General features: G+C 44.3%; 1 non-coding gene and 1 pseudogene across 1 annotated transcript; one reads left to right on the top strand and one right to left on the bottom strand.

Moving 5' to 3' along the window:
* Positions 1-147,269: 147,269 nt before the first annotated feature.
* trnan-auu (transfer RNA asparagine (anticodon AUU)) lies at positions 147,270-147,343 on the bottom strand. The gene has a single exon. It is a non-coding gene; the product is annotated as a tRNA-Asn (tRNA).
* Positions 147,344-536,191: 388,848 nt separating this feature from the next.
* Positions 536,192-536,974, top strand: LOC140486837 (cyclic AMP-responsive element-binding protein 1 pseudogene; annotated as a pseudogene).
* The last annotated feature ends 39,742 nt before the right edge of the window (positions 536,975-576,716 follow it).

Raw genomic sequence — 576,716 nt, 5'->3', positions numbered from 1 at the left:
TCAATTCCTCAGATAGTGCTCCATCAATGCCTCTGAAAGTGCTACCTCAATACCTCAGAAATTGCTCCCTCAATAGCTCAAATATTTTTCCCAAAGTACCTCAGATAAACTCCCCTCAGTTCCTCAGATAGTGCACCCTCAATACCTCAGAAAGTGCTCCATCAGAAACTCAGAAAGTGCTCCCTCAGTACCTCAGATCGTTCTCCCTCAGTACCTCAGAAAGTGCAAACTCAATGTCTCAGAAAGTGCTCCCTCAGTACCTCAGATAGCGCTCCCTCAATATTTCAGAAAGTACTCCCTCAGTACCTCTGAAAGTGCTACCGCAATACCTCAGAAACCTCTCTCTCAGTACCTCAGAAGGTGCTCCCTCAGCTCCCACTATAGCATAGAATTTGCCCCCAGTACCTCAGGTAGTGCTCCCTAAATACCTCTGAAAGTGCTCCTCACGACCTCAGGAAGTGGACGCTTAATACCTCAGATAGTTCTCCCTCAGTACCTTAGAAATTGCTCACTCAGTACCTCAGAACATGCACACTCAATACTTCAGAAAGTGCACCCTCAATACCTCAAATAGTTATCCCTCAGTACCTCAGAAAGTGCTCTCTCAGTACCTCAGAAAGTGCTTCCTCAGTACCTCAGACAGTCCTTCCTCAGTACCTCAGATACTGCTCCCTCAATAAATCAGAAAGAGCTCCCTCAGTACCTCAGAATGTGCTCCCTCATTACCTCAGACAGAGCTCCCTCAATACCTCTGAATGTGCTCCCTCAATATCTCAGAAATTGCTCCCTCAATACCTCAGATAGTTTTCCCTCAGTACCTCAGAAACTGCTCCATCTATAACTCAAGAAGTGCTCCCTCAGTACCTCAGACAGTGCTCCCCAATTCCTCTGAAAGTGCTCCCTCAATACTTCAGAATTTGCTCCCTCAATAATTGCACCCGAAATAGCTCAGATCGTGCTCCCTCAGTCCCTCAGAAAGCACGACCTCAGTACCTCAGACAGTGCTCCCTCTATATTTCAGAAAGTGCTCTCTCAGTACCTCAGAAGGTGCTCCCTCAATAACTCAGTAAGTGCTCTCTCAGGACCTCAGATAGTGCTCCTTCAATACATCAGAAAGTGCTCCCTCAGTACCTCAGAAAGTGCTCCCTGAATACCTTAGACAGTGCTCCTGAATACCTCAGAAAGTGCTCCCTCAATACCTATGAAAGTGCTCCTTCAATATCTCAGAATGTGCTCCCTCAAGAAGTGCACCCAAAATAGCTCAGATAGTGCTCCCGCAGTACCTCAGAAATTGCGCGCACAGTACCTCAGAAAGTGCTCCCTCAGTAACTCAGACAGTGCTCCCTCAATATTTCAGAATGTGCTCCCTCAGCAGCTCAGAAAGTGCTCCCTCAATACCAAAGACATTGCTCCCCCAGTACTTCAGAAAGTGCTCCCTCAGTGCCTCAGATACTTCTCCCTCAAAACCTCAAATAGTCCTCCCTCAGTACCTCAGAAAGTTCTTCCTCAGTCACTCAGACAGTGCTTCCTCAAAGCCACAGAAAGTGCTCCCTCAGTACTTCAGACAGTGTTCCGTAAATGCCTCAGAAAGTGCTCCCGCAATACCTCAGAAAGTGCTCCCTCAATACCTCAGAAAGTGCTCCCCAGTACCTCAGAAAGTGCTCCCTCAGTACGTCAGAAAACGCTCCCTCAATACCTCAGATAGATCTCCCTCAGTACCACAGAAAATGCTCCCTCAGAAACACAGACGTGCTCCCCAATACCTCAGAAAGTGCTCCCAGAGTACCGCAGAAAGTGCTCCCTCAGTACCTCAGAAAGTGCTCCCTCAATATCTCAGAATGTGCTCACTCAGTACCTCAGAATGTGCCCGCTCATTGCCTATGAAAATGCACCCACAATACCTCAGGGAGTGAATCCCTCAATAGCTCAGATAGTTCTCTCTCAGTTCTTCAGATAATGCTCCATTAATTTCTCAGAAATTTGCTCCCTCTGTACCTCAGAATGTGCTCCCTAAATATCTCTGAAAAAGCTCCCTCAATACCTCAGATAGTGCACCCTCAATACCTCAGAAAGTGCTCCATCAGAACCTCAGAAAGTGCTCCCTCAGTACCTCAGATAGTTCTCCCTCGGTACCTCAGAAAGTGCTCCCTCAATCTCTCAGAAAGTGCTCCCTCAATATCTCAGAAAGTGCTCGCTCAATATCTCAGAAAGTGCTCCCTCAGTACCTCAGACAGTGCTCCCTCAATATTTCAGAAAGTGCTCCCTCAGTATCTCAGAAACTTCTCTCTCAGTATCTCAGAAGGTGCTCCCTCACTACCTCAGAAAGTGCTCCCACAATATCATAGAAAGTGCCCCCAGTACCTCAGGTAGTGCTCCCTAAATACCTCTGAAAGTGCTCCCTCACAACCTAAGAAAGTGGACGCTCAATTCCTCAGATAGTTCTACCTCAGTACCTCAGAAATTGCTCACTCAGTACCTCGGAACAAGCACCCCAATACTTCAGAACGTGCACCCTCAATAACTCAAATAGTTATCCCTCAGTACCTCTGAAAGTGCTCCCTCAATACCTCAGATAGTTCTCTCTCAGTATCTCAGAAGGTGCTCCCTCAGTACCTCAGAAAGTGCTCCCACAATATCATAGAAAGTGCCCCCAGTACCTCAGGTAGTGCTCCCTAAATACCTCTGAAAGTGCTCCCTCACGACCTCAGAAAGTGGACGCTCAATACCTCAGATAGTTCTCCCTCAGTACCTCAGAAAGTGCTCACTCAGTACCTCAGAACAAGCACACTCAATACTTCAGAAAGTGCACCCTCAATAACTCAAATAGTTATCCCTCAGTACCTCAGAAAGTACTCCTTCAGTACCTCTGAAAGTGCTCCCTCAATACCTCAGAAACTTCTCTCTCAGTACAACAGAAGGTGCTCCCTCAATATCTCAGAAGGTGCTCCCACAATATCATAGAAAGTGCCCCCAGTACCTCAGGTAGTGCTCCCTAAATACCTCTGAAAGTGCTCCCTCACGACCTCAGAAATTGGACTCTCAATACCTCAGATAGTTCTCCCTCAGTACCTCAGAAATTGCTCACTCAGTACCTCAGAACATGCACCCTCAATACTTCAGAAAGTGCACCCTCAATGCCTCAAATAATTATCACTCAGTACCTCAGAAAGTGCTCTCTCAGTAACTCAGAAAGTGCTCCCTCAGTACCTCAGACAGTGCTCCCTCAGTACCTCAGATACTGCTCCCTCATTAAATCAGAAAGAGCTCCCTCAGTACCTCAGAAAGTGCTCCCTCAATACCTCAGAGAGTGCTCACTCAATACCTCAGAAAGTGCTGCCTCAATACCACTTAATGTGCTCCCTCAATATCTCAGAAAGTGCTCCCTGAATTCCTCAGATAGTTTTCCCTCAGTACCTCAGAAACTGCTCCCTCTTTACCTCAGCACGGCAGAAAGTGACCCGTCAGTACCTCACAAAGTGCTCCCTCAGTACCTCAGAAAGTTTTACCTCAATGCGTCTGAAAGTGCTCCATCAATACCGACGAAATTGCTCCCCCTGTACCTCTGACAGTGCTCCCTCAATATTTCAGATAGTTCTCCCTCAGTACATCAGATAATGCTCCCTCAATTCCTCAGATAGTGCTCCCTCAATATCTGAGATAGTTCTCCCTCAATACCTCAGATAGTGCTCCCTCAATGCCTCTGAAAGTGCTACCTCAATACATCAGAAAGTGCTCCCTCAATAGCTCAAATATTTTTCTCTCAGTACCTCAGATAATATTCCCTCATTTCCTCAGATGGTGCACCCTCAATACCTCAGAAAGTGCTCCCTCAGTACATCAGACAGTGCTCCCCCAATATTTCAGAAAGTACTCCCTTAGTACCTCTGAAAGTGCTCCCTCAATACCTCAGAAACTTCTCTCTCAGTATCTCAGAAGGTGCTCCCTCAGTACCTCAGAAAGTGCTCCCACAATATCATAGAAAGTGCCCCCAGTACCTCAGGTAGTGCTCCCTAAATACCTCTGAAAGTGCTCCCTCACGACCTCAGAAATTGGACTCTCAATACCTCAGATAGTTCTCCCTCAGTACCTCAGAAAGTGCTCACTCAGTACCTCAGAACAAGCACACTCAATACTTCAGAAAGTGCACCCTCAATAACTCAAATAGTTATCCCTCTGTACCGCAGAAAGTACTCCTTCAGTACCTCTGAAAGTGCTCCCTCAATACCTCAGAAACTTCTCTCTCAGTACAACAGAAGGTGCTCCCTCAGTACCTCAGAAAGTGCTCCCACAATATCATAGAAAGTGCCCCCAGTACCTCAGGTAGTGCTCCCTAAATACCTCTGAAAGTGCTCCCTCACGACCTCAGAAAGTGGACTCTCAATACCTCAAAAAATTCTCCCTCAGTACCTCAGAAATTGCTCACTAAGTACCTCAGAACATGCACCCTCAACACTTCAGAAAGTGCACACTCAATACCTCAAATAGTTATCCCTCAGTACCTCAGAAATTACTCACTCCGTACCTCAGACAGTGCTCCCCTAGTACCTCAGATACTGCTCCCCCAATACATCAGAAAGACCTCCCTTAGTACCTCAGAAAGTGCTCCCTCAGTACCTCTGAATGTGCTCCCTCAATATCTCAGATAGTTTTCCCTCAGTACCTCAGAAACTGCTCCCTCTATACCTCAGGATGTGCTCGCTCAGTACCTCAGAAAGTGCCCCCAATGCCTCTGAAAGTGCTCCCTCAATACCTCAGAAAGTGCTCCCTCAGAACCTCACATAGTGCTCCCACAGTACCGCAGAAATTGCTCCCTCAATATCTCAGATCGTGCTCCCACAATACTGCAGACAGTGCTCCCTCAGAGCCACAGATAGTTCTCCATCAGGACCCCTGCATGTGCTCCCTCAATACCTCCTTAAGTGCTCTCTCAATGTTCAGATAGTTCTCCCTCAATACCTCAGATATTGCTCCCATAATACCTCTGAAAGTGCTCCCATAATACCTCAGAATTTGCTCCCTCAATAAGTGCACCCGCAACAGCTCTGGTAGTGCTCCCTTCAGCACCACAGAAAGTGCGCCCTCAGTACCTCAGAAAGTGCTCCCTCAGTAGCTCAGAAAGTGCTCCCTCAATATTTCAGAAAGTGCTCACTCAGTACCGCAGAAAGGGCTCCCTCAATAACTCAGAAAGTGCTCTCTCAGCACCTCAGATAGTGCTCCCTCAATACATCAGAAAGTGCTCCCTCAGTACCTCAGAAAGTGCTCCCTTGGTACCTCAGACAGTGCTCCCTCAATATTTAAGAAAGCGCTCCCTCAGTACCTCAGAATGTGCTCCCCAATAACTCAGAAAGTGCTCTCTCAGTACCTCAAAAAGTGCTCCCTCAATACATCAGCAAGTGCTCCCTCTGTACCTCAGAAAGTGCTCTCTCAATATCTCAGAAAGCGCTCCCTCAGCACCTCAGAAAGTGCTCCCTCAACAACCCAGAAAGTGCTCTCTCAGCACCTCAGATAGTGCTCCCTCAATACATCAGAAAGTGCTCCCTCAGTACCTCAGAAAGTGCTCCCTTGGTACCTCAGACAGTGCTCCCTCAATATTTAAGGAAGCGCTCCCTCAGTACCTCAGAATGTGCTCCCCAATAACTCAGAAAGTGCTCTCTCAGTACCTCAGATAGTGTCCCTCAATACATCAGAAAGTGCTCCCTCAATACCTTGCTCCCCCAGTACTTCAGGAAGTGCTCCCTCAGTGCCTCAGATACTTCTCCCTCAAAACCTCAAATAGTCCTCCCTCAGTACCTCAGAAGTTCTTCCTCAGTCACTCAGACAGTGCTTCCTCAAAGCCACAGAAAGTGCTCCCTCAGTACCTCAGACAGTGTTCCGTAAATGCCTCAGAAAGTGCTCCCGCAATACCTCAGAAAGTGCTCCCTCAATACCTCAGAAAGTGCTCCCCAGTACCTCAGAAAGTGCTCCCTCAGTACGTCAGAAAACGCTCCCTCAATACCTCAGATAGATCTCCCTCAGTACCACAGAAAATGCTCCCTCAGAAACACAGACGTGCTCCCCAATACCTCAGAAAGTGCTCCCAGAGTACCGCAGAAAGTGCTCCCTCAGTACCTCAGAAAGTGCTCCCTCAATATCTCAGAATGTGCTCACTCAGTACCTCAGAATGTGCCCGCTCATTGCCTATGAAAATGCACCCACAATACCTCAGGGAGTGAATCCCTCAATAGCTCAGATAGTTCTCTCTCAGTTCTTCAGATAATGCTCCATTAATTTCTCAGAAATTTGCTCCCTCTGTACCTCAGAATGTGCTCCCTAAATATCTCTGAAAAAGCTCCCTCAATACCTCAGATAGTGCACCCTCAATACCTCAGAAAGTGCTCCATCAGAACCTCAGAAAGTGCTCCCTCAGTACCTCAGATAGTTCTCCCTCGGTACCTCAGAAAGTGCTCCCTCAATATCTCAGAAAGTGCTCCCTCAATATCTCAGAAAGTGCTCGCTCAATATCTCAGAAAGTGCTCCCTCAGTACCTCAGACAGTGCTCCCTCAATATTTCAGAAAGTGCTCCCTCAGTATCTCAGAAACTTCTCTCTCAGTATCTCAGAAGGTGCTCCCTCACTACCTCAGAAAGTGCTCCCACAATATCATAGAAAGTGCCCCCAGTACCTCAGGTAGTGCTCCCTAAATACCTCTGAAAGTGCTCCCTCACAACCTAAGAAAGTGGACGCTCAATTCCTCAGATAGTTCTACCTCAGTACCTCAGAAATTGCTCACTCAGTACCTCGGAACAAGCACCCCAATACTTCAGAACGTGCACCCTCAATAACTCAAATAGTTATCCCTCAGTACCTCTGAAAGTGCTCCCTCAATACCTCAGATAGTTCTCTCTCAGTATCTCAGAAGGTGCTCCCTCAGTACCTCAGAAAGTGCTCCCACAATATCATAGAAAGTGCCCCCAGTACCTCAGGTAGTGCTCCCTAAATACCTCTGAAAGTGCTCCCTCACGACCTCAGAAAGTGGACGCTCAATACCTCAGATAGTTCTCCCTCAGTACCTCAGAAAGTGCTCACTCAGTACCTCAGAACAAGCACACTCAATACTTCAGAAAGTGCACCCTCAATAACTCAAATAGTTATCCCTCAGTACCTCAGAAATTACTCCTTCAGTACCTCTGAAAGTGCTCCCTCAATACCTCAGAAACTTCTCTCTCAGTACAACAGAAGGTGCTCCCTCAATATCTCAGAAGGTGCTCCCACAATATCATAGAAAGTGCCCCCAGTACCTCAGGTAGTGCTCCCTAAATACCTCTGAAAGTGCTCCCTCACGACCTCAGAAATTGGACTCTCAATACCTCAGATAGTTCTCCCTCAGTACCTCAGAAATTGCTCACTCAGTACCTCAGAACATGCACCCTCAATACTTCAGAAAGTGCACCCTCAATGCCTCAAATAATTATCACTCAGTACCTCAGAAAGTGCTCTCTCAGTAACTCAGAAAGTGCTCCCTCAATACCTCAGAGAGTGCTCACTCAATACCTCAGAAAGTGCTGCCTCAATACCACTTAATGTGCTCCCTCAATATCTCAGAAAGTGCTCCCTGAATTCCTCAGATAGTTTTCCCTCAGTACCTCAGAAACTGCTCCCTCTTTACCTCAGCACGGCAGAAAGTGACCCGTCAGTACCTCACAAAGTGCACCCTCAGTATCTCAGAACGTGCTCACTCAATATCTCACAAAGTGCTCCCTCAGTACCTCAGAAAGTTTTACCTCAATGCGTCTGAAAGTGCTCCATCAATACCGACGAAATTGCTCCCCCTGTACCTCTGACAGTGCTCCCTCAATATTTCAGATAGTTCTCCCTCAGTACATCAGATAATGCTCCCTCAATTCCTCAGATAGTGCTCCCTCAATATCTGAGATAGTTCTCCCTCAATACCTCAGATAGTGCTCCCTCAATGCCTCTGAAAGTGCTACCTCAATACATCAGAAAGTGCTCCCTCAATAGCTCAAATATTTTTCTCTCAGTACCTCAGATAATATTCCCTCATTTCCTCAGATGGTGCACCCTCAATACCTCAGAAAGTGCTCCCTCAGTACATCAGACAGTGCTCCCCCAATATTTCAGAAAGTACTCCCTTAGTACCTCTGAAAGTGCTCCCTCAATACCTCAGAAACTTCTCTCTCAGTATCTCAGAAGGTGCTCCCTCAGTACCTCAGAAAGTGCTCCCACAATATCATAGAAAGTGCCCCCAGTACCTCAGGTAGTGCTCCCTAAATACCTCTGAAAGTGCTCCCTCACGACCTCAGAAATTGGACTCTCAATACCTCAGATAGTTCTCCCTCAGTACCTCAGAAAGTGCTCACTCAGTACCTCAGAACAAGCACACTCAATACTTCAGAAAGTGCACCCTCAATAACTCAAATAGTTATCCCTCTGTACCGCAGAAAGTACTCCTTCAGTACCTCTGAAAGTGCTCCCTCAAAACCTCAGAAACTTCTCTCTCAGTACAACAGACGGTTCTCCCTCAGTACCTCAGAAAGTGCTCCCACAATATCATAGAAAGTGCCCCCAGTACCTCAGGTAGTGCTCCCTAAATACCTCTGAAAGTGCTCCCTCACGACCTCAGAAAGTGGACTCTCAATACCTCAGATAGTTCTCACTCAGTACCTCAGAAATTGCTCACTAAGTACCTCAGAACATGCACCCTCAACACTTCAGAAAGTGCACACTCAATACCTCAAATAGTTATCCCTCAGTACCTCAGAAATTACTCACTCCGTACCTCAGACAGTGCTCCCCTAGTACCTCAGATACTGCTCCCCCAATACATCAGAAAGACCTCCCTTAGTACCTCAGAAAGTGCTCCCTCAGTACCTCTGAATGTGCTCCCTCAATATCTCAGATAGTTTTCCCTCAGTACCTCAGAAACTGCTCCCTCTATACCTCAGGATGTGCTCGCTCAGTACCTCAGAAAGTGCCCCCAATGCCTCTGAAAGTGCTCCCTCAATACCTCAGAAAGTGCTCCCTCAGAACCTCACATAGTGCTCCCACAGTACCGCAGAAATTGCTCCCTCAATATCTCAGATCGTGCTCCCACAATACTGCAGACAGTGCTCCCTCAGAGCCACAGATAGTTCTCCATCAGGACCCCTGCATGTGCTCCCTCAATACCTCCTTAAGTGCTCTCTCAATGTTCAGATAGTTCTCCCTCAATACCTCAGATATTGCTCCCATAATACCTCTGAAAGTGCTCCCATAATACCTCAGAATTTGCTCCCTCAATAAGTGCACCCGCAACAGCTCTGGTAGTGCTCCCTTCAGCACCACAGAAAGTGCGCCCTCAGTACCTCAGAAAGTGCTCCCTCAGTAGCTCAGAAAGTGCTCCCTCAATATTTCAGAAAGTGCTCACTCAGTACCGCAGAAAGGGCTCCCTCAATAACTCAGAAAGTGCTCTCTCAGCACCTCAGATAGTGCTCCCTCAATACATCAGAAAGTGCTCCCTCAGTACCTCAGAAAGTGCTCCCTTGGTACCTCAGACAGTGCTCCCTCAATATTTAAGAAAGCGCTCCCTCAGTACCTCAGAATGTGCTCCCCAATAACTCAGAAAGTGCTCTCTCAGTACCTCAAAAAGTGCTCCCTCAATACATCAGCAAGTGCTCCCTCTGTACCTCAGAAAGTGCTCCCTCAATATTTCAGAAAGCGCTCCCTCAGCACCTCAGAAAGTGCTCCCTCAATAACCCGGAAAGTGCTCTCTCAGCACCTCAGATAGTGCTCCCTCAATACATCAGAAAGTGCTCCCTCAGTACCTCAGAAAGTGCTCCCTTGGTACCTCAGACAGTGCTCCCTCAATATTTAAGGAAGCGCTCCCTCAGTACCTCAGAATGTGCTCCCCAATAACTCAGAAAGTGCTCTCTCAGTACCTCAGATAGTGTCCCTCAATACATCAGAAAGTGCTCCCTCTGTACCTCAGAAAGTGCCCCCTCAATGTTTCGGAAAGCGCTCCCTCCGCACCTCAGAAAGTGCTCCCTCAATAACTCAGAAACTGCTCCCTCAGTACCTCAGAAATTGCTTTCTCAATACCTCAGACAGTGCTCCCTCAATAGCTCAGATAATTCTCTCTCAGTTCTTCGGATAATGTTCCATTAATTTCTCAGAAATGTGTTCCCTCAGTACCTCAGAAAGTGCTCCCGAAATACATCTGGAAACGCTCCCTCAATACCTCAGAAAGTGCTCCCTCAATACCTCAGATACTTCTCCCTCAGTACCTCAGAACGTGCCCCGTCAGTACCTCACAAAGTGCTCCCTCAGTACCTCAGAACGTGCTCACTCAATACCTCAGAACTTACTCCTTCAGTATCTCAGAAAGTGTTCCCTCAATGCCTCTGAAAGGGCTCCCTCAATACCGAAGACAGTGCTCCCCCTGTACCTCTGACAGTGCTCCCTCAATATTTCACATAGTTCTCCCTCAGTACATCAGATAATACTCCCTCAATTCCGCAGATAGTGCTCCCTCAATATCTCAGATATTTCTCTCTCAAACCTCAGAAAATACTTCCTCAGTACCTCAGATAGTTCTCCCTCAGGACCTCAGGTAGTTCTCCCTAAATACCTTAGAAAGTGCTCCCTCAATATTTCAGATAGTTCTCCCTCAATTCCTCAGATAGTGCTCCATCAATGCCTTTGAAAGTGCTACCTCAATACCTCAGAAATTGCTCCCTCAATAGCTCAAATAATTTTCCCAAAGTACCTCAGGTAAACTCCCCTCAGTTCCTCAGATAGTGCACCCTCAATACCTCAGAAAGTGCTCCATCAGAAACTCAGAAAGTGCTCCCTCAGTACCTCAGATCGTTCTCCCTCAGTACCTCAGAAAGTGCAAACTCAATGTCTCAGAAAGTGCTCCCTCAGTACCTCAGATAGCGCTCCCTCAATATTTCAGAAAGTACTCCCTCAGTACCTCTGAAAGTGCTACCGCAATACCTCAGAAACCTCTCTCTCAGTACCTCAGAAGGTGCTACCTCAGCTCACACTATAGCATAGAATTTGCCCCCAGTACCTCAGGTAGTGCTCCCTAAATACCTCTGAAAGTGCTGCTCACGACCTCAGGAAGTGGACGCTTAATACCTCAGATAGTTCTCCCTCAGTACCTTAGAAATTGCTCACTCAGTACCTCAGAACATGCACACTCAATACTTCAGAAAGTGCACCCTCAATACCTCAAATAGTTATCCCTCAGTACCTCAGAAAGTGCTCTCTCTGTACCTCAAAAAGTGCTCCCTCAGTAACTCAGACAGTCCTTCCTCAGTACCTCAGATACTGCTCCCTCAATATATCAGAAAGAGCTCCCTCAGTACCTCAGAATGTGCTCCCTCTTTACCTCAGACAGTGCTCACTCAATACCTCAGAAAGTGCTCCCTCAATACCTCTGAATATGCTCCCTCAATATCTCAGAATGTGCTCCCTCAATACCTCTGAATGTGCTCCCTCAATATCTCAGAAATTGCTCCCTCAATACCTCAGATAGTTTTCCCTCAGTACCTCAGAAACTGCTCCCTCTATAACTCAAGAAGTGCTCCCTCAGTACCTCAGACAGTGCTCCCCAATGCCTCTGAAAGTGCTCCCTCAATACCTCAGAATTTGCTCCCTCAATAATTGCACCCGAAATAGCTCAGATCGTGCTCCCTCAATACCTCAGAAAGCGCGCCCTCAGTACCTCAGACAGTGCTCCCTCTATATTTCAGAAAGTGCTCTCTCAGTACCTCAGAAGGTGCTCCCTCAATAACTCAGTAAGTGCTCTCTCAGGACCACAGATAGTGCTCCTTCAATACATCAGAAAGTGCTCCCTCAGTACCTCAGAAAGTGCTCCCTCAATACCTTAGACAGTGCTCCTGAATACCTCAGAAAGTGCTCCCTCAATACCTATGAAAGTGCTCCCTCAATATCTCAGAAAGTGCTCCCTCAATACCTCTAATAGTTCTCCCTCATTACCTCAGAAAGTGCTCCGTCAGTAACTCAGAAATTGCTCCCTCAGTACCTCAGAATTTGCTCCCTCAATGCCTCTGAAAGTGCTCCCTCAATACCTAAGAAACCGCTGCCTCAGCACCTCCGAGAGTACTCCCGCAATACTTCAGAAAGTGCTCCTCAAGATCTCTGATTGTCTTCCGCAATATCTCAGAGGGTGCTCCCTCAATACGGCAGATAGTGCTCCCTCAGTGTCTCAGATAGTTCTCCTTCAGTACCTCTGAATGTGCTACCTCAATACCTCAGAAAGTGCTCCCTCAATATTTCACATAGTTCTCCATCAATACCTCAGATATTGCTCCCTCAATACCTCTGAAAGTGCTCCCTCAATACGTCAGAATTTGCTCCCTCAATTCTTCAGAATGTGCACCCGCAATAGCTGACAGTGCTCCCTCGGTACATCAGAAAGTGCTCACTCAATATCTCAGAAGGTGCTCCCTCTGTAACACAGACAGTGCTACCTCAATATTTCAGAAAGTGTTCCCTCAGTACCTCAGATAGTTCTCCCTCAGTACCTCAGAAGGTGCTCCTTCAATTTCTCAGAAAGTGCTCCGTCAGTACCTCAGATAGTGCTCCCTAAATACCTCTGAAAGTGCTGGCTCAACACATCAGAAATTGCACCCTCAATACTGCAGATACTTCTCCCTCAGTACATGATATGATATGAAAGTGCCCACTCAATAGCTCACATAATTCTTCCTTAGTACCTCAGATAATACTCCATCAGTATCTCAGATAATGCTCCCTTGATACCTAAGAAAGGGCTCCCTCAATATCTCAGACAGTGCTCCCTCAATATCTCAGAACGTGCTCCCTCGGTACCTCAGATAGTGCTCCCTAAATACCTCAGATAGTGCTCCCTCAATACCTCAGAAAGTGCTCCCTCAATACATCAGATCGTTCTCCCTCAGTACCTCAGAAACTGCTCCCTTAATACCTCAGAAATTGCTCCCTCAGTACCTCAGATAGTGCTCCTGCAATACCTCAGAATGTTCTCCCTCAATATCTCAGGTAGTTCTTCCTCAATATCTCAGATAATGCTCATTCAATACCTCAGAAAGTTCTCTTTCAGTACCTCAGATAGTGCTCCCTCAATACATCAGAAAGTGCTCCCTCAGCACCTCAGAAAGTGCTCCCTCAATATTTCAGAAAGCGCTCCCGCAGTACCTCAGAAAGTGCTCCCTCAATAACTCAGAAACTGCTCTCTCAGTACCTCAGATAGTGCTCCCTCAATACATCAGAAAGTGATCCCTCAGTACCTAAGAATGTGATCCCTCAATACCTCAGACAGTGCACTCAGAACTATCAATAGCTCAGATAGTTCTCTCTCAGTTCTTCGGATAATGCTCCATTTATTTCTCAGAAATATGGTCCCTCAGTACCTCAGAAATTGATCCCGAAATACCTTTGAAAACACTCCCTCAATACCTCAGAAAGTGCTCCCTCAGTATCTCAGATAGTGCTCCCTCAATACATCAGAAAGTTCTCCCTCAGTACCTCAGAAAGTGCCCCGTCAGTACCTCACAAAGTGCTCCCTCAGTACCTCCGAACGTGCTCACTCAATACCTCAGAAGGTGCTCCCTCAGTACCTCAGAAAGTGTTCCCTCAATGCCTCTGAGAGTGCTCCCTCAATACCTCAGAAAGTGCTCCTTTGGTACCACAGACAGCGCTCCCTCGATCTTTCAGAAAGTACTCCCTTTGTACCTCTAAAAGTGCTCCCGCAATACCTCAGAAACTTCTCCCTCTGTACCTCAGACCGTTCTCCCTCAATATTTCAGAAAGTGCTCCCTCAGTACCTCAGATAGTTCTCCCTCAGTACCTCAGAAAGTGCTCCCTCAATTTCTCAGAAAGTGCTCCCTCAGTACCTCAGATAGTGCTCCCTAAATACCTCAGAAAGTGCACCCTCAATACTGCATAGTTCTCCCTCAGTACATCAGAAAGTGCTCTTTCAGTACCTCAGAAATTGATCCTCAGTACCTCAGAAAGTGGTCCCTCAGTACCCCAGATAGTTCTCCCTCAGTACCTCAGAAAGTGCTCCTCAATACCTCAGAAAGTGCTCCTTCAAGAGCTCACATAGTTCTGCCTCAGTACCTCAGATAATAGTCTCTCAGAACCTCAGATACTGTTTCGTCGGTACCTCAGATAGTTCTCCCTCAGTACCTCAGATAGTGCTCCCTGAATACATCAGAAAGTGAGCCCTCAGTAGCTCAGAAAGTGCCCACTCAATAGCTCACATATTTCTTCCTTAGTACCTCAGATAATACTCCATCAGTATCTCAGAAAATGCTCCCTTGTTACCTAAGAAAGGGCTCCCTCAATACCTCACACAGTGCTCCCTCAATACCTCAGAAAGTGCTCCCACAATATCTCAGTAAGTGCTTCCTCAGTACGTGAGACAGTGCTCCCTCAATATTTCAGAAAGTGCTCCCTCAGTACTTCAGAAAGTGCTCCCTCAATACCTCAGAAAGTGCTCCCTCACTACCTCGGTACCTCAGAAAGTGATCCCTCAATATCTCAGAAAGTGCTCCCTCAGTACCTCAGACAGTGCTCCCTCAATACCTCAGAAAGTGCTCACTCAGTACCTCAGAACGTGCTCCCTCAGTACCTCAGAAAGTGCTCCCTCAATATCTCAGAATGTGCTCCCTCTGTACCTCAGATAGTGCTCCCTAAATACCACTGAAGTTGCTCGCTCAATACTTCAGAACGTGCACCCTCAATACCGCAGTTAGTTCTCCCTCAGTACCTCAGAAAGTGTTCTTTCAGTACCTCAGAAACTGCTCCCTCAGTACCTCAGAAAGTGGTCCCTCAGTACCTCAGATAGTTCTCCCTCAGTACCTCAGAAAGTGCCCCCTCAAGGGCTCACATAGTTCTCCCTCAGTACCTCAGATAATACTCTCTCAGAACCTCAGTAGTATTCGTCAGTACCTCAGATATTTCTCCCTCAGTACCTCAGAAACTGCTCCCTTAATACGTCAGAAATTGCTCCCTCAGTACCTCAGATAGTGCTCCTGCAATACCTCAGAATGTTCTCCCTCAATATCTCAGGTAGTTCTTCCTCAATATCTCAGATAATGCTCATTCAATACCTCAGAAAGTTCTCTTTCAGTACCTCAGATAGTGCTCCCTCAATACATCAGAAAGTGCTCCCTCAGCACCTCAGAAAGTGCTCCCTCAATATTTCAGAAAGCGCTCCCGCAGTACCTCAGAAAGTGCTCCCTCAATAACTGAGAAACTGCTCTCTCAGTACCTCAGATAGTGCTCCCTCAATACATCAGAAAGTGCTCCCTCAGTATCTCAGAAAGTGCCCCGTCAGTACCTCACAAAGTGCTCCCTCAGTACCTCCGAACGTGCTCACTCAATACCTCAGAAGGTGCTCCCTCAGTACCTCAGAAAGTGTTCCCTCAATGCCTCTGAGAGTGCTCCCTCAATACCTCAGAAAGTGCTCCTTTGGTACCACAGACAGCGCTCCCTCGATCTTTCAGAAAGTACTCCCTTTGTACCTCTAAAAGTGCTCCCGCAATACCTCAGAAACTTCTCTCTCAGTACCTCAGAAGGTGCTCCCTCTGTACCTCAGACCGTTCTCCCTCAATATTTCAGAAAGTGCTCCCTCAGTACCTCAGATAGTTCTCCCTCAGTACCTCAGAAAGTGCTCCCTCAATTTCTCAGAAAGTGCTCCCTCAGTACCTCAGATAGTGCTCCCTAAATACCTCAGAAAGTGCACCCTCAATACTGCAGATTGTTCTCCCTCAGTACATCAGAAAATGCTCTTTCATTACCTCAGAAATTGCTCCTCAGTACCTCAGAAAGTGGTCCCTCAGTACCCCAGATAGTTCTCCCTCAGTACCTCAGATAGTGCTCCCTCAATACATCAGAAAGTGCTCCCTCAATACCTCAGACAGAGCCCCCTCAAGAGCTCACATAGTTCTCCCTCAGTACCTCAGATAATAGTCTCTCAGAACCTCAGATACTGTTTCGTCAGTACCTCAGATAGTTCTCCCTCAGTACCTCAGATAGTGCTCCCTGAATACATCAGAACGTGAGCCCTCATTAGCTCAGAAAGTGCCCCGTCAATAGCTCACATATTCCTTCCTTAGTACCTCAGATATTACTCCATCAGTATCTCAGAAAATGCTCCCTCAATACCTAAGAAAGTGCTCCCTCAGTACCTCACACAGTGCTCCCTCAATACCTCAGAAAGTGCTCCCCCAGTACCTCAGGAAGTGCTCCCTCAATACCTCAGAAAGTGCTCCCTCAATATCACAGAAAGTGCTCCCACAATACCTCAGATACTTCTGCTTCAGTACCTCACAATGGGCTCCCACAGTACCTCAGAAAGTGCTCCCTTAATACATCTGAATGTGCTCCCACAATACCTCAGAAAGTGCTCGCTCAATATTTGAGATAGTTCTTCCTTAATACCTCCGATGTGGCTCCCTCAATACCTCTGAAAGTGCTCCTTCAATACCTCAGAAATTGTTCCCTCATTACCTCAGAAAGTGTTCCCTCAGGACCTCAAAAATGCTCTCTCAGTACCTCAGATAGTTCTCCCTCGTTACCTCAGAAAGTGCTCCCACAATATCTCAGTAAGTGCTTCCTCAGTACGTGAGACCGTGCTCCCACAATATTTCAGAAAGTGCTTCCTCAGTAATTCAGAAAGTGCTCCCTCAATACCTCAGAAAGTACACCCGCAATAGCACAGATAGTGCTCCCTCAGTACCTCAGAAAGTGCTCCCTCACTACCTCAAAAGTGGTCTCTCAGTACCTGAGATAGTTCTCCCTCGGTACCTCAGAAAGTGATCCCTCAATACCTCAGAAAGTGCTCTCTCAGTACCTCAGAAAGTGCTCCCTCAGTACCTCAGAAAGTGCTCCCTCAATATCTCAGAAAGTGCTCCCTCAGTACCTCAGACAGTGCTCCCTCAATACCTCAGAAAGTGCTCTCTCAGTACCTCAGAAAGTGCTCCCTCAGTACCTCAGAAAGTGCTCCCTCAATATCTCAGAAAGTGCTCCCTCTGTACCTCAGATAGTGCTCCCTAAATACCACTGAAGTTGCTCGCTCAATAGTTCAGAACGTGCACCCTCAATACCGCAGTTAGTTTTCCCTCTGTACCCCAGAAAGTGTTCTTTCAGTACCTCAGAAAATGCTCCCTCAGTACCTCAGATAGTTCTCCCTCAGTACCTCAGAAAGTGCCCCCTCAAGGGCTCACATAGTTCTCCCTCAGTACCTCAGATAATACTCTCTCAGAACCTAAGATCGTATTCGTCAGTACCTCGGATAGTTCTCCCTCAGTACCTCAGATAGTGTTCCCATAATACATCAGAAAGTGCGCGCCCAGTAGCTCAGAAAGTGCTCCCTCAATAGCTCATCGTTCTTCGTTAGTACATCAGATAATACTCTCTCAGTACCTCTGAAAGTGCTCCCGCAATACCTCAGAGAGTGCTCCCACAATCCCTCAGATACTTCTCCCTCAGAACCTCAGAAAGTGCTCCCTCAATATCTCAGAAAGTGCTCCCTCGGTACCTCAGATAGTGCTCCCTAAATACCTCTGAATGTGCTCCCTCAATACCTCAGAAAGTGCTCTATCAATATATCAGATATTTCTCCCTCTGTACCTCGGAAATTGCTGCCTTAATATCTCAAAACGTGCTCCCTCAGTAAATCAGATAGTGCTCCCGCAATACCTCAGAATGTTCTCCCTCAATATCTCGGATAGTGCTCCCTCAATACCTCAGAAAGTGCTCTCTCAATATCTCGGATAGTTCTCCCTCAATACCTCAGAAAGTTGCCCCTCAGTACCTCAGATCGTGCTCCCTCAATACTTCAGATAGTGCTCCCTCAGGACCTCAGATAGTTCTCCCTCAGTATCTCAGAAAGTGCTCCGTCAATATTTCAGATAGCTATCCCTCAATACCTCAGATCGTGCTGCCTTAATACCTCTGAAATTGCTCCCTCAATACCTCAGAAAGTGCTCTCTAAATAGCTCAAATATTTTTCCCTCACTACCTCAGATAATGCTCCCTCAATTCCTCAAATAAATACCTCAGAAAGTGCTCCATCTGTACCTCAGAAAGTGCTCCATCAGTACCTCAGAATGTGCTCCCTCAATATCTCAGAAAATGCTCCCTTAAAACCTCAGAATGTGCTCAATCAATCGCTCAAATATTTTTCCCTCAGTACTTCAGATAATGCTTCCTCAATTCCTCAGAGAGTGCTCCCTCAATACCTCAGAAAGGGCTCACTCAGCACCTCAGATCGTTCACACTCGGTACCTCAGATAGTGCTCCATCAATATCTCAGAAAGAGCATTCTCAGTTCCTCAGACAGCGCTTTCTCAATATTTCAGAAAGTGCTCCCTCAGTATCTCAGAATGTGCTCACATCAATACCTCAGAAGGTGCTCTCTCTGTACCTCAAAAGGTGCTCCCTCAGTATCTCAGACAGTGCTGCCTCAATATCTCAGAATGTGCACCCTCAGCACCTCATATATTGCTCCCTAAATACCTCTGAAAGTGCTCCCTCAATACCTCAGAAAGTGCTCCGTCAATACCTCTGAAAGTGCACCCGCAATAGCTCAGATAGTACTCAATCAGTACCTCAGAAAGTGGTCCCTCAGTAACTCAGATAGTTCTCCCTCGGTACCTCAGAAAATGGTCCCTCAATATCTCAGAAAGTGCTCCCTCAGTACCTCAGACAGTGCTCCCTCAATATTTCAGAAAGTGCTCCTTCAGTACCTCAGAAAGTGCTCCCTTAATACCTCAGAAAGTACACCCGCAACAGCTCAGACAGTGCTCCCTCAGTACCTCAGAAAGTGCTCCCTCAATATCTCAGAACGTGCTCCCTCAGTACCTCAGACAGTGCTCCCTTAATATTTCAGAAAGTGCTCCCTCAATACCTCAGAAAGTTCTCTCTCAGTAACTCAGAAAATGCTCCCTCAGTCCCTCAGAAAGTGCTCCCTCAATATCTCAGAACGTTCCCCCTCAGTACATCAGACAGTGCTCCCTCAATATTTCAGAAAGTGCTTCCTCAATACCTCAGAAAGTTCTCTCTCAGTAACTCAGAAAGTGCTCCCTCAGTCCCTCAGAAAGTGCTTCTTCAATATCTCATAAAGTGCTCCCTCTACACCTCAGATAGTTCTACCACAGTTCCTCAGAAAGTGCTCCCTCAATTTCTCAGAAAGTGCTCCCAGAGTACCTCAGATAGTGCTCCCTAAATTCCTCTGAAAGTGCTGGCTCAATACATTAGAAAGTACACCCTCATTACCGCAGATTGTTCTCCCTCAGTAACTCAGAAAGTGCTCTTTCATTACCTCAGAAACTGCTCCCTCAGTACCTCAGAAAGTGGTCCCTCAGTACCTCAGATAGTTCTCCCTCAGTACCTCAGAAAGTTCCCACTCAATAGCTCACATAGTTCTCCCTCAGTACCTTAGATAATACTCTCTCAGAACCTCAGATAGTATTTCGTCAGTACCTCAAATACTTCTCCCTCAGTACCTCAGATAGTGGACGCTCAATACATCAGAAAGTGCTCCCAGAGTACCTCAGATAGTGCTCCCTAAATTCCTCTGAAAGTGCTGGCTCAATACATCAGAAAGTGCACGCTCATTACCGCAGATAGTTTTCCCTCAGTAACTCAGAATGTGCTCTTTCGTTACCTCAGAAACTGCTCCCTCAGTACCTCAGAAAGTGGTCCCTCAGTACGTCAGATAGTTCTCCCTCAGTAGCTCAGAAAGTGCTCCCTCAATAGCTCACATAGTTGTTCCTTAGGACATTAGATAATACTCTCTCAGTACCTCTGAGAGTGCTCCCTCAATACCTCAGACAGTGCTCCCTCAATACCTCAGAAAGTACTCCCTCAGTACCTCAGAAAGTGCTCCATCAGTACCTCAGATACTGCTCCCTCAATACATCAGAAAGTTCTCCCTCAGTACCTCAGAAAGTGCTCCCACAATATTTCAGATAGTTGTCCCTCAATATCTCAGAGAGTGCTACCTCAATACCTCTGAAGGTGCTCCCTCAATATCTCAGAAAGTACTCTCTAAATCGCTGAAATATGTTTCCCTCACTACCTCAGGTAATGCTCCCTCAATTCCTCAGATAGTGCTCGTTCAATACCTCAGAAAGTGCTCCATCAGTACCTCAGAAAGTGCTCCCTCAGTACCTCAGATAGTTCTCCCTTGGTACTTCAGAAAGTGCTCCCCCAATATCTCAGAAAGTGCTCCCTGAGCAACTCAGACAGGGCTCCCTCAAAATTTCAGAAAGTGCTACCTCAGGACCTCTGAAAGTGCTCTCACAATACCTCATAAAGTGCTCTCTCAGTACCTCAGAAGGTGGCCCCTCAGTACCTCAAAAGGTGCTCCCTCAATATCATAGAACCTGCCCCCAGTACCTCAGATAGTGCTCCCTAAATACCTCTGAAAGTGCTCCCTCAATAACTCAGAAAGTGCTCCCTCAACACCTCAAATAGTTCTCCCTCAGTACCTCAGAATGTGCTCGCTCAATACCTCAGAAAGTGCTCCCTCAGTACCTCAGACAGAGCTCCCTCAATATTTCAGAAAGTGCTCCCTCAGGACCTCTGAAAGTGCTCCCTCCATACCTCCGAAAATGCTCCCTCAATATCATAGAAAATGCCCCCAGTACCTCAGATAGTGCAACCTAAACACCTCTGAAAGTGCTCCCTCAATACCTCAGATAGTTCTCCCTCAGTACCTCGGAAAGTGCTCCATCAATATCATAGAATGTGCCCCCAGTACCTCAGATAGTGCTCCCAAAATACCTCTGAAAGTGCTCCCTCAATACCTCAGAAAGTGATCCCTCAACAGCTCAAATATTTTTCCCTCAATACCTCAGATAATGGTCGCTCAATTTCTCAGAGAGTGCTCCTCAATACCTCAGAAAGTACTCCATCAGTACCTCAGAAAGTGCTCCGTCAGTACCTCAGAAAGTGCTCCCTCAGTACCTCAGATAGTTCATACTTGGGACCTCAGAATGTGCTCCATCAATATCTCAGAAAGTGCTTCCTCAGTACCTCAGACAGCGATCCCTGAATATTTCAGAGAGTGCTCCCTCAATATCTCAAAATGTGCTCTCTCAATGCCTCAGATTTTGCTCCCTCAATACCTCAGAAAGTGCTCTCACAGTACCTCAGAAAGTGCATCCTCAGTACCTCAGATAGTACTCCCTCAGTAACTCAGATACAGTTTCCTTAGTACCTCAGAAACGGCTCCCACAATGCCTCAGAAAGTGCCCCCTCAGTACCTCAGAAAGTGCTCCGTCAATACCTCAGAAAGTGTTTCCTCGATACCTCTGAAATTCCTCCCTCAGTACCTCAGAAAATGCTTCCTCAATACCTCAGAATGTGCTCTCCAAATAGCTCAAATCTTTTTCCCTCACTACCTCAGACAATGCTCCCCCAATTCCTCAGATAGTGCTCCCACAATACCTCAGAAAGTGCTCCCTCAGTACCTCAGATAGTTCTCCCTTGGTACCTCAGAAGTGCTCCCTCAATATCTCAGAAAGTGCTCCTTCTCTACCTCAGACAGAGCTCCCTCAATATTTCAGAATTGCTACCTCAGTACATCAGAAAATGCTCCATCAATAACTCAGAAAGTGCTCTCTCAGTTCGTCAGAAGCTGCTCCCTCAGTACCTCAGAAAGTGCTCCCTCAATATCAAAGAAAGTGCCCCCAGTACCTGAGATAGTGTTCCCAAAATACCTCTGAAAGTGCTCCCTCATTTCCTCAGAAAGTGCTCCCTCAGTACCTCAGATAGTTCTCCCTCAGTACCTCAGAAAGCGCTCCCTCAAAACCTCAGAAATTGCTCCCTCAATATCATAGAAAGTGCCCCCAGTACCTTAGATAGTGCTCCCAAAATACCTCTGAAAGTGCGACCGCAATACCTCAGAAATTTCTCCCTCAATATCTCAGATAGTTCTAGCTCAATATCTCAGATAGTGCTCCGTGAATACTTCATATAGTGCTCCCTCAGTACCTCAGATACTTCTCCCTCAGTACATCAGATAGTGCTCCCTCACTACCTCTGAAAGTGCTCCTCAATACCTCAGAAAGTGCACCCTCAATACCTCACATATTTTTCCCTCAGTACCTCAGATAATGCTCCCTCAATTCCTCAGAGAGTGCTCCCTCAATACCTCAGAAAGTACTCCATCAGTACATCAGACAGTGCTCCATCAGTACCTCAGAATGTGCTCCCTCAGTACCTCAGATAGATTGCACTCGGTACATCTGAAAGCGCTCCATCAATATCTCAGAAAGTGTATCTTCAGTACCTCAGACAGCGCTCCCGCAATATTTCAGAAAATGCTCCCTCAGTACCGCAGAATGTGCTCACATCAATACCTCAGAAGGTGTTCTCTCTGTACTGTAGGGGGTAGTGTAATTTTTAAACGGTTAGCTGCCTTTTAGTCTTTTCTACCTCATAGTAAACACAAGCAGACACTCGAAACTGTTGCCAGACCTCCCCCACGTTTATATGAATGAAACAGTTGTAACAGCTTTCCTCGATAGTTGAGAGGCCGCCCTTAACCACAGTTGTACAACATCATCCATATAAGGGAAGAACGGGAAGCTCAAACACTGATTGGCCAAGTGAATGATAAAAGAATCCCAGGCACCAGAACCCAAATAAGGAAAACAGTGGGGAATCCGAGCACTCGTTGGTCAAGACAGCAGTAGTAAACCCAGCCCACATATACATGTATATAATGTGTGGAGATTACTATGCTTGTGTGTGTGTACCTTTGGGAACAGCACCCGACTTTGCAAAGTTGAATGAAAAGTTTTGGACTGACTCCTCCGTGTCTTTGTTCCTGGGAAGGGAAATAAAAAGTGCCGTAGATGGGGCTGGATAGCCACTTATCTCGCACAATTGGGGGCTCGTCCGGGATGAAATAATTATTGCCGGGGGGGGCAGTCTCTTCGGCTCACGGATCAAGCCTGATTACAACAAAGACGCGTCTAGTATATATTTATACTTCTCACTGATCGGTTTGGTCCGTTGGCCGTCAGCCAAGGGACGATGTGACCCGGCTCATTTAAAAATAATTTTGAATCCTGGAAAAGGAACACACGGACGAGTGCTGGGACGACCGGTTAGTGACTATACACGGGGGTACACACATTTAAAAAGGCCAGACAACTCCGTGCACGGATCAAGGTAAGAGATTCTTTTGTTCTTCCTTGTTGGCCGCGTGGTTTTGACGGTCATCTGTGAAAACGCTTTGGGCGTTTAAGACCAGGACTGAAGATAAACCACGGGAAATTGTGGTTTTGACGGTCATCTGTGAAAACGCTTTGGGCGTTTAAGACCAGGACTGAAGATAAACCACGGGAAATTGTGGTTTTGACGGTCATCTGTGAAAACGCTTTGGGCGTTTAAGACCAGGACCGAAGATAAACCACGGGAAATTGTGGTTTTGACGGTCATCTGTGAAAACGCTTTGGGCGTTTAAGACCAGGACCGAAGATAAACCATGGGAAATCAGACTTCCAGATTTACTAAGGAAAAGTCAGGGAAGACTGCAAATGGGAAAGAAATACCCCCCGATAGTCCATTAGGTCGGAAGTTAAGTCTATGGACGGACAGTAGTAGAACGAAGGACTTAAAGAAAGAGACCATGATAAAATATTGTTGTTTTATATGGACCAAAGCACCTATCCGCGCCCCCTCGGTAGTTTGGTCCGAGTATGGGTCTGATGAAGACTGGGTGTGTCAAATCCTAAATGTATATGTTAACAGAAAACAACCGTTTGACCCAGAGGAGAGCAAATATGCCGCCGCCTGGTTGGCGGGAGACGGCGAGAGTCCCACGCGTCTCTATCCTCTGACTCCCCAAACAGACCCGAGGAAGCCCCAGAAGTCTTGGGACATCCTCACCGACGGTTTGCCACCGTCTTCCCCGCCCCCGTATATACCACCCGCGCACGACCAGGTGTCCAGCGCGGACCTCCCTCCTGCGATGGATAATTCCGAGTCCCAGCAGGCTACGACCAGTGAGGAAGGGACTGCTGGGGGGGGGTACAGGAGGGGGCACAGAACTCACCCCAGGCACTAGGAAATCAGTCCGACTCGAGATGCGGAGAGGTCGAGAAGAGGGATTGAGAGCTGGGAGGAGTGATAATATTGAACAGCTGAACCCCTTACGAGAGGTGCCGTTTGGGAACGAACGGACCGGGTTTGTAGTACAACCTTTAAATTCTGGGGATATCCGGCATCTCCGTAATGAACTACCCCGTCTACTGGACGACCCCGTCAGTGTGGGAATACAACTGGACCAATTTCTGGGGCCCAGTATATATACATGGGCTGAACTGCAGGCCATGATGAGAATACTATTTAATTACGATGAAATTGTTATGATCCGGAATAGTGCAATGGCCATTTGGGATAGGGAGCATCAGGACGGCCCTCAGCGTGGAGAGCAGAAGTACCCCTTAGAGGACCCCCGGTGGGATCATAACGACGCGGGGGGACGGGCCAATATGACAGACCTCAGAAGCCTTATAATCAGGGGAATCCAAACCTGCGTGCCCAAACAGCGGAATTTAGCAAAAGCATTTGAAGTTGGACAGAAAAAGGATGAATCCCCGAGTGAGTTTTTAGACCGTTTGCGGGAGTCCATGCAAAAGTATTCAGGTTTAGACCCCGATGGGGAAATAGGCAAGAGCATGCTTAAGGTACACTTTGTGACTAAGTCATGGCCTGACATTCAGAAGAAATTACAGAAAGTGGAGGATTGGGCTGAAAAGGATGTTGCAGAATTATTACGGGAAGCACAGAAGGTGTACGTTCAGAGGGATGTAATAAGGGAGAAACATAAGACAAAAATGATGGTGGCAGCCGTACGGGAAGCTTGTAAGTCCACCGGAATGGGGGAGGGAGATTCTGGGGTGGAAAGAGGAACGTCGAAGAAAAGTTGGAGAGGGAGAGAAGCGAGACGGGGCAGAAGTGAGAGAGGAAGAATTAGCCGTTACCATGTCATACCTTAGTGAGTCCCGATTGACAGAGATAGACCCTAGGGTTTGGGTCGCCAAAGGGAACTGGGGGGGACTCGCAATTCGACCTGTGGAGGTAAAATTAAAGCCCCAGAGCCCTGACGTCAGAGTGCGCCAATACCCCCATCTCTTGGGAAGGGAGGCAGGGCCTGAAGACAGTTTTGGAAGACCTAATAAAAGATGGATTGGTAGAGCCCTGTATGTCACGATACAATTCTCCCATCCTGCCGGTCCGGAAGTCGGATGGGAGCTACCGAATGGTCCAAGACCTAAGGGAGGTAAATAAAATTGTCCAAGTACGGCACCCTGTGGTACCGAACCCATACACTATTCTGGGGCGAATCCCCCCGGACCACGGCTGGTTTAGTGTTATAGACTTAAAGGATGCCTTCTGGGCGTGTCCCCTGGACAAGGACAGTAGGGATCTTTTTGCTTTTGAATGGGAGGATCCTGATACTGGCAGAAAACAACAGTACAGGTGGACCGTACTCCCCCAAGGATTCACTGAGTCCCCGACTCTGTTTGGGCAGATTCTGGAACAATTATTGGAGGGACTAACCTTGTCCCCGGCCCTTAAGCTTATACAATACGTGGACGATCTCCTTTTATCCGGACCGGCGGAGGAGGACGTCCTACTTGGGACTAATGCCCTGTTAAATTACCTAGCTGAGAAGGGGTTAAGAGTGAGTCAGAAGAAGCTCCAATATGTCGAGAAAGAGGTTAAGTACCTGGGACACTTGATAAGCCAGGGACAGAAACGAATAAGTCCGGAAAGAGTGCGGGCAATAATCGAACGAGGCCTCCCAACGACCAAGAGGGAGTTGCGGAAGTTCTTGGGACTCTTAGGTTATTGTCGGTTATGGATAGACGACTATGCCCCCCTTACTAAAGACTTGTACCTAAAACTCATTGAGGAGGCACCCAACAGAATTAAATGGGAGGAGGAGGAGAAAAAGTTAATTGAAATCCTAAAAGGAAAATTGATGGCCGCACCTGTTTTAAGCTTGCCGGATTTTAGTAAGACATTTCGCCTCTTTGTGAACTCCAGAAAGGGAACCGCTCTTGGAGTATTGACCCAGGACTGGGGGGGTAAAAGGAAGCCCGTGGCTTTCCTGTCAAAAATTCTGGATCCAGTCTCCCGAGGGTGGCTGGAGTGTGTCCAAGCGGTGGCAGCCACGGCAAAGCTGGTAGAGGAAAGCAGGAAGTTGACTTTCGGGGCCCCCTTGACAGTCACTACTCCCCACCAGGTTCGAACTATCCTGAATCAGAAGGCCGGGAGGTGGCTGACTGACTCGAGAATTCTGAAATATGAAGCCATATTGTTAGACCGAGAAGACCTCCGAATAGAAGTCGGGGGCTGCCAGAACCCGGCGGACGTTCTTTGGAAAGGGGAGGGCGAGGAGGAACTGGAACACTGCTGTTCAGACATAATAGAGTACCAGAGTAAAGTGAGGGAAGATCTGAGGGATACCCCCTTACATGCAGGAAGGCGGTGGTACATTGATAGGTCCTCTCGAGTGATAGATGGGAAGAGACACAACGGTTATGCAGTCATTAGTGAGACTGGTTGGGAATTAGTGGAAAGTGGACGGCTACCGAATGCCTGGTCCGCACAAACGTGCGAATTGTACGCCTTGCACCGAGCTCTGAGGAATTTAAAGGGAATAGCCGGGACAATCTACACTGACTCTAAGTATGCCTTTGGGGTAGTACACACCTTTGGGAAGATCTGGAAAGAAAGGGGAATGATAAATAGTAGAGGAAAGGAGTTGGTCCACGAGGAACTAGTAGCCATGATCTTGGAGGATTTGTTGCTGCCACAAGAGATTGCAGTAGTACATGTGAAAGGACACCAGAAAGACGATAAAATAGAGACCCTGGGGAATCAATTGGCAGATGAACAGGCAAAATTGGCTGGGATGGGGAAGGAAGTAATAAACTGCCTGGTAAGGATTCCACAGATATCCGAAATTACCGAAGTGCCCACGTTTACTGACAAAGAAGAAACTCTTCTCGCGTCTCTGGGGGGTACAAAGGATAGGGAAGGCAAGTGGACCTTACCCGATGGCTGCCAGCTACTAAATCGACCGTTGACGCGGGACATTATTGCCCGTTTACACCAAGGGGGTCACTGGGGCGCCCAGGCACTGTGTGATGCCTTCCTGCGCTGATATGCTCACCCTGGTCTGTACACGGTAGCCAAGCAGGTCACAGGAGATTGTATAACATGTCGAAAGATTAACAAAAGGGGGCTGCGGCAGCATGCAAGACAAGGGGGTAGGAGTCCGGCCTATAGGCCGTTTGAGTATGTTCAGGTAGATTACACGGAGCTCCCCCCCATAGGTCACCTGAAGTATCTATTAGTAGTGGTAGATCACCTGACAGGATGGGTGGAAGCTTTCCACACTACCACGGCAACGGCAACTCAGGTTAGCAAGATTCTACTCGAGCAAATCATCCCACGATTTGGGCTACCCCGCGCTATTGACTCTGACCAGGGGAGCCACTTCACCTCGACCATCCTCCAGAATGTAGTGCAAGCAATGGGGATTGACTGGGATTTGCACACCCCCGGGCATCCCTCCTCCTCGGGCAAGGTCGAAAGAATGAACCAGACCATCAAAAAGCAGCTAACCAAGCTCACTAGTGAAATCGGCCTGCCTTGGACCAAATGCCTACCCCTTGCCCTGTTGCAAATTCGCACCCAGCCAAGGCGGGATTTGGGCGTCTCCCCTTTCGAAATGTTATTTGGCCTCCCGTTCCATGGGCCGAAGGGGGAACCTCCTGTATTTGAGTCTCGGGATATGTTTGTGCAAAAATATGTGGTGGCTCTGGGGTCTGCTCTATCTCGTTTACGCCAACAGGGACTTTTGGCACAGACGCCGCCCCTCGAGTTTGCGGTGCACACCGTCAAGCCGGGTCAGTGGGTCCTGATTAAAAGCTGGAAGCAACGTACCCTCGAACCAACTTGGGACGGTCCCTTCCTGGTACTTTTGACGACCGAAACGGCTGTCCGTACGGCCGAAAAGGGCTGGACACATTACACTCGAGTCAAGGGACCAGTGCCACAACCGACGGAGGACGAACGAACCTCTCTGACCAAGGCATCTAAGGAACAGAGACTCTGAGAACGAACTAATCGGACTTTGGCGAGTCTAAAGGAACTGTGCCCTCGGGCTACGGGTGTCGCGACAAAATGCGGTCAATCGTATTGTTAACTTGCTATGCCATTGTCCTTGGGCTGGGTCATAGTGTGCGTGTTACCCAATTTGGTCTCCGGATGAAACAAATAGAGGACCGTCAGTGGTTCACCATCTCCGTGCTTGCCAACCAATCAACACAGACACTTAGCTTAGACCTATGTGAGTTGGTGCCCTGTAGGACTAAAAGTCAACTGAATCAAACTAAGCAGAATCTAGAGAGAGAAAGGGGATTCCAGGGTCAGACGTTAGTATTACAATTGTATGGTAGGGAAGGCCTAAGTAGGCTTCCAGCCCCCGGGGTCCAGGCTATGGTGTCAGTTGTCCGTGATCCCATCACCCCTGGACGGGATTGTGGGCAGAATCAGTGCAATCCGCTCTATCTGACCATAAAGAACTTGGAAAAGAACGAGGCGAGACTTAATAGAACAATATTTTAGGATAGAAGTTCGGCACAACATCGTGGGCCGAAGGGCCTGTTCTGTGCTGTATTGTTCTATGTTCTAACAATACTGGGTATTAGAGTTGGGGGCCAGGCAGGATGGGGGGGAAAGCAGCTGTGCTGCACATATATCACGGTCATTGAAGCTGAGTCTGGGGGCTCATCCACCACTGATAAGCAGGAAAAGGTTAGAATAATTGAGACAACGGATTTGGAAAAGACCTTTGAAATAGAAACGGGATACGGGGAGGCGAATGCCTGGATGGAATGGGTCAAATATACTGTGAGGAGCATAAAAAAGAGTGATTGCTACGCATGCACGAGTGCCCGCCCTAACCCTCAGGTGGTCCCATTCCCGCTGGGATGGGAGAAACACCCACGAGCCATGGACTGCATGATAAGGCTGTACCAGGACCGAGAGGCCTGGAACGACCCCACTTGTCGACCCTTGAGTTTGAAGTTTCCCCCTGTCAGGTCTGAGGGGGCGCCCCGCCCGCCATCATTCTCAGGGGTAACGGGTACGCACCAGGCCTGCGTCTCTCGGACGGGACTACAGTGGGACGACGATGTGGGGACATTTGACAAGTGCAGCGGATCAATCCGGCTGGTCAATGAAACTACCGGGGGCGGGAATTACTCCCACATTCATGTACCCAGGGCAGACCTCTGGTGGTACTGTGGTGGGAGGGTTCTGCGACCGACCCTGCCCCAAAAATGGACGGGCACTTGTGCGATCGTTCAATTGGCCATCCCATTCACCCTGGTATTCGAAAAACAAGAGCAACCCCGTTCTAGTGGAAGAACTGAGAGAGCTTTGGAGACCTCTTTCGATGATAACATATATTTAGATGCCATAGGGGTCCCCAGGGGTGTTCCTGACGAATACAAGGCGAGGAACCAGATAGCGGCGGGTTTTGAGTCGTCACTGTTCTGGTGGGTGACCATCAATAAGAATGTGGATTGGATTAATTATATTTACTACAATCAGCAGAGGTTCATTAATTATACCCGGGATGCAGTGAAAGGAATAGCAGAACAACTGGACGCCACTAGTAGGATGGCGTGGGAAAATAGGTTGGCCTTAGACATGATGTTGGCAGAGAAGGGGGGTGTTTGTGTCATGATAGGCACTCAGTGCTGCACTTTCATCCCCAACAACACAGCCCCTGATGGGTCCATCACCCGCGCCCTGGATGGACTCACCACATTGGCGGACGAACTGGCCGAAAACTCGGGCATCGACTCTGGCCTCACGGACTGGTTGGAAGCTTGGTTCGGTAAATGGACGGGGGTGGTCGTTCCCTTTCTTGTCTCATGTATAGTGGTGGCAGGGGTACTCACTGCCCTTGGGTGTTGCGTTATTCCCTGTGTCCGGGGATTAACTCAACGACTGATCGAAACCGCCCTTACTAAGAAAGATGTTCCCTATGGGCAGGTTGAACGAATAAACCTCGAGATGGAACAACGTGAATCACTCTTGGGCGGGGGTAGTATTAGAGAAGGGCAGTTTGATGAACAAGCTCGGGAGTTATTAAATGCCCTGGAGAAGAAACTTACGGTTGAAAAATTACAGGCCGTAAGAAAAGACACGGGGGATTTGTAGGGGGTAGTGTAATTTTTAAACGGTTAGCTGCCTTTTAGTCTTTTCTACCTCATAGTAAACACAAGCAGACACTCGAAACTGTTGCCAGACCTCCCCCACGTTTATATGAATGAAACAGTTGTAACAGCTTTCCTCGATAGTTGAGAGGCCGCCCTTAACCACAGTTGTACAACATCATCCATATAAGGGAAGAACGGGAAGCTCAAACACTGATTGGCCAAGTGAATGATAAAAGAATCCCAGGCACCAGAACCCAAATAAGGAAAACAGTGGGGAATCCGAGCACTCGTTGGTCAAGACAGCAGTAGTAAACCCAGCCCACATATACATGTATATAATGTGTGGAGATTACTATGCTTGTGTGTGTGTACCTTTGGGAACAGCACCCGACTTTGCAAAGTTGAATGAAAAGTTTTGGACTGACTCCTCCGTGTCTTTGTTCCTGGGAAGGGAAATAAAAAGTGCCGTAGATGGGGCTGGATAGCCACTTATCTCGCACAGTACCTCAAAAGATGCTCCCTCAGTACATCAGAAAGTGCTCCATCAATATCTCAGTATGTGCTCCCTTAGTACCTCAGATAGTGCTCCCTCAGTACCTCAGATTGTTTTCCCTCAGTACCACAGATAGTGCTCCCTCCATACCTCAGAAAGTGCTTCCTTAATACCTCAGAAAGTGCTCTCCCAATAGCTCAGATAGTTCTCCCTCAGTACCTCAGAAAGTGCTCCCTCAGTACCTCAGAATGTGCTCCCTTAATACCTCGGATTCTGATCCCTCAGGACCTCAGATAATTCTCCCTCAGTACATCATTTAGTACTCCCTTAATACCTCAGAATGTGCTCACTCAATAGCTTAGATAGTTCTCCCTCAGTACCACAGATAATATTCCCTCAATTCCTCAGATAATGCTCCCTCAATACTCCAGAAAGTGCTCCCTTAGTCCAGAAGAAAGCATCACTTTATTGTGTTTATCCCCCAAAGTCCCTTAGACAGTAGCTCCACAAAACATTCACATGCTCAACACTTCAGGGCTCAGCCCAGCCCCCCCTCAGATTGCGTTCAAACCCCTTCAGACTGTAAGGACACACATCCACCCGTGACCAAGTTTGGAGCCCAGGTCCCCAGAACATTACTTGTCTCTCTGGATTAATCTTAGAAATCCTACAGTGTAGAAGCAAGCCATTCCGTACATTGGATCCACACTGACTGTCTGAACAGTATCACACCCAGACTCACATCCTCTACTCTATCCCTGAAATGCTGCATTTCCCATGGCATCTTTGGGCAGTGGGAGGAAACTTGATCACCTGGAGTGAACCCACACAGACACAGAGGGAATGTGTAAACTCCACACAGACAGTCACCGGGAGTTAGAATCAAACCACTGAGGCACCGTGCTGTCCTCTCTCCGTGGATGCCATGTCATCTAACCTTTTACTCAGCAGTCTCCCATGTGAAACCTTTTCATCTGTTTCCTTGGTCATTCCTTCAAAAGCTCTATCAAGTTGGACGCATCATTTCCACAAACAAAGCCAAGCTGACTATCCCTAATTAATTCTTCCATTTCCAAATGCATGTAAATTGTCTCTCAGAATGCACTCCAACAGCTTACCCACCACTGCCATCAGGCTCACAGCTCCATAGTTCAATGGCTGTTCCTTGCAGCGTTACTTCAATAATGACACATCATTAATCACCCTCCAGTGTTCAGGCACCTCACCCGTTGCCACTGATCGGTCCATTTGACAAGGCCATCTACATCCTTCTATAACCTAAGGCTATCATCCTCAGTATTTATCACCCAACCAATCTTCATATCATTCATGAACCCAATGATTAACCCTCCACCATTCAAATCTAAATCTTTTCTAACAACCACACCAGCAAGACCCCAACAGAGAGACATGAACAGACAAAGATTTCTAATTGGGCCATCACTGTCTGCTTCCTGCCACTCAGCATTCAGCGCCATATTCCTTGGATCTTAAGTTTTTATGTTCACTATCAGTTTCCAATAAGGATCCTGATAAAAGCCTTACTGACCCCCAAGCAGACGACAGGAAAGCATTGCCCTTATTTACACACCTGGTCACCTCCTTAAAAAGTGCAATCCCATTGGTCAGACCTGACCTGCCTTTAACCGAACCATTCTGACTGTTCTTCATGAATTCCAGTCTCTTTAAATGCTAATTAATTCTATCTCCCAAAATTGCTTCCAACAGACATCCCCCCCATGATATTAGCCTGAATGGCCGATAGCTGCCTGATATATCTCATGCTCCTATCCGGTCAGTCCGACGACACCTCTCCTGTGCCCAGAGGGGATTTGAAAATGTTTGGAAGTGTACCTGCTACTTCCTCCACAAACTCATTCGGTAAACTGAGATACATTTCCACCGTCTTTGGAGTTTTATTGGGTTGTAAGAAGGCCAGACAACTCAGAACCATCTTTCTCTCTTTATATGCTCATTCATTTAATTGTACCACAGAGCATCTTCACGATTTCATATCAAACCTGTCACAATGAGCATTGACAAAAGTAATCCATTCACTGTCGCCTCTGGGTCCATGCACAAATTCTCACTGTGTTCCACAACCTACTCTTTCTCTCATTATCAATTCACCCTTAATGCTACTGTGAAGTCCTTTCAGATTTTTATTTCCTCTCTTAGCACTCCTCGCTCCCAGGCAAATAGCCTGCGATACGATTTGGAGGAATGTGGGATGTCATACTGGATGTGGATTAGCATTAGGAAGCTCAGAAATAAGGAACACACGACTGTGCTGAGTGTGGGGCAGTGGGATTCATTTCGGATGGGCACATGGAAGCTGAGGAATAAACCTCAGCCCTGCAGCATGAAAATATCCCTTTGAGCTGGCAGGTCAGTCACATGAAACGAAAACTTGATCCCTGGGAAAAGAGGGTGGTAACCAAATGAAGACGGTCTGTTTGAACACAGTCTCTTGAATCTGGACGTGGGAATCATTGCTGAGCAGGGTATGAAGGACGCAGAGGCAGCAATGTACGGAATAGTTTCAGATATTCCTCTTAGGCCACAAGACATTGGAGCAGAAATAAGGCCATTCAGCCCATCTGATAGTGTGTCACTTACTCAGGACTGACTCTCTTGCAATGCAGATATCCCCCCAGACCGATGCGCTGACAGTGCAGCACTCCCTCCGTCATGATCCTCTGACATGTGGCACTCCCCCAGTACTGACCCACTGACAATGCAGCACTCCCTCAGTCCTGATCCACTGACAGTGCAGCACTCCCTCAGTACTGCACGTCCGACAGTGCAGCAATCCCTCAGTAATGTCCCTCTGAGAGTGCAGCACTCCCTCAGCACTGACCCTCTTTTTTTCTGTTTCATAAAGTCTTGTGGAAATTTGGAGACATAGGGTTTGCAGATTCTGAGGAAGCATGAGAGAGACACACAAACCAAACCCTGTCTGAAACTCTCTGCAATAGACTATTCAGAGGCACACAGTCACAGAGATGCACAGCTTGGAAATGGACCCTCCTGTCCAACTCGTCCATACCAACCAGATATTCTCATCTCATTTCATTCCATTTGCTAGCACTTGTCTGATGTCCCTCTAAACCCTTCCTATTCACATTCTCATTCTGATGCCTTTTAAATATCACAATTTTACCAGCCCCCATCACTTCCTCTGGCAGCTACCTGTATGCCCTTGAATAAGTGCTCAAACATTCACACTGTCGATACAAACTCTAATAAACACCAACCTACGAAAGGCTATCATTGTCATTTTCAACAGATGCTTAGCTTCTACATTACGCTGATTTCAACACAGGTAAAGAAACAGAGTTAATCACCATCCACCGTGACCCTGTTATAAAACATATTTTCAAATGTGGCTTGCATGTGATTACCACACCCTCTAATAGTTGCCTGGAAGGTGGGGGTGGGGTGAATACTCCTGCTGCAGTCCTTGGGTGTCCCACAGTGATGATAGGAAGGGAGCTCCATGATTTTGACCTGGAGTCCCCTTTTAAAGTTGGGACGTTATTATAGACCAGGAGGACCCGAGAGCTGCTGTCTTGTCAGAGAGAGAAGACTGGTGTGTCACACACCTCAGGTGAGGGGCGCAGTTGAGAAACTGGGGCCTTCATGGTAATTTCAGACACGATAGAGATTGAACCAACAATGTTGTCATCACGAACCTGTTTGCTGTTGTAACTGTCCCTCCTTTGTAGCAGAGGGATTCAATCCCTTGAACAGAGCAAGCTTGAGAATTCAACACTAAAATCAATCTGTACGGACGTTCTGGAGACCTGAAACATCAATACAGAGATTGCTGCATAAACTAAGCATGTCCTGCAGCATCTCTGAAGGGAGAGGGAGAAAGAGATAGACAGAGTTAACCTTTCAATCCAGTGATTTCTGCGGGAAAGTTCCTTCAGAACAGACCGTTTTGAAGAATGGTCACTTGAAATGCAATTGTTCCTCTCTCTCTTCACCATTGCTACTGAGTTTCCCCAGCCATCTGTTTGCTTGTGAATTTGATCTGACCTGATCCAAGCGTCACTGAGTAATTCAGTCTGTGTTCAATGCACTGAGGCTGCTTCTGTTGAAAGTTAACAAACAGGTTTAAGGCTGTGTCAGGTATTGTATTCGGAAAGCGAGATACATGGAAGAACAGACTCAGAACACAGGCACTTCACAAAGTTCCTTCTCAATTTAACTTTGTGATGTTAATTCAGAAGGAACAGCTCAGACCTTACATTTCAGTTAATCAGCCAAGGGGAGTATATATGTCATAGCAAAGACTTGTTGTAAAGACTGTACAGAACCGAACTTTAGTGACTATGTTTGTACGTAAAGTTATTTTTGTGAATAAAGTCTCTTTTTGTAATTGGTATAAATATTCTTTCGAGGGGGATCAAGCATCTTGAACTTGTGGAGGCATTGCCCTTTTCCCTAATCTTTCTTAAATAAATGCTAGACAAGTTAGATACTCCCCGGGTATAAACATCAAACGGTCATCAACGGGGAGTAGATGGTGGGATTGTCACGGGAGCTCAGTGTTGCCTCACCCCACCCGGGTTCGATTCCAGCCTCGGGCGACTGTCTCTGTGGAGTTGGCACATTCTCCCCGTGTCAGCCTCCGGGTGCTCCAGTTCCCTCCTACTGTCCAAAGATTTGCAGGCTCGATGGATTAGCCAGAGGAAATGAAGGGATCCGGAGATAGAGGGGGTAGGGTGAGATGCTCTGCTGAGGGTCAGTGTGAACCTGATATGCTTTCACATCTTAGGGAATCTATGATCAATCCAGAGACTCAAATAATGTTCTGGGCCCTGGGCTCCAATCTTGGGTGTGGCAGTAGGTCATCACAGTGAGAAAAGGTTTGGGGATGAACACGGTCCAAGGGGGCAACAGGTTTATTTTCTGAGGTATTGAGGACATGAATGTTCTGTCGAGGTGTTTTTGAGATAAACATACTGAGTGGATGATTTCTAAGGTATTGAGGGAACTCTATCTTACAGTGCAGGGTGCAGATGGTCGAAAGGTCCAGATACACTTCATAGAACATAGAACATAGGACATAGAAAAGTCCAGCACAGAACAGGCCCTTCAGGCCACGATGTTGTACCGACCATTGATCCTCATGTAAGGTAAACCTAATGTACGAATCCTCAAATGTTTGTACCCATACGCATGTCCAGCAGTCTCTTAAATATCCCCAATGACCTCGCTTCCAGAACTGCTGCTGGACATGCATTCCATGCTCTCACAACTCTCTGTGTAAAGAACCCGCTTCTGACAACCCCTCCATACTTTCTGCCAACCAGCTTAAAACTATGACCCTTCGTGTTAACAATTTCTGCCCTGGAAGATAGTCTCTGGCTATCGACTCTATCTATGCCTCTCATTATCTTGTATACTTCAATTAGGTCCCCTCTTCTCCTCCTTTTCTCCAATGAAAAAAGTCCGAGCTCAGTCAACCTCTCTTCATAAGATAAGCCCTCCAGTCCAGGCAGCATCCTGGTAAACCTCCTCTGAACCCTCTCCAAAGCATCCACATCTTTCCTATAATAGGGCGACCAGAACTGGACACAATATTCCAAGTGCGATCTAACCAAAGTTTTATAGAGCTGCAACAAGATCTCACGGCTCTTAAACTCAATCCCCCTGTTAATGAAAGCCAAAAAAACCATGTACTTTCTTAACAACCCTGTCCACTTGGATGGGAATTTTAAGGGATCTATATACCTGCACACCAAGGTCCCTCTCCTCCTCCACACTGCCAAGAATCCTATCCTTAATCCTGCACTCAGATTTTAAGTACGACCTTCTAAAATGCATCACCTCGCATTTATCCAGGTTGACCTCCATCTGCTACCTCTCAGCTCATCTCTGCATCCTGCCAATGTCCCGCTGCAGCATACAATAGCCCTCTAAACTGTCAACGACACCTCCAACCTTTGTGTCATCTGCAAATTTGCTCACCAATCCTTCAATCTCCTTATCCAAGTCATTAATAAAAATTACAAAGAGTAGAGGCCCAAGAACAGAGTCCTGTGGAACACGACTCACTTCTGACTTCCAGGCAGAATGCTTTCCTTCCAATAACACTCGCTGTCCTCTGTTGGCCAGCCAATTCTGTATCCAGAAAGCTAAATTTCACTTTATCCAATTCCTTCTGATTTTTCTGAACGAGCCTACCATGGGGAACCTTGTCAAATGCCTTACTGAAGTCAAGATACACAACATCCACCGCTCGACCCTCATCAACCTGCCTAGTAACATCCTCAAAAAACTCAATAAGTTTTGTGAGGCATGACCTGCTCCACACAAAGCCGCGCTGACTGCCTTTAATCAAGCCATGCTCTTCCAGATGGTCATAAATCCTTACCCTCAGAATCCTTTCTAACTCCTTGCAGTCGACAGAGGTGAGACTGACTGGTATGTAATTGCCAGGAATTTCCCTAATTCCTTTCTTGAAGAGAGGAATTACATTTGCCTCTCTCCAGTTCTCTGGTGAGTGTCAGGCTGGGGGCGGTGTGTAGACGGCGGTGAAGTTTAGGTTTGGGCGGTGTGTGGACGACGGTGAGGGACATGCTTGGGGTGGTTTTAGATGGAGGTGAGGGTCAGGCTGGGGGCCGTGTTTGGGTGGCGGTGAGTATCAGGCTGGTGATGGGGTGTGGGCAGCGGTGAGGGTCAGGCTCGGTGGCGGGAGTGGAGAGGGTCATGCTGGGGCGGTGCGTGGATGGTGGTGGTGGTCAGGCGGGGGGTCGTGTGTGGACAGTGGTGAGGGTCAGGCTGGGGGCGGGAGTGGGCGGTGGAGAGGGTCATGCTGGGGGCGGTGTGTTGATGGTCGTGGTGGTCAGGCTGGGGGCGGGAGTGGGCGACGAAGAGGGTCATGCTGGGGGTGAAGCGTGGACAGCAGTGGGGTAAGGCTGGGGGTGGTGTGTGGACGTCGGTGTGCGTCAGGCTGGGGAAGGTGTGTGGATGGAGGTGAGGTTCAGGCTGGGGATGGTGTGTGAATGGTGATGAGGGTCAGGCTGGGGGCAGTGAGTGTCAGTCTCGGGCAGTGTTGGAAGGTGGTGGATGTCAGTGTGGGGGCGGTGTGTGGACGGCAGTGAGTGTAGGGCTGGGTGTCGTGTTGAATGGCGGTATGAGTCAGGCTAGGGGCGTTGTGTGGACAGCAGTGGGGGTCAGGCTGGGAGCTGTGTGTGGACAGCAATGAGGGTCAGGCTTGGGGCGGTGTGTGGACAGTGCTGAGGGACAGACTGGGGGCGGTGTGTGGATGTTGGTGAGGGTCAGATGTAGAGACGGTGTATAAAAGGCAATGAGTGTCAGGCTTGGCGCGGTGTTGGACAGTGGTGAGGGTCAGGCTGGGTGCGGTGAGTCGATGCTGGTGAGGGACTGGTTTGGGGTGGTGTGTGGACGGCAGCAAGCGTCATACTGGGGGCATTGTGTGGACTGAGATGAGAGTCAGGTTGGGGGTGGTGTATAGACGGCGGTGAGGGTCAGGCTGTAGGCGGTGTGCGGGTTGCAATGTGGCTCAAGCTGGGTACGGTGTTGGTCGGAGGTGAGGGTCAGGCTTGGGGCCATGTATGGACAGCAGTGAGGGTCAGGCTGGGGGAGGTGATGGATGGAGGTGAGGGTCAGTCTGGGGAGTTGGACCGTGGTGAGGGTCAGGCTGAGGGTGGTGTGTGGATGGCGGTGAGGGTCAGGCTGAGGGCCATGTGTGGGCAGTGGTGAGGGTTAGGCTGGGGTGGGGTTGGACAGAGGTGACTGTCAGGCAGTGGGCAGTGCGTATATGGCAAAGAGGGTCAGGCTTGGGTTCAAAACTATTACCTGCGATCATCTGCCAACTGGTCAAGACGCTTGCATTGAAATAAAAGCACTGTGACTGTTCAGTCTCACCTCATTCTGTGGCTTGCTCTTGCTTGTATGACCTCTGAACAGTACCAGCCTCACATGTAAGTCTTTTCTCTCTGTCTCTTTGGGTTTAATGCCTCATAAGCAGCATTAGCAAATCTCCCTGCCTGCATTTTAGTCCCCTTCCAATGCAGGTGCAATCTGTCCTTGCTATGTAGATCATATATACCCCAGAAGAAATTCCCATGATCCAAATCTGTCATTCCTTCTCCCCTGCAACAGCTCCTTCGCCACACATTCATCTCCTCCATCCTGCTATTCCTACTCTCACTAGCATGTTGCACCGGGAGTAATCTATATATTACTATCCTTGAGAACCCGTTTTTTAAACTCCTACATAACTTCTTGTATTCTCTCATCAGGACCCCCTTCATCTGTCATTGGAACCATTGTGCAATGACCTCCCACTAATGATTCTCCGCTTTGAATATATTTTGCTCCCAAACTGAGGCATCCTTGATCTTGGCATGAGGGAGGCACTTTCTGATGTCTCACTACCAGCTTCAGAAACGGCAGTCTGTGCCCCTTATTAGAGAGTCCCCAATCACAATTGATTATCTGGAACATGATATATGTCACATTAGAGTAGAGCCAGTCTCAGCACTAGTAACTTGGCTGCTCGTGCTACGTTTCCCTGAACGTCTATTAACCACAACATTTTCCAAACCAGAATACTTTTTTGAGGTGGGGACAAGACTCCTGCATTACCTGCCTAGCCCTTGTACCTTTCGTGGAGGTAACCGATCTAACTGACTGCATCTATAGTATCCTACCATCCTGAGACTGCCACCTATGACACCCCCTGGCTCTTGTCAATTCCTAACTGCTTGCAATCACTCCACAATCATCTGATGAAGGAACAGCGCAACGAAAGCTAGTTCTTCCAAATAAATTTGTTGAACTATATCCTAGTGCTGTCTGATTTTTAACTCTATCTACCGCAGTCTAACATCAGCGTCTCCAAATCATTTAATCCCTCCCCAACCAATCCATGAAATCCGATAGGTCTTGCAATCACACCTCCTTCAAATATAATCATCAGGATCATTGAAACTTTCCTTAATCTCACACATCCGACAGGAGCAGCACGTCACTCGAAACAGGCCATCTCTCCGTGTTAACAATCTACAAATCCAGAAAAAGACACAGTCTTACGGATCTACAAAATACTGCCCCCGACTAACTTAATGCCTATGTTTTAAATTTTAAAAATGTAATCTAGAAACCATATTAATAAGAAGCCATCACTTTACGCACTAATGTGGACGGATCAAACTAAAACAGAATAAGATTGATGTTTTAAGAGATTGATACCCACTGAGATGATCCCCGGCTGGAAGTAGTTCTGAGATTGAGGTCTTTCTGAGAGCAGTTGTTAAACGTCACTTTGTGTCTCTTTTCTCCCAGCTCCATTTCCAGAGAGGTTTCTAACTTCATAGCCAGTCAGCTGAGAGAGTTCACTGCTGTCGTGTTATTCGCTGAGTTTTGCCTCTGCTGTACAGACCAGTATTTATTGGCCATTTTTATTTGACTTGGAGAAAGTTGGCGGAAACTGCCTTTCTGAAATGTGGCAGTCCATGTACACTGGCGATGTTTGGGCAATGATCCCCCTCTAGCCTCACAGCCCTCTCCACTATATGTAATGCCCCTCCAGTCTCACATCCCTCCCTATCTCTGTAATCCCCCTCCAATTTCAGGGATTATGTCTGTGATATAAGATTTTTATTTCGATTCATTTTTTGTTTCTTTTATCTCAAAAATATAAAATAAAAATCCAAAAAAGTAAAATGTTTTCTCCCCCCATACAGACTTCTGGATGATCTTTTGGAGAGGCCAATACTTGGACGTTTCAGTGCGTAATCTCAAATTGTACACGTAGAATGACTGACCTTTCTGTTTTGAACCTTCGTAAAAAGGGAGGCAATGGCCGAATGGTATTCTTGTCAGACGAGTAGTATGTGTAATGTTCCGAGGATTAGCGTTAGAATCCCAACATGGCTGATGGTGTCATCTGAATTCAATAAAATCGAGAATGAAAAGTCTAATGATGACCATGAAACGATTGTCGATTGTTAGAAGAAAAAAGAAATAGTTCACTAATGTCCTTTAGGTAAGGAAACTATCAACCTCACCTGGTCTAGCCAACATATGACTCCCGACCCAGAGCAATGTGACTAACTCTCAAATGCCTTCTGGGAAAATACCAACATTTTCGGCGAGAATAAACAAAAAAGATCTATTTTTAAATTGTGGATGAGAGCTTTTTTCAAACGAAATTGTGTTTTCAAGGTAATAAAAAAACACCTCAGTTGAATAGCACTATAGACGCTGCAATATTTAGAGAGAACTCAAGGAACAAATACACACAGCGATCTCTGATATAAAGTCAGAAAAATGTTGTAATAGTGGGTGATTCATTTTTTCAAACATTGATTAAGAATACCATAGTGTGAAAGGTTTGATTGGTTCAGAGTTTGTGAAATGAGTTCAAGACAATATTCTTTATCAATATGCAATATTTCTGTCAGAAATCGAGCAACACCTGAAATTTTCTTGGCACATAAGATAGGGAAAGGAACTAAAGTGATAGTACGGTAACAGTTTGGGTGGGATGACATTGGGAGCACCCTAGAGAAATACCTGTACATCTGACAACAACGGGTGAGCTGCCTGATGACTGGAGAGTAGCTAATGTTGCACTTTTGTTAAAGAAGGGATATCAGGAGAAACCTGGGAACTGTAGACCTCTGAGCCTGACTTCAGAGGTGTGGAAGCTGTTGGAGGTGATTCTGAATATTAGGATTTGCATATATTTGGAGAGCTAAGGAATGCTTAGGGATATAGTGTATGGTTATGTAAGAGGGTGTCTCACAAACTTGATTGAGTTTTTTAAGTTCGTTACCAAGAAATCAATGACGGCAGGGCATTAGACATTGTTTATTTTTTTTTAGAAAAGCCTTTGAAAAGGTTCTGCATGGGAAACGAATTTGTAAAGTTCGATCACATGGGATTCAGGGACAGCTTACCAACTGGATAAGAAATTTGCTGAAAAGCAGGAGACAGAGCAATCGTGGAGGGTTGCTTTTCAGACGGCACGTCTGTGACCAGCAGTGCTCCACTGCAATCGGTGCTGTGTCCATTTTTATTTGCCATGTATATAGATGATTTGGGGATAAGAATACACACAGTATGGTTCATTTGCGTGACATAAAAAATGTTAAAGTGGATCCTAACAAAGATTACCTGTGATTGGAAAGGGATCCTGATCAATTAGGAGAATGGGCTGAAGACAAGCAAATGGAGTTTAATTTGATTTACCGCGACGGTTCAAGGAATCACGTTTTTTGGTCCATGATTTTTTTTTTCTACATTAGCCATTCCTGTGACCGAGGTGTAGCTAATACACATCAAGCATATAATAATATCAAATGGATAAATGGTGCAAAGGTTTTAGGCCCTGCAAATATTCAATATGTAGTGTGCAATGGCAGTCTATGTGATATCAATACCTGGTGTATTAGGTCAGGGGCGAGGAGAAAGGTCTAATCTTATTCAACATGATATTGAGTCTGTAAGGCTGCACAGTCCCCAAGCAGAATATTAGGTTCTGCGTTTCCAGCTTGTGCTTAGCTTCACTGGAATGCTGAAGCAAGCCAGAAACAGAGATGTTTGCCAGGGAACAGAGTGGTGTGCTAAAAAGACAGACAACTCGATGGTGTGTTGTGGCTCTTGGATACTGAGGAAGAAGAAAGTCAATAGGCTCGTGCTATACCTTGGGCGGTTATAGGGGAATGTGCTGGATTGACGGTGGGTCCTGTTTGGAGTGAATGAGGAGTGGATCAGGGTGTCTGAGAGGGAACTGTCCCTGCAAAAGGTGGACAAGGGATGGGAGGGAATGTTTGATGGCGGCATCTTGGAGTTGACAGAAATGACGTCAGATGATCTGTACTCTGCCTGCAAGTAAACCCGAGCTTCTCGTTACTGCCACTTTAACACCCGACCCTGTTCTCTCGCTAACATCTGACTCAGGCGTACTGCAGTCTTCCACTGGAGATCAGCATAAGCTGGAAGAATACTTCATTTTGCGCTTGGGAACGCTGCAGCACTCCGGACATAACACGGAATTCACTAGTTATCTGGCCTGAACTCCCTCATGTCATATGCCCCTAACTCAGACACCAGGTCATGTCATTACATAATTCGCCATTACACAATACCTATGGTTAGCCACTAACATTCTCCATTAAGAGCTATTCATCCTCCCAGCCAGATCTTTATCTACTCCTTGATCCAAATGTTCTTCTCCCTGTGTATAATATACCTCCTGCATAGAAAACGACATTTTCATACCATCAGTTCTGAGGAAGTTTCACTGGATCCGAAACCTTAACACTGATTTCTTTTCACAGATGCTGCCAGACCTGCTGACCTTTTCTGGTATCTTCTGATTGTTGTTTCTGATTTACAGCATCCACAGTTCATTTGGTTCTAATTTACCTGGAGTTTCTAATTCAGGTCCAGTGACCTGCACCATGTGTTTATAAACCCTCCCAGTTAACACTAACGCCATTTCTACACAGTGTCAGCTGTCTCTCCCACTCCCTTCACATTCACTGAGCTACCCCTCACAGTGACATTGTGCCTGCACAGCCCTTGGTCACGTGTTATCCACACCAACTCACCTTCTATTGGTCTGGCACTGCCGTCAATCAGCCGGGCGCCATTGTGAGGTGAGTGGTGGGATCCTTTCTCTCTCTGTCCTGGGATGAGCTTCATCATTCTCAATGAATGGGGCAGTATCACAGATGACAGGACTAGCAGCTATTCAGCCCATTGGGGCTGTACTCTCTCCCTCTGGAGATGCTTCAAATCTGTCCCAACTGCCCTTCCCTTTGTTCATAGCTGTCCAAATCTGTCCTTCAAAAATTACATTCCAAATCTGTTTGAGAATGACTGCTGAATCTGTGGATGAACTGTGGATGCTGTAAATCAGACACAACAATCAGAAGATGCAGAACCGTTCCCGATGCTCAGACTTTACTAAGTAAAATAATCTTCACCTTTCAACCTTGCATGATTTGCCAAGTTTAATAGTTCCTAAAAATTGTGACAACGTTATGATTTCTCTCTCTGACTTTGTAAAATAAATAGCCTGGAAACAAATCTGCTCCTGGTTGAAATCACTGATTAAACGTTTCAGCTCCAAGGAAATTATCTCCACTTCTGCTACCTCTCAATAAAAGAGATGCATATTTTAATTTATTAGTATAATAGAGATGTACAGCACAGAAACAGACCCTTTTGTCCAAAACGCCCCTGCCAACTGGGGATATTAAATCAATGGAGCCCCATTTGCCATCTGTTCGCCCATAACCCTCTAAACCTTTCCTTTGCGTATCCCCAATCATAGTGAATGGGGCATCATCACAGAACACAGGGGCTGGGGGCTATTGAACCAATTGCAGCTGTCCCTCTGGAGATGTTGCCATTCTATCCCAACCCCTCTCCTATTTGTCCATAGCTCTCTACATGTTTCCTTCAAAAGTAAAATTCTAAATCTGTTTGAGAATAACTGCTGAATCTGTGTCCAGCTGCCATTCAGACAGTTCCAGATGCTCAGAACTTACTGAGTCAAATAATATTCACATTTGCAACCTGCATTATTTGCCAATTAACTGTTAGTAGTTACTGAAAATTATGACAACGTTAATAATTTGTCTCTGCCTCTCTGTCAATTAAATCTCTCTGAAAAAAAAACTGTTCCTTGTGAAAATCATTGCTTAATCTTCTCATCACCAAGGAGAATTATCTAAAGTTGTACTACTTGTCCAAAAAAGAGAAACCTATCATAATTATAATTTATTAATGTCATAGAGATGTACAAAACTGAAACAGACCCTACAGTTCAACTCGTGCATGCCAACCAGAAATCCTAAACTAATGGACCCCCATTTACCAGGTGGCTGGCTCATGTCCCTCTAAATGTTCCTCTTCATGTACACAATCAGATGCTTTTAAATGTTACAACTGTACTAGCCTCCACCCTTTCCTCAAGCAGTTCATTCCAAGCACGCACCACACTCGACGTGAAAATGTTACCCCCTTAGATCCCTTTTTATCTTTTCCCTCTCCATTAAGCATGTGGCCTCTAGTTTGGAACACCTAACATGGGAAAAAGACACAGACTGTTCAGCTGACCCATGCCACTCATGATTATAACCCTTAATAAGGTCACCTCTCAGGCTCTAAATCTACAGCGAAAATAAAGCAAGACTATTCAGGCTTTCCCAATAGTTCAAACCGTCCAACTCTATCAAAGTCCTTGAAAATACCTTCTGACCCTTTTCAAGTTTCATAGCATCATTGCTCTAACAGGGAGATGAAACTGAAAACAGAATTCCAGATGAGCTTTTATCAATGCCCTATAGAGCCATAATTTGATGTCGCAACCTCTGAATTCAATGCATTGACCAATAACAGAAAGTGTACCAAACGCTGCCTTCACTATCCTGCCTACCTGCGACTTTTCGCATTCCACTATACCTCCAATTTCGGTGTATTTTGTAAACCTACTGACCATACCTCACATATTCACATCAAAACCCATCTGTCATCAGATGATTATCCTATCTCGACCCCTCTGCTTTCATTCTGCTCTGTAATTTTATTTCATTTATTTTATTTGCCTTTGAAAAATGTTTTTCACTGTTCTGTACCTCTTATTTCTTGATTGTCTCTCTTTCCCTCGCTCCCCACTCTCTCTTCACCTTTTGTCCTCTCCTCTTCCTCCTTTGCTACCCTTCTCCCCTGTTTTCCATTTTGCGTCTGCTTCACCCATCCCCCCATCAACCACATATTTTGTCACATAACACTGGCTTCAGCCTTGGTCATTCTCAGCTCCTAATCTCCGTATAATCTCTCTCTGCACACTCATTATCACCTCTTTATAGCTACCTTTACTTCTAGAGCCAAGACTCCCCTTCTCATAGCCAATTCACATTCAAGTCATTTATTTAAAAAGACTGTCCCTGCAGCACACTCCTGCTCACAGGCCCCCAGTCCATAAAGCAACCCTCCATCACAAGTCTCAGTCTCCTACATTCAAGCCAATCTTCTTTCCGAATGGCTAGTTCTCAATGCATTACATGTTATCTAACCTTGCTAACCAGTCGACTTTGTGGAACCTCGTTGAATATCTTTCCTAAGTACATATTGACAACGTCCACAGTCTGCCTTCAATCTTCTTGGTAATTTCTTCAAAAGACACAACCAAGTTAGTGAGACAATCTACCATGCACAAAGCCATGTTGACTATCCATAATCATTTCGTGACTTTGCAATCACATGTTAATCCTATTCCTCAGGGTCCCTTCCAACAACTTGCCTGCGCTGGCATCAAGCTCACAGTTCCATTGTTCCGCGGCCTTTACTAACAACCTTTCTTAAAATCATTGCACCTCCCGTCTTCCAGAATATCACCTGTGACTATCTTTGATATAAATATCTCTTTGATGGGCCCAACAATCACCTCACCGGCTTTCCACACAATTCTGAGATATACCTGATTAGGCCCCATTGATTTATCCACTTTGATGCGATTTAAGACAACTGGTACAACCTCTGCAATATGAACATTTATCAAGTTATCACTATTTAGTTCTCCAAACTCTTTAGCTTCATGTCACTCTCAAGTAATAAAAATGATATGTGAAATACTCGCATAATATCTGTACCACCTTCTGTGGTTCCATAGATGGCCTTGTTAATCTTTAAGGGGTCCAATTCTCTAACTGGTTATTCTTTTATCTGCGATGGATTTGCATCAGCTCTATGGATTCTGTTTCAACCATTTCCTTGAGGTATTTCATGTCCCATTATTTGCTCTTTTGATTCACACTCGAGTATACTCCCGTAAGAACGTGACCCTGTGCACATAACCCCTCCGATTCTGCCATATTTTCACCCAGGAGAAGCAATTCCCCTTTAAAACATCTCAGAAAGTTTTCCGAATTCAGGAATCGCAATTTTTTTCTAACGTGATCAACAATGTCCTCCAACGCATATCGCCCAATTCCCACACGGCCACCTTGACCCCACCACTTCAACCACAATAGGAATTTTAACACAGGCCTGACCTATCACCTCAGTAATCGCCAGATACAGCGCATTAACGTCTGCCAATTCTACTAACTGCTGTCAGACCACACCACCAGCGACATCTTTCCTTTCCCACCGGTATCTGCATTCTAAAGAGACCATTCCCACTGCAACTCCCTTGTAGTTACGCTGGTGGGTTCCGTTTGGAGGTGGCGGAAATGTTGTCATATGATGTGATTTATGCGATGTTGGGAGGGTGGAAGGTGAGCACCGGGGGGTTCTGTCCTTGTTACGGTTGGAGAGGTGGGACTTGAGGTGGAGAGGCGGAATATGCACGAGATGTGTCGGAGGGCAACATTAACTAAGTGAGAAGGGAAAATGCGGTCTCTAAGAAATGAGGCCATGATGTGTTATGTGATGGAACTGGTCTTCCTGGGAGCAGATACAGCAAAGGTGGAGGAATTGAGAATATGCGATGGGATTTTTGCAGGCGGTATGGTGGGCAGAGTTGAAATCCAGGTAGCTGTGGGAGTCGGTGGGTTTGTAAAAAATGTCAGTGTCAAGTCGATCGTTCTTTAATGAAGATGGACAGGTCCAGGAAGTGGAGGGAGAGAGGGGTGTCATCGATGGTCTAGGTGAACCAGGAAGGGGAGAGAGTTGTCAGAGATGGTCCAAACGGACCCCACCACCAATGTCTGTCCTCTCAACTTAAAAATGTAGCCCCTAGTCTTGAAACTGCCATGTTCACAGGAAAGGATAACGAATATTATCTCTATCGATACCTTCAGTATTTTATTCACTTCTATCAGATCGCCTCTCAGCATTCAGCTTTCAATGAAAATTTACAACAAATCCCACATTTCCTCATAACTGAGACATTCCGTACCTAACAACATCCTGGTAAATCTCATCTGAAAGCTATCCAGCTTAATAATATTATTCATGTAACTGGGCGACCAGAACTGGATGCTGTATTGCAAAAGAACGTTCACCAATGGCCTGTATTATCTCAGCGTGACTTCCAACTCGTATATCCAAAGTACTGAGTAATGAAAGCAAGTGTGACACGCACATTTCAAACCATTCTGTATATCCACGTTTGAAACTTCAAAGATTAATGTAACTGAACCCCGAGGTCTCCCTGTTCGACAGCACTGAAAAAGGTCCTACCATTTATTGTATAAGCCCTACCTTCTTTGTTGACCCAAATTTATTCAGATTGAATTCCATCTCCGGCTTTTCAGCCATTCAGCCATATCATCGAGATTCCTTTGTAATCTTAGAAAACCTCCTTCACTGCCCACGATGCCATCCTTCAGTCTTCCATCCCATCACACATGGCTCTCTGTGGTACAAATATCTCTGATAGGGGCCCCAAAGTTTCTTCCCTAGCTTCTCGCTATCCCCTGAAATACATTTGATTTGGTACTGGGGATTTATCTAACTCTGTGGTTTCAGACCTCCACCACCTCCTCTTCTATAGCGGGGTCCTTTTAAGACAGAATAATAGATATGCACAGCATGGAAATAGATCCTTCGGTTCAACTCTTGCATGATGTTTCTGGTCTCATTTGCTGGAACGTTGTCAATATTCTTCTCAACCCTTCCTATTTATATACGCATTCAGATGTCTGTTAAATGAATTTCTATAAGCCTCTGCTCAAATCCCTTCGGTACACCCAATGTTGGAAGGCTTCCAATCACAAAAACAACCCTTCAACAATTGTAGATCCAAATTGATAACTTGGCATGAATCCCATTGGTTCTTCCCTTTTGGAACAGCCTTCCATGTGGGATCTTATCAAAGTCGTTAATATACTCCATGTAAACCACGTCATCTGCACTGACCTCATCAGTACTTTCAGACACCATTTCAAAACTCTCATTTGGATTAATCAGACAGGATCTTCCTGTACCAAATCTGTGCTGACTATACTTAATCGATTTCTGCCTTTCCAAAATGTTGATTCATCCTTTTTATCAGAATTAATTCAAACAATTTCCCTCCCGCTAATGTCAAACTATCTGCTCTGTAATTACTTGGCCTATCCCTGCTGCCATTTTTGAACGAATGAACCACATTTGCAACCTCCAGTAATGTGGCACTTCACCTGTGTACAGAAAAGCATGAAGTATATTTCCAGCAATCTCCTGCATCACCTCTCATAGCAGCCTGGGATGCATTTCATTGGGCGGTAGGGTGTTCTCCACCTTTATGCCTGTGAAAGCATTTAATACCTCCTCCTTATTGATCTTAACAAGTTCTCGAACCTCACCATCACAACTGAACTCCCCGGCTACAATGTCTTTCTCGTGTGTGAATAGAGATGGGAAGTCTTCATTCAAGACCTCAGCTATTTCTTCTGGTTCCATGCACAGATTGTCCCTTTGGTTTCTAACAAGCCCCACTGTTTTGCTGGGATTCCTCTTACTCTAACTGTACTGATAAAATACCTCATGGCTTTTCTTGAATATTATTTTCCAAATATATTTCCTGACCATTGTTTTCCCCTCATGTTTTCAAAATCCCATTGTCCTCTCTGTGTTTCACCAGTTTTATTGCACTGCATTTGTTTTGTCAAACTCATGATATTGCTTGCTCAATATTCGCTGGAAGTGTTGCATTTGCCTTTCACTCCTATGGGAACACGCTGGCCCTGAATTCATACTGCATCACTTCAAAATACTCCTACTTTCTGAATATAGACTTAGGTGCAAGCAGTGTCTCCTAGTTTGTGCTAGTCAGTTCCTGTTTATTGATAGTGATAATATCCATTGATAATGATAATCTAATGGTAAGTGTACTTCCTCAAATTTAGACACTTCAGTTTTGCACTATCCTTATCTCTTGGAGGTGGCACGGTGGTTCAGTGGTAGCACTGCTGCTTCACAGCACCAGGGAGCCGTTTCGATTCCAGTCTCAGGCAGCTGTCAGTGTGGAGTTTGCACATTCTCCCCGAATCTGCGTGTGTTTCCTTTGTGTGCTACGGATTTCACCCACAATCCGAAGATGTGCTCATTAGGTAGTGTTCTGAAGCTGCTTGAACCCTGCCTATGTCTGTAACCTGGCCTCCTTAATATCTCCGTGACTTCCTCCCGTCCTAAATCATCTTAACTCCCCTATCTTCCATTACACTCTTCATAACAATATCTGTATCAGTGTAACCTTAGCCAGGAAATACAACTTTCCCGATCTCATTAAACCCTACTGCAATCCTTTTCCCTGAAGTTCAATTTATCAATACCGCCCTCTATGTCTGCCTTTTCATTCTCAATGCCCACGTTCCTCACAATGTGTGTTATCCTTTCCATGAAAAAATGCTTCATGTCTTCAATTTGCCATATCAACGTAATCTCCTCCACACGCGAAAACTCTCAATTACCTTTAATTTTCTCAAGCCAAACCATCATCACTATCTGTAACCTACTCCTGTCAAGAAACCTTCCGCTGTCAGTAAAATACTGCATCCCCTCAACACTCTATTAGCTTCGGCAGCACCTACAACCCTCCCTTTCGACATAACCTCTTCCAGTCTCTAAATCACTATCAGTCTGTGAAGACCCTACAATTGCCCCTATCTGTGTGATCCTCTAAGGTCCCTGCAGCACTGTCGATCTGACGAACCCAATCAAATGTTTGTAACTCTCTTGATCCAGTTCTTACAAGACTCACGATCGAAGTAACATCCTCCTGTTGCTATCACTAACATAGTAAATGTAATATCCTCCAGTCTCTCCATCCATCTCCCTCATCTCCATCATCTTCTCCAGCTCTTATACCCCTATCTGTGTAATCATCACCTCTTCTCCCAAAACCCTCTCTTCTGCAGGAACCTCCTCCAGTTTGTACAATGTTTCCTTACCTGTAAAACAGTCTCAACCAAAGCTGCTGTTCCTATCTCTGCTAAAATGTTCCATTCCACACCCTCCATATTTAAATATCCTGCAGAACCTAAATAAATTGGAAGAACCGTAAAAAAAAACACTACATTTGACAAACATCAATTAACCACAGAAATGCATGACCCAATCTCATGAGTTTCCTCACTACGGATGAAGAAGTATAACTGGACGAACACATCCATGCAAGGACAAGGCAAATAGAGATACGCACGATAATTCCGAGAAGCATGGTATTCCAACCAAAACTCTATCAACACACACATTGACTTGAATCCCAAGTACCACCCTCAGAGAAAACAATTAAAGAAAACGACTCTCCATGGGGAATAACGTCTTCAACCCAAGGAAACCTAAACACAGAAAATGAAAGCAGATCAATAAAACCAGTGCTTCACTGGAGTCTCATTGATGTTACCTCGTATGACGACGAAACGTCTGGAATAGAACCTTCCAGCCCATCGAGTTAACCTACATCTTTTGAGTATAAGAGATGGGCGGTCATGTTGCAGCTGTACAGGACACTGGCTAGGCCACTTTGGAATATGAAAATCTGATCTCCTTCCTTTCGGAAGGATGTTGTGAAACTTGACAAGGTTCAGAAAAGATGAATAAAGATGTTGCCTGGGTTGGAGGATTTGAGATTTAGGGAGAGGTTGAATAGGCTGGAGGTGTGCCCTCTGGAGCGTCGGAGGCTGACGGTGACCTTATAGAGGTTTATAATTTCACCACAGGCATGGATAGGACGAACAGACAACGTCGTTCCCTTGGGTTTGGGTGAGTCCAGAACGAGAGGGCATAGGCTCAGGGTGAGAGGACAAAGATATTAAATGGACCTGAGGCACAATCCTTTCACACAGAGGATGGTGAGAACAAAGAACAAAGAATATTCCAGCACAGGAACAGGCCCTTTATTCCTCCAAGCCTGGGCCAATCAAGATCCTCTGTCTAAACCTGACGCCTATTTTCTAAGTATCTGTATCCCTCTGCTCCCTGTCCATTCACGTATCTGTCTGCATATATCTTAAACAACGCTATCGTTCCCATTCCACCCCCCTCCTCCGCTGGCAATGCGGGACAGGCACGCACCACCCTCTGTGTGATGAACTTCCCAAGTATAACTCCACGAAACATTTCTTCTCTCACTTTGAAATCATGACCACGAGTAATTGAGTCTTCCACCCTGTCTCCGGCTTTCGTGATTTTCTTGGTCTCAATCAAATTCCCCTCAATTGCCTTCTTTCCAATGAAAATAATCCAAATTTACCGAACTTTGCACCCCATCCATACCAGACAATATCCTAGTGAATCTTTTGTGCACCCTCTCCAAAACATCCATATTGTCACAAAGATCGTCCTTTTTAACGAAAAGCTGTTCCTTTTCTCAAGGATACCGTGTCTTTGTTTTCTATTCCAGAGGGGTCATGAACAGGCCGGGCTCCAAGACGGCTGAGTATGGGAATGAGATGAAAGGCCTTTTTGTTTGTACATGAACCGATGAGACTGTAGGCCAAAGGATTTATGTTTTTCGAAGTTACCTGTATAAGTCAAGGTGGTGTGGCCAGCTCTCTAGCGGAACAGAGCAAACAGAATAGAGCGCATTTTAAGGGCTTGAAATATCGGCCCACAAGACATGACACAGAAATAGTGCTGAAGGGGAAACATAGAGCATGACGTTCACGGGCTCAATTCCCACCCTCTTGTGGGAGGATTATTTTCAACTCTGCTGTACTGAGCCAGCATGAAACATCAAGGGGAGTGTTACAGTGATCAGTTCAGGCCTGTGCTCATCTGCGCCAGTGCCTTCAATTTTTCTAACTCTGAGAACAGTTCCTCTCTCTGTAAACTCCTCCAATGCCTACAATCCCCTATATATTTGAAACCTAGTCCAATTCTGACGACAATCCCAACCTCTGTATATTGCTCCAATGTGGATGACATGGCCAATCTTAGCCATCTCTACCTTCAGTCAATGTCGTGATGCTCATTTCTGCCATCTTTCACAGTACTGAGAGTCCACCTTGTTTCTGTTACATCTTCCAGCCCTTACCAAACTCCCTATCTGCGTATCTTCTTCCACCCCCATCTCACTGTAACCTTCTCCTGACCCAAAACACTCCTGCCTTACGTCCAATAGCGCCAGATCACCTTTGTAACCATCTATTATCCCTATAGATGTCCCTATCTGGATGAACTACTGCAGTCATTGTAGCCATTACGGCCTTTGTAATCTGCTCCAATCCTTACAGGCCTTCCTGTGTAGAGCCGTCAGAAGCCACTTTAACCCTCCCCATGCCTTCAACCGCTTCCAGTGTCTGCAATCTCGTCTATCGCTGTGACCTTCTCCAATCACCACGATGATCCTTAACTCTACCTACTCACATCACTACTAGCATTATTATGTTTGTTACCACCTGAAGCCACTAAAACCATCCAAGTATCTAAAACGTCCTCTTTATTGCTGTATCCAACCCAATCTGTGACTTTCTGAAATATCCTTCAGTCTGAAGAACCATCCAGAGTCTACATCCCTCTGTATTACAATCTTCATCTAATCACGACAATCATCACCACAAACCTCACTATCGCAGTAACCTCTTCCACCTCCTTCCTATCCCTGTATACCATTCTGTCCCTACTGCACTCGCATTGCATCATTTTCTCTCGACAACCCTCACGATTACAATGAGCATTTTTTCTATCTCTACAACCCAGACCACCCCTCGGTAAACTCTTCTTCTTTCTACTCCCCTCCCTGTGCAAGCAAACCTAAAGAGTCATTAGAAACGTTTGTGTATTACCTCCTCCAGAAACAAAGACGATTTCATTTCGACAACCAACAGCACCTCCTATAATTTTCCCTGTCACAGTAACCTTCTCCAACCCATGTATATCTGTACCACCCTTTTAAGTCATTTATTTCAACGTCCATATCCCGGCCTATTTACATCATCTTCTCCAGACTGAATGACCTTCCCCAGGTCATTAATCTCGATCAGAATCCACGGGCCTCCTCCAATCAATACCACCCTCCCTAACAATGTAATCACCTCCACTAAATCCAACCCTCCCTAACTAGATTATCTGCCGCAGTTCTGACAGTCTTTGTATGGGGGTGAAAACAGGAACAGGGCACCGAGTTAGATGGTCAACCATGATCATATTGAATCGTGGGCAAGATGTTAGGGCTGAATGGCTTACACCTGCCCTTGTTTCTATGTTACAATCCCTGTCTCAGTACCTTGTTCACTCACTACAACTCTCAATATCTATGTCACACTCCCTGTCTCTCTACCTCCTTCAGGCCCTACTAGCCTGCCTATCTGTGGAGGACTCCCTATCTCCGTATTTCCTCCATTCTCTACTCCCCTCACTACCTGTGTAACACTCCATGTCTCTCTACCTCCTTCAGGCCGCACAACCTCCTTATCTGTGCAACACTCCCTGTCTCTGTATCTCCTTCAGTCCCTAATAACCTCCCAATCTGTGTAAAAACCCCTCTCTCCGTATGTCCTTCAGTCCCGACTTTCCCAATCTTGTTACCCTGCCTGTCTCCGTATCTCCTTCAGTCCCTGCTACCCTCCCTATCTGTGTAACACTCCCTGTCTCCGTATCTCCTTCGGTCCTGACCTTCCCTATCTGTGTAACACTCGCTGTGTCTGTATCTCCTTCAGTCTCTTCCCGCTTCCCTAACTGTGTAACACTCCCTGTCTCTGTATCTCCTTCAGTACCACTGCCCTCACTATCTGTGTAACACTCCCTGGTCTCTGTATCTCCTTCAATGCTACTCTCACTGTCTTTGTAACACTCAATGTCCCCGTATCGCCTTCAATCCCGACCTTCCCTATTTGCGTAACACTCCCTGTCTCCATATCTCCTTCAGTCCCGGCGACCCTACTTACATGCTCCAGCAACAACAATGCTCACCTTTTGTCAGGCCTACTCTGTTATTGCTTCAGCATCTTCATCACTCCCCATCTCTCAGGCCTACTCTTTAACTGCTCCAGCTTCTGTTTTACTCCCCATCTGTAAGCCCGAATCCGTAACTGTTCCGGCAGCTATATCACTCCCCTTCTAGCAGGCCTACTCTGTAATTGATGCAATAGCTATTCACGCCCCATCAATCTGGCCTTTTTTCTAACTTTTCCAGTAGCTACATCACTCTCCATCTGCCAGGCCTAATCGTAACTGCTCCAGCATGCGTAACACTCCCCTACTATCAGGCAGAATCAGTAACTATCCAGCCACTATATCACTTCCAATCCAGCAGACCGACTCTGCAACTGTTCCATCAACGATGTCATTCCCTGTCTGTCAGGCCTCCTCTGAAACTGTTCCAGCAGCTTTATCAGTTCCCATCTGCCATGCCACCTCTGTAACTGTTCGAGCAGCTACATCACTCCCCATCTGTCAGGCCGACTCTGTATCTGCTCCAGCAGCAATATCACTCACCATTGTCAATCCAACTCTATAACTGCACCATCAGTTGTATAACTTCCCATCTGTCAGGCTTACTACGTAACTAATCCAGCAGCAATGCAACTCTCTATCTGCCAGGACTACTTGCAACTGCTCCAGTACCAATATCACAGCACATCTGTCAGGCTGACTCTGTAACTGCCTCCAGCAGATACATCACTCCCCATCTGTCTGGTCTACTCTGTAATTGCTCCAGCAGCTATGTCACTCGTCATCTGTCAGACCTATTCTTTAAATTCCCCAGCTTCATATCACTCCTCGTCTGTCAGGCCGACTCTGTAAGTGTTCCAGCATCGACTTTTCTCCCCATGCTCCGACCGACTTTGTAATTGCTCCAGCAGCTATATTCCTCCAAAACTGTCAGGCCTACTCTGTAATTACTCTAGCATCTCTATCACTCTCCATCTGTCAGGCCTACTCTGTAACTGTTCCAGGAGCTACATCACTCCCCTTCTGTCAGGCCTACTCTGTAACTGTTCCAGGAGCTACATCACTCCCCTTCTGTTAGGCCTATTCTGAAACTGCTCCAGCATGTGTAACACTCTCCATCTGTCAGGCCGAATCAGTAACTGGTCCAACCACTATATCACTCCCAACTGAAAAATGTGTTGCTGGAAAAGAATAGCAGGTGTGGCAGCATCCAAGGAGCAGGATAATCGACGTTTCGGGCATACACCCTTCTTCAGGAATGAGGAAGGTGTGCCAAACAGGCTACGATAAAAGGTCGGGAAAAGGGACTTGGGGGAGGGGAAAGCGATAGGTGGAAGGAGGTGAAGGTGAGGATGATAGGCCAGAGACCAGGTGAGATGGAGAGGTCGGGAAGAAGATTGCAGGTCAAGAGTTCAAGGGTAGGGACTGAGATAAGGTGGGGGTAGGTAAAATGTGGAAGCTAGAGAAATCTGATTCATCCCTTGTGGTTGGAGGGTTCCTAGGCGGAAGATGAGGCGCTCATCCTCCAGGCGTCGTGTTGCCATGGTCTGGCGATGGAGGAGGTCAAGGACCTGCATGTGCTTGTCGGAGTGGGAGGGGGAATTATCGTGTTCAGCCACGGTGCGGTTGGGTTGGTTGGTTGGTGCGACTTTCTTAGAGGTGTTCTCTGAAACGTTCCACAAGTAGGTGGCCTGTACTCCCAATGTAGAGGAGGCCACATCGTGTGCAGCGGATGCAGTAAATGCTGCGTGAGGAGGTTCAGGTGAATTTGAGATGGATATGGTTGGATCTCTTGCGGGCTTGGAGGGAAGTGAGGAGGAGGTGTGGGCGCAAGTTTTGCATTTCTTGCGGTTGCAGGGGAAGGCGCCGGGAGTGGAGGTTGGGTTGGTAGGGATGTGGACCTGACGAGGGATCGCGGAGGGAGTGTTCTTTCCGGAAATCTGATAGGAGTGGGGAGGAAAATATATCCTTGGTGGTGTCTGTTTGGAGGTGGCGGAAATGACGAAGGATGATACGATGTATCTAGAGGTTGCTGGTGTAGTAGGTGAGGACCAGTGGTGTCTGTCTTGGTGGCGAATGGAGGGGCGGGACTCAAGGGTGGAGGAGCGGGAAGTGGAGGAGATGCGGTGGAGAGCATCGTCAACCACTTCTGAGGGGATATTGCGGTCTTTGAAGAAGGAGGCCATCTGAGTTGTTCGGTATTGGAATTGGTCCACCTGGGAGCAGATTCGGCGGAAGCGAATAAATCGGGAATATGGGATGGCGTTTTTGCAGGGGCAGGGTGGGAGGAGGTGTAATCTCGGTAGCTGTGGGAGTCGGTCGGTTTATAGTAAATGTCCTTGTTGAGTCGGTGGCCTTCCAACCACAAGGGATGAATGCAGCTCACTCATCCTCCCACCCCCCACCTTATCTCAGTCGCAAGCCTTGGACGCAGCGCTGCCTTCTTGACCTGAAATCTTCTTCTCGACCTCTCCGCCCCACCCACTGTCCGGTCTATCACCCTCATCTTAATCTCCTTCCATCTATCGTATTCCCAACGCCCCTCTCCCAAGTCTCTCCGCCCTACCTTTTATCTTAGCCTGCTTGGCACACCTTACTCAGTCCTGAAGAAGGGCTTATGCCCGAAATGTCGATTCTCCTGCTGCTTGGATGCTGCCTGACCTGCTACGCTTTTCCAGCAGCACATTTTTCAGCTCTGATCTCCAACATCTGCGGTCCTCACTTTCTCCTAGTTGACTAGATCACACCCAGTCTAGCAGACCGACTCTGGAACTGTTCCATCACCTATATCATTCCCTGTCTGTCAGGACTACTCCGTAACTGCTCCAGTAGCTATATCACTCCCCATTTGTCAGGCCTACTCTGTATCTGCTCCAACAGCACTGTTACTCCCCAGCTGTCAGGCCTTCCCCGTAACTGTTCTCGAAGTTCCATCACTCCCCATCCAACAGGCCAACTCTGCGACTGCTCCAGCAGCTGTATTTCTGTCCATCTCTCAGGCCTACTATATAACTGCTCCACCAGCGATCTCACTCAACATCGGTCACGCCTACTCTGTAACTGCTCTGGCAGCTGTATCACTCCTGATGTCTGTGGCCTACTTTGTAACTGCTCCAGTAGCTGTATACTCCCCGGTGGATCGGCATACTGTGCAACTGCTCCTGCAGCCATATCACTCCCCATCAGTCAGGTCGACTATCTAACTGTTCCTGCATGAGTATCACTCCCCATCTATCAGGCCTAATCTGTAACTGCTTCAGCATATATCCCTCTCCCCATCTCGCAGGCCTGCTCACTAACTGTTCCAACATGCCTATTCCCCCCCATCTATCAGGCCTACTCTGCAACTGCTTCAGCAGATAATCACTCCCCATCTCTGAATCCTACACTGAAACTGCTCCTGCTTCTATATCACACCCCATCTGTCAGGCCGAAACAGTAACTGGTAGAGCAGCTTTATTTCTCCGCATCCAGCAGGCCTGCTCTGTAACTGTTCCAGAAGCTATATCACTCCCTGTGTGTCCGGCGTCCTCTGTAACTGTACCAGCAGCAAGACCACGCCACATCTGTCAGGACTGTTATGTAATTTTTATAGCAGATATATTACCCCCATTTGTCATGTCTACTCTCTAATTTCTCAAGCAGCTATGTCACTCCACATTCGTCAGGCCAACTCTGTAATTGTTACAGCAGCTATAACACTCCACGTCTGTCCGAACTCTTGTGTAACTGTTCCAGCAGCGATACTCAGCCCATCTGTATGGTCTACGCTGTAATTGCTCCAGCAGTGACAACACTCCGTAACTGCTTCAGCAGCTGTATCACTCCCCATCTGTCAGGCTTACTCAGTAACTGCTCCAGCAGCAAATACACTCCCCATCTGTTTGACCTTCTTTGTAACTGCTCCAGCAGTTACATCACTCCCCATCTGTCGGGCCAACTCTGTAATTGCGACATTCCCCATTTCTCAATCCCAGCTATATTCCCCATTTCTCAATCCTGCATAGAACATAGAACATAGAAATGTATCTCACAGAACAGGCCCTTAGGCCCACGATGTTGTGCCGAGACTTAATCCTAATGCAAAATAGAGTAACTTAACCTACGCACCCCTCAACTACACTGTAACTGCTCCAGCAGCTACATCTCAGCCCATCTGTCAGGCCGAATCAGCAACTGGTCCAGCAGCTTTATTTGTCCTCATCCAGCAGGCCTACTCTGTAACTCTTCCAGCATCTATATCACTTCCATCTGTCAGGCCTATGCTGTAATTGCTCAAGTAGTGATATCACTCAACATCTGTCAGGCCGACTCTGTAACTGCTCCAGCAGCTCTACAACTCCCCATTTGTCATGCCTACTCACTAACTGCTCCAGTAGCTAGATCACTCCCCATCTGTCAGGCCGACTATGTAATTGCTCCAGCAGCTATATATCTCCCCATCTGTCAGATCTTTTGTGCAACTGCTCTCGCACTTTTCTCACTGCCCATCTATCAGGCGTACTCTGTAATTGCTCCAGCAGTGATATCGCTCCCTATCTTGCAGGCCTACTCCGTAAATGCACCAGCAAATATATCACTCCACAAATGTCAGGCCTACTCTGTAACTGCTCCAGCAGCGGTATCACTTCTCATCCGTTAGGCCTACTCTCTAACTGCTCCAGCAGCGATATCTCTCTCAATCTATCAGGCCTACTCTACAACTGTTCAAGCAGCTACGTCACACCCCATATGTGACGCCTACTCTACAACTGTTCAAGCAGCTACGTCACACCCCACATGTGACATCACACCCAATCTGTCAGACCGACCCTGTACCTGCTCCAGCAGCTAGATCACTCTACATCAGTCAGGCCGACACTGTAACTGCTCCAGCACATGCATCACTCCTCATCTGTCAGGCCTCCTCTGTAACTGCTCCTGTAGCTTCAATACTCCCCATCTTTCAGGCCGTTTCTGTGACTGCTCCAGCAGCAATATCACTCTCCGTCAATCAGGGGAATTGTGTTCCTCCTCCAGTAGCGATATCACTCTCCATATGTCCGGCCTTTTCTGTAACTGATCCTTCAGGTATATGACTCCCCATCTCTCATGCCTACTCTATTGACAGTCCACTGTCTGCATCACTCCCCATCTGTCAGACCTACTGCGTAAGTGCTCCAGCAGCTATATCGCTCCCCTTCTGTATTACCTACCCTATAACTGCTCCTGCAGCGACATCACTTCTATCAGTGTAGCCTGTTCTGTAACTGGTTCACCAGCTATATCATTCCCCATCTGTCAGGCCTACTTTTTATCTGCTTCAGCAGCGATATCACTCACCATCTGTGTGTCCTACCGTGTAACCGGTCCAGCAGGTGTCTGATTTCCCATTTGTTAGGCCTACTCTGTAACTCCTCCCACAGCAAAAGCTCTGCCCATCTGTCTTTCCTTTTCTGTATTTGCTCCAGCAGCCATATCACTCTGATTCTGTCACGCCTACTCTGTAATTGCTCCAGCAGCTGTATTACTCTCCATTTGTTTCTCCGACTCTGTAACTGCTATCGCAGCTGGATCACTGCCAATCAGTCCGGCCTATTCTGTAACAGCTTTAGCAAATATATCACGCCACATCTGTCGCGCCTATTCTGTAACAGCTCAGCGGCTAGATCACTCCCCATCTGTCAGGCCTACACTGTAACTGCTCCAGCAACTGTTTCAGTACACATCTGTCAGGCCTACTCTCTAACTGCTCCAGCGGCGACATCACTCCCAATCTGTCAGGCTTACTCTGGAAATGTTCCAGCAGCTATATCACTTCCCATTTGTCAGGCCTATTAACCTGCTCCAGCAGCTATGTCAAACCCCATACCTGACGTCTTCTCGATAACTGCTCCCACAGCTATATCACTCCCCATCTGTCAGGCCTACTGTTGAACTGCTCCAGCAGCGACCTCACTCCACATCTGTCAGGACTCCTCTGCACCTGCTCCAGCATCAACATCGCTCCTCATCTGTCATGCCGTACTTGCTCCACCAGCTCGATCATTACGCATCAGTCCGGCCTACACTGTAACTGCTCCGGCACATACATCACTCCATATTTGTCTGGCCGACTCTGTAACTGATCCAGTAGCTACATCAATCCCCATCTGTTAGGCCTACTCTGGAATTGCTCCAGCATGTGTATGACTCCCCATCAGTGAGGTCTACACTGTAACTGCTCCACCAGATATGCTACTCTCCCTTTATCTATCCTACACTGTAACCACTCCATCAGCTATATAACTCCCATTCTCTCAGGCCTCCTCTGTAACTGCTCCAGCAGCAATATCACTCCCCTACTCTTTGGCACAGTGTATAAATGCAAGTGCAGCGATCTCACTCCCTATCTGTCACTCCTACTATGTAACTTCTCCAGCAGCTATGCCACTTCGCATCTGTCAGACTTTCTATGTAACTGCTCCTGCACCTATCTCACTCCCAATCTGCAAGTCCTAATATTTAACTGCTCCAGCAGCGACATCACTCCCCATCTATCAGGCCTGCTCAGTTACTCTTCCTGCAGCGATATCGCTCCGTATTTGGCAGGCCTACTCTGTAACTGCTCCAGACACTAGAACACTCCTCATCACTCATGCCTACTCTCTAAGTAACTGCTTCAACAGCTGTATCACTCCCTATCTGTCTGGCCTACTCTGTAACTGCTCCAGCAGCTAAATCGCTCCCCATCTGTCAGGCCTACTCTTCAACTGCTCCAGCAAAGACACCACTCTCAATCGGTCTAACTTACTTTGCAACTGCTCCAGAAACTATTACTTTTCACATCTGTCAGGCCTACTGTGTAACTGCTCTAGCAGCAATATCATTCCCCTACTCACTGACTCCAGCAGCTATTACACTCCACATCTGTCGGGCCTACTGTGTAACCGCTCCAGCGTCGACCTCACTCCCAATCTATCAGATCGACTCTGTAACTGTTCCAGCAGCAATATCACTCTCCATCTGTCCGACATAATATGGGAATGCCCCTGCAGCGATACCACTCCTCATCAGTCAGGCCGACTCGTTAACTCCTCCAGCAGCTATATCAATCCCCGTCTGTAAAGCCTACTCTGCAACAGATCCAGCAACGATATCACTCCCAATCTGTCAGGCCGACTCAGTAACTGCTCCAGGAGCGATATCACTCTCCATATTAGATGCTTACTCTGTAACTGTTCTAGCAGCTGTATCAATCCTCGTCTGTCACGCCTAAGCTGTATCTGCTCCAGGAAATACATCATTCCCCATTTGTCATCCTGATTCTATAACTACTCCAGCAGGTGTATTACTCCCCATCTTTCACGGCTACACTGTAACAGCTCAACAGGTTTATCACAGCCCTTCTGGCAGGCCGACTGTGTAACTGCTCCAGCATCGACATCACTCCCAGTCTGTTAGACCGACTCTGTAATTGTTCCAGTAGCAATATCACTCCCCATCTGTCCAGCATATTTTGTGAATACCACTGCAGCGATATCACTCCTCATCCGTCAGGCCTACTCGGTTACTCCTCTAGCAGCTGGATCAGTTCCCATCTGCCAGGCCGATTCTGTAACTGCTCCAGGAGCTGTATCACTCCCCATCTGTCACGCCTACTCTGTAACCGCTCCAGCAAATACATAATTTCCCATTTGTCATGCAGACTCTGTAGCTACTACAGCACGTGAATCACTCTCCATCTCTCACGTTGACTCTGTAACAGCTCCAGCAGCGATATCACTCCCAATTTGTCCGGCCTAATATGCAATTGCTCCAGCAGTGATATCACTCCCCATCTGTCAGGCCTACTCCTTAACTGTTCCAGTAGAGATATCATTCACCATCTGTCAGGTCATCCCTGTCACACCTACAGCAGCGATATCACTCCCCATCCTTCACAGTGACTCTGTAACAGCTCCAGCAGTGGTATCAAACCCCATTTGTCAGGCCTACTCTGCAATTGTTCCAGCGCAGCTATCTCATTCCCCACCTGTCGGGCCTAGTATGTAACTGATCCAGCAACGATATCACTCACTATCTGCAAGTTGTACTCTGGAACTGCCCCTGCACCTATATCAATACCCATCATTAAGGCCTACTCTTTAACTTCTCAGCAGCGACATCACTCTGCATATGGAAGGCGCATTCTTTAACTGGTCCTCCAGCGATATCATTCCCCTTCTGTCTGGCATACTCATGTAAATGGCCCTGCAGTGATATCACTCCCCATCAGTCAGGCCTACTGTGTAAGTTCCCCTGCAGTTATATCACTCCCCATCTGTCAGTCCTACTGTGTAACTGCCCCTGCATCTATATCCCACCCCATCTGTCCGGCCCACCCGGTAACGGCTCCAGCAGCAATATTATACCCCCTCTGTAAGGCCTACTCTTCAATTGCTTCAGCAATAATATCACTCCCAATCTGCCAAGCCGACTCGGTAACTGCTGCAGCAGCTACATCACTACCCATTTGTCGATCCTGCTCTGTAACTGCTCTGGGAGATATATCATTTCTCATCTGTCATTCCTGCACTCAGTGTTAGAGCAGCGATATCACTCTCCATCAGTCAGGCCTACTATGTAACTGCTCCAGCAGCTATGTCATTCCCCATCTGTCAGACCTTCTGTGTAACTGCTCCTGCACCTGTATTACTTCTTATCTGTCAGTCCTCCTCTAACTGCACCAGCAGTGATATCGCTCTCCATTTGTCAGGTTACTTTGTAGGGTGCGGTATAACTCCCCATCTATCAGGCCTACTCTGCAACTTTTCCAGCAGCCACATCACTCCCCTCTGCCAGGCCCACTCTGTTACAGCTCCAGCAGAGATATCACTCCCCGTCTATCAGGCCTACTGTCTACCTGGTCCGGCAGCTCTATCACTCTCCATCTGTCCGACCTGCTCTGTCACTGCTCCATCAGCTATATCACTCCTCCTTTATCTTGCCAACTCTCTGACTGCTCCAGCAACTATATCACTCACCATCAGTCAGGCTCCCTCTCTAAGTGCTCCAGCAGCAATATCAATCTCCACCTCTCCGACATAGTATATAAATGCCCCTGCAGTGACATCACTCTCCATCAGAGAGGCCTACTCTGTGACTGCTCCAGCAATGATATCACTCCCCATCTGTCAGGCCTACAATGAAACTACTTCCGATCTATGCAGCTCACCATCTCTCAGCACATATATGTATCTGCTCATGCAGAGCACTCCTCATCTGTCAGGCCTACTCCTTAACTGCTCCAGCAGCGATATCACTCCCCATCTGTCAGTCCGCCTCTGTAACTGCTCCAACAGCTATATCTCTCCCCATCTGCCAGGCCAACTCAGTAACGGCTCCAGCAACTATATCACTCCTCATTTGTCATTCTTACTTTGTAAATGCGCCAGCAGCTATATCACTCTCAATTGGTCACGCCGAATGTGTACCTGCTCCAGCAGCTATATCACTCCCGCTCTGAAAGGCCAACTCTTTACCTGCTCCAGCAGCTATATCACTCTCCATCAGTCAGTCTTGCTCTGTAAGTGCTGCAGCAGTTATACCACTCCCCATCTGTCGGGCCTACTCTGTAATGTTCCAGCAGCCACATCTCTCCACATCTATAACTTCTCCCGCAGCGATATCTACCACTGTCAGGCCTAGTCTATACCTGATCCGGTAGCTACATCACTCCCCATCTGTCACGCCTACTTTGTAACTGCTCCAGCAGTGATATCACTCGCCATCTGTCAGGCCTACTCCGTTACTGTTCTAGCAGCGATATGAATCCCCATCTGTCAGGCCTAATCTGTAGCTGCTCCGGCAGCAATATCACTCTCCAACTGTCAGGTCTACTCTTTAACTGCTCCAGCAGCGATATCACTCGCCATCGGTCGGGCTTACTCCAGTCCTGACAGACTCTGCTGGCTATTGTCACTGTCACCACATTCAGGCCCTCAAAGTCCCCATATATTCAGAGTACTTTTCTAGGCACAACAACACTCCTCAACTCTGTTTGTTCCTCCACTCCCTACAATACTCCCCGCATCTCAAACGCTCAACCTTTGTGTAACTCGTTATGAAATACATAAATGAATTCTACCGAGGTGTACTTTGCCTCATTAACATGTTTGAAGTTGACACTAAGATTGGAGGATTAGCAGATTGTGAAGAGGACTGTCCGAGAATACAACCGAATAAAGATAAATTGGTGATTTGGGCAGAGAAGTTGCAGATGGAGTTCAATCCGGACACATGCAAGTTGCTGCATCCTGGAAGATGCAATCGGAAAATGAATTATACAGTAAATGGAAAAGTCCTGGGAAAAATTATGTGCAAAGAGATCTGGGTGTTCGGATCCATTGTTCTCTGAATGTGTCAATGCAGGTCGATAGAATGGTCAAGAAGTTATATTGCATGCTTTCCTTAATTGGACAGGGTAATTTGTACAAAACTTGTCAGGTCATGTTACAGTTGTGTATGACTTCGGTTCGGCCACATTTGGAATACTGCATACAGTTCTGGTGGCCACGTTACTAATATTATGTGGACGCTTTGGTGAGGTTGCAGAGGACGTTCACAACGACGTTGCCAGGAATGGCGGGTGCGAGCTATGAGCTGAGATTGAGTTGATTAGGATTATATTCATTTGAAAGAAAGAGGTTGGCGGGGATCTGACTGATGCTGACAAAATCATGAATGGTGTAGACAGGGTGAATAACAAGATTTTTTTTCCCAGAGTGGGGGACACAATTACTAGGTGTCACGAGTTCAAAGTGAGAGGGGAAACGTTTACAGCAGATATACGTGGCAAGTTCTTTATGCAGAAGGTGGTGATTGCCGAGAAGACTTTACCACCGGAGGTGGTAGTGGCGGGAACAGTAGCATCATTAAGGACGTCTTAATGACGTCTAGACAGATACATGAATGGGCAGAAAGCAAAGGGATCTCCATTCTTAGAAAATAGGCGCTCAGTTTAGATACAGAATCTCGATCAGCACAGACTTGGAGGACTGAAGGGCATGTTCCTGCGTGGTAATGTTCTTTGTTCTGCAACTGTTCACCTGTGTTCCATATTATTTTCTCTAAAAATATCCCGCTGTGCATAAAAAACCTCCAAACATCCCCATCTCTGTACGCTCCTACAGATTCAACATGTCTCTTTATCTGTGCAACTAACTCCAGTCATTAAACTCTCTCAAAATGTGGAGTCCCTATATTCCTCCCTAAGTGTGTTATCCTATGATGTCTCTACAACAGCCCAATCTGTAGAATCCAGTCCAATTCCTTTTTAATCTCCTGATCTAGTTCCTATATAACTCACTATCTAAGCTCTTCCAGTATCTTCATTCAGCTCCTCATCTCTATATTCTCCTCCTGCTGTTACACTCCTATCTGTGTAAACGTCACCCTGGCCTACAACTCTCCATATCGCAAGAATCTCCTCCAGTTTATGCAATGCTCCTTATCTATTTGTCTCCACGCCTTATTGCTGTTCGTGTGTCTGTAAGCTCAGCCAGACTCTCCAGGTTCCCCATCGATATAACCTCCAGACCTCCTCATCCGATATCAGTAAATGTCTTCATTCACTGTGGCCTTCGGTATGTCTTATTTCCTCAATTCTATTCAATTCTCCCAGTTTCTGTAAAATATTCCATAAAATACTCCTCATCTGTGTAAATTAACCCCATTCTACACTGAGAAGCCTCACTGTACTTTTTTTAATCACCTGCAGTCCTTTCAGATGTCTTTCCTAAAGCCATTTCTCTCGCCAACATTGTCGACTACTTGTAACTATTAGTATCTTTATAACTTCATCGATCCGCTGAATGCCTCCCTAACTCTGTGACCTCTTTCCATCCAGAGAAACATCCACAATCTCTGAAATACCCTTGGGATTGTGTCCAGGCAAATGGAATGACAGCATTAACTGAAGTGAATAGATATGTTCGAAATGTCATTATGGAGATGTGGCTACAGAATTGCGTGGCTATGAAGTGAATATTGAAGGATTGTCCGGATTTCAGCAGGATGGGCAAAACGACAAGTAAGGTTCATTAACGTTGTAAATAAAGGATGTGGTGAGTGCATTGGTAAGGCAGCCATATGGATCTGAAAATCAAGATTTACATTCTATTTGGGTGGAACTGAGAAACAGCAAGGGGCAGCAACCGTAAGCAGGAATTAATTTATATGCAGCGAACAGTGATGGTAATGTAAATATGGTTACAATCAGGACACTGAATGTACTTGTAGCAAGGGCAGGACAGGAAATGCGTGTGACAGTAGTCTCCATCCCGGCTGAATAACTAATGAGTATCAGAGCCGTAATGAATAGAATCCTGGGTTGTCTACAAATAGTTTTCTGTAATACAATGTCAGGAGCCATCAAGAAAATTCCCTACTCTAGATCAAATGTCAGGTAATGAGAAATGTCAAATAATCTCATTGTCAAGAAGATTTGTGAGCAGAGAAACATAATACTACATAATCTTTTATTGATCTTCAGTCTGATAAAGTTAAGACCATGAGAATTAGAGGTGCAATTAGGTCATTTGACCCATTGAGAGTTTCTGGCATTCAGTGAGATCATGGCTGATCCGATGATCCCCTAATTCTGCTTCACTGTCTTTCCCACGACACACTTGTTTCCCTGAATAATTAAAACCTGACCATCTCTGCTCTAAATATTCTTAATAATCCAGCCCAGACAGCCCTCTGTAGTCAGGAACCTCACAGAGTCACTCCCCTCGAAGTGAACATGTTCCGTCCCATTTACATCTTGAATGAGTGAGCCCTTCCTGGGGTTTGATGCCCCCAAGTTAATGATTCTCACACAAGGGAAACCAAAGGAAATTGCAAAGGTAATTATGGCGGACAACAAGAAAATTAGTGGAGTTGTGGACAATGTGGAAGGAAAATAAAGTTTGCAGCAGGATATAGTTCAGCTGGAAAGATGGGTGGAGAAATGACAGAAGGAGTTTAACTTGACCAGAGTGAGATGAAACATTTGTGTGGTCAACTGCAAGAAAGTCAGGATCCTGAGGGATATGGATTTACAGTGGGAGCTTGGTGCATGTTCAATGCTCCATGTAAGTGGCAATGCAAGTGGTTGAGATGGAAAAGAAAGTACACAGTATGCTTGCCTCCATCACTCACCGTTTTGAGTATGGCCGTTTGCATGTCATGTTCTAACTATGTGTAACTTTGGTTTGGCCACATTGGAATACTGTGTGCAGCTCTCATCGCCACTCGCTAGCAAGAATCGGGAGTATTGTGAAGGGTATAAAAGCAGGTTGCAAACATTCTGCCTGTGTTATATCTTTTAAGAGTCTGTTAACTATAAGGTGAGAAAACTTGGATCGTTTTGCGAGTATCATAGGCTGAGGCGTGAAATGGTACAGAAATATAAAATTAGGAAGGCAAGGATAATGTGGATGTCAGAATATATTTTCCAGTGTAGGCGAATCAAATTCAAATATGCATAGGATTAAGCGGAGTTGGGGAAAGTTTAAAAGAACTGTTCGAAGCAGGTGTTGTTTTACACAGAGAGTGAAAGATATGAAGGGAGTTAGTCGAAGCAGAAAATGTGAGCAAAGTTTTATCGTGGCATTTAGACAGAGATGTGAACATTGAAGGATAGAGGCATATGGACCGTGTGTAGGCCAAAGGGATTATTTTAGAAGAGCATCATGGACAGCAAAGCCATGGTTGGCCGAAGGGCCTGTTGCTATGCTGTACCGTTTTATTTTCTAATTTCCCAGTAACCACCCTGGCAAAGCCGCTCAGAATGTTGGATGTTTCATTCAATTTCTTCCTCGTTCTTCGAAATTCCAATGAAGTCAAGCTCAATCAATCCATCTCTTCTCTTTTTAAAATCCGCCCGTTCTAACATCAGCCGAATCAAAGTTTTCTGGCCTCCCGTCCAATGCAGTAATATCTTTCCTTATGGCACTCATGCTGTTCATAATATTCTACGTCTGACTTGTACCTTGTATAGTTTTAGCAAGACCTCCCTATTTCTAGACTCCATTCCCTTTGTAATAAATGTTGGCATTTGATTTGCATTCTTTCTTGCCTGCTGACCCTATAAGCTATCTTTGTCAGGTTGATCCACAAGGATTTCCATTACTCTTTGTGCAGTCAGTCAGAAACCAAACGGTTTAGCCTGTTTAATGTAGGGATGAGCAATGAAATGCTGTTAGGTGGCTACAACTGTTCTGCTGCTTGTGTCCTTGGCAAGTAGTATGCAGACGTTACATTCAGGCTGACTCTATTTCATGATGTGAGGTCAAAGGCTTTCTTGTTAATGTCTTTGTTACCCATTACTGTCAGCGTTACCCAACCCTGTTTTCCTATTCTGCCTTAGATGCTACAGGATTGTGTCCAGTTGCATATTAATGTCCCACCTCTTTTTCACCCTGTAACCATTTCTCTCTGGTGTCTAAACTCCATTTATGTCTGTATCACAAATCCAGTTACCTTCCTGAGATACTTTGTCCATTCCAAAAAAAATATATTATTTAACTCTTCCCACAATTTCCTGTCATAACCGATTCCCTGATGTCCAGTTTTAGTTAAACTCTGTCCATTCCTGTTTCTTTCTGATTGTCTTCAGTCCCATCCCTGTGCTGTTCCAATGCTTCACCTTTTCTGTTTGGATTTGGAAAGCACCTTTCACCTGAACCCTGTCCGTACATCCTCCATGTCAGCTTTAAACCCTGTCCTAAAACCTACTGACACGATTGGCCAAGGTACCGAACCAAATACTGTTCCATTAGTCCTAGTCCAACGGTATTATTATTATTTACTCATGGGTTGTGTGTGTCTCTGGCTGACCTGATTTCTTGCCCAGTTCTAGCTGCGCTTGAATGAGTGCCTTGCTTGGCCATCTCAGAGGGCAATTAAAAGGCAAACACTTTGCTGTTGACATGTCATGCAGACCACATGAGAATGGCAGATGTCTTTCTCTGAAGGACAAGTGTTTTATTAATGTACAAAGGACTTTTTTGTCCATCTGCAATGGTTTCGTACGTACTTATGGATTGTTGATTGCATTTTTATTGATTATTGATTTCAAATTCCACCATTTCAAACCTGTCTCCCCTGAACATGAGCTGAGGTTTTGGATATATGGTCTCGCAGTGATACCATGAGGCCATCACCTCGCATGCTCACAGGTTGCTCATTCCTGACCAGTTATACCAATGTAGCATGAAGCAAATATCTGTCTCTCTCTCTCGCTGAAGCACAGAAACGGTTCCTTCAATCCAACTAGGCCATGCTGACCAGAGTCCCTGAACAACTCGCATTCACCTGAATTTGATCCCATATTTCTTCAAACCTTCTACTCTCCATGTACCTGCACAAATGTCTTTTACATGTTGTTATTGTGCTTTTCTCTACCACTTCCCCTAGATGTTCATTCCATACATGCACTACACACTATTTGAAAAATGTTCTCCTACAATCCCTTTTAAATCGTTCCTCTCCCACCTCATATTCATGCCGTCTAGAACATAGAATGTGACAGCGCAGTTCAGGCCCTTCTGCCATCAATGTTGCGCCAACCTATGGAAACAACCTGAAGCCCATCTTATCAACACTATTCTTTTCTCGTCCATATGCTTATCCAATGACCACTTAAATGCCCATAAATTTGGCGAGACGACTACTGTTGCAGGCAATTGATTCTACGCCCCTACAACCATGAGTAACGAAACTACCTCTGCCATCTGTTCTATATCTATTACACCTCCGGCACGGCATCGCTATCCGAGGGAAAAAGGTCTCACTGTAGAAATGATCTAACCCTTTGAACATCTTATTTGTCTCCATTAATTAACCTGTTAACTTCCTGAACTATGGTGATATCACTCAATATCTCTCCATGAGGTATCCATCATTCTGTGAGTCTATTTGTTGCCTCTGTCTGCGCCTCTCGCTCTTGTAGCTACTCCATATCCTGAGCCAACAGAAATCTCTACTCCAGAGAGACGAGGCAGTACACGCCAGGGATGGAGACTGGGATTTTCCAGGTTTCTGTTGGACTCAGTGCAACTATACATAAGTCATCCTCACTGCGACAGTCCATTTTCCGATTCTGACTATTTCTCCGTCTCCTGCAGATAATCAGGATGTTCCTGACTCAGCTGAATTCCTAACTCCTGTATTGTCCATAACCACATCAGAGACAGTTGGTCACCCAGAGAGTGATGGAGATGGAAATCTGGAACCTTCAGTAAATCCTGCAACCCACGAAAGAAACATCACAGTAAACAGCATAGGGAGGATTTAGTTGACTTCAGTATTCGTATCAGGGAGATAAGATGTTGACACACTGCTGGGCAAGGAACAGCTACATTCTAGGCTTCATCCCCACTATCTTGTCAGGTTCCTGCGCTCACCACTACTGTACGTTCCATCCCGACATACCTCAGTCTCTTTGAAAAGCCCTTCTTATTCTTAAAACTCTCCCCACGTATGTTACCTGGTCCATACTCCAGAACTCTCCCTATCTGTGTAGGAACTAGACAGTCAAAGTGGCTCCAATAACTTCAAATCTTCCTGATCATTCTAACTCCCTTCCGTTGTGAAACTGTCCCCATCTCTGTAAAGTAATATCCTACAGGGTCGAAAGCCTACCTATCTTGTATGCTCATCCAATCCCTACAACTGTCCTTATTTTTGCAACATTGTCCTGAGTCTTGAAACCTGTTTGTTAACCCTCTTCAGGCACTGCACTTTCTATGTTTCTGTTACTTTCCCCTGCTCTTAAATCTCCATATCCCTGTGATCCCCTGCAGTGTCTGCAGCCCTCCCTATCTCGTACTACCAACTGTCTCACAACCGTCCCTACATTATTCACCTCTTCCAGTCCCTTCAGCACATTCTATATCTGCAAACTTCGCATGTTCCAAGCAACTCCAGCTCCCACAATGTTGGTCAGAATCTGAAGCTCATACTCTGTCTAATCTGCAGTTCTCTCTATAATCCGTGAACATCTGCAGCCACCACGACTGTCGCTGCCTTCTTTCGGTCATCCAGTCCCATTAAGCTTCTATGGATCCCCTTTAATCTTCCTTTGTTGGGTAATCCCTTGAAATACCTACCAATTTCCCGATCTTAGCAGCAACCCCAATCTTTGTGATTCTACAGTTCCTATAAGACTCACATTCAATGCTAGCTCATGTAGTCTCTAAATCCACCTGTAATCGCCTTATTCTTCTCTAATTCTTAGAAACTAACCTATTTCAAATGCACCTCCCGAACTTCCTCACAAGAGGAAGCTCTCTCAATTTGTCCAACGCTCCCATTTTTCGAAATTTCTCCAAACCAGCAACATGGCATCCTCCATTGCCTTTCTATCCAAACAGACTCCACAACCGAGAAGCCTTCTTATATCAGTGAACATCTTCAGTCACTACAATTTTCCATATCTCAATAGTATGTACAATACTCTTCGCCCTGAAGCACCCCTGTATGTGCCACTCAGTTTGCCTGCCTCTCTATATATCCATCCCTATCCCTATGTTTAGAATTTAATCCAGCTCCCTCTACTTCTGTGAATTCCTCTAGTCCCCAAACTCCTTTGTCCACTGACATTCTTGACTAGATGTACCTCTCCTAAATGATAGCATCTTCGAGCCCCTGTAAGCCTCCCTATCCCTGTAACCTTTACCCACCGTTCATTTCCACTCCCCGAACTAAGGAATGACTGCTGACATTTGCCAAAAGGCAGATTCTTGTATAGGCACCAGACAGTGAATGTAATCTAAATATGGTTACAGTCAGGACACTGAATGTACTTGCAGCAAGGGCAGTACTGTAACGATGCATGACAGTGGTCTCCATTACGACTGGATAACTATTGAGTGTGACTGCTGTAATGGATAGAATCCTGGATTGTATACGAGATGGTTTTCTCATTCATATCAAGAAGCCACGAGAGTTCAGGTCATGAGACGTAGGAGTAGAATTACGCCATTTGTGTATGCTCTGCCTTTCAATGGGATCCTGGCTGATCTGATGATCCTCAACCCTACATTCTTGCCTTTTCCACAAAACTATTGTTCCGCTGATTTATTAAAATCTGACCATCTCTGCTGTAAATATTTTCAATGACCCTGCCTTGACAGCCGTCTGTCATAAGGAATTCCTACATGGTAATTACCCTCTGAGTGAAGACGATCCTCCTATTCTCCATCTTAAATGGGTGAGCACTGGGATTTCATGTCCTCTTGTTACAGATTCTCTCAAACGTGAAATAAAAAGCAGTGACAAAGATAATTATTGCAGATGACATGAAACTTGGTGGAATTTGGGTGAATGTGCAAGGATATCAAGGTTGCAGGAGGTTACAGATTAGTTGGAAAGATGTGCAGAGAAATGAAGAATTGAGTTTAATCTGGACATGTGTCAGATGCTGGAGTTTAGGATGACAAATTCAAGAAAAAATAGGATACTGAGAGACATTGATGTACAGAATTATCTTGGTGCAAGTCAGTAATTCCTTGAAAATGGCAACAGAAGTTTTCCCTATGGGAAAGAAAGCAAATTGAACACTTCCCTTCGCCAGTCACAACTATGGGTATAGTGGTTTGCACTTTATGTTATAATTGTATAAAATGTTTGTTTGGGCACATTTGGGGTTCTGTGTGCAGTTCTCATCTCCACACAACAGGAAGGATGTGGAGTGTTGGAGAAGATGAAAAAAGGGGTTGATCAGCATTGTACGTATGTTCGGTTTTATTAAGTGTATGTTAGGTGTAAGAGGAAATTCAACAACGTTGGATTGCTTTGCGAGAGAATCAGAGGTTTAGAGGCAACCAGGTACAGGGATACAATATTAGGACATGGACAGTTATCGTGGATAGTCAGGATCTGTTTTCCAACGTGTATGCTTCAAATACTAGAGCGTGTCGTTTTAAGGTGAGAAAGAGAAATTTTAAACGAGATATGTGAGGCAAGTTTTTTTTAACAGAGACAGTGAAATTTACTGAGAGAGGTCAGAGAAGCAGAAATGTCAGTAACGTTTTGAAGTGACATTTAGACAGAAACATGAGCAGGCAGAGAATAGAGGGATATAGATCATGTACAGGCAGATGGTATCAGTTGGTTCATGGTCATGGTCGGTACAGTCATAGTGAGCCAAAGGGCCGATTGCTGTAGTGTTCGGTTTTCTAACTTCCCAGCATTTACCCTGAATCGTGGATGCTTTATTCAATTTCTCTCTCATTTTATCTAAAATTCAATGTGTTCAACCTCAATCTACGCCACCTCTTCTCATTTAAAGAATCCCTCCATTCCCAGGATCAGCCGAATGAACCTTCTCTGGCCTATTTGCAATGCGACAATATCTTTCCTTATGGTACTCATAGAGTTTATAACATTCTGGGTGTGGTCGGACTCGTACCTTGTATAGTTGTGGCAAGACCTCCTTCTGCTTGAACTCCATTCCCTTTGTAATTAACTGCTGACTCTGAAAGCTACCTTTTTCAGATGGATAAACAAGAACTCCCACAAGCCTTTCTTATGCAAGTCTGAAATCAAATAGTGTTAGCCTGACAGTAAGTCGTGAGCTGAAATGTGTTAGAAAGGATATGTCAATAAACAATTATTAGAAACTTAGGAAGACTTTTTTTTATAAACGAGAATTTGTAATTGAGCCTGTTGGATTTTGTTTGTTTGTGTGAATATAAATGGCAGAGTAGATAAGGCTGAAGAGGGGTGTGGTAGTATGGGGCATATGTTTTACTTTGATTTTCAGAAGCCTTTATTCATGTTTCAATAATGCCTAAAGAATAAATTCGTCGAGAATAGGACTCCTTCATTATCAGTAATTTCCTCTATGCGTGGAAGCAGAGGAGGTGGGTGCGATATTAAACAAGAACAGTTATCGTCAGAATTTACTGTGGAGAAAGACATGGAAGCTCGGGAACTTGGGGAAATAAATCGTGATGTCTTGGAAAAAAGTCTCCACAGAAAAGAGAAATCGCTGGAAACTTAAAACAAATAAAGGCAGATCAATCCTCCGTCGCTCGTTAGGTCGATCCTACACTATTGTGGGAAGCTAGGGAAGAGATTGCAGTGTCCCTAACAGAAATATTTATGCTATCACCAGACACAGTGTGGTGCCGGAGGACTGGAGGGCGGCTAATGCCATTCCATCACTTAAGGGCTGCAGGGAAAAGCCAGGAAATTACAGACCAGTGAGACTGGTTCCAGGACCTCTACTCTTTGCGATTTTTAGAAATGACTTGGATATAGGTGTGGAAGATTGGGTTAGTAAGTTTGCAAATGAAACGAAGTTTGGTGGAGTGGTGGCCAGTGCGGAGATCCATTGCAGGTTGCAACGGGATATTGACAGAATGCGGAACTGGGCTGAGAAGTGGCAGATGGAGTTCAAATTGGAAAAGTGTGAAACGATTCATTTTGGAATGTTGAACTTGAATTCAGAGTCCAGTGTAGTGTAGCTTAACAGAGGAACCTTGGGGTCCATATCCATAGATACGTCAAAGTTGCCACGCGAGCTGACATGGTTGTTGAGAAAGACTATGTTGTTCTGGCTTTTATTAGCTGGGAAATTGAGTTTTAAAGCCGTGAGGTCATGCTGCAACTCTATCGAGTTCTGGTTATACCACACTTAGATACTGTGTTCATTTCTGGTCCTCTCATTACAGGACAGATGTGGAATCTTTAGAGGGGGTACAGAGGAGATTTAGAGAGCTGCTGCCTGTACTAGAGAGCGTGACTTATGAAGAAATTTTGAGGAGACTCGGCTTTTCTGACTGGAGAGAAGCAGGGTGAGGGGCGACTTGGTTGAGGTGAACAAGAAGATGTGATGATTCGGAGATGATGTGAGGGATAGATAGAGTGAATAGTGAGAGACTTTTTTTCCCATGGCAGAAATGGCTATTATGAGGGGGCACAATGTTAAGGTGATTGGACGATGGTTAAGGGGAGATTTCAGTGGTAGGATCTTTACGCAGAGCGTGCCAGGTGCGTGCAATGCACTGTCAGTGGTGGGAGGAGATTCAAATACATGTGGGATATTTAATGCACGCTTGGATAGGCACATAGATGATAGTAAAATGAAGGAAATATCGATTAGTTTGATCGTACAGTCGGATAAAAGGTTTGCATGATTTGAGGGGCGGAAGGGTCTTGTGCTGTACTGTTCTGTGTTCTACGTTCCGAATGGTAAACTGGATAATGAGTTCTGGTCAACATAAAAGGATATGGCATTCAGGTGGAGCTAGTGAACTGGATTCAAAATGCAACATTATCTGTGGTTTTGGAAACATGCTCTGGCGATCAGACCACGAGATCATCACTTCGCCAGCACACTGTTTGCTCATCCCCAAGCGCTAATGCCAGTGTACCAAAAAGCAAAACCCGTACTTCAATACCCAATTGCTTGATTGTGAAATCATGCTGAACTCTCGTATTATAACTCAGTATCTCTCCATGTGGTATCCCTCACTGTGAGGGTCTCATTGCCGCCTCTGTCAGCGCCTCTCGCTCTTGCAGCTAATCCAGATCCTGAGCCAACAGGATTCTCCACTCCAGAGAGACGAGGCAACACAGGATAGGGATGGGGACTGGGATTTTCCAGAACTCTGTCGGACACAGTACCATTATTCATGTGCAACTCTCACTACATCAGTCTAATTTGGCATTCTGTCTATTTCTCTGTCTCCTATAGGAACTCAGGAAGTGCGTGACTGAATAAACTTCCAAACTGCTGGGTGTCTTGTCCATCGCCACACTGAAGATGTTTGGTCAGCCAGGGAGACAAAGGGCAGGGAGATCTGGAGCCTTTAATAAATCCTGGAGCGAATTAAGATCGCTCACGTTGAACAGAGCAGAGAGCAATGAAAGGGTTCGAAACATCAGCTAACAAGGTATGACTTACATACAGTGCTGGAGGGGAAGCACAGTACAAACCCACTCGAGGCTAAATCACCACCACTACTGTAAGTTGTTGTGGCACTGGGACACCATAGGGAGTGCCACACTTATCAATCCAAGCCTATTCTGTCTTCGTGGACAGAGGGGAAAGCAGGCATCCCACGAGAGGGATGGAATGCTGCCTGGGATCTTTCTGTTCCGTGTTCCCCCTTGAACACTGTGTCTATGGCATGTCTTGCAGACCAGTGTCTTCATTTTCTTTTAATTTCCTCTAACAGTTCCTGTCCCTGTAATCTCCTTTATTCCCGTCGGGCCTCCACATCTTTTTAAACAAAATCTTTACAGTGTGAAAACCGGCCCTTCAACCCAACTATTCCACATGACACTCGGAAGACTAACCCACCAAGACACATTCCGCCGAACTTATATTTACCCCTGACTAATGCACCTCACTTACATATCTTGGGCAACCTACAAATTCACAGCCAATTCATCGAACCTGCACATCTTCGGGCTGTGGGAGGAAACCGGAGCAATGCCACACAGACCCAGGGAGAAAGTGCAAACTTTACAGAGGCAATCACCCGAGGCTGGTATCAAACCCGAGTCCCTAGCATTGTTAGGTCACCGTGCCGCCCCCACGAAACGTACCGAAAACCAGATTACCATCTCTATTGCTGTAACTTGCTTCGCTGTCTACACTCCTCCAATGACTAACGACAGAGTCATAGAGCACAGAAACAACGCATCCAACTTCTCTGTGCCAACTACTGTTCCTCAACTGAACAAGTCGCATTTGCTGCATCTGGCCCATATCCCTTAAACCTTCTCCTTTCCATGTGTCTGCCCTAATGTCTTTTACTGTTGGCACAGTAGTTTTCTCTACCAATTCCCCTGGCAGCTCATTCAGTACGTCCACCATTCTCTGTGTGGAAAATGTTCTCCTCCAATCCCTATTACCAATCTCCTCGCTCACCTCATATTCATACCCACCAGCTATGGTCTCCCCAAACTGGGGTAAAGTCTTTGGTTGTTCACCTTACGCATTCCCCTCATGGTATTATCAATCTTTATAAGGACAACCCTCGGCTATCGATGCCCAATGCAAATAGGAAGGACAACCATATCAATATCTCTGCTCGAGTCCCCGCCACGACTTTGCCACAATGTTCTTTGATACACTTGTACAATACCTTGGGCTTTCTCTACCTTTGTGTTGTAAAACCTGCAACACCACCGCTTCCGTAATGCGGATCCTTTTTAAAGACATTGCTTTCCCTTTGTTTCCAAGTCTTGGTCCACAGGACGTTCTGACATAAAATATTCATTGAGGCTTTCGCCCATCTCCTGTCGTTGCACACATGGATGGCGTCATTGATCATCGAGGGGTCTGTTGTCTCTCTAGCTACTTGTTTGTACATACAGTCTGTAGAATCTCTTTGGATTTTCCTTAACCTTATCTGCCAAAGCTGTCTCATCCCCCCGTTTTGCTTTCCAGTTTTTCCAGCCGCTCCTTGTTAGTCAAACCCTCCTGTATCAGTAACATCTTTGTCAATATTTGCTTCAGTTACAGTTTCAGAAAAAAAGCTTCCTAAAGCAGGATGATCAGAAGTCGACACAGTACTCCGAATTGAGACCCAGAAATGTCTTGTACAGCCGTAGCATGATTTACCAACTCATGTACTCAAATGTCTGACCCGTGAGGGCAGGTGTACCAAATGCTTCTTTCACCATCCTGTCCGCTTCTGATGCCACTTCAAAGGAACAATATAACTGCACCCCTTGGTCTCTCTCTGTTCAACAACACTGCCCAGGGCCCAACCATTAACTGTGTTAGTCCTCCCTGGTTTGTCTTAACAAAATCCAACAACTGAATTCAACTCCTTTATTCATTGTTTATCCCACTGGTCCCTCTCGATAACTGCATTCACTGCTCACTATAACACTAATTCTGTTATCCACAATATGATTAACAATGAATCGTTTATTTAAATGATACACAACAGTGGACATAGCACTGCTCCTTATGGCAGACCGCTGGACACAGGCCTCCACAACCTGCTCTCTCCAACCTCTGTCTCCTGTTCTCAAGCCAATTTTGTACCCACGACTAACCGTTCTACCCAACAACACCCTGTCAAAGGGCTTGCTGTAAACAGAATAGGCAACGTTTACTGCTCTGTCTTCATCAATCTTTTTGGTCATCACCTCAACAAAATCAGTCAAGTCAGAGAGACACTATTTTTACGCACAAAGTTGTGCTGACTCTCCCTGATCAATCGTTGCCTTTCCAAATGCATGCAAGTTCTGTACCTCGGAATCGCTTCCAACAACATTCACACCACTGACATCAAGCTAATTGGTGTTTCTGTACATCGCTTTCCCTCACAGCTTTTATGTAATACTGGCAGCTTAGTCACCCTCCAGGCTTCCAGGTCACCACCCGTGGCGGTAAGTGATTCCCTGGATTCACACAATGTCCTTGAACACACTTGATAAGTTCCCAGGTATTCGTCTATTTTGAATGCGTTTTAAAACATCCAGTACCTCCTGTCCTCCAATGTAAACTGCTTTCAATACATCACTGTTTATATCCACATTCACCAGTCTTTCGCCACAGTAAGTTCTGACGTGAAATTTTCTTTTAGGATCTTACCCATTAATAGTCGTTCCCATTGACCTTTCAGGGGTAACATTCGGTCCCAAGTTCATCTTCTGTTGTTCATATTCATGCAGAATCCCTTTGGAATTTGCTTAGGCTTATCTGCCAAAGCTCTCTCTCACGTCGCCTTTGGGCCCTCCTGATTTCCGTGTATTACTTCACCAGTAAAGTTCTTCAAGGGATTCACTTAACCCAGCTGGCAATATATGACATTTGCCCCTTTTTTTCTTGACCGGAGCCTCGATATCACTATTCATTCAGTGTTTCCTACTTGTGTCAGCATTGTCCTTCTCATTGTCCTTCTCAACCCATCCAAGCTCTGAACACGCTGGCAGTGCCAGTGGAGGTTTGCAAAGTTACAATTCCCGAAAATTACAACCATATCATACTTACACATACCTGAGATCTCAAGATATATTTGCTGCTCAATTTCCCGCTGACTGTTGAGGGCCTGTAATACAGTCATATCAAAGTGATGACTCATGCTTATTTCGCCATTTCATTAATACAGCTTCACTGGATGGTCCACAGGAATATCCCCTCGAAGTGCTGCAGTGATGTTTTCACTGATCAAAAACTCCACTCCACCACGTCTCTTATCTTCTCTTCTTTTCCTTCAGATTTATTCCGGAACATTGAGCTGCTTGGCTGTCCCTACCTCAGCTGTAGTTCTGTAATTCCTTTGATATTCCAGTCCCGTGTTCCCATCCATGTGGTGACTTCATCTGCCTGAATTGCAGGCATTTTACATCTAAGTAATTGCAGTTTAATTGATGAGTTTTCTTCGTTTTCTGCTGTGTTCGTGCCTGCCTTGTCTATTTAAATTATTCTCTTGATGTTCTGTCCCAGCTTCAACAATCAGGCTGTATCCTGACACCATCCGCTTCACTGTGAACAGCACCTCACTTTTCATGTCATCTGCAAACTTGCTAACGATACCTTGTGGTTAGCATCCAATTTATTAATGCATATAATAAACAGCAATGGTTCCTGAATAAATGCCAGATGAACAGCAATTGGTGAAAGAATTTCAACACATAAACATCCCTCCACCAATTTTGGATCCAATTTACCAACTTGACTTGTATCCCATCGGCTCTTCCCTTTTGGAGAAGCCTTCCAAGTGGGACATTGTCAAAGGCCGTACTGGAGTCGCTGTCCTCGTCAATATTTTCAATTGTAATTTCAAAGATGTCTCAGCTGAATTTATCAGACAGGACCTTCCTCTGTCAAATTCATGCTGACTATCTCGAACCGACCCCTACCTTTCCAAATGTTGATTCATCCTGCACTGCAGAATTGTTTATACTAATTTTCCTCCGACTGCTGTCAGACTATTGGCTGTGTAATTATCTGGCCTATCCCTGCTGCCTTTCTTGAACAAAACAACCACATTAGCTGTCATCCAGTAATTTGGCACTTCACCTGTGGCCAGCAAATATTAAATATACCCACCTTTGCCCCAGAAAATTCCTCCCTTTCGTCCCATAGCATTCTGGATACATTTCATTGGGCACTGGGGATATTTCCAACTTTATGCCTGTGAAAACATTTAATACCACCTCCTTATTGATATTAATTTGTTCTAGAACCTTACCATCCCGACTGAAATCCCGACTACAATGTCTTTCGCCTGAATGAATACAGATAGGACGTATTCATTGACGATCTCATCTTCTTCCCCTGGCTCCATGCAGATTGTCCCTTTTGTTTCTAACAGGCCCCACTCTTCATCGAGGCATCCTCCGCCTTTAATTATACTGATAAAATACCTTGTGGCATTTCTGAAATCGTGTCTGCAAAATGTATTTCATGGCCATTGTTTGCCCCGCATTTTCCACAGTCCCCTTGCACTCTCTATACTTGTGAAGGGCTTCACCAGATTTTTACTGCACTCTAATGTATTCATCAAACTCACGATATCAATTGATAAGTATTGACTGGACATGTTGCCTTTACGGTTCCCTTGTGCACCACAACCACCTGATGAAGATGCGCTCCCCAAAAGCTCGTGCCTCCAAATAAATCTGTTGGACTGTAACCTGGTGTACATTAATTTTTAACTTTGCCTACTCCAGTCGAATACCAGCAACTCCGCATTATAAATTGTCATCGGTTGGCTGAATCATTTTGATAGAAATGGAACTACTGGCAAATAGAAGACTTGTAAAGGTGTAATATGACGAATCAAGGGCCAATACGTCCCTGTTAGCGTGAAGGGAAAAGCTGGCAAGTTGAGGAGTTCCTGGCTGATGGAGGACGTTGAGGCCCTGTTCAGGAAAAACGAAAGCTTTAAGCTATCCATATCTATGTAACCTCTTCCACTCATAGACACGATCAATACGTGGAGTCCCTACAATCCACTCAGGTCTCTGTAACACTCGTGATCTGTCGACCTCACTCAAATGCCTGTGACTCTCTTGATCCAATTCCGAAAAGACTTATTATCTGTGTAACATCCTCCCGTCACTAGCACCCCGCCGTCAACGTAAGATCCTCCAGTCTCTCCATCTATCTACTCATCTCCATAACCTTTTCCAGCTCTTCCACTCTTATCTGTGTAAACGTCACCCTCCCCTGCAAACCTACCCATTTTGACTAAACTGGAGGAGGTTACTAATCTCCCTTAGCTGTGAAACTGTGTCCAACCAAAATTGCTGTACTTATCTCCTGGGAAAAAAAAAACTGTTCGAGGCCACACCCTCTACATCTAAATAACTGGCAGAACATAAGCTTTCCTATGTCAATAAACATGTTCAGTCCAAACTACCCCCCACATGTTTGTTTGTTCTTCTAGTCTATACAAATCACACTATCTCTCTAATCTACTTCATTCCCTAAACAGTCCCTGCCTGTGTAAACCAGCCATGTCCTACCAAAACCCTTATCCCTGAAAAATGATCCATCCCTCCCAATCTCCCCATTTCCATGAACCTGTGCGTCCTACAGCTCGCCACATTTCTGTAACCTCATGTGGCTGTGTGGTCCTCCATTCCTGTGAAACCACCTCCAGTCTCCACAACTCTCCCAGTCTGGGTCGTCTGCTCCAGATCAGCCCATTGCTGTCTCTGTTACCTGCCACAATCCGAGCAAGTCTTCCTAGTCGTGCGTCTTCATTCAGACCCAATTGTCTCCAGCTTTCCGAAACCTCTTCCTGTCATCGTGATTCTCCCTATTTCAAACATAGAACAATACAGCGCGCAACCGACCCTCCAGCCCTCGATATTGTGCTGACCTTTCATCCTACTGTAAGATTAAACTAACCTACAGACCATTAATTTCATTGTCATGCGTGTGCCGATCGAAGAGTTGATTAAATGCCCCCAATGTATTTGAATCTACTACCGCTGTCAGTGCATTCCACACACCCACCACTCTCTGTGTAATGCAGCTACGTCTATCATCTAAGCTAAACTTTCAATTACCTTAAACTTATGTCCCCTTGCGACAGCCATTTCTGCTATGGGAAGAGGTCTCTGGCTATGTACTCTCTCTATGCCTCTCATTACCCCTATCATATTACTACTCTTCCTTCTTTGCTCCAATGAGAAAAGGCCTGGCATCATCAACAGTTCCTTCATATGACATGCCCTCCAGTCCAGGCAGCATCTTGGCAAAAGTCATCTGCACCCTCTCGAAAGTGTTCATATTTTCCACACAATGTGGCAACCAGAACTGAACACAATATTCCAAACGTGGTCTAACCAGTGCTCTATAGAGCTGTAGCATAACCTCGCAGCTCGTAAACACAATCCTCTTGTTAAGGAAAGTCAACCCTATAAGCTTGAGTGATCGATGGATGTGGACCCCGAGATCTGCTTGTTCCTCCACACTGCCAGGAATCCTGACTTAAACACCGTTAAGGTTTCTTGCAGAATCCTTCAATCTTAAACCCTCCCTATTTGGTAAATTCCTCTAGTCCCAAAACATGAACTGTGTAACCTCCTCAGGTCCCTCCCTTCCTCCTTCCTCCATTATTCGCAGCAACCCTCACAATCATTGAAGTCTCTTTTGCCACTTCAATATTCCTAATACCTGCAAAATCCTTCCATTCTGATATCTCTCCCTATCTCTGTAGCCCCCAACACTCCCCAGTCCCCTTCTAGAGAATATTGCAAGGGAAGGAAGAGTTGCAGAATGCGGACCATGTTATGGAGGTAAGAAGGGAGAATGATACAAATGCTGGAAAGGACGTGGATTCTCAGAAGGTTAAAGGTAATCGAATTCTTAGAACATGCAAGGTGAGACAGGGCATAGGTTGTGGAACGTGAAGGATGTCACAATTTGAACAGAGATCTTTTTGGATCGGATCGTTCAGCCGATCTTGTTGTCCCAATTCTGGAGATCTTTACTGGAATGGGTGAGCACAGCTACAGATTCCAGGCTGGGATATGTGAGTTCAGATGTGAATCTATTTGACCATTCTATCTGTGTACCTGATACTAACCTGGTACTTCTATATGACTTCCAGATCTGCATGACTTACCAGAGCTCACCTCAAAAACCTTCAGTCGGAATGCTCTTTATTTTTCATTATTTTTTAATTGACAGTTTTGTGAGATGCAGGAATGGGGAGTTTCCGTTTTTGAGAGAATGAAACTTTTATCATTGACTCTGACACATGCAGAGAAATTTCGTGGATTCTGCTGTTCGAGGAAGACTGTCACTCAGAGGGATATCCACGGAGTGCCGATGGTCTTTGGTTGGTAGAGTGTGAATTTACCAGTTTATGTCGGCTAGGGCGCAGTGTTTCTGGAGAATGTATAGGTGTGTAACTACCTACCGTGTGGTTAAGGGGTGAGTGCACGGGGCCATGAGCACCAGGAGCTGGGCAATCCCATGCTGTTTGCACGTGGGTCTTGGGCACTAGACTGGGTGAGAGAAGCTCACTGAGTAAATGACAGTTCAGAGCTTAGAATCATTCTGTTATATTTGACCTTATGCCATATGGTTACCTCCCTCTCATGACTGAGCGTGTCATGTTCTCCACTCCTGACAGTGTCCACTTCCTGTAAACCCTTCCGGCTGTTGAACATCTCCCTTTCCTCTCAATCCCCCTTGGCATTCCAAACTGGCCTTCGCCTCATATCTCCTACAGTCCCAAACGACCTTGCTCTTTGCTATCTCATTGTATTCCTTTGAACTGTGTGTGAATAAACATGAAGTCGGTTTGAGCCACTGAAAACAAGATGACTTTTCCCCTCTCTATCTCTGTCAAATTGAGTCTTCTTGTTTGTCTCTCTCCCATAAGAGGAAGGAAACATCCCTTCAGCATCCACCCGGCCCATCCCCCTGAGGATCTGTACAGTTTAATGGGGACAAATATCATCCTGATGACCCTTATTGGCACAGCATCGGAGTGACATGTTTGTGTTCCTCTATTTTCTGCAACCTTTTTCTGTTCTCAGTGCCTCTCCCATTCTGAAACATCCCCCAGTCTGGACAGTACTCCGAACCACTAATTACTGAGAATGCTCCAATTTCCCTACCTCTGTAAACTCCTCACGTTCTTGCAATCCACCTTGGTTGTGTACACTTCCAGCATCTACAGTCCTTCCAATTTCTAGTATCTCCTACAGGCCCCACCGTCTCTGTATCGTCCAATTGCTATATTTCTCACTGCCTCTGTAAACGGCTCCAACCCCTTCAAACCTCCCTATCTCTGGCATGGTTTGCATTTCCAATAAAAATCCCTCTAATAGGAACTTCCAACCACCACCCTCCATGTCTCCGTAACCCCCCACAGTTCTCTCTATTTCTGTTCCCATCTTTAGTCCCAACAAGCGTACTTGCATGTACAACCTCATCAAGTCCCTATATCTCTCCCAGTTGTGCAGTCTCCACCAGACCATACAACTCTCTCGCTCTCCCTGATGATTGCAGTGATTTCAAACCTCCCCAATTCTATAACATCGCGTGTCTCTGTGTCCCTCCCTTTCATGGTGAGCTGCTCCAATTGCCACGACATTCCTGCCTGTGTACACCATCAAGGTGATACAACAGTTCTCATGTCTGTAGCGTCTTGCAGCCCCTACAATCCTTTACATGTTTGTTAATTCTGCCTACCGCTAGTACTTTCTTTATTCGAGTAAATTCCTCCAGTCATTACAATCTCCTCTAGATTCTACAGCTATTGCTATCTATGTAACCTCATTCGGGCCCACATCATCCTTTGTGCTGAATCCTGCATTGCCATTGCAGATCCCTTATTGCTTAACATTGTTCAGCCTCTAAAACAATCCCTATGAGTGTAATCTCCTCCAGTCCCTACATCACTCCCGATCTGTGTAACCTCTTCAAATCCCAACAATCCTCCCTATCTGTTTATAAGTTCCTATATGCCTTACTATTGGTTGAACTGTTTTGTGTCCATTATATACTGACTAAATAAATGATGAGTATCAATGCTGTAATGGAATCTTGGACTGGATACGAGGTAGCTTAAGTAATACCATGTCAATGAGCCATTAAGAGAATGGACCATGCTATATCAAATTTTGTGTATTGAGAAATGCCTAATAATCTACTTGAAAAGGAGCTTTGTTTAAAGAGAAGCAGAATATTGTGCATTTTTTTTTCGAGGTGAAGCATGATTTCGATCACTCAGCTGTGGGAGTGGAATTTGACGTTTTGGCCCAACAGTTATATTTCACTATTCAACGAGATCATTGCTGATCAGGTAATACCCAACTCTACTTTGCTGAATTTTCCAGGTAGCCCTTGTTTCCCTGATGAATTAAACTCTGACCATCGTTATTCTAAATATACTTAATGACCCAGCCTCACCAGCCTTCTGCAGTAAGAAATTCCCACAGATTCACTATTCTTTGAGGGAAGAAATTCCTCCTCACCTCTATCTTGAATAAGTGTACCCTTGCTGGGATTTCTGATTGGAATTTATATCTGTGACTAAGATGAATTTCTCAGCAGTCAGATGAGCACTTTTGCAGAAGACATTTGAATAGGCATGTACTAATTACGGATAGTTGTTGAAATTGTGGGAAGTGAGGAAGTTTTTAAAGGATGCAGCAATGTGTAGATCAAATGGAACGTTGGATGTAGAAACAGAAAATTGAATTTCATCGTGACAATTGTGAGGTGATGTATTTTTAAAGTCAAATGCAAGAGAAAATTACACTGTAAATGACCAGACCCTTGGGAACATTGATATGCAGAGGGATCTTGAAAGGATATCCATAGCTCCCTAAACATAACACAACACGATGTACTGATTAAGAAGGAGTGTGGCAGCATCGAGTAGACACATTGGCATTTCATGTTGTAATTGATAAAAAATCAGATTGGCCACGTTTGGAATGTTGCGTATAGTTCTCATCGCCACACAATAGGAAGCATATGGAGCTTTAGAAGGGGTGCAGTAATGGTTTACCAGAATGTTGCCTTGATGAGAATGTGTTTAATATAAGGATGTTGGACACAAGTCGATTGTTTTGCGAGAATGTTGGAGGCTGTGGGGCAAACTGGTGCAGGTATATAGCATTAGGTTTGGCGTGGATAGTGTGGATAGTCGTAACCTTTTTTCCAATGTGGCAATGTCAAATACTAGGCCGCCTTGGTTTAAGTTTGCGAGTGAAAAAATATTTAATGAGATGGATGAGGAAAGTTTTTTTTTCCATAGAGGGTGGAAGCTGCTCAGGACGTTGTAGAAGCTGAAATGTTTTCAAAGTTTTGAAGTGGCATTCAGACAGACACATGAACAGGAAGAGGGTAAAGGGATACGGACCATGTGCAGAAGATGAGATTAGTTTAGAATCGCATCAGAGTCAGCACAGCCGTGTTGGGCTGAGGGCCTATTGCTGGACTGTACTGTTGCATTTTCACACTTCCCAGCATCTACCCTGGCAAAACCCTTCGAATCTTGCATGCTGCATAAAATTTTTCGCCCATTCTTCGAAATACTAATGGATTCAAACTCAACTTACTCCGTCTCTTTTCATTAGAAAATCGCTCCATCTCCAAGATCAAGTGAGTGACCCTTCTCTGGGCTCCATCCAACACGAGAATATCTTTCTTTAGGACACTCACACTCTTCAGAATATTGTCGGTGCGCTCTGAATCGTATTCTGCACCGTTTTAGCAAGACCTTCCTACTTTTAGACACCATTCCCTTTGTACTGAATTTCAGCATTTGGTTTATCTTCTCTATTACCTACTGAACCTGTAAGCTACCTTTTTCGCGTGGATACACAAGGACTCCCAAAACCCTTTGTGCAGTTAGTCTGAAAGCAAACAGTGTTAGCCTGACAGTAAGTTGGGAACGTGCAGAGTATATTATAAAGCATATGACAATGAACAATAACTGGTCCCTTAGAAACTATGAGAGATTCATGGTTTTATAACAGGGGAATATTTGTAAATCTGTTGGATTTTATATTTTAATGTGACCTCCAATGTTAGAATAGATAAGGGTGGAGAAGAGAATGACGGAATGGGGATATTTGGAGATTCAGAAGCATGTTGGCAAGTTTCAACAAGAGCTAAAGGTTAGCTAGGGAGAGGATAGGGCCGCTGAAAGGTCAATGAGGCTGTCTATGTGGAATCACTGTTTCATGGGCGAGATCCGAAACAAATGTTTTGCATTAGGTTTTACTGTGGAGAAAGACATGGGAACTCGGGAATTTGGGAAAATAAATAGTGATGTCTGAAACACAATTCACTTTGGAGAACTGGAGGCGTTGAATATCTTTAAATGCAAAAAGGTAGCTAAAACATCGGTCCCTGGTCAGATGTATCGCAGCACCTTGTGAGAAGCTAGGGAGGAAATTATAGGCCTGATCATAAAGAAATTTGGATCATTGCTGGCGACTACAGACCAGTAGGATGGGTAAGTTGTTGAAGGAGATCCTGAAATTGGATCTTCATACATTTGGAGTGGCAAGGACAGAGTTGCGATAGTCAGCATGGCTTTGTGGGAAAAATGACTCTCAAACCTGATTGAGTTTTTGAGTTCGTAGCCAAAAAATAGGTCAAGGCAGAACAGTAGTCGTTATGTACATTGACTTGAGCAAGACCTTTGACAAGGATCTGCATTGCAGACAGATTAACAAGTCTAGATCACACATAACCAGGAGGCTCTCACCACCTGGGTACAAAATTGGATTGACGGTAGGAGACAGGGCATGTTCATAGAGGGTTGATGCCCAAACTGCAGGCCTGTGATAAACAGAGTGCCATGGGGTTCAGTGCTGGGTCCACTGTTGTGCATCATTCATATAAACGATTTGGATAAGAATACAGGTGTCGTGCTGATCACATTTGTGAATGAAACTAAAACTGGTTGTAATGTGGGCAGTGAAGATGATTATCGAAGAGTACGTGATCAACAGTGCTCCTGGACCAGTGAGTTTTGGAATAGCAGGTGGAGAAATGTATGTTTTGCATTCTGGTAAAACAACCGGGGGTGGGAGGGGGAGCTTGTCCAGTTAATGTTAGGTCCCTGGGTAGTTTTGTCAAACAGAAAGACGGAGGGATGCAGGTACACAGTCCTTTGAAAGTTGTGTCACATGTGGGCAGTCTGGTGAAACAGGTGTTTGGATGCTTACCTTCATTGTTATGAGCATTGAGAATAAGACTTGGAACGTCATGTTGTGGCTGCACAGGGCATTGGTGAAGCCACCATAACAGCATTGTTCATTATCTGAAAAAAAAATCTAAGGTGGTTCACGTACGTCCCTTTGGAAGGGCATCTGACATTCTTACCTGGTCTGGCTCACATGTCACTCCAGACCCACAGAAATATGGCTGACTCTGAGCCACATCTGGGCTATTTTCTGTGGACAAAGAATCCTGGTCCAGCCAGTAGACTCTTCAATCCATTAATGAATAAGTATAAATACGTATTTTCATTGCTGCCTCATCAAATACTTGCAGCTGCAGCAATTCAGACTGGCTTTGTGACACTGTTTTGGTCATTACCACGCTCGCCACCTTCAGCATCTTTAACTCTCCTTGCTCCTTTCATTTCATTAAACCCCGAGAAAGTTTCTTCTTTATACCACACTCCTCCTGAGTGGACACCCCTTGAAATCCGTTTAAGAAATATTTCCATGGTTCCTTCAGAATTGTTAGGTTATTTGTCTTCTAAACATTTCAGAAGCAATGGTGGAATGTCCGGCTGTGATTTTGTCGTTATGTTTAATATTTAAATATTTAACTGTTAATATTTAACAGTTCCTTCAATTCTTTTCCACCTTTCATTTACAGCCAGTTATATTCATCTGTTTCCCCTGTTTAGCTTGGTCAGTTCTTCTCTCAAACTTCAGGGGATTGGCATTGTTTCTGATCGTAGGGTGCGCTCAGCGGTCACTTAAAAATTCATAATCCCTTTGAATTCCACCGTATTGCTATTTCCCATCGGTTCGCTCAGTGTGACATCACTCCTTCACTCAAATACATCACCCAATGGTCGATCTGACATAGTTATGCTCTTAGCTAGTTGCAGAAACCCTGATAAAAATATTCTTTGAACTCCTCCTCAAGGATCGCTCTTGCCAGTGTGATTGTCCTAGATTATACAAAGTTTGATGTCTCCTTTATTTAAAATTCCAACCGATTCCAGTTTGATCCAGTGATGACAAACTAAATCCTGCACGGCACCATTAAAAACAAACTGTTCTCCTGCTTATGTTTTTGACACGTAGTAGCCAGAATTTACACTGATTCTATTGCAAAATCTGAGGCCAAATATTATCTCTGTCATGCCGTTGTTACCCACTACTATCAGGTTACCCTTCCTGCTTTCCCATTTTGCCTGAGTTCCCGCTAAGTTGTGCACCATTGAATTGAAATGCTCAATTTTTTCTTCACCCTATAACCGTATGTCTCTGGTGTCTAAATCTCTTTCATATTTGTACCACAAGTCCATCTACCTTATTGAAGAGAATTTTTCCATTCCAAAAAGCATTCTAGTTTACATTTTCCAAATCTTTCCTGTCACAAACCTATTCGCTGATGTACAGTGAGAAGTAAACTCTGTTCCTTCCTATTAATTTCTGCTTGTCTTCATTCACATCCTCATGCTTTTCCGATGCTTTACATGTTGTGTTTGAATTTGGAAAGCTCATTTTACCGGAACACTGTCTCAGAATCCTCTCTGTCAGTTTAAAGCCCTGTCTATAAACCTACCGATATGATTGGCCAGGACACTGCTCCCAGCGGATTTATGTTTTAATTCACACGTGGAATGTGGGCATTTCTGGCTGGCCAGAATTTCATGCCAACCCATAGCTGTCCTTGAGCTGAGCAGCTTGCTCGATTAATTGAGAGTGCAGTTGAGATTCAACCCCTTGATCAGGACCTGGAGTCAAATGTAGGTCAGACTAACTGACTATAACAGATTTCCATCTTTAAAGGATAATTAGCTTTCGGATGAGTATCACTGACATTGGCATTAAATTCTGGATGAACAGTCTAATGAGAGTAAGACGAGGCCATCGCCTATCCCACTGATAGCTGCCTCATTCCTGAGTACTGATCCCAGTGCAACATGAATCAAACCCCTCCTTCCTGACTGTGGTTTGATCCTGTTACCTTCCTGCAAATGGATATATCAATCAATATCTCCCCATGCAGGGTCCTTCATTGTGAGGGTCTAATTGTTATCTCTAACTGCAGCTTTTTAAAGCTACTCCAGATCCTGAGCCAACAGAATTCTTCACCTTGAAGAGACGAGGCATCACAGGCCAGGGATGGAGACTGTGGTTTTCCAGATCTCAGTGGGACTCAGTGCTGTTCTCAATGTGTAAGCTTTACTGCCTCAGTCTAATTTCCCATTCTCTCTATATCTCTGTCTACTGTCGTTACTCAGGATGTTCCTGACACTCAGTTTCTAATTCCTGTATTGTCCATCACCTCATCAAACGCAATTTGTCAGCTAGAAGGCAATGAGATATGGAGACTGCAATAAATCCTGCAGCGAGGTAAGATCACTCACATTCAACAGAGCAGAGCGCATGTAAAGCGCTGGAAACATCTAACGACAATACATGACGTAGACACAGTGCTGAAGGATGAGAACAGAGTAGTAAGAACCCAGGCTCAATCTCTTCCCACTTGTGAGAGGACGACGATCAGCTCTCCTGTACTGAGCCTTCCTGAGACAGCATAGCGAGTTCCCACTTATCAATCTAGGCCTGTGCTGTCTTAATGAGGATCAATGCAACAGAGCTGAAGGCAGTACTCTCATGAGAGACTGGTAATGCTGCCTGGGATTTTCCTGTTCTGTATTCTCTCTCCAACACTCTATCAATTTCATGTCATAGAGTCATACAGCAAGGAAACAGACGAACACATCGGTTCCAGTGCCTTAAATCCTTCTAACTCCTACAACTGTTCCTATCTCGTTAACCTCTTCTCCTTTCCAACTCTTCAATGCATCGTCTCCCTGTAATCTCTTCAAATACTACCACGCCCTGTCTTTGTAGTATCTTCAAGTATCTGCAGCCCTGTTGATTTCTCTATCCTCCTCCAGAACAGCACTCTACATCTCTGTGTAACTGATGGGAATGCTGCAAACCTGCCTTCACAGCCCTCACTAACTGTCTGAAATCCTGCTGCCCTACTATCCTCAGCATGTCTGGTAATCGAATTCCTCCAATTTTCCTTCCTGGCTCTGTGAACTGATCAAGCCCCTTCAAACCTCCCTACCTCAGTCAACTCTTGTCCCTACAACTAACATGACAACTGTGTCATTACCAGCTACTACACCCTCCCTATCTCTGTAAACTCGTACAGCTCCAAATACCAACCCTATCAGTGTAATCCCCGTTCTCTATAATACTCCCGATCTCTGTAACTTCTTCAGGACTGATAAGCCTGTAACTCTCCCGAAAACCTATCTGACCTCTAAACAACATCAGTGATCTCACAACATCTGAACTCTGAAGCATCCTCCAGTCTGTACAGTCCTGCTTTTCAGTGTTAGCTTCTCTTGAATTCCCCTTTATCTCTGGTTATAGACCTTTGCTCAGGAGAACAACATCACATTGTCCACCCTGTGAGAACACAAGAATCTTTGGTGTATCAATACATTTGCTTTCTTTTCTCAATAAATTCTACCAGTTCAAAGTTCAAATTTCTCCACCTCTTCTCATCAATATCCCTCCTTTTTGAGGATCAGTCTGGTGAATCTTGTCTGAAATGCCTCTAGAGCAAGAACATTTTTCCTGTAGATAGGGGACCAAGTGTTGTCTGGTGTGAGCTGGTTCCTGCCTTCTGTCATTGTTCCATGCCTTCGCTATTATTATTTTCCATTCCTTTTGGAATCAATGCCAGCATTACATTTGCCTTCTCTATGATCTGCTGATCCTGCATGCCACGTTTCTGAGATTTATACACAATGATTCCCAAGTTTGTTTCTGTTGTGGAGCTTTCTCCAATCGATCTGAAACCAAGAGATGACAGTAATAAGAAGGAACGTGTCGGAATTCATGATGAACATTATGCCCGAAATGATAACTGCGCACTTCAAACCCAATGGAATAAGGACAGTCCAGAAGACCATAAGTTATAGGAGTAGAATGAGACCATTCGGATCATTGAGTCTGCTCCACCATTCGATTATAGCTGAATTGTTTCCCAACCTCGTTCTCTCTTCTCCTCCCTGAAAGCCTTGATCCCCTAAGTCATCACGAAGTAATCGATCTCTGAGTTAAAGACACAGAATTACTTGACTCCACAGCCCCGTGAGGCAGTGAGTTCCACAGATTGATCGTCCTCTCGCTGAATAAATTCCTCCATATCTGCATTCTAAAGGATCATTCGTTCGCTCTGAAACTGTGTCCCTAGTCTCTCGTACTCGTGGAAACATCCCCCCCACGTTCACTCCATTCAGGCCCCTCACATACATACGGATGTAAGAACCTAAGAACGGAGAAGTAGGAGTAGGCTATCTGGCCCTTAGAGTCTGCTCTGCCATTCAATCAGATCATGGCTAATGTTTTCATGGACTCAGCTCGACTTGCCCACTCTCTCACAGTGTCCCTTAATTCTTTTCTTGTTAAAAATGTAATCGATCATCACTTCATACTTCTACCCAACTTTGAAACGCGTTCAACATTCAACCTACCCATGTCTGTCACCTTCTCTGGTCGCCTTTAACCTCCCCAGTTCTATCACCTTATCCAGCCGATTCAACGCTCTACATCTCTGTCACCTTCTCCAGTCTGTACAATCCTCCGTATCTGTGTAACCTACTCCACCCCCTTAAACCATTCCTATCTCTGTAACCATCTCAAGATTCTTCAACCGTCCACATCTCCGTAATCTTCTCCAACCGCTTCAACTCTCCGTATCTCTGTAACCTTCAAATGCCTCTTCAACACTCCATATCTCTGTAAGCTTCCCCAACCCCTTCAAGCTTCCATAACTCTGTGTAATTCTTAAGACGCTTCAACTTTTCATATCTCTGTAACACTCTCCAGCCCCTACAACGCTCCCTATGCCTGTAATCCTCTCCAGCCCTTTCGACCATCCATATGTCTGTCACCCTCTCCAGCCTCTTCGGCCCTCCCCATCTAGCTAACCTTCGCAAGCTTCTTCAACCTGACATCCCTCCTTATCACTGTAACATTCTCCAGCACCTACACCCTCCATATCTCTGTAACATTCTCCAGAACCTGCAAGCCCTCCCTATCTGTGTACCATTCTGCAGCGCCAACACTCTTCCCTATCCCTGTGACCTAATCCAGTACCTATACACCTCCCATTTCCTGTAACATTCTCCAGCACCTACACATTCTCCCTATGCCTGTAACACTCTTCAGGACCTACGCCTTCCCTATCCCTGTAACATTGTCCAGCACCTACACCTCTCCCATTCCCTGTAACCTGATCCAGCACCTGCAACGATGCACTAACCCTGTAACGTTCACCAGAACGTGCCCCCTTCTTAGCTCTGTTACCTTATCCAGCACATCCCTCCCTTTCTCTGTATGCTTCTTCAGCACCTATACCTCTTCCGATGTCTGATACCTACCACAGCATGTAAATGTCTCTTTAGTCTCTGCAACCTCCTCCAAATACTAATACCTTCTGATCTATGTTGCATCCTCCACAGTTCACTCTGATCTCTCTTTGTGGTTTCGTCAAGCCCGTATACTCCAAGTGGGTATTCAGAGGAATGGAGCAATGCGACAGTCATTGATCATTTGACGTTTTGTCTGTGTGTATCCAAGAAATACACGGATAGTTTCCCACATTGTCAGGTAGATGCCAGTGCTGTAGCCCAGCAGGAACAGCTTGAATGGAATGCAATCAGGGCACACACACTTCGCATTATCCAAAACCACCGGCCATTTGTTGATACTACAAAAAATGAACTGAATTATCTGAAGACTGACATCTAGAGGAAACTAAAGTAGATCATGCCATCGACCCTTCTTTCTGTACATGGTTGGGAATGGTTCAACCTTATCTTCTCTTGTTGTGCTAGGCTCTTCCATTATTTAGAAGGCGACATTTATGGATCCTACACCAGTAGGTTGTTTGATTGTCCACCAACATTCACCCAGACTGCATTCGACAGGATTGCAGAGATTAGGTGTGATTTGTTGGTTCAATCTGTCTATCACTTGCAGTTTTACTCTTTGTTGTGTAAGTGATCCTGTTTGTTAATGTTACTTCATTTTCATGTATACCTTGGCAGGCCGTCCTATGTTCCTCACTGCACAAGGGTTCATCCCCTGGCCTGATGGTCAATGTAACGTGTAGGATCCGCCAGGCAGTGTCAGTGAAATTTGTGCTGGAGTACAATTCTGCTGCTGTTGGTAATGACCTGAATCACCTCCCCCAACCCAGTGCTTAGTTACTAGATCGATTCAAAATCTCTTCCGTTTAGCAGGGTGACAGTGTGACACACACAGAGTGAAATCGCAACGTAAAAGTGAGCCTTTGTCACCAGAAATACTGTAGGCAGTATTCACTGTTATTAAAATAATCATCAATCAATGTGTCTGCAGCCTGTCGATTGGTGAGGTTGAGGTCAAGCATGTTTCCCCTCTCAGTCGTTCCCTCTCCACCCACCACAAACCCAGTCCAGCAGCCATGTCCTTTTGGAACCAACCGTTTCGTTCGGCAATCCTGCTGCTGAGCCCCTCTCGTTGTTGGTTTTGAAATGACCCACCCATTATATATTCTCCAGCTTTGTCACTGTCTCACTGCTTCCTCCAAGTGTTGTTCAATGTGGAGGGCCACTGATACATCAACTGAGGGAGGGGATTCAGGAAATTTCTGTGCCAGTGTTTGATCTGACCCAGGGAGGCTGACAAAGTGGGGTCAGCAGGAGGTTTCCGTGTCAGTGTTTGAACTGACACCGTGATGTTGATGGAGGGGAGTCAGCAGGAAGTTTCCGTGTCAGTGCTTTAACTAATACTGTGAGCTTCTAGTCAAGACGGGAGTGATGCTGGAAAAGAATGGAGAAGCAGGATTCCAAATGAAGGGCTTTTTCCCGAAACCTCAATTTTCCTGCTCCTCTCATGCTGCCTGACTAGCTGTGCTATTGGAGCACCACTCTAATCTATAACATTTAAAGCCTCCCTTTCCCCTTATGTTACATCTCCAGTCTTGCTTTCCTTTCTCAGTAACATCTCCAGCCTTGCTTTCCTGTCTCTGAAAAATTTCCAGCCTTGCTTGCTTATCCATGAAAAATTTCCAGTCTTACTTTCCTTTCTCTGTAACAAATCCAGCCGTGCTTTCCTATCTCTGTAACATCTCCTGTTTTGCTTTCCTATCTCTGTAACATCCCCAGCCTTGAATTCCTATCTCAGTATCTCTCCAGCCTTGCTTTCATATCTCTGTAACATCTCCAGCCTTGCATTCCACTCTTTGTAACCACTCCAGCCTTCCTTCCCTATCTCTGTAGCATCTCAAGTCTTTCGTCCCTATCTCTGTAACCTCTCCAGCATTGCATTCCTATCACTATTAAACTTCTAGCCTTGGTTTCCTCTTTCTGTAAAATTGCCAGCCTTTCGTTCTTATCACTGTAACATCTCTAGCCTTGCTTTCCCATCCCTGTAAAATCTCCAGCCTTGCTTTCCTATCTCTGCAATATCTGCTGCCTTGCCTTTCTATCTCTTGTAACGTCTCCAGCTTTGCTTTCCTGTTTCTGTAACATGTACAGCCTCGCTTCCCTGTCTCTGTAAAGTTTAGAGCCTTGTTCTCTAATACCTGTAACGCCTCTAGCCTTGTATTCCTACCTCTGTAATACCTCCAGCCTTGCTTTCCGAACTCTGTAGCATCCACAGACTTGCCTTCGTATCTCTGGATCATCTCAGTTTTGTTTTCTTATTTCTCAAAACTAAGAGGTACAGTTAATAAGTTTGCAGATGACACTAAAATTTGAGTTACAATGGACAGCGAAGAGGGTTACCTCAGATTACAACAGGATCTGGACCAGATAGGCCAATGGGTTGAGAAGTGACAGATGTAGTTTAATTCAGATAAATGCGTGGTGCTGTATTTTGGTCAAGCAAATCTTAGCAGGACTAATACACTTAATGGTAAGGTCCTAGGGAGTGCTGCTGGACAAAGAGACCTTGGATTTCAGGTTCATAGATCCTTGAAAGTGGTGACGCAGCTGTATGTGATAGTGAGAAGACGTTTGTTATGCTTTCTCTTGTTCGTCAGAGTATTCAGTACAGGAGTTGGGAGCTGGAAATGTGTTGCTGGAAAAGTGCAGCAGGTCAGGCAGCATCCAAGGAGCTGGAGAATCGACGTTTCGGACATGAGCCCTTTTTCATGAATGAGCCCTTCTTCGTGCTCATGCCCGAAACGTCGATTCTCCTGCTCCTTGGATGCTGCCTGATCTGCTGCGCTTTTCCAGCAACATATTTTCAACTCTGATCTCCAGCATCTGCAGTCCTCAATTTCTCCTACAGGAGTTGGGAGGACATGTTGTGGCCATGACATTGGTTAGGCCACTGTTGGAATATTGCATGCAATTCTGGTCTTCTTCCTATCGGAACGATGTTGTGAAACTTGAAAGTGTTCAGAAAGGTTTAACAAATATGTTGCCAGAGTTTGAGGATCTGAGCTACAGGGAGAGGCTGAACAGGCTGGGGCTGTTATTCTCGGAGCGTCGGAGACTGAGTGGTGACCTTATCGAGTTTTTAAAACATTATGCGGTGCATGGATAGGATAAATAAACAAAGTATTTTCCCTGGGATTGGGGAGTCCAGAACTAGAGGCATAGGTTTAGGGTGAGAGGGAAAAGATATAAAAGAGACCTTAGGGGCAACGTTTTCACGCGGAGGGTGGTAGGTGCATGGAATGAGCTGCCAGATGATGTGGTGAAGGCTGCAAGAAGTATTGCAACATTTAAGAGGCATTTGGATGCGTATATGAGCAGGAAGGTTTTGGAGGAATATTGGCCGGGTGCTGGCAAGTGGGACTAGATTGGGTTGGGATATCTGGTCGGCATGGACAGGTTGGACTGAAGGGTCTGTTTCTATGCTCTACATCTCTTTGACTTTATGACTCGATCTCCAGCCTTGCTTTCCTATCTCTGTAACATCTCTAGCCTTGCGTTCCTACCACAGAAATATCTGAAGCCTTGCTTTTGTCTCCCTTTTAACATTTCCAGCCTTGCTTTCCTGTTTCTGTAAAATCTCCAGACTTGCTTTCCTCTCTCTGTAACCACTCCAGCCTTGCTTCCAATCTCTTTAAGATCTGCGGGCTTGCTTCCCTATCTCTGTAACATCTCTAGCATTGCATTCCTATCACTATAACATCTGCAGCCTTGTTTTCCTATCTCTGTAAAATTTTAAGCCTTGATTTCTCATCTCTGAAACATCGCAAGACTTGCTTGTCTATCTCTGTAACAATTCCGACCTTGCTTCCCTTTCTCCGGAGCATATGGACAAAGAACTGATTTAGCGACAGGAGACCGAGAGTGGTAGCTGAACGGAGTTTCTCGAAACGGGGAAAGGTGACCCGTGGTGTTCCACAAGGATCAGTATTGGGGCCACTGTTGTTTGTAATATACATAAATGATCTACAAAGGGAGCTGTTGGTGTGATCACCAAGATTGCAAATATCACAAAGTTTCGTGGAGTGGCAGAAAGCATAAGGGACTGTCAGAGAATACAGGACGATATACATAGACAGGAGATTTGGTCGGAAAAGTGGCAGATAGCTTTCAATCTAGGCAAATGTGAGGTGATTCATTTAGGCAAGTCTAATTCTAAAGAGAATTATAGAATGATTGGAAGAGCGTTGGGAAAGGTTGATGGGCAGATAAATCTGGGAGTTCAGGTACATTGTACCCTGAAGGTTGCTGCACAAGTGGATAGTGTGGTCAAGAAGTTATCTCTTCTGCGTGCCTTCATCGGAATGGATATGAGTATACGAGATGATAAGTCATGTTAAAATTGTTCAAGACATTGGTTCGGTCGCATTTAGAATATTGTGAACAGTTCTGGGCGCCACATTACGAAAAGGATGCAAACGCTTTGGAGAGAGTGCAGACAAGGTTTACGAGGATGTTGCCTGGTTTGGAAGGTGCGAGCTATGAAGAGAGATTGAGTTGGTTCGGTTTATTTTCATTAGAAAAAAGTCGATTGAGGTGGAACTTATTGAGGTTTGCAAACTCATGCAGGGTATATACAAGGTGGATAGAGATAAGCTTTCTTCCCAGCTTGAAGGATTCAGTAGCTAGAGGTCATGCTTTCAAAGTGAGAGGTGGAAAGTTTAAGGGGGATACAGGCGGCAAGTAATTCACACAGCGGATGGTGGGCTTTTGGAACGCGTTGCTAGCAGAAGTGGTAGAGGCAGGCACGGTAGATTCATTTATGATGCGTCCGGACAGATCACTGAGTAGGTGGGGAGCAGAGAGACACAGATGCTTAGGAATTGACCAACAGGTTTAGTCAGTACATTTGGATCGGCTCAGGGGATCGAAGGGCCTGTTCCGGGGCTGTAAATTATCTTTGTTCTTTGTCCTTATATCCTGCATTATTCCTATCACTACAGCATTTCCTTCCTTCCTTTCCTGTCTCTGTAACATCTCCAGCCTTGCTTTCCTTTCTCTGTAACATCTCCAGACTTGTTTTCTTATTTCTCTAACATCTCCAGCCTTGCTTTACGATCTCTGTAACATCAGCAGCTTTGTTTTCCTATGTCTGCAACATCTCCAGCCTTGCTATCCATTCTCTGTACCCACTCCAGCCTTGCTTTCGTTTCCCTGCGTCATCTCTAGCTTTGCTTTCCTCTCGCTGTAACAACGCCAGCCTTGCATTCCTGTCTCTGTAACATCTCCAGCCTTGCTTCCCCTTCCTGTTACGTCTCCAGCCGTGCTTTCCTATCTCAAGTTCCTGTCCAGCCTTGCTTTCCTTCCTCTGCAACATGTCCAGACTTGCTTTCCTCTTTCTGTGCCACCTCCAGCCTTGTCTTTCTGTCTCTACCGCCTGTCCAGCCTTATTTTCCTATCTCTGTAACATGCCCAGCAACATTCTTCGCTAGCTCTGTGACATCCCCAGCCTTTCTTTCCTGTGTCTGTTACATCTACAGCCTTGCTTTCCATTCTCTGTGTCCACTTCTGCTTTGCTATCATCTCCCTAAAACATCTCCAGCTTTGCTTTCCTCTCGCTGTCAGATCTCCAGCCTTGCATTCCTGTCTTTGTAACATCTCCAGCCTTGTTTTCCCCTCTCAGTTACATCTCCATCCGTGCTTTCCTATCTCAAGAGCCTGTCCAGCCTTGCTTTCCTTTCTCTGTAGCATGTTCAGCATGGCTTTCCCGTCGCTGCAACATCTCCAGCCTTGCATTCCACTCTCTGTAACATCTCCAGCCGTGCATCCCTATCTCTGTCAGATCTATAGGTTTGCATTCCTATCACTATAACATGTCCAGCCTTGCTTTTCTATCTCTGTAAGATTGCAAGCCTTGCTTTCCTATCTCTGTAACATCTCTACCCTTGATTTCCTGACTCTGAAATATCTCCAGCCTTGCTTTCATGTCTCTGTATCATCCACAGCCTTGCCTACGTATCTCTGCAACATCTTCGGCTTTGATTTCCAGTCTCTGTAACATCTCCAGCCCTGCGTTCCTCTCCTTGAAAAATTTCAAGCCTTTCCTTCCTATCTCTGTAACATCTCCAGCCTTGTGTTCTTATTTCTGTAACATCTCTTGAAGTGCATTCCTGTCTCTGTGATATCCCGAGTCGTGCTTTCCTCTCTCTGTAACATCTCCAGCCATTTGTTTATTTCTTTAACATTTCCATCCTCCTTTCAATCTCTGTAACATCTCCAGCCTTGCTTTCCGATCTCTGTAACATCTCCAACATTGCTTTCCTATCTCTGTGACATCTCCAGCCGTGTTTTCGTTTCCCTCGAGCCGGCCCAGCATTGATCTCCTGTCTCTGCAACATTTCCAGCCTTGCATTCCACTCTTCGTAACCACTCCAGCCTTGCTTTCCGATCTCTGTAACATCTACAGTCTTGCTTTTATGTCTCTGTAACATCTCCAGCTGTGCATCCCTATCTCCTTAACATCTCCAGCATTGAATTTCTATCAGTATAACATTTCCAGCGTTGCTTTCCTATCTCTGTGAAATTGCCAACCTTGCTTTCTTATCTCTGTAGTATCTCTAGCCTTGCTTTTCTATCCCTGTAACATATCCAGCGTTGCTTTCCTGTGTCTGTAAAATTTACAGACTTGCTTTCCACTATTTCTAACACCTCCAGCCTTGTATTCCTATTTCTAGACGATCTCCAGCCTTGCTTTCCTTACTCTGTAACATCTCCAGCCTTGTTTTCTTTTTTCTGCAACATCTGTTGAATTGCTTTCCTGTCTCTGTAACATTCCCAGTCGTGCCTTCCTCACTCTATAAAATCTCCAGCCTTGTTTTCTTATTTCTATAACATTGCCAGTCTTCCTTTCCGGTCTCTGTGACATCTCCAGCCGTGTTTTCCTAGCTCCAGAGCCTGCCCAGCCTTGCTTTCCTTGTCTGTAACATGTCCAGCATTGCTTTCCTGTCTCTGCAACATCTCCAGCCTTGCATTCCAGTCTCTGTAACCACTCCAGCCTTGCTTTCCTGTCTATATAACATCTGCAGCCTTCCTTTCATTTCTATGTAACATCTCCAGTCTTGTATTCCTATCTCTGTAATGTCTCCAGCCTTGCAAACCTATCTGTGTAAGATCTCCAGCCCTGCTTTTCTATCTCTATAAGATCTCCAGCCTTGCTTTCCTATCACTGTAATATCGGCATCCGTGCTTTTATGTCTCTTTTAACAGTTCCAGCCTTGTTTTCCTGTTTCTGTAACATCTCCAGTCTTACTTTCCCCTATCTTTGGACACTCCAGCCTTGCTTTCCTATCTCTTCAACATTTCCAGCCTTGCTTTCCTACCTCTGTGATATCTTCAGCCTTGCATTACCATCTCTAGTGCCTGTTAAGCCTTGCTTTCCTTACTCTGTAACATAGCCAGCGTTGCTTTACTATCTCTGTGACATCTCTGGCTTTGCGTTCCTCTCACTACAAGTTTCCAGCCTTTATATCTTATTTCTGTAAATTTTCCAGCCTTGCTTTCTTATCTTTGCAACATCTCCAATTTTGCTTTCCTTTCTCAGTAACATCTCCAGCCTTGCTTTATTTTCTCCGTGTGAGATATAGGAAAAGTAGTGTTACTTCTGAAAGCATAATTACTTATGCAAGGTAAATGAACTCACACCAGTGTATAATTGTTTCAATCATGAGCTGAGTCAACAAGAATGAAACCTATATGAAGGAAATATATAATTGTTTTTGCATTAGTTAAAATGTGCATACAAGAATGAAACGTGCCTGCAGACAATGGTAGATGTTTCAGAGAAATAGATGAGGTGCTGTGAGGATGTAGATTAAGCCAGATATATTTGTACAAGCAGTAGTTATAAGCATCTGTTTCTCACATTTGCAAAAACAAAAAAAAACAATTAAAAGGCCATAAGAATCAAATGGTTGGGGAAAGGGAGGAAATGTCACAAGTGATGGAAATAGATAGTAGAGAATGAGGATATACCTCACAATGGACCATAGAAGGATGTGATGAAATGGCGATGTAAAACTTGTAATTTCTTATGCACAAGGCCGGATAAGGCAAGAGATAAACAAGAGCAATGGGCACCTGGTTTGGAGTAGTGAATCCTATATAACAAGGATATATCCTATATATCCTATAAACAAGGCTGGAGTAGTCAATCCTACTTGCTAAACTCTAGGTGTCTATTTCAGGAACCACGCTTGCAAGCGGATAATAAACACACTGATTACTTGAGATCTTGTCACGGACTGAAATTAATGAAGTGAGTTGGCTTCATTTCTCACAACTGTCGGCTGTCCGGGATATTCTTCCATCGCCGGTGGGAGTGGCTAGCCCTGGACACTGGGAGGACGTGTCCCATTCCCAGTTGAGCAGTCTCGTGTCCCGGTTTGGTCCGCTGCCTTAGGAGAATGGTACGAATCCCACAAGAGAGATATCTGAATCAGACAGTGAAAGAAGGTCGATAGAAAATACAGCAAAAAGGGGTCAGGCAACTCTGTGCACAGATCAAGGTAGAAAAATTAACTTCAAGTATTGCCTTGGTGGCTGGGAAAAGGGGTATTTAATCGCTGTGGGACTGGCGAGAGCCCCGAGAAACGGGGGGTAGGCAGAGAAAGTCGAACTGTCACGCAGTAAAGGAGGGAAAAGTCGCTGGTAATATTCCTCCTGAAAGTCCGTTGGGTTGGATGTTGCGGGAATGGACAAGTTACACTAGTACAAGGGAAAAATATAAAAAGAAAATGATTAAATATTGTTGTTTCGTATGGACCAAAGAGCCAATCCACCGTCCGGCTGTCTTCTGGTGAAAGTATGGTTCGGACGAGGATGGGTATGTCAGTACTTAGATTTGTATATGAATGAGAAATAACCTTTTAGTCAAGAAGAGGCAGACTATTGGAAGGGCAGTTTGGGAATGTTGGTAGTAAAGACATACGATTCCCCCTCTGCCCCACCCTGTCCCTGGGATCTTCTTGGCTGCTTTACTCCACCCCCAACCCCCGCCGTACCATAAAATCAGATTAGGGGACAAAGAGATTGGGTTTGAAAGTGCCCCCCTCACCAGTGGGGAGGTCAGAACATTTAAGAAGGAGATCAAGATCCTGTTTGAGAATCCGGTAGGGTTGTCTGCACAAATCGATCATTCTTGGGGCCCAGTCTGTATACGTTGACTGAGTTAAAGTCTATTTTGAATATACTATTTACTTTGGAAGAAAGTGGACTTATACGAGGAGCAGCCATTGAAATAAGGACCAGGAAACATCCCATTGCGGATGGGGATTCTGGACAGAGAGAGAAGAAGTTTCTCCTCAGAGAGCCCAGTGGGAAAATCAAAACCCGGAGCATAAAGAACAAATGAGGGAATTGAAAGTCTTGTTTCAAAAAGGAATAAGAGAAGCAGTTCCAAGTCGCAGAATTTGACTAAAGCCTTTGAAGTTAGACAGGAGAATGATGAGACTCCCGCAGCTTTCTTGCAAGGCGAAAGAGACTCAATGCGGAAATACTCTGGAATGAACCCTGAGGACCCATTGGCACAGGGTCTTTTGAAAGTACATTTTGTGTCAAAGACATGGCCCGACATAAAGAGAAAGATACAGAAGATAGAAGGGAGGAGCGAAAAACCATTGATGAATTGTTAAGAGAGGCACAGAAAGTATTTGTAAAGAGAGAGGATGAGAAACAAAAACAGAAAGCAAAAATGATGGTAGCTACGGTTGTTGAGGTAGTTAACAAAAGAATGGAACCAACAGTGAACAACCGGAGCGGCGAGTGGCAGCATGTAGGACAGAGAGGAAGAGGAAACGGACAACGGGGGGCGTTTGATAGCGGGTTCGGGCGACAAGGGCAGAGACAGAAGTCTCCACATTCAGGATGCTATTATTGCGGAATGATAGGATATTTTTAGAGGGGGTTTTCTTCCCTACACAGGGAAGAAAGGGCAATTCCGCTAATGAATTTTGATAAAGAAGAGGGGTGTCAGGGGTTCCTGCCCCCGGGACCCACCGGAAACCCTTGATAAATTTGACGTTGGGACCCTGTAGGGAAGAGGTAGTCTTCCTAGTAGATACGGGGGCAGCACGGTCATCGCTGAATTTTAAACCAAAGAAAGTAGGAATGTCGACACGTTCAATTACTGTTTCCGGGGTAAAAGGGGAAGGATTTACTGTTCCAGTATTTGAACCTATAATGATAGAAGGTCCTATGTATTTGAGTCACAGAGGAACTGTTGTATATCCCTGATATAGGAAGTAACTTACTCGGGAGAGATTTAATTACCCTTTTAGGACTGGAGACTTGAGTTCAGGAAAAAGAATAAGTTGTACAAATGGCAATGTTGTATGGGCTAGAGAAGGGAATCGTGGAAAAATACATATCCCTCCCCTAGAAATAAGTTTGAAAAGGAAAGGGAACGTTGTCTATATGCTACAGTATCCCATTTCCATAGAAGTTAAACGAGGAGTGCAGCCAGGCACTGCGGGACTAGAGATGGACTGTTGAGCCATGTATGTCTCCTTATAATATCCGAATTCTACCAGTGCGAAAATCCGATGGAACTTATCGTTTGGTGGAGGATTTGAGAATATTGAATCAAATAGAACAGGTCAGGCAACCAGTGGTGCCTAATCCCTGTTATGTTATTAAGTAAGATCCCTCATGACCACAAATGGTTTAGTGTGATAGGTTTAAAGGAAGCCTTTTGGGCTTGTACCTTGGTGGAGGAAAATAGGAATTTGTTTGTATTTGAATGGGAAGAACCCAAGATAGGACGGAAACAGCAATACCGGTGGATCGTGCTCCCCCAGGGGTGTACGGAATCCCGGAATTTATTTGGACATTTGTTAGAACAAATATTGGAGAAATTTAGCAGCTTCAAGGGAACTACCCTGTTGCAGTATTTACACGACCTCTTAGTAACAGGAAAAAGAACAAAAAGAGTAGTTGAAGCCACGAACAAATTATTGTGTTTCCTGGGTCAGCAGGGACTGCGAGTATCTAAAAACAAACTACAATATGTGGAGCGAGAAGTGAAATACTTGGGACATTTAGTTAGTGAGGGAAAGCGAAAGATAAGCCCAGAACGGATAGAGGGAATAGTGGGGATGCTGCTGCCCAGAACTAAACGGGAATTTAGTATTATTTTGGATTTAACGGGATATTGCAGATTGTGGATTGATTCTTATGCTCAAAAGACGAATAAATTATATCTCAAACTATTGGAGGAGGAACCAAAGTGTCTGATATGGAAAGATGAAGAAAAAGAACTATTGAGGAATGCATAAGAGATCTGATCCATGCTCCCGTGTTAGCCTTACCTTCTCTAGATAAACCTTTACACCTCTTTGCTACCGTAGATAAGGGAGCGTATCTGGGAGTATTAATCCAGAGGTGGGGAGGAATGAAACAGCCAGTAGCATATCTTTCGAAGCTATTGGATCCAGTATCCCGGGGGTGGCCTGAGTGTGTGCAGGCCGTGGCTGCCACCGCACTGTTGATGGAGGAAAGCAGGAAGCTTACATTTAGGGGAGCCCTAATAGTAAACACCGCACACCAAGTGAGAACAATCCTCAACCAAAAAGCTGGGCGATTGTTGACAGACTCGCGGGTTTTGAAATATCAGGCAATATTAACAGAAAAGGATCATCTAGTGTTGGTCACGGACAATTGTTTAAATCCAGCTGCCTTTCTTTGGAAAGGGGAAGGAGACTCTCCTCAGAATCCAGAGCACAACTGCCTTGACATTATAGAATACCAAACTAAGGTCCGCATGGACCTGAGAGATGTTCCACTTTATGCAGGAGCCTGTCTTTTTATAGACGGATCTTCCCATGTGACTGAAGGGAAAAGACATCATGGGTATGCAGTTGTAGATGGGACGAAATGTCGTGTGGTAGAGGCAGGAAGGTTGCCGAAGGAGTGGTCAGCTCAGACCTGCGAACTTTATGCATTGGGAAGAGCACTGAGGGCGTTAGAAAATAAAGAGGGAGCGGTATACATTAACTGTAAATATTCATTTGGTGTTGTGCACACTTTTGGAAAGATATGGCAGGACAGACGATTGTTCAATTGCCGGGGGAAGGAATTAGCACATGAGGAGTTGATTAAACGGGTCTTGAGGTCTCTATTACTCCGCTGAGAAATAGTGGTAGTGCATGTAAATGGTCATCAGAAAGGAAATGAACTGGAAGTTAGGGGTAATATTTTAGCCGATGAAGTGGCTAAGGAAACAGGCCTGGACCCAAAAGGAGTGGTGATTCATTGTCTAATACCTACTTTCCCGATCCTCCGGAAGCTTCTATATTTACTGAAATAGAGGAAAAACAATTTCGGGACTGCAAAGTCAGCAGACGGTCATTGGATGTAACCTGATAGAAGGGAAAAGCTAAACAAAATGATGATGGGAGAAATTATGGCTGTCCTACATCAAGGCAGCCTTTGGGGAGTACAAGCAATGTGTGACTTAGTTCTGAGGGAAGATGGATGTAAAGGTATTTATACAGTTGCTAAACAAATATGTGAGGGATGTTTAATATGCACAAAGGTAATTAAGAATTTTCTTGTGAAAACAGACCCCGGGAGGAAGAGACCCGGGATTGAGACAGTTCCAGAGTATACAAGTAGATTATACTGAACTACCCAGAGTAGGAAGAATAAAATATATGCTGGTCATAGTAGATCATCTCTCTTGTTGGTTGAGGCATATCCCCTAGCTACCGCTGCTGCGGGTGGGGTGTCTACAACAATATTAGTGCACATAATTTCCCGATATGGGCTAGTGAACCGTATAGATTCCGACCAAGGAACTCACTTTACCTCTGAAGTGTTACGGGGATAATGAAAGTGTTGGGAATTTCCTGGGCGTTCCATCCTCCATGGCACCCACCATCATCAGGAAGGGTTTTGAGACTGAACCAAACAGTCAAACGCCAGTTCCCTAAATTGATAATAGAAACCAGACTCCCTTGGACCAAATGTTTAGCTATAGCTCTCTTGCGAGTACGAACAGCCCCAAGGAAAGATTTGGGACTATCCCCATATGAAATCTTATTTGGATTACCTTATCTGGGAATGAATTGATAATTGCAAATTCACGAAACTAAAGACTTGGTCTTAAAGAAGTATATACTGGGCTTGTCCTCCTCTTTGTCTTTCCTCAGGAAACACGGTTTCTTGGCACAGACTCCGCCCCTTGAATTTGCCATTCATCCCATTGAGATTGGGTCTTAGTAAAATCATGGACAGAGACTAAATTGCAGCCGGACTGGGAACGGCCATATCAGGCTCTTTTGATGACCGAAACGGCAATAAGGACGGCGGAGAAAGGCTGGGATCAAAGGGCCAGTGGAATCTTCAGTCGAGGAAGAAGTCTGGACAGCCAAATCAATGCAATAACCGCTGACACTCAGGCTAAATAGAGTTTGAGTAACTGATTATACGTTTGCGACGCGGGCGCGAGATGGTTTCTGTAGGATTGTGGATTAAGTCTTTTCGTACTTCCGCACTATTTTTACAATACTGGGAATGCTTCGAGGTATGATGCAAGCCCTGTTAGTTTTGGAATGTTGTCAAATATCATTTTCGTTATAAACAGTTCCTGAGGCTGATAATTCACAAGCAATAGAGGCTGATGCATGCAGCTTAGTAAATTGTGGGGATGTAGATAATCAGAGACAGTACTGCAGCTCAGAGATACATCTTAATTGCTATGGGGAGAGCTTTGGGGATGTTACTTGGTATAATGGTCTCGTCACAGTATTCGAGGACCCCTTCAGACTAGCTCTCGATTGTCCCGATAACAAGTGTAGCCCAATATACCTAACGATGAAGAAAACCACATGGCATGGAGAAATTCTGCAGGGGAAGTGTGGTTGGAGGGCGCGCAGGGGGTGGGTGCGGCACCTATCAGGTACAATTAAATGTAACATTTGGGATAGAAATGAAAACAAACGGGAATGATTTCTCGGGCTGTTGTTTTCGAATTAGCGTAGGAAAGGGAAAACAAGCAGAACTACTGGATAATAAGGTACAACCTTTCACCTCTCCCGATGACCTTAAAGTAGTAAGAATTGTACAGGTAAAGGACTTAAAACAGACCATTGAAATAGAAACTGGGTACGGGGATGCAAATGCCTGGTTTGAATGGGTAAAGTATACTGCATAAAGTCTGAAGAAGAGCAATTGCTATGCATGTGCCTCCGGTCGGCCAGTGACCCAGGTGGTTCCATTTCCGCTCGGGTGGAAGGGAGACAGGAAGGGCATAAAATGTATGATACCCCTGTAGCAGGATAAGACTGCATGGAATGATATGAATTGTACCTCCCTATTTCTGACGTTCCATTCCTTGGTGAAGAAAGATTCAAAAGCCCTCCCTAAGATTTCAGCCGCAGTCGGAAATCACACGTTGTGTGTGCATGGACGAGGTACAAATCGGTCGAGAGATTTGTGGGAGCTGAAAGTATGTACAGAGGTTAAGAATGTCACCAAAATGAACAAGGTAGGGAACTACTCAGCACTAAATATTCCCCGAGCGGATCTATGGTGGTACTGTGGAGGCAAAATATTGAGACCCACCCGATCTCTGGATTGGAGAGGGATATTTGCAATTGTACAATTGGCAATTCCATTTACCCTGGCAGATGCCAAGGAAAAGATAGTAGGGAAAAAGGGAAGGAGTAAGAGATCACTCTTCGACACTTCTTTCGATGGCAGGATTTATATCGATTCTGTAGGAGTCTGTAGGGAGGTACTTGACGAGTTCAAGGCTCGTAACCAGATTGCAGCAGGCTTTGAGTCAGCTCTCTTCTGGTGGGTAACAATTAATAAAAATGTAGATTTGATAAATTACATTTTCTATCCTCAACAGCCATTTATAAATAATACAAAATATGTAGTTAAAGGAATATCCGAACAGCTTGATGCGACAAGTAGGATGGTATTGGAAAACAGAATGTCCCTTGAAATGATTTTAGCGGGGAAAGGGTATGTGTGTGTATGCAATGTAAGGAGGAAGCTGTTGGACCTTTATTGCTAATACCACTGCGCCTGATGGTTCAATTACTCAGGCCTTAAGTGGATTAACTATGTTATCAGAGGAAGGAGCTGAGAATTCGGGAGAAGACACATCTCTCACGGGATGGCTTGAATCATGCTTTGGAAAATGGAAGGGGGTGGTGGTTTCCATCCTTACTTCCCTGATAGGAGTAGTCGGGATATTGGTAGCCAATGGCTATTGTATCATACCCTGTATACGAAGATTCACCAAAAGACTGATTGAGACATCCTAAATGAAACAGATGCCCCTAAAAGAGAATCAGGCAGAGGAACTTTATCGATTAAAAATGAGGGGATGAGTGAGACCAAGATGGATGAAATCTCCAGAATGATGCTTGCGAATTTTGGGGACGATGCTTAAAAGAAAAATGCGGAAGGTAATAAATGGTAATTAAAGGAAAAGGGGGAAATTGTGAGATATAAGCAAAGTAGTGTTGCTTCTGCAATTATAATTACTTATGCAAGGTAAATGAACTCTCACCAGTGTGTAATTGTTTTAACCAAGAGCTGAGTCAACAAGAATGAAAACTATGTGAAGGATATATATAACTGTTTTTGTATTAGCTAAAATGTGCATACCAGAATGAAACGTACCTGCAAACAATGGCAGATGTTACAGACAACGAGCTAAGGTGCTGTGAGGAAATAAGTTCAAGCCAGATTTGCTTGTACACACAGTAGTTATAAGCATCTGTTTCCCACTTCTGCAAAAAACAAAACAACAAACCCCAATTAAAAGGTCATAAGGATGAATATGTTTGGGGAAAGGGAGAAAATGTCACACGTGGGGGAATTAGATAGTTGTGAAGGAGGATATTCCTTTCAATGGACCACAGTATGATGCGGTCAAACAGCCAAATAAAACGTGTACTTTGTTGTGCACAAGGCCGAATAAGGCAAGGGATAAACAATAGTAATAGGCTAAAAGGTAAAAACAATAAGTGCAGATGCTGAAAACCAAATATTGGATTAGTGGTGCTGGAAGAGCACAACAGTTCAGGCAGCATCCAAAGAGCAGCGAAATCGACATTACGGGCAAAAGCCCTTCATCAGGAATAAAGGGCTTTTGCCCGAAACGTCGATTTCGCTGCTCCTTGGATGCTGCCTGAACTGCTGTGCTCTTCCAGCACCACTAATCCAATAGTAATGGGCACCGAGTTTAGAGTAGTGAATCCTATATAAGATACGTACTTGCTTAACTCTGGGTGTCTATTTCAGGCACCGCGCTTGCAAGCGGATAATAAACATACTGATTGCTTCAGATCTTGTCTCGGACTGACATTATTGAAGTGGGTGAGCTTCGTTTCTCATATCTCTGACATCTCCAGCTTTGCTTAGCTCTCTCTGAAATATCTCCAATTTTGCTTTCTTATCTCTGAAACATCAACAGCCTTCCTGTCCTCTCTCTGGAACATCTCAAGCCTTGCTTTCCAATCTATGTATCATATCGAACCATGCTTTACACTCTCAGTGACATCTGTAGATCTTCTTTCCTATCCCAAGAGCCTGTCCAGCGTTGCTTTCCTATCTCTGTTACATCTCCAGCTTTGCGTTCTGATCACGATAGCATTTCCAGCCTTTCTTTCTTATTTCTTTAAACTTTCCATCCTTGCTTTCTTATCTTTGCAACATCAGCAGTCTTCGTTTGTCTGTAACATCTTCAGCCACGCTTACCTCTCTCTGTATCATCTCCAGGCTTGCATTCCTATCTCTGTAACATCTCCAGCCTTGCTTTCCTATCTCTGTGTTATCTTCAGACTTGTATTCCAATCTGAGAGGCTGCCCAGACTTGCTTTCCTATCTCTGTAACATGGCCAGCTTTGCTTTCCTATCTCTGTAGCATCTCCAGCATTGCGTTCCGATCACTATAACGTTTCCAGCCTTTCTATCTTATTTCTGGAGAATTTCCAGCCTTGCTTTCTTATCTTTGCAACATTACCAACCTTCCTTTCGTATCAATGTTGCATCGTCAGCATTGCATTACTATCCCGATAACATTTTCAGCCTGCTTTCCTATCTCTGTAACATCTCCAGCCTTGCATTCTTATCTTTGCAACGTCTCCAATATTGCTTTCGTTTCTCTGTAACATTTGCAGCCATGACTACCTCTCTCTGTAACATCTCTAACCTTGTCTTCCGATATTTCTATCATCTCCATCATTGTTTTCTAATCTCTGTGACATCTCTAGACGTGCTTTCCTATGCCTAGAGACTGGTCAGCCGTGCTTTCCCATCATGTAGCATGTCCAGCTTTGTTTCTCTATCTCTAACATCTCCAGCAGTGCGTTCCTATCACTATAACATTTCCAGGCATTGCTTTCCTATCCCTGTAAAATTTACAGTCTTGCTTTCTAATCTCAAAAATATCTCCAGCCTTGCTTTCCTATCTCTGTAACATCTCCAGTCTTGCATTCCTATCTCTGTGTTATCTTCAGCCTTGTATTCCTATCTCTACAGCCTGTCCAGCCTTGCCTTCTTATGTCTGTAACGTGGGCAGCCTTCCATTCCTATCTCTGCAACATCTCCAGCCTTGCAACCCTTTCTATGTCACATCTCGAGCATTGCTTTCCTATCACTATAACATTTCCAGCCTTGATTCCCCATCTCTGTAGAATTTCCAGCCTTGCTTTCTTATCTCTATAGCATCTCCAGCCTTGCTTTCCTGTCACTGAAAAAATAAACAGATTGCTGACTAATCTCTGTAACATCTCCAGCTTCACTTTCCTCTCCCTGTAACATCTCCAGCCTTGCATTCCTATCTCTTTATCATCATCCGCCTTGCATACCTATCTTTGTAACATCTCCAGCATTGCATTGCTATCACTATAACATTTTCAGCCTTGCTTTCCTGTTTCTGTAAAATTTTCAGCCTTGCTTCCTTGTCTCTGTAACATCTCTAGCCTTGCTATCCTATCACCGCAACAACTCCAGACTTCCTTTGCTGTCCCTGTCATATCTGGAGCCCTGCTTTTCTGTTTCTGAGACATCTCCAGCCTCGCCTTCCACTCTCTGGAACATCTCCAGCATTGTTTACTTATTTTTCAAACATTGACATTTCAGTCTTGCTTTCCTCTCTCTCTGTCACATCTCCAGCCTTGCTTGCCCATTCCTGCAACATCTCTAGCCTTGCTTTCCTGTCTCTGTGATATCTCCAGCCTTGTATTCCTATCTCTACAGCCTGTCCAGCATTGCTTTCTTATCTCTGTAAAATGACCACGCTTGCTTCCCTATCTCAGCAACATCTCCAGCAGAGCGTTCCCATCACTATAACATTTCTATCCTTTCATTCCTAATGCTGTAAAGTTTCTAACCTTGCATTCTTAACTTTGCAACATTTCCACTTTTGCTTTCCTTTATCTGTATCATCTCCAGCCTTGCCTTCCTCTCTCTGTAACACCTCCAGCCTTGCTTACCTCCCTCTGTAACATCTCCAAACTTGCTTTCTTGTCTCTGCAACATCACCTACGTACCAGTCCTCTCTCTTTAACATCTCCAGTCTTGCTTTCTTATATCTGCAAGGGGTACAGCCTTGCTTTCCTCTCTTTGTAACATCTCCAGCCTTGCTTTCTTATCTCTGCAACATATCCAGCCTTCCTTTCTTCCGTCTGAATCATCACCAGCACTGCGTTCCTATCACTGGAGATGCCTTGCTTTCCTGTCTCTGTAACATCTCCAGCCTTGCTTTCCATTTTCTGTAGGCGCTGCAGCCTTGCTTTCCTATCAGTGTAACAAATCCAGCGACGCTTTCCACTCCCTGTTGCATCTCCGGCCTTGATTTCCTATCTCTGTAATATTTCTAGCCTTATATCCTTATCTGTCTAACATCTCCAGCATTGCATTTATATCACTTTAACATTTCCAGCCTTGCTTTCCTCTCTCTGTAAGATTTCAAGTCTTTATTTCTTAGATCTGCAACATCTCCGGCCTTGCTTTCCTATCACTTTAACAACGCCAGACTTGTTTTCCTATCCCTGTAATGTCTGAACCCTTGTTATTCTGTCTCTTATAACATCTCCAACCTGGGTTTCCTGTTTCTGTATCGTCTCCAAGCTTGATTTCCATTTTCTCTACCCGCTGCAGTCTTGTTTTCCTCTCAGTGAAAAAAATCCAGCCTCGTTTTCCACTCCCTGTAGCATCTCCAGCCTTACATTCCTATCTCTGTAACATTTCTAGACTTACATCCCGATCTATCTAACATCTCCAGCATTGTATTCATATCACTAAAACATTTCCAGCCTTGCTTTCCTCTCTCTGTAAGATTTCAAGCCTTTGTTTCTTATATCTGTAACATCTTCGGCCTTGCTTTCCTATCTCTTTAACAATGCCAAACTTGCTTTCCTATCTCTGTAATGTTTGCAGCCTTGCTATTCTGTCTCTTTTTAACGTCTCCAGCCTAGCTTTCCTCTCTCAGGAAAATCTCCAGCCTTGTTTTCTTCTTTCTCTAACATCTCAGACTTGCATTCCTCTCTCTGTAACGTCTATCTGCTTTCCTATTTCTGCAACATCTCCAGCCTTGCTTTCCTATCTCTGAAACATCGTCAGCCTTGCTTTCCTCTCTCTGAGATATCTCCAGCCTTGTATTCCAATCTCTAGAACCTGTCCAGTATTGCTTTCCTATCACTGAAACATGACCAGCCTTGTTTACCTATCTCAGCAACAACTCCAGCATTGCGTTCCTCACTGAAAAATTTACAGTCTTGCTTTCTTATCTCTGTAACATCTCCAGCATCGCTTTCCTTTCTCTGCAACACCTCCAGCCTTGCATTTCTAACTGTGTGACATCTCCAGCCTTGTTTTCGCCTCTCTGTTTCATCTCCACCCTTGCTTTTCTATCCCTGCAGCATCCCCCGTCGTGCTTTTCTCTCTCTATAATATCTCCAGCCGAGTTTACGAACTCTATAACATCTCCAAACTTGCTTTCCTATCTCTGTGAAATCTCCAGCCTTGCTTTCATATCTCTATATCATTTCCAGTTTGCTTTCCTATCTCTGTAACATCTCCAGCATTGCGTTCAGATCACTACAACATTTCCAGCCTTTCTTTCTTATTTCTGTAAAATTTCCAGCCTTGCTTCCTTATCTTTGCAACATCACCAGCCTTCCTTTCGCATCTCGGTTACATCACCAGCATTGCATTCGTATCCCGATAACATTTTCAGCCTTGCGTTCCTATCTCTGTAACATCTCCAGCCTTGCTTTCTTATCTTTGCAACGTCTCCAATTTTGCTTTCCTTTCTCTGCAACATCTCCAGACTTGCTTTCCTTTCTCTGTATCATCCCCAGCCATGCTTACCTCACTCCGTAACATCTCTAACCTTGTTTTCCGATATCTGCATCATCTCCAACATTGATTTCCAAACTCTGTGAAATCTCCAGACGTGCTTTCCTATCCCTAGACCCAATCAAACCGTGCCTGCCTATCTCTGTAACATGTCCAGCCTTGTTTCTCTATCTCTAACATCTCCAGCAGTGCGTTCCGATCACTAAAACATTTCCAGCATTGCTTTCGTATCCCTGTAAAATTTACCGCCTTGCTTTCTAATCTCTGTATTATCTCCAGCCTTGCTTTCCTATCGCTGTAACATCTCAAGCCTTGCTTTCCTATCTCTGTAACATCTACAGTCTTGCATTCCTATCTCTGTGTTATCTTCAGCCTTGTATTCCTATCTCTACAGCCTGTCCAGCCTTGCTTTCTTATCTCTGTAACGTGGCCAGCCTTTCTTTCCTATCTCTGTAACATCTCCAGCATTGCATTGCTATCACAATAACATTTTCAGCCCTGCTTTCCTGTCTCTGTAAAATCTCCAGCCTTGCTTCCTTGTTTTTGTAACATCTCCAGCCTTGCTTTACTACCACCGCAACAACCTCAGACTTCCTTTGCTATCCCTGTCATATCTGCAGCCCTGTTTTTCTGTTTCTGTAACATCTTCAGCCTTGCCTTCCTCTCTGTCTCGTCTCCAGCCTTGCTTTCCCATCCCTGCAACATCTCTAAACATGCTTTCCTGTCTCTGTGATATCTCCAGCGTTGTATTCCAATCTCTCGAGCCTGTCCAGCATTGCTTTCCTATCTCTGTAACATGGCCAGGCTTGCTTCCCTATCTCAGCAACATCTCCAGCATTGCGTTCCTATCACTATAATATTTCCATCCTTTCATTCCAAATTCTTAAAAATTTCTAATCTTGCTTTCTTAACTTTGCAACATCTCCAATTTTGCTTTCCTTTCGCTGTAACGTCTCCAGCCTCGCCTTCCTCTCTCTGCAATATCACCAGCCTTCCAGTCCTCTCTCTGGAACATCTCCAGTCTTGATTTCTTATACCTGCAAGAGGTCCAGCCTAGCTTTCCTCTGTAACATCACCAGCCTTGCACCCCTATCTCTGTAACATGTCTTGATTTGCATTACTCTCTCTATAACATCTCCAGCCTTGCATCCTACCTCTGTAAGATTTACAGCCATGGTCTCTTATCTTTGTAACATCTCAACCTTGCTTTCCTCTCTCTGTAACCTCTCCAGCCTTGCTTTCTTCTCTCTGTAACCTATCCAGCCTTGCTTTCCTATCTCTGTGCCATCTACAGCATTGCGTTCTGATCACGATAACATTTCCAGCCTTTCTTTCTTATTTCTGTACAATTTCCAGCCTTGCTTTCTTATCTTTGCAACATCAGCAGCCTTTTTTTCTCTGTAACATCTCCAGCCATGCATTCCTATCACTTTAAAATCTCTAGCCTTGCTTTCCTATCTCTGTAACATTTCCAAACTTGTTTTCCAGTCGCTGTAAACTCTCCAGCCTTGCTTTCCTATCTCTGTAACATCTCCAGCCTTGCTTTCCTATCTCGGTGTCATCTTCAGCCTTGTACTCCTTTCTCTACAACCTGTCCAGTATAGCTTTCCTATTTCTGTAACATGGCCAGGTTTGCTTTCCTATCTCTGTAACATCTCCAGCATTGGGTTTCGATCACTATAATATTTCCAGCCTTTCTTTCTTATTTCTGTAGAAATTCCGTCCTTACTTTTTTGTCTTTGCAACATCACCAGCCTTCCTTTACTATCTCTGTTAGATCGCCAGTATTGCATTAATATGCCGATAACATTTTCAGCCTTGCATTACTTTCTCTGTAACATCTCCAGCCTTGTTTTCTTATCTTTGCTACGTCTCCAATATTGCTTTCCTTTCTCTGTTACATCTGCAGTCATGCTTATCTCTCTCTCTGTATCATCTCTAACCGTGTTTTCCGATATCTCTATCATCGCCATCATTGATTTGCAGTCTCTTTGACTTCTCTAGATGTGCTTTCCTATATCTAGATCCTGTTCAGCCGTGCTTTCCCATCTCTGTAACATGTCCAGCTTTGTTTCTCTATCACTAACATCTCCAGCAGTGCGTTCCTATCACTAGAACATTTCCAGGCATTGCTTTCCTATCCCTGTAAAATTTACAGCCTTGCTTCCTAATCTGTATAATATCTCCAGCCTAGCTTTCCTATCTCTGGAACTCTCAAGCCTTGCTTTCCTATCTCTGTAACATCTCCAGTCTTGCATTCGTATCTCTGGGTTATCTTCAGCCTTGTATTCCTATCTCTACAGCCTGTCCAGCCTTGCTTTCTTATCTCTGTAACGTGGCCAGCCTTGCTTTCCTTTCCCTGTAACATATCCAGCCTTCCATTCCTATCTTTTACAACATCTCCAGCCTTGCATCCCTTTCTCTGTCACATCTCAAGCATTGCATTCCTATCACTATAACATTTCCAACATTGATTCCCCATCTCTGTCGAATTTCCTTGCTTTCCTTGCCTTGCCTTCTTATCTCTGTAGCATCTCCAGCCTTGCTTTCCTACCTCTGAGAAAATTAACAGATTGCTGTCGATTCTCTGCAATATCTCCAGCTTCACTTTCCTCTCCCTGCAACATCTCCAGCCTTGCATTCCTATCGCTGTACCATCTTCTGCTTTCCATCCCTATCTTTGTAACATCTACAGACTTGCATTCCTATCTCTGTTCCATCTTCAGCCTTGCATCTCTATCTTTCAAAATCTCCAGCATTGCATCGCTATCACTTTTGCAGCCTTGCTTTCCTATCTATGTAACATTACCAGCCGTGTTTACTTAATCTCTCACATCGCCAGCCTTGCTTTCTTATATCTGCAACATCTCCAGGCTTACTTTCCATTCTGGAAAGCAAGTCTGGTGATGTTTCACAGAGAGGACTGGAAAGCTGGAGATGTTGCAGAGATGAGAAAGTAAGGCTCGCGATGTTACAGAGAGAGGAAATCAAGGCTGGAGTGGTGACAGAGAGAGGAAGGCAAGGCTTCAGATGTTGCAGAGACTGCAAAGCAAAGCTGGAGATTTTCCGGTGGTAGGAAAGCTTGGCTGGAGATGTTACAAGGACAGGAATGCAAGACTGGAGATGTTACAGACAAAAATGCAGACTGGAAGTTTTACAGAGTAAGGAAAACCATGCTGGAGATGTTACACAGAAAGGAAAGCAAGACGGGCGATGTTACAGAGATACAAAACCAAGGCTGGAGAGATTAGTGAAATAAGAAAACAAGGCTGCAGATGTTACAGAGAGAGGAAAGCACGTCTGGGGATGTTGCAGAGAGTGGAAAGCAAGACTGGAGATGTTACTGAGAGAGGAAAGCAAGGCTGAAGGTCTTCATGATATAAGAAAACAAGGCTCTGGATGATGCAGAGACAGGAAAGCAAAGCTGGGGATGTTATAGAGAAGGGAAAGCAATGTTGGAAATTTTACACAGAATAGAATGTAAGGCTGGTGATGATATAGAGATAGGAAAGCAAGGCTGGAGTGTCTTCAGAGAGTGGAATGCCAGGCTGGAAATGTTGCAGAGACTGGAAAGCAAGGCGGGATGTGTTACAGAGAGAGGAAAGCAAGGCTGGAGATGCTACAGAGATAAGAAAGCAAGGCTGGAAATGTTACCTAGACAGGAAAGGGAGGCTGGAAATATGACAGAAACAGCAAAGCAAGGCTGGAGATGTTAAAAGAGACAGAAATGCAGGGTTGCTGTTATTACCAGGATAGTAAAGCAAGGCTGGAGTTGTTACAGAGATTGGAAAGCAAGGCTGGAAATGCTACAGAAAAAGGAAAGCAAGGCTGGAAATGTTATCGTGATAGGAATGCAATGCTGGAGATGTAACAGAGATAGGAATGCATTTCTGGAGATGATACAGAGATGTGAAAGCAAGGCTGGAGATATTACAGAGATAGGAATCCAAGGCTGGAGATGTTACAGAGATAGGAATCTAACGCTGGAGATGTTACTGAGATAGGAAAGCAAGGCTGGAGTGGCTACAGAGAGTGGAATGCAAGGCTCGAGATGTTGCAGAGATTGGAAAGCAAGGCTGGACGTGTTACAGAAAAAGGAAGGCAAAGCTGGAGATGCTACAGAGATGAGAAAGCAAGGCTGGATATGTTACAGAGAAAGGAAAGCAAGGGTGGAAATGTTACAAGGCTGCTGATAGTACTAGGATAATAAAGCAAGGCTGGAGTTGTTTCAGACATAGGAAAGCAAGGCTGGAGATGTTAGAGCGATAAGAAAGCAAGGCTGGAAATTTTACAGAAAAAGGAAAGCAAGGCTGGAAATGTGATCGTGATAGGAATGCAATGCTGGAGATGTAACAGAAATAGGAATGCACGGCTGGAGATGAGATATAGAGATATGAAAGCAAAGCTGAAGATGTCACAGAGTTAGGAAAGCATGTTTGGTGATGTTATAGAGTTTGGAAAGCAGGGCTGGAGATGTTACAGAGATAGCAATGCAAGGCTGGAGATGTTACAGAGATAGGGAAACAAGGCCGGCCATGTTATAGAGAAAAGAAAGCAATGCTGCATAGGTTCCAGACATAGGAATACAAGGCTGGGGATATCACAGAAATAGGAAATCAAGGCTGAAAATGTTACAGAGAGAGGAAACGAAGGCTGAGATGTTCCAAAAATAAGAGAACAATGTTGGAAATTTTACAGAGGTAAGAAAGCAAGACTGTAAATGTTATATTGATAGGAATGCATTTCTAGAGATGTTACAGAGATAGGGATGCAATGCTAGCGATGTTACAGACGGAGGAAAGGAAGGCTGGATATTGTTACACAGATAAGAAAGCAAGGCTGGAGATAGCAATGCAAGGCTGGAGATGTTACAGATCAAGGAAAGCGAGGCTGGAGATGTTATAGAAATAAGAAAGCAAGTCTGTAAAATTTTCAATTTGGAACGCAATGCTGGAGATTTTGCTGAGATAGGTAAGCAGGGCTGGTCATGTTGCAGAGATAGGAAAGCAATTCTGAAGATATTACAGGGATAGAAAAGCAGGTCTGACGTTGTTATAGATATAGGAAAGGAAGACTGGAGAAGTTACAGATATAAGAAATCAAGACTTGAAATCGTACAGAGAGAGGAAAGCAAGGCTGGAAATGTTATAGTGATAGGAATGCAATGCTGGAGATGTTACAGAGATAGGGATGTAAGGCTGGAAATGTTACAGAGATAGGAATGCAAGGCTGGAGATGTTGCAGCGAGTGGAAAACGAGGTTGGATGTGCTACACCGAGAGGAAAGCAAGGCTGTAGCGGGAACAGAAATTGGAAAGCAAGGCTGGAGATGTTACAGAGACAGGAAAGCAAGGCACCTCCAGTGATAGGAACGCAGTGCTGGTGATGTGATAGACAGAGGAAAGGATGGCTGGATATATTGCAGAGATAAGAAAGCAAGACTGGAGATGGTACAGAGAGAGTAAAGCATGGCTAGACCCCTTGCAGATAATCGAAAGCAAGAGTGGAGATGTTACAGAGTGAGAATTGGACGGCTGGAGTTGTTGTAGAGACAAGAAAGCAAGTTTGGAGATGTTACAGAGAGAGGGAAGCAAGGCTAGAGGCATTACAGAGAGAGGAAGACGAGGCTGGAGATGTTACAGAAAAAGGAACGCTAAATTGGAGATGTTGCAAAGTTAAGAAAACATGTTTAGAAATTTTACAGAATTAGGAATGAAAGGATGGAAATGTATTAGTGATAGGAACGCAATGCTGGAGATGTTGCTGAGATAGGAAAGCAAGCCTGGCCATGTTACAGAGATAGGAAAGCAATGCTGGACAGGCTGTAGAGATAGGAATACAAGGCTGGAGATATCACAGAGACAGGAAAGCAAGGGTAGAGATGCTGCAGGGATAGACAGGAAAGCAAGGCTGGACATGTGTCAGCGAGAGGACGGCAAGGCTGAAATGTCAGAAAAGTAAGAAAACAAGGCTGGAGATGTTCCAGAGAGTGGAAGGATAAGCTGGAGATGATACAGAAACAGAAAAGCAGGACTGCAAATATGACAGGGATAGGAAAGGAAGTCTGGAGTTGTTGCAATGATAGACCAGCAAGGCTGGAAAGGTTACAGAGACAAGGAACAAGGCTGGACATTTTACAGAGACGGGAAAGCAAGGCTCCACATGTTATAGTGATAGCAATGCATTGCTGGAGATGTTACAAAGATAGGGATGCAAGTCTGAAGATGGCACAGAGAAGGGATGCAAGGCTGGAGATGTTACAGGGAGAGGAAAGCGAGGCTGGAAATGCTACTGAGATTAGACAGCAAACTGTTTATTATTGCAGAGAGTGGAAAGCAAGGCTGGAGATGTTACAGAGACAAGAAAGCAAGGCTGGAAATTCGACAGAGATGGAGAGTCAAGGCTGGAAACGTTATAGTAACAGGAATGCAATGCTGGCGAAATTACTGAGAAAGGAAAGCAAGGCTGTCCACGTTAAAGAGATAGGAAGGCAAGGCAGGAGATATTACACAGATTCGAAAGAAATGCTGCATATTTTACAGGGATAGGAAAGCAATGCTGGAAATGTTATTGTGAGAGGAATGCAATTCTGGCCATGTTACAGATATACGAAAGCAAGGCTTGAGTGGTTACAGAGAGATTCTGGATTAGTGGTGCTGGAAGAGCACAACAGTTCAGGCAGCATCCAAGTAGCTTCGAAATCGACGTTTCAGGCAAAAACACTTCATCAGGAATAAAGGCAGTGAGCCTGAAGCGTGGGGAGATAAGCTAGAGGAGGGTGGGGGTGGGGAGAAAGTAGCATAGAGTACAATGGGTGAGTGGGGGAGGGGAGGAAGGAGATAGGTCAGGGAGGAGAGGGTGAAGTGGATAGGTGGGAAAGGAGATAGGCCGGTAGGGCAAGTCTGGACAAGTCATGGGGACAGTGCTGAGCTGGAAGTTTGTAACGAGGGTGAGGTGGGGGAAGGGGAAATGAGAAAACTGTTGAAGTCCACATTGATGCCCTGGGGTTGAAGTGTTCCGAGGCGGAAGATGAGGCGTTCTTTCTCCAGGCGTCAGGTGGTGAGGGAGCGGTGGTGAAGGAGGCACAGGACCTCCATGTCCTCAGCAGAGTGGGAGGGGGAGTTGAAATGTTGGGCCACGAGGCGGTGTGGTTGATTGGTGCGGGTGTCGCGGAGATTGTCCCTAAAGCGCTCTGCTAGGAGGCGCCCAGTCTCCACAATGTAGAGGAGACCGCATCGGGAAAAACGGATACAATAAATGATATCGGTGCATGTGCAAGTAAAACTTTGACTGATGTGGAAGGCTGCTTTAGGGCCTTGGATAGAGGTGAGGGAGGAGGTGTGGGCGCAGGTTTTTCAGTTCCTGCGGTGGCAGGGGAAAGTGCCAGGATTAGAGGGTTGGTTGGAGGGGGGCGTGGACCTGACCAGGTAGTCATGGAGGGATCTGTCTTTGCGGAAGGCGGAAAGGATTGGGGAGGGAAATATATCCCTGGTGGTGGGGTCTGTTTGGAGGTGGCGGAAAGGTCGACGGATGCTTTGGTTTATGCGAAGGTTGGTAGGGTGGAAGGTGAGCACCAGAGGGATTCAGTCCTTGTTACGGTTGGAGGGGTGGTGTTTGAGGGCAGAGGTGTGGGATGTGGACAAGATGCGTAGGAGGGCATCTTTACCATGTGGGAAGGGAAATTGCAGTCTTTAAAGAAGGAGGCCATCTGGTGTGTTCTGTGGTGGAACTGGTCCTCCTGGGAGCAGATCCGGCGGAAGAATTGGGAATACAGGATGGCATTTTTGCAAGAGGTAGGATGAGAAGAGGTGTAATCCAGGTAGCTGTGGGAGTCGGTGGGTTTGTAAAAAATGTCAGTGTCAAGTCGGTCATCATTAATGGAGATGGAGAGGTCCAGGAAGGGGAGGGGAGTGTCAGAAATGTTCCAGCTCAATTTAAGCTCAGGGTGGAACATGGTGAAGTTGATGAATTGCTCAACCTCCTCGCGGGAGCACGATGTGGCGCCAATGCAGTCATCAATTTAGCGGTGGAAGAGATGGGGAGTGATGCCGGTGTAATTACGGAAGATCAACTCCTCTACGTAGCCAACAAAGAGACAGGCATATCTGGGGTCCATACGTGTGCCCATGGCTACCACTTTAGTCTGGAGGAAGTGGGAGGATTCAAAGGCGAAGTTATTAAGGGTGAGGTCCAGTTCGGCCAAACGAATGAGAGTGTTGGTGGAAGGGTACTGTTGGGGAAGTCTGGACAGGAAACAACGGAGGGCTTGGAGGCCCTGGTCATGGCGGACGGAGGTGTAGAGGGATTGGATATCCATGGTGAAGACGAGGTGTTGGGGGCCAGGGAAACGGAAGTCTTGGAGGAGGTGGAGGGCGTGGGTGGTGTCTCGAACATTTGTGGTGAGTTCCTGGACTAGGGGGGATGGGACAGTGTCGAGGTAGGTAGAGCTGAGTTCAGTGGGGCAGGAGCATGCTGAGACAATGGGTCAGCGAGGGTGGTCAGGCTTGTGGATCTTGGGAAGGAGGTAGAACCGGGCATTGTGGGGTTCCCGGACTATGAGGTTGGAAGCTGTGGGTGGGAGATCTCCTGAGGTGATGAGGTTCTGTATGGTCTGCGAGATGATGGTTTGGTGATGGGGGGTGGGGTCATGGTCGAGGGGGCAGTAGGAAGAGGTGTCCTCGAGTTGACGTTTGGCTTCAGCGGTGTAGAGGTCAGTGCGCCAGACTACCACTGCACCGCTTTATCCGCTGGCTTGATGGTAAGGTTGGGATTGGAGCAGAGGGATTGGAGGGCTAGGCGTTGTGAGGGTGAGAGGTTGGAGTGGGGGAGGGGGTTAGACAGGTTGAGGCAGTTAATGTCCCGGTGGCAGTTGGAAATAAAAAGGTCGAGGGCAGGTAATAGGCCAGCACGGGGTGTCCAGGTGGATGCAGTGTGTTGGAGCTGGGCGAAGGGGTCCTCAGAAGGTGGTCGGAATTCCTGATTGTAAAAGTAAGCTCAGAGGCGGAGGCGACGGCAGAATTGTTCGACGTCAAAGCATGTATTAAATTCATTGATGCGTGGGCGGAGGGGGATGAAGGTGAGTCCTTTGCTGAGTACTGATCGTTCGTCCTCAGTGAGGGAGAAGTCTGGGGGGATGGTGAAAACTCGGCAGGGTAGGAGCTGGGATCTAGTGTGGGTGTCAAGCTGGGAGTGGGAGCGGAACCTCTAACTGGAGTAGGTGTGATGGTGGGGAAATGGGGGTGGAGTCATGAGCAGGGGTAATGTTCCCCTCAGGGTTCTGGGGGTGGGGATATTGACAGTGGGGTCTGTGGGGGGGCATGTCAGCAGAATGCAGGTGAGTGGCGCTGGTTGGGGCGGAATTGGTGGTGACCACGGCAGTAGGGGTGGCTCAAGTCACTGAGCATGGCATCAGCGATGATGTGAAGGGCAGAAGTGATGTCAGGTGTGATGCATGAGTAATTGTGAGGGGTGGAGGTGGTTGTGGGAGTTGCTATGATGGGGGCGGGAGTGACATCACCAATCAGCGTGGTGGTGGTAGCTACATCAGCCGCATGGCTAATGGTGGAATAGGTCCCGAGGCCAGGGGAATATTCTGGAATGTTTGAGGAGCTCTGGTTATGGAGGTGGGTGGATAAAGGATTTTTTATTCTTACAGTTTTCGATGCGTGAGATGGAATTGAAATACTGTTTGTTGAGAGTATGAATTCTCCTGTCTGGAATGTTTGAGGAGCGCGGGTTATGGAGGTGGGAGGATACCTCTTGCAAAAATGCCATCCCGTATTCCCAATTCCTCCGCATCCGCCGGATCTGCTCGCAGGAGGATCGGTTCCACCACAGAACACACCAGATGGCCTCCTTCTTTAAAGACCGCAATTTCCCTTCACACGTGGTTAAAGATGCCCTCCAACGCATCTCGTCAACATCCCGCACCTCCGCCCTCAGACCCCACCCCTCCAACGGTAACAAGGACAGAATCCCTCTGGTGCTCACCTTCCACCCTACCAACCTTCGCATAAACCAAATCATCCGCCGACCATTCCGCCACATCCAAACAGACCCCACCACCAGTGATATATTTCCCTCCCCACCCCTTTCCGCCTTCAGCAAAGACTGTTCCCTCCGTGACTACCTGGTCAGGTCCCCGCCCCCCTACAACCAACCCTCCAATCCTGGCACTTTCCCCTGCCACCGCAGGAACTGTAAAACCTGCGCCCACACCTCTTCCCTCACCTCTATCCAAGGCCCTAAAGGAGCATTCCACGTCATTCAAAGTTTTACTTGCACATAAACTAATATCATTTATTGTATCCGTTGCTCCCGATGCGATCTCCTCTACAGTGGGGAGACTGGGCGCCTCCTAGCAGAGCGCTTTAGGGAGCATCTCCGCGATACCCGCACCAATCAACCACACCGCCTCGTGGCCCAATATTTCAACTCCCCCTCCCACTCTGCCGAGGGCATGGAGGTCCTGGGCCTCCTTCACTGCCGCTCCCTCACCACCAGACGCCTGGAGGAAGAACGCCTCATCTTCCGCCTCGGAACACATCAACCCCAGGGCATCAATGTGCTTTTCAACAGTTTTCTCATTTCCCCTTTCCCTACATCACCCGAGTTCCAAACCTCCAGCTCAGCACTGTCCCCATGACTTGTCCGGACTTGTCTTACCTGCATATCTCCTTTTCCACCTATCCACTCCACCTTCTCCTCCCTGACCTATCACCTTCCTCCCCTCCCCCACTCACCCATTGTACTCTATGCTACTTTCTCCCCACCCCCACCCTCCTCTAGCTTATCTCTCCACGCTTCAGGCTCACTGCCTTTATTCCTGATGAAGGTCTTTTGCCCAAAACGTCGATTTCGAAGCTACTTGGATGCTGCCTGAATTTTTGTGCTCTTCCAGCACCACTAATCCAGAATCTGCTTCCAGCATCTGCAGTCATTGTTTTTACCTGGTTACAGTGAGAGGAAAGCAAGGCTGGGATATTACAATGTTAAGAGAGCAAGGCTGGAAGTTTTACAGAGGTAGGAAAGCAAGGCTAGAAACGTTATAGTAAGAGTAATGCAATTCTGGACATGTTACAGAGATTGGGATGAAAGGCTGGTGATGTTACAGAGATAGGAAAGCAAGGCTGGAGATATTACAGATATAGAAAAGCAATTCTGGAAAAAATTACAGAGATAGGAAAGCAAAGTTGGAAAAGTTATTGTGTTCCGAATGCAATGCTAGAGACGTTACAGACACAGGAAAGCAAGGCATCACCAATGATAGGAACGCAGTGCTGGCAATACTGCAGAATGTGGAATGGAAGGCTGGATATGTTGCAGAGAAAAGAAAACAAGGGTGGAGATCAAAAAGAGAGAGGAAATTAATGCTTGACATTCTCTAGGGATAGGAAAGCATATCTACAGATGTCACCGAGATAGGAAAGCATGGTTCAATATTATACATAGATTGGAAAGCAAGGCTGGAGATGTTACACAGATCGGACAGGCAGGCTGGTGATGTTTCAGATAAGGAAGCAAAATTGGAGACGTTACAGAGAGACCTAAGCAAGGCTGGAGATGTCATAGAGGAAATAAAGCAAGGCTGGAGATATTACAGAGAAAGGGAAGCAAAATTGGAGTTGCAAGGATACGAATGCAATGCTGGAAATTTGATCGGAATCGGAAAGAAAGGCTGGACATGTTGTAGTGAGAGGAACGCAATACCACAGATGATACAGAGAGAGTGAAGCTAGGCTGGAAATTTGATCGGGAAAGGAAAGGAAGGCTGGACATGTTCTAGAGAAAGGAATGCAAGGCTAAAGATATCACAGACGTAGGGAAGCAAGGCTGAAGATGGTGCAGAGATAGTAAAGCAAATTTGGAGATGTTACAGAAAGCGGAATGCAAGGCTGGAGATGTTACAGAAACAGGAAAGCAAGGCTGGAGATGTTAAAATAAAGATAAAAGGAAGGCTGCAGACATTATAGTGATAGGAAAGCAAGGCTGGAGCTGTTACAGAGATAAGAAAGCTGGGGTGCCAATTTTACAGTGATAGGAAAGCAAGGCGGGAAAGGTAATAATGATAGGATTGCAATGCTGGAGATGCTAATGAGGTTGGGATACAGGGCTGGAGATGTTACAGACATGGGAAGGCAAGGCTGGCTATGTTGCAGCGATAGGAAAGCAAGGCTGGAGTAGGTACAGAGACTGAAATCAAGGATGGAGACGTTACAGAGATACGCAAGCAAGGTTGCAAATTTTACAGAGATTGGAAAGCAAGGCTGGAAATATAGTGATAGGAACGCACTGCAGGAGATATTAGAGACAGAAATACTTGCCTCGAGATGTTACAGAGATAGGAAAGCAAGGCTGGACAGGCTCTAGGGATAGGAAAACACATCTACAGATGTCACTGAGAGAGGAAAGCATGGTTCGATATGATACATAGATCGGAAAGCAAGGCTGGAGATGTTCCAGAGAGAGGACAGGAAGGCTAGTGATGTTTCAGAGATACGAAAGCAACATTGGAGATGTTAGAGAGAGTGCTAAGCAAGGCTGGAGATGTCACAGAGGAAATAAAGCATGGCTGGAGATGTTGCAGAGAAAGGAAAGCAAAATTGGAGATGCAGCAAGGATAAAAAAGCAAGGCTGGAAATTAGGCGAGAATAGGAAAGGAAGGCTGGAAATATTATAGTGAGAGGAACTAAATGCCGGAGATGTTACAGAGAGAGTGAAGCGAGGCTGGCCATGTTACATAGACAGGAAAGCAAGGCTGGACAGGCTCCAGAGATAGGAATGGAAGGCTGAAGATATCACAGAGGTAGGTAAGCAACGCTGGAGATATTGCAGAGATAGGAATGCAAGGTTGGAGAGGTAACAGAGAGAGGAAAGCAAGATTGCAGATTCTACAGAAATAGGAAAGCAAGGATGGAGATGTTAATAGAGAGATTAAAGCAAGGCTGCAGATGTTACAGTGATAGGAAATCAAGGCTGGACATGTTACAGATATAAGAAAGCAAGGCTGGCAATTTTGCAGAGATAGAAAAACAAGGCTGGAAATGTAATAATGATAGAAACACAATGCTGGAGATGTTTCAGAGATTGGGATGCACGGCTGGAGATGATACAGAGATAGAAATGCAAGGCTGGAGATGTTGAATAGGTATGAAAACAAGGCTGCAGATGTTACAGAGAGAGGAAACATGGCTGGAGATGTTGCAGAGATAACATCGCAAAACTGGAAATTTACAGAGATAGGAAAGCAAAGCTCGAAATGTTACAGTGTTAGGAACGCAATGCTGGTGATGTTTCAGAGACAGGAAAGCAAGGTATCAGTTTTGACAGGAACGCAATGCTGACGATGTTGCAGACTGAGGAAAGGAAGGCTGAATATGTTACAGAGTAAAGAAAGCAAATCTGGAGGTGTTAAAAAGAGAGGGAAACAATGCTGGCGATGTTACAGGGAAAGGAGACCAAGGCTGGAGATGTTACAGAGATCGGACAACATGGTTGGAGATGTTACAGAGAAAAGTGAGCTCGACTGGAGATGTTGCAGATATAAGAAAGCAAGTCAGTACATATTGCAGAGAAAGGAAAGCAAAGCTGGCGCCGTTACAGAGATACGAAAGCAAGGCTGTAAATTTTACAGAGATTGTAAAACAAGGCTGGAAATGTTATAGTGGTAGGAATGCACTGCTGGAGATGTTAGAGACAGAAATACTGGGCTGTATATGTTACATAGATAGGAAAGCAAGGCTGGACAGGCTCTTGGGATAGGAAAGCACATCCAGAGATGTCACCAAGAGTGTAAAGCATGGTTCGATATGATACATAGATCGGAAAGCAAGGCTGGAGATGTTCCAGAGAGAGGACAGGAAGGCTGGTGATGTTTCAGAGATAAGGAAGCAAGGTTGGAGGTGCCACAGATATGAGAAACGAAGCTCACCCACTTCAAAAATGTCAGTCCGAGACAAGATCTGAAGCAATCAGAATGTTTATTATCCGCTTGCAAGCGCTTTGCATGAAATAGACACCCAGAGTTGAGCAAGTACGTATCTTATATCGGATTCACTACTCTAAACCCGGTGCCCATTACTATTGTTTATCCCTTGCCTTATTCGTCCTTGTGCACAACAAAGTACACGTTTTACTTGGCCATTTGACCTCATCATACTGTTGTCCATTGTGGGGAATATCCTCCTTTACTACTATCTATTTCCCCCACGTGTGACATTTCCACCCTTTCCCCAACCATATTGATCATTATGACCTTTTAATTGTGGTTTGTTTTTTTGTTTTTGCAGAATTGGGAAACAGATGCTTATAACTACTGCTTGTACAAGCAAATCTGGCTTAACCTACATCGTCACAGCACCTTATCTCGTTGTCTGTAACATCTACCATTGATTGCAGGCACATTTCATTTTTGTATACACATTTTAACTAATGCAAAAACAATTATATATTTCCTTCACATTAGTTTTCATTCTTGTTGCCTCAGGTCTTGGTTGAAACAATTACACACTGGTGTGAATGCATTTACCTTGCGTAAGTAATTATGATTGCAGAAGTAACACTACTTTACCTATATCCCACAATTTCACCCTTTTTCTTTAATTACCATTAATTTTCTTCTGCATTTTTCTTTTAATCATCGCTCCCAAAATTCGCAAGCATCATTCCGGAGATTTTATCCATCTTGGTCTCACTCATCCCCTCATCTTTTAATCGATAAAGTTCCTCTGCCTGATTCCGTTTTAGGGGCATCTGTTTCATTAAGTCTGTCTCAATCAGTCTTTGGGTGAACCCTTGTATACAGTGTATCATACAGCAGCCAATGTCTAACAATACCCCGGCGACTACTATCAGGGAAGTAAGGATGGAAACCACCACCCCCTTCTATTTTCCAAACCATGATTCAAGCCATCCCGTGAGAGATGTGTCTACTACTGAATTCTCAGCCCCTTCCTCTGATAACTTAGTCAATTCCCTAGAAGCCTGAGTAATTGATCCGTCAGGCGCAGTGTTATCAGGAATAAAGGTACAATAGGTTCCTCATAAAATTACACACACACACACACACACACACCCTTTTCCCGCTAAAATCAGGTCAAGGGCCATTCTGTTTTCCCAAACCATTCTATTTGTCGCATCAAGCTGTTCTGATATTCCTTTAACTACATATTTTGTATTATTTATAAATCGCTGTTGATATAGAAAACGTAATTTATCCAACCTACATTTTTATTAATTGTTACCCACCAAAAGAGAGCTCACTCAAAGCTTCTGCAATCTGGTTACGAGCCTTGGTCTCATCAGGTCCCTCCCTACAGACTCCTACAGAATCGATATAAATCCTGCCATCAAAAGGAGTGTCCAACAGTGATCTCTTACTCCTTCCCTTTTCCCTACTATCTTTTCCTTCGCAACTGCCAGGGTAAATGGATTTGCCAATTGTACAATTGCAAATATCTCTCTCCAATCCAGAGATCGGGTGGGTCTCAATATTTTGCCTCCACAGTACCACCATAGATCCGCTCGGGGAATATTTAGTGCTGAGTAGTTCCCCCCCTTGTCTGTTTTGGTAACATACTTAATCTCTGTACATAATTACAGCTCCCCCAAATCTCTAGACCGATTTGTATCTCGTCTATGCACACACAACGTGTGATTTCCAACTCCGGCTGAAAACGTAGGAGGGCTTTTGAATCTTTCTTCTCCAAGGGAGCGAACATCAGAGATAGGGAGGTACAGTTCCTATCATTCCACGCAGTCTCATCCTCGTACAGGGCTATCATACGTTTCATGCCCTTCCTGTCTCCCTTCCACACTAGTGGAAAGTGAACCCCCTGGGCCACTGGCCTACTGGAGGCACATGCATAGCAATTGCTCTTGTTCAGACTTTTCACAGTATACTTTGCCCATTCAACCCAGGCATGTGCATCCCCATACCCAGATTCTATTTCGATGGTTTGTTTTAAGTCCTTTATCTCTATAATTTTTACTACTTTAAGATCATCCGGAGGGGTGAAAGGTTTAACCTTATTATCCAGTAGTTCTGCTCGTTTTCCCTTTCCTACACTAATTCGAAAACAACAGCCCGAGAAATCATTCCCGTTTGTTTTCATTCCTATCCCAAATGTTTTATTTATTTGTACCTAATAGGTGCCGCACCTACCTCTCGCGCCCCGCCCCCTCCACCCCCAGGATTGATTCATGCCATGTTGTTTTCTTTATCGTTAGATATAATGGGTTACACTTTTTATCGGGGCAATCACGAGCTGGTCGGAAGGCGTCGGAAGGCCGGTGTACTGTGACGAGACCATTATACCAAGTACCTTCCCCAAGGCCATCCCCATAGGACTTAAGATGTATCTCTGAGCTGCAGTACTGTCTCTGATTATCTACATCCCCACAATTTACGAAGCTGCATGCATCAGCTTCTAACACTTGTGGATTATCCGACTCAGGAACCGTTAATAACAAGTATGAAAATGATATTTGACAACACTCCAAAACTAAGAGGGTGAGCATCATACCGCTAAGCATGCCCAGTATTCTAAATCTCGTGGTGAAGCACGAAAAGACTTAATATACAATCCTACGGAAATCATCCCTCGCTCGCTTCGCCATTGTATAATCAGTCACTCAAAGTCTCTTTAGCCTGAGTTTCAGTGGGTCTTGCGTTGATTCGGCTGTCCAGACTTCTTCCTCGACTCGAGATTCCACTGGCCCTTTGATCCGAATGAAGTGAGTTCAGCCTTTCTCCGCCGTCCTTATTGCCGTTTCGGTCATATGGTCCTCCCCAGTCCGGCTGCAATTTAGTCTCTGTCCATGATTTTACTAAGACCCAATCTCACGGACGGATATGATGAATGGTGAATTCAAGGGGCGGAGTCTGTGCGAATAAACCCTGTTTCCTGAGGAAAGAAATAGTAGGATAAGCCCAGTATGTACTTCTTTAAGAAAAAGCCTTTAATTTCGGGAATTGGCAATTCTCCGTTCGTACCCAGATAAGGTAATCCAAATAGGGGGATAGTCCCAAATCTTTCCTTGGGGCTGTTCGTACTCGCAGGAGAGCTATAGGTAAACATTTGGTCAAAGAGAGTCTGGTTTCTATTATCAATTTAAAGAGCTGTCGTTTGAGTGTTTGGTTCATTCTCAAAACCCTTCCTGATAATGGCAGATGCCATGGAGTATGGAACTCCCAGGAAATTCCCAACCCTTTCATTATCCCCTGTAATACATTAGAGGTAAAATGAGTTCCTTGGTTGGAACCTATACGTTTCACTTGCCCATATCGTGGAATTATGCGCTCTAATATTATTTTAGACACCCCACTCACAGTGGCGGTAGCTGGGAGGTATGCCTCAACCGAACTAGATAGATGATCTACTATGACCAGCATATATTTTAGTCTTTGTACTCTGCGTAGTTCAGTAAAATCTTCTTGCATACTCTTGAAACGTCTCAATCCCGTGTCTTTTCCTCTCGGGCTCTGTTTTCTCTAAACTTTCTTATTTACCTTTATGCATATTATTCATCCCTCACATATATGTTCAGCAATTGTATAAAGACCTTTCCATCCATATTCCCTCAGAACTAAAAGACACATTGTTTGTACTCCCCAATGGCTGCCATAATTCTTGCATCATCATTTTGTTCAGCATTTCCCTTCCATCAGGAACATTGAATGCCCGTCTGCTGTCTATGCAGCCCCTAACTCGTTCAAATATCTTTCCTCTCTTTCAGTAAATTTAGGAGCTTCCCGAGGATCGGGACAGTAGGTATTAGGGAATGAATCACCACTCCTTGTGGATCCAGGTCTGCTTCCTTAGCCACTTCATCGGCTAATCTATTCCCCCTAACTTCTGGTTCATTTCCTTTCTGATGACCATTTACATGCACTACCACTATTTCTCAGGGGAGTAATAGGGACTCAAAGACCCGTTTAATCAACTCCTCGTGTGCTAATTCCTTCCCCCGGCTATTGAACAATCGTCTGTCCTGCCATATCTTTCCGAAAGTGTGCACAACACCAAATGCATATTTACAGTTAATGTATACCATTCCCTCTTTATTTTCTAACGCCCTCAGTGCTCTTCCCAATGCATAAAGTCGCAGGTCCGAGCTGAACACTCATTCGGCAACGTTCCTGCCTCTACCACACTACATTTCGTCCCGTCTACAACTGCATACCCATTATGTCTTTTCCCTTCAGTCACATGGGAAGATCCGTCTATAAAAAGTCAGGCTCCTGCATGAAGTGGAACATCTCTCAGGTCCATGCGGACCTTAGTTTGGTATTCTATAATGTCAAGGCAATTGGATTCTGAGGAGAGTCTCCTTCCCCTTTCCAAAGAAAGGCAGCTGGATTTAAACAATTGTCCGTGACCAACACTAGATCATCCTTTTCTGTTAATATCGCCTCATATTTCAAAACCCGCGAGTCTGTCAACTATCGCCCAGCTTTTTGGTTTAGGATCGTTCTCACTTGGTGTGGGGTGCTTCCTGCTTTCCTCCACCAACAGTGCAGTGGCAGCCAAAGCCTGCACACACTCAAGCTACTGGGATACTGGATCCAATAGCTTCGAAAGATACGCTACTGGCTATTTCATTCCTCCCCACCTCTGAGTTAATACTCCCAAAGCCGCTCCCTTATCTATGGTAGCAAAGAGCTGGAAAGGTTCATCAAGAGAAGGTAAGGCTACCATGGGGGCATGGATCAAATATCTTTCGAATACTTAAATAGTTATTTTTACTCTTCTTCCCAACTCAGACACTTTGGTTCCTCCTCTAATAGTTTGAGATATAATTTATTTGTCTTTTGAGCATATGAATCAATCCACAATCTGCAATATCCCATTAAACCCCCAAAAGTACCTAATTCCCGTTTATTCCTGGGCAGCGGAATTCCCACTATTGCCTCTATCCGTTCCGGATGGTCTTCCGCTTTTCCTCACTAACTAAATGTCCCAAGCATTTCAATTCTCGCTCCACATATTGTATTTTGCTTTTAGATACTCGCAGTCCCTGCTGTCCCAGGAAATTCAATACTTTCTTAGTGGCTTCTACTACTCTTTCACTTCGCTTTCCTGTTACGAAGAGGTCGTCTACATATTGCAGCAGTTCCCTTGGGGTTACTAAATTTCTCCATATTTGTTCTAACATCTGTCCAAATAAATTCGGGGATTCCATAAACCCCTGGGGGAGCACGGTCCACCGGTATTGCTGTCTCCATCCTGTCTTGGGATCTTCCTATTCAAAGGCAAAAAATTTCCAACTTTCCTCCACTAAGGGACAATCCCAAGAGACATCATTTAATTCTGTCACATTAAACCATTTGTGGTCATGAGGGATCTAACTTAATAACGGATAGGGATTTGGCACCATTGGGTGCCTGACCTGTTCTATTCGATTCAATATTCTCAAATCCTGCGCCAATCGATAGGTTCCATCGGATTTACGCACTGGTAGAATTAGGATATTATAAGGAGACATACATGTCTCCAACAGTCCATCTCTAGCACCTTAATTACTGGCTGCAGTCCTCGTTTACCTTCTATGGAAATGGTGAGATTGTCGCTAATAAACAAGGTGCCCTTTCCTTTTTAAACTTATTTCTAGGGGACGGATTTGTAGTTTTCCACGATTCCCTTCTCTAGCCCATTCAATAGGGTCTATCTATCTCTCCACATCCTCAGTCAACATGGTCAATCTTACAACTAATTCTTTTTCCTGAATGCCAATCTCCAATCCAAAGAGTATAATTAAATCTCTCCCTAATAAGTTACTTCCTATATCAGGGATATACAACAGTTCCCCTGTGACTCTATCCTTCGGACGTTCTATCATCATAGGTTCAAATACTGGAACAGTAAATCCTTCCCCTTTTACCCCCGAAGCAGTAATTGACTGTGTCAACATTCCTACTTTCTTTGGTTTGAAATTCAGCGATGACCGTGCTGCCCCCGGATCTACGAGGAAGATTACCTCTTCCCTACAGGGTCCCACCTTCAGGTTTATCAAGGGTTCCTGGTGGGCCCCCGAGGGCAGGAACCCCTGACACCTCTATTCTTCGGCAAAATGCATAAGAGGAATTGCCCTTTCTTCCCTGTTTCGATCAGGACTTTCCCGCTTAAAACACCTGAGTTTCTGCAATAACAGCATCCTGCCTGTGGAGACTTCCATCTCTGCCCCTGTCGTCCAAACCCTCTATCAAATGCTCCCCATTGTCCTCTCCCTCTCCCTCTCTGTCCTACATGCTGCTACCTACCGCTCCAGTTTCTCACTATTGGTTCTATTCTTTTCTTAACTACCTCATCAACTGTAGCTACCATCATTTTGGCCTTCTGTTTTTGTCTTTCATCCTCTCTCTTTGCAAACACTTTCTGTGCCTCTCTTAACAATTCATCTAATTGTGTTTCATTCCTCCCTTCTATCTTCAGTATCTTTCTCTGTGTCTGGCCATGCTTTTGTCACAAAATGTAATTTCAAAAGACCTTGTGCCACTGGGTCCTCAGGATTCATTCCTGAGTATTTCCGCATTGAATCTCTTCATCTTTGCAAGAAAGCTGAGGGTGTCTTATCTTTCTCCTGTCTAACTTCAAAGGCTTTATTAAAATTTTGCGACTTCGGAACTGCCTCTCTTATTCCTTTTAGAATCAGGTCTTTCAATTCCATTATTTCTTCTCTATGCTCCGGGTTTTGATTTTCCCACTGGGTGTCACTGAGGGGAAACTCCGTCTCTCCCTGTCCAGTATCCTCATCCCCAATGGGAAGGTCCCTATCCCATATTTTAATGGCTGCTCCTGGTATAAATCCCCTTTCTTCCCCAGTAAATAGTACATTCAAAATAGACATTAACTCAGTCCACATATACAGACTGGGCCCCAAGAATTGATCAATTTGTTCAGATAGCCCGACCGGATCCTCAACCAGGACCTTCATCTCCTTTTTAAATGTTCTGACCTCCCCACTGGTGAAGGGCCACTTACAAACCCAATCTCTTTGTCCCGTATTGGTACCTCCCGAAGGGGATAACTCTTTCTGTTCTTCCCCTTTTTTTGTTTTTGTTTTTCCCCCTTAGGCTTTTGTTTAGATACTCCAGAGGCGTCCTCTACGTCTACTTTATCTTCCCTTCCTTTTGTTGCGCATTGATGGTCGGGAATAACAACATCCCCGTCCACCGCCTCTTCGTTCTCCTCTTGTGGGTCATACGTTCCCTGTCCCTATCTGTCTGTCTGTCTCTCCTCCTCCCCCTTTTTCACCCAATATGATTTTATGGTACGGAGGGTGGGAGTGCCATCAGGCAAAACGATCCCAGGGACTAGGTGGGGCAGAGGGGGAATCCTTTGTATTTACTACCATCATTCCCAAACTACCCTTCCAACAGGACACATAGTCCACCTCTTCTTGACTAAAAGGTTGTTTTTCATTGACATACATACCTAAATACTGACATGCCCAATCCCCATCCGAATCATACTTTGGCCGGAAGACAGCTGGATGAATGATTGGTTCTTTGGTCCATACTAAACAACAGTATTTAATCATTATCTTTTTATCTTTTTCCCTTTCACAAGTGTTACTTGTCCATTCCCTCAACATCCTCCCCAACGGACTTTCAGGAGGAATGTTACCAGGGACTTTTTCTTCCTTTACTCTGTGACAGTTCGACTTATTCTGCCTACCCCCTATTTCTCGGGGCCCTCACCAGTCCCTCAGCGATTAAATACCCCTTTTCCCAGTCACCAAGTTAATACTTAAAAGTCAGTTTTCTGACGTTGGTCTGTGCAAAGAGTTGCCTGGCCCCTTTTTTCCATATTTTTTATCGAACTTCTTTCACTGTCTGATTCAGATGTCTCTGTTGTGGGATTCATACCAGTCGCCCAAGGGAGAGGACAAAACTGGGACAAGAAACCACTTCTCAATTGTGAATGGGAGGCATCTTCCCAGTGTCCAGGGCCAGCCACTCCCCCCGGCGATGGAAGAATAACCTGGACGATCAAAATTTCAGTGCGAGTAAAGATCTGAAGCAATCAGTATGTTTATTATAGGATTGCAAGCTTGGTGCCTGAAATAGACTCGCAGAGTTTAGCAAGTACATAGGATTCATTACTCCAAACCCGGTGCCCATTACTATTGTTTGTCTCTTGCCGTATCCGGCCTTGTGCACAACAAAGTGCAGGTATTACTTGGCCTTTTCACGACATCCTGGCTGTGGTCAACTGTTAGGTATATCCTCCTTCACTGCGATCTATTTCCCACACTTGTGGCATTTCCTCCCTTTCCCCAAACATAATGAACCTTACGACCTTTTAATTGGGGTTGGGTTTTTGTTTTTGCAGAAATGGGAAACAAATGCTTATAACTACTGCTTGTACAGGCATATCTGGCTTAACCTACATCCTCACAGCACGTTATTTATTTGTCTGTACCATCTACCATTGTTTGCAGACACCTTTCATTCTTGTATGCACATTTTAGCTAATATGAAAATAATTATATATTTTTTTCATATAGGTTTCATTCTTGTTGACCCAGCTCTTGGTTGAAACAATTACACACTGGTGTGTGTTCATTTACCTTGCATAAGTAATTATGATTGCAGAAGTAACACTACTTAACCTGTAACCCACAGTTGGTAGTGTAGTGAACAAGGAAGAACAACGAATATAGAGAATGTGCAGCACAGGAACAGGCCCTTTGGACGGCCAAGCCTGAGCCGGTCCAAAACAACCATCTAAACATGTCGCCCAATTTCTAAGCATCCGTATCCCTCTGCTTCTCACTTACTCACGCATCTGTCCAGGCGCATCTTTAAATAATCTACCATGCCTGCCTCTACTACCTCTGCTGGCAACACATTCCAGCACCTACCACCCTCTGTGTAAAATACTTTCCATGTCTATCTCCGTTAAAAGTTTCACCTCTCTCATTGAACGCCTGACCTCTCATTATTGAATCCCTCATCTTGGGAAAAAGCTCATCTCTATCCACTCTCTCTGTACCCTTCATGATATTGTAGACCTCAATCAGGTCTCCTGAATCTCGTCTTTTCTAATGAAAGCAGAAGTAACCCACTCAACCTCTCTTCAGAGCTTGCATCTTCCATACCAGGCAACATCTGCGTAAACCTTCTCCGCATTTTCTCCTAAACGTCCACATAAGTTTGGTAATTTGGCGACCAGAACTGTATAGAGTATTCTAAACGCGGCCGAAACAAACTCTTGTACAATTTTAGCAGGACTTGCCTGCTCTTATACTCAAGGTCCTAATCGGTGAAGGCAAGCATGCCATATGCCTGCTGGACCACTCTATCCACCTGTGCAGTCACCTTCAGTGTACAAAGGACCTTAACTCCCAGATCTCTCTTCTCATCAAACTTACCCAATGCTCTTCATTTACTGTATACTTGGCTCTGAAATTAAACTTCCCCAAATCATCACCTCACATTTGCTTGGACGGAACTCCATTTGCCACTTCTCCACTTAACTCTTCTGTCTATCTATATTCTCCTTCGTTATTTGACAGTCCCCTATGTTTTCTGGCTACTCCACCAATCTTTGTGTCTTCTGCAAATGTCGTGGCGAGGTACTGGGCTAGCAACCCTTGGAGATTGGAACATGGCAGTTCTTCATGCCATGCAACAAGTCGCCATGTTTGGATGCTTGTTCCCAGTGAAGTACCACTGTTTCCTGATGTAGATCAATAATTCAAACTTTTTTATTAGGAGTGATGATTGAGAAGTTTAATAACGTTACATAGTCGTGTAGTTGACTATGATGAATAATGTCAGGGACCGCAGGGATGTATCCATCAGGTGGAAAAGAAAAATGGCGAATGGAATTGAATCCAGACCAATGAGTGTCGTGAATTTGGGGTGTTGTAACAATAACAGTGAGGATTCTGAGTGGTGTACAGGAACAAAGAGATCTTGGAGTGGACATTCACAGATCCCTGAAGAATGTTGGACAGGGAGATTAATTGTTCGAGAGGTTGTTGGATATTTTCTATTGTTGACGACAGACTGAGAATGATATTCGATCTTTAGCAACCGCCAGTTTAGGAAACAACTAAAGGAATGAGCACAATCTGGTCCATGCAATAATCTACATTTTTAAACATTGAAAGATGAAAGATAGAGGGCTGCAGTATAAATCTTTGCCCATCAAACTACTTTACCACTCAATGAATTTACCACTAATTCCTCTCCAAGTCATGCTGGTATGTACTTTAGAGGGTAATTTGCAAATGGTGAAGGTTCAGTACATCTTCAACCTTGTCCTTATAGTCAGTACAATTTTCGAGCTTTGAAGGTTCTTTTAACAATGCCTGGATGACTTCATCAGTGAATCTTCTATGTGGTGCACTCTGCTGAAATTGTGCCTTAGCAGTTAAGGGAATAAATATTCAGGTGTTCAACAATATACATTTAAGTGACTGTATTGTCGTGGAGGGTGCCCAGTTCCTTCAGTGTAATTGAAGCTGCACGCACCTAGGCAAATGGAAAGAATTCTGTTAAGCATCTAATTTGTGCGTTGCGGACGATGTAGGCTTCACGGAGACAAGAGTTGAGTTAATATTCAAACAAAGTCGACCCACGGACAAGTTTTTGTCGTCAACTTCTTTATATGGGCGGTCATGTTCCATTTTTCCTAAATACTAGCTCTCAGGACGATTACACGGAGGAATTCAGTTACATTGAAGCCATTGAATGTCAATCGAATATGATTAGATTCTCATTTGTCAGAGTTATCATCGCTGTATTTGGTCCTGTGGGTCAATCCAATTCAAATCGCTTTCTGATTTCAAGTTTCAATTCACGTCAGCGCCTGAAATATCAACCTGTTTCCTCGCCGAAATTTCTCCACCTGTCGTAATAATATGTAAGGACGCTGTAAGGGACAGCGCAGACTTACTGACTTGTTGCTGCAGTATACAGTAGAACTTCGTGAAATGATTGTTTCGGCTGGGTATATTCTCCTTGAAACAAAGGAGGAGGGGGGGAACTTTATAATCACATAACAATTATAAACGTTCAATATTCGTGGGACCTTGACAGGTTATATACGGGCAGGTGGCTTGCCCTATGCTCTGAGGAGAGCACCAGAGGACATAATCTCAGAATTAGATATTGCCCATTAAATTCAGAAATGAGGAGAAATTTCTTTGCTCAGGGGTCAAAGAATCTGTGACATTTTCCAGTAACCGCTGTTGAGACTGTGTGGGTGGGTATTTTCAAAATGTGCCAGATAGTTAATCAGAAAGATGATGAAACTTTGTCGAGCGAAGTGAGCAGAAAGGAATTCAAGATTATCAGATCAACTATGGTAAAAAACCACAACACCAGGTTATAGTCCAACATGTTGAATTGGAAGCACACTAGCTTTCGGAGTGACTATCACTTGATGAAGGAGCATCACTCTGAAAGCTAGTGCGCTTTAAATTAAACCTGTTGGACTATAACCTGGTGTTGTGTGATTTGGAACATTGTACACCCCAGTCTAACACCAGCATCTCCAAATCAGATCATCCATGAGTTCATTGAATGGTTGAGAAGACTCCTTGGGCTGAATAGCATACTTCCACTTGATTTAACATTTCGTCTAACGCCTCATTTTATTCATAAGTTCAGAATTGAGAGGGGATGGGATGAAGTGACAGAAAAGGTTCATTAAACAGATCAGACAGATCAGGAACAAGCCTCATAAACTCAGGAAGAAGAAACGTGCTGTGACCTGAGGGCAACAAATGACACTGGGCCCCAGCACAGGTGGCTGTGTACAGAAGCTGTGATTGCTGAAGGAAGTTGCTAGATCTTATACAGTTGGCAAGTCAGTGATCACTCTGGATAATGGATCCTTGTATGATTCACACACAGCAGAAATTTGTGAAAGAATGAAATGTTTGTTTCATTGGAGAAGTTTTCTGCGGTTCCAATTCCGAGTGACTGTTTGAAATACTGATCAGATCTTTGTGTGAAGTGTTAGGTTGAAATACTCATGAACAACCACACTGGATAAACTTGTGCTCCCTATCTCTTGTTAATTTTTTCTCTTTCTTTCGATGTAAATTCATAGAAAGACAAGATGGAATGTAGGGTGGAAAGAAAAATGTGTTCCTTCTCATTACACCAATTTCATCTACAATTGAATAGAATGACTGCTCTCACTCTTCTTTTCGACTTTAATGTGGTGTCGATTATTTGTGAATCTTCCGTGCAGTGAAGGGCAAGATTCTCGATCCAGTGTATACCAGAGTGTGAGGTGCAAAGGAAAACTACTTGAGCGGTGTGTAAAGTTAGCAACCATAGTGTGACTCGAACCCGTGAATGTGGAGCACAGCGGTATAATAACCCAGCAACGTAATCTCACAATCTCCTCTGCACATTTTGTTGTGGGGTGACATGTGACCTCATCAGGTTACATGTAGTGAAAGTAATGGATGAGAAAGTTCCAGAGCGGAATCGAATCCACACAATTGTGTTTCTGCTTTCAGTAGAATTATGATTACACCAAATTCCAATAAATAGCCATGCTGGTCAGAATGAATAGCTGTCGGTAATATATTCTGAGTCAGAACTGAATCAGAATGAAACAGGACAAGAATTTTCCATCATATTTACACCTACACTTGACTCATAATTTCTTCAGTCACTCTTTCACTCACGTGAAGAAACAGCCATGGAGAGGGCAATAAAGGCGATGTTGTTGCTCAATGGCCTTCCTCATAAGGCTGAACCTGAATTGGATTAAATCGCAAGAAATGCTGATTTGTTCCTTTCATTTTAACTTTGCTGAAATCTCACAATGTTCATTGTAAGAATCAGAAGTGTATTAGATATATCTCACTGGAACGATTAATGTTGTATTCAAATTTGCTCTGACTTAATTTCAGCTTAAGAAAAATACTCCTTAGAAAAACAGAGAGTTAAAGTGGAAAAGAAAACCCACCAGTTTTGTTGCTCGTTGCTTTGGCAGATTTCACTGAGTATTAAATGGACCAAACATCATGGTGTTTGTTCTCACATCCTTACCGCATGTGATGAAAGCAGGAAGTCGATCTCCAAGCAACTGGTCGCTTCCTATTCGGTATGTAATATCTTCCCTTCATAATAAATAAAAATCCACTCAGTTCCATTTACAATGCTTTAGGTGGAATATTATGCCAAGTTTTTCAAAATGCAGAGTTTTGGAAGCGAATCTTATTCAGTTGCACACATTAAAGAAATTTCTTTGCATTGAAAGTCAACCGACTTAGACATTGTTTCCCGCAACTTCCGACCGACTACACCCCACCTCTGCACCTTTACCTAGCCACACGCTGTCTCTCTCCTTGTAAAATTTATTTCTTTTATGTCACCAAATTTGCCTTTCCAAATATTTTGAAAAACAGATTATTGGAGTGACAGCGATTCTGTTCTCATCATTTCTTTGCCCTTCCAAGGTTTTATCAAAGCTATTGAATGCCTGACATCTAGATGTTTACTTACTTGAAAGAGGGAATTTTCCACCTATGTAGTCTGTTCAAACATTTCATAACCTGAAAAAAACCCATTAAGTTTTCCTTGGTTCAGGGATAACTGTTCTCAATTTTCCCAGAAGACAATTGAATAAAATCTCATCCTCAGTTCAACCCCATCAGCATCTTCTCTAAAGGCTTTACACCCCAGTAAATACCATCATTATCAATTCATAGAATCACGGAATCCTGCAGTGTAGAAATAGCATTTCAGTCAATCGAGCCGGTGTCGACTCTCTGAAGAGCATCTCACCCAGACCTTGCTCCACTCCCTATTTCCTTATATTTCACCTGAAGAAGGGGAATCCCTCCCCCATATGATTTCAACTAAACCTGTTTGAGTATAACCTGACGCCCTGTGACTTCTGACCTTATCCCCACGTTACCCATGGCTAATTCACCTAATTTACTTATTTCATTCCCTGGACACGAGAGGGCAATTTAACTTTGCCAATCAACCTAACCCACCCTCTGAACAGCAATGCGAATTACTGAGACAATGTTCCATCATACTGAGCAAATGCTGTATCATTTTTAATGGTTTTATATCCTGGTAACAACCTCATCAAAGCAAATGAACCCAAATTCAATGTATCGAAACACTACTCTGTCCTTTACAATTTCATTCGTGCTGCGGGAAATGTTTCTGCACTCATATTTGAATGCGGTTATGTTGTTTCTTCCTCAGATTCCTGCTTCTAGTAAACACTTCAATCTGGAACAAGTCTGTCAAATGCTTTTCATTCCAACACATTCACAAGGTGAAGTTTGCAGAAGTCACGTGTTTGGCCGTTCAATGACACTCTGCCTCCCTTAGAGTTGCAGTCCTTCCCCACCTTTAAGGAGAAAGTGAGGACTGCAGATGCTGGAGATCAGAGCTGAAAATGTGTTGCTGGAAAAGCGCAGCAGGTCAGGCAGCATCGGAAGGAACAGGAGAATCGATGTTTCGGACATAAGCCCGTCTTCAGGAATCAGGATTCCTGAAGAAGGGCTTATACCTGAAACGGCGATTCTCCTGTTCCTTGGATGCTGCCTGACCTGCTGCGCTTTTCCAGCAACACTTTTTCAGCTTCTCCACCTTGATTCAGGCAGCACTGTCCTTCCTGTGACATGCCCCATCGAGAATTTATGGACAGGTATCAATACCCACACTTGGGAATGGAGCGACAGTTTTAAAATATTTACACTGTCCCCAGCGGAAAATTGATCCCTGTGCCAGGCGGGGACACTAACCATTCTACGACCGAGGACAAGAGTATCAAAGGAGGTCCTTCAACCAATTGTGGCCACATTTGTCAAAAACAACTGCCTAATGAACTGAATCCCATTTCACAATGCTAACCCCACAGCCTTATATGTCTTGGGATCAAAAGTTCGCATCTGAATATTTATTCATGTTATAAAGGTTTCTGCCGCTCTGAAAAATGCAGACAGTGTATTCCAAATTCCAACCAACCACTGGCTGATAAAGCTTTTTCGCACATCTTCTCAAACCTTTCTGTCTTTCTCCTTATGTCTCTGGCCCCCGCTGATCGATCCCTCCATCAATGGGAAACTCGTTCAGTCAACCCTATCTATACCCTAACTCAATCATGTCTTGTCGACATCTCCTTTTCACTGCGACAAACACTCCACTCTGTCCTGTCTTTCTTCACAACTGAAACTCTTCAGCTCAAACAGTATCCCGGGAAATATCTCCTGCAATTTTCTCACAGTGATCACATCTCTGCGAAAATGTGACTTGCAAAACTGCACACAACGCTGTTGCTTGATCCTAATGAGCACTTGTTTTTAAATTTCTGGATTAGTATGAGGGCGATTCTGGCTAGGCAGAATTTATTACCCATTTCGAATTGCCCAGAGGGCAGTTGAGACTCAACCATATTGCTATGAGTCTGAAGTCACATGAAGCCCAGACCAAGTAAGGAGAGCAAATTCCATCCCGAAATAACATCAATGAAACAGATTTTTTTTCAACAATTGTCAATGGATCTATCCTAGTCATTAGATTCTTCCTTGCAGATATTTTTTGGATCCAAATTTGACAATCATGGCATGGTGGGATTCAAGACCAAGTACCCAGACTATTACCTCGGTCTCTGGACTATCAGTCCTGTGAGATTATCACAAGACCAACACAGAAAGCCATAAAAGCTGATCTTTTCCAATAAAATGTCTTTTCACCCAAACTGCCCTGAGTCTTTTCCATGAGCCTGACGCTCCAATTGTCCTAAGTCAGTAAAAGCTGCTACATGGGGATTGATTTCACAACCGTGGTATCTAAATGGATCGACTTGTTTGAAGGTCCCGATGGTGGAGTTGGGGCACGTTCACCCAACAGCCACCGCAGTAGCAGCACAGACAGAACAGTATAAATGTGAAAGAGAGTGATAGGTTGTGCATTGCCTCAGAGAAATGGGGGGAGGGATGGAAAGGAAGTTTAATGATCGTGGGAAGGAGAGAAAACTCCGACAACGGGTGTGTTTGAATCCTGATCTATGAAACGCAGAGATGTGAGGGAGCGGAATTTGAAGGTAAAACAGTTGATTTCTGAGCATGTGTCACAAAAAGGACAACGGAGAGAACACTTCGTGCCGTGATTTGGTTTCAAATCGAGGTTGCTGTGGTCACAATGCAAAACACGATCACAGTAACCACAGAACAGGATGCTTGCAAGCAGCAATAAGTATACTAGCAGAGGAAATGTTCGGAAGAACAGCAAATGTACAATATCAGTACTCAAAGAACAGTGACAGACATGTGGGAACTGAGAATGAGCTGAATCTTTCAATTGGATGTCTTCAGAGGCTGTGGAAATCCCTTGAATGAGAATGTTGAAAAATGAGATTGATCGATTTCGACAAAACATCAAAGACTCTGGGACAGTACAGGATATTGTTGAAATGTATGCTTCAACAGCATTTTAGCTTAACATTGGAAAAGCCACTCATATCCAACCGGAAATGGGGATGGGAAAGAGTGCGCAGAGTTACTCTCTGGCTCCAGTGATGCGATCGGTGAGCGTGCTGTCCTTCTATGATGGTATAGAGGCGCAAGAAATTACGAGGTTGAGTGTGCTCCTGCTCAAGGGAATGGTTGTCCCCGTTTATACTGTCATAGCGATTTACACTGCATCTTTCAGAGTCAGCTGAGTGGCACAAGTGGAGCGTGTTGAGCCCTTAACTTGCTGACACCAAAGCAACTGCGTCGTTCGGGAGCAGAAAGAACCCCCCTGATAGATTACAATTCAAATGCATTTGGCAAAAAGGTTCGTAGCAGTTTATTAGCAGCACATAACCCTGACTCCAAAGGTCTGGTGGATGTTGTCTACAGCAAAACAACCAGTCTCAATTGTTATCACCAACAAATGCAAAACATGAAATATATGCAGTATTAGGCAGACCTGGCACAGTCTCGGAGGAGAATCAGAGTTTAGGCCTCAATTCAAATGAAAGATTCGTTCATGTTATTTTCTGGGATCTCTGTTAATACTTGTCACACGACTTCCAGAGGGAATTCGTTCGCTTGCTCACCTCTCATGCATCGACACTGGAGTTATCATATCGCCAGCAATATCATAGAGCCATTAGTAAAAGCAAATTACTGCGGATGCTGGAATCTGAAACCAAAAGAGAAAATGCTTGAAAATCTCAGAAGGTCTGGCACCATCTGCAAGGAGAGAAAAGATCTGACGTTTCCAGTCTAACTGATTAAAGATAAAGATAAAAACAAAGGGGGAGTATTATGGAGCTATTTATACCACGCTGAGAGAAGGTGAGTCAAGGCTCCAGATGCAAAGGTGATAATGACAATGCATGGAGAGATTAAAGGGAGATTAAGAGACGTGAATGACCCAGGCTGAAGCCAGCGCTATGTGACAAAATATGTGAGGGATGGGTGAAGCAGAGACAAAATGGAAAACAGGGGAGAAGGGTAGCAAAGCGGGAAGAGGAGAGGGAAAAGGTATTGAGAGAGTGGGGAGCGAGAGAAAGAGAGACAATCAAGAAATAAGAGGTACAGAACAGTGAAAAAAAACACAAATAAAAAAGATAAATAAAATAATTGAAATAAAATTACCTGAAGTTGTTTGAATTCAACAACTTCAGACAATTTTACTTCATCTTTTTTTACTTATTTTTTTATCAATTCACCTGCACTATCATAGAGCCATTAGATGTGGACAGCACTGAAAACACAGTCTTAGGTCGAACTCGTCCATTCCGAACAGATATCCTCAACTGATCCAGCCGCGATTGCATGCACTTGACCCATTTCTCTCTAAACCCTTCCTATTCAAGTACACGTCCAGATTCCTTAAAAGTATTGTATTATACCATCCATCACCAGCTCGTCTGGCAACTCATTCCAGAAACGCACCACCCTCTGCGTGCAGCCGTTGCCCCTCGCTGCCTTTCGAATTCTCACCCTCCCACACCAGATTTATACCCTCTAGTTCTGAACTGGCCCACCTGAGCGAAAGAAACTTGTCTATTTACCCTATTCATTCCCCTCATGATTGAAAAACCTCCATAAGATCAGCTCCCAGCCTCTGACGCGCCAGGCGAAATAGTGAGTGAGTGTTCAGCCTGTAAACGTTTCCACCTTTTCCATTTTCAAATGTAGGATGTAGCATGCTGTCTGAAGCAATCATTTTAGCAGCTGACCTGTCGCTGACAAACGCTGCAGGAAGGCCTGATAACTTGCTCAATATGCTGTCAAACGAAGATTGCAAAAGTAACATGAGTCATTGAGCAAAACGTGCAATTGACTTCTGAGCTGTTGCTGGCACCAAAGCAACTGCGTCGTTCGGGAGCGGAAAGAACCCCACTAATAGATTACAATTCAAATGCATTTGGCATTAGGTTCGGAGCAGTTTATCAGCAGCACATAACCCTGACTCCAAAGGTCTGTGAGTATCCAGAAGAACAGTGAGCGATCGTTGAAGGTACGTTTCTCCAGACGACATTTGTCAACGTGACAAGCTGCAGCTGAGCTGCTGGCGTTGCGATTGAAATTGCATGGGTCCGGACATTGTGCTGAATTATAGATATCTGACCAAATGGTTAACTCGAGTATGCGTGTTTGTAAAAGTAAATGCTTTTTTGGTTGAAAACCTTTGCAACGAAAGGAAATCCTTCAGACTATCGTGCGATCGATAATAAGCAGAAAATGCACCGCCGCCGTGGTTGTGAGCACCAGCAATATCGGCCTTTGCTTTTGCTGCGCCCATTGGTGAGCTCTACTCTCACCAGCGCTGCACATGGTCAGTGTGGGGATTGAACCCACGATCTTGGCGCTAATAGCACCATGCTCTAACCAGCTGAACTAACCGACCAACACATGTCCTCTGACGAGAGCAAATGCCTATATAGCCGCTGCTCACTATCACGGCATCAGGGTTTCCTGCCCGGGGAGCCACCAGGAACTCTTGATAAACTTGAAGGTGGGACCTTGTAGGGAAGAGGTAGTCTTCCGAGTAGATACGGGGGCAGCACGATCATCGCTGAATTTTAAACCAAAGAAAGTAGGAATGTCAACACAGTCAATTACTGTTTCCGGGGTTAAAGGGGAGGATTTACTGTTCCAGTATTTGAACTTATGATGATAGAAGGTCCAAAGGCTACAGTTTCAGGGGAACTGTTTTATACCCCTGATATAGGAAGTCACTTACTAGGGAGACATTTAATTATCCTCTTAGGACTGGAGATTTGAATGCAGGAAAAAAGAATTAGTTGTACAAATGGCAATGTTGACAGAAGATTTGGAGAGAGGGGTAGACCCTATTATATGGGCGAGAGAAGGGAATCGTGGAAAAATACAGATCCGTCCCCTAGAAATAAGTTTAAAAAGGAAAGGGGATGTTGTTTATGAGTGACAATATCCCATTTCCATAGAAGGTAAACGAGGACTGCAGCCAGTAATTGAGGGGCTGTTGGAGCCATGTATGTCTCCTTATAATATCCTAATTCTACCAGTGCGTAAATCCGATCGAACTTATCGATTGGTGCAGGATTTGAGAATATTGAGTTGTATGTTATTAAGTACGATCCCTCATGACCACAAATGATTTAGTGTGATAGATTTAAAGGATGCCTTTTGGGAGGAAGGTAGGAGTTTTTTGCCTTTGAATTGGAAGATCCCAGAAAAGGACAGAAACAGCAATATCGGAGTACCCTGCTTCCCCAGGGGTTTATGCAATCCCCAAATTTATCTGGAAAGATGTTAGAATAATATTGGAGACATTTAGCAGCCCCAAGGGAACTAACCTCTTGCAGTATGTAGACGACCTCTTAGTAACAGGAAAGAGAAGAGAAAGAGTAGTAGAAGCCACGAAAAAAAATTGAATTTCCTGGGTCAGCAAGGACTGTGAGTATCTAAAAACAAACCACAATATATGGAGTGAGAAGTGAAATACTTGGGACATTTAGTTCGTGAGGGAAGCGAAATGGAAGCATGGAAATGGTTAAAGGGAATAGTGGGTATTCTGCGGCCCAGGAATAAACGGGAATATCATAATTTTGGGGATTTAACGGGATATTGCAGATTGTGGATTGATTCTTATGCTCAAAAGACGAATAAATTATATCTCAAACTATTAGAAGAGGAACCAAAATGTCTGAGTTGGGAAGAAGAGGATAAAGAACCATTTAAGAATTCAAAAGAGATCTGATCCATGCCCCCATGTTAGCCTTACCTTCTCTAGATAAATCTTACAAGCTCTTTGCTACCGTAGATAAGAGAGCGGCTTTGGGAGTATTAACCCAGAAGTGGGGAGGAATGAAACAGCCAGTAACATATCATTCAAAGCTATTGGATCCAGTATCGCAGGGGAGGCCTGAGTGTGTGCAGGCCGTGGCTGCGACTGCACTGTTGGTGGAGGAAAGCAGAAAGCTTACATTTGTGGGAGCCCTAATAGTAAGCACTCTACACCAAGTGAGAACGATCCTGAAGCAAAAAGCTGGGCGATGGTTGACAGACTCGCGGGTTTTGAAATATGAGGCAATATTAGTGGAAAAGGATGATCTAGTGGAGGTCACGGACAATTGTTTAAATCCAGCTGCCTTTCTTTGGAAAGGGGAAGGAGAATCTCCTTAGAATCCAGAGCACAACTGCCTTGACATTATAGAATACCAAACTAAGGTCTGCATGGACCTGAGAGATGTTCCACTTCATGCAGGACCTTGACTCTTTATAGACAGATCATCCCAGGTGACTGAAGGGAAAAGACATAATGGGTATGCAGTTGTCGATGTTATGAAAGGTAGTGTGGTAGAGGTAGGAAGGTTGCCAAATGGGTGGTCAGCTCAGACGTGCGAACTTTATGCATTGGAAAGTGTCTATAGGGCGTTAGAAAATAAAGAGGGCGCAGCATACCGTTACTCTAAATATGCATTTAGTGTTGTGCACACCTTTGGAAAGATATGGCAGGAAAGATATCCAGGAAGAACAACCATCACCTGTTCAAACTCCCTATAGCTCAACCCTGGCAACATCCTTGTAAGTCTTTTCTGAACCCTTTCAAGTTTCACAACATCCTTCCGATATGAAGTAGAATAGAGTTGCATGCAATATTCCAAAAGTGGCCTCACCACTGTCCTGTACAGCCGCAACATGACCTCCCAACTCTTGTACTCAATACTCTGACCAATAAAGGAATGCATACCAAGCGCCTTCTTCGCTATCCTAACTACCTGTGACTCGACTGTCAAGGAACTCTGTATTTCATTTGAAAGATTGCATAGACAGGTAGAGTGGCCCGAGGTCATCTGGGTAATGCTAGTTCAGTCTTATCTAGTAGGCAGAGCCAGTGACGTATTTGCAGCGCTATCTGATGAGTGGTCGAGAGATAATGCATATGTCAAACAAGCCTATTTTAAGTGCTTATGGATTGCTTATGAAACGGAAGCCACTACAATTCCCTTTACTGTACCATCGCTATCTGTCAAAGCTCTTTCAGGTCTATATCCTCCTAATTCTTGAAACCTGCTCTCACCATTGCAACTCCCATTATTTCCTAACATTGCTGAGTCTCTAAAAGCTTCCCTATCAGTTTAATCTCCTCCACTGCATACAACACTCCTATCTTGTGTAATCTCTTCACATCCTTCAGTTCCTATATACCTATGTATTGGAGTGACTGCTTTGTGGCCATTGAATCCTCGTTTATATCTGCAAAAGGCACTGCTCAATGTAGCACATCCCATGCTCACATGTGAATCTGGTCTCTCACAAGCCTCTCTACGACTGTCTCCTCCAGTCTCTACAAGCTTCCCTATCCCTGTCGTATCTTGCAGCATGCACACCACTCACTCTCTCTGACATACCTTCCAGTGCATAAATTCATCTCTTCTTCGAACTGTATCCAGTCTACAACTTCATCCCTGTCCGTGCAACATCCTCCAGTCCATATACTCCTCTCTATTGCTGCAGCATTCTCCAGCTTATATCATCTTCCATGTGCTTGCAATATTCTCCAGTCCATATCACCCTCCCTTTCCCTATAATATTCTCCTGTCCATACCATCTTCCCTATCGCTGTGATATTCTCCAGATCCCACAACTGTTGTTAAATGTACGACATCCTGGAATCCTGTGAATGTTTCTACGCCCTGATCAACATAGTCCATATAACGATCCACAACCCGACACACATCCCTATCTCTGGAATCTAATCAAAGACGCTTTATCTCTCTAACTTCCTCCAAACAATAAAATGTTTTCTCCTGCGGGCATTCTGTAGCAACTGTAACTATGTTTATCCCTGCAACATTGTAGCGCCCCCAAACATCTCTCCCAATCTGTGACCTCTAACCATCCCTCAAAGGCCGTCTCGGTGACATGCGCCATGCATTTGCAACAAGGCAGATGGAATGACAGCATTGACTGAAGGGAACAGATATGATCGAACTGTTATTGTGGAGGTGTGGCTGCAGAATGATCATGACAGCAATGTGATTATTGAGGGATTGTAGGTATTTAGGCAGGATCAGCAAAAAAAACAAACAAGGTCCTGTTTTGTTGTGAAGAAAGGATGCAATCAGTGCATTAGTGAGACAGACAATTTAATCTGGGAATCAAAATATAGAGTCATTTTGAATGGACAGCTTCCAAATAGCAAGGGGGATCTGGAAGATCAAATCACAATCCATGCTCGTTGTTAAATTGGATACAATAATTTCTTGGTGATAGTAGACAGAGACATGTGGAATGGTGAATTTCTGATTGGACGTCTGTGGCCAATGCTGTTTCACAAGGATCAGTGCTGCGATGTCTGTGTGTAATTTATGTCTGTGATTCAGATGAAAAGGTCAGCAGTTTGAGTGGTAATTTTGCAGACGACATTTGGAAAGGCATGTAATGATTAGGGATAGTTAGGGGAATTGTGGATATTGAGGAAGAGTGTTAAATGTTGCAGCAGTATGTACATCAGCTGGAACGTTGGGCAGAGATGTGGCAAATCGAATTTCATCGGGGCAGGTGTGAGGTGATGCATTTATGAAGTCAAATGGAAGAGAGAAGTACACTAATTGACTTTTTGGAAACATTGATAAACAGATGACCTTGGATGCAAATCCGTAGCTCCCTGAAAATAACAACACAGTAGGATGTGGTGGTAAAGGGGGAGTATGGTATGCTGACCTTTATTGGGCACAGTATTGAGTACAGACGTTTGCATGTCAATTTTGTGACTGAATGAAACTTCATTCGACCATGTTTGGAAGGTTGTGTGTCATTCTCATGGACACACCACAGGAAGGATGTGGAGGTTTTGGGGAGGGTGGAACAGAGGGTTGGCAGAATGTTGCCTGGATGAGAATGTGTTTACTGTAAGGAGGTTGGACGCAGTTGGATTGTTTTGCGTGAGTATCGGAGACTGCGGGGTGACCTAGTACAGGTATACAGCATTAGGAGAGGCATGGATAGTGTGGATCGTTGAAATCCTTCTTCCACTGTAGAAATATCAAACACTAGGGCGCCTCAGTTTAAGTAGAGCGTGAGAAGTTTTAAGTGAGATGAATGAGGCCAGTTGTCTTTACCGAGAGGGTAGAAGCTGCTCAGGAGGTGGGAGAGGTGGCAACGAGAGCAAAGGTTTGAAGTGGCATTTTGACAGAAACATGAACAGGCAGAGAATAGAGGGATATCACCCATGTGCAGGCAGATGGGATTAGTTTAGAATAGCATCATGGTCAGCACAGCCATGGTGGGCAAAAGGGCCTATTACTCTGCTGAACTGTTCTAGTTTCTAACTTCATGGCATGTACCCTGTCAAAGCCCCTCAGAATCCTGGATGTTTCATTCAATTTCTCTCCCATTCTTCAAAGCCCCATTAGGTTCAAGGTCAATCTACTCCACCTCTTCTCATTGGAAAATCCCCCATCTCCAGGATCAGCCGAGTGAACCTTCCCTGGCCTGCCTCCAACACAAGAATGTCTTTCTTTCGGGCACGCGTACTGTTCATTATAATCTAGGTGTGGTCTGACTTGTACCTTGCATCGTTTTACCAAGATCTCCCTATTTTTAGACTCCATTCCCTTTGTAATAAATAGCAACATTTGATTTGCCTCCTCAATGACCTGCTGATCCTGTAAACTACCTGTTTCAGATTGATTCACAAGGATTCCCAAAACCCTTTGAGCAGTCAGTCAGAAACCAAACGGGGTTAGCCTGACAGTAAGTCGGGAGCGTGTTGGAATGTGCTATAAAGAATATGACAATAAATGATAACTGGATGCTTAGAAACAATGGGAGATGTATGATTTTATAAAAGGGATTCTATATTTTGGTGTGACCTTAAATGGTAGAATAGATAAGGGTGGGGGAGGCTAGTTGCGGTAGAGCGATATTTGGAATTTCAGAAGCATTTTGACAAGTTTCAACCAGGGCTAAAAATTAGCTCGAGAGAGAATAGGGCCGCTGAAAGGTCAATGAGGCTGTCTGTGTGGAATCACTGCTGATGCGTGAGATACTGAACAAATATGTTGTGTTAGGATTTACTGTGGAGAAAGACATGGAAGCTTGGGAACTTGGGAAAATACATAGTGATGTCTTGAAAAGAATTCACCTTGGAGAACAGGAGGTGCTGGATGTCTTAAAATGCAAGAAGTTAGATAACACCTTGGGACATGATCAGATGTATCTCAGCGCCTTGTGAGAAGCGAGGGAGGAAATTGCAGGGCCCCTCCCAGAGATATTACGCTGAAAGACTGCAGCGACTGGGCTTGTATACCCTTGAGTTGAGAAGACTGAGAGGGGATCTGATTGAGACATATAAGATTATTAAAGGATTGGACACTCTGGAGGCAGGAAATATGTTTCCGCTGATGGGTGAGTGCTGAACCAGATGACACAGCTTAAAAATACGGGGTAGACAATTTACGACAGAGATGAGGAGAAACGTCTTCACCCAGACAGTGATGGGTGTGTGGAATGCTCTGCCCCAGAGGGCAGTGGAGGCCCAGTCTCTGAATTCATTTAAGAAAGAGTTGGATAGAGCTCTCAAGGATAGTGGAATCAAGGGTTATGGAGATAAGGCAGGAACAGGATACTGATTAAGGATGATCAGCCATGATCATATTGAATGGTGGTGCAGACTCGAAGGGCAGAATGGCCTACTCGTGCACCTGTTGTCTATTGTCTATTTGTATCATCAACAGCCACTTAAGACCAATGTGACTGATGCAGGGTGGTAAGTTGTTGGCGGAGATTGTGAGAAACGATCACCATGCTTTTGGAAAGGTAAGGACAGGTTAACAATCATCAGCATGGCTTTGTGCATGGGAAATCATGCCTCAGAACTGAATGTGGAGGTAGACAAGTGACAGATCAAAGCAGAGCAGTAGACGATGTCCACGTGAACTTTATCAAGGCCTTTGACAAGTTTCTGCATGGCAGACTGGTTAGTAAGTTTAGATCACACACAACCAAGGAGCGCTCACTAACAAGATACAAACCAGGATTGACGGTACGAGACAGAGCATGTTCATAGAGGGTTTCTGCTCAAACTGCAGGCCTGTGACGAACGGTGTGCCATGGGGTTCGGTGCTGGGTCTCTGTTGTGCATCATTTATATAAACAGTTTGGTAGCTAATACAGTAGTCATGTTGAGCAAGTTTGTGAGTGAGACTGAAATTGGTGATAATGTGGACAGTGAAGAGGGTTATCGAAGAGTACAATGGGATCAACAGTACTGCTCGACCAGTGAGGTTAGGAATAACAGGTCGAGAAATGCAAGATGTTGTATTGTGGTAAAGCAGACCAGGCTGGACTTGTACAGTTAATGTTCGGGTCCTTGGTCGTGTTGTCAATCAGTGACCCAGGGACGCAGGTACACAGTTTTTTGAAAGTAGCATCACGGGTAGGCAGTCTGGTGAAGCAGGCGTTTGGGATGGTTACCCTTCTTTGGGCAGAGCATTGAGAGAAGGAGTTGGGATGTCATGGTGTATTAGTGAGGTCAATGTATAACCATGGTTGATTATCTGGTAAAAATCAACTTGTTCACGTATGTCCTTTAGAGAGGGACATCTAGCATTCTTGCCTGGTCTGGCTCACATGTGACTCCAGTCCCACAGCAATATGGCTGACTCTGAGCTGCCTCTGGGCAATTAGCAGTGGGGTAATGTATGCTGGTCCATCCGGTGACATCCTCAGGCCATGAATGAATCAATGAAAATACAGATGTCCATCCTTACCTCTGCAAACAGATCTAGCTGCAGCACTTCGTACTGGCTTTGTAACATTGTTCAGGCCTTTGCCCCTCTCTGTAGCACCCTCACCACCTCCAGCACCTTCGATTCACCCTGTTCTGATCATCTGAGTAAACGCTGATGTTTCCTCTTCCTACTGCACTCCTCCTGCTAGGAGACTCCCTAGCGATCTCTTTAACAAATGTGTCCACATTTCTAAACGTTGGCTTCTTCAGAATTGATAGGTTTTTTTCATTTCTTAATCCAATCCGTTACGTTCTGGGCCAAGACCGTCTGAAGTGGGGGAGGAGCATTGGGAAGGTGTCTAGCACCTCGAGGCTTGCTGTGGGGAAAAATAGGAATCCAGGAGAAAACAGCACAAGGAGCGCGTGACCACACCAACGCCCCACCCACCCCCTTCCCATGGCCACCTTCTGCCCCAAGTGTAACAGAGTCTGTGGAAGGCAACATCGGTCTGTACAGCCAACTCAGGACCCGCACCGCCCCAGCGTGGGAGAGAGTCAGCTTCGTCTGTGACCCACCGCCAAAGAGACGATGAGATAGGAAGGTTGCATCCCCTCACAATTATCCCAGTGCTTTTGTTACAAATTCAAACAATTCCCTGTTAATGCGGTGTCTAACACTGTGATATCACTCAGTATCTCTCCATGTGGTATCCCTCGCTGTGTCGGTCTATTTGCTGCCTCTGTCAGCATTTCTCCCTCTTCCAGATCGTCTGAGATCCTGAGTCAACAGAATTGTCCACTCCAGAGAGATGCAGCAGCAAGGGCAAGGGATGGACACAGTGATTTTCGAGATCTCTGCTAGACTCTCTGCCACTCTGCATGACTTATCCTCATTGCATCAGTCTAATTTCCCATTCTGTCTATTTCCGTCTCATACAGGTAATCAGGATTTCTCTAACTCCTGTCTCATCCATCACCTCATTGAAACTGGTTGGTCAGCCAGAGAGAGATGGAGAGGGAGATCTGGAGCCTTCAGTAAATCATACAGCCGGTAAGATCACTCACAGTAAACAGCACAGGGTGGAGGGAGTAGATTTCTATATTCAGACCTGGAAGACAGGACATAGATTCAGAGCTGGGCAAGGAACAGCAACATTCTAGGTTTCATTTCCACCATCTTGTGAGGGTCCTGCTACCACCTCTTCTGTACTGGTCCTCAATGCGACAGCACAGGGGATCGCAGGCATCAATCCTGGCCCAGGCTGTGTTCGTGATCTCTGTAATATTCTCCGGTCCCGATAATCCTTCCTCTGTCTGGAATCTCCTCTAGTCCACACCATTCTCTCTGTCTCTCTCAGGTTCTCCAATGCCTAACACCCTAACTCCTAACCTTCTGCAGTAGATACTAAATACCTTCATCCTGGTAAACACTGACAGTCCTGTCTATCCCTGTAAGATCTTCCCACCAATACCACCCTCCATGTCAATGTATTTGTCTTTAACCTCTCCATCGGTCCCTACCTATGTAATCTTCTCCAGCTCCTAGAACCATTCCTTAGCTGTGAAAAATTTGTAATCTCCTTATCCTTCTCCAATTCTTTGATCTTTATCTTGTTAAATTTCACTCTCATTCCCGACACCATACCCCTCGCGACCACAGGAACCTCTTTCAGTTTGTGCAACCCTCCCCATCTGTGTAACTGTCTTCATCCCAGCAACCTGGCATTCTCCATTGCCTTCCGATCTCTGTAAACATCTGAACCGAGAAGCCTTCTTATAACTGTAAATGTCTTCAGTAACTACAACCTTCCATATGTCTGTTAGTATTCACAATACACTTCTCCCGGACACACTCCCCGTCTGTGCCTCTCAGACTGCCTGCCTCTCCCTACATCCATCCCTATCCTTATCTGCAGAATCTAATCCAGCTATCTTGTGTCTGTATTTCCTCCAATCCCCAAACCCCTTTGTCCCTCTGAATTTCTTGACCAGATGTAACTCTGTTTAACTCTAACATCCTCGAGTCCTGTAAGCCTCCCTATCTCTGTAACCTCTACCAATCTGTTCAACCCCCCACTACTGAGGAATGACTCCCTGTATTCGCCATAAGGAAGATGGAATGACAGTGAAAAGATATGATGGAACCGCCATTCCGGAGATTTAGCTTCAGAATCACCATCACTGGGAGGTGAATACTGAAGGGTTGTTGGGATAGAGTCAGAGAGATGTACAGCATGGAAACCGACCCTTTGGTCCAACCCATTCATGCTGAGCAGATATCCCAACCCAATCTAGTCCCAAGAGGCAGACTAGGCAAAAAGCCAACAACTTGTGAAGGAAGAATATTGTTAATGTATTAATGAGAGAGTCATATGGATCTGAATATCAAAAGTAGAGCTGAGAATAAGCAAACAGCAGCAAGCGTTATCAGGAATTCTTTTGTAGGCACCAGACAGTGATGGGAATGTCAATATGGTTACAGTCAGGACACTGAATGTACTTATGGCAAGGGCAGTACAGTAGCTGTGTGTGACAGTGGTCTCCATGCTGACTGATACAGCACTGACTATCAGTGCTGTGATGGATAGAATCCTGTATTGTGTGTGAGATGGTTTTCTATAACATCATATCATATTTGTAGATCAAATGCTGTGTACTATTAAAGATCTAATAATCCCATTTTAAAGGAGTTTTGTGAGCAGAGACCCATAATATTATGCAGGATATATTGAGTTTGTGCTCAGACCATGTTATGTAGGAGGGGAATGAGGCCATTTGGCCCATTGAGTATGCTCTGTCCTTCAATCAGATCATGGCTGATCTGATACTGTTCAACTCTACTTTCTTGCCTTTTCCACAAAACCCTTGTTTCGCTGATTCATTAAAATCCGCAGGAGGTTACAGAACAGTTGGAGAGATAGACAGAAATGGCAAATTGAGTTTAATCTGGACAAGTGTGAGATGATGTCAAATTCAATAAGAACATTAGCATACTGAGGGATATTGATATACAGAAGGATCTTGGTGCAAGTCAGTAACTCCCAGAAAATGGCAACATAAAGGTTTCAGATTGGATAGAAAGCAAATGGAGTACTAGCCTTCATCAGTCACAATGTTGGGTATAGTGGTTTGCATCTGATGCTGTGATTCGATAAAACATTTGTTTGGCCACATTTGGAGTACTGTGTGCAGGTCTCATCTCCACACAATAGGGAGGATGGGGAGGCTTTGGAAAGGGTGCAAAAGGGGTTTATCAGCACGTTGCCTGTATTAGGTTTTTTTAAGGGCGTGTGAGGTGTTAGAGGAAATTAAACAAAGTTGGATTGTTCTTGTGGGAGTATCAGAGGCTGACAGGTGACCATGTACAGGAATATAACATTTGGAACAGGGATAAATAATGTAGATAGTCAGAATCTCTTTTCCAATGTGTATGTTTCAAATCTGGAGTGCATAGGTTTAAGGTGAGAAATAGGAAGTTTAAACGAGATGTGTGAAGCAAGTTTTTTTTTAACGTCGAGTGGATGTTACTGACTGAGGTTGTAGAAGCAGAAATATGTGTAAAGTTTTGAAGTGGGATTTAGACAGAAACATGAACAGGCAGAGAACAGAGGGATATGGACCATGTGCAGTCAGATGGTATGAGTTAGAATAGTATCTTGGACAGCATAGACGTGGTGGGCCGAAGGGCCTGTTGCTGTGCTCTACTGTTCTATTTTCTAACTTCCCAGCATCTGCCCAATCAGAGCCCCGCAGACTCTTGAATGTTTCATTTCATTTCTTTCTCAGTATCGAAATTTCAATGGATTCAACCTCCATGTCCTCCACCTCTTCTCATTAGAAAATCCCTGCATTCCCAGGATCAGCCGAGTGAACCTTCTCTGGACTGCCTGCAATGCGACAATATCTTTCCTGCGGGCACTCACGCTGCTCATAATATTCGAGGTGTGGTCTGAGTTGTATCTTGCATAGTTTTAGCCAGACCTGCCTATTTTTAAACTCCATTCCCTCTGTAATAAATGCCAGTATTTGATTTGCCTTCTCTATTACCTGCTGACCCTGTGAGCTATCTTTTTCAGATTGATAAACAAGAACTCCCACAACCCTTTCTGCTGTCAGTCTGAAACCAAATAGTGTTAGCCTGACAGTACGTTGGGAACAGACTGAAATTGTTAGAAAGGGTATGTCAATATACAATAACTGACCACTTAGAAAGCCAGTTGATTAAAAGAGAATTTGTTTTTGAGCCTGTTGTATTTAATTTGTTGGTGTGAATATAAGTGACAGAATTTTAAGGGCGTAGGAGGGTGTGGTGGTACGGGGGATATGGTGTATTTCAATTATCAGAAGCCTTTACGCAGGTTTCAATAAGGGCTAAAGAGTAACTTGGGAGAGAATAGGGCCCCTAAAAGATCAATACGGTCACCCATGTGTGGCACCAGAGGAGATGGGTGAAATTGTGGACAAAATAATCTTGAATTTACTGTGGCTAAAGACATGGAAGCTCGGGAACTTGGGGAAATAAATAGTGATGTCTCGGAAAGAATCCTCACCAGAGAAGAGAAAGTGCTGAAATCTTAAAACAAATAAAGGTAGATCAATCCTCAGTAGTTCATTGGGTCGATCCTAGAATATTAATAGAACCTAAGGAAGAGATTTCAGTGTCTCTAACAGAGATATTTATATTATCAACAGACACAGTGAGGTGTTGGAAGACTGGAGGGCGGCTAATCCTGTTCCATCACTTAAGGGCTGCAGGGAAAAGCCAGGAAAGTACAGCCCAGTGAGTCCAGTGACGGGGAAGTTGTTGGAGGAGATTCTGAGAGAAAGGAGCTCCTTACATTAACAAAGACAAGTGCTGATTCGAGGTGGTCAGCATGGCTTTGTGAGTGGGAAACCACGTTGCACAAACCGGATTGACTGTTCGAGGAGGTGGCCAAAGATAGATGAAGGCGGAGCAGTCAAGGTTGTCCACGTGGACTTTAGCATCGAGTCAAGAGGAAGGAGGAAGCTTTCTTTAGGTCGAGGAAGCAAGGACCAGACAGGGCTCCAGAGAGTTGCATTGGGTGGCACGATGTCTCTGTGGTTAGCACTGCGACCTCATAGCACCACGGACTCCATTTCGAATCCAGCCTCAGGCGACTGTCTGTGGGGTGTTTGCACATTCATCCCGTGTCTGCGTGGTTTTCCTCCAGGTGCTCTGGTTTCCCCACCACAGCCCAAAGATGTGCAGATTAAGTGACTTAGCCATGCTAAATTAACCATAGTGTTCACGGATATGTAGGTGTGGCGCATTAGTCAGGGCAAATGGAGAGTAGTAGGGTGGGGAATGGGGCTGGGTTGGATACTGTTTGGAGGGTTGGTATGGAGGTGTTGGGCCAAATGGCCCATTTCAAAACAGTAGGGATTCTCTGAAGGTACCACGACGGAACCGTGGAATGGACTTAGGGCAACTAGAAGGGGATGTGAAAAAGCATTGTTGGGAAGGATTAAGGAAAACCGTAAGGTATTTTCCACTTATGGGAGGAATACGATCATGGCCAGAGTGAGGATAGGACCGGTCAGGGATAGTGGAAGGAACTTGTACCTGGAGTCACAGGAGGTAGACGAGGTCCTTAATGAATACTGTGTCTCAGTAATCACTGCTGAGCGGGACCTTGTCATTTGTTAGGACAGCGTGAAACAGGCTGATGTACAAAAACAAGTGCGTGTTAAGAAGGAGGATGTGCTGAGAATTTTTCAAAGATAAGGATAGATAAGTCACTGAACCAGACTGGATGCGTCCAAAGTTACTATACGAAGCGAGGGAGAGGATTGCTGCGCACCTGGGTGATGACCTTTGCACTCTCACTGTCCACTGGAGTCGGACCAGATGTTTGGAGGCAGGAAAATATTATTCCCTTGTTCAGGAAAGGGAATAGGGATAATCCTGGGAATTGCACATCTGTCAGTTTTATGTCTGTGGTATGCAGATTATTGGAGGGGACTCTGAGAGACAGGATTTATTATTCATTGGAAAACCATAGTTTGATTAGAGATAGTCAGCATGGTTTTGTCAGGGGCAGGTCACAACTTACAAGTCTTATGGAATCTTTTGAGAATGTGACGAATCACCTTTATGGCTCATTCAGAAAGTATGGAGGCATGGGATACAGGGAAACCTGTCTGTCTGGATACGGGATTACTGGCCCACAGAAGACAGAGGGTGAGGATAGATAGAAATCATTTATCCTGGAGCTCAGTGACCGGTGGTTTTCTGCAGGGAGTGGTTACAGGACCTCTGCTCTTTGTGATTTTATGAATAAGTTGGATGTGTGAGTGGAAGAGTTGGTCAGTAAATTTCCCAATGACACAAAGGTTGGTGGAGTGGTTGATAGTGTGGGGGGCTGTTGTAGGTTGCAACGGGACATTGACAAGACGCTGAGAAGTAGCAGATGGAGTTCCATCTGGAAAAGTGTGAGGTCATTCATTTTAGAAGATTGAATTTGAATGCAGAATTCCTGGTTAATGGTAGGATCCTTGGCAGTGTGGAGGAACAGATCCACAGATCGCTCAAAGTTGTCACCCAAGCTGATCGGCTTGTTCAGAAGGAATATATTGTGTGGGATTTCATTAGTTTGGGGATTGAGTTTTAAAGCCGTGAGGTTATGTTGCAGCTCTATAGAGCCCTGGTTAGACCGCAGTTGGAATATTGTGTTCAGTTCTGGTCCCTTCATTACAGGAAGGATGTGGAAGCTTTAGAGAGGGTAAAGAGGAGATTTACCAGGATGCTACCTGGACTGGAGAACATGTCTTATGAAGAAAGGTTGAGGGAGCTAAGGCTTTTCTCATTGGAGTGAAGAAGGGTGAGGGGTGACATGGCAGAGGTGAACAAGATGATGAAAGTCAGAGATAGAATGAATAGAGACAGTTTTTTTTTACCCTGACATAAATAGCTATTACAAGGGGTTATAATTTTCTGGTGATCAGCAGATGGTTCAGGGTAGATTTCAGAGGTAGGTTCGTTACATATAGAGTGGTGTATGTGGAATGCACTGCCAGCGGTGGCAGTAAAATTAGATGCATTAGGGACATTTAATATACTTCTGGATAGGCACATGGATGATAATAAAATGAAGGGTATGGAAGTTAGAGTCGTAGAGATGTACAGCATAGAAACAGACACTTCAGTCCAACCCATCCATGCCGACCAGATATCCCAACCCAATCTAGTCCCACCTGCCAGCACCTGGTCCATATCCCTCCAAACCCTTCATATTCATATACCCATCCAAATACCTCTTAAATGTTACAATTGTACCAGCCTCCACCACTTCTTCTGGCAGCTCATTCCATACATGTACCACCCTTTTTGTGAAAAAACTGCCCCTTAGGTCTCTTTTATATCTTTCCCCTCTTATCGTAAACCTATGGACTTCCCAATCCCAGGGAAAATACTTTGTCTATTTACCCTATCCATTACCTTCATAATTTTGTGAACCTCTATAAGGTCACCCCTCAGCCTCCGACACTCTAATGAAAAAAGCCCCAGCCAGTTCAGCCTCTCCCTTTAGCTCAAAGCCTCCAATCCTGGCAACATACTTGTAAATCTTTTCTGAACGCTTTCAAGTTTCCCAACATCTTTCCAATAGTAAGGAGACCAGATTTGCACGCAATATTACAACAGTGGCCTAACCAATGTGCTGTACAGTTGCAACATGACCTCCCAACTCCTGTACTCAATACTCTGACCAATAAAGGAAAGCATACCAACGCCTTCTTCACTATCCTGGATTCACTTTCAAGGAGCTACGAACCTGATCCTCAAGGTCTCTTGGTTCAGCAACACTCCCTAGGACCTTACCATTAAGTGTGTAAGTCCTGTTAAGGTTTGCTTTCCCAAAATGCAGCACCTCGCATTTATCTGAATTAAACTTTATCTGCCACTTTTTTTTAATCTTACGGTCGGATAAAAGATTGGCATATCATCATGGCCGAAGGGTCTTGTTCTGTACTGTTCTGTGTTCTACGTGTCGTATGGTAAACTGGGTAATAAGCTCAGATCTGTGTAACAGGTTATGACATTCAGGAGGATCTAGTCAACTGTACAGAAAATTGCGCTTGATGGTAGGAGACAGAGGGTGATGGGAGACATGTTGTTTTTCTGACTAGAGGCATGTGACCAGCGGTGGAGTGTGTCCCCTGTTGTTTGTCATTTGGAAAAATGGTTTGGATGGGAATATTGTTAAGTAAGTTTTTTGGGTGACACCGAAATTGGTGGTAAACTGGACAGTGATGAAGGGTATCTGTGATACAACAGGATGGATAGTACTGCTGGGATAGTGGGCTGAAGTATAGCAGATGGAGTTTAATTAGATAAATGTGAATTGTGTTATTTTAGTGAAACAAACCAGGGTGGGACTTGTCCAGTTAATGTTAGAGCCCTGGGTCGTGTTGTCAATCAGTGACACAGGTACACAGTTCTTTAAAAGTGGTGCCACAGATAGACAGGCTGGTGAAGAAGGCATTTGGGATGGTTTCCTTCACCGGGCAGAGCATTAACAGTAGGAGTTGGGATGCCATGTTGTATCTGTACAAGACATTGGTCAGGTCACCATAAATGCATTGTTGATCAGTGGGAAGAACTCATCTGGTTCACTGACCTCCTTTTGTGTAGAACATCTGACATTCTAACTTGGCCTGGACAACATGTGACTGCAGACCCACGACAACATGGCTGACTCTGAGCTGTCCTCTGTGTATTTAGCAGTGACACCCACATCCCGTGAATGAATAAATAAAAATACATAGGTCCCTCCCTACCTCTGCAAACCCCTCCAGCTGCAGCAATTCAGATTTGCTTTGTAACACCGTTCAGGTCCTGACCCCTCTCTGTAAGACTCTCACCACCTCCAGCACCTTCACCCCTCCATGTTCCTTTTGTGACATTAAACCCTTACACTGATTCCCTTTCCCATTGCCCAACTCCTGCGAGCAGACCCTTTGCAATCCCTTTAACACTTACTCCTAGAACATTCTCTCACTTCAGGATTTTAAGTACTTTTTGGTGATCTTCTCAGCCTCATAATGTAATATGATCCATTTTGTCCTGAATGAAGGGCCGGTGGGAATTTCTTGCTGAGATTTTGTCTGTTTCAGTGGAATGTTCTTTTCTTGAGTGATTTACACTTCCTTCAAACTGTTCATTTACAGGCACATATTTCAGTCTGTTTCGCCTCTTTACCTTGGTCAGTTCTCATCTCAAACCCATGTAATTGGCTGTTTTTGTTTCCAGTTATAGCTTATCCTTTCTGTGGTTCACTTTAAAACTTTATATTTCTTTAAACTGCACTTTATCACAATTTCCCTGAGGATCTCTCCAGGTGACATTACTCATTCACTAAGTTTGATCACACAATGGTCGCTCTGAGATAGTTATGTCCCTAGCCAGTTGCACAATTTGTTATTAAAAATAAAACACCGAAAAGGTTTTTTTCTGAACTCCTCTTCCAATATCACTGTTGTCAGTGTGGCTGTCCCAGATGATGTGAATATTGAAGTTACCCAAAATTATCACAATGTGTTTGCTAAAAAATTCCAATGAGTTCCTGTTTAATGCAGTGATGAGCAATGGAATGTAGTTTGATGGCCTAAAACTGTTCTGCTGCTTGTGTCCTTGGCAAGTAGTCACCAGAATTTACATTCAGACTGACTCTACTTCATGATCTGATGCCAAATGCTTTCACTGTAATGCCTTTGTTATCAATTATTTTTAGCGTTACCCATTTTGCCTGAGTTTGCACAAGGTGGTGAAACATTGAATATTTATGTCCACCTTTTGTTCGCCCTGTAACCACGTCTCTCTGGTATCTAAATCTCTTATCTCTGTGTCAAAAATCCATCTACCTTGTTGAAGAGACATTATCCCATTCCAAAAAAAAACATAATTTACTCTTTCCTACATTTTCCTGTCACAAACCTATTCCCTGATGTAGTTAAACTCTGTCCCATCCTATTCCTTTCTGCTTGCCTTCAGTCACATTCCCAACTGCTCCCATACTTCACATTTTCTCTTTGCATTTGGAAAGCTAGTTTCACCTGAAGCCTGTCCTAGCATCCTCTGTGTCAGTTTAAAACCCTGTCCCATAAACCTACCGACATGATTGGCCAGGACACTGGTTCTGGTACAGTTCCAGTGGGACCATCCTAATGGATTATTTATTAAATCGGGTATGGGATGTGGGTGTCTCTGGCTGACCAGACTTTCTTGCCCAGCCCTAGCTGCCTTCGCGCTAAGTAACTTGCTCGGCCATTTCAGAGGGTAATTGAGAGGCAAACACTTTGCTGTGGGTATGTCGTGTAGACCACGTGATGATGAGCAGATGTCCTTCACGAAAGGAGAAGTATTTAGTATTTTTGTACATCAGCAATGGTTTCATATTTATTTATGGATTGTTAATTACTATTTTAAAAATTATTAATTTCAAACTCCACCATTTCTGATGGTGGGATTCAAACTCTCTTCCACTGAACATTAGCTGAGGTTTTGGATACATACTCTAGCAATAGTACCACTCGGCCATCACTTCGCCTGCTCACTGGTTGTTCATCCCTGAGCACTGATACATGAAGCTAAACCCATTCTTCCAACATGACTGTGTGATCCTGAAGGCTTGCAGCACTCTGGTGATATCACTCAGTCTCTCTCCATGTGGTATCCCTCACTGTGTGGGTCGAATTGCTGCCTCTATCAGCGCCTCCCACACTTCCAGTTATTCCAGATCCTGAGCCAACAGAATTCTGCACTCCAGAGAAATGCAACAGCACAACCCAGGGGTGGAGTAGAAGTTTCCAGATATCTTTGGGGCTCATTTCCATTCTCCATGTGTAACCCTCACTGCATCAGTCTAAGTTTCTATTCTGTCTATTTCTCCGTCTCCTGTAGGTATTTAGCAACTTCCTTACTCAATCGACCTCCCAATTGCTGGAGGTCTCGTCCAACACCTCATTGAAGATGATTGGTCAGCCAGAGAGACAAAGGGCAGGGAGATGTGGAGTCTTCAATAAATCCTGCAGTGAAGTAAGAGCAGGGAGCAATGAGAGGGCTCCATATATCGGCTAACAGGACATGACATAGATACAGTGCTGGAGGGGGAGCACAGTACAGTACAGACATACCCCAGAATCAATCACCACCTCTACTTTAATTTACGGTGCACTGAGACAGCATGGTGAGTTCATAGCTATTAATCCAGGCCTGCGCTGTCTTAGTGAGCATCAGGACAACAGAGGGGAGAGAAGGCCTCCGACGAGAGGTTGGGAATGCTGCCTGGGATCTTTTTGTTCTGTGTTCTCCCTCCATCACTTTACTAAGACTCACTACTCTGCAACTCTGTGCCTAAGGCATGGCTTGTGCACCAGTGTCTTCAGTCATTTTTAACTCCTATTATAGTTCCTCTCCCTGTAACTACCTCCTTTTCCGATAGTCCTCCACATATTTGAAATGTACTGCATTCCAGACTACCATCCTTATCGCTATAAATTGCCTCAGTGTCTACAACATGCTGTATTTCGGTACTGTAATCTTCTTTAACTGGATACAGAGTGATACAGCACGGAAACAGAACCTGTCGTACAACTCATCAATGCTCTCCATGTTTCATATACTGAATGAGTCTCATTTGCCTGCGTTTGGCCCTTAGCTCTTCAAACCTTCTCCTCTCCATGTACCTGTCCAAATGTGTTTTCCATGTTGGCATTGTTCTTGTTTCTCCCATGTTCCCCTGGCAGTCTGTTCTGTCTGTGCACCATCCTCTGTGGATAATGTTGCCCCACAGCTCCCTCTTTAAATGTTTGCTCTCTCACGTCCCGTTTGTACTCTCGAGTTTTGGACTCCCTTACCCTTGGCTATTCACCATTCTTACGCCCAATCCTTGTGGCACTCCACTGGTCACAGACCTCCAGTCTGATAAGCAAACCTCCACCACCACCCTCTTCCTTCTATCTTTGAGCCAGTTCTGTATCCAAATACCAATCCTCCCTGTATATCGTGAGATTGAATCTTGCTAATCAGTCTCCCATGGGGAACCTTGTCGAATGCCTTACTGAAGTCCATATAGATCACATCTACCGCTCAGCCCTCTTCAATCCTCTTTGATACTTCTTCAAAAAACTCAATCGAGTTTGTGAGACATGATCGCCCACGCACAAATCTCTATCTCTACTCAGTCCTTCCTTTTCCAAATACATGTAAATCCTGTCCCTCAGAATTCCCTCCAACAACTTGCCCACAACCGACGTCAGGCTCACTGCTCTATGATTCTCTGGCTTGACCTTACCACTCTTCTTAAACAGTGACACCATGTTAGCCGACTTCCAGTCTTCCAGCATCTCACCTGTGACTATCAAGGATACAAATATCGGAACAAAAGGCCCAGTTTTCACTTCTCTAGCTTCCCACAGAGATCGAGGGTACACCTGATCAGATCCTGGGAATCTATCCATCTTTATGCATTTCAAGACATCCAGCACTTGCTCCTTTGTAATATGGACATTTTGCAAGGTGTCACCATCTATTTCCCTACATTCTATATCTTCCATATCCTTTTTCACAGTAAAAGCTGATGCAAAATATTCGTTTAGTATCTCTGTGTTTTAAACGTTGTAATTGTAACCACGTCCACCCTTCCTCAGGAGGTTCATTCCACAATCGAAACACCCTCTGTGGAACAATTTGCCCCATGTCTTTTTTTTGAACATCTCTCCTCTCGAACCTTAAAAATGTGGTCCCTCCTCTTGAGACTCCCCCATCCTACGGAAAAGGCAACTACCATTAAATCGGTCTAAATCTCAATTTTTAAAATAAACTTTTATAACATCACATCTAAAACTCCAGGCTGCATTGAAAAAAGACTCAGCTTATCCAGCCATTTTTCAGAACTCAAGCCTTCCATATCCAACAATGTTCTGGTTAATCTCTGCTGAACACCATGCAGCTTAATAATATCCTCCCTATAACTGGGTGACGAGAACTCGACAGAGTAATGCAGAAGAGGCCTCATAAATGTCTGCACAATCTCAACATGACATCCCAAATCCTCCACTCAATAGACTGAGCAATAGTCAGGCATGCCATATCCTGAGGTTCCACACACCAATGGTCTCATTGATTTTTAAGGGACACTATTTTGTCTCGAGTTACTCTTTTACTCTTAATCTATTTATACAATCACTTTTGGATTCTCCTTATCATTCTCTGCTGAGGCTATTTCATGTACCCTTTCTGCATTCCTGATTTCTACCCAAAGTGTATTCCTAAAGTCCCTGTGATCCTCAGGGATTCCCTTGATCCAGCTGGCTATACCTGACATCTGCCCCCTTTTCCTTGACCAGACCCTCAATAGACAGCCAATGTTTCCTAATGCTGTCAGCATTGGTCTGCACACAAACAGAAACACGCTGGTGGTGATCACTCAAAATATCTCAGTTTTAAAATATTCTCACTTGCCAGACTTCCCTTTCCCTGCAAATAGACTAGCCAATCACCTTTTGCGAGTTCCTGGCTAATATTATCAAGATTAGTCTGGCCCCATTTTATAACTTGAACCTGTGGACCAGCCCTGTCCTTTTCCATCGCTATTTTCAAAGTAAAAGACTTGAGTCACATTGGCAAAATGCTTTCCCACTCGCACCTCAGTCCCTTTCCCGACCTTGTTTCCCAAGGGGAGGTTAGGTTTTGCCCCTTTCTCTTTTCAGGCCATTTACATATTGATTGGGAGTTTCTGGAACACAATTACCAAGTTCCTCCCTTGCAAACACTGATTTTTGGCTGTCCCAGTCTAGGTTTGGAAAGTTTAAAACCCCAACCATAAACAGCCCTATTATTATGATTGATATCTGAGATCTCCTGTTATGTTTGTTGTTCTCAATCTGCCACTGATTATTTGGGGTCAGTAGGACAATTGTGTCAGAGTGATAACACATTCTTATTTCTCAGTTCCACTAACATAGTGTCACTGAGTGATCCCACAGGAATATCCTCTCTAGGTACTGATGTAATGATTCATGCAATGAAAACCCACAACCACGCGTAAACTCTCTTGCCTCCCCTTCGATGCGTCCTGTAGCATCTCCACCTTGAAACAATGAACTGCCAGTCCTGTCCCTCCCTCAGCTTTGTTTCTGTAATAACTATAATCTCCCAGTCCCATGTTCCAATCCATGCCCTGAGTTCATCTTCCTTAGCTGTCAGGCCCCTTGCATTGAAATAAATGCAGTTTAATCATCAGTTCCCCCTCCCCCATTTCCTGCTATGTTCTTGCCTCCCTTTTCTGCGGAAATTGCTGTCTTTAACTTGTGCACCATCCTCAATCTTCTTTCTGGCCTTATGAATGTTTAAGGTGCAACACCCTGCCAGATTAGATTATAGCGTCTCAAGCCGCTCTAACAATTCGCCCCATCAGGATGTGGGTCCCCCTCCTGCTCCAAGTTCAGGTGCCTTCCCCACCCTGACAACCTGTGCTGACACCTTCAGACATCCAGGGACTTGCCCACCAAGGTCCCGTTTTTACTCAGTTCTCCAGGAGGACCTACCCTTCATGATGTATATCCTTCGCTTATGAGACTTCCCACAGTGCATTACCTCACAGTGATCAGAAGTAAACTCCATCTGCCATTACTCAGAGTGTGTACAACTCTGAGCATGACTAACTTCATCCAGTCTCCCCAACTGTCCCTACCTCTAATTGTCCAAAGAATGCACAACCTCCTATTGCGTTAACCTCCTCCAGTCCCTCTCATGGACACCATCTACGTAAGCTTCTCCTGTTCCTGACTATATTTTCCTCCTGTTCCAATAAACCCTTGTGAACTTTGTGACCTTTTGCAATCTCTGCAGTGGTCTGTATTATCAGCCTCACTGTGCCTGGAACCTGGCTTCAATTCCAGCCTTGGCCCACTGTCTGTGTGGACTTTGCATGTTCTCCCCCTGACTGTGTGGGTTTCTTCCGGGTGCTCTGGTTTCCTGCCATAGTCCAACATTTGCACGATACGTGATTGGCCATCATAAATTGACTGTAATATTCAGGCAAGTGTGGTTTAGGTGAGTTCACCATGAGGAATGCAGGGTCTATTGGACAGGGAGAGGGATGGGTCTGGTTAGGATGCTCTTCAGAGGGGTTGGTGTGGAATATTGGGCCGAATGGCCTTTTTCCACACTGTGGAGATTCTATTCACGTTACTGCCCAGTCCTGTCAACCATCCCTGTCTCTTGAACCTTGCCTCATCCCCAATACTCTCCTTGTATTTGTAATCTCCAACAGACTCTAAAACACTCCTTGGCAATGTAAGCTTCTCCAGTCCTTACCACGATCGATATGACTGTCACCTCTTCCTGCTTTTAGAACCCTTCCTGTAACTGTTGACATTCGTTGCATCACTCCCAATCACTGTTCCATCCTGAAACCCCCAAAAACATTTATAGCTCTGTAAACTCATCTGGACTGTCTATGCTTCCTTTTGACAATCCCGTTCTGAGACTTTCTATACATCAAAAAAGTCCTGAAGTATAGGTAATCCTTATTATTGTAACCTCCCTTCAGCCTTACAGCACTGAGGATCTGTAGAAGATCTGTTCAAACCGACAGCCATCTCTGTGTCTGTAATCTGCTCCACTCACCAGAATTCATTCTCTCTGAGCTCTTCTGTAGCCCATTAAACACTCCCTAACACTGTCTGTGTCAGTGTAACCTTCTCCAAAAACACAGCCTTCCCTATCTGTGTAAATCCCTACACCAGGCCCTATCCCTCTAAGCTCCGTCTAACAATACAACCCTCCATGTTTGTGTATTCACCTTCAGTCCCTACTCACCTCCCTATCTGTGTAACCTTTTCCATGCATTTTTGCTTCAGTCTCTTCAACTGTTCCTGTCAGTGTAATATCTTCTGGACCTGAAAACTCTCCCTCTCTTTAACATTCTCAGGCCACACAACCTTCACTATCCGTGACCTACTCCTGTTGGAGAACCCTCCCTCTGTGAACTGCTCCAAATCTTCAACTCTCCATAAGCTCCTGTAGTCTTACAGCCCTCCCTGTCTACATAACCTCTTCCAGTCCCTAAAACGCCATCAGTCTGTGGAGACCCTACCACCATCCCTATCTGTGTTATCCTCTCAGGTCCCTGCAACACTCCTGATCTGTCGATCCCACTCCAATGCCTGTGCCTCACTCAGTCCTGTTCCGACAAGACTCATTCACTATGTAACATCCTCCCCTCACTATCACCCACACTGTCAATTTAAGCTCCTCCTGTATCTTCATCCACCTACCCATCTGTATAACCTTCTCCAGCTCTTCCCCTCCATCTGTGTAGACATCACTCTCTACTCCAACCCTCCCTAACGCAGGAACTTCCTTCTGTTTGTGCTATGCTCCCTTATCTGTGAAACTGTCTCCAACCAAACTTGCTTCCTCAATGTCTCAAAAAAGAAATCCAGATTCCACAGCCTCCATGTCTAAATAACCCCCAGAACCTAAGCTTTCCTATCTATAAACATCTTCAGTCACACTCCTAATGTCCTCGTGTCCTGATATACCTCCCTACCTCTGTAACCCCCACCACCCTCCAGTGCCCTTCTGGGGAACACGGCAGAGGAAAAAAGATTTGTAGAGTCTGGACCATATTACAGAGGCAGAATCCTGGGAATTACAGATTTGTTCTAATGTCTGTGGTGTGCAGATTATTGATGAGGACTCGAAAGACAGGAGTTATGACGACGTGGAAAACCGCAGTTGAATTAGAGATTGTCAGCATGGGTTTTTAAGGGGTGGGTCATGCCTCACAAACCTTATTGAATTATTTGAGGATATGACAGAATACTTAATGGCTCATTCAGAAAAGAAGGATGATTGGGATACTGGGACATCTGTCTGTCTGGATACAGGATTGGATGGCCTAGAGAAGTCAGAGGATGGCAGCAGATGGACAGTATTGAGCCTGGAGCTCAGTGACCAGTGGGGTTCTGTAACAATCGGCTCTGGGACTCTGCTCTTTGTGATTTTTTTAAATGACTTGGATGTGGACGTTGGAGAGTGGGTTACTAAGTTTGCCAATAACATGAAGGTTGGTGGAGTCGTGGGTAATGTGGAGGGCTGTTGTCGGTTGCAATTCACAGGATGCAGAGCTGGGTTTGAAGTGGCAGATGGAGTCAAATCTGGAAAAGTGTGAAGTGATTCATTCTGGAAGGTCGAACTTGAATACAGAAAACAGGGTGAAAGGCAAAATACTTGGCTGTGTGGAGGAACAGAGAAATCATGGGGTCCATGCCCATAGATCCCTCAAAGTTGCCACGCACGTTGGTAGGGTTGTTAAAAAAGGCATATGTTGTGTTGGCTTTCCTTAGCAAGGGGATTGATTTTAAGAGCCGTGAGGTTTTATTTTAATTCTGGTCCCATTTTTACAGGAAGGATGTGCAAGTTTTAGAGAGCTTACACAGGAGATTTATTGATTAGATTACTTACAGGGTGGAAACAGGCCCTTCGGCCCAACAAGCCCACACCGCCCCGCCGAAGCGCAACCCACCCATACCCCTACATGTACCCCTTACCTAACACTACGGGCAATTTAGCATGGCCAATTCACCTGACCTGCACATCTTTGGAGTGTGGGAGGAAACCGGAGCACCCGGAGGAAACCCACGCAGACACGGGGAGAATGTGCAAACTCCACACAGAGAGTCGCCTGAGGCGGGAATTGAACCCGGGTCTCTGGCGCTGTGAGGCAGCAGTGCTAACCACTGTGCCACCGTGCCGCCCAGAATGGTATGCTGCCTGGAATGGAGGGCAATTCTTATGAAGAAAGTTTGAGGGAGCTATTTTTTTCTGATTGGAGTGAAGAAAGGGGTGGGGTGACTTCGTAGAGGTGAACAAGGTGATGAGAGGCACAGAGAGAGTGAATAGTCTGAGACTTTTTCTCCTATGGCAGAAATGGCTATGATACAGCTGCATAATTTTAAGGTGATTGGAGGATGGATAAAAGGATAGAGAATGGTAGGTAGTTGGATGGACTGCCAATGGTGGTAGTAACATTAGATACATTCGGGACATATAATAGACTCTTGGATAGTCACATGGATAATAGTAAAATGAAGGGTATGTAGGTTAGTTTGATCTTACAGTCGGATAAAAAGTTGGCATAGCATCATGGCCGAAAGGCCTTGGGCTGAACTGTTCTGTGTACTATGTTCTGTGTGGTAAACTGGGTAATAAGCTCAGATCAGTGTGAAAAGGATATGGCATTCTAGAGGAGCTCGGGAACTGGATACAAAATTGGTCTGATGGTAGGAGACAGAGGGTGATGGGAGACATGTTTTTCTGACTGGAGGCATGTGACCAGCGATGTAGTGGGACTCCTGTTGTTTGTCGTTTGGATGGGAATATTGGTTTCCTGGTAAGTAACCGTCTTGGGTGACACTGACATTGGTAGTAAATTGGTTAGTGGAGAAGATTATATGATACAACAAGATTAACAGTACTGTTGGGATAGTGAGCTGAAGAATAGCAGATGGAGTTTAATTAGATAAGTATGAAGTGTTCCATTTTGGTGAAACAAACCAGGGTGGGACTTGTACAGTTAATGTTCAGGCCCTGGGAAGTGTTGTCAGTCAGTGACCCAGGGACGCTGGTACACTTTATTTGAGTGTGGTGTAACAGATAGACAGGCTGGTGAAGCAGGCGTTTGGGATGGTTACCTTCATTGGGGAGAGCATTAAGAGTAAGAGTTAGGATGTCATGTTGTATCTGTAAAAGGCATTGATTAGGCCACCATAAAGACATTGTTGATCAGTGGGAAGAACTCATCTAGTTCACTAACCTTCTTTAGGGAAGGATATTAAATATTCTAACCTGGTCTGGCCAACATCGGACTCCAGACCCACAGCAATATGATTGACTCTGAGCTACCCTCTGGGTAATTAGCAGTGGGGTCAAAGAATGTTTGTCCAGGCAGTGCCACCCACATCCCATGAATGAATAAATAAAAATGCATATGTCCCTCCCTATTTCTGCAAACCCCTCCAGTTGCAATGATACGTACTGGCTTTGTTACACCGTTTAGACCCTGACCACTCCCTGTAACACTCTCACCACCTCCAGCACCTTCACCTCTCCCTGTTCCTATCGTGTTACTAAACCCTGACCGGGCTCCCCTTCCCACAGCCCTCCTCCTGCTAGCAGACCCTTTGCAAACCATTTAACATTTACTCCTAAAACACGCTCTCACTTCAGGATTTTAAGTACTTTGTGGTGATCTTCTCAGCCTCCAAATCTAGTATGATCCCTTATGTCCTGAGTGCGGGACGAGTGGGGATTTCTTGCTGAGGTTTTTACTGTTGAAGTGGAATGTCCTTCTGTTGAGTATTTTACAATGTTCCTTCAAATATATTCTGCTGTCCAATTACAGACACAGGTTTCAGTCTGTTTAGCCCGTCTACCTTGGTCAGTTTTCCTCTCACAAACATGTAATTGGCTATTTTTGTTTCTAGTTGTAGCTTGTCCTTTCTGTGATTCACTTTAAAACTTTATATTTCTTTAAACTGCCCTTTATCACAATTTCCCAGAGGATCTCCCCAGGTGACATTACTCATTCACTAAGTTCATTACACGGTCGCTCTGCGATAGTTATGTCCCTAGCCAGTTGCACAATGTGTTTTTCAAAGAAACACTGAAAAAAAATTAACCGAACTCCTCTTCCAATATCAATGTTGACTGTGTAATTGTCCCAGATTATATACAAATATTGAAGTTTTCCGAAATTAGCACAATGCCTTTGTTAAAAAATTCCAATGAGTTCCTGTGTAATGCAGTGATGAGCAATGAAATGCTGTTCGGAGGCTAAAACTATTCTGCTGCTTGTGTCCTTGGCAAGTAGTAGCCAGAATTCACATTCAGACAGACTCTACTTCATGATCTGCGGCCAAATGCTTCCTCTGTAATGCCTTTGGTATCCAATTTGTTAGCGTTACCCATTTTGCCCGAGTTTCTGCAAGTTTGTGAGCTATTGAATATTCCTGTTCACCCTTTGTTCGTCCTGTTACCACGTATCTTGGAGTTTAAATCTCTTTCACCTCTGTGTCACAAATCCATCCACCTTATTGAAGAGACTTTGTCCATTCCAAAAAATGCGTAATTTATTCTTTCCCACAATTTCCTGTCACAAATCGATCCGCTGATGTATAGTTTTAGTTAAACTCTGTCCCATCCTGTTCCTTTCTGCTTGTCTGCAGCCACATCCCCATGCTGTTCCTATGCTTCACCTTTTCTCTTTGGATTTGGAATGCTCCTTTCACCTGTCCCTGCATCCTCTCTGTCAGTTTAAAGTCCTGTCCATAAACCTACTGACATGACTGGCCAGGACACTAGCCGCAGCACAGTTTCAGTGGGTCCATCGGAACGGATTTTTTTAAAAGTCAAGTATGGGATATGGATGTATCTGGATAACCAGCCTTTCTTGCCCAGCCCTAGCTGCCGTTCAGCTGAGTAACTTGCTCGGCCATTTCAGAGGGTAACGTTTGCTGTGGGGATGTCATGCAGACCACGTGAGGGTGTGCAGATGTCCTTCTTGAAAGGCGAAGTATTTGGATCTATTGTACATCAGTTATGGTATTCATAGATTATCAATTACTATTTTTAAAATAATTTATTTAAGATCCCACCATTTTAGATGGTGGGGTTCAAACCTTCCTCCCCTGAACATTAGCTGAGATTTTGGATACATGCTCTAGCAATAACACCACTAGGCCTTCACCTCGCCTGCTCACAGGCTATTCATCCCTGAACACTGATACCAGTGCATCATGGAGCTAAACCTGCTTTTCCTTCATGATTGCTTGATCCTGATACCTTCCTGCACTCTGGTGATAATACTCAGTTTCTCTCCATGTAGTATTCCTCATTGTGGGTGTCCAATTTCTGCCTCTGTCAGTGTCTCTCACTCTTACAGATCTACTCCAGATCCTGAACCAACAGAATTCTCCACTCCAGGGAGACCCAACAGCACAGGCTAGGAATGGAGACTGGGATTTTCCAGATCTCTGTGGGACTCACTGCCATTCTCTATGTGTAATCCTCACTGCATCAGTCTAATTTTCCATCCTGTCTATTTCTCTATCTCCTGCAGGTATTCAGGAAAAAGAGACTTCCCAACTACTGGGTATTTCATCCATCACCACATTGAAGATGGTTGGTCAGCCAGAGAGACAAAGGGCAGGGAGATCTAGAACCTTCAAGAAATCCTGCAGTGAGGTAACATCACTCACAGTGAACAGAGCAGAGAGCAGTGAGAGGGCTCCAACCATTGGCTAACAAGACATGACTTAGATACAGTGCTGGAGGGGGAGCACAGTACAGACATACCCCAGGTCAATCACCACCCCCTGCTGTAAGTTTTGTTGCATTGAGACAGCATCGGGAGTGTCACAGATATCTATCCAGGCTTGTGATGTCTTAGTGAACATCAGTATTACAGAGGGTAAAGCAGGCTTCACATGAGTGTGTGGGAATGCCGTCTGGGATCTTTCTGTTCTATGTTCTTTCTCCAACACTGTACATTTACCATGTCTCGTGGACCAGTGTCTTCAATAATTTTTAACTCCTATAACAGTTCCTGTTCCTGTGACCTCTTCCCTTCCTGATAGTCCCTCCACAGATTTGAAATATACTGCATTCCAGACTACCATATCCATGGCTGTAACTTGCTTCAGTGCCTACAACATGCCTTATCTCAGTAGTCTCCTCCTCCAATAACTGGAGAAAGAGCCATGCAGATCAGAAACGGTTCCTTCGATCCAACTAGTCCATGGTGACCACGGTTCCTGAGCGAGTCGCATTTGCCTGCGTTTGGTCCCTATCCCGTCAAACCTTCTCCTCTCCATTTACCTGCCCAAATGTCTTTTCCATGATGGAATTGTACTTTTCTCTACCACTTCAGCGCAGCTCATTCAATATGTGCACCATTCTCTGTGTGGAAATGTTCTCCTCTGGTCGTTTTTAAGTATTTCCTCTCCCATCTCATATTTCTGCCCTCTATTTATGGATTCGCCTACACTGGGGTAGAGACCTTCACTATTCACCCTACGTATACCCCTCATGTTTTAATAAACCTTTATAAGGCCAGCCCTCATGCACCTACACCTAATGGAAATACGAAGGATAATGATACAAATATCTCTGCCACGGTCCCCACTGCGACTTTGCCGAAATGTTCTGGGATACACTTGTTCAGGACCTACCTTTCCTACCTTTCTCTACCTTTGTGTTCTAAGACCTCCATCACTACCTCTTCTGTAATGGGGATGCTTTACAAGACATCTATGTTTCTTTCTTTTGTTTCCTAATCTTTGTCCACAGTACTTTCTGACATGAAATATTCATTTCAGGTCGCGACCATCTCCTGTGGTTCCAGGCATGGATTGCCTCATTGATCTTTGAGGGGCCTTATTGTCTCTCTAGTAGCTTTTTTGTACTTGTATGCTGTAGAATGTTTTTGGATTATCCTTAACCTTATCTGCCAAATCTATCTAATTTCACCCATGTTGCTTTCCAGCTTATCCAGCCTCTCTGTTTCTGTCAAACCCTGCAGTATCAGGAACATCTTCGTCAATCTTCGCTCCATTTCCAGTTTCAGAATATGCTTCCTAAAGCAAGTGGATCAGAATGCTATACAGTACTCCAACTGGAGAACCAGCAATGTCTGATACAGCCGGATCATGATGGACCAACTCATGTACTCAATGCTCTGACCCATGAGGGCTAGTGTGCCTAATCTGCTTTCCCCTTCCTGTCCACCTGTGATGCCACTTCCAAGGAACAATGTTAATGCAGCCCTTGGTCTCTCTCCATTCGACAACACTGTCCAGAGCTCTGCTATTAATTGTATTAGTCGTCCCTGGTTTGTCTTAACAAAATCAAATACCTAAATTCATCTCTATCTTTTATTTCTTAACCCACTGGCTCAATTGGTTAAGATCACCTTTGATAATTGTATTCACTGCCCAGTATAACTCTTATTTTACTATCCACAAACTTAGGAACAATAATTTATATATTCTTGTTTATGTCAATAATACACATGCCTGACCCCAGCACCAATGCTTATGGCACACTGCTGGTCAGAGCCCCTCAGTCTGCACAACAACCCTTGCCCACCATCCTCTGTCTCCTACTGTCAAGCCCATTTTGTGTTTGTCTTGCTCTCCCTGATCCCATGTGATCCAACCTTACTAACCAGTGCACCACGCTAAACCCTGTCTAAGGCCTTGCTGAAGTCAGGATAGACCACGTCTTCTGCTCTGCCTTCATCCATCTCCTTGGTCACCTCTTCAACAAACTCTATCAAGTTTGAGAGACACCCCTTTGTCTACACAAAGCTATGCTGACTATCCCTAATCAAGCGTTGCCTTTCCAGATGCATGTAAGTCCTGTCCCGTGGAATTGCTTCCATCTACATTGGCACCACTGACATCAGGCGAATTGGTGTTTATGTCCCCAGCTTTCCGTCGCAGCCTTTCCTAAATACTGGCCCAACATTAGGCAACCTCCAGGCTCCGGGCTCACCACCCGTGGCTGTCAGTGATAGAACAATCGTTGTAAGTTTCTTCCCTAACTTACCCCCAATGACCTGGGATATACTTGATTAGTTCCCAGGGAGTTGTCTAATTTTAATGTGTTTGTAAACCTTCAGCACCTCCTGTTCTCCAATGTGGACTCTTTTGAAAACATCACTGTTTATTTCCCTGCTTTCCAGTGTGTTTTCCACAGTAAGTTCTGTCGTGAAGTGTTTGTTTCGGATCGCACTCTTTTCCTGTGGGTTCACACACTGATGGCTTCATTAAAATTTAAGGGGTCACATTCTGTCCCGAGTTATTCTTCTGTTGTTAATATACTAGTAGAATATCTCTGGATTTTCCTGAACCTTCTCTGCCAAAGTTTTGTCAGTTCCCCTTTAGGCCCTCATGGTTTCCATCTTTCGAGTAATACTACACCCACTATGTTCTTCAAGGGATTGACTCAATCCAGCTGGATATATATGACATGTGTCCCCTTTTTGTCTTGACCAGCACCTCAATATCCCCAGTCATCCAATTTTTCCCACTTGTGTCAGCATTGTCCTTCACACTAACAGGCATATGCTGGCCCTGAAATCTTAATTTATCACTCTTTTGAGAGAAACCCACTTGCCTGACGTTCCTTTACTTGCAAACAGCTTCCACGAATGAACTTTTGGACAGTCTTGCCTAATACCTTCTGGACTGGCGCAAGGCCAGTTTTGATCTTTAACTTTTGGACCAGGCCTGTCCTTTGCCATCGCTATTTTCAAACTAATAGAATTGTGGTGACTTGGCAAAAGTGCTCCCCCACAAACACTTCAGTCCCTTTCTCTACCTTGTTTACCGAAGGGAGGTCAGGTTTTATCCCTTTCTCCAGTCGGGCCAGTTACATACTGATTGAGAGAGTTTTCTTGAACACACTGAACAAATTCCTCCCATCAAAGCTGTGAACACTCTGGCAGTCCAAGTCTAGGTTTAGAAAGTTAAAATCCCCGACCATTATATCCCTATCCTTCTTACAGATATCTGAGATCTCCGACATACTTGCTGCTCAATTTCCCGCTGACTACTGCGGGCCTGTAGTACAGTCATATCAAACTGATTATTCATTCTTATTTCTCAGTTCCACTAATTTAGCTTCACTTGGCTATCCTCAGGAATATCCTCTCTCAGTGCTGCAGTGATGTTTTCACTGATCCACTCCCCCTACTCTCTTGTCTCCCCTTCTATCCTTCCTGTTGAATCTGTCATCTGGAACAATGATCTGTGAGTCCTGTCCGTCCCTCAGCTGTGTTTCTGTAATTCCTGTGATTTCTTAGTCCCATGTTCCCATCTATGCCGTGCGTTCATCTGCCTTACCTGTCAGGCATTGTACATCAAAATAAAGCTTATTTCATCAGTTTTCCCTCATTGCCTGCCGTGCTCTTACCTGGTTATCAATTGAAATTACTCTGCTGAAAATTTTGTCCCAGCCTCAACCTTCAGACTGAGCCTGAGACCACTGTGGACAACGGCCTCACCTTTCACATCTTTTACAAACCTCCTAATGAAAACTTCTACTTTCACATCTGAGTGATTAATGCCCCTCATATGTTCCTCCCCATCTCTGTGATATTCTTCAGTTACTGCATTTCTCATTCTTTACCTACAGAGCTTTCATTCCCCCTGATCGATATTGATCCCTTGCAGCATGTTTAACACCAGTAGCAGCCTCCAACTCCTCAATGCATCCTGTCCCTATAACCTCCTCAAATACTACAGCTCACTGTCTTTGTAATATCTTCCATAATCTGCAATCTTGTTGATTTCTGTAACCTCCTCCAGAACAGCACTCCACGTCTCTGTGTATCTGATGGGAGTGCTGCAAACCTGCCTTCACAGTCCTCAGTAGCTCTCTGAGCTCCTACAGACCTACAACCCTCAGTATCTCTGGCTCCTCCAATCCCTACATTTCTCCCTGGATCCAGACCCTTCAACCTTCCTTTCTCCCTCTCTCCTGCAGCTCCAACTGTTGTCTATGTCAATGTAACTCCCAGCACCAACGATCCTCCCGGGCTCTATAAACTCCTCCAGCTCCAATTATCACACCCACTGTCTACAAGCAGTGCCTACAATCCTCCCTTTCTCCTAAAACTTCTGGAGCTCCAACTACCACCAATATCTGTGCAATCTCCAGTCCCGACAACCCTCCCAGTCTCTGTATCTCCTGAAGCACCAATGGCCACACCTATCTGAGTAATCTCTCGTCCCTATATTCCTCACTATCGCTGTAATCCTTCAGGACTGATAACCCTGTAAATCTCCTTGACATCATTCAGCCCGACAACCTATCTGATTTCTAACCACCAACAGTGATCTCAAACCACCCGAACTCTGTAACATCCTCCAGTCTCTACAACCCAGCTTTTCTCTGTTAGCTTCTCTGGTGTCTGTATTCCCCTTTATCTCCAGTTACAGATCCTTGCTCAGTGAAACAATGTCTCAGTACCGAATCTGTAAGAACACCAGAATCTTCAGTGTATCAATAAATTTGCCTCATTTTCTAAATTTTAACGACTGCAAGTTCAACCTTCTCCACCGCTTCTCATCAATATCCCTCCACTTTGAAGACCAGCCTGGTGAACCTTCTCTGGGCTGCCTTCAATGCAAGGACATTTTCCCTCCAGATAGGGGACCAAACCTGTTCACAGTATTCTCATTGTGGGCAGACTGAAGTCCTCTATAGTTGTTACAATCCTTCCCTATTTTTATTCTCCATTCCCTTTGAAATCAATGACAGCATTCCATTTGCCTTCTCTATGTCCTGCTGTCCCTGTATGCCATCTTTCTCAGATTTATACACGATGATTCTCAAGTTACTCTGTGATGTAGCTTTCTGCAGTTGATCTGAAACCAAGTGGTGACAGCAATAATCAGAAACAGGAAAGTGCTGGAATGTATGGTAAACAATATGCCAGAAATGATAACTGCACACTTGGAAACCTACAGAAAAAGGGCAGTCCATCAGACCATCATGTATAGGAGCAGAATTAAGCCATTCGGTCCATCGGGTCTATTCCGCTGTTTGCTTATGACTGAATTGTTTTTCAACCCCAATCTCTCACTTACTCCGGGTAACACTTGATCTTCTCACTCATCAAGAACCGAGCTATCTCTGAGTTAGATACACTGAATCACTTAGCATCCACAGCCGCATAATGCAGTGAGTTCCACAGATCCATCACCCTCTTGCTGAATTAATTCCTCCACATCTCTATTCAGAAGGGCCGTCCCATCACTCTGAAGCTGTGCCCTTGTCCCCTAGTCTCTCTTGCTCGTGGAAACATCTTGCCCCCGTCCACTCCATCCAGGCCCCTCCGTATTTTGTATGTTTGAACAAGGTTCTACGCCGCCGCCGCCTAAACTTCATCAAGTGCAGACCCAGAGACTTCACCTGCTCCTCAGATGACACAAAATTCATCGCTGGGATCTTTCTTGGAAACCCATTTCTCATACCCCTTCACATTCGTTGTCCAGACTCTTAATGTATAATGTGTCGAGTGTCATCCCAAAACTGACCCCTGCGCAGCTCCCTTATCACCAGTTCCCATCGTGAAAAAGACCCCTTTCTTCACACTCTCTGCCTTGTGCCAATCAGACAAATCCTCTTTCCATGCTCAGCATGTTGTTCTGAAACGGAAATTTCATTTCACACCCACTACTGGATTTACTTTTCTGTCTGGCTGTAAACACCTGAGTTTCACCATTACCTTCCCACCTGTAATTCCCTGTAGAAGGTGGTGGGGAGCTGCCTGCCTGACCCATTGCAGTCCTTTGGGTGTAGGGACAGACACAGTGTTGGGAGGATGGAGAGTGGAAATGTTGGTGTTCCCATGCACCTGGAGCTCCTGTCCTTCCAGGGAATAGTGGTTCTGGGTTTGTGAAGTGCTGTTGAAAGGGCCTTCCTGAATGATCACAAGGCTACTTGTAGATCTTTTATTCCTTCATTCATTCATGAACATGTGCTTTGTTGGCTGAGCCAGCATTTATTGGTGATTTGGGGTTGTCCCTGAGAAAGTGGTAGTGACCTGCCTTCCTGAGCCACTGTACCAGCCGTTGGAACTGTTGTTATCTGGGTCCCATCCAGCAGGCGCTACTCCTCATGTCTGCAACTGCATACAGACAATGCCACTCTCCCTTTCATATCCTACATACTCCCCGCCATATAAATCTGACAGTTCCTCATAATATCTCACCTACTCCATTCGCATCTGTGCTAGAGATCATTGAAACTTATTAATTCTTGTTTAAACTTCTGATCACATGAAATCTCTCCCTTTTAAAATGTGTAACCCCTTCAGCTTCTGGAACACTCCATATAACTGTAATCAATGATAGCACAGGTTCCCATCCTAAATCTCTGTAATTACGACGGTTGCGTGTGCCAAAATGGCACTTTTCATCCTCCTTATCCATCTCAGGACTTCCAGCCCCTATAATCCCAATATTTCGAACGCTCCCATTCTCTGCACCACCTCATGTCCTGAGGGTCCTTGAACACCACCAGTGCTCCAAAAGTTTATATTCCCCCAAGTTACTGCAAATCTTCTAACTCTGTAACATCCAACAGTCTCGACTACCATACAACACTTGCTGGCTCTCAATTTGTATTTGTTGAAGTCTCCACATCTCTATAAACAGCACAGAAAAAGCTCTTTTGACTCTACATAGCTCCGTCATGAACAAGCCACTATCTCTGTATTTCCTTCACCTTCTTCAGTGTCTACAACTCTTACTGTATCTTCCAATAACCTGCTTTCGAAACTGCAGGTCTGCCTAGCTCCCCAGATAACCTGTTCCATCCCATACAGCTCGCTCAGTCACTGTAACACCCTCTGCTCTGTCTAATCCTCCTTTTCCCCACTGTTGTCCAGGCACAACAGCGATTCTGTATGGCAGCAGTGTGGAATGGGATGTTATAAATCTTAGCTGAGGCTTGAGGCCTACCATTACCTGGGAGTCACAAAGGGAGGGAACCTGAGAGAGAGCAGCACAGATGGAGAGAATATTAATCAGTAGCAAAGATCCAGGCCGACGAGGACTTGGAGTTGGAGAAGCAGCAGAGCAGGAGGCTCGAAATCAGCACCGAGTCACAGAGGGAGTGACCATGTGACGGAGCAACTTGGAACAGGAGCATGAGGCTAACATAACTGGGAGTTGCAGAGGCAGCAAAGTGGGAGGATATAAATCAGCACTGAGGATCGAGGCCTAATCATCCCTGGGAGTCACAGAGATGGTGACCCTGTGAGGAAGCAGAGTGGAGTGGAGTGGGAGCTGGAGGATTACACGTACCTAGGAGTCACAGAGATAACTTTCTGCTACTGGGACCTGCCTGCACTGAGTTTTGAAGAAGTACAAGAGCCTTCACAGAAAAGGCTGTAAATTCATTGGCAGATAATACGCCGTTATTAGCGACTGTCAGTAAATTGATAGAAGTTAGCAAATTTATTTTATCAGCTTCTGAAATAAGGGTTGAACTGCGAAATAAAAGGGAGACGTGAAATTCTCAGCCAATATATACATTACCCTCAGTAAGCCACAGTTGAATAAGGGAGTTAAACATATTGTTTTTTTGTCGCTGATGTTAACTTAATTCTAAGTAATTAATTAAGTTGCATTTTAAGACATGACAAGACATGTTTGTCAGATGGAAAATATGTTCTGTTACGTTGGGAAATAATAGCCCCTGCTTGTGTCCTAGATGAACACTGGATCTTGGAGCTCAGATCGTGACTAGAGACACTGTGGGACATCTGTGATGCTGAGATTTAGGTGGATAGCACACACGCAGAGTAGATCACCCTGCAGACATGACAGCCAAGAAGAAGAAAAGGAATAGGGGACGAGACAATCGAAGAGAAACATTCAGGGAATGGAAGAATATCCTGATATCTCCCTCCAAATTCAGTTTCCTGGTTTGGAAGTTAATGAAGGTGCGGGCTGTTCAGGGGAGGGCAGTCGGAGCCATGTCTGCGGCACCACAAGCAGCCTGACTGTACAGGAGGGGAGGGAAAAGGAAGGAGGATCAATAGGCACAGGGAAGTCAGGAAATTGAAGAAGGTGTCAGTGTTTCTGTAATTCCAGGATAGTGGGGTTAAGAATATTGCAGGACATCCGTCTGGGGACAATGAGCAGTGAAAAGTCATGTCCATGTTGGTAGGAATGACCTGCGTAGGAAGGGTGAAATGGTCTGGGAATCAGAATTTAGGGAGCTAGGTGCATGGATAGCTCAAATGTAGCTATCCGTTGGTAACTGCCACTGCCGTGTCCAAGTGAGAACAGAACTCGGGGTTTTAGGTAGATGAGAGTGTGACTGGAACGATGGTGCAGCAGGAAGGGCTTCACATTCCTGGGTCACTGGGATTGGTTCTGGGGAAGGCAGCAACTGTACAAACTGGATGGGCTAACGTGACAGAGCTGGGACTGAATTTCTTACGGGGTGTTTGGAAGGGATTGAAAATAACTTGGTGTGTGCTTAGGATACAAAAAGGAATATTCGAGGAGACTACCAAGATTGTCAAAATAATTGGAGATACAGTTGGCACTAATTTACAACAACAAGTTTAACAGTGGAATTTGGAGTAAGAAAGAAAGCTTTAATCTGAGGTAGTCTGCACGGACATGAATTATCAGAGTTTGGGGAGTTACAAATGCAGGTTGGTGTGTGGAAATCTGATGGACTAATCACTGAGAGCAGGCTCAAGAATGGCAGGAATGGGTGTTAATATGGCTGGGATTAAAGGATTCCAAAATAATGGAAGGGAAGGGAAAGGATGAAGGGTTGAAGTATTGGTTTAGATTAGCGTTAGTGAAGGATTCCAAGAGAAAGAGGATCCGTCATGGGACATAATGAATTTGGCTGGAGCTACAGAACAAAGAGTGTACAATTAAACTATGAGGTACCAGCAACCATTGGAAAGGTTGGAAAGAATAAATATGTAGGGTCATTTGAGAGCGATGACAATACTAATGATTAGTTACACTGGGAAACTGAATTTCTCCAGATATTGACTCAGTTACTGTTGGTGCAGATTCATGAGGGGCCAACGCCCCTGGATTACATGAAGGAGAGCTCACTTCAGCAGTATGTGCCCAGCCCAAGAGAACATGTACAGTTGGACCTGGTCCTTGGGAAAGAGGTGGGGCAAGTGGATTCAGTGTCAGTAGGGGAACATTTTGGAGCGCAGCGATCATTTTATTGTAAAGTTCAGGATGATGGTACATAAATGAGGAAAACCCTTGATTATCCAGTTCTCAGTTGTGATCACACTGCAACCCCATCTCATAATCCCATGTCGATCTCACTTGGTTCACTCTATTTAAAGCTACAATTTCACTGGCCTTATGGAAAAGTTCCCAACATCATTCTTGCTCCATTGAAGGTTGCTCTCAGTCAACTAATGTATTTCATTCTCAATTATTGCATATAACTATTCTCAATTATATGCAATAATTGAGAATGAGAAACATTAGTTGACTGAGAGCAACCTTCAATGGAGCAAGAATGATATTGGGAACTTTTCAATAAGGCCAGTGAAATTGTAGCTTTAAATAGAGTGAACCAGGTGAGATCGACATGGGATTATGAGATGGGGTTGCAGTGTGATCACAACTGAGAATTGGATAATCAAGGGTTTTCCTCATTTATGCAGGAAGGACAAAAAGGCCAACACAGTGAAGTAGCATTGTGTATAAAGGATGGGATCAGTATTATCGTGATGCTAATTAATTTAGACATTGCTCCTCCCTGCCCTCACCCCTCATCCCGACGTAATGATCCTAACAGATATTGGTAACTTTTGAAAACTTCAGAAAATAGCACAGTCTAGAGGAGATCACACTGTCCACTGTCTGCATTGGTCAAGATGTGACACTGTTTTTTAAATCCCTAGTTCTCTCTCCCCGGATAGTTGAGGACATCAAGTACAGATCCAGGCACATTATGAAAATGGTTTGAGAGTTTCTGCCTCTACTTTGCTTCTATGTGTGACACCCAGAACCCGACCATACTCTGGGTGAAATAACAACTTTCCTCACCACTTCGCAAATATTTCAACAAATTACATTAAATATTCACCGCTCATAACTGAGCTCTTCAACAGGAACAAGGTGTTCTCTCCCTTTCTACCCAGGCTCCTGACAATATGTGCACCCCAGTCAAATCTACTGTCAGCATCCGCCGTTCCAAGTTTTCCTGATAACTGCACTTCCACTGTCACAGGGTGGACAATCTCCTCTGTACTCTCTCCAGTCAAATTCCATCCTTCCATGTGATGGGGTGACCAGAACTGTACACTGTCCCCAAGCTGTGACTGAGCTTATTATTTATACAGTTCCTGCATAAGCTTCCTGCTCTGAAGTTCCGTATTTTGTCTGATAGAGGAAATAATGCCATTTGCTATATTAATAAGATTATTAATGTTTCCAGCTTCCTTCTGCCCAGACTGACTATATTCTCATTTATTGTGCATTCTTCTCTATTTTTGATTCTCCCAAATGCTTTGCCTTGCACTTCTCTGGGTCGTTTGCTCCATTCACCTGTATCCGATAGTTGCTGTTTTTAAGCAACCTGCTATGGGATCTCTCGTCAAATCCAAGTAAGTCACATGCAGTTACAGGTTAGTGCCTCAAACCGACACAGTCAGATTAATTACACACGATCTTCCTTGCACAAATCCAGAACGATTGTCCTGGAGTCCCCTGGACTTCCTCAGTGACCGTTTATCCACTGTCTCAGAATTCCAGCCATGACCTATTCAGTCAGTCCCTTGCTCCACATTAAACAAAGCTGCAGTGTTAGCCATTTTCCTATCCTCCGGCATCATCCCTGCATCCAGTGAGGATTGGATAACGTGGGTAACTATAAGGCTGGGTATTTTCCCCAGCTCCTTTTAACAATCTGGAACATTGTATTATCCTTTTTTTTAAGGATTTGTATCTCCTGTAAAATTCTCCGCTCCAACTTTGTTGCTCCCAATATTTCACACTGCATCCCTATTTTAGTTCAGACAGACAGAGGCCTAAGCCATCTAATGATTTGGTCAAGTCTCATTTTAATCGAGTTTCATGGAGGGTTTCTCTCCACAAGGTGAAGTGCATTTTCTCATGATACCATCTCCAATCTGCCTCATTAACTACCTTCCCTGCCCACGTGGTCTTCCTCTCATCTGACACTAAGTGGATTTTTTTCCCTTCATCATAACAACTGCCCACTGCCTGGATATCCCAGAATGCACCGGCCTCCCTGTTACAGGGGCCATCTTTAAAACGTAAATTGTACTCTTGGATTGTTAATCCGAAACTGGCCTGGACATGGCAGAGGGGGTAAAACTGGGGCTTCACTTTGAGACCAAGCCGCTGAGATTCTGATGGATGGCATGGTGCACGAAAGGGACATTATCTTCCTCCAGGACTGGCAGGGGAGGCCATGACACTACATCCTGCCAGCTTGGTTGGAGGTTGATCCCTGTGTCAGTGAGATGCCAGCCTTCTTGGTGAATGCTAAGCAGTGTCGGAAGGAGGTCAGTGAACTTCTCCACGACACCATAGTATGTCCCACCATCTGCATTTTATGACCGCGCCCTCACTGTCTCTCTGTTACTACATCAACCCCTCACAAAGGCTCATGTTCTTCCACTGTCACTGAATGCAGCACCTTCTCTCGATCTGTACCAGCTGTTACAAACAAATCCACCTCCCTTAATACTGCTTGGTAATTGTCACATTTTGGAAGGAACCACCCCGCACGAGAGCAGAAAGAGCCAAGAGGGATAGGGGTCTCCCAACATTCAGCTCCTCACCCTATCACAGGGGAAGGATCCTGACCCTAACAACCATGAGAGGCTGACTGACCATGTCCAAGCTGTCAGACTGGGATCTGAGACTCACTGTGCTGGGCACTTTGACTGACTGTGGATAATGATATTAAGCTTCCTGGTTTGTGTCTGTGCTAAACACCAAGCCAATACAGCAGGCGGATGAGTCTCGTAGCTCTGGCTGAGGGGAAACACTGCTGAGTGCAGGGTAAGGCAAGGCAATAATTCTGTAAGTATTGAAGTCAGTTCAAAGTGAGTGTGTACAAACACCGAATGAGCAGCTCAGAGGGACAGTCCATGAGCTGGATGTGTGCCCCTGAGCGCAGTGTCCTTGCAGCAGCATTGCAATGAGAGTTGTCAGTGCAAACCTGAGCTGCAGCATTGAAATACAGAAGCGTACTGTCATGTGTCGGATATGTGCTGGGATGGCATGGTGAGGCTAGCATGTGTCAGATGACAGCATTGGTGGGTGTGGAGTACATGCAGCTTCTGTCTATGCAGTGTCCCCCGAGATGTTGGTGTCCAAGGTAGAAGGCCGTCGGAGCGAGGGGCGAGATGAAGTCACCAGGTTACCAGCATGGACTTTCACATCCAATTCTCCATGTTGAGATTCCCTGCTGTGGGTGGGAGGATAAGTTGTTGAGAGATCCACTGTATGTGGCTGTTAATCATCAGTCATCAGTCAGTCAACATCTTGCCACTCCTGCGCTCAAATCTTGTTTTAAAGAACAATCCAGTACAGGAACAGGCCCTTCATCCCAGCAAGCCCGCACTGACACATGATGCCAGTCTAAAGTTCAAGTACAAGTTTTTTTTTCTGCGATACCTTCTATGTCATTCTATTCCCTACTTACTAATACTTGTGCCAAGATGCCTCTTAAACCTTGCTATATTGGCTTTTTCCCCTCTATCAGTGCATTCCAGGCACTTTCACGTTCTGTCTGGAACAGCAAAAAAACCTTCCCTATCACATGTCCTGAACTTTCTCCCTTTTACCTAAAACCTAACTGTCCTTCTATCTATGCCTCTGATAATTGTGTAAATATCTATCACGTAGCCCCATAGCCAATGATGCCTACGTGCAAACAAACCACGTTTGTTCAATATCTCCTTCTGGCTAATACCCTCCAAACCAGACAACATGCTGGTAAAACGTTTCCATACCCTCTCCAACACTTCCACATTGTTCTGATGGTGTGGCAACCAGTACTGTACACAACATTCGAAATGTGCCTGAACTAAGTTTCCCTACAGCTGCAATGTGACCTGCTAATTTTCATACTGCGTGCTCCGATGCATGGCTGCAAGTTTGCCATCAGTCTTCTTGATCACCCTATCCATGCGTGTTGTCACTTTCAGAGAACTGAAGAGCTGTACACCTAGATCCCTTCGGATGTTGATGAGGCCAGTAATTTTTCCATCAACTTTATACTTCTCTGCTGCAATAGACCTTCTAAAACACATCACGTCGCAACTGCCCAGATAGTTATATCTGTGTTTTCTCTGTCCAAGTCTGCAACTGATCTAAATCCTGCTGTATTCTCTGGCAATCATCCTCATAATTTGCAACTCCACCAATATATTTACAGATCTCCAGTTACAAAAGCACTGTTCCACCACGAGTCTGTCTTCTATGATCAGGCAGTTCTCGATCCATCTTACTAACTGACCGCTGATCCCTTCTTCACCTTCACCTTCTGTATGAGCCTACCATAAGGAACCATATCAAAGGCTTTGCTAAGGTCCAAACGGCCAGCATCGAGCCCCATGTCCTCATCAATCAATTTTGTCACTTGCTCAAAATAATCAAGTTTGTGAGACAGGATTTTCCCCACACAACGGTGTTGCCCGTTGCTAGAAAGTCTGTACTAGAGTACTGTTGGAGTTGCAGTCATTCACACAAGTGATTATTCCATCATATTCCTGACTTGAACCTTGGAGGTTACATTAGATTCCCTACAGTGTGGAAACATGCCCTTCAGTCCAACCAATCCACACCAATCCTCAGAAGGTCAACCCAACCAGATCCATTCGCCTGCCCTACATTTAACCTTGAATAATGCACCTAACATTGTGGGCAATTTAGCATGGCCAATTCACCTGACCTGCGCATCTTTGGACTGTGGGAGAAAACCGGAGCACCCGGAGGAAATGCAAGCAGACACGGGGGGGAATGTGCAATCTCCAAACAGACACCCAAGGCCAGAATTGAACCTAGGGCCGTATGCTGTGAGGCAGCAATGCGAAGCACTGAGCTCTTGATGGTTACTGAACAGTGGGAGGTATGTCGTACCATGATGGTTACTATGCAGTGGAAGGTATGTTGGGCCGTGATGGTTACTGTACAGTGGGACCTACGTCGGGTCATGATGGTAACTATACAGTGGAAGGTATGTCGGGCCATGATGGTTACTGTACAGTGGGAGGTATGTCGCGGTGTGATGGATACTGTACAGTGGGAGGTATGTCGGGCCGTGATGGTTACTGTACAGTGAGAGGTATGTCGGGCTGTGATGGATACTGTACAGTGGGAGGTATGTCGGGCCGTGATGGTTACTCTACAGTGGAAGGTATGTCGGAGTGTGATGGTTACTGTACAGTGAGAGGTATGTCGGGCTGTGATGGTTACTGTACAGTGGGAGGTATGTCAGGCTGTGATGGTTACTGTACAGTGGGAGGTATGTCGGGCCGTGATGGTTACTGTACAGTGGGAGGTATGTCGGGCCGTGATGGTTTCTGTTCAGAGGGACGTAAGTCGGGCTGTGATGGTTACTGTACAATGGGAGGTATGTCCTGCCGTGATGGTTACTTTACAGTGGGAGGTATGTCGGGCCGTGATGGTTTCTGTACAGTGGGAGGTATGTCGGGCCGTGATGGTTTCTGTTCAGAGGGACGTATGTCGGGCTGTGGTGCTTACTGTACAGTGGGAGGTATGTCGGGCCGTGATGGTTTCTGCACAGAGGGACGTATGTCGCGCTGTGGTGCTGACTGTACAGTGGGACGGGGGGAGTTTTAGACTCTATGAGCTGTACAGAATATGATTGTTCTGCTGCCGATGAGCCATTGTACCTCATGGATGCATCGTCATTGTTTGCTTAATCTGTTTAAAGTCTGTACCATTCAGTACATGTCATGGTGTGAAGGGTCTGAAAAATATGAAGTTAGCCCTTGTTCCCCATAAGGACTGTGCAGTGAACATTTTTACCGATATATGAAATGGAGGGATGTATCTGCAGCAGGCAGATCGGTGATGATGTGGTCAATTATAGTTTTCCCTTTTATTGATTCGCCATAACCTGCCTCAGAGCAGTCTCACCGCCACAGGATCCAATATCAATGCTGAGCACTATGATTATATGAGATTTCCTACAGTGTGGAAACAGACCCTACGGCACAACCAATCCACGCCAACCCCTCCAAAAAGCAACCCACTACCATGGCCAATTCACCTGACCTGCATTTCTTTGGACTGTGGGAAGAAACCCTTGGAGACACGGGGCGAATGTACAAACTCCACATAGGCAGTGGCCCAAGTCTGGAATCAAACCTGGGTTCCTGGTGCTATGAGGCAGCAGTGCTAACCATTGAGCCAACATGCTGCCCTATATTGACTATATGTCAAGGAGCTGTCCCCCTCTGTCTGGCTGTGTCCTGTCAGTGGGACAGAACACACCACAGAGGATGGTGATGTTGCCTGGGACATAGTCCTGTTCACATAATCTTGCTTTCCAGACAATATCTGATTGTTGCTTGATTAGTCTGTGGGAAATATGCAACAGGTCACTATTACATTTTGTACAGTGAAGTGTTAATATCACTTTATTTCTTACATATTTTAAAATAAACAAAACATCATTGTTTTTCAGGTGAAAGCAATTGAAGTGAACAATAATTGAAATACCAGAGCGCACATCTAACTATTACACAATTCAGTGACTGTAGTAAACAGCCAATTCATGTTCAGTTCAGTGAACACACCATCTTGCAGGCAGCCAAGCTGTTGGAAATGACATTGAGTAAAAACCTACACACATACACAGTTTTACTGGCCCTCACCACGACCTCCAAAACACTGGCCATCTCCAAACTCTGTTCAGAGAGCTTCCTAACTTGAGCTGGATAGTTACTCACACAATCTCTCACAATAGACTGGTTAGAGACATACCTGAACAACAGGGAGATGTGTGTGGGGCAGACTGGTCAATGGACTAGCCAATGGCGCTCGTCCAGATGCAGTTCAACATTTGAAACAATGACCTGTAGACAACCATGTCTTGCAAGTATACCCCTTCTGGTGTGCCACCCAAACTCTGTAATTCTGTACGTTGGACCCAATCCTGAATGAAGGTGAGATAAAGGTGATGGACTCCTGCAGCACATGGCATCTTACATTGAATCCCTCATAAACCATATCCAGTGTATGTTATTTCCACAATGTCAGTATCCAAACATAATTGTGCAGCTCCATTAATGGCTGGCATCATCCCAGCCCAACATCCTTGTGTGTGACTTAGGCTGTAAATCTCTGTGTAAATGTTTGCAGATTGTTCTAACCATTAACAGCAAAGTCTTTTTACTGAAGGTCTGACATCCTTTTGTAATACGAACTTTTAGATTGTCCAATAAGCACAAAATCCCCCCTTTATTCAGTTCATTTTTATAACAATATGATGAAAACAGTGCACAACTCACAGTATGGAACATTAAAATGATGGGTCACAGTTCCACACCCAAGACTCAAGTTATTATTACGTGCAAGGACTTTGAAAAAAAGAACACAGAACAGTACAGCACAGAACAGGCCCTTCAGCCCACGATGTTGTGCAGACCAATGATCCTATTGTATGCATCCTCAAATTTCTGAGACCATATCCATGTCCCCGATGACCTTGCTTCCACAACTACTGCTGGCAACGCATTCCATGCTCTCACAACTCTCTGTGTAAATTACCCACCTCTAACATCCCCTCTATACTTTCCTCCAACCAGTTTAAAACTATAACACCTCGCGTTAGTCATTTCTGCCCTGGGAAATAGTCTCTGGTTTTCAACTCTTTCTATCCCTATCATTATCTTGTATACCTCAATTAGCTCCCCTTTTCTCCTCCTTTCCTCCAATGAAAGAAGTCCGAGCTCAATCAACCTCTCCTCATAAGATAAGCCCTCCAGTCCAGGCAGCATCCTAGTAAACCTCCTCTGAAACCTCTCCAAAGCATCCACATCTTTCCTATAATAGAGCGACCAGAACTGGATGCAGTATTCTAAGTGCGGTCCAACCAAAGTTTTATAGAGCTGCAATAAGATCTCACAACTCTTAAACTCAATCTCCCTGTTAATGAAAACCAAAACACCATATGCTTTCTTAACAACCCTGTCTACTTGGGTGGCCATTTTAAGGGATCCCTCTACCTGCCTACCTAGATCTCTCTGTTGCTCCAGTCTGCCAAGAATCCTATCCTTAGTCCTGTGCCCAGCTTTCAAATTCGAACTTCCAAAATGAATCACCTCGCATTTATCCAGGCTGAACTCCATCTTCCACCTCTCAGCCCATTCCTGCATCCTGTCCATGTCCCGCTGCAGCCTACAACAGCCCTCTATACTGTCAATGACACCTCCGACCTTTGTGTCGTCTGCAAACTTGCTAAACCATCCTTCAATCCCTCATCCAAGATATTCATAAAAATTACAAACAGTGGAGGCCCAAGGACAGAGCGCTGTGAAACACCACTCACCACTGACTTCCAGGCAGAATATTTTCCTTCTACTACCTCTCGCTGTCTTCTGTAGGCCAGCCAATTCTGTATTCAGACAGCTATGTTCCCCTGAATCCCATTCTTCCTGACCTTCTGAATGAGCCTACCATGGGGAAACTTATCAAATTACTTGCTGAAGTCCATATACACCACATCCACAACTCGACCCTCATCATGACCTGCCCCTCACAAAGCCATGTTGACAGCATTTAATCAAGCCATACATTTCCAGATGGTCATAAATCCTATCCCTCGGAATCCTTTCTAACACCTTGCAGACGGTAGACGTGAGACTTACTGGACTGTAATTGCATGGGAATTCCCTATTTTCTTTCTTGAAGAGAGGAATTACATTTGCCTCTCTCCCGTCCTCAGGAACGACTCCAGTGGAGACTGAGGATGCAAAGATCTTCGCAAGTGACGAAGCTATCACATTTCTCATTTTCCAAAGCAGCTGAGGACAAATCTGATCCGGGCCCGGCGACTTGTCAATCTTAATGTTGCTCTTCAGAAGGTCTGTATTGACTTGTTGGTCCGAAGGGCCTGTTTCCTCACTGTAAGCTAAAATGTGCTTTAAAAAGCAGTGTGCGTGTGTCATCATTTTGGTTCAAACCTCGACCCTCAAAGCCTCATTTGAAGACCCTTCCAAGATATTGTCCATCCTTTCAGCAATAACTGGCTTGTTAATTAATAAAGCAACACCACATCCTCTTTAACACCCTGCCCTTTGCTGCCTATAGTTCCAGTGCAACAGAGTATTGATTTGTTATCCCTGACCTCCCTCAAATGCGCCTCTGTGACGGTAAAAATGTCACACCTCCACATGTCAACTCATTTCCTTATCGCATCTTTCAGCCTGTCTGAAAATACTCCCAGTTGTTCCCAGAGGATAGTGGGTGAACATTTTGGTGATGGTGACCACAATTCTGTGACTTTCACCTTGGTTATGGAGAGAGATAGGTGCGCACAACAAGGTAGATTTTACAATTGGGGGAAGGGAAATTACGATGCTGTAAGACAGGATTTGAGGAGCATACATTGGGAGCATAGGCTGTCAGGGAAGGATGTGGTGGAAATGTGGAACTTTTTCAAGGAGCAGATACGACGTGCCCTTGATATGTATGTACCGATCAGGCAGGAAAGAAATGGTCGTGTGAGGGAGCCTTGGTTGACGAGGGAGGTTGAATGTCTAGTAAAGAGGAAGAAGGAGGCTTACATAAGGTTGAGGAAACAGGGTTCAGACAGAACAGTGGAGGGATACAGGATAGCCAGAAGGGACCTGAAGAAAGGGATTAGGAGAGCTAAGAGAGGGCATGAAAAATCCTTGGCGGATAGGATCAAGGATAACCCCAAGGCATTTTATGCGTATGTGAGAAACCTGAGAATGACGAGAAAGAGGGTAGGTCCGATCAAGTACAGTAGTGGGAGACTGTGTATTGAGTCGGAAGAGATAGGAGAGGTCTTGAACAAGTACTTCTCTTCAATATTTACGAACGAGAGGGGCCGTATTGTTGAAGAGGAGAGTGTGAAACGGACTGTTAAGCTAGAAGAGATACCTGTTAGGAAGGAAGATGTGTTGGACATTTTGAACAACTTGAGGATAGACAAGTCCCCCGGGCCTGACGGGATATATCCTAGGATTATGTGGGAAGCAAGAGAGGAAATTGCAGTACCGTTGTCAATCATCTTCTCGTCTTCACTGGCAACGGGGGTGGTACCAGGGGACTGGAGAGTAGCGAATGTTGTGCCCCTGTTCAAAAAAGGGAATAGGGATAACCCCGGGAATTACAGGCCAGTTAGTCTTACTTCTGTGGTAGGCAAAGTAATGGAAAGGGTACTGAGGGATAGGATTTACGAGTATCTGGAAAGACACTGCTTGATTAGGGACAGTCAGCACGGATTTGTGAAGGGTAGGTCTTGCCTTATAAGTCTTATTGAATTCTTCGAGGAGGTGACCAAGCATGTGGATGAGGGTAGAGCAGTGGATGTAGTGTACATGGATTTTAGTAAGGCATTTGATAAGCTTCCCCATGGTAGGTTTATGCGGAAAGTCAGGAGGCATGGGATAGAGGGAAATTTGGCCAATTGAATAGAAAACTGGCTAACCGGTCGAAGGCAGAGAGTGGTGGTAGATGGTAAATATTCAGCCTGGAGCCCAGTTACAAGTGGAGTTCCGCAGGGTTCATTTCTGGGTCCTCTGCTGTTTGTAATTTTTATTAATGACTTAGATGAGGGAGTCGAAGGGTGGGTCAGTAAATTTGCAGATGATACGAAGATAGGTGGAGTTGTGGACAGTGAGGAGGGCTGTTGTCGGCTGCAGAGGGACTTAGATATGATGCAGAGCTGGGCTGAGGAGTGGCAGATGGAGTTCAACCCTGCCAAGTGTGAGGTTGTCCATTTTGGAAGAACAAATAAGAATGCGGAATACAGGGTTAATGGTAGGGTTCTTAGTCAGGTGGAGGAACAGAGGGATCTTGGGGTCTATGTACATAGATCTTTGAAGGTTGCCACTCAGGTGGATAGAGTGTGTAAGAAGGCCTATGGAGTATTATCGTTCATTAGCAGAGGGATTGAATTCAAGAGTCGTGAGGTGATGTTGCAGCTGTACAGGACTTTGGTTAGGCCACAGTTGGAGTACTGTGTGCAGTTCTGGTCGCCTCACTTTAGGAAAGATGTGGAAGCTTTGGAGAGGGTGCAGAGAAGATTTACCAGGATGTTGCCTGGAATGGAGAGTAGGTCGTATGAGGATAGGTTGAGAGTTCTCGGCCTTTTCTCGTTGGAACGGCGAAGAATGAGGGGTGACTTGATAGAGGTTTATAAGATGATCAGAGGAACAGATAGAGTAGACAGTCAGAAACTTTTTCCCCGGGTACAACAGAGTGTTACAAGGGGACATAAATTTAAGGTGAAGGGTGGAAGGTATAGGGGAGATGTCAGGGGTGGGTTCTTTACCCAGAGAGTGGTGGGGGCATGGAATGCGCTGCCCGTGGGAGTGGTAGAGTCAGAATCATTGGCGACCTTTAAGCGGCATTTGGATAGGTACATGGATGGGTGCTTAATCTAGGTTAGAAGTTCGGCACAACATCGTGGGCCGAAGGGCCTGTTCTGTGCTGTATTGTTCTATGTTCTATTAACGTAAACTCGAATATAATTCCTGGAATACCTTGTATCTCGGAGTTCTTCAGTCATTTCCTGTTTGTTATCAAGCTGCTGAAACCATGAACCACAACTCTAACTCTGGCACTGAATGAATATCTGTGGAATTGTAATTTCTTTTTAAAAACATGTATTCATCAAGTGCAACTTTCCTGAACTGAGCAGTCAGCTCCACATACAATGAGTTTCTGATGGTTAATTGCCCACTCAGTGTGCAGAGGGGACAGCCCTCACTCATGGAGAAACTGAGGACTGCAGTTGATGGAGATCAGAATCAAAAAGCGTGGTGCTCGAAAAGTACAGCAGGTCAGGCAGCATCCAAGGTATAGGAGAGTTGATATTTCGGCCATAAACTCTTCATCAGTAAGGCATTGGAACATACCTTTTTTTTTCATTCCATTATTCACAGAATGTTGTGAACTGTACTTACTCAGGGAGGCAGCACTGTATACTGCACTGAAACAGAAAGCAGTCAATAAGTGGGTTGGACAGGGTGTACAAAAGTTGAAGGGATGTATGCACTGATTGAATGAATTACAAACATAAGGATAGGTAAATCCACTGGGACGGATGGGGTTACCCGAGGTTACTCCAGGAAGTAATGGCGTGCCTTTGGCGATGATCTTTGTGTTCGCACTGTCCACTGGAGCGGTGCCAGCCAGATATTTGGAGGGTGACAAATGTTATTCCCTTGTTTGGGAAAGGCAATAGGGATAACTCTGGGAATGACCGAACACTCAGACTTACATCAGTGGTGGGCAAAGCATTGCAGACGTTTCTGAGAGACAGTATTTGCAATAACTTAGAAAACGATAGTTTGATTACAGATAGTCAGCATGCCTTTGTGAGGAGCAGGTCATCCGTCAGAAATCTTATTGAATTCTTTGAAGATGTAAAAAACACATGGGTGAAGGTAGACCAGTAGATGTGGTGAACAAGAAGTTTAGCAAGGCGTTCCCCATTGTAGGCTCATTCAGAAGGTACGGAAGCATGGGGCGCAGAAAAAAATTGGCTATCTGGATACGGGTGTGGCTGGCCGATAATGATAGAGGGTGGTAGCAGATGGAAAGTATACAGCATGGAGTTCAGTGACCAGTGGTGCTCCACAGGGATCGGCTCTGGGACCTGTGCTCTTTGTGATTTTTATAAATGACTTTGGTGAGGAAGTGGACAAGTAGATTCGTAACATTGCTGGTGACGCGGAGATTGGTGGGATTGTGGATAGTGTGGAGGGCTATTGTAGGTTGCAACAGGATTTTGACAGGACGCAGAGCTGGGCTGATAAGTGGCAGATAGAGTTCAACCTTTAAAAGTGTGAAGCAATTTATTTTGGAATGTTGCATTTGTATAAATAATACAGAGTTAAAAGCAGTATTCTTGTCAGTGTGGAGTGACAGAGGGTTCTTGGGGTCATTGTCCATAGATCTCTCAAAGTTGCCTCCCAAGTTGATAGGGTTGTTCAGAAGGAATACGGTGTGTTGCCTTTCTTTATTAGGGGGATTGAGTTTAAGAGCAGCGACATTATTTCTTCGCTCTATAAAGCTGTGGTTCAACGACACTTGGAATATTGTGTTCAGTTCTGGTTGCCTCATTATAGGAAACACGTGGAAGCCTCAGAGAGTGTGCAGAGGAGACTTACCAGGGTGCTGCCTGGACTGGAGGGCATGCCTTACAAAGAAAGGTTGAGCGGCTAGGGCTTTCCTCCAGCGGTGGTAGTAGAGTCAGATACATTAGGAATATTTAAGAAGACTCTTGGGTAGGCACACGAAAGTTAGTGCATTGAAGGTTACGTAGGTTAGTCTGATCTTAGAGTAAGATTAAAGGCTGGCAAAACATTGAGGGCTGAAGTACCTGCACTGTGCTGTACCGTTCAATGTTCCAAGTTTCATCAGATTGTGGATTCTCATCAGTTGGTGAAAATGTGAGGGAGTGGGGTGTGTGAGGTCAGGAAGGTGGGGCAGGGCGTTAGACCAGTTTTGATGCAATTGTTACATTTACCTGGGTGTCAGCACAGTATGTGTGGTTCTCTAGAGCAGACAAAATCCACCAAGTTCAGCTATTAAAACGATTTTTGGCTTGCCATTTGCTCCTGGTTTCTTCAGATACATTCTGTTGGATGACCTATGAATTAATATCTGACCATCCACAGACATGTATAATTTTATTTTGATACTGTTGAAAGTAATGGTACACTTATTGGATATAGTTTCAGAGGGTTTACTCTGAGACACAAAATGCTGCAATCGACTGTCAATTGTGAACGTTTTCACCCAGTGTCTGGTCCCGGGTGAAGATGTATGCAGTATGGGGGACATTCCAGATGTCATCACCATAAGTAACTTGCGCAATGTGATTCTGATACTCCATGTCCATACATCTGCTCCCTGGGCCAAGCTCTGACTGAGGGTGAATTTGTAAGGCATGGTTCCTGGTCAGTCGCTGGGATCTAATTTAGACAGCATTTGTACCTACACTGAGAGCAGTGATAGTCTGTTGGCTAGTTTCCTCTTGCTCAAGGTGACGATGAGTCTCTGTGGAGGGAATGTTTGAATGACTGCCCTGACCCAGGTTGGGAACTCTCTTCACAGATTCAGGACCAGGCCAGTGTCTCTCTGAGAGCTACATGCAGCTGTGAGGTCCAGTTGCACTGTGCCCGAATTCGCCCTTTTGGAATCCACTTTTAATTTCGTTCATGATGCAAAATAATGGGTTTACGGCCCTGCACAATAATCAGGAGTTTTCCATGTTTGTGAATCGTGCAATAATAAGGTATGAGCTACAATTATTCAACTGAACAATAACTGCATCATCTGTGAAGACAATAAAATTGATTCTATGTTGATGGAATTAAAATATAAACACCGAATGACCTTTTATGATACAAATGTAAAGATTGCACATTTTCTTTTGTATCAAAAAAGAACATGTTGTCTGTCTGTGCTGGTGATCACAATTACACATTGAAACTCAGTGTTCAAATGCATACATTGTTGCTCTATCATTTGCAAAATAATTGACATCTGACAAATTGAATATTCAGAGTAAGCATTTGATTGAAAAATAAAATAGAATTATAACATTTAAATATAATCAATCGATTTAATTTCTCACCTGAAATGTGTGAGGTTCAGTTATTTGCCAACAATTCTATTAGTTTTAAAATTATGATGGAAAATGATAGACTAGATCTAAAAGTTGAAGTTCTAAATTGGCGAAAGGCCAATTTTGACGGTATTAGGCAAGATCTTTCAAAAGCTGGTGGCGGCAAATTATGGGAAGATAAGCAAACGGCTAGAAAATGGGAAACCTTCAGAAATTAGATAGCTGGCATCCAGAGACAGTATATGCTTGTGAGAGTAAAAGGAAAGGCTGGTAGGTATAGAGAGTGCTGAATGAAGAAAGACATTGAGGGGCTGGTTAAGATTGAGAAGGAAGGATATGACAGGTACAGACAGGATAGATCGAGTGAATCCTTAGAAAAGTATAAAGGCAGGAGGAGATTCTAAAGAGGGAAATCAGATAGGCAAAAAGGAGACATGAGATAGCTTTGGCAAATAGAGTTAAGGAGAATCCAAAAGGATTTTACAAATACATTGAGAACAAAAGGGTAAACAGGGAGAGAAAAGAGCCCTCAAAGATCAGCAAGGCGGCCTTTGTGTGGAGCCGCAGGAGAGGGAGAAATAATATATGAGTATTTTGTATCAGTGTTTACTCAGGAGAAGGACATGGGCGATGTAGATATACGGATAAATAGATGGTGATATCATGAAAAATGTCCATATTACAGAGGAAGAAGTGCTGGATGTCTGGAAACGTATGAAGATGCAAAAATCCCCAGGACCTGATCGATCAGGTGAAACTTGAAAGGGTTCAGAAAAGATTTACGTGCATGTTTCCAAGGTTGAAGGGTTTGAGCTATAGTTGGAGGTTGAACAAGCTGGGGCTGTTTTCCCTGGAATGCTGAAGGTTGAGGTGTGACCTTATAGAGGTTTAAAGAATCATTAGGGGCATGGATAAGGTAAATAGACAAGGTCTTTTCCCTGGGATGGGGGAGTCCAGAACTAGAGGGCATAGGTTTCGGTTAGAAAGGGAAAAATGTAAAAGAGATATAAGGCGAATTTCTTTCACTCAGAGGGTTATACGTACGTGGAATGAACTGCCAGAGGAAATGGTGGAAGTTAGTACAATTGCAACATTTAGCTGGCGTCTGGATAGGTATATGAATATAAAGTGTTTAGAGGGATATGGGCTGAGTGCTGGCAGGTGGGAAGAGATTGGGTTGGGATATTTGGGATATGGGCTGAGTGCTGGCAGGTGGGACGAGTTTGGGTTGGGATATTTGGTCGGCATGGGTAAGTTGGACAGAAGGGTCTGTTTCCATGCTGTACATCTCTTTGATCCTGTGACTGTAATTTAGAAATGACAATAATTTGACATGCACTATCAAATAAATAAATTGTTTATATTATTAAATTATTATTAAAGTGTAGCATACAATAAGTTGAAAACTTGCTATTTTTAGAATGAATTATAAAGAATTCAGAACATTCCAACACAGGAACAGACCCTTCTGCCCTCCTAGCCTGTGCTGATCCAGATCCTCCTCTTTTCTAATCCTGCCAACTATTTTCCGAGGGTCTGCATCCCTCTGCTCCCTGCCCATTCATGTTTCTGTCTAAATATATCTTAGATAATGCTATCGTTCCTGTCCCTATCACCTCCGCTCGCCACACATTCCAGGCTGACACTGCCCTATGTTAAAAGGGCTTCACACATAAATTTGCCCTAAACCTTTCCCCTCTTACTTTGAATTCATGACCCCGAGTAATTGAGTTCCACAATCTGGGGGGAAAGCTTCTTGCTATCCACCCTGTGTATATCTGTCTTGATTTTGTCGACCTCAAACTTCGACTTTGTAAGGAAAATAGTCCTAATCTACTCAATATTTCTTCATAACCAGCACCGTCCAACCCAGGCAGCATCCTGGTGAACCTACTCTGTACCCTATTCAAAGTATCCACATCCTTTTGTTAATGTGGTGACCAGACCTATACGCAGTATTCCAAATGCGGCCAAACCAAAGTCCTATGCAACTGTAACATGACCTGCCAGCGCTTGTACTCAACACCTTTTCCAATGAAGGAAAGCATGCCATATTCCACCTTGACCACTTTACTGACCTGTCTTGGTGTCTTCAGGAAACAATGGACCCGAACACCCAGATCTCACTGTAAGTCAATTTTCCCCAGGCCTTTTCCGTTTACTGTATTGTTCACTCTTGAACTGGATCTTTCAAAATGCATCACCTTGCATTTGCACAGATTGAACTCCATCTGCCATTTCTGTGCCCATCTCTCCAATCTATCTATATTCTGCTGTATTCTCTGACAGTCCCCTTCATTATCTGCTACTCCAACAATCTTAGTTTAATCTGCAAACTTGCTAATCAGGCAAACGATACCTTCTTCCAAATCATTGATATGTATCAGAAACAATAGTGGTCCAAGCACGGATCGCTGTTGCACACCACTGGTCATAGGTCTCCATGTTGAGAAATCCCCTTCCACTATTACTGTGTGTCTCCTGTTGCCCAGCCAGTTCTCTATCCATCTGCATAAAACACCCTGAAACCCATGCAACATCACCTTCTCCATCAGCCGACCATGGGGAACCTAATAAAACACCTTACCCAAGTCCCTCAATATCTTCTCCAGCAGCTTCCCTACCAATGATATCAGGCCTGCCGGTCGACAATTACCTGGATTATCCCTGCTATCCTTGTTAAACAAGGGGACAATATTAGAAATTCGCCAGTCCTCCGGGACCTCACTCATGTTCAATCATCCTGCAAAAATATATGTTAAAGCCCCAGTTATTTCTACACTCACACCCTTCAGTAACCTGTGGTTGATCCCATCCGGACTTGGGGGCTTGTCTACCTTAATACTTTTTTAGAGTATCCAAAACTTCCCCCCTCTTTATGTCGATTTGACCCAGAGTACTCAGAGATCTATCCCTAACCCCAGCATCCGTCATGTCCCTCTCCTTGGTGAATACAGATGCAAAGTACTCACTAAGAATCTCACCCATTTTCTCTGACTCCATGCAGAACTTTCTTTCTTTGTCCTTGTGTGGGCCAAACATTTCTTTAGTTACCTTCTTGCTTCTTATATATGAAAAGAACTCTTTTGGGATTTTCCTCAACCCTGCTTGCTAACGATATCTCATGATCACTTTTAACCCTCTTAAGTCCACGATTGTGAAAAGAAAATAAACATTTGTTCGTGCGAGTGGGTATTCAGATCTTTTCAAAGTGTTTTGTGCCAAAAAATATTTGAAGTCCGTCTCAGTACAAATGAAAAGCAAGAGAAGAAACCTCTTGGGAAGAGGAATTTTCAGCCACTATTCCCCCCAAAGTACTTCTGAGGTAATAAAGATATCCTTGAATAAAGATTCATAGAGTGTATGAGAGATTATTTCTGAGTGCAGGACGTCATGGAACCAACCAGAGAATGGGACGGCATGGTGGCTCAGTTGTTAACACAGCACCAGGGTCCAGGTTGGATTCCAGACTCGGGGGACTGTCTGCGTGTAGCTTGCACATGCTCCCCACTGTCTGTGTGGATTTCCTCTCACAGTCCAAAGATGTGCAAGTCATGTGAATTGGCCATGCTAAGTTGCCCATAGTGTTAAGTACATTACTCAGAGGGAAATGGGAATGGGCGCGTTACTGTTCAGAGGGTCAGTGTGGACATGTTGGGACGAAGGGCCTGTTTCCATACTGTAGGGATATAATCTAATTTAGATGTGATATTATGTAACAAGAAAGGATTGGTTGACTCTCAGGCTATGTCCTTGAATCATTTCTCTCCTAACAGTGTAGTATATTCCCAACATCTACTCTGATCAGGCAACCAGTGTTCTGTATGCTTCTATTAGAGCCCACTTAATCCTTATAAACTCCAGCGAGTATAGACCCAGACACCTCATATGTTGAGCTTTTCATTCCTAGGACCATTCTTATGAAGTTCCTCTGAACACGCTCAGCGGTGGTACATCCTTCCTGAGTTATGGGGCCCCAAACGGGACACAATACTCCAACGTGGTCTGACCAGAGCCTTTCAGAGAAGTGGAAATCCATCCATTCAAGTCATCGCAAAAGAAATATCATCACTGTATTTGCCTTTCTGACCAGACGAGCCACCTGAAATAGTAATCTTACAATGGACAATAGTAAATTGTTACAAAAATGAACAATGATTGAATCATGCTGGGAAGTAGAACTCAGCCTTGACCAAACTCTCTATGCTCATCCACATGCTGCGGAATGCAGACAGGCTGCAGCTACCCAGAGATAGTTTGCAAACAAGCCTGACAGCTACAGACCCTGTAATACACACCTGAAGTTGGACCTGAATGGGACAATGGAATGTCACCCTTGGGCCATCAATGTGACAACCCCAGGTGAAATACATTGATGGGTTGAAAGTCAGTTCAGGCCCTCGGCCTGCACTCTATCATTTTAAAGGAGGTAACGTTAGAGGTACTGGATGCGTTAGTTACGATTTTCAAAACATCCCTGGATTCTAGAACAGTGCCGAAGTATTGGAAAATTAATAATGTGGCACTCGCATTCAAAACAGGAGATAGGCAAACAAATCACAAACTATAGACAAATCAGTTTAACTTCTGTCGTGGGGAAGTTTCTTCAACAACCATAAAGTAGGAAATAGCTGAGCACTTGGAAAAACAAAAATCAACTTACCAGTGTCAGCAAAGTTGTGCTTCACAAATCTGTTAGTGTTCTTTAAGAATGTAAGCAACAATGTGGAAAATTGGGATGCAGTAACTGTTGTACATCTAAACTTCAGACAGCATTTGACAAGATGGTGCATAAAGGACAGATCTAGAAGGTTAGATTCCAGGGCTGAAGTGTAGAGTATTGAATTGGATAGATATTTGGCTGACTAATAGAAAGCAAAGCATTAGGGTAAATCGTCTTTTCTGGCGAAGTGAAACTACTGAGGTGCTGCAGCGTTCAGTTTTCCTGACTTCAATTGTTTGCAATCTGCCCAAATGACCTGGAAGGAGAGACGGAGTTCAGTAACTAAATTCACAGATGGTATAAAACTATGTGGTAAACCAGGCTGTAATGAGGACCTAAAGAGTTTAAAGATGAATATTGATAGGCTTGGAAAATGGGGCAGATAGCTATATCTGGCCGATTGTGTTTAGTGTGGATAAGTGCATACTTGAATTTCCTACCACCAGTCTTAACGTCTATGTTCTTGTGTTGCTCCATCTACAGTTCTTTGGATTTTATTCATCTTTGGTGGCTGAGGTAACAGGAATAGTGGGATTTTGTTTGAGAGGGAGATGCAGGTTGCTCTGTGTTTTGGGAACATGACATTAATGTGGAGAAAATATCGCAGGCAGGCCTTGTTGATTACCACAGCAGGCCTGCCAACCAGATGACCTATCCTAGTTCTTAATAAACCAAATCACACTGTTTCAGGCAGAAAGACAACTCCATAATTAATATGCCAATTTCAGAATAAAGGGACAAATGGCCATTTAGATCGGAAGTAAAGATTTTGCAAGTCCTGTTAGATTTAATGGCTATTTGAAACTGCAGTCTGAGAAGTGGGTGACGGTACAACAAAACACTTTAGCGTTGTTGCAACTTTATAGTTCAGATATTGAGTAAAAATATTACATTATCAACATTGTTGGAAAGTGTCCATTATCTACATCTTATGAACAATATTTTGAATGTTTCATGGGAGAATACAAGCATTGAAATAGTTAGAAAAGGGAAATGTGAAGAGGATGTAAGTAATTTAAAGAGGTCTGGGCAGGTGAAGGAAACGGGTTAATATTGGACTTTGGATCATAGTTGGGAATGCGTGCCTGTGTTTGTGAACGTTGGCGAGTTGAATGGAAAAACAGTGTATTTTTCGGGAGGCAATATAAATCTTGAAATATTTTAAAACCAAACACGTTTAGAAATAGGAACGTTTTTCTACAGTTTACACATTAATGATGAGACAAGTTTCACTTTATAGTTACAGTGTGTCTCCTTATTATTCAGTCTTGGAGTAAGGGGTAAAGCTGTTCTCTCTTCACCCTGTCCATACAACCCCTCCCCCCCCCCCACCCATGCTATTAAATACCTCCATCAGGAGCACACGTGATCCTTCTTTGGTTAAAAGTAAAATCAAATAAATCGAGCCTCCCTTCAGTTTGAGTACTCTCTTGTCTTGTTACTTCTGAAATGTATCACATTTATCAGGTATATCATAAGTCACCTTGAGCTGGAAAAAAATTATTAAAACATACGCCCACTTTTCTTCATATTGTAAAAACTGGTCCAAAAAGTGTTCTTAGAGCAGCATGGATCTTACATCTGCTCTTGGGATTGCAGCCAGTCAAATATTTCATGTAGTCTTTTTTTGCAAATGATGTAGTTATCATAGTGCAATAATTTAACATTATTTTTTTCTATTATGTTTGATTAACATTCAAATGCAAACAAAAATAGCAAAACAACTCACGACTTTCTTTCAAACGAATATTTTTTTAAAATATCTTTTTAAAGTGGTTGACGAAAAAAGAAATGTCTATTTACCTTTTAAAATGTTTCTTTTATAACACAGCAATAGATGTTTTAATTTTGAAAAGTTAATCAATTTTTTTTAAAGCAAAGGAGTTATCCCTTCATTCCGGAGAGTTCTACACATGCTCAGGTCCGGAGAAGACATTTCTTCTCAGAATTTGTTGAAGGGGAATACTTTTATTGATTTAATTAGCTGAATGGTTGATTTTATTTATTTTTGTATGTTTCAAACGTATAAGTATATATTTTTCCATTTTCTGTAGCTAATGAAAGGTAACATAATGTGTAGTAAAATGAAATCCTGCTTTTAAGGTCACATTTAAGAGACAGAGAGGATGGCTGGTAGATTTAGAAAATAAATCCAGCAAATCAGTCAGGTAGATGGATGGCAGTCAGCAAAGATAAGAATATAGTTCAAAATTCTCTTGTGGCTATACCTCTATCAAAATGATTTTCAGTTTTTAGAACTGCTGAAGGGAATTGTGTCTCTGAGGAAAATGGAAGAGTCATCAGTTATTGGACACTTGGAATGATTCTTATGTTCAGAAGCGTTTGACAAGATTTAGTAGAAATATTGCTACAGTGAGCTCTTCTGTCAGGGGCATCAACAGGAGATTCTATGGCAGTGACCATACATTTAGGATGGTTTGTTGCTTTCCCTGTGCTAGGATTAAGAACGTCTCTAAACTTTTCAAGCACATTGTTAAAGGTGAAATTGAGTAGCCAGAAATTATTGTACATAGTGGTAGGATTGATATTTGAGGGAAAGGTTAAAGCAGTCCAGAATGAATTTAAGAGGGGAGGTCGAAGATTAAAAATAAAGTGATAAACATAGTTATTTCTGATTTACTCCCAATGCCAACCTCAACCGGCAAGGAACACAAGGTTAAAGGAGAGAAAACAATTGCTGAAGAAGTATTATGTAGTTGAGGGATTTCGATTTTTGGGAAGTAGGAATCTATTTTAGAATATGAAAGACCTGTTCAGAAAGGAATGGTATAATCTAAACTGGAAAGCAACCAATATCTTCGCAGAGAGATTTGTTCATTCTGTGTAGGGATACTTTATATGGATAGAGACAGCAAGGGGATATTCCACGTAGCATAACAAATTGTAGGATGGATGGAGAAGCTGATGAATGTAAGGGAAACATGTCAATTAGAAAAAAAAAGACGAAAGAGTCAAGAGTATACAGTAATTCTGAAGTGCTCAGTTGCATTTATTAAAATGTAAGGGGTCTTACAGGGAAGGCTTATGAACTCAGAGCATGTTTAAGAACATGGGACTGGGAAATCATATTTATTACAGAAAGTTGTTTGAGAGATGTTCAATTCGAGAGTGTAGTGCTGGGAAAGCATAGCAGGACAGGCAACATGTGAGAAGCAGGAAAATCAACGTTTTGGCAAAAGCCCCTAATCAGGAATGAGCTGATGAAGGTCTTTTGCCTGAAACGGCGATTTTTCTGCTCCTCAGATGCTGCCTGACCTGCTTAATTTTCCAGCCCCACATTCTCGACTCCAATCTTCAGCATTTGCAGTCCTCACTTTCACCTGAGAGATGTTCAAGACTGACAATTCAACGTTCTGGGTGTTAAGTGCCACAGAAAGGATAGAAATATCATGCATTTGGCTTTGAGTGGAGGTTTACCCGTTTTGATTAAGGAATCAATTAATGCTGCAACTGAGAAAGATATTTGTGAGAAATCATCCAGTTAAAATGTACGGGTAGCATTAAAAATAAGAAAGCAGAGATCGGTTTGAAGAGATTCCACTAAGTGCTCATTTATGACAAATCGTCCAGTGAAAATATATTGGCAGAACTTAAAAATAAGAAAGGAAAGAGTACGTCAATGGTTTTGCACCGAATACTCTCCAACAGTAAGAAAGAAATTGAAAAACAAGCATGTAGTCAGATCTCGGATATATGTATGCTTAATAAAGTTGTAATACAGGGGGATTTTAATTTTCTAAAAATTGATTGGGACTACCACAGTATTATAGGGTTAGATGGTGAAAACTTTGTCAAACGTGTTCACGAAAATTTTCTTCATCAATATGTAAATGATCCCCAGGAGATGGGGAATAAAATTCCATTCCTGGTTCACTAGACAGCAACAAACAAACAAAATTGAGTGCACCTCATATTCATCCAGCTTGAACTCTATTTGTCCACTGTGCCACCAGTTTTGGTGTCATCTGCAAACGTAGTAACCTTGCCTTCGATATTCTCTCGCAAATTATGTACATAAGTGACAAACAATGAACACCCAGAACCTACCTCTGTGGAACACTGCTGGGCACAAGCGTTCAGTCCGAAAGGTAACCGCCCACCATTACTCTCTGTCTCCTGCCATTGCAAAAATTGAAATTGCTGAAGAGAAACCCGACAGTTCTGGCAGTATCAGGGCAGAGAAAAACGGAATTAACTTTTTTTGAGTCCAATATGACTTGTTCAGAACATGTTCATATAAGACTCGATATGTTAACACTGTATCTCTGCCCAGATCCTGCGTCATCTGTTGCATTTCCCCATCATTTTTCATTTGTAGTTTAGATTTCCACTATCTCTAAAATTTTTCTTCTTTTTATTGGTCTAGATGCTGAACCAGGTTATATTTGGACAATATGCTCCATTCCTGTTCCCATTACTTGTGCCAGTGACGCATGTATTACACGAGTTTCTGTGTCTTCTTTAAGTTCCGCAAATAAATGCGTGGATCTCATGAAAGTGATTTTGATTTAAAAGGCCTTTTAGAGACAGCTACACTAGAAGAAAAAATAGGTATAGTTCATTAATTATGACATTGTGCTTTTTATGACTCACATTGTCTCCTCAGTCGCTGAATATTTTCAATATATTTCTCTGAATAATTGGACATTGGTGAGGGCACTGTTGGAGTATTGCGTGCAATTCCGGGTTCCTTCCTATCATAAAGATGTTGTGAAACTTGAAAAGGTTCAGAAAAGATTTCCAAGGATGTTGCCAGGGTTGGAGGATCTGAGCTACGGGGAGAGGCTGAACAGGTTGGGGCTGTTTTCCCTGGAGCGTCATAGGCTGAGGGGTGGCCTTATAGAGGTTTACAAAATTATGAGGGGCATAGATAGGATATATAGTCAAAGTGTTTTCCCTGGGGTCGGGGAGTCCAGAACTAAAGGGCATAGGCTTAGGATGAGAGGGGAAAGATATAAAAGAGACCTTCGGGGCAACGTTTTCGTGCAAAGGGTGGTACATGTATGGAATGAGCTGCCAGAGGATGTACTGGAGGCTGGTACAATTGCAAATTTAAGAGGCATTTGGATGTGTATATGAATAGGAAGGGTATGGAGAGATATGGGCCGGGTGTTGGCAGGTGGGTCTAGATTGGGTTGGGATATCTGGACGGCATGGACGGGTTTCCGTGCTGTACATCTCTATGACTCTATGGTTGTCATGCAGCCCATCATCTCTGTACGAGCTCGGTATGAGCTGTATCCTCACTCTAACTCTGCTGCAACTCACTGTAACTCAATACATTTTGCTATCTGTGTCTGTTTTTTTCTTCTGAATATCCCGTCCAGATATAAACAATCTTAACAACCTGTATAACCTGTGATTAAACAGTATCTATATAAAATATAATTCTGTACATCACATTTAAAGATGACCTGTTCTGTTCACATTATCGTTCAGCATTCCATGTACCAAAGGTCATCTGTTATCTTGTTCTGCATTTCATTTAATCCCATTTGTCAGAAATATTGATGGTTGAACTCGTGACTGGGAGTTACTGTACTCCCTTCAGGGCTCTTCATCCCCTGGCCCCAGTCCTTTCTGTCTCATAGCCAACATAATATTCATTCCTTCCCATACACATTAATTCATGGCATTTAATAAACAAGGTTTTGGTACCTTGTTATGGGGCAGGCCCGACGCCTCAAAACATTTTTAAGCAAATATCCCAGACCACAATATTGTTATTTGTTGAAGGTATGTGAATGGTGGATATTCCCAGACTGAATTAGCTGGTCCGACTGCCGACGTTTAAACAAACAGAATTTAATTACAAAAGTAAGGAATGGAACACAACGAACTGAAAATCCAGGACCTGAATAATTCATCCTATCCGACCTTGACAGGCTGACACAACTTGATGATGTTGTTCCAGATTACTTGCAATAATCACAGTTCACAAACCCCTGAGCACAAAAAGTAAAAATTAAACAGAAAAAGCTTACAAAGGTTACAAAGTCAGGGGGCAGAAGGAGGACGAAATCGTCTAGATTCAACCATGATCCTGACTCAACTAACCCTCGAACTGTACTGACCTGTGCAGCTGGAGAGCTGGCCACATCCCCTTGATTACACCAGTTTTTTGTTGGAGACTTGAAAGCCTTCTTCCCGAGACATTATTTGTTAGGTAAAAACCAAAGCACCCTCATGAAACATTCAAAATTGAGACACATTGGAACCTTGGGATGGTTAGAAAATCTCTGAAAACAGTTCAAGAACAACATAACTTTGTAAAGTGACTACCTTTGTGACAACTCCCCTGATATATAACTGAACCATCAATATCCAAAGATGTCTTCAGGTTTCAACCGCCGCCCCCCAAAAAGAAAATGTGGTTAAAATACGGATGTAGGTACATTTACTATAAACATGCAAAAATGCACAACTACATCCGGATTCAGTGTGTGGTATTCCCATCACTGAGTGCCTCAATCTGTCATTCAAGTATTGACAATGCATCAACAATCATGTTTCCAAGACCTGCCACATGCACAATTTTCTTATTGAATGGTTGCACCAACAGGCTCCAGCAAAACAGTCTCGCATTTGTGTACTTAAATTTCTCCAAAAACGTCAATGGTTTATGATCAACGTAAATGGTTGACTCAGATGTGTTGCTGCTAATATAAATATTGAAATGGTGTCGTGCTAACACAAAGCTCACAGTCATTTCACAACTGTTGAATGTTTTTACCATTGAGTATTCAACTTCTCGGGGAAATACTTAATCGGTCTTTCTGTCTTCTTGTCGTTTTCCTGCAGGAGCCCAGCACCGACACCCACATCACTCACATTTAATGCCACCTTGAATGGTTGTGCATAATAAGGTGTGGCTGATAGTGGGGCAGTGGTTAAAACATATTTCATGCCGTCAAATGCCTTTTTACAGTCCTCTGTCCACTGGAACCTCTCGTCTTTTTTCAACAATTCAATGAGTGAAGCAGTCACATTGCGAAAATGAGGCACAATTCTTCGATAAAATCTACACAATTCCAGGAACCATAGTACTGCTCCTTTTGTCAACGGTATGGGAAATTCCCTAATTGCCTTCACTTTTACATCCCATGACACCATTTATCTATGACCAATAGCATGGCCCAGGAAGGTGATTTGTGCTTTGGCAAATTCAATTTTTGCCAGGTTTGCTACCAAGCCTGCATTCCGAAGCCAAATAATCAAATCCAATAAATGCTGTAAATGTTCCTTCCATGACTGATTAAAATTCACCAGGTCATCAATGCACATCACACATTGGATAATCTGGTAATTTATTGGTTATCCCCTGAAATGTGGCAGGCACGTTTTTCATACCAAATATAAGTTGCTGTCCCACATTTTCAACACAGTCTTCCAATTGCGGAACTGGGCATAGATCAATCCTTTAACTGCATTGACTTAACAATAGTCCACACATAACCGTTGGGTACCTTTTGGCTTTGGCACCATGACAATGGGTGAGTTCCAGTCACTGTAACACACGTTGATTATGTCATCTTAGAGCATGCATTCAATCTCCTTCTGAACCTGTGCCAACTTTAGAGGATTATGCCCGTAAGGATGTTGCTTACTCATAATAGCATCGCCTATAGTTACATTATGCACAATTGGATTTGTACTTCCAAGTTAATTTCTGCTTATCTTCCCATGTAATAGTAATAACTCTTTCTAGTCATTACAATTTTTCTCAGAAACGTAACTCAATAACTTATCCAAATTTTAGACAACTACCTCGTTGTCCACTTTATTTAAGGAACGCCATAATCATTAACACCTTCTCCCCTTGCTTTCCTTGCTGCCCTGTCAAAACAACTTTTCAGCATATTCACATGACATACGCTGCTTATTGTCTGGAGTCCTTATCACGTAATTACCCCCACTCAATATCCTTTTTATTTTACAAGGTCCACTAAAACTTGTTTTTCAAGGTTCACCTATCACTGTAAGCAACAGTAATAACTTAGCCCCGATAGCAAAATTGCAAATTTTAAATTTCCTGTCCGGTTCCTGTTTTAATGCATGCTGCAATACTTTTAAATCCTGTCCAGCCAATTCCCCAGCGCTATTAATCGTTCCCAAAAAATAGAGACATAGTCCAAAAGTGTGACCTTTCAATACTGATTGACCACTTTCTCCTTAATCAATTTTAATGGCTCAAACACTAATTTAAATGGATTGAATTTGCTCTATTAATTTGTTGCATCCCTGATCAGAAAAAGCGCAAATGGAACTTCCTTAACCGAATCATCTGGATAATCCTGATCATAAGCCCTCAACATGATCTATAATGTCTAATGTCACCTTTATCGTGCTCCCTGTAATTTTGGGTGGTACGCCGTAGATTTGTATTACTTTATCCCTAAGACATGATCATGAATAATTTATATATGTTATTTGAACCCTAAATCTTACTGCAGCTCTATTGGTGGTCCTTATCTATTTTAAAAAGGAGTAATTCCTTTAGCTGTGATATTACATCTTGGGTTTGCCTCTGGAAATCGTGTCAATGCATCCAGTATTGTTTCAAAATACTAGTGCCCACTTTTTTTGTGTGTTGGGGGCCCAACCCAACAATTAAGACTCTTCTAAAAGGTGCCTCAAATGCCAGAATAGTTAAGAAAGGTGCAGGTTTTATTATCGCCTGTGTTTTTCCAATTACCTGACTTGTATGACACGTCTGGTAAAATTCAACTACATCCTGTTACAGTCCAGGCCAGTAAAATGTCTCTGTATTTCACCCTGTGTTTTTGTAACTCCTAAATGTCTTCTAGTTGGTAGCTCATGCACTTTTCGCATCACCTCCTTTCTATACACCATTGGCAAAATGATTTGATGAATCTCTTCCCATTTCTCATCTCTTTGACTATGTGATTGTCTCCATTTCCTGATCTTGACATCATTTTAGGTAATGACACTCAGGGATACATTCAAAATTCCCAACGTTTATATTTTTGATGCAACTGGTTTAATCTTTTATCTTTCTGCTGTGACTCAATTAGTTTAGCTGAACTCAAAATTCATGCATGATACCCTACTTGCTCCTGTTTTGTATCCACTATCTGATGGAACAAATTCTCCATTAATGCCACTTAAGCTTCTTTATGTTTACATTTTTGATGTTTCCTGTTTCAAGTGGTGACACTGGGAACTTGTTACCCCACAATCTGGAATGCTTCCAGGATAAGACTCCTGCAATACTTCAGTTGCCTGCGTCTCCACTGGCTCTTCAACCAGAGGAGGCAGGACTCCAACTGGTGAATCAGCTGTATTTTATGCAAGGATAAATACATTCCTGGCGCTGAGAGTTTGTCCAATACCCCTCCCACAATTGCTCCACATTTTTCTGAATATGTTATCCTCGCTTGACAAAATGTTGCACTTTTTGTCTCAAGATGAATTCCCTTTAGCAGTACATTTTCTGGAAATATTTCTTCAGCAGTACATATCTCCTCATCTTTCAGAAGCATAGACTGAGAGGATGCAGTGTCCCTTAATATTGCATCCTCTTTACCTGCCCTATGTGAATAGACTTTCACTTTGCAGGTATATTTTTCTGAGCAGATCTGTCACTTCCTCCTTAACAAACCTCTGATCAGTTTGTACACTCTGATGCAGGTTTCGATCTTCGACTGTGTTTTCTGTTACTACTCCTACAAAACTCACAGGCTTATCCCGTTTTCCTGCGTCTGTTTTTTTTTCTCCCCCTGAACCCACCAACGCAGTGATTTCATGTGTCCTAATTTGGTGCAATGAAAACACCATAGCTCGTTAACTTCTTTTTGTCTCCTTCAAGTATTTCCTTTTTACCCTGTGGAAAGTTATCATTTCGATCTTCACCGAGATCTACGTTTCCCTTTCTACGTGAGGATTTCTCTTTGCCCCAGTTTCTATCCATCATGGACTGAAATTGATTCTGGAAGCCAAAACAAGTTTTATAATCATTAATCACTATTCATAACCATTAGGCACTTCAGCAGCCAGTCTTCCAAATGAATTTGCACTATGTCACATAGTGAATTTTTGAACTCCTCCAATTTAATTGTTTCTCGAAGACCATCGTGGGTTTGCTCTCTTTTTAAAGCTCTTATCCATCTATCAAAATTACATTGTTTGATCCTTTCAAACTCAATATGAATTTGACATGTATGCCTCCTTAGATTCCTGAAACATTGTCTGAAGGCTTCTGGCACAAGCTCATATGCACATGTTCCCTCCTCATTCACCCCAGACCCCTCCTCTGATAGTGTTGTGAATACCTCACTCGCTCTACCTACAAGTTTTGTTTGGGTCAACAAAGCCCACATGGTCACTGGCCACTGAAAATGATTAGCCACTTTCTCTAAGTGTCCAACTCTGAAGCTCAAATGCTCTCCCTTTTCCTTTCGCTCCAGCGAAAGCGATTTGTTATTTTTTTCTCTTTCCTCCGCTAAACATATTCGTTCTCTTTCTTCTTCTAATGTTAGTCGTAGCTCAAACTGATTCATTTCTACTTCTAACTCAAGCTGCTTCAATTGCAATTGAAGTTTAGTTATCTCTACAGATACTGATGGAGTTTCCAGCAAATTGGAATGCTGAGCTACTGCTGCAATTATCTCATCTTTACTCACATTAGGAGGTAGCTTCAATTCCCTTCGTCTACTAATTCTCGCTGCTTGGAATAATGTGCATTTTGTAAAACTCCCAAGCTTACTTTTGCCATCTCCAAACCAAGCTTGGTTCCTGCAAGAACCAATGCCATCTGAAGCTCTGTTTACTCGTTCATCAACACACGAAATAAGAGACACTAACACCTGCCACTCGCTATCTAAATACTGCAAAGGGCCCCCAGTCTGTTATGGGCCAGACCCAACCCCTCAAAACACTTTTGGCAGGTAGCCCAGACCATAACTTTGCTGCTTGTTGAAGGTTAGTGTGTAGTTGATATTCCCAGAGTGAATTAGCTGGTGAGACCACCGAGTTTTAAACACATAACATTTATTTACCAATTTACAAAATGAAACATAAGGAACCGAAAATAGAATTCCTGAATAACGTATCGTATCTGAAACCAGCAGGCTATTCTGACTTAATGATGCTTTTCCAGAATACTTGCAACAATCCCAATAAACAAATCCCTTAGCACCAAGTGTAAAACTGACACAGGTTACAAGGTCAGAAGCGCAGAAGGAGGCAGAGAGCGTCTAGTGACCCTGACTCAACTAACCCCAGAACTGATTCAACCTGTCCAGCTAGGGAACTGGCCACGTCCTCTTGGTTATTTGGGTGGCACGGTGACACAGTTGTTAGCACTGCTGTCTCACAGCGCCAGAGACCTGGGTTCAATTCCCGAATCAGGCGACTGACTGTGTGGAATTTGCACATTCTTCCCGTGTCTGTGTGGGTTTCCTCCGGGTCCTCCGGTTTCCTCCCATAGTCCAAAAAGTGCAGGTTAGCTGAATTGGACATGCTAAATTGCCCGTAGTGTTAGGTAAAGGGGTAAATGTAGGGGAATGGGTCTGGGTGGGTGCGCTTCGGCGGGTTGGTGCGGACTTGTTGGGCCGAAGGGCCTATTTCCACACTGTAAGTAATCTAATTACACAGGTCTCTTTATAAAGACATGAAAGCCTTCTGGATGAGTCATTATCTGTTTGGTATAAACAAAAGGGCACAAACGAACCTTTCAAAATTCTGACATATTAGAATCTTGGGTCGTTTAGAGCCTATTTAAAGAAATCAAGAACAATCAAGGACTGATTTTGGGACAAACATTCCACATTTTGCTTTGGACTGAATTCCAAAAATGTAAATCTTACTGCTTTGAAGTCAATAAAGTGTATTAAGATTTTCGTGAGTTTACAGAAAACAGTGCTTAATCGTATTGTGTGTTGAAGATTCAACATTGTCTTATTAGAGCAATGAGAGGAATGTCCAGGCAGATCCGCACTTCCTGTGCATGTTCAGGGCAAATATGCCCACTGAAAATCTGTTGCTAGGCACCCTTTCTGGTCGAGACGAAATCAGCATGTTAACAATATCTAGATTGTGTTTATTTTGGGTTGTCATTGTGACGCGTTCAGGCAGTTACAGTATTGCAAATGGACAACACAGCAGAAGCATCGAGTCTGCAACAATAAAGCATCCATCATTTTCCCTCAAAAATAATTTCACGACAGTAATCGCTGATGGGATTATCCACCATTATCCAGCAATGTCAACGTTCAATTTAATCCAATTGCTATTGTGAAGTGAAGGTAGCAAACTGAAAGGAGTTAACTGGATCTGTTTGTTCTGTGACTGTGATTGATGTCAGTCTCCATGGATCCTAATTATGTCACTGGATGGCTTTCCTCTTCTATATGTAAAGGGCTTCTTGCAATGCTTTATCCCATTATAGCTGCGGATGCATCATCTCCAACACTAACAGGGATCAGCTGTAGCAGAGACAGGAAGAGGAGAGATCAGAATCTGAGGACCATAGACTGGAATGTTCCAACAATGGATCATCATCTGAGAACAAAAGACTGGAATGTTCCAACAATGGATCAGAATCTGAGAACAGTAGACTGGAATGTCGCAGCCGCGGTTCAGAATCTAAGAAAAATAGAATGGAATGCTGGAAAAATGGACAGGAGTTTATTATGGGGTCTTTCCATTGTTTCCACATCTTGGCCCAAATTACCATATCGGATATTTGGTGTGCTGCTGATTATTCAGGCTGGTTACTATCCCATGCTCGCTATTGTTGGCGTTCCTGGTAAGTCTCCCCATCTCTATCAATTTATTAATCCCACGAGCCATGGCGAACTTCAGTGATATTTCGGTTATCAATATTTAGTAAAGATGGAACCTTTTGTCTTCAGTTTCAAATGCAAATCCATTCATTCTCCACAAATTTCAGAACCGCCCACACCCCTGCCCTCACAAACATCTGAGAACAAGATTGTTCACAATCCCGAAGTACCTATTTACCATGAATTGATTTATGTCTTGGTATTCTCTCCATTACCAAAGCTACCCTCGACCAGCTCCATGATATCGCCAGACCCATCTTGAGGTCAGTGCGGGTGCTAAATAAACAATTATCTATACCTTGGTAAAATTCACACTTTTTGGTTCCAGTTCTCTTCTAATCACTCTTTCCATTACAAAATGTTTCCATCATAATCATGTTCTGGTCTGTAAAGAAAATTCATGACAGGGACACTGTATCAGAGTAGTAATGTCGCTGTTCACGTAATTCAGTGGCCCAGGGTACTGCACTCAAGAAACTTTTAGAACGATATGGGCCAAATGCAGGGAATGGAGTTAGCATGGATGAACATTTTAGTCGGAATGGGCCAGTTTGAGCTAAAGGACCTGTTGAACTCTATTACTCTATGATAGTTTACATATCTGTGTGGAGCCCCCATGTTGGTTGAGTGAGAGCTCCATGCTCTGAACAAACTCTCACCGTCTGAATGTACAGTTGGAGTGAGACCCTGCACTGAGCATCATGTCAGCAGCCACACACTGATAGGGTTGGCCATTCTCAAAAACTTGTGGCATCCGTGCAGAAGATTATTCTGTCTTCTCAGAGATGGAAGATGCCTCCTTGAGAAATCGCACAAACCATCCGGTGTGTCTCCTTACCATCAGGAAACCACGTCAATGTAACGCATGTGAACCATTATCAAGGGAGCTCGGAGGAACAAAATGGAGCAGTCTGTCTTTGCAGTCTCTACTTCGTTGCTTTGTCGTTTTGTAGCATCAATGACATCCTCCTATTTCACACTCCATCCACCTGGACACCACGTGCTGGTTATTACCGGCCCTCGATCTCTTCATGTCCAACTGCCACCAAGACATTAACCATCTCAATCTGTCTACCCCTTCCCCCACTCCAACCTCTCACAATCACAACACACAGCCCCCAACTCCCCCTGCTACAATCCAAAACTCACTATCAAGCCAGCAGGTAAAGGGGGTGCAGTGGTAGGTTGTCACACTGATCTTTTCACTGCTGAAGCCAGACGCTAACTTGAAGACACCTCCTCCTACATCCCCCTCGACCATGCCCGCACCCCCCAAAAACAAACCATCATCTCCCAGACCATACAGAACCTCATCACCACAGGAGGAGATGTATCACCCACAGCTTCCATACTCATAGTCCGGGGACCCCGGACCACCCGATTCTACCTCCTTCCCAAGATCCACAAGCCTGATCACCCTGGCCGACCCATTGTCTCAGCATGCTCCTGCCCCACTGAACTCATCTCTACCTACTTCGACACTGTCCTATCCACCCTAGTCCAGAAACTCCCCACATACGTTCGAGACACCACCCACGCCCTCCACCTCCTCCCAGACTTCCATTTCCCCGGCCCCCAACGCCTCATCTTCACCATGGATATCCAATCACTGCACACGTCATTCCGCCATGACCAAGGCCTCCAAGCCCTCCGTTCTTTCCTCTGCCGACGTCCCCAACAGTACCTTTCCACCGACACTTTCATTCGTTTGTCTGAACTGGTCCTCACCCTTAACAATTTCTCCTTCGAAGCCTCCCACATCCTCCAGACCAAAGGTGTAACCATGGGCACCCGTATGGGCCCCGGCTATGTCAGTCTCTTTGTTGGCTACGTAGTACAGTCCATCTTCCGTAATTACACCGGCACCACTCCCCACCTCTTCCTCCACTACATTGATGACTGCATTGGTGCCACCTCGTGCTCTCACGAGAAGGTTGAGCAATTCATCAACTTAACCAACACATTCCACACCGACCTTTAATTTACCGGGACCATCTCTGACACCTCTCTCCCCTTCCTGGACATGTCCATCTCCATTAATGATGACTGACTTGACAATGACATTTTTAAAGAATCTCAAAGCTACCTGAACATTTCCACAGGACTACATTTCCCAAACCAACCGAGTCCCATAGCCCCACTTGCTTCAACAATTCCATCCCGCAATTCCTAATTCCTCTGGCTCCGCCGTATCTGTTCCCAGGAGGACCAGTTCCACCACAGAACACACCAGATGGCCTCCTTCATTAGACACCGCAATTTTCCTTCCCACGTTGTTAAAGATGCCCTCACTATCTCACCAACATCCCGCACCGCCACCCTCAAACTCCATCCCTCTAACCAAGGACAGAACCCCCCTGGTGCTCACCTTCCACCCTACCAACCTTCACATACATCAAATCATCCGATGACATTTCCGTCACCTCCAAACGGACCCAACCACTGGGGATATATTTGCCTCCTCAGCCATTTCCACTTTCCGCAAAGACCGTTCCCTCCGTGACTACCTGGTCAGGTCTACATCCCCCAACAATGCACTGTACCTTCCTGGCACCCTCCCCAGCCAGCTGCGCCCACACTTCCTCTCTCATCTCCATCCAAGGCCAGAAAGTAATCTTGCATATCCATCAAAGTTTTATCTGCACATCCACATATATCATTTATTGCATCTGTTGCTCCCGAAGCGGTCCCCTCTATATTAGGGAGACCGGACGCCTCCTCGCAGAGCGCTTTAGAGAACATCTCCGGGACATCCGCACCAATCAACCACACCGCCCTTTGGCCTAACATTTCAACTCCCCCTCCTACTTTTCCGAGGACATGCAGGTCCTGGGCGTCCTCCACCACCGGTCCCTCACCACCAGATGCCTGGAGGAAGAATGCCTCATCTTCTGCCTCAGAACACTTCAACCCCAGGGCTTCAATTTGGACTTCACTAGTTTCCTCATTTTCCCTTTCACCTACTTCACACCAGTGTCAACCTTCCAGCTCAGTACCGTCCCCATGACCTGTCCTACCTGCCTATCCTCCTTTCCACCTAATCACTCCAGCCTCTCCTCTGACCTAGCACCTTCATCCTCACCCCCATCCACCCATTGGACACTTTGCTACCTCCTCCCACTCTCCTCCCTGACCTATCACTTCCATCCCCACCCCCATTTACCTATTGTACTGTATGCTACTTTCTCCCCACCTCCACCCCCTTCTCATTTATGTCTGCACTCTGTAGGGAACCTGCCTCTGTTCCTGATGAAGGGCTCTTGCCCGAAATGTCGATTTTCCTGTTCCGCGGATGCTGCCTGACCTTCCGTGCTTTTCCAGCACCACTCTAATCTAGACTCTGGTTTCCAGCATCTGCAGTCTTTGTTTTTACCCCACGACTGAACAAGGTGTCAAGGAGACTGAATAAAATTGAACCTTTTGGGAATCAGTTGTAAACTCCCACTGGTTGGGCCATTCAGAACACAATGTGGCTGATGGAGATCTTTCCTCTCAGTCCCAGGATATCTCTTTGGGTGATCTTCCAGGTAGCTTCCTTGGCACAAACACCTTCAGCTGCTTCAGTAACGTCTGACGCTCCATAGTTCGATCAGAAGTGAGGATGCTCAGAAAAGATCGCATAAAACATCAAAACCTAGACAACATTCAATCTCGTGCTGTCAACATTTAACAGCACTACTGGAATCTGAACATTTCCACAGGACTAAAAACGAGGAGCTCATTCGGCATATAAAGCTGGTTTCACGGAAACATGAGAACGCCATTCAGCCCATCTCAGCTATTGGATAAGAAGAGGCACAGCTCGTTCACTCTCCCTGACCTATTACACAAGAAGATATTTTGGTTTAAAATGCAGATGTTGGAATGCAGGAGGCTAAAAGAACACAACAAACTAGGCAGCATCAGGAGAAGAAGTACACACCTTTCTTCTTCTTCTTCTATAACCTTTCTTAATAACTAGGGGTGCTTATACAGATAAAGAACCGAGGTGAGGGAGTAGGAGGAGGCGGCATGGTGAGGTGGAGAACACAGGTAAAGGATAACACCGAGTTGCTCAATGGTAGGAATGAATCCAGTTGACAGCTGGACGCTATGTCCATAACTTTTGCTCATGTCAATAGGCCAAGGTCTATCTGTGGGGACTCTTTCCTTCGCTCAGAGGGTAGCAACTGTTTGGGCTTCTCTATCCCAGACAGCTACACCTCTGAAATGATTTGGGGCACAGGGAGATGTTCACGGATTTTGACCCATCATGGAGTTTAGGTCTACAAAGAATGGACCTGAATGAGAAATTGCGGTCGAGAGAGATCAGCCCTGACCTTACTGGGGGAAAGGGCAGGCTTGAGGGGCTATATAGTCTGGTATTATTCCAGTATACCCCATAGTCCAGTCACTTTGTTGCCTCTTCCATTTCCTGTGTTACTGACTTCAAGGAGCTGAATAGTCAGATACTGTTGCAGCATGATCTAAACTGGGTCCAGTTCTATCGACTCAAGGGGCTGATTGGTCTCCTCCTGTAACTGTATAACATGCTTCAGGGGCTGAAAAGCTTCATCCTGTTCTGGTATAACTGGAATACATTTCCTCCACCGACCGCAGATGCTGGAGATCAGAGTCGAAAAGTGTGGCACTGGATAAGCCCAGCAGGTCAGGCAGGAATATCGATGTTTTGTACATTCCTTATGCTGGAATTATGCCGGAAATGTCGATTCTCCTGCCCGTTGAATGTTGTCTTACCTGCTGTGCTTTTCCAGCACCACACGTTTGGACGTCTACTGGCCTGCCCTACTCGACCTTCCTGGTCACGTCAGCAAAGAACTTTAAGAAATTCATCAGGCATGAACTTCCAGTCAAAACGCGTTGCCTACTATTCCTAATCAAACCCTGTTTTCCGAATGCATGCACCTCTTCTCCCTCAGAATCTTCTCAAGTTATTTACCTACCACAGATGTTAAGCTTACTGGTGCGTATTTCCGAGGCTTTATTTTTCAGTCCTTCTTGAATAAGGACACAACATTTGCTATCCTTCAGTCTTCTGCGATCTCACCTGTGGTAACTGATGATCAAAATTATCAGCCAAGGCCCCCGCAAATTCTTCTCTAGCCCATTGCAGTGTTCTTGGATATATCTGATAAGGCCCATGAGATTTCTCTAACTTCAAACATTCTAGTACATCCAGCACCTCCTCTACTGTGATATGGACTGTCCCCAAGACATCACCACTAATTTCACCAAATTCCCAAGTATTCCCACTGTAAATATAGAGGAGAAATATTTGGTAAGGACATTGCCTATCTCTTATGGTACTACACATACATGTCCACTTTGGTCTTTGAGGGGTCCTATTCTCTCTCCAGTTAATGTTTTTTTTCCTTTATTTTACTTAAAGAGCCTCTTTGGATTCACCCTGATCTTCTCAGGCAAGGTTACCTCATACCCCCTATTTGCCATCCTGATTTCCTTCTTCAGTAAACTCCTGTATACCCTGCACACCTCCAGGGAGTTTCGTGATTCTAGCTGCCTCTACCTGACCCACGCCTCCACATTTTGATTTGTCAAAAGCTACACATCTCTTGTAATTCAGGGTTCCTCATTCCTGTCAACTTTCCTTTCACCCCCACAGGAACATATAGATCTTAAACTCCACTTGCTGGAGCTCCCTTTGCTTGCAAACAGGCTACTCCATTAAACCCCTGCAAACTCCTGTCTAAGTCCATCAAAATTAACCTTGTCTCAATTTAGAACTTGAATCTGTGGACCAATTATTTTCCCCTCTCCATAACTGTTTTAAAATTAATAGAACTATGGTCACTGGTCCCAAAGTGCACACCTACTGTCACCTCACTCACCTGTCCGGACCTATTTTTTAGGTCATATTTTGCCCCTTCCCGATTAGGACCCTCTATATACTGCTTGAGGAAAGATTCCTGACGCACTTACTTGATTCCATCCCATCGAATGGCTTAATGCTGTGGCAGTTCTAGTCTGTGTTATAAAAAATAAAACCCCTATTATGACAACCCGAATGTTTCTGCACGTCTTCCCAATGTCTGTGTATGTTTTTGTTCCTGTAATTCCTGTTGACTATTTGGGGGCCTATAGTACAACCCCATTAATGTCACCATGCCTTTCCTTTCTCTTAGTTCCACCCACAAAGCCTCACTGGATAATTCACCAGTTATTTTATCTCTGATCACTGTTGTGGTACTCCTCTAAGTCAGAAATGCAAGCCCCTCCCCTCCTTCCACCATCTCTGTCCCTCCTAATGCACTTTACCCTGATACATTAAGCTGTCAGTCTTATCCATCCCTCAGCCACGTTTCTGTAATAGCTACTCAATCCAGCGCCGATTACCCGTCCACACCCTAAATTCATCGGCCTTAACTTTTCGTCGTTTTGTATTGAAATAAGTGCAATTTAATCCATAGGCATTCCTTGCTCCCTATGGTATTCCTGCCTGATATATCTCTTCAACGTACTATTCTGAATACAGTATCACCTTCTAACCTCACATTTGCTGCCCAGGTCTTGAGAATACCACCTGCTGCCAATCTCGTTTAAACACTCCCTTGTAGCACGAGCAAAACTGGCTGCGAAGATATTGGTTCCCCCCGCCCCCTCCAGTGCATGTGCCACCAGTCCCCCTTGAACAGATCAAAACTTTCACAGAAAGGCTCCCAATGATCTAAAAATATGAATCCTTCCCCCTGCACCAATTCTTTAGTCACATATTTTTCTGCCATATCCTCCTATTCTTATTTCACTAACTCATGACACTGGAAGTAATCAGGAGATTATCACTGTCAAGGCTCTGTTTTTTAACTTTTCTCCTAGCTCTCAGTAATCACTCTGTAGGACCACATTCCTATGTCTACCTGTGTCATTTGTATCAACGTGCATAATTACTTCAAGCAGCTCAAACACCCCCGCTCCCCGAGAATGCTCAGCAGCCCCTCAGAGACATGCTTGACCCTGACACCTGAGAGGCCACACGCCATCCTGGGTTCCCGTTTGTGTCTCATGAACAATCGAATCTCCTATCTCTAAGACGCTGTTTATCTTTATCCTATCCTGCTGCTCCCAAGAGCCAGTCGCAGTGCAACCAATCTGGCTACTGCTGCTTTCCCATGAACGGTCATTGCCTGACACCCATCCCCCATCTCCCAACACACACAATCAGTAACCAAAATGGTACACTTGTTTTCGAGAGGAACGGCCACAGGGGATTCCTGCACTCTCTTCCTATTCTCTTCGCCATTACTGGTGGTCGCTCAGCTACTCTCTGCCTGGAACATGGCTGTAAGCAAGGAACGCCTGTTGGATTAAATTCCGTTTATTTAAATGCAACAGGGCTGACAGGATATGCATATGAATTCAGGGCGTGGATCTTTACATGGGACTGGGATATTATAGTCTTTACAGAAACATGGCTAAGGAGGGACATGGGCGTTACCACCTCACTAAAGCTCTTATCTGTGAAGTTCTCAGTATCTTGGATGATCCGGAGACCAGCCATGTGCAGCTCCCTACCACGGTCTCCCAGGAGCGTCAGCTGGTTGCACTGCCCACATGTGTAGTCATCAGGGACGGTGGAAATCTCCCTGAGTACCCACATCCCGCAGGAGGAACATGCAACTGCCCTAACTGCCATCTCAACTGCTGGCAGACTAGCATTAAAAATACTTGACTTGAACTTACCTGCAACTTTTGCTGAGCTGCTTCTCACTGAAGCCTCTGGAACCAAAGTAGCAACTAACAGCACGTCAATACACCACTCCACATTTAGTTTTAGAGGGAGACAATACAAACAGGATGACAGCTAACGATCCGCATCCATGAACGCCAACTAGCCACAAAATGACACGACCAGCTATCCTTAGTAGCCACACACGCAGATAACAAGCAACATGAGTTCGACTGGGACAACACTACTATTATATAACAAGCCAAACAGAGAACAGCCAGGGATTTCCTGGAGGCATGGCACTCATCCACAGATTCAATCAATAAGCACATCGACCTGGACCCAATACACCGATCATTGCAATGGACAGCTGGAACTGACAACGGGAAGCGGCAAAGACAAACCACTATAAATGCCGGAGCAAACATCACAGAAGCGCTTCACAGGAGGCTCCCAAGCACTGAGGATGTCACCTAGACAGGGGACGAAACGTTTGCAAGACAAATTCCCAGCTCGGCAAACAGAACCACAACAACGAGCAGTCGAGCTGCAAATTGTCTCACAAACTTTGAACATTTAAAATATTCATGTTCTGACCAATAATTAGTCTATATAATGATGCTGGCCTTGCAATACTTGTATTTTAAATGCTTATGCTGCACTAAATAATCAGATATTCGCGAGCATTTACAATGGGAAATAATCGGATACTGACTTTTATTCACATCAGACACATGATAGACTGCAAAACCTTTAAGTGCAAGAGGAGGCCATTGGCCACTATGTGTGCATCAGCTCCAGGAGTGTCTCCCAAGCCCCTCTCATTTGCCAGCCCTATGTCTGCAGCCTGTTAAATTCACATTTCCAAATACATACCCAGTTAGAGTCATAGAGATGTACAGCATGGAAACAGACCCTTTGGTCCCACATCTCCAAACCGACACGTTATCCCAACCCAATCCAGTCCCACCTCCAGCAACCGGTCCATATCCATCCAAGCCCGTTCAATTCATATACCCATCCAAATGCCTCTTAAATATTGCAATTGTACCAGCCTCCACCACATCTTCTGACAGCTGATTCCATTCACGTACCACCATTTGTGTGAAAAAGTTGTCCCTTAGTTCTGTTTTATATCTTTCCCCACTCACCCTAAACCTTTGTCCCCGAGTTCTGGGCTGCCTGACCCCAGAGAAAAGAATTTGTCTATTTATCCTATCCATGCCCCGCATAATTTTGTAAATCTCTATAAGGTTACCCCTCAGTCTCCGACGGTCCAGAGAAAACAGCCCCAGCCTCTTCAGACTCTCCCTGTAGCTCAGTTGCTCCAACCCTGGCAATATCCTTGGAAATCTTTTCTGAACCCTTTCAAGTTTCACAACATCTTTCTGATCGGAAGGAGACCAGAATTGCACACAATATTTCAACAGTGACCTCACCAATATTCTGTACAGCTGCAACATGACCTCCCAACTCCTGTACTCTATACTCTGACCAATAAAGGAAAGCATACCAAATGCCTTCTTCACTATCCTATTTACCTGTGACTCCACTTTCAAGGAGCTATGAACCTCCACTCCAAGGTCTGTTTATTCAGCAACACTCCCTAGGACCTTACCATTTAGTGCATAATTCCTGCTAAGATTTGCTTTCCCAAAATGCATCACCTCGCATTAATCTGAATTAAACTCCATCTGCCACCTCACACCCCATTGGCCCATCTGGCCGAGATCCTGTTGTAATCTGAGGTAACCCTCTTCGCTGTCCACTCCACCTCCAATTTTGGAGTCATCTGCAAACTATCTGTACCATGTATGCTCGCATCCAAATCACTTATGTAAATGTCAAAAAGTAGATTGCCCAGCATCGATCCTTGTGGCTCTCCACTGGTCAGAGTTCTCCATTCTGAAAAGCAACCCTCCACCACCACCTACTGTCTTCTACCTTTGAGCCAGTTCTGTATTCAAATGGCTACGTCTCCCTGTATTCCATGAAATACAACCTTGCTAATCAGTCTACCACGGGGATCCTTGTCGAACGTCTTACTGAAGTCGATATAGATCTCATCTACTGTTCTGTCCTCATCAGTCTTCTTTGTTACTTCTGCAAAAAACTCAATCAAGTCCGTGAGACATGATTTCCCACGCACAAAGCCAAGTTGACTATCCCGCATCAGTCCTTGTCTTTCCAAATACGTGTACATCCTGTCCCTCAGGATTCCCTCCAACAACTTCCCCACCACAGAGGTCTGACTCATCGACAACTCTCCCAGGCAGTCCATTCCAAATCCTAAAAACTCTCTCAATAAAGAAGATTTTCCTTATCTCACTCCTGGCTCTTTTGCTGAAATTCTTGAAAATAGAACTCCTTGATGCTGTAATGTCAACTTACGGAAACTGAGTACTCCTGTTTTTACATCTTTTTATACTTTTGAGCACCGCAATAAGTTCACATATTTGTCTGTTTTTTTAGATTAGATTAGATTACTTACAGTGTGGAAACAGGCCCTTCGGCCCGACAAGTCCACACCGCCCCGCCGAAGCGTAACCCACCCATACCCCGACATCTACATTTACCCCTTACCTAACACTATGGGCAATTTAGCATGGCCAATTCACCTGACCTGCACATCTTTGGACTGTGGGAGGAAACCGGAACACCCGGAGGAAACCCACGCAGACACGGGGAGGACGTGCAAACTCCACACAGTCAGTCGCCTGAGGCTGTTCTGCTCCAGGAAGAATAAGCCTTGCAAGAACTGTAACAAACACTACATCAAACAGGCAGAAAACTAGCCACGTGGATACATGAACAACAACGAGCCAGAAAAAAAAGACATAACCCACTTTCACTAGTATCTTTACATACAGATAAGAAAGTATACCATTTCGACTGCGTCTGCACATCCATCTAGGGCAAGCCAAACAGAGACACGCACGATAATTCCTAGAAGCATAGCATTCCATCAACTCGATCAACAAACACATCGATGTTGATTTAATCTAACACTCTCTGAGAAAAAGAATGGGAAATAAAATCACCAATACTGGAAATTACATCACTGACTCAAGGAAACCTAAACACATAAATAGCAAGTGGGACGTAACACCAGCACTCCACCAGAGGCTCACTGATAATATTCCCGAGTATGGTGATGAACCATCTGAAAATGAACTCTCCAGCTCAGCGAGCAAACTGACATCCAGAAGAAGCGCAATTTCTCTCATCCTCCCTTTAACTAAATCCTTCATTCCAGTCATCATTTCCATTATTTTAAGGTTATTTGTATTCTTCTGCAAAGTAATTTGGTGTCTGTCTGTCTGTCTTTCTTCTGAATGTGTGTGTGTGGGGGGAGGGGGGGGTGGTGCGAGAGAGAGAGAGAGAGAGACCAATCCTCTGTAATCTATGGATTACTCCCCGTGCCATGTGGAAAAGAGGGAAGCATGAGGAAGACAGTATAGCTTAACATGTTGTTAACATGCTCCTTCAATGGTGAGGGTTTCAGATTGTTGGATCATTGGGATCTCATCCAAAACATTTGGGACCTATACCAAAATGGCAGGTTGCATCTTAAGTGGACGAGAAACAATATCCTTGTGGGGAGGTTTGCTAGTGGGAGTCATATAGATTTGAATAAACCAGGAGAGTGAGAACCAAAGCAGCAGATCAGTAACTGAGTAGAAGGTCGAGGTGAATAGGACATCAGGCACGGCCAGTTTAATGACCATGTCGAGAGAAGGAATCAAATCAGTCCAAAATGTGAGTTGGGAGTTGGAATAAATTATCGAGAGGAGGCGCAGGTTTTTCAGAGATTCATCAATCAGGATGGAGAGTGTGGGGGATGTGAGGGAGTGAGGTGTGTGAGATCAGGGAGTCAGTGAACAAGAAAATGTTAAAGTGGGAAAAGTTTGGGGTGGTGAATTCTGAGACAAACAATTGGCAAAAAAATACAGGAAAACTTGCTCTTTGTCAAAGTGAATACCTGGGAATTAATTTATTATGCTTCAGAGAAATAACATCCTTATTTCTAAAGAGCTGTATTATAATGGAGGAAAAGCTGTGTTCAACTTATGGCTGTGATTATAATCATGGTGGAAAACAGCCAGAACAATATCAGTGCTGTTGTTGGACAATGCTTGCACAGAGCATGTGAATTACCCTGGATGTTCCCAGAGATGGCTGGGCTGACTTTGGTTGAGTAAGTGCTGAAGCTTCATGAGATGATGCTGATTTGTAATATAGCCACTTATTGAGTACAGTCAAAGGAACAAAGCAGCAACTGCCATTGCTTATTTTTTCAGAATATATCAGAGTGTTCTTGGCTGCCACTGCAAAGAATCGTGCAATGAAAAACAGGCTCATCACGCCTGTGCCAGCAAGTGCACATCCAAAGGCTTTTTAAACGTTTTTGTGGTTACCTGCCCCAACCACCCCACTAGGCAACGCATTCCAGATTCATACCACCCTCTCAGTTCATATTCCATATTCAATTCAATAAATCCTCTCTCAATCTCCTGCCTTTCATTTTAAAAGTGTGTCCCTTTGTTTTTGCTCCTTTGACTAAGGAAAACAGTTGCTGTCTGTTTATCCTCTCCATACCCCTTATGCTCTTGTACACCTGTACCAGGTTCCATCCTCAACCTTCCCTGCTGCAAAGAAAAAACGAGCAAATGTAGCCGTCCTCTTTCATACTCACTTTTGAGTATTCATTGTCTTGTTACTTCTGACTTGAATCTTCCCAATTTATCGGTGTTAAATTTAATCAGGCCATTGATCTACCTATCTGAATAATCTGCTTCTATTCTCCTGTAGCATAACACTTTCCTCCTGACTGTGATCCACCCAGCTCATCTTTGTGTCATCCATAACATTGGTCATCATTCCACTGCTCCCCACCTTCCACATTCTCACAATCGTCATTTCTGACTATCGCAAACAACCCGTGATTTCCTTCCTGTTCTCCAGATGTTATTCAGAGGGTCATTTGACAATTCCAGTCACTTGCTTTTCCTAATTTGGTAATTTATAAGTGATGTAGTTAACACATTTTACGAGGGAGCCACAAATAGCATATTCGACACAGAGTTGAATTCACCTTTTACGCTTTGCCCCTCTGCATGTTTTATTTATAAACCTTGTAAATAATGTAGGATAAACTAGGGTTTGGCACCTTGCAAGTGGAACATTAGCACTTTGCGTGGCACTGTTCTTTATAACATTCCCTGCAAATGGTAGAGCTGAAGAAATTTTTCATGTGCAGGGTGGACTCATTCATTGTTTGTTTAAATCAGCGAGTGTGATGAGGTTAAATATTCAATTAGATTCTATGTTATGGGCAAACTACAGAAGATCAAATCATATTCTCATATCCACCTTGAATTGCAAGCAAATATATACTGCAAATAAAATCAAAAATATTGAAACACCACAGCAGGGGAGAAAGAAACATGGCGCCTGCACTTGATGGAGATATAGAAATATATAATAAATGTCCAACCTGAACAAGAATCAAGTGATAGAAGAGAAAATACAAGGAATCCTTTCTACATTTTGAATGGAATCCAGATCCCGATTTTCTTGTACGGTGATGTTTTCTCATCCAATCTCACTACAACAAAAGCAAGCTTTTCCCTGTCACTAAAACTTCATCTGCCTTTTTTCCTCCTCCATCCTACTCTTTTCTTAGACTCCTACTTCCCTTGCGCTACCCCTTCTGCTGCTACATACTCTTCCACTGATGATCTCCCTTCACACTCTTCTTCTGCCACTCCCACTGTAAGATCCACCAATTCCCCAGTTACTCCCATTTTCTCTGGCCACCCCTTCCCCTTTTTTGCTTTCCAACTGGCATGATGGGAGCCGCTGACTTCTGTGCTGCTATTTGTCATCAGTAAATGATGAAATTGCGATGATGAATGTCCAATAGGAACAGACAATAGTGAATTTCTGTCATTGTCGGATGCACCGTGAACAGGCTGGTTTGGTTCCTCATGGTACAGAGTGGAGTATCTTTCTGTCTCTCTGTCACAGCGTTTAACCAAACAGCCTCATCACAAATAAGTCAAGCCTCTCCTCAGATTCAGAAATCCATGCATCAGTTTTCCCTTAAACATTGTGAGCAGGCCATATACTATCCTTTTGTTCTCTATTCGTTTAACTGATTTTCCAATGTCAATTGAGGTGAGGTCAGAGTAACTTGCACTGCATCAAAGTAGTATTTGACTCATGTGACATCAGAGATCCTGAGTAAACGGTGGTCAAGCTGAATCGCAGGAAATTCTGCACTGGTAATTTCGTGACTGATCAGTGACACTTTCGCCAGAGCTATTGGGAATGACAAATAAACTCTGCCCTTGCTAGTGCATTCATAAACCATGGATCAATTTGTCCTGTTAATAACATCAAGATATATAATGTTTTCAGATTGGTCTGAAGTCTACAAAAAGTAAGTTCTTGCTGCTTGAGTGTCATCCAGTGAAATCAGGACGTTACAATAAGATTACCTTCCCAATTATTTTCAATCAGTTACTTTCTGAGGACTGATCGTGCGATATCAGTACCACTGAGATCAACATTCTCTCTGTGCAGCAGCACCGTATCATGTTGTCTCAAGGCTTTACCAATCCACAATTCTAATTTATTCACCGGCTTATTCATTGTGCTAACCAAATGTACTGGACACACAATTTGTAACAACATGGAGATGGCCTTGACCCACTGGAAACTTCTTCCCCTTCCATATCATGCCCGCTGACTCCATGCCATCCCCCAATTCCACCTCCTGTCGTTTATTCACCATCCCTCTTGAACTGCCACTCTCTGATGCTGAATGTTCTGTACTTAGAAAATGTCTGAACTTTACCTCTCTGTGCCCTCACTTTCAAGAATTTTAGGCATGACATTAAGTTGAGCTCTTCCGCTGTCTTCACCTCAGTGCCCATTTCTTTCGGTAAGATTCCTCTCCCTGTCCCATATACACTGTTACCCAGCAGCAACACTCTCCCTCCACCTGGATCCATCGCTCTGGCCTTTACCTGAGAAATCTCCACATGACTTGGTTGTCTTAATTACTCTGCACTCCCCTCACCAAATCCAACCTGTCACTGTCTGAACAGCCTACACTCCATGTGCTTATATCCAACTCTGACTGTGTTATTCAGCCTGTCCCAATAATTCTGGTGAACTGATTTCGAAATTGCAGATGTTGTACGCCCACTCTCAGATACCTCCTCTAATCTCCCCCTGCACTATGACCTTACCTTGGCACATCATGCCATTGTATCAACTATGATATCTGATCATATTTCATCGAGAGATCCCTGCACCACTCACCTCTCCCCCCTAACTGCCCCCAATTTGATGGTCCTCTGCTATCAGTGCTCGCTTCTATCTCCCCCCAAAAATTCACAAACAGAACTGCCTGGGCTGACCCATTGTTTCAGCTTGCTCCTGCCACACAGAGGAAGTGCATGGACACACACGTCTCCCTGTTTCTTCTTGGGGTATGTCGACCATTCCCTGTTCCAGTTCTATTTCAGCACCCATCCACAACTCTTTGTCCGATATACAGATGATGTCATCGCGGCTGCATCTCTCTCGTCCGGAATTGGAAAAGTTCAGTGATGTCGTTTGGAATTTGAACTTCTCCATCACTTTCATCTGGTCTATCTCTGACTCCTTCCTTTCATTCCTCAACATCTCTGCTTCAATTTCCGGGGATAGACAAGCCACTGCTATCCAGTATTATCCCACCGACTGCCACAGCTTCCTGGAGTATACGTCCTCACACCAGGTTTTCTACATAGACTACATGCCATTCCCACAGTTCCTCTATCTCCACCACGTTGCTTCTGATGATACTAAATTCAACAAGGAAGACTTTGAAATATCCACCTTGTTCCTCAATGAAGGGATTCCCCATCATTGTTGTCAACACGGTCCTCAAACGAGTCTGACCCATCTCCTGCACTTCAAGCCTACCCCTCACCTTCCCTCTAGCAACGGAGTTTCCCTTGTCCTTACCTACTATCACAGCAGCATTCACATGTAGAGGATCATCAGCCCGATGTTCCCCACCTCCTGCGAGATGCCCCCACCTGCACATATTCACCTCTCGCCCCTTATCTACCTTCTAGAGGGATCATTCCCTCCAGGGGACACACTGGTCTACTCTTTATTAATTCCCAACACAGGTCCACTTCACTTCCCCTACCGAAGATGTAACACTTTCCCATTTACCTTCCTCTTCATCACTATCCAAGGGCCCAACTATGCCCTCCAGGTGAAGCAGCACCTTACCAACATTTCTCAGAATCTGGTCTACTACATGTGCTTCTGGTAATGTGATCTCCTCTACATCGAGGAAATGAAGAGTGGACTGGGTGACCGTTGCAAATGACTCTGAGCTTTCAGTTGCCTGCCAGTTTAACAGCCCATTCTGTTCCCTGACCAATATCTCTGTGTCAGGCTTGCTGCAATTTTCCAGGCAAGTTCAGAGCAAGCTGGAAGAACATCTCATTTTCCATGTGCGGACACTGCAGCCCTTTAGACTCATCATCCAGTTCAATAATTCTCGGGCCTGAACTCCCCAATGTCCTAGCCCCCTACCCATACTCCAGGCCAAGTTGTCACATAGCCTTCTATTACTCACCCCCTATTGTTAGCTACTAACAGTCTCCATTAAGAGCTATCCAGTGTCTTCTGCGTATAAACCAATATTTTCCCTGTTACCATCAGTTCTGCGGAAGGGGAACTGGACCTGATACGTTACCTCTGATTTCTTTGCACAGATGATGCCAGACCTGCTGAGCATTTACAGCAACTTCCGTTTTGTTTCAACATTTTCATCGCAAGTTCTTGCAATATAATACGTCATCGATATTTAGAACCCTGTAATAAATACGAACTTTGTAATTTCTCATTTAATGTCCATAACAAATTACTCGAGTTTCAACTAAGATAACAGCTTTGCTGCTATCATTGAGATCAGACACTTTGTCACAGTTCAGAAAGAAGAAAACAATCAAAAGAGCTGGCACGAAACTCAGTAGATCTGACAACATCTGAGCAGAGATGCAAAAAATTAACCTTTGATTCTAATATGACTTTTCAGAACAGTGTCACGTCATTTTACATATGTTAATTCTGTTGCTCTCTGCAGATACTTCCTCATCTTTTTCATTTCTCCAGCATTTTCAGTTTGTATTTCATGTTTCCATTATCTCTATATTTCATGTTTCTTGACAGGTCTACATGTTGACCTTAGTAATATTTGGACAATATGTTACTTTCTTGTTTCTATTACAGTTGGTGTGTCTGTCACACCCGAATTACAGACGAAACCTGTTTCTTCTTTAAGATAGAAAGTACAAACACATTCTGAACATCTTGTAAATCTCTGGAAATCTATTTTGTTTGAAAACACATTGTAGATGCAGCTGAACTTCATGAAATAATAGGGATAGATTATTGATGATGGAACACTCTGTGTCCTTCATTGAACTAGCTTGTCTCCCCAATCTCAAAAAGCTTTCAATTCCTGTTAATAACATCAAGATATCGAATTAATAAAGCAAAGGTGGCGAACACTAAGCCCATTGACTCTTCCAGTTTGGATTGAGCGAATATTTCTACTATTATTCTCCTGTATTGTCCCCATACCCCTGTACATTTTGTTATTAGCATCTGCTTTTAATTGTAAAAGCTTCAGATGCGGTGACCCTACTCAATCTGTATTCCCAATGATTAAATGGTGTGTATATAAAATATAGTTCACTTTATCACATTTACTATTATACTGTTCAGCTCACATTGTCATTCAGCATTGCATCTCACAAACGTTGGCTCGTTCCTTGTTGTGAACTATATTTAATTCTATCTGACGTTAAGAGTGATGATGACTGGGGAATATCATTGTTCTCCCCATGCGGTCTCCTCAGCTACTGCTCCCATTCCGCCCTACATCCTAGCTAAACCTGACTCACTAATTCTTTCGTCTTAATGAATACTTCCACTTTTTTTGGGCTGAGTGGAAAAATTACTGTTTTACAGCAAATAAAGCTGCATTAAGATGCTTGTCAATTTGGATAAATTAATTACTGAAGCATATTATGAATGGAAGGTCCAACGTTTCTGTATTAGAGCAGGGAGAGGAACATTCAGAGAAGTGCACACTTCCTGTCTGTGTGCAGAGCAACTGTGCCCAGTGACAGTGTGTTGGCTGGTTTGTTCCCGTGAGGGAGAGGTCAGCACAGTAACAACATCTTGACTGTGTTTCTTTTTTTAGTGGAGGGGCGGAAATTCGGGGTAAGATAGTTACAGCATTGCAAACGTATAACAGAGCAGAGCCATGTAGCCTGTGATAAGAAAACATCCATCATTCTCCCTCACAACTGACTTTATTAAAGGAATTGTTGATGGGAGATGCGACCAATAACCAGCGATTTCAGCATCCAGTCCAGTCCAGTTATATTGTGAACTGAATGTGCTGTATTGAAAGCTAGAACTGTTTGCTCAGTGACTGTGATTGATGTCAGTCTCCATGCATTGTAATTGTGTCGCTGGGGGGTTTCCCTCTCCTATTGGTGAGGGGCTTCACTCAGTGCGCTCTCCCAATGTTTGAGCCGATGCACCAGCTCCAACAATAACAAAGATCAGCAGCTGCAACAACATGGATAGGACAGATCTGACTCTGAGAATAATGGACTGGATAATTACACCAATGGAGAGGAGCCTTTCCTTGGGTATTTTCAACATTTCCCTCTGTTTGGAATTTCTACTATATCGGATATTAGTGGTACTGATTATTATTTTGGGCGGGGTGAAAAGTATGTTACTAACTTATTCTCGCCATTGTTGGTATTCTCGACCTCTGTCCATTCATTAATCCCATAAACAATTTTGAACTTCATTGCAATTTCTGTTATCTATATTTGTCAAAGAAACAAACTATTATCTTCAATTCAACTTGCTGTCTCCATTCATCTGAATTGCAGACCACTCTCTTACAAACATCTCAGAACAAAACTACGGACAACCTAGAGATCCCTTTTTGCCCTGACTGATTTATGTCTCGTGATCTCTCTGTCACGAACCCTGTCCACTACCAGCCCATAATATCCCCAATCTCCATCTCTGCGTGAGTGGCTGAACAAACCATTGCCTGCACGTTGCTAAAATTCAGACTATATGTTTCAAGCTCTCTTCTGGTCATTTTTCCAGTTACAAGTATTTCAATCTCAAAATTGTTCTTGTCTCGGACGGTACTTCATGATTAGGACAATGTATCAGAGTAAGAATGTTGCTGGATGTAATTCAGGAGAAAAGCTTATTAAACGAAAGACATTGTTTCAAGCGATTTGTTTAAAGTCTTACCACAGCTGATGGCAGAACTTCAATAAAAATGATAAGAATTGGAATAAAAGTGAATTTCACGAAAAAGAAACATAAGCCCATGTTTTGTCTGAAAATCTTGCTGTTTCACTGATGACCTTCGGTAAAGAAATCAAATGTTACTACCCGGTCTGGGTTAAGTGCGACTTCAGACCCATATTAATGTGCTTGATTTTATATTGGCTTGTGGAATGGCCTCACAATCAGGACAATTAGTGATGATTAACAAATGCTAGCCTGGCAGAGATGCTGACTTCCCATGGAATAACAAATTTGAAGCTTAAACCAAATAAAAGAAGATCCTGGAGATCTCATATTGCATGAGAAATGCAAAGAACAGAACAGAAATTGCTGGGGAGCTTTTATGAACTGAAAACAGTTGGAAAATAGTGTGAATAATGTTGGTTGCAGGAATGTCTGCTTTGAAGGGGAGGAGGAGTGAGTTAAATCTATAGAGAAAGAAAGAGATAGAAGAAAAAGAACAAACAAATCGAATGATAATCATCTGGGATGGAAATAAAATGTGAGATTCACCTCATTTATTTTTAACTGTTCCCATCTTCCTGAATATCATGCCCATGCCGGTACATGGATAACCCGCTTTTCAAAAATTCGCTTTTTGCCACTTCAGTTTCCAAAAAACCTCCATTACGTCCTGTTTTCGCTAACCAAAAGAAATCCGAAGAGGATTTTCACTTTTACCAAGAAAGATGATTTTTTTCCCACATAAATTAATGCTACTTTGCTTTACGCCATATCAGCTTATGAAAGGTTTTGTAGGAACACTCTACCTTCAGATACTGAGGGATACCTGTGTATATCGAAGATCACATTTAAAGCGTTTTGATCCCACTTGTCTGTCTTCACTGAGTGTCGTCATCTTCTTAAATTTATTAATGTGAAATAGGTATCGATGGCTGGGCCAGCATTGGTTCACTCATTTGATTGCCCTTGAGAAGACCTTGAGCCTCAATGGCACTTACGCAGAGTCAGGCACACAAGGTGACAGCTGCACAGGAGGTGTGCAAAGCAAGAGCGACTTTCGCAAGATTTGAAAAGTGAGAGATTTCAATTCGTCAGTGTAATTAAGGTAAGGAAGAAGGTGTTCCTGACCATGCTGTTCCATGTTTTCAAGCCTCTGTATCTTCTCCCTTTTGGAAGAGGTTATAGGAAATCATTACCGGTTTTGGAGAGATATTTTATGTTGCCCGCCTTTCGCTCACAATGAGAAGTATAAATGGATGGAATGTTGACTTCCATGATAGTCTGGGCTGTGCACACAACCGTCTGTAGTTTCGTCTGGTCCTGGGAAGAGCTGTTACCGTCACACTATTATGCACATGAATAGAATGCAACGAGGGAGAAATAGACAGACACGTATAAGGAGAGAGAGAACACAGCGAGGGAAACAGAATGACAGTCAGTAAAACAGAGAAAGGAAACAAAACAAAAAACAAACAGTCACATGGACAGGGAGAAGGGGAGATAGTAAGATCAGGGAAAGAAACAGAAGACAGAGAAAAGGAAAATACAAGGGAACAGACAGTGTGAGAGAAATAGTGAGACACAAAGCACACAGTGAGCTGGGGATGGGGTCACAGTGAGCTGGGGATGGGGTCACAGTGAGCTGGGGATGGGGTCACAGTGAGCTGGGGATGGGGTCACAGTGAGCTGGGGATGGGGTCACAGTGAGCTGGGGATAGGGTCACAGTGAGCTGGGGATGGGGTCACAGTGAGCTGGGGATGGGGTCACAGTGAGCTGGGGTGGGGAATGGGAGGTGCTGGGGGTGAGGACCAGAGAGAGCACGGAGTGAGCTGGGGGGAGGAAGATGAGGATTTACTTTGACCTGTACCAAGGTGTACAGGCTGATCATAGTAAGCAAGGATGTGCAGAACGATGGCTGTAAAACATGTCTGAGAGGCATGTAGGTTACGCTGCACACGGCGTGCGCGAGGCGAGATCAACATGAACAAGATCAGTATTATCTGAGATTAGAGAGTACATTCATCAGTCTAATAACAGTCAGAAAGAAACTTATAATGAACCAGTTGCTCAGTGTTTTCAAGCTTCCATATCTTTTAGCCTGATGGGAGAGGTAGTGGGGGAACATTACTGGGGTGTGATGGGTCTTTGATAAAGTTAGAACAAAATATTCCAGCACAGAAACAGGCCATTCGGTGGTCTGAGCCTGCGCCGATCCAAATCCTCTATCTAAACCTGTCGCCTATTTACGAAGGAACTGTATCCCTTTGTTCACTGCCCATTCATGTATCTTTCCAGAAACATCTTAAATGGAACCACTGGTCACAGTTCTCCATTTTGAGAAACTCCCTCCCCCTAGTATTCTCTGCCTCCTGTTGCCCAGCCAGTTCTTTCTCCACGTAGCTAGCGCACCATGTGACTTTCACTTTCTCCATAACCCGACCGAGGGGAAACATGCCAAACGCCTTCCTGAAGTCCATGTACATGACATCTACAGTATCTCCCTCATCAATCAACTTTGTCACTTGTCCATCACTGACAAGACTATTTTCATCCAAATGAGAGTAGATCCTATCCCTCAGTATCTTCTCTGGCAGATTCCCTACCCCTGACATCAGTCTCACCGGTCTGTAATTGACTGGATTATCCCTACTACCTTTTTAAACAAGGGATATTACAATTCTCCAGTCTTCCACGACCTCAGCCGTGTTCAAGGATGCTACAAAGATATCTGTTAATGCCCCAGATATTTCCTGTCTCCCTTCCCTCAGTAATCTGGGGTAGATGTTGGCAGCCTTTCTGCGGCAACGAACCATGTAAATGGAATCAATGGTTGGGATGTTAGAGTCCGTGTTGGTCAGAGCTCTGCACCCAACCTTCTGTAGTTTCTAACAATCCTGAGTAGAGCAGTTGCGTACCAGGCTGTTATCCACCGGGACAATACACTCTCAATGGTGCATCTGTAGAAGTAGTGCATGCTGAATTTCCTGTATCACCTCAGGAAGGAGAGGCATTGTTGAACCTTCCCGACCGTCGGACCTATGTGAGAACATCAGGACAGGTTGTGAGTTATCATCACTCCGAGGGACTTGATGCTCTGCACTCCCTCTAACGGTTGATGTAGATGGGGTGTGTTCCCCTCCTTTCTTCATAAAGTCAGCTCTCTATCTCCTTTCTAGATTCTGACACGTTGTTGTTTAATATCCGTACTGCGATAGTTATGTCATCAGCGAACTTGTAGCTGGCGTTGTTTGGAATTTGGAAACTCAGCCGTGGCTGTACAGGGAGTACGTAGAGGGCTGAGGACACAGCCGTGGGTGTACAGGGAGGATATTAGGGGTCTGAGGACACAGCCGTGGTTGTACAAAGAGGACATTAGGGGGCCGCAGAAACAACCGTGGCTTTACAAAGAATACAATAGTTGGTTTAGGGCACAGCCGTGAGTGTACAGGGAACACACTAAGGGGCTGAGGTCACATCCGTGGGTGTACAGGGTGGATAGTGGAGGGCTGAGGACATAGCCATGGGTGGACAGGGATTACAGTAGGGGGTTGAGGGCACATCCGTGGGTGTACAGGGCATAAAGTAAGGTGCTGAGAGCACAGCAATGGGTGTATAGGGAGGACAGTAGTGGGCTGAGGGTACAGCCGTGGGGGTACAGGGAGTATTGTCGGGTTTTGAGAACACATCCTTCAGCAGCCTTCGTGTTCATTGTTATTGTGGAGGAGGTGATTTTAACCTATCTTCACGATTGTGGGTCAGAAATCCGAGGAGCCAGTTGCAGAGGATGAAACCGAGACCAAGGTCGTGGAGTTTTTGATTAATCTGTAAGGGATAATGATTTTAAATGTGGAGCTTTAGTCAATGAGCAGGAGTCTGGTGTAATTGTCCTTGTTGTCCAGGTCTTCGAGTGATGCATGCAGGCTCGGATGTGGCATCTGTTGTGGACCCGTTACATTAGTCAGCAAATTATAGTGCAGCAAGTCAGGCTGGGAGACTGGAGTTGGTGTAGGCCATAAACAGCCTCTCAAAGCACTTCATGATTATTGAGGTCTGAGTCAGTGGATGGTCGTCTATAAGGGCATGTTCCATGTGCTTTCTCACGAGGACGATGATAGCCTTCTTGAATCAGATTGGGACTTCGGCTTCTGGAGGGAGAGGCTGAAGTTGTATGTGAATACCTCTGCTAGTTGGTACAAGCAGGATCTGAATGCTTAGCCAGGAACACTGTCCAGGCCCATCACTTTCTTTGATTTGACTCACTGAAAAGCTGACCATGCTTGAAGCGGTGACAGCAGTCACAGGTACATCTGGGGCTTTCGCGGCCTGTGTCAGCCCTCAGTGACAGTCACACAGTCATTTGTGATCGAAATCCCCTCCCGCCACCTCCCTCTGTCGTCTTCAACACAAAATGACATTCGTTGGTGTGAGAACCACACAGTCAGCATTGAGACAGATTGCCATTAATAGACTGGGATCGTGCGCCATCAAGTTCTGTTTCACCAGAATGGAGTAAATTCATAATAAAATGGTGAGCAGGCTTTCAGTGCCAGTGGTGCAAGGAGTGAAGGCATTTCAGGTGTAATTCTAGTCATGCTGCTTTAACCATCTTGAGCGTTGTGCCTTTTAAATGGTGAATAGTCCTTAGGTAGTCAAGAAATACCATTTACGTGAACCATCTGACCTGACGGCAGTTTTATTAGGTTTGCAGATGATACAATGATGATTGGATGGGCAGGTGATATTGAGGAAGTGGGAGGCTGCAGAAAGACCTGGACACTTTAGGATTCTGGGAAAACACATGGCTGATGGAACACAATATGGGAACATGTGAGATTATGCACTTCAGTAGGCGGAATACAGGCAGACACTATGTTCTAAAAGGCTTCATGAAATCTGAAGCACAAAAGGAGTTTGGAGTCATCGTCCTCTCTTACGGTTAATGTGCAGGTGCAGTTGGCTGTGAGGAAAGCAAATGCAATGTTAACATTCATTTCAAGAGAGTGAGAATACAAGAGCGGAGATATACTCCTGAGAATGTAATGGGCTATGGGGATAGACGGGATTTGGAGTATCGTGAGCTGTTCTGGGGAAGGATCTACTGGTGTTGGACATGATCTATCCTGGGAATGATGGCTTGTCATATGAGCGGCAGTTGAGGGCTCTATGTCTGTACTCAATGGAATTTAGAAGAAGGGGGGGTCGCAATTAATTGATACTAAGCGATTACTGCAAAGATTGATACAGTTAGAGTATAGAAGATATAGAGACTATGACAAAAATGAAACAGTTTCAGAGTGAAGAGATAGGCTGAATGGCCTAAATCTATTGCTATATAGCATACCTGTATTGTCATACAGTCTATTATTCAGTGCAGAATTGTAAATCTCAGACCTGGTCTTGTAACCGTTGTATCTGTATTTTGATTTGAATTCACCTTCTGGTTAATGGTAACCCCTGTAATATGGACGGTGGGAGGATTGAGTGTTAAGCAGTAGCGCAATAAGATGTTGAATGTAAGCTGCTATCTGTGAGTCTCATCTGGCGGGAGTACATTGTCTCGACGATGATTGTCATTTTCAATCTGGTATTTTTGATGGATCGATTCTGTTACACTAATATTGCATTTAATAAAACAGGTGCAATTTATCACAGCACTCAGCAACAATATGCCATGGCACACTGAACACCTTTCTAATAACAGAAAGGTCGAAAACGTTCAGTATCAGAAACACTGCTTTCCTGTTCATGTTCACATCAGAAAACCTGTTACATCGAGGTGTTCAACTTGGAACTTTTTAATCTTATTTTTTGGTTATGGGAATCGCTGGATGGTCCCACCATTTCTTTTCCGTCCCTAGTTACCCTCTTGAGAAGGTGGTGCGGAGTTGCCTTCTTATACCGCTGCAGTCCACCTGCTGTGAGTTAATCCACAATGCTATGAGGGTGGGAATTCCAGGGATTTGACCCAGCAACAGTGAAAGAATAGTGATATATTTCCAACTCAGGATGTTGACTGGTTTGGAAGGGAGTTTGAAGGTGGTGATGTTCGCCAAAGCCTGCTGCCGTTGTCATTCAAGATGGAAGTGATTGTAGGATTGAAAGGTGCTGTCTTGTCGACAGTACATACTGCTGCTACTGGGCATAGGTGGTGAATGGAGTGAATGCTTGTGGATGTTGTGCCAATCAATTGGGCTGTTTTGTCCTGGATGGTGTCAAGCTTCTTCAGTGTCGTTGTGGCTGCACTCATTCAGGCAATTGGGGAGTATTCCATCTCACACCTGACTTGTGTCTTGTAGATGGTGAGCATGCTTTGGGAAGACAAGAGGTGAGTTAACGCACAATATTCCTCGCCTTTGATCTGCTCTTATATTTATGTGGCAAGTCTAGTTGAGTTTCTGGTCATTGGTAACCCGAAATGTATTGATAGTGTGGTGGGGAGGGGAATTTAGTGACAAATATGCTGCTGAATACCAAGTGGTTATATTGTTTCTTATTGGTGATATTCATTGTCTGGCATTTATGTGGTGCCAGTGTTACTTGTCACTTATTAGCCCAAGCCTGGATATTGTCCAGATCCTGTCGCCTTTTGGTATGGACTGCTTCCATAACTGAGCATTTGCAAATGGTGCTGAACATTGTGCAGTCATCGTCGAATATCCCCACTACTGACCTTATGATGGAGAGAAGGCCATTGATGAAGCAACAGAAGGTGTTTAGACCTAGGTTTCATCCGGAGGGCAACTGAAGATATTGCCTAGTATGGTGACGAAACATCTGAAAATGACCATTCCAGCTCATGGAGCAAACCTACGTCCACATTATCCTGAGGGACTGCTGCAGAGATATACTGGAAGTGTGATGACTGACCTCCACCAACAATAACCGTTTTCCTATGTGTCAGGTATAACTCCAATAATGAAATACTTGCTCGAAATATCCTTTTTGCTTGGGTTCCTTGATGCCACATTTGAAAGAATGCAGCCTTGATTTTCAAGTGTTGGAATTCAGTTCCTTTTTCTATGTTTGAACAAAGACTGTGGTGAGGACAGGAGCTGAGTGTCCCCGGTGGAACCCAAACTGGGCGTCACTGAGCAGGTTAGTGCTGAGCAGGAGCTGCTTGATCGCACTGTTGATGAGCGCTTCCACCACTTTATTGATAATGAGGCGGTATTTGGCTGGTTTGAATTTGTCCTGAGTTATATGTACAGAACATACTTGAGCAGTTTTTTTTCTCATTGTTCCACTCTCTATTGCACTAGGGTTAATCTTCTGATTTGATGGTAATGATTGAGTGGCTTATATGCTGCGCCATGAGATTACAGATTGTGCTGGTTTGTTGTTCTTCTGCTATTGTTGGACCACAGCGTCTTATGGATACTCAGTGTTGAGTTGTTAGATCTGTTTGAAGTCTGCGCCATTTCGCATGGTGATAGTGCCACGCAACACTATACTGTTTATTCTCAACATGACCGTGAGACTTTGTCTCCTCAACGACAGTGTGGTGGTCAGTTTTACTGATGCTGTCATGGACAGATGCATCTGCAGTTGGTAGATTGGTAAGGATTAGGTCAGGTATGTTTTTTTCCCCTCTCGTTCATTCCCTCACTACCTTCTGCAGACCCAATCAAGTAGATATGTCCTTTAGGATCCGACCAGCGTGATCAGTAGTGCTGCTGCCAAACCACTCTTGGTGGTTGACTTTGAAATTCCTCAGCGAGAATAAACTTTGTGCCCTTTTCACAGTCAGTGCTTTCTCCAAGCGTTGTTCAACATGGAGGAGTACTGATCCAGCTGAGGAATGACGTTACATGTTAATCAGTAAGGCCGTTTTGCCCACGTTTAATCAAAAGCCATGGGACCTCATTGGGTTTGGTGTTACTTTTGGGGACTCGCAGAGCAACTACCTCCAGAATGTATCGCACTGAGCTGCCCCCTCTGCTGGATTGATCCTGACCTTGGGCCAGGACATATCCAGTTATGGTGATGGTGGTTTCTGGGGTATTTCTGTCAGTTATAATTTCATGAGCATGACTATGTCAGGCTGTTGCTTGACTAGTCTGTAAGGCAGTTGTTCCAATAAAGGCACTAGCCCTCAGGTGTTAGTAAGGAGGACTTTGCAGGTCCGACAGTGATGTTCACAACTGACGTTTTCGGTGGTCAGATCGATAACTGTTGGTCCACCTGGTTTCATTTCTTTGAGATTTTGTAGCGATTGGGAGAACTGAATGACACGCTAGTCGATTTCAGAGCGCGACTGAGAGTCATCACATTGCTTTGGGTCTGGAGTGAGGATGCAAGTTTACTTCATTGGAGGATATTAGTAAGCCAAATGGTTTTTCTTTTCTGACAATCGGCAAAGCTTTCATTCTCATCGGTAGATTCTTAATTCCAGCTTTAAAAAAAATATTGAATTGAATTTCCACCTTCTGCAGTGCCGGGTTTACTAACCTGCGTCCACAGAACAAGAGCTGATTTTCGGGATTGATAATCTAGGAATAATACCATGAGGCCTACTTGGTGCCACATGTTGTATTCATGTGCTATTTGTTGTGTTGCCCTGTTTTTCTTTCATTGCTTAGGTTTTTCTAGAATCTCATCCTTCATTAATTCCTAAATGAAATACACCGTCATAAACGTCTTCTGTATTGCTCGAATTTCATTCAGTCTATTTTGTTTGCACAGACATTTCAAGGCAGATGTACATCAGAGAAGAACAGGAAGAGATAATGGGTGATTGTGAACTGTACCTGTCACCGCACCAGCTTATCTGACCAGGCACCTAAAGTATTTATTGTGGATGAGAGAACTGCCGAATTATTATAACACCGATGGAGGTCAGTCAACTCATTATGGGGTCACAAGCTCTTCAACTGCACAACTGGAGATAGAGAGTGCGTGTGGAGACAGATGGCGTGAGAGAGAAATAAACCGGGGAACAGAAAGTGAATGGAGATAAACTGAGAGACGATAAAAAGGGGACCGATTGACCGAGTGGGAGAGGAAGAGGTGTTAGATGAGAGTGAAGTCAGATAGATCAGAAGGCAGCATGAGGGTAGATAAATACGGAGAGACAGAAGTTGGAAGTTTTATTTAGAAGTTCCTCTGATCTGCAATCCATTTGTCTGGGTGCCATACCCTGTGACCACTCTGCCTATACTGGCTGTCGTCCCAGATCATTGTTTTCCAATAATATCACAGAGCTATGTTACTGACAGATAAACAGAACCCAAAAGACCGTAGATTAGTTATATGGTGAAGGTGGATTTTTAAAAAATAAACTGTGCCATGAGCAGCAGGAAATGAGAACCCCACCCAACACTCCCACCCAACCTCCAGATACTGTGTGAGAAACTGGGCCAGAGAATCTCAGTGAGGGGGATCACTGACAGAAAGGAAATCAGCATTTCCGCTGTGGATCAAATAATGATTGATACAGTTTGCACATCACTTTTCCAGTTTTCACATCCACGTTTCAATTTATATAACTCAATAACAGGAGTGCATTTTAACAAACTTATGTCTTTATACTTTGCATAATTTGGTCTGTATAGAAAATCATTTTGTCCCTGTATTTTCCATTGCATAAATACATTTCATTAATATTGTCTCTGCTAATTTCTCATTATAGATTTATCCTTGAATCTGTTCTTCATATGAGTTACAAAGAGTACCGTTCCAATACTGATAACTAGGGAACAGCAATGCTCCTCTTCCCAGTTTGAACAGCCATGTCCCCCAGTCCTCTCCATCTTCTGTCTTTTCCCCAATGTCACAATCACAATGTAATTTAAGTCAGTAAATGACACTTCATCACAGTTCCTTAACATGGATGGCATCAACACTCACGCTTGCCCTCTCTGATTCTGTAATAACAATCTGAATTGTACTTGTCACATACAATTCTCTGTTAACATATGCATGCCGTTTGATTGTTATAAACCCACATTGTCTTCGGCACATGTTGCCATCAGATCACGGACGGAAGATGTTCTCTCAATGTTTTACTGATTTTGCAATGACTGATCAGTAATTATCGGATTTATTTCTCCATTTATGAGCAGAGAAGCATGTTTATATTCAGTTAAACCTCTGGCATTACCTCTATATCCAGGGAAGTCTGAATGATTACACGTAAATAATATGTCATCTCCAACATTCCTTCCTTTTGTCACACTCACATCTCACATCCAGAATGCATGTGTTCAAAGTTATTTTGAATTTTAGTAAAACAGTATCGCATTGACAGCGGTTAGCTGGAGCTGTTTGTTCAGCGATTGTGATTATACGACTCTCCATGGATCCTATGAGTCCCCAGGGAGTTTCAGTCTTCTATCAATAATGGAATGTGATAAATGTGTAATCCCAAAGTATGAGCGGGAGCATAATCAACACCAGTAACAGGGATCAGCAGCTTCAAGGAGAGATGGAGGAGAGATCAGAATCTGGAAAGAGTACACTGGAGTGTTCCAACAATGGATCAAGATCTGAGAACATTCAAATGGAAATTTCCAACAATGGACAGGAGTTTATCCTCGGGTCTTTTCTGGCTTTCCCAGCCTTTGAAATCATTAACATCGCGGATTGAAGATGTACTGATGGTTATTCAAGCTGGTTACTATCCTATCCTTGCTATTGTTGGTGTTCCTGGTAAGTCACTCTATCTGTCTAGTGAAACGGTCTGAACTGAATTGATGGTCATGATATGTAAATTTTGGAAAGGTGCAAGTCAATGTTTTCAGTTCCAATCAAAGATTCCATTCCTTACATATTATAACTAGCAAATCATTATTTAAAAAGTACGCATCAATATCTGAAGATGAAACAAACTGTTCTCCTTGATTCGTTTTCTCCTGCACAAATTTATATTTTCATATCCTCCCCACTCACCATTTCTGCCCAGTACGACCAACATGTCATCCCAGTCTCCTCCTCAGCCTCAGTACAATTCCTGAATAAGTGCAGGCAAAAGTGCAGAATGGCCTACTCCTGCACATATTGTCTATTGTCTATTGCCTATTGTCTATTTCCACCAGCTTCTGACCTTCATGAAGAAAAGGAATCCATATTCTCAGAGATGTAAAAAGAATCTTTAAAGTTTAAACCATAATACTATAAGTCGTAGGGGCCGGAACTAAGCCAGTTAGCCCACCGAGTCTGCTCCGCCCTTTGGTCATCGCTGATAAGTTTCTCAAACCCATTCTCCGACCTTCTCCCCGTAACCCTTGATCCCCTGGATAATCTGAAAAGCTATCCCCGTCTCACATATACTCAATAACCTGGCCCCACAGCCTTCTCTGCAAATAAATTACAAAGATTCACCATTCCCTGGTTAAAGAAGTTTCTCCTTCGCAACATTCTAAAAGATGTTCCCTTTCAGCTTAGGCTGTGTACTTGGGTCCTCGTCTCTCCTGCCAATGGAAACATCTTATGCACATCCACTCTGTTCAGGTCATTCAGTATTCTGTATGTTTCAATTATATTTCGTCTATTCCTTCTAAACTTTATCAAGTATAGACCCAAAGACTCAAACATTCGCCATACAACAAACTTTTCTCTCCTATGACTATTCCCGTGAAAATCTTCTGAACACACTCCAGGGGCAGTATAACTTTCCTGAGATATGGGGCACAACAGTGCGCTCAACACTCCAAATGTAGTCTGACCAAAACTGTATACAGCCTGTTCTTATATTCAATTTCTCCCATAATAAATGCCATCAATAATAAGTGCATTTGCCCTCTTAACTACTGACTCAACATACAAGCTTACCTTAAGAGAACCCTGCACTAGAACTCTAAAGTCCCTTTGCACTTCAGAGTTCTGAATTTTCTCCCCATTTCGAAAATAGACCATGCCTCGAATCTTCGTGACAAAGTGCATGACCGTACACTTTGTGACGTTGGAATCCATCTGCCAACACTTTTACCTGGTTAATTCCTTCTTCAGCCTCTCTATGCGACCAGTTCATCTGCCTGTCTTTGTATCATCTGCAATCTTAGCCAGAGTGCCCTCAGTTCGATCATCTATATTGTTAACGTAACAAGTAAAAAGTTACGATTCCAACACTGAGCGTTGTAGATCACCTCTTGCCACAGGCTGCAATTCTGAGAAGGACCATTTTATCCCCATTCTCTGCTTTATGTCAGACAGGCAAGTTCATATTCATGCCTCTACCTTGCTTCTAACACCACGGACCCCTATCATACTCAATCATCTCCTGTGTGACACCTTGTCAAAGGCCTTCTTGGCGTCCAGGTGGATAACATCCATTGGCTGTACTTGATCCAGCCTATTCATTTCTTCTTCAAAGATTTCCAACAAATTGTCAGGCATGACCTTCCCTTGATGGAACAATGATGACTTTGCCCTATTTTACCAAACACTTCCAAGTATTCAGAAATCTCATCCTTCACAATAGATTCCAGGATCTTACCCACGACAGAGGTTAAGCTCTTCATTGCGGTTTTAAAAGTAATTTTTCCTTACTCCCTGCTATAGCTGACTTCCCTCATCAGTCATGGTTACCTCATTGTCTATGTACTCGGCCTCATTTGTCTCGGGGTAAATCTCTGCTGCATCCCGAATTACTCAAAAAGACTCCTGCCATTGCTGCTCCACTGTCTCTCCTGCTGGGCCCTTCTACCAGTCAATTCTCCTCTCTTATGTCTGTGTAGTTGCATTTATTCAGCTTTAATACCGTTACTTCCGAATATAACTTCTCCATCTGAAATTGCAGAGTAAATTCAATCATATTGCTTAACTGCCTCCTCTGATTTTCTTCACCTTAAGCTCCCTCATCTAATCTGCCTGCACAAGCTGTTCCTCAAAGCCACCTCATAGACATTCCACAAATTCCTTTTCTTGCAAACCACCATCAATCTGAATTCACAGCCTACCTCCGTAATGAAATCCCACATGATCACTGTAACTTTATATTTCCTACACATCTTTCTAGCTCCTGGTGTATCTTGCACCCCAGCTCCTGAGTACTGTTTGAAGGCCTGAACAGAACTCCAACTACTTGTTTTTAACCTTTTTGATTCCTCAATTCTACCGACACAGATTCTACACCATTTTACCTTACAACATTTCTTATTATTGATTTAATTGAATTTCATACTAATAAGACAGCCCCATCCACTCTGCCCAACTGCCTATCTTTTTGATAGGATGCATATCCTTGAATATTCAGCTCCCAATCCTGATCCTCTTGCAGCAACGTCTCCGTGATGACGATCTGCGAATTTGTGTATGAGCCACAAGCTTATTTACCTTATTCCTTATACTGCATGTATTCCGATACAACAGTTCAGCCCTGTAGTAACCATCCCTCTTCTCATCGTCATTTGTTTGTCCTGAGTGTTTGAAGTTTGATTGCTAACACTTTCCATACTCTGCGTCTGTGCTGAAGATTTGAATAACTTAAAGCTTTATAGTCATCGAAATGTACAGAATGGAAACAGACCATTCGGTCCAATATGTCCATGCCGATCAGATATCGCTAATCCAGTCCCATCTGCAAGTAACCAGTCCATATACCTCCAAACCCTTTCTCTTCATATACCCATCTAAATGCCTCTTAAAGGTTGCAATTGTACTAGCCTCCACCACATCCTCTGACAGCTTATGCCATACACGTACCACCCTCTCCCTGAAAACGTTGACCCTTAGGTCTCTTTTATATCTTTCCCCTCTCACCCTAAACCTCTGCCCTCTACGTCTGGACTCCCTGACCCCAGGGAAAAGACTTTGTCTGTTTATCATATCCATGCCCCTCGTAATTTTGTAAATCTCTAAAAGGTCACTTCTCAGCCTCCGATGCTCCAGGGAAAGCAGCCTCAGCCTGCTCAGCCTCTCCCTATAGCTCAAAGCCTCCAAATATGGCAACACCCTTGTAACTTTTTTCTGAACCCTTTCACGTTTCACAACATCTTTCTGTTACGTAGGAGATCAGAATTGCATGCAATATTCCAACAGTGGCCGAACCAATGTCCGACACAGCCGCAACATGACCTCTTAACTCCTGTACTCAATACTGTGACCAACAAAGGAATGCATACCAAACGCCTGCTTCTTGAGATCTGCAGTCTTACCCGCTCCTTTAATTCGGGTTTTATAATTTTCCCTATAACTGACACCACCACACCCCCATTCAGCTTAAAGTCCAGTCTACAGCCCTAGTTATGCGATTTGCTTGAACTCTGGTCCCAACACGGTTCAGATGAAGACCGTCTGATCGGAATAGTGCGCTCCTTCCCCAGTGTTGGTGTCAATGTCCCATGATACAAACCCATTTCTCCCACACCAAACTTTGAACCACGCATTTTCCTGCTGTCCCTGTGCTAATTAGCTCATGGCTCAGGCCGTAATCCAGAGATTATTTCCTTTTTGATCGTGTTTTCTAATTTAGCTCCGAGCTCTTCGTATGCCTTAGCAGATCCTCTGTCCTAGTGTTATCTCTGTCGTTGGTATCGACACAGACCATGACCAATGGATCTTTACCCACACACTCGAAGTTCCCCTGCAGCCCAGATGAGATATCCCTTACCCAAACAACAGTCGGTAACGCCGCATTCAGGACTCTCAATCCGGGTCACAGAGAACAGTGTCTATACCGCTAACCATACTATCCCAATTACATGAACATTTCTCTTCTCAGGCCCCACTTGAAAGCTTTCCTCAACTCGGTGCTGTGGCCAATCAGCTCATCCTCCCTGCAGTCCCCAACCCATCCACACAGGGAACAAAACTCTTGAACTCCAGCAATTCTACCTCCTGGATCCCTTTATCTGCCTCACTCATAGCTAATCTCTCTGCTTTCTAACCACTGGCTGAATTTGAGTCAGTTGATCTAAGGAGTGTAACTGTCTCTTGAATCACAGCATCCAGGGAACTCTCCTCCTCCCTGGTGCCTCGCAATGTTTGAAGCTCAAACTCCAGCTCACCGACTCAGAACCAGAGTTTTTCTTGCATGCGACATTTACTCCAGACATGGTCACTGGGAACCACAGTGGGGTCCATCACTCCCACATCATAGAGAAACAACACATCACCCGATCCTCCATCCTTATTTTATTTATCTACTATTGAATTGATCCTCTGCAATGTTATTTGTTTATGTACATCTGTTTATCCAAGTTGCATGCAATAAATTAACATGATATTTTTTAACACAGTTTCAAAGTTAACACACTGCCTATTAACAAATGAGATCACATCGTCCCTTTGTCAAACCTTCTCATTATCTTCTGATAGAATTCTGACAGACTTGTCAGCGGGACCACTCCTTGATGAAGCCATGCTGACTCAGCCCTATTTCACCATGCACCTCCAAGTACTTTGCAATGTCATTGCTAGCAATGCACTCTAAATCCTTAATAATGGCCGATGCCAGGCTATACTGCCCTATGATTTCCTGTATTTTGCCTTTCTTCCTTCTTACACAGAGATTTCACATTATCCATTTTCGAGTTCTCTGGGACTCTGTCTGATGATAGTTATTCCTGAACAGTCGCGACCAATGTTTTCACAATCTCCTCCACTAATTCCTTTATAACATTGGTTGTTATCCTTCCAGTCTGTGTGATTTATCCATTTTCAAACATTGCAGCTTCCCCAGTACCTTCTCCTCAGCGCTGATCACTACATCCATTCATCACCCTTGACTCGCTTTAAGTTCTGGAATGTTCATAGGATCTACCATTATGAGGATTGACAGAAAGTACGTATTCAGGTCATTCTCCAATTCTTTGTTTTCAATTTCTCTGCAGCCAGCCTCAATTTCTGGTTGTCGAATGTTCACTCTCCCCTTTTATATATCTGAACAAAACTCCTGCAATCTCCTTTTCTAAAGCAAGCAAGCTTACATCTTTCGTTTTCATCACTTTATTACTTCTTGAATCGTCCTCTGCTGCTGTATAAAGGCTTTCCAATCTTAGATAGCCTGCGTGAGAGCATTCCTGTTAACTAACTGTCGAAAATATACTAATGTAACTGTCCTAATCCTATTATCCATCATTGGATAGCGTGGTGACACAACACTGCTGCCTCACAGTGCCAGATACTCGGTTTCAATTCCAATCTCTGGACCCTGTCTTTTTGGAGATTTTGCAATCTCTGCATTGGGAGAATTGCTTCTTTTCTCTCTCCACAGTATGTTTCTGTGTTTGTTTCAGGTATCTGTCATCTGCAGTATATTTGCTTGTGTCTGATGGAGAATGGCTGCAAATATGACGGGTTTATTGTAAAAGTGGTTCTGGTCCTCAGGCTTCCCGACTGCTGGGAATCTTGCCCATCTACTTATGTGAGTGCACGTCCCTGATTACCTACTCTGTCTCTCTCAATCCCTGAGTCCACCCATCACTGCATGCAGCCTTTCATTGAGCCATCCCCGGATTCCCACACCCGATCGCCTGGCACTGGATGCTTCCTATGCAGTGAGCGCACAAACACACTTGGCACTTTCTGACGCGCTAGGGATCCGGGGTAAAGACCCAGCCATTAAAAGGAACAGAATAGCTAAAATCCAATTGAATAGCAAAGCAGAGTAAACTGGCTGACTGTCACCCATCTGTTATGACATTTTCAGGTCTTTTCGACTAATTTCTGTTTATCCTCTTCCATGTACAAATAGATGCTCCATAAGTATATATTGTCACACAGGTTTGGTGGAGGTGACAGATATCACATCCTATGTTCATTACGACTGATTCGTTGGGCTCCACGTTCCTGGTTAATGAGATCACCCTTAAGTTTTTATTGTCAAGTCTATCCATTTTAAAGTAAAGGTCTTGCTGGAATTGTGCTGAAAGCATATTTGAATGTTGGGAAGACTAGATTATGCCACGTGCCAGTGAGGTTAGGAATAGGAAGGTAGTAAAGTTAAAAACATGGCCAAAGAGCTGGTAGGGTTGGCAGCACTTCCAATATGTGGATCATTGGGATTCCCAGGTCGATAGGATAGACACAAGAAGGACGGGATGCAGCTGAACTGGCAGCAATCTCAGATATGTGGGTCATTGGGAATCCTGGGTCAGTATGAAATACACAAGAAAGATGAGATGGATGTGAACTATCAGCAATCTCCTGGCAGGCAGGTTTGCTATTGTCACTCAGGAGGGTTTAAACTAGTGTGGTGGTGGTGGAGGGAGAATGGAGCCAGAGCAGGACGTCCACAAGCACAGTGACTGAAGAGCAGTTGGAGACTAATCCCAGTACAACTAAGACCAAAAACAAACTGGCAGAGGGGAGTCAACACAATGGGGCTGGCAGTCTGAAGTTTGCTGATTTTAATGTAAGCAGTGCGACAGGCAAGACAGATGAGTATATACAACTATGAAACAAATATTACAGAGATTTGGTAGACAGAGGGATCAGAAAACTATCAATCCAATTGGTCCAGGGCTAGTTGAAGAGTGTGCCGTGAGAGGCTGGAGACGGTTGTTTGAAGCAATATAATTACCCAGCAGTTTATTGGAATTAGACAGTGTGGGATGCAATGTACAGATTGAAGAGACAAGGGAGGAAACTGAAATTGTCTGTTTACAATATTTTCCGCTTTATTGACAGTCCTTTGTAATCTCTTGTTACCAGAGAATAGACGAGGAGAATTTACATCAGGGAAACTCAAACCAAATATCAGGTCAGGATCTGATGGAGTTTGGCTGATGTGTATTTATTTCAATGCCAGAATTGTTATGGGTAAGGACGATGAACTGGGAGCCTGAATCCATACATGGGACTATGATGTTGCGGCTTTACAGAGACTTGGTTGAGAGGAAAGGACTGGCTGTTCAAAGTATCCAGGGTTTCATTGGTTTAGGCGAGATAGAGAAGAAGTTAAAAGAGGTGGACGAGTTATTTTACTGATCAGGGAGAATGCTACATCTGCACGTGAACAGGACATACAGGAGGGACCATCCACTGCAGCAATATGGGTCAAACTCAAAAATAAGATGGATGCAAGCACTGCATTACTATAATCCCTCCAACAGCCACGGAGGGATTGAGGAACAGATATGTATGTCGATTAAGGAAAGGTGTATTAAAAAAAGATTGGTCATAGTGAGTGACTTTAATATCCCCAATAATGACTGGAAGTCCATTAGAGCAAGGAGCTTAGACGGGGCAGAATTTGTTAACTGCAGCAGTATGTGGATAGTCCAACGAAAGGAAGAACCATACTGGACCTCGTATTGGCTAATGAGCCTGGCCAGGTGACGGACCTTTCAGTGGGACATAATTTTAGAAACAGTGGTAACAGTTCCTTCAGATTTATAAGATAGCCATTAACACGGATATGTCAGGACCTTGTGGGAGTCTACTGAATTGGCGGAAGGCAAATTACATCAGCATCGGACAGAGCTAGGACGTGTCAATTGGGAGGAGCTGCTATCAGGCAAATCCAATTTTGTACGTGGGAACTGCTTGTTAAATCCTGACAGCAAAATCATCTCGTGAACGTTCTCCCAACTGCTCGAATTTCTATCTTTTTTTTGAACTGATATTTCAAGGCCGCTGCGTATCAGACAACAGGAAGAGATAAAGGATGATTCTGCACTGTGTCCTTCTAAGGATAAGCTTGTCTCTCCAGGCACCTGAAGTCTTTATTTTGGGTCAAAGAACTTCAGAATTGATTGAGCACTGAAGGAGACCATTTAGCCCATTGTATACCAACGAGCTCTCCAACAGCACAATTTGTCAAGAGAGAGAACACAATGTGCGTGTCTGTGCGTGTGTGCGTGTGAGAGAGAAAAATTAACAGAGAAAAAGGAAGTGAAGAGAGATAAAAGGAATGGAGAGAAAATGGAGCGACAGAGTGAGTGAGAGCAAGAGATGTCAGACGAGTCTGAAGTTATATCAGAAGACAGCACGAGGAGAAATACACAGAAATTTCATTTAGAAACTCCCACAGACTGCAAGCCCTTTGTCTGGTGCCGTACTCTGTGAGCACTATGCTGTCATCCCAGATCATTTATCGCCAATAATATCACAGAACCGGGTTGCTGACGCTGAACAGGATCCAAAAGAACAATAGATTAGTTCCAGGGAGAAGGTGAATTAATTTAAATATTCTGGGCCAACAGGAACTTGTAGCCCCTCTAGACCCTGTGTGAGAGACAGGGCGAGACATTCTCAATGAGGGGGATCACTGACGGGGGGTGGTGGGGGGGAGATCAGCATCTCAGCTGTGAGTCAAATAATGACTGATAAAGGTTGAAAACCTCGTCCGTGGTTTTAATATTCTCATTTCAATTCATATGACTCCACATCGTAAGTGTATTTTAAGAATCTTGCATCTTTGTAGTTTTCCTGTTTTGGTATGGACAGAAAAGCTTGTTTTTTGTCCCTTTCTTTTGTGTTGGGACCAGAGTCCGATTGAATCCTAAGGCTGGAGACAGTGGTCTAAACTGATTCGGAGTGAGTTTGTGTGTTGGCAGGGTGGAGGGTCCGTTACAGGGTTTAATTAGAAAAGAGGAGGTATATGTACAGAGCTCAGGAGAGGTTATTAAAATCTCCAGCACAGATGCAAATAAGTCAGAGTGTATGGAAAGTGTAAGTAATCAGACTTCAACCACACCGGACAAACAAATAACAATGAGAAGAAGAACCGTTCATACAAGATTGAAGGGGTTATATCTGAATGTACGCAGTACAAGGAATAGAGTAAATGAACTTGTGGCACAGATTGAAATTGGTAGGTATGACGTGATGGGAATAACAGAGAAGTGGTTGCAAGAGGATCAGGATATTCAAGGACATATATCCTATCGAAAAGATAGGTAGCAGAGGGAGTGGGTTTACATTATTAATAAGAAATGAAATTAAATCAATAGTAAGAAAGGAAGTAATGTCAGATGATGTAGAATGTGCGTGGGTAGAATTGAGGAACCACAAAGGGAAGACAAACACAGTTGTAGACTTGCACAGGCCTCCAAAGAGTAGTCAGGAGCTGGGGTACAAGATAAACCAGGAGATAGAAAAGATCTGTAGGAAAGACAAAGTTACAGTGATCATGGGGGGATTTCAATATGCAAGTGGAATAGGAAACCAAGTTGGGAGTGGATCGCAAGAAAAGGAATTTGAGGAATGTCTATGGGATGGCTTTTTGGAGCATCATGTAGTGCAGCCCACTCGGGAACAGGTGACACTGGATTTAATGACGCAGGCTAGATAAGGGAGCTTAAGGTGAAAGAAAACTTCAGAAGCGGTGATTAGAACATGGTTGAATTTATTCGGCAATCTGAGAGAGAGAAAGTAGAATCACAGTTAACAGTATTTCAGCTGAATAAAGGCAACATTGGAGGCACAAGGGAGTAACTGGGTATAATTGACCGGGACAGGGGTCTAGCAGGAAAGACAGCGGAACAGTAATGGCAGAAAATTCCAAGATTAATTCAGGAGACACTGCAGAGATACATGCTGAGCAATAAAGGCATGGTACAGGGAGGATGGGGCAACCAGGGCTGACGGGAGAAGTCATGGATTTCGTATAAGTTAAAGCGCAAGCAATGTGAAGGGCAAAGTGAAACTGGAGAATGGGGCCAACAGAAGGCAAGGAAAAATAAATAAGGAGGGAGAAGATTAAATGTGGGGGTAAGCTAACCATTAATATAAAGGAAACCTTAAGAGATTCTTTAAATATATAAAGTGCAAAAGAGAGGTAAAAGTGAACATGGGCCACTGGAACATGATGCTGGAGAGACGGTAGTGGGAAACAAAGAAATGGCTGAGGAACTTTGCATCAGTCTTCAAGGTGGAAGACACGAGTAATTTCTCAAGAGTTGACGAGAGAGAGAGGGCAGTCCTGAATATGGTGGTCATCACTAAGAAGAGCATGTTAGAAAATGGAATGACCTGAATGTGGATAACTCACCTGGACCAGATGGATTACACCCCAGCCTTGGAAGGGAGATATCTCAAGAGTTAGTGCAAGCGTAAGTGGTAATCTTTCAGGAATGACTAAAATCAGGAAACGGCAAAGTGGCTGCATAATTGCTAAAATGACACCCCGTTTAATAAGGGAGTTAGGTAGAAGATGGAAAACTGCAGACTGATTTGTCTAACCTTGGTTGTGGGTAACATCCTGGAATCCATCGTGAAGGATGAGATTTCTGATACTTGGAGGTGTTTGGTAAAATAGGACAGAGTCAGCATGGTTTCATCAAGGGGAGATCAGTCCTGCCAAACCGGCTAGAAAATAGTGAGTGAGTAATGAGCAGATTAGATCAAGGAGAACCAATAGATGTTATCCATGTGCACTCAAGAATACTTTGACAAAGTGCCATGCATGAGGCTATTGAGAAAGGTATGGGCCTATGGTATTAGAGGCAAGGTGCTAGCATGGGTAGAAGTTTGGTTGCCTGAGAGAAAGCATAGAGTGGGGATAAAAGTATCTTCTCAGGATGGCAACCAGTGACAAGTGGTGTTCCACAAAACCGAGTGTTGGGACCACAACTTTTCACTTTGTGCATTCATTATCTATATGAAGGAACTGAGGGCATTCTGGCTAAGCTGTCAAACAGTGCAAAGATAGACAGAGGGACAGGTAGCATCGAAGAGTTGGTTCGGCTGCAGGAGGGTGCTCTCGTGCATCTTCTCAACTTCCCACACCTCCGCCCTTGCACTCCACCCTTCCAACGGCAACAAGTTAGAACCTCTATGGTGCTCGCCTACCATCCCACCAACCTCAGGATACAACGCATCATCCTCCGCCATTTCTGCCACCAACAGTCAGACCCCAATACCAGAGATATACTTTTCTCCCCACCGCTATCATCATATTGCTGAGACCATTCCCTCACAACTCCCTCGTTAGGTCCACACGCCCCCACCAAGCCACCTTCCACTCCCAACACCATCCCTTGACACTGCAAGAGATATGAAACAAGAGATGTGCCAACACATCCCTCCTCACCTCCACCCAAGGCCCCAAAGGATCCTACCACATCAGGCAGAGAACATCTTGTGCATCCAAACACCTCTTCGAGTCAGTCCATTGCTCCTGTCTCCTATACATTGGCGAGACAGGATGTCAACTTACAGAACGGTTCAGAGAACACTCTTGGACACAGAAACCCAACAACCCACTTCCCTGTGGCCGAATATTTCAACTCCCCCTCCCACTCCGCCAAAGCCCTGCAAGCTTTTGGCCTCCTCCACTGCCAAATTCTAGCCACCTGGCTTCTGGAGGAAGAACGCATCATCTTCTGCCTTGGGACCAACCAAACACACGGTATTAAGGACAATTTCACCAGTTTCCTTATTTCCCCTCCCTCCACCTTATCCCAGATCTAACCCTCCAACTCAGCGCCACCCTCTTGAACTGTCCTATCTGTCCATCTCCCTTCCCAAGTATCAAATCCACCTTCCACTCTGACCTATCACTATCATCACCCACCTTCATCTAGCTGTCGCCTTCCAAGTTACCTTCCTCCCAGCGCCATCTTCCCCCCCATTTAACTCTCTGCCCCCTTCCACCCACCCCACATTCCTGATGAAGGCTTTATGTCTGAAACTTTAAATCTCCTGCTCCTCGGATGCTGCCTGACAGGCTGTGCTTTTCTATGACCACACTTTTTGCCTCTGATCTCCAGCATCTGCGGTCCTCACTTTCACCTGCTGAAGGACTTTCACAGGTTTAGAGAGTGAGCAAAGAAGTGGTAGATGGAGTACAATGTGGGAAAGTGTGGGAAAGCATTTTGCCAGGATGAATAAAGGCATGGACTATTTTCGAAATAGCGAGCAAATTCAGAAGTCTGAAGGACAAAAAGGCTAGGGAGCTTAGTCCAGGAGTCTTGAAAGGTAAACTTGCAGTTAGTCAGTAGTTACGCAGGCAAATACAATGATGGTATGTCTTTCAAGAAGGCTTAAATATAAAAGCAGGCATGTACTTCTAAGGTTCTACAAGGCTTTGGTCATGCCACATTTGGATTATTGTGCGCAGTTTTGCATGCCATATCTCAGAAAGGATGCACTGGTCCTCGAGCGTTTTCCAAAGAGATTCACGAGAATGGTGCCAGGAAATAAAAGCTTAACATATAAAAAATATTTGAGGGCTCTTGGTCTGTATTTGGTAGAATTCAGAAGGATGTTAGGAGTCTAATTGAAACTTACAGAGTACTAAATGACCTTAGAGACAGGGGATTTTGGGAAGATGTATCCAATGTAGGAGAGACTAGTACCCGAGAGGACAGTGGAAAGAGAAGATCTTTTCGAAGAAAGATAGGTCGAAACCTCTTCAGCCACACAGCGGTGAATCTATGGAATTCACTGCTACAGAGGGCTGTCGAGACCAGGTCAGTGAGTATATTTAGGATTGAGACAGATAGGTTCTTGACTGTAAAGGGGATCAAGGGTTACAGGTAGAAAGTGTAAGAATGGGGTTGAGAAGCTTAACAGCCATCATGGAATGGCGGAGCAGGCTCAATGGGCCTAATGGCCAAATCTCTGTTCCAATGTTTTCTGGTTGTTTGTTTAATTTGGCTCTCCTCATTCCTCATTGGAGATGTACCCTTGAATTTGATCTTCATATGATTTATGATGAATAAAATTCCAGTACTGATGGCTGGGAGATATCATTCCCTCCCTCCACTCTGAGCAGCCATGCCCCGATATCATAATCACACTGCAATTGAAATCCAGTAAAATTTACTTCAATGCATTTGATTGACATCGATAACATTAACAGCAGGACCCTTACCTTCCCTCACTGATCCTTGAATAACCATCTGAATTGTGTGTCACATCATATTCTCTGTTAACATATCCATGCCATTTGTCTGTTATCACTCATTTTGTCATAAGCAACTTTCTGTCAGATTATGGTCTAGAAAAGTTCTCTACATATTTTACTGACATTAAATCACTGATCAGTAATTACAGACTGTATATTTCGATTTATAAGTCTAGAAACTTGTTTAAGTTCTGACAATCCTTTGACATTACTGTCATATCTAAAGCAGATGGTAGATCTACCATCTCAAATATTTCTTCCTGTTCACCCCCCACACATATCCAATGCCAAATGTGTAAACTTTAAAAGTCCTTTTGAATTTTAATAAAATCATTATTGAATTCAAAGGGGTTAACTAGAGCTATTTGTTCAGTGACTGTGATTAATATCAATCTCAGTGGATCCTAATTATGGCAGTGGACAGTTTCCATGGTTGAAATATAAATGGGCTCGGTTCAATGTGCTATCACATAGTATGAGCAGGAGCATCACTGACAACACTAACAGGGATCAGCAGCTTGAGAGAGAGAGCGGGAGGAGAGATCAAAATCTGAGAACATTAGACAGGAACGTTACAATAATGATTCATAATCTGAGGACCATGGATTGGAATGTTCCAATAATGGATCAGAATCTGATAACATTAGACTATAAATGGTACAACGATGTATCAGAATCTGAGAACATTAGACTGGAATATTCCAACAATGGATCAGAATCTGAGAACATTACACTGGAATGTTCCAACAATGGACAGAAGTTTATCCTCGCGTCTTTGCTGGTTTTCTCGGCCTTGGATATCATTAGCATCACGGATCCAGGTTATCCTTTGGATTATTCTAGGTGGTTACTATCCCATCCTTGCGATAGTTGGTATTCCTGGTAAGTCATTATATTTGTCTACTAAACTGGGTTGAACTCAATTTCTGCTTATGATATACAAATTTTGGAAATTGCAAGTCAATGTCTTCAGTTCCAAACAAACAAATCCTTTCCTTATAAATTATAACTATCAAACAACTATTTATAAATTACTCACTGATATGCGAGAAGGACACAGAATGTTCTCAAACTCCATAATCCATTTTGTCCTTCACGGATTTACATCTCCATGTCCTCCGCACTCACCAATCCTGTCCAAAACCACCATCATATCTCAGTCTCGTCTGCAGGTTCTGTGCAACTTTTGAATGAACCATGATTTTTGCCTTTGTTCAATCTGGATGCAACAGTTTCAAGTGCCTTCTAATCACATGTCCATCACTAAATAATTGCTCTTGAGGATGTTTGACGTGTTCCCTGCATGTACAGGAAGACAGTTTATGGTAGTCAAGTCATTTACTCACAATCTGGAGCCACAGAATAATAGTCTGTTGATATCTCATGAAGGAAAGTAGTGGAATTTAAAAGCAGCCATTATCATTTGTTTCAAAGCCCATCTGCTTGCCTGAAGTCATTTAGGTAAGTCAATGTATCAACCTTCCCTAATCAGGTTTCCGTGTGAATTCAGTGATGAACATGTGGGTGTACTGCATCTTTAAACTACCTGACAGCACCAAGTCTTCTGAAAAATAGATTTAATTTAACATTTGGTCGAACAAATCGATTAGCTCATTGTCTTGAGACAAAAACAAATTCAGCCAAACAGTTTAAATTATACCCCAAATGATCCACTTCCAATCAAGTTTGAATGTAATAGATTGATAATCTAAAAAACCAATGACACAATCCAATAGTTTGGAGATACAAAACCATGGAAAATTGAACAGTTGAGAGCAGAGCTACCAAGCTACCAGCATGCAAATACTGCCTGAAAAATAGCTCCCTTAAAAGTATATTCATTGATTAGTAACTCGTGAAGCAGAATCCCCCAGAAGAAAAGAAGACAGGACTATGGAGAAGAAGCGAAAGCTTCCTGGTTTAGAGATAAGAAGTTTTATTTTGTAAAACTTAATTTGGAGTCTTATCTGACTCGAATTGTGGAGGGGTAAGGTCAAAGATCGGTTCGAGGAAGATGTTGTAACTATTCGTTCGATTATTATTCTCTGTAAAACTTTAAGAAATAAAGTTGTTAATTTTTACTTTAAATAGTTCTTAGACTCTAGAATTATCGCACATTACTGCATTGGATAAATATTTTCTGTGTTGCTGGTTTTAATTAAGCAGGAGAATTTATCCTGAATTGTAACACTACAAACCCCCAGCAATGTGTTTTACTCTTTACTGTCCTGTTGAACACTAAGTTTAAGACTGGTGTAACATGCTGCCCTGACCAGAGCTGCACACATCCTTTGAGAGAAGAACAAAAGTAAAGATAGCTCCCTTCCACTCCCTGTTTCCCGCATTTGAACACCTCATTTCTATTCAGGTAGGTGATCATTACATCTTTTAGGTGTATTCGATCTCATTGAAATGCTCTCCGAGTGTGATGCACATCTCCATAGGCAACTCTGGTGCTAGCTTTACTGATGCTGACGTACAGATATAAGGAACTTATAAATTCCATGTCAGTCGTAGTGCATAGAGAAATAATGGCGTTTCATAACACAGGAAGGAAACGGAGATGTCTAAGTGCGAGAAAAGGATTATTGTGATCATCCCTGAGTGTGTTGAGGCAGTATGTGGGGTACTGTCGATAGACTTTCTCTCAAGTCTCACTAGACTAATCCCTGGGATGATGGCAACATGAACAGTGAGTGAAGCTCAGTGAGAGAATAAGGTGATTGCATTGAACATTAAGGGGATGCACAATCACTTCTGATGTTCTCAACAGACACTGTTACGGTGATAAAATCCATGGCTTTTTTTTCACTCGGGTTACATGATTCTCGATAGTTTAAGACCCTCTGAGAACGTTCCACCCAACCACCCCCACTCCCTTTTTCGAATCAGAAACAGAGAGAGAGTGGTTCAGGCTTTTGAAAAAAAAAACTCTCCCAACGTTAATACAGTTCAATTGTTGCGTGATCCTGCAATGAACGTAATGCCATCCATAATCCTGCCAGCAGCAACAGTACCTTCATTATAAAAGAGTTAACTCTTCCCAGCAGCTTCTGACCTACATAGAGCACATGGGAGTGTTTTCTCGGAGATAGAAGATGACTCCTTGAGACTTTACACAAAATATTTGGTTTCCCTTATCACTGCCAGCAAACCATGTTAACGTAGCACACGTTCTACAAACAATGGAATAATGATTAATACCATGGAGTCCCCTGTCAATGCAGTCTCGGTTTCATTGGTTTGTCATGTTAGAGTATCAATGACGCCCTCCTGTTTCTGTATAACTATCTCGTGGGGCTGAATAGCCTCCTCCTGGTCTCATGGAACAGGTTTACGGGTCTGATTGGGCTCTGGCTGTTCCTGTTTAACAATGCGATGTACTGACCAGACCCATTCACTTCATGCGGAATAGGCAGGTGGATTGAATGGGCTGTCCCACATCTTGTTCAGTAGTTTCCACGGGCTCAATAGCTTCCACATATCAGTGTGCAACCAGCCTGGGATGCTGATTGAGCTCCTCTATTAACTGTGGAAATGTGCAGTGTCTGGCAGCGCTGTTACATGAATGTTACTGACACTTTAACAACACAAACGGCATGCTGTCCAGCTCTTGCTGCACATGGACACAGAATGGTTCAGGAGCTGAGGGGGCACAAAATATCTGAATATTGTGTGATCTTCAGTCATCATCCTTACTTCAGATCTTATGATGGGGAAAGACATTGATATAGCAGTTGAAGATGTTTGTGATGAGGAGGCTAACCTGTGGATCTCCTGCAGAGATATCCCGGAACTGTTAGGACTGTTGGCCACCGACCACAAGCATCTTTCTTTGTGCTCTGTAAGACCCAGACAAGTGGGAGGTTACACCTGATTTCCATTCAGCTCAAATAAGTGGGTGGTCCTGAGGCCATCCTCAGTCAAATACTCACTTGATATCAAAGCCATTCACTGTTTGCTGATCCCCTGTGTTCACCTCTCGTTCATATCAATTAGGTGACGATGTATGTGTAGGGAATGTTTCCTCTAACAGCGGGTAATTAATGTCAGGAATTATCTGGGCTAGCGAGTTCTGGGATCTGCATCACTGAAAGTATTTAAGGAGGAGGTAGATGGATTTTTGACCTGTCCGAAAGCTAAGGGATGTGAAGAATTGGGCATTTAAAAGGAGTTAATGCCAACAGTAGATCAGCCATGATGGTAAACAATGGCTTGATCGTCCGAATTAGCTGATCCGGTTCTTTATGCCCTCATATTCTGTAATTACAAAGTTAATGGTTGTAATTTTTCTAAACGTTCTGTTATTGAACGTTGCAATCAGACAGAGCAAAGTATTTTGTGAGTCACCTCTGTGTGAGATATGAGGATTGTATTCACAGTGAATCTGGGCCTGTATTATGACCAACAAATAAAGCACAAATTGCAGTGAGAAGACACTCTGCAAAGAGACCAGAGGCGTCTTTCGAACCCAGCCTGGATTTCCAAATAGCATTTTCGAACCCACACTAAACCGTGCGTGTGTGACAGTCTTGAGGGACTGAATGAGATGCTGTGTTACTGTGGATCAGGTATTTGGAGCAAGTGGCCTCCAACTGCTCCTTGCAGGAGCTGGGAGTGGTTGGCTGGAACATAGAAACATCGGACTGGGCAGCAGGAGTGTGCCATTAGACACTTTGTCACCGCTCCACCATGCACAAAGATTATGGGTCATGTGATTGTGATCTCCCCAGCACTTTTCTGTCTGTATACCATTTTCTACATTCACTTTTCGGTCAAATGTCAACAAATACAACTTTGAATAAATGTAACATCCAGGCACCACAAACTTCTGGGGAGGGAATTTCAACTTGGACAGCCCTTTGAAAATTTCTCATTTGTGCTCCAGCCAATGTTGGACGGTCACTGTTTCCTTTTCCGTCTCACTCCTCCACTGGTTGCACCAATCTTAGGTGCAAACACAGAACGTTGAACTCATATCAAATAATAAAATGACAGAGTGCTCCAAATGTTATTCTGCCTTTGAAGTTATTCTGTTCAAATGAGCTACTGGTTGTGGGATTTCTTTCTGGAACAGTTGGATTTGGCTGAATTCCCTTTGTTTCGGGCATATGAGAGTTTCCAATGAATCCTCACCAGGAATCCATCACAAGTGGCAAGGGTAACTCAGGGTTTTTATAGACTGGCACTTTGCTATCTGGTGGAACAAAGTAAGAGAAAGGGATCAATCGGCTGTTCCCTCTCTGTGTTGAAACATACAATGATGTCAACTGAACACCAAACTGGACCATGTGTGCTCTCCTGGAACATTCTCTGGAAAACCTGATTATGGATTATATGCAGGGGCATCATTGCTCTTGTTGTACACAATTCCATTCAATCTCAAAAAATGTCCCCATTTTATAATTTGATGACATGCTTCCACGTGTCTGTGTAATTTGTAAATATTGGTAGGTGTCTTCATAGTATGTGTGTTAATATCAATGCATCTTTTTCTTCAAATATATTCTCTAGCTTTAGTCTCCCTGACAAGAGATAATATGCATCCAGCTGATGCACTTTTCTGAAAGTCATCGTGGTTCAATACTATTTCTAGGCTATGATCGGAACTGATTATCCCCCATAACCAAAGGCTGGCGTCCCAGGAATGAGAAAATGGAAACCGCTTTGAAAATTTCAAAAAAATGATTATGTCCTTTTATTTTAGTGTTAGGGGATCAAAACTGTTCACAGTGCATCAGATGTGGTCTCAGCAATGCCCTGTACAGATACAGTAAAACATTAATGCACTTAAGCCTTAACCTTTTGTCAAAAACAGCATCATTCCACTTACCTTCCAAATCACTTGCGGCATCTGCAGACTGACTTCACATGATTCATGTCCCAGGAACATGGAAACCTCCTGTATCACACAGTTCTGCAATCTCTCTCCATTTAAATTGATTACCATTATTTTATCCTTCATGCCAAAATAGACAATTTACCTTATGATATTTCTACTGAAGGTTTGTACACTAACGTTCCCTGTCTATAATCATATTGCAGACTCAGTATCTCAATTTGACGACACAATGAATGACCATCTTGGTGTACAAGCTAATTGAGCTCTAAGCCATTCCCTCCCCTTCCGCCAGATCATTCATACAGATTATTGGTGATTGATGACCCCACAGTGATCTCGGTGGCACTCCATCAGTTAGAGCTTTGCAGCCTGAAAGTAAACATTTCTCTCTGCTCTCTATTTCCTGCTAGCGACATATTCCCTGTTACTGTGTAGCCGCTCAGGCGGGTTGAATGGCCTCGTCCTGGTCTGTGTAATGTACTCAACGATCTGAATTACTTAATTCTATATTCCTGCGTAATTTCTTAGAGGGGCAGAATGGTCTCCACCTGTCTCATTGTAACGATCCTGTCTGACGGATTGGCGTGGTCCCCTACCCTGTAAGAGCATCGATGGGTGGATTGAAGGAACAACACATGGGTTCGGGGCAGCAGTACATCTCTCTAACAGCCTCGACGGTGGATTGAGGGAACAACACATAGGGTAGGGACAGCAGTATATCTCTGTAACAGCTTCGAGTGGTGGACTGAGGGAACAACACATGGAGTAGGGGCAGCAGTATATCTCTATAACAGCATCGAGGGTGGATTGAGATAACAACACATTCAGAATGCTCATGGCTGGTCAAATTGTCTCTGATCATCCCTCTCCTGTCTGTTCCCGATAAACATTGACTCTCCTGTCCAGCAAAGATCAGTCGAGCTCAGCCTAGAATATCCTCAATAACAGAGTCTTCCCTATTCCCTGAGGATGAGGATACCACAGACCGCACGGCACTAAATGGAAAGGGTCATCTTTATTTCATTGTCGGACCCATTACATTAAAACTGTGCTAACCTCACATCAAATCACCACCTCTTTTCATACTTAAGGATATAATAATTATGAATAACCATAAACCATTCTGCCCTCCAAACATGTCCCACATTCCCACTGACTCATTCCAGTCAAAAATGTATCAAGTACAGCCTCTGCGGCAATCTCAGAAAGTGAATACTTGACAGCATAACACCACATGAGCATGAAAAAAAGGAGCAGAATGAGGCCATTCGGCACACCAAGTCTGATATGCCATTCAATAATTTCTTTTATGTATCCCAAACTCAATCTCCTGCCTTTTCCCTAGAATCCTTGATCCCTTTATAAACCAAAAACGTGTCGATTTGTGTCTTAATGACATTAGTGCTTGCGTCTCTGTGTGTATGTGTGTGTGTGTCCATGTGATTGTTTTCTGTGTATTTGTGTGTCTACATCTGTGTACCTATGTATCAGCCTCTGTGTTTCTCTCTGTGTTTGTGTCTATTTGTGTGCAATTGTATATGTCTCTGTGTGTTGCAGTCTGTGTGTATGCCCATCTCCTTATATTTGTGGTACATGTTAGTATGTTGGGGTGTTTACCAATACGTCTGTGCATTTCAGTGTCTGCATCTCTGCGCAGTGAGGTATCTGTTTTTGTTTGGGAGTGAATGGACTGACGTTGGAACTGACAGTGGGTTTAAAGTGAGAACTGAATGTTGCTCTTTACTCAGTTGATGGGAAGTGGTTTTTTTCAGAAGCTCCACATGAGCCATCTTGTTTCTGTCTGGCTCATGCCAGGTTCCTCCCCACATGGAGGGAGAAGGGGGTGTGAGGAAACAGATATCAGGCACAGCACCACCCAGCTTGGCCCTTTCTGTGCAATTCCAGACAGTTTCTCCCGGAACAGGAGAAAGGGAGAGAGAGAAGGAGAGTGGAAATGGGTAACCCTGCTGTTAGTTCTGGTGGATGTGGGGCTGGGGGGAATGGTGAGGTGTCCGGAATGAGTCAGTCGACAGTTGTAAATCAATTTAGTATTATTAGTGTGGGGGGTATTGTGTAGGTGACAGAGAAAGTGAGGAAGAAAGTTGCTGAATTCAATAGTGAATTTCGAAATGCCTGAGCCTTATTTGGAAATAGAGTGTGAGCCTTGTTCGGGCGTCAGTGCTATAACAGGTATACAGGGAGTGTGAAGGAGCAGATAGAATATGGCGATCCTTATCCTGACAGAGCAGAGAAGGTTATTGACGCTTGTCCTGTATCACAGCGTCAAGGTGACCCTTCCGGAATGTCTTCTCCAAGTCTATCACCGATAACGCCACAGACCATGTCCCTCAGATTCAGTTTAAGGGGAGCTTACAAATAACAAGGAGAAGCAAACATTGGTGTATTATATAGCGAAACTAAAACTGCTGCAGAAATTCTGAGCGTCATATGCTCTGAAAATTAGACATGCAAATATCATGGATACTTCAGTCTTATTGGATGTTCTCAAGTTGCATCTCAACAGCGTTAACTATGTGACTGCTCATGCTGTGAAAAATTCCCTAAATGTATATCAGGTGGGTTGAAGAGTATGTATTGAACCAAACTAGAGATCAAGTTTTTTTTCGGAGTTGGTGTTGTGTGGTCAGGACGACTAATCAATGTCCTTGCTCTGAAGCAGCTTTGGAGGAGTAGTGACTAATGTTGTGAATAATATGTTGTATTTTACACAGCGTCTGCATACAATATAGAATGTTTGTGCATTTTGGTCAATGATGGAAGCATGGAGCCGAGAGGGTCAAGTTTGTTCCAGTGAATTGGGAAAATACAAAATAACATTCAGTGGGAGTTAAGCAATGGTTGTTAGAGTCATAGAGTCCTATAGCACGGAGACAGGCCTTTCTGCCCAAACTGATCCATTCCGACCAAAATGTCAATTCACACTAACCCCATTTCCCAGCCATTGCCCCGTATGCTTCTAATCCTTTCCTATCCTGTATTTATCCAAATGCATTTTAAATGTTGTGAATATACCCACCTTCACGACTTTTGCTGGCAGCTCATTCCATATGCATAACACCCTGTGTGTAAAAAAGTTGCTCCTCAGGTCCCCTTTTTTTCTTACCCCTCTGACCTTAAACTAATGCCCTCTAGTCCGTGATTGTCCAATCCAGGGAAGTAAAGGCTGACTGCATTCACTCTATCCATGCCTGTTATGATCTTATACCCTTCAATAAGATCCTCTCCCCAGTCTCATACACTCAAAAGTAAAAAAAGTCCTAGCTTTTCCAACCTCTCCCTATAACTCAGAGCCTTGAGTCCTTGGCAACATCCTTGTAGATTTCTTCTGCACTCATTCCAGTTTAATAACATCATTCCTATACCAAAGTTAACAAAACTGAACATAACGGTATAAGCATGGCCTCATCAGTGCCCCGTATCCTGAATCATAGCTCCCCAAATTCGCTACTTAGTGCACTGACTGATGAATGCCAGTGTGCTAAAAGTCTCCTTCAGTGCCCTGTCTACCTCTGAATCAATTTTCAGAGAACCATGTACCTGAATTCCAAGGTCCCTCTTTTCAATTACATTCCTTAAGACCCAACTATTCACCATAAAACTCCGATATTGATTTGAGTTTCTAAAGTGCAAGAACTTGCACTGATCTGAATTAAAATCAATTTACCATTTCTCGGCCCACTTCCCCAGCTGATCAAGGTACTGCTGTCAGTTCTGAAATTTCTGATAACCTTTGTCATTCTCCATGTAACCGCCTATTTTATTGTCACCTTCAAACTTACAAATCATGCACGTACATTCTCATCTAAATTATAGATATATGTAATATATAGTGGTGCCAGCATCGCCCCGATGCATCCATTAGTCCTAGGCCTCCAGTCTGACAAGCATCCTTCCACTATTACTCGTTGCTTCCTACCATCAAGCCAATTTTATATCCAATTTGGCAGGTCCTCCTCAATTTCATGCGATCTAACCTTCCAGAGCAGCACACCATGTGGAAGCTTATTGAAGGCCTTACTTGAATCCATATAGACTACACATACCACCCTGACCTCCTCAACGTTGCTGATCACTTCGTCAAAGAATTCGAACAAATTTGTGAGCTATGGTGTCCGATGCACAAAGTTGTGCTGATTTTGATGATAGACTTTTGCCCGAAATGTTGATTTTCCTGTTCCTCGGATGCTGCTTGCTCTGCTGTGCTTTTCTAGCAACAGTCTAACCTTGCTCCGAATCACACTCTGTCTTTCCTAATGCATGCATATCTTATCTCTCAGAACCTTTTCAAGTAAGTTACCTGCTACAGATTTTAGGTTTAGTGGTCCATAGTTCCCAAGTTTTACTTTTTAAGCCCTTCTTGAGTAAGGGCACAACATTCGCTACTCCCCCCCCCCCAACACCAGTCCTCCGGGACCTCACCTGTTGGCCAGCGATGATGCAACAATATCAGCCAGGGCTCCCGCAATTCCTTCTCTGTCCTCCTGCAGTGTTCCTGAACATATCTGGTCAGGACCAGGAGATTTATAGAAATAATGCAAAGTCTGAATAATACGTCTATTTATTTAGGTATAAACACCAACGAAAGGGAAAGTGACACAATGATATTTAACATAACAAATTAGAAAACGAATTAATCATAGGAAGTGGCTTCGGAAGAATTTCAGTCATTGTGGAAACCTGAGAATTTGGAGAAGTTCACGATCTAGAAACAAGGGCCATGAAATTGATAAGGAAATCAAAAACAGAACATGAATGCTAAAAAAAACAAGAATAAAATCACTGCATAAATCTACAATCTGTATTTCAAAGGAAACAAAGCAAAAGCAAGATCAAATATGTATTTGGGTAATCGCGAGAGGAGAGTTTATTGTGAAAAACAGGGAAATGACCAAGAAAATAACCAGTTACTTTGCATCTGTCTTCACGGAGGAAGATCCACAAAATCACTCAGAAATACCAATTGATCATGTAGGGCTTGTGCAACTGAAGACATAAAGTCAGCTTATATCAGTAACAAGGAGGTATTTTGAGAATGTAACTGGATTGAGCATTGCTAAGTCTGACAAACCTAATGTACTTCATATTAAAATGTCAGACATAAATCGGCAATAGAAATATTAATTGCACTGTCGATGACTGAGTTTCATTTTCCTGTGCATTCTGCAGAGGCTGGAAGCCATTCTGGATAAATGGAAGTTAGCAAACGTGGTCCAAGCACTATAGCTTAATGGAAGGAATCCAAGCATCTAGAAAGGGAAGAAGACATAGTTTGGAGAACTGCCGAACAATTAACTTGACATCTGCAAGTTGGAAACTGTTGGAATCTATTACACAGCATGTGCTATTGATTATTTAGAAATTAACAGCAATAATGGAGAAAATCCATGTGTATTCCTGATAGATGTCTAACTCGATGTGCTGTTAGTTTTTAGACCCCATCAACCACCCTCTGAGAAAAGGAACAGGAAGTGACTTCGCCACAGGAAATAGCATCACCAACACAAACAAATCCAAACATATAAATGGAAAGCAACAATTTTAAGCATTGTTTCGCATGAGGTCCACTGAAGATGTTACCTAGTAAGTTAACGAAACGTCTGGAAATGTAGCGAGCAAACCTACATCCATTGTGTAAAGTGTTGGTGACCCAATCTGAGAAAGAATATACTGACCACAAAAAGTGCAATGGACATTGTCCAGATTAATCCCTCAGATGGCGAGATTGCCTGATGAGGAAACTCGGCCTGTGTTCTTTAGAGTTTGAAAGAATGAGAGGAGGGTCACGATGAAACTTGGAAACTTCACAAAACATATGCCAAGTTGGAAATAAACAGAACGTTTCCCTGGCTGTCAGTTCCATATTCAAGGGAAATAATTGCAGTTTAAGGGACAGATCATTTAAGACCACAATAATGAAGAAGTTCTTCACTTGGTGAGAACTGCCTAAAACAGGGGCATAGAAACCTGCTGGTAGGGCAAGATTAGGGAGAATTCCCAAATATTCTGCAAGTGTGTCACGCAGAAAAGAATAACAAAGGGACAGATAGGAGTCATTCGTGACTAGCCAAGTTGCATCGAAATCACCTTTCTGTTAGGAGACAGAGGGTAGTGGTTGAAGGCTGTTAGTGTGACTAAGACCGGTGTCCAATGGTGTATCACAGGGATCAGTACTGTGTCCCTTATTATTTGTGATACGGAGGTGTTGGTGTTGGACTGGGGTGGACAAACTTAAAAATCTCATACCACCAGGTGATAGTCCAGCAGGTTTATTCAGACGCACGAGATTTCAAAGCGCACAACCACCTGATGAAGAAGCAGCTCTTCGAAGCTAGTGCCTCCGAATAAATCTGTTGGACTATAACCTGGTGTTGTGTCATCTTTAACCTGATTATTTGTGGTATTCATAAATGATGCAGCTGTGAATATAGACAGAGGTGGTGGGAGTGTGACACCTAAGTTTGTGTTTAATACAAAGATTGGCCGGGTGGTTGGCAGTGAGGAGGAAGGTCTTTTGTTACAGGAAGTTCCAGGTGGAATGGTCAGATGGGTGGATCAATGGCAGATGGAATGTAATCCTGATGAATATGAAATAATGCACTTTTTAAGAAGGAACTGACAGGGGAGAACTCAATGAATAGCAGCAGACTAGGGACCCCAGAGAGTGCTTCAGCACAATTACCAGAATGTGACTAGACTGGTTAATGCAAAATTTGAGAAAGCTTAGGGGACCGTAGACATAACCTTTATTCGTCAAGGCATAGGTTATAAGAGCTATGCGGAAGTTTGCTTTTGCCAAGATGGAATACTGATTGTAGTTCTGGGAGCCACGTTACAGGAAGAATGTGATTGTAGTGGAGAGGGCTCAGAGGAGATTCACCAGGATGTTCGCTAGGATGGAGCATAGTAGCTATGGAGAGAGGCTGGATAAGCTCGGGTTGTTTAGTTTGGAGGAGAGAAGGCTGAGTGGGCCGAGATTCAGAAAGATAGGATTACAAGGGACATGGATAGTGTGGATAGGTAGCAGATGTTCCTTTTAGTCAAAGGGCCAAGAACAATAGAGCACATTTAAAAGTGAAGGGTTTGAGATTTGGAGAGGAATTGAGGATTGTTTTTCACTCAGAGGGTGCTGGGGTCAGAAATGCACTTCCTGAGAGAAGAATTGTCATGGTAACTTCACAACCATTAGAAAATACACGGTTATGAACTTGAAGTGCCATAAGATTCACAGCTACGGTTTTGTGTCGGAAAGTGGGGCTAATGGAGACCGCGCTGTATTGTTGATGGGACAACGTCTGTGTTTCTGTGTTTGTATGGCTGTGGAAGATCAATGATTGAGTAGCTTAAGGTAGGAATTGATGGGTTTCTGAAGAGTATATTAACAAGGGTTTTAAGATTGAACTTATAATATCTTCTGAAATTATGTCAATGGCAATATTACGGGAAAAAAAGGTGCAGCTTTCTTACAGTCTGACACCAGAGATTTGAGGACAGAGAAAAGGCAGAACTGTGGACCAAATACTTCAGTTATGTCTTCACATAAGAAAACGAAACAAAAAAGAAAACTTCCCAACAAAACAAGTGAATATTAGTCTGTTTAGAAAAAGGGAATAGAATAAAATTAGCAACTGAACAGTTTTAGAGAAAGTATTGGAACTGAAAGTAATGAGCACAGACAAAGTCAACAGAGATTGATCAAATGGGAATCATATTTGAGAAAGTGCCTTTAGCATAATTATGGAGAAGCAATCAATGAAATATCTGCATTTTCAGAAAGATTTTTGATAAAGCCTATTATGCAAATTCAAATCCTATGGGTCTGGCACTCATATGGCTTTAGAATGGGAGAGCTGTCAGGAAGCAGTGAGTAGAAATAAAACAATACATTTTTTGAATGGAAGGCTTGGAGGATATAGCAAGGGTTCTGGTTTGGTCCCCAGCTATTCCTAATACACATAATATATATGATTGAGTGGATCAAATACAATATTTTCAAGTGTTCAGATGGCACTAAACAATATCAGATTGTGAGTGGGTGAGCAGGATGTCAAAATGCTCCAAGGTGATTGAGACAAGTGGAGTGTCTGGGCAAATACGTGGCACATATGAGGAGCAATGGGGAGGGGAGGCGTGGGATATGTGATATTGTGAACTTTGATGGGAAAAACAGAACTGGAGCCTATCATTTGAAAAGGGATTGGTTGAACAATGTTGATCTATAAAGGAATTTAAGCTGCATTTTTGTTTCTTCTGTGCAGCCCTCCGAGGTCAGTGTAGGGCAATGAGATCTGAATCGAGAAGTCAACACTGGTAATGGCATTGGCACGCTGACAAGTGTACACAGACCCAACAAGTGGGGAGCTGTAACACTGAAAAAGGATCTGGATCTCCCTGTACACCAGTCACTGAAAGCAATATTGCAGGAGCAGAAAGCAGATAGGCAGATACATCGTGTATTCACCTTCATTTCAGGGGGATTTGAATACAGGAGTAAGGGTGTTTTACTGCAGCTGTACAGGGCGTTGGTGAGACCTCATCTCGAATACTGTGCAGTATTATGTACAGTTTTGGTCTCCTTCCTAATAAAGGACAAACCTGACATTGAGGGAGAGCAGTGAAGATGACCAGACTAATCGCTTTTGTGGGAGCAGAATCTGGGGCGGCTGGGCCTGAATTCCATGGGCTTTAGGAAAATGAGTGGAGATATCAGTGAAATATATAAAACTCTGTCAGGACAAGACAGATTGGAAGCTGGGGTGACAATTTCCTTGGCTGGGACATCAAAACAATGGGCCACAGCATTAGGTACAGACAGACCACTCTGCATTGAGATGAGAATAAATGTCTGCACTCAGAGACTGGTGAACCTGGGGAATTATCTCCCAGATCAGACTGTGGAAACCAAGGCACTGAATATAAAAATGGATTTCTGGAAACTGAAGGGATAGGGAGAGAGCAGTGTATGGAAAGAAGATAGAGGATGAGATATCATTACAGGTTGCTCTCCAATAACGTGGTAGCTGTGTTCCTGTGCATCACCGTGTTGCAGAAAATCATGTAATGTTAATAATGGGGTCTATGGGGAAAAGGGAATAATGGGCGAACTGCAACATATTAAAACAATATTAAAGTTCATCTAACACACACACTAGCACAGTCTAATTAAATCTTTAAATCATATATTGTAATGAAGTAGTGCTAATAATGACAATGCAGTCACTGGCTACATCCCTGTACCTTTCACCAAGCTCTTCACCAGAAAGCGCGAAGAGCTGACTGACCACGTGATGCCAACATGGAATTCCATTTCTCCTCAAGATTCTCCCCCGGTTTGAAATAAAGTTCCTTCTAATTGGAGAGAACACTTCCCCGTTTCAGGCTCAGGTTCAAGGCTTGCAGATCGGATTGCATTCCTGTTTTAGCTGAAAAATCAGAGGGTGCATTTTGAAGACAGAGGATCCTGAAGCTGGGTTTAGTTGTTCGGCTGGTGCCTGGCAAGGAATCGTGTCACAGTGAGCTGGAGCTCACTTTATAGCAAAAAGGTGCACAATTCACGAATCGCACTGCAGTAAAATCAGTTCAATAAATGCGCGTTATCAGAGAACTGCCTGTATATTGAATCGAGGAGCAAGATTGATGGACTGAAGGGACTACAACAGTTCTTATTTTATATTTCACAATGTTTAAACATATTAATGGATATGAACACTGTGTCGGGAAAACTGCATTGAGGAGATTTTCTCAATGAACTCGAATGGGGAAGGCTCAATGTGTTGAATGGCCTACTCCTTTCCCGATGTTTCCGTGCAGCCTGTGGGAAAGCTCTGTAAATGTTGTCACAAGCTCTCAGATATTAGGAAGGAGGACTCTGCAGGTTCAACAGGACTATGATTCCCGTTCCCTTTTCTGTTATGGAGGCTGGTGCCAGGTATTCTGTCTGGTTGTATCCTTTAAGACCTTGGAACAGTATGATACAATTGAGTGTCTCGCTTGGCCGTTTCAGGGACCATTCGAGACTTTATCACATGGCTCTGCGTCTGGAGTCACTTTTAGACCAGACCAGGAAAGCACGGGAGACTCATTTCCTGAAAGTACATTGGGGAAGGAGATCGATATTTACAATCAATATTGGATGCAAGGTCACTGTTACCATCACCAGATTCTAGATCGTGATATTTTATTATTTTTTTAACTTCCACCATCTGCCAGAGGATTATCCTGTCTTGGATTAGTAATCCAGTGACATTTCCACAACAGCACCATGTCCATATAGAAACTATGGGAAACCACACTGAGCGGGTTATTTCTGTCCTGCTTGACAGCTCTGTCAAAATGAACTCCCACCAATGTGATTATCGTGAAAGCACTGAGGGAGTGTTAAATGGTCATAATGTAATTATTATTTTATTAGGGGACGGGACATAGTTTGAGTAATTTTCCACATTGCCAGGGAGTTGTCAGAGATGGAGCTGGAATGGAAAAGCTTCCCCAGGGACACGGCTTGTTGTGCAGCACAAGTCTTCAGTATCATTGCGGGAATGGTGTCAGGGCCCATTGCCTTTGTCATATCTATGTGTCCAACTGTTTCTTCATGTCAAGTGCAGCGAATCGAATTCGTTGAAGACTGGCATCTGTGATTCTGTGACATCATGACGAGGGTGACATGGATCATCGATTCAACGCCTCTGGCTGAAGATGGTGCAGATATGCTATCCTTGTCTTTTTCATTAATGTGCAGGGCTGTTCCATTACTTAAATTGGGGATATTTCTGGAGTCCTTTCCTCCAGTACGTTGCTTAATAGTACACCGACATTTATGTCTGGATGTGGTAGGACTGCAGAGCTTAGATCGAATCTGTTGGTCTTGGGATCATTTCATCCTCTCTATCAGATGTTCGTTCTGCTGTTGGGAATGAAACCATTCAAGTGCGGTAGCTTTAATGGCTTGTCATCAGCTTTAGGTACACATGGTCCTGACCTTGGCATGTTCACCCACACACATCACTGAACCATCACTCGGCTTGGTGGTAATGATAGACTGATGGAATATCCTGGGGAAAATAATACAGATTATGTTTGCATACAATCCTGCTTCTATTGCTGCTGTTGTCAACAGCATCACGTGATAGCCCAGTTTGAGCTACAATATCTGCAATTCAATTCTACTGACTGTCCCCCAGTTCACATCGAGACCCATTCACCCATCAGTCGTGAACTCAGTGACATCACCTGGTTTCTGATGCGGTAATAGTTCCATTTTCCTACTCTCATTCTGCTCAGGGTCTCCCATGGTGTCATGCTTCCAATTTGTTACATTACTCAAACCCTTTAACATATTCATCTGAATCTTCTCCTTTATCTTAATGTCATCTTCTGCGGTTGAATTGAATGTGTTTCTCTTTGGTCTTCTCCCTGACCATGATGAAGAGCTCTGCGGTGTCAGTGATGCCAGCCATATGCAGTTTCAGATCCAATGAATGTTTGCACTTTGCATTATCGTTCAGTCCCCAGGGTACGACGCTTCGTGTTGGACAGGGCGTTTGAGAAGCTTTAACAAATTGGAACTTGCTCAAAAATTGCTTAAGAAACAAAGCACGTCTGCGGGCGTCTTTTGTACTGAATGTAGGGTCCACTGACCCTTTCACGAAGCTCTCAGTTTCTGCAGCAATTTTTGTGTTTTTAGTTCCAGTATCCTTCGCTATTTCTTTAAGTGAAAATTTGTGCTGTGCCTATTCGTTTCTGGAGAAACCCTGCAGGTCTGGCAGCATCTGCAGAGACAGAGAAACAGAGTTAGCCTTACAAGTCCGTGTGACTTGTACAGAACTGAAAAAGGTTGGAGACTGGGCTTTTTAATCCCTTGCCGGAGTTGGGGGATTCATGACTTGGAAAAGATGGCATGGCATAAAATAAACGGGATATTCGCAGTTGTGAACGAGAAGATGATGCAAAATGGGTTTAAATTAAGATGTGAATGGGGGAAAGGGGTTCTCTGTAACTGAGTATAAGATAAAGAAAACACAATCACACAAGGTCATAGAGAGAACAGGAGAGAGAATGTTGACCATGTGGTATTATATAGATCTAGCAAGCGATAGATTTTCACTCTATAGATCATCACCTCCTTCACACTAAGGAATTCAGGTGCTTGACCTCTTCTTGGCACTAGTAAGAGTTTCATGCTGCCTTAGTTTTGTAACATAGAGCAAAACTGTCAACATGAAGTTTGGGCTGTTTTCTTTACCTGTCATCTTTATAATTCTTTCAAATTTGAAGTGCTTATTGTTAAATATTTTATCTCGAAGTTAGTATCAGATGGAGTGTAGGAGGTTGAGGGGTGCCGTTCTCGAGGTTTATAATGTCATGGGAGGCATGGATAGGGTGAATAGCTAAGGTCCTTTCTGCACGATCGGGGTGTTCAAACATAGATGCATAGCTTTAAAGTAAAAAAGGGAAAACTTGAACGGGACAAAGGAGCAACTTTACTTACACAGTGGGTGATGTAAGTATGGAATGAGTTGCCATAGGAACAGTCGTAGATGCAAGTACAGCTACAATGTTTCAAAGACATTTGGACAAACATATGAATGGGAAACGTTTAGAGGAATATGGGCCAAGTGCAAGCAAATGAGATTAGTTTAGTTTATAAAATCTGGCCAGCATGGACAAATTGGACCAAATGGTCTGTTTGTGCACAATATGACTGCATGAATCGAGAAAGCGAGGGAGATGTATGAAAAGATATGATGTAATAAATTTGCAAGAAACATAAAAATAAGCATCACGAGCTTTTCCGTCTGTATAAAAAAAAGCTTAAAAATGTGTTTGTGAGCTGAGGCTGGAGTACAGTCAGGAAAGTACATTGAGGCCATATGGAGGGTGTAACTAGGGAACTGGCCACAGTGAACAGGCAAATAACTTACACCAGTATTTTAAATCGTTCCTCATGGGGAAAGTACTGTAAGCATTTAAATGGTATAAACAAAATGGTAATAGGAGGGAATTTCTTGAATTGTCTGCAACAAAAGTAACAAGGTTTTAAACTAACAGGTGAGAATAAGGGTAGGCAGGTCAGCAATAATTCACAATTAATTTTAAAAGAAGTGCTTACAGAGTGACGAGCGGCACTATGGATGACAGGAGTGTTCCAGCGAAACTGGAGACCCTCCAATGTGGCGCCGTCTTCAAGAAACGAATGAGACAGAAAACAGGAAACATTTTGCCTAACCATTATTGCTGGGAATCTTCTAGAGCCTGTTGATAAGGAAGGAATTTCAGGGCAGTTAGAAAAGCTAAACCCAGAGTGGCATGGTTTTGTGAAAGGGAAACCACTTTTGTTCTGTAAAATCATACATTTTTTCTGGCGATCCTGAGAATGTCAAGATTAGAGTCATGCTGGAAAAGCACAACAGGTCAGGCAGCATCCAAGGAGCAGGAAAGTCAATGTTTCGGACAAGAGGCCTTCATCAAGAACTCCTGAGAATGTGACAAACAGCCTTGATAAAGAGACCTGGTCAACATGAGGCTTTCCAGAGATTTTCCACAAGATATCACAAAATAAACGTTCTGACACAAGACAGAGGCTTTTAGTTTGATGGATAATATATTAGCATGGAATGACGGTGGATTAACACATAGAAATCGGAGAGTCAGGATTACTGGATCTTCATGATAAAGGTGTATCGACTGGATTACCACAAATATCAAGCCGATGGCATCAGTTATTTACAATCTACACTGATAACCTGACGGCGGGAGCTGAGTGCAATACACATCCGTGTTTGTAGATGACACTGAGAACCAAAATTCTGGCTGTTATTTAATGGAGAGGACTCCTAAAAAAGGAGCAATACAAAGGGATTGGAGTGTTCCTGTGCATGAAACGTAGCGTCAGCATGCAGATGTTGCAAGTAACTAGGTTGGTTCATGAGGCGGGTTCCTGGCATGAAAAGGTTGTTTTATTGAGTGCATCAAAAATGGTGAGGCGATTATTCTTTGCAGTTGAAATGCATAAAGGTGATATTACTGAAATGTACAAGATGAAGAGGGGGCTTGACAAGGTAAATGCTGAGGAGGTGTTTCCCCTGAGCCTCGAACTCAAGGAGAGAGATACCGAATAAGGAACACCAATTTCAATCTTCTCTCCGAAGGTAGTGAATGTCTGATATTCCCTATTCGAAAACAGTTGTGGAGGGATACAACGAATTGCGTGGGAAAGTGGAGTTCAGACATGTTCTTATTAAATGAGCGTTCAGGCTTGAGGGGCCGAATGGCCGACTCCTGTTCCTTTTTCTTGCATTCTTATGTTATGCTTTTGGAAAGTAACGGGTTATTTTCCTGGAAATCGTATTGTACAATGTCGCATTCAGGGAGACCAGAAGGTTTGTTTGAATTAACACTTGGGGGGGGGGGGGCGGTATGGTGGCTGTATTCACTGTGAATCTGTGTCTGGAACATGACTCACATATGGAGCAGAAGTTACAGAGAGGGGAAGCCTGGAAAGAATGATTGAGGTTGGTGTCCACTTTCTGACCCAGCCTGGATTTTCTAAGTACATTTCTGAAACTGCACCGAACCATTGGAGTGGTCTCGATCTGCCCCTGTGTAGCAGTTCCCAAGGGCTGAATGGAACATCAGAACACAGGGCTGAGGGACACAAGTGGGCCATCCGGCCCTTTGACACTACTCCACACGTAAATAAGGTCGTGGCTCATCTCACTGTGGTTCCAGCTGCACTTTTCTCTCCATGCACCATTATCCCTGATTCACCTGTCAATAAACAATCAGACGAGGCCAGCCTTGCTTTAATATAAAGATTCAACCATGCCAAACTTCTGAGAAAGAGAACTCCCACTTTAATGAAATCCAACTTTGAGAATTTCTCCTCAATCCGGTTCTGACTGAAGTTGGAGGGTGTCAACAGTTTCCTTTTCCAGTCCCACTCCTCCACTGCTCATAGCACATTTTAAATGAAACCAGGTTGGTGATATGACCGATTATAAAGGTTTCAGTCTGGGCCAGATTCAGTGATAGGGACAAGTCAGGCTGATTTCTTTCATCAGCCGCAGGTAACTAATAGGGCTAATGGAGAAGTATAATGAATTTGTGGTTAGCACTGCGACCTCATATCAGCAATGAGCTGAGGTCAATTCCAACCTCGTCCAACCCTCGATGTGGAGTTTGAACATTCTTCCCGTGTCTGTGTGAGTTTCTTCCCCGTTCTTCAGTTTACTCTCCTATTCCAAAGCTTAGAGTGATTAACCATGCTAAATTACTCAGAGTGACCAGGAATGTGTAGATTAAGTGGGTTAGATATGGGAAATGCAAGGTTACATGGATAGGGTAGGGGGACATGTCTGGGTAGGATACTGTTCGGTGGATTTGTGTGGACTCGATGGGCAGAATACCCTGCTTCCACACTGTAGGGGTTCTATGACAATGACTTCAAGTTTGGACTATGCAAACACCCAGTGGGTATCTAGTTAATCCATTCACCTCAAGGCATTGTATATTTAAATAAGATCAGCTCTCATTCCAAGGGTAACCTGTTAAAGTCTCCATCTTGTCAGCCCTTCATCCATGGAATAAGTGAAGGAAAGCACCTCTGAACTGCTTACAATATTACTATATCCTTTCTCAGATAAGGATAAAAAAAAACTAATCTCACACATCGATGAGTCGGTTTATGTTTATTTTCTCAGGGTGTAGTGAGTCTTTGAAACACTCTTTCCTGCAGACTATTCGAGGCAGAGATATTGATTTTTTTTTGAGGCAGGTTCACGAATCACAAAGGAGTCAAGGATTATCGAGGAGTGGGCAGCAATTTGCCTTGTGGGGAATATGTAGTCAGTGGTATTGAATGGCACGGCTCCAGAATATCCAGGAATTAAACGAAATTATAACATCGATAAAGTTTTAACGGGGAAACAAGACAGCAGCGATCTGAAAAGTCTGCTTTGCTGGGCTCTGAAACACAGTGGTATTCTAACCTACCCTACCACAGTCATTTACTCAAAATTGAACACTAAATGAGCTATAAAATCCATACTAATTCCGTTTTGTCAAGTGGAAGTGACAAAACACGGGAAAGGATCGAGTAAGTCCCAACACGCAGGGCAACGTCAGAAGCTGTCAGCATGCCTGAGGCTGTAACTGCAACCCCCTCTGCTCGTTCGATGGACCCAGTTACTCACCAGGCCTTGGTCATCGAGTTAATCAAGTTACGTGAAATGATTGAAACCATGATTGAAGAAAACTTCAGTAGGAAACTCGAACCACTCTCAGCCGTGCTCCAAAAACATGACGAGCAACTTGAAAGCCTTGCAAACAGAACGGATGAGTCTGTGATCGATTCCTCTAAGGATCGGATCCTCGCCCTTGGAAAACATATCCGTACCTTAACTGAACAAGTTGACGACCTCGCGAACAGGGCAGAATGAAAAATGTTCATATCATCGGTCGGCTGGAGACATAAGGTGTTCAGCCAGTGATTTTTTTTTCGAGAACTGGCTGCCGTGATTCCTTCACTTCGAAGCTGAAGAGGAACGGGTGAAGAGTGAGACAGTTCATTGGGTTACGACGCGTAGCTCAGACTCAGACGAACGCCCTCACCCATTCTTGTGCGAGTATGTAGTTGCAGGGGCATTCAAAGATTTATGGAAACTTCCAGAACACAGGGAAAAGATCCGACAAGGGCTGCAGGATTATGTCCTTCCAGGTCTTTTCAGCGGCAGAGATTCAAAAAAGAAAATCTTTTGATGATATCAAAAGAGTACTAAGGGAACTTGAGATTCAGTATTCCTTAATGAACCCAGCGGTGCTCCGTATGCTTTCAACACATCCACGCGCTGGTGAATCTTTCAGTCGATCCATTGATTCTCCAGAGGACGCGAAAACTTTGTGGACACTATAAAGCAGGCTGGATGCTTTCATGGATATCGATAATCATGCTTCTCTCGTTTTAAAGGAAGTTTGTTGAATCTTTCTGCTATTAAATTATAGTCGGGGATGGGTAGAGTATACACTTTTAACTTCATTAATATTACTACTCGTTTTTCTCTTGCTTAGTTTGTGTGTCGGTATCGGCTCAAGCTGGATGGAGTTATGAAGGTGATCGTGATGACTGAATACCTACCTAAGGGCAGTTCAATCCCGAAGTTTGTGAATAATTGCCCTGGATGCAGTATTACTAATGGGGTAGAAGATAAAGATTTGTGACGTGCAAATGCCCCCAGTGGGCGGGGGGGTAAATGCCCCTCCTGAGAGCCATTGACACTTTGTATCCTGTTTTTTGTTGTCTTTGTATGTATTTAGTTATGGAACGTTTTGAGAGCTTGTTAGTTGTAGTAGCTTTAGTTAGTCTTTTTTTTAGGCTCTATGAGATCTTTTTCATTGATGCCAGGCGATTTGTAAATCGAGTTCTTCCTCTCTGGTGTTCAAATGTTCCAGTGTGTTATGGCCAATGTCATGCTTAAATGGTGTATCTGGAGCATTAAGGGGAGCCAGTTAATCGGAAAAGGGTACGTTCTAGCCTTAAAAAGGAGAGGGTGGTTATTGTCCTACTGCAGGGGATGCACCTTGATGACAAGGAATATTTCAGAGTGGGTTTGATCGGGTTTATTTCTCGTCTTTTGATACTCGGAGTAGGGGAGAAGCCAAACTGGTGAGGAAGAATCTTCCACTTAAATTATGAGATTGTATGAGACACCCACGGGAGGAACATAATCCTCAAAGATATACGGTGATGAAAACGGTTTTTTGATTGTTTATTGCCGCCTGGCGCACAGCCTTAAATTCCTGATAGATGCATTTTCCAAATTAAGTAATCTTTCTTCGCAGCACATTATTGTAGGAGGAAATTTCAATTGTCATTTTCACCGACGGTGGACAGAATGGCCAAAAGCCCCCAGTACCAACTTACCAATCTCAGCAAAGTTTGTGTGGAACTGTGGCTGGTGGATATTTGGAGGCAGATCCACCTCATGTATACGGATTTTACTTTCTTCTTTAACCCTCAGAAAGGCCACACTGGGGTTGATCTCTTCCTCACCTTGCAGCAATCATCGATTCGGTGGTGTTCTGTACAATTCGGAATATTACCATTTCTGACCATGCAACAGTATACTTATTGGTTAAGATTAAGGGCAATATTGCAGGTTCGAGACACTGGCGAATGGATCCCTTTATTCTTCAGGATAGTAAGTTCATTGAGTATTCCTGTAATGAATTCAGATCTTTCTGAGCCATTAATTCAGATTCAAACAGTAACCCGTCCATTCTATGGGAAATTGCTAAGGCTTATGCCAAAGGAATAATTATTCCTTAGGATGCGGCAGAAGCTGGAGCAGGAACATTTGCTCCAAGCACGGTTGAAGGCAGCCAAGAAGGCATACTGTGATAGACCCTCGGTGGCTAGGCTGCAGAGGATCACAACACATCGGTCTACAGTGAATACTCTGCTCACGCAGACAGCCGAGAAGGAACTTACTTTTACAAAATAAAGGCTGTTTGAGCATGGTGATAAGACGGGCAAGTATTTAGCCTATCTTGCGAGTGCTGAGAGCTACAAAGCCATTATCTCAATTAGGCAAGGTACTGGAACCCTTAGCTCCAATCCCATAAAGGTTAAAGCAGCATTTCGGAGATTTTCCTCCGAATTATATCAGACTGAGCATTATGAGGATTAAGAAGGAGTCTTTCTTCAAGAACTTGTATCTTCCAGGGGCAACCCCCAAATGAGTGTCTTGCCTCAATGCACCATTGTCAGTGCTGGAGAGTATAAAGCAGCTTCAGGGCGGAAAGGCGCCCGGTCCTGACGGATTTCCAAGTGAAGTTTATGTGGAATTTATAAACTTATTGTCAGGGCCGATGCTTACCATGTTAGTCACTCACACGATCACGATTGATTCCCACCATCCTTACGAGAGGTTCATGTCTCTCTTATTCTTAAGAAAACGAAGATACTGGAAGACTGTGCTTCTTAGAGGCCCAACTCACTTTTAAATGTTGACTTCAAAATCCTCTCTGAGACCCTATATTTTGGCTGGAAAATGGGTATCCTTCCATTTACAAACTGAACCACACCAACTTATAAAAGGCTGCAGATACTCCAACAATATTAAAAGATTACTCAATATGGTCCAAGCGTGTCCAGAACAAACTATATAGGTATTAGTGATCCCTTTCGACTCAGAGAAGGCATTTGATTGGGTTGAGTGGCTGCGGGTTTTCGATAACTTAGAATGGTTTGGTCGAGGCAAAGTTTTTATGAAGTGGGTGAGGGTCCTTGAAAGCGATCCTCTGGCCACGTTTCCCACCAATGTTTTGAGATCCTATAACATTAATCTTCCTAGAAGCAGTCCAAGGTAGACCACTTTCGCCAGTGTTGTTTATGTTGGTCATTGAACCACTGGTGAAGGCCATCTGCAAGGACCTCAACATATCTGCCACAGAAGTGGGAGAGAAGTCACGTTAATACCATTCATTTTAGAAAGTCAGAGGCCATGTGTCTGGGCGATGTTGGGGAAATACCTGAAGTCGATGGAGAAACCTGTTTTCTTTTTCAATGATCCCAGGGGTATGGGGATATTCCCTATTTAGGTATATTCATTAATCCTATCTTTGATCTTATATTTAAGTTGGAATTTGTCCATTTGTTTGACAAACTTAAACAAGTCCTTCGAAGATGGGAGGCACTTCCAATATCCTGGCTAGATCGGATAGCTCTTATTAAAATGAATTCCCTCCCTTGTTTGCTATACCCCTTGTGAATACTTTATTTGATATTTCCCGGACAGACATTTAGGAGACTTAATGGATGACTTAGCTCTTTGATGTGTCACCATAAGCGATCCCTTATCAAGTTAACCAAATTACAAAGACCCCACAGTTTGCAGTGAGTAGTTCTCCCAGATATTAAGAGCTATTAATTAAGCTCTTCTTTACCCGATGTTAGTGAGGCCTCAGCGTCAAAATGGTTAGATATAGAACCTTCTCAGACAAAGCACTCCCTTATTAGTCTGCTATTCATAGACAAAATGAGGACAGTTATGGAGTATTGACATTTCCCAATGGGTATCAATAATTTTAAAACATTGAGGACAATGTGTCCGATCGAGGGCAATATAGCCAAACCTCATTTCTTATTCCAAAACGTGGTGTCCCGTGTTTCCGGCCGGGGATACTGGATTCCATGTTTAAACTATGGGCAACTCGTCGGTGTATCTTGCTTTGATGATTTATCTGAGGGAGAAACAAGGATATGCTTTGATCAAATAAGTCGTAACTATAGACGACTGAGCAAAGATGCCTTCTGTTTTCTTTTTATCAGATCAGAGATGTTATTTAAAAAAGAACCACGCTTTTAACTGACACATACAGATCCAATATACAAGAGAGTGTGCTTAGTGCTAAGAACACGCTCTCTGTCAGTACCCTTGTTGGAGAGTGGTCCCTCAGACGATACTTTGTGCCTTTCTGCGGTCTGCAAGGCGAGCTGGGCGTTCAGATCTCTTTGGACACAGGGGAGGATATTTATGAAAATGCAAGAAGGATTTCAATGTGTAAGAATACTCTTGCCATGTCGTTGAAGATTCTTTATAGAGTCTATCTGACCCCATATCCTCCCTCAAAATTCAAAATGGGAGTGTGACTCAAATACAGAATGACCATGGGTATTCTTATTCATTGCTTGTTGACCTTGGACAAGCGTTATATGAGTGGTGTGTTATGGAGAATATCTTGGGGACCAAACTGGAGATGGCTCAGATTTCCATTTTCGTGGGCCTGCCCAGTGTACCTTACTCCGTTCTGCATAGGAAAAAAAATACTTCAATATCCTCACTCTCTGTGTTCAGAAAAACATTCTGTTGTGTTTGGTGCCTGAAAACTCCCGGGTCTGTTGAGTTTTCGCAAACTCGTCATGGAGCATAGCCCTTTGGCCTTTTTAAAGGTATGGTGCAACAGAAAATACAGGATTCTTATAAGACATGGTAGCCCTTTTTGAATTACCAAGATACAGGCTGATCTGCCACTCTAATAAGGACTTTTATATAGCTATGACGAACTTGACTAATGATTCGATGTAAAGGAAGGCTTGTTGGAATCACCGCACTGGAATTTTACATCATTTGAACCGATGTGACGGATCCAGAGAATGTGGGAGGAAACAGCCTCGCTTGCAGCTGGTCATTGAGTGGCACAATGGCTAGCAATACAGCACCAATGACCTGGGTTCGATTTCACCCTTTGGTGACTCTCTGTGCAGTGTTTACACCTTCTGCCTGTGTGTGCATGAGCTTTATCTGGATGTTTGGCTTTCCTCTCACAGTCCGAAAATGTTCAGTTTAAGTTCAGTAACCTCACTGAATTGATCCACAGTATTTAGCGATGTGCAGGTTCAGTGGATTGTCTAAAGGAAATGTAGAGTTACCGGGATAACTTTTGAGTTTGTTGATCTGGATGATATCTGGAGGGTCAGTGTGGACTCGGTGGACCAAAATGCCTGGTTCCACACTGCAGGGCTTCTATAATTTCTATGTAGCTGTCTGTGTTTGAAAACACTTCCCAAGATCCTACATATAAGTGCTAACACAATGTGCCTCAACAAAATGTGACATCTTCCATTTGTATAACATGAACTCCATCCGCCACTCCTCGGCCCTTCAGCCTATCTGATCAGCGTCCCGTTTTACTCTGAGTTAACCATCTTCTCTATCCACTACCTCATCAATTTTGGTGCTATCTGCATAGTCACTAACCATTCCTATTGTATTCACATCCAAATCATTTATATAAAATGACGAAATTCATTAGATACTTATGATACACTGCGGGTCACAGGCCTCCAGTCCAAAAAAAATAACAGTTCACAAACATTTCATTCGTCTATTACCTTCGAGCCAATTACCTCCAACTCTCCCTATATTCCATGTGATCTCACCTTGCTAACCAGTTTACCATGTGAAACCTTTTTGAATGCCTGACTAAAGTCTATATTCTATTCCACAGTTATATTTCTGTGTCTTCATCAATCTTTTTCGTCACTTCTTCAAAATGCTAAATTAAATTAGTGGAATACAATTTCCCACACACAAAGTCATGTTGACTATTGCTTATCAGAATTTGCATTTCTAAACACGAATAAATACTGTCCCTCAGAATTTCCTCCAACAACTTACCCACCAATGACATCAGTCCCACTTGTCTACAGTTTCCTCCCTTTTCCGTACCAACTGTTCTTAAACAATGGCACAACCTTACCTGTGACTGTCCATGATACAAATATCTCAGCCGGAGATTGAACAATTATATCCCTAGCCTCCCAACGGATCTGGGGTACATCTGATCAGTTCATGGATCATAGAACAGTGCAGCACAGTATAGGCCCTTAAGCTGTTGATGATGTGCCGGCAGTTTATCCTACTCTAAGGTCAGACTAACCTTTATTGTACAAAAATACATGTGCCTTGCCAAGATTCACTTAAAAGGTCAGAGGGGGTTATCCAGCTTAATGATTTTAATATATCCAGCTCCTCATCTTCTGTAATATGTACAATTTTCATGGTATCACTATTTATTACTCCAAGTTCTCTACCTTCCATATCCTACTCCACAGTAAATACTGCTGCAAAATATTAATTTAGTATGTCATGGATCTCCTGTCGTTCCACCCATACGTCACTTTGCTGATCTTTAAGTGGCCCTGTTCTCTCCCTAGTTACTCATTTGACCTTAAAGTATTTGTACAATCTCTTTCGAATTTCCCTTACCCTACTTTCGAAAGATATCTTATGTCCCTATTTTGGCCTCCTGATTTCCCTCTTGGGTATTGGCCTACATCCTTGGGACTCCATGATGGAGTCACTCGATCCCCACTGTCTGTACCTATCATTCTACTCACCATTCAGCATTCCCTCCACTTACCAGCCTTACCCTGCTCATAGACTGGAACACGCTTTCGCTGGACTCTGTAACTCATTTGAGAAGGCCTCCCACTTTCCTGCCAATAGCTTCTCCAAAGAAGCTATTCAAAGTGCCAACATGAAACGTTCAAAGTTGGCCTGACTCAGTTTAAAACTTTAAAATTTATATTAGGACTACTCTTCTCCATAAGTATTTTACAACTAATAGTTACTTCATAACAGGTTCAATAAGCAGAATGGTCTCCTCCTGTCCCTCTGTAACAGACTTGAGAAGCTGAATGGCATTCCCTGTCCATTTGTAACAGGGGCATGGGGACAGAATTAATTCCTCCTGTTCCTGCGCAGCAGTCTCGATGCTCTGAATGATGTCCCAAGGTTATGGAATAATTTGACAACAGTGCACATAAAACCAGGGGCAACATTACACAAAGTAAATGGACAATAAATATATACACTGGTTTATTGGCTCTGGAAATTACCCCACCAGTCACCTTATGCAGCGGGTCTGTTACTCGTTCACTGTCACCCTTTATGAACAGTATGTAATAGACACAGTCCTGAAGTGTTCTGGCACTACTCCCGCATACATGGAAGAAACAATAAGAAGATTTAAAGATTTATGGTCCTTCCCTAAGCAACGCCTATCCATTCCACACACACCGAGTAAATGTTCCCTTTTATTGGGATATGAAAAGTGATGGTAGGAAGGGGATAACTGGACCTGTTTGTTCAGTGACCGTGATAAATGTTAGTCTCCATGGATTGCAATTACCCCAGTGGAAGGTTTCCATCTTTTGATGATAAGGGGGCTCCGTTCAATGTGTTATCCCACAGCATGGTGGGAGCATCACCAACAGTATTAACAGGAATCAGCAGCTCCAGAGAGACTGGGGGAGAGATCAGAGTCTGAGCACAAGAGTCTGGAATGTTTCAACAATGAATCAGAATCTGAGAACATTAGACTGGAATGGTACAGCAATGGATCACAATCTGAGAACATTAGACTGGAATGTCACAAGAATGGGCAGGAGTTTATACAAGGATGTTTGGTTTTTTTCTACATATTATGATCAAAGGTCATTATCGTGGCGGATCAACTATGTACTTTACATTATGCAATATTTATATTATCCAATCCTGGCTTTTGTTGGTGTACCTGGTAAGTCTCACTGTTCAGTCATAAATACGATAAATCATGTTTGACAGTAATACTGATCTTTCATTCACTCTACCCTCCTTGCCACTGTTATTGTTCCTGCTATGACTCTGAATCCAGATATTCACCTGACAAACCACTACTAAATTGTGAATTCACTCTCTCCCTCCTTGCTTCTGGCAGTGTTACTCATGGGTTGCTATGTTGACTTGCTCAGTTTCAGCTGTGAACCATGATTCGTTGTATCACTGCACTTGCTATCTAAATATTGAAAGCATTGAGGTCACTATCTTCTGTTCTGGTTACAAACTGCATTTCCTTCCTCTGACTCCATCTCATCCCCGGCCAATATTTTAAGCTGAAATAGACAAATAATAACAGTGGTGATCCCTTTGGCCATGAACCAATTCCTGACACTATACCCTGACCATTTCTAATTATAACTACTGATAAATCCAGCATATTCTTCACTGGTTCATCCCATCTGCTATTTGAACCATGAGCTGTGAAATATGGTCTTAAAGATGGCTTTCGTCTGTTGCTGACACTCAGCTGCAAAACTGCAGAAACAAATCCGAGTCAATACTCCACAGCTCATATCTGGTATCACACAGAACTCCCCATCCATCCATCATTCCTGTGCGTACTGACCTCTAATGTTCTTGGGTCCGGCAATGCCTTTACTTTAATATTCTCAAGCACGTCACCAACAGCTGCCCATGAACTATCTCTCTGTTTCTTATGCCGAACCCTAACAGTTTTTCACATTTAAACTGATTTCCTCCATGTGCGCTCTCTCTGAGACAATGATTTTCCCATCTCACACTGCCCAGGAACGACACACTCATGCACACATAAAACCCCTTGCCTCGAACTGATACATGAAGATACAGAGACATTAATTTGTGGGAGCCCATTTACTGTCACTCGCAGTATGGGCGGCAAACTGACCCGTATGAGTCACCTACGTCGTGCAAATGTAGCAGCAATGTACCGGCAAAGCTTTGCAATACTCCCCATGCTGGACAGCTGGTCCAGCTTACTGAGCAATACACTAGCATAGTCTGCACAGCTCCCCATGCTGGCCTGATCGTCCAGCGAACTGAGCAAAACACTGGGATAGTCTGCATAGCTCCCATGCTAGGCAGATAATCCAGTTTACTGAGCAATACACTGGCATAAGCTGCGCTGCTCTCCACACTGGTTTGTCTACTTGTTCCAGTGTATAGTTTCTGCACTTGTTCTGTGACGCAAATTCAGAATTTAGTTGAACAAATTTGGTCAGCTGATCTGGCAATGCCATTATTCAATATTATCATTCTTGTGGTTTGAGCCCCCAAGGTCTCATTGCTCCAGTTAGACCCACTCCTTTGTTTGTTCCTCATATTTCAACAACATGCTCTGTTTCTCTATAAATTGCCCATTTCTATCTTTAATGTGAATATCTCTGTCCATCTCTATCTATCTCTGGCCTTGGGTTTTGGTTGTGAATCGAATACTGTAATTTTGAAGTTCAGAAATAATGTGATGGTGTGTGTCAGGCTATTGTTCACTTCCCGCTGTGTCCCATGTGTTACTCCATGGACTGGGGAGTGTGTGCTGGGCTGTTGTTCACTTCCCGATGTGTCCCAAGTGGTGCTCCATTTTGGACAGGGAATTTCAGCATCTTTGACTCATGTCTTTAAGAACTTGGTCTGTGCCTGTTCACTGAACGCCTGTGTTTGTCCCTCACAGCTGATCGTGTGGTCAGAAACATGAGGAGGACTCTGAAGTATAATTATAAAGAAATAGCTATCTCACTTTTACTGGAGGGAAATCTGATTGTCTCCCGTTATTGAAATGTTAGTGGAGGGGATGGGGATGGTTTGCTGGAGGTTGTGCTGTGAGCAACCTCAGACATTCAGGGAGCCCAGAGGATTTGGTGACCCAACTCTGGATGGAGCATGAGGACTCCATCGTTACATCGTTACTCCATCCATAGTTACAGCATCAGTGTCTGTAACATGAACAACAAATAGAGCAGAGGCTGCAGAACATGGAAGCTCTGAAACCACGGACTGGGTGTGTGTGGGGAAAGAGATCTGCCAAATCTGTCTGTGTCTTAACGTGAGCACAGGCTCTCACTCTCATCCTTAAACATACACATACACACCCTCTTTCGCTCACACACATGGAAACAAACATGCCCATCCTCTCTCTCTCATTCGCACGCCACCCTCCCCCCTCCCCCCCCCCCCCCCCCACACACACACACTCCGCATCACTCGCACAGACACACCTATAAATCTGAGGGGCGAATTTGCATTTGCAGATTTATATTTGTGGATAGATTGTATTTTTTTCAAAACAACATTCAATTTGTACGCAGCCAATCATTGTGGCATTTTATAAAGTCCTGTTTTGGATATAAAACCAGTATGACTTCAGGGTAAAACAAATCGCACTCCACACAAGACCTTCCATGGTTTGTGCAAGGAAGGTCACTTCTTAGCAAACATAATAGAATTATTTGAGGAATGACAAAGTTGATAGTGCAGAAAGGGATGTAGATGTCACATACATGGACTTCAGTCAGGCGTTTGATGAGATAGACTGATGGAGAAGGTGAAGTCTCAGGGGTCCATGGTGTACTAGCTAGATGGATTAGAGAACTGGCTGGTAAACAGGAGACAGAAAGTAGTAACGGAAGGGAGTTTCTCAAAATGGACAACTGTTCTCTATGGTGTTTCACAGGGATCCGTGCTGGGACCACTGTTTGTTGTGATATACTTATATGATCTGAAGGAAGGTATCAGTGGTCTAAATAGCAAGTTTTCAGATGACACTAAGATTGGTAGAGTAGCAGAAAGTTGAGGGGACTGTCAGAGAACAAAGCTGAATGTAGCTAGATTGGAGAGTTAGGTGGAGAAAGGGCAGATGTGAGGTGATGGAGTTTGGAAGATCCAATTCGAGAGGGAATTATACAGTAACTGGACAAAACCCTGGGGAAAACTGATGTACAGAGAGATCTGGGTGTTCGGGTCCATTGCTCGCTGAAAGTGGCAGGTCGATAGAATGATCAAGAAGGCATGCAGCATACTTTCCTTCCTGCATTCCAACAATTTAAGAAGTGGAGAACTACAGACCAGTTAACTCGTCAGCGACAGGAGGGAATCTGTTGGAATCTATTGCGTACAAAAGTAGGCAGGCTATATTACAGATACACAGGACTATGGTTCGGCCACAGTCAGAATATTCTGGACAGTTCTGGTTGCCACATTAAGGAAATGATCTGGATGCTTTGGAAAGAGGGCAGACGATTTTCACCAGAATGTTACCGAGGATGGAGGGAACGACATATAAAGAGAGGTTTGATAGATTAGGATTATTTTCATTAGAAAGACGGAGGTTGAGCGAGGATTTGATTGAGGTTTACAAAATCTTGAGAGGTGTTAACAGGGTGGATAGCTCGAAGCTTATTCTCAGAGTGGGGGAGTCAGTTACTAGGGGTCAAGAATTCATGATGAAACAGGAACAATTTATTGGGGATATTCTCGAAAAGTTCTTTGCACAGAGAGTTATCGGTGCTGGGATGCGTTGCCACTGGAGGTGGTAGAGGCGGGGACGAAAGCGTCATTTAATACGTATCCAGACAGATACATCTAATGGGCAGGGAGCAGAGAGATACAGAACCTTAGGAAATAGGCGACAAGTAAAGATAGAGGATCTAGATTGACACAGGCTTGGACGTCTGACGGCCTGTTCCTGTGCTGTGATTTTCTTTGTTATTTGTAAACACTAGCTTAAAGTGTCTGCTGATACTTGAAAGCAAAATGATACCAAGATCAAATGCACCACAGCGAATGTGTGGATACGAGGATTTATTGCAGAGAACAGAAAATTGACAAGGTGATGAAACAGTGACATTGCGTCTGTCTTCAAAGAGGAAGATCCAGAATATCTCCCAGAAATACGAAGTCGTCATGGGACCTTTGTAACTAAAGAGTAAAATCATCATATACAGTTACGAGGTAGTATTTGGCAATAGAACTGAGATGAGGATTGATCAGTTTGACAGACTGGATATAATTCAAACTGAAATTTCAGAGAAAACTTCATATTGATTGCAAAAGGGGCCACTATATTTCTCTGTATTCACTTCGGAAGGTTATAAATGCATTCAAATGATTTACGAAGGGAAGAAGTGGGAGAGTGGAGGACGACAGGCCAGTTAGTTGTTATCCACAGTAGGGAATCTGTTGCAACCTATTGTAACGAAGATCTTATTGGACACTGAGTAAGTAATAGCAAATTTCAAGAGAGTTGTTCTGCATTTATGAAAGGGAAGTTATAACTTACATTTTTTTCTTGGAGATATCTCTTGTAGATGTAAACAATGGCAAATTAGTGAATGAGGTACAGTCAGATATTCAGGAGGAGGTTTAATCAGCACACACAGTAAGTTAGCAGAAAACATTAAAGCAAAGTGTTTTGTGAGGAACATATACAAACAGGGGAAGGTAAGCATTAGAGAAACTATTGGAGAACATAGGTGGTGGTAGAAGTCTGTTTGTGTGTACGGTATAGGCTGGTGTGCCACAGGTGTCAGTGCTGAGCCCCTTTAAACGCCTTCCTTTAAAAGGAATCCGAATACAGACGATGAAGAATCAGCTAGACTCAAAGTGTCAGGTTGCTCTCTTTTTACGATGCTGTCTGACTCACTGTGATCTCTAGCATGTGTTTGTTTCAGTACAGATTCTGCTTCTACAGTTATTTGCTCCTGCTCGAAGTAAAGACATTCTGCACTAGTAACATAGAGACTTGGTTAGATTGTACCTGGATTGTACCTACAATTTTGATGTCTTGATCACATATACTGAATGGGCATTCTCCTGATTAATCTACCAGATGGTACAATGGTCTGCTGAGGAGAGATGGTCTGAGATCAAGGCGAGAATCTGTTTGAAACTGGAGAACTCTGATTGATTGTGATATGAGAATTTCACGTCTATTTACTTGGGAAAAGGAGGAGTTAGGTACAGAATTCAAGAAGATGGAATGGGAAGCTCTTGAACAGATTGATGTAAGATGTGAGCAGGGATTTATGGTTTTTGCTGGTATAAAACTGGACCAATCCCCAGGTCTAGATCAGTTACATATCAGGCTGCTGTTGGAGACAAGGAATGAAAGGCGCTGATACAAATGTTTAAATAGAATCTGGTCACAGGTGAGGTTCCCGAAGACTGGAGTACACCCTTTATAGGGAGGATGGTACAAATAGAGCAGGGAACTATCGACCAGGGTGTTTCAGATCAATGTTAGAGAAAATTTTGCAAAATATAGGTGATGGTAGAAAGCTGTTTGTGTGACTGGTGTATGGTGTCACCTGATATACCACAATGATCAGCACTGTCTCCGTTATTTTTTGTGGTATTTATAAATGATGTAGGTGTGAATGTGCAGGGGGAGTGGCAGCGTGATTAGTAAGCCTGTGTTTGACACAAATATTGGCTGGGTGTTTGGCAGTGAGGAGAAAGTTCTTAAGTTACAAGAAGACACAGGTGGAATGGACAGATGGGTGGATCAATGGCAGATAGGATACAATCCTGATAAATATGAGGTGATACACTTTGGAGGAAGGAACCAGACAGGAGATATACAATGAATGGCAGCACACCAGGAAGCTCAGAAGATGCTTCTCCACATATCCGTGAATGCAACAGGGGAGGATAAAAGGTTACCTAAGAAATCATTGGAAATAGTAGGCATAGCGTTTACTCATCGAGGCATATATTACAAGAGCTATGTAGCACTTTGGTTCGGCCAAGATGGAAAACAATTTGGGGGTTCTGGGAGCTACATTACAGGAAGGATGTGATTATTCTGGAGGGGGTACAGAGATTCACCAGGATGCCCCCAAGGATGGAGCATATCAGCTATGGAGAGAGGGTTCACAAGCTCCATTTGTTTACTTTGGAGCAGAGAAAGTGCTCGTGGACGTGATTCAGGATAAGATTACGAGGGTCATGTACAGGGTGGACAGACAGCAGTTGTTCCTTTTAGTCAAAGGGCCAGGAAGAGGGGAGCACACGTTTGAAAGGAAGGATTTAAGGTTTAGAGAGGATTCGTGGATTGTTTTTCACCCAGAGGGTAATGGGGTCCGGAATGCACCTCCTGAGGGGGGTGGGGTAGGGGGAGCTATCACGGGTAACCTCACAGCCATTAAAAAGGATCTGGACGAGCACTTGAAGTGTCAAACCATTCTTTATTATGGGACTGATGTAATAAAGTTGGAATAATATAGATCGTGCTGTAATTTTGATGCTACACAGGCTATGCTTCTGTGATTGTATGGCTGTGGAAGGTCAATCATTAAACAGCTTAAGACAGGAAGTAATAGGTTTTGGAAGAGTACATTAAACAAGCGTGAAACATAAAAGTTCTCAAAATGCAATATATCAAGATGAAATGTTTTAGAAGATAATTGTAGCTTCCTTCCAGTCCAAATCCAGTGAATGGAGAACAGGAAAATGGCAGACTATGAAGTAATTACTTCATTTCGGCCTTCATGAAAGAAACAAATAAAAACTTCCAAGCAATTCTTGGTCTACTGAGAAAAAAAAAACAAGAAAATACAATCAAATCAGTAAATAAATAGTTTTGGAGAAAATATTTGGACTGAAATCTGATAAATCCCCATGGCTGATAAACTTTATCTCTGATTCCTAAAGAAGGTGGCATGGGACTAATGGATACTTTGCTTGCAGTCTTCCAAATTCCTGATGATTTTGACAGAATTGAGAGCAGCAAATATAATCCCAATATTTGTAAAGGAGGCAGGGAGAAGGCAGGGAATTACAGTCTGCTTCGCACCAAAGAAGCAATCAGGACAATACAGCAGTCTATTAGAATGAATGCCTTGCCAGGGAACTTTGAGAATTAAATTAATTTGAAAGTAGTGAACATGGATCAGGTCAATGTCAAATTTTTAAAGGTGAATCATATTTGAGAAACCGACTGGGAAATAAATTATGGCGATGCAATAGATGCAGTGAAGTGGGATTTTCAGAAACTTTTTGAGGAAGTCCCAAGTCTAATGTTGTGAAGTCTAACAAGGCCATGCTGTCCTTTTTTTTTGTTCAAAGGTGTCATAAAAGCAGTGAATCCAAAATGTCTGGGTTTGAGCGCTCTAACATAAAAGCACGTACAATAAGGAGCAAGCTGTGCTAGATCTGGTCCTGTGTAATAAGACAGGAATAATTAATGACCTCATAGTTAGAAATCAACTTGGAAGGAATGATCTTATTCAGTATGGCTGAATTTAAAATACAGGTAGAGAGCGTGAATATAAAATTAAATACCAGGGTCCTGTGCTTAAACGAGGGAGACTACAACAGAATGAGGGAGGACTTGGCTAAAATTGAACGAATAAAAAATACTTTATGGTGAGAGATGACGAGCAGTGGAGGATTTCAAATGAAGTTTTCAAAGTCCTTCGCAAAAGTATATTCAGTGAAAAGGAAAGACTCTAAGAAAAGGGGTAATCTGCATTGGGTATCGAAGCAAGAAGCGAGGCTACCAAGTTTAAAGAGAAGGCATGTAAAGTGGCCAAGGACAGCAGGAACCTAGAAGATTGGAAAATCATTAATACTCAACAGAAAGCCACTAAAAGAGCTATCAAGAAAAGTAGGATAGAACACAAGAAAAAAAGGAACTCGCACAGAATATGAAAAGAGGTTGCAGATGATTCTCTAAATATATTTAATGAAAATGATTGGCTAACGTAAATGTTGGGCCTGTGGATGATGAGATGGAGAACTTAGTTATAGGATAGGATGAAATGGCCGAGGCATTGAGCACGTATTTTGTATCGATCATCCTAATGGAGGACACTAATAACATGCCAGTAATTGACAAAGAGATGAGGGTAGGTGAGGACATGTTTACAATCATTATTACGGTGGAGGTAGTGTTGGGTAAGCTAATGCATTTAAAGGCAGAAAAAACCCTGATGAAATACATTCCTGGGTACTAAAACTTTGGCGGGGGTAATATCAAGTTCAATTGTGGTAATTTTCTAAATATTTGCTGAACTCTGGGGCAGTCCCAGCAGATTGGAAAACAGCAAATGAAACGCCATTGTTTAAAAAGGCTGGTAGATAAAAGATGGGGAACTACAGACCTATTAGTTTAATCTGTACAGTGGGTAAGATGCTTGAGTGTATTATCAAGGGAGAAATAGCAAGACATTTTGCTAGAAATCGGCCCATTGCGCAGATACAACATGGGTTCCTGAAGGGCAGGTCATGCTTAACAAGTCTTTAGGAAATTTATGAATACATTATGAGCAAGGTGGACAATGAGGCTTCAGTGGATGTGATATATCGAGGTTTCCAAAAGGTGTTCGACAGGTGCCACACAATAGGCTGTTGCATAAGGTAAAGATGGATGGCATTAAGGGTAAAGTAATAGAATGGACAGAAGATTGGTTGACAAACAGGAAGCAAAGTGTGGGTCTAAATGAGTGCTATTCATATCTGGCAATCAGTGACTAGTGGCGTGCTTCAGGGATCAGTGTTGGGGCTGCAATTATTTACAATTTACAGAGATGATATGGAATTGGGAGCATCCGTAGTGTGTCAAAGTTTAAAGATGACACGAAGATGAGTGGCAGAGGCGAAGTGTGCAAAGATCATTGAAACATTTTAGAGGAACACAGATAATTTGAGAGGGTAGGGAACATTCTGGCAGATGGAATACAATGTAAATAAATGTGAATTCATCCATTTGTTAGGAGTACCAGTAAAAGGATGATTACTTAAAGGTAAAATTGCAGTATGCTGCTCTGAAGAGGGACCTGCGTATCGATGTTCATGAAACACACAAGTTTGTACTGCAGATACAGCAAGTACTGCGGAAGGCAAATGGTATGTTGTCCTTCATTGCTGTAGGAATTGGATTTAAAAGCAGGTAAGTTATTTTGCAGTTGTACAGGGTGTTTGTGAGGCCACACCTGGAGTATTGTATGAAGATTAAGCCGCCTTGCTTGAGAAAGAATGCACTGGCACTGGATGGGGTACAGAGGAGTTTCATTGGGTTGAATCCAGAGCTGAGAGAGTTGGTTTATGAGGAGAGACTGAGTATACTGTGATGATAATCATTGAAATTCAGAAGGATGGGGGTCGGACCTTGTAGAAACATACAAAATAATGAAGGGAATGAATAACATACAAGTATGGAGGATGTTTCCACTGGCAGTTGAAGGAAGTAGATTTAGAATTGAATTGAGAACGAACATCTTCATCCAGAGTGTTCTAATTCTATGGAACTGCCTGCTCAATGAGGTAGTTGATGTTTTTAAAGCTAAGGTACTTTGAAGAATGAAGTAAATAAAGGATACAATGCGAGCGTGGGTAGGTCGATCTGAGTGCACGAGTGGATTAGCCATGATCTTATTAAATGGCAGAGCCGGTTCGAATGGCCAGACGGCCTACTCTTGATCCTCGTCTTTCTGTTCTTCTGTTCTGAGGAAAGGGAAGTGACCAGTTCTCCCAGCGCAGACCGTCTGCTTTGGTTTGCTTGGCCTGATTTTTCGCAGTCTTGCTGTTTACTGAAAGCAGGCAGCCAGTCGTGAAGCTACTGGACTCAAAGAAGCAGACCCATTCTTACTCTCCCTCACTCTGACATCTCTCCTGTAAGAACCTGGGGATTATTTTTCCTTTCATTTTTGCCATGGCGTGTTTATGGGGATTGTTTCAAGTACTTGGAACAACATCATTCAGTTGGGATATTTTGTTAGTTTTTTCAGATAGTTAAGTTATTCTGTCTGCTATCCTCATCTGTATGTATTTCATTCAGCTGCGTCACTCCTGCTTAAATCAATGAGCAAATGTTGTGTCTGCGCTACTTCCTTGAAATGATTTGAGGAGGTCTGTCCTGGCCCATAACAGTGTGTAACATCTAGATCTAATTTACTGGCATGGGTTGAGAATGGGACAGTTGAAAGGAAAACGTGAATCAGCAAAAACAGTTCTATATATTTTGGAGTGGAAAGCAAGGAGTAGTACAATAATCCAGGAATTGATGTTTGCAACCCAACTATTCAGGAAGCATATCAAACAAGGGTATTCAATTTAATCTTTCCAAATCTGTTGTTGGCCCCAAATTGAGGATGTGAGTGGGTGGTCAGGATGTAAAGAAGTTCAAAGGTGATTGAGGCAATTGGAGGGAATGGGGAAATACCTGTCAGGTGAAGAACAATATGGATAGACGTGACATTGAGCACATTGGTTGGAAATATAGAATAACAGGCTAACATTTCAAAAACATCTGATGTAAATCTGTTGCTCTTTTAAGTTACTTCTGTGTATACATTTGTTGATTTCTTCACCAAACTCTGAGGTCAATGCAGGGCAGGGAATTCTGAAACCAGAGGTCAATACTGGAATTGAGATTGGCACATGCGCAGTGTACACAGAGTCACCAAGTGGGGAGCTGTATCATTGAAAAGGATCTCGATCTCTTTGTACACCAATCACAGAAATTAGCAACAGAAAACAGATAGGAAGATAATTAGTATGCTGTTCTTCATTTCCAGGGGACTTGAGTCCAGGAGTAAGGGTGTCTTACTGTAGCTGTACAGGGCCTTGGTGAGTCCCCATCTCGAAAATTGTGCAATATTGTTGGCACTTTTAGTCTCCTTACCTAATAAAGTATAAACCTGACATTGGGGGAAAGCACCGAAGGATAACCAAGCTGATCTCTGGGATGACAGGCTTGTTCTGAGTGCAGAGTTTGGGGCGACTGGGCCTGTATTACATGGGGTTTAGGAAAATGAGTGGAGATCTCGGTTACTATATAAAACTCCGTCATGGAGAGACAGGTTGTCAGCAGGGATGATATTTCCCCTGGCTGGAACGTCTCAAACAAGGGGCCCACAGTATTAGATGCAAGCAGGTCACTCTGCACTGAGATGAGAATAAATGTCTGCACTCGGAGACTGGTTAACCTGCGGAATGCTCTACCACATAAGGCTGTGGAAGCAAAGACACTGAATATAAATAAAGATTTCTAGACACTAAAGGGATGAAGGTGAAGCAGGAGTTTCGTGTGGGGATACATTGTCAGCCATCATTATATTGAAAGGGATGGCAACATTGATGGACCGAAGTTCCTACTTCACTTTTTATTCCCGATAGTTAATCACTTCAACGGATATTGAAAATACAGTGTTTGGGAAAAATGAATTGAAGAGATGTATGGCCAAAAGCTCGATTGGAGAAAGTTCAATGTGTTATATAACCTACTCCTTTCCCGATGTTTCTGTGTAATCTGTGAGAAACCTCTGTAAATGTTGTTACAAACTCTCAGATTTTAGGAAAGAGGTCTCTGCAGGGTCGACAGGACTGTGAATCCCGTTCTCTTTTCCAATACAGAGGCTAGTTCCGGGGGTTCTGTTCAGGTTTATCCTTTAAGATCTTGGAGCAGTTTGATACAACGGCCTTGCTTGGCAGTTGAAGAGTTTACCACATGTCGGTGCATTTGGAGTCACGTTTGGGCCAGACCAGGAAATCACAGGAGATTCACTTCCTGAAAGTACACTGGGGAAGCAAATTTATGTTGACAACTGACATGGGCTTCAAGGTCAGTATTAATGGCACCAGATCTTACATCTTGATATTTTATTAATTGTTTCTAACTTCTACCAGCTGCCAAGCTTTTACCTGGTCTGTATTAGTAGTCCAGTGACAATTCCACAACAGCACCATCTCCACATGGGGAACTATGGGAAACCACACTGAGCTAATTATTTCTGTACTGCTTGACAGCTCTGTCAGGAAGAACTCTCACCAATTTTACTGTCGTGATAGGACTGAGGGGGTGGTAATTGGTCAGATTGTAATTATTCCCCTCTTAGGGGACGGGACATAGTTGAGTAATCTTCCACATTGCCAGGGAGAGGTCATAGTTGGAGCTGGAATGAAACAGCGTGCCCAGTGACACGGCTTGGTGTGCAGCACAAGTCTTCTGTTCTATTGCAGGAATGGTGTCAGGGCCCATTGCCTTTGTCGTATCGACTGCATTCAACTGTTTCTTCATGTCACGTGTGGTAAATCGAATTGGTTGAAGCCAGGCATCTGTGATTCTGTGAGCATTATTCAAGCAACACTCTGGCTGAGGATGGTGTAGACACTGCATCCTTGTCTTTTACACAGAAGTACAGGAAGGTTCCATTCTTTCGAGGAATGGTAGAGCAATAGCCTCAGCAATAACTGCTGAGATGTTAGTCTAACAACCCCAGTAATGTTCTGGTGACCTGAGATAGAATCATGTTACAGTAGATGGTGGAATTCAAACCCAACAAATGTTTGGAATTAAGTGTGTAATGATGATCATGAATTAATTGCTGTTTGTGGGAGAAACCCATCTGGTTCACTGATGCCTTTTTTTTGAAGGAAATTGCCATCCATACCTGCTCTGGACACATGTAACTCCAGGCCCACAGCAAAGTAGTTGACTCGTAACTAATATCTGGGCAATAACTGATGACCGAACCAGTGACGCCCTAATCCCATTGAATAATGTTGTATTTAAGCAATTTTTGTGGAGTCCTCTTTTATTGTCAGTTATTTCATAGTTCAACTGCATTTCTGACTGTATGTGGCAGAACTGTCGAGCTTCTATCTGGTCTGTTTGTTTTGTATTCATTTCTCCCTCTCTCTCAGATATCAGTCCTGCTGGTTGGAATGTAAGTACAGTGGTCAAGTGCAGTAGCTTTAAATGGATTGTCATCATTTTTAGGTACATATGGATCTGACACTGGTACATTCACCAACTCGTCTCTGAAACATCGATCAGCTTAATGGGAATGACAGACTGAGGGATTATCCTGGGCAAAATGTTACAGATTGTGATTCAATACAATTCACCTTCTTTCTACAGCTGTGATCGACAGTACACATACATTCCCAGTTTTGAGCTGCAATTTCTGCATTGCAAATTTGCTATCTGTCCCCCAGTTCGCACTGAGACCCATTCACCCATCACCCCATGACCTACTCTGGTTACTGATGTGGTAACACTTCCATTTAAGTATTCTCATTCTTCTGAGCGTTTGTCCATAATGTCACACCTATTACTTGTCATGATTCTCAAAACCCCTAAACATGCCCCGCTGGGCAGCACCGTGGGTCCGTGGTTATCGCTGCTGCCTCACAACATGTCGGGCCCAGACTCAATTCCATCTTCCGGCGACTGTTTATGTGGAGTTTGCACATTCTCCCCATGTCTGCGTGGGTTTGTTCTAGGTGCTTCGGTTTCCACCCACCTTCCAAAGTTGTGCAGCTTAGGTGCATTGGCCTTGTTAAATTGTCCATAGTGTTCAGTTATGTCCATTAGTCAGGGATAAATGTAAGATATGGGAATGGGTCTGTTTTATTTGATCTTCAGAGAATCGTTGTGAACTTGTTGGGCCAAAGGGCCTGTTGTAACACTATAGCGATTCTAATTCTAACATTCATCTGAATCTTTTCCCTTTTCAGTCATGCCACCTTCGGTGTTTAAATTGAATGTGTTTCCCTCTGTTTCTCTTCATGGTCTTCATTAAGCTCTCTGTAGTGGCAATGATGCCAGTCTTACGTCGTTTCAGAAACAATGAATTTCTACATCTTGCGTTATTGTTCACTTCTCAGTGTATAGCGCTTCATGTTGGACAGGGCATTTGGGCGGCTTTGACACACGTCTTTAAAGCTGTTCAAAACCAGAAATTGCTGGAGAAATTCAGCGTGTCTCGCAGCATCTGTGGAGACAGAGAAACAGAGATAGTGTTTCAAGCCCCGCGTGACACTTATTGAGAACTGAAAAGAACTCCTTACTCCCTTGACAAAAGTGGACGAGGGATGATGGGAAACAGAGCATGTCGAGGTGCAATGCCACAAAGGAATAAGCTTTTAATTGTGGTAAAACGGAAACAGATATAAAATGGGTTTAAATTAAAGTATAAGTGGGAGAAATGAGTTCTCTCAATAGAGTGCGAGATAATCAAGTCACAGACAAGCAAGCAGAATGCATGAAAAATGGAAAACAGACGTAATGGGGTCAGGCTGTGAAGTCATGGGAATGAATATGAACTCCTTCAGGCTGGAACGTACCGTATAAAAGGAGGTGTTACTCCAGCTTGGGTTGTGCTTCATTGGAACATTACAGCAGATCAGGACCGAAAAGTCAGCATGAGAGCAACGTAAGTTATTGGAATGGGAAGCAATGGGAAGGTCAGAATTATCCCTACAGATAGAGTGGAAGTGTTCCTTAAAGCAGTCTCTGCTTTGTCTCCCCAGTGTAAAGGAAATTGCATTGTGAGCAGCAATGACAGGAGACTGGATTGAAAGTGGAAAGTGAAATGCTGCTTGACCTGCAAGTTGCGACTGGAGCCTTGGACAGTGAGCAGTGAAGAGGTGGTTGGGCAGGTGTTGCACCTTCTCAATTGCTTGGGAAGGTGTCATGGGGCGAGTGGGGACGTGTTCAGTGTGATGGAGGTGTCACAGAAGGAATGGCCCCCATGTAATACTGACAGTGGACGGGAGGGTCAGATGTGTTTGATGGTGTAGTCTTGCTGGAGGTGGTGGAAGTGGCAGAGGATGATTTCTCGAATGTGGATTCGAGTGCAGTAGGACGTTATGACAAGGGGAAATATATCATTGTTCTGGGAAGGAGGTGACGGAGTGAGGGCGACACTGTAGGCGATGGGACAGTGACAGCTGAAGGCCCTGTCCACCGAGTTAGGGGATTTCTCGTGTGAAGAAAAATGAGGTCACGTCAGAGGCAGTTCACTGGAATGTGACTTCATCAAACAGAAACAACAAAGATGGAGAACCTGGGAGAATGGAGTCAGCATCCGCTGATCGTGTATTCGGCCACATGCAGAAGTTCCTCCTGAATTATTGAAAAGAACCAAACATTTAACTTGAGGATTTCTGTCTCTCATCTGGTCTGAAGAGGAATGTGGAAATAGACCCAGAGGAAGGTCAGTGGACATACAGGAGCAGACATTCAAGCAGATATCCCATAACACTCAGCAATTATTGTTTCTGTTCAAAAAGGACTCCGAAGAAGATGAACTGCTCATGGTTGACGAAATCTGTCAAGGATACTATTCATTCGCAAAATAATGAGCATTGTGTGTGCCCAGATGCTGGGCATGGATTTCAGCTGAGCTTCCTGATTTACCTCCAGCTACCCCTGCCATTGCTGCTGCATCCTCTTCCTTGCTCATCTCCCCTTCCTGATTCCAGGTTATCCCTCTCCAATTACGGAGCACTTTCTCTCACATCATGGTTCCTATCTGAGGCTTTTTGATCAGGTCTACCTTCCCTGCACGAGCATCAAGCTGTGTTTTGTGCTGCCACTTTGCCTCTGGTCTCAGTGTGACTCGACCTCTCCATTCATGTTGTTTTACGCCTCCCACTCTCATCTCATTCTGGAAAGTTTCGTTCTTTGAGTAAACCTTATTTAAAATACCTCCCCCTGTGCACTGAATTCACACTGATCCAAATTCCAACAAGTATACTCAGCCTTCATCTCACTCTGCTGAAGGTAACTGCATGCTGACGGTGTGGTACAAGAATTCCCCTTCTTACTTTGGATTTGTCCAAAGATACGCTTTCAGTTTAGGGATTATCACCCTGTTTCGACAAAGGAATTCAAGTGTTTGACTTCCTCATGGTACTGGTAAGTGTTTCATGCTGTCTTAGCATCGTTGCATGGAGAAAAAAAACAAATCACAGTATAAAGTTTTGTCTGTGTTGATTACCTGTCAGTTTGAAGAATGTTTCAAATTTGCAATGCTTATGATCAAATGCTTATTTTGAAGTTAGTATTAGATGGAGTGGAGAAGGTTGAAAAGTGACGTTATAAAAGTTTATAAAATCATCGTTGGGTGGAGAGCCAAGGTATCTTCCACTGGAGAGGGGTGACTTGAGTGGGGATGGTGGTGGGGAGTTCAAACATAGAGTACATCGCCTTAAGGCGAAAGGGAGAAGATGTAAAAGGACCAATGGTACAACGTTTTCACATTAAGGTGATGTGTGTATGGAATGAACTGCAAGAGGAAGAATGGTGGATGAAAGTACAGCTGCAACATTTAAAAGACATTTGGTCACATATATAAATGGGAAACGTTTAGATGCATGTGGAACACGTGAAAGCAGATGGGACTAGTTTAGTTAAGCATGGACAAGTTGGACCAAAGGGTCTGTTTGTGCATGATGTGACTGTATGAATTTAGAAAGCGAGAAAAGGGGAACAAAAGATACGATGTAAGTAAATTGGCAAGAAATATAAAAACAAGCATCACAACATTTTCTGTGCATATATATAAAAAATGAGTTGAAAATGAGTGTGTGACCTTAGGTAGAAATAAAGTCTGGAAAGTATATTGAGGTCATTTGGAGGATGTGACTGGGGAACTGGCTACAGAGAACAAGCATAAATTACACCAGTACTTTGCATTGTTCCTCACTGGGGAAGGCTCTGTAGCATGTCAATGAAATGAACAAAATGTTAATAGGAGGCAAGTTTCTGAACTGTCTCTAACAAAACGAACAAGGCTTTTTGACAAACGGACAAGAGTAAGGGTAGACCAGTCAGCAGTATTTCATAATTTTTATATATATATATATATATATATAGATATATATATATATATATATATATAAGTGGTTACAGAATGACTGGTGGGACTGTGTGAAAGATTCCATAACTCTCTAGATTTCAGGAGTATTCCAGCGAAACTGGAGAACCTCCAACGTGGCGCCTGTCTTCAAGAAAGGAATGAGACAGAGGGCAGGAAACATTTAGCCTAACCATTATTACTGGGAATCTGCGAGAGTCTATTATTAAGGAAAGAATTGAAGGGCATTTAGAAAAGCTTCACGCAGAGTCAGCATGGTTTTGTGAATGGGAAACTATATTTTGTCTGCAAAGTTATTCTGAGATCCCTGAAAATGTAACATGTGGACTTGATAAAGGGGAACTAGTAGGCATGTGGCTTTCCAGAGATCTTCCACAACATATCACAAAATAAAGATTCTTACACAAGACAGAAGCTCATAGCGTTACAGACAATGAATTGGCATGGGATGACGGGTGGTTAACACAGATTTCGGAGAGTCAGGATTAATGTATCGTTACGATAAAGATATATCTACTGGAGTATAACAAATAACAGTTCGATGGCATCAGTTATTTACACTTATTCTGACAGCCTGACGGCGGGAGCTGAATGCAATATACATCATAGTTTGAGGATGACACTGCGAACCAAAAGGAACTCTGTTATTTAATGAAGAAACCTCCCAACAAATCAGCAGTAAAAAGGGATTGGAGTGTTCCTGTATATGAAACATAAAGTCAGCGTGGTGTTGCAGCAAGTGACTAGATTGATACAGTACGCAGGTTCCTGGGATGAAAGGGTTGAAATATTGAATACATCTAAACTGGTGAGGCGATTATTCGTTGTGCTTGAAATGAATGAGCGTGATATTCCTGAAATGTAAAGGGTACAGAGGGGGCTTCACAAGGTAAATGCTGAGAATGTGTTTCCACACCTGGGCAGAGTCTCGAACTCAGAGACAGAATAAGGAATATCGATTTGAAACTGAGATACAAAGAAATGTCTTCTTTCAGAAGGTTGTGAAGTCTGATTTTAAATAACCCAGAGAGTTGTAGGGATTGGGTCACTGAATGTTTTTACAGATGGGCTGGATTGGTTTTTGACATATCAGCGAGTTGAGGGATATGATTGGTTAGCAGGGAGAGTGGAGTTGAGCCCTGGAGGTTGAAAGAACGTCCCCTCCATGGTGACCTCTGTCAGTGTGGGGAATTGAACCTGCGCTATTGGCCTCCCTCTGCATCACAAACCAGCTGTCCAGCCAACTGAGTGAGAGCCTGTGTAACTGTTTCAGACAGAAACACTCACAGACAAAGGGCAAGAGAAGCATTCATGACAACGGAAAAGATACCATACAGGTAACGGTCAAGGTACCAGCTGAGGATAAAAATGTTCTCTGCTGGAAATTGTGGAATCAAGTGTTTAGATGCTATCTTGAGTTGAATGCAATAAGGTGACACAAGCAAAATAACCAGAATGATAATTGTGTTTAGATATCGACAACTATTAAATAACAGTACATTTCGGATTGGTCTGTTTGAAGCATGCTTACTATTGCATGAAATTAGAAAGCTGATGGGACATATTGGCAGGAGGGCCCCTCCCCATGGGAAATGCCTAAGGAACACATGCTTGAAGAAACCCAGGATAAAAAATGTCTGAGTGTCGTCTGGTCAGTGACAGGACGCCGGGGGCTGAATGACTGAAAGTTCCTATAACATGGAGCTCAGGAGACAGTTAGATCACTCCCGATCTTATTAAATGTTAGAGCACATTTGAAGGATGGAATGGCCTCATGATGGATTTCAATTTCGTGTGCATGTAATTTTAATTTTTAAAAAACATACTGTTCCTTCCCCTCAATATTTTCCACACTGGGGCACTGTCATTCTCCTGAAACTGGGAATTGTTTGGAACGTTATCTGGAACATACCATAATCAGCAATCTCCAGAGCATTCTTTAAATGAGTGGGGGTATCACAAAGGCTAGAGAGAGGAGGAGGAGGTGCTGCCAACAACAGTGAGAATGTTGGAGCATGAGCATTGTTCTGAGGTAAGTGCTATAACAGATATACAGTGAATGTGAGGGAGCAGAGACAATACAATAACCCTTATCCTGACAGAGTGGGGAAGGTTATTGATGCTTGTCCTGTATTGCTGGACATTTCTTCCGACCACAGATACTGCACTGAGCTGGGTGGTTGAGCTCAGACCATGCTTGGTGGGTGTGCTGGTGTGGCTTCCTTTGAGAAGAGTATGGTCGACCTCTATACTACCCCATCCACCCGGACATTAATGCCCCTGTCGACAAACCCGTGGTGTAATTGCCCCTTATGGATGGATAGAATCAAGATGGTGGAATCAAGGGCTACAGGGATTCGGCAGGAACAGGATACTGATTGTGGCTGATCAGCCATAATCATAATGAATGTTGGTGCAAACTCGAAGGGCCGTATGGCATGCTCCTGCATCTATTGTCTTATCTGCCATGCCCGGCCTCAACTGGGCAGGGCATCTCCGAACTGATAAAGTTCAATTATTTGCCCACAAGCGCTTATTTTGGGGGCAGTGCCAGGGATCACAGAATATCCAGGGATTTCCGTCGATGGTGAATACCTCCAACCGTGCTGAGAGGGAGAATCAGGCTGGCATGAAAGACAGGGGCACCATGCAGTGGTGCGAGTAGTGAATGAGGTGAGTTCGATAAGATAGCACCAGGAAACTAGCTCAATCTCAGACAGACAATCGCTCTGTCACTCAATGAAAATGACACTGAGAGAAATTTGTGTGAGATTCAGCCCAGAGTCAAAGACTCTGCTGACCCCACTCCCAGGTACAAAGCTGCAGAACAAATCCACATCCAAAACTCTCTATCATCTGAACTCACACCAATATTCCATTCACCCATCATTCCTGGTAATGTTGGATTATGTTGTCAGATGCTATCGACATGTCTACATTCAGAATTGTGAAACCTGTGAACATATCTTTCCATGACATTTTTTCTCAACCACCGCCACCCCACCCCACTGTCTATATGCCAAACTACTTTCATTCACAGTAGTACAATCCTACTGCAGGGAGAAAGTCTCTTCAGCCAGAACTGGTCCATTCCGACCAAAATGTCAGTTCACATTGACTCCATATTCCTGTACTTGGCACATATCCATCTCAGCCTTTCTCATCCAGGCGTTTTTCGAACAAAATGCAGCGAGATTTTGTAACATCGAGAAAGGCATCAAGACAGTTTATACAGAAGCAGTTTGAGTTCAGCTTAGAACAAAGAAGAAGAAGCAAACATTGATGGGAGATGTGCATAGAAGTCAATACTGCAGGGAAATCTTTGTTTATGTTATAAACAGGAAATTAGATACACAGGAATTTGCAGGAAAGCCTCAACAGGTCTGGTTGCATCTGAAGGAAGAAAATTGAAAATTGTGGCCCCCGAAGAGCACAGCAGGTCAGGCAGAATCCGAGGAGTAGGAAAGACTATGTTTCAGTCAGAAACCCTTCATCAGGAATTCACTTTAGAATTTATGGCATTTGCAGTTGTCACTTTCTCGCAATCCTTTGTCAGAAGAGAGCAGAGTCAATGTTTCAAATCTGGGGAGTATACATCAGAACAGTATTGGTTACCGATCTCCAGAGTATACAGCTGTTAGTTTTATTTTAGAACAGCAATTATCTTGCATGCTGCAGTATTAATGGAACAGTTGATCTGGATAGGAGTAGAAGAGGTGAGGGCAGCTGTGCAGGCAATGTGTCAGTCGCAGTTTAAGGCCCTGTCCATTAGAATGTGAATCCTGGGGTGAAGATTAGGGAGGGCTTGACAGAGGCACCACGCTGGAATTCGACATCATCCGGATAGATGTGTAAGATCCAGAGAAAGTGGGAGAAATAAGTGACTCACTCTGATGGTCGTTAGGTGGCAAAATGGCTCGCAATAGTGCCTTAGAACACCAATGACCTGTATTCGATTCCACCCTTTGGCCATTCTTTGTGTGGTGTTTGTTTTTTCACCCCGTGTTCGTGTGGGTTTGCTTCGGGTGCTTGGCTTTCCTCCCACAGTCTAAAAATGCACAGGATAAGTTCAGTGGCCTCACTAAACTGCCCCAAAGTATCCAAGGAAATGCAGGTTAGGTGGATTGTCTAAGGGAAATGTAGAGTCACTGAGGTAACGTATGGGTGTGTTGGACAGCATGTTATCTGGAGGGTCAGTGTGGACTCGATGGGCCAAATGTTCTGTTGCCACACTGCAGGGTTTCTATAGCTTCTATTTAGCTGTCTTTGTTTGGAAACACTTCCCAGCATCCTGCCTACAAGTGCCGACCCAATTTGGCTCACAAAAATGTTACACCATCCGTTTGTCTGACATTAACTCCATCAGCCACTCCTCAGCACTTTGGCACATCTTATCAGGGTCCCGTTTTACTCTTAGTTAATCATCTTTACTGTCCACTACCTCACCAATTTTGGTGTTACCTGTAAACTCACTAACCATTCTTACTAATATTTACATCCAAATCATTTACATAAATGACAAAATCCATTAGATCCTTGTGGTACATTGCTGGTAACAGGCATCCAGTCCAAATAAAATATGCCGCACCAGCATACCTTCATCTCTTACCTTTGAGCGAATTAACTACAACTCTCCCTGTATTCCATGTGATCGAACCATGCTTAACAGTTTACCACGTGGAACCTTTTTGAATGCCTTATTAAAGTACATATTCTATTCCACAGTTCTATTTTTGTGTCGTCATTAATCTTATTCTTCATTTCTTCAATAAATTAAATCAAATTAGTGAGACAAGATTTCCAACATGCAAAGTCATGTTGACTATCGCTAATCAGAATTTACCTTTCCAAACACAAGTAAGTCTTGTCCCTCAGAATCCCGTCCAACAACTTACCCACTGATGACATCAGGCACACCAGTCTACAGTTTCCTCACTTTTCCTGACCAAGTGTTCATAAGAATGGCACAACCTTACCTGTGGCTTTCCATGATAAAAATATCTCAGCTAGATATCAAACAATGGCTTCCCGAGCTTCCCAACAGATTCTGGGATACACCTAATCAGGTCATAGAACACAGAACAGTGCAGCACAGTACAGGCCCTTGAGTTGTTGATGTTGTGCCGGCAGTTTCTCCTACTCTAAGATCAGATTTTCATATGTGCCTTTCATTGTACGAACTTCCAAGTGCCTATCCAAAGTCACATAAAAGGTCAGAGGAAGTTACGTACCTTAATGCATTTTAAGATGGCCAGCTCCGAATCTTCTGTAATATGGACGCTTTTGAAGATATCACCATTCATTTCCCCAATTTCTCTACCTTCCATATCCTACTACACAGTAACTACTGACGCAAAATATTTATGTAGAATCTCACCAATCTCCTGTAGTTCCACTCATTGGTCACTTTTCTGATCTTGAAAGGGCCCTGTCTTCTCCCTAGTTACTCTTTTGACCTCAATGTATTGGTAGAATCTCTTTGAATTGTCCCTTACGTTATTTTCGAAAGATATCTTATGCCCCCAGTTTACCCTCCTCATTTCCCTCTTGAGTATTAGCCTATAGCCCTGGTACTCCTCGATGGATTCACTCCATCCCTACTGTCTGTACCTATCATATGCTTCTGTCTTTTTCTTGAACAGAACTTCAATTCCGCTCGCCATCCAGCATTCCCGACCAGCCTTGCATTGCTCATGAACCGGAACATACTCTATCTAGAACCCTGTAATCTCATTTGTGATGGCCTCCCACTTTCCTGTCACAAGGTTCTCCCAAGCAGCTTTTGAAATTTCCAATACAAAACGTTCTAAGTTGGCCTGATTCAATTTAGAACTTTACTATTTATGTTAGGACTGTTCTTCTCCATAAGTATTTTAAAACTGGTAGTTACTGAATAACAGGCTCAAGAAGCAGATTGGCCTCCTCCAGTCCCTCTGGAATAGACTCAATAGGTTGAATGGCCTCCTCCTGTCCCTCTGCAACAGACCGGAGAGGATGAATGGCCTTCTTCTGTCTCTCTGTAACAGGGTCAATGCGCTGAATGGCCTCCTCCTGTCTCTCTGTAACAGGCTCAATAGGCTGAATGACCTCCTCCTGTCCATTTGCAATATACCCGAGAGGCTCAATGGTCTCCTCCTATCCCTCTGCAACAGACCCGAGAGGATTTATGGCCTCCCACTGTCCATCTGTAACAGGGTTGAGAGGCTTAATGGTCTCCTCCTGTCCTTCTGTAACAGACGCATGGGGACAGAATTACCTTCTCCTGTTCCTGACCAGCAGTCTCAATGCTCTGAATTATGTCACAAGGAGCAGCACTGCACAACGCCATTGGGCAATAAATAGTGGACACTGGTTTATTGTTTATGGAAGTGTCTCCACTGGTCACCTTATGCAGCTTGTCTGTTTATTTATCTCTATCGCCATTTATAAAGAGTATGTAATATAAACAGTCCTGCAGTGTTCTTGCACTACTCCCACATACACGGACGAAAGAATAAGAAGACTGAAAGATTTATGGTCCGTCCCTAAGCAACGCCCATCTATTCCGCCCAGATGAGTAAATGTCCCCTTTTATTGGGATAGGAAAAGTTACGAAAGCAAGGGGTTAACTGAGCCTTTTTGTTTAGTGACTGTGATTAATGCCAGTCTCCATGGATTGTAACCATCCCAGTGGAGGGGTTCCATCTTTTAATTATAAATGGGTTCCGTTGAATGTGCTATTCCACAGTATGAGTTGGAGCACCACCAACTGCATTAAAAGAGATCGGCAGCTCAAGAGATGCAGTGGAGAGCGATCAGAATCTGAGCACAAGTGTCTGGAATGTTTCAACAATGAATCAAAATCTGAGAACATTAGACTGCAATGTTCCAACAATGGGTCAGAATCTGAGAACATTAGGCTGGAATGTCTCAAGAATGGACAGGAGTTTATACTGGGATGTTTGAAATCCTTCTACATATTATGATCGAAACCCATTATGGTGGCGGGTAGAATATACACTTTACATTATCAATATTTTTATTATCCAATCGTGGCTTTCGTTGGTGTCCCTGGAAAGTCTCAATGTTCAGTCATTAATTTTATAAATCATGATTGACTGTAATACTGTCCTTTCATTGACTCTACTATCATTGTCGCTGTATTGTTTCTGCTGAAACTCTAAATCGAGATGTTCACTTTACAAACCACTACTAACTGCAGCAATGAACTTGTTAATTCACTCTCTTCCCTCCTTGCTTCTGGCACTGTTACTCATGGGTCTCTATGTTGACCTGTCTCGTTTCAACTGTGAAACATGATTCATTTTTATCACTGCCCTTGCTGCTTAAATATTGAAAGCATTGGGGTCACTATGTTCTGTTCTGTTCTGGTTACAGATTCCATTTCGTCCCACTGACTACATCCCATCCCCGGCCAATACTGACCCGAAAAACACTGGCATAATCTACACAGCTCCCCATGTTGGGCAGATAGTTCAGCTTACTGAGCAATACACTGGCACGGTCTGCACAGCTCCCCATGGTTGGTAGATAGTTCAGCTTACTAAGCAATGCACTGGTACTCAACGTTTGGGGGAAGATTTGTTCTCGTTGTTGTGGTTGTGTTCGCCGAGCTGGGAATTTGTCTTGCAAACGTTTCGTCCCCTGTCTAGGTGACATCCTCAGTGCTTGCGAGCCTCCTGTGAAGCGCTTCTGTGCTGTTTTCTCCGGCATTTATAGTGGCCTGTCTCTGCCGCTTCCGGTTGTCAGTTTGAGCTGTCCGCTTTAGTGGCCGGTATATTGGATCCAGGTCGATGTGTTTGTTGATAGAGTCTGTGGATGAGTGCCATGGCCTGGAGGAGAGGTTTGACTGCTGGGTGAGCAAGTTTGTGGATGATACGAAAGTCGGTGGAGTGGTGGACAGCGAAGAAGGATGTGGCAGGTTACACCGGGATATAGATAAGTTGCAGAGCTGGGCAGAAAGGTGGCAAAGGTGTTCAATGTAGCTGAGTGTGAAGTCATTCACTTTGGTAGGAGTAATAAGAAGATGGATTACTGGGCTAATGGTAGGCTACTTGGTAGTGTCGATGTGCAGAGCGATTTGGTGTCCATGTACACAGATCTCTGAAAGTTGTCACCCAGGTAAATAGTGCTGTGAAGAATGCATATGGTGTACTGGGCTTTATTGGTACAGGAATTGAGTTCCGGGGTCCTGTGGTCATGTTGCAGTTGTATAAGACTCTGGTGCGGCCTTATCTGGAGTATTGTGTACAGTTCTGGTCGCCATACTATAGGAAGGATGTGGGGGCACTGGAACAGGTGCAGAGGTGGTTTACCAGGATGTTGCTTACCATGATAGGAAGATCGTATGAGGAAAGGCTTGAGGCTGTTCTCATTGAAGAAGAGAAGGTTTAGGGGAGATTTGATAGAGTTGTACAAGATGATTAGGGGTTTAGATAGGGTTGACAGTGAGAACCTTTTTCCGCGTATGGAGTCAGCTGTTACTAGGGACACAGCTTTAAATTAAGGGGAGGTTGGTATCGGACAGATGTTAGGGGTAGATTCTTTCCTCAGCGGGTTGTGAGTTCATGGAATGCCCTGCCAGTATCAGTGGTGGAGTCTCCCTCTTTATGGTCATTCAAGCGGGCATTGGATAAGCATATGGAGGTTCTTGGGCTAGTGTAGGTTAGGTAGGCTTCAGTCGGCGCAACATCGAGGGCCGAAGGGCCTGTATGCGCTGTATTTTTCTATGTTCTATGTTCTATGTAATGCACTGGTACAGTCTGCACAGCTCTCCATGCTGGGCAGATAGTTCATTTTCTAAGCAATACATTGGCATAGTCTGCAGAGCTCCCCAGTTAGTCACACTGCCCTGTCTTTTTCCCCATATTTCACCAATACGGCCTATTTCGATCTTAATTATCTGTTTCTATCTTTAGTGTGATTTTTTCTGTCCTTCCGTATCTTTCCCTGGCTTTGGGTTTTGGCTCCCTAATGTATCGAGTGCTGACATTTTGAAACTCAGAAACAATGAAATGGTGTGCATGGGCTGTTGTTCACTTCCCCGTGTGTCCCATGTTCCATGTTATATATGCAATCCTGCAATGCTCTTGCACTATACTCACACACATGGAATAAAGAAAAAAAAGCTGACAGTTTAATGATCCATGTTGGAGAGGAGGGATTCAGCAGTTTTGACTCACGTCTTTGAAACGTAGTCTGAAGCTGCCCACTGAACACCTGTGTTTGTCCCTCTCAGCTGATCGTGCGGTCAGTAACACGAGGAAGCCCCTCGAGTATTATTGTAAAGGGGCAGGCATCGAACTTGCGTCGGAGGCTGAGAGTTGACCTTATAGAGGTTTGCAAAATATGAGCAGTATGGATAGAGTAAATAGACAAAGTATTTTCCCTGTGGTCGTGGAGTCCAGAAATAGAGGGCATAGGTTTAGCGTGAAAGGAGAAGGAGTCCTAAGGGGCAACCTTTTCACACTATGTAGTACGTGTATGAAATGAGCTGCTGGAGGAAGTGCTGGAGGCAGGTATAATTGCAAAATTTAAGCCGCATTTGAATCACTATGTGAATAGGAAGGGTCAGGAGGGATATGGGCTTGGTGCTAGCAGGTAGGACTAGATTGAGTTGGTATATCACGTCAGCAAGGACGGGTTGGACCAAAACGTCTGTTTCCATGCTGTACATCTGTGTGACTCTATCACTCTATGAAAATCATCTTACTGAATCCTGTTATTCAAACTTTCGTGGAGGTGTTGGCGATGGTTTGCTGGAGGGTGTGCCGTGAGCTGCCCCAGGCATTCAGGGTGACTTGAGGATTTTGAGACCCAACTCTGGATGGAGCATGGGGACTGTAGTTACAATCTCTGGGTCTGTAACATGAACAACAAATGGAGCAGACGCTGCAGAGTGTGGAAGCTCTGAAACCAGAGCGTTAGTCTGTGTGAGGAAAGGGATTTGCCAAATCTGTCTGTGTCTTAACGAGGACACACACACACCTGCCACCCTTGCATGCACATGTGCGCGCGCACACACACACACGTGCGCACATGCTCTTTCTCTCACACAAAAACACACATACTAGCGCTTTCTCTCTCACTCTTCCCCCACCCCCGTGCACACACACTCCGCATTTCTCACATGCAGACACGCATAAATCTGTCGGGTCAATTTGAATTTGCAGATTTGTATTTGCAAATGCATTCAATTTTGTTTTTTTTTTAAATCATGCACTTTGTAGACAGTCAGTCAATATGGTATTTTATAAATTTCTGCTTGGAACTAAAATCCGTCTGATTCCAGAGTACAACACAGACGGACTCCAAACAAGACCTTCCCTGGCTTTGGTCCGGGGAGGTCACATCTTCGCAAACATAACAGATTTATTTGCAGAAGTGAAAATTGATAGTCAGGAAAAAGCTGTAGATGTTATATAATGAACCTCGGTAAGGTTTTTGAAGAGGCAAGCTGACGGAGAAGGTGAATTGCAAGGGATGCAGGGTCTACGAGCTAAATGGATGGAGAACAGGCTGGGCAGCAGCAGACAAAGAATAGCAGTGGAAGAGAGTTTCTCAAAATGAAGGACTGTTCTGGGTGGTGTTTCACAGGGTTTAGTGTTGGGACCGCTATTGTTTATGATATACATAAATAAACTAAAGGAAGGTAAAGGTGGTCTTATTAATAAGTTTGCAGATGGCACTATGATTGGTGGAGTAGTAGCAAGTAAAGGGGACTGTCAAAGAATGCAGCAGAAAATAGATAGATTGGAGAGTTGTGCAGAGAAATGGCAAATAGAGTTCAATCTGGACAAATGTGAGATGATGCATTTTGGAAGATGCAATTCAAGAATGAACTATATGGTAAATGGAAAAAAAGCCCTGGGCAAAATTGGTGTACAGAGAGATCTGGATGTTCAGATCCATTGTTCCTTCGAGGGGCAGGTCTATAGAGTGGTCAAGAATGCATACAGCATACTTTGCTCCATGCATTCCACCATTTTAAGAAGGGCAGAAAAGAGAAAGTGTCAAAGTACAGACCAGTTAACTTTTCATCCACAGGAGGGATTCTGTTGGAGTATATTTTGTACAAGAGATGAAAGGTTATATTACAGTTGTCTATGGCTTTGGTTCAACAACATTTCAAATAGTTCGTACAGTTCTGATCGCCACCTTGCCAAAAGGATGTGGATGCTTTGGAGACGGTGCAGAGGAGTTTCACCAGGATATTTCCTGTAATTGGAGGGAACTGGCTATGAAGTGAGGTTTGCTAGATTAGGATTATTTTCATTAGACTGACGGAAGTTCGGGGGACCTGATTGAGTTCTACAAAATCATAGACATGGTGGATAGCAAGACGCTTATTCCCAGAGTGGGGTACTCAATTTATAATGGTCAGGAATTCAAGATGAGAGGGAAAAGGTTGATGGGCGATATGTTCAGAAAGTTCTTGACACAAAGACTGGCAGATGCCTGAAACGCAATGCCAGCGCAGGTGTTAGACGTGGTCACGATAGCGACATTTAATATGTATGTAGACATGAATGGGTAGGGAGCAGAGGGATACAGACCTTCGAAAATAGATGACAAGTTTATATAGAGGATCTGGATCGGTGCAGGCTTGGAAGGCCCAAAGGATCTGTTCCTGTGCTGGATTTTTTTTTGTTCTTGGTAAATACTGGCGAAAAGTGTATGTCCATATTTGAAAGGAAAATGAAAACAAGGCCAAATGTGGCACAGTGAATGTGTGGACAAAGAACAGAAAAGTGACAGGGAGACGAAACTGTTACATTATGTCTGCCTTCACGGACAAAGATCCAGAAAATATCCCAGAAATACCATAGAACTTTTGTAACTAAACACTAAAATCATTCATACTAGTAACGTGGTACTATATGACAACATGCCTGGATTGAGGATCGATACATCTGACAAAACAAATGTACTTCATACTGCAATTTCAGTGAAAGCAGCAATACACAGATGGATTGTATTGTGGATTACTGTATTTATCCGTATCCAATTTGAAAGCATATAAATGCATTCCAACGATTTAAGAAGGGAAGAAGAAGGAGAGTGGAAAACTACAGATCAGTTTACCTGTAATCTGCAGGAAATAATCCTTTTCAATCTATCATAACGAATGTGATATTGGAGACTGAGAAAGGAAAAGCAAACTTCAAGAGAATTATTCTGCATTTATGAAAGGGAAGCTATAATTTACAATCGTTTTGTTTTAAGATATATCTTGTTGACCTAATCATACAGAAGCAATGGATGCGAATTGGCAGATATTCAGGAGGAATTTTAATCAGCACACATAGTCACTTAGCAGAAAACATTAAAGCAAAAGGTATTGAGAGGAACATATACAAACAGGGAAGGTAAAAGTTAAGTTTGCCTTCATTTAAAGGGAATCCGAATACAGACGATGAAGGGTCAACTAGACTCAACGCATTAACTTCCTCCCTTTTACGGATGCTGTCTGACTCACTGTGGTGTCTAGCATGAGTTAGTTTCAGTACAGATTCCAGCTTCTGCAGTATTTTTTTCAGATGAGCAGCAAAACCATTCTGCACTAGTTACACAGAGTGCTGGTGAGACTGTTCCTGGAGCTGAAAAATGTGTTGCTGGAAAAGCGCAGCAGGTCAGGCAGAATCCAAGGAGCAGGAGAATCGACGTTTCGGGTACAAGCCCTTCTTCAGGAATGCTTATGCCCGAAACATCGATTCTCCTGCTCCTTGGATGCTGCCTGACCTGCTGCGCTTTACCAGCAACACATTTTTCAGCTCTGATCTCCAGCATCTGCAGTCCTCAATTTCTCGTAGACTGTACCTGGAGCATTGTATACAATTTTGATGTCTTGATCTAAATAAAATATAGTGATCCCATATACTGAATGGACATTCTCCAGATTAATCCCTCAGATAGCAAGGTTTTCTGCTGACGAAACTTGGCCTGAGATCAAAGCGGGAATCTGTTTGTGAATCTGGTGAACATTGATAGATTGATATATGAGAGCTTCACGTCTGTTTTACTTGGGAGAAGGAGGATGCAGAGACAGAATTCGAGAAGATGGGCTGAGAAACATTTGAGCAGATTGATGAAAGATGTGTATAGGGATTCATAGTTTTGGCTGGTATAAAATTGGACATGTCCCTAGTTCCAGCTCAGTTACGTCTCAGGCTGCTGTTGTCGACAAGTGATGAAAGGCCCTGATGAAAATGTTTAAATACAATCTGGCCACAGGTAAAGTTCTGAGGACTGGAGAACACCCTTTAAGATAAGTGCTGTAGAGATTGACCAAGGAACTACTGACCAGTGAGAATCAGATCTGTGTTCGAAAACTATTGCAGAAAATGGGTGGTTGTCGAAGACTGCGTGTCAGTGCTCTGTCCGTTATTATTTGTGGCATTCATAAATGATATAGATGTGAATGTGAAAGGGCATGGGGTGAGTGTAATAATTAGGTTTGTGTCTGACACATAGATTACTCGGGTAGTTGACAGTGAGGAAGAAGGTCTTGCGTTACAGCAAGATACAGATGGAATGGTCAGATGGGCAGATCAATGGCAGATGGAATGTAACGCTGATAAATATGAGGTGATGCACTTGGAAGGAAGGAACCAGACAGGGGAGGACTCAATAAATAGCAGCAGACTCGCAAGTTCAGAGGGTGCTTCTCCACACATCCCTGAATGTGACGGGACTGGGTAATAGATTAGTTAAGAAGTCATTGGAGACAGCAGGCATAGCCTTTACTAATCAAGGCATAGATTACAAGAGCTATATAGCACTTTGGTTAGGCCTAAATGGAATACTGTGTGCAGGTCAGGGATCCACATTACAGGAAAGATGTGATTGCACTGAAAGTGGCGCAGAGGAGATTCAACAGGATGTTCCCTGGAATGGAGCATATCAGCTATGGAGGGAGGTTGCTTACGCGGGTTGGTTACTTTGGAGTAGAGAAGTCTGAGGGGAACGTTATTTAGAAGAGCAAGATTACGAAGGACATGGACAGGGTAGATAGACAGCAGCGGTTCCTTTAAGTCAGAGGGTCAAGAACAAATGAGCACACTTTTAAAGTGAAGGGGTTGAGGTTTAGAAAGGATTTCAGGATGGTTTTTCACCCAGAGGATGTTGGCGTCTGGAATGCATTTTTTGAGAGGGCAGTTGTTGTGGGTCATCGGTCAGCCATTAAAAAGGTACATGGACAAGCACTTGAAGTGTCAAAACACTCAAGTCTATGGGCCTGATGTATGAAAGTGGGACATAGTCTCTGTACTGTATTTCTGAGTGTACAGAGATTGCTTCTGTGATTGTATGGCTGTGGAGGATCAATCACTGAGCTGCCTAAGAGAGTAAATGATGTGTTTATGAAGCGTACATTAAGAAGAGAGAAATGTAAACACTTCTCAACATACAGTATACCAAGTTGAAATGTTAGACAAAATCATTCTATCTTCCTTACAGGCTGAAACCAGAGAATAGGAAAATGGCAGGACTATGAAGCAACCACTTCTGTTCTTCCTTCACAAAAGAAAGCATTTCAAAAAGTAAACTCCAAGGACTTCTCAATCTACTGCGAAAAAGTAAATAGAATCAAATCTGTATATAAAAAGTTGGGGAGAAATTATTTTGACTGAAACTTGATGAATAATCATGACCTGTTAATCTTCTTGTTGATTACTAAGGGAGGTGGCCAAGGTAACAATGAATACTCTGTTTATCCTCTTTCAAATGCTTGATGATTCTGGAACTCAATTTCACAGATTTGACAGCAGCAAATGTAACCACAGTATTTCTGATGGAGGCAGGGAATCACAGTCTGCTTAGCACCAAAAAAGCAATCAGGACAATACAAGAGTCTATTAGAAAGGACGCGTTTTCAGGGAACATAGAAAATTATATTAATGTAAAAGTAATGAACATAGATAAAGTCATTGCCGATTTATTAAAGGCCAATCATATTTGAGAAATTGATGGGAAGTAAATTCTGGCGCAGCAATGGATGCACTGAATTTGGATTATCAGAAACACTTTTGATGAAGTCCCAACTCTAGTGTTGTGACAATGTTACTCCTTTAATAAGTTTATTCCGCTCTTGTTTTATTTTACATGGATGTCTTAAAAGTAGCGGATCCACAAACTCTGGGTTTGACTACTTGGGAATGCTTTAAAGTCGAAAAATAAAAGCACGCATAATGAGGAGCAAGGTATCGTAGGTCTGGTCATGTACAATGAGACAGGAATAATTATTCACATCATACTGAAGAAGTGATCACAGTAGGGTTGAATTTAGAATGCAGATGGAGAGTGTGAAGATAAAATCCAATAACAGGTTGCTGTGCTTCAGCAAGGGAGACTACAATAGAATGAGGGAGGATTTGGCTGAAGTCGCCTCAAAACAAATACTTCATGATGGGAGAGTTGGCAAGCAGTGGAGAATTTTCAAAGGAGAGTTTTGATTTCTGTAGCAAAAGTATATTCTAGTGAAAAGGAAAGACTCTCAGAAAATGAGTAATCTGTCAATTGTGCCGAAGGAAATAAGGGTAACTATCAAATTGAAAGAGAAAGAATGCGACAGCAGAAACCTAAAAGATTGGGCAAAACATTAAAGGTCCACAAAAGCCACAAAATGAACTATAAAGAAAAGTATGATAGAACACGGAACAAAAAAGAAACAAGTACAGAATATAAAGATAGATAGATGATGGTATATACCATAAATATATAAAATATAAAATAAATGACTCATGTAAATGTTGGTCCTTCAGAGGATGGGAATGGTCATTTAGTCATAGGATATGACGAAATGGCCGAGACATTGAACAGGTGTTTTGTATCTGTCATCATAGTGGAGGACACCAATAGCATGCTAGTATTGCCAAAGAGACGGAGATAGGTGAGGACCTTGGAAACAATCTTTATTATGGAAGAGATAGTGTTGCGCAAGCTAACAAAGCTGAGGGTAGGCAAGTATCCTGGCCGTAATGGAATGCATTCCAGAGTTCTAGAAGCGATATCGGGAGAAATAGTAAATGCAATTGTGGCAATTTTTTAAAATTTGCTGAACTCCAGAATATTCCCAGCAGATTGGAAAACAGCAAATGTGACGCCACTGATTAAAAAAGGAGATAAACAAATATGGGGAATTATAGTCCAGTTAGCTTTTCCTGTGCAGTGGGGAAACTGCTTGAGTGTATTATCAAGGAAGAAAGAGCAAAGCATTTCGATAGAAATCGTCCCATTCTGCAGACGCAGCATGGGTTCATGAAGAACAGGTCATGTTTAACAAGTCTTTTGGAAATCTATGGAGACAATACGAGCAATGTGAAAAACGAGGCCCTACTGGCTGTGGTGTACCTAGATTTCCAAAAGGTCTTCAACAAGTTGCCACACAAGAAACTGCTGCATAAGAAAAAGGTGCATTACGTTTCGGGTAAATTATCAGCATAGAGGAGAGCTGGGCTAACAGGAAGCAAATTGTGCGTGTAAGGGAGTGACATTCTGGCTGGCAATCAATACCTAGTGGTGTGCCTCAGGGATCGGTGTTGGGGCCACAATTATTCACAATTTATAGGTATGATTTGTAGTTGGGGAGAAAGTGTAGTGTGCCAAGGTTTTCAGATGACACAAAGATGCGTTTCATAGCAAAGCATGCAGAGGACTGTGAGGCCTCTTGGATGAACATATATACTTTGAGTGAGTGGGTAAAGATCTGGCAGATGGAATATAATGTTGATAAATGTGATATCATCGATTTTGTAGGGAGTGCCAGTAAAAACGATTATTACTTGAATGGTAAAATGTTGCAGCATGCTGGTGAACAGAGGGACCTGCTTGTCCATGTGCATGAATCACAGAAGGTTGGTCTGCAGGTACAGCAATTACTGAGGAAAGTAAATGGAATGTTGCCCTTCATTGCAAAACGGATTGAGGTTATAAACAGGGAGATTATGTTGCAGCTGTCCAGGGTGCTGTTGAGGCCACACCTGGGGTACTGTATGCAGTTTTGGTCTCGTTACTTCAGGAAGGGTATACTGGCACTGGACGGGGTGCAGAGGTGGTTTATTCAGGTAATTCCAGAGGTGAGGGGGTTGGCTTATGAGGTGTTACAGAGCAGACTAGAAGTATATTCAATGGAATTTAGACGAATGAGGGGATAACCTCATAGAAACATATAAAATTAAGCGGTGAGTATATAAGATAGAAGGAGAGAGAATGTTTCCACTGGCAGGTGAAGCTAAGAAGAGGGAATGGCCTCAATATTAGAGGGAGTAGATTTAGGATTGAATTGAGAAGGAAGCTCTTCACCCAGAGGTTTGTAATCTCTGGAATTCCCAGCCCAGTTAAGTAGTTGGTACTACTTCAGTGAAAGTTTTAAAACTAAGGTAAATACTTTTTGAACAATAAAGTAAATAAGGGATACAGTGAGAGCGCGGGAAAGTGGATCAGAGTCCACGAGTAAATCAGTTATGATCTTATTGAATGGCAGAGGACCAGACGGTCTACTCCTGCTCCTAGCTGTTCTGTTCTTATGAAAGAGGAGTGGCCAGTTAACCCAGTATTACTGCTCTGCTTTGGTTTGTTTGGTCTGATTTCCGCAGTCTGGCAGTTTACTTAAAGCAGGCAGCCAGTTGTGAAGCTACCGGATCCAGAAAAACAGGTCTATGTTGTTCCACCCTCTCTCTGACATCTCTCCTGTAAGAAACAGGGTTTGATTTTGTTTTTCCTTTCGGTTTTGCCATGGGGTGTTTATGGGGATTATATCAAGTACTTGGAACACAGTCATTAAGTTCAGATCACCTGTTGGGTTTTCGGATAGGTTAGGTTATTCCGTGTTGTATCCTCTTCTGTTTGCGTCTCACTCAATAATCTTGCAAAGACCTTGTGTTTTGTTTAAAACTAAGTAATTTGACCAGATGCATCACTCTTGGAATATTCGCCTTACACTTGCTTAAGTCAGCGAGCAAAAGTTGGGTCTGTGCTACTTCAATGAAATGATTTGAGGGGTCTGTCCTGGTCCATAACAGTGTGTAACAGCGAGATCTAATATACTGGTATGGGCTGAAAATAGGAGAGCCGACAGGAAAAAGTGAATCAGCATAAACCGTTCCATGTATTTTGCAGTAGAATGCAATGACTAGTGGGATAATCCAGGAATTGGGGTTTGGTCCCCATCTATTCAGAAAACAGATCAAACGTGTTCATGGGTATTAAGTGTAATCTTTCCAAATCTGCTGACGGTACGAAACTGAGATTGTGAGGGGGTGAGGAGGATATTAAAAAGTTTCAAATGATTGTGCAAGTGGGCGAAATGGTAAAATAGGTGGCAGGTGATGAACAATGTGGATAGACGTAAAATTGAGCAATTCGGTTGGAAACATAGACTAACAGGCTAGCATTTCATAAAGAATTAATGTAAAGAAATTGCTGCATGAAGATATTATGTGTATACTTTTGTTGACTTCTTCAGCAAACTCCAAGGTCCATGCAGGGCAGTCAGTTCTGAAGCCAGAAGTCAATACTGGGATTGATATTGGCACACTGACCAGTATACATAGACCCACCAAGTGGGGAGCTCTATCATTGAAAAGGATCTCGATCTCCTTGTACACCAGTCACAGAAAGCAATACTGCTGCAACAGAAAGCAGGTAGAAAGATAAATGGTGTGTTGACCTTCATTTCCGGGGGATTTGAGCCCAGGTGTGTCTTACGGCAGCTACACAGGGCCTTGGTGAGCTCCCATCGCGAACATTGTGCAATATGTGTGCAGTACTGGTCTCCTTACCTAATAAAAGGCAAACCTGACATTGAGGGACTGCAGTGAAGGATGACCAGACTGATCTCTGTGATGACAGGCTTGGTTTGGGAGCAAAGTTTGAGGCGACTGAGTCTGTATTCCATGGAGTTGAGAAAAATGGTGGAGATCTCAGTGAAATATATAAAACTCTGACAGGCTGAAACAGATTGTCAGCAGGGATGATAATTCCACTGGCTGGGAAGTCTAAAACAAGGGTCACATTATTAGGTACAGGCAAGCCACTCTGCATTGAGATGACAATAAATGTCTGCACTCGCAGACTGATAAACCTGGGGAATTCTATCCCACATAAGACTGCAGAAACTAAGGCACTGAATATAAGTAAGGATATTTGGACACTAAAGGGGTGACGTTGCAGCAGGAGGTTGGTGTGGAGATTCAGGATCAGCCATTGCTATACTGAATGGAGGAGCAAAATTGACGGACCAAAGTTCCTACTTCATGTCTTTCTGACATATGATCATTTCAAAGGATATACAGTATATAGTGTTAGGGAATGGTTAATTGAAGAGTTGTTTGGCCAAAACCTGGAGTGGGGAAGGCTCATTGTGTTGAAAGGCCTACTCATTTCGCGATGTTTCTGTGCTGTCTGTGGGAAAGCTCTGTTATTGTTGTTATAAGCTCTCAGATGTAAAGAAGTAGGTCTCTGCAGTGTCTACAGGACTGTGCTTCCTAATTCCTTTTCCGATATAGAGGCTGGTGCCGCGTGTTATCTTATTTTTATCTATTAAGACGTCGGAGAAGTTTGATATAACGGGCTTGCATGTCCGCTTCAGAGACAATTGAAGAGTTTACCATATGTCTGTATATCTGGAGTCACTTTTTGGGTCGACCAGGAACGCACGGGAGATTCACTTCCTGAATGTACATTGGGGAAGGAAATTTACGTTGACAATGGACATGCGCTTCAAGGTCAATATTACTGTCACTAGATTTTAGATCTCGATATTTTATTAATTGTTTCTAACTTCCACCAGCTGCCAGAGAATTATTCTGGTCCAGATTAGTAATCCAGTGACATTTCCATAGCAGCACCGTCTCCACATGTGGGCCTGTGCACATTATTTCTGTGCTGGCCGACAGCTCTGTCAAAGGAATTCTTATCAATTTGATTATCGTGATGGGACTGAGGGGGAGGTAGTTGGTCAGATTGTAATTATTCTCCTCTTAAGGGACGGGACACTTTTGTGTAATTTTCCACATTGCCAGGGAGATGTCAGAGCTGGAGCTGGAATGAAACAGCTTCCACAGAGACACGGCTTGTTGTGCAGCACAAGTCTTTAGTTCTATTGCAGGAATGGTGTCAGAGCCCATTCCCTTTTTCGTACCTACTGTGTTCAACTGTTTCTTCATGTTACGTGCAGCGAATCGAATTGTTTGAAGTCTGGCATCTGCGATTCTGTGGGGATCATCCAAGCAACACTCCTGGCTGAGGATGGTGAATAACTGCATCCTTGTCTTTACACTGATGTGCAGGAAGGTTCCATTTTTTTTAGGGGAATGGCAAAGCAATAGCCGAGTGGTGTTGTTGCAGATGTGTTTTTATAACAACCCTAGGAATGTTCTGGTGACCTGAGTTCGAATCCTGTTACAGTACATGATCGAACTCCAATCCAATACATGTTTGGGATTAAGAGTCTAATGATGATCATGAATCAATTGCTGATTGTGGGAGAAATCGATTTTGTTCACTGATGTCCTTTAGGGAAGGAAGCTGCCATCCATACCTGCTCTGGCCCACATATAACTCCAGACACACAGCAATGTCATTGACTCTTAACAATCCTCTGGGCAATAAATGCTGACCTAGTCATCGATTCCCTAATCCCAGTGAACGTTGTTTTCAAATAATATTTGTGGAGTCCTTTTCTCTCGTCAGTTGTTCCATGGTTCAACCCCATTTCTGACTGGATGTGGCAGAACTGCAGAGTTTCGATCCGATCTGTTTGCTTTGTAATCATGTTGCCATCTCTATCAGATAGTAGTCCTGCTGTTTGGAAAGTAAATACAGTGGCCAGTATGATAACTTTAAATGGATGGTCAACTTTTTCACGCAGTGGTTGTGTGTGTATGGAATGAGCTGCCAGATGAGCTGTTAGATGGAAGTACAGTGTCAACATTTAAAAGACATTTGGACAAATATATGAATGGGAAGCGTTTAGAGACATGTGGACCAAATGCAATCAGATGGGACTAGTTTAGTTTGAATAACCTGGTCAGCATGGTTAGATGAAATGTTTGTGTGCAATATGACTGTATGAATCTAGAAAGCGATGGAAAAAGCAAGAAATAGATGGAAAAAGGATAAAAAGATATGATGTAAATAAATTGGCAAGAAATATAAAAACAAGCATTAAAAGTTTTTTTTCTGTATGTATATAAAAAAGTTGAAGATGAGTGTGTGACTTTTGGTAGAAAGAAAGTCAGGAAAGTATATTGGGGACATTCGGAGCGTGTGACTGGGGAAGTGGCTACAGGGAACAGGCAGATAATTTACACCAGTATTTGACATCAATCCGCACAGGGAAGGCACTGTAAGTATTTCAAAATCAACAAGAAAATGGTGATAGGAGGATCCTCGAACTGTCTCTAACAAAAAGTACAAGGTTTTTAACAACAAATAAGACTAAGAATAGGCAGGTCAGCAGTAAGTCATAATTGGTTTTAAATGAAGTGGTTACAGAGAGACTGGTGTCACTGTGTGAAATATTCCATCACTCTCTTGATTACGGAAGTGTTCCAGTGAAACTCGTGAAACTCCAATATGGCGTATGTCTTCAAGGTTGGAGCGAGATAGAAAGCAGGAAACATTTAGGCTAACCATTATTGCTGGGAATCTGCGACAGTCTGTTATTAAGGAAGGAATTGCAGGGCATTTAGAAAAAGCTTTCGGCAGAATCAGCATGATTTTGTGAAAGTGAAACTATGTTCTGCCTTGTAAAATCAAGCAAAGATTTCCTGGAGATTACTGAGAATGTTACAAGCGGACCTGATAAATTGGAACTGGTAGACACGAGGCTTTCCAGAGATTTTCCACAAGGTATCACAAAGTAAAAGTTCTTCCACCAGACAGAAACTCATAGTATGATGGATAATGTATTAGCATGTGAGGATGGATGGTTATCACATAGAAATTGGAGAGTCAGGATTCATCGATCTTTATGATAAAGACATATCTACTGGAGTAGCACCAATATCAATATTTACATCTATACTGAAAGCCTGATGGAGGGTGATAAGTTTGAGGATGACATCCGAGTTTGAGGATGACTCTGACAACCAAAACGGAGGCTGTTATTTAATGAACAGGAGTCCCAACAAAGGAGCAGTACAAAGGGATTGGAGTGTTCCTGCACATGAAACATAAAGTCATCATGCTGATGCAGAAGGTAACTAGATTGGTACACTAAGCAAGTTTCTGGGATGAAAGAGTTGAATTATTGAGTACATCTAAAATGGTGAGGCAATTATTCATTGTGCTTGAAATGAATGAGTGTGACATTACTGAAATGGACAAGGTACAGAGGGGGCTTGACAAGGTATTTGTTGAGAATGTGGTTCCACACCTGAGCAGAGTGTATCACCCCGAGACATTGATACAGAATAAGGGATATCAATTTCAAACTAAGATGTAAAGAAATGTCATCTTTCAGAAGGTAGTGAATGTCTGGAATTCCCGAACCCAGAAAGTTGTGGAAGGTGGGTCACTGAATGTATTTACAGAGGGGGTGGATTGGTTTCGGACATATAAACGAGTTGAGAGATACGAGGGGGAAGCAGGAAAGTGGAGTTGAGCCAGCCTGGAATCTACAAGTACATTTTCGAAACAAGGCATTACCTTCGGAGTGACCTCGAACTGCTCCTGTGTAGCAGGTCCAAAGGGTTGAATGGAACATCAGAACACAAGGATGAGGGACACGAGTGGGCCATTCGGGCCTTTGACACTATTCCATCAGTAAAGTAGGTTAGGGTACATCTCATTGTGGTCTCAGCTGCACTTTTCTCTCCATGCACCATTATCCCTGATACACCTGTCTGTGGAAAATCAGACGAAGCCAGCCACGATATAATATAAAGATTCAGCAATCACAAATTGCTGGGAAAGAGAAGTCCCACTTGAATAAATGCCCACTTTGTGAATTCTCCTCACTCCAGTTCTGACTGTGGTTGGAGGGTGCGACTGTTACCTTTTCTAGTACCGCTTCTCCACTGTGAGCAACAAATTTAAATGTAACCAGGTTGGTGAAATAGCTGATGATAAAGTCTTAGACTGCGTCAGGTTCGGTGATAGGAACAAGTCAGGCAGATTTCTTTAGTCAGCCACATATAACTAATAGAAATAACGGAGCAGCATGGTGAATCTGTAGTTAGCACTGCTGCCTCATATCACCAAGGAGCTGGGTTCAATTGCAAGCTTCAATTTCCCCTGTATCTGTGTGCGTTTCCTCCCAGTGAACCAGTTTCCTCCCACAGTCCAAAGATGTACAGGTTAGAGTTAATTGGCCATGCTCAATTGCCCATAGTGCTCAGGGATGTTTAGGTTCGGTAATTTAGTCATTACGTGGTTTTGGTAGGGGTAAGGTGTGGGTGGGCTGCCATTCGGTCGGCCAGTGTCGTCTCAATGGACAGAATGTCCTGCTTCCACACTGCAGAGGTTCTGTGACAATGACAAGTATGGACTAGACAAACACCCAGTGGTTATCTACCTGATCCATGCTCCTCGAGGTCTTGCATATTTGAATAAGATCACCTCTCATTCCAAGAATAATCTATTAAAGCCTCCATAATATAACATCTCTGAACCGCTTCCAATGTAATTGTATCCTTTTTCCGGTAAGGAGACAAAATAACAACCTCACACCCCGGATGAGGTTATTTATTATTTTCTCAGTGTTGTGAGAATTGGTAATCTCTTCCCGCAGAGCATTGGAGGCAGAGATATTGAATATGTCTGAGACACAGACAGAAGGTTCATAGATAACAATGGAGTCAAGGCTTATTGGGCAGGAATGTGCAGTGTGGGGGAAATGCTGGCGTGGTACAAAATGACACTCATCCAAAACACCCAGGAACATAATGCAAATCAAATGGTAAGTTCGTAAATAAAATAAATGCAAAAGAATAGAATAGAATTCCAAAGGACTATGGGGCTGCTCTGTCATGAGAGAGAGAGACCACTCGTGGTGGTTTAACCTGAGGGTCAGCACACCTAAGGTGTTGGGGTAAGGTTGAGACAGCGTCCTTTTCATGATAACCTCTGTCAGTGTGGGAAATTGAAACTATGCTGGTGTCCTCCCTCTGCATCACAAACCAGCCATCCAACCAAATATGTGGGAGACTGTGTAACTGGTAGAGACAGAAACAGCCACAGACAAATGACAATAGAAACGTTCGTAACAAGGGAAAAATAGTACAATTCAGTTAACGGTCAAAATAACGGCTGTGGATGAAAATGTTCTCGGCTCGAAATTGTACTTTATAACGAGACAAGTATTTAGAAGCTGTCTTTGGCTGAATAAAATAAGGTGAGACAAGTGAAATAACCAGAATACTAATTATTATTGGTTACCGATAACCATAAAAGAAGTCTGGATTTTGGTCAGTCTGTGTAAAATGAGCTTAGTATTACATAAAAGTATACAACTGATGGAATATATTGTTTGGAGTGTCCGTCCCCATGGGAAATGCTCTCGAACAGGCGCTTGAAGATAACCAGGGTGAAATTGCCTGAACGTCGTCTGGTCAGTGACATGAACGCAGGGGGTTGAACAAGTGAAGGTTCCGTAAACATGGAGCTCAGAAAACCATCAAATAAACCGCAATCTTGTTGTATGCTAGAGCACATTTGATGGGTTGATTGGCCTCATGATGGATTTTAATTGGATATGATTTGAAAAACATACATCTCTATTACTTCCCTTTATATGTTACATACTGGTGCATTGACATTTTCCTGAAAACGGAAATTACTTGGAACTTTTTCTGGAACATCCCATAATCAACGTTTTCCTGAATACTCTATCATCGTGTAAGGGTATTGGAAAGGCGGGAGAGAGAGAGAAAAAGAGGAAAGACGCTGCGTGCAGCAGTGAGAGGAATGGAGAGTGAGCCTTGTTCGGGTAGGTGCTATATCAGAAATACAGTGTTTATATTGTTGGGGTAAAGTGGTGAGAGAGAGAGAGAGAGAGAGAGAGAGAGAGAGAGATAGAGAGAGAGAGAGAGAAGGTGCTGCATGCAGCAGTGAGAGTGGTGGAGCATGAGCCTTGTTCGGGGGTAGATGCTAGAACAGATTTCAATGAGTGCACGGGAGCAGAGAGAAGACGGTGACCCTTATCCTGGCAGAATGGGGAAGGTTGTTGATGCCTGTCCTGTATTGTTGGACATTTCTTTAGACCACAAATCCTGCACTGAACAGGGCGGCGAGCTGCCACCAGGGCAGGGCAGGTCCAAACTGAGACAGCTCAACCGTTTTCCAATTGGCCTTTTAAAAATGTTACCAGTGCCGGGGATCACAGAATATCCATGGGGCATCCAAGCGATGGTATTTACCTCAAGCCATGAAGTGTGTGAGAATTAGGCTGGCATTGAATGAGAGGGACACCATGGGGTGGGGTGGGTAGTTAATGAGGTGAGTTCGATAAGGTTACACCAGGAAACTAACTCGGCCTCGTACAGATGATCCTCAGTCACACTCAATGAAAATGGCACTGAGATAAAATTATTGTTAGTTTCTGCCCAATGAGTTGAAGAATCTGCTGGTCCCACTCCCAGTTACAAAGCTGAAGAACAAATGCTCACCCAAAACTCTCCATCATCCGAACACACACCAATATCACATTCACCCATCATTCCTGGGAATACTGGCTCACGTTGCAGGATGCTGTCAAAATATCTTCATTTCAGCATTCTGAAACCACCAGAGAGTGGTGGTTGTGTGGAATGCTCTGCCCCAGAGGGCAGTGGAGGCCCAGTCTCTGGATTCATTTAAGAAAGAATTGGATAGAGCTCTTAAAGATAGTGGAGTCAAGGGTTATGGAGATAAGGCTGGAACAGGATACTGATTTGGGAATGATCAGCCATGATCATATTGAATGGCGGTGCAGGCTCGAAGGGCTGAATGGCCTACTCCTGCATCTATTGTCTATTGTCTATTGTCTAAATTGTCTTTCAACCTCCGTTTCCCTTTTTTTACCCAAATATATTTTGATTGTTGATATTTAAACTGATTTCTCCGCCATCTCTCTCTGGCAGTGATGTTCACATCCACAGCACACCCTGGTCAGGGCACAATGGACATATGGGGCTGTAAGTGGATGGGAGCTGCACACCGTGTCACCTCCAAGCATGGGATGCAAGTTTCCTCGCTATGGGCAGTCATCTAACACTGTGTTACTGAGCAATGTACTAGAGTGGTGAAAGCAGCTGCTTTGACGGTAACTGCTCCAGTTTTATAGATCCATTCACTGCACAGCCCCACCCTAATGTACACATGCCTTGTCCGCGTCCATAGAGCAAGACACTGGTGTAGGCTGCATATCACCCCATGATGGACAGACAGTTTCGTCAGCGTTTCTGAATCAATGCATTGGTGTGTATTGTACTGCTCCATGTGTTGGACAGATAGATAGTGGACTGGAGAGGCCTGTGCTATATTCCATCATGGATTGAACCTGGTTTGCACAGTGCTCCGTGTTGAGCAGATATCTCGTCTGGGCGTATATGGTCTGGGCTGGATCTGTGAGGTGGATTAACTATGCGATATAATTACTGATAGAACTATCACTTCTCCAGCATGGCGCTTTCCTTTGTCAAATCCTGTGTTTCTGCAACATGTTGTTCATTAAGCAGTTAGCCAATTAAAACGTGAATATCTGCCTTTTTTGTTATGGAACTGAACAGACACATCTCAGAATATATGAAGAAGGAAGTCTTGACCGGAACATTTTCTTATTTTAAAGCTAAATGTGAGATACTGTGTTTCATATGCAATTTGCTTGGTCAAAATATTCTACATTAAGCAAAACACAATTCATTCAACCACCGTCGACAAAATACAAAAAACGCAGAATAATAGATTGTTTAACTACCAAACAATAACTGTTCCAATACGGTAACATCCTGTAAACACACACTTGTCAAAAAACAAATTCAGGAAACAGCTTGTCTCACATGCAGTTCTCCAATCCAGGAGGAAAGAACATCAAAAGAGGGAGTGTAGCAGCAGGGAGAGATTTCCAGCCTTCCAAACCTGCTGAGACCCCAACAATAACTGGGGAAAGGTAAAACGAAGAATCCTGTTTCTGTGACAGCTTGACCGTCACTCCACAGGACCAGACTGCAGCTTCAAGGACCACACGGAATGGACTATATCTACACTGTTTATGGCACTCTCGGAGCCTCTCAAAAATGCCTAACCCCACCTAAGCCGTTAAACAATGGTAAGATAAATGTCAATATTAAACATTAAGAAATAAAACGAAAGGATGGAGTAGGCCTGGTTATCAGACACAGCCGGTCTTGGGAGCCCAGCAATTCCGACCCTGCCAAAACATATTAGGATCATCGAGCTAGTGAGTAGAAAGTATCATCTCTCTGCCTCACCTCTAAATTTACAATTGGAGATGATGCTATTAGACCAATAGTCAGCGATGTCAACTTCCCAACCAGACCAAATATTATTGAGACTTATAAGGATTGTAGTGAAAGGGTTAAATGGAGCTGTTTGTACATTGACTGTGATTGATGTCAGTCTCCATGGATACTAACTGTGTCATTTGAGGGTTTCCCTCTTCTATTAGTAAGGGGCTTCCTTCAACCTGTTATTCCATAGTATAAGCGGCAGCATCATTCACACGATAATAGTGCTCAGCAGCTACAGGCTGAGGGAGAGGAAGAGAATCTTACAATAACAGACTGGAATGTTCCAACAATGGATCAGAATCGGAGAATATTAGACTGGAATGTTCAAACAATGGATCATAATCTGAGATAATTAGACTGGAATGTTCCAGTAATGGATTGTAGTTTATCCTTAGTTCTATACTTGATTTCTCAGAATTAGGCATGGTTAGAGTTGAATAATTCCTCCACTATTATGCGTAGTGCATCCGTGTTACGTTAGCATGCTTTTCTGGAAGTGGGGATAAAGCCTTTTTAACCAGTTTCAAAGGCACCTCCCGTCGCTGAGAGTGCAGACCAATGTTCTCTCTGGAATTCAGAAGCTGGTGGGGAATGGCTAACTGTTTCAGAATGAGGGTGTTGTGGCTGTTGACAGGCTTATGGGCAATGTAACGCGGAGTAGAGGAATACCATGGGACAGTCCATCTGTGCAGTTCCTGCTCCATTTGTGTTTGTGATGTTGGATCATCTCTGACACCTTCCTGTTCCTGTGTTAGTGACTTGAAAAGCTGAATGGCGTGTCCCTGATCCGTTGTAAATGACTCCAGGTGTGAAATAGTCATTTTCTGATCCCATACAAGTGATGTGTGGGAGTGAGCAGACTCCTTGTCTTCCTGTATAACGGTAGGAGGGGCTGAATAGGTTGTCGCTCTTCTTGTCCAGTTGTTTTGATGGGCTTAATGAAATCCCGTATTTCTGTGAAGCCAGATTGAAGTACTGAGTGAGCTTCTCCGTTTACTTTGGAATTGTGCAGCGTTGTTTCATGAATGTTACCGACAGTTTAACAGCACAGACTTGAACGTTGTCTCAGTCATGTTGCACATGGACACAGACTGCATCAGGAGGTCAGGGATGACGAAGCTTTCTGAATATTGTGTAACATTGTAAGAAACAAACTCAATAAAATTTTAGACGAGACCAACAAGTCTTGAATCAAGGCAATTTATTATGAACTTGCAAGTATGGCGTGCAATTGCACAAGGCAATTGAGCAAATTAGACTTGGGTTAGTTTACAATTATACCTTTGAGCTGAGTGAGGTCACCTCTCCAGACTCATAACTTCCCAATCTCTGTAACTAGGCTATACAACTGCCCATCTTCGCTCCACCCTTATTACTTATCCTTCCCCATGTCGGCAACCTTCCTCTCTGTTAGTGCTGACATGCACATTATTTTGTCGACAGCACATCAAGATATAGTTTTTCGGACAAGAAATAATCTAGAGCCATTCGATTCTGTAAGGCTGTTAATCATATGACAATCATTTCGGTGGTTATGGCCGATATTTGGGAATGAGTTTCTTCCATTTAGTCGAAGGTATCATTAACTAATTTCGCAAGGGCAGCCTCCAGTGTATGTATCTCTCCCCCTGCCCTTGCAGTGCCGTAGCTTGGGAATAATGTCCACCACAGACAGTCAGAGACCTCTCAGGTCTTACGTTTTACTCCCCCTTCATTTCTCAGGTTGTGTTCATGTTTTCCTAATCGGAGGTGGAAAATTATATAAGCAAGGGAACAGCAGCCACTCCAGTCTTTCTGGTTTTGGGGCAATGACTCATCAACATCAAAACATGCATTTCTTCCTATGCATTCGGTTATTCGAATGGATTTCTCCCCGGGAATAAATGGACAGGCCTTCCGGTCGCATTCCCAATATGTTCCATTCAATGTTTGGGGAACGGTCGTGGCTTGGCTGGTGTAGGAACAAGATGATTTTCCTATTTGGGAGGGTGCAGTTTTATTCTGATTACAAAAGCACGTGGTATTCACTGCTCCTTTCGGTGGGAAAATTATAAAGCCATTGATAATAACCTTGTTTCTCGGAGCTGGTCGAGGGAACCATCCTGCAAAGTTTTATTTATCCTTTTCGTGACTCCACATTGTGTCACTTGTGCCTGTATCAAATTGTTGCACATCATACACATCCTTTTTGGTAAGTGTTATTACCGAGGTGGGGATCCCAGATTCGGCATGGTGTGGGATCTCTGCACAGACCCAACAATTAGTAAGTCCATTTTGTTAAGCATAATTTTGGCATAGTATAGTAAAGTGATTTCTCCCGTTTCCTCGAATAATTAGTACTACTATTGTTATAATATACCAATACCCATCCATGTCTAGCAACTGTCTACCTTCCTGTCTATCTGTCTTATTTAAATGGCGCCAGGAAGAGGTGAGTCCACACAGCCAGTGCAATCAATAACAATATATCAGCAAACTTTAAAAGAGTCTTTTGTCTCAATTCATTCTTTATTTCTCAGCTTAATTTTCAGAGGATTTTCTGTAGGATGGGCGTACCACTCCGCCACTGAGGCGTTCACAGGACCTTTGACACGATTGTGATGGCTCCATCCTTTTTCAGAAGTCCAAACAGCTGTTTCGGTGGTTAGAAGAGTTAAGAGCATTCCCTCCCAACTTGTCTGTAGTTTGGTATCCTTCCAGGTTTTAATGAAGACCCAATCACCTGGTCGTATATGGTGTACTGCAAACTCTAGTGGTGGTGTTTGTACCAACAAGCTTTTGTTCCTAAGAACAGATAATGAAGAACTAAGTGCCATAATGTAATTTTTCAAAAATTTATCATTAAACGCGGCTATAGGTACCTCTCCTTTCCTTCCTACAAATGGTAGTCCAAACATCATTTCATAAGGGGAGAGACCAATATCGCGTCTCGGGGCAGGTCGGACACATAATAGGACAATAGACAAACATTTGGTCCACGGTAATCGAGTCTCTATGACTAATTTAGATAATTGTTTCTTACAATCTGATTCATTCGTTCACACGTCCGGAGGAGGTGGGTGTCAAGGGGTGTGAAATTCCCAAGAGATTTCTAATCCTGCCATTACTCCTTGTCAGATACTGGAAGTAAAATGGCTACCTTGATCTGAATTTATATTTTCCACTATGCCAAATCTTTGAATAAATTTTATTCAACAAGGGTTTTTACCACTCTTTCTGAGGTGGCTGATGACGTTGGGAATGCTTCCATCCACCCCGTTAACTGGTCTACTAAGACCAACAGGTATTTCTGCTTTCCCACTGGGGGTCGTTCAGTGTAGTCTACTTATATACGTTGGAAATGTCTCACCCCTGGGTTTCTTCCTCTTTTGGGTATTTCCCTTATTACTTTCGTATTAACCTTCTGGCAAGTTGTACATCCTATGCATATTTGTTTTGCTAATGTATTGATTCCCTTGCATCCAAATTTCCTTAACACAATGTCGCACATAGTTTGGGAGCCCCAATGACTACCTTGGTGTAAAGTAGCTAGGATGTTTCTCATAACTGGTTTACTCACCAATTCCCTCCCATCTGGCGAGATCCATTTTCCTTCAGTTGTCTTATTGGCCCCTATTTCCTGAAATTCATTTTCTTCTTCCTCCGTGTACATGGAGTTCACGGAAGAAGAATCAACTAGGGGCTAGTACTTGTATTCTTGTTACTGTGTGTTTCATAGCTGCTTCTTTGGCTATTTCGTCTGCTAGCCTTTTCCCCTTTGCTTCGAGTGTGTGTCCTGTCTGGTGTCCGGGTACATGGACTATAGATATCTCCCGGGGTAATTTTAGGCTCCCCAATACTTGTCCTATCAATTCTTCATGCACTAATTCCTTTCCTCTACTATTGATTAGTCCCCGTTCTTGCCATATATTTCCAAAGATGTGAGCTACCCCGTAAGCATACTTAGAGTCAGTGTAAATTGTTCCATCTCGATTCGCTAAGTGTTTTAAAGCTTGGTTTAATGCGTACAATTCACAGGTTTGTGCTGACCATGTATTAGGTAGCCGGTCAGCTTCCACTATTCGGTTCACATTACCGTCCACTACCGCATACCCATTGAATCGTTTTCCTTCCACTACTCTTGATGACCCATCTAGAAATAAGCTGTCTCCTTCATGAATGTCTCTCAGGTCTTGCCTGATCTTAGTCTGATATTCTATGATATCTAAACAGTCATGTTCCAGTTCTCGTTTGTCTAGAGGTTCTCCCTTCCATAAGAAGGTAGCTGGGTTTAGACAGGTGTCTGTTACTAATACAAGGTCATCTTTTTCCATCAAAATGGCTTTGTATTTTAAAATTCACGAATCTGTTAACCATCTTCGTGCCTTTTGATTTAACATAGTTCCGACTTGATGGGGGTTACTAACTAGTAGTGCTCCTCCAAAAGTGAGCTTCCGACTTTCTTCCGACCAATATGGCAGTCGCTGGTCCTGCCTGTATACATTCAGGCCATCCCCTTGAAACTGGGTCCAAAAATTTGGACAGGAAGGCAAGAGGCTGTCTATTTCTGAGTTACCACTAATAAGGCTGCTCCATCATTTACTGTTACAAAAAGGTGAAATAGTTTCTCTCGTGAGGGAAGGGCCAAAACTGGACCTTGTATTAAACTACGCTTTAACTCGTGTAATTTTTCTTTTTCTTCTTCTGTCCAGTGCAATGTTTCATTTTCGGACTCTGCCAATTTATAATATAGCCCATTTGTTTTCTGAGCACATGACGCTATCTATAATCTGCAATAGCCCATTCACGTTTGGTTTCCGGGAGGGGAAACTCTACTATCCCTTGAATTCTGTCGGTTTAATGCGTCTAGTTCCTTTGCTAATAAGGTGTCCTAAGTATTTCACTTCTTTTTCTGCATATTGCAATTTACTCCTGGTTACTCTTAACCCCTGTTGTTCGAGGAAATTTAACAACCCATTGGTAGCTGAGCTGACATCATTTCTATTTTGTTCTGACACAAGTAGATCGTCTGCGTATTGCAACAGTGACGTTCCCCGAGGCATTTTATGTTGTTCCAGGACTTGTTCCAGTACTTGCCCAAATATATTAGGTGATCTGTGAATCCTTGGGGAAGTACCGTCCATTGGAATTGTTGTTTTCTGCCAGTGTATGGGCTTTCCAATTCAAAAGCAAATATATCACGACTCTCTGAGGCTAGAAGACAAGCCCAGAATGCATCTTTTAAATCTATCACACTAAACCAACAGTGGTTGCACGGTATCTTACAAAAAAGGATATATGGATTAGACACCACTGGATGGCGTGTTTGATCCTGTTGGTTTACTGATCTGAGATCTTGTACTAGCCTGTAAGTCCCATCTGGTTTCGGAACTGGTAGTATTGGAGTATTATAGGGTGACATAGATGGTTCCAATAACCCTTCTTTTACTAGATAACCTATTACTGGTGGTAGACCTTTGCGTCCTTCTAATGAAACTTGATATTGTTTAAGTCTTACCGTTTTATTTTCTTGTGACAGCGAAATTACAATGGGGTTAATGTTTAAATAACCAATGTTCCCAGTTCTTGTCCACATATTCGGATTTATCTGCTCTTCGTCACTGGTCATTAATCTATTCATTGTTACGGCTATCGATTTGTTCTCTACTCCAATCTTTAAGTTTAGTAAAATTATCAAGTCTCTACTTAAAAGGTTGCTTCCAACATCAGGGATGTATAACAATTGTCCCGTTATTTCTTCGTTATTTAATTTTATTAAAGGTGGTTCGAAAACAGGCACCAAAAATTCTTCCCCTTTTACTCCAGAAATCCTGAGACTTTTGTTCGTTAACTTAACACTTATAGGTATAAAACTTAAGGATGATCAGACTGCTCCCGTATCCACTAGAAATACTGTTTCCTCTCCCTTAGGCCCTACCTCTAAATTTATCAAGGTTTCCCGGTGGGTTTCAGGAAGAAGGAACCTCTGACTTCCCTATTCTTCATCAAAAGTCATCAACAAAACTGCTTCTTTTTTGTCGAATTAGCTTTGGACAATCTCTTTTAAAATGTCCTATTATTCCGCGGTGATAACATCCTGCTAATTGCCTTTTTTTATAATGTGTTCGTTGTTTCTCTTGTCTTCCCTTGTTGTTTTCTGATTTTATCGTTCTCTGCAATTTCCTGAACTGCTGCACCATTATTTTAGCTTTCTGTTTCTGTTTTTCATTTTCTCATTTTACATATACTTTTTGTGTTTCATGTAACAATTCCTCCATCTGTCTCTCATTCCATCTATCTAATTTCTGTAACTTCTTTTCTATGTCTGGCCATGATTTGGTTACAAATTGGACCTTCAAATGTTCCTGAGCTACCAGATCATTAGGATCCATTCTTGAATATTTTATGGTCACTTCTTTTAGCCCTTGCAAGAAAGCTGATGGGGTTTCATCTTTGTCTTGTCTTACTTTAAAAGCTTTCATAAAATTTTGGGATCTAGGCGCTGCCTCTCTAATTCCTAGAATAACCATCTCTCGAAAGTCCCTCATTTCTCCTGTATCATGTTCATCCAAACCCCTCCATCGTGGGTCTATATTGGGGAATTTGTTTTCTGCTGGTATTACACCCTAACCCACTGCTCTTCTGATCATACCCCCTTCTTCTCCTGAAAATAGCATCAACATAATACTCATCACTTCACCCCATGTATACAAATTCGGCCACAGCAATTGATCCAACTGTTTTGCTAATCCTACGGGATATTCAATTAAACTTTTCATTTCTCTTTTAAAAGACCAAATTTCACTACTGGTCAACGGTGCATTAACATACCCGAATTCGCGATTACCAACCGGTACTTCTCTAAGGGGATATATTTGTGCCAATGCCCCGCCTATGTCTCCCTCTTCCCTCCTTTTTACTACTGATCTCGTTTTCATCGGACTCAAGGGAAGGTTTTCCTCTGGACCTTTTTGAGGTTCTTCAGGGGGTGCTGTGGGAGAGGGGAGCGACAAACCATCATTATCATTGTTATATGGAGGATGGGGTAAACTTGACAAAGGATCCCAACGGGAATTCTTTGCTTCATATTTGCCTTCGTCCATTTTTGAAATTTTCAGAATTAAAACTTTTTGGGGCCCCTATCCTACAGGTGGCGTAGTCAGATTCTTTATAGGAGCACTTATGTTTCCCATTTATATATGTATTTAAATCTTGTCATAACCAATCCTCGTCTGACCCATATTTAGGCCAAAATACATTTGGGTCTTTAATGCTTTCCATCGTCGACTCAAAACAACAAAATTTTATCATATGTTTTTTGCCTTTTCCTCGCATCCAAGGATTGCATTTCCAATCTCTTAGCATTTTTCCTTAAGGACGTCCAATGGGATATAGTCTCCAGATGTCTCTCTCATGTCTCTTTCTTCACCTAAATTGCTATTCTGATTTCCCATTTTAATCCTCGGCCGTTTCTTTATATAATTTTGATTTACCTCTGTGAGGTCCGGTGTTACCTTCTTCTACACCAACTTCAGGGTCCTGACCTTCGAGTGGGTCTATATTGGGGAATTTGTTTTCTGCTGGTATTGCACCCTCACCCACAGCTCTTCTGATCATACCCCCTTCTTCTCTTCTTCTTTGCCCTCTTATCAACTGGTCTAAGGCTGGTTGATCGAATCAGGTGGACACCTGAATCATTCGGTAAATCTAGCCAGTTAAAGACCTTTATTATCTTTTTTTTAGTTGCCAATTCCCCGTATCTCTCGTATGGAATTGACCACCAAAGTAATACTTAAAGGTCAATTTTCATACCTTTGTCTGTGCACAAGAGTTGCCTGGTCGAATGCGCGGCCCGTCCCGCGGCAATACCAGACAGCAAAAACCATTGTCAATCTAAGTCGCCCGAAATGTAACTTTACCCAGGTCTTATGTACATAAGTGTAACCCGACCTAACCACCACGTCTTGGTGCCCTTAACACCGTGGCGAAACAGCAAACAATGCAGCAAATCCCAGCTGCCGGCTAATGCAGACCAAACCACCATGTCCCAGCACACCTCTGACAACGCCATTACAGGAATTACTGCTGCAAATCCTGGCTGCCAGCGAATGCGGGTCTTAGGTCCATAAGAGTTACCTAACCAACCTGCCGTGTCTCAGTGCGCCTCGCTTGTGGCAACCCGCAGCGTCTTAGTTCACCTTGTCCATGGCAAAGGCTAACAACAAATGTCGCTGCAAATCTAGATGAGTCTTGTGTCCATGAGAGTTACCTGACAAACACCACGTCTCAGCACACCTAGAACCACAGCATAACAGCAATTACTGCTGCAAATCCCGGCCGCCCGCGAATGCGGGTCTTAAGTCCATAAGAGTTACCCGACCAACCCGCTGTATCTCAGTGCACCTCCCTCATGGCAAAGACCAACAACAAAACAAAACCTGCTGCCTACCCCGGTCGCCCAGATAATACTTATTATAGCATTTTTCTAACCCAGGTCTTGTGCACAAGAGTTACCCGACCGAATCCACCGCATTGTGTCTGCACGTCTTGTTTCCAGGGTCTCGCTCGCCCGAACCGCCACGGCAATGGCGGAAAGTGGAGACCGCCAAACTCGACGGGGTGTACCTTCTCTGATCTTTCCGAAATTGCCGAGCAACCGGAGCTTGGGATCGCGGACGAGCACCCAAATCTGTTAGAAACAAACTGAATAAAATTTTAGACGAGACCAACAAATCTGGAAACAAGACAATTTATTATACGATCTTGCAAGAAAGGACCCTGATGGCAGAGAGCAATTGAAGCACATTAGACTTGGGTTTGTTTACAAATATACCTTTGAGCTGAGGGAGGTCACCGCTCCAGACCCCTAATTACCCAATCTTTCTTACCAGGCTACACAACTGCTCATCTTCGCTCCACCCATGCTACTTCCCCTTCCCCATGTTGGCAACCTTCCTCCCTGTTAGTGCCGACATTTACATTATTTTGTCAAGCTATAGTTTAACATTTTGTATCAATACTGCTGGTACATTCCATTCTCTGTCCACTTCGTCAATTTTGTATCAATTTTTGTACAGCTCAGGCATTTTAGTTATCTCAGTTTTTTTTTGCTGAAAACTTATCTGAAAGAATTTACTAGCTTATATTATACTCCAAAATTAATATTTAATTTAACCATAATTAAAGGTAAAGATACACTTCCCTAGGTACCTGCAGAGTCCATGTTTTTATATCTACAAAAACAACACTTGTTGTCATTGCTAACAGTCCCCTCCTTCAATGTACCATTTAGCCTCACACCAGTGACAGGACTGTGCTGATGCTCACTATGAATTAAACTGCATTAATTCTGGAACTTTCCAGGCAGGAGTGAGTAACATATCCATTATCACCGAAGTGCAGTCCTCCGATATATTCTCTGACTGACAGAAGTCACCTGTCTGCTGACAGCAATATATTGAGTCCACCTCCCTGAGGAAGTTACAGAAACATACTTCCAGAAACACTAAGGAAATAGTGACTGGTTAAAATGAGGAACAGCAGGAAATTAGAATTAATAAAAGGTGTGCCTTTGAAAATCTCATTGATTGAAGGTCGGTATGTTGCTGCATCAGACGAGCTACATCCCACGGTATTGAACAGGTGGCAGTAGAGCTAATGAAAGAATTACAGATTACTCTTCAAAGCTGGTTTGATTCTGGAAAGGATCCTGCAGACTGGAAAGCAGCTATTGTAAATCTAAGTATTTAAAATACGACGGAGAGGTCAAACAGAAAACGATATTGTAGTTAGCTTGATATCAGCTCTCAGAAAAAGATTGGAACCGTTTGTGAGGAATGTGACAACTCGACACTTGGAAAATAATGACATAATTTGGTATAGTCAATCTAGATTCAGGAAAAGGAAATGATATTTGATAAACCTGCTGGATTTTGTGCACGTTGTGCGATGTGACATCGACAATTGAGAATCAGTGGGAGTGGAGTATTTGCATTTTCAGCAGACGTTGACATGGTTGAATACAGTGAGTAGAGAATGTTAGAGCCCATGGGTAGGTAAGGGTGGAATACACCGAATGTCTTAAAAGTTGGATAATCGAGAGAATTAAGAGAGTTGTGTTATTATCTAGAGCGAAGGCTTTGGGGGTATCAGAAGGATCAGAAGAAATTAAATGTTTCAGATGGGAACAACAAATATCATGATTCACATTTATGTTCATTAAATAGTGAGAGGTTGGGAGGTGCTGTTGTTGAAACAGACCTGGATGTGCTTGGTCATAAATGACTGACAGAACGTTTACTCAGCAGGAAGTAAATGATATGTGGCTCTTCTTGCAAAATGATTAAACTACCAGAGTAAATGTGTCATTCCCAATGGTATTGCTATGTTTAGAGACTATTTAGGGTATTGTGTACAGGTTGGAAATACTTAATAAATAATGATCTTGTGAGCGATACAGTCCGAAGGGATTTCACCAGATGAAACCATGGTGTTACCTTGAGGAGAAAGTGAAGAAACGTGTGTTTAATATGTAGCACTGTGAGGGAATAAGAAGTTGAAACTTGATGGTTATAGTTGGACACACTTTGTGACCCAAGCAACTGTTTAGGGTGAAGATTCCAACCTTCTCATTGGACGCTTGTTTCCCGGTAGTTTCCGTGCCTATGCAGAGGTCCTTGTCTATTGACAGAAAAGTACAGACTCTGAATGAACTTTACTGTACAGTTGCTGTGTGTCCCTGCACTGAATGTTACATTGTCAGCAGCTGTAATACCTTCATTCTGAAACAGCTGTCCATTCCCCACCAGCTTCTGACCTCCGTAGAGAGCATGGATCTAACTTCTTGGAATGGATAATACGTTGGTGAATGGGTAAAAATGTTGTCTTCATTCCCACTGCCAGAAAACCATGTTAAAATTACACATATGTACTATGAGTAATGAAGCAATGTGGAACAAGTTAGAGCAGTCTATCTGTGCAGCCATTTGTTTGTGATATTGGAGCATCTCTGACACCTTGCTCTTCCTGTGTCAGTGACTGACGAAACTGAATGACCACTTCCTGTAGCTTTGTAAATGGCTCCAGATTTGAAATGGTCTCTTTCTGATCCCATGTAAATGATGCATGGGATTGACCGGTATCCTTGTCTTCCTATGGAATAGGCACGAGGGACTGATTGGGTTATCCCTCTTCTTGCCCAGTAGTTTTGATGGGCTGAATGACTTCCCCATATTCTTGTGAACCCAGATTGAGATACTGAATGTGCTTTTTCTTCTTCTAGGGAAATGTGTTTTGTCTGCTACGTAAATGTTACCCGGACTTTAACAGCACAAATCTGATTTTTTTTCTGCATCTTGTCGCACATGGTCACAGATGGCTTCAGAATCTGAGTGCTGAATGTTTTTTCTGAACATTGTGTAGTCTTCAGAGAATATGCCCACTTCGGATTGTTGTGAACTCAATGGACTTAATGGCTGCTTCCACACTGCAGGGATTCCCCGCTGGCCAACTGCAGATGCCTGGGCTAAGGGAGATACCCTGAGAATCTCCTGAAGAGATACCCCAGGGCTGAGAGGATTAATGCCCACCGATAGTAAATACCTTCCCTTGTGCTGTGAATAACTCCGAGCAGTGGAGAGGTCACAATCGATTCTCATTTTTGCGATTTTGCTCAGGCTCCTTGATGCCATCCACAGACTAATACTGCCTTGAGTAGGGCCAGTCTCTCTTACCCGATCCCCTGTGTTCCCTCTTTTGTTCATATCAATAGGTCGTGGTGTAGAAATAGAGAGTGGTTTCTTCAAACAGAAGGACGTGATTGTCTGGAATTTTCTTACCCAGAGAGTTAAGGGAGCTAGATCACTGAAAGGTACCAATGGTGTCCTGCAGGGATCGGCTGTGGGACTGCTGCTTGTTGTGACTTTTATGAATGATTTGGATGATGAAGCGGAAGGGTGGGTTAGTAAGTTTGCCGATGACACGAAGGTTTGTGGAGTGGTACATAATGTGGAGAGCTGCTGTCAATTGCAATGGGGATGCAGAACTGGGCTGAGAAGTGGCAGATAGAGTTCAACCTGGAAAAGTATGAAGTGATTCTCTTTGCAAGCTTGAATGTGAATGCAGAATACAGCGTTAAAGGCAGGATTGTTGACAGTGTGGAGGAACATATGGATCTTGGGGTCCATGTCCAGAGATCCCTTACGTTTGCTCCCCAAATTGTGATAGGGTTGTTAAGAAGGCATATAGTACTTTAGTTTTGATTAGCAGGGGATTGAATTTAAGATCCGCGAGGTTATGCTGCAGCTCTATAGCGCCTTTGCTCGACCGCACTTGGAATATTGTGCTCAGTTCTGGTCCACTCATTCTAGGAAGGATGAGGAAGCTTTAGAGAGGGTGCAGAGGGAACTTGCCAGGATGCTGACTGGACTGGCGATCAGGTCATATGAAGTAAGATTGAGGGGGTTAGGTCCTTTCTTATTGGAGTGAAGTAGAATGAGAGGTGATTGGATACAGGTGTACAAGCTGATGAGAGATATTGACAGAGTGAATAGCCATATTCCCAGGCAGAAATCTCTCTAACGAGGGAAAGAGGGTACATAATTTTAACGTGATTGAAGGACGGTTTGGGGGAGATGTCAAAGTTCAGTTCTTTACACAGAGACTGTTGGGTGCGTGGAATGCACTGCCAGCAATGTTAGTCGAGTCAGATACCTGAGGGACATTTAAGAGATGCTTGGATAGGCACATGAAAGATAATGCACGAAAGTATGTCGATGAGTCTGATCTTAGAGAAGGATAAAAGATCAGCACAACATCGAGGAACGAAGGGCCAGTACTGTGCTGGAATGTCCTATGTTCTCTGTTCTACGAAGGCATTTAAAGAGGTTTTAGATGGATTTTGACCTGTCAGGCAGTTGAGTGCAATGAATATTTAGGCATGAAGGAGGACTTGAGACCGAGAGAAGATCAGCCATGACCTTACTGAAGGGCAAGGCCATCTTGAGGGTTCGGTGTAGGGAGCGAACGACTTGCTTCTGTTTCTACGTTCTCACATTCTATTATTGGAAAGTTACAGAATGTTATTTTCCTGGAAGTTTGGTTATTGAATGTTATAGTCAGGGAGTCCAGAGGACTTTCTGAGCCATCTCTGTGTGATGTGTCCGAGCTGTATTCACAGTAAACCTGGTTCGATAACGTGACCAACAAATGCAGCACATTTTGCAGAATGGGTATCTCTGTAATGAGAGATGAGGGGCCTTTTTGATACCAAGCCTGGGTTTTCCAATTACATTTTTCAAATCATTTAAACCGTGTGGGAAAGTATTGAGGGACTGAATAGTTTCCTCTGTTTCTGTGCACGAATTGATAGCAGTACGTGGCCTCCCATTGCTCTTGTCTAGCAGGTTTTGGGGGCTGAATGGAACACAGAAACATGGGACAAAGGAACAATAGTGGGTAATTACACACTGTGAGACTTCTCCACCAGGCACTAAGATTGTGGCTGATCGGGTTGTGGTCTCAGCCCAACTTTCTTGTCTGTATCCAATTATCCATGACTCACTTCATGGACAAATACTTAACTAATATATCTTTGAATAAATGTAAACAAAGCAGCACCACAATCTTTTAGGGAAGAGAATTTCCACTCGAAAGGCCTTTAGAACTTTTCCTAATCCATCTTATCGAATCAGAGAGTCAAACTCCACGGAAACAAACACTTTTGTCCAAATCGTCCATGCTGACCAGTCATCCTAATCTGATCTAATCCCATTTGCCAGCATTTTGCCAATATGCCTCTGAACGCTTCTTATTTATGTATCTATCCAGATATCTTTTCAATGTCCAATTGTACCCGCTTCCATGAGTGCTCTTGTACTCTGAGATAATCTTCCTCACTATCCACTGCACCACATTTTGCTGTTATCAGTAAACTTACTTATCATGCCTCTGATATTCGCATCCAAGTTGTGTATATACCTGATGAAAAGCAGCAAGCTCAACAGTGATTCTTTCAGCACACCACTGGCCACAGGCTCCAGTCTGGAAAATAATCCATTACCTTCAAGACAATTTTGCATCCAATTGGTTAAATTTCCCTGGATTCCATGGGACCTAACTGTTTTAAGTTTTCATTTTAATGCAGTAACCCAATTAGTTTAGCTGATTTAAACATGTTTCCATGATCACAAATTTACTCTTGTTTCGTATCAACTATCTGATGAAACAACGTCTCTGACAGTGCCACTTCAGCTTCCTCGTCTTTACATTTATGATCTCTCCTGTTTCAGCTGGTGAGATTGGGACCTTGTTGCCCCACAATCAGGAAAGATTCCAGGATAAGGCTCCTGCTTTGCTTCAGTTGCCTGTGACTCCACTGGCTTTTCAACCAGAGCAGGCAGCACTTCTACAGATGAATCAGCTATATACTTTACAAGGACAAATTGTATTCCTGGAGATGAAAGTTTGTCCAATACTCCCACCACAATTTCTCCACACTTTACTGGACACTCCATCCCCGCTTTACATAATTGTGCGCTTTTTGCCTCACATGAATTCACTTTAGCAGTACCTTTTCTGGAAATAGTCCTTCAGAAATACATACCTACGCATCTTTCAGCATCACAGACTGAGAGGATCCTGTGTCTCTTAATAGTGCATTTGTCTCTTTATCTGCCACTCCTGACCTATGTGAATACACTTTCCCTTTGCAGGTATATTTTATAAGAGGATCTGCCACTTCCGCCTTGACCAACCTCAGATCAACTTGTATACTCTGATGCAGCTTTCTAGCCTCCACTGTGCTTTCTGTTACTGCTCCAATAAAACTCCCAGGCTTATCCTGTTTTCTTGCATTTTTTTTCGCCTAGCCCACTAACGGAGCGATTTCCTGTGAGCTAATTGATTGCAACGAAAACACCGGAGTTTTTTTGCTTCTTTGTCCCCTTCAAGGATTTCCGTTTTACCCTGTGGTAAGTTATCCTTCTGATCTTCACTGAGATCTACATATCCATTTCCACGTGAGGATTTCTCTATCCCTCATGAACTGAAATTGATTCTGGAAGCCAAAATGTGTTTTATGTAACAATCATCTGCCTCTTCAACTGCTAAACTTGCTGTTTTCACTCTCCGCTCTTACACAAGAGTTTGCAGTACTTCAGGCAATGAACCTTTCAATTCCTCCAAAATAACTACCTCTCTAAGTGCATCATAGGTTTGCTCGATTTTTAAAGTTCTTATCCATTTATCAAAATTACTTTCTTTGACCCTTTCAAACTCAATATCAGTTTAAACAGGGTCACTCCTAAGATTCCTGAAATGTTGTCTACAGGCTTCTGGCACAAGCTCATATGCACTTTCTTCTTCTCCTCACCCTCCCCAGATCCCTTCTCTGATGTTGTTGCGGATACCTCACTAGCTCTACCTACATGTTTCGTTTGGATCGACAAAACACACATGGCCAGTGGCCACTGCAATTGTTTAGCCACTTTTCCAAATAAAATGAAAGCGATTTCCATATCCTACTCATCAAATTTAGGCAAGGTGTGAATATACTTAAAAAGTATCTCACCAGGCTTTTGACTACCATGGGTTTGCTAATCCTCATGCTGTTCCTCACTACGCTTACCTTCAGCCTTCATGTCCATCGTTTTCAGCTGACTTTCCACTCTCAGTGTCCATCTCTGCAGCTCAAACATTCTCTCTTTTTGTTTCTCTCCAGCTAAAGCCATTCGTTATTTTTTTCTTTTTCCTGAAAAAAAACAACTCGTTCTCTTTGTTTCACTTTTAATTTTAGTCGTAATGCAAACTGCTTTATTTCAGCTTCTGACTCAAGCCGCTTTATTTGCGATTGAAGTTTAGTCATCTCTACAGACCCCAATGGAGTTTCCAGCAAATTGGAATGCTAAACTACTGCTGCAATCATCTCATCTTTCCTCACATTGGGAGGACGCCTCAACTCTAGCTTGTCTACTAATTCCTGCAGCTTGGACTTATGTGCATTTTGTGAAACTCCCAAGGTCGATTCTCCCATCTCCAAAACATCCTTTGTGACTGTAGGAGTATTGCTATCTGATGCTCTGTTTACACACCAAATCCACACACAAACAAAGAGACACTAACACCTGCCACTCGCTGTCTTAATTCCGCAAAGTCCCCCCAAACTGTTCTGGACCAGGCCCGACTCCTCAAAACATTTTTAAGCAGGTAGACCAGACGTAACTTTGGTATTTGTTGAAGGTTAGTGGAACGTAGATGTTAACAGAGTGAATTAGCTGGTCAGTCTGCTGAGTTTTAAACAAACAGACTTTAATCACCAAATTATGGAGTGAAGCACATGAATTGAATGTAGAATAACCAACTAACTTATCATATACAACCGAGAGGCTATCCCGAGTTTAGGATGTTGTCCCGAAATACTTGCAACAATCCCAATAAACAAACGCTTTATCACAAACATTAAATCTGATACAAAAAGCTTACAGTTTATGAGGTCGGAAGGACAGAAGGAAGGGGAGAGCGTCCAATTTCAACAGTCACTCTGACACAATTAACACCCAAACTGAACCAATCTGCCCAGCTAGAGAGTTGGCCACATCCTCTTGATTATATAAGTTTTTATTTAAAGACTTGAAAGCGTTCTGCCTGATTAGGTATAAAAAAAAGACCCTAAACGAATCTTTCAAAATTCAGACATATTGGAGTCTTAGGTCGTTTGGAACTTCTTTGAAGATGAAAAATCAAGGATATCATAATCTTGTAAAAAAGGACAGGCTTTGTGACAACACGCCACATTTGGCTTTGGAATAATTCAAACAATGAACTCAATAAAGTGTGTTAAAGTGCTTGTGAGTTTATATTAAAAAAGTACTGAAGCACATTGAGTGTTGGAGACACAGAAGTGCCTCGTTAGATCAATTAAATGAATGCCCAGACAAGTCCACATTTCCTGTGTATTGTAGTGCAAATATATCCACTGTAATTATATTGGCTGGTGCCTGTTCTAGTCGAGGAGAGATCGGCACGGTAGCAACATCTAGATTGTGTTTTTTGAAGGTGGTAGTGTGATTGATGTTGGTGACTGCGACATCTGTTATGAAGGGGAGAAGGACTGAGTTGAATAGATGGAATAAGAGAGAGATAGAGATAAAGAAGCAAACAAAGGGACTGTTGTTGATAAACTGGGATGGAAATTAAAAATGAGATTAATCTTATTTATTTTTCTTCTGTTCCCATATTTATGAAAATCATAACCATGTATGGCATACATCAAAGTCTCTCTTTAAAGTGATTTATGCAGATCGGTTCAGTTAGAGCGGTTGCATTATTGTAAACGGACAACGGAGCAGAATCGTCTAGCCTGTGATAAGAAAACATCCACTATTCTCTCTCACAACCAACTTCACGAGAGCAATTGGGTGATTTGACCAATAGTCAGCGATGCCAACAATCAATGCAGTCCAATTGTCTTTGTGAACTGAAGGAACCTGACTGAAAGGAGTTAACTGGATCTGTTTGTTCAGTGACTGTAATTGATGCGGGACTCAATGGATTCTAATGATTCGACTGGATGGTATCCCTCTCCTGTTGGTAAGGGACTTCTTGCAATTCTTTATGCCGTTTTAACAGCAGATGCATCACCTCTAACGCTCACAGGGATGGGCAGCTGCAGAGGCAGGAAAAGGAGAGATTAACATCTGAGAATAGATTGGAATGATCCATTAATTGATCAGAATCTGAGAACATTAGTCTGGAAAGCTGCATCAATGGACAGGAGTTTATCCTCGGGTCTTTTCTTTTATTTCCTGGTCTTGGTCAACATTACCATATCGGATATTAGGTGCACTGATTATTATCCAGGCGGGTTACTATCCTATCCTCGTTATTGTTAGTGTTCCTGGTAAATTTCTTCATCTCTATCCATTTATTAATCTCTTTAACCATGGCAAACTTCTTTGCTATTTCTGTTATCTGTATATGACAAAGACGGAAAATATTGTCTTCATTTTCAAATGCAAATTCCATTCATTCCCCACAAATTTCAGTACCGCCCACACCCCTGCCCTCACAAATATCTGAGAACGAGACTCTTCAGAATACCGAAGTCCCTTTTTTTCCCTGAATTCATTTATGTCTCGGTATTCTGTCCATCACCAAACCTATCCACTACCAGCTCGATTATATCCCCAGGCACCATCTTGGCATTAATGTTGACGCTTAATAAACTATTATTTATGCCTTCGTAAAGTTCAGACATTATGGTTCCACCTCTCCTCTAAGCACACTTTCAGTTGCAAATGTTTTGATCACAACCTTGTTGTTGTCCTAAACTAACTTAATAGAGAGGAACACTGTGTCAGAGCAGTAATGTCGGAAGAAATATAATTCAGTGACATAGGTTATTGCACAGAAAGACACTCTTCGACATCCTAACACAGATGATGTCAGAAAGTAAATTCAAATGACAGGAATTAGAATTAAAAGCATGTTTTACGAATACAACCATAACATCTCCAGCATTTTCTCGATGCGTTTATCTATTTCACTGATGTCCTTTGGTAAAGAAAACTAGCGTTATTACATGGTCTGGCTTAAGACTGATAGGTCCGCAGCAATGTGCTTGCTTCTGTACTGCCTGAAAGAATGACCTTACAGTAAAGGGCATTTGGTAAGGTGAACAATGCTACCCCTGTCAGCGATGCAGACTTTCCAAGTAATAACAAAATTAAAGATTAATTACAACAAAGAATGATGCAACAGTTCAGAAACAATAAAGAACGAAAAATGCCAGAGATTCTGAGCAGATTTGGCAGCCTCGGGTCGAGAGAAAATCAGAATTGGCAATTCGATTCTAATGACCATAGTTCAGAACTGAACACAGTTGGGAAATAGTGTGATTGATGTTGGTGACTGCGACATCTGTTATGAAGGGGAGAAGGACTGAGTTGAATAGATGGAAAAAGAGAGAGGTAGAGAGAAAGAACTAAACAAAGGGATTGTTGATGATTAGCTGGGATGGAAATTAAAAATGAGATTAATCTTATTTATTTTTCTCCTGTTCCGATATTTCTAAAAATCATGACCATGTATGGCAGACATCAAAGTCCCTGTTTAAAGTGGTTTATGTAGATTTTTCTCTCTTTCCTGAGTGTGATCATCTTCCTTTATTCATTAGTGGGATGCTGCGCCAGGATTTAATTACCTTTCCCCATTGTTCTTGAGAAAGTGTTGGTGAGCTGCCTTCCTGACCCACTGCAATCCGTGGGCTGTAAGTCGTCAGTGCTGAGGTCCATGCGTTTCATTTCTTTGAGGCTTTGAAGTGAGTGATATAACTGAGTGGCTGGCTTGGTCATTTCAATCTGCAACTGAAGTTGAACCACATTGCTGTGCGTCTGGAGTCACATTTAAGCCCGACGAAGTGAAGATTGTAGATTTCCGTCCCTGAAGGGCATAAGGGTGCCGTAGGACAATCGACAATAGTTTCATTGTTTCATTTGATTCTTAACTCCTGATATTTTATTGAATTCAAATTCCAACATTTGACGTGGTGGGATTCAGATCCGGGGACTGATGCATTGGATTAATATTCCGGAGATAAAACAGCTAGGCCATCGCCTCCTCAGCATCACCAATCAACTCGAATGGCACCAGTGATGTTGTTGCTCGAGTGACTTTGGTTCATAAGGCAAACAAATGATTTGTCAAAACATCCCATCCTTCTCATTTTGTATTTACGAGAAGGCGAGAAGATAGGAAGTGCTCATGGTGAAAAGGAGCTGGATGTCCATGGGCATGTGTCCCTAACAGAATTGATACGGAGCAACCGGGTGCTGGCAGGTGGGACTATATTAGATTGAGATATCAGGTCGGCATGGACGGGTTGAACCATAGTGTCTGTTTCCATGCTGTTCACCTCTATGACTCAGTAAGTAATCAGCACAATAAATGAGTAGTGTCCTTCATTGCAAAATGTTTAAAGTATAAGAGTGAAGACACCATCCTGCTGTTGTGGAATGTTGTTGAGACAGTATTTTCTCCCCTTTATAATAAATGATCACCTTGTTACAGAGAGACAGTGTAACAAAGTTTCACCAGACTAATCCCAACGGTGATGGTACCATGAGGAGAGTGTGAAGGAAATGAATGTTTAATCTATAACACTATAAAAAGAATAAAAAGTGATTGCATTAACACTTGAGTATTATGAATCACCACTCATTATTTCCAAAACAAAACATTGATAGCATTAAATATAATATGCTTTCTGTGATACGTGTCTTCACATTTAGACAAATACGTAGATCGGAAAGGTTTAGAAGGATATGGACCAAACGCAGAGAAATGGGGTTAGCAAGGATGGACATTTTGGTCAAAAGGAACGAGTTTGGGCTAAAGGGCCTGTCTCCTTGCTATAGGATTCTATGACTCTATGATCATTTCCAGAGTTCTCTAGATTCCCATATTGGTCACACAAGCAGTAATAAGTCCTGCAACTTCAATACATATTCCAGCATTTGAGGAACCTTTCGGAAGAGTCTTGATAGATTGCGTCGGCCCCTACCTCAAACACAAAGTGGGACTAAGTATTTATTAACAATAATGGATGCGTCGACTAGATTTCCAGAGGCAATCTCATTATGCAGCATCACAGCTAAAAGAGTTGCAGAAAAACAAATACTTAATGTTTTTACTCGATACGGACTACCAATAGAGATCCAGACAGATCAAATCTCACATCTGAACTTTTAAAGGAGGAGATGGATGACTTGGGAATAAAGCAATTCATATCTACTGCGGACTATTCGGAATCACAGGGAGCATGAGAGAGATGGCATCAAAAACTGAAGACCATGTTGAAGGTTTAAGGTCAGGTTTATCCAGATGATTGCGAAAAGGAAATTCCTTTTGAACTTGTTGTGATCAGAGACGCACAGAATGAATCGAACAAATTCAGTCTATTTCAATTAATTTGTAGGCATGAAGTAAAAGGACCATTAACATTGGTTAAGGAGATATTAATAAGTCAGAATTCAGAGACCACCCAGAGACCACCCATTTGGACGATGTGTCAAATTTTAAGGAACGATTAAATAGAGCTGCAGATTTGCTTAGACAGCATTTAAACTTATTGCAGCTTACAATTAAACAGGAAGTGGATCAGAAATCACAAATTCACAATTTTGCAAATGGGAATAAGGTATTACTTCCGGTAACAGGTGAGCCTTTAAAACCAAACTTTAGTGTACCTTATCAAATTGGGAACGAATTGAATGAGGTGAAATACTTGGTACGGACTCCAGACAGAAATAAATCTCACAGACTGTGTCATGTGAATATGCTCAAAACGTATTTTGATAGGGAAGGAAAGCAAGAGGAGAAGGTGTTAATAATTAAAGCGCAGAAGGAAGAACCAAGTTCAGAGGATTCTGAATTGGACATTCCTCAAAACAAATTGAACGAGAAAGTTGTAAAAAATTGGGTTAAATTTTGGATTACCTTCCACAAGAAAAGCAAATTGACCTGAAAGAGTTATTACAATCTCATGGAGAGATATGTGGAAATAAACTGTGAAGCACAAACATAATTGTGCATGATAAAGATACAGGAGATGCTGTTCTGATTAAGCAACATCTTTACAGGTATGACCCCCAGAATTGGCACAGGTTCAGAAGGAGATAGAGTGAATGCTCCAAGATGGCATAATCGAAGTGGATAATTGACTGCAGCTCACGTATAGTCATGGTGCCAAAGTCAGATGGGCCCCAAAGGTCATGTATGAAATATCACAAAGTCAACGCCATTGCAAAGACTGATACATATCCAATTCCATGTTTGGAGAACTTTGTCGAAAAAGTAGGAGAAGGTACTTACATTTCTAAGTTGGACTTGCTCAGAGGCTATTGGCAAGGACCTCTGTCAGAGAGAGCAAAGGCAATTTCGGGGCTTTCAGAACGCCAATGGACTATATCCGTTAAAAGTCGTGGCATTTGGTATGAAAAACGATCCAGTCACATTTCAGAGGCTACTAATAAGGTGATTGCCGGATTTGCCAACCTTGTTAGTGTACGTTAATGATCTGGTGGTTTTTAGTCACTCATGGAAGGAACATTTAGAGCATTTATCGGACTTGTGCAATCAACTTCAGAAGGCAGGCTTGATGGTAAACCGTACCAAAAGTGAATTTGTGAAAGCCCAAGTCACGGTCCTGGGTCACGTTATTGGACATGGACAAATTGCCCCATGAGATACGAAAACGAAGGTAGTTGGGGAATGTTTCACACCGTCGACAAAAATAAATATGCAGCATTACAGTTCCTGGCATTGACTGGATTTTACTGAAAGTTTGTGCCAAACTTTGAGCAGTACGGCTGCTCCACTCACCAAATTGTTAGGGGCAAGAACTCTCAGTGGACAGAGGACAGTCAAAAGGCATTTTACAGCCTAAAGACTGCGTTAACACTGCCCTCGGTATTAGCTACACTAGATTACACGAATCCTTTCAAGGTGGCTATCGATGCCAGTGATGTGGGTATTGGTCCGGTGTTCCTGCAGGAGAATGATGAGGGAATAGAAAGACCTATCGGGCATTTTTCTGGGAAGTCGAACGTTCATCAACAGAAATGTTCAACGGTGGAGAAAGAGACTTTAAAGCTGGTGTTGACATTACACCATAACTGTGTTTATATTACCAGCAATGTATCTGAGACAATCGTATACTTTGATCACAACACATTTACATTTGTGGAAAATATTAAGAACAAAAATGTCAGACTGTTTAGATAGAGCTTGTTGTTGCAGCCATTCAATCTGACCATTGTGCGTGTGGCAGATCGTGAAAACGTGAACGCTGATGAGTTATTGAGACTTGAATGAGGTACGGATGTGTTTGGTGGTGGGTGTAGAGTGACCTGAATTTGCATGGGTTTGTGCATGTTTGAATGTTTACAGTTAGCATAGTGCCTCTGTCTGTTTTGAGACTACTAACTGGGTTTGAAGGGTTAAAAATGCAGCCATCTTTTAGCATTGATGGTTCTTTTTTTTTGGGGGGGGGGGGAAGACATGTCACAAAGCTAGTCCCTTTTTTGTCGAAAAGCTGTTCCTTGGCTCAAGGAGACTCTGCCTTTGTTTTTTGTTCAGATGGACAATAAAACGGTGCCAAGCTCAGATCAGTCTGGTTTGGTACAGAGATGAAAAGGATTTTCAGAGGCCTTTTGTTTATATGGAAATAAATGAGACTTCAGGCCAAAGTGGTCATGCTTTATAAGTGACCAGTATAATGAATGGAGAGTGGTGAGATGTTTTAGCTGAACTCGCTGAGCTGAGCTGAGCAGTTTGCAGTTGGGTTTTGAACTGGGAAGTTCAACTGGGAGCTGTGTGAAAACTCTCTCCCTTTTCTGACCTTCAACTTCAACATGGAAGTATGTGTTCCATTTATACTGGTTTATATTGGGAGTTTGCTTATTGGGACAGTTGTGTATATTTGGAACAGCATAATTAAGTCTAGCTGAATCGGTTTAATTCTGTCGTGATCGTTTATTCTTTTCTTTGTGTTTCATTGTGTAATTTTATGATTAAAGTTTTTGTCTGTTTTAAAATCTAGTAGTCAACCTAGCTAAATTACACCAGCTAATTTTCATTGTACACTTACTGAAACAAATTGCAAAGGTATGCTCGGGGCTGCCTGCTTAAAAATGTTTTGGTCAGGTCCTGTCATTTGTTTTCCCATAGTATCTGTCTCCCCAATGCAAAAAGCTTTTATATTTCCAACATTTTTGTGGTCATTTCCTTAGCAAAGTCAAAATGTTTGATATCACAGTCACTGGTCCTATAATGCTCTCCCACTTCCGCCTGGAACACCTGACTGGTTTCGTCCCCACAGTGAGGCCCAGCGCTGCACTCCCCTTTGTTGTATCTGCTCGATTTTGATATAAGAAGCTCTCTGGAATAAATTTCAAAACTCCTGCCCCTCTTAAAAAGTTATCAATGACCTAACGATTATTTGGAATAGACATGGCTGAATATAATGATCCTATTATTGTTTTTACACACCTCAATATCTTGGTTATATACCAACTCCCGTACTTTCCTTTATCTGAGGGTCTAATAATATATCCCTAGCAGTGTTTCTGTCATGGTTTTGATCCTGAGCTCTAACCACCAAGCCTCATTACAAGATCGTTCAAGATGTCGTCCCTTCTTACGCCAGTAACTGACTCCATAATTAATAAGGCAACACCACCTCCTCTTTTACCGTCTCTCCTGTCCTGACTATAGATCTGGTACCACAGAATATTGAGTTGTCAGCCCTGACCTCCCTCACACACATCTCAGAAATGGCAAAAATGGCACACTTCCACATGTCACCTCGTTTCCTCAGTCCACCGCCATCTACCTTCATCATGCCCTCCATCATCATTCATGAATATCACAAACAAACCTGGATTTCCTTCCTGTTCTCTAGATGTTATTCACAAAGGAATAATTAAGAATTCCAGTCTCTTGTTGTTCTTATTTTAGGGAATTTACAGAGTGATGTAGTTAACACCTATCACGAGGGTGCTGCAAGTACCATTTGTGACACAAAGTTAAATTTACCTTTTACACTCTGTCCCTCGGAATGTCTTATTCACAAAGCGTGTGCCTAATTTAGGATGAACTACGGTTTGGCACCTTGCACTGGAACATTAGCCTTTTGTGTGGCACTGTCCTTTGTAACAATAGTCAGAACTGAAGAAATCTTTCATCTTCAGGATGGACACAGATTCATTGGTTGAATCAGTTAATGTGATGAGAATAAATATTCAATTAAATTTTATGTTATGGACAAACTGCAGGAGATCAAATCATATTCTCATGTCTACGTTGAATTGGAAGCAAATACATACTATTAAAACATTCAAAAATGTTCAGACACAACACCAGGCGACAAAAAAAAACACGTCACCCGTATTTTATGGAGATACAAAACTACACAGTGAATGTACAATCTGATAAAGAAGCAAGTGATAGAAAAAGAAGGACATCGAGTTTTAATTTTCAATGGAATCAGATCCCAATTTTCCTGAACAGTCATGGTTTTCACCCAACCACACTTTTTCAAAAACAAGCTTTACCCAGTCACTAAAACTTCATTCGCCATTCTTCCTCCCCTTCCTACTCTTTTTTCACACTCCTACTTCCCTTGCACTACACCTTCTGCTGTCACATACTCTTCCACTGATGATATCTCTTCACACCCTTCTTCTGCCTTTTTCCACAGTAAGTTACACTAATTCCTTAGTTACTCCCACTTCCACTGGCCATCCCTTACCCCTTTTTGCTTTCCAACTGGGGTGATGGGAGCTCCTGGCTTCTGTGCTGCTATTGGTCATCAGTGAATGATGAGATTGAGATGATCAATGAACAATGTCTAATACTGTATGTCTGTCATTGTCAAATGCATCTTGAATAGGTGTTTTTTTTCCCCATACAGAGTGGATCGTTTTTTTTCAGTCTCTCTGTCACAGCGCTTAACCAAACAGCCTCATCCCAAATAGGAAACATCTCTCTTCAGAATCAGAAGTCCATGCATCTGTTTGTCCTTAAACGTTGCGAGGACAGTGACCACATTGTTCAATAAGCCGTGTTCTAGCCTTTTTCTCTTTAGTATTTTAACTGATTTACCAAGTCAGTTGAGGTGAGATCAGAGTAACTTCCCTTGCCATCAAAGTAGCATTTGACTCATGTAGCATCATTCACCTTCAACAAACTGTTGTTAATGGAAATCAGAGGAAATTCTGTGCTGGTAATTTCCTCAATGAACAATGACTCCTTACCCAGAGCTGTTGGGAATGACAAATAAACTCTGCCCTTATTCGTGCCTTGCAAAACCATGGATGGATTTGTTTTATTAATAACATCAAGATACATTCAATTTTCACAGTTTGGTCTAAAGTCTCAGAAAAATAAGACCTTGCTGTTTGAGTGTCAGCCCAATGAAATCAGAGCATTACAATAAATTAACGATTCTGATTATATTCAATCATTTACTTTCTGAGGACTAATCGTGCGGTGTCGTTGGCAAGAGATCAACATTTTCTCTGTTCAACAGCATCACATCACATTGGCTCAAAGCTGCACCATTCCCCAGTTCTACTTATTCTCCAGCTCATTCGCTGTGCTCGCCAGATATACGAGGCCCTCAATATTGAATAACTTATGGATGCCTATGAGCTTCTGGAACCTGCCACCCCACCCATGCCCTGCAACCTGAGTCCATCCCCTCCCCCAACCCTGTCGTGTCATCACCATCCCTCGTAACTTTCCACGCTCTAATGCTGAATTTTCTGTACTCAGCAATGGTCTCAGCTTTATCCCTCTGTGCCCCACTTTAATGAATTTCAGGAACGACATAATGTTGAACTCCTCTTCCAATATCTTCTACTCGGTGTCCATTTCTTTGGGCAAGATTCCACTCCCAATCCGATAACCCCTTCCCCCAGCTCCAACCCTCTCCCTCCAACTGGATCTATTCTTCTGGCGTTTACCTGAACTCAATATGTTGATTGAGAACGCTCCATGGGAGTTTGGTTGTCTTAAATTCTCTGTATTCACCCTCGCCCTATCCACCCGATCACCCTCTGAACAGACTGTACGCTGTATGCTTCGATACCACCCTGACTATGTTATTCAGCCTGTGCCGATAATGGTGGTGCTGCTGTGGTCTGGTGGACTCACCTGTACATTTCAGAAGCTGAGTGCCAGCTCTCATATACCTCCACATATCAACTGATGGTCCATAAACCTTACATGGCACATCAGGCTATTTTATTTACTAAATCTGACCACATTTTATCTGGAGTTTCCCACTCACTCGACCACACACCCCCCCACCCACTCAACCCCACCTAATAAACCCGAAGCTGATGGTCCTCTGATAGCAGAGTTCGCTTTTATCTCCTCCTGAAAATCCACAAACAGAACTGCCTATGCAGACCCATTGCTTCAGCCTGCTCCTCCCATACAGAGGGGGTGCATGGATACATACGTGGGCCCAAGTTATACATGTTCCTTAATGGGGTACGTAGACCATTCCTTGTTCCAGTTCTATTCCAGCTCCCATCTTTCTCCAATACGTAGACGATATCATCGCTGCTGCTCCTCTCTCTTGTCCAGTATTGGAAAAGTTCATCGTTTCCAATTTGCACCCCTCTCTCACTTTCAACTGGTCTACCTCTGACTCCTCACTTCCTTTCCTCGACATCTCTGATTCTATTTCTGGGGATAGACAAGTCACTGATATCCAGGATTAAGCCACCGACTCCCACAGCCAACTGGAGTACACATCCTCACACCCTGTTTCCTGCGAAGACTCCATTCCATTCTCCCAGTTCCTCCGTCTCCACCGCAATGCTTCTGATGATGTCAACTTCAAAAATGTGGCCTCTGAAATGTCCATCTTCTTCCTCAACTGAGAACCCACCAGTACTGTTATTGACAGGGCCCTCAACCAGTTCTCACCCACCTCCTGCACTTCTACCCTCAGCCTTTTACATCCCTGCTGCAACAGCATTAGAGTTCCCCTTGTCCTAAACTACCATCCCACCAGCATTCATATGCAGAAGATCATCCGTCTGCATTCCCCCACCTCCAGCGAGATGCCACCACCAGAAACATATTTGCCTCATCTCTCTTTTCCGCTTTCTGAAGTGACCATTCCCTCCAGGACACACTGGTCCGCTCGTTTTTCACTGCCCACGCGTTCCCCGCACTCACACCACCCCCCACCCCCCAGCCTCCACCACAGGTACACTTCACTCTCCCTTGCAGGAGGTGTTACACTTTCTCATTTACCTCCTCCCTCGTCACTAACCAGAGGCCAAACATACCTTTCAGGTGAAGCGGAATCCTACCAACATTACCTACAATCCGGTCTAATACATTCGCTGCTCACATTGTAGACTGCTCTATATTGGGGAAACTAAAGGTGGACTGGGTGTCTACTTCACAGAATATCCAAGCTGTACCTATGCAAATGACCCTGAGTTTCCAGTTGCCTGCCAGGTTAATACCCCATCCAGTTCCCTGACCAATATCTCTGCGTCAGGCTTGCTGCAGTGTTCCAGGACATTTCAACGCAAGCTGGAAGAAAAACACCTCAGTTTCCGCGGCTGGACCCTGCATCCATTCAGACTCAAAATAATGTTCAAAAGTTTTAGGGACCTAACTCCTCAATGCCCTCTACCCATACACCAAGCCTTGTTCTCACGTGGCATTCCATTACTCACCCCCTATTGTTAGCTACTAACAGTCTCCATTAACAGATATTCAACCTCTGCTGTATATTAATTTACATTTTCAGGTCTACCATCCGTTCTGAGGAAGGGGCACTGAACTAGAAACGTTAATTCTGATTTCTCTGCACAGATGCTGCAGACCTTTTGCAGCAACTTCGGTTTTTGTTTCAACAATTTCTCACAATGTTTTTGTATCACAATGCAATAGGTCATGGATATTTGGAGCTCTGTCAAACATAGGAACTTTGTAATTTCTCATTTAATGTCCATAAACAAATATTCGAGATTCAACTGAGATAGCAGCTTTGCTTATATTGTTCAGATCAGTCAATTTGTCACAGTTCAGAAAGAAAAAGAAATCGATCGAGGCAAACTCAGCAGGTCTACTGTATAAAATACGGAGGTATGGCATTGAGGGTGCGTTAGAGGCTTGGATTAGGAATTGACTGGCTGGAAGAAGACAGAGGGTAGTAATTGACGGTAAAGGTTCATCTTGGAGTGCAGTTACTAGCGGTGTTCCGCAAGGATCTGTTTTGGGAACATTGCTATTTGTCATTTTAATAAATTACCTGGATGAGTGGCTAGAAGGTTAGGTGAGCAAGTTTGCAGATTATATGAAAGTTGGTGGAGTTGTTGACAGTGAGGAAGGATGTGGCAGGTTACAGCGGGATATAGATAAGCTGCAGAGCTGAGCAGAAAGGTGGCAAATGGAATTCAATGTAGGTAAGTGTGAGGTGATTCACTTTGGTAAGAGTAACAAGAAGATGGGGTACTGGGCTAATGGTCGGATACTTGGTTGTGTGGATGAGCAGAGGGATCTTGGTGTCCATGTTCACAGATCTCTGAAAGTTGCCACCCAGGTAAATAGTGCTGTGAAGAAGGCATACGGCGTATTGGCTTTTATTCGTAGAGGAATTGAGTTCTGGAGTCCTGAGGTCATGTTGCAGTTGCATAAGACTCTGGTGCGGCCGCATCTGGAGTTTTGTGTGCAGTTTTGGTCGCCATAATATAGGAAGGATGTGGAGGCACTGGAACGGGTGCAGAGGAGGTTTACCAGGATATTGCCTGGTATGGTAGGTAGATCGTATGACGAAAGGCTGAGGCACTTGGGGCTGTTTTCTTTGGAGAAAAGAAGGTTTAGGGGTGACATTATAGAGATGTACAAAATGATTAGGGGTTTAGATAGGGTTGACAATGAGAACCTTTTTCCGCATATGGACTCAGCTATTACGAGGGGCCATAGCTTTAAATTAAGGGGAAGTAGGTACAGGACAGATGTTAGGGGTAGATTCTTTACTCAGCGAGTCGTGAGTTCATGGAATGCCCTGCCAGTAGCAGTGGTGGACTCTCCCTCTTTATGGGTATTTGAACGGGCATTGGATATGCATATGGAGGATAGTGGGCTCGTGTAGGTTAGGTGGCCTTGGGTCGACGCAACATCGAGGGCCAAAGGGCCTGTACTGCGCTGTATTTTTCTATGTTTCTATGTTTCTATGTCTGGCAGCCTCAGAGCAGAGATACACAAAATCAACCTTTGATTCCAATATGACTTTTTCAGAACAGTGTCACATCATATTCGATATGTTAATTCTGTTTGTCTCTGCAGATACTTCCTCATCTGTTGCACTTCTACCATCGTTTTCTGTTTCTGTTTCATGTTTCCGTATCACTATATTTCATGTTTCTTGACAGGGCTACATGCTGAAATTGGTTATATATGAACAATGTAGTCCTTTCCTGTTCCTATTATAGTTGGTGTGTCTGTGACACCTGTGTTACAGCCGAAATCTGTATCTTCTTTAAGATTCAAAGGAAAAAAAGAATATTTTTCTGATTATTCTGTAAAACTCAGGAAGTCCACTTTGTTTGAAAATACATTTTAGAGGCTGTTAAAATTTCATGTGATAATAGGAATAGATTATTGATGTTGGAGCACTCTGTGTCCTTCGTTGAACCGGCTTGTCTACCCCTCTTCAAAGGCTTTGATCACAGAATTATTTACAGCAAAAGTGGGGGAAACTCAGCCCATTGTCTCTTCCAGCTTGGCATGACTAAATCTCTACTGTTAGTCTCCTGTATTGTCCCCATTGCCTTTCACATTTTGTTATTAGGGTCTGCTTTTAATTGTAAGTATCCTGCCAGATATGGAAAATATGATCAATCTCAAGCAAAAAGAAAAGCAGAACCTAGAGGGCAAGCTCAGCAGGTCGGGCAGTATAAGTGAATAGAAATCAAGGTTAATGCTTCAGGTCCAGTGATCCTACACAATCTGTATTCCCAATGATTAAATGTGTGTATATAAAATATAGTTCACTTTATCACATTTAATATTATCCTTTTAGTTCACATTGTCATTCAGCATTGCATCTCCCAAATGTTGGCTGTTTCCTTGTTATGCATTAGCTTTAATTCTGTCTGTCAGAAAGAGGGATGATGACTGGGGAATATCATTGTACTCCCATGCAGTCTGCTAGCCACTGCTCCTATTCCGCCATATCTCCCAGCCAATATCATGTTCACTAGAACCTGATTCATTAATTCATAAGTCTAAATGAATATGTTCATTGTAATTATCCCTTTTAGTTTTGGACTGATGCCAAAATGCATCAAAAATACGGTTTACAGCAAATAAAACTGCATTTAAAAGTCTGTCAATTTATATAAATAAATTACTGAAGCATATTTTCTATGAAAGTTCCAAAGTTGCGTCATTAGAGCAGTGAGAGGAACATTCAGAGAAATCCGCACTTCCTGTCCATGTTCAGGGCAACTGTGCCCAGTGATAGTCTGTTCACTAGCGTTTTTTCACGTGGAGGAGAGATCAGCACAGTAACAACATCCTTATTGTGATTGTTTTGGCGGGTGGATGGAATTTTGGAGAGATGGTTACAGCAGAGTAAACGGACAACAGAGCAGAATCATGTAGCCTACGAAAAGAAAATAGTCTTATTCTCCCTCATAACTGACTTCACTCGAGCAATTGGTGATGGGAGTTGTGACCAATAGCCAGCAATGTCAACAAGTAGTCCAGTCCAGATATATTGTGAAATGAATGTGCTGTATTGAAAGCTGGGACTGTTTGCTCTGACTGTGATTGATGTCAGTCTCCATGCAATGCAACTGTGTCACTGGAGGGTTTCCCTCTCCTATTAGTAAGAGGTTTCATTTAGTGCGCTATCCCACTGTAGTAACAGATGCATCAGCTCCAACATTAACAGAGATCAACAGCTGCATAGATCTGAATCTGAGAATAACGGACTGGAACATTACAACAATGGACAGGATGTTTTCCTTGAGTCTTTTCGAGATTTCCCCCACTTAAAGATTTCTACCATATCGGATATCAGCTGTGCTGATGATTATTCTGGGCGGGTTGGGGGGTGTGTAATAACCTATGCTCACTATTGTTGGTGTTCTCTTCCTCTGTCCATTCATTAATCCCATAAACAAGTTTGAACTTCGTTGCAATTCCTGTTATCTATATTTGTCAGAGAAAGAAACTATTGTCTTCAGTTTCAATTGCAGTCTCTATTCATTACTCATGAATTGCAGACCACTCCCTCACAAACATCTGTGAACAAAACTGTGCACAACCTCGAGATCCCTTTTTGCCCTGAACTCATTTATGTATCATGTTCTCTGTATCACCAAACCTGTCCACTACCAGCTCCTAATATCCCCAATCTGCATCTCTGTGTCAGTATTGTTGCTGAACAAACCATTGGCTGCACGTTGGTAAAATGCAGACTTAATTTTTCAAGCTCTCTTCTGACCAGTTTTCCAATTACAAATATTTCAATCACAAAATTGCTCTTGTCTCGGACGCTACTTCATGATTAGGACAATGTATGAATGTAGGAATGTCGGGGATGTAATTCAGAAGCAAAGCTTATTAAATTAAAGATATTGTTTCAAGTGATTTTTTTCAAGTCCACCACAGCTGATGTCAGAACTTAAGTAAAAATGATAAGAATTGGAATAAAAGTGAATTTCACGAAAAACAAACATAAAACAACATTGTTTCTGAAAACGTTCTTCTTTCACTGATCACCTTCGGTAAAGAAATCTAATGTTATTACCCCGTCTGCGTTAATTATGACTTGAGACCCATGACAATGTGCATAACTTTATATTGGCTTGTGGAATGGTCTCATAATCAGGGCAATTAGTGATGGTCACCAAATGCTGCCCTTGGCAGAGATGCCAATATCCCACGAATTAACAAAATTGAAGGTGAAATCAAATAAAGGAAGATGCTGAAAATCTGAAATTATAGAAAGAAATGCAAAGAAACGAACAGAAAGTGCAGGGGAACTTTCCTGAACTGAAAGCAGCTGGAAATGAGTGTGATTAATGCCATTGACAGGGAAGTCTGCTTTGAAGGGGAGGAGGAATCAATAGAGAAAGACAGATATAGAGGAAAATGAGCAAACAAAGAGAATGATGATCAGCTGGGCTGGAAATAAAATGTGAGATTCACCTCTTTTATTGTTCTCCTTTCCCATCTTCTTGAATATCATGCCCTTGTAAATACAGGTATCCCCCACTTTTCAAAAGTTTGCTTTTCAACACTTCCCTTCCCGAATGACATACATTAGGACATTGTTTCGCTAACCAAAAGATATCCGAAGAGGATTTTCACTTTTACGAAGAAAGCCGAAAATTTTCCAATATGAATTAGTGCTACTGCACTTTATACCATATCGGCGTGCGAACGGTTTCTTAGGAACACTCTACTAAGTGTGGTCATCTTCTTATATTCATTAATTAGATATGGGTATCTCTGACTGCGGCAGCATTAGTTCATTTTTCCAGTTGCCCTTGCGAAGACCTTGAGCCATTGCAGTACACGTGTTTGATCTGCTTTGGTTCATTTATTTTAGTCAAATTTACAATGGAAAGGTTTGTTTTTTTTTGTAATTCAGACACATGACCCTAAACAAGAAAACAGAGATCACAGGGTCCTTGGACAGAGTGAGGCATACAAGGCATACAAGGTGACAGCTTCACAGGAGGTGGGCAAAGTAAGATCGACAGTTGCAAGAATAATATTACTTGAAAAGTGAGAGATTTCAATTTGTCAGTCTAATAATGATAGGGAAGGAAGTGTTCCTGAGCATGCTGGTCCATGTTTTCAAGCCTCTGTGTCTCCTTCCTGTTGGAAGAGGTTGTAGGAGATCATTACCAGTTTGGGAGAGAGATCGTTGATGTTGCCAGCCTTTCTGTGACAATGACAAGTATAAATGGATGGAAGGTTGCCTTCCGTGATGGTCTGGACTATGCACATAACCGTCCGTAGTTTCTTATGGTCCTAGGCAGAGAAGTTACCATGACAGGTCATTATGCACCCGAATAGAATGCTTTGAGTTGCCAGTATGCAGAGCACTGGGAGACAGGCGGTTTCAAAATAGTTAGATGGAACAATTGGCTGTTAAATGGATACCCACTTCCTGGTTGCTGTTTTGATAACAATTGAAATTTAACTGATAATTTTAACTTATGTCCTCTATACCAAAACCTTGTTGAGTGTATTGTATTGCCAATATTGAAACAATGAGCCAACACCTGCTTCGAGCTAATAGAGAAGCCATCACCATCACAACGAAGGAGAAAGAGGCAGAAACAAAGGGAAGGAGAGAGAGAACACATCGAGGGAAACGGATGGACAGTCAGTCAAAGAGAGAATGGAAACAAAACTAGGAAACAAACTGTCACATGGACAGGGAGCAGGGAATATAATAGGTTCAGGGAAAGAAACAGAAGACAGGGAAAATGAAAGCACAGGGAAACAGACAGTGTGAGAGAAACAGTGAGAGACAAAGGTCACAGGGAGCTGGGGATAGGGTCAAGGGGAGCTGGGGGAATGGGAGCATCTGGGGCTGAGGACCGGACAGACCTGGGCATCAGCACTGGAGGGAGCTGGGGGTAGAGAGGTGCGGATTTATTATGCCCTGTGCCAAGATGTCCAGGAAGATCATGGTAAGCATGGATGCACTGAATGATGACTGTAAAACATGTCTGAGAGGTATATTGGTTACGCTGCTACAGGGCGTGCGCTAGGCGAGATCAATATAAACAAAGTCACCGTTATCTGAGATTAGAAAGTCCATTCAACATTCTAATAACAGCCAGGAAGAAGCTGTTCCTGAACTTGCTGCTCTGTGTGTTCAAGCGTCTGTACCTTTTGGCCTGATGGAAGAGGTTGTGTAAGAAATTAACAGGCATATGATGGGCCTTTGGTAAGGTTAGAACAAAGAACATTCCAGTACAGGAACAGGCCATTCGGCGGTCCAAGCCAGCGCCGTTCCAAATCCTCTATCTCAAACTGTCTCCTATTTTCTAATGGTCTGTATCCCTATGCTCCCTGCCAATTCATGTATCTTTCCAGAATCATCTTACATGGAGCACCACTGGTCACAGTTCTCCATTTTGAGAAACTCCCTTCCCCTACTACGCTCTGTCTCCTGTTGCCCAGTCACTTCTGTATCCATGTAGCTAGTACACCCTGGACACCATGTGACTTCACTTTCTCCATTACCTGACCATGGGAAATCTTATCAAACGTCTTCCTGAAGTCCATGTACAAGACATCTACAGCCCCTCCGTCATTAATAAACTTTGCCACTTCCTCAAATAATTCTATTAAGTTGGTAAGACATGTCCTTCCCTGCAGTAAAGCATGTTCCCTATCACAGATAAGAACATTTTCATCCAAATGAGAATAGATCCTATCCCTCAGTATCTTCTCTCGCAGCTTCCCTACCCCAGAAGTCAGGCTCACCGGTCTATAATTCACTGGATTATTCATGCTACCCGTCTTAAACAAGGGCATTAGAAACTTTCCAGTTCTCTGGGACCTCAGTTGTGTTCAAGGATGTTACAAACATATCTGTTAGGACCCCAGCTATTTTCCTCTCTCCCTTCCCTCAGTAACCTGGGATAGATGTTGGTAGCCTTTCTGTGGCAACGAGCCGTGCAAATAGAGTCAATAGTTGGGAGATTGGAGTCCGTCATAGTCTGGGCTGTAAACACAGTCTTCTGTAGTTTCTGATGGTCCTGTGCAGAGTGTGGCCATACTAGACCATTACGCACCCGGACAGAACGTTCACAATAGTGCATCTGTAGAAGTATTGCATGCTAAATGTCCTGAGCCAAGTGAGGAAGGAGAGACGTTTTTGAACCAACTTGATTGTCACACCTATGTGAGAAGTCCAGCGTACGTTGCCAGTTATCATCACTCCGAGGGACTTGACGCTCCGCAATCTTTCAACCGTTTTTGAAGATAGGGGCTTGTTCCCCTCCTTTCGTTCTAAAGTCAATGATGAGTTCTTTACATTTGCCGAATTTGAGAGGGAGGTTATTATTATTCCATCATGCCACCAAACCCACTATCTCCTTTCTGTGTACAGACTCATCGTTGTTTGATATTCCTCCTGCTTTGGTGATTTCATCAGGAAACTTACAATTGGCATTGTTTGGAATTTGGCAACACAGCCGTGTGTACAGAATACAGTAGGGGCCTGAGGGACACAGCCGTGTGTGTACAGGGAGTACAGTAGGGGGCTGATGATACCGCTATGGGTGTACAGGGAGTACAGTAGGAGGCTGAGGGACTCAGCTATTGGTGTACAGGGAGTACAGTAGGGGGCTGAGGACACAGCCGTGTGTGTACCAGAGTACAGTAGGGGACTGAGGACACAGCTGAGTGTGTACAGGGACTACAGTAGGGGGGCTGATAACAAAGCCATGTGTGTACAGGGAGTACAGTACGGGGCTGATGACACCGCTATGGATGTACAGGGAGTACAGTAGGAGGCTGAGGGACACAGCTATTAGTGTACAGGGAGTACAGTAGGGGGCTGAGGGACCCAGCCCTGTGTGTACTGGAGTACAGTAGGGGGCTGAGGACACAGCTGTGTGTGTACCGGAGTACAGTAGGGGGCTGAGGACACAGCCGTGTGTGTACCGGAGTACAGTAGGGTGCTGAGGACACAGCCGTGTGTGTACCGGAGTACAGTAGGGGGCTGAGGACACCGCCGTATGCGTAAAGGAAGTACAGTAGGGGGCTGAGGGACACAGTTGTGTGTGTACAGGAAGTACAGTAGGGGGCTGGGACACAGCCCTGTGTGTAAAGGGAGTACAGTAGGGGGCTGAGGACACAGCCCTGTGTGTGTACAGGGAGTACAGCAGGGGGCTGAGGGACACAGCCGTGTGTGTACCGGAGTACAGTAGGGGGCTGTTGACACAGCCGTGGGTGTACAGGGAGTACAGTAGGGAGCTGAGGGACACAGCTGTGGGTGTACAGGGAGTACAGTAGGGGGCTGAGGGGCAGAGCTGTGTGTGTACGGAGTATAGTAGGGTACTGATGACAGAGCCGTGTATGTACAGGAGTACAGTAGGGGGCGGTTGACAAAGTGGTGTGTGTTCGGGAGTACAGTAGGGGGCTGATGACACAGCCATGTTTGTACAGGGAGTACAGTCGGGGACTGAGAGCACAGCCATGGGTGTACAGGGAGTGCAGTAGGGGTCTGATGACACAGCTGTGGGTGTACAGGGAGTACAGTAGGGGGCTGGTGACACACCCGTGGGTGTACAGGGAGTACAGTAGGGGGCTGATGACACAGCCATGGGTGTACAGGGAGTACAGTAGGAGGCTGAGGGACACAGCCGTGTGTGTACCGGAGTACAGTAGGGGGCTGAGGACACAGCCGTCTGTGTACCGGAGTACAGTAGCGGGCTGAGTACACCGCCATGTGTGTACAGGTTGTACAGTTGAGGGTGAGGGACACAGCTGTGTATGTACCGGAGTACAGTAGGGGGCTGAGGACACAGCCGTGTGTGTATAGGTTGTACAGCTGAGGGTGAGGGACACAGCTGTGTATGTACCGGAGTACAGTAGGGGCTGAGTTCTCCGCTATGTGTGTACAGGTTGTACAGTTGAGGGTGAGGGACACAGCTGTGTATGTACCGGAGTACTGTAGGAGGCTGAGGACACAGCCATGTGTGTACCGGAGTACAGTAGGGGGCTGAGGACGCAGCCGTGTGTGTACCGGTGTACAGTAGGGGGCTGAGTACACCGCCATGTGTGTACAGGTTGTACAGTTGAGGGTGAGGGACACAGCTGTTCATTTACCGGAGTACAGTAGAGGGCTGAGGACACAGCCGTGTGTGTATAGGTTGTACAGTTGAGGGTGAGGGAATCAGCTGTGTATGTACCGGAGTACAGTAGGAGGCTGAGGACACAGCAGTGTCTGCACCGGAGCACAGTAGCGGGCTGAGGACACAGCTGTGTGTGTACAGGGAGTACAGTTGGGGGCTGAGCGCACATCTCTTGGTGCACAGGAAGTACAGTCAGGGGTACGGACACAGCCATGGGTATACATGGAGTACAGTAGCGGGCTGAGGACACAGCCATGTGTGTACAAGGAGTACAGTAGGGGGCTGAGGGCACAGCTGTGTGTGTACAGAGAGTACAGTAGGGGACTGAGAACAGAGCAGTGTGTGTACAGATGGTACAGTAGGGGGCTGAGAACACAGCCGTGCATGTACGATGAGTACAGTAGGGAGCTGAGGGACTCAGCCGTATGTGTAAAGGGAGTAAAGTAGGGGGCTGAGGATGCAGATGTATGTGTACAGGACGTACAGTCGAGGGTGAGGACACAGCTGTGGGTGTACAGGGGATACAATAGAGGGCTGAGAACACAGCCGTGGGCGTACAGGGAGTACAGTAGAGGGCTGAGGGACACTGCTGTGTGTCTACAGGTAGTACAGTAGGGACCTGAGAACACAGCCGTCGGTGTACAGAAAGTACAGTAGGGAGATGAGGACACAACCGTGTGTGTACAAGGAGTACAGTAGGGGGCTGATGGCACAGCCGTGTGTGTACAGGGAGTACAGTAGGGGGCTGAGGGACACAGCCAACTGTGTACAGGGAGTACAGTAGCGGGCTGAGGGCACAGCTGTGTGTGTACAGGGAGTACAATAGGGGACTGAGGACACAGCTGTGTGTGCACAGGGAGTACAGTCGGGGGCTGAGGACACAGCTGTGTGTGTACATGGGGTATAGTAGCGGGCTGAGGGCACAGCTGTGTGTGTACAGGGAGTACAGTTGCGGGCTGAGGACACAGCTGTGTGTGCACAGGGAGTACAGTAGCGAGCTGTGGGACACAGCCGCGTGTGGTCAGGGAGTATGGTAGTGAGCTGAGGGACACAGTTTCATGTGTACAGGGAGTACAGTAGCGGGCTGAGGACACAGCTGTGTGTGTACAGACAGTACAGTATGTGACTGAGGGCAGAGCCATCGGTGTACAGGGAGTACAGTAGGGGGATGAGGACACAGCCGTTTGTGTACAAGGAGTGCAATAGGGGGCTTAAGGCACAGCCGTGTGTGTACAGAGAGTACAGTTGGGGGCTGAAAACACAGCCGTTTGTGTACGGTGAGTACAGTAAGTAGCTGAGGTACTCAGCCGTATGTGTAAAGGGAGTAAAGTAGGGGGCTGAGGATGCAGCCGTGTGTGTATAGGGAGTACAGTAGGGAGCGGAATGCACAGCCGGGGTGTACAGGGAGTACAGTAGGTGGCTGATGACACAGTCGTGTGTGTACAAGGAGTACAGTAGGGGGCTGAGGGACACAGCCGTGTGTGTACATGGAGTACAGTAGGGGGCTGAGGAACACAGCCATGTGTGTACAGGGATTACAGTAGGGGGCTGAGGGACACAGCCGTGTGTGTACAGGGAGAACAGTAGGGTGCTGAGGACACAGCCGTATGTGTACAGGGAGTACAGTAGCGGGCTGAGGACACAGCCGTGTGTGTACAAAGAGTACAGTAGGGGGCTGAGAACAGAGTCGTGTGTGTACAGGGAGTACAGTAGGGGGCTGAGAACACAACCGTGTGTGTACAGGGAGTACAGTAGGGAGCAGAATGCACAGCCGGGGTGTACAGGGAGTACAGTAGGGGGCTGAGGACACAGCCGAGTGTGTTCAGTAGGGGGCTGAGGACACAGTCGTGTGTGTATAAGGAGTACAGTAGGGGGCTGAGGGACACAGCCGTGTGTGTACATGGAGTACAGTAGGTGGCTAAGGACGCAGCTGTAGTTGTACAGGGAGTGCAGCAGGGGGCTGAGGGACACAGCCGTGTGTGTACAGGGATTACAGTAGGGGTGTGAGGGACACAGCCGTGTGTGTACAGGGAGAACAGTAGGGTGCTGAGGACACAGCCATGTGCGTACAGTGAGTACAGTAGGGGGCTGAGGACACATCTTCCAGGACCTCCAGTGTTGAATATTATAGTGGCGGAGGTACAGATACTTATCTTCACTAATTGTGGTCTGTGGGTTAAAAACTGGGGGATCCAGATGCAGAGGGTGGAGCCACGACTAAGGTCACGGAATTTTGAGATCAGTCTGGAGGGGATAATGATGTTTAAGGTGGAGCTGTCGTCAATGAACAGGAGTCTGGTGTAGGTGTCATTGTTGTCCAGATGTCCTAGGACGGAGTGCAGGGCGCGGGATGCGGCTTCTGTTGTGGACCCATTACATCAGTCGGCATATTATAAGGGATAAAGTCAGGCTGGGAGATTGGAGGTGATATGGGGCATAACTAGCCTTTCAAATCACTCCATGTTTATTGAGGTTACAGCCACTGGGCGGTAATCATTAAGTCATTAAATCATGAGCTTTCTTACTTACAAGGTTGATGTTGGTTTTCTTGAAGCAGGTTGGGACTTCAGCTTGTGGGAGGGAATGGCTGAAATTGTATGTGAATACCTCGACCAGTTGGTCCTCACAGGATCTGAGTGCTCAGCCGTGAACTCTATCCAGGCCCGGCGCTTTCCTTGATTTGACCTGCAGGAAGACTGATCATGTCTGCAGCGGTGACAGAGGGCACAGGTACATCCGAGGTTGTCGGGGAAGGTTTCACACTGGCAGTCACACAGTTATTTCATCATACACATCCCCTCGCTGACCTCCCTCCATCGTCATCAATACACAGTGACAAGGTTGACCACGCAGTTAGTTATGAGACGGAGTGAAATCAATAGACTGGGAATGTGCACCATAATGAAGTAAACTCACAATAAAAGGGGGTAGGGTGTGCTTCCACTGAGAGTCAGTGGTGCAGGGAGTGAAGACTCTCCATGTGTAATTCAAGTCAAGCCACTGTTTCAACCTGAATGGAGTCAAGCACCTTGACTGTTGTGACTTGTAGATGGTGGTCGGTCCTTAGGGTGCCAGGAAATGTATTATATAGGAACAAACTGAACAAAGGACTTGAGGGCAGTTTTGCTAAGTTTGCAGATGATATTGAGGAAGTGGGGAAGCTGCAGAAAAGCTTGAACAGTTTAGGATTGTGGCAAAACACATGGCTGATGGAACACAATATGGGAACGTGTGAGAATAATCACTTTGGTAAGGCGGAATAGAGGAGAAACTATGTTCTAATAGGATCCATTAAATCTGAAGCACAAAAGGATTTTGAAGCACTCATCCTCTCTCATGGTTAAAGTGCATGTTCAGTTGGCAGTTAGGAAAGCAACAGCAATGTTCACACTCATTTCAAGAGAGCAGGAATGCAAGACGGGAGACATCCTGCTGAGAATGTAATGGGCTATGGACAGACAGCATTTGGCCAATTGTGAGCTGTTTTGGACACGATCTCTGGAGAAAGATCTGCTGGTGTTGGAGGTGATCCATCCTGGGAATGACGGCTTGTCATATGAGCGGCAATGTGTGTACTCGATGGAATTTAGAAGAATTGTGTGGGGTGGGGGAGGGGGGTGTCTGATTGAAACTAATGGATGACTGAAAAGATTTCCGCCTCAGGTGACTGACTGTGTGGAGTTTGCACGTTCTCCCCGTGTCTGCGTGGGTTTCCTCCGGGTGCTCCGGTTTCCTCCCACAGTCCAAAGATGTGCAGGTCAGGTGAATTGGCCATGCTAAATTGCCCGTATTGGTAGTTGAAGGGGTAGATATAGATGTAGGGGTATGGGTGCGTTACGCTTCGGCGGGGCAGTGTGGCCTTGTTGGGTCGAAGGGCCTGTTTCCACACTGTAAGTAATCTAATCTAATCTAATCTAAACTAATCTAATTGATACAGTCAGTACGTAGAAGATATTTCCACTTTTCATAGAGACAATGATAAAATGGCACAGTATCACAGTGAAGGAATGGGCTGAATGGCCTAAATCTATTGCTATATCTCATGCCGTTTCGGACATCGGGTCTATTATTCAGTATAGACTTGTAAGTCTCTGACCTGCTCTTGTAACTCTTGTATTTGTATATTGATTTGATTTCACATTCTAATCAATGGTAACCCCTGTGATATGGATGGTCGGAGGATTCAGTGTCAGCCAGGACTCCATTAATATTTTGAATATGAGATGCTATCAGTGAATCTCATCTGGCGGGAGTACATTCTCTCTACGATGATTGTCATTTTCTGTCTGGTATTTTCGAAGGATTGATCCTGTTGCGCTAGAATTGTTGATATAAACAAAACAGGTGCAATTTATCACAGCATTCAGCAACAATATATCATCGAATACTGAACACCCTTTCATAACAGAAAAGTCCAAAATGTTCAATATTAGAAACACTTATTTCCGTTTCGTGTTGAAAGCAGATAATCTGTCCCATCAAGATGCTCAACTTGGAACTACTTTTTAAAAAAATTTTTTTGGATGTGGGCATCGCTGGATGAGCCCAGCATTTCTTGCCCGTCCGCAGTTACACTTGAGAAGGTGGTGCTGAGCTGCCTTCTCGAACTGCTGCAATCTACCTGCTGTGCGGTGGCCCACTAGTGATTAAAGAGGGAATTTCACACAGCAACAGTGAAGGAACAGCAATACATTTCCAAATCAGGATGTTGACTGGTTTGGAGGGGAATTTGAAGGTGGTGGTGTTCCCAAAAGTCTACTGGCCTTGTCATTCCAGATGGAAGTCTTCGTGAGATTGGAAGGAGCTGTCTGAGGATCTTTGCGGAATTTCTCCATTGTGTCTTGTAGTTAGTGCACACTGCTGCTCCTGGGTGACTATGGTGAAGGGAGTGAATGCTTGTGGATGTGGTGCAAATCAAATGGGCTGTTTTGTCCTGGATTGTGTCAAGCTTCTTTAGTGTTGTCGGGGCTGCACCCATTCAGACAAGTGAGAACATTCGATCTCTTTCCTGACTTGTGCCTTGTAGATGATGGACAGGCTTTGGGGAGTCAGGAGGTGAGTTTCTCCTGCAGTGTTCCCAGCCTCTGATCTGCTGTTATAGTCATGTGGCGAGTCCAGTTGAGTTTCTGGTCAATGATACCCCCTCCCCCCCAGGATATTGATAGTGGGGGCGTTTAGTGATGATAATGCTGCTGAATACAAAGTGGTTACATTGTTTCTTATTGATGACAGTCATCATCTGAATTTATGTGGTGCAACTGTTACTGGCCACTTGCCAGCCCAAGCCTGGATATTGCCCAGATATTGTTGCTTTGGGCATGGACTGCTTCCGTACCTGAATATTTACGAATGGTGCTGAACATTGTGCAGTCATCATCGAATATCCCCACTTCTGACCTTGATGGAAGGAAGGTTATTATTCAAGCAGCTGAAGATGTTTGGACCGAGGATATTATCCGAAGGGACTACTGCAGAGATGTTCTGGAGCTGAGATGACTGACCTCGAACAAAAATAACCATCTTCCTATCTGTCAGGTATGACTCCAATAATGGAGTGTTGGCACTCGAGACCGTTTTTGTTTGTGGTCCTTGGTGTCATATTTGGCGGAATATAGCCTTGGTGTCAAGGACTGGAATTCAGTTCATTTTTCTATGTTTACACAAAGGCTGTGACGAGGTCAGGAGCTGAGTGACCCTGGCAATACCCAAAGTGAGCGTCACTGAGCAGGTTATTTTTGAGAAGATGCTGCTAGATAGCACTGTTGATGACAACCTTCCATCATTTTACTGCTGATGGAGAGTAGACTGATAAGGCGGTATTTGGACGGGTCGAATTTGTCCTGCATTTTATGCACAAAACATACTTGAGCAGTTTTTCCCCTTTGTCGGTTTGTTAACATACTGGAACAGCTTGGCTAGGGGAGTGGGAAGTTCTAGAGTACAAGTCTTCTGGACTATTGCCGGCATGCTGTCAGGGGCCATTGCCTTTGCAGTATCCAGTGCCTTCAACCGTTTCTCGATATCAGTTAATCGAATTTGTTGAAGGCTGCTACCTGTAATGATGGGGACCAGTGGAGGAGGCCAAAATGGATCATACACTCAAAACTTCTGACTGAAGCTTGCAACGAAAGCTTCAGCCTAATATTTTGCACTGATGTGCTGGGCTCTTCCATCATTGAGGTTGGGGATGTTTGTAGAGACTCCTACTCCGGTGAGTTGTTTAATCGTCCACCACCATTAACGATCGGATTAGCAGGACTGCAGAGCTTAATTCTGATGCATTAGTTCTGTGATTGCTAAGCTCTGTCTGTCCCTTGCTGTTTATGCTATCTGGCACGCACGTATTTCTGTTTGGAAGCTTCAGCAGATGAACATTTTATCTTCATCTATTCCTGGTTCTGCTCCTGGCATGCCCTCCTGTATTCTCCATTGAACCAGGGTAAATCCTCTGGATTGATGGTATGGTTGAATAAGGGACATGCTAGGCCGTGACGTTACAGATTGTGCTGGAGTATAGTTCTGCTGCTATTGATGGTCCGCAGTGTGTTATAGACGGTCAGTCTTGATTTGCTAGATCTGCTAGAAGTCTGTGCCATTTAGCATGGTGATAGTGCCACACAACACAATAGAGGTTGTGGAGAGAATAAAGTTTGTATCCACAAGAACAGTGTGGTGGTCACTTTTACCGATACTGTCATGGACATATACATCTGCAGTTGGTAGATTGGTAAGGATGGGTCAGGTATGCTTTTTTAACCTCTCGTTCATTCCCTCACCACCTTCTGCAGACCCAATCTAGTAGCTATGTCCTTAGGAGCCGACCAGCATGATCAGTAGTACTGCTGCCAAAACCACTCTTGACATTTGAATTTGAAATCCCCCAGCCAGAATACACTTTGTGCCCTTGCCACAGTCAATGCTTTCTCCAAGTGTTGTTTAACATGGAGGAGGACTGATTCAGCTGAGGAAGGATGTTACGTGGTAATCAGTAATAGACTCCTTTGTCCATGTTTAATTTGTGTTTTCTTCTGTAAGGTATGATTCCATGAGTATGGCTTTGTCAGGCTGTTGCTTAACGAGTCTGTAAGGCAGTTGTTTCAATGTTGGCACTCGACCTCAGATGCTCGTAAGGAAGACATTGCAGGTTCTAAAGTGATGTTTCTAATGTTGACTTTTCTGGTGCCCATTTCAATGCCAGATGGCCCATCCGGTTTCATTTGTTTGAAATTTTGTAGCGATTGGTACAACTGAATGACTCATTACACCATTTCAGGGGGCGATTCAGAGTCCATGACGTCGCTTTAGGTCTGGAGTTGCATGTCAGCCAGACCAGGTGAGAATGGAAGATTCCTTCATTGCAGGATATTGGTGAATCATATGGATTTTTCTGACAATCGGTTGATGCTTTCATTCTCATGGATAGATTCTTAATTCTAGGGATATTTTTACATTATCGAATTGAATTTACACCATCTGCAGTGGCGAGATTCAACCTGGATGCACAGAACAGGAGCTGATTTTTCTGGATTGATAATTTATTGGTAATACCATGAGACCTACTTGGAACCACATGTTGTACTCAGCTGCCATTTCTTGTGTTACCCTGTTTTTCATTCATTGCTTATGCTATTCTGGAATCTCATCCTTCATTAAATCCTGATTGAAATACACCGTCATGAAAGTCTTCTCGACTGCTCGAATTTCATTCAGTCTGTTTTGTTTGAACAGACATTTCAAGGCAGCTGTACACCAGAGAAGAGGAGGAGAAGATAATGGGCGATTGTGCACTGTACCTGTCACCGGACCAGCATGTCTGTCCAGGAAGTATTTATTGTGGGTCAGAGAACCTCAATTATTATGGCATGGATGGATGCCATTCAGCCCATCGTGGAGTCACAAGCTCTCCAACTGCACAATTGGAGATAGAGAGAGTGTGTGAAGAGAGATTGTGTTAGAGAGAAATAAACAGAGAGAAAGCAAGTGAAGGGAGAAAAACTGAGAGAGGATCGAAAGGGGAGCGACTGACTAAGTGCGAGAAGAAGAGGTTGAGGGTGAAATTAGATAGATCAGAAGACTGCATTACGGTAGATAAATATGGACACACAGAATTTAGATGCTTTATTTAGAAATTCCTCTGGATAGCAAGCCCTTTGCGTGGGCACCATACACTGTGAGCACTGTGCTGATACTGGCTGTCATCCCAAATTATTTATTTCCCACAATATCACAGATCTGGGTTACTGACAGCTAAACAGAACGCATTAGGCAATAGACTGTGCAAAGATCAGCAGGAAATAATAACCACCCCCCCCCCCCCCCCCCCCCGGCCACACCGATACTCTATGAGAGACTAGGCCAGAGAATCTCAGTGAGAGGACTCACTGACAGGTGAAATCACGATCTTAGCTTTGGGTCAAATATTGATTGATAAAGTTTGCATATCACTTTCCAAGTTATGTAACTCACATTTCAATTTATATAGCTCAATATCAGGAGTGTATTTTAACAACCTTATCTCTTTGTACTTTGCATATATTGGTGGGTGCAGAAAATCATTTTCTTCCTGTATTTTATATTGCATAAACACATTTCATTAATATTGTCCCTGCTAATTTTTCATTGTAGATGTATTCTTGAATCTGTTCTTCATATGAGTTCCAAAGCGTAACATTCCAATTCTGGTAAATGGAGAACATCACTGTCCCCCCACCCAGTCTAATCAGTCATGTCCCCCATTCCTCTCCGTCTTCTGTCTTTTCCCCAATATCATAATCACAATGTAATTGAAGTAGATTCAATGACACTTCATGACAGTTCCTTAACATCGATAACATCAACAGCATGACCCACACCTGCCCTCTCTGATCCTGGAATAACAACCTGAACTGTGTTTGTCATGTGCATTTCTCTGTTAGCGTATCCATGCCGTTAGTTTGTTGTAACCCACATCTTTTTTGACACATTTTGCTATCAGATCATGAATGGTAGTTGTTTCCTGAATGTTTTACAGATATTGCAATGGCTGATCAGTAGTTACAGGATTCATTTCTGTATTTATGAACAGAGAAGCATGTTTATGTTCCGTTAAACTTCTGGCATTACTTCCATATCCATGGCTGACTGAATGATTATACACAATCAATCTGCCATCTTCAACATTCGTTCCTTCAGTCACACTCGCATATCACACCCAGAATGCATAAATGTTCAACGTTATTTTGAATTTAAATAAAGTAGCTTTGAATTCAAAGCGGTTAACTGGAGCCATTTGTTGAGCGATTGTAATTATGTCAGTCTCCATGGATCGTATGCGCCACTAGAGAGGTTCTCTCTTCTATCAATAAGGGAATGCTTTCAGCGTCTTATCCCATAACGAGCGGTAGCATGTCCAACAGCAATAAGAGGGATTAGCAGCTTCAGAGAGAAGGGCACAAGAGATGGAAATCCGGGAACATTAGACTGGAATGTTCCAACAATGGATCAGAATCTGGGAACATTAGAGTGAAGTGTTCCAACAATGGATCAGAATCTGGGAACATTAGACTGGAATGTTCCAAAACTGGATCAGAATCTGGGAACATTAAACTGCAATGTTCCAATTATGGATAGGAGTTTATCCTATGGTATTTACTGGCTTTCACGGCCTTGGATATCATTAGCATCGCGGATTGAAAATATACTGATGGTTATTCAAGCTGGTTACTATCCTATCCTTGCTATAGTTGGTGTTCCTGGAAGTGACTCTATCTGTTTAGTGAAATGGTCTGAACTGAATCGATGCTCATGATATGCAGCTTTTGTAAACATGCAAGCCGACGTTTTCAGCTCCAATCAAATTTTCATTCCTTAGAAATTATAACTAGCAAACTATTATTTACAAATTAATCACCAATATGCGAGGGTAAAACACACTGTTCTCAACCTATTTGATCCGTTTTATTCTGCAAAGGATACATCATCTCCATATCCTCCCCACATACCAATCCTGCCCAGTCCCACCATTAAGACGTCCCAGTCTCCTCCTCAGCCTCAGTTCAATTCCTGAATAAACCATCGTTTGTGCCTTTGTTAATTCCAGATACATCTGTTTCAAGTCCCTTCTAACCACGTGTCCATTACAAAATAATTGCACTTGAGATGTTTAACTTGTTCTCTGCACAACATCTGAAAGATGGGCAGACAGTGTATGGTGGGTCGCGTCATTAGCTCGTATTCTTGAACCACAGAAGAATAACTTCTTGATATCGGCTTGCCTTATGCTCATTAGAGAAGTCAGTGGATCATCCTTCTCTGGTCAAATCTCTGTTTAACTGCAAACCCACGGCAATTTGTTTTACTATTTATTGTCCTGTGGAACAGCTGAAACAGCTACTCAGTTCAAGATCGACATAACACGCTGGCCTGAGCATGGCTGCACACATCCCGTGAGGGCAGAACAAAAGGAAAGGTAGCTCCCTTCCTCTGCCTGAATCCCATATTCTTCCGGCTCAGTTCCATTCAGGTAGGTAGCCATTCACTGTTTTAGATGCATTCTTTGTGATTGAGTCTCTTCCAAGAGCGATTGTCCATCTCCATGGGCACCTCTGGTGCTGACCTAAAGATGTAAGGATGTTTTTAAATTCGACAACAGTGGCAATGTATTGTAAATTAATTGTTTCCTGTTTCACACGAAAGAAATGGAGCCAGCTAAGTGAGGGAAAGGAATTATTGTGATCAAACCTGAGAGTGTTGTTGAGGCAGTATTTGGGGTATTGTGGACAGATTTTCTTTCCTTTGTATGGAGTGATCTCCTTACCTCAGAGAGAGGGAAGAGGGGTTCCACCATATTAATCCCTCGGATGATGGCACCATGAGGAGTGAGTGAAGATTGATCTGTAGCGCTGTGAGAGAATACGAGGTGATTGCATTGAACCCTGAGAGGGATGGACAATCACTCCTTATATTCGAAACAGACAATGAGAAAGTGATAAATTCCATGACTGCTATTTCACTCAGGATACATGCTTCGGGATAGTTTAATTGCCTGGGTGGACGTTGCGCCCATGCACCCCAACCCCCACTCCCCATTGAGACAGACGAAGAGGTCCAAGTTTTGAATAAACTCTCCCCACATTAATACAGTGCAGTTGGTGTGTGATCCTGCTCTGAATGTCATATTATCCACCAACCCGACAGCAGCCACAGTACATTCATTCTAAAGCAGTTAACTATTCCCAACAGCTTCTGGCCATCATGAAGAACATGAATCTATCTTCTCAGAGATGCAAGGTACTTCCTTAAGGTTTAGACCAGAAGACTATAAGACATTGGAGCATAAATTAGGACAGTTAGCCCATCGGGTCTGCTCCGTCATTCAATCATCGCTGATAGGTTTCTCAAACTCATTCTCTGACCTTCTCCCCATAACCCTTCATCCCCTGGATAATCAAAAACTATCTATCTCCGTCTCAAGTATAGTCAGTGACATTCCCCCGCAGCCTTCTGTGGCAATAAATTTCAAAGATTCACCATTCTATTGTTAAATAACTTTCTCCTTATCACTGTTCTAAAAAGTGTTCCCTTTTATCTAAAGCTGTGCCCTCGGATTCTAATCCAATGGAAACGTCTTATTTACATCCACTCTCTCCAGGTCATTCAGTATTCTGTCTATTTCAATTACATTCCCTCTCATCCTTTCAAACTTTATCAAGTATAGACCAAGAGTACTCAAACATTCCTCATGCACTAAGCTTTTCATTCCTATGATAATTCTCATGAAAATCTACTGAACACGCTCCAGGACCAGTACATCCTTCCTGAGGTATGGAGCTCAAAAATGAACACAATACTCCAAATGTGGTCTAACCAGAGGCGTATACATTCAGTTCTTATACTCAATTCTTCTCGTAGTAAATGCTCCCAATCATAATTGCAATTGCCCTCCTAACTACTACCTCAACCTGCAAGCTGACCTTGAGAGAACCCGGCACTAGAACTCCCAAGTCCCTTTGCACTTCAGATTTCTGAATTTTCTTGCCATTTAGAAAATAGACCATGCCTCTATTCTTCGCGCCAAAGTGCATGACCTCACACTTTCCAATGTTGGAATGCATCTGACAATCTCTTTACCTGTCCAAATCCTTGTTCAGCCTCTCTGCTTCCTCAATACCACCTGTCCATCTGCCTATCTTTATATCTACTGGCAATTCCCTCAACTAGAATGTTAATGTAACAAGTAAAAAGTTATGATTCCAACACTGAGCATTCTGGATCACCACTTGTCACCGGCTACCATCCTGAGAAGTACTCTTTTATCCCCACTCTCTGCTTTCTGCCAGACAGACAAGTTTCTATCCATGCCACTACCTTGCCTCTTACACCACGGACCCATAACATACTCATAAATCTCCTGTGTGACACCTTGACAAAGGCCTTCTTGAATTCCAGGTGGATAACATCCATTGTCAGTGCTTGGTCGAGCTGCTCATTTCCTCTTCAATGAATTCCAATAGATTTGTCAGGCATTAACTTCCCTTGATGAAATCGTGCCGACTTTGCCCTATCTTACCAAACACGTTCAATTATTCAGAAATCTCATCCTTCACAATGGATTCCAGGATCTTACCCACGACAGAGGTTAAACTATTCATGGTGTTTTGTTTTGTATTTTTCCTTATTCCCTTGTTAAAAAGGGGTGTCACGTTAGTCGGTTTCCAGTGCTCTAGGATCGTTCCCTACTCTAGTGATCCCTGAAAGATCAGAACGATCGCCTCCACTCCCTCTTCAGCAATCTCCCTTATAATACTGGGATGTAGTCCATCTGGTCAAGGTTAATTAACCATCTTCGGGTCATTGCATTTCTTTCTAGCATGTTCTCCATGGTGGGGGGCATCATACTCAGCTCTGGCCCCTCAATCTTTTGAATGTTTACGGTATTACTCGTGCATTCCACCATGAATGCTAATGCAAAGTAATTATTCAGTTCCTTGGCCATTTTCTTGTTCCCCACTGCTATCTCTCCAGTATCATTTCCCAGCAATCCAATGTTCACTTTTAGAACATAGAACATAGAACATAGAACAGTCCAGCACAAATCAGGTCCTTCAGCGCATGACGTTGTGCCGACCACTGATCCTCATGTATGCACCCTCAAATTTCTGTGACCATATGTATGTCGAGGAGTCTCTTAACTGTCCCCAATGACCCTGCCTCCACAACTGCTGCTGGCAACGCATTCCATTCTCTCACAACTCTCTGTGTAAATAACCCACCTCTGACATTCCCTCTATACTTTCCTCCAACCAGCTTAAAACTATGACCCCTCGTGTTAGTCATTTCTGCCCTGGGAAATAGTCTCTGGCTATCGACTCTATCTATGCCTCTCATTACCTTGTACACCTCAATTAGGTCCCCTCTTTACCTCCTTTTCTCCAATGAAAAAAGTCCGAGCTCAGTCAAGCGCTCCTTATAAGATAAGCCCTCCAATCCAGGCAGCATCCTGGTAAACCTGCTCTGAACCCGCTCCAAAGCATTCACATCTTTCTTATAATAGGGCGACCAGAACTGGACGCAGTATTCCAAGTGCGGTCTAACCAAAGTTTTATAGAGCTGCAACAAGATCTCACGACTCTTAAACTCAATACCCATGTTAATGAAAGCCAAAACGCCATATGCTTTCTTAACAACCCTGTCCACTTGGGTGGCCATTTTAAGGGATCTATGAACCTGCACTCAAGATCGCTCTGTTCCTCCACACTACCAAGAATCCTATCCTTAATCCTGTACTCAGCTTTCAAATTCGACGTTCGAAAATGCATCACCTCACATTTATCCAGGTTGAACTCCATCTGCCACCTCTCAGCCCATCTCTACATCCTGTCAATGTCCCGCTGCAGCCTACAACAGCCCTCTATACTGTCAACGACACCTCCAACCTTTGTGTCATCTGCAAACTTGCTGACCCATCCTTCAATCCCCTTATGCAAGTCATTAATAAAAATTACAAACAATAGAGTCCCAAGGACAGAGCTCTGTGGTACACCACTCACCATAGACTTCCAGGCAGAATATTTTCCTTCTACTACCACTCGCTGTCTTCTGTTGGCCAGCCAATTCTGTATCCAGACAGCTATGTTCCCCTGAATCCCATTCCTCCTGACCTTCTGAATGAGCCTACCATGGTGAACCTTATCAACTGCCTTGCTAAAGTCCATATACACCACATCCACAGCTCGACCCTCATCAACGTTTCTAGTCACCTCCTCAAAGAACTCGATAAAATTTGTGAGGCATGACCTTCCCCTCACAAAGGCGTGTTGACTGCATTTAAACAAGCCATGCTCTTCAAGATGGTTATAAATCCTATCCCTCAGAATCCTTTCTAACACCTTGCAGACGACAGACGTGAGACTTACTGGTCTGTAATTGCCGGGGATTTCCCTCTTTCCTTTCTTGAAGAGAGGAATTACATTTGCCTCTCTCCAGCCCTCAGGTACGACTCCAGTGGAGAGCGAGTATGAAAAGATCTTCGCAAGTGGCGAAGCAATTGCATTTCTCATTTCCCAAAGCAGCCGAGGACAAATCTGGTCCGGGCCTGGTGACTTGTCAATATTAATGTTTGACAAAATTTTCAACACATCAGCTTCCTCTATCTCTATCTATTTCAGCATGCACACCTGCTCTTCAAAGGTTTCATTCACTACAAAGTTCGTTTCTTTCGTAACGACCGAAGCACAAAACTCATTTAGGGCTTCCCCTACCTCCTCAGACTCCACACACAAATTCCCTATCCTATCCCTGATCGGACCTACTCTTTCTTTGACCATTCTCTTATTCCTCACATAAGTGTAAAATACCTTTGTGTTCTCCCTAATCCGTTCTGCCAAGCCATTCTTGTGCCACCTCCTGGCTCTCCTCAGACCATTTTTAAGGTCCTTCCTCACCTACCTGTAATCATGTAGAGCTGAGCTTGACTCTTGCTTCTTCCACCTTACGTAAGCTACCTTTTTTCCTTTTGACGAGATGCTCCACCACTCTCGTCACCCAAGGTTCCCTTATCTTACCACTTCTTGCCTGTCTCAGAGGGACATATTTATTCATCACTTAAAACAACTGTTCCTTAAACAGTTTCCACATGTCTATAGTGCCTATACCATGGAACAACTGCTCCCTATCTATGCTTCCTAACTCATGTCTAATTGCATCATAGTTTCCCCTTCCCCAATTAAATATCCTCCCATTTTGCCGAATCTTCTCCTTCTCCATAGCCATTGCCGCTCTTCTGTACTTTACATATCGAAGGAAACGGTTGCAGTCTTCCTTTATATTACTGGCGATATTCCCCCCATATTTAATAATCTTCGTCCTTACTTGATTTTGTTTGCCCTCTGATTTGTCTTTGTAAGCTTTCCAATCCTCAGGTTTCCCACTGCACTTTGACACATTATATCATTTCTCTTCTGCTTTTATGTGATACCTGACTTCTCTAGTCAGCTACGGTTGTCCCGTCCTCCCGATACAAGCCTATGTTTCCTCCGGATAAATCTCTGCTGTATCCTGAATTACTCCAAAAATCTCCTGCCATTGCTGTTGCACTGTCTTTCCTGCTGGGCCCGTCTCCCAGTGAATTCTACATATCTGTGGAATTGCCTTTATTCAGCTGTAACACCGTTACTTCTGATTCGAACTTCTCCACCTGAAATTACAGAGTAAATTCAATCATATTAAGATCGCTGTCACTTTCAGCTCCCCTCATCTAATCTGCCTGCACAAGCTGCTCCAAAGAGCTATCTCGTATACATTCCACAAATTCATTTTCTTGCCAACCACTATCAATCTGAATTCCAAGTCCATCTGTAAACTAAAATCCCACATGGTCACTGTAACTTTGCCTTTCCTACAGATCTTTCTCGGTCCTGGTGTATCTTACACCCCAGCTCCCTGTAAATAACTCCGACTGCATTTTTTCAGCTTTTTGATTCCTCAATTCTACCAACACAGATTCTACACCATCTGAACTTATTTCATTTCTTATTATTGATTATTGATGTAATTCCATTCTTAATACTGAGAGAACTCTTTCTCTCTGCCCAACTGCCTATCTTTTCGACAGGATGAATATCCTTGAATATTCAGCTCCCAATCCTGATCCTCTTGCAGCGCTGTCACTGTAATGCCCACTATGTCGTACCTGCCAATTTATGGATGAGTCACAAGCTCATTTACCTTATTCCTTATACTGCATGCATTCCGATATAATAGTTCATCCTGTATTACCCCTCGCTCTTCTCATTGTCATTTGTTTGTCCAACCGTTGGTACCTACATGGACCCTGACCACTGGATCATTCCCCTCCCGCTCCAAGTTCTGCAACCCAGATGATATATCCCAAACCCGAGCACCATGTAGGCAACACCACCTTCAGGACTCTTAATCCAGATCATGGAGAACAGTATCTATGCTTTTAACTATACTATCCGCAATTATCCATCATTGGGCAAAATGGTGACCCAGTGCTAGGGACTTGGGTTCATTTACAATCTCTGGACCCTGTCTGTGTGGACTTTGGACATTCTTCCCGTGTCTGCATTGGGAGCATTAACTCTTTTCTCTCTCCACAGTACGTCTCTGTGTTTGCTTCAGATTTCTAACATCTACAGTATTTTTGCTTTTGTTTGAAGGAGAAATGCAGCAAATGTGACAGGTTTTTGTAAAAGCAGCTGTGGTTCGCGGGTTCCTCTGGGTGTTTAGAAATCTTGCCCGGCCACTTGTCTGAGTGCAGTGGCCCAGGATGCCCATTCCATCTCTCTCAGTTCACTCAGTCCATCGTGACTACATGCAGCCTTTCCTTGTGCCACCCCTGGGACTCCCCACACCCCATTGCCTGGCACTGGATACTCCCTTCGCAGGACTGTGCACACAACGACACTGGGAACTTTCTGACCCGCTGGGTGAGCTGGGTAAAGACCCTGCCATTGAAAGTAACAGAATAACTAGAATCCAATTGAAGAGCAAAGCTGAGTAAACAGGCTGAATTACATCCATCTGCTCTGACATTTTCTAATCTTCTGTTTATCCTCGTCCGTCTGCAAATAGATGGTCCATATGTATGCCTTGTCAAATCGGCTTGATGGCGGGTTAGATATCAGATCAGGTGGTCATTGGACTGAATCAGTGGTCTTACTTTCCTGACGTCACACTTCAGTTTTTGTTATCAAGTCTATTCTTTTAAAAGAAGAGGCCTTGCTGGAGTTGTGCAGAAAGGATATTTGAATTTTGAAGACATTAGAATATGTCACGTGCGAGTGAAGTTAGGAATGGTAAGGTAGCACAGTTAAATACACGATCAAAGTGCTGGTCGGGGAGGCAGCACTTCCGACACGTGGATCATTGGAATTCCCGAGTCGGTAGGATATACACAAAAATGGTGGTATGAATCAAAACTGGTAGCAATTTATGATATGTTGATTATTGGGATTCACGGGTCAGTAGTATACACACAAGAAGGACGGGATGCACATGAACTGATAATAATCTCCGATATGTGGATCATTGGGATTCCCGGGTTAATAGGATATACACAAGATGGACGGGATGGACTTGAACTGGCAGAAATCTACTGGCAGGCAGGTTTGCTATTGTCCTTTACGAGGTTTTAAACGTGTGTGTCGGCCGTGGGGGAGTGGTGTGAGGAACCACAGCAGTAGGTCGACAGTTACAGTGACTGAGGAGGAGTTGGAGACTTATCACAGTACAGCTAAGACCACCAAAAAAAGAGGGTACTGAACACAGTGGCCTGCCAGTCTGAAGTGTGCTGATTTTAATATGAGGAATCTGTTTGTTTGAACAGATATTTCTATGTCGCTGCACGTCAGAAAATAGGAAGAGATAATGGTTAATTGTCCACTGTGTCCTTCACAGGACCAGCTTGTCTCTCCAGGCACCAAAACTTGTTAATGTGGGTCAGAGAACTTCAGAATTAATACAACACAGAAGGAGGCCATTCAGCTAAACATGCGTCCATGAGCTCTCCAACTTGCCAATTTGAAAATAGAGGAAATGATCGGAGCTAGAGTGAGAGGGAGAGAAATAAACAGAGAGAAAGACAGTGATGTGAGATAAACAGAGTGAAAAAAAAGGAGCGACACGGTGAGTGAGTCACAGCAAGGGGTGTCAGACGAATGTGAAGTTAGATCAGGAGAAATCTCTTTCGGAGGAGCAGGTCACGGCTATCTGGTGGTCTTTTTTTAAGTCGCGGTATAGTCCAATTATTATTTTTTTTAACGGCTAAAATTTAAAGTTTTTTTTAAGCGCCTAGCGAACCCAGAAGCTGGTGTCGCGCTAGCTTACCTGGGAAGTTTTTTTTCTTATAAAAGCACGCAGCTCCAAGCCTTTGGCCTCACTCTCTCAGCAGAACAGGTAACGGCTGTCTGGTAGTGTTTTCTTTAAGTCGTGGTATAGTCCAGTTAGTATACCATATAGCGTGGCTACAGGGATGGTGCAGGACAGAGGGATTCCGGTTTCTGGACAACTGGAGTTCGTTCTGGGGAAGGTGGGTCCTCTATAAACAGGATGGTCTACACCTGAACCTGAGGGGCACCAGTATCCTTGGGGGAGGTTTGCTAGTGCTCTTTGGGAGGGTTTAAACTAACTCTGCAGGGGCATGGGAACCTGGACTGTAGCTATAGGGTACAGGACCTTGAGTGTAGGGAGGTCAGGAACATGGCATCGATCTCGAAGGAGGGTGCCTATAAACAGGAAGGTGGCTTGAAGTGTGTATACTTCAATGCCAGAAGTATAAGAAATAAGGTAGGTGAGCTTGCAGCATGGGTTGGTAACTGGGACTTCGATGTTGTGGCCATTACAGAGACGTGGGTAGAACAGGGACAGGAATGGCTGTTGCAGGTTCCAGGGTTTAAATGTTTTAGTAGGGTCAGAGATGGGGGTAAAAGAGGGGGAGGTGTGGCATTGCTTGTCATGGATAGTATTATAGCAGTAGAAAGGGTGATGGAGGAAGGCTTGCCATATGAGGTAGTGTGGGCAGAGGTTAGAAATAGGAAAGGTGAGGTCACCCTGTTAGGAGTTTTCTACAGGCCTCCTAATCGTCCGAGAGAAGTAGAGGAAATATTGCGAGGATGATTCAGGAGAAGAGTGAAAGTAGCAGGGTAGTTGTTATGGGGGACATTAACTTCCCAGAAATTGACTGGGAAAGCAATAGCTCGAGTTCGTTCGATGGGTCGGTGTTTGTCCAATGTGTGCAGGAGGGTTTCCTGACACAATATGTAGACAGGCCAACAAGAGGTGAGGCTATACTGGATTTGGTTCTAGGTAATGAACCAGGCCAGGTGTTAGATGTGGAGTAAGGTGAGCACTTCGGGGGCAGTGACCACAACTCAGTGACTTTCACACTAGTGATGGAAAAGGAGAAGTGTGCACTGCAGGGCAACAGTTATAGCTGGGGGCAGGGAAATTATGATGCGGTGAGGCATGACTTAGGATGTGTGGATTGGAAATATAGGCTTCAAGGGAAGAACACAAATGATATGTGGAGATTGTTCAAGGAACAGCGAATGGGTGTCCTTGATAAGTATGTTCCAGTCAGGCAGGGAGTAAAGGGTCTTGTGAGGGAGCCGCGGTTTAATAAGGAATTGGAATTCCATGTGAAAGGGAAGAGGGCGGCCTATGTAAAGATGAGGCGTGAAGGTTCAGTTGGGGCGATTGAAATTTATAAGGTAGCCAGGAAGGATCTAGAGAGCTCAGAGCAGAGAGAGGGGGACATGAAAAGTTCTTAGTTGGTAGGATTAGGGAAAACACAAAGGCTTTCTATAGGTATGTCAGAAATAAAAGGATGACTAGGGTAGGTATCGGTCCAGTCAAGGATAGTAGTGGGAAGTTGTGTGTGGAGGTGGAGGAGATTGGTGAGACAGTAAATCCATACTTTTCGTCAGTATTCACTCAGGAACAGCACATAGTTGCTGATGTGAATATTGAGTCACAAGTGATTAGAATTGATGGCTTTGAGGCACATATGGAAGAGGTCTGTGGAATACTGGAAAGGATGAAAATAGGTAAGTCCCCTGGGCCTGATGGCATTTATCCTATGATGCTCTGGGAAGCTATGGAGGAGATAGCAGAGCCATTGGCCTTGATTTTTATGTCGTCGTTGTCTACGGGAATAGTGCCAGAAGACTGGACGATAGCGAATGTGGTTCCCTTGTTCACGAAGGGGAGCAGGGATAGCCCGAGTAACTATAGTCCAGTGAGTCTCACTTCTGTTGTGGGCAAAGACTTAGAGAGAATTGTAAGGGATAGGATTTATGAACATCTGGATAGGAATAATGTGATCAAGGATAGTCAGCATGGTTTTGTGAAGGGCAGGTCGTGCCTCAAAAACCTTATTGAATTCTTTGAGAAATTGACCAAGGAAGTGGACGAGGGTAAAGCAGTAGATGTGGTGAATATGGATTTTAGCAAGGCGTTCGATAAGGTACCCCATGGCAGGCTAATGCAAAAACTACGGAGGTATGGCATTGAGGGTGCATTAGAGGTTTGGATTCGGAATTGGCTGGCTGGAAGGAGACAGAGGGTAGTAGTTGATGGTATAGGTTCACCTTGGAGCGCAGTTACTAGCGGTGTTCCACAAGGGTCTGTCTTGGGACCATTGCTGTTTGTCATTATTATAAATGACCTGGAGGAGGTGCTTGAAGCCTGGGTGAGCAAGTTTGCGGATGACACGAAATTCGGTGGAGTTGTGGACAGCGAAGAAGGATGTGGCAGGTTACAGTGGGATATAGATAAGTTGCAGAGCTGGGCAGTAAGGTGGCAAATGGAATTCAATGTAGCTAAGTGTGAAGTCATTCACTTTGGTAGGAGTAACAAGAAGATGGATTACTGGGCTAATGGTAGACTACTTGGTAGTGTGGATGAGCAGAGTGATCTTGGTGTCCATGTACACAGATCTTTGAAAGTTGCGACCCAGGTAAATAGTGCTGTGAAGAAGGCATATGGTGTACTGGGCTTTATTGGTAGAGGAATTGAGTTCCGGAGTCCTGAGGTCATGTTGCAGTTGTATAAGACTCTGGTGCGGCCTCATCTGGAGTATTGTGTGCAGTTTTGGTCGCCATCCTTTAGGAAGGATGTGGAGGCATTGGAACGAGTTCAGAAGATGTTTCCAAGGATTTTGCCTGGCATGGTAGGAAGATCGTATGAGGAAAGGCTGAAGCACTTGGGGCTTTTCTCATTGGAGAAAAGAAGGTTTAGGGGAGATTTGATAGACGTGTACAAGATGATTAGGGGTTTGGATCGGGTTGACAGTGAGAACCTTTTTCCGCTAATGAAGTCAGCTGTTACTAGGGGACGCAGCTTTAAATTAAGGGGTGGTAGGTATAGGACAGATGTTGGGGTAGATTTTTTTACTCAGCGGGTTGTGAGTTCATGGAATGCCCTGCCAGTAGCAGTGGTGGACTCTCCCTCTTTATGGTCATTTAAGCGGGCATTGGCCAACCTATGTCGGTTATTGGGCTAGCGTAGGTTACGTGGGCTTCGGTCAGCGCAACATCGAGGGTCGAAGGGCCTGTACTGCGCTGTATTTTTCTATGTTCTAAATACACAGAAACTTTTCTTAGAAACGCTCACAGACTGTACGCCCTTTGTCTGGTGCCATACCCTGTGAGCACCATGCTGATACTGGCTGTCATCCCAGATCATTTATCACCAATAACATCCCAGAGCTGAGTTGCTGACAGCTAACCCCAATCCAATAGACCAATAGATTGGTTCCAGTGAGACGTTGGATTCATTTTAATATTTTGGGCCAACAGAAACTTGTAGCCACTCTAGACACTGCGTGAGAGGCAGGGTGGAATCTCAGTGAAGGGCATCACTGGCAGAGGGGGATTCACAATCTCATTTGTGGATCAAATAATGATTGATAAAGTTTGCACAACATTTCCATGGTTTTGTAATTTACATTACAATTTATATAGCTCCACATAGTAAGTGTATTTTAACAATATTGACTTTTTGTAGTTTTCATATTTTGGTATGTACAGAAAAGCCTTTTTATCCTTGTATTTTGTGTTGAACATTTTATTACTGAGGAAGAAAGGACCCGCTCCGATGGAACAGTCGTCATCTGAACCGTGCTGGGACCAGAATCCGAGTGAATCCTAACCAGGGCTGTAGACAGAGCTTTAAACTGATTAGGACTGTGGGTGTGCGCGGGGTGGAGATGCACTTATAGGTTTAAATTAGTAAAGACGAATTAAAAGACGAGGTAAGAGTACAGAACTCAGGAGAGGTTATTAAAATCTCCGGCACTGACACAAATTGGATAGAGCATCTGGAACTGTTTAACATATCAAACTTCAAGTGCACTGGACAAATTAATGACAATGAGAAGAGGGACGGTTAATGCAGGACTGAAGGGGTTCCAACTGAATGCATGCTGTATAAGGAATAAGGTAAATGAGCTTGTGGCGCAGAATTAAATCGGCAGGTATGAAGCGATGGGCATCACGGAGATGTGGCTGCAAGGGGATCTGAATATTTATGGATATTTATCCTTTCGAAAAGATTGGCAGAGGGAGTGGATTTGCATTATTAGTAAGAAATGAAATTAAATCAATAGTAAGAAAGGAAGTAAGGTCAGATGGTGTAGAATCTGCGTGGGTAGAATTGAGGAACCACAAATGTAAGACAACCACAGGTGAAATCTTGTACAGGGCTCCACAGAGTAGTCAGGAGCTGAGGCACAAGATCCCCCAGAAGATAGAAAAGATGTGTAGGAAAGGCAAAGTACAGTAATCACGGGTGATTTCAATATGCAGGGGAACTGGGAACATCAGATTGGTAGTGGTTCGCAAGAAAAGGAATTTCAGGAACGTTTATGAGATGGTTTTTTGGAGCAACTTCTGGTGGAGCCCACTCGGGAACAGATGATATTGGATTTAATGACGCAGGATTCGTAACGGAAATTAGGGTAAAGTTAATCTTCGGAAGCAATGATCAGAACATGGACGAATTTATTCTGCAATTTGAGGGAGAGAAAATAGAATCAGAGGTACCAGTATTTCAGCTGAATACAGGCAACTACAGAGGCATAAGAGAGAAGTTGGGTAGAATTGACTGGGAGAGAGGTCAGGCATGAACGACAGGGGAACAGCAATGGCATCAGATTCCAAGATAATTCAGGATACACAGCAGAGATTCTTGTCGAGGAATAGAGACATGGTACAGGGAGGCTGAGACAGCCAGGGCTGACGAGGGAAGTCAGGGATTGCATACAAGCAAAAGAGCAAGCATATAATGTGGTGAGGGGCAGCGGGAAACTAGAGAATTGGAAAATGTATAAAGACTAACAGAGGGCAAATAAAAGGGACAGAGAAGATTAGGTATGGGAGTAAGCTCGCCATTAATAGAATAGAAAGGAGACTGTAAGGGGTTCTTTAGATATATAAAGTGCAAAAGAGACGCAAAAATGAATATGGACCACTGGAACATGATGCTGGAGAAACGGTAGCGCAAAACAAAGAAAAGAATGAGGAACTTTGCATCAATGTTCATGGTGGAAGACACGAGTAATTTCCCAACAACTGAAGAGAGTGAGAGGGCAGAGCTGAGTATGGTTGGCATCACCAAGAAGAACATGCTAGAAAACTGAATGGCCTGAATTTGGATAAATCACATGAACCATATGGACTACACCCCAGCATTGTAAGGGAGATCGTTGAAAAGGTAGCGAAAGTGGTAATCTTTCAGGAATGACTAAAATCAGAAAAGGCTGGAAAATTGCTATCGTGACACTCCATTTAATAAGGGAATTAGGCAGAAGATGGAAAATTACAGACTAACCTAAAATTACAGACTAATCATTAGCCTAACCTTGGTTGTGGGTAACATCCTGGAATCCATCGTGAAGGATGTGATTTCTGAATACTTGCAAGTATTTAGTAAAATAGTGCAAAGTCAGCATTGTTTCATTCATGGGAGGTCATGCCTGACAAACCTGCTGGAATACTTTCAGGGAGTAACGAGCAGATTTGACCAAGGAGAACCAATAGATTGTATTCACCTGCTTCTCTAAATTCCTTTGATAAGTTGCCACGCAGGAGGCTATTGAGAAAGCCTAGGGCCCTTGGTGTTACAGGCAAGGTGCTAGCTTGGATAGATGCATGGCTGTCTGACGGAAAGCAGAGAGTGGGGATAAAAGTGGCCATCTCAGGATGGCATCCAGTGACAAGTGGTATTCCTCAAGACTGTGTTGCGACCATAAAATTCGCTTTGTGCATTAATGGTCTACATGAAGGAACGGAGGGAATTCTGGCTAAATTTTCAAACAGTGCAAAGATGGAATAGAGGGAGAGGTAGCATCGAAGAGGTGGTTCGGCTACAGGAGGATGTAGTAGCATTCTCTAGCATGCCTCTGATGCTCGCCTTCCAGACCACCAACCTCAGGATACAACGCATCATCATCCGCCATTTCTGCTACCAGCAGTCAGACCTCACCACCAGAGATATACTTCCCTCCCCACCCCTGTCGGCATTCTGCAGAGACCATTCTCTTCACGACTCCCTCGTTAGGTTCACATGTCACACCTCCCATACCCTAACAAGCCACCTTCCACTCCCGGCATCTTCCCTTGCCATTGCAAAAGGTATGAAACCTGAGCCAATAAATTCCTCCTCACCCTCATCCAAGGGCCCAAAAGATCCTTCTACATCAGGCAGAGAATATCCTGTACATCCAAACACCTCATCTACTCTGTCCATTGCTCCTGGTCTCCTCTTGGAAAACAGGACGTCAACTTGCAGAACGGTTCAGGGAACACTTCCCGTCAAACATACAACAACCCCACTTCCCTGTGGTTGAATACTTCTCCTCCCCCATCACTCCTCCAAGGACACGCAATTTCTTGGCCTCCTCCACTGCCACATTGTAGCCACCAGACGTCTGAGGAAGAGCGCATTGTCTTCCACCTTGGGACCCTTCGACCACACGGTATCCAGCGCAATGTCACCAGTGTCCTCATCTCTCCTCCCTTCATCTTATCCCAGATCTAACCCTCCAACTGAGCAGCGCCTGTTGAGCTATCCTACCTGTCTATCTTCCTTCCCATCTATCCACTCCACCTTCCACTCTCACCACTCACTTTCATTTAGCCATCGCCTTGCAAGCAACCTTCCTCCCAGCCCCTCGCATGCATCTCTTAAACCTTTTTCCGCCCACCCACTTCATTCCTGATAAAGGCTTTATGACTGAATCGTCGACTATCCTGTTCCTTAGTCTGCCTGACTGGCTGTGCTTTTGTAGCAGCACACTTTTTGACTCTGATCTCCAGCATCTACGGTTCTCACTTTCTCCTGCTGAAGGATTTGCACAGGTTAGGGGAGTGAGCAAAGAAGTGGCAGGTGGAGTATAAACGTGGGCAAGTGTGAGGTCATGCCGTTTGCCAGGAATAATAAGGGCATGGACTTTTTTCTAAATAGCGAGCAAGTTCAGAAGACGGGTGTGTGTGTGTGTGGCGGGGGGCGGGGGTAGTGGGGGGTGGGGGTTCTAGTCCAAGGATCTTGAAAGGTAAACCTGCAGGTGTCAGCAGTTAGGAAGTCAAATATAATGATTCCATTTATTTCAAGAGGGCTTGAATATAAATGCAGGGATGTACTTCTGAGGCTCTATAAGATTTTGGTCTAGCTACATTTGGATTATTGTGCACAGTTTTGGGACCCATATCTTAGGAATGATGTACTGGGTCGGGAGTATTTTCCAAAGAGATTCACGAAAGTGGTCCCAGGAATGAAAAGTTTAACATTTGACGAACATCTGAGGGCTCTGGTTTTACATTTGATAGAGTTCAGAAGGATGTTAGGAGGTCTAATTGAAACTTACAAAACATTGAATGACATGAACAGGGTGGATTTTGGGAAGATACTTCGAATGGAGGGGAGACTAGGACCCAGGGGGACAGCGTAAAGAGAAAACCTGTTCAAACACAGATAAGGACGAACCTCTTCAGACAGAGAGTGGTGAATCTGGGGAATTCACTACTACAGAGGGCTGTCGAGGCCAGGTAATTGAGTACATTTAAGAGTAAGACAGATAGGTTATTGATTGTAAAGGCGTTGAAGGGTTACAGATAGAAAGCAGAAGAATGGGGTGGAGAAGCTTAACAGCCATCATTGAATGGCGGTGCAGGGTCAATGGGCTGAATAGCTACATTTCTGCTCCAATGTCTTCTGGTCATACGGTTAATATTGACTCTCCTCATTCCTCATTGGAGATGTATCCTGGAATTTGATTTTCTTATGATTTATAAAGAATAACATCCCAGTACTGATGACTGGGAAACATCATGTTCCCTCCCTCAAGTTTCTGCAGCCATGTCCCCAATATCATAATCACACTGCAATTGAAAACCAATGCATGGTACTTAATCAGAGTTGATTGACATCGACAACATTAACAGCATTACACTTATCTGCCCTTTCTGATCCTCGACTAACCATCTGAATTGTGTGTCACATCATATTCTCTGTTAACATATCCATGCCATTTGTCTGTTATAACTCATGATGTCGTAGGCACATTTGCCTGTCAGGTTATGGACTAGAAAAGTTCTCTCCATATTTTACTGACAGTATAATCACTGATCAGTAGTTAAAGACTGTATGTTTCCATTTATTAACGGAGAAACTTGTTTATATTCTGACAATCCTATGACATTACTCCCATATCCAATGCAGATTGAATGATTACACACAATCAATCTACCATCTCCAATATTCCTTCCCTCAGCTACACCCACATATCCCAAGCTAAATGAGTACATTTTAACGTTCTTTGAAATTTTAATAAAATCAATATTGAACTCGAAGCTGTTAAATGGAGCTATTTGTTCAGTGACTGTGATTAATGTCAATCTCCGTGGATCCTAATTATCCCAGTGGAGAGTTTCCATCGTTGAAAGATAAATGGGCTCTGTTCAATGTGCTATTCCATAGTGTGAGTAGGAACTTCACTTACAGCACTAACAGGGATCAGCAGCTTGAGAGAGAGGGGGAGGAGAGATAAGAATCTGAGAACATTAGACTGGGACGTTAAAATAATGGTTCATAATCTGAGGACCATGGATTGGAATGTTCGAACAATGGATCAGAATCTGAGAACATTAGACTGGAATGTTCCAACAATGGGCAGGATTTTGTCCTTGGGTTTTTACTATCTTTCTCGGCCTTGGATATCATTTGCATTTCGGATCTAGGATATCCTTTGGATTTCTCAAGGTGGTTACTATCCCATCCTCACGATAGTTGGTGTTCCTGGTAAGTCATTATATTTGTCTACTAAACCGGGGTGAACTGGATTTCTGCTCATGCTATGTACATTTTGGAAAGTGCAAGACAATATCTTCTGTTCCAAACAAAAGTTCATTTCCTCGTATATTATAACAATCAAACTACGATTTATAAATTACTCACTGATATGCGAGAAGGAACCAGACTCTTCTCAAACTCCATAATCCATTTTGTCCTTCACAGATTTACATCTCCATGTCCTCCCCACTCATCAATCCTATCCAATACCACCATCATGATATCCCAGTCTCGTCCTCAATCTCAGTGCAATATCTGAATAAATCAATTGTTGCTTTGTTCAATCCGGATGCAACAGTTTCACGTTCCTTGTAACCACATGTCCGTCACGAACTAATTGCTCTTGAGAATGTTTAACTTGTTCTCTGCACACAAGGGAAGACAGGTTATGGTGGAAAAACCATTAACTCATAATCTAGAGCCACAGAATAATGATATCTCATGAAGGAAATTGGGGAGTTGAGAAACAACCTTTATCATTTGTTATAAAAACCAATCTGCTTGCCTCATGTTCTTTAGGGAAGTCAATGTGTCATGCCTCCATCGTCAGGTTTCCGTGTGACTTCTGTGATGAACACGTGGGTGTACTGTACCTTTGAGAGAATTAAAAACCAACAATAACTGCCTGATAGCAACAAGAGTTCTGAAAAATAGATATAATGTAACATTTGGTCGAACAACCCGATTAGCTCATTGTGTTGAAACAAATTCAGCAAAACATGTGAAATTTTACCGCAAAATACCAACTTCCAACTAAGTTTTAATTTATTATATTGACAATCGTAACAGCCAATGATACAATCCAATAGTTTGGCAGTACAAGACCATGAAAAATTGAACAGTTGAGAGGAGAACTGCCAAGCTACCATCATGCAATGACTGCCTGAAAAATAGCTCTCCTATGGGTACCTTTATTGATTAGTAACTAGTGAAGCAGAGTCCCGAAGAAGAAAAGAAGACGGGAATATGGAGAAGAATCGAAAGCTTCCTGTTTTTGAGATAAGAAATTTTTTTTTTAAGTCTTGATTAGGAGTCTTATCGGCCTAGTATTGTGGAGGGGGAAGGTCAAAGACAGGTTAGAGGAAGAAGTTGCAAATAGTTGTTCGTTTATTATTCTCTGTCATACTTTAAGGAATAAAGTTGTTAATTTTTACTTTAAATACTCTAGAATTATCACAGATTACTGCATGGGATAAATCTTTTCTCCGTTGCTGGTTTTAATTAAGCAGGAAGATTAATAGAACACAGAACATAGAATATAGAAGAATACAGCGCAGTACAGGCCCTTTGGCCCTCGATGTTGCGCCGATCCAAGCCCACCTCACCAACACTAGCCCACTATCCTCCATATGCCTATCCAATGCCCGCTTAAATGCCCATAAAGAGGGAGAGTCCACCACTGCTACTGGCAGGGCATTCCATGAACTCACGACTCGCTGAGTAAAGAATCTACCCCTAGCATCTGTCCTATACCTACCACTCTTAAATATAAAGCTATGCCCCCACATAATAGCTGACTCCATACGTGGAAAAAGGTTCTCACGGTCAACCCTATCTAAACGCCTAAATATCTTGTACACCTCTATAAAGTCACCCCTACACTTTCTTTTCTCCAATGAAAAGAGCCCCAAGTGCCTCAGCCTTTCCTCATACGATCTTACTACCATACCAGGCAACATCCTGGTAAACTTCCTCTGCACCCGTTCCAGCGCCTCCACATTCTTCCTATAGTATGGCGACCAAAACTGCACACAATACCCCAGATGCGGCCGCACCAGAGTCTTATACAACTGCAACATGACCTCAGGACTCCGGAACTCAATTCCTCTACCAATAAAATCCAGTACACCATATGCCTTCTCACCGAACTATTTACCTGGGTGTCAACTTTCAAAGATCTGTGTACATGGACACCAAGATCCCGCTGCTTATCCACACTACGAATTTTCCGACCATTAGCCCGTACCCCATCTTTTTGTTACTATTACCAAACTGAATCACCTCACACTTAGCTACTTTGAACTCCATTTGCCACCTTTCTGTCCAGCTCTGTAGCTTATCTATATCCCGCTGTAACCTGCCACATCCTTCCTCACTGTCAACAACTACTCCGACTTTTGTATCATCTGCAAACTTGCTCAGCCAAACTTCTAACCCCTCCTCCAGGTCATTTATAAAAATGACGAACAGCAATGGTCCCAAAACAGATCCTTGTGGGACACCGCCAATAACGGCACTCCAAGATGAACCTTTACCATCAATTACTACCCTCTGTCTTCTATCAGCCAGCCAATTCCTAATCCAAAACTCCAACTCACCCTCAATGCCATACCTCCGTTTTTTTTGCAGTAGCCTAACATGGGCAACCTTACCAAACGCCTTACTAAAATCCATATATACCACATCTACTGCTTTCCCCTCGTCCACCTCCTTAGTCACCTTCTTAAAGAATTCAATAAGGTTTTTATGAGGCACGACCTGCCCTTCACAAACCATGCTGACTATCCTTGATCACATTATTCCTATCAAGATATTCATAAATCCTATCCCTTACAATTCTCTCTAAGATTTTGCCCAAAACAGAAGTGAGACTCACCGGCCTATAGTTACTAGGGTTATCTCTACTCCCCTTCTTGAACAAGGGAACCACATTTGCTCGCCTCCAGTCTTCTGGCACTATTCCTGTCGACAACGAGGACATAAAAATCAAGGCCAATGGCTCTGCAATCTCCTCCCTTGTTTCCCAGAGAATCCTAGGATAAATGCTATCAGGCCCAGGGGACTTATCTATTTTCACCCTTTCCAGAATTTCCAACACCGCTTCCCTACTTACCCCAAAGCCATTCATTCTATTTAATTGTGACTCAGTATTCATATCGGCAACAATGCCCTGTTCCTGAGTGAATACTGACGAAAAGTATTCATTCAGTGTCTCCCCAATCTCTTCAGCTTCCACACGCAACTTCCCACTACTATCCTTGACTGGACCTATTCCTACCATATTCATTCTTTTATTCCTGACATACCTATAGAAAGCCTTAGGATTTTCCCTCATCCTACCAACTAAGGACCTTTCATGTCCCCTCCTTGCTGCTCTTAGCTCTCTCTTCAGGTCCTTCCTAGCTACCTTATAACTCTCAATCGCCCCAATTGAACCTTCACGCCTCATCTTTACATAGGCTGCCCTCTTTCATTTAACAAGGGATTCCAATTCCTTATTAAACCACGGCTCCCTCACAAGACACTTTCCTCCCTGCCTGACAGGTACACACTTATCAAGGACACTCAATAGTTGCTCCTTGAACAATCTCCACATATTAATTACGCCCTTGCCTTGAAGCTTACTTTTCCAAGCCACACATCCTAAGTCATGCCTCACCGCATCATAAATTCCCTGCCCCCAGCTATAACTCTTACCCTGAAGTGCACACTTACCCCTCTCCATCACGAAAGCAATGTGTTTTACTCTTTACGGTACTGTGGAACAACTGAACCAGCCACTCAGTTCAAGATCTGCATAACATGATGCCCTGACCAGGGCTTCATACATCCTGTGAGAGAAGAATAAAGGTAAAGATAGCTCCATTTCTCTGCCCGTTTTCTGTATTGCTGCATGTCATTTCTAATAAGGTACTTGATCATCCCCTATTTTAGGTGCATTCAATCTCATTCAAATTCTCCCCGAGAGTGATGCACATCTCCATAGGTATCTCTGGTGCTGGCTTAATTGATGCGGATGCACGGATGTTAGTGACTTGTAAATTCCATGTCAGTCGTAGTGCATAGAGAAGGAATGGCTTTTTGTGGCACAGTAAAGAAATGGCGATGTCTAAGTGAGAAAAAAAGATGTTTTTTGACAATCCCTGAGAGTGTTGTTGAGGCAGTATTGGGGGTACTGTGGATAGACTTTATCTCAAGTTTCACCAGACTAATCCCTGGGATGATGGCACCGTGAACAGTGAGTGAACCTCAGTGAGAGAATAAGAGGTGATTGCATTGAACCTTAAGGGGGATGGACAATCATTCATGATGTTCTAAACAGACAATGATACACTGATAAGTTCCATGGCTTTTTTTCACTCAGATTACATGAATCTCGATAGTTTAAGAGCCTCTGAGAACGTTCGACCCAACCATCCCCACTCCCTATTTCAACTGAGACAGAGATGTAAAGAAGGGGGGGGGGGGGGAGAGAGAGAGAGAGAGAGAGAGAGAGAGAGAGAGACAGAAAGAGAAAGACAGAGGTTCAGGCAATGGCTTGATCATCTGAATTACCTGATCCTGTTCCTTTTGTCCTCATATTCAGTGATTGCAAACTTAATGGCTGTAATTTTTCTGAATGTTCTTTTATTGAATGTTGCAATCAGAGAGAGTAAAGTATTTTGTGAGTCATCTCTGGTTGAGGTATGGAGACTGTATTCACGGTGAATCCGGGTCTACGATATCACCAACAAATGAACCACACGTTGCAGAGAGGAAACACTCTGTAAAGAGAGTTGAAACAAATAACATTTTCCAACCGACACCAAACGATGTGTAACAGTCTTGAGGGACTGAATTAGATCCTGTATACCTGTTGAACAGGTATTTGGGACAAGTGGCCTCCATCTGCTCCTGCAGGAGATGTGAGGGGTTGAATAGAACATAGCAACACAGGACTGAGCAGCAGGATTGGGCTTCATGTGCTTTTGCTCAAAGCAGCACGTTTCTGTCTGTATACCATTTTACTACACACAAAAAACAACGTTGAGTAAATGCAAACATCGAGGCACCACAATCCTCTGGGGAATGGAATTTCCACTTGAACAGCCCTTTGAGAATTTCTCATTTGTGTTCCAACAAACGTTGAAGGGTCACTGTGTCCTTTCCCAGTCCCACTCCTCCACTGGTTACACCCATCTTAAATGCAGCCAGTTTAGTGAGGTGGCCAATGATTTAGGTCTCACACTCCGCCATTTTCTCGAAAAATGTGAGACACAGAAAGTTGAACTCATAACAAATGGTAAAATGATAGAGTTCGCAAAATGTTATTCTGCCATTGAAATTATTCTGTACACACAAGCTCCTGGCAGTGGGATTTCTTTCTGAAACGGTGGGATTTGGCTGAATTCCCTTCCGTTCAGGCAGTGGATAGATTCCAATGAGTCCTCACCAGAAATCTTTCACAAGTGGTACAGATATCTCAGGGATGTTATGGTCTCACACTTTGCTATCGGGTGGTACAAAATGCAAGAGAGGGATCAATCGGCTGCTGCTTCTCAGACAGGGAACATTTTATCCCTCTCTGTGTTGGAACTTCCAATTTTGTCAACTGAACACCAAACTGGACCATGTGCGATCTCCTGGACCACTCTCTGGAAAACCTGATGATGGATTGTATGCAGGTGCGTTATTCGTCTTTTTGTACGCAATTCCTTCCAATCACAAAAAAAGTCCCCACTTTATAATTTGATGACATGCTTACATATGTCTGTGTAATTTGTAAATATTGGCAGGTGTCTTCATAGTATGTGTGCTAATATTAATGCATCTTTTTCTTAAAGTTTATCCTCTAGCTTTAGTCTCCCTGACAGGAGATAATATGCATTCAGTTCATACACCCTTCAGAAAGTCATGGATGGTTCAGTACTATTTCTCAGCTAAGATCAAAAATGATAATCCCCCATAACAAAAGACCGGCATTCCAGGAATGAGTAAAGGGAAACCTCTTTGAAAATCTTCGAAAAGAATTAAATCTTTTTATTTTAGTTTAGGGGATCAATCCTGCACACAGTGCATCAGGTGTGGTCTCAGCAATGCCCTGTACAGATGCAGTAAAACATTCCTGCCGTTAAATCTGATACCTTTTGCCAAAAACAGCATCATTCCAATTATCTTCCAAATCTCGTGCTGCATCTGACTTCATATGATTCATGTCGCAAGAACATGGAAACCTCCTGTATCACAGAGTTTGGCAATCTCTCTCCATTTAAATTGCTTACCATTGTTTCGTCCTTCATGCCAAAATAGACAACTTACCTTATGTTATTTCTGCTGAAGGTTTGCTCACTATCCTTCCCTGCCTGTAACACATTGCAGACTCACTACCTCCATTTGATGACACATTGAATGACCATGTTCGTGTAATTGAGCTCCAAGCCACTCGCTCCACTTCTTCCAGATCTTTGATAAAGATTATTGATCACTGATGACCCCACAGTGATCTCAGATGCACTCCATCAGTTACAGCCTGAAAATAAACATTTACCTCTACTCTCTATTTCCTGTTAGCGACCGCTTCCGTGTTCCTGTGTAGCTGCTCAGGTGGGTTGAATGGCCTCCTCCAGGACTTTGTAGTGTACTGAACGAGATGCATTACTTCATTCTATATTCCTGTGTAATTCCTTAGAGGGGCAGAATGGTCTCCTCCTGTGTCATTGTAACGATCCTGTCTGACTGAATGGAGTGGTCCCCAACCCTGTTAGATTGAGGGAACAACACACGGGGTAGGGGCAGCAGTATATCTCTGCAAGACCCTGGAGGAGTGGATTGATGGAACAACACATGGGATGGGCAGAGGTTGTCCATTCGTCTGCACCATTCAGAATGTTCATGACTGATCCGAGTGTCTGACCATCCATTTCCTGTCTGTTCCCAATAAACACTGACACTTCTGTCCAGTAACAATGAGTCGAGCTCAGCCTTGAATATCTTCAATAACTCAGTCTTCACTGCTCCCTGAGGATGAAAACACCACAGGTAGCACAACACCAAAGTGAGAGGGACGTTCTTATTTCATTGTGGGATTGTTATTTTAAAACTGTGTTATCTGAACATCAAATCACCACCTCTTTTCAGACATAAGAACAGAATACTTTGGAATAATTAGGAACAAAATCCATTCCGGACACCAAACCTATCTCACATTTCCACTGACCCTTTCCAATCAAATATGTATCGCACCCAGCCTCTGCTACTGTCTCAGGAAGAGAATGCCTGATAGCAGAAGACCGCAGGAGCATTAAGGAAATGAGCAGATTGAGGCCATTCAGCCTATCGAGTCGGAAATTCCGTTCAATAATTTCTTATATGTACCTCGACCTCATTCTTCTGCCTTAAATCTAGAATCCTTGATCCCCTTACAAATCAAAGACATATCGATTTGTGTCTTAATGACATGAGCGTCTGTGCCTCTGTATCTGTATGTAAGTAAGTATTTGTGCGTGTATATGTGTGTGTGTATATATGCCTATGTTTGTGTGTGTCTGTATGTGTATGTGCCTGTGTGTGCGTGTGTGTGTACATTTGCTTGTTACCTGTGTGTTTGCGTGTCTACATCTGTCTGTCTGTGTTTCAGCCTGTGTTTCTATATGCATTTATGTTGATTTGTATGTGACTGTATATGTATTTGTGTATTTATACGTGAATGTATACCTATCTCCTTGTAAGCATTGTGTGTGCTCGTCTGAGTATTTCTGTGTCTGCGTCTCTGTGCAGTGAGGTATCTGTGTTTTATTTTGGAAGTGAAAGGACTATTGTTGGAACTGCCAGTGGGTTTAAAGTGAGAATTGTCTTTCACTGAATATTGCTCCATAACTGGTCAGTCGGACGTTAATGTTTCAAATTCTCCACACGAGGCGTCCTGGTCCTCTCCAGCTCTTTCGAGTCTTTCCCACATGACGGGGGGGGGGGGGGGGGGGGGAGGGGAGTGAGGGAACGGATATCTGGCACTCCACTACCCGGCTTGGCCCTTTCTATCCTATTCCAGGCTGTTTCTCCTGGAATGGACGAGAGGGTTGGAGGGAGAGTGGGAAGAGATGACCTGCTGTTTGTCCTGGTGTATTTGGGGAAAGTTGTGACGTGTCTGGAATGAATAGTGGATAGTTTTGAATCAGTATGGTATTATTAGTTGCTGAATTCAATGGTGAGAGTGGTAGTGCCTGAGCCTTATTTGGAGACAGAGCGTGAACGTTGTTCGGGGTTAGGTGCTATAACAGATATACAGTGAGTGTGAGGGAGCAGAGAGTATATGGTAACTCTTATCCTAACAGAGCGAGGAGGATATTGTTGCTTGTCCAGTATTGTGGGACATTTCTTCAGAGCATCTCAGCGTCGAGGTGAGCCTCCCTGAATGTCTTGTCCAGGTCTATCACTAATAACGACACAGGCCTGTCCCTCAGCTTCCACAGAATCAGGTTAGGTAGAGTTTACAGATAGCAAGGAGAAGCTAATATTGGTGTTTTATATATCGAAACCAAAACTGGAGCAGAAAATCGGAGCATTATATGTTCTGGAAATTAGATAGGCAAATATTGTGGATACCGCAGTCTTATTGAATGGTCTCAAGTTGTATCTAAACTGCGTTAACTAAGTGACTGCTGAAGCTGTGAAAAATAAGTTCTGTACGTTTATATGAAGTGGGTTGAATAGAATGTTGCGAGAGCAGGTTATTTCGGATTTGATGTTGTGTGGTCAGAAGGACGAATTATTAACCTTGGTCTGAAGCAGCCTTTAAGGAATAGTGGCATTTAAAAGGTCCATTTTACAAGGTGTCTGCATACAATATAGAATGCTTGAATAGTCCAGTCAAACATCATTGAAGATTGGAGGCTAGAGTTCAAGATATCTACAGCGAATTTGGAAGTACAATATAACATTCAGTGGGAGACAAGCAGTGGTTGTTAGTCATAGAGTCCGACAGCATGGAGACAGGCCCTTCAGCCCAAACTAGTCCATTCCGAACAAAATGACCATTCACGCTAAACCCATTTCCCTGCCATTGTCCCTTATCTTTCTAATCTTTTTCTATCCATGTATTTGTTCAAATGCCTTTTAAATATTGTAAATGTATCTGCCTCAACCACTTCTCATTCCGTATGCATCACAGCCCCTGAGTTAAAAAGTTGTTCCTCAGATTCCCTTTTATTGTGTCCCCTCTGACCTTAACCTGCTGCTCTCTAGTCTGTGATTGCCCAACCCTGGGAAAAAAAGACTGTGTGCATTCACTCTATCCATGCCTGTCATGATCTTATAAACTACAATATGATCCTCATCATCCTCATGCACACAAAAGTAAAACGTTCTTGCTTGCCCAACCTCTTTCTATAACTCAGACCATTGAGACCTTGGCAACATCCTTGTAATTTTTTTTCTGCACTCTTTCCAGTTTATTAACATCCTTCCTATAGCAAAGTGAACAAAACTGAACATAAAGCTACCAATATGACCTCACCAGCATCCTGTATAACTGCAACATAACTCCCTAATTTCGATATTCAGTGATATAAACCAATTAAGGCCAGTGTGCCAAAAGCTTTCCTCACTGCCCTGTCTACCTCTGAGTCAACTTTCAGAGAACCATGCACCTGAATTCCAAGCTCACTCCGTTCCACTACACGCCTTAGGACCCAACCATTCACCATGATACTCCAAACTTGATTTGACTTTCGAAAATCCAAGAACTTTCACTGATCAATATTAAAATCCATTTGCTATTTCTCAGCCCACTTTTCCAGCTGATCAAGATACTGCTGTAATTTCTGAAATTTCTGATAACCTTCCTCACTCTCCATGATGCCGCCAGTTTTAGAGCCGTCTTCAAACATACAAATCATGCTGGTACATTCTCATGTAAATCATAGATAATGTAATATGTAGTGGTCCCAGTACCAACCACTGACGCATTCCAATATTCACAGGCCTCCAGTCTGACCAGCATGCTTCCCGTATTAATCTCTGCTTCCTACCATCAAGGCACTGTTGTTCCTAATTTGCCAGTTCCCCCTCAATTCCATGCGATCTAACCTTCCAGAGTGGCGTAACATGTGGAACCTTATTGAAGGCCTTACTGGAATCCATCTAGACTAGGTATATCACCCGGACCTCCTCAACGTTGCTGGTCACTTTAGCAAAGAACTCCAACAAAATTGTGAGTCATGATCTCCCTTGCACAAACTCCCATGCTGAATTTCATGAAGGGCTTTTGCCCGAAACATCGATTTCCCTGTTCCTCGGATGCTGTCTGACCTGCTCTGCTTTTCCAGCACCATTCTAATTTTACTCCAAACGATACCCTGCCTTTCCAAATGCATGTATATCCAATCTCTCCGAATCTTCTAAATTAACCTACCCACTAGATTGTAGAATTACTGGACTTTAGTTTCCAGTTTTATCTTTGTCGCATTTCTTGAACACGGGCTCAGTATTCGCTATGCTCCAGTAGTCCAGGACCTCACTCATTGGCCAGCGATGACAGAAAAGAGCCAAACAGTGCTCCCACATTTTCTTCTCTATCCTCTTATCCTCCTGCGCTGTTCCTGAATATAACTGGTCAGGAACAGGAGTTTTTAGAAATACTGCAAAGTCTGCAACATACATCTATCTATTTCAGGTAGAAACACCAAAGAGTGAGCAAGTGACTCAATGATGGTTAACATAACAAATTAGAAAATACGTTAATCATAGGAAGTGACTTCAGAAGAATTCCAACTATTGTGAAAACCTGAGAATTCTCAGAAATTAACGATACAAAAAGGGAAGGCCATGAAATTGAAAAGGAAATCAAAAAGAGAACATACATGCTAACAAACAGGAACACAAAGACTGCATCAATCTGCGAGATATATTTCAAAGGAAACAAAATAAAAGCAAGGTCAGATGCGGAAATTTGTAATTGGGAGAGGAGAGGTCATTGTGGAGAACAGGGAATTGGCCGAGAAATAACCAGTTACTTTGCATCTGTCTTCATGGAGGAAGATCCAGAAAATCACGCAGTAATACCAAGTGATCATATCGGACTCCTGGAGCTAAAGACATAAAGTCAATTCATATCAGAAACAAGGTAGTACTTGAACATGGAGCTGGATTGAGCTTTGCTAAGTCTGACGAAACAGATGTACGTCTTATCAAAATGTCGGAAATAAATTACCAATAGTAGTATTAATTGCACTGTCGATGACTGTATTTTATTATCCTGTATATTCTGCAGAGACCAGAAACTTTTGTGGATAAACGTGATCCAAGCACTATAGATGAATGGAAGGGATCCAAACAGCTACAAAGGGAAAAATACATAGTGTGGCTAACTGCAGACCAGTTAACTTGACATTTGTAGCTGCGAGATATATTTCAAAGGAAACAAAATAAAAGCAAGGTCAGATGCGGAAATTTGTAATTGGGAGAGGAGAGGTCATTGTGGAGAACAGGGAATTGGCCGAGAAATAACCAGTTACTTTGCATCTGTCTTCATGGAGGAAGATCCAGAAAATCACGCAGTAATACCAAGTGATCATATCGGACTCCTGGAGCTAAAGACATAAAGATCTAATCTAATCTAATCTAATCAAAATGTCGGAAATAAATTACCAATAGTAGTATTAATTGCACTGTCGATGACTGTATTTTATTATCCTGTATATTCTGCAGAGACCAGAAACTTTTGTGGATAAACGTGATCCAAGCACTATAGATGAATGGAAGGGATCCAAACAGCTACAAAGGGAAAAATACATAGTGTGGCTAACTGCAGACCAGTTAACTTGACATTTGTAGGGAAACTGTTGGAATCTATTACACAGGATGACATTTTCTCTGTTTAGAAATTAACAGCAACAATGGAGAGAATCAGCATATTTTTCTGATAGAGAAATCATACTTGATAAACTTCGGAATTGTTCGAAGTTGTGCCTTACAGCATAGATAATGGGGAATCAGAAGAAGTGGCAGAGATTGGATTTTCCGAAGGGTTTCTATGAGAACTCAAAAAACGAGGTCGTAAATGTAATGAACGTGAAGGGTATTTGGAGGGATATATATGGAAGTAGAAAGTTAAAGTTTTGTTCGCCTTCATTTAAGAGAGTCAGAACATTGATGTAAAGACATGTTGAAGCAGTTTCACAGAGTGTTGATGGGTCTGTATCTGGAGTATTGTGTACAGTTTTGGTAACCGAATCTCAGAAAGAATATACTGGCCACAGAGGAAGTGCAATGGACATTCTCCAGATTAATCCCTCAGATGGTGAGATTGCCTGATGAGGAAACTCGGCCTGTGTTCTCTCGAGTTTCAAAGAATGAGAGGTGGGTCACAGTGAAATTTAGAAAATTCACAAAACATATGACAATTTGGAAATTAACAGAACGCTTCCCTCGCTGTCTATTCTACATTCAAGGCAAATATTGGCAGGATCTTGGACAGACCAGTTAAGACTGCAATAAGGAGAAAACTCATCACTTGGAGGGGACTGACTAACACAGGGGCATGGAAAACTACTGGCAGGCAAGATTAGGGAGAATGTCCTGATATTCTACAAGTGCCTCCAGCGGAACAGAATAACCAGGGAGCAGGTAGGACGCATTAGTGACTTGCCAAGTTGCATCCAAATCAACTTTAGTGGTAGGAGACAGAGGGTGGTGGTAGAAGGCTGTTTGTGTGATTGTAGGCTAGTGTCCAATGGTGTACCACAGGGATCAGTGCTGTGCCTCTCATTATTTCTGATTCAGAGGTGTTGGTGTTGGACTGCGGTGATCAAAGCTAAAAATTGCATAACACAGGTTATAATCCAAAAGGTTTGTTCGGGGCACTATCTTTCGAAGCGCTTAATCAAAGCGCACAACCACCTGGTGAAGAAGCAGCGCTTCGAAAGCTCGTGCCTCCGAATAAATCTGTTGGACTATAAGCTGATGATTTCTGATTTTAAACCTTATCATAAAGGATGCAGCTGTGAATATGGACGAGGGGTCGGGAGTGTCATAAGTAAGTTTGTTATTGATACGAAGATTGGCCAGATGGTTGACAGTGAAGGGGAAGGCCTTATGTTTCAGGAAGATACAGGTGGAATGGTCAGATGGGCAGGTCAATGGCAGATGGAATGTAATCCTGATATATATAAGGTGATGCACTTTGCAAGAAGGAACCAGATAGGGGAGGCCTCGATGAATGACAGCACACTAGGTAGCTCAGAGGGTGTTCTTCACACATTCCGGAATGTGACTGGACAGGTTATTGCACAATTTGGGAAAGCATAGGGGAGCGTAAACACAGCCTTTATACATAAAAGCATAGATTATAAGAGCTATGAGGAACGTTGATTAGGCCAAGATGGAATACTGTGTGTAGTTCTGGGAGCAACATTACAAGAAGGATGTGATTGTGCTGGAGGAGATGCAGAGGAGATTCACCAAGATGTTCTCTGGGATGGAGTATATCAGTATGGAGAGAGGCTGGGTAAGCTTGGATTGTTTACTTTGGAGCAGAGAAGGCTGAGGGGTTCATGAATCAGAAGGATAAGATTACGAAGGGCATGGACAGGGTGGATAGACACCAGCTGTTCCTTTTAGTCAAAGGGCCACACTTTTAAAGTGAAAGGTTTAAGGTTTAGTGAGGATTTGAGGACTATTTTGTCACCCAGAGTGTATTGGGGTCTGGAATGCACTTCTTGAGAGGGTAGTTGTCATGGTAACCTCAAAACCTTTAGAAAATACATGGTTGTGCAGTTGAAATGCCATGAGATTCACAGCTACGGATCTTGTGTCGGAAAGTGGGCCTAATGTAGACTGTGCTGTATTTCTGATGGTACAGAGATTGTGCTTCTGTTATTGTATGCATGTGGGAAGTCAATCATTGAGTAGCTTAAGATAGGAATTGACGGGTTTCTGAAGAATACCTTATCAAAGTATATAAGAGTGAACTTGTACTATCTTCTGTAAATATGTCAATGGCAAAATTAAGAGAAAAAGTTGCAGCTTTCTTACAGTCTGATACTAGATAATTGAGGACAGTGAAATAGCAGAACTATGGAATAAGTACTTCAGTTATGCCTTCACAGAAGAAAAAAAAAAGAAAACTTCCTAGAAATACTGGAGAACTTTAGTGTGGTGAGAAAAAGGGAATAGCAACGAAATTAGTAACTAAACAGTTTTAGAGAAAAATATTGGATTAAAATTAATGGGCATAGATAAAGTCAACAGCGATTTATGAAATGCGAATCATATTTGGGAAAGTGGCTTTTAGCAAAATTATGGAAAAGGTATCAATGCAATACGATTGAAATCTTAGAAAGATTTTTAATAAATCCCCAAGCCTTTTGTGCAAATTCGAATCCTGTGGGACTGGAGCTAATATCTGGTCATGGTTTTAGAATGGGAGAGCTGGCAGGAAGCAGTGAGTAAAAATAAATCCATGTTTTATTTTTAATGGAAGGGTTCGAGGATATAACAAGGATCGAGATTTGATACCCAGCTATTCCCAAAACATATCATAACTTTGGTTAACGGGCTCAAATGCAATATTCCCAAGTCTGCTGACTGTATTACACGATGTTCGTTTGTGAGTGAATGAGGTTGATGTAAAAAAGACTCCAAGGTGATTGAGACAAGTGGAGAGACTGGGCAAATACGTGGTATATGGAGAGCAATGGGAGAGATGAGATGTTGTGCACTTTGATGGGAACAACAGAATGGCAGCCTATCATTTGCAAGGGGAGTGGTTGAAAAATGTTGCTCTATAAAGGAAATTAAGCTGCATTTTTGCTTTATATCTGTGCAGCCCTCTGATCCATGTAAGGCAATGAGTTCTGAAGCCAGAAGTCAATACTGGGGATGGCATTGGCACGCTGATCGGTGACTATAGACCCAGATAGTGGGGAGCTGTAACATTGAAAAAGATCTGTATCTTCCTGTACACCAGTCAGTGAAAGTAATATTGCAGGATCAGAAAGCAGATAGGCAGATAAATGGTGTATTTGCCTTCATTTCAGGGGGATTTGAATACAGGAATAAGGGTCATTTACTGCATCTATACAGGGCCTTAGTGTGACCCCATCTCGAACATTGTGCAATATTGTTTGCAGTTGTGGTCTCCCTGCCTAGTAAATGACAAACCTTACATTGAGGGAGAGCAATGGAGGATGACCAGACTGATCTCTGGGATGACAGGCTTGTTGGGGCACCAGAGGGTTGGGGTGACTGGGCCTGTATTTCAAAGGGATTAGGAAAATTAGTGGAGATATCATTGAAATATATCAAACTCTGACATTGTGAGACAGATTGGAAGCAGGGATGATAGTTCACTTTATAGAAAACAGTCAAATCGTATTTCATACACAAGCGTTATCAAAGAACCGCGTGTATATTGAATAGACGAGGAAACTTGATGGGCCGATACAACTACGCCTGTCTTGGCCTGTATTTCACAATGTTTAAACATATTATAGGATATGAACATTATATGGGGAAAACTGCATTGAGGAGATGTTCGATCATGAACTACCATGGGGAAAGCTCAATGTATTGAATGACCTCCTCCGTTCCCGATGTTTGTGTGCAGTCTGTGGGAAAGCTCTGTAAATGTTGCCACAAGCTCTCAGATGTTAGGAAGGAGGCCTCTGCAGGGTCGATAGGACTGTGTTTCCCGTTCCCTTTTCTGATAACGAAGCTGCTGCCAGGTGTTCTGTCCGGTTTTATCCTTTAAGACCTCAGAGCAGTTTGATACAATTGAGTGTATTGCTCGGCCGATTCAGAGACCATTGAAAACGTTTATCACATGTCTGCGTGTCTGGAGTCACTTTTAGGCAAGACCAAGAAAGCACGGGAGATTCACTTCCTGAAAGTACTTTGGCGAAGGAGATAGATGTTTACAATCAACATTGGACACAGGATCACTATTACTGACACCAAAATTTATGTCAAGATATTGTATTAATTATTTTTAACTTCCACAAGATGCTAGAGCATTAGCCTGGTCTGGATTAGTAATCCAATGATATTTCCAGAACAACATCATCTCCACATGGGGACCTATCGGAAACCACACTGACCTGATTATTTTGGTGTTACTTGAGAACTCTATCAAAAAAATCCCACCAATTTTACTGTCGTGATGGGACTTCGAGGTGGCAATTGGTCAGATTGCAAAAATTCTCCTCTTCGGGGACTGTAAATAGCTGAGTAATTTTCCACATTGGCAGGGTGATGTCAGAGTTGGAGCTGGAATGAAACAGCTTCCACAGGGACACGGCTTGTTGTGCAGTACAAGTCTTCAGTCCTATTGCAGGAATGGGGTCAGGGCCCATTGCCTTTGTCGTATCTACTGTATTCAGCTGTTTCTTCATATCACGTGCAGCCAATCGAATTGGTTGAAGAATGGCATCTGTGATTCTGTGAGCATCATGATGAGTGTGAGTTGGATCATCCACTCAACACCTCTGGCTGAGGGTAGTGCAGACACCACATCTTTGACTTTTTTTTAACTGATATACTGAGTTGTACCAATACTTAGTATGAGGATATTTGTGGAGTCCTCTCCTCCAGTAAATTGTTTAATAGTCCACCGACATTTATGCTTGGATTTAGGAGGACGACAGAACTTAGATCCGATCTTTTAGTCTTGGGATAATTTCCTCCTCTCCATCAGAAGTTAATTTTGCTGTTTGGAATGTAACCAGTCAAGTGTGGTCGCTTTAATGGGTTGTCATCAGGTTGAGGTGCCCGTGATTCCGATCTTGGCATCAGCCCTGTATTCAGTGACCTAACCTGGTTTCTGATGCGATAACACTTCCATTTTCATATTCTCATTCTGCTGAGAGCATCTCCCTGGTGTCTCGCCTCCAATTTGTTACTTTAACTCAATCCATTTAAGGTAATAAACTAACCATTTCTTTTCCACAATGTCAACTTCTGTATTTGAAGTGGATGTGTTTCCTTCTGTTTTTCTCCCTGAGCATGATTAAAAGCTCTGCAATGTCAGTGATGTCAGCCTTATGCAGTTTCAGAGTCAAGGAACATGTGCACCATGCACTATTGTTCAGTTCCCCGTGTACGGCGCTCCAATTTGGACAGGATGTTTGAGCATCTTTGACATACTTCTTTGGAAATTGTCCAAAATCAGACATTGCTGGAAGAACTTACTGAAAATATTGCAGTATATTCTGGAGTGAATACAGAGTGAATCTTTCAAGTCCAGTGACCCTTTACAAAGCTCCCAGTTTCTCCAGTAATTTTTGTATTTTTATTTCCAGAATCCACAGTTATTTGTTTTAGTGAACATTTATGATGTGCCTATTCATTTCTGGAGAAACTCAGCAGGTCTGTCAGCATCTGCAGAGTCAGAGAAAAAGCATTAGCACCTCAAGCCCACTGTGACACTTCTTCAGAACTAAAACGGATTTGAAACTGGGATTTTTAATCCCTTGTCAGAGGTGGAGGATGGGTGACAGGGAAAAGTGGGTGTGGCAAAGATAAACGGGCTTTTAGCACTGGTGAACGACTGGGTGATAATAAAATGTGCGTAAATTAAGGTGTGAATGGAGGAAATGGGTTCTCTCTATTGAGTGCAAGATAAAGAAGACACAACCAGACAAGGTCATAGTGAGGCCAGGAGGGAGAATGTTGACTATGTGGCATGATATAGATCTTGCCTTAAATACGTTTTCACTGTAGAGATCATCGCCCCCTTTAGACAAAAGAATCCAGGTGCTTGACTTCGTATTGGCACTAGTAAGCAATTCATGCTGCCTTCGTATTGTAATATGGAGAAAAACAAATCCCCATACGAAGTTTGGGCTGAGTATTGTTTACCTGTCATGTTTAATATTGTTTCAAATTTGCAGTGCTAGTCTTTAAATGCATGTTCTTGAAATTAGTATCAGATGGAATGTGAAAGGTTGGGTGGTGACATTGTAAAAGTTTCTAAAATAATGAGAGATATGGATAGAGTGGATAGCCAAGTTCGTTCCAACGGCATGGGGGAGTTCAGCCAAAGAAGACATAGGTTTAAGGTGAAAGAGGAAAGATTTAAAAGTAAAGAAGGGGCAACTTTTTTACACAGAGAGTGGTGTGGTTATGGAATAAGCTGTCAGAGGAAGAGTTGTAGATGCCAGTACAGTTACAATGTTTTAAACTCATTTGGATAAACATATGAATGGAAAACAGTTAGAGACATTTGGGCCAAATGAAAGCAGATGGGACGAGCTTAATTTGATAATCCTGTCCTGCATGGACATTTTAAAAAGTTTCACGCAGAGTCAGTGTGTGTTTGTGAAAGGAAAACAATAATTTGCCCTGCAAAATTTATGCAAAGTATTTCTGGAGATGCCTGAGAGTGTAACAAGCGGATTTGATAAAGGGGATATGGTAGACACCACGCTTTCTAGAGATTTTCCACAAGGTATTACAAAATAAAAGTTCTTACACAAGACAGAAGCTCGTAGGATGACGGATAATGTATTAACATGGGATGATGATTGGTGATCACAGAGAAATCGGAGAGTCTGGATTAATGAATCTTCATGATAAAGGTATATCGGCTGGAGTACCACAGCTATGAGTCCGATAACATCAATTATTTACAATCTATACTGCCAGCCTGAAGGAAGGATTTGAGTACAACATATGTCCGAGTTTATGGATGACACTGAGAACCAAACGACAGGCTGTTATTTAATGGAGAGGACTTCCAGAAAAGGAGCAGTATAAAGGGATTGGAGTCTTCCGGTGTATGAAAAATAAAGTCAGCATGCTGATGCAGCAAGTAACTCGGTTGGTACATTAGGCAGTTTCCTGGGATGAAAGGGTTGAGTTATTGAGAATCTCTAAAATGATGAGGCGATAATTCATTGGGGTTTAAATGAATGAGGAGTGATACTGCTGAAAATTACAAGACACAGAAGGGGTTGGAGAAGGTAGATGTTTCCATTCTCGAGCAAAGTGTTGAACTCGAGGATATAGATACCGAATAAGGAACATCGATTTCAATCTGAGATGCAGAGTCATGGCTTCTCTCAGAAGGTAATGAATGTCTGGAACTCCCTAACTCAGAGACGTGTGGAGGGATACAAGGAGTCGGCAAGGTAGTGGAGTTGAGGCCTGGGGTAGATCAGCCATGTTCTATCAATTGACAGGGTTATCTTGAGGGGCCGAATGATACGCTCCTGTTCCTATTTATTAATTTCACATGCTATGGTTTTGGAAAGTAACGGGTTATTTTGCTGGAAATCATGTTGTACAATGTTGCATTCAGGGAGAGCAGAGGATTTGTTGTTTTAACCCTGGGTGGGGTATGTGGCTGTATTCCCAGCGTATCTGGGTCTGCAATATGACCCACATCTGGAGCAGAAGTTACAGAGAGGGGAAGCCTGGAAACAGGGACTGGGGTGTGGGAGTGGGGGTCACTTCCTGATCCAGCCTGGATTTTACAAGTACATTAATGAGTTAAAAAGGTAAATTGGCCGATAATATAAAGAATGATAGTAAAAGCCTTCTTAGGTATGTGCAAGGCAAAAAAAAAAGGTTAGGACTAAAATTGGTCCCTTGAAGACAGAAACAGGGGAATATATTACGGAACAAAGAAATGGCAGAGGAATTAAATGGGTACTTCAGATCTGTTCTCACTGGGGAAGACACAAGCAATCTCCCTGAGGTAACAGTGACTGAAGGACCTGAACTTATGGGAATTAATATTTGCCAGTATTTGGTGTTGGAGAGACTGTTAGGTCTGAAGGCTGATAAGTCTCTGGGGCCTGAGGGTCTGCATCCCAGGGTACTGAAGAAGGTGGCTCGGGAAATCGTGGATGCGTTGGTGATTATTTTCCAGAGTTCGATAGATTTGAGGTCGGTTCCTGAGGATTGGAGGGTGGCTTATGTTATATCCACTTTTTAAGAAAGGTGGGAGAGAGAAAGCAGGAAATTATAGACCAGTTCGTTTGACCTCAGTGGTGGGAAAGATGCTGGAGTCTATTATAAAAGATGAAATTACGGCACATCTGGATAGTAGTAAGAGGATAGGACGGAGTCAGCATGGATTTATGAAGGGGAAATCATACTTGACTATTCTTTTGAATTTTTTGCGGCTGTAACTCTGAAGATGAACAAGGGAGATCCAGTAGATGTAGTGTGCCTGGACTTTCATAAAGCTTTTGAAAAATGTCCCACACAGGAGGTGAGTGAGTAAAATTGGGGCACATGGTATTGGGGGCAAAGTACTAGATTGGACTGAAAATTGGTTGGCAGATAGGAAAAAAAGGGTAGTGATAAACGGCTCCATTTCAGAATGGCAAGCAGTGACCAGTGGGGTACTGCAGTGATCCGTGCTGGGACCGCAGCTTTTTACAATATATGTTAATGATATAGAAGATGGTATCAGCAATAACATTAGTAAATTTGCTGATGATACTAAGCTGGGTGGCAGGGTGAAATGTGATGAGTATGTTAGGAGATTACAGGGTGACCTGGACAAGTTAGGTGAGTGGACAGATGCATGGCAGATGCAGTTTAATGTGGATAATTGTATCTTTATCCACTTTGGTGGCAAGAACAGGTAGGCAGATTACTACCTCAATGGAATCAGTTTAGGTGAAGGGGCAGTACAGAGAGATCTGGCTATTCTTGTACACCAGTCAATGAAGGCAAACATGCAGGTACAGCAGGTAGTGAAGAAGGCTAATAGCATGCTGGCCTTCATAACAAGAGGAATTGAGTATAGAAGAAAAGAGGTGCTTCTGCAGCTGTACAGGGCCCTGGTGAGACCACACCTGGAGTACTGCATACAGTCTGGTCTCCAAATTTGAGGAAAGACATTCTGGCTATTGAGGGAGTGCAGCGTAGGTTCACGAAATCAATTCCTGTAATGGCGGCATTACCTCACACTGAAAGACTGAATCGACTGGGCTTGTATACCCTTGAGTTTAGAAGACTGAGAGGGGATCTGATTGAGACGTATAAGATTATGAAAGGATTGGACACTCTGGCAGCGGGTAACATGTTTCCACTGATGGGTGAGTGCTGAACCAGAGGACACAGCTTACAAATATGTGTTAGACCATTTAGGACAGAGATGAGGAGAAACTTCTTCACCCAGAGAGTGGTGGCTGTGTGGAATGCTCTGCCCAGTCTCTGGATTCATTTAAGAAAGAGTTGGAAAGAGCTCTCAAAGACAGCCGAATCAAGGGTTATGGAGATAAGGCAGGAACAGGATACTGATTAGGAATGATCAGCCATGATCATGTTGAATGGCGGTGCAGGCTCGAAGGGCTGAATGGCCTACTCCTGCACCTATTGTCTATTGTCTATTGTCTATTTCCAAAGCTACACCTAAGCATCTGAGTGGCCTAGATCTTCCCCTGTTTAGCATGTCTGCGGGCTGAATGGAATATCAGTACACAGGACTGAGTGACACAATTGGGCCATTCGGCCCTTTCACACTACTCCACTACTAGATAAGTTCATGGCTCATCTCATTGTGATCCCAGCTGCACTTTTCTTTCCATGCACCATTATCCCTGATTCAGCTATCCATGGAAAATCAGACAAAGCCAGCTTCGTTGTAATATAAAGGTCCAGCCACCCGAAACTTCTGGGAAAGAGAATTCACATTTGACTGAAATTCCACTTTGTAAATTTCTCCTAATTCCTGCTCTGACGGAGGTTGTAAGGTGTCACTGTTTCCTTTTCTCGTCCCATTCTTCCACTGCTGACACTAAATTTTAAATGTAACCCGGTTGGTGATATGGCCGATGATAAAGTTCTCAGACTGAGTCAGGTTCAGTGATAGGAAAAAAATTAGGCACATTTCTTTAGTTCGCCACAAGTAACTAATAATACTAACGGATGCACATGGTGGATTTGTGGTTAGGACTGATACCTCCCGTCACCAAGTAACTGCGTTCAGTTCCAACCTCGGGCAACCCTCTATGTTGATTTTGAACATTCTCTCCATGTCTGTGTGGGTTTCCTCCCAGTGTTCTAGTTTCCTCCCATTGTCCATAGATATGCAGCTTACAGCGGATTGGCCATGCTAAATTGCCCATAGTGCCCAGGGATGTGTAGGTTGGATAGGTTAGTCATGGGAAATGCAGGATTTCATGGATAGAGTCGGGGTGAAGGTCCGGGGAGGGGGGATACTATTCCGAAGTTCAATGTAGACATGATGGATGGAATGTCCTGCTTCCACACTGTAGAGATTCTATGAAAACAACAAGAAGTTTGGACGATACAAACACCCAGTGGGTATCTATCTGATCACTCTCCTCTAGGTTTTGTATGTTTCAATAAGATTTCCTCTCATTCCAAGAGTAACCTGTTAAAGCCTTCATAATATAAGACCCTCATCCCTGGAATACATGTCGTGAAATATCTCCGAACTGCTTCCAATTTAGATTAGGTACATTACAGTGTGGAAACAGGTTCCTTCGGCCCAACAAGTCCACACCAACGCGCAACCCACCCACAACCCTAACCTAACACTACGGGCAATTTAGCATGGGCAATTCACCTAACCTGCACATCTTTGGACTGTGGGAGGAAACCGGAGCACCCGGAGGAAACCCACGCAGACACAGGGAGAACGTGCAAACTCCACACAATCTGTCGCCTGATGCAGGAATTGAACCCGCGTGTCCGGAGCTGTGAGGCAGCAGTGCCAACCAAAGTGCCACCATGCCGCCCACAATTATATCCTTTAATTTAATTTAATTATATCCTTTCTCATGTAAGGAGACAAAAATGATCTCTCACACAGATGAAGCTAATTTTAGTTTTCTCAGTGGTGAGAGTATTTAGAACTCTCTTCCCTGCAGTGCATTGGCGGCAGAGATATTGAATATGTTTGAGGCACAGACAGAAGGTTCATAAATAATAAAGGAGTCAAGGTTTATCGAGGAATGGCAGGAATGTGCAGTGTTGGGGAAATGCTGACAGTGGTAAAAAATCACACTGCTCCAGAACATCCCCGAATATAATGCAAATGAAATGATAATACCGATAAAATGTTAACGGGAAATCCAAGATGGTGGGGATCTGGAAGGCCTGCTTTGTTGGGCTCCGCATCACAGCACGGGCAAAGTCCTTTCCTAACCCACTCCATCCCAGCCATTTACTTAAAATGCTTAGTTTTAGAAAGATTTGAGAGTTGGCAGTTGTCGTAGTCTTAGTTTGAGTAGTTTTTAAGCTCTACGAGACTTTGTTTATTAATGATCAGTAATTCGAGTTCTTCGTCTCTCGAGTTCAAATGTTGCTACTAAAGTGTGTTCTGGGTAATGATGTGCTTAAATGGTCTACCTGGAGCATTAAGGGGTGCCATTGGCCAGAAAAGAGGAAAAAATTACTTTCTAGTCTTAAAAAGAGAGGGTGGACGTTGTCCTATTGCAGGAGATGCACCTTGATGACAAGGAACATTTGACATTAGAGGAGGTCGGGTTTGATCGGGTTTATTTCTCCTCTTTTAATACTACGAGTAGGGGAGAAACCATAATGGATAAAAAGAATCTTCCATTTAACCGACTAGATTGTATTTGACATTCACGGAAGTCTCATAATACCCAAAGCCTTGAAATATGGTATATAATACAGTTTTTTGAATGTTTATTGCTCCACCCCCGGCGAACCCTGTTAAAATCCTGGTGGATGCATTTTCCAAATTCAGTTATCTTGCATCGTGGCACATTATTGTAGAAGATTTCAACTGTCTTATGAACTCCACGCTGGACAGAATGTCCTAAGGTTCCCCAATACCCTCGTTATAATGTAAGCAATTAGTGAATTTGTGTGAAGAACTAGAGCTAGTGGATATCTGAAGGCAGATCCACATCATAAGTAGGGACTTTATTTTCTTCTTTAACCCACAGAGATGCCACACGACGGTTGATATCTTTTCCTTCCCTGCAACAATCTTAGATTCCGTGGCATCCTGCACAATTGGGAATATTACCATTTCTGACCATGAAGCAGTATACTTATTGATTAAGATTAAGGGCAATACAACATATTCGAGAGACTAGCGAATGTATCCCTTTATTCTTAAGACTAATTGGTTAATTGAGTATTGAGATTAGATTACTTCCAGTGTAGAAACAGGCCCTTCGGCCCAACAAGTCCACACTGACCTGCCGAAGAGCAACCCACTCAGACCCATTCGCTGACATTTACTCCTTCACCTAACAGTACAGGCAATTTAGCATGTCCAATTCACCTAACCTTCACGTGTTGGACTGTGGCAGGAAACCGGAGCACCCGAAGAAAACCCCCGCAGACACAGGGAGAATGTCTAAACTCCACACAGACTGTCACCTAAGGCATGAATTGAACCCGGGTCTCTGGCGCTGTGAAGCAGCAGTGCTAACCACTGTGTCACGGAGCCACCGTGCCGCCCACTGCAATGAATTCAGATCTTTCTTTGCCATTAATTCAGATTTAACAAGTAAACCATCCATTCTATGGGAAATTGCTAAGGCTTGTGCCGAGGGAATAATTAATCCTTAGGATGTAGCAGAAGGGGGAGCAGGAACGCTGGTTTGAGGCACAGCTGAGGGCAGCCGAGAGGGTATACTGTGATAGACCCTCAGTGGCTAAGCTGCAGAGGATCACAATGCTTCAGTCTACAGTGAATTCCACGCTCACACAGACAGCCAAGAAGGTACTTACTTTTGCAAAAAAACGGCTGATTGTACATGGTGATAAGCCAGGCAGGTATTTATTCTATCTTGCCAGGATAACAACCGCCCCTCTTAAGCCATTACCTCAATTAGGGAAGGTACTGGGATCCTTACCTTCAATTCCAAAAAGATTAATGCCTCCTGTCCGAGATTTTTTGCCGAATTATTTCAGACTGAACATTTTGAGGATAGATGGATTAAGATTGAGTCATTTTTCAAGAACCTGGGTCTTCCACGATTAACCCCTGAATAGGTGTTGTGCCTTAATGCACCATTGTCAGCGCAGGAGGGTGTGAAGCAGCTTCAGAATGCAAAGATGCACATTCCTGACGGATTTCCTAGTGAATTTTATAAATACTTTATAAACCTATTGTCAGGGCTGATGTTTAACATGTTCCGTCACTCATACAGTCGGGAACACCTCCCTCCATCCTTAAGAGAGGCCCATATCTCTCTGATGCTGAAGAAAGGAAGACCCTGGAGGATTGTGTTTCTTACACGCCAATCTCACTTTTAAATGTTGGTTTCTAAATCCTGTCTGGGATCCATGCATTCAGGCTGGAAACTTTGCTGCCTTCCATTGCCAAAGAGGACCAAAAATGCTTTATAAGGGGCCGCAGATCTTCCTACAATGTTAAGAGTTTACTCAACATGATTCAAGAGTCTCAACAACAATCTGTCCAGGGATTATTGATCTCTTTGGATGAGATAAGGCATTTGATTGGGTTGAGTGGCCGGATCTCATATGTACATTAGAACGGAATGGTATATGCAAAGTTTTTATCAAGTGGGTGAGGGTCCTTTACTGCGATCCTTTGGCTGCAGTTCTCACTCATGGTGTGGCCAACCAGTAATATTAATATTTCTCCAGGCAGCCGACAAGTTTGACACCTTTCACCATTGTTCTTTACGTTGGAGATTGAGCCACTGGCGGAGGCCATCTGTAGGGATGCCAACATATCTGCCCCAGAATTGGGATAGAAGTCACGAAAGATGACATTGTATGCAGATGAGGGTCTTACGCTTTTGTCAAATCCCACAATTTCGGTAGTTCATGTGATACAATGCATTAATTCGCTTGTTGCCTTTCCGGATGATAAGAATAATTTTACAAAGTTGGAGGCCATGCCTCTGGGAGGTCTTAGGGAAATACCTGATACTGAGGCCAAATCCTGGTTTCCTTTTAAATGGTGATTTCCCTATTTCAGTATATTCATTACATATGTCTTTGATCAGTTATTTAACGTGAACTATGTGCATTTGTTTGACAAAATTAAACAGGACCTTCAAAGATGGGAGGTATTTCCAATATTCTGGCTAGGTCGAATGTCTGTTATTAAAATAAATGTGCTTCCTCATTTCCTACACCTCGTTCGAAAGCTTTCTTTGGTGTTTCCCGACAGATATTTCGGAAACGTAATGGCTGATTTAGCTCTTTTATTTGACACCATAAGCCATTCTTTTTCAAGCTAACAAAATTGCAACTGCCCCACAGATTGTGGGGAGTAGATCTCCCCAATTAAAAGCAATCAATTAAGTTTTTCTTTCAAAGTATGTTAGTGCCTGGGCCGCTGAGGTGTCGGCATCAATACGGCTAGACATAGAGCCCTCTCAGGCAAAGTGAACCCTTATTAGTCTGTTGTTCTTAGATAAAATGACAACATTTATGGAATATTGTCATAAAATAATGAATGATTAAATCTTGAAGGACAAGGCGTCAGATCGAGGGCAATATAGCCATCACCATGTTTCTTACCCCTATAATTGGTATACCAAGTTGTCAACCGAGGATAATGGATTCCAGGTTTAAACTATGAGTAGCGAGGGTTGTACCTTGCTTGTGTGATTTAGAATTAGTAGAAATCCTACAGTGTGCAAACAGGTCCTTGGGCCCAGCAAGTTCACTTCGACACTCTGAAGAGTAGCCCACCCAGAACCATTCCACTACCATCCTATATTTACCCTGATTAATGCCCCAACTTACAGATCGTGGAACACTATGAGCGATTTAGCAATGGCCAAGTCATCTAACCTGCACATGTTTGTGAGTGTGGGAGGAAACCTACGCAGACAGCATTGAGAATATACTAACGCCTCACAGCCAGTCACCCAAGGATGGAACCAAACCCGTGACCCTGGTGTTGTGAGTCAGCAGTGGAAACCACCGAGCTACGACATGTTACTTGTTGGAGAAACAATGATATCATTTGATCAAATAACTCGTAAGTATGGACTACCTAATAGAGAATTCTTCTTTTTTTTTCCAGATTAGAGATTTGATTAAAAAACACAATTTTAACAGACACTTAGAGATCCCATACAGAGAAGCAGGTGATTATTGGAAAGAACTCTGCCAGTTCCCTGTATCATTTGTTGGAGAGTGTCCCCTCAGTGAAGACTCTGCAGCTTTGTGATGTCTGTGCGACAGTGTTGGGGGTTTAAATCTTTTTCAGAGAAATGGGAGGATGTTTTAGAAAATACTCGAAGGAGTTTGATCTCGAATAGGACCCATTCCATGCAGTTGAAAATTGTTCATAGGTTCTATCTGAACTCAGTTTATATCTCAAAATTCAATGTGGGATTATCTTCAGCATGTCCTCAATGCACAATGACTACAAGCACTCTTAATCATCGCATGTGGTCCTGCTGAAGGTTTCGTACATATTGGAGGACTGTTTTCGGTGTGGTAGAGTGAGTCTTGGGGACCAAATTGGAGATGGACCCGGTTTCTCTTTTCCTGGGCTTGCCCAGAGTATCTTACGCAGATGCAAATGGGAAAAAAAATATATTCATACTGTGCTAGGGAAAATATTCTGTTGTGTTGGATGTCTGAAAACTCCCCAGGTCTGTTGGGTCTTTGTGAGCTCATCATGGTGAATATCCCTTTGGACTTTCTCACCAGCATGCTGCACCAAAAAGCAGTGATTAATATAAGTCATGGAGTCAAAGAGATGTACAGCATGGAAACAGATCCTTCGTTCCAACCCATCCATGCCGACCACATATCCGAAGAGTGACCTAACCAATGTCCTGTATAGCCGCAACATGACCTCCTAACATGACCTCCTTTAGGTGAGCACTTCGGGGCAGTGACCACAACTCGGTGACTTTTACTCTAGCGATGGAGAGGGATAAGTGTGCACTGCAGGGCAACAGTTATAGCTGGGGGCAGGGAAATTATGATGCGGTGAGGCATGACTTAGGATGCGTGGATAGGAAAAATAGGCTTCAAGGGAAGAACACAAATGATATGTGGAGATTGTTCAAGGAACAGCTAATGGATGTCCTTAGTAAGTATGTACCAGTCAGGCAGGGAGTAAAGGGTCTTGTGAGGGAGCCGCTGTTTAACAAGCAATTGGAATCCCTTGTGAAAGGGAAGAGGGCGGCCTATGTAAAGATGAGGCGTGAAGGTTCAGTTGGGGCGATTGAGAGTTATAAGGTAGCCAGGAAGGATCGAAAGAGAGAGCTAAGACCAGCGAGAAGGGGACATGAAAAGTCCTTAGTTGGTAGGATTAAGGAAAACCCAAAGGCTTTCAATAGGTATGTCGGGAAGGAAAGGATGACTAGGGTAGGTATCAGTCCAGTCAAGGATAGTAGTGGGAAGTTGTGTGTGGAGGCGGAGGAGATCAGAGAGACACTAAATCAATACTTTTCATCAGTATTCACTCAGAAACAGGACATTGTTGCCGATGTGAATACTGAGTCAAACTTAATTAGAATGGATGGCTTTGAGGTATGTAGGGAAGATGTGTTGGAAATTCTGGAAAGGATGAAAATAGATAAGTCCCCTGGGCTTGATGGCATTGATCCTAGGATCCTCTGGGAACCTAGGGAGGAGATAGCGGAGCCATTGGCCTTGATTTTTATGTCGTCGTTGTCTACGGGAATAGTGCCAGAAGACTGGAGGATAGCGAATGTGGTTCCCTTGTTCACGAAGGGGAGCAGGGATAGCCCGAGTAACTATAGTCCAGTGAGTCTCACTTCTGTTGTGGGCAAAGACTTAGAGAGAATTGTAAGGGATAGGATTTATGAACATCTGGATAGGAATAATGTGATCAAGGATAGTCAGCATGGTTTTGTGAATGGCAGGTCGTGCCTCACAAGCCTTATTGAATTCTTTGAGAAATTGACCAAGGAAGTGGACGAGGGTAAAGCAGTAGATGTGGTGTATATGGATTTTAGCAAGGCGTTCGATAAGGTACCCCATGGCAGGCTAATGCAAAAACTATGGAGGTATGGCATTGAGGGTGCATTAGAGGTTTGGATTCGGAATTGGCTGGCTGGAAGGAGACAGAGGGTAGTAGTTGATGGTATAGGTTCACCTTGGAGCGCAGTTACTAGCGGTGTTCCACAAGGGTCTGTCTTGGGACCATTGCTGTTTGTCATTATTATAAATGACCTGGAGGAGGTGCTTGAAGTCTGGGTGAGAAAGTTTGCGGATGACACGAAATTCGGTGGAGTTGTGGACAGCGAAGAAGGATGTGGCAGGTTACAGCCGGATATAGATAAGTTGCAGAGCTGGGCAGTAAGGTGGCAAATGGAATTCCATGTAGCTAAGTGTGAAGTCATTCACTTTGGTAGGAGTAACAAGAAGATGGATTACTGGGCTAATGGTAGACTACTTGGTAGTGTGGATGAGCAGAGGGATCTCGGTGTCCATGTAGACAGATCTTTGAAAATTGCCACCCAGGTAAATAGTGCTGTGAAGAAGGCATATGGTGTACTGGGCTTTATTGGTAGAGGAATTGAGTTCCGGAGTCCTGAGGTCATGTTGCAGTTGTATAAGACTCTGGTGTAGCCTCATCTGGAGTATTGTGTGCAGTTTTGGTCGCCATGCTATAGGAAGGATGTGGAGGCCTTGGAACGAGTTCAGCGGATGTTTCCAAGGATGTTGCCTGCCATGGTAGGAAGATCGTATGAGGAAAGGCTCAGGCACTTGGGGCTTTTCTCATTGGAGAAAAGAAGGTTTAGGGGAGATTTGATAGAGGTGTACAAGATGATTAGGGGTTTAGATAGGATTGACAGTGAGATCCTTTTTTCCACTAATGAAGTCAGCTGTTACTAGGGGACACAGCTTTAAATTAAGGGGTGGTAGGTATAGGACAGATGTGAGGGGTAGATTTTTTACTCAGCGGTTGTGTGTTAATGCCATGCCCTGCCAGTAGCAGTGGTGGACTCTCCCTCTTTATGGTCATTTAAGCGGGCATTGGACAAGCACATGGGGGTTCTTGGGCTAGTGTAGGTTATATAGGCTTCGGTTGGCGCAACATCGAGGGCCGAAGGGCCTGTACTGCGCTGTATTTTTCTATGTTCTATGTTCTATGTTCTATGTTCTAACTCCTGTACTCGGTACTCTGACCAACAAAGGAAAGCATACCAAACGCCTTATTCACTATCCTTTCCACCTACGACTCCACCTTTGGGGAGCTATGAACCTGCACTCCAAGTTCTCTTTGTTCAGCAACACTCCCTGCGACCTTACTATAAAGTGTATAAGTGCTGCTAAGATTTTCTTTCTCAAAATGCAGCTACCCGCATTTATCTGAATTAAACTCCATCTGCCACTTCTCAGCCCATTGGCCGTTTGATAAATCTGAGGTGACCCTCTTCGCTCTCTACTACACCTCCAATTGTGGTGTCATCTGCAAACTTACTAACTGTACCTCTTATGCTCGCAATTATGTCAATGACAAAAAGTAGTGAATCCAGCACCGATCCTTGTGGCGCTGCACTGGTCACAAGCCTCCAGTCTGAAAAACAACCCTCTACCACCACCCTCTGTCTTCTACCTTTGCGCCAGTTCTGTATCCAAATGGCTAGTGTTCCGTGTATTCCATGAGATCACATCTACCCCTCTCCCCTCATCAATCCTCTCTATTACTTCCTCAAAAAACTCAATCAAGTTTGTCAGAAATGATTTCTCACGCACAAAGCCATGTTGACTATCCATAATCAGTCCTTGCCTTTCCAAATACATGAACATCCTGTCCCTTAGGATTCCCTCCAACAACTTGCCCACCACCAACGTCAGGCTCACTGGTCTATTGTTCCCTGGCTTGTCCTTAACAACCTTCTGAAACAGTGCCACCACCTTTGCCAACCTCCTGTCTTCTGGCACCTCAACTGTGACGATCCATATTACAAATATCTCAGCAAAAGGCCCAGCAATCGCTTCTCAAACTTCCCACAGAGTTATAGGGTACACCTGATCAGGTCCTGTGCATTTATCCCCCTTTACCCGTTTCAAGACATCCAGCACTTCCTCTTCTATAATATAAACATCTTGCAAGGTGTCACCATCTTTTTCCCGACATTTTATATCTTCATATATCCTTTTCCAAAGTAAATCCTGATGCACAATACTCCTTCAGTATCCCCATACTTCCTGTGCTAGGAAAAAAATATTCTGTTGTGTTGGATGTCTGAAAACCCGCCGGGTCTGTTGTGTCATTGTAAGCTCGCATGGAGAATATCCCTTTAGACTTTCTCACCAGTGTGGTGAACCGAAAACCAGAGATTTATATAAGATATGACAACCCTTTTTGGATTACCATGATACAAGTTTATTTGTCACTCTAAAGAGGACTTTTATATAGTCATGACGATATTGTCTAATGAATCACATATGAAGAATTATGAACGTATGAATGTGTATCAGTTAACGCTCTCGAAGAACGAGAGCTATCAGTTTGTTATGCTCAGCCGTATTATTTATTTATTATTTATCGTTTCTGTTTTTCTACTGTCCGTTTCGCGACTTTAACTTATTTTGTATATACATGCACATGAGTGTAATTTTGTTCAGTTATTTGAATTGTTTTGTTAATTGTTTAATATAATAATAAAACTATCTTTTTCAATAAAATATTTTGTTAAAAAATTAAAATGCTAACATTGATAGATTAGAGTCGCAAATAATGACTAGGTAAAATGTATGTTTGAGATAACGGTCATGATAACGGCTGAGGATAAAAATGTTCTCTGTTAGAAATTGTATTTTATAATGAGACAAGTGCTTGGAAGCTGTCTTTGGCTGAATACAATAAGGTGTGACAAGTGAAATAACCAGAATGACTAATTGTGATCGGATATCGATAACCATAAAATAAGTGCATGTTTTTGATTGGCCTGTGGAAAGCATGCTGACTGTTGCATGAATTTATAAAGCAGATAAAATATATTATAAGGAGAGTCCTTCCCCATAGGAAATGCCTTCTGAACCCATGCGAGAAGAAACCGGGGGTATAAAGTGTCTGAGAATCGACTGCTTGCGAACAGGAAGCTGGGGGTTGAATGACTGAAAGTTCCTGTAACATGGAGCTGAGAAACCCAGCAGATCATCCCCAAACTGATTGAATCAAAGAAAAGAATATTTTGGGAGAGCTTATATGTTGGAACACTTACACAAACAATAGATACCGTACCTTCTTGGTTTACACTGCTTCGCACAAAGATAAATTCGAACACAGATCCTTACAGCAGTTTTTCAATCCAGGAGGAAACAACATCAACAGAGATCTCAGAGAGAGAAGCAGCTAGGTAACCTGTAATAAAACTTCCCACCCTTCTGGGGTCCCCAGCTGCTTCTGAATGTTGCAGCTAAAAACAAAATGAGAAACCCTGGTCTGGGAGAGCTGACCTCTGCCCTTCCATTGTTGCCCTCATTTTAATGAAACGTAAAGACTTTCTCAGTTATTTACTTAAACTGTTTTCAGACAGCAGTTCCTCACCTCTGCCTTGAAAACCTCTCCTCAAAAAAACCCAAGAGAAAATAACCTTTTTCCAGTGATTGTATCTTCGCGACGCCACCTTCAATAAAATGATCCATCAATATACAAAGATAGATTCACTTTAGACCTCCCAACCTTCTTCTATTAGAAGACTGAAATGCATATATATTACATTGACTCTGCATACAAATGCTCCCAACCAGTTTCGATTTCAGTCATTTTACTCCTGCCACAGAATGCCTTTGTTTTTCTTCATCAAAGTCTCCACAACGTGTCAAAACGTACTTTTTCTAGCCCTGTCACCTCTATAATTTCAAATTGAATGGCAGCAATAATAAGCTCAATCGAAACAGACTGGTATTTTGCTTCCTAAACTTCTCCAAAAACTTTAAGGAATCACGATCAGTGACTCAGAGATCTGTCTCTCTGAGATTTGTCTCAGGCACGTTTTTCGCAATTTAAATGCTGAAATGTTGTAACACCAACACCAAGATCAATGCCTCCTTCCCCATTGTTTAATAAATCTGTTGATGTTTCCGCTGGACACTGGAACCACACGTTACATAATGGAGCACTTCTCATCTCTCCAATAGTCCCTCTGAAAGACATAGCTCCTCATGTCTCAGCATAAATGAATTACATGCTTCTGTACCTCTTAATGCTGTAACCTCTTTACCTGCTACTCCTGGCCTATGCCAGTAAACCTTACTCTCACAGGTAAATGTTTTAAGAAGATCTCGTACATTCTTTTCAATCTATCACAGAATCTTTGATTTCTGAACACAATCATCATCATCAGCCATTTCAGCTTCTAATCTTGCCGTTTTAACACTCTGCTCATCTACACGAGTTCTCACGACTACAGGAAGTGAATTATTGAACTTCTCCAAAATAAGAATCTCTCTAAGAATGCCATAGGTTTGCTCTGTTTTTAATACTCTTCCCCACTTTTCAAAATTACTTTGTTTGATCCTTTCAAACTCAATGTGGCGTTTAACCAGGGACCCTTTTTTAGATTCCTGAAACGCTGTCTGTCAGCTTCTGGCACAAGCCCATATACACTTCAGATGGCTTTCTTCATATCATCATACTCCCCAGATACCTCCTCCGATAGGGATGCAAATACCTACCAGCTTTGTTTGGATAAATTAAATCGACATGGTCACTGGTCACTGCATTTGTTTAGCCACATTCTCAAATGAAATACAAAAGGCTTCCCCATCCTTCTCATAAATTTAGATAATGCCTGGATGTATTTAAACAGAACCCCATTAGACTATTGGTTATAATAGGGTTGTTCAACCTCACGACCCTCCTCAACCCGTCGACTATCTACCTTCATCTCCACCTTCTCTGTCAACTTTCCTCTCTAATGGCTAACTTTTAAAGTTGAAACTCTCTGCTCCTCTCTCTTTTGCTCTCTTTCTTGTTCTTTCCCTTTCTTTTATTTCTACTGTTCATCATAATTCAAACTCTTTCAATTCCTTCTCATGTTCAAAGTGCCTCATTTGAAATTGACTTCAAGCCATTTCCAAAGAGTCTGACAGCGGATCTACCAAATGTAATAGCCGAGCTATACCTGTAATTACCTCTCATTTTCTCACAGACAATCGCAACCCCAACTCCAGCTTGTCTGTCAATTCCTACAGCTTTGCCTTCATTACCTTTTGTAAAACCCCACCTTCACTTTTCCACACCCAGAGAACACTTAGTGACTGAATTTCTATACACAAAATACTGTTTAAACCAACCGAATTCAACATCCGGAAAAAAAGACACTAACAGCTAACATACGCGACCTTTGAACCCAATAGCCTCCTGGTGCATACTCTCCAGTGTCTGCATGAGTTTCTTCTGGATGCTTTGATTTTGTCCCACAATCCAAAGATGTGCATGTCAGGTGAATTGGCCATGATAAATTGTTCATAGTTTTCAGGGATGTGTGGGTTAGGTGCCTTAGTCGGGGTAAATGTGTAATAATAGGGGACAGGAATGGGTCTGGGTAGGTTACACCTGGGAGGGCCTGTGTGGACTTGTTGGGTCGAATGGTCTATTTGCAAATTCTAAACCCAATTTGGTATTATCGATTTAGAACCGGAAAAGAGTCCCCAGTTTTCTATAGATGAACCAGACTGCCTCAAACTATTTTAAGAAGGTAGCTTGGATGCCAACCTTTCCTTATTTTAAAGGTAGATGTGAGTTGGGTGTTCTAGATGTGATGCTACTAGTCAAACCACTCACCATTAAGGAAAACACAATATATTTAAACACTCTAATGAAAATCCAGAAAGAATGAAGATGAATTTAGAATAACTTAACTATTGGAAACCTAAACTGAATAATGGATACAGAACATTTTACAAAATAACTGTTCCAATATAGCAACATCCCATACACACCCCTTGGCAAAAAGGAACATTCAGACATGCATACTTCATACAGTTCTCCAATCCAGGAGGAATCAGCATCAAGTGAGGTTCCAGAGAAAATAGCAGCCAGGGATAATTTACTAAAACTTACGACACTTCTGGGACTCTAAGCTTTGATTGTTATAGCTACACCAAAAAAAAACTAGAAAGCCTGGTCTGTGCGAGCTGGCCATTGCTAGTATTATTTATTGTTTTTTTTAAAAACTAAAAGCCTTGTAAGTTATTTACTTGAGCCGTTTTCAGTAGGAAGTTTGGCCTTTAAGACCTCTTACTAAAAAAAAAGGAGAAAACAACCTTTTATTTTAAAAAAAAGTGACAGTGTTTTCAGGCAATTTAGATGCCTGGTCCTTTACTCAGTGGGCTTCTTCGTGTTACTGATTGCAAGGTCACCTTAGAGGGACAACCACAGGAACAGACCAAGTTACAAGGATGTGTCACATAACTTCTGAAACACGCCTGTCCATGGACCATCACATGAGACATAATGGGATGTGAACAATAGCCTGACACACGCCATTTCATTATTACTGAGCTACACAATGCCAGCACTCGATACACGAGGAAGCCAAAACCAATTGAATACAATCATGACTGATGTCATTTCTGCTGTGCTATTGAATACAAAGTTTGGAAGAAGATTTGTAGCTCTGGTGCTCATTGTTGTGGTTCTTTTCACTGAGCTGAGAATTTGTGGTGCAGACTTTTCGTCCCCTGTCTAGGTGACATCCTCAGTGCTTGGGAGCCTCCTGTGAAGCGCTTCTGTGATGCTCTCTCCGGCATTTACAGTGGTTTGTATCTGCCGCTTCCGGTTGTCAGTTCCAGCTGTATGCTGCAGTAGCCTGTATGTTGGGTCCAGGTCGATGTGCTCATTGATTCAATCTGTGGATGATAGATAGATAGATAGATAGAAGAATACAGCGCAGTGCAGGCCCTTCGGCCCCCGATGTTGCGCCGATCAAAGCCCACCTAACCGACACGAACCCACTATCCTCCATATATCTATCGAATGCCCGCTTAAATACCCATGAAGAGGGAGAGTCCACCACTGCTACTGGCGGGGCATTCCATGAACTTACGACTCGCTGAGTGAAGAACCTTCCCCTAACATCAGTCCTATATCTACCCCCCCCCCCTTAATTTAAAGCTATGCCCCCTTGTAATCGCTGACTCCATACGTGGAAAAAGGTTCTCACTGTCAACCCTATCTAACCCCCGAATCATCTTGTACACCTCTATCAAGTCACCCCTAAACCTTCTTTTCTCCAATGAAAACAACCCCAAGTGCCTCAGCCTTTCCTCATAGGATCTTCCTACCATACCAGGCAACATCCTGGTAAACTTCCTCTGCACCCGTTCCAGTGCCTCCACATCCTTCCTATAGTATGACGACCAAAACTGCACACAATATTCCAGATGCGGCCGCACCAGAGTCTTATACAACTGCAGCATGACCTCAGGACTCCGGAACTCAATTCCTCTACCAATAAAAGCCAGTACGCCATATGCCTTCTTCACTGCACTATTTACCTGGGTGGCAACTTTCAGAGATCTGTGTACATGGACACCAAGATCCCTCTGCTCTTCCACACTACCAAGTAGTCTACCATTAGCCCAGTACCCCATCTTTTCGTTACTCTTACCAAAGTGAATCACCTCACACTTAGCTATATTGAATTCCATTTGCCACCTTTCTGCCAAGCTCTGCAGCTTCTCTATATCCCGCTGTAACCTGCCACATCCTTCCTCACTGTAAACAACTCCTCTGACTTTCGTATCATCCGCAAACTTGCTCACCCAACCTTCTAACCCTTCCTCCAGGTTATTTATAAACATGACAAACAGCAATGGTCCCAAAACAGATCCTTGCGGAACACCGCTAGTGACGGCACTCCAAGATGAACCTTTGCCATCAACAGCTACCCTCTGTCTTCTTCCAGCCAGCCAATTCCTAATCCAAACCTCCAACTCACCCTCAATGCCATATCTCTGTATTTTCTGCAGTAGCCTACCATGGGGTACCTTATCAAACGCCTTACTGAAATCCATATATATCACATCTACCGCTTTCCCCTCATCTACCTCCTTCGTCACCTTCTCAAAGAATTCAATAAGGTTTGTGAGGCACGACCTGCCCTTCACAAAACCATGCTGACTATCCTTGATCACATTACTCTTATCCAGGTGTGCATAAATCCTATCCCTTACAATTCTCTCTAAGACTTTGCCCACAACAGAAGTGAGACTCACTGACCTATAGTTACTAGGACTATCCCTACTCCCCTTCTTGAACAAGGGAACCACGTTTGCTAGCCTCCAGTCCTCTGGCACTACTCCTGTAGACAAAGAGTACACAAAAATCAAGGCCAATGGCTCTGCAATCTCCTCCCTTGCTTCCCAGAGAATCCTAGGATAAATGCCATCAGGCCCAGGGGACGTATCTATTTTCACCCTTGCCAGAATTTCCAACACCTCTTCTCTACATATCTCAAAGCCATCCATTCTACTTATTCGTGCCTCAGTATTCATATCGACAATGTCCTGTTCCTGAGTGAATACTGACGGAAAGTATTCATTCAGTGCCTCCCCAATCTCTTCAGTCTCCACACGCAACTTCCCATTACTATCCTTGATTGGACCTATTCCTACCCTAGTCATTCTTTTATTCCTAACGTACCTAAAGAAAGCCTTAGGGTTTTCCCTAATCCTACCAACTAAGGACCTTTCATCATAACATTCCGCATCATAATTTCCCTGCCCCCAGCTATAACACTTATCCCTCTCCATCACTAGAGTAAAAATCACCGAATTGTGGTCACTGTCCCCAAAGTGCTCACCTACCTGTAGTTCTAATACCTGGCCTGGTTCGTTACCCAGAACCAAATCCAGTATGGATTACTTGTTGGCTTATCTACATATTGTGTCAGGAAACTCTCCTGCACACATTGGACAAACACTGACCCATCTAACGAACTCGAGCTATAGCTTTCCCAATCAATATCAGGAAAGTTAAAGTCCCCTATAACAACCACCCTATTACTGTCACTCTTCTCCTGAATCATCTTCGCAATCCTTTCTTCAACGATTCTAGGACTATTAGGAGGCCTGTAAAAGACTCCTAACAGGGTGACCTCACCTCTCCTATTCCTAACCTCAACCCAAACTACCTCAGCTGGCAAATCTTCGTCCATCTTCCTTTCCACCGCTGTAATACTAATGAGTGCCATGCCTCTAGGAATTCCCTGGCTGTTCTCTGTTTGGCTTATCCTATAATAGTCGTGTTGTCCCAGTCGAACCCAAGTTGCTTGTCATCTGCGTGTGTGCCTACTAAGGATAGCTGGTCAGGTCGTTTCATGGCTAGATGGTGTTCATAGATGCGGATCGTTAGCTGTCTTTCTGTTTGTCCTATGTAGTATTTTGTGCAGTCCTTGCATGGGATTTTGTACACTACATTGGTTTTGCTGGGTATCTGGTCCTTCGTTCTGGTGAGTTGTTGTCTGAGAGTGGCTGTTGGTCTGTTTCCTGTAATGAGTCCTAATGGTCGCAGTAGTCTGGCTGTCAGTTCAGAAATGTTTTTGATGAATGGTAGTGTGGCTAGTCCTTTGGGTTGAGCCATGTCCTCATTCCATTGTCTTTCACTTAGGCATCTGTTGATGAAATTGCGTCGGTATCCGTTTTTGGCAAATACATTGTACAGGTGTTCTTCTTCCTCTTTTTGCAGTTCTGGTGTACTGCAGTGTGTTGTGGCCCTTTTGAACAGTGTCTTGATGCAACTTCTTTTGTGTGTGATGGGGTGGTTGCTTTCGTAGTTTAGGACTTGGTCTGTGTGTGTGGTTTTCCTGTATACCTTTGTGGTCAATTCTCCGTTCGGTGTTCTCTGTACCATCACATCTAGGAATGGGAGTTGGTTGTCCTTTTCTTCCTCTCTAGTGAATCGGATTCCTGTGAGTGTGGCGTTGATGATCCGGTGTGTGTTTTCTATTTCTGTGTTTTTAATGATTACAAAGGTATCATCTGCATATCTGACCCAGAGTTTAGGTTGAATTCGTGGTAACACTGATTGTTATAATCTTTGCATTACCGCTTCTGCTATGAGTACAGAGATGGGTGAGCCCATGGGTGTGCCATTGATTTGTTCATATATTTGGTTGTTGAATGTGAAGTGTGTTGTGAGGCACTAGTCCAGTAGTTTGAGTATGTAGTCTTTGTTGATAGGTTCCCCGTCTTGTTGTCTGTTCTGTATGTCCAGCAGGTTGGCTATTGTTTTTATGGCTAGGGTTTTGTCGATAGAGGTGAACATTGCCGTTACATCGAATGAGATCATAATTTCTTCCTTGTCTATGTGTATATTTCTGATGATGTCCAAGAATTCCTGTGTTGACTGTGTAGAGTGTCTGTATCTGCTGATCAGGTGTTTCAGTTTCTGCTGTAGTTCTTTCGCCAGTTTGTGTGATGGTATCCCTGGTAGTGATACTATGGGTCTGAGTGGAATGTCTGGTTTGTGCACTTTATGTATTCCACAGAATCTGGGGGTGTTGTTGCTTTCAGGTTTCGTTATCTGTAGGTCAAACCTGGTTATCTGTCTTTTTATGTAGTTTCCTCAGTGTGCTGTTTATCCTATTGGTGAGCTGTGGGGTGGCGTCAAACTCCCTCTTTTCGTAGGTGCTGGTACCTGCAAGTAGTTGTTGCGTTTTTTGGATGTACTCTGCCTTGTCCAGGATGACCGTCATTCTGCCTTTGTCTGCTGTTATTATGATTATGTTCTTATCGCTTCTTAGTGCTTTTAGTACTTCCCTCTCCTTGGTGTTGAGGTTATGTGTTTGTCTTTTCCTTGTTATCAGGGGTACGATACTTTGAATCACTGTTTGCTGTTTCTTTTCTGTCAGTCCATTGTTCCTGAGTGTGCATTCCAGTGCTGCTAGGAAATCTGCTGTCTTGGCATTCCTGTGGTTGTAGTTGAGCCCATTGGCCAGTATTGTTCTTTCCGTGTCTGTGAGCTGTCTGTGGGAGAGGTTTCAACCCCAGGAGTGTGTTGTGGTGTCCTTTCTGTTGTGTGTTATTTTGGCCATTTTCAAGTGCCATTTTTAAGCACATCGACCTGAACCCAATATACCGGCCACTGCAGCGGACTGACAACCAGACGTGGCAGATACAAACCACTATAAATGCCGAAGGAAACATCACAGAAACGATTCACAGGAAGATCCCAAGCACTGATGATGTCAACTAGACAGGGGACGAAACGTCTGCAACACAAATTCCCAGCTCGGCGAACAGAACCACAACAACTATTGAATACAATCATGGCTGATGTCATCTCTGCTCCGCCATTGAATACAATCATGGCTGATGTCATCGCGGTCCCTGTTCCACTTTCCTGCCATCTCTCAATCCTAAAACTCTGGTCTCTTGCTATAGATTGCGCCACTGTCAGTGTCCTCTGAAAATAGCATTTTCTATTCCATGAACCGAGTTATAATATTGAATGCAAATAGTTGAGGCATGAGTACTGAAATCTATGGCACCCCACAAGTTGCATTTGCCAAAAGAAAATGACAGATTTATTCCATCTGACTGAATTTTGTTAGTTAACCAATCCTCCATCCAAGCTAATAAATTACTCCTAAACCAATGTTGTCTGATCTTACCACTTCCTCTTTGGAGAAGCACCATATCCAATGCTTTCAGAAAGATGAGACATTTCATCTCCAGGAATCCTACTATCCACCTTGGTAGTCACATCATTAAGTAACTCAAGCAAACAATTCATACTCAGTTTTTCCTTCCTAAAACCATATTGACTCTGATGGATTGTGGTTTAACTTTGCAAATGTCCTCAACAACGGATTCCAATAATATGCCTTAAATTACAATAGTTCTTTCGTTACGTTTTACTCACTAATGTATACAGTTATTACAAGTTCTTCCCTTTTGAAAACCTTTACGTTTTCTTTGAAGTCCTATTTAATGGGCACACGTTTTTAAGAGATCTGCTCCAATTGCTGTGTAAGAGCCATGTGTGGCTGAATGGATTCATCATCCTGCTGGTGTATAAAATCGATGGACTGACGTCTTTCTGGTTTTCCAATAATCTCATCTCTATGGCCAGAATAACTTCCTCCTGTTGATGTGTTAGAGGGTTGGGAGATTATGGAATCTTCCTGTTGCTGTGTAACATTTTGAGGGGACCATGGGTCTTCTCATACTTCTCCATAACAGGCTGGAGGTACTGAACAGTCTCCTCGTGTAACCCTGAGATGGGACTGAGGGAGTGATTGGTTTTCTCCTGTTCTCGCACAACAGACACGTATCTGAATTACCTCCAACTTTCTTATTAAAAACTGCCTCAGATACTTTGTATCCTTATCCAATTCCCCTACAAAGGATCGGAGGGGCTGTATGACCACCTGTTATCCCAGTATAACAAATCTCAAGTCACTGTGTGGCTTCTTTCAGTTCCTGCGTTAGAGACTTGAGGAGGCTGAATGGACTGATCCTCTTGCTGTGTAACAGGATACTGGATCAGCATGGCCTATTCTGACTCCAGTGTTTTGACTTGAGGGGCTGATTGGCCTCCTCCTGTAACCTTACATCATGCTCCAGGGCTGAATACCCTTGTCCTGTTCTGGTGTAAAAGGGTCAAAGGCGTGAATATCCTTCTGCTGTTCCTGTGTATCAAGCTGGAGAAGTGGAATGGATTCCTCCATTTATTGTGTAATTGACTTCTATTGCTGACTCCTTCCGGTGTTCGATGTAAGAATATGATCATCTTTCATTCTTCTAAACTCAACCTGATCATGCTTTCCTTATGGGTTAATACATTCATTACAGGAATCAGTTGAGGGAACCATCTCTGAGCTGCTTCCAATGTAACAATATACTTTCCTCAGTGAGGAGATTAAATTTGTACACACTACTCCAGATGTGATCTTACTAAAACCCTGTACAGCAGCAGCCTGTTGTATAGTTCCCACCTAGGTTAGAGCATTCTCATGGGAAATACACAACATTGTTGAAAGATCATTGTCCTTCTCTACTCCACAGCATAACAGAAGATCTGAAGAAGCGCTTAAATGATGTGGCGAGATGACTTACATTAATTTACCCAGATCCCACGTCGCTCAGATTCTACACAATCTGATAAGGTGGAGCTCAGAAACAGCAAGGAGAAGCAAACATTTTTGGGAGTTATATATCAATGTGAAAGTTGCAATACAAATGCTGGATATATTATAAAACAGGAAAATGAGATAGACACGTCTTTGGCTACTGCAGTAATAATGTACTGTTTAAATTATATCTAAGCTGTGTTAACCCAACCTAATGCTAATGCTGGGAAAAATGGATTTCATGAGCATGTGTTAGATGGCTTGTATTAACATTATGTCGAGCACCAAGTTCGAGATCAGGTTATTTGGGAAGTGGTGTTGAATGATCAGGAGAGTTCATTGAAAACGTTGCTCTTAAGGATCTTTTGGAAACAGTGACCACAATACATTTGTTTCTTTAATGATGTTTGAGTACACGACAATTTTTGTTTTATTTTAAGTAACCGTTATAAATCTGAGTCATGCAAGCCATGAAGGTGTGAGGAGGAAGTGCAGACTGCTGTTTCTGGAGATCAGAGTCGAAGAGAATGGTGCTGGAAAAGCAGAGACAGGCAGCGTACTAGGAGCAGGAGTATAGATGTTTTGGGCAGAAGCCCTTCGTCAGCAATGAGGCTTGTGAACAAGGGGGCGGAGAGATAAATGAGAAGGGAGTGTGGTAGGGGAGAGGTAGCTGGGAATGTGATAGGTAGATGAAGGTGGGGCTGAAAGTGAAAGGTGATGAACGGAGACTGAATGCCTCATCTACTGCACCCATTACACCCAATGTGGTCTTCTCTAATTTGGAGAGACAGGACGCCAACTTGTGGATCATTTCAGAGAATATCCCTGGGGCAACCACCTTGACCAACTCCACAGTCTTGTGGCTGAGCACTTTAACTCCCCTTCCCACTCTGCCAAGGACATGAGGGTTCTGTGACTGCTCCATCTCCACTCCCTAACCACCAGAAGTCTGGAGGAAGAAAGCCTCATAGTTTGTGAGAAGATTTGTAGCTCGAGTGCTCATTTTTGTGGTTCCATTCGCCGAGCTGGGCAACTTCTGTCTTGAGATCCTCCAACCACAGGGGTCAATGTGGATTTCACCAGTTTCCCCACTTCCCCGAACTCCACCTTACCCCAGTCCAAACCTCCAACTCAGCACCGCCCTGTTGAATGTTCCTATGTGTCCGCCTTCCATTCCATCAGCCCCACCTTCATCTTCTTATTAGATCAAAGGAGGCAGCTTGGAAAAATGCCAAGTGTTGTGGTAAGCCAGTGGATTCAGAGAAATGTAAGGCCCAGTAAAGGATGACCAAGAAATTGAGAAGAAAATAAAAAATGTAATGCATGTAAATGAAAGAAAAACATAAAGACTGCTAATAAGCTTCTATCAATGTATGAAATAAAAACAAAAACAAAATCAAATGTGGGACAGAGAGTGTGCAGACAGGATCATTGATTGTAGACAACAGAGAAATCACAAGGAAAAGAAACAGTAATTTCTGTGTCCATCTTCAAGGAAAAATATCCAGAAATTCTCCCAGAAATACCAAGAGACCGTGGGACTTGTGTAAGTAAAGTCTAAGGTCATTCGTGATTAGGTCGTCATTGAAAAGACAACTGGATTGAGTATTGATAAATCTGACAGACCAGATGTAGTTCATACAAGAATTTCCGATGAAGCAGAAATAGACATATTGATTGTATTGCGGATTTTCATGTTATTTTCCTACACATTACTGAAAGGCATTTAGCCAATCTGAATTAGGTGAAGGTTATAAGTATTATCCGACAGTTTAAGAAAGGATGAAGATGGAGAGCGGTGAGCTACAGACCGGCGAACATGTCATCCGTGGTTAGGTGTCTGTTGGACTCTAAAGGACGTGCTGCTAGATATACAGAAAGAAATGGCAAAACTCGGAAGTATGATAATACATGGATGAAATGAAAGCCATAAGTGGCAAATACTTTTTGTAATGGTTTGAACATGATTCTTGTAGACATAGGCAAAAATAAACAATGGATAACGTATAGTTGGATATTCAGGAGCATTTTTTTTTAGTACTAACACGTAAGCTCATAAGAAAAATTAAAGCGTATGTTATTGGGAAGAATATGTGCAAATGGGACGGTATAAATTAGGTTTACATTCACGTGAATGTAATTGCAATGTAGAAGATGTCGTGCACCAGTTGCATCGAATGTTGGTGAGACTAAACTTAAAGTATTGTGTACTGTTTGGAGTCCCAATCTAAGACAGAATATACAGACTACACAGGAACTGCAAAAGGTATATCCAGATTAATCCATAAAATGGCAAGATTGTCTGATGGGGAAACTCAGCCTGTGATCTTGAGTTTCATAAGGTGAAACTTAGAAGCAACGAGTGGACTGAATAACAGAGGGACATGGAGAAGTGCAAACAGGCGAACTTAGCAAGAATCCCACGATATTCTACACGTACAAGTAGAACGGAATTATCAGCCAACAGTTAGTGTCCATTAGAAACCAAAGGAGACAATCTGTGTGTGAAGCTGGTGAACATTGATGGATTGTTACATGAGACATTCACATGTGTTTTACTTGGGAGAAGGAGGATGCAGGTAGAGAATTCGAGAAGATAGACTGGAAAGCTCTTGAACAGATTGATGTAAAATACGAGCAGGGGTTTGAGGCTTTGTCCGGTATAAAATTGGACCAATCCCCCGGTCTGGATGAGTTGTATCACAGGCTGTTGTCGGGGTCAAAGGAGGAAAGACTCTGACTGAAAATTTTAATTAGAATCTGACCATAGGGGAGGTGCCAGAGGACCGGAGAACTGCTAATATGATTCCACTATACAGTAAGGTTGGTAGAGATAGACCAGAGAACTATAGACAAGCGAGTGCCAGATCATTGTTAGGGAAACTACTGGAAAAAATAGCAAAGGAGAAAATTGAACTACAATCAGAGTGGCAAGGTTTGATCAGGGATATTCATCATGACGTTATCAGAGGGAAGTCTAATAAATTTGATTGAATTTGAGGAGGTCGCTTATTTAGTCTTGCAGCAATGCCTTTGACAAAGTTCCACATGGGAAATTTAAAAATACAGTACAATCTCACATTATCAAGGATAACTTGACAAGTTAGGACGAAAGTTGTCTTAGTGTCAGGAAATAGAGGGTGGTGGGAGACGGCTGTTTGTGTAATTTGAGACCAGTGTCCGGTGGTGTACCACAGAGATCAGTGCTGTGTCCATTAATGTTCGTGTTTATTCAAAAATGGTGTAGATGTGAATCTGCAGTGGGTGAGTAGAGGAAGTGGGAGTTGTGATAATTACGTTTGCGTTTCATACCATGATTGGCCGGGTGGTTGGCAGTGAGGAGGAACGCCTTATGTTACGGAGGTAGTGCCTCCCACCCGCCCTCCTCCTCTAACCTAATAATAAGATCCGTTGTGGTAAGTAGGTAAGTGCTGAATTTTGCTTGTTGTATTCTTTAGACCCAGTTATGTTTTAAAATAAAGGTTAGCTTTAGAGGGATGGCAGTGAAGGCAGTGCAATGTTCCTCCTGCAACATGTATGAGGTGAGGGATGCCATGGACGTCCCTGCTGATTACACTTGCAGGAAGTGCACCCATCTCCAGCTCCTCCAAGACCGTGTTAGGAACTGGAGCTGGAGTTGGATGAACTTCGGATCATTCGGGAGGCAGAGGGGGTCATAGATCGGAGCTATAGGGAAGTAGTAACTCCAAAGATGGCAGATAGATGGGTGACAGTGAGGGGGACTGGGAGGAAACAGCCAGTGCAGGGACCCCCTGTGGTCGTTCCCCTCAAGAACAAGTATACCGTTTTGGATACTTGTGGGGGGGACGACTTACCAGGGGTAAATAACGGGGCTCAGGCCTCTCGCACGGAGCCTGTCCCCGCTACTCAGAAGGGAAGGGCGGAGAAGAGCAGAGCAATAATAATTGGGGACTCGATAGTTCGGGCACAGATAGGCGGTTTTGTGGGAACGAGAGAGACTCACGTTTGGTATGTTGCCTCCCAGGTGCAAGGGTACGTGATGTCTCTGATCGTGTTTTCCGGGTCCTTAAGGGGGAGGGGGAGCAGCCTGAAGTCGTGGTCCATATTGGCACCAATGACATAGGTAGGAGGAGTGCTGAGGATGTTAGACAGGCTTTTAGGGAGCTAGGTTGGAAGCTCAGAGTTAGAACGAACAGAGTTGTTGTCTCTGGTTTGTTACCCGTGCCACGTGATAGAGAGTCGAGGAATAGGGAGAGAGAACAGTTAAATGCGTGGCTACAGGGATGGTGCAGGAGGGAGGGATTTCGGTACTTGGATAACTGGGGTTCTTTCTGAGGAAGGTGGGACCTCTATAAACAGGATGGTCTGCACCTGAACCTGAGGGGCACCAGTATCCTTGGGGGGAGGTTTGCTAGTGCTCTTGGCGGGGGGGGGGGGGGGGTTTAAACTAACTCTGCAGGGGCATGGGAACCCAGACTGTAGCTTTAGGGTGCAGGACCTGGAGTGTAGGGAGGTTAGGAATATGGCATCAATCTTAAAGGAGGGTGCCTGTAAACAGAAGAGTGGCTTGAAGGGTGTATACTTTAATGGCAGAAGTATACGAAATAAGGTAGGTGAACTTGCAGCGTGGGTTGGTACCTGGGACTTCGATGTTGTGGCTATTACGGAGACGTGGTTAGATCAGGGACAGGATTGGCTGTTGCAGGTTCCAGGGTTTAAATGTTTTAGTAGGGTCAGAGGTGGGGGTAAAAGGGGGGGGGGGTGTGGCTTTGCTTGTCAAAGATAGTATTACAGCGGTGGAAAGGAAGATGGACGAAGATTTGCCATCTGAGGTAGTTTGGGTTGAGGTTAGGAATAGGAGAGGTGAGGTCACCCTGTTAGGAGTCTTTTACAGGCCTCCTAATAGTCCTAGAATCGTTGAAGAAAGGATTGCGAAGATGATTCAGGAGAAGAGTGAAAGTAATAGGGTGATTGTTATGGGAGACTTTAACTTTCCTGATATTGTTTGGGAAAGCTAAAGCTCAAGTTCGTTAGATGGGTCAGTGTTTGTGCAATGTGTGCAGGAGAGCTTCCTGACACAATATGTAGATAAGCCAACAAACGGTGAGGCCATACTGGATTTGGTTCTGGGTAACGAACCAGGCCAGGTATTAGAACTAGAGGTAGGTGAGCACTTTGGGTACAGTGACCACAATTCGGTGATTTTTACTCTAGTGATGGAGAGGGATAAGTGTGTACTACAGGGCAAGGGTTATAGCTGGGGGCAGGGAAATTATGATGCGTTGAGGCATGACTTAGGATGTGTGGATTGGAAAAGTAGATTCCAAGGCAAGAGCGTAAGTGATATGTGGAACTGGTTCAAGGAGCAACTATTGAGTGTCCTTGATAAGTACGTACCTATCAGGCAGGGAGGAAAGGGTCGTGTGAGGGAGCCGTGGTTTAATAAGGAGTTGGAATCCCTTGTTAAATGGAAGAGGGCGACCTTTGTAAAGATGAGGCGTGAAGGTTCAATAGGGGCGATTGAGAGTTATAAGGTAGCCCGGAAGGACCTGAAGAGAGAGCTAAGAGCAGCAAGGAGGGGACATGAAAGGTCCTTAGTTGGTAGGAAATGGAAAACCCTAAGGCTTTCTATAGGTATGTTAGGAATAAAAGAATGACTAGGGTAGGAATAGGTCCAATCAAGGATAGTAATGGGAAGTTGCGTGTGGAGGCTGAAGAGATTGGGGAGACACTGAATGAATACTTTTCGTCAGTATTCACTCAGGAACAGGACATTGTTGTCAATATGAATACTGAGGCACGAATAGGTAGAATGGATGGCTTTGAGATATGTAGAGAAGAGGTGTTGGAAATTCTGGCAAGTGTGAAAATAGATAAGTCCCCTGGGCCTGATGGCATTTATCCTAGGATTCTCCGGGACGCAAGGGAGGAGATTGCAGACCGATTGGCCTTGATTTTTGTGTCCTCTTTGTCTACAGGAGTAGTGCCAGAGGACTGGAGGCTAGCAAACGTGGTTCCCTTGTTCAAGAAGGGGAGTAGGGATAATCCTAGTAACTATAGGCCAGTGAGTCTCACTTCTGTTGTGCGCAAAGTCTTAGAGAGAATTGTAAGGGATAGGATTTATGCACATCTGGATAAGAATGATGTGATCAAGGATAGTCAGCATGGTTTTGTGAAGGGCAGGTCGTGCCTCACAAACCTTATTGAATTCTTTGAGAAGGTGACTAAGGAGGTAGATGAGGGGAAAGCGGTAGATGTGGTATATACGGATTTTAGTAAGGCGTTTGATAAGGTCCCCCATGGTAGGCTACTGCAGAAAATACAGAGATATGGCATTGAGGGTGAGTTGGAGGTTTGGATTAGGAATTGGCTGGCTGGAACAAGACAGAGGGTAGTGGTTGATGGCAAAGGTTCATCTTGGAGTGCCGTCACTAGCGGTGTTCCGCAAGGATCTGTTATGGGACCATTCGCTGTTTGTCATTTTTATAAATGACCTGGAGGAAGGTTTAGAAGGTTGGGTGAGCAAGTTTGCGGATGATACGAAAGTGGGAGGAGTTGTAGACAGTGAGGAAGGATATGGCAGGTTACAGCGGGATATAGAGAAGCTGCAGAGCTGGGCAGAAAAGTGGCAAATGGAGTTCAATGTAGCTAAGTGTTAGGTGATTCACTTTGGTAAGAGTAATAAAAAGATGGATTACTGGGCTAATGGTAGACTACTTGGTAGTGTGGAAGAGCAGAGGGATCTTGGTGTCCATGTACACAGATCTCTGAAAGTTGCCACCCAGGTAAATAGTGCAGTGAAGAAGGCATATGGCGTACTGGCTTTTATTGGTAGAGGAATTGAGTTCCGGAGTCCTGAGGTCATGCTGCAGTTGTATAAGACTCTGGTGCGGCCGCATCTGGAATATTGTGTGCAGTTTTGGTCGCCATACTATAGGAAGGATGTGGAGGCACTGGAACGGGTGCAGAGGAAGTTTACCAGGATGTTGCCTGGTATGGTAGGAAGATCCTATGAGGAAAGGCTGAGGCACTTGGGGTTGTTTTCATTGGAGAAAAGAAGGTTTAGGGGTGACTTGATAGAGGTGTACAAGATGATTAGGGGGTTAGATAGGGTTGACAGTGAGAACCTTTTTCCACGTATGGAGTCAGCGATTACAAGGGGGCATAGCTTTAAATTAAGGGGGGGGGGGTAGATATAGGACTGATGTTAGGGGTAGGTTCTTCACTCAGCGAGTCGTAAGTTCATGGAATGCCCTGCCAGTAGCAGTAGTGGACTCTCCCTCTTTATGGGTATTTAAGCGGGCATTGGATAGGTATATGGAGTATAGTGGGTTATTGTAGGTTAGGTGGGCTTTGATCGGCGCAACATCGAGGGCCGAAGGGCCTGTACTGCGCTGTATTCTTCAATGTTCTATGTTCTATGTTCTATGTTGCAGGAAGATACAGAAGGAATGGTCAGACGGGTGGATCAAAGGCAGATGGAATGTAAACCTGATAAATATGAGCTGATGCACTTTGGATGAAGGAACAAGACAGGGGAGTACTCAGTGAATGGTAGCACACTAGAAAGGTCAGAGTGTGCTCCTCCACACATCCCTGAATGTGACTGGACAGGGTAATGGACTAGTTAAGATTGGACCTTGGGTGCAGCGTTTATTAAACAGTGCGTAGATTATAAGAGCTATACAGGGCTTTGGTTAGTCCAAGATGGAATAGTGTGTGGAGTTCTGGGAGCGACATTACAGGAAGGATGTTATTGAACTGGAGGGTCTGCATAGGAGATTCACCAGGATGTTCCCTGGGATAGAGCATATTAGCTATGGAGAGAGGCTGGATAAGCTCGGGTTGCTTACTTTGGAGCAGAGAAGGCTGAGCGGGATGTGATTCAGAAGGATAAGATAATGAGGGACATGGACGGGGTGGATAGACAGCAGCTGTTCCTTTTAGTCAGAGGGTCAAGAACAAGGGAGCACACTTTTAAAGTGAAGGGTTTGAGGTACACGGAGGATTTATTTTTTTCACACAGAGGGTGTTGGGGTCTGGAATGCACTTGCTAGGAGGGGGATTAGCATGGGTAACCCCACAAACGTTAATACGTGCTTGCACAAGCACTTGGAAGTGTCATGGCATCCTGGCTATGGGCCTTGTGTTGGAAAGTGGGACTAATATAGATCGTGTTGTATCTCTTTTGGGCCAGAGTCTATACTCCTGTGAGGGTATGGTGGGGAAGGTCAATTATTGAGCAACTAAAACAAAAATCGATCGTTTTCTGAAGCGTATAAGAAGGGTTAGAAGAGTGAACTGTAATAGCTTGTTAAATCATGTCAATGTGAGAAGTATGAGAAAATAAGTGCAACTACCTTACAATCTGAAACCAAAGAATGGGCAATGGGGAACAGGGAAATGGCAGAACTATGAATCCATTACTTCAGTTCTGTCTTCACAGAACTTTCTAACAATACTAGGAAAATCAAGTCTGGTGTGAGAAAATGACATAGTACACAGAACATTGAACAGAGTAAGTAAATAGTTTAGGAGAAATTATTGGGAGTGAAAATAATGTGCATAGACAACATTAACATAGGTTTATGAAATGGGAATTATGATTGAGAAACAGACTGGGAGACAAAGGAAAGAGAAGCAATAGAGGTAATACATTTGGATTTTCAGAAAAACTTTCGAAAATCGCCAACCCTAGTTTGCAAAATCAAATCTTAGTGGATTGAGGCTAATATATGGCCATGTTACTAGAATGGGACAGCTGGCAGGAAACAGTGAATAGAAATAAACAGACTCGGCAAGCAACAGCCTGACATTATCTGTAAGGTATGATTCTGTGAGTATGGCTATGTCCCAGACTCCCCATCACCTTCGCCGGATATCTCTTGTCTCACCAGCAGGACAGACACAGTAGAAGTGGCGGCACAGTGGGATACAGTTGGAAGGGAATTACTCTTGGAGTCCTCAATACTGATTCTGTATCCCATGAAGTCTCATGGCGTTAGTTTACGCATGGGAAAGGAAACCCCCTGCTGATTACCATGCACCAACCTCTCTCAACTAATGAATCAGTACTCCTCCATGCTGATCAACCCTTGAAGGAAACACTCATGGTGGTAATTACGCAAAATGTACTCTGGGTGGGGGATTTCAATGTCCACCATCAAGAGTGTCTCTGCAGCAGCATTACTGATAGAGCTGGTCGGATCCGAAATGATGTAACAGCTAGACTGGGTCTGTCGCAAGTGGTGAAGGAACCAACTAGAGGAAAATATATACTTGACCACAGCCTTACTATTCTGCCAATTGCAGACGTATCCGCTCATGACAATATTGGTAAGAGTGACTACCGCATGGTCATTGTGGAGACAAAGTCACACCTTCACATTGAGAATAAGCTCCATCATTTTGAGTGGCACTATCCACGTGCTAATTAAGACAGACTTCGAACAACTCTAGCAGCTCAAGTCTGGGTTTCCATAAGGTATTGTGGGTCAGCAATAGCAACAGAATTGTACTCCTGCACAATCACATGGCCTGGCACATACCACTCTCAACAATTACCATCAAGCCAGAGGATCAACCTTGGTTCAATGGAGAGTGCAGGAGGGCAGGAGCAGCACTAGGCACACTTGACATTGAGATGTCAGCCTGGTGAAACCACCAAACAGGACTACATTTGTGCTAAACAGCAGAAGCAGTAAGTGATAGACAGAGCTAAGTGATCCCACAAGCAACAGTTCAGATTTAAGCTCTGCAGTCTTTCCACTTCTCGTGGAAAAACGCTGCGGACAATTAAACAATTCACCGGAGAAAGAGTTCCACAAATATCCCCATCCTTAATGGTGGAAGAGCCCAGCACTCCAGTGTAAAAGATAAGGCTGATGTATTTCAACAATCTTCATTCAGAAATGCTGAGTGGATGATCCATCTCAGCCTGTTCCAGTGGTCCTCAGTAATTCAGTTACCAGTCATCAACCAATTTGATTCACTCCACGTGATATCCAGATGCAGTTGGAGACATTGGATACTCCAAAGGGGACATACCCTGACAACATTCTGGCAATAGTACTGAAAACTTGTGAAACAGAAGTTGTCACTGCCCTTGCCAAGCTGTTCCAATATCGTTACAACAACGACATTTACCCGATTATGTGGAAAATTACCTAAGTATCTCCTATACATAAAATGTAGAACAAATCCAATTCGGCCAATTACCACCCCATCAGTCTACTCTCGATCATCAGTAAAGTGATGGAAGGTGTCAGTGCTTTCAAGCAACATCTGCTCAGGAATAACCTGGTCAATGACGCTCAGTTTGGACTCCAGCAGGGTGATTCAGCTCCTGATCTCATTTCATTGGTTCAAACATGGACAAAAGAGCTGAATTCCAGAGGTGGTGTGAGAGTGACAGCGCTTTAAAACAAGACTTCTTCGACCAAGTGTGGTATAAAAGGGCCTTAGGAAAACTGGATTCAATGGGCATCAGGAGCCCCCCACCCCACCCACCCCCCGACCCGGTTAGAATCATACCTGACACGTAGGAAGAAGGTCATGGTTGATGAAGGTCAGTCAACTCAGCTCCAGGACAAGTCTGTAGGAGTCCCTCAGGCAGTGGCCTAGGCCCAAACGTCTTCAGGATTGCTTCATCAATGATTTTCCCTCTATTATAATGTCAGAATTGGGGAGGTTCGCAAATGATTGCACAATGTTCAGCAACATTTGTGGCTCCTCAGCAACTGAATCAGGCCATATCCAAATGCGACAAGATCTGGACAGTATCCAGGCTGGCACGTGGCAAGTAATATTCGCACCACACAAATGCCAGACCGTGATCATCACCACTAAAATAGAATCTAACCATTGCCCCTTGGCATTCAATGGTGGGACCACTAATGAATTCCCCAGTATCAAAATTCTGGGGGGTAATCATTGCTCAGAAACTCACTGGACTCGCTACATAAACACAGTAACTACAAGAAAAGGTCAGAAGCTAGGAGTACTGCGACGCGTAACTCACATTCTGACTTCCAAAAGCCTGTCCATTATCGATAATGCATAAGACAGAAGTGCGATAGAATACTCCCCATTTTCCTGGATGATTGCATCCCAGTAACACTCAAGAAGCTTGATACCATCCTGGAAAAAGCAGCCAGTTTGACTGTCCCTTCATCCACAATGCTCCACCATCAACTCTCAACAGCAGCAGTGTTTTACTATCTACATGTTGCACTGAAATGATTCACCAAAGATCCTCAGACACCATCTTCCCAACACACAACCACGTCTATTCAGAAGGACTAGGGCAGCAGATGTGTGGGAACCTCACCATCTTCAAGTTCCCCTCCAAGCCACTCACCATCCTGACTTGGAAATATATCACCGTTCCTTTACAGTCGCTGGGTTAGAATCCTGTGATTCCCTCTCTAATGGCATTGTGGGTCAACTGCATAGGTGGATTACAGCGGTACCACAAGGTCACCACCACCTTCTCAAGGGAAATTAGTGACAGGCACAAATGCTGGCCCAGCCAGAGACACCCAGATTCACAAAATAAGTAAATTGGGAAAAAACATTTAACAGGGGAAGGTTGCTGAGGTATCGCAGGGATCAGTGGTCAGGCCCCAGCTGTTCCCAATACCCATTAAACATTTGGTTGCTGGAATCAAATACAATATATCGTAACCGGCTGACTGCACTAAAGGATGTTGGGTTGTGAGTGGGTAAGGAGATTGTAAAAAAGCTCCAAGGTGACTAGGATAAGTGGAGTGAATGGGCAAATACGTAACAGGTGGAGAGCAAGGTGGGTAGAGGTGACGGTATGACCTTTGGTGGGAACAAGAGATTGGCAACCTAAGTTTGAAAAGGAATTGTTTGAACCATGTTGATCTACAAAGCGATGTATGCTCGTTTTTGTTGTTTCCTTCTGAGCAACCCTCAGAGGTCCCTGCAGCGCAGTGAGTTCTCAACCCATAGGTCAATACTGGGAATGGCATTGTCACGCTGACCAGTGTACATAGACCCACCAAGGCTGGAGCTGTAACATTGAAAAGTATCTGGATTTCCCTGTACACCAGTCACTGAAAGCAATATTGCTGGAACAAAAGGCAGTTAGGAAGTTAAATGGTGCGCTGACCTTCATTTCAGGACGATTTGAGTCCAGGAGTAAGGGTGTCTTATTGCAGCTGTAAAGGCCCTTGGGGAAGACCAGTTTCGAACATTGTGCAGTATTGTGTGCAGTTTTGGTCTCCTTACCTTATAAAGGACAAACCTGACATTGAGGGAGAGGAGCGAAGGATGACCAGACCGATCTCTGGGATGACAGGCTTGTTGTGGGAGCAGTGTTTGGGGTGGCTGGGCCTGTATTCCATGGACTTTAGGAAAATGAGTGGAGATCTCAGTGAGATGTATAAAACTCCGACAGGGTGTGACAGATTGGAAGCAGGGATGATAATTCCCCAGTCTGGGACGTCTAAAACAAGGGACCACAGTATTAGGTACAGGCAGGACACTCTGCTTTGAGATGAGAATAAATGTCTACACTCTGACACTGGTGACCCAGGGGAATTCGCTCACACCTGGAAGCCAAGGCACTGAATATAAATAAGGATTTAGAGGCACTAAAGGGATGAGGGCAGAGCAACAATACGGTGTGGAAATAAAAGGCCAGCCATCATTATGCTGAATTGGGTAGCAAACTCGCTAGACCAAAGGGAGTACTGTACTTCCTATTTATAGCTTTCCAAGGTTAATCACACTAACGAATATATTCATTCTGTGGGATAAGTGCATTGAGGAGATATTTGAACATGAACTTGAATGTGGGAGGCTCAATGTGTTGTACGACCTCATCCTTTACCGGTGTTTCTGTGTAGTCTGTGGGCAAGTTATCACAAACTCTCAGATGTTAGGAAGGAGAGCTCTGCAGGGTCGACAGGATTGTGTTTACTGTTCCCTTTTCCGATACCGAGGTTGGTCACGGGTGTTCTGTCTGGTTTTATCCTTTAAGAGCTCGGAAATATTTGATACAATTGACTGTCTTGCTTGGAAGATTCACAGTCCATTGAAGAGTTTATCACATTTCTGTCTGTCTGGAGTCAATTTTAGGCCACAACAGGAAAGCACAGGAGAGTCACTTCCTGAAAGTACACCGGGGAAGGCAATTGGTGTTTACAATCGACATTGGCTTCAAGGGTACTATTATTTACACCAGATTTTGCATCTTAATATTTTATTAATTATTTTCAACTTCCACAAGCTGCCAGATCATTAACCTGGTTTTGGATTAGTAATCCAGTGACATTTCCACCACAGCACCATCTCGACATGGGGACCTATCAGAAACCACAATGAGCAGGTTATTACTGTGCTGCTTGACAGCTCTGTCAGAAATAACTCCCACCAGTTTGACTACCGTGATTGTACTGAGGGAGTGGTAATTGGCCAGATTGTAAGTATTCCCGTTTTAGGGAACTGGACATAGCTGACTACTTTTCCACATTGCCAGGGAGATGTCAGAGTTGGAGCTGGAATGAAACAGCTTCCCCAGGGACACAGCTTGTTGTGCAGCATAAGTTTTCAGTCCTATTGCAGGAATGGGGTCAGGGCCCATTGCCTTTGTCATATCTACTGTGTTGAGCTGTTTCTTCAGCTCACGTGCAGCGAATCGAATTGGCTGAAGGCTGGCATCTGTAATTCTGTTGGTATCATGACGAGGGTGAGGTGGATCATTGACTCAACACTTCTGGCTCAGGATGGTACAGATATTACATCCTTGTCTTTTACTATGATGTGTATTGCTCTGTTCGATTAGTTAGGATGGGGATGTTTGTGGAGCCCTTTCCTCCAGTCATTTGTTTAATCATCCGTCGCCATTTATGACTGAATGTGGCAGGACTGCAGGTATTCGATCAGATCTGTTGGTCAAGTGCAGTAGCTTTAATGAGTTAGCATCAGGTTTAGGTTCGCATGGTTCTGACCCTGACATTTTCACCCACAGTCGTCACTGAGCCAGAGATTGTGTTGATGGAATGGCAGACTGAGGAGATTATCCCGGGCAAAATATTACAGTTTTTCTTGAATGCTGTTCTGCATCTCCTGCTGCTGTGGTCTACAGCACTACATGAATACGCTGCTTTGAGCTGCAATATTTGCAATGCAATTCTGCTGTCTGTCCCCCAATTCTCACTGAGACCCATTCACCCATCAGCCCTGTACTCAGTGACCTACTCTGGTTTCTGATGTGGTAACACTTTCATTTTCATTTTCTCATTCTGCTGAGGTCATGCTTCCAATCTGACACATTCCATAAAAAAATTAACTGATTTTAATTCAATTGTTTACTTCATCTAAATCCTTTTCCTTGAGTAATGCCATCTTCTGTGTTTAAAGAGGATGTCTTTCCCTCAGTTTCTCTCCCTGACCATGGGTAAGAGCTCTGCAGTGTCAGTGATGCCAGCCTTATGTAGTTTCAGAGCTAATGAAATATCTCGATTCCCAATCATCTTCACCACATCGTATGTTTCCTCTTTTGGTTTGATGCCTTATCGCTCATGGCTGCCTTGTCCTCCCATGAGTATGTTTCATCTCCTTTGGAATGAATTTCTGATATCCTCCGAGTTATCCACTGAAATTCCTACCTTTGCTGCTCCATGGTCTTCCCTGCTCGGCTCCTCTTCAAATTAACTCTGGTAGCTTCTCCCGCATGTCTTTGTAGTTACATTTCTCAATTATAATCATATTACATCACATTACAGCAATAAATATAAACCGAAATGAGTTTTGAGAGATGGGACATAAAGAATAATTGGCAGATTTCTTAACTAGACACAAAGAGAGAACGGGAGAGAGGATATAGATGAGGAAATGTGAAAAATGAGAAAACTAGATTATTGAAAGAAGTAGATGCACATCCCTCAATGTTTTGTCAATTCCTGTGTGTTGTGGTCCTTCGTACAGTGCACGTACAACAGAATAGTGTGTTCAAATGCTGGATCTGATGCCAGAATTTTAATCTCCAGTAATATGACAGACAATAGCTTTGGAAAGAACCCAGCAGGTCAATATATTGAATTCCCGGTAGAAAGGGGAAAAACTGAAATAAGTTGGGATACCAGAAACAAAACTTTACATCACACATCCTGATAATAATAAGAATTGGAGTAGAGAATTCCAGAAAAGGAGGGAACGTTGAGATAAGGGGAACATATCACTTTCGATGAGCATCAAACAATGTTTTATAAATTTTATACATCATGTGCATCATTTTCGATAACTGTGTCTTTGTTATTTATTTAGAATGTGTTATGCACATTTGAAAAATATCTGCACACACACATTGATTCAACAATATATACAAAATCATTTTTCCGCCATTGAAATGGTCCTGTTGTTGTGTTACCAGATACATGAACACCAACTGCCCCCCAAAAGACATGACGCACGATCAGTATGTTCCATGCTTACAGACAAAGAAGGACACCACTTTGACTGGAACAACACACGCATATATTAAGACACATTAGAACGTTCTTAGAAGAATGGCTTCTAACCAGAAGTCCATCAATAAACACATCAATTTAGATTCTATCTACCTTCCCTTGTATTAAAAAAAACTTGGAAAAGACAACACCCGCCTTAAGAAACCAAGACCTATAAATAGAGAGGCGGGACATACCACCAGCGCTTCAGCGGAAACTCTCACTGATGATGTCACCTAGTCATGGTGATGAAATGTCTGAAAACACACCTTCATGTTCAGCGAGCCACTTTGCATACATATAAATTGTAATTTTTTGTTAATTAGTGGAATTTAGGAGTTCTTTGTTACCCACGTTTTAACAGATTATGATGGGAGGTGAGCTTTTCTTAGTGTGCGGTTTTAATTAACAGAGGGTTTTGATATTGATGTCATAACAGTTCGCAGCCTTGCTGTATGGGATTTGGATAGACTTAGGATACAAAAGGTCCCAACAGATTCCAACACGTAGCAATTAGTGACCTAGATCTTCAAATAAAACCGGTGGGAAAATTCATTTAAATTTGTTAACTTGTGGTTGGTTAAATTAAAAGTGAGTGAAATGTTTTTTTTAACATTACTAAAGAGGTTCCCAAATGTGCCAAGGAAGTTTACAAAGACAGAAGAAGGAATATTGTTAGAATTAGCAAATAGGTTGGAATGGGGTTTAACCAGGTACAAAAGGGAAGCTGAAATTGTAATGGAGATGATCAAGCACTTTGGTGTGTCAGAGAAACAGACAGCCGCAGTAGAGTTAGAAAAAACTTAAATTGCAAATATGGAAACTGGAGATAGAAGGTGAAAATATGGATGGAAACAGAGAGAGAACAGAGAGAAAGGAAAAGAGAGGAAAAAGAGAGAGCAAATTTAAAATTCCGAAGTTGGGAATTAGACAAGAAAGTTAAATTAACATAATAGAGATGAAGGGAGAACGTCGGGATGTATACAGCTATGTTAATACATTGCCATATTTCGGTGAGAAAAATGTCAAAATCTGTTTTTATTTCATTTGAAAAAAAAAGCTCAGTAGATGGCGTGTCCAGTGTACTTGTGGATAATGCTCCTTCAGACTAAGCGGGTGGGTACAGCTGGTGAGGTATGTGCAGCGCTGTCAGATGAAGGGTCAAGGGATTATACAGATGTGAAACTGGCTATTTTGAATGGTTATGCATTGGTACTAGAAGAATAGAGACAGTGGATCAGAATTATAGAGACGAAACCAAGTCAGACTTCTGTTGCATTTGAAAGAGTTAACCACAGTCATTTTGATAGATGTGTGCTGGCCTTAAAAATGGATAAGACCTGTGAGGCTCTAAGGGAGATTATTCTGCTGGAAGAGTTTAAAGACTCACTTCCAGAGATGGTGAGAATTCATGTGAATGAACAGAAAGTTCAAGTGCTGAGAAACGCTGCAGAAATGACAGGTAAATATGCATTGGTGCATGAGATGAAGTGTAGCATCTGGGAGGATTTTCATCATTGTGAGTGATAAAAATTGGGAAAAAGGTGATATCCTACACTACAAAGTGAACAGTAGAGCACACTGAAAATAGTTAAGCACAGGTTAAAAAAAAGAATCCCAAGGGGGTTGAAAGGAGAAGACCTTAGGTTTTCTCATTATAAAGGAGTGGAACATATAAAATTATAGTGCCGATGGTTTAAGAAGAGCACCTAGAGAAAGGTGTTTTCATTGCAGTAAGCTGGGACACACAGTGTTGGACGTTGGAGGAAGACACTTTGGGAAAAGGTGTGGTAAAAGACGCTAAGCCAGTGGCATTAGTGAAACTGGTAAAGGACACTCCAAGTGGTGCCAAGGAGCTGCAGCTGAGGCAGGGGCTAGGTATGGAGTTAGTACCTGATCTCCGTAAAGAATTTGCCTCTGTGGATAAACTTTACTCAGAAAAGGCGGAGGTGGGGGGGGGGGGGCGGGGAGTGGGTAGGGTTGGGGGCGGGGTTAAGGGGAAGTACAAGAAATTATAATTTTGTGAGATTCGAGATTTGCTCAGTCTCTAATAGTTGAGAAGTGAGGCGTTCGAAAATCACAACAGATCAGGCAGCATCTGAAGAGCAGGACAGTCGACATATCAGGCATAAACCCATCATCAGGAATGTGGTGGAGGGAAAAGGGAGGCTGAAACATAAATAGGGGGGTAGGAGCTGGTCTGGCTAGAGGGTCACTGGGAAGGCTATAGGAATATGTATGTGGGAGTGATAGTGATATATCTGAGGGGAGGGTGGAGTCGATAGGTGGGAAGGAAGATGGACAATTAAGATAGTTCAAGAGGGCGGTGCTAATTTGAATGGTTGGATCTAGGATGAGTTTGGGAGAGGGCAGATTTGGATATTGGTGAAGGCGATGTTGATGCTGTATAGGTTCAGGGGTCCAGCTGTCCTACCACGTATCTACTTCTCCCTCCTCTCCGAACTATCACCACCACATTCCACCTGCTTATACCTATAACCTTCCAAGCTATCTTGCACCCACCTCCACCCCCACCCTTCTACTTATTTCTCAGCCCTCTTCCCCCTCCCTTACCCCCCACTTTCCTGATGAAGAACTTTTGCCTGAAACGTCAACTCTCCTGCTTCCCGGATACTGCCTGACCTGCTGTGCTTTTACAGCCCCACAGTTTTCAACTCTGATCTACAGCATTCGCAGCCCTCACTTTCTCTCAGCCCCGATTAGTAAGAGATGGAAGTATTTTCACTCTTTCTGACATGTTACTCAAGAGTGTAATAATTTGTAGAATGGGGACAGAAATTAAGGTTGGAGGACAGAAACATCAGGTTGGAGTGCCAAATCAAGTTTGGAGAAGTAACAGTGAGAGTGAGTGACAGACTGTCAGTTCCAGGGATACAGTTTGTTCTTGGGAAATATTTAGCAGGATCCAAGGTGGGAAAGGCACCCCTTCTGGTGGACAAGTGAAAGGAAGATGAGGGAACTGGGGAGTTTAAAGAAAATAACCCAGGAATGTAACCAGACTGTGTAGTAACAAGATCTCACTGGCATAAGTTACAACATAAAGGAAAAACGAAGGAAAAAGACAAATGGGTTGATGCTCAGTGAACTGACACCCTGTTTGATGTAACGGTGCAGGAAAAATCTGAACAAGCAGAGGGTCAGGCAGAGTTGTTTAGTCCCGAAAGGCGAATGGACTTACTTCCATTACACATACACACACACATACAGAGAGAGAGAGAGAGAGAGAGAGAGAGAGAGAGAGAGAGAGAGAGAGAGAGAGAGAGAGGGAGAGAAGGAAGAAGAATGTATTGTAGAACGTTATTAACTTCAAGATAGAATCCTAAAATTAAAATGGAGACCACGATAGGTCAGTGCAGAAGGGAAATGGACTGAAGTGCACCAGTTTGTGTTACCGGTAGCATACAGTATTATGGGTAGCATAAGAACTAACTGCAGGTGGTCACCGAGGTGTACAGAAGACCCAGGCTAAGGTACAGAAGCATTTATAGTGTCCTGGAATGCACAAGGACGTGGTTATTTTTTGTCCTACATCATGCATGCCAAATGGTAGGTTAGTCACAGGCAGTCATTTAACCAGCACCTTTGTTGCCAATTCTTGCATTTGGAGAACCTTTCACATGGGGTATGTTTAAATTGTGTCGCTCTCCTTTCTAAAATAAAAGTGGAAACCAATATTTGCTGACCATAATGGATGTGTCCACCAGATTGCCAGGGGCAATTCCATTATTGGAGTGTTAGGGCAAAAAGGGAGGTGGAGGATTTGGAAGCTCTCTTTACTCACTGTGGGCTACCCAGAGAGATTCAGTCAGACGAAGGGTCTCATTTTACTGTTGAGCTGTTTAAGGAAGTAATGGATAGTTTAGACAGACAACACTTCAAATCAAGTGTTGTCCCATCCTGAATCCCAGGGAGCCTTTGAAATGTAGATCAGAATCTGAAGACTACATCAACAACGTATTGTCAAGATTGCCTGAATGATTGGGATAAAGGTGTCCCATTAAATTGCTTGCCATGGGAGATGCCCCAAATAAATCTACTCAGTTTAATTCCTTTGAGTTAATATTCGTACATGAAGTGAGAGGTCCTTTGAAATTAATCAAATACAAAGTCAGAGATCTCACACATGGATTATGTTTGTGCGGTGAGGGAGAGATTAGATGCAGGAGGTGAGTTAGCTAAACCGGGTGCTCCGGTTTCCTCCCACAGTCCAAAGATGTGCAGGTCAGGTGAATTGGCCATGTTAAAATTGCCCGGGCGGTGTGGACTTGTTGGGCCGAAGGGCCTGTTTCCACACTGTAAGTAATCTAATCTAATCTAATCTAATCTAATCTAAACAGCACCTGAAGAGGACACAGCATAGACTGAAGCAGGGGACAGATAAAAACTCTGAAACTTTGACGATTTCATGTGGGGATGAAATATTAGTATTGCCACTTGTGGTAGGAAATCCCTTCAAAGCCAGGTTTCGTGGCAGCTTTAAAATTTAAAAAAAATGTTGAGTCAGTGAAACTATCTGGTAAAGATACCCGATATGACAAAAACATTATTGGGTATATCATGTGAATGAATAATGCACCAACAACATTTAAGAATCAGGAACAGAGTTATGGTCAGATGTACAAATTCTGCAGTTTATCTGTATGATGTAGTGTTCTTTAACAAGTGATTGAAAGCTCACATGTCACAGTTGACAGAGCATGTTGAACGATTTCAAGAAGCAAACTTAGTAATAAAATTAAAGAAAACAGAATTCGTGAAGGCAGAGGTGACGTTCTTGGGACATTACATTGAACATGGGAGCTTTTCCCCATGGAACACAAAGACGAAGAGCTTTGAGGAATTTCCACGACCATCCTCGAAGAAAGAGGTGTTTCAATTTTTCGAACTGAGTGGATTCTATCGGAAGTTTATCCCAAACTTCAGCAGCATATTGGCACCGCTGATGGATTTATTAAAGAAGAACACAAAATTTTGGTGGACAGAACAATGCCAGGAGGCATTTGAAAATTTAAAATCAGTATTAAGCATTGCACCAGTTTTATCTGCACCAAATATTTTGAAACCCTTTTGAAAATTGTGTCTGATGCTCGGGATATAGGGCTCGGAGATGTATTGATACAGAAAGATGATGATGAAATTGAACGGCTAATTGTCCACTTGTCGAAAAAAACTCAATATCCACCAGAAAATAAAGCAATATCTCCATTACTGAAAAAGAATGATTGAGTTTGGTACTGACCTGACAACATTTTAATGATTATATGACAAACAAATTTCTGGAGACTGTTGTGGACAACAACGACAATTCTCTCGCATTTTTTAGAATATTTGAAGAGCAGAATATGAGACTATTTCATTGGAGTCTTATGTCACCAACTTTAAACTTACAAAATGTACATGCTGTTGGTCCAAAAAGTGTGATAGCAGATGTGTTATCATGAATTTAAAAGAAGAAGTGTAGATAAGATCTGACTTATTCCAGTGTTATATATGTGTGCAGAATTAATATGAATGGTATAACTGAAATTAATACTTTTGGATTTCATAATACTTGGATTAAGAATTTGAGGAAAAGAAATGAAATCATCTTTTCGTTCTGATGGTTCATTTTATTTTCTGAAAGAGGGAGGTGTTATAAAACATGTCTGTTCACTTTAAGACAGAATGTGTTTTGCTGAATAGAAAGTACAGCCACAGATGCCAGCTAAAGGTCAGACTGTTCCACATGTCGCCATTACCTGGGAATTGGAGACCTGGTTTTAGTTCCTGTTTTGACAGCAATTCAAATACAACCAATTAGTTTAAATATTTTTCAGGATACCTGAAGCCAACAGGATTTGAATATTATTGTTTGTACACCTGGAAAGCAATCTAATTACGAGAATTACTATATCATGGGGAGTATATAAACTCAGAATTTGAACACTAGAGGAAGAGCCATTGCCATCCAACAGCAGGAGTGTTAACTGGCCATCTCATACACTCGCTGTCAACGATACATGTTCATTGAAAACCTCCTTGCAGTAAAACAAAACATGACCCAGGGAGATCAGCAGCTGGAAGAGTGAACACAGCGGGAAAGATAGAGACTGTGTGGTCTTGAAATTGCAAAGTTTAACCTATGGAATAGCATATTTTTACAGAGTTGGAGTCAGATAGTAAATAGCTAAGAAAAGAGGGGCTTGTATTTGGGAATAGTAGTTGTTTAGTGTTCACTCTTTAAGTTAAGAAACTAACCTATTAATTTTCGTTTAAATCGTGAAATGTAGGAGATCTGTGTCGCTCATATTTTAACAGATTACGAGGTGAAGAGAGCTTTTCTGGGTGTTTGTGTTTAATTAACAGAGGAGTTCGACTCCACCCTGTAAATATCCATCTACTTTAACCCCATTTCCCTGCAGTTGGCCCATATCCTTCTAGTCCTTTCCTATCCATATATTTAGCCAAATGCTTTCGAAATGTTGTTAATGCACCACCTTCAACCACATCTGCTGGAAGCTTATCCGTGTACTATCCTCTGTGTAAAGAAGTGGTCCCTCAGGTTCTCTTTTATCCCTTCCCCTCTCAACGTAAACTAATCCCCTCTCGTCCTCGATTCTCTCAACCGTGGAAAAAGACTGAGAGCATTAACCCTATCCATATCCCTCATGATCTTATATAGCTCTATAAGGTCCCTACTCAGTCTCTTACACTCTAAAGAAAAGGTCCTAGCTTATCTAACCTCTCCCTATAACTCAGTCCATTGGTTCCTTGTAAATTTCTTCTGCACTCTGTCAAAATTCATAACATTGTCCCTCTAACAAGGTGACAAAAACTGAACACAATACTCCAAGTGCGAAATTACCAAAGTCCTGTGTAACTGCAACATAACTTACCAACTTCCATACTCAATACCCTGATTGACGGAGGCCAGTGTGCCACAAGCCTTCTTCACTGCCCTGTCTACCTATGACTCCACTCTCAGAGAACCATGCACCTGAACGCCAAGGTCCTTCTGCCCACAACACCCCTTAAGGCCCTGCCATTCACCGTGGAACTCCTGCCTTGATTTGAGTTTCCAAAGTGCAAGACCTCACACATTTATATTAAATTCTATTTGCCATTTCTCGACCCACTTCCCCACCTGATTAAGGTCCTGCTGCAATTTCTGATAATCTTCCTCACTGATCACGCTACCATTTATGTTAGTGTCATCTGCAAACTTACTAATCATGCCTTCTACATTCTCAACCAAATCATACATAACAAACAGCTATGGACCCAGCCTCCAGTCTGACAAGCATTCTTCTACTCAACCCTCTGCTTCCTAAAATCAATACAACTGTGTATCTAATTGGCCAGTTCCCCCAGCATTCCACGCGATGTAACCTTCCAGAGCAGCCTGCCATGTGGAACTTTATCAAAGGCCTTACTGAAATCCATAGAGACTACATCTATCACTCAGCGCTCATCAAACTTCTTGGTCGCTTCATCAAAGAACTCCAACAAATTATGGAAGCAAGATCTCCCACTCACAAAACAATGCTGACTGCTCCGAATCAAACCCTGTGTACGTAATGGGTACAGACAATGGTATGCTGTGCTTCATTGTAAGATGATTCGAGTACATAAGTAAAACCATCTTCCTGCTGTTGTAGAGCCTTGCTGAGAGAGCATTTGGGGCACTCTCTACAGATTTGATCTCCTTTGTAAAGAACGATCTCCTTACCACAGACACGGATGATGGTAACATGAGGATAGAGTAAAGAAGCTGAGTGTTTAATCTGTAAAGCTGTGAGAGATGACGAAATGGTGACGCTTAAACACGAGGAGTGGCAGCGATCACTTATTTCCAAATCAGACATTGACTGGGATAGAAATTCCATACTTTACCCAGGATTGATTGGTTTGATTTATTACCACATGCACCTCAGTACAGGGAAACACTTTGTTTATGAGCAGTGGAGGCAGATCATAGTAAGCATGACCAGGCAGATAATAGGGTGGAAATAGACTTGGACAGAGTAAGGCATACAGGTTACACTGAACTGGACGTGCACTAGACAAGATCAACATGAACACGGTCAGCATTATTTGAAATTAGAGTGTCCATTCATCAGTCTAACGTGGCTTTGCAAATAGTTTATATGCCTTAATTTACTCTCCCCATGTCATTGTGCAGTCGGCGTGTGAACCCGTACTGAACGCCATGTTGTTCAAAAATCCCAGACAGTAGCCACAATACCTTCCTTCTCAAACAGCTAGCCATTCGTACCAGCTTCCGCCCGACATAGAGAACACCAGGCTGTCTTCTCGGAGATGGAAGGTTCCTTCTTGAGACTTCACAGAAGTCATATGGCTTCCCTCCTCACTGCGAGAAAACCATGTTAAAGTCCCACGTGCGTATCATGAGCAACGGAGCCAGGAGGAACTACGTGGGGAAGTCTGTCTGTGCAGCCTCTACTCCATTCGTTCATCATGTTACAGCATCAATTAGGAGACAGTGAGGACTGATGATGCTGGAGATCAGAGTAGAGAAAGGATTGCTGGAAAAGCACAGCAGGTCAGGTAGCATCCGAGGAGCAGGAGAATTGAAGTTTCGGGCATAAGCCGTTCATCAGGAATCAGCATCAATTATCGCATTCTGTCCCTGTGTAAGTGCGTTGTGGGGGAATGGCCTCCTCCTGTTCCTGTATAAGTGGCTCAAGGGGCTGAATGGCTTCCTCTTATTCCTGTGAAATCGACTCAAGGGGCTGAATGGCCTCATCCTATTGTTGCGTCAGTGACTCAACAGACTGACTGGCTTCTTCATCGTCCAATTGGACAGGGCCAAGCGCCTGATTGGGTTACTCCTGGTTCCTGTTTGACTGCTCGATGTGATTGATGATGCTGCAGCATTAAGAGGTTATTTCGTTCTGGATTCTTTTAATAGAGAGATTGAACAATTGTTATCAAGCTGGTGAGTTAGGACCACTTGGGTAAACAGCTAGGGAGGCCTTGGTTTTATTTTAATTTTTTGAGTCATTGCCTGATGAGGTATGTGGGCTGTATTCTCAGTGAATTTGGGTCTACAAGATGACCAACATTTGAAGCACAATTGCAGAGAGGGGAAGCACTGTGAAGAGAGATGAGGGGCCTCATTCATACCTGTGGGATGTGGGAAAAAGAGTGTTACTTTTGCAATTCCATTTACTTATACAAAGTAAATGAACTCACACCACTGTGTAATTGTTTTAGCCAAGAGCTGAGTCAACAATAATGGAAACTATGTGGAGGAAATACATAATTGTTTTTGTATTAGCAAAAATTGTATGCCAGAATGAAACGTGACTGCAAAATAATGGTAGATATTACAGGCGAATAGATAAGATGCTGTGAGGGGAGGAAGTTAAGCTAGATACGCTTGTACAAACAGTAGGTATAAACATCTGTTTCCCACTTTTACAGAAACACAGGAACAAACCCCAATTATAAGGGTCATAAGGATCAGGGAGAGGTACAGATGGTGGGAGTAGATAATGGTGAAGAAAGAATATGCCTAACAATGACCTACAGCGGGCTGAGGTCAAACGGCCTTGTGAGGACAGAAATAAGCATTTTGTCACAGACAAGGCCGGATAAAGCAAGAGATAAACAGGAGTAATGGGTGCCGGTCTTAAGGAAGTGGGGGATGTAAACAGGGGAGGAGCAATGTAAAATAAAAGAAACCAAATTATATAAATGTTGTGTATCAATTGAATTTGGGGTGTGTATGTCCTCTGCCTTATAGACACTGGACATCACACCCTCTTGCAAGTGTAAAATAAAGGACACTACTGATTCAGATGTTGTCTCTGACTGCAATTATTGAAGTGTGTGATCTTTGTTTCTCGCAATTCCCTTGCCTGGATATTCCAATTACGTTTCCCAAATCACTTCCAAATGTGTGTGACAGTCTTGAGAGGCTGAATAGTCTCCTCTGTGTCTGTGCACCAGTTTATAGGAGTAAGTGACCTCCAACTGTTCCTGTCTGGAAGGCTTGAGCGGCTGAATTGAACACAGAAACATGGGACTGAGGAGCAGGAGTGGGTCATTAGATACTTTGAGCTTCTCCACCAGGCACTAAGATAGTGGCTGATCAGGTTGTGGGTCTCATCCCCACTTTCCTCTCTGCATCCCATTATGCGTGAGTCACTTCTCTGTCAAATGTTTAACTATGCAGCTTTCAATAAATGTGAACATAGAGGCACGATAAACTTCCATTGAAGAGAATTCCGACTTGAAAGGTCCTTTCAGAATTTTTCATCATCCTTCTTATAGAATCAGAGAGTCATGCAGAACAGAAACAGACCCGTTAGTCCAATCTGTTCACTTCGATCAGATATCAAATCTGATCTCGTCCCATTTGCCAGCATTTGGCCAATATCCCTCCTCCCAGATACTTTTTAAATGTGCAATTGTAACTGCCTTCAGCACTTCTTCTGACAGCACTTTCTGTACACACACCAATCTCTGTGTGAAACATTTATCTTCAGGTCCCTTCGAAATCATTCGCCCTCTCCACTTCAACCTATGCCCTCTTGTTCTGGACTCCGCTATCCTTTGGAGCAGAGCGTGGCTGCTCAGAATATCCATTCCCCTGATGGTTTTATAAACCTCTATAATGGCAACCCTCGACCTCTGACACTCCAGGGGGAAACACCTCAACCTAATCAAGCTCTCCCTAAAGCTCAAACCTCCAGTCCTGGGACATATTTGTAAATCTTTTCTACAGACTACCGAGTTGTACGCAGTATTCTTAAAGTGGCCTCACCAACATCCTGCACAGATACAACATACCACCACAATTCCTATACTCAATGCTCTGACTGATTAAGACAAATGTGCCAAATGTGTTCAGCACCACTCTGCCTTCCTGCGACTCCACTTTCAAGGAACAATGCTCCGGCAGCTCGATGTCGTTTTGCTTCACAACACTCCCCAGGACCTTACCATTAAGTGTATAATTTCTGCCCTGATTTGCTTTCCCAAAATGCAAAGCCTTGTATTTATCTAAATTAAACTTCATCTGTCACTCCTTGCCTCGTCCCATCTAATTGTGGTCTTGTACTCTGAGATAATCTACTACACCACCTTTCTGATGTAATCTGTAAATTTACTAACTATGGCCCCAATGTTCACTTTCAAATCATTGATTCTTGCAGCACACTGCTAATCACAAGCCTCCAGTCTGAAAAATACCCCTCTTCCTTCAAGATGATTGCGACTACCTTCTTCTGTATCCCATGTGACTGAAACTTACTAACCTGTCTATCAATCAGATCGAAATACTAGCGATTAAGAGAGGCTCAGTAGGTTAGGTTTATTTTCACTTGAAGAAAAGGGAGATTGAGAGGGGACCTGATTGAGGTTTGCAAATTCATTAAGGGTATAGGCAGTGTGGAAAGAGACAAGCTTTTTCCCAGGGTGAAGGATTCAATAACGAGAGGTCGTGCTTTCAAAGTGAGAGGTGGAAAGTTTAAGGGGAATACACGCGGTAAGTACTTCACACAGAGGTTGGTGGGCATTTGGAACGCGTTGCCAACAGAGGTGGTAGAAGCAAGCACAATAGATTCATTTAAGGTGTGTCTGGAAAGATGCATGAGTAGGTGGGGAGCAGAGAGATACAGATGCTTTGGAATTGACTGACAGATTTAGACAGTACATTTGGATCGGCTCAGGCTTGGAGGGGGAAGGGCCTGTTCCTGGGCTGTAAATTTTCTTTGCTCTTTGCTCTTTAAATGAACATCTTGCTGAAGTCCATACAGAGAATGTCTACCAAACTGCCTTCATCAATCTCCTTTGTCACCTCTTCAAAAAACTCAACCAAATTAATGAGACATGATTTCCCATGCAGAAAGCAACTTTGTCTACCCCGATTAGACCTTACCTTCCCAAATGTATACTTTCCCTCAGAATCCCCTCCAACAACTTACCCACTACTGACATCAGGTTCACCGGTCTATAGTTCCCCGACTTTTTGGGTCACTGTTTCCTTTCTAGTCCCACTGCTCCACTGCTCACAACAAATGTTAAATGTAACCAGGTTGGTAAGATGGCCGATCATATCGGTCCCAGACTGGGTCAGGGTCAGCTTTAGGAATAAGTCAGGCTAGTTACTTTAATCTGCTAAAATAGCACGTTTATGATCCAGAGAAATGTTACTCAAACTATAATGGAAAGAAGAATTGCAAAGTGTTTGAGTATTACAAATATATAATCAATATTTCCCTTTCTAAAAACACTGACACACACACACATACATAAACAAAATCTCTGCAATTTAACTTGAAAAAACTTTGTCCAGGTATTAGTGTAACTCATGACACAATGCAAAATTGAGAGATTGTCCAAAATGTTATGCTGCTTCTGAAGATATTCTACTCACACAGCTGCTAGCAATGGGATTTCATGCTGGGACAGTTGGATTTTGCTGACTTCCCTTTGCATTAGGCAGTGAGGAGATTTCAATGAGTTCGGGTCAGGGATCACCCAAGTGGTGGCATAGTCGCTCAGTGGTTAGCACTGCTGCTTCACAGTACCAGGGTCTTGGGTTCGATTCCAGCCTTGGGTGACTATCTGTGTGGAGTTTGCACATTTTCCCCTTGTCTGTGTGAGGTTCTAACGCGTGCTCCAGTTTCCTCACACAGCTCAAACTGTGTAGGTTAGGTGGATTGGTCATGCTAAATTATCCATAGTGTTCGAAGGTTTCTAGGTTCGATACATTAGTCGGGGTAAATGTTGGGGAACGGGTCTGGGAAGGTTGTTATGGACTTGTTGTTCTGAAGGTCCTGTTTCAACCCTGCAGGGATTCTATAACAATAAGAATGGTAACGATGACTGTAGAACTTTTGTTTTAGCTCGCACACATTGCTGTGATGAGGAACAATGAAGGAGAGAGAGTGCAATAGGCCGTTCCTTCTCGGGCAGATTATATTTTCTGCCTCTCTGAGCTAATCACACAGTAATGTCAGCCTCTCCCAAACTGGACCATGTGAGGTCTCCTTGTACATTGTCCAAACTATGTCCCCATCACACTCCCTGTTCCATGTAGGTGTATCATTGCAGCTGTCATGCACAGAGCCATACCATTAGCAGAAAATGATCTCGGCCGATTGGAAATATGTTTACATGGCACTGCGTCATTAAAAAATAAAATGTTTAATTTATTCAGAATACCTTTGTTAAAATGAATACATTTTTAAAGAAATACAGAAATTGTTGGAAAGATTGGCAGGTCTGTCAGCATCCAGATGCCTTTTACATGTTGGAGTCGTACCAGCCTCCACCACTTCCTATGGCAGCTCATTCCATATGCACACCTCCCTCTGCATGAAAATGTGCCCCTTAGGCCTCTTGAAAACCTTCCCCCTTTCACTTTCAACCAATGCCCTCTAGTTTTGGATGTCCATAACCTGGAGAAAAACCCTGACTATTCACCCTATCCATGAGCATTTTGATTTTATAAACTTTTACTGCAGCGAAATGTGACTCCAATCACGAATAGCTGTGCTTTCAATTATCTCAGGCCTAAATTCTGAAATTCAATACTGACACATCTTCCTTCTCCATCAAATCGCAATTCTAAATCCATTTTAATCAGTTTGTTCAGATACATCATGAGACACATCTGTGGAATTTACACCTAGAACTTTGTGCACGGAGGTAGGGACAGTATCACCACTCCGCAATACCCATAAAGCTGTAGCATTATTCTCCTGTGTGTTTGCTCATCAGCCTGTTCTGACACGCTGTGACATACCTCTGCAGCAAGCAGGACTTGAATTCAGAACTTAGAGTCCAGAGCTCGGAACACGACAACACATATTCAGGAATTGGAATCAAATCCAGACCTCTGGCTCAGAGGTAGTGACATTACCCACTATGCTACCATACCCAGATTTTGGGTCATATTTTAACTATCAGCTTTCAGCTCGTTGTGGATTTATTATACTCACGTTACCATTACTGAGCTACACAAAACACTTTGTATTGTTAAACAAATTAAAGATATTTGTCTCAACTGTAGGATGTTGAATGTGCGTGCTGTGCCATCAAAATTAACTATGTACATCTTTAATCGCTATTATCTGTAGTCTGCAATATTAGGGAAAGAAATCCTGCAGAGACAATCTACACAATGAAAGGTCTCGAGTAGAACACCAGAGACGGAGAAAGACCATAATTTCTGGCCCCAAAATACGGATCAGTATTAACCAACTCTCACGTGCGACTGCACTCTTCCTAAAACCATGAAATGACACCTGACCGGTGATTACTGTCCAGCCTCTCCTCCCCACTGACTGTGTCTGCAATCTGTCCCTCCTCCCTCTAACCTCACAAGGCAAACCAAGCTCAGCGTCTTTGTGAAAATCAAGGCCGGAGTGCGCAGGTCTCCTGGAGAGGGGATGGACATTTTAAAGTTGAAGGGGGAGGGGGTGGTGGCAGTAGTATCACACACTGGGCTGAGGGGTGGCGGATGGAGTTTAGTTTGGATTCATGCGAGGTATTGGATTTGGTAAATTAAATAAGAACAGGACCTATACAATTAAAAATAGGGTGGTATTGTAGAACAGAGACCTAGCCCATCAGGTATAATTCTTTAAAATTTGCATCTCATACAGATAGTGCGGTTAAGAAGGTGTTTAACACACTTGTCTTCATTGGTCAGACCTTTGAGTATCGGAATTGGGATGTCATGTTGAGGTTGTACAGGACATTGGTGAGACCTCTTCTGGAATACTGTGTCCATTCTGGTCATCCTGCTCGCTCATTCCATAGGCACACCACCCTCTGGGTGAAAAAGCTGCCCCTGAGTTCACTTTTAAATGTTTCCACTCTCACCTTAAAACTATGTCCTCTCGTTTTGGACTCCCCTACCTTTAGAAAATACCTTGTCTATTCACTTTAATATTATTGATCTTGATATTATTACGCCGGAGAGGGTTCAGAAGAGATCGACCTGATGTTTCTGGGAATGGAGGGAGTGAGCTCTAAGGAGAGGCTGGATAGGCTGGGACTGTTTTCTCTGGGGAGTATGAGATTAAGGGGTAACATTGCAGAAGTTTATAAAATAATGAGGGGTGCAGATAAGCTGATGTCTTTTCCAGAGAGTTTAAGATTCAAAACTGAGGGATATTTTAAGGTGCGAGGAAAACGATTTACGAAAATCATGAGGGTGGGGTAATTATTTTAGACAGAAGCTGGCTTGGGTGTGGAATGAACTTCCAGAAGAAACGGTGAAAGCAGGGACAGTTACACCATTTAAATGACATTTTGATCAGTTAGAGCTAGACACAGTATTCCAGATGAGGTCTCACAAATGTCCTGTACAACCTCAACATGGCATTTAGAACAGAGAGCCCTGGCTGTATACGAGCACAGATTGTTGATGATTTCAGGAGAAGTGAGGAGAACAGTAACTCTCACAGATTAGTTTCAGTATCTGAGCTGTTTACAGGGGGTGGTGCAGGAGGGAGTCTCCGTGCTCCCTTCCTGGGAGGTGGTGGTGACGATGTGTTGTGAGCCCACCCTCCTGCCCACCGAGACCGTGGGGATTCCATTTGTACCAGCTCGACACAAAAGGGAGATGGCATCAGGGCGATGGCTTCTAAATTGTGCCGGGGGAAAACGGAGCTGCCAGTGGGATTAAAGTGAGAATTGCCCTTCACTAACATTGCTCCTTACTCGGTCGGTGGGACATGGATGTTTCAGAATCTCCACACGAGGCGTCACAGTCCTCTCCGGCTCGTACCAGGGTCCTCCCACATGGGGGGGGGGGCGGGGAGGGGTCTGGGGAACGGATATCGGGCTCTCCAAAATCCGGCTTGGCCCTTTCTGTCCTATTCCAGACTGTTTCTCCTGGAATGGGATAAAGCGAGGGAGCGAAGGAGGGTGGGGGTGGGACGCCCTGCTGTTAGTGCTGGTGTAGGTGGGGGACAGGTTCATGTTGAGGTGTCCGGAGGAAGTCAGTCCACAGTGTTGTATCCATGCAGTGTTATAGCGTGGAGGGGGTGGGGTAAACTGGAGGGAGAGAGGGTGGTGAAGAGAGAGAGAGAGAGAGAGAGAGAGAGAGAGAGAGAGACAGAGACAGAGACAGAGGTGGAGACAGAGACAGAGAGAAGGTGCTGCATGCGGCAATGACAGTGTTGGAGCATTAGCCATGTTCGGGTGTCGGTGCTATAACAGATATACAGAGAGTGTGAGAGAGCATAGAGAATACGGTGACCCTTATCCTGACAGAGCATGGAAGGTTATTGCTGCTTGTCCTGTATTGCGGTATATTTCTTCAGACCGCAGATACTGCATGGAGCTGGATGGTGAGCTCAGATTATGCTCGATGGGTCTGGTGGTGTGGCCCCCTCTGGGAAGAGAATGGTCCCCGTCTGTACTAGTGGTGCTGGAAGAACACAGCAATTCAGGCAGCATCCAACGAGCAGTGAAATCGACGTTTCAGGCAAAAGCCCTTCATCAGGAATAAAGGCAGTAAGCCTGAAGCGTGGAGAAATAAGCTAGGGGAGGGTGGGGGTGGGGAGAGAGTAGCATAGTGTACAATGGGTGAGTGGGGGAGGAGATGAAGGTGATAGGTCAGGGAGGAGAGGGTGGAGTGGATAGGTGGAAAAGGAGTTAGGCAGGTCGGACAAGTCCGGACAAGTCAAGGGGACAGTGCTGAGCTGGAAGTTTGAAACTAGGATGAGGTGGGGGACACGGGGAAAACGTGCAAACTCCACACAGTCAGTCGTCTGAGGCGGGAACGGAACCCGAGTCTCTGCGTTCAAATTATTGTTAGAATCTGCCCAATGAGTCATAGATTCTGTTGAAACCAATTCCAGTTACAAAAATGCAGAACAAACGCTCATTTGACCTCACAACAATATCCCTTTTTCCCATCTTTCCTGGGAAGACTGGCTCATGTTACAGGATGCTATCGAAGTGTCCACATTTCAGCATTCTGCAAACTGGGAACACATCCTTCCATGACACTGTCTCTCAACCAGCTCCGCCCCCCCTCCCTGTCTATACCCCAAACCCCTCTCACGTGGTGATATTTAAAGTTTTCCCCCCCCCCATCTCTCTCTGGCAGTGATGCTCACACCCACAGCGCACCCTTGTCATGGCACATTAGAGATATGGATCTGTAAATGGGTGGGAGCTGCACATCTTGTCACTTCCAGCATGGGCTACAAGTTTCCCAACACTGGGCAGGGATCTAACACAGTGTTACTGAGAAATGCACTGGGGTGGTGTACACAGTCCTACATGCTGGGAGGGTAACTGCTCCTGGTTACAGATCAATGCACTGGGGTGATGTACACAGTCCTTCATGCTGGGAGGTTAACTGCTCCTGGGTTACAGGTCAATGTACTGGGATGATGTACACAGTCGACTTCTCCACGTCCTGGTGGTGTCTGGATTTCTGTGTTCTCCCAGCTTCCTGCCTGTCTACTTTGGACTCCAGCATCTGCGGCTTTTCTGTCTCTATCCCAGCTTCCCAAACTGGACAGATGTCTAGTCTGCGTTTGAAGATAAGTGCTGTGACATGATCTGTGCAGTCTTTCACTCCGGACAGATTGCCTGGATTCTATTGACCAGTGCAATAGATGGATCTGGACAGATTGTAATGACCAGTACACTGGTCTAGTCTGCACAGTGTTCCACGGTGAACAGATATCTCCCCTGAGTTTACAGTGTTTGGACTGGTAATGTGTGGTGGATTGAGAATGTGGTATACCTAACCCTTTCAGCTAATCTGGCAATGCCTTTAGTTCCCAATCATGTGATTGGACCCTCAAACCCTTTCCCATTAATGTTACAGTGTGTCCAGGTACGTTTGGTAGGGTGGGTAGGGGGAAAGTTGATGGACAGGACAAGGAGTTCTATAACTGACCTTCCCCGAAAAGTTCTGTCTCTGACATTCTACTACTGATATTCCCCGGAACGTTCTGTCCCCAACATTCTTTAACTGACACTCCCCGGAACATTCTGTACCCGAAATTCTATAACTGACATTCCCTGGAACGTTCTGTCCCTGACATTCTATAACTGACATTCCCCGGAACGTTCTGTCCCCGATATTCTATAACTGACACTCCCCAGAACCTTCTGTCCCCGACATTCTATTACTGACATTCCCTGGAATGTTCTATCCCTGAGATTCTATAACTGACGTTCCCTGGAACGTTCTGTCCCAACATCCTATAACTGACATTCCCCGGAAAGTTCTGTCCCTGACATTCTACAACTGAGAGTTCCCCGAACGTTCTCTCCCTGACAATCTATAATCACCATTCCCCAGAACGTTCTGTCCCTGATATTCTATACCTCACAGTCCCCAGAAACTTCAGTCCCCAACATTCTATAACTGACATTCCCTGGAAGGTTCTGTCCATGACACTCTATAACTGACATTCCCCGGAACGTTCTGTCCCCAACATTGTATAACTGACATTCCCCCGAACGTTCTGTCCCCGAAATTCCATAACCACCATTCTGCGGAACGTTCTGTCCCTGACATTGTTTGTGAACGGCCGGACCTCAGTGAATTGAACAAACGATAAAATCACGAGGGAAGAGGTCCCGTTCCAGGAAGAAGGACACACTGTTCCGAAGGCCCCTCAGGCAGTTAAAGGGGGTAATACGTTTTCCCTGCGTTGACATGTGTTCACGACACAGGATTGAACACAATTTAGACCAAAACACAGAAATTCCCAAGATCCGTTTGTCTTCAGGAAACTGGGAGAGAATCCTTCAGGACAGCAACATTCCAACCCTCCGTATTAGGAACTGGGAAGGAGTGACCTGCGTCTGCTCTCGAGTGTTCGAGTGTGTGGGAATGTTCGAGAAACCATCTTTCCTTATGGATGTGTCTCTGTGTGTTTGGGCAGGGAGGGTTTCTAATGGTTTATGTCACATTTTTGTCAGTAATTCAGACCTTCCCATTTGTTATTCCAGCTCCAATTATTTTAATAAATCCCTGAATACAAGGACACATTTGAAAATCTTACCGCGTCCCCGATCAAACGGGTCCCTTTGCCTCCAGGCTGATGGATAATGGGTTTGTTTTCCTTCCTCACAGTTAACGTAGTTACCATCTACGTCCTGCTTTATAAAGATTGTGGATTGTCTCCATGTGTCAGACGTTACCTGGGGGCCATGGCAGCGGCGGATCTCCTGGTCATTATCTTCGACCTGATAATGAGACACATTCCCATTGTTTATGAGGAACAGTTTTATTTCCTGTACTCCGTCCCCGTGTGTAATATCCACGCCGTCCTGCTTTATGCAGCCACTGACTGCTCTGTCTGGTTCACCGTCGCTTTCACCTTTGATCGGTTTGTGGCCATTTGTTGCCAGAAGCTGAAAAGTAAATATTGCAGTGAGAAAACGGCGGCTGTGGTTCTGGGAACAGTGACTGTGCTGAGCTGTTTAAAGAACATTTCCTGGTATTTTATTATCGCGGCTCAGTATTCGCTGATGAACCGCCCCTCGTTTTGTGAGTTAAATGTCTTTGTTCTATACTCCATTGTCTGGCTCACAATCGAGTTCCTCCACCACATTCTAACCCCGTGTGTCCCATTTCTCCTGATTCTGCTGCTCAATGTTCTCACCGTCAGACACATTTTCGTGACTAGCAGAGCCCGCAGGAGACTCCGCGCTCACACCAATGGGGACGCTCAGTCTGACACTGAAATGAGAAACCGAAAGAAATCCATCATTTTACTGTTTGTGATCTCGGCCAATTTCATCCTGTTATGGTCAACGTTAATGCTGTATTCGATATGGTTCCGATTGGCGTGGATTGTGCGTACCCCTCTGAATCTCGATGCATTTGTGCAGGAATTGGGCTTCATGCTGCAGCTCCTCAGTTGCTGCACAAACACCGTGATTTATGCCGTGACCCAGTCTAAGTTCAGGCAGCAGCTGAAGAATGTGCTGAAATATCCCTTCACCCAAATCCATCCATCCATCAAATTCCCTCATTAATCAATCCATCCGGGATTTTCTCATTTCAGTTCAGCGTTTCAGCGATGGAACAACCTGTCTCTATGGTAACCGACTGAGGGTAGCACTGGTTTGTCCATCCTTATCCCACAGGGAGGTAACAGGGACACATTTCAATGTTTCTCACAACTCAGGGGCCAGTGAGAAAAGGCACCATACCATTGACTATATCCATCACTTCGATTTGTAAACAATAAAAAAGTTGATTAAAGCGTGCCGAGCAGCAGAGCGACCGATGTTGTTGTGCGTCTTTTGAGTTGGAGAAGCTGATCTGAAGAGAGACAAACTCAGCCCCAAAGTCATGGCCCTCAGGGAAGGGAAGGGCACAGCGCCCTGAGCTCAGGAGCTGGGTCTAACACCCTCTGTCTCCCCACTGCTGCCTGACATCCACATTTCCTCTCCCCACTCTTTCAACTCAATTTTCTCTCTCTCTCACCACCTCTCCTCTTCACACTTCCTCGTTCCCCCTCTCTCACACACCCCCAACCCCATTTTCTCCACCTGCCTCCACTCTCCCCTTTACCCTCACACTCACTCTTTCTGTCCTGTCGTCTCTGTCTCCCTCCTGCAGTTCCATCTCTACTCCATTTGTCCCTCCTCCTACCTCCAATATCTCACCACACCCTGCCACACGCAACCTCACGACCAACTACCCCCGCACCTCCCAGTCTCTGGGTCAGAGTGAGAGGGAAGGACCAGGGAGACAGAGTGTGTCTGAGGGAGAGGGAGGGACAAGACGGAGAGACATTCAGTCAGAGAGAAACGGAGGGAGGTGGGGAGAGACAGACTCCGATTGAGGGGGTCGAGAGTGAGAGAAGACAGGAGAGAGAGCGAAGGCGTTGGAGGGAGAGATAGAATGGACAAGAGAGCGATAGGGTGAGAGAGGGGAGGGCGAGAGAGGGAGGGAGGGAGGGGAGGAAGACAGGGAGGGGAGGGCGAGAGAGGGAGAGGGCGAGAGGGAGTGGAGGGCGAGACAGGGGAAGGCAAGAGGTAGGGTGAGAGAGGAGAGGGCAAGATGGGGGAGACAGAGGGGACAAGGGAGAGATAGGGCATGAGAGGGGAGGGAGAGAGGGAGCGGAGGGCGAGAGGAACGGAGGGCGTGAGGGGGAGAGGGCGAGGAAGCAGAGGGCGAGGGGCGAGAGAAGAAAGGGCGAGGGGAGGGCGAGAGAGGGGAGGGAGGGGAGGGCGAGAGAGGGGAGGGAGGGAGGAACGGAGAGACTGAGAGTGGTGAGGGCAAGAAAGGGGGAGGGCGAGAGAGATGAGTGCGAGAGAAGGGAGGAATGGAGATGAAGGCAAGAAGGAGGGACAGGTTGAGAGAGAGGAGGGTGAGAGAGGGTAGGGAAGGAGGGGGAGGGCGAGAGTGGGGAGAGAGGGAGGGGAGGGTGAGAGAGAGGGAGAGAGAGAGAGAAGGGAGGGAGGGAGGGGAGGGCGAGAGTGCGAGGGAGAGGGCGTGAGAGGGGAGTGAGTGAGAGGGGAGTGAGGAATGGGAGGGCGAGAGGGAGGGAGAAGGCGAGAGAGGGGAGGGAGGGGAGGATGAGAAAGGAGCCAGTGTGAGAGAGGGGAGGATGAGAGAGTGGAGGACGATAGAGGCAAGGACGAAAGGGAGAGGGAGGGCGAGAGGGGGGAGGGTGTAAGAGAGAATGGTGAGATAGAGGGATGGGCGAGAGAGATGGGAGGGTGAGAGAGGAGGGCGAGAAAGAGGAGAGGGAGAGAGAGGTGGGCAAGAGAGGGGATTGCAAGAGAAGGGAAGGCGAGAGAGTTTTGGGAGGGAGGGGGAGGGCAAGAGAGGGGAGGGAGGGAAGGGAGGGTGAGAGAGGTGAGGGCGAGAGAGAGGAGGGAGGGAGGGGAGGACAAGCGAGGGGAGGGTGAGAGAGGGTAGGGAGGGAGTGGGAGGGGGAGAGAGGGGAGAAAGGGAGTGGAGGGTGAGAGAGGCGAGGGCGAGAGAGGGGAGGGAGGGGAGGGCGAGAGAGGCAAGTGCGAGAGAGGGGAGGGAGGGGAGGGCGAGAGAGGAGAGGGCGAGAGAGGGGAGGGAAGGAGTGGAGGACAAGTGATGGGAGGCCGAGAGAGGGGAGGGCGAGAGGGAGGGAGAGGGTGAGTGAGGTGAGGGTGAGAGGGGAGGGTGAGAGAGAGGAGGGCCAGAGAGGGGAAGGGAGGGAGGGGAGGGCGAGAACGAGAGAGAGGGTGAGAGAGGTGAGGGCAAGAGAGGAGGGCGAGAGAGCGTGGAGGACGAGAGAGAGGAGGGATGGAGGTGAAGGCAAGAGAGGGGAGGGAGACAGGGGAGGGAGGGAGGGGAGAGCGAGAGGGACGGAGAGAGTGAGAGAGGTGAGGGCAACAAATGGGAGAGGGCGAGAGAGGGGAGGGATAGAGGTGAAGGCAAGAAGGAGGGAGAGGGCGGGAGAGGGGAGGGTGAGAATGGGTAGGGAGGGAGGGGGAGGGCGAGAGAGGGGAGAGAGGGAGGGGACGGTGAGAGAGAGGGAGAAGTCAAGAGAGGGGACGGAAGGACGGGAGGGTGAGATAGGAGTCAGTGTGAGAGAGGGTAAGATGAGAGAGGGGAGGACGATAGAGCCGAGGACGAGAGGGAGAGGGAGGGCGAGAGAGAGGAGAGTGCGCGAGTGGAGAGCAAGAGAGAGGGATGGGCGAGAGAGCGATGGGCGAGAGAGGGATGGTGAGATAGAGGGATGGGGAGACAGAGGGGATGGTGAGAGAGGAAGACGAGAGAGAGGAGAGGGTGAGAGTGGTGGGCGAGAGAGGGGAGTGCTAGAGGGGAAGGCGAGAGAGGGTAGGGAGGGAGTGGGAGGGCGAAAGAGGGGAGAGAGTGGAGGGCAAGAGAGGGGAGGGAGGGAAGGGCGAGCGAGGGGAAGGCGAGAGTGGGGAGGGCGAGAGGGAGGTATCGGGTGAGAGGGGTGAGGGGAGAGGGGGGAGGGCAAGAGAGAGGAGTGTCAGAGAGGGGAAGGGAGGCAGTGGAGGGCGAGACGTCGGGAGAGGGTGAGAGAGGATGGCGAGAGAGAGGAGAGGGCGAGAGAGGTGGGCAAGAGAGGGGATTGCAAGAGAGGGGAAGGCGAGAGAGGGTAGGGAGGGAGGGGGAGGGCCAGAAAGGGGAGGGCAAGAGAAGGAGGGTGGGAGGGGAGGACAAGAGAGGGGAGGGTGTGAGAGGGTAGGGAGGGAGTGGGAGGGGGAGAGAGGGAGAGAGTGAGTGGAGGGTGAGAGAGGCAAGGGCGAGAGAGCAGAGGGAGGGGAGGGCGAGAGAGGGGAGGGTGAGAGAGGAGTCAGTGTGAGAGAGGGGAGGATGAGAGAGGGGAGGACGATAGAGGCGAGGACGAGAGGGAGAGGGAGGGCGAAAGAGAGGGGAGTGCACGAGTGGAAAGCAAGAGAGAGGGATGGGCGAGAGAGGGATGGGCAAGAGAGGGGTGGGCGAGAGAGGGATGGTGAGATAGAGGGATAGGCGAGAGAGAGGGGAGGGTGCGAGAGGAGGACGAGAGAGAGGAGAGGGTGAGAGTGGTGGGCGTGAGAGGGGAGTGCTGGAGGGGAAGGCGAGAGAGAGTAGGGATGGAGTGGGAGAACGAGAGAGGGGAGAAAGGGAGTGGAGTGTGAGAGAGGGGAGGGAGGGGAGGGCAAGAGAGGGGAGGAAGGGAGAGAAGGGCGAGCGAGGGGAAGGCAAGAGTGGGGAGGGCGAGAGGGAGGGAACGGGTGACAGAGGTGAGGGGGAGAGGGGAGGGCGAGAGAGATGAGGGTCAGAGAGGGGAAGGGAGGGAGGGGAGGTCGAGACGTAGGGAGAGGGTGAGAGAGGAGGGCGAGAGAGAGGAGAGGGCGAGACAGGTGGGCAAGAGAGGGGATTGCAAGAGGGGGGAAGGCGAGAGAGAATAGGGAGGGAGGGGGAGGGCGAGAGAAGGGAGGGAGGGAAGGGATGGTGAGAAAGGGGAGGGCGAAAGAGGGGAGGGAGGGGAGGGCGAGAGAGGGGAGGGAGGGAGGGGAGGAAAAGTGAGGTGAGGCTGCGAGACGGGAGAGCGAGAGGGAGGGAGAGGGTGAGAGAGGTGAGGTGGAGAGGGTAGGGCGAGAGAGAGGAGGGCCAGAGAGGGGAAGGGAGGGAGGTGAGGGCGAGAGGGAGGTAGAGGTTGAGAGAGGTGAGGGCAACAAAAGGGGGAGGGCGAGAGAGGGGGCAGCGAGAGAGAGGAGTGCAAGAGAAGGGAGGGATGGAGGTGAAGACAAGAAGGAGGGAGAGGGCAAGAGAGGGGAGGGTGGGAGAGGGTAGGGAGGGAGGGGAGGGGGAGAGGGGAGGGAGGGAGGGGAGTCTGAGAGAGGGGAGGATGAGAGGGAGTGGGAGGGCGAGAGAGAGGGAAGTACGAGAGAGGGGAGGACGAGAGAGGGGAGGACGAGAGGGAGAGGTAGGGCGAGAGAGAGGAGAGGGCGAGAGAGGGGAGGGCGAGAGAGGGGAGAGCGAGAAAGGGGATCGTGAGATAGAGGGACGGGCGAGAGAGAGGGGAGTGTGAGAGAGGTGGGCGAGAGAGGGGAGTTCAAGAGGGGGAAGGTGAGAGAGGGTAGGGAAGGAGTGGGAGGGCGAGAGAGGGGAGAGAGGGAGTGGAGGGTGAGAGGGGAGGGCGAGAAAAGGGAGGGAGGGGTGGGAAAGAGAGGGGAGGGCGAGAGAGGGGAGGGAGGGAGGGGAGAATGAGCGGGGGAGGGCGAGAGAGGGGAGGGAGGGAGGGGAGGACAGATGAGGGGAGGCTGACAGAGGGGAGGGTAAGAGGGCGGGAAAGGGTGAGAGAGGTGAGGGGGAGGGGAGGGCGAGAGAGAGGAGGGCCAGAGAGGGGAATGGAGGGAGGGGGGTGTGAGAGGGAGGGAGAAGGTGAGAGAGGACAGGCAAGAGAGGCGGGCGACAGAGCGTGGAGGGCGAGAGATAGAAACAATGGAGGTGAAGGCAAGAAAGAGGGAAAGGGCGAGAGAGGGGAGGGCAAGAGAGGGGAGGGAGGGAGGGGAGGTTGAGAGGGATTGAGAGGGCGAGAGAGGGAAGGTCGAGAGAGAGGAGGGCGAGGGAGGTGAGGGAGAGGGGGGCGAGATAAAGGGATGGGTGAGAGAGGGTAGGGCGAGCCAGGGGAGGGCGAGGGAGAGAGGGCAGTGCAAGAAAAGCGAAGGCGAGAGATGGGAGGGAGGTGAGGACGAGAGGGATGGAGAAGGCAAGAGAGGGGAGGGCGAGTGAGGGGGCAGGCGAGAGACAGGAGGGCGTGAGATGGGAGGGGGTTAGGGTGAGAGGGGAGTGAGTATGAGAGAGGGGAGGACAAGAGGGAGGGGGTGGGTGGGGAGGGCGAGAGATGGGAGGGCGAGAGAGGGATGGGTGAGATAGAGGCTTGGGCGAAAGAGGTGAGGGCGAGAGAGGGGGGAGCAAGAAATACGAGGGCGAGAGAGGGGAGGGCAAGAGAGAGGAGTAGAGAGTGGAGATGGGGAGCGGAAGTGAGGGGGAGAGAGGGGGAGAGAGGGTGGAGAGAGAGTGGCAATAGCGATTGGGACAGAGAGAGAGTAGAGGGAGAGGGGGAGAGAGGGGCGGAGAGAGATAGGGTGAGAGAGAGTTGGGTGGGAGAGTGAGGGGAGAGAGAGAGTGGAAAATAGTGGGGAGAGACAGTGGGAGAGAGAGGGTGGCGAGAGAGGGGGCAGGGGGAGATAGGAAGGGGAGAGATGGTGGAGAGAGTAGGAGAGTATGGGGAGCGAGGGTGAAAGAGAGAGGGGGTAGAGGGGGAGAGAGTGGGGAGTGATACAGGGAGAGAGGGGGGAGAGAGCGCGGAGAGACAGGGGACAGAGCGAGGGGGGAGAGAGAGGGGAGAGACAGAAGGGTAGATAGAGTGGGAGGGAGAGGGGGAGAGAGGGTAGAGAGAGATAGGGAGAGAGAGGGGGAAGAGATGTCGGAGAGATAGAGAAGTGGAGAGAGAGGGGGGAGCTTGGGGGTTGAGATGGTCGGGTTGGAGACGGCGCAGAGTGTGTGTAGTTGGTTAGTGGACACGGGTGAGAGGAGGGGGTAGAGAGAGGCAGGAGAGAAGGGGATGGGGAGATAGGGAGGGGGCGTGAGGTGGCAAAAGGTGGAGGGGAGGGGGAGAGGAGGGGATTGAGTGAGTGGGGAGAGGAGGGAGAGACAGACACCGGAAAAGAGGGGGCAGAGAGTGAGAGAGAGAGAGGGAGGGGGAAAGAGCGGGGAGGGCGAGGGAGAAAGAGAGTGGGGGGGGGACAGAGGGTGAGGAGAGCGCGTGGAGAAGGGGGCAAGAGAATTGGGAGTGAGAGAGAGGAGAGAGAGAGGGGTTGAGAGAGATTCTGATCCAACACTGCAAATCTACAATTCAGTGGCTGAACTCTTTCAGGTTTTGTATTATATAATACGTACAATATCCCATACACATTGTTCTATAGAGCTGTTTGTCTGTGCATAAATATTGTTTTGCATTGGAGCTGATCTGTTTACATGTAAATATTACTGTGCATCGAACCATCTCTGGTTATTAATAAATATTTTTTGATTGGCAACTGTTTATTTACTGTTTATAAATGTTGTTGTGGATGGGAACTATTCATGTTTATATTTAAATCCTGTTTTGTTTTGGAGATGTACATGTTTTTTTATAAATATTGTTGTGCATTGGAATTGATATGAATTATATCCCAGAACACAACAACTCGCTGCATCAAAGCATCCTCCCCCTTGATACTTTTTGCTCAATTTGATGGGCTCTGATAACATCGGCGAAAGCATATTTGCCTTGTGTGTCAGAGAGAGCAGTTACATTTCACTTAAACACTTCCTCAATCTCATTAAGAAGTGATTAAGTAAAGAAACGACATGTTTTTACAGTTCAACCAAATAAAATAAAATTTTATACAAAGTTAGAAAGAGAGAATAATCTGGAGTGTATATGTCCATCCCTGTTTCCCTTCAGAGTTGTTAGGGATTTGTTTGGACTGGGAACAGGGACAGCAGTTTAAAAATAATTGGATGAACAGCAGAAAGGAATCTTTTTAAAAATTTCGCTGAGGTTTCAGTGAAGATTCTGAAGCCTGCTCTCAACCCACCAGATGGCAGACTATTGTAAACTCCCCATCGTACAGTCAGACAGACTCACAGCAATGTGCTCTGTCCGCACTAGAGGGCAGGCTATTGTAAACTCCCCATGGAGCAGTCAGACAGACTCACAGCAATGTACTCTGACCCCACGAGAGGGCAGTCTATTGTAAACTCCCCTTGGAGCAGTCAGGCAGACTCACAGCAATGTGATCTGACCCCATTAGAGGGTAGACTACTGTAAAATCCCATGCGGCAGTCAGGCAGACTCACAGCAATGTGTTCTGACCTCACTAGAGGGCAGACTATTGTAAACTCCACATGGGGCAGTCAGACAGACTTACAGCAATGTGCTCTGAGCCCACGAGAGGGCAGACTATTGTAAACTGCCCATGGAGCAGTCAGGCAGATTCACGACAATGTGCTCTGTCCCACTAGAGGGCAGACTATTGTAAACACCACATACGGCAGTCAGACAGACTCACAGCAATGTGCTCTGACCCCACGAGAGAGCAGACTATTGTAAACTCCCCATGGAGCGTTCAGAGAGATTCATGGCAATGTGATCTAGGGCAGACTATTGTAAACACCACATGGGCAGTCAGACAGGCTCACAGCAATGTGCTCCGACCCCACTAGAGGGCAGACTATTGTAAACTCCCCATGGGGCAGTCAGTCAGACTCACAGCAATGTGCTCTGACCCCACTAGAGGACAGACTATTGTAAACTCCCCATGGGGCAGTTAGACTGACTCACAGCAATGTGCTCTGACCCCACTAGAGGGCAGACTATTGCAAACTCCACATGGGTCCGTCAGTCAGACTCACAGCAATGTGCTCTGACCCCACTAGAGGGCAGAATATTGTAAAAACCACATGGAGCAGTCTGGCAGATTCTGGACAGAGATCAGAATAAAATTACATGAAATGCTTGCACTGAAGACAAGAAGCAGTATAAAGTTCCCAACATTTTACATCTTGGTAAAGCACACTGTAATGAGAAGGAGAAAAGAGCCATTATGTAGCAATCCAAACCAAACATCTTTTGGAGATAATCATGACTAAAAAGAGGATATCTTCAACTGGACATTAATTTAAGGCAGCATTTTTTTTTCAGGAGCATCCACATGCGACAGGACTAATGCTTAAACCCAGAAAAGTAAAGGGACTGTGTTCATCCGGAGAAGATGTATTCTAATTCCGATCAAACTCAAACTCAGCAAGTTCGCAGAGGCTCACTGGTTCATGGTATTTGCATCAGTCTGTGGAAACAGCTTGTGTAAACATCTGGAATAAACTTGTGTTAACTTGGGCGAAACTGTTGTATCAATCTGCACAAAACTCTTGTCTTAATTTGTGAAATACGTCTGTGTTCAGCTGGCAAAACTGTTGGATGGCTTTGTCCAAAGAATGTGTGTTAACTTGTTCAAAAGTCTTGTGTCAGGTTGATGTGGAAACTTCTGTGGTTTTGTGTTGTGTGTGTCTGGGGTTGTTTAGCATTTGAACCTGCAGCTTCTGTGTCTGTGTGTGTATTCCCAGGCTGGGCTGCGTGGGTGGTTTGGGGGGGTGGGGGTGGGTGATCAGATACAGGAACAGACTGGGTCAGCCCTGGTCTAACCCATTAACCTGCTGTTTCCTCCCAGACCCCACTGCAATCTCACAAAGATGGTAGTTGGTGTGTTCCATACCTGGGGGAGGTGTGTTCCAGGTAATTGAGCTGGGAGCTGACTGGATAAGCTGAGATTTGGGAGGAGATGGGGTTTGATTGACAGACTTGGGCTATTTAAACCAAGCTCAGGAAGCCATGTGGCGTGCCCAGGGGTGAGTATTGGGGAGTCAGTATCTCTATGTCTCTCTTTGTGAGTGTGAATGGTGTTTGAATCTCAATCCCAGGGTTGATCCTTTATGCAGCCTCAGTCCCTGATGGGACACAGAGACTGTGGGAAGATGGAGCTGAGAGCAGCTGGATGGGGGGGGGGGGGGTGGTGAGTATGGGTCTCCTTACACTCTCCATGTCTCCCCTTGCCTCACTTTTCTCTCAACCTCACTTTCCCCCTTCCCTCTGTGTCTCTCCATCCACCTTTCTGTCTGTCTTGTGTTCTCTCCTTCTAACTCACTTTCTTTGTCTCTCTCCGCCTTTCTTTCATTTTCTCTCTCTCTCTGTCCTCTCTCTCGCTCTCTGCTCTCTGCTCTCTCTCTCTGCTCTCTCTCTCTGCGCTCTCTCTCTGCGCTCTCTCTCTGCGCTCTCTCTCTCTGCTCTCTCTCTCTCTCTCTCTCTGCTCTCTCTCTCTCTCTGCTCTCTCTCTCTGTCTGCTTTCTCTCTCTCTCTGCTCGCTCTCTCTCTGCTTGATCTCTCTCGACATCCACCCCCTCCCCCGACATCAATGAATGGAAATGACTTTTGACACATTGCTCCCCTCCCTTGCTGAAAGTATTCCTGACACAAATCAGTCAGGCAGACAATTTATCTTTGTCCACAGCCACCATTTTATATCAGTAAAACGATGACATGGAGTTTATAAATAAGGAAAAGCAAGAGAGACTGGCAACATCAATACAGTTCGAAAATATATAAAACATTGAACATGCACACCGAATCACAGACACACAGAATCACACACACAGGGATACAGACACCTTCCAGAAGCTGTCTCCATTTCCTATCTTGCAAGGGAATTCATTTTATGATGATGCATTCATGCTGGACAGTAAACAGTTTTTCAGACTTTCCCCATTGTGACAGAAATTCAGCCCCAATCTGAAACTTGGAGATATGTAACAGGACAGAAATGAACCAGCAGCTTTCTGTGTTCCTGCTCCCAAAGTAACATTTAACCATTTAGTTTATCTTGTCTTCGGTAAAACATCCAACAAGGATCACTTCACAGATCCAATAACAGATTCCAGGAGTGAGTTCCAGACTGGAATCTAATTGAGGGGTTCAGGGTTTACATACAGCATATGAGATACCCAGTAGTGAGGGACAGACTGTAATCTAATCGAGGGGTTCGGGGTGGTTTACATACAGCATATAAGATACCCAGGAGTGAGTTACAGATTGGAATCTAATCGAGGTGTTCAGGATGGTTTACATTCAGAATAACAGATAACAAGTACTGAGTCACTAAATCTGGGAGGCATACAGTGATAGAGATGTACAGCATGGAAACAGACCCTTTAGTCCAAACCGTCTATGCCAACCAGATATCTGAACCAATTCTAGTCTCTTTTTCAACCACTTGGCCCGTCTCCCTCCAAAACTTTCACATTCATATAACCATCGAACTGCATTTTAAATGTTGCAATTGAACTAGCATCCACCACTTCCTCTGACAGTTCATTCCAATCATGTACCACCTTCTGAGTGAACAAGTTGCCCCTTAGGTCTCTTTCATATTTTTCCCCTCTCACATTAAACCTATGCCCTCTAGTTCTGGACTCCCCCACCCCAAGGAAAAGACTTTGCATATTTATCCTATCTATGTCCCTCATGATTTTATAAACCTCGATAAGGTCACCCCTCAGCCTCCGATGGTCCAGGGAAAACTGCCCCAGCCTATTCGGACTCTCCCTGTAGCTCAAATCCTCTAACACTGGCAACCTCCTTGTAAATCTCTTCTGAACCCTTTCAAGTTTCACAACATCCTTCCGAGAGTAAGGAGACCAGAATTGCATTCCATATTCCAACAGTGGCCAAACCCATGTCCAGTCCATTTGCAACATGACCTCTCAATGCCTAGACTCAAAACTCTGACCAATAAAGGAAAGCATAACAAACGCTGCCTTCATTATCTTATCCACCTGCCACTCTACTCTCACGGAGCTACGAACCTGTACTTCAAAGTCTCTTTGTTCAGCAACTCTCCCTCGGACCTAACCATTAAGTGTATAAATCCCGCTCAAATTTGCTTTCCCAAAATGCAGCATCTCGTGTTTATTAAAGTGGAATAGAATTGAAAGTTTTGGGGTGTTTTTGAAACATGCGAGTCACACATATGTAGAAGCGAGTTACACGTTGGAATCTAATCTAGAGGGTTCCGGGTGATTCATATAATCCTGACAGTGGGGAAACAAGCCCTTCAGCCCAACAAGATCACACTGACCCTCAGAAGAACAACCCATCCAGACCCATTTACCCACATTCACCCCTGACTAATGCACCTCACCTACACATCCCTGAATACCTTGGGCAATTTTAACAGGATTTGTATTGGATGATTAATATACAGACTAACAGATACCCAGGTGTGTGATACAGACTGGAATCTAATCGAGTGTTTCAGGGTGGTTTATATACAGAATAACAGGTAGCCTTGAGTGAGTTATAGAGTGACAGAATCATTGAGATGTTCAGCATGGAAACAGTCCCTTTGGTCCATACTTGTCCATGCCGACCAGATGTTCCAACCCAATCTAGTCCCACCTGCTAGCACACAGCCCATATCCCTCCAAACCCTTCCTAATCATATACCCATCCTATTGCCTCTTAAATGTTGCAATTGTACCAGCCTCCACCAGTTCCTCTGGCAGCTCACTCCATAAACGTACCACCTTCTGCATGAAAAAGTTGTCCATTAGGTCTCTTTTTCATATCTTTCCCCTCTCAAACTAAACCTATGCCCTCTAGTTCTGGATTCCCTGACCCCAGCGAAAATAATTTGTCTATTTATCCTATCCTATCCATGCCCCACATAATTTTGTAAACCTCTATAAGGTCACCCCTCAGCCTCTGACACTCCAGGGAAAACAGCCCCAGCGTATTCAGCCTCTCCCTGTGGCTCAAATCCTCTAACCCTGGCAACCTCCTTGTAAATCTTTTCCGAACCCTTTCAAGTTTCACAACACCTTTCCGATAGGAAGGAGGCCAGAATTGCGCGTAATATTCCAAGAGTGACCTAACCAATGTCCTGTACAGCCGCAACATGACCTCCTAACTCCTGTACTCGGTACTCTGACCAATAAAGGAAAGCATACAAAATGCCTTCTTCACTATCCTATCTACCTGTGACTCCACTTTCAAGGAGCTATGAACCTGCATTCCAAGGTCTCTTTGTACAGCAACACACCCTAGGACCTTACTATTAAGTGTATAAGTCCTGCTAAGATTTGCTTTCCCAAAATGCAGCACCTCGCATTTATCTGAATTAAACTCCATCTGCCACTTCTCAGCCCATTAGCCCATCTCGTACAGATCCTGTTGGAAACTGATGAAACCCTCTTTGCTGTCCACTACACCTGCAATTTTGGTGTCATCTGCAAACTTACTAACTGTACCTCTTCTGCTCGCATCCGAATCATTTATATAACTGACAAAACGTAGAGGGCCGAGCACCGATCCTTATGGCATTCCACTGGTCACAGGCCTCCAGACTGAAAAGCAACCCTCCACCACCACCCTCTGTCCAAATGGCTACTTTCCCTGTATTCCATGAGATCTAACCTTGCTAATCAGTCTCCCATGGGGAACTTTGTTGAACGCCTTACTGAAGTCCATATGGATCACATCCACTGCTCTGCCCTCATCAATCTTCTTTGTTATTTTATCAAAAAACTCAATCAAGTTTGTGAGACATGATTTCCCAGGCACAAAGCCATGTTCACTATCCCGCATCAGTCCTTGCTTTTCCAAATTCATGTACATCCTGTCCCTCAGGATTCCCTCCAACAACTTTCCCACCGCCGAGGTCAGGCTGACCGGTCTATAGTTCCCTGGCTTGTCTTTACCGCCCTTCTTAAACATTGGCACCACGTTTGCCAAACTCCAGTCTTCTGGCATCTCACCTGTGACTATCGATGATACAAATATCTCAGAAAGAGGCCCAGCAATCCCTTCTCTAGCTTCCCACAGGGTTCTCGGGTACACCTGATCAAGACCTGGGGATTTATCCACCTTTAACCATTTCAAGGCATCCAGCACTTCCTCGTCTGTTTCTCTGAACAATTTGCAAGATGTCACCATCGATTTCCTAACAGTCTATATCTTCCATGTCCTTTTCCACAGTAAATCCTGATGCAAAATATTCATTTAGTATCTCCCCTATTTTCTGTGGCTCCACACAAAGGCCCCCTTACTGATCTTGGAGGGGACCTATTCTCTCCCTAGTTACCCTTTGTCCTTAATATATTTGTAAAAACACTTTGGATTCTCCTTAATTCTATTTTCCAACGCCATCTCATGTCCCCCTTTTGCCCTCCTGATTTCGCTCTTAAGTATGCTCCAACTTCGTTTATACTCTTCTAAGGTTTCACTCGATCGATCCTGTCTATGCATGACAGATGCTTCCTTCTTTTTCTGAACCAAACCCTTAATTTCTTTAGTCAACCAGCATTCCCTATAAGTACCAGCCTTCCCTTTCAACCCTGAAAGGATGTTACAGACTGGAATCTAATCGCGGGTTTCAGGGTGGTTTATATACAGAATAACAGAGAGCCCGGAGTGAGTTACAGCCTGGAATCGAATCGCGGGGTTCAGGGTGGGTTATATACAGAATAACAGCCCGGAGTGAGTTACAGTCTGGAATCTAATCGCAGGGTTCAGGGTGGTTTATATACATAACAACAGATAGCCCGGAGTGAGTTACAGCCTGGAATCGAATCGCAGGTTCAGGGTGGGTTATATACAGAATAACAGAAATCCCGGAGTGAGTTACAGCCTGGAATCGAATCGCGGGGTACAGGGTGGTTTATATACAAAATAACAGATAGCCCGGAGTGCGTTACAGCCTGGGATCGAATCAAGGTGTTCAGGGTGGGTTAGATACACAATAACAGATAGCATAGAATGAGATACAGTCTGGAATCTAATCGTGGGGTTCAGGGTGGTTTATATACAGAATAACAGATAGCCCGGAGTGAGTTACAGCCTGGAATCGAATCGAGGTGTTCAGTGTAGGTTATATACAAAATAATAGATAGCCCGGAGAGAGTTACAGCCTGGAATCGAATCGAGGTGTTCAGGGTGGGTTATATACAGAATAACCGATAGCCCAGAATGAGTTACAGCCTGGAATCTAATCGCGGGGTTCCGGGTGCTTTATATACAGAATACCAGATAACCCGGAGTTAGTTGCAGCCTGGAATCGAATCGGGGGGTTCAGGGTGGGTTATATATAGAATAACAGATAGCCCAGTGTGAGTTACAGATTGGAATCTAATCGAGGGGTTCAGGGTGGTTTCCATACAGAATAACAGATAACAAGTAGTGAGTCACAAAGTCTCGGAGTCAGACAGTTACAGAGATGTACAGCATGGAAATAGACCCTTTGGTCCAAACCGTCTATGCCAACCAGATATCCTAACGTCCTCTAGTGTCTTTTTCAAGCACGTGGCCCATCTCCCTCCAAAACTGTCCCATTCATATACCCATCGAGCTGCATTTTAAGTGTTGCAATTGTACCAGCCTCCACCACTTCCTCTGACAGTTCATTCCATCCATTTACCACCCTCGGAGTGAACAGGTTGCCCCTTAGGTCTCTTCCATATCTTTCCCCTCTCACACTAAACCTCTGCCCTCTAGTTCTGGACTCCACCACACCGAGAAAAAGACTTTGCATATTTATCCTATCTATGTCCCTCATGATTTTATAAATCTCGATAAGGTCACCCCTCAGCCTCCGATGGTCCAAGGAAAACTGCCCCAGCCTATTCAGCCTCTCCCTGTAGCTCAAATCCTCTAACCCTGGCAACCTCCTTGTAAATCTCTTCTGAACCCTTTCAAGTTTCACAACATCCTTCCGTGAGTAAGGAGACCAGAATTGCATGCCATATTCTAACAGTGGTCTAACCCATGTCCAGTCCATTTGCAACATGACCTCTCAATGCCTAGACTCAAAACTCTGACCAATAAAGGAAAGCATAACAAACGCTGCCTTCATTATCTTATCCACCTGCCACTCTACTCTCACGGAGCTACGAACCTGCACTTCAAAGTCTCTTTGTTCAGCAACTCTCCCTCGGACCTGACCATTAAGTGCATAAATCCTGCTCAAATTTGCTTTCCCAAAATGCAGCACGTCGTGTTTATCGAAGTGGAATAGAATTGAATGTTTTGGGGTGTTTTTGAAACATCCGAGTCACATATATGTGGAAGCGAGTAACACGTTGGAATCTAATCGAGAAGGGTCCGGGTGATTCATATAATCCCGACAGTGGGGAAACAAGCCCTTCAGCCCAACAAGACCACACTGACCCTCAGAAGAAAAACCCATCCAGACCCATTTCCCTACATTTACCCCTGATTACTGCAACACACCTACACATCCCTGAATACCATGGATAACTTTAACAGGGTTTGGATTGGATGGTTAATATACAGACTAACAGATATCCAGGAGTGTGATACAGACAGGAATCTAATCAAAGGTTTGAGGTGGCTAATGTGCAGAGCCCCTTAAAATTGGAAGGCAGTTACAGATTGGAATTTTATCAAGGGGATTCGTGATGATTATGAGTAGAATAACAGATACCCAGGAGTGAGTTGCAGATTGCATTCAAATTGAGGATATTGGGCGATTTATCTTCAGAGCAACGGGAAACGAGAGGAGAGAAAGCAGAGGAGAAAGTACCCACCATGGACCAACTCAACAATGAGCTGAGCCAGACAGGATTCAACTGCTGTATGTGGAGGTTTCCATGTGTTCTGAAAGATGGGAGAGAAACAGGCAGATACCCACACTTTCTATGATGTTGCAGTCAAATATCTGAAGGACAGGGAATCCCTAAACAGAGACGCTGAGCTAAACTCAGTTTAAACTCTCTCCATCACACACACACCCACACATAGAAACTGAATATAATGTAGAGAAATGTCTATGTGCAGCACTGATTTCCAAACTAACTCAGTGACAGACGAAAACCCCGTTCTCTGCCCAGTCCCCACTTCCAGGCCCAGGGAGGTTTTGTCTCTTACCCGGGGCAGGTTTCTGACTGGATATTATGACATTGCAACATGAAGGTACTGAGTGTAACAGTTTGCTACATCCCATCATGTCATCTATTTTGCTGTCAGTGTTTTGTAAATTATAATGAAAACATTGGCAGGTGCAAGAGAATATTCTGGAAGGTGATTTGCAGTAAGAATAGAAAAAGCTGAATGTTTCTGTGTAAAATGATGAGAAATTCTGAAACAGTATTGTTCAGATGCTACAGCTGATCATGTATGTAAACATCAGTAAGTTAGCATGATGGTCGTGGCAGCAGATAGGAGGACCCGTGATACATTGATCATTATTGAGATTAGATTGTGTTGGGAACATGATCTTAACATGACAGGAAGTGGAATCAAATCAATGGGTTCAGGGTGGTTAATATACAGAATAACAGGTAGCCCAGAGTGAGTTACAGCCTGGAAACTAATCAAGGGGTTAAGGCTGGTTTATGTTACAGAATAACAGATATCCCGGAGTGAGTTAACGCCTGGAATGTAATCGAGCGTTTCGGGGTGGTTTATATACAGAAAACAGGTACCCTGGAGTGAGTTAAGGCATGGAATCTAATTGAGGGTTTCAGGCTTGTTTATATACCGAATAACAGATAGCCCTGAGTGAGTTAATGCCTGGATTGAGTGACAGGGTGTCAGTTCCAGGAATGTAGTTTGTTCTTGGGAATGATTTAGCAGGATGCAAGGTAGGAGAGGCACCCCTTGTGGTGGTGAAGCTAAAGTAAGAACACAGAACAGGGGATTTTTCCAGATAGTGTAGTAACAAGATCCCACTGTCATAAGTTACAACAGGAAGGAAAACCGAAAGGAAAAAAACAAAGGAGTTGATGCACGGAAGACTCAGGCTAAAGTATTTCTAGTGGCTGGAATGCACAAGGACGTGGTTAATTTTTGTTTATATCATACATACCAAACGGTAGGTAAGTCACAGCCAGTAATAAAACCAGCACCGTCTTTGCCAATTCCTGTATTCGAAGAACCTTGCACGTGGGTTATGATTAGTTGTGTAGCTCCCCTTTACAAATTAATGTGGAAACCAATATCTGCTGATCATAATGGATGTGTCCACCAGATTTCCAGAGGCAATTCCATCACGGAGTGTAAAGGCAAAAGGGGAGGTGGAGGAGTTGGTAGCTTTCTTTACTCACTGTGGGCTACGCAGTGTGATTAAGTCAGACAAAGGGTCTCATTTTACCAATCAGCTGTTTAAGAACATCTTGGATAGCTTCAGCACACAGCAGTTTAAATCAAGTGCATGCATCCCGAATCCCAGGGAGTTTTGGAAAGTTGGCGTCAGATGCTGAAGACGATATTAACGGCGTACTGTCAGAATTACCCGAATGATTGGAATAAAGGTGTCTCATTATATTGTTTGCCATTAGATATGCCCCAAATAAATCTACTCAGTTTACTTCCTTTGAGTTAATATTCGTATATGAAGTGAGAGGTCCTTTGAAATTAATTAACTATAAACTGACAGGACTGAAATCGGAGATCTCACTCTTGGATTATGTATCTGAGGTGAGGGAGAGATTAGATGGAGTAGGTGAGTTATCTAAACAGCACCTGAAGAGGACACAGCATGGAATGAAGCAGGTGGCAGATAAAAACTCTGAAACTTTGACGATTTCCCATGGGGATGACTTGTTAATATTGCCACCAGTCGTAGGAAATCCCTGCAAAGCCAGGTTTAGTGGCCCCTTTCAAATTAAAAAAGTATTGAGTCAGTTCAACCATCTGGTAAAGATACCGGAGATGACAAAAAAGGTAGAGCATTTGAATGAATAATGCTCCAGCCACATTTAAGACTCAGGAACAGAGTTGTGGCCAGATGAACAAATTGTTTTTGATGTAGTGTTCTTTAGCAAGTGATTCAAAGCTCACATGTTACAGTTGGCAGAACATGTTGAACGATTACAAGAAGCAAACTTGGTAATAAACTTAAAAAAAAACAGAATTCGCGAAGGCAGAGGTGACGTTCTTGGGACATTACATTGGACATGGAAGGTTGACCCCATGGAACACAAAGACGAATAGTTTTGAGGAATTTCCACAACCATCCTCGAAGAAAGAGGAGCTTCGATTTTTGGAACGGAGTTGATTCTATCGGAAGTTTGTTTCAAACTTCAGCAGCGTATTGGCACCATTGGTGGATTTATTAAAGAAGAACACAGAATTGTGGTGGACAGAACAATGCCAGGAGGCATTTGAGAATTTTAAAGCAGGATTAATCACCGCACCAGTTTTAGCTGAACCAAATATTTTGAAAACCATTGAAAATTGCTTTTGATGCTCGGGATATAGGGGTCGGAGATGTATTGATATAGTAAGATGATGACGGAATTGAATGGCCAATTAGATACTTGCTGAAAAAACTCAATATTCACCAGAAAAAAAATGCAAAATCTCCATTATTGAAAAAGAATGATTAAGTTTCGCACTGGACTGACAATATTTTAATGTTTATATGATAAACAAATTGTCAGAGATGATCGTGGACAACGACAAACCTCTCGCATTTTTTTGAATATTTAAAGAACAGAATATGAGTGTATTTCATTGGAGTCTTATTTTATCGACTTCAAACTTAGAAAATGTACATGCTGTGGGTCCTAAAATATGATAGCAGATGTGTTGTCGCAGATTTAAAGGAAAAAGTTTCGATAAGGTTTGACTTATTGCAATGTTAGTTATGTGTGCAGAATTAATATGTATGGTATAGCTGAGATTAATAATTTTGTATTTCATAAGAATGGGATTAAGAATTAGAGGAAAAGAAATGAAGCCATCTTTTCATTCTGCTGTTTCATGTTTTTTTTTCCTGAAGGTGGGAGGTGTTATGAAGCCGAAATCATGTCTGGTCACTTTAAGACAGAACGGGTTTTGCTGAACAGAAAGTACAGCCACAGATGCCAGCTAAAGGTCGTTTATCAGAAATTACCGCTTGACCTTTATCAGTGGGAATGTAGGTTGAGAAATGGCAAATGGAGTTTAATATAGACGTGTGAGGTCTTGCATTTTGGAAACTCAAATCAAGGTAGGAGTTTCATAGGGTATCGAGGGTCTTAAGGTGTGTAGTGGGCAGAGAGACCTTGGTGTTCAGTGCACGGTTCTCTAAGAGTGGAGTCACAGGTAGACAGGGCAGTGAAAAAGGCTTTTTGCACATTGGCTGATTGCTTAATCGGTAGAGTTGTGAGAGATGAAGAAATGGCGATGCTGAAACACGAGGAGAGGCAGCGATCACTTATTTCCAAAAGAGACATTGATAGGGTGAGAGCTGCCATACTTTACTCAGGATTGATTGGTTTGATTTATTGCCACATGTACCTCAGTACAGGGAAACACTTTATTTATGAGCAGTGGAGGCAGATCATAGTAAGCATGGCCAGACAGATCATAGGGTGGAAATAGACTTCGACAGAGTAAGGCATACTGGATACACTGAACAGGACAAGCACTAGACAAGATTAACATGAATAAGATCAGCATTATTTGAACTTAGAGAGTCCATTCATCAGTCGAACGTGACTTTCCTAATAGTTTATATGCCTTAATTAACTCTCCCCACATGAATGTAAAGTTGACATGGTGGCACAGTGGGTAGCACTGTTGCCTCACAGCGCCAGAGACCCGGGTTCAATTCCCCCCGTCAGGCGACTCTCTGTGTGGAGTTGGCACATTCACCTCGTGTCTGTGTGGGTTTCCTCCGGGTGCTCCGCTTTCCTCCCACAGTCCAAAAATGTGCAGGTTAGGTGAATTGGCCGAGTTAAATTGCCCGTATTGGTAGTTGAAGGGGTAAATGTAGGGGAATGGTCTGTGTGCGTTGCGCTTCGGTGGGTCGGTGTGAGTGGTTGTTGGGCCGAAGGGCCTGTTTCCACACTGTAAGTGATCTAATCTAATCAGTGTGTGAACCTGTACTGAATGTCATGTTATTCACAATCCCCAACAGCAGCCACAATTCCTTCCATCTGAAACAGGTAGCCATTCCCACCAGCTTCCGCCCTACACAGAGAACACCAGGCTCTCACCTCGGAGGTGGAATATGCCTTCTTGAGACTTCACACAAGGCATATGGCTTCCCTCCTCACCGCGAGTAAACCACGTTAAAGTCCCACGTGTGTATCATGAGCGATGACGCCACGAGGTACAACGTGGAGCAGTCTGTCTGTGCAGTCTCTGCTCCAAGTGTTCATCATGTTAGAGCATCAATTAGGAGACAGTGAGGACTGCCTATGCTGGAGATCAGAGTAGACAGTGGTTTGCTGGAAAAGCACAGCAGGCGAGCCAACGTTTTGCGCATAAGCCATTCATCAGGAATCAGTATCAATTACCTCATTCTGCCCCTCTGTAAGTGCATTGAGGTGGGAATGGCCTCCTACTGTTCCTATATACTTGGCTCAACTGACTGAATAGCCTCCTCCTGTTCCTGTATAAGTGGCTCAATGGGCTGAATGGCCTCATTCTGTTTCTGTATAATTGACTCAAAGGATTGAATGACTCCTTCCTTGTCCGGTTGGACATGGCCAAGGGCCGGATTGGGTTACCCCTGGTTCCTGTTTGATAGCTCGATGTGCTGACAAGTGTGATGATGCTGCAACTTTAAGAGGTTATTTTTTCCTGGTTTCTATTAAGAAAGAGATTGAACGAACTGGCTAGTTATGATCACTGGGTAAACAGCGAGGGAGGCCTTGGGATTATTTTAATCCAGCTTGAATGGGTGTGGCCAACTCTCATAGATTATGATCTCTGGATTTTGGTTTCTCAGCAACATCAGAAAATATTGGGGTCTCCACAGAGTTGGAAGCTTCAGTGAATGTCTCCTGGCTGCTACTCTCTCTGAATATTCTCTTGCTGCTGTTTTTAATTCCTGGATTGGAGAAATGTTTGTGACATTCTGTGTCTGAATATTCCTTTTTGCCAAGGGCTGTGTTTATGCGATTTTCCTATATTGGTACAGTTCATTAGTAATCGCTCCACAATCGATTATTCTATTAATTTATCCAATAGAATTACGTTATTCTAAATTCCTCTGTCGTTGGTTTCATTTTACCTTCCATGTTTAAATAAATGGTGTTTGCTTCACACCGAGTAGTTTGACCATTCACATTGCATCTGGAACAGACAGTTTACATTTCCATTAAAATACGAAAACATTAGAGTCAAGGATACCGCCTTCAAATATTTTTGAGGGGCTCTGGTGTGGTCCATCACACTAGACTCCTTCCCTTCCTGAGTAATAGGCTGGAGGCACTGAATGCGCTATCCCTGTTCTTCTCCAATATTGTCAATGGACTGAATGGCTTCCTCATATTCCTGTGAAACCAGCGTGAGCTGCTGAATGAACTCTATTTCACTGTAGCAATGTGCAGTGCCAGGCAGTGCTGTTACATGAATGCTATGGACACTTTAACAGCACAAACCTGACTGGTGTCTGGGTCTTGCTGCACATAGACAGAGACCGGTTCAGGGGCTGACGGGCGACAAATGTTCTGAACATTGTGGAATCTTCAGTGACCATCCCCACTTCTGATCTTATGGTGGGGAGGGGGGGAGCGGGAGCCATTGATGAAGCAGCTGAAGCTGTTTGTGACGAGGAAGCTACCCTGAGGATCTCCAACAGAGGTGACCCAGGACTGAGATGATGAACATCTTCCTTTGTGTCATGTTTGAATCCAAACACTGGAGAGTTTACTCTGATTCCCATTAAGTTCAGTTTTGTTCAGCTCCTTGATGTCAACAAAAGCCAACCACTGCCTTGATATCAGGGCCAGTCATTTTTACCTGAACCCTTGTGACAACCTCTTTTGTTCATATCAATAAGCCATGGGATAGGAACAACACGTGTTTTCTTCAAACAAATGGTATTGAATGTCAGGGTTTCTCTTCTCAAGAATGTTAGGGAGCAAGATGACTGAAAGTATTTGAAGAAGAGGTAGATGGATATTGACCTGACAGAGAGTTGAGGGCGATGAAGAATTGGGTATGAAAGAGGATTTGAGACCAAGAGCAGATCAGTCATGATCTTAGTGAAGGGCAACGCAGGCTTGGGGAGTGAACGACCTGTCCCTGTTTCTGATGTTCTCCCATTCTGTTATTGGAGAGTTAGTGGGTGTTATTTTCATAAATGTGCAATTACTTAATATTGCAGTCAGGGAGACCAGATGATTTTGTGAGCCTTCTCTGGTGAGTATATGGGCTGTATTCAGAGTCAATCTGCGTCTACAGCATGACCAGCAAATGAAGCACAAGTTGCAGAGAGGGGAAGCTCTGTGAAGAGAGATGAGGGGCCTCTTTCATACCTGTGCCTGGATTTTCCAATTGCATTTCCCAAATCACTTCAAAGGGTGTGGGACAGTCTTGAGAGGCTGAATGGTCTCCTCTGTTTCTGTGCAGCAGATTATAGGAGTAAGTGACCTCCACCTGTCCCTGTCTAGCAGGTATGAGGGGGGAAATGGAACGCAGAAACATGGGACTGAGGAGCAGGAGTGGGTCATTACATACTTTGAGCCTTCTCCATCAGGAACTACGATTGTGGCTGATCAGGTTGTGGACTCAGCCCCACTGTCCTGTCTGTATCCCAATATCGGTGACTCACTTCCCAGTCAAATATTTACTAATGCAGCTTTCAATCAATGTGAACATAGAGGCACGATAAACTTCCAGTGAAAAGAATTCCCACTTGAAAGGTCATTTTAGAATTTTTCATCATCCTTCTTATAAAATTAGAGAGTCATGCAGAACAGAAGCAGACCCGTTAGTCCAACCTGTTCACTCCGATCAGCTATCAAAACTCGTCTCGTCCCCTTTGCCAGCATTTGGCCAACATCCCTCCTCTCAGATACTTCTTAAATGTGCGAATGTAACTGCCTTCAGCACTTCCTCTTACAGCACTTTCTGTACACACACCACTCTCTGTGTGAAACATTTATCTTCAGGTCCCTTCTAAATCATTCGTTCTCTCCCCTTCAATGTATGCCTCTGAATCTGGTCTCCCCTACCCAGAAGAGCAGAACGTGGCTGTTCAGAATATCCATTCCCCTGATGATTTTATAAATATCTATAATGTCACCCTTCAGCCTCTGACACTCCAGGGAGAAACACCTCAACTTAATCAACCTCTCCCTGCAACATCTGTGTAAATCTTTTCTGCAGACAACCGCGTTGTATGCAGTTTTCTTAAAATGGCCTTCCCAACACGGTGTACAGATGCAACATGCCACCACAAACCCTATACTCAATGCTCTGACTGATTAAGGCAAATGTGCCAAATATGTTCAGCACCACTCTGTCTACCTGCGACTCCACTTTCAAGGAACAATGTACCTGCAGCCCTAGGTCCCTTTGTTCCATAACACTCCCGAGGACCTTGCCATTAAGTGTATAATTTCTTCCTAAAATGCAAAATCTTATATTTATCTAAATTAAACTACATCTGTCACTCCTTGCCCCTTTGTCCCATCTAATTGTGGTCTCGTTCTACTCAGAAATAATCTACTACACCACATTTCTGATATCATCTGTAAACTTACGAACTATGGCCACGATATCCACACCTAAGTTCTTTACATAAATGATGAAATGCAGTGAACTGAGCACTGAATCTTGCAGCACACTGCTGGTCACAAGCCTCCAGTCTGAAAAATATCCCTCTTCCTTCAAGCCAATTGTGACTTGCTTCCTCTGTGTCCCATGTGACCGAACCTTTAATCTGCCTACCAATTGGAATGTTACGAACAACTTGCTGAAGTCCATATAGACAATGTCCACCAAATTGCCTTCATTAATCTTCTTTTTTACGTCTTCATAAAATTCAACCAAATTAATGAGCCATAATTTCCCATGCAGAAAGACACGTTGTCTACCCCAATCAGCCCTTGCCTTCCCAAATGTATATAAATGCTATCCCTCAGAATCCCCTCTAACAACTTACCCATCACAGGCTCACCTGTCTATAGTTCCCCGACTTTTGGGTCACTGTTTCCTTTTCTCGTCCCACTCCTCACTGCTCACAACAAATGTTAAAAGTGACCAGGTTTGTGATATGGCCGATGATAAAGGTCTTATACTGGGTCAGGGTCAGTTTTAGGAACAAGTCAGGCTAGTTTCTTTAATCTGCTAAAACAACACGTTTGTGATCCAGAGCATTGTTACTCAAACTATGATGGAAAGATGAATGGCAAACTGGGTATTACAAATATCTAATCAATATTTCCCTGTTTAAAATTCTGAGACACACACTCTCTCACACACACACACACAATCTCTGCAATTTGAAGTTGAAAGAACTTTGTCCAAATATTAGTGTAACTTAGGACAAAAGGAAAAATTGAGAGATTGTCCAAAATGTGATTCGGCTTCTGAAGATATTCTACTCAAACAAGCTGCTCGCAATGGGATTTCATCCTGGGACTGTTGGATTTGGCTGAATTCCCTTTGCAGTCGGCAGCCAGAAGATTCCAATGAATTCTGGTCAGTAATCACCCAAAGGGTAGCACGGTGGCTCAGTAGTTAGCACTTCTACCTCACAGCACTAGGAACAGGGGTTCTATTCCAGCCTCGGGCGACTATCTGTGTGGGGTTTGTACATTCTCCCTTTGACTGTGTGAGCTTCTAATAGTGCTCCAGTTCCCTCCCACAGCTCAAACTGTGTACATTAGGTGGATTGGTCATGCTAAGTTGTCTGTCGTATGCAGGGATTTATAGGTTATGTGCATTAGTCAGAAGTAAATCTCAGGGAACGGGCCTGGCAAGGTTCCTGTTTTGAAGTTTGGTATGGGCTTGTTTGGCCGAAGGGCCTGTTTCCACACTGCATGAATTCTTTAAAAATGAGAATGGTAATGATGACCGCATAGGTGTGTTTTTTTAGCTCACACACATTGCTGTGATGAGAAATAATGAGGGAGAGAGAGAGTGTAATAGGGCATTCCTTCTCAGGAAGATTACATTTTCTCCCTCGCCGAGTTGAATCACACAATAATGTCCTCCTCTCATAACTGGACGATGTGAGGTCTCCTTGTACATTGTCCAAACTATGTCTCCATCACATTCCCTGTTCCATGTCGATGCATCATTGTTGCCATCTCGCACAGAGCCATACCCTTAGCAGAAAATGGTCTTGGTCAATTTGAAAATATGTTTATATGGCCCTGCGTCATTAAAAAATAAAACATTTAATGTATTTAGAATACCTGTGTTAAAATGAATGCATTTTTAAAAGTAATACAGAAATTGCTGGTAAAGCTCGGCAGGCCTGTCAGTACCCAGATGCCTTTTACATGCTGCAGTTGTACCAGCCTCCACCACTTCCTCTGGCAGCTCATTCCATACGCACACCACCCTCTGTGTGAAAAAGTTCCTCTTAGGCCTCTTCAATACCTTTCCCCTCTCACTTTTATCCAATGCCCTCTAGTTTTGAACGCCCCTAACCTGGGGGAAAACTCTAACTAATCATCCTATACATGACTATGCTGATTTTATAAACCTCTACTGCTGAACGATGTGACTCCAATCAACACGAATAGCTGTGCTTTCAGTCATTCCGGGCCTAAATTCTGAAATTCAATTCTGACACTTCTTTCTCAATCAGGTCACAATTCTACAACCAGTTTAATCAGTTTGTTCAGATGTATCATGAGACACTTCTGTGGGCTTTACGCCTGGATCTTTAGTGCCCGGAGGTAGGGACTAGCACCACTCAGCAATACCCATAAAGCTGCAACAGTATTCTCCTAAGTGATTGCTCATCAGCCTGTTCTGACATGATGTGACATACCTCTGCAACAGGCAGTGTTTATCTCAACTGTAGGATATTGAGTGCCCGTGCTGTGCTATCGAAATTAACTATGAACGCCTTCAATCACTGTTATCTGTACTCTACAATATTAAGGAAAGAAATCCTGCAGTCACAGTCTGCCCAATGAAGAGTCTCGAATAGATTTTTATCATTGAACAACACAGACAACGAAAAAGCATAATTTCTGGTCCCAAAACACCGATCAGTATTACCCACCTCAAACGTGCAACTGCCCTCTTCCTAAAACAATGAAATGACAGTAGGCCGCTGATTACTGTCCAGCTTCTCCTCCCCATTGACAGTGTCTGCAATCTGTCCCTCCTCCCCCTCCCCACACAAGACAACCGAAGCTCAGGGTCTTTGTGAAACTCAAGGCCGGAGTGTGCAAGCATCCTGGAGACGGGGATGATATTTTAAAGAGGGGGAGAGTGAGGAGGTGGTAATATCACGCACTGCGCTGAGGGGTGGCAGATGGAGTTTAGTTTGGATTAATGCGAGGTATTGGATTTGGTAAATCAAACAAGAGCAGGAGCTATGCAATTAAAAGCAGGGCCTTTGGCAGTGTTGGAGAACAGAGACCTAGGCCGTCAGGTATAATTCTTTAAAATTTGCATCTCGGATAGATAGTATGGTTAAGGAGGTGTTTAACACACTTGTCTTCATTGGTCAGACTTTTGAGTATTGGAATTGGGACGTTATGTTGAGGTTGTACAGGACATTGGCGAGGCCTCTTCTGGAATACTGTGTCCAGTCTGGTCACCCTGCCCGCTCATTCCATAGGCACACCACCCTCTGGGTGAAACAGCTGCCCTTTAGGTCACTTTTAAGTGTTCCCCTCACACCTTAAACCTGTACTGTCTAGCTTTGGTCTCCCCACCCATAGAAAATACCTTGATTATTCACTTTGATATTACTGACCTTGATATTATTAAGCTGGAGATGATTGAGCAGACATTAACCTGGATGTTGTTGGGAATGGAGGGAGTGAGCTATAAGGAGAGGCTGGATAGACTGGGACTCTTTTCAATGGAGAGTATGAGATTAAGGGGTAACTTTACAAAGGTTTATAAAATAATGAGGAGTACAGATAAGCTGAAGGGCTGACGTCTTTTCCCTACAGTTGGAGATTCAAAACTGAGGGATATTTTAAGATGTGAGGAAAAAGATTTACAGAAGTCATGAGAGGTAATTATTTTAGTCAGAATCTGGCTTATGTGTGGAATGAACTCCCAGAGCAAGTGGTGAAAGCAGGGACAGTTACAATGTTTGAAAGACATTTAAATCAGTACATGGATAAGACATTAGTTTGGATGGTGCTGTGAGCTGCTGCCCTCTCCCTCCCCCTCTCTGAATGAATCTCTGTTGGTTTTCACCCTCTGCCAATGCCGGTGTAGTGGCGTGAGGCGGCCAGCAGAGGGTGGCATTGCATTACTTTCAGCACCACAGAGGCTGCCAGACCTGCCCCACACAGAGACACACAGATACACACACTTGGGAATTGTCAGGGCGCGGCGTGAAGCTCATCTGGTAACTTAAACTAAACATAAAGAAATGCTCAATTTGCCTTGTAAACCGTTAGAGTATGAGTAACAGAGATCTCCCAATTTCCACTGTTTACATAATAACATCAATTTATTATTTAACTCTGAAAGTGAACATTTTACATCAAGCATTCTGAATTCTGAGACCCCCTTTCTCTTAACTGCTTATTACCCCACTCCAACTTTATAATGATGTACTGTTTCAATAAGACACTTATGAAATTTGCACTCATTTAATTTCAAAATCGCACAGCAGTTGTTGTTTGTGTGTCTTCTTGTGGCCATAGATCTCCTTGGGTCATCTTCTTTCTTTTTACTGCGAATATGTTCCATATGAAAAGGTACCTTATGATAGAGAGTGTTTCCTAATCTCTTGGATCTGTGTTGATGGCAATTACTCTGTCTGCAATTTTCTAAATGCCTGCACTTTTAATATGTACAACGTTGGATCATCTCATTGGTTCAACTTCCGAAACCAATACATTCAAACTTGATTTGGTTTTAGTATCCTGTGGCATAATTTAAACTGATTGGTAATATTCGAATTGTTGTCCAAGGAGCAACCATCTCAGGGATCTATTTCACACCCAAATGTGACATATTTTCAGTTGTCCTTCACACCCTGGGTCTGCCATCCTCTCATATCACAGGTGCTTGGAAGCTCTCAGTTCAGAACAGCTTTCCCTCACTCTTAAAGGTATCTACACACTTTCGACTTCATGACATTAATACCCTGATGTAAATACAGAAACTTGGAGCCAATCTGGAATTCTCTTCTCTATGGTTTGTCAATATTTCATTCACTCTGTCTGGTTTATATCAGGATTTTTGTTGCTCCATTGACAGCATATCATTATTCGACTCTATCCGTGGTATTTCACTTGCTCACACTGGTGAGTGTCGCAGAATTTCAGGTGTTGCATGGGAACTGTGAATCTATCACAACCTGAATGTTTGGAGATGGCACCAAACCTGGAAGAATTGTAAAGTCGATGGAGGACAGAGTGGAACTCTAACAGTACAATCACACGTTGGTGTAGTGTTCAGGTGTGTGGCAGCTGGGGATCAATGCAGAGCAGTGTGAGGTAATCCATTTTGGTAGGAAAGACAATGAAAGACAGTTTAAAACAGGCTGTGCCATTATAAAGGGGCTGCAGGAACAGAGGGCGCTGCGTGTATATGAGCACAGATTGTTGAAGATGTCAGGACAAGTGAGGAGAGCAGTAACTATCACAGATTAGTTTCAGTATCTGAGCTGTTTACAGGGGGAGGTGTGTAAGGAAGCCTCCATGCTCTCTTCCTGGGAGGTGGTGGTGACGATGTGTTGTGAGCCCACCCTCCTGCCCACCGAGACTGTGGGGATTACCTTTGCACCAGCTCGACACAAAAGGGAGATGGCATCAGGGCCATGGCTTCCAAGTTGTGCCGGGGGAAACGGAACTGCCAGTGGGTTTAAAGTGAGAATTGCCCTTCACTGAACATTGCTCCCTACTCGGTCAGTGGGACGTGGATGTTTCAGAACCTCCACACGAGGGGTCCCTGTCCTCTCCGGCTCATAACAGGGTCCTCCCCAAATGGCGGTGGGGGGAGGGTGAGGGAACGGATATCGGGCATTCCAGTACCCAGCTTGGCCCTTTCTGTCCTATTCCAGGTTGCTTCTCGTGGAATGGGAGAAGGGGAGGGATCGAGAGAGGGTGGGAGTGGGTGGCCCTGCTGTTAGGGCTGGTGTAGGTGGGGAGGGGGTCATGGTGAGGTGTCCGGAGGGAGTCAGTCCACAGTGTTGTATCCATGCAGTGTTATTCGTGTGGGGGTGAAGTGGGGGGGTGTGGAAGAGAGAGATGGGGAGAGAGAGAGACAGAGAGAGAAGGTGCAGCATGTGACATTGAGAGTGGTGGACCATGAGCCTTGTTCGGGGTCGGTGCTATAACAGACATACAGTGAGTGTGAGGGAGCAAAGTGAATACAGTAACCCTTATCCTAACAGAGCGGGGAAGGTTATTGATGCTTGTCCTGTATTGGTGGATGTTTCTTCAGACCGCAGATACTGCACTGAGCTGGGTGGTGAGCTCAGACAATGCTCGGTGGGTCTGGTGCTGTCACTCACTCTGGGAAGAGAATGGTCCCCCTCTGTACTAGCCCATCCACCAGGACCTCTGTGCCCCTGTTGACAAACCGTGGTGTAATTGTCCCTTATCTGCCTTGCTCGGGGTAAACTGTGCAGAGCAGCTCCAAGCTGAGAAAGCTCAATCGTGTGCCCATTGGGCTTTTAAAGATGACATCAATGTTAGGGATCACGGAATATCCAGGGGCATCTGGGTGATGGTGTGTACCTCCAGGTATGAAGGTCTCCATTTACAAAGCTGCAGAACAAATGCTCATCCAAAACTCTCCATCATCTGACATCACACCAATATCACTTTTTCCCATCTTTCCTGGGAAGACTGTCTCAAGTTCCAGGATGCTATCGAAGTGTCGACATTTCAGCATTCTGAAACCTGGGAACACATCCTGCCATGACACTGTCTCTCAGTCTCCCCCTCTCTGTCTATTTCCCAAACCCCTCCCATGTGGTGATATTTAAACTGATTCCACCGCCATCTCTCTCTGACAGTGATGTTCACACCCACAGACCCCGTTGTCAGGGCAACAATGGATATATGGAGCTGTAAATGGATGGGAGCTGCACATCCTGTCACTTCCAGTCCGGGGTGCAAGTTTCCCCACGCTGGGCAGTGATCCAACACAGTGTTACTGAGCATTGCACTGGGGTGGGGTACACAGCTCTACATTCTGGGAGGGAAACTGCTCCTGGTTTACAGATCAATGCACAGGTTATCACTGCACAGGTCGCTGGGCTGGTCTGACTATCTGATTGAGGTTTATAGATAATACAATGATGTCGTTTGTGTAGCTCCTTATGCTGGATGGATATTTGATTCAGGTTCACACATTAGAGCCCTGCTGTGGTCTGCACCACTCCCAGTGTTGGACAGATATCTAGTCCAGCTTTATAGATGAATGCACTTCTGTGGTCTGCACAGCTCTCGGTGCTGGACAGATATATGGTCTGGGTTTATAGATCAATGCACTGCTGTAGTCTGTGCAGTGTTCAACTCTGGGCAGATTGCTGGATTGTATTGACCAGTGTAATGGATGAATCTGAAAAGATTGCTGTGTTGTACTGAGCAGTACATTGGCCTGGTCTACACAGTGTTCCCCGGTGAACAGATATCTCCTCTGGGTTGATGGTGTCTGGGCTGGTACTGTGAGGTGGATTGAGAATGTGGTATATCTCACATTTTCAGCTGATCTGGCAATGCCTTTATTTCCCATTCCTGTGATTGGACCCTCCGTTTCTCAGCCCATTAATGTTACAGTGTATCCAGGCACAGGAGATCATGTTGTTGGGTGGGTGGGTAGCGGGGAAAGGTGATGGACAGGTCAAGGAGTTCCCCAGAACGTTCTGTCCCTGACATTCTATAACTGACATTCCCCGGAACATTCCGTCCCCGACATTCTATACCTGACATTCCCCAGAACGTTCCGACCCCCACATTCTATAACTGACATTACCCGGAACGTTCTGTCCCCGACATTCTATACCTGACATTACCCGGAATGTTCTGTCCCCGACATTCTATAACTGCCATTCCCCGGAACGTTCTGTCACCGACATTCCATAACTGACATTCCCCGGAACGTTCTGTCCCTGACATTGTTTGTGAACGGCCGGACGTCAGTGAATTGAACAAATGATAAGATCCCGAGGCAAGAGATCCCGTACCAGGGAGAAGTAGACACTGTTCCGAAGGCCTCTCAGGCAGTTAAAGGGGGGAATACATTTTCCTTGTGTTTACATTTCTTCACAACACAGGATCGACCACAATTTAGACCAAAATACGGAAATTACCAAACTCCGTTTGTCTTCAGGAAACTGGGAGAGAATCCTTCAGGACAGCAACATTCCAACCCTCCGTATTAGGAACTGGCAAGGAGTGACCTGTGTCTGCTCTCGAGTGATCGAGAGTGAGGGAATGTTCTAGAAACTATCTGTCCTTATGGATGTGTCTCTGTGTGTTTGGGCAGGGAGGGTTTCTAATGGTTTATGTCACATTTTTGTCAGTAATTCAGACCTTCCCATTTGTTATTCCAGCTCCAATTATTTTAATAAATCCCTGAATACAAGGACACATTTGAAAATCTCACCGCGTCCCCGATCAAACGGTTCCCTTTGCCTCCAGGCTGATGGATAATGGGTTTGTTTTCCTTCCTCACAGTTAACGTAGTTACCATCTACGTCCTGCTTTATAAAGCTTGTGGATTGTCTCCATGTGTCAGACGTTACCTGGGGGCCACGGGAGCCTCGCATCTCCTGGTCATTATTCTCGACCTGATCCTGAGACACATTGCCATTGTTTATCGGGAACAGTTATTTCCTGTACTCCGTCCCCGTGTGTAATATCCACGCCGTCCTGCTTTATGCAGCCACTGACTGCTCTGGCTGGTTCACCGTCACTTTCACCTTTGATCGTTTTGTGGCCATTTGTTGCCAGAAGCTGAAGAGTAAATATTGCAGTGAGGAAACGGCGGCTGTGGTTCTGGGAGCAGTGACTGTGCTGAGCTGTTTTAAGAACATTTCCTGGTATTTTATGCTCACGGCTCGGTATTGGCTGGTGAACCGCCCCTCGTTTTGTGAGTTAAATGTCGTTGTTCTGTACTCCAGTGTCTGGCTCACAATCGAGTCCCTCCACCACATTCTAACCCCGTGTGTCCCATTTCTCCTGATTCTGCTGCTTAATGTTCTCACCGTCAGACACATTTTAGTGACCAGCAGAGACCGCAGGAGACTCCGCGCTCACACCAATGGGGACGCTCAGTCTGACACTGAAATGAGTAACCGAAAAAAATCCATCATTTTACTGTTTGTGATCTCGGCCAATTTCATCCTGTTATGGTCAACGTGAATGCAGTATACTATATGGAGTCGGATGGCGTGGATTGTGCATACCCCTCTGTCTCTCGGTGCCTTTGGGCAGGAATTAGTCTTCATCCTGCAGCTCCTCAGTTGCTGCACAAACACTGCAATTTATGCCATGGCCCAGACTAAGTTCAGGCAGCAGCTGAAGAATGTGCTGAAATATCCCTTCACCCAAATGCATCCATCAATCAAATTCCCTTATTAATCAATTCATCCGGGATTTTCTCATTTCAGTTCAGTGTTTCAGCGATGGAGCAGCCCGTCGCTATGGTAACAGACTGAGGGTAGCGCTGGAATTTTCAATCCTTATCTCACAGCGGGGGGGGGGGGGGGGGGTTACAGGGAAACATTGAAATGTTTCTCACAACTCAGGGGCCAGTGAGAAAAGGCACCATCCCACCGACTGCATCCATCACTGCCATTTGTAAACAATAAAAATGTTGATTAAAGCGTGCCGAGCAGCAGAGTGACCAATGTTGCTGTGTGTCTTTGTGTTCGAGAAGCTCAACTGGAGAGAGACAGACTCAGCCCCAACACCTGGTCCTCCAAGAAGGGGAAGGCTCCACGCCTTGAGCTCAGGAGCTGGGTTTAACTCCCTCTGTCCTTACTTTCACCTCTCGGTCTCCCACTCTCACTTGGCTCTCAGCTGAATTCACCTTGCTCCCTTTGTCCCTCTCCCTCCATATATCCCTCTCACTCTCACACTGCCCTGCTACTTCTCTCTCATTTTCCCATTTACACACTCAATGCCACTGTCCTTGCCTTCCCCAATCTCATTCACTCGCTCTCCATCTTGCAATCATAACCTCCCAATGTTATTGTCTTCCTCGACTCCTTCGGGGCTGGGGGAACAGAAGAGGGTTGTCGATCTTCAGACCGATGTTAGGGAACAGAGATTGGGACGGCATATCAGGCCATTGCTAGGGCAACAGTATGGAGCTTTCGCCAAACGCCATTGCTCGGGGACATAGTGGGTGTGAGAACACGAGCCGTTACTAGGGGGTAACAGGTGGAGTGGCACCGCAGGCTCTGGCTGAGACTGGTACAACAGGGTATCACAAACCGAACACATCGTGTGGGAAATACTGTCTGTTACTCAAGGAATAGAATGGGGATGGGGTTAAAGGCTATTTATAGGTGATCAACTGGGTTGGTGTTCACTGGCAGGAGCTCAGTTTAATGTGTGTGAGGAGTACGATGGTGGGAGACTGTGTGGGCGTGTGAGTGTGATGCTAGGGGAGTGTGCAGGGGAGTGAACGGGACAATGGGAGTGTGAGAGGGAGTGAGTCTGATGGTGGGGAATGTGTGTGGGAGTGAGCGTGATGGTGGCGGTGGTGTGGGGCAGTGTGTGTGATGGTGGTTGAGTGCGTGGGGGTGAGAGTGACAGTGGTGACAGTATGGGGCACTGCCTGAGAGGTTGGTGGAGCATGTGGGGGTGAGCGTGATGGTGAGGGTGGTGTGGGGCAGTGTGTGTGATGGTGGTGGTGTGTGGGGGGTTAGCGTGTTGGTGGGGGTGGTGTGAAGCAGTGCGTGAGCTGCTGGTGGAGTTTGTGGGGGTGAGCGTGACTGTGAGGGTGGCGTGGGCAGTGTGTGTGTGTGAGGGCGGTGGAGTGTGTGGGGTGAGCGTGACAATGCGCTTAATGCGGGGCAGTGTGTATGATGGTGGTGGAGTGTGAGGGGGTGAGCATGACAGTGGGTATGTTGTGTGGCAGTGTGTGATGATGAGGGTGGAGTATTGGGGGTGAGCGTGCCGGTGAGGGTGTTATGGGGCAGTGTGTGATTGTGGTGGAATGTGTGGGGTGAGCGTGATGTTGGAGTGGTGTGGGGCACTGTGTGGGAGTGGGCTTGACGGTGGGGGTGGTGTGGGGCAGTGTGCGACATGGTGGTGGAGTTTGTGGGGGTGAGCTTGAGGGTGTGTGTGGTATGGAGCAGTGTGTGTGATGCTGGTGGAGTGTGTGGGGGTGAGCGTGACGGTGGGCTGGTGAGGGGCAGTGTGTGTGATGGTGGTGGAGAGTGTGAGTGTGAGCGTGACTGTGAGGGTGGTGCAGGGCAGTGTGCGTGATAGTGGAATGTATGGAGGTGAGCGTGAAGGTGAGGGTGGTGTGGAGCAGTGCGTGAGATGGTGGTGAAGTGTGTGGGGGTGAGTATGAAGGCAGAGGTGGTGTGGGACAGTGAGTGTGGTGGAAGTGGAGTGTGTGGAGTGAGCGAGATGATGGGTTTAATGCGAGGCTTTGTGTATGATGGTGGTGGAGTGTGTGGGGGTAAACATGACGGTCTGGGTGGTGTGGGGCAGTGGATGTGATGGTGGTGGAGTTTGTGGGGTTGAGCGCGTTGGTATGGGTGGCGCGGGGCAGTGTGTGAGGTAATGGTGGAGTGTGTGGGGGTGAGCTTGAGGGTGGGTGTGGTATGGGGTAGTGTGTGTGACGGTGGTCATGTGAGTGGGGGTGAGCGTGACGGTGAGGGTGGTGTGGGGCAGTGTGTGTGTGAGGTTGTTGCAGTGTGTGAGTGTCAGCATGAAGAGAAGGGTTATGTGGGGCAGTGTGTATGATTTTGGTGGAATGTGTGGGGGTGAGCATGATGGTGGGGGTGTTCTGGAGCAGTGTGTGTGATGGTGGTGGAGTGTGTGTGGGTGAGCGTAATGGTGGGGGTGATGTGGGGCAGTGTGTGAGAGGGTGGTGGAGAGTGTGGGAATGAGCGTGACAGTCAGTTTGCGTGAGGCAGTGTGTGTGATCGTGGTGGAGTGTGTGGGGGTGACAGTGGTGTGGTGCTGTGTGTGTGTGATGGGGTGGAGTGTGTGGGGGGTGAGCATGATGGTGTGGGTGCTGTGGGGCAGTATGTGTGAGGGAAGTGGAATGTGTGGGTGTGAGTGTGACAGTGTGGTGTGGGGCAGTGTGAATGAGGGTGAGCGTGACGGTGGGGATGGTTTGGGGCAGTGTGGGTGAGGGTGGTGTAGTGTGTGGGGGTGAGCATGACAGTGGGGCAGTGTGTGTGTGATGGTGGTGGAGTGTGTGGGGGTGAGCGTGATGGTGGGGGTGATGTGGAGCAGTGTGTGTGAGGGTGGTGGAGTGTGTGGGTGTGGGCGGGAGGCTGTGGGTGGTGTGGGACACTGTATGAGAGTGTGGTGGAGTGTGTGAGAGTGAGCGTGTCGGTGAGGATGGTGTGGGGCAGTGCGTGTGATGGTGGTGGAGTGTGTGGGGGTGAGTGTGTCGGTGACGCTGCTTTGGGGCAATGTGTGTGGTGGTGGTGGAGTGTGTGGGTGTGAGCGTGTCGCTGCGGGTGATTTGGGGCAGTGCGTGTGAGGGTGGTGGAGTGTGTCGAGGTGAGCGTGAAAGGTGAGGGTGGTGTGGAGCAGTGCGTGTGAGGGTGATGGAGTGTGTTGGGGTGAGCGTTACAGTGGGGGTGGTGTGGGGCAGAGTGATGGTGGTGGAGTGTGTGGGGGTGAGCGTGACAATTGGGGTGGTGTGGGCCAGTGTGTGTGTGTGTGTGATGGTGGTGGAGTGTGTGGGTGTGAGCGTGACAGTGGGGGTGGTGTGGAGCAGTGCGTGTGAGGGTGGTGGAGTGTGTGGGGTTAGCGTGTCGGTGAGGGTGGTGTGGAGCAGTGTGTGAGATGGGGGTGGAGTGTAATGGTGGGGATGGTGTGTTTGCAGTATGTGAGGGTGGTGGAGTGTTTGGGAGTGGGCGTGACGGTGGGGGCGGTGTGGAGCACAGAGTGTGATGGCAGTAGAGTATGTGGGGGTGAGCGTAATGGTGGGGGTGGTGTGGGTGTGAGTCTGAGGGGGTCAAGTTGACGGTGATGGAGTGAGGGTGGGGAGGATATGGTGACAGGGATGGAGTAAGTGTGATGGGTTCACTGTGACCGTGATGGAGTGAGTGTGAGAGGGATCAGGGTGAGGGTGATGGAGTGAGTGTGAGGGATTCAATGTGATGGTGATGGAGTGAGTGTTAGAGGGTCAGGGTTACGGTTATGGAGTGAGAGTGATGGGGTCAAGATGTTGGTGATGGAGTCAGTGTGAGGGAGTCAGGGAGACGGTTTTGCAGTGAGTGTGAGGGGGTCAGTGTGACAGTGATGGAGTGAGTGTGATGGGTTCAGTATGACTGTGACGGAGTGTGCGTGAGGTGTACAGGGTGACGGCGATGGAGTGAGTGTGAGGGGTCAGGGTGGTGGTGATGGAGTGAGTGTGAGGGGGTCAGTGTGACGGGGATGGAGTGAGTATGAGGGGGTCAGGGTGAATGTAATGGAGTGAGTGAGAGGTGGTCAGGGTGACGATGATGGAGTGAGTGTGGCGGGGTGAGTGTGACGGGTTCAGGGTGACGGTGATGGAGTGAGTGTGAGGTGTTAAGGGTGACAGTGATGGAGTGAGTGTGAGGGGTTCAGGGAAATTGTCATGGAGTGAGTGTGAGGAGTTCAGGGTGAGTGTCATGGAGTGATTGTGAGGGGGCCAGTGTGATGGCGATGGAGTGAGGATGAGGGGGTCAGGGTGACGGTGACGGAGTAGGTGTGAGAGGGTCATGGTGACGGTGATGGAGTGAGTGTGGGGGTTCAGTGCGACGGTGATGGAGTGGGTGTGAGGGGGTCAGGGTGAATGCCATGGAGTGACTGTGAGGGGGTCAGGGTGACGGTGATGGAGTGAGTGTGAGTGGGTCAGGGTGACGGTGAAGGAGTGAGTGTGAGGTGTTCAGTGTGAGTGTCATGGAGTGAGTGTGAGGGGGTCAGTTTAACGGTGATGGAGTGAGTGTGACCGGGTCAGGCTGTCGGAGATGGAGTGAGTGTGAGGGCTTGAGTGTGACTGTGATGGAGTGAGTGTGAGCGGATCAGGTTGACGGTGTTGGAGTGAGTGTGAGGCGCTCATAGTGTCTGTGACTGGGTGAGTGTGAGGGGGTCAGGGTGAAGGGGATGGAGAGAATGTGAGCGGGCAGCATGGCGGTGATGGAGTGAGTGTGAGGGGGTCAGACTGACGTCGATGGAGTGACTGTGAATGGGTCAGGGAGACTGTGATGGAGTGAGTGTGAAGGGATAAGTGTGACGGTGATGGAGTGATTGTGAGGGGATCACGTTAGCAGTGATGGAGCGAGTGTGAGGGTGTCAGGGTGACGGTGATGGACGGAGTGTGAGAGGCTCAGTATGATGGAGGTGGAGTGGGAGTGAGAGTGTTAGGGTGACGGTGATGTAGTGAGCGTGATGGGGACCTGGTGACTGTCACTGGGTGAGTGTACGGGAATCATGTTGATGGTGAGGGAGTGAGTGTCAGGGGCTCACAATGTCTGTGACTGGGTGAATGTGAGTGGGTCAGGTTGAGGGTGATGAAATGAGTGAGAGAGTATCAGGGTGTCAATTGAGTGAGTGTGAGGAGATCATGGTGATGCTGATGGAGTTAGAGTGAGGGGGTCATAATGATTGTGACTGGGTGAGTGTGAGGGGTTCATCTTAGCGGTGATGAAGTGAGTGTGAAGAGGTCAGGGAGATGGTGATGGAGTGAGCGTGATGGGGACATAGTGACTGTGACTGGGTGAGAGTGAGGGGGTCACAGTGACGGTGATAGAGTGAGTGCGAGGGCATCAGCGTGACGGTAATGGAGTCAGTGTGAGAGGGTTATGGTGACTGAGATGGAATGAGTGTGACAGAATCAGGTTGTCAGTGACGGAGTGAGTGTGCGGGGGTCAGGGTGACGGTGATGGAGTGAGTGCAAGGGGGTCAGTTTGAAGGTGATGGAGTGAGTGTGAGTGAGTCAGGGTGTCGATGATGGAGTGAGTGTGCGGGGATCATGGTGACTGTGACTGGGTGAGTGTGAGCAGGTCAGCATGGCGGTGATGAAGTCAGTGTGAAGAGGTCAGGGAAACGGTGATGGAGTGAGCGTGATGGGGACACAGTGACTGCGACTGGATGAGAGTGAGGGGGTCACAGTGACGGTGATAGAGTGAGTGCGAGGGCGTCAGTGTGACGGTAATGAAGTCAGTGTGAGAGGGTTAGGGTGACTGAGATGGAATGAGTGTGACAGAATCAGGGTGATGGTGACAGTGTGAGTGTGAGGGGTCATGTTGATGGTGACGGAGTGAATGTGAGGGGGTCAGAGTGATGGTGATGGAGTGAGTGTGAGGTGGTCAGGTTGACAGTGATGGAGTGAGTGTGAGCGGGTCAGGTTGACGGTGATGGAGTGAGTGCGAGGGGATCATGGTGACATTGATGGAGCGAGTGTGACAAAAATGAAGTTTGTGTGAGGGGCTCATAGTGTCTGTGACTGGGTGAGTGTGAGGGGATCAGCATGGGGGTGATGAAGTGAGTGTGAAGAGGTCAGGGAGATAGTGATGGAGTGAGCGTGATGGGGACATAGTGAGTGTCACTGGTCGAGTGTGAGGGGGTCATGGTGACGGTGAAGGAATGAGTGTGAGTAGGACTGTGCGAAGATGATGGAGTGAGTGTGGGGGGGGTCAGGTTAATGCTGATGGAGTGAGTATGAGGGGGTCAGGGTGATGGTGATGGAGTGGGTGTGAGCGTGTCAGGGTGTTGGAGATGGGGTGAGTGTAAGAGGTTCAGGGTGACAGTGATTGAGTCAGTGTGAGCGGGTCAGTATGAAGGTGATGGAGTGAGTGAGTATGTCAGGGTGATGGTGATGGAGTGAGTGTGAGGGGATCATGGTGACGGTGATGGAGTGAGTGTGAAGAGGTCATAGTGACTGCGACTGGGTGAATGTGAGGGGGTCAGGGTGACGGGTTTGAGTGAGTGTGAGCGGATCAGCGTGGCGGTGAAGAAGTGAATGTGACGAGGTCAGGGAGACGGTGATGGAATGAGCGTGATGGGGACATAGTGACTGTCACTGGGTGAGTGTGTAGGGGTCAGGGTGACAGTGATGGAGTGAGTGTGAGGGGATCATGTTGGCAGTGATTGAGTGAGGGTGAGGGTGTCACTGTGTCGGAGATGGGGTGAGTGTGAGAGGTTCAGGGTGACAGTGATTGAGCGGGTCAGTATGAAGGTGATGGAGTGAGTGAGTATGTCAGGGTGATGGTGATGGAGTGAGTGTGAGGGGATCAGGGTGACGGTGATGGTGTGAGTGTGAGGGGGTCATAGTGACTGTGATGCAGTGAGCGTGGGGGGGTCATAGTGACTGTGACTTGGTGAGTGTGAGGGGGTCATGGTGATGGTGATAGAATGAGTATGAGGCGGTCACAGTGACGGTGATGGAGGAGTATGAGGCGGTCATGGTGATGGTAATAGAGAGAGTGTGAGGGTCAGTGAGATGGAGTGAGTGCGAGGGCGTAAGTGTGCCGGTGATGGAATGAGTGTGACAGAATCAGGGTGACGGTGACGGAGTTAGTGTGAGGGGGTCATGGTGACGGTGATGGACTGAGTGTGAGTGGGTCATGGTTACGGTGACGGAGGTAGAGTGAGGGGGTCAGGGTGACGGTGACGGAGTCAGTGTGAGGGGGTCAGGGTGAGGGTGATGGAGTGAGTGTGAGGGCATCATGGTGACGGTGATGGAGCCAGTGTGAGGGGGTCAGGGTGATGGTGATGGAGTGACTGTGAGGGGGTCATGGTGATGGTGACGGAGTCAGTGTGAGGGGGTCAGGGTGATGGTGATGGAGTGAGTGTGAGGGGGTCAGTGTGACTGTGATGGAGTGGGTGTGAGCGGGTCAGGTTGACAGTGATGGAGTGTGAGTGAGGGGGTCATGGTGGTGGTGATGGAGTGAGTATGAGGCGGTCACAGTGACGGTGATGGAGGAGTATGAGGCGGTCATGGTGATTGTAATAGAGAGAGTGTGAGGATCAGTGTGATGGAGTGAGTGCGAGGGCGTAAGTGTGCCGGTGATGGAATGAGTGTGACAGAATCAGGCTGACGGTGACGGAGTTAGTGTGAGGGGGTCATGGTGATGGTGATGGACTGAGTGTGAGTGGGTCATGATTACGGTGACGGAGGTAGAGTGAGGGGGTCAGGGTGACAGTGACGGAGTCAGTGTGAGGGGGTCAGGGTGAGGGAGATGGAGTGAGTGTGAGGGGATCATGGTGACGGTGATGGAGCCAGTGTGAGAGGGTCAGGGTGATGGTGATGGAGTGAGTGTGAGCGGGTCAGGTTGACAGTGATGGAGTGTGAGTGAGGGGGTCAGGGTGAGGGTGATGGAGCGAGTGTGAGTGGGTCAGGGTGATGGTGATGGAGTGAGTGATAGGGTTCAGGGTGACAGTGATGGAGTGAGCGTGAGGGGGTCAGGGTGACAGTGGTGGAGTGAGTGTGATAGGGTCTGGGAGATGGGGATGGAGTCAGTGTGAGGGGTCTGGTTGACATTGATGGATGAGTGGGAGGAGGTCAGGGTGAAGGTGGTGGAGTGAGTGTGATTGGGTCAGGGTGACAGTGATAGAGTGAGTATGATGCGGCAAGTGTGAAGGTGATGGAGCGAGTGTGAGGGGGTCAGTGTGACGGTGATGGAGCGTGTGAGAGAGTCAGGGCAACGGTGATGGAGAGAGTGTGTGGGGTGAGGATGATGGTGATGGAGTGATTGTGAGGGCCTCTGGGTGATGGTGATTGTGTCAGTGTGAGGGGGTCAGGGTGACGGTGATGGAGTGAGTGTGAGGGGGTCAGATTAACCAGATTGGAATGATAGTGAGGGGGTCAGGGTGACAGTGATGGAGTGAGTGTGTGTGGGTCGGGGTGACAGTGATGGAATGAGTGTGAAAGGGTCAGGGTGAGGGTGATGGAGTGAGTGTGAGGGGGTCAGGGTGACAGTGCGGAAGTCAGTTTGAGGGGCAGAGTGAGTGTGAAAGGGTCAGGGTGACGGGAATGGAGTGAGTGTGAGGGCTTCACTGTGATGGAGGTATACGCACACAGCCTGGGACTGATTTACTCACTCACACGCTCACAGCCTGGGACTGACTCACTCACTCTCACACACATAGCCTGCGACTCACTCGCTCTCTCTCTCTCTCTCTCTCTCTCTCACACACACACACACACACACACAGCCTGTTACTCACTCACTCAATCACAACACTTTGGGTTTCTGTTAAACACGCTGGTACATTCTGTGATTCTCTCTTACACTCGGGGATTCCCATACACACCATAGAACTCTAGGATTCTCTCACACACACTCTGGGCACTCTCACACTCTCTGGGACACTGTGATTCTCTCTCACACTCTGGGATTCCGTTACACAATCTAGGACACTATGGGACTCTCTCACACAACCTGGGACTCCCTCAGTCAACCTGGGACACTGAGGCCTTCTCCCAATCACTGTGGGACCCACTCCCACACACTCTGGGACACTGTTATTCTCTTACGCACACTGGGATTACTTCGCACACTCGGGGAATCTCTCACACACTCTGGGATAGTTTCACACATTCTGGGACTCCCTCACACACTGGGATTCTCTCACACACTCTAGGAATCGCTTACACAGTTTGGGACACTCTGGGATTCCCTTACGCAATCTGGGATGCTGGGACCCTCGCCCACACACTCTGGGATTCCCTCACACACACTCTGGGACACAATGAGATTCTCTCATACATTCTGAGACTCTCTCGCACACTCTGGGACACTGTGATTCTCTTACACTCACTGGGCTTCTCTCGCAAACTCTGGCATACTCGGGGAATCTCTCTTATATTCGGGAATTCCCTTTCACACCATGGGTTTCTGGGACTCTCTCTCTATCACTGTGGTATTCTGTTATACACTCTGGGATTCTCTCACAAACTCTAGGTATCCCTAATACACTCTGGGATTCCCTTACGCAGTCTGGGAAACTGGGACTCTCTCACACACCCTGGGACACTATGGGATTCTCTCACACATTCTGGGACTGTCTCACACAACCTGGGACACTGGGACCATCTCCCACTTACTCTGGGACACTGTGATTCTCTTACACTCACTGGGATTCTCTCGCACACTCTGGCACAATCGGGGAATCTCTCTAACATTCTGGGATTCCCTTACACACCATGGGACTCTGGGACTCTCTCACTCACTCTGGGACTCTCTCTCACTCACTGTGGTATTCCTTTACTCACTGTGGGATTCCATTACATACTCTGGGATTCCCTTATACACACAGGGACACTATGAGATTCTCTCACATACCCTAGGACTCCCTTACACACCCTGGGACACTGGGACCCTCGCCCACACACTCTGGGATTCTCTCACACACACCCTGGGATTCTCTAACACACACCCTGGGATTTTCTCACATGCACCCTGGGAAACTCTGGGATTCCCTTTCATACACTCTGGGATTCCCTCTGGCACATCCTGGGACACTCTCTCACACACCCTGGGATTCTGTTACACACTCTCGGACAAAATCAACCTGGAGGGGCGGCAGTTGTCTATGAAGAGATCGAGGGACGCTAAGAGGCCAGTACGGGTTGTCCTCTCAGACATTCTGGGATTCCCTTACACACCTGGCACACTCTGGAACATTCTGTCATTCTCTCATACAATCGGGGATTCCCTTACACACCATGGGACGCTGGGAGTCTCTCACTCACTCTGGGACACTCGTGGATTCTCTCTTACACTTGGGGATTCCCTTACACACCATGGGACTCTCTCACTCAATCTGGGACTCTTTCTCACTCACTGTGGGATTCCATTTCACACTCTGGGATTCCCTCACATACTCTGGGACACTCTGGAATTCTTTCACACACTCTCGGACTCCCTAACACTTTCAGGGACGACCTTACCTAATCTGGGACACTGGGACCCTCTCCCACACACTCTGGGACACTCCGGGATTCTCTCACACACTCTGGGACACTCTGATTCCCTTACACACTCTGGGACTCGCAAACACACTCTGGGACACTCTCTCACACTCAGGGATTCCCTTACATACGCTGTCACTCTGGGACCCTCTCCCACACACTCTGGGTACACACCCTGGGACGCTCTCTCGCGTGCGCGCGCACCCCTGGGACGCCCTGTCGCATGCACGCGCTCCCACACCCCGAGACACTCTCTCTCACGTGTGAAACCGTGCCCCCCACCACAAGGGACGCTTTCACGTGCAACCCCCACACCGCAGGACGTTCTCTCGCGCACACACACACACTCTTTGGACATTCTGTGATTGTCTCTTACACTTGGGGATTCCCTGATACACCATGGGATTCTCTCAGACAATCTGGAACTCCCTGGGACCCTCCCTGTCACACTCTGGGGACTCCCTCACACACTCTGAGGATTCCCTTAGGCACTCTGGGATTGGTGGCAACGGGTTTGGGGGCAAAGGGGTGGGACGGATTTGGGGGAACGGCGTCGCACGGGGTTGGAGGGAACGGCGTCACACGGTGTTGGGGGGAAACGGCGTCGCACAGGGTTGGGGAAACGGCGTTGCACGGGGTTGGGGACGACGGGGTTGGGGTAACGGCGTTGCACGGGGTTGGGGGGAACGGTGTCGGTGTGGGTAGGAGCGCGATTTCGGACAGGCTTGATGGGACCGGGTCTGGATGGTGTTGGGAGTGGGTGAGGGAGTTGGTGAGGGGACGGCAGCCCCCTGTAAATAGAGGTACATTCCCCCCAGCGCCTCACAGCCCCCTGTAAACACTGACACATTCCACCTGCCCACCCACCTCGGTGCCACTTGTAAACGCTGACAGATTCCCCCTAACCCCCTCTCGGGGCCCCCTGTAAACACTGACACATTCCCCGTGCCTACCACCCGCGAAGCCCCCTGTAAACGCTGACACATTCCCCCCCACCCCTTCGCAGCCCCCTCTAATTACTGACACATTCCCCCTGCCCACGCCTCTCGGAGCCCCCTGTAAACACTGACACATTCCCGCTGCCCACCCCTCTCGGAGCCCCCTGTAAACACTGACACATTCCTCTGGTGTAGTAATCCATTCCTGAAAGTTTGTATAAACATCCCCACAACCACGATCAATCAACTTCTCTCAAGCTCCCACTCACAATGAAAGCTATAGCCCCCTCTACCAATGGGTAGAATGAACAATCCAAATGATACCCTTCCATTTCTCATACCAAAGCAGTGACTACTCTTCAAGCTGACAACCTTGGCCTTCAGTGAATCTCTCTGTCCTAGCAATTAACTGTGTAAATATTAAAGAAATATCCGTTCTGATCCTGACAGACAACTTTTCAGGGACTCCCCCTGAGGGAAAATGTGGATATTGGGTATCTCTTGGATTGTCCCATCTGTTGGAAGAGTTTCTCCATCAAGATCCTCTGATTCAGAGTCCAGAAGCCGGGATGTGTGGAAGGACAGGACTGTGTGAGCTACTGTGTACCACATCTGACTGTGTCAGTCCCAAAAATAAATATCTCGCTTTGCATCCTGTCATGTTCAGTGAGAATCAGTAATGGACGTCTGATTCCCTGTCTGGGAGAAAAATCTTCCTGATTTGCAAGATCAACATTTTGAATTGAATATTCCCACATATCAGAACTGCCTACAGTGTCAGCGATGAACAACGGACACTAATTTGCACCCAGACATCAATGAGACCCAGAAAGAGTCCTTGCTGTTTCAATAGCGCAATCACTGTGCCACAGTCAAGCAAATGAGGCGATTGTTTCTCCCATAACTTCAATCAGACGGACAGAACGATACCATTTAGCCCCACGAGTCTGACCACAGCTTAATAATATTCTTAATAGTAACATGATCCTCTCAGAAACACAAGCCATTGTTTTATGTTGAAATTGAAATATTAAGACAAAAAGGTCATGTAAACAATTTGCTGCTTGTCACTTTAATAAATGAACTTGCTGATAAGATAATGCTCAACGTGTTATAAAGTTGAACGTGAGAGAGTGAGAAAGAGAGAATGCTCTTCTGTTCTGCTTAAAGGTTACATCAATGCAAAACATTAACTCTGCTTCTCTCTCTCTACAGTTGCGGCCAGTCTGTTTCAAATTTCCAGCAGCCACAGCATTTGTGTTCATTTTAGTAACATTATCCTTAACTTTTCAGAACTCACCCAGTTTCTGCAACATCTTTTGATCCACTTAGTATCGCAAACATTGCAAATTATTCTCTGGAATGTAGTCAGTGATTCGGTCGTTGAGCTGGAAATGATCACAGATTCCCAGGTGTTTGACTGAAGTCATTTCTCCTTATCTCAGTCACTCAGGCTGCTCTCCAATCCTGAGACTGTTACCCATTGGAGACTCCTATCAGCAGAGACAGCTGCGAACATCAACCCTTCCAATCTCTTTGGCAATAATATCCAGTTCAATGAAAACACTTCTTATTCACATGCAATACTCACCTACTTAGTCCCACTTTGTAAACAACCTCCAGTCCCAGGAATGAGTCAGTGCCCTTCTGTTACAAACACTCTGATGGCAGCGTGTTCTTCCTTCAGGGAAGAAAACAAATTTGCACCAATCTGTGTCCGTCTGTCTGCCTGAGGTTCCACTAAGTGCATTAATGGAAATCACATTGTAAAAACAAACCCCTTTCCAGGTGTTTACATCACTTCATGCAGAATTTACAGTCAAAGGAAATCTGCGTTATCGGGAGCATAATCTTATTAGTGACAGTCTGTTGCACACAGTAACATGATCCTCTCACAAACACAAGCCATTGTTTTATGTTGAAATTGAAATATTAAGCCAAAAAGGTCACGTAAACAATCTGCTGCTCGTCATTTTAATAAATGAACTTGCTGATAAGATAATGCTCAAAGTGTTATAAAGTTGAAGGTGAGAGAGTAAGAAAGAGAGAACGCTCTTCCGAACTGAGAGCTTACAACTACCTGTGTACCGTATATGACTGGCCAGCAATCCCAGAGTGTACTGGGAAAGCAAACAAATTTAATATTTGGCTGTGAAATATAGACCTGAGTTGGTTACTGTTTTGACAATAATTCAAAATTAACCTATAATTCAAATTTTACCCCAAGATTCCAAAACCCAATCGAGTTTGAATTTATTGTTTTGCCAGCAACAAGCCAACGAGATGATCTGATGGGGGCAATTAAAATGCAGACATTTTAAAAACTGGTCAGAGAGTAACTGCTGTCTGGGAGAGTGAACATCTTGCTCGCCAAGTAATTAGGTAAGTCTCTCAATCAAAGGGTACCTTTTCATATGAAACATACTCAGAGTAAAAGAAGTCAATGACGACCCAGGGAGATCCTCCACCAGAAGCAGAAAGACACAAGTCACTGTGTGGGTTTGAAATTAAACTGATGTAATTTTAATAAGTTTCTTTTTGCAATAACGTATATTTATAGAGCTGGAGGCAGATAATAAGCAGTTAAGAGAAAAGGGAGAGCTTAGATTTATGAATAGTTGCTTAATATTCACATTTCGAGTTAAAAAGTAAATTGATGCTATTTTCTTTAAATAGTGGAATTTGTAAGTTTTCTGTCACTCAGACGTTAACAGATTATGTGGTGAGGTGAACTTTTCTGGGTGTTTGGTTTAATTCACAGAGGGGTTCACCATCATGTTGTAACAAAAGAAACACAACAAAGAACAGTACAGCACAGGAACGAGCCCTTCAGCCCATAATGTTGTGCTGAATGTGACACCAAATTAAACGCATCCTTTCTGCCTATCTTTGTTCCATATCATTGCATATCCCCATGCTTACCCAAAAATCCCTTAAACACCCCTCTCATATCTGCCGCCTCCACAATCCCTGGCAGCATGTTCCAGATTCTGACCACTCTCTGTGGAAAACATATTACCCCTCACATCTCATTTGAGCTCTCCCCCTCTCACCTTAAATGCACATTCTCTTGTAAAGATATTTCAACTCTGGGTAAAACTGTTTGAACGTCAACCCTGTGCATCTCATGACACTGCGCCGACTGTACCTAATTAGGTCATTCTTTACCAAATGCACATAAATCCTATCCGTAAGAATTCTGTCCAAAGCTTCCCAACCACTGAGGTGAGACTCACCGGGCTATAATTTCTTGGATTGTCCCGGTTTCCCTTCTTGAAAAGAGGACAACCATAAGCTACTCACCAGTCCTCTGCGACCTTTCCATTGGCTAGCGAGGATTCGAAAATCATGGCCAAAACCCAAAAATCTCCCGTCTTGCCTTTCTCAAATAACCTGGGTTAGCTCCCATCGGGCCCTCGGGATTAATCTACTTTAATGCTCTTCAAGAAATCTAACGCTACTTTCTCGACCTCAAAAATGCCCGAGCACATTATCATGCCCCACACAAATCTCATTATCCTCTATATCCTTTTCCTGGGTGAATGCCGAAGCAAAGTGATTATTTAGGATCTCGTCCACTTCCACTGACTTCAAGCACAAGCTCCTTCCTTTAGTCTTGACTGGCCCGACCTTCTTCCTAGTTATGTGGAAGCTGTGGATAGGGTACAGAGGAGATTTACTGGGATATGGCCTGGTATGAAAGGAAGGTCTTACAAAGAAAGGCTGAGGGAATGGAGGCTGTTTTAGTTGGAGAGAAGAAGGTCGACAGGTGACTTAATTGCCTGCAACAGTAGTAGAATCGCTTACGTTAAGGGCATTTAAATGGGCATTAGACATACATATGGGTAATATTGGAAGGATGTAGGTCAGATAGGCATCAGATTATTTTCACAGGTCGGTGCAACATTGAGGGCCAAAAGGCCTGTACTGCGCTGTAATGATCCATGTTCATACCCTCTTGTGGGTAATTATCTCCAGAACGATTTGGAATTCACTTTAACCCTACTTGCGAAGGGCATGCTCTGCTCATTCCCTGTTCAGGTTCCTTCCAGCTTTTGTTTTTTTTCATTCCTTACATGCCATGTCCAATTCTAGCTTCCCACACCTTGCGTAGGCTTGTTGTGTTCCCATTTTGACTACATTCCCAGCCTCCCTTGTTATCCAAGGGACCCTTACATTGCAAGCCTTATCCCTTCTCCTTACTGGAACATGCTGGTCGTGAACTCCGATCAGCAAGCCTTTAACTAACTCCCACGTGCCCAATGTGGCATTGTCTGATGACAGCTCCTCCCAATTAACACTGCCTAGCTCCTTCCTAATACTGACATCATTTGCAATCCCACAATTTAGAAACATCCCATTTATTCGTAGCTGCCTTAAAAAAAACTGAAGTTGTGATCCATGTTTCCAAAATGGTCTCCCACTGAAAGGTCAGTCAGCTGGCCAGGTTAATTCAGCAATATAAGGTCCACCCTGGCCCCTCCCCCTCCTTTACATTACTATTTCAAGAAACCCTCTTGGATACAATTAATAAACTCTGCACCGTCTCAGCGTCTTGCTCTAAAGTAGTGCCAGCAAATGGTGTGGAAGATAAAGTCACTTTGAGAACTCTGTTGTTATTGCCTGTTTCCATAATCTGCCGAGATATTTGTACCTCGAGGTATCGTTGGCAGATTGAGGGTTCTATAGTATAATCCCAATAACTGCATCCTTCTTATCCACGTTGCCTCAGAGGACGAGCCCCTCCAGTATGTCCTGAGTGCAGACGTAACATTCACCAGATTGGTAATGCAACTCCTCCACCTCTTTTACCGTCCTTTCCATCTCGTAAAAAAACAATGAAACCCTGGAATATTGAGCAGCCAGTCCTGTCCTTCTCTGAACCAAATCTCCGGAATGGCCACATATCGGATCTGAGCTTATTAACCTTAGCTATGTTGCGCCTTGTGTTGAAATTAACACAATCAGCCCATTCGTACTATGGTGTTCATTTCTCTGTATTTCCTTTCTGATTGACTTGTATACATCTTCCGACCTTCCTTACCCCCCCCCCCACCCCCCCCCCCCCCACCCCCATGTGCTGCCCTGCTGCTGTGATTCCCAGGACCTTACCATTCTAGGTTAAACCCTTCCCTCGTAGCAGGAGTGAGCCTCCCTGTGAGGATATCAGTTCCCCTCTAGTTCAGGTCACCCCTGCTCCAGAAGAGGTCCCAATGATTCAAGAGCCTGAAACTCTCCCCCTGTACCAGTTCTTCAGCCATGCATTCATCTCTGCTATCTTTCAATTCCTTGTCTCACAAGCACATGGGACTGGTGGTAACACAGCGATTCCTACCCTCAAGGTCCTGCTTTTCAGTCGTTCCCTACTTCCTGTGCTTACTCCTCAGGATCACATCCCTCTTTCTACCCGTGTCGTTGGGAGCAATGTGCACCCTGACCTCTGGCCTCCCATTCTCCCAATTCAGAATTTCAAGCAAATGTTCAGAGATGTCCTTGACCCAGGCACCAGGGATACAACACCCCATCCTGGAGTCCCGGATGCAGCCACAGTAACACTTGTCTATGCCCCCAACTAATGGCTCCCTCCCATTTTCGCTCCCTTGGATTTTGCCCGAATTTGTTCTACAGCAGAGTCAGTTATAGAGTCATAGAGTCCTACAGCAGAGAGAAGCCCTAAGGGCCAGACTGATCCCTGGCAACCATAATGTCCATCCATGGCAACCCCATTTCCCTGCCCATGCCCCATATCCTTCTAATCCTTTCCAATCCATGTATTTGTCTAAATGCCTTTTTAATGTTGTTAATGTACCTGCCTCAGCCACTTCCACTGACAGCTCATTCCGTATGAGAATCAGAAACTTTTTAAAAAACTTGCAGCTAACGTTCCCTTTTATTCTTTCCCCTCTAACCTTAAACTGATGCCCTCTAGTCCTCAATTCTTCAACCCCGGGAAAAAGACTGAATGCATTCGCCCTATCCATGCCTCTCATGATCATACACATTTCTATAAGATCACCCTTATGTCTCCTGTGCTCTGAAGAAAAATGTCCCAGCTTGTCCAACCTCTCCCGATAACTCAGGCCATTGCGTTGTGGTGCTATAGACCTGGCTACCGCTGTGCGACTCCCCTGAGAAGCTATCCCCAACAATACACCAGCTCTCTCTCCTTAAACATCCCCCATCCAACCCTATCTTTGTCCCCTGTTCGATCCTCAGTGTCCTGCTGTTGCTCCAACCCAACCACGCGGACACCCACCTACCTGATGGAACCTGGATGCTTGGACAGGACAAGATCATGGGTATTTTTAAACGCAATGAATGGAATTCTGAAATTACATTTGGACTGAATGTAATGTATAGCAGCGTGAAATGGAGGTGGATGACTTTCCTGACCTGCTGTAAGGATACTGACAGTAAAATCTGAGGTGATCATGAGTATATGGAGGTAGAATGTGGGAGACAAGCTGGGACTGTATTGGAGTAGTCATGGTGAGAGGGAACAAATGCTGGATGGAGGGTTTCAGCAACTGATGGCCTGACACTGAGGTGAGCCATCGGAAACTGAGCAAGTAACCACCATCAAATAGGACAGAGAAACTGATCCATCAGCCTGAAAATGACTGACCATGTGGTTGTCAGTGACTCCAACACAAGTGAATGGAAACATTGCTCAGAGCCTGTTTCTGTAACATTCAACACAACCAGGAAATGGAAAGTGAATAATTAGCTGAAAACAAGGCCACTGCTCTGTTAGAGTCAAAAGTCAATCAATGTTCAGTCACTGAATATTCTAATCTGCAGAAAGGAATTTTCCAGATTCGCAGCAGAAGGAGAAAACAAGCTTGGCAGAGACAGAATGAAGCCAACGCCTGCATCACAACAGCTCAGAACAAAGAGGCTGAATTCTCAACCAACTGACAAGCAATACAGATACTGTCAGAGTTACAGATCGAGTTCAGAATTATTCAGGGAACAGACTTGCCAGATACACTGGTCGGTGGTGTGTGCCAAACATTCATTAAATAGCTTTTTGATGTTCCATTTTTTCATTGAGAAATGATTCTTTGTTTGCGCTAAGAAGACCGGAGGTGCAGTTCACTGATCACTAGATTTACAGACAAAGGAAACCTGATCAAGGACTCACAGGTCAATTACACTGTTAGTGACAGCCCATCGGACACAACAACAACAGCCTGTTACACAGAGAACAGAACAGATTTTAGTTTAACAGAGACACTCTCACAATGGACATCTTCTGCTTTAATAAAAATGTTACCTGTTTGAAGAAAAGGAACATATCACCAATACAGCGAGACTTTTAAACTGCCCAATGTAACTGCAGAGTTTTTAACCAACTCAGCGATCAGTGTTACTATGTATTTTGAACACTATTTTGAGCAGGGTATGTAATCGTGGGTCGGTGTGGACTTGCTGGACTGCGGGCTTGTTTCCACACTGGAGGGATTCTATTCAATACAATTGTCAACCGGTCCCCTAGCAGGATGGGTAAGGCCCGAGGGGTCTCTGTACTGGACAGGGGTTGTGTCCCACAGCAGGATGGGTAAGGCCCGAGGGGACTCTGTACTGGGCAGGGGTTGTGTCCCACAGCAGGATGGTTAAGGCCTGAGGGGACTCTGTACCGGGAAGGGGTTGTGTTCCACAGCAGGATGGGCAAGGCCCGAGGGAAGTCTGTACGTGAGGGGTTGTGTCCCACAGCAGGACGGGTAAGGCCCGAGGGGAGTCTGTACTGGGGAGAGGCTGTTTCCCACAGCTGGATTGTTAAGCCCAGAGGGGAGTCTGTACCTGTGCGGTTGTGTCCTCCAGCAGGGTGGGTAAGTCCAGAAGGACGTCTGTACCGGGGATGGTCTGCTTCCACAGCAGGATGGGTAAGACCTGAGGGGAGCCTGTACTGCAGAAGGGTTTTGACCAAGGCAGGATGGGCAAGGCCTGAGGGGTGTCTGTACTGGGGAGGGGTTGTGTCCAACACCGAATGGGTGAGGCATAACGGGAGGCTGTATCCAAGAGGGGTCGTGTCCCACGGCAGAATGTGTAAGGCCGGAGAGCAGACTGTTCCAGGGAAGGGATGTGTCACACAGCAGGATGGGTAAGGCCCGAGGGGAGTCTGCACGGGGCTGGAGTTGTGTCGCACAGCAGAATTGTATGGCCCAAGACGAGTCTGTGCCGGGGACGGGTTGTGTCCCACAACAGGATGGGTAAGGCCCAAGGGGAGTCTTTACGGGAGAGGAGTTCAGTCCCACAGCAAGTTGGGTAAGGCCAGAGGGATGTCTGTACCCAAGTGGGGTTTTGTGTCTCAGCAGGATGGTTGAGGTTTGAGCGTAGTCTTACTGGGGAGGGGTTGTGTCCCACAGCAGGATGGGTGATGCCTGAGGGTAGCTTGTACTGGGGAGGGGTTGTGTCCCACAGCAGGATTGGTAAGGCCCAAGGGAAATCTGTACCAGAGAGGGGTTGTGTCCCACGGCAGGAGGGGTAAGGCCTGAGGGGATTCTGTTACGGGGAGGGGATTGTGTCCCACAGCAGGATGGGTAAGGCTAAGGGAGTCTGTACTGGGGAGGGGATGAGTCCCACAGCAGGAAGGGTGAGGCCCGAGGGGAGTCTGCACTGGGGAGGGCCTGTGTCCCACAGCAGAATAGGTATGGCCTGAGAGGAATCTGTAACAGGGAGGGGTTGTGTCCCACAGCAGGATGGGTAAGGCCAGAGGGGAGTCTGTACTGGGGAGTGGTTGTGTCCCACAGCAGGATGGGTAAGGCCCCAGGAGAGTCTGTACCATGGAACGGATGTGTTCCACAACAGCAGGGGTAAGGCCTGAGCTGAGTCTGTACCGGGGAGGGGATGTGTCCCACAGCAGGATGGGTAAGGCTCAAGGGGAGGCGGTACCAGGGAGGAATTCAATCCCACAGCAAGATGGGAAAGGCCCGAGTGGATTCTGTACCAGAGAGGGGTTTTGCCCCATGGCAGAATAGGTACGGCCTGAGAGGAATCTGTAACAGGGAGGGGTTGTGTCCCACAGCAGGATGGGTAAGACCCCAGGAGAGTCTGTACCATGGAGGGGTTTTGTCCCACAGCAGAATGGGTAAGGCCCGAGAGGAGTCTGTACCAGGGAGGGGTTGTTTCCCACAGCAGGATGGGTAAGGCCCGAGAGGAGTCTGTACCGGGGAGGGGTTGTGTCCCACAGCAGAATGGGTAAGGCCCGAGGGGAGTCTGTACCCGTGTGGTTGTGTCCCTCAGCAGGACGGGTAAGGCTCAAAGGTCCTCTGTACCGGGGATGGTCTGCTTCACAGAGGAAGATGGTAAGGTCTAAGGGGAGCCTGTACCGGGGAGAGGTTTTGTCCCACAGCAGGATGGGTAAGTCCCGAGGGGAGCCTGTACCGGGGAGGGGTTTTGTCCCACAGCAGGATGGGTAAGGCCTGGGGGGGTATCTGTACCGGGGAGGGGTTGTGTACAATAGCAGGATGGGTAAGGCATGACATGAGTCTGTATCCGGGATGGGTTGTGTCCCATGGCAGAATGTGTAAGTCTGAAGAGAAGACTGTACCAGGGAGGGCATGTGTCCCACAGCAGGATGGGCAAGGCCCGAGGGGAGTCTGCACGACGCTGGGGTTGTGTCCCACAGCAGAATGGGTACGGCCCAAGAGGAGTCTGTACCGGGAATGGGTTGTGTCCCACAGCAGGATGGGTAAGGCCTGAGGGAAGTCTGTACCGGGGAGGGGATGTGTCCCACAGTAGGATGGGTAAGGCCAGAGGGCAATTTGTAACAGTGAGGGATTGTGTCCCACTGCAGAATGGTTAAGGCCTAAGGGCAGTCTGTACCGGGGAGGGGTTGTGTCCCACTTCAGGATGGTTAAGGCCCGAATGAGTAAGTACTGGAGCAGGATTATTTCCCACAGCAGAATGGGTCAGGCCCGAGGGGAGTCTGTACCAGGGAGGGGTTGCGTCCCACAGCAGGATGTGTAAGGCCTGAGGGGAGTCTGCACCGGGGAGAGGATGTGTCCCACAGCAGGATGGGTAAGGCCCGACGAGAGTCTGTACCAGAGAGGGGTTGTGTCCCACAGCAGGATGGGTAAGGCCCGACGGGAGTCTGTACCTGGGAGGGATTGCATCCCATAGCAGGATGGGTAAGGCCTGAGGAGTGACCGAGAGCAAAGACCTAAAGAGAGATCTGAGGGGTATTATTTTCCACAGAGGACGAATCATATACGGAACGGACTGGCAGGGGCACATGGGATTAACAAGAACAGTTACAACATGGATAAGACTTTTGGGCAGGAACATGGAGAGGAGAAGGTTTGAAGGGCCATGGGCCAAACGCAGGGAAATGCAACTCATTCAGTACAGAAAACCTGGTCAGCATTGATGACTTCGACCAGAGAGTCATGCAGCACAGGAGCAGACCCTAAGTCTTGGGCTATTGGGGGAGTGGACTATCGTGACAAGGCATGTTATCGAGACTGAAGTAAGTTAGAGGGATATGGATGGTAGTCTGGACTGGAGCAGGTTTGAAACATGTGAAGTGATTGGTGAGAGGGGAGGAAAGTACAGCGATAGGAAAAGTTTTACCGTTAGAATGATTGAAGACACAAATCCACAAGACAAGCCACAGATACAGTGTGCGAGAGGGAACACAGAACAGAACATTCCCAGATGGCATTCCCACGCTCTTGTGGGATGCCTGCTTTCCCCTCTGTTGTACTGATGCTCACTAAGACAGCACAGGCTGCTTAATGACTGTGACATTCCCGATGTTGTCTTAGTACAACAAAACTACAGTGTCTCAACCTGGGGTGTGTCTGTACTGAGCCCCCCTCCAGCACTATAGCTATGTCTTGTCCTGTTAGCTGATGTTTGGAGCCCTCTCATTGCTCTCTGCTCGGTGCACTGTGAGTGATCTTACCTCACTGCAGGATATATTGAAGGCTCCAGATCTCCCAGCACTTTGTCTCTCTGGCTGACAAACCATCTTCAATGAGGTGATGAATGAGACACCAAGCAGCTGGGAAGTCTATACGGTCAGGACCGTCCTGAGTCCCTACAGGAGACAGAGAGATAGACAGAATGGGAAATTCGACTGATGCAGTGAGGGCTACGCATGTCAAATGGCACTGAGTCCCAAAGAAATCTGGAACATCCCAGTCTCCATTGTCTCTCTGGAGTGGAGAATTCTGTTGACTCAGGATCTGGAGTAGCTGCAAGAGCGAGGGACACTGACAGAGGCAACAATTAGACCCACACAGTGAGGGATACCACATGGAAAGATACTAAGTGATATCACCAGAGTGCAAGATCAAACATTTGTGCAGGAAGAAAGGGTTTTGATTCATGTTGCACTGGGCTGCGCAACCTGTGAGCAGGTGAAGTGAAGGCCTAGTGGTATTATTGTGAGATAATTTATCCAGAAACTCAGCAAATGTGCTCTGGACACAGGTTCAAATCCCGTCATTGCAAATGATTGAATGTGAATCAAATGCTTCAAAAAAGATGTAATTAAAAACCTGTAAGTGAGTATTAAACAATTGCTGATGTTAAGAAAAATCCACCGAGTGCATTCATGTCTTTAGTGAAGTGATCTAAGGTGAGTCTTTCCTCCGATTGTCCGAGACCCCGATAGCCCCGCCCTCCTGCACATTGACCTTCTCAAGATGGCGGCTCTGAGGTCCGTGCTCCCTCTTCCCTCAACAAATGGCAGTCGTGGCCCTGGGCCGCTTTCCCGACAGAGACCATCATCTCCTTATCCGGGCCTGGAGGATCTTTTTCGGGTTTTTTTCAACTATGTCCGCATCTTATGAATTCTTTCAGCTCCTTTCTCCCATTGAGTCTCCCACGCGCCGCTCTCTGAAGCCGATCGTAGCCGCACCCGGAGAAAACTGCTCCATGTCTCGCCTGTCCTCGTTAATGTGACACTGCGCATACTCTTCATAGAAACCAAACTGTTCGTGCGTCGAAGGTGATCAGTGAGTTAAAAGAGAATATTCATATCTGCACAGAATCACGGGGGAAATATTAGACATTAACAATGGCTCTGTCGAGTTACAGTCATTGAGATGGTTAATATGTAAAAAGATTTTTCGGTCCAATTTAACCATACCGGCCAGGTATGTAAATTACCAATCGTTCTGGGAGTTTGAAAATAAGTTTGTTACTCGAGTTGTGTAAATCGATTGGAAATATGTTCATTGTCAGATTTACATCTTAATTATTTCTTTAAACCTCACATTGGTTTATGGGAGGGGTTTAATGCTCCACTATGTCGTGAGAATGATCAATCCTGCAAAACAGTTTACTTTCTGACCAATTCTGAAGCGTTCACACCCGAGAAAGCATTGGCCCCGCTCCTCACTGGTTGGAGGACCGGACGCTGATCTGTCCTCTAGTTACGCCCCTTCCTCCCAATTGCAGTGTTGATTGAGGCGCGACTCAGTAGCTAAGCAACAGAAACATTCAGGGACAAGGGAAGTTGGAGTCGTTGGTTTGTGATGCGGTGAAAATATCCCGAATCTTGGACCGAGAGGCCGGCGTTCAATTCACAGATGGTGCAGGGGTGTGTAAAAACAACTTTGAACAGGTTCATGAGGGAAAACAAGGGAAGTCAGAAACCGAGTAAAAACAATAGAAAACGTGATGGGGCTCTCAATACTCACATGATTTTAGTCTTTCCCAAGTGTTTCAGGGTCCCAATACAGTCTGTTCCACTCTTCCTTGTGCACAGCCAAATACCACGATTGTGGAGTAAAGTGTTTTGGTGGGATATAAAGGTGCTTTTCTGGAAATACCTCAGTTTTGGAGGTGAAAATAGGTGAGAAGGAGTAGGGTTTTGTGTGGAGTTACCTGTTCCCCTCCTGTTGCAGCATCTTATTATTGCCCTGACTCTACCTCGTACATGTTTGGTAGAGATCAGTGGCATTTCATAAGCCCACAATACAAGATCCGTCACTGTTTAAGACAGCAGAGCTCTCTTTTAGCACTATAGTCATGACATGCATAGACGTGTTGCAGTGCTTCAAAGTCCATGAGGCAGCCATACTCTCGATGATAGACAGACTGAGTTTGGAACCTCCTCTGTCCTTAAGACTTTATGCACTGCTTGCCCTCTTCCTTTTTCCCTTTGCACGTTCCCTTTTCAACCCACCCCACCTGCATCACTCCTCAGTTGGAGCTGTCAAGGGCAGAAGTCTACGGAATAGCCTCCCTAAACTTCTCTATCCTCCTTTTTAAGATGTACTTTAAAATCATTCTCGTTAATAAATGTTTTGATCATTCATGAAGCACCTTAGGAGATTTTCCGTTGTGAAAGTTCCATACAATGCAAGTAGTTGTTGTTATTAGAACATAGAACATAGAACATAGAACAATACAGCGCAGTACAGGCCCTTCGGCCCTCGATGTTGCGCCGATCAAAGCCCACCTAACCTACACTAACCCACTATCCTCCATATACCTATCCAATGCCCGCTTAAATACCCATAAAGAGGGAGAGTCCACTACTGCTACTGGCAGGGCATTCCATGATCTTACGACTCGCTGAGTGAAGAACCTACCCCTAACATCAGTCCTATATCTACCCCCCCTTAATTTAAAGCTATGCCCCCTTGTAATAGCTGACTCCATACGCGGAAAAAGGTTCTCACTGTCAACCCTATCTAACCCCCTAATCATCTTGTACACCTCTATCAAATCACCCCTAAACCTTCTTTTCTCCAAAGAAAACAACCCCAAGTGCCTCAGCCTTTCCTCATAGGATCTTCCTACCATACCAGGCAACATCCTGGTAAACCTCCTCTGCACCCGTTCCAGTGCCTCCACATCCTTCCTATAGTATGGCGACCAAAACTGCACACAATATTCCAGAAGCGGCCGCACCAGAGTCTTATACAACTGCAGCATGACCTCAGGACTCCGGAACTCAATTCCTCTACCAATAAAAGCCAGTACGCCATATGCCTTCTTCACTGCACTATTTACCTGGGTGGCAACTTTCAGAGATCTGTGTACATGGACACCAAGATCCCTCTGCTCTTCCACACTACCAAGTAGTCTACCATTAGCCCAGTAATCCATCTTTTTATTACTCTTACCAAAGTGAATCACTTCACACTTAGCTACATTGAACTCCATTTGCCACCTTTCTGCCCAGCTCTGCAGCTTCTCTATATCCCGCTGTAACCTGCCATATCCTTCCTCACTGTCTACAACTCCTCCGACTTTCGTATCATCCGCAAACTTGCTCACCCAACCTTCTAACCCTTCCTCCAGGTCATTTATAAAAATGACAAACAGAAATGTATTGTCATACATTAGGAGAAACAGGAATGATGCAGTCAAAATTCTAACAAGAAAGTCACTGTTAGGCGTAGTGTATAGGCCACCAAATAATTACATCACATTGGCATGGGCAATAAACAAATAAATAACTAATGCAGTAAAAATGGTACAGCTGTTATCCTGGGTGATTTTAATCTACATGTAGATTGGTCAAACCAGCTTTGCAAAAAAGATAACCTTGAGGTGTTCATTAAGTGTATTCATGATAGTTTTCTTGAACAGTATGAAATGGAACTGACAAGGGAGCAAGCTATCCAAGTCCTGGCCCTGTGCAATGAGGGAGGAATAATTAATGACTTCAGAGTTAGGGATCCCCTGGGAAGAAGCGATCACCGTATGGTTGAATTAGAATACAAATGGAGAGTGTGAAGATAAAATCTAATAACTGGGTGGGTTCTGTGCTTGAACACCTGGAACTACAATAGAATGAGGGAGAATCTGGATAAAGTAGACTGGAAACAAAAATTTTATCGTGGGAAGTTGATGACCAGAGGAAGATTTTCAAAGACATTTTACAAAGGTCTATTGCAGTGAAAAGGAAGGACTGTATGAAAAGGCATACTTGTCAATGGGTATCTGAGGAAAGTGATCAGATTAGACCATAAGACCACAATACATAGGAGTGGAAGTAAGGCCATTCAGCCCATCGAGTCCACTCCGCCATTTAATCATGGCTGATGGGCATTTCCACTTCACTTATCTGCATTCTCCCCGTAGCCCGTAATTCCTTGTCACATCAAGTATTTATCAATCTCTGCTGGAAGACATTTAGCGTCCCAGCTTCCACTGCACTCCGTGGCAATGAATTCCACAGGCACCACTCTCTGGCTGAAGAAATGTTTCCGCATTTCTGTTCTGAATTGATTCCCTCTAATTCTAAGGCTGTACCCACGGGTCCTAGTCTCCTCACCTAATGGAAACAATTTCCTAGAGTCCACCCTTTCAAAACCATGTATTATCTTGTAAGTTTCTATTAGATCTCCCTTAACCTTCTAAACTCCAATGAATACAATCCAAGGATCCTCAGCCATTCCTCGGATGTTAAACCTACCATTCCAGGGATCATCCGTGTGAATCTCCGTTGGACACGCTCCAGTGCCAGTATGCCCTTCCTGAGATGTGGGGATCAAAACTGGACACAGTACTCCAAATGGAGCTTATCCAGAGCTTTTTAAAGTCTCCATAGCACATCGCTGCTTTTATATTCCAACCCTCTTGAGCTAAATGACAACATCGCATTCGCTTTCTTAATCATGGATTCAACCTGCAGGTTTAGCTTTAGAGAATCCTCGACTTGCACTCCCAGATCCTTTTGTACTTTGGCTTTATGAATTTTCTCACCGTTTAGAAAGTAGTCCATGCTTGTATTCATTTTTTCCAAAGTGCAAGACCTCACGTTTGCTCACATTGAATTCCATCAGCCATTTCCATGATCACTCTCCCAAACTGGCTAGATCCTTCTGCAGCCGCCCCACTTCCTCAGTACTACTTGCCTGTCCACCTAACTTCGTATCATCAGCAAACTTCGTTGGAATGCCCCCAGTCCCTTCATCCAGATCATTAATAGATAATGTGATCATGCAGATAACCATGCCTGGGATCCAATCAACAGGCCCAGCAGTAACTTTAGTGCAATTGCCGAATGGGCAGACTGTTCGAGTCCAAGGAGTTATCCAAGCAGCTCAGTCCTCAGTCATGCAGTCCCCTCAAGTTCAGACTGTTCAGATTTCTACTATACTTGAAAATGAGGACTTCCAGGACTCTGTGGATAGCATGACTGACTCTCAGAAACGTAGAGAAATTCTATCGAGTCGGCTTTCATACAGGAAAATCCTGAATGAACTTTCTTCTGATCACCCCCAGTGTGCCAACAAATCGATGAGGAGAAATCAGAAGAAGAGACTGTCTCATTATTGCTACAACGACGATGCAGACACACATCTATCAAACTAGCAGTGGACAATACATTGCTATTACACGGAGGGAGCAATTCAGCTGGCCAACAATGTTACAGATGAATTGCAAGGACTACAGACACTAACAATGACCAACGCAGCTACAGCCAAGGTTGGAGCAGCCATTGTACAGAGCCCTGATGGACAACAAATCTTTGTGTCGGGCAGCCAAGTGCTTGTACAAGGTGCTGCTGGAGATGTCCAAACCTATCAGATCCGTATAACTCGTAACTCCACTGCTGGCCAGGGAATGGTTATGGCATCTTCACCAGTCCTGCAAAGCCAGCCCCAGAATGCTGAAGAAACCACTCGTAAACATGAAATCCGCCTCATGAAAAACAGGGAAGCAGTTCGAGAGTGACGTCGCAAGAAGAAAGAGTATGTGAAATGCTTGGAGAATTGGGTTGCTTTTCTGGAAAATCAAATTGAAAGAAAAGGTGTACAAAGTGGCCAAAAACAGCATGAAACTAGAACTGGGAAAACTTTAAAGGTCAACCAAAAGCCACAAAAGAGCTAGAAAGAAAAGTAATATAGAACATGTGAAAAATAAACTAGCACGGACTATAAAGACAGAGAGCAAAAGTTTATATAAATATATATATATATATATATATATAAAACGAGAAAAGAATGGCTAAAGTAAATGTTGGTCCTTTTTGGGGAAAATAAGAAGAAGCATTTAGTTATGGGATATCACAGTGGAGGATACGAATATCTTTCCAGTAACTAGCAAAGAGACAAAAGTAGGTGAGGATTTGGAAACTATCATTATTACAGAACAACTAGTTTTAGACTGTTTGGAGGTAATTGAGCTAACGATAGAAAAGTCTCCTGACCTTGATGGAATGCATCCCAGGGTACTAAAAGAGATGCCAGGAAAAATAGCAAATGCACTGGCAGTAATTTTCCAAATGTCACTGGACTCTGTGGCAGTCCCAGCAGATTGGAAAACACTAAAAGTGATGCCACTGTTTTAAAAAGGAGGTCGGCAAAAAGTGGGGAATTATATACCAGTTAGTTTATTCTCTGTAGTGGGAAAGATGCTTGGATCTATTATGAAGGAAGAAATAGCAGGGAATCTCAAAAGAAATTTTCCCATTGTACAGACACAGCATTGGTTCATGACGGGCAGGTCATGCTTGACCAATCTTGTGGAATTCTATGAAGACATTTCAAGCAAGGTGGACAACGGGGACCCAGTGGATGTGGTGCAGCTGGATTTCCAAAAGACCATCAACAAGGTGCTGTGCAAGAGGCTGTTGCATAATATAAGGGTGCATGGTGTAATGGGTAGAAGATTGGTTGGCTAATAGGAAGCAAAGTGTGGGGATAAATAAGTATTATTCTGCCTGGCAATCATTGATAAACAGTGTGCCTCAGGGATCGGTGTTGGGACTGCAATTATTTACAATTGATACAGATGATTTGGAGTTGGAACCACATGTAGGGTGTCAAAGTTTGCATGTGACACCAAGATGATTAGCGGAACAAAGTGAGCGGAGGACTGTGAAACTTTGCAGAGGAACATAGATACATTGAGTGAGTGGGTAATGGTCTGTCAAATGAAATAGAATGTTTGTAAATATCAAGTTTACACTCTTTGGTTGTAGTAACATTTTTAAAAAAATAATTGAATGTTAAAAAGTTGCATCATTTGCTTTGCAGAGGGACCTGAGCATTCTTCTGCATGAAGGTTGACCACCAGGTACAACAATCAGTTCAGAAAGCAAATGGAATTTTGTCCTTCATTGTTGAAGGGATTGTGTGTAAAAGCAGAGGTAATGTTCCAGCTGTGTTTGGGTGCTGGTGAGGCCACACCTGGAGTACTGCATGTAGTTTTTATCTCTTTAGTTGAGAAAGGATGTACTGGCACGAGAGGGGGTACAGAGGAGGTTAACTAGGTTGATTGCGGAGTTGAGGGGACTGGCTTAACAGAGACTGAGTAGATTGGGATTATATTTATTGGAATTCAGAAGAATGGAAACACATAAAATAATGAATGGAATGGATAAAATAGAATTAGAGAGGGTGTTTCCACTGGCAGGTGAAGCTAGGACAAGAGGGCATCACCATAAGACTGGAGGCAGCAAATTTAAGAATGAATTGAGAAGGAACTTCTTGACCTCTATGGAATTCATTACCCAGGGAAGTAGTTGATGCTAGTTCAGAAAACGTTTTTAAAACTAAGTTAGATTTTTAAAAATGCAATTAATTAATGGAAACGGTGAGAACGTGAATAAATGGTCATGTCCACGAAATGATCAACCATGATCTTATTGAATGGCAGAGCAGGTTCAAAGGGCAGGACGGCCTTCTACTGTTCCCAGTTCTTATGTTATACATCCCTCCCTCATTCGTGACTTGGAGGTGTTGGTGTTGGATTGGGGTGGACAAAAGTAAAATTCACAGAACACCAGTCTATTATTTGGAAGCACTAGTTTTGCTGCTTCTTCATCAGGTGGTTTTGAGATTGTGTTGTCATTTTTAACTCTTGTACCTCATGAACAGCAACAAAAGCCACGAAGCAATCCGCATGCTCCAGCCAACAATGGGCCCCGGGTGATTTGTGTCAGAGGCGGACCAATGGAAAGGCAGGGACTGAGCTGGAGGACCTGGCGGGGCAGTTGGTCCTCCCATCAATCAGGGTGAATGAGGGCGGGACTAGACTATACCACGTGATCATCCTCGCGGTCTGTTCGGGATGTGTGGAGGAGAGCTGTTGGTAAAGATAGAAATAAACAGCAGGAAGCGGGAGGGAAATGGTGTTGGTATGGGTTGAGAGGGTTTACAGACATTTGGTCCACATCGGAAAATACAAATTTGAAACTTAGTCCCGTTTTTGCAGTAAACGGCAAAATGCCTCATCCAGCGATTGACTCATGGAAGCACCACCATCTTTATTTGGGCAACGATTCACTGGACACGTGCAGCCGCCAGCTTTGTCTGGGGCAAAGTTCAGCGGGACGCATGTGCAGCCCTCTCTGACAGCGAGTCATAGGGCAGGATTTACACAGAGCATATTGATTTTTTTTCTGGATTTGTTTTGTCATTCATTTAAATGATTTGGATGTGAATTGAGGCGGTACAGTTAGAAAGTTTGCAGGTGACACCAAAATTGGAGGTATTGTGGACAGTGATAAAGGGTATCTCAGAGTACAATGGGATATTGATCGGATGGAACAATGGGCTGGGAAGTGGCAGATAGAGTTTAGTTTAGATAAATGTGAGTTGCAGTATTTTAGAAAAGCAAATCAGAGCAGGACTCACACTCCAAATTGTAAGGTCTTGGAGAGTCTTGGTGAACAAAGAGACCTTGGAATGCAGGTTCATAGTTCCTTGAAAGTAGAGTCGCAGGTCGATAGCACAGTGAAAAAGGCATTTCGTATGCTTACCTTTATTGGTCAGAGCATTGAGTAAAGGAGCTGGACAGGACATTGGTTAGGTCACTTTTGCAATATTGTGTGCAGTTCTGGTCTCCCTCCGATAAGAAGGAGGCACTGAAACTTGAAAGGTTTGAGAATTGATTTTCAAGGATGTTGCCAGTGTTGGAGGATTTGAATTGCAGGGAGGGGCATAATTGGCTGGGGCCATTTTCCCTGCAGTGTCATAGGCTGAGGTGTGATGTTATAGAGGCTTATAAAAATCGTGAGTGACATGGATAGCGTAAATAGACAAGGGTTGGTGGAGCCCAGAACTAGAGGATATAGGTTTGGGGTGGGGGAATTCAAAAGGAGCCTAAAGGGCAACTAAATTTGTAACATTGCAAAGGCATTTGAATAGGAAGTGTTCAGAGGGAAGTTGGACAAGTGCTGGCAAATGGGAATACATTAGGTTAGAATATCTGGTTGGCATAGATGGGTTGGACCGAAGAGTCTGTTTCTGTGCGAGACATCGCTGACTGTGAGATCATAAAAGTGAACATTGCTCTGATTCATCTCTGGGCTCCTTGATGTCCACTTGTTTGTTATCTAGCTTTCTCAGTTTCTCGTGTGTATTTTTGCTCTGTGTAGTATTTTACTATTACGTTCACAGACCTCTTTGTAAATGAATTGTCCCCTGCTGCCCGGCTCCTGACCATATGCTCCATTATCAGGTTATTTTTTCCACAATATCTTTGACAGTCAAGAATTCTTTTTTCCAATAAGTGAGTGGATTTTCCTTCCATTTCTGACAGTCAAATTCTGCACATTTTCATTCCCTATATATCATATTGCACTCCCTGAAACATGATGTGTATTTCTCCTTCCACGGATACCAGTGATCAAGGCCAAATCTCTGTTACCTGTTGAGAAGGTGATGTTTGACTTCCTTGTACTGCTGTAGTTGGTATGGTGAAGGTGCTCCCACAACATGGTTGGGTAGGAGAGATTACAGATTATTCACTCAGAGATAGTGATGAGTAGAAGATATCTGTACAAATCAACACGTTTGTAATTTCACAAAAATATTGAGAACTTTTGACATAAGGCCACAGAAGGAGAATATTATGTCCGGTGACCAAAACATTTGTGAAATAAGCACTTTTTTTCAGGAACAACTTAAAGGAAGAAAGCAGATCTTAGAGGGTGGGAATTCCAGACCATGTTGCCTTGGAATCTACATAAACAGTCACACAGCTGAACTCAAAAATAAACACATCATTAGGAGTCTAAACTAAAATGAGTTATTGAGATGTGAAAGTGTGTCTGGTGCATGGAGGTAGGAATGATTACAGCCAGGAATTAAGTCAAGTGTGTGAAAGTAAATTGCTGTTGCTTTTCAATGGGAGCCTTTTGATGGATCAGCAAGTTCTGGTACAAGTGAACACTTGAGTGGTAGAGTTTTCAATATTCTGGAGATTATAGGGAGGGTGATTGTGGGATGCTGGCCAGGAGTGGATTGAGATAATGAAATCTAGAATTAACAAAATGAATGAATGAGTGTTTCAAAAAATGAGCTGAGACTGTGGTGAGGTCAGGTGATATCACTGAAGTCGAAATAGTGGTCTTGGAGTGGGACTGGGCTATCACCCTTGCCTCACCTTTGGAATTCAGCTGTTTGTGAGTTTGTGAATCATGTCTGTAACAAGACGAGGAACTGAGTGGCCCTGGCAGAACCCAAACTGGGTGTCACAGAAGGTTATTGCTGAGCAGCTGCGTGACAGCACTGTTGATGACGCCTTCCATCACTTCACTGCTGAGCCAGTGTTGACTGATGGAGGGAAATTGGCTGAGTTGGTTCTGTCCTGCGTTTTTGTGTTGAACATCCCTGGGAAATGTTCCACAATGTCAGTAGGTGCCAGTGCTGGAGCAGTAATTGTCTTGGAGGGCAGCAATTTCTGGAGCACAGCCATTAGTATTGTTGCCACAATGTTGGAATGGCCGACAACCTTTACACTACTTCTCCATTTTTTGATCTGATTTGAAATATGTTTTCAACCAATTCGATTCACATCTGTGATGTCAGGGACCAATGTAGCAGGCTCATCCACTTGGCACTGCTGGCTCAAGATTGCTGCAAATGCTGTTGTCTTGTCTGTTGCATGGATGTGTAAGACTCCCCCATCAGTCAGGGTGGGGATATCTGTGATGCTTCCTGCAGTGAGTTGTTTAATTGTCCATCACCATTCCTGACTAGGTGTGGCAGAACTGCAGAGCTCACATCTGAACAATTGGTTGTTGGATCACATAGTTCTATTTGTTATTGCTTGCACTGTTTGGCATGCAGGTTGGATAGCTTCACCAGGTTGGCACCACATTTTTAGGTATGCCTGGTATTGCTCCTGACATGCCCTGCGGAACTCTCCTTTGAACTAGGGTTGATCCCCTGGCTTGATGTTAATGGTTGAATGGGGAATTTCTAGGCCATGAGATTTCAGATTGGGCTGGAGTACAGTTCTGCTACTGCTGTTGGCCCACAGTGAGGCAGAAGTTGCAGGGTCAAGAGTGGTGATTGTCTTGTTGTATGTTCCAGTGCATTAGTAGATGTAATGTGGGCCATACAGTTTCATTCCTTTGTTGAGACTGTGCAGTAATTAATACAATGAGTGATTTGATGGGCCACTGTCAGGAATACAACTTTTTTTAAAAAAGGTTTTGTGATTTACACATGAAAGAAGTGAAACTATCATGGTATTTGAACAGATGAAAGACTCAACAGACAATCAAGGTATTTTTCAATGGATAATTTCAGTTACATCACACTACAAATTTTTGCGATAAATTCTGCCGTAGAATTGTGCCCTCCACAATCACCTGATGAAGGAGCGGGGCTCCGAAAGCTAGTGTGCTTCCAATTAAATCTGTTAGACTATAATCTGGTGTTATGTAATTCTTAACTTAGAATATGACAGCACTACAAACAGGACTGCATGTAAACAGGCTCAGTCCAGTTAATCAATACATTCGTAAGGATTTCCTCCAAGTTTGATGACGCAATATTAGTCAAAACCGTCAACTTCAACCTGCAATGTTGCTCTTAATAAAAACTTCAGGTTGACACAAAGCTCCCCACCCCACTGCAATGTGGTAACCAAGCCCGGTCCAGGAACTGGAACTGCGACTCAAAACTGTGATCTCAAAGGAAGTGAGCAAACACAATTCTGACAGTTTGGTTCTCAGAGATGAGTATCAAGTTTGAGACATGGCAGGTGGTATGCCTTCTTGCATTTAGCTGAATTGCATTTCTTATTTACAGTCGTATTTTGCAAAGTATAAAGAACCGGTTTGTTTTCCATGGTTGGGGACTTTTATCGTGGTTGATCACAGTTGCTGCCTCTCGCTCCCCAAGTCGAATCATAGGATCTATAACAAAACAATAAACTGCAGATGCTGGAGATCTGAACGCCAGAAACAAAGTGCTGGAGAAACTCAGCAGTTCTGAGGGCATCGGTGAAGTGAAAAACACGTTACATTTCAAGTTCACTGACTCTTCGTCTGAACGGCCAAAAGGTCATGGGGCTTTGAACTGACAATGTTTTATTCCCCTCAGAGATGCTGCTGGACCTGCGGTTCTCCAGCACTGTGCTTTTAATATTGAACTTTATTTACAAAACAGATCGGAAAATATCAATCTGCAAAAGTGAAAGGTTCATTGTAAACATGAGCGTAGTGTCCACACTTGAGTTACACAAGCACACCTCAGTTTAAAAACAAGATTTAACTCAGTGACATTCCATCTCAAAATTAGCCACGTTACACCAATAATAAAGCTCACCCACCCAATGAGGCACTTCAGTACAACATCATGCAGTGTTGCACACAGCCACTTTAACCAAAGAATGATTTTAGATTAGATTACTTACAGTGTGGAAACAGGTCCTTCAGCCCAACAGTGGGCGGCACGGTGGCACAGTGTTTAGCACTGCTGCCTCACAGCGCCGGAGACCCGGGTTCAATTCCCGCCTCAGGCGACTGACTGTGTGGAGTTTGCACGTTCTCCCTGTGTCTGCGTGGGTTTCCTCCGGGTGCTCCGGTTTCCTCCCACAGTCCAAAGATGTGCAGGTCAGGTGAATTGGCCATGCTAAATTGCCCGTAGTGTTAGGTAAGGGGTAGATGTAGGTGTAGGGGTATGGGTGGGTTACACTTCGGCGGGGCGGTGTGGACTTGTTGGGCCGAAGGGCCTGTTTCCACACTGTAAGTAATCTAATCTAATCTAATCTAATCTAATCTAAAAAAACAAGCCCACACCACCCCGCCGAAGCAAAACCCACCCATACCCCTAACCTAACACTAGGGGCAACTTAGCATGGCCAATTCACCTGGCCTGCACATTGGGAGGAAACCGGAGCAAACCCACGCACACACGGGGAGAATGTGCAAACTCCACACAGAGAGTGTGTGGAGGCGGGAACTGAACCCGGGTCTCTGGCGCTGTGCCACCGTGCTGCCTACAAAGTTGCCACAAAATTGAAGGCTAACAGCATGTCTCTTTAAAGGGACTGAAGTAAAACTCTCAATTTTTTGGAAGGATTTTTATTAAACCTGATTGAACATTTAAATCTCAGAAAGTGTGACAACAAAGTGTGTGGGAAACATCCCACATCTTGCTAAACCTTCACTTCGGTCTGATACATAGAGCCAAAGGTCAAGCAAATATCACAGTTTCCATTCACGTCCACAAAGGGCTGACAGCACATTTCTTCAGGATTTAAAGTATTTTATAAATTGTTTGTAAAATCATTTGTCACGTTAAAGAACTGGACAATAAATGTCATTGTTTGCAATAAGAGTGAAGCCTGTGACAGCAGATTTAGCTTTTGAGGGCAGTGCATGTGCTTTCTAAATTCTGGGAGCACTTTGGGAGACTGCTCCCAGATGGTGATAGTGAGCATATCTGGAATGCACTGTTTAGATTTGGGAATCCATGGGAGGCAATCTGTGGTTTCACTAATACTTGGCTTGCATTGTTGATGTACAGTAAGCAATTCATAAAGTTACTTATGTATTGTTGTTGACTACCTGAATGGTATTCAAATCTGCCAGGTTGCCTTCAATAGTGTGAATGCATCTATTGTAAATATTTGGAATATTCCAGAACTGCCCATTGCTTGGCAAATTCAGGAGGGACAAAAAATCACATTTGAGTGATTTGAAATTAAGAATCCAAGAGGACGTAACCACTGAAGTATTCAATTCGAATAGTTAAATGGAGTGCTCACATTTAAAATACCTCTTATCCATAGGAATGGATGGACTGACAGCATTGGGACCAAATTCCTAGCTGGGGAGTGTGAAATGTGCTTTGATAATGTCACCTGCGTTTACCAACAATAATTTGACAAGCACAGAAATTTAAAAAAAAACAATACGAGCTTCATTGCTGCTCAAGTCGTGTCCCAAGCTCTGTGAAAAAATAACAATGTTCAGGTTTATTGCATACACTCTGAAACACGTGTTTGTTCGACAGATCCTGCAAGTTTCCCCAATGAGCATAGTCCATCCAAATGATGTTGCTAAATTTGGCCAACTCATTTCTTTCCTAGCCTCTATAGCCTGACGAGTGACCAGAAGCAATTACTCCACATATGTGAAAACATTACCGATGAGGATTTTTTCCTTCAGAATTGACTTTCATATATTCAGTGCTCAGAAAAGATAAAAAGCTTGTTACCTTTTATAGAGCAATGATTCAGTGTGAGTAAAACGCTAACCTTTTCTTGCTTAATAATCAAACTGCATAAATTTTAAATATGAAAACTTCTTAATAGTTCACTAGATCCTAACGAAATATTTGGTACGAAATAAATCACATGATACATAGTTATTCAAAGAACAAAACTAGTTTGTTCATTGAAGAACCCAGAGGAAAAGATCATAAAGTAATGTGAGTTTGACATATCTCAATCTTCATTGCAAGTGCATTTTCTGCATAAATTCTACTTTTCCTCCTCGAAGTATTCAACTTCTTGAATAATTGAGAGAATGAAGTCACAATTGTACAACACACAATCAGACCCTTCAGTCCAACTTGCTGACCAGATAACCTAAATTAATCTAGTCCCATTTGCCAGCATTTGTTCCATATCCATCTTAAACCCTTTCTACTGATTATCAGTTTATTTTACTTTATCAGCCCTTGAAATACTGACATTTTCTTTTCTCCCAACATTGGTTAAAGAAATCATAAGTTCATTCATCCATGTTAACTTTGTAATCTTTCACAAAGAAACAAGTGACAACAACATATAGCTGAATGCAAAGCAAAATACTGCAGCTGCGTGATATCTGGGAACACTCTAAAGGTGAGGCACTGATACAAGTTTGTCAGCACAGTTTCAATTACTGACAATAACTTAGTAATGTCTTAGCCTTCACATAGTTAAGGTTAATGGGAGATATCTGAATTTCATGAATTGGTTCCTATTGCACGTTGATCAACAAAAATTATTCTTGATTTCATCCACTCAAAAGAGAAAGTGACGACCAAAGAAGCTGGACGTCAGAGTCGAAAAGAGTCATGCTGGAAAAGCACAGCAAGTCAAGCAGCATCCGAGAAGCAGAAGAGTTGATGTTTCGGGCATAAGCCCTTCATCAGGAATCACAGGCTTCAGAAAAATAACTGGCATAGACTTATGCCAATACATATGCAGAAGGGTCAGACCATGTTACTATCAGATTAGAGACTTATTTCAGATTTGGTACGTTTCAGTGCAACATTTCAGTATGATATTTACAAATGTACCTAAAAGAGAAGTTGTCGAAAATTACAAGCTCTAGAATGATTATAGAATTAAACCTTGATATAAAGCTGGTGAACAAGAAGGGCAAAGTGAAGTGCCATCGGTATCGCCTTGGGCAGTGTCAAGTAAGAATTTGACAACAGAGTTGCCACTTTGGTGTAACCTGCAGTCTGGTCAAATTGCAGCAAACTATTGAATGCAAAATCCTCCTTGCACAATAATGAAGCAGCATTGTGGGATGTCATTTATAAAATATATTATTTTCAAAGTTACTCACAAATAATTTATGGGCGGCACGGTGGCACAGTGGTTAGCACTGCTGCCTCACAGTGGCAGAGACCCGGGTTCAATTCCTGCCTCAGGCGATTAACTGTGTGGAGTTTGCACGTCCTCCCCGTGTCTGCGTGGGTTTCCTCCGGGTGCTCCGGTTTCCTCCCACAGTCCAAAGATGTGCAGATCAGGTGAATTGGCTATGCTAAATTGCCCGTAGTGTTAGGTAAGTGGTGAATGTAGGGGTATGGGTGGGCCGCGCTTCGGCGGGGCGGGGTGGACTTGTTGGGCCGAATGGCCTGTTTCCACACTGTAAGTAATCAAATCTAATCGAAGAGTGATCACTTGGTGCTGTCTGCATAACACAATACGAAGAGGAATTAACAAAAAAAAAACATTATAACCCAAATTCAGCGTCACTAATTCATTGATATTGCATGGGTTCAGCATTTATAAGTAATCATTTTTTTAAAATAAATGCAGATACATTTGCTAACTATATTGGAGTACAGTCAAGTTTCTTACTGAATAGTGACAGGATTGGACAGAGTCCACATGGATTTAAGAGAGGGAATTCATACTTAACAAATCTACTGAAATAATCTATAGAATCGAATATTAAATTAAGAAATTGCAGGACATTTAGAAAACCTTACATTTAAACATTGTAGACCGGGTTTTGTGAAAGCGAAACTATATTTGACAAATTTACTACAGTTCATTGAGAAGATAACAAGCAGGGCTGATAAAGGGCAATCCAATGATGTTCTCTATTTGGATGTTAAAAATGTAAATGATAAGGTGCTACATAAAAGTTAATTGCACAATTTAGGAGCTCATGGTATCGGTGTAATGTATTAGTATGAATTGAGGATTGGCGAACCACACTGGCTTTTGCTGAGTCCTCACTTGGAGTACTGTATACAATGTTAGCTCCCATATTTAATAAAGGATAAACCAACATCGGAGACCATTCAAAAATGATTCACATAGCTACTTCGACGAAGAAAGGGTTGACCTACCAAGAATAGATAAGCAGGTGTGATCTTATGGAAACAAGATTCTGAGGAGTTTGACAGGGTGGATGTTGACTAGATCTTCTGTCACCAGTGAAGTCTCAAACCTGGTGACATTACATAAGGAAACATTGATTTTAGAAAAAGTAAGGACTTTTTCTCTCAGTGAATGGCTAGAATTTTCTCGCCCAAAATTTTGTGAAAGTTAAATGTGGGAGCGGAATGGTTGGGTTACTCTTCGGAGGATTGTTCTGGCTTGTTGGGCTGAAGGGCCTGTTTCCACACAGTAGGGAATCTGTGATTCTATCTGAAATTATTTTAAAAGAGGGCAGATAGATTTTTGAAATATTGAGCAGTTGAGGGCTGTGCGGATCAAGCATATAAGAGGTGTTGAGGCCTGGGTTGACCCAGCCATGATCTGATAGAATTGGGGAACAAGCTGAAAGGGATAAATTGCCTACGCCTGCTCCGATTCCTTGAGGCTCCATTTCATGTTTTTTTGTTTCCAAAGAAGAGTGCGATACCATGTGTAAAAGATCTCAGATGTTGTGAAAATGGGGTGTTTATGGACGTATTCAGATGGCATTGATTCATCAATCACAGCTATACAGTCATGAGCAGGAAGGCAATTCCCTCCATGAATAAAGGAAATCTACTGCAGAGCTCACACAAAGGGAATTCTTACCCTCAGTAAACTCACCCATCACTTTACCCAACATATCAGCAAAAGTAGGACACAGTGCGCGTGCTCTATCCAACAAAGGGAATTCAGGTGATTGATGTCTGCACCGGACCAATCCAAGGACGGTTGGCGGAGCTGGAGGACGGAGGTGGGGGTTGGGAATGAAGGGCGGAGCTAAACTAAACCATGTGATCACCGTCGGGTGCAGCGCAGAGTCGCTGTCATGAATGCTCGGGAAGTTATGGAGAGAAATGATACGGAAAGGAAAGAAATAAACAGGGAAACGGGAGAAAAACTGTGTTGCTATGAGCATGTTGCTTTAGCAACTGTAGAATCAGCCACACAGTTGAAGTAACGAATTAACAAATCGTTGGGAGTCTCAAAGAAAATGGGTTGTCGATGTCTCAAAGGAGGTGTGGTGCAGGGAGCTAGGGATGATCACAGCTAGGAATCAAATCAAGAATGAGAATTTTAAATTGTTGCTTATGAATATGAGCCTTTTGATGGATGAACATGTTTGGGGAGAAGTGGGAGCACGTGGGCGATAGAGCTTTTATGTTTTCTTGAGATTACAGGGAGGTTGAATTTGGGAGGCTGGCCAGGAGTATGTTTGAATAATTAAGTCTGGAGATAACACACGATGGATGAGAGTTTCAGTATATGAGCTGAGATGAGGGTGGAATCAGCTAGACAAAGTGGTGTTGGAGTGGGACTGGGCTGTCACTCTCTCCTCAACTCTGGGATTCAGCTGGTTGTCAGGTTGTGAATCAGGGCGGTAAATTAAGAGGGAGCTGAGTGGCCCTGGTGGAGCATAAAATGAGTGTCGCTCAGCTGGCTGTTACTGAGCAACTGCTGCTTGATAGCCCTGTTGATGAATACTTCCATCACTTTACTGCTGATCGAGTGTGGACTGACAGAGGGAAATTTCCTGGGTTGGATTTGCCCTATGCTTTTGTGTTGAACATCCCTGGGTAATGTTCCACATTGTCAGTTGCTGCCAGTGCTGGAGCGGTACGTGGTTTGGCGGGTGGCAAGTTCTGGAGTACAAGCTATCAGTATTATTGCCAAATGGTAGCAGAACCAATAGCCTTTACACTACTTAACCATTTCTCCACATTGTTCCAACTAAATTAAACTGGCTTAAAGCTCACATCTGTGACGTTAGGAACCACTGGAGAAGGCTGAGATGGATCATCCCACTTTGCATCTTGCTGAAAATTGCTGCAAACGCTGTCATCTTATCTTTTGCATGGATGTATGAAACTCCTCCATCAGTAAGGGTGGGGATATCTGGAGTGCTTCCTGCAACGAGTTGTTTAATTGTCCATGACCATTCACAACTGGATGTGGCAGAACTGCAGAGCTCTGATCTGATCCATTGATTGTGGGATCACTTAGCTCTGTTGCTTGCTGCTGATGCTGTTTGATGTGCAGATAGTCCTGCTTGGTAGCTTCACCAGGTTGGCACTTCATTTTTTGGTATGCCTGGTGCTGCTCATGGCATGTTTTCCTTTCCTGTCCATTGTGATGGGTGAGTGCAGGATATACAAACCCATGAGATTACAGATTGTGCTAGAGTACAGTTCTGCTGCTGCTGTTATCCCACAGTGCCTCAGGGAGATCCAGTTTGAGTTCCTACATCTGTCCCATTTAGCACGGTGGTAGTACCACACAGCACAATGGAGGTTTTTATCAACTTTAAGGTGAGGCTTTGTCTCCAAAAAGACTGTGGGATAGTCGCACTTACCGATACTGTCATGGACAGATGCATTTGCAGCTTGTAGATTCATATTGATAAGATCTAGCATGTTTTTCCCTCTTGCTGGTTCCGTTACCGCCTGTTACAAACCCATTTGAGCAGTTATGTCCTTGAGGACCCGACCAGCTCAGTCAGTAATCCTGCTGCTGAGCTACTCTTGGTAGAGGACATTGAAATCCTGTAACCAGAGTAGGCTTGTCACCATTTTATTGCCTCAGTGCTTCCTCCAAGTGTTATTCAACATGGAGGAACACTGATTCATCAGCTGTGGGAGCACGGTACGTGGTAATCAGCAGGAGCCATGAGACTTCGTGGTGTCCAAAGTCAATGCTGAGTACTCCCAGGGCAAATGGTTCCTGTGTGTATACTACTGTGCCATCACCTCTGCCTGGTCTGTCCTGCTGGTAAGACAGGACATATCCAGAGATTTCTGGAGAAAGTGAAGACTGCCGATGCTGAAGATCAGAGTCGAGAGTGTGGTGCTGGAAAAGCACAGCAGGTCCGGCTGATGAAGGGCTTAGACTCGAAACGCCGATTCTCCTGCTCTTCACATGCTGCCTGACCTGTTGTGCTTTTCCTTCATCACACTCTCTATCTAGGGATGGTGATGGTGGTGTCTGGCCATTATCTGTAAGGGGTTACTCTGTGAGTATGACTATGTCAGGCTGTTCCTTGACTAGTCTGTGAGACAGCTCGCCACGTTTTGGCAGAAAAAAAAACAGATGTTAGTGATCAGGATATTGCAGAGTCGAGAGGGCTGATTCTGTAGTTGTATTTCCTAATGCCTTGTTAGATGCTAAGTGGTCCATCCAGTTTCATTCCTTTGTTGAGACTTTGCAGTGATTAATACAGTGAGTAGCTTGTTGGGCGACTGTCAGGTTGGCAGGATTTTTTTCGCTTTGACAATGGTTCCACGGAGATCAGGAGATTCCTAATTCGTTATTTTTTCTTGAATTCAGATGCTACCATCTGCTGAGCTGCGATTCGAACAAGGACTTCAGTTGTACATTTTAATATTCTGGATAAAAGTTAAATACATTAAGTTTGTTCACTCATTTTAAATATCACTAACCTGGTTTTGTTTCTTTGTAAAACACTGTCCATCATCCAGTGACCATCATCCTTCTCTCCAACAACAAGAGCAAGGAGCACGTTGAGTTTCTCTGTCACTAAGACTGAGACATACGATCAGCTGCCTCTGCTGCTTCCCTCCCTCCCACTAGCCCACCGAGACAAACTGCCTCACATGGTGTTCCTGATTTTTGTCCCAAACTTACATCTTTCTCCTGTCTCTTGTCAAGCCTTGTCAGAACTCACCTTGATCTTTTACTAGTGTCGCTAAACTACAGACATTCCAACTCTGTTTTCTCCTCATCACTCCCCCTCGCCAATTCACAGGTATTGTTCCTTTTTCTATCTGTTTGTCTTTTCTCGTTATGTCCTTCTCATCCATTCTGCAAAAAAACCCTAAGATTTGACCTCACCATCATTTGTAAATCCTGCTCCATCTCCACTCTCCCTTTCCTTTCTGAATTCCTTGTATTTGGTGTCCCTTAGGGATCTATCCTTGGTCCCTCCTGTTTCTCACGTACGCACTGCCACGAGGTGACATCGTCCAAAAGGACAGTGTGAGGTTTCACGTGTACACTGACGATGTCCAGCTCTCCCTCCCCACCATCCCTCTCCATTGCTCCACTGTTATTCAGTTACCAAACTGCTTATCACATTCCCACTACTCGATTAACGGCAATTTCCTCCAATGAAACATTGTTACGGTTAAACCCATTACCTTCAGTTGCTATTACAAATTCCTTTCCATTACTGCTGAGCACCTCCCTCTCACTGGGTGCAGTCTGAGACAGAACGAAACTCTTCACAACATTGCTGTCATATCTGTAACCCCAAGGTGACCTTCTGATCAGACGTGCACGCAAGCACAAATACCAGGAATTCCAATCTCAAAGGTTGCTTGACTCCACCTCACCCCAGCTCCATTGCTACTGAAATCCCATACCCGTGTCGGTGTTACCTTAAACTTGATGAATCTGAAATGAACCCTTGATTTTGTGACTGACCCAGAATCTGCTAGCTTTCAGTGTTTCCTGCACAATTACCCACCGATTCCTTTGTGGTGCAGATTTCTACAGATTCCACCATGTAAATAGCACTCTATTCTCTTATTATCCCCTCCAAAATGACCGACTTCACATTTTCCCAAATTATACTCCATCTGACAACTTGTTGCCCCCTTCTCCTGTGCATCTCTCTCTCTTCACAATCCTTTTAGAACTTTACAGTTATGCCTTTTCCAGGAGTCCCCCGTTTAACCCCCCCCCCCCCCCCCAATTCTACTAAACATTTATTGGGAGCACTGGGTATTGTGAAGCATGCAGAGTTGCTCTGTTTTTAGAGATACTCTATGGGAGGAGCTTGCTGCCCATTGGTCAGAGTGGAGGCAACTTGAGCATCGAGTTGCATGAGCCTTTCACACCCTATGTCTTATTGATGAGGCACAGCGACAGCACGGAAGTAAAAAAAAAGCAAATCCTGCTCTCCATATCTCAGTGACACTTGGAATATTCTGTCACATGTGTCAAAGATCTGCCCTGTTCAGTCACATGAAATTCCAAGGTGGAAACTCCTAGAAACCCACATAGATTTCCACCTGAACTGACTGCTGACCTCCACAAGGGTTAATGTCCAGTCATCCTGGGCCAAGAGGAGGGAATGGTACGAGTTTCTAAACTGAACTGACAGTGATGGATTTTATAAACTTGCATTACAGGATACTACAAGTGGACATTCAGATGGTAATCTCAGTCATTGTAACACTAAACTCTGATTGAATTAATCAATTCATTAGGACCTGGATATTCACATTGTGTGTGTGAGTATTGTATTCCATCTGAATCTCATTTGCTGCATAATAGTTCTCCTTTGAATCTTCCCAAACCTTTAATGTGTGTCCTGTAATCCTTGTATAATGAGCTGATGAGTATAAGGTTTATTATTCTACCGTGTAACTTTTCTAAACCCCTCTGTCACAGCTCCTCTCAATTGCCTTTGCTACAAGTAGAACACCTCCGTTTCCCCAAACCCCTGATTCCCCAATGTCTGTTTGCTCTCTATAAGGCACACATCAGGATTGTATTGGAACATTCTCCACTTGCCTGCATCAGTGCAGCCCCCAACACTATTAAAGAAAGTGAACATCCTCCAGGACAAAGCACTGTGTCTGAGTGGTGTCCCATCCACTACCTTCATCATTCCCTCTCCCCATCCCAGAGACACAGTGGCATCACTGTGTAAAAGGTAAAGGCAGCATTGTCCTACCAGACCATAGGGCTGCGCTCTCATGAGGGAGGAAACTGGAGGACCTGGAAGAAACCCATGCAGACACTGAGAGAATGTGCAAGTCCCACAGAGACAGTTGTCCAAAGCTGGAATCGAACCTGGGGTCCTGGCAGCAGTGCTAATCACTGAACCACTGTGCCACCCTAAAATTGTAATCTGATTCACAACTACTACTTCCTCTGATAGTTCATTCCACACATAAACCATTGTCTGAACAAAAAAGAACCCGAACGCCTTTTTAAAGCCGTTCTGCTGTCACCTTAAAAGGTATGTACCCAGTCTTGAATCGCGTCCCTTCCTGGAAAGGACACCTGCTGTTCACATTACTGATGCCAACCCTCCATGATTTGAGAAACGTCTAATAAGGTCACTCCTCATCATTCTGTGCGCCAGCGAAAGAAGTCGCAGCCTATCCAGCCTCTGTTTATAATTCAAACTATCCATTCCCATCAACATCCTGGTAAATCTCTTCTGAATCCGCTCCAACTACATAATGTCCTCCCGATATCAGCATGACCAGAACTGGACACAGAATTCCAGAAAAGGCCTCCCCAACATCCAAAATAATGTCCCAACTCTTGTACTCAAAGGTCTGAGCAATGAGGGCAAGTGTGCTAAGCACCTTCTTAACCACCCTGTGTACATGTGACACAGACTTGAAAGACCCAAACCCCTCTGCCTCTTTGTTCCATATCACTACTCGAGGCCCTGTCTTTAATTAGTGTAAGTCTGCCCTCGTTTGTTTAATCAAGATGTAATATTTTGCATTTATTCCAATCCAAAAATCCAAAAAAATCCCTGAGCATTAAAGACAGGAGGAGTATACTTAAGAGCGAAATCAGGAGGGCAAAAAGGGGACAGGAGATAGATTTGGCAAATAGGGTTATGAATAATCCCAAGGGTGTTTACAAATGCATTCAGAAGAAAAGGGTAACTCGAACGAGAATAGGGCTCCTCAAAGATCAGTAAGGTAGCCTACGCGTGGAGCCACAGGAGATGGGAGAGATACTAACTGAATATTTTGCATTAGTGTTCACTGTGGAGAAAGACATGGGCAATATAGAATGTGGGGAAATAGATGTCGACATGTTGAATATGTCCATCTTACAGAGAGGATGTGCTGGGTGTCTTTTAACCCGTAAAGCTTGGTTAGTTCCCAGTCCTTGATCAGGTGAACCCGAGAACTCTGGGAAGCTGGGAATGTGATTGCTGGGCCTCTTGCTGAGATATTTTTATCATCAATTATCACAGATGAGATGCCGAAAGACTAGAGGTTGGTTAATGTGGTGCCGCTGTTTAAGAAAGGTGGTAAGGACGAGCCAGGGAACTATCGACCGGTGAACCTGACATTGATGCTGGGCAAGTTGTTGGAGGGAATCCTGAGGAACAAGATGCGCGTGTATTCTGAAAAGCAAGGACTGATTAGTGATAGTCAGCATGACTATGTGTGTGGGAAATGATGTCTCACAAAATTGATTGAGTTATTTGAAGATGTATCAAAGAGGATTGATGAGGGCAGAGAGGTGGATATGATCTATGGAATTCAGTAAGGCGCTCGACAAGGTTCCCCATGGAAGACTGGTTAGCAAGGTTAGATCTCATAGAATACAGGGAGAACTAGCCGTTTGGATACAGAACTGGCTCAAATGTAGAAGGCAGGGTGTTGGTGGAGGGTTGTTTTTCAGATTGGAGGCATGTGACCAGTGGAATGCTGCAAGGATCAGTGCTGGGTCCACCACTTTCGTTTATATGTATGATTTAGATTTAGACAATAGACAATAGGTGCAGGAGTAGGCCATTCAGCCCTTCGAGCCGGCACCTCCATTCAATATGATCATGGCAGATCATTCCTAATCAGTATCCTTTTCCTGCCTTATCTCCATAACCCTTGATTCCACAATCTTTAAGAGCTCTATCCAATTTTTTCTTAAATGAGCATAGGAGGTATACTTAGTAAGATTGCAAATGACACCAAATTTGGAGGTATAGTTGACAGTGAAAAGGGTTACCTCAGATTACAACAGGATGTTGTTCAGATGGGTGAGAAGTGGCAGATGGTGTTTAATTCAGATAAATGTGACGTGCTGCATTTTGGAAAAGCAAATCTTAACAGGACTGATATACTTAGTGGCAAATTCCTAGATAGTGTAGATGAACAAAGATATCTTGCAGTGCAGGTTCATATTTCCTTGAAAGTTGAGTTGCAGTTAGATCGGATTTTGAAGGAAGTGTTTGGAATACATTCCTTTATTGATCAGAGCATTGAGTATAGAAGTTGGAAGGTCAGGTACAGGACATTGGTTTTGAAATATTGTGTGCAATTCTGTTCTCCATCAATCGGAAGGATGTTGTGAAACTTGAAAGGGTCATCAAAGATTTACAAGCATATTGCCAGGGTTTGAGCTGCAGAAAGAGAGAAAAAAAGGCAGGGACTTTCTTTCCCTGGAGCATCAGCGACTGAGGAGTGACCTCCGTAGAGTTTTATAAAATCATTAGTAGCATGGATAGGGTAAACAGACAAGGTCTTTTCCCTGAGTAGGAGAGTCCAGAAATAGAGAGCATAGGTTGAGGGTGAGAGGGGAAAGATATAAAAGGGACCTAAGGAACAAGTTTTTGATGCAGAGAGTGATGCGTGTATGGAATAAGCTGCCAGATGTGGTGGAGGCTGACAAGTATAGCAGTTTAAAGGCATTTGGATACTTAACATGAATAGGAAAGATTTAGAGGGATATGGCCCAGGTGCTGGCAAGAGGGATAAGATTAGGTTCGAATATCTGGTCGGCATGGACAAATTTGACCGAAGGTTCTGTTTCGTGCTGTTCATCTGTGACTCACAGCTCAGTGGGTTTCGGTCTCTTCAAAGATAAATCTTAGTCTGTTTTATTTTAGTAAAGCTACAACATTCAGTAGGGCGACGGCTTATATCTTTAAGTACACATCTTATGATACTTTGATTAAGTGTTTTAATATAAAATATTGGTACTAATTTATTCTAGAGCAGTGTTTTGTAAAGCTGTAAGACAATGTGCCTTTTTCTGGGTTATGACTGTTAAGGTGCAGAGATGGCCATTCATAAAGTGATGTGCTCTTCCTGTTGGATTTAGGAGATTAAGGAAAGTTTCAATGATCCTGATTGTCTGCAGGAAATGAGGATGCAAATCCTGTAGGATTTCATGGACCAGATGGAGCGATGGTTAAAGGTAATGAAGAATTTACAGGAGCCGGGGGGTGTGATAGGTGGCAGTTTCAGAAAGGTAGGAAAACTTTCGATCCAGTCAGGTAGATGGGTTTCCTCTCGGAAAGGGAGGAGTGGAGGGCAGGAGTCTCCTGTGGTTATTTCCATCTCAAACAAGTATACTGTTTTGGAAAGTGTCGGGGGTCACACTGTCCGGGGAATATCGCACTGACAGCCAAATTTCTAGTGTAATGTGAGGTATATCAGTTTCCACTCGATCGACGGTGATAGGGGGCTCTCTGGTCTGCAGCACAGACTGCAGTTTCTGTAGCTAACAGTGAGACATCAGAATGGGGTGGGACCTCCCTACTGCCTGGGTGAAGGATGGCTCCGAGTGTGCAGAAAATTCTGAAAGGGGAGAATGATCAGTGGGAGGTTGCTGTACACTGGTGCCAATGATACAACAGAAAACGATGAAGTCCTGATGAGAGAATATAGCAATTAGCCTGAAGGATAAGAAGCAGGTCCTTGTGGGTAGTAATATCTGGATTACTCCCGGTGCCACATGCTATTGAAAGTAGCAATAGCAGTAGAGCAGATGAATGCGTGGCTAAGGATCTGATACAGGGGAGAAGGATTCACATTTTTGGATCATTGGAATTTCTGCTGGGGTAGAATTGATGTGCATAAGAAGGATTAGACACCTGAATTGGAAGGTGTCTAATATCCAAGCAGGGAGATTTGCTAGTGCTACTCGGGAGGCATAAAACCAGTGAGGGCGTGGGGGTAACCCTAAAGAGATAGTGCTAAAGGACGTAAGTCTGGGGCTGGTACAGTTGAGAAGTTAGACAGGCAAGGGCAAGGCACAGAATGAGGTAGGACCTTCGAGGTACAATAGACAATAGGTGCAGGAATAGGCCATTCTACCCTTTGAGCCAGCACCACCATTCATTATGATCATGGCTGATCATCCACAATCAGTATCCTGTTCCTGTCTTATCTCCATAACACTTGATTCCATTATCTTTAACAGCTCCATCCATCTCTTTCTTGAAAGTATCCAGAGACTTGGCCTCCACTGCCTTCTGGGGCAGTGCATTCCATGTGTCCACTACTCTCTGGGTGAAGACGTTTCTCCTCAACTCTGTTCTAAATGGCCTCTCCCTTATTTTTAAACTGTGTCCTCTGGTTCTGGACTCACCCATCCGTGGAAACATGCTTCCTGCCTCCAGAGTGTCCAACCCTTTAATAATCTTGTAGGTCTCTATCAGATCCTCTCTCATTCTTCTAAACTCAAGTGTATAAAAGCTCAGTCGCTCCAATCTTTCAACATATGATTATTCCGCCATTCCAGGAATTGACCTCATGAACCTACCCAACACTCCCTCAATAGCCACAATGCTCTTCCTCAAATGTGGAGACCAAAACTGCACACAATACTCCAGGTGTGGTCTTACCAGGGCCCTGTACAGCTGCAGAAGGACCTCTTTGCTCCTATACTCAGTTCCTCTTGTTATGAGTAAATCTGCGGGACCTGATCAGGTGTATCCCAAATCTTTGTGGGAAGTTAGGGAAGTGATTGCCGGGCCCCTCGCTGAGATATTTCTATCACCGATAGCCACAGGTCATGTGCTGCAAGACAGGCGCCATTATTTGAGAAAGGTGATGAAGAAAGGCCAGGGAACAATACACTGGTGAGTCTGAGGTTAGTGGCAGACAAGGTGTTGGAAGGAATTCTGAAGGACAGGTTTATATGTAATTGGAAAGGCAAGAAGTGATTAGGGATACTCAGCATGGCTTTGTACATAAACCACTAACTTGGACTTCAGAAAGACATTCAAAAAGGTTCCACATAACAGGCTGGTGAGCAAGTTAGGCACCATGGGATAAAGAGAGAACCAGCTATTTGGATACAAATTGTCTGGAAGGATGGAGTCGGAGGGTAGTGCTTTTCGGACTGGAGGCCTGTTATGAGCAATATGGTGTAAGGATTGGTGCTGGATCCACTGCTTTTCATCATTCATATCAATGATTTCTATGTAAATATATGAGGTATAGTTAGTAGGTTTACAATAGACAACAACATTGTAGGTGCACTGGACAGCGTTAAAGGTTACCTCAGAGTACAATGGGACTTCAATCAAATGGGATGAGGATTGTCAGATCGAGTTTATTTCAGATAAATGTGAGGGACTCTATTTTGGAAAAGCAAACGAGGGCAGGAATTATACACTTAATGGGAAGGTCCTGGGAAATGTTGATGAACAAAGAGACCTTGGAGTGCAGGTACATAATTCCTTGAAAGTGGAATCATCGGCAGGGTAGTGAAAAAGGTGTTTGGTGTACTTGCCTTTACTGGTCAGTGCATTGAGTAGCGGAGTTGGGACGTCATTTTGCGGCTGCACAGCACATTGATTCAGCTACTTCTGGAATTTTGCTTTCAATCCTGGTCTCCCTGCTTTCAGAATGATATTGTGAAACTTGGAAGGTTCGGAAAAGATCCGCAAATATGTTGCCGGGTTGAGGGTTTGAGCTATATAGGTGGAGGGTGAATAGGCTGGGGCTGTTTTCCATGGACCATCGGATGCAATTGTGAGGGGCATGGATAGGGTGAAATCCCAGGGTTTTTTTTTCCCCCAGGATATGAGAATCCAAAGCTTGGGGGCACAGGCTTCAGGTGTGAGGGAAAAGATTCAAAAGGATCTAAGGGGCAATGCTTTCCAGCTGAACATGGTATGTGTATGGAATGAGCTACCAGAGGAAGTGTAGTGGCTAGTACAATTACCCAATTATGCCTTTGAGATGGTGTATGTGATCAGCAAATGTTTCTAAGGATATAGTCCAAGAGCTGATATATGGGATGAAATTAATTTAGAATATCTGGTCAGCATGGACAAGTTGGATCGAAGGGTCTGTTTCTCTGCTGTACTTCTTTATGGCACTACTAAAATTAAGATGGGTTTCTCTTTTATGGACAGTTAGCAGAAGGTCAGATAATTCTCCTTCGAGCTGAGAAGGTTAGGCAGTGATTTAGAACATGAGCAGATTTGTATTCAGGATATTTAATTTACAGACAGACAGAGGGAGAAATTATTAACGTCACAATTTTTAGTAACTACCTTCAGGTAACTGGCAAATAGTGCAGGTTAAAAATGTGAAGATTATTTTACTCACTAAGTTCTGAGCATCTGGAACAGTTTGACCGATAGCTGGATGCAGATTCAGTAGTTATTTTCAAAAAAAAAATTGGAATTTAACTTTTTAAGGAAGGATTTGGAGGGCTACAGACAAATGGGAAGTCAGTTGGGATAGACTGGCACTATCTCCAGTCGAACTGGTCCATGCCGACTAGATATCCCAACCTAATCTAGTCCCATTTGCCAACATTTGGCGCATATCCCTCTACACCCTTCCTATTCACATACCCATCCAGATGCCAAAAGGTGTAATTGCACCAGCGTCCACCACTTCCCTGAACAGAAAATTCCATACACGCACCAATCTCAGTGTGAAAAAAGTTTCCTCTTGGGTCCCTTTTTAAATCTTTCCCCTCTCACCTTCAACCTACACCCTCTAGTTCTAGGCTCCCCCACCCCAGGGAAAAGACCTTGTCTATTTTTCCCATCCATACTCCACGTGATTTTATAAAGCTCTATGAGGTCACCCCTCAGCATCCGATTCTCTTGGGAGGAGCCCACTCATGTCACTATGGAGCCCGGGTGATTGACAGCAGCTTCAGACCAATAGGAGAATTGGCGTGTTCCTCCAGCCAATGGGAGTGAATTGGGGTGGTTCCAGCAGGCCAACGTGTGGCCATGAGCTGTGCAGGCGCAGTGTCACGGTGAGGGGGGGACCTAGTGAGTGTGAAGGGTGTGGGAGAGACTGCAAAGTCTGGGGAAGAAATGGAGCTATTGTGGACTGGGCGGGTTTATAAATGCACGGTTTTAGGCTGCTAGACCTGAAGTAGAAATTCCTGGTAAACTAGAACCAAAAGAACTGTGGATGCTGTAAATCTCACACAACAACCAAAAGGTACTGGAAAAGCTCAGCAGGTCTGGCAGCATCGGTGAAGAGAAATCAGAGTTAATATTTGGATCTGCTGACCCTTCCTCAGAACTGATCATACTGAAAAGAAATGTCGGTTTATTTGCAGAATGTAGGGGTTAAGTAAATGATAGGTGGTGATAGAGTCCAAAGAGCTGGGAGCAGTTGGACAAAGGAGTGGATAACCATCTGGCTGGGGGAGGGTGAATAGCTGTTTATGGGGACTGTTAGTGACTTACCATAGGTAATGTGTAATGGCAGGCTATGTAATAACAAGGCCTGGTGTGTGGGTTAAGAGGCTCGGGCGCTAGGGTTCAGGACCTAAAATTATTGAATTTGATACTGGGGCTAGAGACGTGCAGTGTCCCCAAGTAGAAGATGAGGTGTTGTTCTTCCAGCTTGCGTTAACGTGTAGTGCTGGAAAAGCACAGCAGTTCAGGCAGCATCTCAGGAGCAAGAGAATCGACGTTTTGGGCATAGTCCTTTTCTTCAGGAATGCCGGGATTGGAGGGGGAGGGGATATAGTAAGTGGGCTGAGAGATAAATAAGAGGGATGTGTGCGGTTGGTGGGAAGGGAGCTAGGAAGGCAATGGGTTGATGTAGGAGGAGGGTAATGGAGAGAGGGTAGGGTGGAGTGGATAATTGGAAAGGAAGATGGACAGATGGGACAGTTCAAGAGGGTGGTGTCGAGTTGGAGGGTTGGATCTGGGATAAGGCAGGGGAAGGGAGATGAGGAAACCTTGATTCTGTGGTTAAAGGGTCCCAATGTGGAAGATGAGGTTTCTTCCTCCAGGCGTCGCGTGGCTAGGATTTTGTGGTAGAGGTGGCCCAGGACTTGCATGTCCTTGGTGGAGTGGGTGGGGAAGTTGAAGTGGTCGGCCACAGGATGGTGGGGTTGATTGGTGCATACATCGCAAAAATGTTCCCTCAAACATTCCGCAAGTTGGTGTCCTGACTCCCCAGTGGAGAGGAGACCACGTCGAAAACAAAGGCCATAATAGGTGAGGTGTTTGGATATGCAGGAAAATCTCTGCTGGATGTGGAAATGTCCTTTGGAGGTGAGGGAGGAGGTGTGGTCACAGGTTTTACACCTCTTGCATTGGCAAGTGAAGGGGCTGGGAGTGGAGTTGTTGGGGAGCATGTATCTGACTTGGAATTCACAGGGAATGGTCTCTGTGGAATGCTGAAAGGAATGGGGTGGGAAATATACCTCTGGTGGGATCTGATTTTAGGTGGTGTAAATTGCAAAGGATGATGTATTATATCTGGGTGGAAGGTGAGAACTGGGGATTCTATACTTGTTGCAGTTGGAGAGGTGTCATTCAATGGCAGAGGTGTGGGAAGTGGTGGAGATGGACTGGAGAGTATTGTTGACCACATGGGAGGGGAAATTGCAGTCCTTGAAATATGGGGTGTTTTGGTCTGTTTCTGGAGTGTTCTGCCAGCTTGCATCAAGATTCATTGGAACACTGCAGTAAGCATGAGACAGAGATGTTGGCCTGGGAACAGACTTGTGTGTTAAAGTGACAGGCAACTGGAAGCTCAGGGTCTGTTTTGCAGCAGAACCGAGATCATCAGCTGCCATTTCCAGCACCTCCACTGAGATGCTGCCAGACACAGGTTCGTGTCCCCTCCATTAACAGCTATGCACCCTCCCAGCCAGATTGTTATCCACTCCTTTGTCTTTCCTGTCTCTCTTTTGGCTCTGTCCCCACCTATTATTTACTCTTTAAACCCTATCTCCTGCAGTCCAAAGAAATGCAGGATAGGTGAATTGGCCAAGCTAAATCCCCCGTAGTGTTCAGGAATGTACAGGTTAGGTGCATTACTCAGGACGAATGTAGAATAATAGGGTCGGGGAATGGGTTTGGTTGAGAAACTCTTCAGAGGGTGGGTGTGGACTTGTTGGGCCAAATGGCCTGTTACCACACTGTAGGGATTCTAATGTTCCCAGCTGCCATCGGTCCTAAGGAAGGGTCACTGGACCTAGTATGACCCTTGGTGTATGCAGGAGGAGGAAACGAGAAAGAGGAGTTGGATCCGGTTTAGACTGGGAGGTTTTAATTATACCCTGAACAGGTAGTTAGGCCTGAATTAGAAACTCTTGGTCCTACGTGTACAGCAAATGGGAAAATGGCTGTGGCCCTCAGGCGGTGATAGTTCCTGGGTTATGGCCACCATCTTTATTTGGGGCATGGACATGTCCTCTTTCTGGGTGGGGAGGGGTGATTTGGGGAGGGTGATTTGAAGAGAAGCATTTACACACCAAACACATAACAAAAGAAGTGTTTGCCTTCACTATTCATCTTGCATTTACTGTGAGCTTTGTTTTTTGAATTCATTTTATAGTGTATTAATTGAGAATAATTGAGACAGGGATCTTAAAAACAATTTTCTATCGTCAGCAGGGTCATCATTATCTGAATACCATTGAGATTTAACTGTGGAAGGAGAAAGGTGTGTATGTACTGTCTGTGGGAAAGTATCTGTTATTTTTCAAGCAAAAAGCAGAAAGATGTTCAAATTAGTGGTTGGATCACCCATGGGGTTTGTGCTCTGCAGCTGAGGAAGGAGATATTGCCCGGAGAGGGAGCACGGATTTATCCAAATTATACCTCGTCTCTTTGGAGGAACTGTCAGATTTGGTCCCAGTCACCCACTTAATGATGTTAACCTTTAAATTCCTTATTTTCAATTTCCTGCAAACTTCTCATTAAAATCCCTTATGGACTCAAATTCCAGCACCATTTCAGGTGGAATGTTTCAAATTCTGACAACTGTCTGTTCATCCAGAAACTGCAGAAGTCTATGTTGACTCTTGGGTTACAAAGGGCTGAATTGAAAGATGAGATACTGTTCTTGAACTCCCATTGAGATGCATTGGAACAGTACAGGAAGCTAAGGGCCGTGTAGGTGTGAGCAGACAATGAAAATGACAGGGCTGCACTGTGAGGGCTGCTTGGCTCAATGAGAGAGTTCTGGAGCTGGGTGTAAACAGAGCGAGGGGAGACAGGGAGAAGGTGAACTTCACTTTTAGTTCAGGCGATTCAGAAATTCACATGGTCCCAATGGGAACAGCCAATTTGTAAGTGAAACATGCTGAGGTTTTTAAAAGTTTTTAAAAGTATAAAATGTCAGCTTAAGTAAAGATCAGAGCTTTAGATTATAATGGAAATGTTTGAAGTGAAGAAAGGTTGCTAGCTCATTTAAATTCTCTTAATGAGAGTAACTAGCTGAAACTAGAGAGACGTTGTGACAGGAGCCCCCAGACCTATGGTGTGCTCCTCCTGTACAATGTGGGAAATAAGGGACGCTTCCAGTGTCCCTAACGGCTGTGTGTGCAGGAAGTGTGTCCATCTGCAGCTACTGGGAAACTGCTTTTCAGACCTGGAGCTGAGAGTGGACTCTCTGTGGAGCAATACTGAGAATGTTCGGGACAGCACGTTTAGTGAGTTAGTCACACTGCAGGTGAGGATTACACAGGCAGAAAGGGAATGGGTGATCATCAGATCAAATAAAAGGTTGAGGAAGGAAGTGCAGGACTTCCCAGTGATCATTCCCCTTCTCAAACAGATATTGTGCACCGCTTGGGATGCTATAAGGGGGAACAGGTGGGGTGGACTCTCAGGGAAAATCAACAACAGCCAGGTTCATGACACCACAGATAGCTCCGCTGCCCAGAAATGGAGGAAGGAGAATGGCAGAACTGTAGTGACAAGGATGCAGTAGTCAGGGTCAGAGACAGGCGCGTCTGTGGCCACAGACATGAATCCAGGACAGTGGAATTGAACCAAGGTCCATTTATTGATATGTGCACAGACCAACAAAGATCAGTGTCCCAAATGCAACTTTCAGCACTTGGACAACCTGAAGCTCTACTTTCCAGGGACTATGCACTTGTTCTGAGCCCTTCCGAGGGATTGAAGGGGATGGGGAGAAAACAGGAACAGGGTTGTGTTGTAGATCTGCAAAATAACCGTCACCCTCCCCTCGAGGTGTCTCCCCTCTGCCTCCCATCCCCCATCATGCCTCTTCCCCACTGCAGGGAAAAGACCTTGTGTATTTATCCTATCCATGCCCCTACTGATTTTAGACACCTCTATAAGGTCACCCTTCAGCATCTGACGCTCCAGGGGAAACAGTGTTTTCAGCCTCTACCTGTAGCTCAAATCCTCCAAACTTGGCAACATGCTTGTAATTCTTTTCTGACCCTTTTCAAGTTTTGCAATATTGTTTTGATAGGAAGGAGACGAGAATTGCACGCAATATTTCAAGCATGGCCTAACCAATGTCCTGTACAGCTGCAATATGTCTTTCCAACTCCTGTACTCAGTGCTCTGACCAATAAAGGAAAGCATACTAAACACCTTCTTCACTATCCTATCTACCTGCGATTCTGCTTTCAAGGAGCTATGAATCTGCACTCCAAGGTCTCTTTGTTCAGCAGCACTCCCGAGGACCTTACCATTAAGTGTATACATCCTGCTAATATTTGCTTTTCCAAAATGCAGCACCTCATATTTATCTAAATTAAACTCCATCCGCCAGTCCTCAACCATCTGATCAAGATCCTGTTGTAATCTGAGAAAATCCTCTTCACTGTCCACTACACCTCCAGTTTTTGAGTCATCGTATTAACAATATTTTCGATGTTCACATCCAAATCATTTATATAAATTATGAAAATTAGTGGATCCACCGATCCTATGTGACACCCCACTGGTCACAGGTCTCCAACCTGGAAAGCAACCTTCCACCACCACCCTTCTACTTTTGAACCAGTTTTGTATCCAAATGGCTAGTTCTCTCTGAATTCCATGAAATCTAACCTTGCTAACCAGTCTCCCCTGGGGAACCTTGTTGAACGCCTTACTGAAGTCCATGTAGATCATTTCCACTGCTTTGCTCTCATCAATCCACTTTGTTGTTACTTCAAAAAAATTGACTCAAGTTCATGAGAAGTGATTTCTCACACACAAAGCCGTTATTAATATCCAGGACTTAACTCTGTACATTGGGGTCTGCGTCACCCAGTTATGGATGTTAATATTCTGGATAAAGTTCACATACACCAGCTTTGTGTTAGTTACTGTGTATTTAGTCTTGTTGATATTACCAACACAGGTGAGTTCCTTTTGAAACGCAGTCCCTATATTCCTAACTCCACTCCCATCTGCTCTGTCTCCTCCATTCCCACCGTAGACAGTAAATGGGAGGAACTCATGGAGTTTCCATTTGAGTGAGAATGAGAAAATCTTCCCTTCTTTCATCGAACGCACCAAGAAATGGTGGTAGGGTAATGTCCTTACCTCTGGACCAGGAAGATCGGGTTCAGAGTTGAGTAACAGCATATTTGAAGAGGCTGATTGGAAAACGTGCCCAAGCAACCAGGCCATACTGTCTCCCAGCTGTCCCTGTCTGAGCCGCTAACCAGAACCTTCCTGTAAGTTTCTCTCCTGTCAGACACTCCCATTGCTCAGTTTGTCCAGGATCCCGTCCTGCTGCTGCAGTGCCCCTGTCCCTCACTGACCTATCCATCCCCCAGTGCCCTCCACATTCATTCATTGTTTAAAATCCCATTACCCCAGTCCTCCAGCCCACCTCCTCCACTCTATTGCTGTCAATCACCCAGGCTCCTGAGCGATCTGGAGCATGTGCTGTAGTAGGGGAGATCAGTGTGCGGGCGCAGTGCTGGACAATTGTTGGCATATGTGCAGGGTGGGTCAGTGCCAGGGAGGCTTCAGGTGTGTGTGATTAATCTGTCATTGGCAGCTTCCTCCCTCTGAAAGCAGGACACAGGGGAATGGTCCCTCCCCTGGTATCCTGACGAGTGGTCAAAGTATCAATGGGGAAGCATTTTGCAGAATGTTATCAGAAATCTTGTGAAGATTCAGGAATGTTATGGAGAGGGACAGGGGTCAGCCTGCATTTAGAGTTCTAATTTGGTTCATTTTCGTTCAACCAGATATGATTTGGGCCAGTGTGTGCACGATGGTTCTCATCAGAGGTCGGAGTGGGGGAAATAAATAAGATATTCCAGATTGGGGAAAAACAATGTTGGTCTGACCAGGAATGAAACCCTGGGAGGTGGGGGGAGGATTCAGCAACACCCGGGAGGCTCCGTGTCAGCCTCATTGATTTGATTAGATTAGATTTTCTACAGTGTGGAAACAGGCCCTTCGGCCCAACCAGTCTATACCGACACTGCGAAGAGCAACCCACCCAGACTCATTTCTCTCTGACGAAAGCACCTAACACTATGGGTATTTAGCGTGGCCAATTCACTGTCAGTCTTTGGATTGTGGGAGGAAACCAGAGCACCCAGAGGAAACCCACGCAGACAATGAAAGACTGTGCAAACTCCACATTCATGTGGAAGGAAAGGTGTGTATTCTGTCCGTGGGAGAATATTTCAAATGTCAGTGTGACTGGAAAAAGTACTAAGACACAGCCAAGTCCATGTTAGCGTGGTGACTGTGGACAGAGATCTCATTTGTTTTTAACAATCTTAAAAAACATGACTCATTTCCCAGGAACAATTAAGTTAAAGATTTGTTTTGTATGAGGACAAGTTTTCATTAACCGTGCAACCAGAAAGAGACAAGGATACCTGCACCATGGAACAAACTATGAAAACGGGATTGTTGTAAAGGAGTTAATTATGGATCATGACTTGTAATCCATTGGCGTTGTCACATCTGTTCCAGCGCTGTGGGGAAACACTGGAAATGTGATGAATGTAATGTAGGATTCAGTTATTAAACTGGAAAAAGTGCAGATGAAATTTACAAGGATTTTTGCCAGGGCTCAGGGGTCTGAGAGGTTGGACAAGCGAGGATTTTTTTTTTGTTTAGAGCAGAGGAAACCGAGACGGGATCTTTTCTAGAAGTCTATAAGACCATCACAGGCATGGGTGAGGTGAATGCACTCAGGCTTTTGCCCAGGGAGTCAAGTAGTGGAGGGCATCATTTTACGGTTATATGAGAAAGAAGGAAAGGGAACCTGAGGGCCACCTGTTTTACAAAGCTGCCAGTGGAAGTAGTTGAGGTGGGTATATTAGCAACATGTAAAAGACATTTGGACAAATACATGGACAGCAAAGGGTCAGAAGCAGATGGGCCAAGTGCATGGAAATGTGGTTCGTGTGGATGGACATTTTGGCCGGTATGGGCCAGTTTGGACCAAAAGGCCTGTCTCTGCTGTAGGACTCTGACTGCAAGTATATTTACTATTTCTCCCGCTATCTCTGGTAGCACCCTGGGATGTATTCCATCAGGGCAAAGAGACTTATCTACCTTTAGCTACATTAGCTTGCCCAACTCTAACGCTTTCGTGATAATGATTGTTTCCAGGTCCTCACCTTCTTCAGTCTCCTTGTCAATTACTGGCATGTTCTTCGTATCCTCCACTGTGAAGACTGACTGCTGTGTACTCATATTCCTGAACCCTGCTGGATAGGAATAACTGGGCACAGAACTCTGAGAGGTCATCTTTGAGTCTTTATTGATGAGACATGGCAGTTACTGGGATAGTGAACATGCAGAACACCTCCAGGCAGCATCAGGTAACTCCCCGCCTGTCCGATGTAAAGCTCCCATTCTTATACCTTTTGTGGTTTTGAATGGAAGCTGTCTCTCAATATTATCTCCAAGGCAATGGCAGCTAAAAAGTAGAGTTCAGCTCAGCACTTTGTGGTTAAACCACATACCCCTCCCTCACGCCCCTGTGGCTCAGTCAGTAGGTTCAGTTTCAGTGGGGCTGTCTGTCAGGATTCTGATGTGGAAGAACTGGTGTTGTAGCGGGGTGGGCAAAGTTTAAAAACTACACATCACCAGGTTATACTCCAACAGGTTTATTTGGAAGTACAAGCTTTTGGGGTGTGCTGTGATTTTTAAATTGATCAGGATTATCTCTATGGTAACAGTTACAGAGGCCATATGTTCCCCACACAATAGGTTCCCCTCCAGCAGTGTAAACTGATATTCTGGCCCTGGGAATAGCTACTAATCGCTTTTCTCCCCCAATCCCAATTAGCTTTCTGTTGATCTTTTAAAGTTTTTCTAATCTCCTAGTTTCTCCTTGGTCGTTGCCAATTTGTATGCTTTCAATTTCAATTTAATAGACTTCCTTATTTCCTTAGCCACCCACGGCAGATTACTCCTTTTCCTACAGTCCTTCCTTTTCACTGATATATAATTTTGCTGAGCAGTTTGAAGAAATTCTTTGATATTCCTCCACTGTCTCAACGCTCCCACCCTAAAGTCTTTGCTTCCGGTCTACATTAGCCAACTCCTGCCTCAGCCTATTGTAGTCTCCTTTGTTTAAGCACACGATTTTGGGATTGGATTTAATCTTCCCACTTTCCAGCTGTGTTCTCAATTCAACCAGACTTATCACAAGTCTTTTATCAGATTACGAGGTGAGGCGATGTTACCTGGGTGTTTTGTTTTTCTTTGTCAGAGACCTTGGCTTTGTAATAAAGTACAGGATAGATATTCACAACAGAGTATTCTGGACGCTGTGAATGTACTACACAGTCTAAAACCATAAATCACTGTTTCCCCTCAGGTTAAATGATTTGGAGATGCTGATGTTACATTGGGGTGTACAAAGTTAAAAATCTCAACACCAGGTTATAGTCCCTCAGGTTTAGTTGGAAGCACACTAGATTTCTGAGCGTTGCTCCTTCATCATGATCCAATTAAACCTGCTGGACTATAACCTGTTGTTGTGTGAAATTTAACTCCCCTCAGTTTAAAATTGCAAAATCATTATGTCCTACATTCTTCCGCACTAAGTCTGGAACGCTAATCATCTGACTATCCTGCATTTTCCGAAAATATCCTTTGGTGAAGGTGGTGAGTTTTGGATTCAGCTTTCCAGTTATTACCGTAAGAAGATAAGCACTGGGCACTGGAGAGGGAATGCAGCTTCGAACCAGCTCCACCATTTAATACGGTGATGATTGAGCTCCCCTCGGTCTCAACTGGATTTTCCCGCCTGCTCTCTCTCACCCTTCAACTCATTGCAAATTAAACATCTGTATTTCTGCATTAAATTTGCTCATTGTCCTGGCATTTTAACTAGGGAATTCCACAGATTCACAGCACATCGCGACAAGTGCATTCTTCTTCATGATAATAGAATAGAGTCCCTATAGTGCAGAGTCCACACCAACCCTATAATGAGCATCCCATTCAGAATCACTCATTCCCTGTAATTCCCATGGATAATGACTTAACCTGCACATTCATGGACACTGTGCACAATTTAGCATAGCCAATCCACCTAACCTGCACATCATTGGACTGAGGGATTAAACTAGAGCACCCAGAGGAAATCCGCACAGACACAGGGAGAACGTGTAAACTCCACACAGTCGCCTAAGGCTGGAATCAAATCCAGGTCCCTGACGCTGTGAGTCAGCAATGCTAACCATTGAGTCACCTCTGCTTAAAATCTGCTCCTCCTATTAACCACCCCACGCCCCAGTTGGCTGAATCTGTATTCCTTACATCAGAAATTAGGTTGTGGAAGCAGGTGTCTCAGTAAAACCCAGTGACAGTCCATAGGTCCTGTGTGTTTGAATGAGGATCCTATACACAACACCCTCCAGTCCACACTTTTCAATCACTTTCCAAAGACAGGGCTCCAGTGGCTTCATGGGGACTACAACTCCCACAATCCCTGAAGCAGGGACCACACGTGTGCGGGGAAACACGGCACTGTACATGTACAGAATGTGGGCGGGTTTTGGAGCATGTGCTTTGGATAAGTATACTTTGCGGAAAGTATTTCACACTGTGATTGGCTGGAGGAGGAATGCATCTGCTTATAGTATTGATCAGTTGTGGGGGTCAAAGTGTCACTGCACCCATGTAGGACCAATTCATTGTAATGGTGGGAATCAACTAATGGGAAACAAAGAAAGATTAGATTACATTACGGTATGGAAACAGGACCTTCAGTCCAATAAGTCCACACCGACCCACCGAAGCACAACCCACCCACACCCCTACATTTACCCCTTACCTAACACTACGGGCAATTTAGCATGTCCAATTCACCTGACATGCACATCTTTGGACTGTGGGAGGAAACCGGAGCACCCGGAGGAAGCCCACGCAGACACGGGGAGAGCATGCAGACTCTGAGGCGGGAATTGAACGCGGGTCTTTGGCATTGTGAGGCAGCAGTGCTAACCACTGTGCCACCGTGTCGCCCACAAAGATCAGACCCATTCTCCTAGACTTAAAATTCCTCTTCTGTCCAGGATTTGTCACCTCCTTTTCTGTTCCTTTTTGTTTCATTCTGCTGTTACATTATTGACTTGCAGCAGCTGAAGGGAAAGGAAATGAACCCAGAAAGGGTGACGAGTCTAACCAGGGACGGGGAGTGGTGGCATGGATCTGTTTATCAGTAACTCCATGAGAATGTGGAGGGTGTACATTTGGAGGTAGCAGGGTCAGAATAGTGGGAGAGAGTAAGTGGGCTGGAGGTTTACAGCTTTGGGGGAAGAAAGGGGTAAACGATATTCCAGAGAAACTACAATTGTCTGCTCTGAATTCTAATCTGTACATATTCCTTTATACAGGGTGCAAGATGGTGAAGATTCGCAGACTGAAATCTCAAATTCATGCGCAGGTCATGATTTAGTTAACCAGCGTTTGAAGAACCAAAGATAGACAATCACTCAGCCAAAATCCTGCAACACACTCCCACACAGCATTGTCCGTCTCTCTGTGCCAAATGGACTGTGAATGGTACAAGACAGCAGCTCAAAACCATCTTCTCAAGGGTAACGAGAGATGGGGAACAAATGCTGGCTGAGCCAGTGATGCCCATATCCTGGAAATGGTTTATATCTCTAGTTGCCAAAACCCAATTGATGTTACTGCAGGATGATGAGGGATGCTGAGTGCATCCTCCAGGAGGCAGCACCATCACATTGCCCCAGCCTACACCCACAGAGTAATACCGCAACGCCACTGGAACCAAAGGCAGTGAAACCAAAGGAGGACTTAGATATAGTTCTTCGAGGTAAAGTCATGAAAGGGGATTGGAACATAGCAGGAACAGGAGACTGAGCTGGATGGTCAGCTCTTTCCCATTGCATGGTGGAGCAGCATTGAAAGGCTGAATGGTCTCCTCCTGCTGCTATCTCCCAGGTATGTATATAGCCATGGAGCCCGGGTAGGAAGAAGGGGGCAGGGATTCTCCAGGAGATTGCATTTCCACAACAGTTTTCAGTGATGGATGGTTTGATGGATTTTATTTAACATTTATCTTTGACACAAGGATTTTAAATTTTGGTTTTAAAATGGTGAAAACGTTTTTTGCAGAGCAAATAAAATTAAAGAAAATAAATTGAACTGTCTGAATATAACAGTTTTAATGCTTTCAACCTTTGTACAACACAATCCTGTCTATTCCCGGACCCCATCACTTTCCAGCTACTCAACACTCCAAGGAAATATTCCCTCCCTGTCTGAATATTTGGTTTGTTTTAACTGCTTTTCAGTTCTCGTTCTGTGAGCTGTGAAGCGTTCTTTTTCCCTATTTCTCCGACCAAGAAATGTTATCACAGCAACCTTTCCACCATCAAAATCATCATTACGCCATTTTGCTTTTGGTTAACATAATCACCAGCAGTTCAAAAGTGAGGACTGCAGATACTGGAAACCAGATCCTAGATTAGAGTGGTGCTGGAAAAGGGCTTTTGCCAAAATGTTGCTTTTCCGGCTCCTCGGATCCTGCCTGACCTGCTGTACTTTTCCAGCACCACTCTAATCTAGACATATAATCGCCAGCAGTAAACCATTTGTGTAATCAATAGAATATTTCTTAAGAAAGCCCATTACGGGCCAAGCAAACCATTACAAGTGACAGAGTGAGAAGGGACTAAATAAAGTAGAGTTGTGCGGAGGGGGCAGCGGTGGAGATAAAGCACTGTATCCCCTGCGGTGCCCACCTCTATCTAAAGGCATCGAGAGCATTGATGCACACCACATGCTCCTCCTCCAAGGGCACTCTGCTGTGTAGCCTTTATCCTCAATCATAGAATAAAATCCCTACAGTGTGGAAGGAGAGCATTGGCCCATCATACCCCACCGACCATCCGAAGAACATCACGCCCAGAGCACTTTCTCACTGTAACACTGCATTTCCCATGGCTGATCCACCTAGTCTACACATTCCTGGAATCTGTGGACAATTTAGCACGACGGGTCCACCTGACCTGCACATACTTGGACTATGGGAGGAAACCAGAGCATCTGGAGGGGACCCACACTATCATGGGGAGAATGTGGGAGCACCACACCGGCTGTTGGCCAAAGCTGGACTCCAATCTTGTACCTGGTGCTGTGAAGCAGTTGTGCTACAATCACAATTTAAGTCAAAACAGATGATACCTGTTTATTGTCACATTGCTGTTTGTGGAGACTTGCTGCCCAGAGAGACATCCTGAGGTTCAGAAAGTGGCAGTGTAAGTTCAATCAAATCCCGCTCAGTTAATGTGGTTAACAACAACAACATCAATATTCCAACAGTGTCATCATGTACAAGGTCCACTCCTGACTCTGATGGACAGTAACATCAGAATCAGAGTCCTGCAGTCCACACGGAGCAGGTGGATGACCACTTTCCTGTGAGCACTCACTGGTCTCTCAATCGTGTTGAAGATGCAGCAAATCCCTTGTCATACAGAGGGGTCAATAGCTGCTACCCAGAGTGAACATGATGGGGTCTCAGTGGGGCAGGATGAATCACTGAATCTCCTCTCACACATTGACCATCTGAATGGCCTCTTCCCTGTGTGGGCTCACTGGGGATTCAGCAGGTGCTGCATTTGAGTGAATCTCACCCCACACTGGGAACAAGTGAATGATCTTTTCCCCAGAGTGAGCTCGCTGGTGTTTAAGCAGGTCAGAGGACTGAGTGAATGCTTTCCAACACACTGAGCAGGTGAATGGCCTCTCCCCGATGGGAATGCACTAATGTCTCCGCAGGTGAGAGGAATGAATACTTTCTCACACATGGAGCAGGTGAAGAGTCTAAATCCACTGTGCTATCACTGGTGCATCAGCAGATTGTAAGATCGAGTAAATCCCTTCCCATACTTGGGGCAGGTGAACGGCCTCTCCGTAGTGTGACCGTATCGGTGAGCGTCGCACTGGGAGGGTTAAGTGAATTCCTTTTTCTGATTGAGACCGTCCTCCCGTTTCTATCAGTTATTATTGACAATCTCACACCAGAACCTGTTCCAGAGAGTGTTCCAGAACAGGCAGAATGGTCAGCTGCAGCTGGTCACCTGACCGGTCACTGGTCCTGAAAGGTTCACTCTCCACAGATGCTGCTAGATCTGCTGAATTTTTCCAGCAATTTCTGTTATTTTTTTCTGATTTCCCAGCATTTGCAGATGTTTAGTTTTTCAATGTTCATCTTGTCTGTTGCAGAAGAGTTTATTGATGAAATTAGAGGGTTTTGAAAATTGTACGTTAGGTCACACATCAGCTATGGTCATCATGACTGGCAGAGCAAAGTCGAGGGGCGAAATGGCCTCCTTCTGTTCCAATGAAAGTTATCCATTATCAGCTTGTGGTAACATTTCCCCTCACTGCTCCCTTAACCTCCATGTCGAACACACTGTTACTGACTGAACAAACCTCCTGTGTTTGAACTAAACCTGCTAATGTACAGTGGCTCCCTCTCCTGCCACCCGGGTTTAACTCTCATCATGGAATGCTGTCTTGTATTACTGCGGGAATGCCCACAAGGACTAATCCTGGAGTCTGAATCATCTGGGATCCACAATCACCGTTTATTTCCTTCTTCCTATTTCATTCTGGCTATTGAACTCTCGGTTTCAATGCATTCTCCTGTAATGCTCTTGAACATGTCCATGTGGGTGGACTAGAGGCTGCTGGGACTTAATGAAGGAAAGAGGGGATTAGGCAGAAGTAGGAGGAGCGGTGACAGCAAAGACAGTTCTCATTGTAATGGCAGAGTTTCTCCATGACCCAGTGAGTGGTGAGGCACCTGAATTTGTGGGCGGAGACAGATTCAATCAGGGATTTGGTAAGACACTCAGACATTGACTTGTCCATCTGATTGTTAACTCAGACAGATAGAAAGAAAGATGCACATTTAGACAGCACCGTTGATGATCTGGGGCAATGAAACATATTTCCAACCCAATGATTTCAACCTCAAATCTCTGAAAACACAGACACTAAGCTTTCTACTTTTAGCAGGTTGTCTCTGAGCCTCTTCTTTTCTTGAGGGGTTTTGAGCTGTTCAGCCTTTCCTGGTGATTATAACTGCTATGTTCCTGAAAGATTTGTGACTGAACATTTCTTTTCCTCTTCCTTGTGAGTGATGAAAGTAGCAGAAACAGTTCCTGACCTGTGAGAGGTTTTGGCTGGAGTATTTATATTTACAAATCCATTCGCACCCTCACATACAGTGTGAAATTCATGTTACACTGAAGGAAATGAGTGAGTGAGCACCCACAGAATCATAAAGGAAGCATATGTATCTCAGTTGAATGAACGTGGCATGAAGAAAACATGACAACAATCACAACTAGTTAGAATCACAGAATCCCGTGGGTGCAGAAAGAGTCTATTCGGCCCATCGTCTCTGCAATGACCTTCTCACCCACCCTACCCCCATAACCCCACATTAACCATGGCTAGCCTAACCCACCTAAATTGCACACTGCGACTATGTAAGCATAACCAATCCAGTAACGTTACACATCTGTGGGAGGGTCACAAATTACATCCAAATGCTCGGAATTGTGAATGAAGGCTCACAAATACTTGACTCTGACACAAATGCTCTGCTTTTCAAAATACAATCTGGGGGACACTGCAACCGGAAAAAATTCTGACTATCTCAGGAGGAAGAGAATTCAAAACTCGCGTCATTGACCCTGGGGGTGCAGTGAAAGTTACAGAGGTCTGGGAACCATCAGAAATATAACAGGTTGTGAGCAAGGTAGGGGTGAGACAAGGACATAAAGACATTCTGTCACACGGGGGAAGGCAGGAGAGATTAAACAGCAGAAACGGTCGTCCCTCAAGACCACGGGGAATGAAGATAGAGCTGGCAAAGAAGCAAGGAAACAAGGTGTTCAGCTGTCAAAGAAATATGTTAAAAACAGATTATCGAAGCATAGAGGGCAGAGTTCAGTCTGAAATTTTTGCTCTCAATGGCGTAAAGCTGTGAAGCCTGGGGAGTTCTATAGCAGCCAACACATACCCAGGATTGGCAAAGTGTGCTGTAACTTTCTGATATTTTTTTTTCTGACGTTTGTAGTTCAAGTCTGATGGCTCTAGTAAATTTTCAAATTGGACTGGAGTTTAATATGCGGGAGAAATGTCAAATAAATCACATTGATCACATTCTACAGATCTTAGTCCATAACCCTGCATGTTCCAGCATTTCAGTTACATCCATGTCCTGCCGGTGGGACAGGACATACAAGGATGGTGACGATGGTGTCTAGGACATTGTAAGCTATGATTCTGTGTGTATGACTGTGTCAGCTTGTTGCTTGACTAATCTGCATTCCAGCTCACCCAATAAGATGTTGGCAGGGTGAGACAGTACAGTTGGAGCTCCTCTGCTCGCCAGTA

Source organism: Chiloscyllium punctatum, chromosome 16 (genome assembly GCF_047496795.1).
Source record: "Chiloscyllium punctatum isolate Juve2018m chromosome 16, sChiPun1.3, whole genome shotgun sequence".
Classification (NCBI taxonomy): Eukaryota; Metazoa; Chordata; class Chondrichthyes; order Orectolobiformes; family Hemiscylliidae; genus Chiloscyllium; species Chiloscyllium punctatum.
This window is presented reverse-complemented; position numbering and strand designations above follow the sequence as displayed.